Consider the following 576,716-nt stretch of genomic DNA (forward strand, 5'->3'; position numbering starts at 1 on the left):
TGTTCAACTTTGTGGCAAAGAGATGTGGAATTCCAGGCAGGAGCCAATCATAAAGACCTGGGTCAATGGGAGTACAGGAAGAAGGTTGCCATGAGGTGGGTGCGCCCCATGAGCGGTAAGGCAGTTCTTCTAGGCAATGAGACAAACTTAAGACACAGCCCTCTCACAGGATGGCTGCCTGTCCTGGTCAGGAGTGGCAGGATTGAGTCCATAGGTGAAAGCCACAGATGAACTTCTGGTTCTATCAGCAGAGCTGATAGGAGATGCCCAATTCAGGAGATAGTAGGGAGAAAGGAAAAAGGACCAGAAGGCAAGAGGCCAGGAGGGCCAAAGACAAACATAATGAAATGTGAACTTTTCCCCAAGACCAGTTTTGTTTAGTTTTGTGCATATTTTTGCTGTTGTGCTATAGCAGCTAATAAGCGTAGATTTTTATGAAGGTAAGAGAAAATAATTGCTAAGGAAAGATTTGACAAGAGGGAAAGTTTTTTCTTTTCCTTTCTAATCTTTTGCCAAGGTCTCGAGTTCTTTTAAGGAGTAACGATAGGAGAAGTAGAAGAAATAGGAGGCTGGGGTAAGGAGAGTAAGTGCAACTTAAAATCAAAACAGATATTTTCCTTTTGGGAATAGTTTTAAGCATTCTAAGTTTTCTGAAGACTAAGTGTAAATTGGTCTTCAGGCATTTAAGTTTATATTCATTGGCACACTGAACGTTCATTTATTCATTCATTCTTTCACTTATGTCTTAAGCCAGTTAGTGGTAGCCATGGTCGCAAATGGAAGCACTTAATTTCTATTTAACTTATTTCTATTCCCATACAGCATAAACAACACAGTGACCTCATTTCTTCCTCTTTGCAATCTGCCACATTTTACTTCTCCATTGTCTTCCCTTCACCAGTAAGGGCTTCCTGTCCAAACCAGTTTACTGTTCTCCCAGCTAGATCTTACAGACCTGTCCAAACTACTCTGTGTATTCTTTTTTTCTTTTTTTCCCTCCACTAGCCCAGTAAGTGCCCCATGCTACGCAGCGAAACACTTTTTTCCCTAAACAAAAATGAGAAGCTTGTTTATATTTTCACATCCTTTGGGTATCACTGAAGAGCTATCATCAGTGTCTGTCTCTCTCCCTTCATCCGGGTTGCCACTGCTTCTCTGTACCCCTGCTCACCATAGTCCCTTTTGATCTGTTTAAGATCACAACTTGGTACCCTCTTGGGTAAGGCATCATAAGGCAATGGTGTCCCACATTCAGCCTCAATTGGACAGCTTGCATCCGATGTTTACTCTATGCTTGGCAGTGGGTGGTGGTGGTGGTTGTGGTCATACTGCCACATTCGAATGTCCATATTCTTCTTATTTCTTAGTAAATAGGTATGACTTTGAATTCTCTGGGAGCATTTTCTTCTTAAAGCCTTTTTCTTCTTCTTCTTTAAATCTGGTTTTAGTAATGAGTGGCTGTTAAAATGAATAGGAATGGCTGCTGCTAATACCTTTCCCTGCAGAAATGGCAAATCTTCCTTTTCTAGCAGTGGCTTTTCATGGATGATTCTCTATGTTCTTCTCTTTCACAGATTATGAAAACTGGCTACTACCAAGTCTAGACTAGTCATTTGTTTCCTAAACAAACCTATCAAAGATATCATCTCTCCCACATTTCTTATGCATAGAGGTCATTCCCCTCTTCTAGTTTCTGGAAGTATGTGTCATCCTTCGATTGAATTGCACCCTTGAGTTCCATGCTCAGAGCACAGTTCTGGGCAACAATTTTAATTCTCCTTAAGCTGTGGTCAAGGACATGGCCTCGATGGCGCTCAGGGGGTGTTTTTAAATGACAGATCTGTGGAAATAACAGGGGAATAATTTGGTTCTCCAGTTCTCTACCATCTTTTGGTTTTTTTTTTCCTTCTTCCTGGCACATAAACATTTTCCCCTTGTGTTTTCCTCCTTATAAATTAACAAGGAAATAAAGCAGACATTTTAATGGATTTCTTGTACAATTTTTATATGGCATGTTTAATATATTGCATGCATTCTCCTTCATGTCTTGACATTAAATGCACTGAATATAAAGTGAATTGGTGTGTAATTCTTTTTTAATTCAGTGTTTATTTAAGTCTGGTCCACATCTAAGGAAGCCTATTGAAAATGCAGATTTCTGGGTCTACTCCAGACCTATTGAATCAAAATTTGTGTTAGTTGATGCCAGTTTATATAATATATAATATGTAAAAGATTATATTATATAAACTATATAAAAACCACTATATATGCTAACAATGGTCCCCAAATAATTCTCATGAAAAGTTAAACTTTGGTAGCATTAATGATGGCAAATTTATCATTCAGTCCTAAGGCTAAATATTCACAGTTGTTTCCTCTTTAAGCTATGTAGGAAAAACAAGATGGTCAGTTGGAGACAGTTGATAATTAACTTTGTAAGCAATATTGAGAAAATGAAAGATAATAATCTTGTTGCCATGTGTTTAGTTTGAATTATCCACAGGAAGACCCCAACTCAGAGCATCACTTTTCTTATGGATAAAAATGAGTTAGAGGTCAGAGGTTAATAGACTGTCTCATTTACATAAGATACACAACGGCAAAACAGGAATTAGAATTCATAGGCTGACAGAAATGCTGGGACTGGCCCCAGGTAGAACCATAATTTATTTTGTTTGGCTCTGATTTCAACAGAGTTAAAGGGTAAACCATTAAGCTGTTCATTAGCATTTGAGAGTAACACCTCAACTAACCTCTAGAAATGCTATTAAATCAGTAAGTGTGGCTTAGGAGGAGGGGAGTGACCGGCAGTGCTAATTCTACTTGAATTAACATGAGAAAAATGAACCGAATTTGATCAACGATTCCCCAGAAATAATAAAATCCCCAGGGTACACTGACGAATAGAAACAAACCAAAAAAAAAAAAAAAGGAGTTTTAGGCATTTCAAATGTAAAGATGAAAGCTATTTCCATTTAATGGGTACTTCTACATGCATTAAAAAGTAAAGACAAGCCAAAGCGAAGTTGTTGTGCTTTGAACATCCCCAGTACAATAGAATGAATTTTGTTATTCACAAGATAATTAAAGGATTTAGTAAAAAAATCAGAGCGCATTGAGGGACTAGTTATGGGATACAAATAAAGCAGAATGAATAGTATTTATCTTCTTTATTCACATCAGTATATTTCAAACTATGTACAACATCATTTGGAGTTGATGGTCAACATGTACGTTTGAAGCTCTTCCTAAGCATGAGTGTATTCGTTTCCTATTATCACTGTAACAAATGACCACAAATTTCTTGGTTTAAAACAGTCCAAGGTTATTAGTGTTCTGGATGTCAGAAGGAACAAAATGGGTTGGCAGGCCTATGTTCTTCCAGAATCTCTGGGAGAAAAATCTGCTTCCTCACTTTTTCCAGCTTCTAGACATGTCTCAAATTTCCTGGGACATGTATCACTCTGTATCACTCTGACCCCCTTTTCCATCTTCATACTTCTTCCTCTAGTTCCCACCTCCCTCCTATAAGGACCCTCATGTTTACATTGGGCCCACCTGGATAATCCAGAACACTCTCCCCATTGCAAGAACATTACATAGCTGCGACGTCCTTTTATAATGTCCGATAAAATACAAGTTTCAGGGATTAGGACATGGACATCTTTGGGAGGCCATTATTTTATCTATCACTGAAGCCCAGACAAAAAACCACTCCAAGAACTTCTCCACTCTGCATGCTCTGCATTTTAATGAAGTTGAAATTTATTTTTCTAAACTCTTCAACTGATATCTTAGAGTGGTTATTACTAATGTGTCACAGGGGTCTCACTTTCCAGGTTCCTCGGTATCCCAGTGGGACTGGTTCCAGGAACCCCGCAGACACCAAAATCTGCGGATGCCCAAGTCCCTTATATAAAATGGTGGAGTCCAATCGGCTCTCTGTAGCCACAGGTTTGGCCACAGGTTTGGCATCTGCAGATTGAAGCAACCATGGGATTTGATCAGTTGGTTGAATCTGTAGATGTATAACCCTTGGGTACAGAGGGTTGACTATTTATTCAAAGGCTTGTTACAGAGAAGATATTCTCATAATGTGGCTGCTATAACTTGGTATTGAGGGAAACAAAACTTTTTCCTTCTTCTCTTCTAGGTTCTTTGGCTGGTCTAATAATTAAATTGCCCTAACACAAATTTAAAGGAGAAACAAAAATTTAATTTTGTATGTATGGAATCTCCAAAGATATCTGGCTCTAAGAAGTAACCAAAGCAGCTTTATACCTGTTAGACAGAGAAATAATACATTGGTGAAGAATAGACAAAGGAGTCTGGGATTGGGCTAGCTAATTAGTGAAGAAGTAACAAGGTTTGTTTATTCAGTCTTCCCTGCCTTAAATTCCCCATCTTTAATGATAAGGATGTCTTTCTATTAGTACAGGGAGGGTATCTTTCATATGGAGGATTTATTTCTTGCTTTTAGGGGACAACTGAGGGTCATAATAGCCTTCCTGCACCTGCTGTTTCTTAAGTACTTTAATTTAAAATAGTCAATATGCCAAAGTGGCATCTTTTGGGTTAACATATTTTGTTCCCCTTCAGTATAAAATAACATGGAAACTACATCTTTTTCCCAAAGTATGCATAGTAAGGAGCTAATTATATCATAGAAAGAGACACAGAAAAATAATTTGCTTCTCTTATTGTGACAGACAGTCTGTCGTTTTTATAAAATACAGGTCTGTTCAACATTAACATACAGTATATAAGATCTATGGATTCACAGTGAACAGAGAAAAGTTAATACACTTTCTCTAAGAACAAAATTAAGATGCTAGCTAAATTTTAAAAGTTTAATTATTTAATGATTACATAGAAATTAATATAATAGAAATTAATTATTATACATTAATAGAAGTTAATACTGTTATTTTTGCTCAAGACTAAGAAAATAAATAGCTTTAACTCCATCATTAGATTAAAAAGGGAGGTTTAAAAGTCAGTATTAATAGAAATAGTTATTTGATTTGCTTTTTTGCCTCTGAGACCCGTTTGCTCATTTGTCCACCCAATTAGTCGACATATATTAACTGAATGCATAGTATAGGCGAGGCACAGGTATAGTGGTGGTGCCACAAAGTCAAGGGTATTATGATTCCTACTTTTCAGCTGAGTCAGTAATCTGACAAACTTCAAATGGAACAGAGCTAAAAGTTAATTATAATAAAAGTAACAAAGGTGAAACTGATAGTGTATTTAATAATAAGGTTAAATCAAAAGAAGGTAAGGGCAGAAAATTTAAATCTTAATTTTGTATACTTTAAACTGGGAAAATGGCTAAAAACACTGAATTGGAATATTATAACCTGATAATATTTTCAGTGCTTATAAGATCTCTTTTTTAATGACTCATTAACTATTGATGAGTGAACTGATAAATTAACAAATATTTAATTACATATACTTCAATTGTCATTCATTTATTCAATCAGTAGCTTATTCAATAAATATTTATTAAGCTTTTGTTATATTCCAGGAGTTGGAGACACAACCCAAACCAAAAAAGTAAGGACCCTGCTCTTAAGGAGTTTACATTCCAGGGACCTAATACAATCTGCTGTGACATTCTAAATACCTCACTAGATTTTCATTGTAAGCATTACCAGCAAGGATAGTACTAAATAAGGTCATGAAGTGCTTCAGGTCTGGAATTCTTCAACTCTGACTGTACTTTGGTGCAAGGGCCATTAGGTGTGCGACCTTACACAAGTTACTTAAACATTTTAACCTTGTTTCTGCCTCTGTAAATGCGAAACAGTAATAGTTGGTTTTTCTTGGAGATTAACTGAGATATTGTGTATCGATTGCTCAGCAATCATTAGCATTATTGCTTTGGCTCCCTGGTTCCAAAAATACGTGCCTGCTAATTCGAATAACCTGAGGATCCTGAAAAACATTTCAAAGCTCAGGCCACGCACCAGACCAATGAAACCCCAGTCTCCGAGGGTAGAGTATAGGCGTCAGCGCTTTTTAAGCTCCACAGGTGGTTCCAATTTGCAGACAAATTTGGGAACCGTGGCAATTCGGCTTACTGATATTTCATAATAATTTGCCCAGCCACCTGTCTTTATCCGAGGTCGATCCAGGAAGTCTCACGAGTTTAATGAAAGTCAGATAATCGAGGTCTACATCTCTCCATCCCATCCCGTGACGTGCATCCAAATCTCTCTGAAATCTCTTCAAGGGGAGAGGGATGGGAGGGAGTTCTGACCTCTACTAACTGCGTACAGCTGTTAGGTTTAACGAGACCCTTAGGTATAAAGGGAGGGCGGGCACTTCCACCTGCGGTGGCAGCTAGGCCTGCAAAAGGAGAAGCCCGGAGCCCAGGAACTCAGGCCTGCCGGGGGCGCTGGGCTCTGGGCAGAGGCCGGAGACACGCCGAGAGGGAAGCCCGGCAGCCGGTTCGTCCCCTGAGGAGCGGCAAGCGCCCGGCGGGCGCGGCTCCGGTGGGCGCCGTCTGCGCGCTCTGCGCCCCTGCCCTCGCCCGCCCTTCGCCCCGAGATCCCGGCCGAGGGCCCAGGCAGACGCGGGGCTCTGTGGCCCGCGGCGAGCGGGGCCCGCCGCCATGGAGTCGGGGACGCCTGGCGGCTCCGGGCCGGCGGAGCCTGGGCCTCGCCTACGCGGCTTGGGCGGCGCGCTCCAGGCGGCCTGGGCCTCCTTGCTGAGCGGGGCCCAGGCCCAGGCCCAGGCCGAAGGCGGGTGCTGCGCGCCGGCTGTGGCGGCCGTGTTGCCGGCGGGCGGGAGCGGCGAGAGGATGGGCGTCCCCACCCCGAAGCAGTTCTGCCCCATCCTGGAGAGGCCGCTCATCAGCTACACCCTGCAGGCGCTGGAGAGGTAATGCGGCGCCAGGCGCGCCCCGCGGCCCCCGGCCCGCCGCTCCCCGCCCCCCGTCCTCCCGCCCAGGGCGGCCCGCGCCACCTGCTCCTGCGGCTGCTCGCGCGGGCGCCTGCTCTCGGCCGCCTGCGGGGCCGGACTGCAGCCGCTCGGTCACTCGGGCTCGGGCTCCCCGCCCGCCGGCGCTTCACAGGAGGGGAGCTCCGCTGAGCCCTGTACAGCCCACGCCGCCGGCCTGTGGAGCCGCCCTGACGGGCGCCTGGGTTGGGGCCGAGGGACGCTTAGTGCTAACGTGGCCCCAGCGGGCCGATGAGCAGCTCCTCCAGGAGCCTCCTGTCCCTGCCTGCCTGCCTTTTATTCTGTGTCTCTCATTTTTTCTCACTCACTCCCTCACGCTCATTCTTCACTCTTGGTTTCTGCGCATGTGTGGGTCATGCATTTTGCTTGAGACTTTAGTTTATGGGCCTTTAGTCATTTTTTCAGTTATTAATAAATAGTAACTGAGTACCTCATATGATTCAGACTGTGTCGGTTACTAGGTATTCAAGGTGGACCAAGGAACAGCATTTAGTCTAAACCTTTCAAAGATGGAAAGGGATTTACGGGAACTGCATTCTGAAATCGAGGCCAATACTTAATCTCGTTAGAAAAGAGGCTAGCTGGGGAATGGAGGGAGAGAAAACGGGATAAGGAGGGCTAGGGGAGCAGTAGTGAGGAGCCCAGGAAGTGAAAAGGAAGGGCATGCTGTTTTGTCTTGTTTTCATGTAAAGTGGTGGAGCGTGGGGTGAGGCTGGAGGGGTGCGGATCCAGGGGGATTACCGAGGTCCACGTAAGTGTCGCTACGGTCTTGAAACTTCTCGAAGCCAGTGTAGAGCTGTGGTAGTACGTTGAGTCTTGGATTGAAGTGAACCGTCAGCATTACGAGGCTTCAGTGAAGACGAGGCTAATGAGGTTCTAGTCTTCTAGTCAGAAGACAGTAGCGTGTTATCCACAAAGGTCCTCCTTCCACTCATCATGCTTTCACACACCCCAGAAGCCAAAGGGCCCAGATGATTCACATGTGGTTATTTTACTTTCTGAATATTGTCATTTGGAAAATGGAAGCGTCAAGTGCCATGGTCACCCTTGATTCTTAACAGGCTGGTTACGCCTGAAACTCAAACATTGAAGCAATTCCGGGTGTTTTTACTTGTGTGGTCTTCCATTTCTCTGAGTGTGTGTGTATGTTTGTGTGTTGAAAGTCCTTGAAACCATTGTTTCTTGCTCCTACAATACTCAGTGCCACAGACATTGTGACAACACAGCTCATTTCTGCAGGTAATACTATGGGACACAGTGGATCTTGGCCAGCAGTATCTTTGTCTAAGTGATTAGATGTAAAGAAGTATAGTCGTTTTTACGTTTAATTTTCCTTCCTAGGGAGAAAAAACTTATGTATTTTTTTTTTTTTTTTTTTGCCTCTTCTGAGGCAGCAGGAGATCAGTGGATATTAAAAAAAATCTCACTTTTAAAGTAAAAGAATGTTCTGGAAAGGCCTTGTTCATGGAAAAGATAGAATACTTCCTATTTTTATTTAACTGACCAGCAGTACTAAAGTTCTAATAGCAATAGTAAGTAGTCAAAAACTCTATCTGGAAGTACTTCACGAATTATTCTTTGTTACTATTACAGTCCCTGAACTTGTGCAATATGATTATTTTGGAGTGAGTCTGAGGAAAGCCTTGGAAACCTTGCATTGCAGGGGTATATGTATGGGTGCTTTTTAGCTATTTGCCAAATGAAAGCATTCTCTTTCGGTAAAGGATGGGCTTCGTGGACTGCTGATGGTTGTCCTAGCACATGGTGCTAAAAGGCCTAGCTCATTTCATCCCAAAAGACACATCATGCAGGTTCTTGTCGTTTGGAACTTGGAACCAAAGTAACAGAAACTAATCAGGGCTTAGAGGGAAGGAGGTCACCCCTGAAGTGTGGCCCAAAATTGGGATAGGAAAATGTAAGGAAACCATGACCAATTTGGCTTTTAGTTAAACAATGCCTTTTAAACGTTTATTTCTGCTCTTTGATTTAAGCTACCCAAAGCAAGTACAAGTGTATATCCTCCCAAGGGAAACAAAAAAGCAAAATGAGGTGAAGCAGATAAGAGACAGCAAAACTCTGGAAGAAAGAGATAGCGGAGTGGTAGCCAGTCAGGTTTAACAGGCCCAAGAAAGCAGAAATACACGTCCTCAGGTAGAATAGCTGTGAAAAAAGCAAGTTGACTCAAGTCATAGAACCTTGGAAAGGTTCAGGAATTGAGTACAAGATTCCTCTGAAGGTAGGGTAGACAGAGGGGAGCTGTGCACAGTTCCAAAGACAACTGGTTGAAACCTAAAAAAAAGAGTTAGACTCCCAGAGCACTGTCAGAACGCTGGAGGCTTCTCCTCTGGCTCAGAACCAGCCCAGACAGTGGCCCAGTGGAGTGTCCCAGGACAATACAGAAATGAAGAGCGCGATGCCACTTTGGAATGAGAGCCTTAGCTCCTAAGATAAACTCAAGGAAGTATTTTCTTTTTGAAACATGCTACGTATTAAAGCACCTGTCTTTCCATAATTCAGAAGTTGGAAGGGACATTGAAAGTCTGTCTTCTGAGTTGCCTGGGACTTCACATTGCTTTTTTTGGTTGAAATTAGAAAAATACATATTTTTCAGCTATGTTCCACTTGTGTGCTTCTGAAATTTCTTATGCTAATTATCAGATTAAATGAAATTCAAAAGAATCTCTGAACCTTCACAAATCTGAGACATGTTGGTGAAAGGCTTTAACTGGACAAATGGAGGCATAAAGTCTATGAAAATTGTGGGTATATGTTAGTTAGTCTTATGTGTAGAATATGTTTACATGTTGAAATTCCAACACATTGAGTTCATGTAACTTGATCTGTGCATTATAGGCATTATACTAAAAGGGTCAAGCATGAATAATTTATGGATTGTACTACCAACTAAGGTCTTTCAGAAGTTGATTAAAAACCTTGGTAGAAGTTTGAAAGTTTCATTTTGGCCTTTTTGAGAGAATTAAAATATAAATTGAACCACAGATTGTTAACTTGAAGAGAACTTTGATTTTTCTCATTTTGCTAACAAAACTGAGATCAAGGGTATTAATCCCTTACATAACTGTTTATGACCTGAGTTTCTAAAAGGAAATGTTGCACTAAGAAATCATGGGTGAATGGTATTATTGTCAGGGGCATAAAAGTGGCAGTGAAGTTATAAAAATCCACTTACAATTGATCAACTCGTATATAGATGTTACTGTACAGGTCTGAAGTAGAAAGTGAAAATTCTTGCTAGCAATCAAATCTCTGGTTTCAACTATCCAAGGAAAGAAAGTCTTATTAAGGAGAGTTGGTTAACCTGGAATAGTTAAATAGACTGAAATCACAGCTATGAGGAAAGCAAATGAGAAGGGCTAACACTGGCCATGCTTATGCAGATTAGTGGTGGTGGGCTGGGTGGGAATTCCTGACAATAGAGTTGAACAAGGTCTGGCACAGCCCTTTCCATAGCTCATGAGGCTTCTCAGTTCTTGAGGACTCTGCTTAAGATGTTCCTTGATAAGTTTCCACGCTCATCAGAAACCATTATTGTAAATTGGCTTCCCATATAAATCTTCTGTAGGAAAAAAATGTGCTGTTGCAGTCATAAAAAGCATTAATGTACACATCATGGTACATTAATATGTTGGCTTTCAAATTCATGTTTCAGTCCTTTTGTTGGGTTAATGTGAGTTAGTCTCCTTGACTTCAGATGAAAGAAAAAAATCCATTTTGTCAATTTGTATGTTCGTTATGGAAAACCTGGATTGTTATGATTGAAATTGGGTTGCTTTCTTACCATTTGGAAAATCCATGAAAGTCCATTTTAGTAACTATTTAAGATTCCATGGTGTCTTTCAACCTAATAACTTCTGGCTTATTGGTATTCTGAATGTTTTCATCCTCTTTAATTTTTCTTGTATACTATAAAGATTGTTTCCTGTATCTCTGAAAACACTGCAAGTTCTGTTTGAACAAGAGAATAGAAATCATAAAGTTTAATCCAAATGAGCAGCATTGATTGCTCGAATTAAACTGAAAGCAGGAATGGAGTAGGGAAGACAGGAATTGGCAGGCTTTAGTACTTGAATTTGGGATTCAGAAAGAGAAAGGGATTTAGGGTGCTTTTGAGTGATTGCTCAAATATATGAATCTGACTTAAAACAATTTTGTCTTCATGCTTCATTAACTAAAGGGTTAAATCTGACTGAAGGTAAGGAAGAGGACTATACTGTAGAAAAAATACAGGATTGTGTTTTGTACGATCAGATGATTGGAGATTTAAGTTCCCATTGGCCTTCCCCTGGGGCTTCTGCAGGACACAAGATAAGACCAGAACTGGGAGCCTGGGCTTGAGCACTGGCAGCCTTCATGGGCTAAAGTAGACTTGACACTGTCAAGGCAATCAGCCAGCCCCTTCATGCCAATTCAGTATTTTTCTTTTAAAATACAAGGGTGGGTATGGAGAGGGATGAATCTATAAACTATGGCCATAGTAAAATCCCAGGGCCTAATTTCCATGACGCCTATTGGGGTCGCTGCCAAGTGTCCTTTGGGGCCAAACTTTTGCAGTCTGGGTGAGAGCACTTTTTAGGGGTGTTAACAGAACCTAATTTTTCCAGCCTTTTTTTTTTTTTTTTTTAAAAGCATTGATTTAAATCTTCTGTTTTCAACTTGTCATCTTGAACTGTCTGAGCAGAATATGCCTTTTAAGAAACACTTACTTTAAAAATATATTATACATAATAATATAAATTATATTTAAATATAACATAAAATTTTAAAATTGTATTTGTCCTGGGAGAAAATAACATCTGAGATACTCTGTTTCTTAAAATGTCTGTAAGTGTGATAGAGCTCAAGGTTAGGTTTGTGTTTGCCCATGGAATGTGCTGGGAAGGAAATGCTGAGAACTTGATAAAATCCAGCTACAGGAGGTTCAGTGTGGACTTGCCTTCAGCTAAGGAGGTCGACCAGATCCATTTATTCAGCAAATATTTGCTCACTAGGCACTGTGTGAGGTACTTAAGATCTTTCTCAGTCCTGTGATTCTACATTATTAAATTTTAATACTGTAAAAGGCTTTTAATTCTATAACTAGAAAAGAATGTGAATAAATCCTCTGCAATACAAACAGTACTTATTAAAGGCTTGTAAGTGCTGGATGTATGCTTGGTTTCTGAACAAAACAGCATATCAAGCCCATTATCTCTTAAGAGTGGTCCAAAACAGTGTTCTCTGAACTTTTTTTTTTATCATGACCTGTTAAAAGAATTATATTTTGCTGATGACTTAATGACACATACTTAAATACACATAACATATTTGAAAGAGAATTTCATGAACAATCTGTCCTTATTTGCTATGCATTCTAATTTTACTATTCTACTAACTTCTATTTACCTAAAACTTTTAGTCTAAACTTGGGAAATTGACTTGACACTCTAATGGATCCTGAAATCTGCAGTTTGAGAAACACTGGTTTAAAACACTTTCCTATTTAAAGCCTCCTACCATTATTTGCAGTAGTCTAAGGCCATGAGTTTGTCTGTAATTTAATCTACTTTGACTGCTTTCTGTTTGATGGAAAGAAGAGAATCATTTTATAGTTATTTCCTTTGGGAGTTCGTTAATTCAGACAGATACTTGACTACTCTGTCAAGCAATGTCCCATCCTTCTCTTTCTTAATTCTACATTTTAACATTTAATTTCATTTAATTTTTTGATCAAAAAAGCAATATGTCTTTGAAAGTTGCTTTTAACCTATTCTGATACAATAGACCATGGAAAGTGAGTAGCTTAGAGTACGAGTTAAGCTCTTGCCTTGCAGAAAAATCCTGACCACTTATTTAGTGGAACATGTACTTATAACTTCTCTATGTTAAGAAAATTAGTGTGATGTCTTATTAATAAACTGAAATACATTTCATTACTTTTAAACTTCTCTGTAAACTCAAGAGCAGTTTTTATTCCTAATTGTTGAAACTTCCTCATATCTATTCATTGATTCATTTAACAGATGTTTCTTGGTACATGATCTGTGAGGTCAAGATTTCTGCCTGTCTTCATTATTGTTATCACATGTCTAGCATAATGCCTGGCAAGTGACAGATGGTTCCTTGACGTTGAATGACTAAATGAACATATGAATGAAGGAGACATGATGATTCAGACTTGATCTATTTTTTTTTTCTCTCTCGTGGTTTTTACGACCTCTCTCAGATGTTGTTAGTGCACTAACAGAGGTTAACAGTGTGAGCTCCAAAGTCAGACAAGGGTATACCCAGGTCCCTTCATTTCTTAGCTGTGTGACCATGGGTAGCTCCCTGCCTCTGTCATCTGTGAAATGGAGATAATACATTATCTCTGAGGAATCACTATTAAGTAAGATACTACAGGCAGATGCTCTACACAGTACATGGTCCCTAGCAAACATCCATGCATCTTAATTGCTGTTCCTACTGTTCATATCGCTGAAAGCTTAGTATGTGCCAAGCTGTAGGATGTAATCTTTACTTTCTGTGAGCTGGGAGCCTAGTGAGGGAGACAGAAAAACAGTACAGTATGATGCTTGATAAGACTCTCTAGCAGTAACAGTACTCAGGGAGATGATATCAGGGATGCTGCACCCAGAATGACAGTCAAGGAAAGCTTCCTGGAGGCCATAACTGAAAGTTGATGAAAAAGTAGGACGTGGCCAGGAGTGGGTGTGGAAGGGGAATGATGAGGATGAGGGATAATGTTGAGAGGCAAAAGAAGCCGCGTAAGTGAAGACCGTGATGTGAAGGAATGTGGAGGTTGGAGTAAGAGGGGCATGGAAGAGTCCAAGTGATACAGAGAGGAGTGGGCTGAGGTCAGATCTTGAGGGGTCCTGCTCGAGAGCCCACATGGGATGGCCTCGGGTTTACACTTGAGAAAAATCATCTAGAAGTTACCACTTAGAAGTTACCAATCTAGAATGGATTGTTTTGGGTTTAGGTGAGAAGGAGGAGAACAGCTAAGCTCCTAGTGCAGTAAATTGTGGGGGAAATGAAAATGACTGCCTGGGTCACAGCTGTGCCAGCAGAGACTGAATCTTGGGAAACCCCAAATCTAGGGGACACTGAGGAACTGCCACTTACTTTGTTAGGCACAGTATAAATTCTACACCATGTAAGTACAGTGTAAGTTCTATCATTTGTTAAATTTGCAATGATGCAAGTGTGGGTTGGATGAGCTACAAAACGGAGCAACCTACACTTAGTCTTATTCTGTAGTCTTTTATTGCCTGAATGGATTACTGAGTGTTCTCTTGTCTGGTATTCCGTGAATACCGTTGCATTGCTTTGTGATTAAAATTCTCCCAGATGTCTGACAAAGTAATCTAGTTCATCCTGGGAACCTTAGGATCTAGAAATCAGGGTAAAGAGTCAAACTCAAAATGAAACAGCAAACCATGTTGCATAGGGAAGACATTTTCATTGATTTTCATTCTCTCTTTAGGTTAAATAAGAGAGCTTTCTGTGTTTTCATAATCCTTAAAACTAGGCTACGTTGTAAGACCCTGGTAGACGAGCCAGACCAAAATCATGAGTAAAACAGTTACAGGTACCTACTAGGTATTAGATGTAAAGCAGTGTGCAAAACCGACCTTGTCCTTGGTGTCATGGAGCCTACGGTCTGGAAGATGGACTGCTGTATTGTTGGGAAATGGTAAAAATATTTTTTGAAGTATTTTTGACATGAGATGGTATGTAGAAAAATGAGGTGTAATGTCTTTGTATGTCAGATCTTGCTGACCTGTTTCTCATAGGAGGCAGAATAGAGTGTGAGGATCACAGGAGTTAGAATATGACTAATGCTTAAGACCCAGGTAAGACTGACTAAGCACTTACTATCACATATCGTGTGGTAAAAGATTTATTTTTCAAATCTTCCTTACAGACTCAGGAAGATGATTATCTCTAATTTTATCTTAAATCCCACCTGCAAGCTCCTTCTAGTAGCTGGGCTGCCATCGTTGTCTTGCTTAGACTTCAGCAGCAGCCTCCTACCTGGTCTGTCTGCATCTTTGCTCTGCCCAGTCTGTCCTCCACCTTCTAGCCAAAAAGTTCATGCTCCTAAATTCGTAGTTGCTCTTGCTCTTGTAAATATTGCCATGAGCTAAGTGACTTAAAGCAACACAAACACATTACCTTACACTTCTGGAGATCAGAAGTCCAAAATCAGGTTCACTGGGCTGAAATAAAGGTGTGAGCAGTGTTGCTGCGCCTTCTGGAGGCTCTCAGGACAGTCTGTTTACTTGCCAGGTGGCAAGCCACTTACCCCCCAGATTCCAGAGGTCACCTGCGTTCTGGGACTTCTGGTCCTGTGTCATTCTGACCACTGCTGCTGCCACCACCTTTTCTCCTTTGGCTCTTTGCACTTCTTTCACTGTTAGGGACTCTTGTGACTATACTGGATCCACCCAGATAGTCCAGGATGATTTCTCCAACTCAGGGTCCTTAAGTATGTATGTAAAGGTCCTTCAATGTATAAGGTTACATAGTCATAGGTTTTGAGAATCAGGGGATGGACATCATTTCGGGGTTACGTACTTCCTGCCACAGTTCCTATCACATCCCCGAACAGTGCCTAAAACACTGAGGGAGGTGAGTATTCTTAATTGTGGGTAGAAGTGTCCAGCACAAAGCTTTTCTATGATTCCTGTTACTTTTAGGATTAAAGACTAAAACTAGCCCTAACATGGCCTGGGAGGTCTCCGTGGCCGAGCTCAGCCCAGCGCTTGCCTGAGCCTCCAGCCTCTTCGTGGGCTCCTCTCCTTGCTCACAGAACTCCCCTCTGTGTCCTCCTAGCTCCTCAGGACCTCTGTTTACACCAGCCCCCTCTCACTCCCTTCAGACCCCTTTGCCTGTCTTTCTGCCTCTCACCCCTTTAAACTCTGCTCCGTTAGGGAGCATCTTGGCTTTCTCTCTGCTGGTCAGATATTCCACTTGCATGCAGTATTGGAGCCTGGACTTGTCCTTCACAGCACGTGATTGCAGCTTGCAATTGTTTGTTGGTGTTCTTTGTTTTATCTGTAAGCTCTGTGAGAGCAGTGACTCTTTCCATTGTGTACTCAATTCTGATCATTTATTCACTGCTCAGTAAATACCTGTTAAAGGAATGGACTTAAAATGAAAAGACAGTGTGCCCATAAAGTAGCTCTTGGTTTAGTTCATCAGCTTAGTCTTGTCGCAGCCACAGGCAGAAAGGAATTTTGGGTTATGGGAAGAGTTTGTTCAATAGGAGAAGGTAGGGGATTGTTAATTATTGAGTAAAGTAACAGGTTTTCTATTTATAGTTATCAGTAGTTGATTTAATTATTCAGTAATTTTCAGACCCGTCTTTGATCTCTTTAAAGATGTGTTCAAGCCTTTAATGGTCTAAATGAACATGTAAGATCTCACAGGCTAAGAATTCCATTAAAATGCCAAGTGACCTTTATTTAGAGCTGATATCAAGGGCCAGAGGCTTCCTAGCTTGGGCCTATGAGCTGTGGAACATTGAGTCTACAATGACGTTAGCCTCTGTTAGCGCTGATCTTCGAGAGAAGTTGGTCCAACTTCACTGCAGCCGCCGCCACTCAGTGCTGTGGACTGTTTGTATTTGGATGTCAGGTCTTCAAGAAAATGTTTTACAACAGAAAAAAAATTGCTCTGTTTTGATCGGACGAAACAGTTGAGTTCCTTTAATTTTATATTTCATTAAATGATGAGTTTTCTATTTTATTTGAGCCTGACTTACACAAACATAATGAACATAGTTTCCCTATTTAACCTGAAATATTTCACCTTGATATAGGCTAAGTTTAGTTCAGTTATCCAGCTTTGTTGCTAACTCAGTGGACTTCTTGAAAGAGACAGAACTTCTGGAATTCAAAAGTGATTTGAAGTTTTGCTATTCAATTGAGAGAATTACTTGAAAAAAAAAACAATTTAAAAGCATATCCCTGTTAAATTTTCTCTCAATCTATTGATGAATGTTCTAATTACTTATATCAGATTTCTTAAGTTAAATTTATCTTATCTTATGTATATTTCACACTATATGTACTTTCACACTATCTACTGCAAAATACTATTTGTAGTTGAGTTTATCTGTTTCTATCTATAGTGTGAAAAATTCACTGATTGTTTTTCAACTTCTTTACTAGACCTGATTAAAATGGATACAATTGACTTAGTTTTCAGTTCTTAATTTTCCTATGAGGATTTATTAGTACTCATAAATAATTCAATCTTCTGTTACTAGCTTAACTTTAGTTGTTGTATAAGAACAATCAATACTAAACGTGTGCATATTTTCCTTACAGAGTACGTTGGATAAAGGACATTGTCGTGGCAGTAACTGGAGGGAACATGGAAGCAATGAAGGGTATTATTCAGAGGTACCAGCATAAACGCATCTCGCTGGTTGAAGCTGGAGTGACCCGCCACAGGTCCATTTTCAACGGACTAAAAGCACTGGCAGAGAGTCAGCCCAACTCCAGACTCTCTAGGCCAGAAGTAGTGATCATCCACGACGCTGTGAGACCATTTGTTGAGGAAGATGTCCTCCTTAAAGTTGTCACAGCTGCTAAGGAACATGGGGTGAGTATTTGAATACTTCTGAGAATGAATAAAAGGGGCAAACACTATAGCAAATATTCATCTGCTGGATTTTGATAGAATTATATTTAAATGTCATGTTAACTAAAATGAGCATGATGACCTAAAGGTGTTACGCTGATTTTTTAGGAAGTTTATACTATTCTAGATTGGGAGACTGCTCTGGAATTTCTTTTGCCATAGTTACTTATCATAATAGGAGCTATTTGGAGAAGAATGCAATAATGTCATTAGAGTATGGGTATGAATGGTCCTTAACTACATATTTAAGTTCATTCCTTTATCTAAAAATGCCTAAGAAGTCTTTTACAAGACTAGGAACGACATGATTAAAAAAAAAAAACTTGGCTCATTTCACTCAAATTTTGTTTTAATGTTTCAGAAGTGGTTTATCTTCTGGCACAAACAGCCAGGCAAGCTTTTCACACCCCTTGAAGTGAATAGTCTTAAGATGACACAATTTTGTGTTCACTTCTCTTTCACCAAGATAAACACAAGAGAGCAAAAGACCTATTGTATTCTATCCAACATCGGTGTTTTCCTTAAATTACTGTGAAAAATCCAATAAACAAGGTAATAGATACAAAACCTAAGTTTGTAGTCTAAATTTGGAAATTAGTGAAAATTTATGGGTCAGACTTAGTATAGTATAATAGAAATAGGCTGTGGAGTTGGACAGACTTCGGCCCAATTCTTCATTTTTCTCATTAGTAGTGTAATATGTCCAACTTCCTCAACTTATTTGAGCCCATTTTCCTTCTAAAAATAGAGATGCGAATTTGTCACATTGTTCATATGATTGGAAATCATATGTTAACTACATAGAATGCTAAGTACTTTAAAGTGGTATTATTTTGAGAATAATTAGAAGATCTAAGAAATAGTTTCTTCCAGAGATTGTATGCAAATGGAAAAAGGAGTTGTCTAAGCTTATCTAGCCATCTGGGTGGCCAGGAAGTTATAAAACACCCAACTGGGAAAGACGGTCTGTGATTTCTATTTAGTTATATGTATTTAGATTTTCCTGGTCAGGAAATTGACCCTAATTTCATCATCTTCCTACAACATGAATTTCTTTAAAATTTAGACGGTGTGAGAAATCCATAGATGATATGAAATATTTTTCTTATCTTTAATATAACTTCTAAGTGGTATTTTTAAAATTAATCTTTTTTAGGGGGGTAATTAGGTTTATTCATCTATTTAATGGAGGTACTGGGAATTGAACCCAGGGCCTTGTGCATGCTAAGCGTGCACTCTACCACTGAGCTATACTCTCTCCCTACCCCCGGCTAAGTGGCATTTTCATGTAGTGAAAATTGTGGTTCAGGAATGTTAGTGACCATAACTGGGCAATGGCTCTTGTGTTTTCCTGTGATGTCTCCCTCTTCTCCAGGCTCCTTGATTGTGGAAGAGGCAGTGGGGTTAGTTGCAAGGGTGGTGAGGAGGAATAAAAGAGCAAAGGATTTATAACTTGTAAGAACTCAAGGAAAACCTCACAAGTGTGAAAGTTGCTAGAGCAGACTATGTAATTTGGGCAGGAACTTCGAGATTGTAATGTGTACTATAATACAAATAACATAGGCAAAAAGCCATAATTTTATCTTTTGGAAAAATATCACTTAAACTCATTGTGAAAATCAAACATTTGAAATTTTTTGAATATTGAGAATTTCTAAGATTGTTTATGAAGTGATTCTTTTGGTAGTATGACTGAAAGGCAAAGGATTAATTTTGCTCCAGTTAACATGCTAAGAACAGCATTTCAAAAGTGAATGACAAAATGCTAAAATGTTTAGCAGTTGGTCTTTTTATTAGATATGTCAGAATTCCTTTTAGACTATTTGTAACTTTTAAGTTTGTTAATCAGAATATAATTTAGAAGATTCAATCATATTATGCATTCTAAATAAAACTAACAAGTTGTATTTTAATGAAACCTGAAATTTTCTGATTACATTAGTTTAAGTAAACTTGAGAAATCCCGTCTTTTTAAGGAATGTTGCCTTGTTTTTGATGGTGTTAAGGGATAATTTTCAAAAGTGTGAAATTATTAGTTTCATACAAATATAAGGAGCATGTTAAGGATTTTACTGCCCTCATTAATGAGGGAACCAGACAAACATTAAATTCCAGAGAAGCACAAACTTAAATGGAGTAAAGGAGTGTTGAAATGAGTTCACAAATAGAAAAAACTGGTCTTTTTCTCCCACCAGAGGAAGGGTGCTAGTTGAACTTGGCAGAACTTACTGGCAAGTTTATAGGCAAGAATAGTTTTCCATACTATCAGTTGTCTATAATTTGAGAGTTGTAAAAGCACTCAAGGACGATGAAAGGCTGGTTTCTACTAATCTGGAAAGGTTTGCTTTAAACAACACAGTTTCCGATTGGAGACACTGACTTTGCTTATTCTAATTTGCTTAGAATGTTTGGAATAATGACCCAGTAGCCTCAGGAAATCCAGGCACTACTTCCTGCCATCTCTCCTACACTGTTCTAAATTCTAATCATAAAAACAAAAAGGCAGTTAATTGAGACTTGAACTAGTAGCTAAAGTTCTTGAATTGGTGGGAGGTATTGGCATCCTTTTAACCTCGGGTCAATAAACTGAAAAAGACTGTTCTGAATCAAATTCTATCCCAAGAAAATAGTGATTTTGCTTAGAGCTACTTCACCAATTGTTTGCTGTGGATTACTTGGAACTCATTCTCCTTTGTTCTCTTAAGTTGTGTTTTATAGACTCCTAGCTGATTGTCTTGTTTCCTTAGGTCTTAATTTTCCAGCCCTACCCAAAGGTACTTTTCAGATAAATCATTTCCTGAATAAGTTAGACACTGTGACAGCCTTCTAGGGGGATATACAGGCTTAAGATACTTTAATTTTGATTACATTTTGGTTAAAAATAATCCAAATTAATGATGACATACTATTCAAGAGACTAAGATGCCCAAAATTAAGGCTGACATCAGGGTTGTCTGCAGACAGGAGATCAGCAGTGTCACCAGGACTCCGGTTCTTTCCTCTTCTCTGTGTTAAATTCTTGGGTCCCATAGAAGCGAGATGACCTCAGTAGGGCAGTGGTTAATCAATTGTTTAACTTTTACTTTTTCTTTTCTTTCACTTTGATTATCTCTCTACTTTTGATAGTTTGTCAGGACATAACATTCTAAGTGTACAGCTATTTTTCCCCTAGTACCATGAAAATATGTGATGCCATTGTCTCCTCACTTTAATATACCTTCTGAGAAGTCTGCTAACCAGTCTAATTGTATCCCTTGAAAGTAATCTCCCTTTTCTGTCTGGTTGTGTATAAGAGTATATTTTTCAGGTATTGTGCAATATTCCTGATATGTCAAGGTGTGAATCTTTTTTCCTTTGCTTTGGATTTATTGTCCTTTATGACTTTTATAATTTTTAGCAATTCTAGAAAATTCTAAGCCATTATCTTACTGTTGACCTTGCCCCATTTCCCAACTGACAGCTTCCCCCCCCCCCCCCCCATTTCCCTTATGTATCTCTGTATGATGAGCCTTACCCTGTCCTCATGTCTCTTAACTTACTCATATTTTTCACTTGTTCCCCTGTGCTGCCTCCTGGTTAATTTCAGTTTTTTATTTCGTTCATCTTTAGCTCTAATCTCCTGGTAAAGTTGTTTTTTTTTTTTTTTTTTTTTTTTAATTTTACTAATTATGAGTTTCTAGGAGCTCTGTTTGGTCCTTTTCAAATGTGATTAGTCTCTTATTGTGCTTTTATGTTTTGTCTTTCAGTATTTAAACATTTTATACATTGTAGTTAACAGTAATTCTTGGTAGTTTAATCCTCCAACTCTTCAGCTCTGTTCACTTTTACTCATAATTTGTTTCTCTCCTGTGTACTTTGGATTGTAAGCCCATGTTTTGCAAGACTCAGCAGGAATCCATGGGGCATAGGATGAAGGTATGTTTCTGATGTATAAATTTGTGGGATCTCTCAGGGATCCCAAGGGCTTTATTAACTTGGAGAAACTTTGTTACCTCTTGGTATGAGATTTTTGTAGATCCTATGGTGGTGTCAAATCAAACTTCAAACCCACATAAAGTAGATGTGTAGATGATTTTTTGGATGTCTTGGGGCACACTACTCCCAATCCCTTCAGATCCCAAGCCAGGACAGACAGTTTTGCTTACTGTTTTCCCTGACTCAGTGTAGTGTTTTATACTCTTTAAATGAGTACATAACTTCTCATGGAAGCTTTTTTGTATATGAGGGCTGCAGTTCTAACTAACCAAGTAACACAGGCTCGAGATCTAATTCCTCATTTCTTCTCATTTGTTAAAACTAAAGCCACTTTTTAACCCAAAGCTTCTCTGCCATCTTACTTCCTTGGTTTCTGGCTATGATGTTAGTCCTGGTTATGATGTTAGTCCTAACTTTTTGAGTCATATTGTTAAAAAAAAAAAATTCTTTCTTAAAAGGCACTTTTGAAAGTAAGTCATACTTTAAAAAATCTGTTTATAAAGTCTCCTGCATTTAAAAAAAAAAGTTACAATAAGTTTTTCAAGGTACCATATTGCTAAAAAGAAAAGTCCTTTAGAAGTATGAAGTACTTGTATATTTCTGCATAATTATAAGTCAAGAGATACAGTAACAAGGGCACTGTTATAAGGGATATGTTGGAAAGAGTGAAATAAGTTGGAACAGTGAAAAATAAGTGGGGAGAATCCTTTTCAGAAGGACTAATAAGCTAACTGTGACATATACTCTAAGAACTGCCAGTAACAGCACTGAATTAAAAATGAGACTATCAGCAGAGCAACCTCCTAAAGATTTGCTCCTGAGGGAGGACATTTACTTAGTTAACTGCATATATTTCTTTCCTGAGCCTTCTGTTTTTGCATCTCTAATGAGGTTTTATCTTTTCTTCCCTAATCAGCTTCTTACAGTAACAGGCCACATTTACTGCTTCTGCTTCTTCACTTACCATTTACTCCTCAATGCATAGCAATCTGCCCTCTTTCTCCTCTGAGTATTCTGTCCAAAAATCATCTGTAACTTAATTCCCAAATTAAATGCATTTTCATTCTATTGTATAATAAGGAATTTGACTGGCTTTTGTCCCTGGTTCCTTGAAGGGAGAAAAAACTCTGGGAATTTCCCAAGTAAAAGGAGGCTCTTTGTTTCTCATGAGCCCCTTGGATCTCACCTGAGCTTATACTGATAAGAGGAGATGACTGAGGATATGGGCTGGTCACCAGAAAGACCAATGGTGTCTAATCACCAGTGGGGATTATAGCTGGGGCCTTGAGCCAGCTGGACCTCTGGGGCAAGAGGAATGGGGCTGGAGAAGGAGTTCAGGTATATGATCAAAGATTCAATTAATTGTGTGCTATACCCTGCCCACTAGCAGGGAATAATACGACTCGAACTTGACAAAGACGATTGTCTCCCTGGTTGGGAGGCTGGACTAAAGGAGGAGTTTGAGGGAACTGAAACCAGTAGAGGATCTATAGTAAAGCGGCTGAGTGACGACGAAGCCTATTTAAGCCAATAGAAATGGAGAGGGGAGCACTAGCTACTAAATGTTCAGGGAACTGGATTGTCTGGACCTGACTGTGTGGTACGTGAGCCCTGAGGAAATAAGACACATGTATTTTGTGTGCTTTTAGTTTTCCTTTCCTTTTCCTGGCAGTAGGCCTTGTCTGTTTTCCCCAAATGCCTGTGCTTCTGCCCTCTCCAGACCCCTGGAGAGGTTCTGTGAAATTAGGGTTTAGGCACTGATGACTGCTTGCCACAGCTCTGCAGGCCTATTTATGGAAATGGAAATCGTATTTACCTAAGGGTTACGACTGCCCGAGTTTCATGGTGCTGCCCTAGTTCATAGTGTATCTTACGGTTGCTCATAAAACAAGATGTCCTATACATGCCTCCTGTGTGGGGTTTTTTCATTATGTAAGGCAACAGGGAGTTTTTGCTTCTGAGAACAGGCTGCAGACCTTCGTTTCTTCCTGTATCTGAACATGAATGTGACAGAGGGTTTCTCAACTTTGGCATGATGTTTTAGATAAGAATCCTTTTTGGGGAGGTGGTAAGGACTAGCTCATATACTATGTATAAGATGCTTAGCAGCACTAGTTTAGTTAGCAAATTGTTAATCTCAAGAGAAACGGTGGAATTTATGTAATGAGAAACTGACATGAAGGTGTGTGTAATCTCTTCCTGTGGACTGTGCAGAATGACTATTTAGCGATGATTAACAACACTTTGAAAATTCTATTAAAGTTAATGTGTGCATCAAGAAGAATAAACTACTCAGTTTTATAACTTTTGCAATGTATTTTGGGCCATTTTAAAAGAGATGAAAAATCACTTAGCAGATAGTTGGCCCTGTATCTGAAATTTGACATGAAGTAGAACTGACCATGGTTAATAATCAGTTGAACTTGATCTCTGGATAGTTCGGATCATGAAGTTCTGCACTGAAGGTTGGAGTAAAGTCCTGGGTCCTGGGTCCCTCATTAAATACTCGAGAGAGACTTTGGTATTAAGTCCTATGTCTAAAGAATCAGTGGTTCTGTGAAAAAGCTGTTGTGATGATTTACTGGGAAATTATGACGAAGGTTTAAATGCCCAGGGCAGGTGCTGGATTACTTATTCCCTGACTACAGTGGAATGAGGTGAAACTTGATTTGTTTCTGATGCTAGAGAAGCTCCTGTGTGAAACGCTTTTGTTTTGCTTAATTACCTGAAACTGTCTACCCCCATATATCTGTTCTATGAATTACCTTAAAATGAAGTTGGAATGAGTAGATCAAGGAAAGATGAGTATATCTAGGAATTAAAGTGTATTACACATCCAGGTACAATATCTCTGATTATGTTAGGTTTAAGATAAAAGTTTAGTATTCAGTGAAGGCTCCTTGTTCCTTTTTGCTGCATATTCAGGTTTAGGATACTGAGTAGTGATACAGTCATTTGGACAGGTCTTTCTAAAACCTGTATTTCTATACTGAATAAACTGTAGATTCTTTATCATAAAAGGAGATTGGAAGTATTCTGCTAGAAAAATGTGAAATATTCAAAATCTCATAATTGCCAATAATTGGCTTTGAAGATGTTATCCTGTAAACATTAAGTAGCCTCTGAATAAAGACAACTCAGCTAACTGAAATTGTAATTAAATAGTCAGAGGGCTTCTGTTGTAGGTTGTCATAATTAGCTTGAATGCAGATGCCTAAGGAGGGTGCGTGTCAGCACCTGCTGTGTGGATGGATGATAAATATTGTTCAGTTGTGCTTTCAAGAGTAAACAGTAGAGGTGGGGTTCATTATTGCATATTGTAATGATTTGTATCTGATGGTTTCCAGGTATTGACATGTGGGAATGCTTGATAGATTAGCCCGAGAGGCAGGTAATCACTGTGATGCTGAGCTGTTAAGCTTCCATTTGGAGTTTCTTAGGCTAATTCCCAAGGAGACAGTGCATTTAATAACTTGGGAATTAGGCTTCATAAAACAAACTTCAGATAGCTGTGTGTTAGAGGCAGCTAACTGACTTTGTCGACACTTGGACAAAGGAGTTACTTTCGCCTGTGACCCTTTCTGTGAGCCTTTTGTTCAGTGGGACTCAGGAAGCTGGTAGCCACCTTGCACTTTCGCTAGTCTTTATGTTGTGCTACTTTCCACCTGATGTTTTGGCTTCCATAGAAAAGAAGCTAGTAATTTCTGTGGTTTACCAGTCCTACCGTAATGATGTCTCAGTTATGGAGGATCTCTGCTCTTGAGAAGTTAGTTTTCAGTATTCAAAATACACATCTTAGAAATCTTCTTTCTAACAATAATGAAAACATGCAGAGGACTTTGGACACCTACAGATCTACCACCTTATATAATAAATAGAACATGACTAGTCATTCTGAAATGGTGTCTCTGCCCTGATTGCATTTACTCCTTCCAGACGGATAAACATTACCTTGAACTTGGTTTATTATTCTCTTGCCTTTTTCTTCAGTTCTGTAGCATGTATCCCTAGAGAACATAGTTGTAAGGTTTTATGATTTTATTTACACTTTATTTTTTTATTGAGGTGTAATTGATGTGTCCATACGATATTTAACTTGCTTTGAATATATTTTGATAGTATATTTTTGCACAATATATTTGGGGAGATGTGTTCATGTGAATTTGCAGTTATAATACATTCATGATCACTGCTTTATAGATCACAATTCATCTGTTTACAGTTGGTGGACATTTGTTTTTAGTTTTTGCTACTGCAAACATTGCTTAGCATGATTGTGTCTTCCGGTGCACATGTGCAAGGATTTCTCTAGGTTCTATATGTATACATATTACCAGCTTTACCAGATGATGCTAAATTATTTTCTAAATTTGTATGAATTTACACTCATCAGAAGTATATTAACAAGAGTTTGCTCCACACTCTCACCATGACTTGAAATTGTTACTTAAGTTTTTCTAATTCAGATAGTGGAAAATGCTTTCTCTTTGTGGCTTAAATTGTCATTTCGTTAACAGTTGGGCATTTCTTCCTATATTTAAGGGGTTTATGTGTTCTCATTGAATTATTCAGGTAAGTCTTTTGCCCCTGTTTCTAGTTTTCAAATAAACACTGAAGTATTGTAGTTATTTACATATTTTGGAAATCAATAATTTGTGAAGTATACGTTATATGTGTTGTAATGATTATCTCTTTTTAAAATTCTTTTTAAAAATTGTTAGTACCATTTTGTGATGAACAGGCATTTAAAGAATTTTAATACAGTCAAAATTACTGACGTCTGTGTGGCTTTTGACTGGTGTGCAGTCTGAGAGGGAAGATGGATGCCTTGGATTCACATTGTGGCAGTAGACACAGGGAAAAGTGGGCAGATACGGGGATATTTTGAGCCTGAGCTTTGCTGATGGGTTGAATCTGAAATATTAGAGAGGGGAAATCAATGATGACCGTCAAGGTTTTTGGTAAGAAGGACTAAAAGAATAGAGTAGATGTTTATGCAGGTGTAGAAGTCTGTAGAGGAGCAAGTTGTGAGGGGTGTGGTATGAGTACAACCAAAACTTTGATTTCAATATGTTACTGTTGATGTGTATTTTGATATGAGTGGAGATGTTAGGTAGGTGTTCAGATGTACAAGTCCAGAATTGGAGAGAATATTCTGGGCTGGATGTATAGATGTGTAAGTTTTCATACATGGTATTTGAAGCTGTGGGGCTGGAAGTCCTCTATGGAATGGGTCACCTTGATGAGGTTTGAACTCGAACTTTTTTACCACTTGGAAGGAGGCTATATGGATCTAGGATTTTAAAGTGGGGAAAATGAGAGGGTTTGCTTGATGATAATGGTTTCTGAAAACCAATTGAACAAATGTCCCCAAGAAGACAGTCCCCCATTGGATTTGGAAGTGTGGAGGGTCATTGTGACCTTGGTAAAAGTATTTTGTGGTTTTGTGGAGATAAATCCTGATAAAAGTAGACTATGGAGGGCATGGGAGGCGAGAGAAACTAGAGACACAAGTAGTGCAGTACAGACAATTCTTTCAGAGTTTTGTTTCAAACTGGTGCAGAGAAATCTGGTACTAGGTGGAAGATGCTTGATCAATGGAGGATTGATTGAATAACGGGAGATGTCAGTGCCTGTCCTCTAATGGAGACAGTTCAGTAAAATAACAGCACAGTGAGGCAGGATCAAAGACTATTGCTGTAGAGACCTACTCGACGATACCCTTTTGTTCTTTGAACATATTTATAATATCTGATTTGAAGTTTTACCTGCTAAGTGCAGCATCTCACAGGCTATTTGTATTTGCCTTTTTTTTTTATATACTTTGTATGGATGACACCTTCCTATTTGGAGGCATGTCTTTATATTTGTTGTTAAAACTGTATTTTAGATAAATTGTTAGTTCCAGATGCTGACTCCCCCTCTCCACAGGGCTGACTGTGTCCTTGTTCACTAACATACACGAGCAAAGTCACAAAGTCTTTTTCCTCTGCAGGGCAAAGCCTCTGAAGTCACTTCACAGAGGGTGCTAGTCTAGACAAGTGTGTTGTCACTGTGGAATGACTGACAGTGGTTAGCAGGGTTCTCTTTTACCTGTCTTTCCCTGATCATTGATTGAACTACTGTCTGTCTCTGCGGACAGCCAGCTGATAAGCTCCATTCATTGTGGGCTAATTGCTCCTTTTTGGAGGGCAGGGGGGACCAAGGCCCAGGAGATAGCTCTCGTGTAGCTATTGCCTTTCTCTTAACTACTCAGCATGATAATCCGTTTCTTTTGAGAGTGTACTTACACTTAAACATCCTCAAGCGCACTTCCAAATAAAGTTGAGTTCCCTTGGGGAGAGCTTCCTGGCTCTGTTCCTAGAGTCTGTCTTTCTCCCTGTGAAAAATCACCGTGGCACTACTTTGGAACTGCGGGTGGGCATGCTGTCTTGTTTCTGAGTGAGCCCCTCTCCTTCAGGAGTAGGGTGCTGCATTGAGGACTTAGACTCGGCCGTTTTTGCCTCTCCTAGCATGGAACCTCTGCCCTGTGTGTGAACTGGGTCGGGGTGATCAGGGCGCCAGTGTCCTCCGCCTGCCTCGCGCAGGATAGGTCTTCGACTCTGTGGGTGGAGGGAATGTGGACGAAGGGAGTCTCCAGCCTCTCGGCCACACACGCCTGTAACTGAGCCTCTGTGACGTGGAGCTGAGTGGGATGGGAAATGCTGGTGGTCTGCCCCTCCCACTGGCAGCTCAGGGAGGAGGGAGCCCCATCTTTGTGGCTCTGAGTGGATCCTCAGTCCCATTGAATGGGGTGTTGTGGAATGAAGGAAGAAACAGTCCTGTGGTTCGAGGACCACAGACACCATTCTTACCAAGAGTTAGGAGATAACTCTTACATGTTAATTTGCTGGATGCCCTGAGGACAATTTTCAAAGGCTTTAAATGGTTGTTTTTAAAATACTTTTCACTGTGAATTGTTTTACTGGGAAAGAGAGGCTAAGAGTTCCTCACGCTGACATTTTGTGTGTCTCACGTTCTTTTAAATCTTACTGCATGGCTTGGCATGGAATTAAGTGTAAGTAGTTGGAATGGAAATCTAAGTTTTCCCTTAACAAGCAGTGTGTCTGTGTGTGCACGTGTGTTCTCTCCTGTCCCGTAACCTCTACGGGTAGGTCCCGGCTTCACAAGCTGGCTTGCTCTTCACCCGCCTTTCGCCTACTTGGGCATCACTCCCTCCCTGTCACCTCTGGCTGTCTCTTCACTTGTGATTTTCTGCCTAAGCTCCAAACGTCTACTCAAATCACTGGAAATGGTGACACAATGTGTACACTGTCTTCTTGGCTCACACATTAGCTTTGATTTTTAGCCAGTCTCTTGGCTTTTGTAAACTAGCTTGTGGACTGTCTGTCTTGCTCAGATGTTGGTCTCTTCAACACCAAATTAATTTTTAGGCATTAATATTACGTGCTGCAGCCCTCACGCAGCAATTGTTTGGAAGCTAGGAGGACATTTTGCAGTCAGTGTAAGGCAGTGTGGGTAACTACTTTCCACAGGAGCTTGATTTTCAGGCTACTTCACCAAGGCAGCTATCTGGTAATGAGCTTCAAGTCTACATTATAATGAAACTATTAAAGGTAAAGGGAAAAATTGTCAGATAAGGTATCTTTTTAAAGTTTGGGGGCGTCTGTTAATGAGACAGTTTCCATCAGACCAACTGAAATCAACAGATATTTTGCCTGAGGGAGTGTTGCACTGCGGTGATGTTTGAAGGGAACTATTTTTCGCAGGAATTAGAGCAAGACATAAATTCATTGTTACTTGGATGGTAGTTGAATCTCATTTTGAGGATCTTAGGGGAATGTCTCTATGCTTAATTACCTAATGTGTAAATTAAGTCCTTGAAAGCACACTAATTAGTAAATATTCCTGTATACGCCTTTTGAGTTCTTTGACAATAGTCTTTCCTCCTCTCATCTTCAGGGAATACCCAATTGTATCGTAGCATCCTTTTTTTTTTTTTTTTTTATTTGACTTCAATGGTCTGTGATGAAAAGAATTTTGAACCTTAAATGAAAAATCATTTCTACATTTTAGTATGTGGAACTGTACTGGTATGAGGTTGATTTTTGATTTGAAATGATTTGATTTATGAACCAAATTAAGACTTGTTTAAAATCGTTCTTGCGGTAGCTTGTTGAAGGTATAAAACGTGTTATAAAACCAAGACAGACTTCAGAATTTAACTTGAAAATATTTTCTAGGTGAAATAAATGTGTTATTTGCCTCTTTCTTCCTCAGGCAGCAGGAGCAATCCGTCCTCTCGTGTCTACTGTCATCAGTCCGTCTTCGGATGGTTGCTTAGACCACTCACTAGACCGTACCAAACACAGAGCAAGCGAAATGCCACAGGCCTTCCTATTTGATGTGATCTACGAAGCATATCAGCAGGTAAAGATCTTGGCTTCTTGAAAAAGCTGCTGTGTTACGGGCCTCTCAGGACACCCCCACCTTGGGAGATTTGCTAGAAGAACTCCCAGAACTCTGTATTTAGTTGTACACATGGAGAATGTTGGGAGTGAAGTAGTCAGGACACACAGCTGGATCATGTGAGAGAAACAGGCAGAGTGTGGAGAAATCCATTCCTTAGGCTCTGTGCCCTGCAGGGTCGCACAAAGCACGCCTTCCCTCCAGCAAAGAAGAGGCAGCAACGTTTATGTGACGTTTCTCCCCAGGGGAGCCCGTTAGAGACCTAATGTGTAAGGTATTGGATTGATCACAGACGTACCCTTTGCCTAGCGCATAAAAGCTTCAGATTCCCAGGAGGAAAGCAGGTGTTCAGCATAAACCATGCTGTTTATGCAAACAGTCTAGGCACAGTGAGCCATACTTATCAGTTAACTGTTCACTGGAAATACTCCAAGAGCCAAGCTCCCAGATGCTGGCCGAGGACCCAACTGGTGAGCAGGTCTTCCTAAGTGTAGCATTCTCAGGCCCGCAGTGGTAACAATTTCTCCACCGCTGTGTAGACATTTTATTAATTAAAATTTTAGCTAAAGGTAAAGTAATTGCAAAATAGCAAATCCATATTTAGATTATACTGGATTATCTTGGTTTTCATATTTTGGAAACAGTTTGTACCTTTAAAATTTTACTGGCATTTATTTGAATTTTATTGATCAGTTGTTATGTTTGTCAGAAACTTCCCAATGAAATATGGTGACTTAAAGCAACTAAGCCAGTGCTTGGCTGGTGTTAGACAATCAGTAAATAGAGACAGATGGACTTTTAAGAATGAGATAACAGTAACATAAATATTAACGTTTATAATAGAAGAGTTGCACATTTTGGATGGAAGGTATTCACGTAATGAATCAATCTTAACTGTCGGTTACCGTTTTAAATATTGAGACTGTAAATCAATCAATTTTAATGGTATGAATAGTCGGTCATGGTTTGTATTTTCTTACAACTTGTTAGACCAAAATTTACTTGTATTTGGTCATTAATCATAAATATTTTACTATTAAAAACTTCTGAGGTTTTTATTTAAAAATCCTATTTTGTAGCCTAAATCATGCTGAGCCAAACATCTGTCGAACATTTCTAATACTTCCTAAGATTACTGTAATAATTTATTCATCTTGATGTAAGCATTTACATCAAGAAGAATAAATGTGGTAGCTATATTGTAGAGAATAGAATCTCATGATACTCACATTAGAGCGGCATGTTTGAGCAGTCGTTCCTAGAGAATTAAGCCCTAATGCACTGAAGCGCAGGTTCTCAACCTGTGGTTCCCAGACCAGCAGTGTGAGCATGTTTGGGAACTTGTTAAAATGCAAATTCTGGGGCTCCACCTCAGACCTACTTAAGCAGAAACTCTGGGAATGGGGCCCATCTATTTGTGTTTAAACAAACAAGCCTTGCCACATGACCCTGAATCTTGGGAACCACCAACCTAAAGTATCCATTTTCTGTGAATAATTCTCTTCTATTGCATTCTTGGGAAAATTGAGAACAGTCATAAAGAAATAACACGGGTGTGGTTCAGATGAGAAATCCTCATTTAAGACATTTTGGAGGTTTTGATAGACATTCTTATGAATTATTTTTGATGATAAAGACACAGAAGGCAGTTTGAGTATATAACACATTTCTCTCTGTTAGCTCTTCGATGATTTGTGTACGTACACATTTTGGTTTTAATGAACTAATAAGAAAAATGAATGTTAACACTTTTATAAAGAAAGCTAAACTAAAAAAATCCATGTTTGAAAGTAAAACCATACTTGACTGCCCCCTGATGCCTTCTCTCATCCTTGAACCTGCCTTTATAGCCCACATCTTTCCCAGCAACACTCAAGATCTGAAGTCTAATGGCTATAATGCCTTATCTACACCACTCCCCAGAATGATACATCTGATTCAGCTGTGGAGTTTTGTTCATACTGTGTCCACATGCATGCTGTACAAGCAACTGTTACTGTATTTTGCTTTTGCTAAAATATTTTCTAACCACTTTTAGAAGATACACATGTCTCTCATAAAGTAATAATTTTCCATGATGTTTGGTGCCAAAGTTGTTTGGGTTTGTAACGTAGCTTTCTTCTTGGGTGTTACACAAAGTATTGCCAGAAGAACCAGAAGGAAAGCTTTGCTTTTAATTGGTTCCGGCAGGGTTTAATGTTATATTGGGCTATTGCTTAGGACATTGACAAGTCATATATAATGACATAAAAAAGATTATTAACTATATAATACTAATTCTGGCATGTTTGGGAAGCACCTTTATAGAGAATGGTTGTGTGGGATCCAACCCTTAAAACTACGTGCCCTTCAACATGTTCTGAAATATTGTAGACGTCTCAGAAGTAAACATCTAATCTCTTCTCTACAAATGATTTCAGCATTGATGTCATTACTTTATGGGCATTGTTATTTGTGGGCATTAATATCTTGAAGAAGAGTGAGGATGAGTTGGATATTTCAAAATATGAGCTAGAGATGTCATCTAGCATTATCTGGGCAGTTCAAGAAGACATTTTTCATATGTTTTGAAATGAACTCAGTTTTTTTTTAGGACTAGTGGAAATCATTTTTTACTGAGAGTATTTTGACTGAGGATTTAGTTTTAGTTGAAACTTAGGAGCACTGTGTATGCCAAGATGGCCATACATTTCCTAAACCTCACAGTAGGTTGTCTGAAAAGAAAATAGTGGTAGTTCTCTGCTTACAGTATTGTCTGGATTCTGTGTTGTGTCAAATCGTTACCTAGAGCTTTTGGCTCCCAGGAATGACAGAATAGCTTGAACAGCTAACGTCCAGTGGATAAGTTAAAAACTCCGGTATCTGTCTCTTGAGAGAGAGAAACATCAATACAGAAGGAGAGGTGGGATGTACATGTGTCTATTTGTACTTGTACAATGGCAAAGAGAAGGGACTGAAAGTAGTCCACAACTGGAAGGGATTCAGCCTTCCAAAAGAGAAAGAAGAGAATCAGGCTAGGTCAGAGCCACACTTAGGTGGTGCGCCACTGAGCTCTGGATCCACTCCTCACCACGTTGCCGGATCCTGCGGACATCTCTCCTTTGCCAAGACATTTTAAGGTTCATCAGTGAAGGGTGTTAAGGTGACACTGCAGGTTGAAGGGACTTTTCTGAGTCTGGGGTGCTTCCACTCCTGCTGCCCCTGCATCTGCCATTGGCATGCGTGTGGGGCACACAGTGTCATTCACTCTGCGGCAGTTTTGATGCCATTCTTTGCCTGCTGACCCCCTGGTGGAGGATTTCCTCTTAGCCAGTCCTGGATGGCAGTTCTGTGCATGCCAGCCTTGGTCTCTGGGCCCTGAGCCTCTGTCTGCGGGTCCCTGTTCAGCAGTCTCGGGCTCCCGGCCATCCAGAGGGGCTCTCAGCTTGCCAGTCCTCGCCCAGGGATTCTGAGATACTAGCCTTGGCCTGCTGATCGTGGGCCCCGCTCTGGCCCAGGTCCGGCCATTAACTCCTCCACCATCCAGTGTGCCACCAACGTACCTTCTCCAGTGAGATTTGAATCTCAGGCTTGGATGTAGGGGCCCCCTTCTTCCCAAGTTTGTTCGTTCCTTGGGTGTCTTCCCTCAGACTTAGAAGGTTTCTTAGAGTTCTGTTTTCTTCATTCTTTATAAAGCCATTCTGCATAGTAATACACTATTAAATCTCTCCCATTCAAATTTTTGTGTAGTTTGACTCCTGCCTGAACATGAGTGACACATAATACAAGTGGTTTTTTCCCGAGGTCACTTCTTAGTCACTCTAGTGGTGAGGCAGAAAGCTATTATCTTTTTTGGCCTGCGAAGCCAGAGGATGGAGTCTGGGGCCTCCAGGAAAGTTGGCCATGGAAGGAAGTATTCCAGATGGAGGAAGCCACACAGGAGAGAGGGCCGACATCTGCAATATACAATTTCAAGCCTTTGCTGACTCCTGAACTGTGCATGTGTAGGGCAGTATCCTAAGGGACTCGGGAGAAAATCATCAGCGGGAAGCCTGAAGGAGGTGAACAGAGACTGGAGCACCAGCTCGCTCCAGAGGAAGACAGGGTTTGGAGTTGGAGTCTTGCTGTGTGAAAGAGAACTGGTAAACACTGCTGGCTTTTCATGAGGATTCTAGAAGGACCACATTTTAGGAGTGCCACTTCCCAGGAAACACCATGGGAACTAACAATCTGTAGTTTGTGAAATATCACCTACAGTGTCTAGTACATATTTTGAAACTTAAATATTAAGAAGGTAAAAGTGGCTGATGTTAAGTGGTCAATAGTAAAAGACCCAGAGGTTGAAAACAGCAGCATAGGAGTTTAAAATCTCCATGACAAGGTTAGTATAATGGGTGAAGGGTGAGGAATTTCAAGACAAATATGGAAAGGGTAAAAGATCAAATAGAAATCTGAGAACTGAAATAAAGTATCCTGGATTGAAAAAAAACATAGTGAATCTGTTGGCTGTAATCAACAGTCACCTTGAAGATAGACTGGGTTCCCAGAGGTCAAGGTGGAGGCTCCTGTCTCATTACAGCTGGAGCCTGGATCCGGAACACCGTGACTTGTGTCGTCTCCATAGGTCACAGCAGTTAAAGTCCAGCCCACGTATTTAAGGAGAGGGAACACAAACACCCCCTCCCCATAAGGAATTGGTGGCTCTCTTTAATCCACCACAATCATCATGTTGTAAGAGTAAAAAATGTGGAATCATTTGTGTTTAGTTTCTGCGACTTTGTGTTCAGTGTTTCACTGTACTTCTCTGAGTCTTGGTATTTTTGACCATGACAGAAGATAATATCTTTGCTAGGTTGTTGAGAAGGAAATAACTAGAAATAGTGGCAGTTGATGCAAATTCCACATTATTATAAATCCATTGTTTGCTTCAGTTTGTTCAGCCCCTAGTAAAGTGTTTAAATGTAAAAACTTAAAGAGTTAATTCTATAAACTGAATCTCTTGAAGCTTCATGATTTTGAGATTTGGAAGTAACCTAGAATTTTTTCCCTGACATTTTGTTTTTGTTCAAATATACTTTATTATTGAGCATGGAAGGTGTATATAAGTTGTCAAGCCAGTGAGGTGAGCAGAGATTCAGAAGACCATCCAGTGGTCGTTTGCTTGGTTACAGGAGCATAAATGGACATGAGACACTAATCTCTCCCAAGTAGAATAAGCTGGAGGAGGGACACAGTTATAGATAGAAGGAGTTAGTGGTCAGTGCATTTGCCTGACGAATCACCATAAGGATGTTTGACCTTGTGTTAGAGAAGAAATAGTTACTTGGAAAGAGATTTCAGGCTTAAGTTGTGGGGGAAGATCCCAGAAGGTTTGTTTCAATGGCAGAAATGCTGGCCTTTGTATATAAAGCTCCAATAATAATCCATCCTTTAGCTTACAGAACTAAAACAGATTGAACCACATCCCATTTCTATCCAATGACATTCATTTAAAATTTCTACAATAGCGATTAGATGTTAGAATATATCCATGGAACAAGTGAAAAATCCCTATTACTTGGTTTAGAGCTACTTGCCTTTTGCACTGACAGTTCTCATCTGGGTGCCTGTTGTGTCTAAGCTTCCACTTGGAGCAGGCGTTCTCATCTGTTCCTGACGGCTGTGGGAGCTGGAAATGTGCTCAGAGTGGGGATTGACCGGGGAGGAGTATGTGTCTCCTAAAGACTCTTAGGTCACTTGAAACTGGTTCAAAATGTCACTCTTGGCTTCATTCTAGGACACACTTTCTTTGTTAAAGTAACATTGAATTTTTGATTCACGCAAAGGGAAAGGGAAATCAGTTCACTGAGTACTCTACGGAAGGCAGAGTAACTGGTAGATGATACTCCCGTTTGATAGTTAAGAAGTCAAAATACTTGTAAGGGTCAGTATCTATTAAATGGCAAAAACAAGATAAAAATTGCATCCTGATTACTTTATCTGTTGTTTCCTGAAAATGATTCTTAAAACAATAACATGCATTATTCTAATACATTGTGATGATACTTGCCATAAAAAGTATAATTATTTTGTGAATATTTTTAATAAGATTTGATAACCCAGGATGAAAAGACTAGAGACTATTTGCTTAGCTGGTTAGTTGTGAATATATTCAGCAGTGCATTTTTATTGGCATGTTGTCTGTCTTTATCTGTGTAGTTTTCATCTTTTTGGTGTAACTTTGATGTTTAGTTCTAATGTTGAATGTTTTTGATATACATGCCTTAGGGAATGAGTATATTTGAAATAGAAGAAATAAAGGATGACTAACTCCATTATTTCCTGATGGCTATCGTTGAGTGGGGAGGTTTAGGAAACATCCTATTAAGCTTATGTATTTAATGACAGTAAATTCCTTTCTTGAAAATACACCCTTTTCTTAGCCCTTATAGCCTTGAGGATAATAAGAAAACAGCAAGGAAAATTTTTATGTCCTCTATTTCTAAGAAAATCTAAAAATTCCAAGATGCTTTGGCCAGACTTTATTTCCTTTCCCTTAATGTAATCCCAAATTTCTTTGTAAGTTCAAAAAAAAAAAAAAAAAAAAAAGAGTAAATGGCCAAAGCCTCTTTAGGCTGATAAAGATAAGTTACATCATTTCATGCAGTCTGTGTGTTCCCTACCACAAAATAATAAATGGAATTAAGAGTATCAGGAAGTCAGACTTCCTGTCATTAGAAGTAGGCTAGTCTGCTTGATACCTGATTCTGATGGATTGCAGAAAGCATAAGTGCCCTTTGTTTTCAGCCATATTACAAATCATCATGCTACATCATGTCCCGGTGATATATAAAGCAGTATAAATTTATGTGGGGAAAAAAAACCTTTACACTGAGTGCTGCATTTTAAATAAATTTCACTTTTTATACTTACCCATGTCTTGATTCTGTTGAAGGAATTTACTAAATTCAGTTTATTCCTAAAAGGAACATTTTTGGCATCATATTTTCTTTTCCAGGAGGATGTTGCCACTATCAAATCGTGTACTTACAGTGTTATGTGGCAATGATGTATTATTTTTAGCAAGACATTTTTTAAAAAACTGAATTGAATTAAAATATTCTTATAATCAAATATAAGTGATAAATAATAACATTTACTTTTCTGCTACTATTTTCTGGAAGATACAACAGTGTAATCATTTAAAATGTTACTGAAGCTTGGTGGCACTCTGTTTAGTTTGCACCCTGGTAAACTGGATCGTTACGCAGCAGCTACAACAAAAATAACAAATCTGGAAACACCAATCTGAGTTCCTAGTTTGTTTTTTTTATATTACACATCCACAAGTACTAGAACTGAAAGAGGACAAGGATATACTTACCGACATGACTGTCAGCAGACTGAAGCCAACTTAGGAGAAGGGAGACCATCATGGTCATAAGGAGCCACAGGACTTTGAAATGAGACTGCTTGGGTTTGATCCTTGGTTCTCCCACTTACTGTGTGTCTGTAAGCAGGCTATTCAACCCATCAATCTCGGTATACTTGTTGGTTAAATAGGGCTGAAAATATTTATCTTAAAGGATCAGTGGGAAGTTGGGATGAGCTGACCCATGTAAAGTTCCTAGCACAGTGCCTGATGTGAGAAGTATTTGTCAGCCCTTAGGTACAGTTAATCCCCACACCCCATGGCATGGAACAGTCATTCTTGCTTACTTGGTCTGCAGGTTGGCTGGGTGTTGGTTGATAAAGGGGGGGCTTCACAGGGTGGTGTTCATTATGGTCTTAGTACTCATGCTCCCTGCTGAAGGCTCTGCTTGGGTTTGCTCTGTGTGTGCTGCTTCTGGAGCCCAGGCTGGAGGGACAGCAGCTCTGATGGAAGTTCTGACAGCAGTGGTAGAAATTGTGAGAGAACAAGTGGAAAGATGTGGTTTTTCATAAGGAATAGGCATGGGACTAGCACATGGCCACTTCCACTCGCATTCCATTGGGCAAAGCAAGCCATGTGACCAGTTCCAACAAGACTGCGGTAAGCAGGTAGGCTTCACGTTGAGATGGTGGCAAAGGTGTGCATTTATCATTCTATAGGGAAATGAAAAAATTATGACCAATGTTTCCATCTTCCTCAGTGGTCAACAAATAATTGATGTTATTTCTGCTATTCTTTTATTCTTAACGTCTTTCCTTTTCCTCTTGACATGAATTTTCTGGCATGAACAGATAGGTGCTAAAGCTGTAACATTCTTGTGGTTTTAGCAGCAGTACCAGCCTGACTGGCCGGATACCCTTTTCCCCGCTGACACAAGCTCCTTTTCTTATGCTCTGGTTTAATTTCATGCTTTAGATCACAGCTTAAATAACAACTCCTTATGAAGCCTTCTTGTCTATGCTTTCTCCTAATTTTCTAATTCCCTTTCTAAAATTTCCTCTATAGTATTTACTGTAATCTGTGATTGCCTGTGTGGTTTGTTTTACTTGTTGGTTACCTTTATCCCCCTATAAGCTGTAGGCCAAGAAGGCAGGGACTTTGTCTTGCTCACTGTGTTACCCTCAGTGCTGAGCCCAGAGCCTTGCATACAATAGTCACTCAGTAAAAATATTTTATCCTTCATAAAAATGAAAAATCTGGAAGAAATGATGGATATCGATTTATAGTTTTAATTGGAATTATCTTTTCTAGTGTATCTCATTTTAGTGTGGCCATTTACTACAAACATTTATTAAATACCACATTGGAACACTTACATATGCAATGAAGGACTTTATTTGAGAAATAGTGTTTTTATGGGGAAGTTAACTTAGCAATGAGCAAACAAAACTTTTATTTATTGATGATGCAGATGACTAAAGGAAATCATTTGGGTTCTGGAGGAAGTTACCTTAGTAAATGTTTCAGCTTTAGCAACAGATTGCTTACACTTTGAATGAATTTCTTATATATAAAATGTGATAAATGTACACATTTTATAAGTTTTATAGCACTAAGAGTAACATTACAGCAGATTTCCCAAACTGTGGCTTCAGGGTTGAGTACTACCTACAGATTTGTCTGTCTGTTCTATGTATTATTATAATTGAAATTTTTCTTGCATTAAGAATCAAAATTATTTCCTCACACAATCCAAGATTCAGCACTACTCTCCTGTTCTACACTATTTATACACTTGGCTGTGCTATACTGTTATGTAAATTGAATCTTTATATATGGCATACCCTTCAATACTCATTTGTATTTATTAATTTTTGCAATGGTCTTTTAAAATGAGAAAGTTAAAAGTATGTTTATACTGTCATTTATATTTACCCATGTATGTAGTTAATTTTACTGGTATTCTTTATGTAGATTCAGGTTGCTGTCTAGTGTCCTTTGATTTTTAGCCTCAAACTCCTTTTGGTATATCTTGTAGACCATGTTGGTTAGCAAAAATTCTACCAGTTTTTGCTTACCTGGGAATGTCTTAATTTCTGCTTCATTTTTGAAGGATTATTTTGTTGGGTATAGAATTATTGGTTCACAATCTTTTTCTGTCAGCACTTTGAATGTTTTCCCACAGCCTTCTGGCCTCCATGGTTTCTGTTAAGAAATTCTGTTAGTCTTACTAGTGAGTCTTGTACAAAATTAACAATCTCTTGCTGCTTTCAAAATTCTTCTTGTCTTTAGTTTTTGACAGTTGGACTGTCAATGCCTATTAGTAAACTAAAATCTCTAAGATGAAGCTGCCGAGCTTTGTTTAAGCTAGCGTTTCCCGAACTTACTTGCATACGGAACACTTGCAGTGGATCACTGCTAGAAACACTGAGAAAGTAGTTCATTTCTGCACAAGAAATAGATAGACTTGTAGACAACATACTCATTTGTTTTAACTTTTCAATTAAAGGTAAAGGGGAGATAAAGATAATAAGTGAGTAGTAGTGGCAAGTAAAGATAAAAGCAGTCTTGTTTTAAATATTCCAGGGAATAGAAATCTTATTTTTGCTAAACTGTACCATAAAAATAGTGTGGATTACGATGAGGTTTTAAAAAATTTATGAAATTAAAAATTTTCCATTTGTGCCATAGAACTTTAAGAATGCAGTGAGATGCTTATTGCCTTCTATGGTTCCTGACTTAACGGTAGTTGTTTATTTCTATGTGTGTAATGAATGAGTACATTTTACTATCTTTAAGATGTTACGGTTTCACAATTTATTACAAGAAAGAAAACTAGAGGAAAATGAAAGTTACTTTCAGCTCCTGATCTTTGGTGACTTAGCTTTACCTTTTCTAGATTGGTAAATTCAGGGAAAGGTTTTGAAAACTTAGCAAACAAGCAAGAGCATTTGCTGATCTAATTTGGTCTGAATATCTTGCAGAATTGAATGCAGTTCTTCATTTACTTGTTTGTGGCTGACATCATGGTTTCTAGGGACTTTTCCTTTTTTAGTGACTGCAACCAAATAATTACATTTTATTTGGGTCTTTTGTTCTTCTTAAATATATTCCTTATGAAAATTTAAGGCTTAATCTGACCACAGAATCTCTGGCTTTTTGTGTGTGCACACACGTGTGTATGTGTGTAGGATTGTTGATACTGTAACTATGCAGTTCACAGATGAGAAGAAAAGACTGGGCACTGATATAAAGTAGTACCTCTAGGGAGTTAATTTTCCACATGCATAATTCAATAATTTCAGATTGAAGTAAATGTTTCTTAATTGTTAATCAAATACTATTTGTACATAATCTAAGGACAGTGGAAGTTCTGACAACACTCTAAAAGCAGTCTTAGGTTAAAAATGACTGCAGATAAACTATTCTCAGATAATCCAGATGGTAATATTACATGGTTTCTAGAGCCATTTGATTTACACTAAATTTTAGTAAGAATCTGTTCAGTGTTTCTGGAATATAGTTTGAAAATATGCTACATTTTTATTAAAATTTTCTTTCCACTTTTGTCAGGTACAGGTAGAAATACTAGCAATGAAGCGATCCATAAAAGAATAAATTCATTATCTCACAAGTTCCTAACTACTATCAGCGGTAAATTTATTTTAGCATAGGGCCTTGAATAAGCCTGACCTATGTCTTGGATATAGTCAGTGATTAAAACTGTGTTTGAGGAATGGCCAATAGGCACTTGAGAAAGTGCTCAATATTGCTAATTATCAGAAATACAAATCAAAACTATAATGAAGTATTACCTCACACCAGTAAGAATGGCCATCATTAAAAATGTTCACAAATGATAAATGCTGGAGAGGGTGTGAAGAAAAGGGAACCTTCCTACACTGTTGGTGGGAATGTAGTTTAGTGCAGCCACTGTGGAAAACAGTATGGAGATTCCTTAAGCTAAAAATAGACTTACCATATGATCCAGCAATCCCACTCCTGATCATATACCCAGAGGAAACTCTAATTTGAAAAGATAGCATGCACCCCAATGTTCACAGCAGCACTATTTACAATAGTCAAGACTTGGAAACAACCTAAATGTCCATCAACAGAGGACTGGATAAAGTTGCAGTGTGTGTGTGTATGTATGTTTACAAACCTACATACACACACATACACACTCACACACTGGAATACTACTCAGCCATAAAAATAATAAAATAGTGCCATTTGCAGCAACTTGGATGGAGATACTACTATATATGAAATAAACAAGTTCCTACTGTATTGCACAGGGAACTACATTCAATATCTTATAATAACCTACAATGGAAAAGAATTTGAAAAAGAATATATATGTGTGTGTATATATGTATGTGTATGTATGTATATATATACACATATATATATGTAACTGAATCACTTTGGTGTACACTAGAAATCAACACAGCATTGTAAACCAATTATACTTCAATAAAAAAAAAAGAATAAAAACTAGGTATGAAAAAATCTTACTTTTAAAGTTGCACCTTAAGTACATTTGTGAATCACAAGGTTTCTGAGTAGCTTTCGAATTTTACAAAGTTTGCCATAGTGGGGTTCTAAAGTTTAGTTTCAGTGATTTAAGTCCAGGTCTTGTCTACAAGCTGTCTAGAAAGCCATTGGTAAAAGGCCCACTTTTGCAGCTATGGCCTGAAGTGTGTGCTGTGTTGTTCAGTGGTTGGCGAGCTATCATGTTAAAAATGACCCCAAATTACTACATGTTCTTCAAAACACAGTATGAAATATTGTATTATGAAAACTACAGGTAGAGTTACTTACCTGTGGCTCTTAGTAAAGCAACAACTGAAGAATTTATTTGCAAGGGTATTATGATTTAATCCAACTGTAGTGCTATGTAGTGTTTTTAATTTACAGTAAAATTGAAATAAGACTAGTCTTTTAAATGTAGTCGACTACTTCAGTTGTTCTGTATTTAATCAGCATATTTACACAATGAAACATCTAGGATATATGAATTCTTCAGTTGAAGATTAAGGCAAGTTTCTCAAATTTTTTAGGAAACTGAATAAAATAATACCCAGTAATAAGCAATAGGAGGAGAAACCATGAAAAACAAAGCAAAACAAAACAAAAACCTTTAAAAGTATCCTGGACAAGTTAAAAGATGTTTTCTCACTAAGGGCTCTACAATGAATGGACGTGTGATTCATTATTATCATCTTCCTCTATGGTGAAATACACACAGCTTTCAAATATATCAGATAAAATGAGGAATTAAAACAGAATCTGACTGACTTAATCTGACTTTTAGGGAGAACTGAGAAAGATGGATGGTGCAGTTTCTTGGCCTTAGGCAAAAGCAATGTGTGGCCGTGAACATGGCTGAGCATTTTGTAGCAAGTCAGTGATACGGGACACACCTGGGTCAGGTGTGGTGAATTTTCACTTCTGGAGAGATGTCACATTTCAAACTTCTGCTTTTTCTCTGGCATTGCAGCAAGGCAACTAGAAATGGTCCCCGCTGGGGCAAATGTGATGGTATTTTTGTGAGCTGGTGATTTTTAGACACTAGGTAAAACTGATGCCAAATTTGTCCCATTTGGAGTTACATCAGGAAGGAAGTTTGTTCTATCTTGTTGCCGTGCATTTGATCCAGAGGTAGCTTCTAGTTTTCAGTGTAATCACTCTGAGATCTTTCACAAGCATCCTATTTTCTGGGGAAAAAAAAATCGTAGCTTAAACGCCACAGGATTTGGCAAGAACTCTTTTAGGTACGCTTTGAATCTTTCTCTTAACCTCAAAACATAACACATGCAGAACTGATTAAATGTATTTAACATAGATTAATCACTTTTCCCAAGACTATTGCTTCAGCTTTTTTGTGGTCCTAATGCCTACAAATGAAGGTAATTTTAGCTTATAGTGGACTCTACGGCTATTGAATCTTCTATGATGAGGATTCCCTAGGAAATGGTACCGCTGTGACCGGCTTTGTAGGACAGATGCTCGATCTTGATCCCATGACATCCACATTTGAAGAGGGGTGTCTTTTTCAGTATCACCATATGTTTCCTACTCTTGATATTTTCACAGTGAAAATTAATCAGAGATTTTTTTTTCTTGTGTGTTTTTTGTTTTGGTATGGTTTTCTTTTTTGGTACTTAATCTAGGCCTGTGTCTGTTGGATGTCTGTTTAGTATCATGATAATCCTTTGGGAACGAGAATGTGCTTTTGTTTACATTGCATAGCAGAGAATAAATGTCAACACTCAGGAAATAATTATTAATCAGAGAGGGAATGCAGTTCTTCCTGAGGACTCAGAGCGGAGGCTGGGTAGGAGTCCTACATTTTGTCCGTAGTGCTATCACTGAAATGTCTCTTTTCTTCAGGTATTTTTTTTTTAATTAGGTTAATTTTATTTATTTTAGAGGAGGTACTGGGGTTTGAACCCAGAATCTCCTACATGCTAAGCATGCACTCTACCACTTGAGCTAAATCCTCCCCTTCAAGTATTTCTTAAAGTATATCCTCATCTTATAAAAGGGTGTTACTACACCATGCTTTTTGAGCATAAGGTCTATGTCTTTGCATGGTAAAAGGGTCTGTCAGCATTCATTCTGCTGATCGGAGACTCTGGAGCCTTCAAATACATTGCAAAAGGGGTATCTAGGTAGCATGCTTGCAGTTTAGTCACTTCTCATACTTGTAATTTTGGTTTGGAAAGGGCTTTTGGCTAGCTCTCCATATTTACAAATGATCATCAGTGATGCTGTTACACATTCTTTCAGAAGAATTTTGAGACAGTTGACTCTAATAAGAACTCTTATTGGTCCTGGAACTTTCTAATGTCCATGGAACCTCCCTGATTAGCCCTTGTGTTTGCAAGGAAGACAGATGCAAAGTTTTCTAAGAAAGACATGTAAGTTATTGAAAAAGTATGATTGGTTGGTAACTGGCAAACTGTTGAGATCTGAATTATTTCTGGGGTTTTTGCTTCTTTATGATTAACTTTTGTTTTTACTCATCTGCTAAATTTATGATTTTTTCTTCCCTATAATTTTAGCTTTAGTTGCCATAGGTCTTTAGCTCCAAGAAGAGTGCATGGCATGGTAGGTTTGACTCCCCTTCCCGAAGGCAAATTCTTTCATTATTTTCTAGTGAAAACTTCTTGCAGACAGAACCTTCGTCATCCTATTTACCCAGATCATAAGCCACTGATCATCTGATGGATTGGATGTTCTGGGGATAGGTCCTCACCAATAGACCAGTCCACATCATCCATAGGGTGGGGTTGGGGAGGGAGGGAAATGACAGGAGAATAAGGTTGATGCTTCCTTAGCAGGGACTGTAGATTGGGCATCTCCTTGGAAAAAAAAAAAGGTGAGGGTAGGTCAGCCATCTTGTATCTACTCAAAAAAAAAAAAAAAAAAAAAAAAGTACAATGTCTCATTTATGTCCTAGTCATGGGAATAGAAGCAGATAATCTTTTCTGGTAAAGATTGAAAACATCATATTGTTTCAGGCACTTAGAGTGCTGAAATAAAAATGAGAAGGATGAAATTAGAATTCTCATTGTCTTCTATAATGAGGTGAGTGACTGTGTATGTGCATCTGAATAGTGGTGAACCAGGTACCTGTCCGCACCTGTGCTAGAGGTGGCCACAGCCAGTGTCGTGTATGGAACACAAGGGTGTAAGTACACCAAAGGCTGGTACCAAAGGGGAGGTGTAATGGCACCAAGGGGGTGGTATTTGCCAATGGCATGCTCTGCTGTTCCGTGACGGAATCCACAGAATGTGCAGAGAAGGAGCGGAAGAGTGACACACCTATTGGGCTGTGACTTCACTCATGTGCTTTTGTACTTGTTGACAACAAATGAAATGATCTTAATTCTTTGTTGCTAAGGAGATGTATTAAGTTTCTCAGAGTAGGATGTTACCTATTACAGAAGTATAGCAGTCCAGGTGTTCCTGGCTAATTTCCCAATGTCCCCAGACCATCCTACTGAATAGTTCCTCACCAGTCTGTAAGTGTCTGTGCTGTGGATTTCATCCTGCCCAGGGACCACAGCCCAGCTCGCTGATGGTGAAGGAGGACGTGCAGGCCTTAGTGTAATCCCTGTGAGCAAGTGTGTGTGTGTGCTGTGCTGTGCTGTGCTTTGAGGCGGCTGCTTTGCACTGAAGGTGTCCGTAGGCTGGATCAGTGTTGCTCCATTCTTTTATCTTTCTTTGACCAGCAGTCAATTCAGGCATGTTCTTCTCACGGAGATGACAGAGGTATAAAAGAGTGAAACATACAAGGATTCTTAAAGCCTAGATTTGTGACTGGCACACTATTTCTGGGTTCTTGTATCGGATAAGGCAAATCACATGGTCAAATCCGCAGTCAGTTTCCTTTCCCCATCCCTAGACCCTCCCATTGATCTGTTTTCTGTCTCTATTGTGTTAGCTTTTCTGGAATGTCATATAAATGGAATCACGGATATGTAGTCTTTTGTGTCTGATGTCTTACGCTAAAGCATAATGATTGTGAGATTCACCCATGTTGTTGCACATATCAGTCCATTGTTCTATTTTATTGCTGAATAGCTTTTTGGGGTTAGTATTAGTGTCAGTGGCCTAGTGTTCAGGCAAATTTAACTCTTGCTTTCTTAGTCATTACTTTTCAGGATTGGAGGATGAAGGCTAGGCTGTAGAGAATGGGAAAGTTTTTTTTTTTTTTTTAGTAAATCATACATTTTTTATTTCAAATTTAAAAAAATTGAAATGTCATCAATTTACAACCCTGTGTTTGTTTCTAGTGTATAGCATAAGGATTCAGACTGGTGTGTGTGTGTGTGTATTCCTTTTCATATTCTTTTTCATTATAGGCTATTAGAAGATATTGAATATATTTCCTGTGCTATATGGTCATTTCAATTTTTTAAGCAGAGTAATATATGCATAAAATTTTAAAAGATAAATACAAACACGGAAGTCCTCTGCTCCACTTCTTGTGGATCCACTCCTGGCCCATCTCCCCAGAGATAACCACTTCCAATTATTTTCCCTGCATCTCCTAGACTCTACTGTCATGTTTTTTAAATTGAGATAGAGTTGATGTGCAATATTATAAGTTACAGGTGTGTAAAATAGTCACAATTTTTAAGGTTATACTCCATTTAGAGTTACTATAAAATATTGGCTATATTCCCTGTGTTGTACAGCATATCTTTGTACTTTATTTTATATGTAATAATTGGTACCTTTGATTCCCCTACCTCTATATTGTCCCTCCTTTTTTCCCCTCTCCCTATTGGCAATCATTAGTTTGTTCTCTATATCCATGAGTCTGTACCCTTTTTGTTATATTCATTAGTTATTTTATTTTGTAGATTACACATATAAGTGATATCATACAGCATTTGTCTGACTTAGTTCACTTACCATAATACCCTCTAAGTTCCTCCACGTTGTTGCAAATGACAAAATTTCATTCTTTTTTATGGCTGAGTAATATTCCAGTGTGTGTATATATACCACATCTTCTTTATTCATCTGTTGATAACACTTAAGTTGCTTCCTAATGTAGGCTATTGTAAATAATGCTGCTGTGAACATTGGGGTGCATGTACCTCTTTGAATTGGCATTTTCATTTTTTCCAGATACATACCAAGGAGTGGAATAGCTGGTTTAAAGGGTGGTTCTATTTTAGTTTTTTGAGAAACTGCCATACTGTTTGCCACAATCACTGCACCAATTTACTTTCCCACCAACAGTGTGACAATGATTCCCTTTTCAGAGAAGAGTTCTGAAGATGCAAAGGAGCCACAGACTTTCACAGATAACATAGAAACAGTGTTTCATGATGTTAAGAGATGGTGCCACAAGGAGGTGAGAGTATAGCTCAGTGGTAGAGTGGGTACTTAGCATAAGGAGATCCTGAGTTCAATCCTCAGGACCTCCATTAAAAAATAATAATAAATAAATAAATGAACCTAATTACCTGCTCAAAAAAAAAAAATACAAAGTAAACCAAAAAGTTGATGCTGGTAGAAACATTATAAAGTGAGACATCCAAGAAGGACTTGAAAATATCATATGAAATACAAGGGCTGGGGAGAACCCTGAAGGTATTAAAATGAGTGGGCCAGAAAGAGGCTACTGGTCAAGTAGTGTTGTGTACAGATGGGATAATTTTAAAACTATACTTTTGAGCACTAAATGACATGAAATATTTGGGGTTTAAAGCAGATTGTTACAGCTTTAAGTGTTGCACTGGACTCAGATTAAATTTCAGTTTATGCAAAGTGCGTAAAAAACAAAATAGAACTGACCTCATGAAGTCAGTGGTGCTTCTCTCCAGCTCCCGCAGTTTGTGAACATACTGATTGGCTGTGGTCTCCTTGTGTTATGTTTACTTGTATGATTTCCCACCAGCCTTATTCATTCTTCTCAGCCCTTAGAGTATTGCCTGGCAAATGGATTTTTGGATTTTTTTGGATAGGTGTTCCCCAAGTTTTCTGATCATTCTTTTTCATGTTTCTCTTAAAAAGTGTTGGGCATGTATTTACAACTTCCTATCAGTATTTTTTACTAGGTGTCCTAATCTGATGTCATTAAATCTAACCAGTAGACCTGTTCATTTTTCGACATCTTCCAACTACGTAATAATGTTACCAACCCTGTTGGCCCTGAAATGACTTCTGGCTCTGAGCCCTTTCTTCTCTTTATGTCCTGGACTTATTTCAGATCCTTATGGTATCTTGATGAGATTACAACAGTAGCCTTCTAACAGTTTTCTCCACATGAATTTAAAGCTGCCTTATCTCTGGGGTTGGTTAGTGATAGAGGATTTCAGTTTTTCCCTTAGTTGTTTACCCTGGAGGTAGATAATGCATGTGTGATGTGTCTACTCAGTGTGTTTCTGGGCAATATCTTAATTTCTTAATTGCGTTGCTAACTTTTGATCAGTTTACTTTTTCAAAGACGATACATAAAAGAGAAGAGTAAAATACTCTAGTGAACCTCTTAGTTTTTAATCATGTTTGACAATACTTGATTATGAAAGTCAACAAAAATGGCTAAAAACAGTTTTAGAATTACTGGTGAAATTCATTTTCCCCCCTAATTATCTGGATGTAGAAAAAGAAATACCATTTTCTAGGGTAATGTTTAACTGATGCATTTGGATGGTGTTTGCCTATAAGTTCTTAGGTTCTTAGTGGATTTTGCTTGGGTAGGGCTGGTAAAACTGAATAAGCTGACAGATTTTTTTTTTTTTTTTTTGACAGATAGGCATTTGAAAACCTTTTATGAATGTAATTCCATGTAACCTCATCTAAAAATTTGTACCCAAAGAAATCTTATCCTTAGCTAGGTCATGAAACTTTGTTTCCTAAAGACTGATGATTGCATCTATATTATCAGCCTCATATGGACTTAGTCTGAGATTGTTTATTTATTTAGAAAATGATTGAATGTATTGTAAGAACAAAGCATCTTGGATGACTGTCTTTTGTGCAATTCTAAAATACGTTGCATAATTCAAACAATGTAAATGTATGCAAAATGCTTCAAGTTTGAGTTTCAGATGATTAATTGAATGCAGGTGTTCATTGTTTACCTCATTGTAAGATAGCCTATTTTGTTTCTACTTGAAACATTCTGAGCATGAATCTATAACTGCAGAGTGAGAAACCTGTGCATGCTTGCCTTTGATTTAGTTCTTCCCTAATGTATATTCTTTGTTGGGCAAACTTCCCAGGCTGCCTTGCAGAAACAATACTGTGAATGATGTTAAAGCTAGAAAAATAGATATGTAATTGGATTATTTGTAGCCATGAACCACTACATGATTACCATGAAACAATGGTTCCTTACTTTTTTTGTCTTAGAAAACCTCTGAAACTTGTAGACTCTCTTCACAGAAAAATAACTGCATTATACACAAAATACTATTCTTAGAGGTTTTTCAGTCCCTTTGAGTTCCATTCATTCACCTCATGTTAACAACTCTCCTACATTCTCATACATTGTTTTTGGAAATATAAGTGGAAGCCACCCTTATGGTTGACAATATGGAAACACCTAATTAGAGTGTTCATAGACTCCTGTTTGGGGGTAGAGACAACCAACTGAGTGTGTACCTAATCTTGTTCACTACTCAAACCTCATTAAAACTACTTAACAAGGGATTAAAACCAACATGAACCCATGAGAATAAGAAGAATAAGCGAGGTGGTGATGGCAAACAAATCAATAATCAGAAAGCAGGTGAATGGGTAGTAACTGACCCAGTCGATCTGAGAAGGCTGAATTATAAGAGTGGTAGGGAAAGCGAAGAATCAAAATTGAGTACAATAGAATCCCCAAACAGTTCAGGACCTGGTAGCACCAGGTACCCCTAGAACTGAGCAAAAGAGGACAAAATAAAGAGGCTCTGCTGGAATGTACTTAAGAAATAATCTGATCTCTAAATCTCCTCTGCTCTATGGCCCATCCCTCTACAGAGGTGGGTGGGGCCAAGTGCTCCCTATGTCTGGGGAGAATGTGGGGTGCAGTCAGTTGAGAGTGAGTGCCTTGCCCAAAGCAGTGACTAACAGACCACGTGCATCCTGCCTGGCCAGGGGCTCTTCTCCCACTCAGCAACCAGTATCCTGGTTGGCTGGGCTTTCTCTCCTAGCTAGAAATGGGAAGAATTTTATTTGTGGAATATGTTCAGTCTAAGAAGAGAGACCTAAAAATACTAACCTCAGGGGTCCCCTAGTAAACATTTCAACACTGTTACCCTACAGTGAAGCTCCTTGTTCACAAACCCCAACCCTGCACTCATTGCTTAATAGCTTTTTAATCTTCCACTCTTAAGTCTAAGGTGACAGGCAGTTCCATCTCATGTGAAGAATGCACTTACTCTGGAAGGTAGAGACCAAAACAAGCAAGCGTAACATGAAGAAACAGCGCATACGCAGAGAAAGGAAAACTTTAAAAAAAGTGAATAGCATCGCAGAGGTAAAAGTTCACTGTAAATGTGAAGTAAGATCAGAATGCTGAAAAAAATAAACATTCAGAAGATGAAAAAAAAGATCTGGGGTTAAAAATAAATCTGAGAAACTTTCCCAGAAAGGACAAAAAACATGAAATAGAAGACAGAAAACACAATTAGAAGTCCAATCCAACAAAGCCAATACTTAGTGACAAAACTTCCCAAAAGAGAGAAAATCGAGGGGAGGAAATATCAAAGAAAAAAAGCAATAAAAAGTATTTTAAAAAACTCACCTCTCTTATACCTTTCTTGGAAAGCTAGTCAAGAATATGTTCCACAAAAATGAGTCATTCAATAAGATTATATGGGAGATCAGAGATCTGTGACAGCAGAGAGATGGAGATTATCCCTAGGATGCCGGTCTAGGGAGATTTTAGAATGAGAATTTTGTGTGTGGGACTGTGAGAGGACAGCCAGTCCATGTTGAAGGTCAGAAGAATCCAAGGATGACTTCTTCAGGAATATAAAACTGGTGAAATGCCTTATGTGTCTGAATATCTTGAAAGTAGATCAGGACAAATAGCCAAGTGTTTGCTGTTGAATGAGTCATAAGTATACAGAAAACTAAACACTTGGAAGAGAAGTTCTAACTCCAGGAAAAGCAAAGACTTAAGCAGGAAAGGAATCATAATATATAACTTAGCGATGAGTAATGTTTGCATAGTCAATAATGTAAACACTTCATATTGATTTACGCAAAGTGGTGATATAGAAAGCTTGAGGACTGGGAAGTATTCGTGTGCTTTGTGGTGAGGTTGGGAGGAAAGAAGAAAGAATTCTTCCATAAATGACGGCCAACTCAGAAAATAAACAGGCAGTGTTACAAGTATGTTATTTAGAGAGATGGTGTGATAGGTAAATTCTTTAATCCCGATTCATCTGTCCTCTGACAGTGTTCTACTTTTTCACCCTTGCCATGGCCTCTTGGTGAGTGAAGTATATTCCTCTGCTCCTAGAGTCTGGATTTTGGCCGCCTAACTTGCTTGGGGACTTTAGCAGATGTGATATAGGCAGAAGCATAAATGTGCTTGTGCTGTTGGGCTTGCCCTTTTGTGCTTCTGTTGCCCTAAGGAAAGCACACTCTGGTTGCTGCCCCTCCAGTCTGGCCTGCAGAGTGTGACCCATGGATCAGAACACCCACAAACAACCCACAGCCCTGCAGTGGAAAGCAGTCATCTCAGCCGTGTGTGAGAAATAAGTTTATTGCTACATGGCACTGAGATTAGATGTACATTTTTTACTTAGCAATAATTGACTGTTGCACAGGGAAATGAAGAGTAGAAGACTCAGTTGAAAGATGGCCTCTGGGGAAGCCAAAGTTGAGGGTGAAGGAGTTGAGGTCAACTTTTCATAACAAATCTTGTAGGGATATTTGGTTCTTGAAACTATGTCCATTTATAATTGCAAAGTATGAACTAAATATTGAGGAAAAAAATGAAGCATCATGTGATTTTGTAGTTGGAGTTCACAAAGGAAATCTAATGGATGGACAAGAGATCAAGGCAGTCAGGGTGCTAGTAACAAAATTCTTTCATGCCTTCAACCATAGTTTGGTGGTTGATTAAGAGCAGTCTAAGAAAATGAATGGTTTCTAATCGACCACAAATGGAAGTTTTATAGGACTGGATGCCTCACTCAAGTAGAAGGACTCAAGTGTGAGTGGATAGTGAGAAACAATGGGTAGAGCTTCTGGTTGGACTGAATTATGAAAATGAAGAGTGTCAGGATCTACAGATAAAGGTAAAAATCAAGTTTCCAACATCAGAAATTAGTTCAAGTGAAGTTAAAGGTCAAGGAAACTGCTAAAGTATTTAAAGTTTGTGCACATGGACCTGGGATTCAGCCAGTATAAGGTCAGTAATTGGAGTAAAAAGGAAGCCTGAACCCCACGTGCCTGAAAATGCAGAGCCTGTGAAGCAGTGAGAGACGACATATTATGAAGGGTTGCGACACTGGGCCAGATGGGATTCATTTTGGAAGGGCAGAGGGTTCTGCACGGAAGAAGAGCATTAGGAATCTGGAATGTTAGTCCCGCCTTTGAAGCTGGTACTAAGTGGTGATTGGGAAAAACAACAGATAACCATTTGAGAACGATGGTGAGCAACTGGTATTCCTACAGATCTAGTAGGTGAAGAACTTCTGAGGTACTGGGTTTGAGTTACTGCAGCATAACAAAGGATGGTGCAGGTGAATGGGCTAGGAAGGAGGTTAACTGTAGGGTGATGGTCCAGGGAGACTGAACAGTATGGGGGGTAGAGGGCAAACTATTTGACCCTAGTCATGTACCTACCGTACAGAAAAAACAGAAGAGCAGTCTACACAGAAGATTCAACTATGGGTGGTGTACAGAACAATTCCAAATGGGAAGAGAATATCCATTATTCTGATCGTCACAACTGAAAATAATAGATACACTTTAAACTTCCTGTTTTTTTCATTTTATGTCTTTATTCTTTCAATTTCATTCATTTTCCTTCTATTTTTCTTGAAGGAAACCAGGTACAAGGGAAAGCATAAAGAGAAGGTGGTACACATTGTCAGAGCTATCCCCAGTATCACTGCAGAGAAAACAGCTCTACACAATCATCAGATACTACTGAATAGCTTCTGGCTGCTTTTTAAACCTCAATTTGTATAGTTAAGTATCTAAATTATAACCACAAATTATCCAGACTGTATCAAGGAATAGCCATAAACTAAACACTATGCCAGGCACCTCACATGGCTACTGTTTGTTCTTTTTAATAGCTCTTATTCTCCGTTTCTGAAAATGGCAGAAGCTGAGGGGACAGACTAGTTAAGCATCTTCTCCAGTCACACAGCTTGTTATGTAGAAGGACCACAGTTGGAACCCAAGTCCATTTGACTTCAGTGTCCATGCACTTAACTACTTGGCAGTAGTGCCTGCAATTCACTGAAGTACACATAAACATTCACTGATTGCACACACCCATCTAAGGACTTGTAACAAATGTTAGTGTGCAGTTTGCAAAATGCTTTAAATTACTGCTAGAAAAAGAAAAGAACAAGAACAAATTGTATAAAAATTAATACCTCATATTTATTATAATAGCCAGGTTTTATATTTTATTCTGCAGTAATATACATAGTACTTTCAGATTTGGGTGTTCAGAGCTTTAGATGCTCTGAAACCTAATTATCACTAGAACTTCAGATTGATTTGCTGAAAATATTAAATATATATGTTCAGGAACTAACATTGATATTGCATATTACATTATATTGCATAAATAGTACATGAAGTTTTTTCCTAGTAAGTAATCCAAGGACCATGTACACATGGCAAGGGTAAAAATAAAATCTTGTCAACTCTGTCCCTTCATCTTTCTTCCCAGAGGCAAGCAGTTTTTCCTGAGACTTTCCAAAGAGACTATTCGGTCTTTTTTAAAAAATTTTTTATATGATTTGTAAAGGTTACTTTTCATTTACAGTGATTGCAAAATATTGGCTATATTCCCTGTGTTGTAAAATACGCCCTTGAGCCTAACTTGTATGTCTATGCACCTTTTGTTTTTCATTTGTAAGCGTCCATCCTGAGGAACCACAATCCCCTCTCTTACCTGCTGTCTCATCCTGCCTTGTGCATAGCTATCATCTTGAAGCTGTTCTTCACTGTTACCCTGGTACTTCTCTTTATTTCTCTCCTGTTAGGATATCGTGCTTTCTGTGTTCGATGTCTTCCATTTTCTCATTTTACTCCCCAGTTTTGTGGCACACCATCTACTGAGAGGGCATGGGGAACGTCTGCTTTCCCATGCATGTAAGGCGCTAAAATTTGTTACTCTCCCCTAACAAGAAGGAAAAGGCTAAACAAACTGAAAAACAAAATAACATACCTCTTAGACCCATCAGAGAAGTAAAGTCACAGGGCATACTGCTGTCCTCAAAATTGCAGAAATAGGCAAATACAGAGAATCACAACTTCCTGGAGCAGAAATCTGTAAGCAGAAACTGCCGTGGGAACCAGAGCCAGGACAGGAAAACCTAAACTGCAGTTGATGAGTTGCTGGAGACAAGTGGGGGCAAGTCAGGTAAAAACTCCAGTGGGACCTAGTCACAGCGGAGCCTCCTTTCCCTACTTGCATGAATTTTACTTCCAGGAGCTCAACCAGGTTCTCCTGTGAGTATCTGAGAGCAATTCCCTCTTATTTCTGATAGGGGGAGGGGAAAAGTAACCATTTTGGAATACTATCAAGCATGCTGTTCGTCTTAACAAAGTTGGACCCTCCAGAGAGCCTGATTTAGTAGAGTCTAAAGGATTTTTTTTTCCAGAGTAGAACTTACCTGAGGGAATGGAAGTACACAGCTCCAGCTCACGCCAGCCATCTGCCCCACGTAATGCTGGGGGACTGAGAGCACTTGTGATGTTCACAGTCCAGATGCATGGATTTGTTAAATGATTGCGACCCAGTCACAGGATGACAGGATGCTCTCCCCTGCCCCCAGTCTTCCCACCACAGTACCACAGGCCTACGCACCGCAGTTCCTTTTACCTAGTATATCATATCTGGCAATCAAGAAAAAATTGCGGGGCACAATAAAAGGCAAAAAGCACACTAAAATTATTTGTGTATAATTTGAAGAGAGATAGCAAGCATCAGAACCAGAATTAGAAATGGAAGAAACGTGGGAATTATCAGACAGAATTTAGAACAACAATAGACTAAGGGCTCTAACCCTCTGCAAGAGCGGAGGAACAATGTAATCAGAAAGTTGGAAATTCTAAGAATAAAATGCTAGAGATCAAAAGCTCTAACAGCAGTGGGCTCATTAGTATTCCAGGAACAGCTGAGGAAAGGATCTCTGAGCTTGAGAATATCTTAATAGAAACTTCTAACACTGAAAAGCAAAGAAAAAAAAAAAAAAGACTGGAAAAAACACAACAATATTCAAGAACTATGGGACAATTACAAAATGTAACATACACATACTGGGAATACCAGAAGGAGAAGGGAACACAGAAGAGGAGAATGTTTGAAGTAATGACTGAAAGTTTCCTCAAATTAAGGTTAGGCACCAAATCACAGATCCAGGAAGCTCAGAACATCAGACAGGATCAATGTAAAATAAACTCCAGCTAGTCATATGACATGCGAACTGCAGAAAATCAAAGAGATACTGAAAAAAGCCAAAAGTGGGAGGGAACACCTTACCTGCAGAGGTACAAAGGTAAGAACTTTATCAAACTTCTCGAAACCATGCAAGCAAGAACAGGGTGAAGTACTTAAAAGTTTTAAGAGAAAAAACCCACCAACCTAGAATTCTCCACTCTTGAAAATTACCATCCAAAAGTGGAGTAATACAAGAATCTCAGACAAACATCAACAGAATTTGATGCTAGTACACCCACCTTCCAACAATGTTAAAAGAAGTTCTTCAGAGAAGGAAAATGATATGAGTCAGAAACTTGGATCTACATAAAGAAAGCAAGAACACTGTAGAAGGAATAAGTGAAGGTAAAAGAAAAAGCTTTATTTTTCTTTATTTTTCTTCCTTAACTGATCTAACAGATACCAGCTTGTTCAAAATAATAAAATCAACAGTGTAATTAATGTATGTGTGTATATATATGTGTATGTCATAAGTGAAATGAGTAACAGCAATGATACAGAGGAGGGAAGGGAGGAATTGGGGATATTTTGTTACTATAAGGTACTTGTACTACCTGTGAAGTAGTAAAGTGTTATTTGAAAATAAATGTGGGTAAGTGGTAAATGTATATTGCAAGTTCTAGGACACCCCATAAAAGAAATGAAAAAAAAACCCCATAACTGAATTACTAAGAAATGAGAAAAAAAGAAATCATGCAAAATTCTAAATTAAAACCAAAAAGAGCAGAAAAAGAAAAAAGAAAGAACAAGGGTAACGAATAGAAAACAGTAACAAATGTGGCAGATACTAATCCAACTGTATTAATGATTTTTAATGTCAGTAATCTAAATGCCAACTTAAAGGCAGAGATTGCGGAATGCGTCGAAAAACAAGACCCAACTATATGTTATCTACAAGAAATCTACTTTAAATAGAGATGGATTAAAAGTAAAGAGGCCGGGAAAAAAGATAAAAAGTAAATAGGTGGGAGAGTATTATTCCATTGTATATATACCATACCTTTATCAATTTGTTAGTGGACACTAATGTTACTTCCGTATCTTTGTGGTTATAAATAATACTGCAGTGAACATTGGGATACATGTATCTTTGAATTAGTGTTTTTGTTTTTTTGGGGTATATACCTAGGAGTGAAATTGCTGGATCATATGTAATTCTATTTTTAGTTTTTTGAGGATCCTCTATACTGTTTTCCACAGTGACTGCACCAATTTATTTAACTTTCATCTTGGGGGCACAAATGTAAATGGTGTGCTTTTAATTTCAAATTCCACCTGTTCATTGCTGGTATATAGGAAAGCAAAGGACAGTTGCATTTGAAGAATTTCAATATGATGTTGAAAAGGAATGGCTAATTAGAGGGGATGTCCTTGCCTTATTCCTGATCTTTGTGGGAAAGCTTTCAGTTTTTCATCATTATAGTAGTATCTGTAGGATTTTTGTAAATAATCTTCATCAAATTTAGGAAGTTTCTCTCTAATCCTCATTTGCTGAGAGTTTTTACCATGAATGGCTGTTGGATTTCAAACATTTTTTCTACATCTATTGTAATACTCATTTTTCTTCTTCAGTCTGTTGATGTGATATATTCTAATATTTTATAAAGTTGAACTAGTCTTGAATACCTGGGATAAATCCCACTTGGTTGTAGTCTTTAATTGTTTACAAATACTGTTGGAGTCTATTTGCTAATATTTTGAGGATTTTTACATTTATGTTCATGAAATAGTGGTATGTAGTTTTCTTTCATTGTAATGTTTTTGTATGGTTTTGGTATTAGGCTGGTATCAGAATGAGTTTGGAAATCCTCCCTTTGCTTCTAACTTCAGGGAAAAATTGTACAGAACTAGCATCATTTCTTCCTTAAATGTGTTAGAACTCACAAGGGACTACGTATGGGCTTGGCAATACTTTACAAAGTTATCAATCACTGATTCAATTTCTTTAATAGATGCTGACCTATTCTGATTGTCTATTCTTAGTTTTTGCAGACTGTGTCTTTCAAGGAGTTGGTTTATTACATCTTGGGTATTACATGAGGGTATAGAATGTGTCATAAGGTACCTTTGTTATCCTTTTAATGTCCATTGGTTCTGTAAAGATGTACCTCCTACTGCATTTCTGGTACTAGTAATTCGTGTCTTTTTTCTTCATAGTGTGGTCTACTGATTTTATTAATATTTTCAAAGAATCAGCTTTTAGTTTCATTGATTTTTTTTTCTGATTTTCTGTTTTCCATTTCACTGTTTGCTGCTTTAATTTTTATTATTTTTCTCCTGCTTATTTTAGAATTTGCTTTTTTCTGATGCCCTAATGAACGTTAGATTATTAATTAGATATTTCTTCTTTCCTAATATATACACTTAATGCTATCACTATGACCCCCCATGCTGGATAATGTTGACATTTTATGCAATTATACATGAATTAACTTACTTGATTAAAATCTGCCGTCATGCTGGTTGTTTTCTTTTTGTTCCTTTTCTCTTTTTCTGCCTGATTTTGTGTTAATTTACTTTATGATTCTGTCTTGTCACTATTGACTTCTTACTTTTACCTTAAAAATTACTTGTTTAGTGATTACTTTGGGTTTAGAATACACACTGAATCACAGTCACCTTAATATAATATTACACCACTTGATGAGCATCCAGTAGCAGGTTCCTAAAGAGGAGCATGCCGGTGGGGATAAATCCTGTTACGGCTCTGCTTCCCAGAGGTTCTGTATTCTCCTAGTCACCTCCACTCAGCACTGAGCAGTTGGTTGACGTATTTAGCTGATTTCTTCTTGTTTGTCTGTATGGTATCCAGCACCTCTTCCTTTTGTGTTGTGTCATAGGTGAGCCAAAGATGGCATTCTCTCCCTCCTTGGGGGAGGCATGACTTTCTTAGATTTAAGGCAATTTTGTCATCCTATGACCTCAGCTCTGATGGGTTCAAGAAGAAATTCTGCTTTTGTAGTATATCTGCTTTTTCTTCTGTTCAGAAATGGGCATCACTTTCCAAACCCTAGGCAGTAGAAATCATCATGTTCTTGATAAACTGATTCAGAATTTACCTTGTCATTAAGCATGCATTATGTGAACCAATAGTGAAAAGAAGATTTAATGCAAAAAAAAAAAAATTACCAAAAACTCCATACTTAGTTGTGATATTAGTCTGTACAATGAATGACAGGTTCGGACCACTGGTTCTACCAAGATTGCTCAGCCTCTGTTTCTGGTATGTATTTCATATATACCTGATGCATCATTTTCCTTGTTTCCCACTGACCCTGTTGACTGGAATCCTAAAGACTTCGTGTAGTTGTAAGCTGTTGCAATCTTGGCTGGTACATCACATCACTGGCAGGAGTACTGCATCAAGTAGTTCTCACCCCACCACCTGAGATGGGAAGGAAGTAGCTGTTCCTGTGGGTTCCTCTCAGTATGCACTTGGTGAGCACTTTTAAGGCTGTCCACAGATGTGATCAGTATCATCTTGGGATTTAACCATGTGTTAAAGAGAAAACTCAGTTTACTGCATGTATGTCTCACTCCCTTACTACTAGTTGAGACTGTAGATGTTTGAAGTAGAATGCAGAGGTTTACCAAAACTTAAAATTTATTTGAATTGTAGCTACTGCTGATAATTACTAAAGATAAAAATGTTTAAGAACTACGTCATGTAATGTATCAGAATGGAAGATTTAAACTAAGACTATTCTGATTAATTTGGGACTGTAGGTATAGTTGATGTTTTTTTTTTTTTTTTCTTGTTCATTATCTTCAGAAATCATTAGAATTCAGGGTTTTGTAATCTCGGTGTAATAGATTGGCAAAGGGTGCTAAATGTCATACTCCTATTGGTTGCCTTCCTTCAGTCTGTCTTACATGGATATGTTCTTTATAAAATACAAATCTAGCAGATGTCTGCAACCTCTGCCTCTTTGGCGCTTTTTGCCTGAAAGATATCCCTATCCTTGAGTTTTATTCAGTCTTTGGAATGAGATCATAGACCATTTCCTCTGACAGGCCTTCCCTACTCCTGCAGAATTAAGTATTTTATCTCTTGGTCTATTTCCGGATGTTCTTCCAATGCTGCATCTATCACATTCTTTTTTTTTTTTTTTTTTTAATTGAAGTATAGTTGACTTACAATGTTGTGTTAGTTTCTGGTGTACAGCAGAGTGATAATCATATTCTGTTACAAAATATTTGTTAGAGATCAGCCTCCCCTTCTAGATTTGGGTTCCTTGAGGACACAAAACATGTCTTATTTATCTTCTTTTTAAATATATATTTTGATTGAAGTATAGTCAGTTTACAATGTTGTGTCAATTTCTGGTGTACAGCATAATGCTTCATTCATACATGAACATACCTATATTTGTTTTCATATTCTTTTTTACCATAAGTTAATACAAGATATTGAATATAGTTCCCTGTGCTATACAGTATGAATGTATTTATCTGTTTTATATATATTAGTTTATATTGTTATATATATAGTTATACAAACTATATATATATATAAAGTTATACAAACCTTGAACATTGTAGGCCCTTAGTATTATTCAGCTGAATTATGTTGGTCATTTTGATGGTTCTGCTTAAAATGCTAAAAAGTGTTATTTATATTTTACTAAATCTGATAGGCCTTTATATTTTTTCTCATAATGAATGACTGAAATGTTCCCATGTTCAGAATCATAATATATCCTTTAAGAAGGGTATATTAATACTTAAAATGTCAATAAGACCTGTGACTTGCAAATATCTTGATAGAAATATAAGGGATTTGGAGTTTTATGGATACCTAATTTGTTAAATCAAGTTCTGATACCATAATCCTCAGGCATACCTCCAGGAATTTTAGAACATGTTTGAAAAGATAGGTTTTGAGTGAAAGAATAAGTGTTTATAGGACACCTGAAACGATTGAGGAAGTTAAAAACTCTTACAGTTGTAACATTCCTGTTTTCTACTTGTTTTGTTTGGCTTTGGGGGCACGGAGAAAATTAATCTAACTTGATTAATCAGTAACTAAAGAGTTTTTGAGTTCCCTAGGCCCTTTTTAATATGGAATTGATTATGAAATTAAAAAAATTAGTTTTATCTAAAATTACCTTTTAACTTGATTCTTTATTTTCCTACCCAGTGTAGTGACTATGACTTGGAATTCGGAACTGAGTGTTTGCAGTTGGCTCTGAAATACTGTCATGTCAAAGCCAAACTTGTGGAAGGATCACCTGACCTCTGGAAGGTAAGGAAGTTAGTACTTTGCTTTGTGTTTCTGTGTCATTCCTAAAGACACACTGTGCAAGTACAGACACTTTCCAGGTGTTTTAGAAAATGGAGAAGTAGTATAAAAATACCTGGTTTCATACTGAAACAATATTTTCAGCAAAAAGATGTGTGTATGTACACATTAAAAGAGTTGAGTTTCACTCAATTTCTGAGCCATCAAAGTATGGTATCATTTCTATTGCTTGGTTCCAAGAAAATTCACTTTGGGATTATTTATGGGAACAAATTCCATTTTAGCCAATAAGATGGCTTTTTTCACAATTTTTTGTGTGTGTTCTTTGTGTATATTCTTTTACTGTGTTGCCTTACTCTTACCTGGTTTGAGGGTGCAATTCAATGCTTCCCAGAATAGCAACATTTCCTCCCAGACCCTGGGATGGTAATTCTAACTTAACTGGGTTGAAACACATACCTGTCACAGTTCTGACTCAGTGAGGTTGGTTGCTAGACTCACTCACTGCCCCAAAGAGGAATTGTACTTTTACCTGTGGAAAGATTTGACTCTTCTAATGGCAGACTTTCTTTTGGAGGAATGAATGAAGTGGTTGTAGCACTATCATACACCAGGTCCCTGCTGGCACAGGGGTGTTTTACAGCATGACTCTCTTGTGTTTCATTAGGTAGAAAGGTGTTGAATTGAACAGTATATTCTGAAATAGAATTGTGGAGTCATATGATAATTTTGAGTAAGAATTGCTGCTTTTGAAGTTTGGATGAAATCTTTATAAAGAAGCCATCTAAATCTGATTAGTAAAGATTCATCCTAAATTCTGAGATTATATGAATCCAAAAGCATATTTCTTCATTGATGTAAGAACAAAACAAAACACCCAGCCTGTGGATGAAAGATCGTCTCATATCATACATGTCTTAAATTGTTACAAGATTACAAAATAGTGACATGCCTGGATTATTGCCTGATGAAGAAAATTCATGCAGTATTATTGCTCTTTTAAGAGTATCCAAATGTCATCAACCCAGTAGGCAAGTATTTTATTCACTTTGTTTATTCTTTTCTGTATATGGCTCAGATGGTGATAATACATAGTGAGAGAATTTTGGTAACAACCAGCTAGGGGTTTTGTTGAAGATCTGACCCACATCTCTACAGAACCCAGCTATCCTTAATTTGTGGGCTATGTAAGAAAAAAAGTAAAAACTCCAGACATTTTATAGCTACTAACAATGTCAACACTCTGGCCTTACTGCTAATATTTTAGACTGTGTGATTATCTACTTCTTGTGGGTATTCTGAGCCTTCTTCACACTTATAACGCACCCTGAGGTCTGCAGATAAAAGGAGAGAAGCACTCTGCTCTTTGAATTTCCACTCCACCTTCACAAATGTATTTCAGTCTTTTTGGAATGAAATGTCCTATTTCCCTGCTTCCTCCAGCAACATGGTCTCACAGCTTTAGTCGTCACATCTCGGTGCTCTACTTCTCTTTCATGTGCAACAAATGTCAGTGCGCTGAGCAGTAGTTGGCCCTTCCAAGTGTTACTCTTCATTCTCTTGCTGAGTCATGTAATACGTGCTCTTGTGGGTTGGGTTGTGGCCCCCTCCCCTACAAAGGTATGTTGAAGTCCTAGCCCCTGACACTCGTGAATGTGACTTTATTTGAAAAGAGCGTCTTTGCAAATCTAATCAAGTTAAGATGAGTTCCTACTGGTATGGGGAAGGCCCTCAATCCAACATATGAGAACAGGAGAAGAGATTTAGGCACAGACGGAGAGTGCCAGTGGCAAAGGATACAGAGAGAGACCTGATGCATCTACAAGGAAGGGAAAGTGAAGGTGGCCAGCAACCCCAGGAAACGAGAAAGAGGCGGGGAAGGAGCCTTCTCTAAAGCCCTAAGAGGGGGGAATGGCCCTGCTGACATGTGGATTTCACATACCTAGCTTCCAGTGCTCTGAGAGGATGCTTTTCTATTTTAAGCCACCCAGATTGTGGTACTTTGTGACAGCAGCTCCAGGAAACCAGTACACATGCCAAGGGGTGATACCCTGTTAGGCCCAGAGGGCTCCTCTTCATAGTATCACCTTCCAAATTGGGCAGGAGTGGGGAAGCCTTACTGTTTAGGATGTTTGAATAATGATGCATCTTAGCAGGATCTTGGGTTCTAACTGGCCATGTAATGCGATGGATTGGGCAAAAAGTCTTTCAATTGGCAGTCATGAAGTCTTTTTACAGTACCACAGTTCTTCTGTAACAGAGGAGAAGTTATTTTGAGTGCAAATATTGCAGTTCTTTCAGGTTCTTTATTTCCTTCTTCTGCCTCCTGTCTCATGATCTTCTACCTTTTAAAAAATCTTTTTGATTTTTCCTGGCTGTTTATTTAGCCCTACTTACCCTCTTTTGATATAGTATGAGTTGTCTTTAGTATAAGTTTCTAACTTAATTTTGTGGTCTTACTTTGTATGGATAGAGAATATTACAATTGTTGTTTAAACCAAAGCAATGGAATCTACATGTTGAAATAAGTGTTCTAATTCAGTATTAATTCCAGTGATGCCTTTTACAAGTCAGATTTGAAAGATTAAGTACAATTTTGCTAAAACTGGTATTGGACTTCAGTGGACTCCACATGATTCAGAAACCTGACACAGTGAAAAGCAAATCTCAAGAGGCTTTTCACGACCGTAAACAGTAAGGCAGAGGAGGATTCCGAAACATGAAGCCAGGGTGCTTTCACCTACCCCTTGGAATGTCAGGGAATTGGACTGCCACAGTGATGTGAAGAATGAGTAGAAATTTCTCATGACCATGTGTAGCACTATTACTTTACCTGACACCAGAAATCTCAGGAGGACTATTATTTTGTATTTTACATAGTTTTGGTTTTTTTTTTTTTTAATGGAAGGAAATGTAGACAGTAAGTGCTCAGAGTTGATGGCATCATTCCTGCAGTAGCTCCTCTGGGATTGGAAGAAACATCATTTTTTAAAAGATCACCATGAAGGGGTAGAGGATATCCTTGTGAGTGACCCCTCCTTCCCGCCACACCCTCTACCCCTGCCTTTTACTCTGAAAACTATAAGACACTGATGAAATTGAAGATGACAGACAGATGGAAAGATATACCATGTTCTTAGATTGGAAGAATCAATATTATTAAAATGACCATTCTACCCAAGACAATCTACAGATTCAGTGCAATCTCTATCAAGTTACCAATGGCATTTTTCACAGAACTGGAAATAAAAATGTTAAAATTTGTGTGGAAACACAAAAGACCCTGAATAGCCAAAACAATCTTGAGAAAGAAGAATAGAGCTGGACGAATCATGCTCTCTGGCTTCAGACTACACTACAAAGCTACAGTAATCAAAATAGTATGGTATTGGCACAAAACACACACATAGATAATTGGAACAGAATAGAAAGTCCAGAAATAAACCTATGCACTTAAGGTCAATTAATTTAAGACAAAGGAGGCAAGAATATACAATGGAGAAAAGACAGTCTCTTTAATAAGTGGTGCTGGGAAGGCTGGACAGCTACATGTAAAAGAATGAAATTAGAACATTCTCTATGACCATATGACAAAAATAAACTCAAAAAGGATTAAAAACCTAATCTTAAGACCGGATACTCTAAAACTCCTAGAGGAAAAACACGGGCAGATTACTCTTTGGAATAAATTGCAGCAATATTTTTTCAAACCAGCTTCTAGAGTAATGGAAATAGCAGCAATAATAAACAAAGGGAACCTTTTACGTTTACTTAAAAGCTTTTGCACAGCAAAGGAAACCATCAACAAAATGAAAAGACAACCTACAGAATGGGAGAAAATATTTGCAAATGATAAGACCGACAAGAGACTAATTTCCAAAATATACAAACAGCTCATACAGCTTAATATAAAAAAACAAAACAAAACAAAACCAAACCCAAACAATCCAGTCAAAAAATGGGTGGAAGACCTAAATAGCCTTTTTCTCCAAAGAAGACATACAGATGGCCAATAGGCACATGGAAAGACACTTATCATTGCTACTTACTGGAGAAATACAAAATAAAATGTAATGAGGTATCACCTCACACCAGTCAGAATGGCCATCATTAAAAAGTCGGCAAATAGGTGCTTGAGATGGTGTGGAGAAAAAAGGAACCCTCCTACACTGTTGGGAATGTAAATTGGAGGACAGTATGGAGGTTCCTTAAAAAACTAAAAATGGACTTAGCATATCATCCAGCAATCCCACTCCTGGGCATATATCTGGACAAAACTGCAATTTGAAAAGACACATGCACCCCAATGTTCATAGCAACACTACTCACAATAGCCAAGATATGGAAACAATCTGAATGTCCATTGATAGATGATTGGATAAGGAAGATGCGATCTATATATACACAGTAGAATATTACTCAGCCATAAAAAGAATGAAGTAATGTCATTTGTGGCAACATGGATGGACCTAGACATTATCATATTAAGTAAGTCAAACAGAAAGAAATATGACTTACTTATACCTGGAATCTAAAAAAATGATACAAGTGAACTTATTTACAGAACAGAAAGAGGCTCACAGACATAGAAATCGAACTTACAGCTACCAAAGGGGAAAGTGGTTAGGGGGAAAGGGATAAATTAGGAGTCTGAGATGAACGTACACACTACTATATATATAAAATAGATAAACTACAGGGACCTACTGTATAGCACAGGGAACTATATTCAGTATCTTGTAATAACCTATAATGGAAAAGAATCTGAAAAAGAATATGCGTATAACTAAATCGCTTTGCTGTACACCTGAAACTAACACACCACTATAAATTTACTATACTTCAATTTAAAAATTTTAAAGAGATGAAAAATCCACCATTAAGATAAATTCATTTGAAAAAACGAATGAAATACTTTGACAATTACTCTGTTTAAATCTGGAATGCAGTTTTACCCCTCAAAAGAAGCGGGAAGTAATAAAAAAATCAACTATGGTAATTAGTCATGTTCCCATTAATTTCTATTCTGAGTTTACCTTACACAGCAGACAATTAGTATAGAATAAAAGCACTTTCTCATTTAAATTGCAAATATTGAGTCCAAATTTCAGATCTAGTTATCTTTGGGTTTTCAAGGAAACATTTTATTCAATTCTTATGTGGAAAATATATCCACTAAAGTGTTCTGTTTACAGGTCGAGTTTGGCTCACTGTTTCTATTGCTGAATTCCAGCGCTTAGACCAGGACCTACAGCATAGCAGTTATTTGTTGAATGAGTGAATGTTTAATTTGGTTAGAATGTGTAGTCTGAAACTGTCTGTTGTCTAATTTTTTCCTCAGATAATGGAATTGCGTTTTGGATTAGTAACTATAGTACTAATTTGGCTGACATGTACTTGTTCAAGAGGTAGTGTGACAATGTCACACTGGGTTTTAATAGATTGGTAGACAGCTTAAAGAACTTTCCGTCTCTTATAAGTTAGCTGCTATGTTAATTCTGGATTGTAAATTATAGTTATGGGCTAGGATTTACCTTCCAGGATATAGGCATAACAGGGAAATCTATTTTGGGTAGAAGTGTCCTGAGCCACTGAGCTGGACACAGTTTCTGTACAAGTTTAGTTATGAGATAATCTGGAGGAAAACAGTCCAAATTATATAGACACTAAAGGGTACTAGTTTGAGTATTTCCCCAAGTGGAAGATTGTTTACATCATAATCATTTGGGCACTTGAACTATAAGCTCCTAAGTCCTTACAGTACTTATTAATATATTTATTTACTATGTCCTTTAGTTCTGTGATGCAGAAAAAGTGATTCTGCAGTGCAGTGCACCAGGCACGTTCTGCACCTGAGCTCACTGGATGTGGCCTGGGAACTACCTACCATAGGACCACGGCTGGTTACATTACAAGGAATAGGTTATAACTGCAAGGAGGCCTTGTGTTCTTTAGTAAACATCATGATTGTTCTTATGTACATGATGGGACTCTGTAGGCTCTTTCTATCACAGTCATATGTTAGTAAAAACCTTAACAAGATGAACCTTATCTGCCTGTATACAGATAGGCTCAATTCAAACAGATGACCCTCTTTATGGAAACTGATCCTTGAGGATTACCTCATTTCAACTGAAAATGCAACTTGGTGTTTTCTGTTAGATACTTTTTCTTCTTTCTTTCTTCCAACATAAAACCTTACCGTTAAACAAAAATACCAATAACTTTTATTTAAATACTACCACGTTTTCTTTGATATAATACTATTATTAATAAGACTTTGGTAACTACTGTCATGTAATATCTCAATTTCCTTAAAGATTTAAAAATAAATCATCAACCATTTGTAGAAAAAGTATACATATATTTTTCTGAATGCACTGATGTTGTTATAATTTAAAAATTGCCAGTATCAGGTGTTTATAGTTTCTCCAAAATTGAGAATTTCCTTGGGGGCATAATTTTATTGCTTTCACATTCCTTCCTGCTCTGTTGAAATCTAATGAGGTTTATCTGTCCTCCAGGTGACCTACAAACGGGATCTGTATGCAGCTGAATCGATTATTAAGGGTACGTTCGGCCTTAATGACTGTCAGTTCCTGTGTTTCAAAATGTAAGCCGGTTCAGAATTTCTCATGACATTTTAAATCCCAGAATTCTAATAAGTATAAATGGTGTAGGCCACAGAGGTCTGTGATTTTTTTTTTCTTTAAATAATTAACGTTTTATTTTGTTTCCTGCTTTGAAATATCACTTACTATGATTTATATTACATTGGATTTAATTTTTTAAAAGGAAACACTTTATTAACTTGAGAAAAGTAAGGGACTTTGACACTATTAGAAGTGAAAATTGACCATATAAAGATACTATACTTTTTTTATTAAGAGGACTGTCTGCCCTCTCCCCCGCAACACTACCATATCAGTACATTAGATGTCATCTTTCATGTGAGAAAATTTTTTCTGAAATAGAGAATTTGGACAATGATTTTTTAAGTCCTTTTGGTTCTGACATTGACTGTGATTTTGTTTTGTGGTTTTAGACGTTATCTATGTACTAATTCCTATTTCGTTCTTTTTCATCTCTGACTCTAAGAGCCCAGCTACCCAGAAATTGTTTAATAATCAACAAATACTTATGACTGTGCTTGACACTGTGCTGGGAATGTAATTATTATGGACAAGGGACATTCATTCTGTATTTTTGGAACCCCCACAGGTTAAATCAGGGTTTCTTAGCCTCAGTGCTGTTGGTGTGATGGGCCAGGTCATTCTTTGTTCAGGGGACTGTTGGGTGTGTCGTTGGTTGTTCGGCAGCACACCTGGCCTCCACTCACTAGATGCCAAAAGCACTCTTCCGTCTCTCCCCTCCACCTGGTGTGACCATCAGATACGTCTCCTGATAGCACTGCTGCTTTATATGCGAGGTCCTAGCCAGAATCAGAGGGGTCCACCCCCCGTGCTGAAGCAAGTGTGGTACTTTACAATCTGTTTGTAATTGACCCCTTCAAAAGTAGATGAGGGACAGAATAATGTACTCAGATACTGAGTGAGAAGTGACCTTGTAAATTCAGTTGTTGATTGAAGTTGAAAAAATACAGAATGGGAATTGTGAATGCATTTTTTTTTTTCAATTTGAGGAAAGCCTATTTGACAGTCTATTGGCTTCTTATTCAGAAAACTGAAACCATTTCTCTGTTCATGACATTCTGTATTTGTAGTTTACCCTTTAGTTTTTTGTCCTTCAAGAATATTGTGTTTCAAACCATTAACGTACTGTAATTTGTATATCTATCTATGTAAACAGAGCATCTGTGGCTATAAATCAAAATGTTGACATATATTTACATGTGAGCCAGGCAATGTATAAACATTACCCTGGAGAAGTTGCCTAAACCATGATGTAGTTGGTTATATTTTCAACACAAAGAAACATAAACTCAGTTTGGTTTCTTTACAAACTCGTGTATCTATTACCTAAGTAAAGTGGAGATGACCTATTTTGTAAAGAGTTGAAAAGTGGTTCAGTTGAGGATTCTACATTTTTCAGTATTCTGCCTACATATTATAAAGAGAATACTTCTTATATAAAAATTGACATTTTTAGTGTAATTACAGGGGCGACAGTTTGGGCAATTGTTTTCAGAGATAAATTATTTTTCCTAGTTAGGTAGCATATTCGAGAATGCTACTTAACATTTTTAAAGTGTTTTAAAGGTACTCAACTTTCATTCTCAGGGAAAGTAATCTGTCTGACTGGATGTAAACAGCTGAACTGAACAGTCTCCTTATGTTCTTTAAGATTTGCATTTCTAATAACTTCCCAAGAGATTCTGACATTGCGCTGACACTTAGAGGACCGCTGTTGTGGGGCCTTCCTACTCCCAGTTTCGGCTTTTTGACAGGCAGTGTTGTCATCACCTGAGTCCTTGAAGGCAGAATGTCTGGCCCTACCCCATTAAATCAGAATCTGCATTTTACCAAAAACTCTGGCTCAGCACTTGGTACTTTGATTTCTAGAAGCATTCCTCCAAAGGCTGCTCTCTGGTCTTTTACAGTCCATTTCTTTCTAAATAATATCTTTATTGCATTTAGAGCTTGAAGACTTGCTCTGCTCTGTCACAAATTCCCAATGCTTGTTTGCTCAACATGGGGTGCTACCTGCTTTCGTGATTTGCACTTAAACTGTCTCTGAGGCCTGAGAGTAGAAATACCTCTGGGCAGAGCGAAAAGAAAATGCTTAGAGTTTTAAAAATAAAATTCTGACACACAGTATGATATATAGCCAACTATTCACCTGTTTGCCTTTTCCATGTAAATGTTGCAAGTATTTTTCTAGGCACTTCTACCCACAGTATTTATTGGGTACTTACTTTGTGCCAGGCATTGTTCAAAGTGTTTAATGTGTATTGTCTCTTGCTTCTTGAAGAACTCAATAATGTAAGTAGTGTGGTTGTTTTCCATATTGTAGGATATTCAGGGGTCTTAAGCAAATACTAATTTAAGAAAGAGAGAAAATAAAATCTTGACTATAAGTTTTCCTACCTTACTCAGTTTATCTCTTGATGCAACTGTTCTCCCTTTTTTTTTTTTTATCGTTAAGCAGAGATTGTTCAGATTCCCTTCCTGAAATCTTAGGGCTATGCGTGTTTTGGAATTTGGAATACTTCGTATTTTCAGAAGCTACTGCTGAATGTCATATATTATGTCACATAACTGGTGGGATTTAGGACCTCACCACATAATAACACTTAAAATGCATGAATGTTTATGCTCGGTACAAGAAACAAGAATGACTATAACGCCCCTAGCCAGTTCAAGTTCAGGACTCATTTTGCCACTATATGTATATATATAGGAAAACAATTTTAAAAAGTGTTAAGAACTTTTTGGTTTTCAGGATTGACCATAGGTTGGTGTGAACCTCTTTTAGATTGGGATTCAGTGACGGTGGGAAGAATGTCTAGTCTTTCTTTCTTTCCTATCCCACAGTGAGTTGAACTGAATTTGTTGATAAGTTAAAGGGTGTAGCGATGTATTTTTTGTTTAGAATCTAAGGACCTTAATTTATGGGAATAGGCTGCCCTTTCTTCCCACTTTACCACTAGACTTGCTTCCAATAGATGCATATTGAGCTCCGTATCTATAGATTTTTAAAATTTTCTTTTTTAAAAATACAGCTGATATAATACTTGAGTATATGTGCTTTTGTCAAGGTTTAAAACCAGGCTTGGAGCACATGGCACTCATGCCAGATGCTTGGTATGTTGTTTATTCTTTATAATGCTGTTAATATCAGTATTATGGCTCCCAGTTTTGCAGGTGGGAAAACTGAGACTTACAGGCATTATGTACTTTCCTCTAGGTCACACAGTAAGAGTAAGATCCACGATTTAATCCCAGTTCTCCCTTCTTTTTACGCCTGACTCCATCCTGGGACATGGCCACTTCGCACCTCTGAGTCGTGTAGCTGTTCATGCTGAGCACCGAAGTGAGATACTGGATTCAGTACCTCTCTTAGGTGTGTACAGAAAATGGCTTATAAAACTCAGGCTGCCCAGTTCAGGTTCTGTTGGGTTAAAACTGTATCTTCAGCTGGCCTGATGGAGGGTCACACAGCTGAGACTGGAGATGTCATCCCCCAGTGCCGTGCTCAGCACACAGCAGTATTCTACAGAATAGAAATGGGGAAAATGTGTAATACTGAAATGGCAGATTTTTAGGCATGACTAAAGAAAGAGTAAAAATTCAAAATCAGAATAATAGTTTTAAAATGATACTTTGGGGTGTTTTCTTTGATTACTATTATTTTTTAATTCTGGTAGTTCACCATTCATTACCTAGGTGTAACAGTTTTTCTTCTAGGATGGAACTTTTTTTCACTGTGATATGAGTGTTTAGTATTCTGTAAGTTGTCTTTCTTTTCTTAAGCTGCCTTTTTTTTTTTTTAAACTTCAATACTAATTATTTCTGGTCAACAAATACTGATGTAACTATTTTCTAGATTACTTAGTGTTTTTCAGATTCAGTAAAACATTTCTAGGACAAATGTCATGTCTTTCCAAGAGCATTTTGTACTCCCACATTTATCTGTCTCTGGAATAGCATGTGTATTTTGGTTCTTCTTAATTTATGCTCAAGTCCATTATCTTTGGGTATGGGAATTTTGATGTAACTAACTTCAGACAGGCATTTGATACTAAGTAAAATTCTCAAATTGTTGTTTATAGCAAGTCTCAAAATCTGACTTTTATGTTAGATAAGTTTTATTGGAAGTTTAATATACTTTACTGTCAATATATTTACATGGATTTGTATTTATGGTGAACCCTTCAATAATAAGAAACATAGCAAGTAATAGTATGCTCAGATTTCTTTCACACAGTCTTTCATACTCATAACATTGAAAAATGTATAGTAAATCACAAATTCACTATTACATAAAACAAAGCATTCTTAATAATCCTTTTTCTGAGTTTAGAGAATTGGATTTGGTCATTATTCTTTAACATTTAACTCTTTCAGGCGTCTATTGTGCATAAAATTTAAAACAAACCTTTCTGATAAGTAGTGTGATTAACTGGTGCAGTAAGACCCTCAGCTGGCTGATAACTTTGTAAACAGCCACTTAACAAAGAGGTATTGTTCTTGTGTCACTCAAGCTGGTTGAGCCCACCCAAGCCTGCTCTGCGTGCTCAGACCTACCCAAATTATTAAAGTGGTAGCAGATGCCAGCAGTCACATACTTAATCTAGATTTACATATGCCGTGCCAACAGTCCCAACCCACACTTGATTTAATATGGTGACCATACTATAGCAAAAGGGTCAATATTCTAAAATTTTCTAAGATGGAAAGCCCCTATGGAATTTCTAAATAAAAGATTGCATTTATTTTCTACCATCATATTCGTCCAGTCTTTTAATATATTTAATTTTGTGGCTAGAGTGTTTATAAAATAATTGTATTTTTTTCTTTCCTGGCTATGATTGTATAAACCCAGGTAAGCTAGTGCTATTAAAAAAAAAAAAAAGCTTCATGGTGGTTTATATAAAAATTGAAAAATAGGTAAAATTGAAAATCATTTCCTTTTTAGCTGGCTTTAGTTAGTATTAGTTAAAAGTTAATATTAATGTTCATAGAAAAATTCATGCCTTTTCCCAGTTATTAAGTAATGTTTTCCATTTGTTAAGCACTTTATTTTAAAGGAAATTAATTGACTTTGCTTTCTTGGAAATACAGTATCTCCTGTTGGTTCAGAGATTTATTCTGAAAATACAGTTTTATTTTCAACATCAGTGATACAGGTGATTTCTTTTAATGTTAAGTTTTTGTGAAGCAACAGATCCCCTTATGCTTGCTTTTTTGTGTTTCATATAGTTTTAAAGAAATTATACCAGTAGGCAAGAAATTGAATCTTTTTTGCTTATACACTGAAAGTAGCTGACTATACTTGTAAATTGGCTCTGACTGAAAGGACTAAAGTCAGATCACTTGTGAATAAAACTGATTCAGTATTACTAAGAATTAGGAAGACCCGTTGTGTTAGAGCGTGTTTTATGCATATGAAGAAATTAATGGCTTCATTTTTTAGTGACCGTCTCTAATAGTTTCATGGCATTTTAAGTGCAAAATATTTTTGAATATTTTTAATTGAATTGAAAAATGGGAAACTTTAAGTCAGCTTTCTATATCTGTAACTGGACAATGTCCTGCATCTGTGGTATGTTCTCATTAGGTTTTTCTTGTTAAATAGCCGGTTATAGCACCATTTATATTATTAAAGCATGCTTTTTGGACAATGCACAGTGACAGATTAAGATTTACATAGAAATTATAATTTTTGATATGTCTGGCTTTTGACGATGATACTTCATTTTCTAAATTTTCACAGTAATACCATAACTTCTTTGTAAATACTACACTTTTTGTTCTTTACTCTCTTGAAATGAGTCCTGTGACTATCTCACATGAATCTGTAAGCACATTTGTGTTAAGGGCTTCAATTAGTAAGGCCATGAAGGCTGCAATATGATTTAATAGCAGTTTGTTTTCCTTGGACTCTTACTATAAAAAATGTAAACTGGAAAGTTAAATATTTGGGTCACAATTAGAGAAAGTAGAGTTCACTTTCTTGTTTAACTTTATAATTTCCTTAATTTGTCATTAGTGAAATGCTAATTCAAGCATAGGCAAGTAAATCTGTCACATTTGAAAACTTGTAAGGTCACAGTGAGGTATTAAGCAACTAGCTAAATAAGACTTGATAACAGACAAAAGCCAGCCAGTTATACTTTACTCTGATGTAGGTAGGAAAAAAGCAACAAAAACTCCTAACATAACGTTTACGCTTTAAGCAATAATACAATACATTCTGTAAATATCCTGATGAGTCACTAACCTTAGAAAATTGCATTTCCTTCACATTTATTTCTCTTAACTAAGAAAGAATGTATACTTTGAAGAGCGAAAAAAAAAAAAGTACCACATCATTTACATGGAAAACAGTAATACCTTTACACGTAAAAACATGTGCCGGAGACAAGATGTCACATGTCTGCTCCTTACTTCTAGTTGTAAGGTAGGAACCTTCATTCTGTATTCAGTGACTCATTTAAAAATGTGGTTAAGATCTGATATAAAACATCTTAAAAAAAATCTACCTACGTACCATTGCCCTCTAGTTGAAACACGTACAGCCAACAGTAAAGCTAACTTTCAGAGGACCACTTTGACTTTTTAGTGTGGGTATGTATGGTGTCTTTTGCAAGTCTCTGTTGTCCACTTGTCCTGTAGTCGTGGCTTGTCGTTTGCTTTTCCTTGGTTGACTGCTTGCTGTCCCCTTTTCTGTTTTAATAGCTTCCTCTATCAAGGTATTCAGAGAAACCTTAGGCATCTTTCTACAGATGAAAAAGAGACAGGGACTTCAAGGCTCCACAGTGGTGATTCTGTTCAATACTACTTTAAAGTCTTCCATGTGAGAGAGAAAACAGACTCTAAGATGGCTTTTGATTCAATGAACCCAACAGGAGAATAGAAGTTAACTGCCCTCACTTTGAACGGATTAGGGCTTGACATCTCTTGGAAATGACTTTCTGGCTTTGATACAGCTGTTTCCTACTTACCTAAGAACACTAAAATTTTAGCTTAAGAGGTCAGAAAAGTGGATGAGACCTGATGGAAGTCATGGTGTTAGATGTTTCTAAGAAACTTGAAGACTGACTTCTGTTTTTTTTTTTCCCAATTGCTTGTAGAACTTACCTAGTATTTAGGTTTCTTTTTTTCTCCACCATTGTGTTTGAAATTTCTCTTATAAAATACAAACATCCTCCTGAGCACTCTTGAGTCCTTGCTCGTGACTCATTGATGGAAGCGTATGTCTGGGTATCCCTTGCTCCTTGTTAATGTGGCATTGGGTTTGTCATCCAGTAAAGAGGAATCTGTGCATTTTAGAAATTTGGCGTATTTTTTGTGAAGGTAAGTGAAAAGACTCCAAATTGCACCTGTTTTCTAACCCCTCAATGAAGGCTATATTTTACATATACCAAGAGGTCCAGTGTTCAAGGACAGTAAGAGGAATTTTTAAAAGATGAGTATATTACAAATTAGATTTTGGCCTCATTCATAAACTTTCAGGTTCATACATTATGTCCCCTACATAGGATTTTAGTTAGAATAACAATTGAATTAAACACTTAAGAAAACATATTGTGTGTGAAAATATTTTGCTAAACCATGTATCCTAACCAAAGGTGGCTAAGTTTTAGGTTGTAAAGCGCATTAAACTGGGGAATTGCAAGCCCTGAAGAAATCCTGCTGTTCTTACAACTCGATTGAAACTTGAAAGAATTTCCAGAGTTTGACAGATGAAAATGTGATACATTGAAATCTTGGCCGTTCCAGTTATCATGCTAGGAGTTCTTTGATGCAGCGCCTGGGGTAGGCGGCTGGGATTCTACTAATGTTCCTCTCTGCTACTGTCAGCTCCTTGAGAGAGCGAAGAGATAAGCAGAGGCAGAGGAACGTCCTCTCCTGGGAGAAACTCCATGACTTTTCTCACTTCTTCCACTTACAGCTAATTATACGTAACTGTAGCATTAAAGAGTCCTGCACATAAGCTGACCTCCTGAACTGTCCCCTCTATTTTATATCCTCATGGGCTTCAATTAATGCCTAACTGGTTTTGGTGTTGAGAGTGTTGTCTTCTCTCGTACATTGTGACCAAGTGAACTAGCTGAGGCTTAGGTTAATTGCTAAGTCTCTCACCATCTAATTTAGGTTTCTGTTGGGGAGTATTCTTATCTCTTGCCTGATTAAGTGTGCAAATGAAAGCTAGTGTGACTTCGCTTTTGAAATTTAAAAGTTCAGATGGTCTTTTCTATTGTGACATTAGGTGGACACTATTGTTGTTCTGTTAAATAAGCAGCTATCACCCACAACGTTGTCTTCCTTGTTTTTTGAGTGGGGGAGGTAATTAGGTTTGTTTATTTGACGGTGGTATTGGGGGTTGAACCCAGGACCTTGTGCATGCTAAGCATGTGCTCTACCACTGGGCTATATTCTCCTTCCCCCGCCACAAGATGGTCTTGTTGTGTGACTAAAAAGGCATGTAATCAGGTACTTCGTTTCTACCATGTTTCACTGACTCTAAGGTGCCATTGCTTGTAAGAAGCAGTATTATTTTTATACCATTAAGAAAAGAAAAACGCTGCAAATTAAACTACAATATAATGTTTTATTTTCATTTAGAAGTGTATAAAATATTGAATGACCTCTTATTAAGGTGTACATTTTTTTTTATCATGCTTGTTACTATGTAGAAAAACATAGGCAGGTTCTGGTTCTGGATAAGTTGGAGCAAGAACACTCGACTCTGTTTCTCCGACTGAATGAAGTATCAAACCTGGCCAGAAGACATGGAATAGCTATTTGAGGATTCAAGTAAATAGGGGAGGTGGGTTAATGAATAAGACCTGGAGTTGACGTACTACCTAACTGGCAGTGAATTACATCACACTCTGTTGTGTCCTGACCTGCGTTCAAAATCCAGAAATGGATGTTTGAGTTGACAGAGCTCCAAGAAAAGCCCCCTGATTCTGACTGGAGGAGAAGGAAAGGATTTTCTTAATGTTCAGAGAGTAAAAATATCTCCCCTTTTTCCTTTCTCCAACTCAACTCTAATGCTTTAATCACTAAGCAGTCATGTGGGAGTAGTGGCATTGACAGTGGGAACAACTGGGGCCCCGACAAGCCTAAAATTCTGAGAGAAGTGGACATTCCTCTTTGATCAGAGTTGCTGAGGTTTTAAGAGGTGGGGTGAGCGCTGTTACTAATTTTTATTTCCTCTGTTGCTTAGCTTTGGACGCAGGTGCTGTCACAGGAATTGTGTGCAAAGTGGAGTAAATAAGGACCGAGCTTTCTGGTAGGAGTGCTGAAAAGGGATGCACTACAGAAATGGAAGGTACCAGGAGAGACTGGGGTTGAGGGACAATATTCCAATATACAGGATATAATCTAAGGTCAGTCAACATGCAAAGAACCAGTAAAAATCTAAGCTCACATGGGAAAGGACAGTTAATAGATACCCACGCTGAGATGGCACCGATGTTAGAACTTTTCTGACAAGTACCTTAAAGCACTGATTATAAAAATGCTGCAACAATTAAGGGGAAATGCTCTTGAAAGATGGAGAGTCTCAGTGAAACTGTAGACAATATAAAGAAGAGCCAAATAGACATCTTAAAATTGAAGAAATAATAAAATAACCAAAATAAATTTACTCGATGGGCTTAATAACAGAATGGAGATGGCAGAGAAAGTGCAAGTAAAGTTAAAGAATAGATCATTGGAAGTTTTTCAATCTGAACTACAGAATGGAAAGGGATTGGGGGAAAAGTTAATTGTGCTCAGCACCTGTAGGAATGTAGCAGGTTGTCTGAATCCTGGAAGAAGAGGGAAAAGTGCAGTACAGAAAAAACATAAAGAAATTACAAATAAACACTTCCCAAATTTGGTAAACAAACAAATTATCAAATATACCTACAGATTTCAAGAAGCTCAGGTAACTTCAACATAACTTCAAAGAGATGCACACTCAGACACTTGACAAACTGCTGAAAACCAAGACAAATTCTTGAAAGTAGCCAAAGAGAAATGATGCATTGCTTATAAGAGGACAGTAATGTTCATTAGAAAACATGAGGCCAGAAGAAAGCAGAACAAGAGTTTTAAAGTTCAAGAAACCAGTACTATTAACTCAGTATTTTATATCTAGCAAAAAACAAAACAAAACAAAAAAATCCTTCGGGAACAAAGGTAAAATAGAAACAATCTGAGGTAAAGGAAAGTGAAGATAATTTTGTTGCTAGCCGATGTACTCTAGCTAAGGCTTTGTTACAATTTAATGCACGCTTACTATAACACAGAATAATAATAATTAATCATCAGTCACTCAGAAATAATCCAATGGTTTGTCTAAATTACTCTGTGCCTCAATTGCTTTTTATTTTAAAGGAGGCTAATATTTTCTATTTATTAGTAATATTGCATTAATTCATTAGAATTTAAAGGACTCTCTAAGATACTTTGAGCTCTTAAACTATTGAGCTTTGTAAATAAAAATACTCATTGCTCTTATCTTTTCATGTTGTTGGTAGTTTTTCTCATAAGTTAAATTTTTAAAAAGTTTATTGTTCTAATAGCATGTTGCAGACGTTTATGTATTCTGTGTAGTATACTGACGACTTTATTTTGTCCCTGGCTCATCTATAAAGGTATTTTCTGAGTGAATAATAGAATGGATGAAAGGACTGAGTATTTCAGATATTTTTTTCTATTTGTAAAACTTTTTATTTTCAAATGAATCACAGATAGAGAAATCAAACCGAACAAATTTGTAGGTTAAAGAATGATGCACGTATCTGTGTAACATCACCCAGGTCATGAAGAGCACTTTGCCACCTGTGGGGAAGCCCTTTCCTGCACTTTGATGTGACTGTAGCAATTATCCAGATTTCATAGCAATCTCCTCCTCATTTCTTTTGAGCTTTAGCACTCAAATGTGCCTGCCAGGACACTATGGTTGGGTTGTGATAATTTTTTTTAAAATGGCATTTTAAATCTCAACCTACAGGTTTCCTATCCCTTTATTTTGCTCATACTTAATCTTTTGCTGAACCCAGGTCATTTGACCTGTAGATTTTCTTCTGTTTTGAATTTTGTAGAGTACATTTTCATACGTGATACAGTTCTGTATGTTTTTCTGTCCTCTACAAAGTATTAGCTAGATCTAGAAGCTTGGTCAAATCTTTAGCAAAACCAAAGGTGATGTGAGTTTTTTTTATTAGGAGGAATCTAATGTCTGGTTATGTTTAATTTTGTGAGGATAGTGATCATTGATTCTAAATGACTGTATTTGTTAATATGTTTGTAGGGTGGTGCAAAATCATGACATATATTTTAATTCTATTAGTTTTCAGTTACTAGTTAAAGTAGTTTCATAAAGAAACACTTCTCCTCATGTATTGTTTTCTTACCCAGTGGTACAGTGTACATGACAAAAGTAGATGCTTGATTATTTTCCTTTATAAGTTTCCAACTGAATGAATTTATTCCCTTTCATCCTCTGAATTGACCAATTATTTTGTCTGTCTGTTTACATAAAGACAAAATACTTCATGAGTTCACAGTAATACTTCCAATTCAATATTATGTTGTATCTTATTTCTAGCACATTGAGTATCTCGGTTCCTAAAGATAGGGAATAATAGAATAATCTGTAATTACTTGTTTTTTTCAACACTGCACACCATGGGTCTCAAAATGTCAGTATTAATGCTATCAACCAATGTTCTTTCCAGGAAGAGTTAAACAATTTTTGTCTGCGTTTGCTATTGACGTTTACTCTCCTACTCCATTTTTTGTTTAGCTATCTGTTTTCAGGTTGTGTAGCTGTTAACATGCTGTACTCTTAACTTTGGCTCTTACTTAGGCACAGTTCTGCCTGTAACTCTGCTTCTCGCTGTTCATCAGTACTTTTGTCCATGTCTCCTAGACTTTGGTTGTCTGAAGCTTGAGCTCTAGGGCATTTCTTAGGAAAGGTTCTGGGTAATCGTTTACTTAATTCATGTTGATAACTGCTTGTGCTTTATACGCAAAAGTTAAATTGACTCAGGTATTTTCCCTTCAATAACTTAAATGTATTCTTCTATGTTTTTCTTGTAAAAAATCTTGAGATTTTCTCATTTTATTCCCTTATGTGTTCCTTTTCTTTTTGTCTAGGTCACCAAAGGAATGAATTTTTTTTTTAAGTCTAGTAATTTTGCTAGAAGAGATCTGGGGTTTTGATTTTTATTGGTAAATAGTTAGAGGTGTTGATTTGTGATCTACTTGTGTGTATGTATAAATACAAATTTTAGTAAAGTTTACTTGAATTACAATTTTTAGTATTCTCTTTTTTTCTTCATAGATTTCTGGTGTGTTAATATTGGATCATCTTTACCTAACTTAAATATTTGTTACTTTATAGTGAATGTTTATTTTTCCTTCATTTTTTAATTTAAAAATGTATTTTTACTTTTTCTCCTTAACATCTGTTAGTTTTATACTTGTGTCACTTTTAGTGTAGTCTCCATTTCTTAAATAATCTTTGCTTCTATTTTGAATTCTGAGTTCTGCCACCTGAGTTTTTCTAATTCTAAATTACATGATTCTTTCATGGTTTGTTTCATTAATTTAATTTTTTTTTTAGCTTGTTTTGAAGTAGATTAGAGTTTGATTGGTTTGATCGGCACGTCTTTCTTTCAGGCCTTTATTTTTAGAGATGTTATTCTCTTTTTCTGTTTTCTTAAAATAATTTTGTGTGGGGTTTGTCTTTGATGCTTGGTGCATTATTCATTTGGATGTGAAGTTAGTGTTGTTGAAGAGAAGGACAGTTTTCAGGATAGCTCAAGGAGCTCCCTCTTCTGTTGCTTTCTTGTGGTGTCTTCAGGTACAGAAGCACACTGATAGTTTTTTGGCTCTCTCCCCCTGCCACACTTTCATATGGCTCTTCTCTTTCTTTTGGCTTTAGTTTTGTTCTGTGTAATTTGGATTCCACTCCCAGTTTCTCTTTTAGTTGGATCTTGTGCTGGAGGGGGTCTCTGGTGTGCCAGTTTTCAGAGTGTATACACTGTCCTTTCAGACCTCACAAGTTCTCTTGTATTAACCTCACAGAAAGTTATTTCTGTGGGTAAACCCCCTGCATTTAGAGCTGCTCTTTCCAAATTTGTGCACTCTGATTTTCAGTGACTATCTGTCGGCTAAGTTTAAGGCTCTTCCATTATCCAATCTGTCAGACACCCTGTTCTGATTCCCTCTGTCTCTACCCTCATAGATTCTAATTTTTCAGGTCCTGTATCGGTGGTGGTGGTTCATTTTCATTTGGCTGCGTTGTGGGGGTTATGATGATACCCATGGGTCTCGGTTTATTGAAAATGTTCATGGGTTTTTGGTTTTACTATTCAGTTCTATTTTTATATGAAGATTCTTAGGAATTAAAAACTGTTACTTGGCTGTCATAGCCAGCTTCTAAAAATTCTCTTTTGTTTTGCTTTAAGTAAATTATTTTTAGTGTCTGTATTGAAAAAAATACTGCAAATGAATTGATGTTTCTATTAAATTTTTTTCTCTTAATCATAGCTCACCTTCATATGCTTAATTGAATAGTTTCTACTTTGTTCCATATGGAAACTAGTAAATGTATATATGTCTCTATATTTGCAAATGGAAGTAAGGAGAAAATGATGTGTATTTGTGTATGTCCACTTATTAAAGTAAATATGATTCTTAAATGTTAAGCCTACAAAACTTGAAGTTACATTATACTGAAGGGATTTTTTTAAGGCTGATCCAACTTTTTACTTTTTCTTCTAGAAAATACAGATTTTTTTCTAAACTTTTTTTTTTATTGAGTTATATAGAAAATACAGACTTAAACATTTGAGCCTAGCTTTTTGGTAGCTAGGGTTGCTTTGTATTTAAAGTTATTTGTTTTGAAAGAAAATCATTGCATTTTTAATTCCTTTCTCTAAAATTAGATTCTCCTGGTGTAATATCCTGATCTCCCTTTCTGGATATCTAGTTACTTCCTTATAGTCATACTTTAGGGAATTTGTTTTGCATCCTGTTCTAGGAAGTGAGATATCAGATAGGGTTTTTTATTTAACAAAGCCAGTTTTTATTTAGCAAATTTAAGAGAATGTATTTATCAGTTTTCTAGTTTATTAGTTTCTGCCATAACAAAGTACCTAGACTGGGTGGCCCAAACGACAGAAATTTGTTTTCTCACAATTCTGGAGGCCAGAAGTCTGAGGCCACGGTTTTGGCAGGGTTGCGTTTTTCTGAGGCTTCTCTACTTGACTTGTAGATGGCTGTCTTCTCCCTGTGTCTTCACATGGTCTTCCCACTGAGCATGTCTGTGTGCAATTTTTTTCTTTTTTTGAAGACGCTGGTCATACTGGATTAGAGACCACCCTAATGTCCCTCATTTTAACTTGATTACCTCTTAAAGTTCCAGTATCCAAATACAGCCACATTCTGGGGCACTGGGTCTTAGAAGTCTAGCATACTGAGGGAGACTCAATGCAAACCCTAACCTTATGTCTTAGTCTTGATCCTAGCACAGAGCCTGGAAACTAATCACTGTTCAATACCTTCTTGTTGGTGCCCTGTGCTCAAATGTGGGGATGGTGTTGGGAAATTTTAAGTTAAGGAGTTTGTGATTTTGTGGAAGAAAAAGACAAGTAGATAATATAATCCAGTGTAAAAACTGCAACAATAGTATAATAAAAATACAGAATAGCATGAGAAGGAAAAATAGCATTTAGGTTGCCAACTACACAAAGTTTTGAGTTAGAAAGCTTTAAAGTTCATGGCAGTCTGACCTTGGGCAGCTTACTGGCTTTATAGCCTCATTTAACTCATCTATAAAATGGGGAGAAGAATTCCTGTCCTCTGTTGTTGTGATTAAGGGAAATAATGTAAAAAATATCTACCATAGTAAAAAGCAAACACAATATTAGAAATACAGTGTGGCATATGCACTAAATTATCAGAATGACTGCACCGACTACCAGAATGATTGCTGGCTGTGAGGCACTGACATGGCTCTGTTGGTGTGTACTACCTGAACACCTGTTTTGCAAATAGACTTCTTAAGGTCACAGTACATTTGGATTTTTTTCCTCTTCTGTAAATCTATACTAAATCTTTCCCTAATGCTCGGATTCAGAGATGTAGTACTTCATAGCTGGGTATAAGAAGAATCCTAGATATGTGCTTCCATGTGTTTGAGGGACATACGTTTATGTATGAGAATTGGGTGTTTGGAGATGGAGGGTAATGTGGTTTCAAAAACATGTCCCTGGCAATTCTGTTACTCTCTACTCTTTCTTCCTCCCACCTCCCACCAAAATACATCTAAAACATTTACCTATAGTTATTAATGCAGACGATACTTGATGTAGACCTTGATGGAGAATTAGACAAAGAAATGTAATAGCACTGCAGCCAGGAGGAACATGAACATTAGTCCAAAGATGGTGATGTGTCCTCCCGAACACATTGTCAGTAGTATTATTTGGTAGTTGAAGAATGAGATATGAGGCCCAAGAGGTGGTGGGTGATCATGTGTTGCCCTGTATAGAATAAAAGGAGGTTGGAATCCTGTGATGAGGACTTAAGAATTATGAGTTATCTGTTGAAGAATGCTTATAATGCTTCTTTGCCAGTGTAATAGATAGGGTTCTGCAGAGAAACACAACAAAAACACACAATAAAGAATTGGCTCACATGATTATAAGTTGTGGAGACTGGTAAGTCCAAAATCTGCAAAGCCAATGTCTCAGTTCAAGTCCCAAAGCCAGCAGAACCAGTAAGAGCCAGCGTTTCAGTTCAAAGGCCGTTATGCAGGAGAAACATCTCTTGCTTGGGTGAGAGTCAACCTTTTCTTCTCTTCAGCTCTTCAACTGATTGGATGAGGCCCACCCACATTAGGGAGCTCAATCTGCTTTACTTATTTTACAGATGTAAATGTTAAACTTCTCTAAAAATACCAAACACTCAAATTATGTTTGGCTACATATCTGAGCACCTGTGACAGAGTCAAGGTGACATACAGAATTAATCATTATAGCCAGTAAAGTAAAATCAAGTTGCATATTATTTATTTTTACCATTATTATTAATTATTGGCCATCATACATGTATTTTGAGCATTTAGAAGTTGTCCTGTGTGGGGAATGAGGTTTTAACTGAAAAATTTGAGCTTATTAATTAATGTTTATAGCTTTTAATACTAACCTGTACACTTCAAGTTATGTTCCAGTTTGAATTTTCTGTTAGACACTGAGCTGTGTGACACCTAGATGGGATATATAAATGAAGAGGTCTTCACTGTAAGTTGTAGTACATGTTACAAATGACTTTTTTGGAGAGGATGAGCCCTGCTGGTTTAGATATTAAAATACTTCATGTACCACAGGTACCTTTTAGAAAGATTTTGAAAAAGAGGGTGGTATGAAAACTAAAACTCAGAGAATAATATTAGTCATTAGACTGACTGGTCAGATATGATTTAAAGTTAATTCCAATATTTTTCCAGTTTATCCTTAGGTCTTTTTGGGGGAGAGAACAAAGAGTAGATTGTTGTGTTAGAGTTTTTATGAGTCTGGGAAGTAAAATGATTTTATGGTTTTCCCCAGTTCTATTGTTTTTATTTTAACCTCTGAAAGTTTCTAAGAAGTGCTTTATTAATAGTTAGAACAACAGTTTAAGAATTCTAAAGGCTTCTGTTTTTCTCTTGATTTCATCATTGTCCTCAAGGAAGTTGTTACATACTTTGTTTGCTTTGAGAAATAATGAAGATTAATCATGTTTGGAAAGTGTTTTGTGTTTCATGAAAAAAAGTTAATTTTAAATGTTGTACATTTTTCACTCTGTGATTTAGGGGATACTGTAATAACTGTGAAACTGAGGAGGTTCAATTTATTGAAACCCTGTTCCTACAGCTACAGTCGTTCCCATTTTGGCCTTCCAGCTGCATGGCACAAGTATAGTCATTGAAGATGTCTTCTTTTCCCCTTTATTTTTTTTTTTTTTTTGTATTGAAGTAAAGTTGATTTACAATGTAGTGTTAGTTTCTGGGGTACAGCATAGTGATTCAGTTATACATACATATTGTTTTTGATTGTACATTATTATAAGATATTATAAGATACTGAATATAGTTCCCTGTGATACAGAGTAGGACTTTGTTGTTTCTCTGTTTCATATATAGTAGTTTGTATCTGCTAATCCCAGACTCCTAATTTACTCCTCCCCCTACCCCTTTCTCTTTTGGTAACCATAAGATTTTTTTCTATGTCTGTGAGTCTGCTTCAGTTTTGTAAATAAGTTTATTTGTATAATTTTTTAGATTCCACATGTAAGTGATATCACATGATGTTTGTCTTTATCTGGCTGATATACTTGACTTAGTCTGATAATCTCCAGGTCCATCCATGTTGCTGCAAATGGCATTATTTCATTCTTTTTTATGACTGAGTAGTATTCTATTGTCTATGTATGTCACATCTTTTTTATCCAATCTTCTTTCAGTGGATAGTTAGGTTGCTTCCATGTCTTGGCTATTGTAAATAGTGCTGCTATGAATATTGGGGTGCATATGTCTTTTTTTGATTAACATCTTAAGTACATCAACATCTCAGTTAAGATTGTCAATGCGTATTTGTGGAATCATTAAAAGAAACCACATAAGATGCTTCAGCCTAGGTCTAGTGGACAAACTAAGATATGACAATTAGAATTAGAAGGTATCCATTTTAACTTTAAAGATATTCAGTGATGAAAACACAGGGCTGTTTATTGCTCAATATGTATATTCCATTACTACACAAAACTACATATTTGTTGAAACTTTGAAACTTGAAAGGAAGCGGGACAAAGTTGATAAGTATTATTTCCAAACTCTGAAATGTTAAAAGCAAAAGGGACTGTTTGAAATTAGAGATGGATTGTGTTTTGAGTAGACAAAAGGAATCTTAATTTATATTCTTAATGAATGTACATACCATAACAGCAGTTATTCTGTGAATATTTATTGGAGATTTACTTGTACCATGTATTTGACATAACTTTACATATATGAACTCATATAATCCTCATTAACCCTCATGTAGTATCCTTTACTATTCCTATGTTGCCTTTTTTTAAAGATATATTTATAAACTCCTTATAGAAAATTTGGCTTTACATAGAAATTGTTAGTCTCTTTTCTCATTTCATACATGTAAAATGCTGTCAGAGTATGAATATACTATTTTTAGAATCTTTTCAGATACTGAATTTTCATAAAATTTTGAAAAATAGCATTTGCCTCAATAACTTAAACACACTGGACACCCAAGAAGTGCCTTACACCTGTAACTGATAAATAAACATTGTATTTTTTTCATATAGTATTGGCTTTACAATACTGGGCAAGAAATGGCTAACTTAATAAACTCAAGTGAGCCATGCAGATGAGTAAGAGTTGGGTGGGTTTGGGTTTCCTTAATAGTTTCACATGTGAAATATCAAAGAGAAGTGAGTAACCCAGCACTTTTATTCACCGAACTCTCCATTCTCCAGTTACCACCATTTGGAGAAGACTAGAGAAAATCCCCAAAGAGTTATACTTAGAAAGAGTTTTACCATTTTTGGAGGATTAATCAGCAGTGGTAGGTAATTTGTGTATTTTTTAGGTAGAGAAACCTTTTATAAGCTCCACATTATAGAAAATCAGTGTCATGAGTAAGCAGATGTCTTCAATCTGGCTGAACACCAGAATTAACTTTTGGAGCTTTAAAAAAAATATAGGTGAGGATCTTGTTGGGTGAGTTGCAATCATATGTATTTAAAAAATATAAAAGGAAAACAAAAAGATACTGAGAGTTGATTCTGATTTGCAACCACAGCTGAGAATCAGTTAAACCTAGATTAGACTTTATTTTTTTTTAACATTTTTAATTGATTTATAATCATTTTACAATGTTGTGTCAAATTCCAGTGTAGAGCACAATTTTTCAGTCATACATGGACATATATATACTCATTGTCACATTTTTTTCTCTGTGAGCTACCATAAGATCTTGTGTATATTTCCCAGTGCTATACAGTATAATCTTGTTTATCTAGTCTACAATTTTGAAATCCCATCTATCCCTTCCCACCCTCCGCCCCCTTGGCAACCGCAAGTTTGTATTCTATGTCTATGAGTCTATTTCTGTTTTGTATTTATGCTTTTCTTTTTTAAAGATTACACACATGAGCGATCTCATATGGCATTAGACTTTAAATGACTGTAGCCAGTTGGAAAATTTATCATTGTTAGTAGTAAATGATATTAATAAGGACTATTGACACTATAAGAAAGTGCTCAGTCTAGTGCAGGCCACTGAGTGGAATACAAATACTCGGGAATTGCAGCATGTCAGCAGACAACATAGAAACGAAGCATGATAAAAGATTCACCTTACTAATGATCATATTATGTTGTCTTGAATCTAAGTCCTTATTTATGTTTTGCTCAATTGATCTTTAATGAACAGAGGGATGAATTTATCCAGCTTTATTGAGATATAATTGACAAACCATTTTGTAAGTTTAAGTTGAGCAATATGATGATTTGGTACATGTATATATTGTGAAATGATCATCACAGTAAGGTTAGGTAACACATCTATCACCTCACATAATTAAGTTTTTTAAGATGAATTCTAAAGTCTCCTATGACTTGTATGTTTGTGCATGTTTGTATATATATAAATTTATTTTTAATCATATCTTGTTTTTGGTGTGGGGTTAGAATATTTGTTTTATTTTAATATGTTTTCAAACTTACAAGATGCAAGAACAGTACATGTAACTTCCATCTAACTTTTACCTAGATCATCAATTCATCAATTGTTTTGCCCCATTTGCATGTATCATTTACATACATGTGTGCCCCTGCCCCTTGCTTGGCTTTTAGAATTATGAGCTAATTGGTGGCTGTTGTTTTAAGCTGCTAAATTTATAGCAGTTTGTTACACAATAATAGACTAATAAAAATAATACAATTCTGTACAATCCATGAATCAAATGACAAATCACAGTGGAAATTAGAAAATGTTTAATGTGAGAAAAAATGAAATCTTTTAAATTGAAAATGAAATAATTTAAACTGAGTGAAAATATCAGTGTTTGATACATAGATAAATCTGTTATTAGAGGAAAATTTAGAGCCTTAAATGTTGACCCTTGAATAGCATGGGGGTTGGAGCACTGATCATCTACACAGTTGAAACTTTATGGATAACTTTACAGTTGGCCCTTTGTGTCCATGGTTCTGCATCTGCAGATTTGACCAATCATGGATCATGCAGTATGTATTCATTTTAAAAAACCCATGTGTAAGTAGATTCTTGCAGTTCAAACCTGTATTGTTCAAAGGCCAACTGTACTAGAATAAAGGAAAAAGCAGAAAGTCCACTACTTATATCTTTTGTAGGAAATTAGAATAGAACAGCGAACGTAATCCAAAGATAGTAGAAGGCAGGAAATACTGAAGAAACAGTGAACATTCATGGGCTGGAAAACTAGCGACAGAGGATCAACAAAACTTTACTTTGAAAATGGTAATAAAACTGTTAAAATCTCGGCAAGAATGATCATGAAAAATACTGAAGACTAAATAGTATCAGAAATGAAAAAAGAGCATCAGTGCAGATCCTGTAGATACTGCAATGAGATGTAAACAACTTTGTTAACAACAGGAATTTATTTCCCACAGTTAAGGAAGCTAGAAAGTCCAAGATCGAGGTGTTGGCTGATTCAGTTCCCAGATGAGGGTTCTCTGCTGGGCTTGCAGACAGCTACCTTCTTGTTGAATCTTCACATTAATGACAGAGAAACCTCTGGTGTCTTTTCCTCTTTTTATACTGACAGTAATCCTATCATGATGGCTTCATGATCTCATCTGAAGTTCATTACCTCCCAAGGATCCTACTTGGTAATACCATCACAGTGAGGGTTAGAGCTTCAATAGGAATTTTGAGGGAACACTAACAGTCTATAGCAAACTTTATGCTAATAGACTTCAATATAGTTTAAATGAACACATTCTTAGGCAAACACAACTATGAATAGTCATTTGTCTGTTTAAGATATTGAATCTAATTAAAAACCTTACCACAGAGAGGCAGTTGACTTTTACCAGTGAATTTTACAAAACCGCTTAAAAGAAGAAATAACATCAGTCTTATACACTTTCCCTGAAAATGGAAATAGAATACTTTCTAACTCCATTGTATGAAGATAATATAAATGTTTAGTAAAAATCTGACAAGAACCTTAGAAGAATAAAATTGCAGGCTATTTTTTTTTTCATAAACATAGAAGAAAAATTCTAAGGGTTGCATTTTTAGATTAAATTATGGATTGGAAGAAAGGAAATTTTGTTCACAATCTACATTTTTTTCTTTTCCCTCTACTGTAACATTGTAAGGATTCTTTTTTTCTTTTCCTCTCCCCCTTTTTTCACGTGTTTTTTTTAAATTGAAAATTTCTTTTCAAATTGAAGTATAGTCGATTTACAATGTTGTATTAGTTTCTGGTGTATAGCATAGTGATTCAGTTATATATATATATATTCATTTTTTAATATTTTTTGATTATAGGTTATTACAAGGTATTGAATGTAGTTCTCTGTGCTATACAGTAGGACCTTGTTGTTAGTCTATTTTATATTTAGGATTTAGTATCTGCAAATCCCAAACTCCTAATTTATCCCTCCCAGAAACAGGCATAGAAAACAAACCTATGGTTACATGTTTGTTTATATAAAAATTATAAACAACTTATAAATTATTAGAATTTATAAATGAGTTTAGCAGTTACTGAATACAGGGACTGTACAAAATTTTAAATATATTTTTATATATCAACAAATAGAAAATGAATCATTTTTATGATTGAAAACCTTGCTGTTTTAAGGTTATCGCTTCTGTTTAAAAAACAGGTACTTCTGTGGAAATTTATTATATAAAATTTATGTGGTAATGCAAAGATTCCTAAACAGAAGCTTTCTATTTAGAATAGTTGACACATGGCATAAAATTAATGCCAAATAGATGTTGTTACTTCATTTTATTCATACAATTGACGTTTGGACAACATGGGTGTTAGAGGCACTGGCCTTCCACAAAATTGAAAATCCACGTATAATTTATAGTCAGCCTTTCATAACTGGACTCAGCCAACCATGGATCATGTAGTGCTGTACTATTGAAAAAAAATCCGTGCATAAATGGACCACACAGTCCAAACCAGTGTTGATTAAGGGCCAACTGTATTTCATTTTCAGAGGGGGATGATTATGCCTGTTTTATTGTTGATTTACATTTGGTAGGGCTTGCAATTCTGTAAAGGATGTATGATAAAACAAAGAAGGAAAATCTGCAAATGTTGTATTTTGTTTTAAAAAATAGTCTTTATGCATTATTTTATAAATTTTCCAGAATTGTGGTAGCATCATATTATCTAATGTAGTAAATTACTTTGTACTTACACAATACATTTTTAAAATTGTAATTGTCCTGGTGTGTGCGATAAATGTTTGGAAATATTACTGGATTTTTGGTAGGACATTACAATGTCCAAATTTCTCCAAATATTTAAGAGAAAACATTTGGATTAGCTTTGTTTTCAAAAGCTATTCTTGTATGATAGTTACTTTCTGATCTAAAGGTTTCAGAACACTCTAATATTCAAGACAGTATGGGACCTCCATGTTCTGGCTTCACTTAGTATCCCATTTCATAGGTCACTGCTAAATTATTTCATGGTTTTGAATACTTGTCTCTTGTCATAATAAGTTTTTGCTCATACTATTCCTATCTCAGTACATTACATTTTTTAAAAATCTTGTTTCTCTTAATCACTTTCAAAGCCCCCTGCCTCTACTGCTAAGCAAGACCTACTCACCTTTCAAGAGTGAGCTCCTTCCTTATTTATAGTATAAATATTTTTCTGATCTTGTCAACCAGTTTAACCTTCTAATCACAGTGATGTTACCTAGAACTTGCTATCTGGACCATTCATTTATTTTCTTAATTCTATTTAATTTTGTTAGGATCGTGTAACTTAGTATTACAGACTTTTCCAAGGTGGAAGGAACTTTACAGATGAGTGAACAGAGTCCTAAAAAGATGAAATGATTTCAAAATAGTATAACTAATTGTATCAGATATGTATCCAGAATAGAAGTGTCCTCTCAGTCCGTTTGAGTTACTATGCTTATATTAGTTTTCTTGAATTTGTAGGGTATAAAAGAGTGAAAAATGTGTCACATTCTTTTACAAAAGTTATTACAAGGCAGGCAACGTGATAGAAAACTTTAGGAAGTTGTGGATTTAAACACCTTGTGAGTAAAAGTAGGAATCTTAATACTTAGCTAATAATACATATTTATTTTGAGGCATTAAATAGAATAATTATGAAGCATTAAAATCTTTGATATGAAAATGTTTCATGTTCAATTCATGTCAGATGTCTTTTTCTTTTCATTTTGGTGCCATAGGATAGATGGGCATTTGTAAGCCTGATTTCTTTGGATTTGAATTATTTTTCTTCTACTCATAACCCTGTGATCTTGGGCAAGTTACTTTATTTCTCTGAAGTTTCCTGAATCTATTACATAGATTCAGATTAATATTGTTTGTGAGGTCATCATGAGAGTTGGAATTAGTATATGATACGGCTCTTGGAACATATAATATTCTTGAGAAGTGGGGGGTAGGTTGTAATAGGAATACCCTTCACTGGTGATGTTATTATTTTAAAAGGCTGGTTCTCCCCTGCTTTATTTGGAAAAATATTAATTATTGCCAGAACAGTGTTTATAGAGAGCTTGATACATGGAGTTGCCAGTGTAAGAAGCAGCTGGATCAAACGTTAAACTAACTTTTGATATGCGACTCCTATTTAAAATTAGCTTTTTTCAAAAACTTCATAATACCATGAAGTATCTTCTTAATTGACAGCAGTATAGCCATTTCCTAGCATTTCAGATCTGTTTACCGTAAAGGAGGACTGCATGTACTGTGAGAGTGTACATACAGGCTTTATGGAAGTGGACATCACTATGTCATACAGCTTCTGATTTTAAATTATATTTTCAAGCCTTCCAAATTTGAAGGAAATCAGTTTTGGGCTATTTTCACCTGTTACTGTAATAGTTAAAAATGTAGGAATTTAATTGTATTGAATTGATTGCCAAGGAAAATGCTCTATGTAGCCAGGGTACCAGGTGGCATGGTGAGCTGTATGTACACAGTGGGCATCTTACAGCCTAAAGGGAGGATCTCCCTGGGAGATGAGATTCTGTCAGATTCTGGGAGATTCTTATAAATGTGGAAAGACTGAATTGGTGACCACCTAACCGTTTACCTCCAGTTACTTCCTTTCAGATATATCCTAAGATCTCTTATTTCGGTTGCTTACATGATGTACTGGTTACTCACCCACAGAGTGTTAAATATGCAGATTTACTGGTTTGGATGGTGAACGAGTCAAGGATATCTTCTTGTTGTGGTCCAAGTCACTTTGCTTGGCCCAACGCCCAAAGCTCCCTATTCTTGTTTGATAGTGAGGAACAACAGCAAAGTGTAGGTTTCAGCGTACTAGGGCTCTGCTCCATATTCTGTTGGAAACTTAATTTTTTTTTCTTTCTTATTTCAGAAAGAATTTCACAACAGATGTGTGTAGTTATGGACACAAAAGAAGATGAAGAACATGTAGGTCGTTGTCTTGAAGAGATGCTAAAAAATGAATTAAATGTAAGTATTTAAAGATCAAGTTTGATAAATTTTATTTGATTGCCACTGATTTTTATAGTATGAAGCTATATCTTCCTTGAGAAAGCATAAAAATTCTTTAAACCGAACTTTCTTATTTTGCCTTGATGAAATCCTCTGTTTTGCTGACACTTAGGACTTGAAATGCATTCCGTTCCCCTTCTCCAGTCCTCCTGGGGATTTCCTCCCCACCTTTATCTTGAGTTCTTTTTCTCCTTTAACATTCAGCATCAGTGTGACTTCTTCAGAAAGCCCCACCTGATGCGCATGATCCACTGTTTAAGGTCAAAACTTGTCTTGAGAGCCACAGTGCCCAGCACATGCTAGGTGCTTACTGAAGTTTGCTGAATGCATGAAGAAAAATTAAGGCGAGAAAAAAACATATACAGATATGGAAAAAGGTAAGATAGGATAATTATGCTATTGAAGAGGTGAATGCATATTTCATCCCTCTCCTTTTTTTCTTTTTTCTTTTTTTTTTTTTTTGAACTAATCAACTTCTCAGCTAACCTCATATGTAATATTAGGACCAAGGAAAGGCAAGAAGCAGTAGTAAGTGTAAGGAGCTACTTTTACCCCTGAGGCCATCCGTTATTTTTATGACCGTTTTGTGTTTTGAAATGTTTTGCTTGCCAAACTGATTTCATTCAGTTTTAATCAGTTTCCCTGTTTTCAATATGTATAAGTGCCTGGATTTCTGATGAACATGCGATGACTTTTTAAACAACCTACATGATATAATCCTAGTTAAAAGCAGAAGGAAAAGGTTTATCTTAGTCAGCTAGTTTTATCATGAAAGTGCAGTTAGTGAGGAGAAAAGGCTCTGATATCAGACTTCTGGTGCTTAGATAACTGCTTAATTTCCATATATTAAAATGTTAATAACATTTACATTATAAAGTTGTTGGGAGAGTTGAATTAAAAAATGTATTTCAAGTGCTTAGGAAAACATCTGCCGTACCTAAGTTTTCAAAGAGTATGAACAATAAACTTAATGAGCTGAGATAGTGGTGTGACGGAATTAAGTGGTAGGTACTACTAATTCTCAAACGTTAGCCCTGTATCGGATACATGAGCGTTAAACACGCAGATTCCTGGAATGGGTAAACATTTAGTGAATCATCTCTGGGATAAGTTCTTGAATCTCAGTTTTTAACAAGCTCTCCAAGGTGCTTTTGGTGGCCATCACTGCTGAATTTTATCAGAAGCATTTGGAGCAACAATCCAATGCTGAAAAGAAATGGCAGTCGTCTCAGCTGTCTTTTGGATGTAAAGGTTGTACCATGATCTATTCTTACATGTTGTTTTTATCCACTGACTTTCTGGGCATTCCCCTCTATTGTTAAAAATTTTAGCACCCTGTTCTTTGCTTTCTATCTTAAATGCACCTGTTAAGAATCTATTTCTAAATTCTGTGCCCTCATTTCATCACTGCATCTCAGGATATTTATGTAGATAATTTCCCCGTCTGACCCAGGGAGGCAAACGTTTGCCACAAAAATAGTCTTATAATCTTGGATGATTTCATTCATGCTTTATCTGTTCAGTGCCGATACCAGTAAGATGGGACCCCGAAAGAGTATTGGTGATCAACCCTAAGTTTAGAGGGCTGGGTTGTACACTATTGCTGCGTACCTAACTATTGCATCCTGTGTGACTAATTCCTTGGCCTTTCCAGTATTAGATCCTATAAAGAACCCTTTCTTGTTAAAATTATTATGATGTTCTCTTTTTGTTGCTAATATTCCTGTATATGTTTACTAATTATTCACATTAAACAAATAGACTGCCAGATAACTTTTTCAGCAAAGATGGATTTATTCAGGATCATCAGAGAATTGAAATTTGGGGTCTGCAACCATGGTGAGCCATGTGCAAGTCCCCCCACAGCAAGGGAAGGAGAACACTTCAGTGGAGGGGGAGAGGAAGTTGGGAGGGCTCTAGTAAACAAAGACTCCATGGCTTTCCATTGGCTGAGTCCTTGCCAGGAAAGAAGAGGAATGTTTGCTCCTCGCCTTGGGCTCTGCTATAGTCTTAGTGCTGAGAGCTCCCCCTTCTGGTCTCTCAACTATTTTAATTGAGGTTTCTGTTCATTAAATTTTTACTTAATGACATGATGTGGAATTTAGGGATACACACAGTGGTCTGTAACTGGTGCTGTGTGATTTTTTTCCCCCAGCCCCCTGCTTCTCAGTTCCCATCCTTCTCATTTCCAGGGACCATTCATTTCAGGAACCACATCTCCCTACCCATCGGGCCCAGTCTGGGGATTGCCTCATCTTAACTGTGACCACAGTATTTGATCTTTCCTTATCTTTTACTAAATTATTCCCACTGCACATATTTACATTTTGTAAGAATCCCTAAGCCCCTTGTTTTCCCCCCTTTTTTTTCAGCTACCTTTTGTTTCACACTTTTCCTTACTTGGATTCCATGCTCCATCACCCAGGTGGATCATGGACCTTTTACCAGTGTCTTCACTTCCCTTGTCCTTGCATTGCACCCACTTGGGTAAAACTCCATTGATTTTATCTCAACTTTTCATTTCTCTGAGCCTATATGCAGTCTTAATACTGCTGGACAAAATTAGACCACAGTGCAGATTATTGTCATTAAAAAAATACTGGTCTTCATTCTCCAATGGGCACTGAATGTTTTAAAGCAAGCATACCATGATTCCATAGTCAGCTCCCCATTCTTCTCCATGGATATTTTAAACCACTTCCACTCTTCTTACGTGTCTAACCCAGGTTTCTGAACTTCGGCACTGTTGGCATTTGGGGCTAGATATTGTGAGGGACTATCCTATGAATTGACTGTTGAGTAGCATACCTGTCCTCTACTCGCTAGATACCCCCTAGTTGTAAAAAAACCAAAATGTCTCTAGACATGTCGCCTGGAGCGGGGCAGAATCACCCTCCAGGTGAGAACCACTTCTTTAACCCTACCATTTTTACCTCCACTCTTAGATATGATCTTGTCTGTAACTTCAGAGCATAATTATATACTGCTATATGCCAACAATCCATCTTCCTGGCACCAAACCTTTGATGAATGTTTCATCTGTAGAAGTCACCTCATCAAGACTATTTCCTCTTCTTAGGTCCGATTCTCCTCTCCCCTCTCCTCCCCTCCCCATCCCACATCAGCATTCTGACAGATACATGTTCCTTCCATTAAAGGAAAAATTCTAAATCCAAAGTTATTCTGTAGCCAAACTTTTTTTTTTTTTTAATGATTTACCTTTCACTCCTCAATCCATTGCATTTCAACTTCTACCTCAGCCTCCCATGGGAACTGCTCTCAGTGAGGCGCTCAGTGGCCTCCCTGTGGGAAATCCGCAAGACAGTTATCAGTCCTTACTTATTGCACCACTTGACTCTCTTGTCTGATACTTTTTTCTGGTAGGAATCTCATCCAGTGGATTCTGTAACATCTTGTTTTTCTGATCATCCTTTTTAATTTTTTGCTTCCTCTTAGTTTCTTTTCAGGATTCAGGATTCTGTTGATATTTAGATTTTTGTACCTAGGTGAGTGGATTTCCCTAAAAAACCATGCTGATGGCTTGGCTTCCCATATCCTCTGTTTTCTAGGGACAAAAAAAAAAAAAAATATATATATATATATATATATATATATATATATTCTCAGGGTCTGTTTAATTATTCACTATTCCGAATTTCAGATCTATATATTCAATCAGGAACCCCTCAGAACATTATACTTACATGTCAACGTTATTTTACATTCACAAATTCTTGTTCTAGCCAGTCCTTCTCCAGCTGCTAGGGAAATGTGTATCATTTACCTAGTTGCCTAAACCTGGTGTAAGTTTTGACTCATCCTCTATCTCATTGCCAAAGCAAAACAAATTCCAAAACATTTGAACTCTACATTTCATTATCCTTCAAATGTGTCCCTTTCTCTTCATTGCCACTGCCAGTATCCTAGGCACCCCAGCTCTCGTCTGGATTATCCCGGTAGTCTGCTAACTGACCTCCAGCCTCCGCTTGCCCCCTCATATCCATTTATTCATGTGACTGTTTGAATGATTGTTCTAAATTGTTTTATCATGCTATTCCCTACTCAAATCTGTTTTTTTTGGTTTTCCATCACTCCTAAATTAATACAAAAATTTCTTGCCATGCCTTATAAGATCTCTCACATTACTAAACCTACTAATAAAAATAAGAAAACAGCAATAACAGCCAACAATTTTCAGCACTTACTTTGTGCCAGGTACCATGGCGAATGCTCTTAACAACCTTTTGAAATAGTTACTGTTACCATCATTTTAGAGATGAAAGTCCTGAGGCACTGCAGGGATGTTTAAATTGTTCTTGTTGACACTGTTGTGAAGAGACAGAGCAGGGACATGCAGAAGAACTTGTATTCAGTGCCCTTGCCAAGCAGCCCTGCACACTCTGCACTGTGCACTCTCTGACTGTGCACTCTTCAGATCAACTCTCCTTTTTTCAGTTTCTCGAGTGTGATATTACTTTCTTACCTCCAGCACTTTTACTGAAGGTCCCATTTACCTCAGGGAGATTTTCCTGTTTGTCTTTTCCCTGAAGCCTGGTTTTTGTACCCTTCTATTGTGTCCTATGTGATGTTATACAGCCCCACCTGAAATCTTCCCAAATCATGGTGCAGTTTTGATGAATTTTGCGTGGATAAATGATTGTGACTTGTTATTAGTAAGTTGAACACTGCATTGTTTATTGTACTATGCTTGCTGCGTAAGAAATACCCCAAATTTTGTGACCTTAAGTACCAAACATTCATTGTCTCATAGTTTCTGTGGGTCAGAATCTAGGCACAGTTTAGTGGGATTCTTTTGGCTCAAGGTCTTTGATTTGATTACATTCAAGCTGGCTGTCCTTGGTAGGCAGGGGCCACAGTCTAACCCAAAGACTCAGTGTGGAAATGGATTCTGTTGCCAAACTTCTGTGGTTGTTGGCAGGTCTCAGTCTGGCTCCACGTGGGCTTCTCTACCTGGCTGCCTCACAATGTGGCACTCAGGTCTGAAGGCAAAGTATTTTTGTAGCCTAATCTTAGAAATGATGTCTAATCACTTAATGCATATTCTGTTCATTTGAAGCAAGTCAGTATGTCCAACTCACACTCAAGGGGAGGAAATTACACAAGGTTGTGATACTGGGAAGTGTGGGTATCATGAGGGGGCTGTTTTAGAGATTACCTATCACAAACTTACTATCACAAAATAAATCTCTTAAGTAAGTTGAAAAAAGAAAATACCCACTAACACAGCCATCCTAGTTTCCTATGGCATGTGAGACACTACTGTCTGTAAGTCCAAGTCTTCTCAGAATATCAGAAATTTGCCTTCTTGTACCTAAAATTTCCTCATTGAGATCATCATCAATCTGAACTCTAATTCCCTAGTCAAATAGCTGAAGGCACAATCTACTTTATATGGAAATTAGTCCTTAGTACTTGAATATACCAGAAATTCTACATGAAAATCACCAATATTGGTTGGAAAAATCTGAATAGTTTTGGAATCAGCAACAGACAAGAAGAGCTAACTAACCAGAACCAACAGCCTGAGGACATACTTTCAGCAAGGAATGGATATAATCTCCTGAATTAAACGTAATTCTATCCAACATAAACCAACCTAGCAAATTTTCAGATTCCAACCAAGAAAAGAATTAATGACTAATCTGTTCAGGTTTTTATGTTGATCAGTTCATAGTATAACCCTAGGTAACCTGTTGTATAATCTGATGGAACATACTGAGATAAAATGCATTTGAGAAGCAATGAGCCTACTAAAGGTAGAACTTGTGAGCTTTGTGTGATGTGTCCTGTTAATTTACTCAATCTTGGTTGACCTTGAAAGGAGATGTCATTCATTTCTGCTAAATCTGGCCTGGCTTCTAAATTTGCCTGAAAACTGTTAAACCACGCAAGGATTTAACAGAATGTTTTTTCTCTTAAATGGCCGTAGCACTAACAATTCTGGAGTGCATTCTCCGTTCTAGAGACAGCATTGTGTACCTTAATCCTTTAAAATAACTATATGACTTTCCCTCTCATTTTACAGATAGCAACAAGGAAAATTTGTGGCTTAATAATTTGCTTAAGATTATGTAACTAATTGAATGTAGGTGCTACTTGATTCATAATGATTTCTACTACTGAATTTTTCTCTAAGAAAAGGTGGAATAGAAGAATTTTAAGTTTGACAGAAGGCTTATACCTAAGGAGATTTCTTTCTCACCTTGGGAAATGGATTACCTGTTTTTTTAAAAATAATTTTTCTTCCCCTGTATAAGGGCACATGTATCTTGTAGCATTTTTCAGCCCATAACTTAGAGACAAACACAAAATGCCATGTATTCTAATATTTTTACCTCTCAAAGCTTTTGTCTCCTTTTGAAAAGAACATACAAAAAGGATGATGTCACCACTATTGAAATCCTGGCACCTGTAGGGCAGATCTATGTAGGTGTGGAGCTGCTCAGCACACACACAATGGGAGGATTGTTTTATTGGCGTGAAAAGAATGTTTCCTGATGAAACTAAAGGAAGAGATAGGGCATGCTTGTTGCAATTATCCATGCTAGATTCTGAGACACACTTTAGTAGTGAATATCTCAACTCTAATGACACACACCAAATACCTGGAAGAGGCTGCTAAAAAGTGAAGTAAGGAATTAATTGGTAGAGGACACTTCTCTCACCTTCCATGCACATGCATATTTTACTCACACTTAAATTTCAAGACTTCATTAGCAGGCTTGTCAGGTTCCTCCTTTGATTTCTTTAAGGAGTTTGAAGTATTTCACAGAACCTACCTACTTTGGAGATAGAGATCTCCAGAAGATACAATAGGATTGTGATGGAAGAGACCTCTCCCCTTCTTCCCAACCCTCAACAAATGTTGAAAAATAGTTTATGCTGTATCCTGAGCTGAGAATAGTAAGGAATTTATAAGTAGGAAAATTGGTCTCTCATTAACTTCTCAATTCCCTGATGTATTTACCAAATATTTAAATGTCTATCATGATTTAGTGAATGGATTGAGACAGTTAAACTAAGCAAGTATGGTTGCTTGTCCTCAAGGAGCATACTGTCCAAAAAAATACAAAAAATGTTTAGTTACAAATTGTGATAACTATTCAAGGGAAAAAGTAAACTGTGCTCATGTAAGAGACCTCTGGAAAATGATTTAAATTGGGGGTAGAGAGCAGTAAGAGAGAATCTCTTGCAGATGTGGCATTTATTTAAGGCTAAATGAGTAATCAGAAGTTAGCTATTTGAAGTACAGAAGGAAGAGCGTGTAAAAGGCACATACAGAGCTCCGTTCTGGGATGCTGAAATAAGACTATGGCTGGAGAGGGGGGTGGACTGGTAGGAGGTGAGGATAGAGATGGGGACAGGTCTAAATGCAGCCTCGTAGGGTACATGAAGCTTGCTGTGACCACCACCACTACCACGGCGACTACTGCTATTACATTTTGTCCTAAAAGCAGAAGGTAGAACACTTTAGCTGAGAATGCTGTGATCCAGTTGATACCCATAAAATATTATTGGCTGCTGTTGCTTAAAAATGAAATTCTATAGAAAACAGCATGTAGTGTTTAGTGTTTTCATACATCACACCACCCTTAAAAATAACTTTCGTTCCTATAATAAAAGAAATGAAGATCCTAAAGAATGCTGATCTGTAATCTGAACAAACAGGGACTGCAGGGGCTTTTTGTGTATTTTACTTATCCACCCCTTCCTGTTTCCCGGAGCACATAATTTAATTATTGTTTTGTGTAACCACAAATGACAAGCAGGATATAACTGAAAATCATTTGTTTTCCTGGGTGAAAGGCACGCTTTGGTTTTGTTGAGGCTGTCTGTGGGTACCTAGTTTATTCTTCCTAATGCCCCCAAGGTAGTATCCAGCATATGAATCTGTGCCCTTTTAATAGACCTAACCAAATTCAGTGTATGACATATTAGTCAAGCAAAACACCAGACATAGGAAATGAGGTAAGAAGAAAAGCAGAAATAAAAGGAAGAACAAATTCAGCCATCTCAGCATCATAAGACCCATTCAAAGAGGGTTATTTTATGCTTATTTTGACACAAGATATTTTAAATATTATGTTTAAAATATAGGGTTTTTCAGTTCTTGATGCTGACCACTGTAAAGTACAGTGTAATAACCGTGAAATAACACTGTGAATACTGTTTCTTGGGCCTCTGACTCTGAACAATGTCAACAAAGGTAGCTCAGTTAGATGATGTAGTTTTGATGTATGTACAAGACTACAGAAATTAGCTGAAGAGCATCCAATGAAATCCATCCGGTTTGTTTGGGATGTTAGCCAGATTTCCTGATCAGTTTTCCAGAGGTAAAAAGGTCCAGAATTACTGGACCACCTTGTTGCTTAGGATGGTATTAATTATGTTCATGCTGTATTTAATAATATTTACAGTTTGTAATTATAAATGGTTGTCGAAGTTTTAGGACATGGTTATTCATGAGGGAGTAAGGATAATCCACCCTAAATGCCACTTTCTTGACTTTGTCTTTATATACTTAACATATCTGTGCTTTTTATATCTGTGTGTATTTCTAACACATGGGGACATACTGAAATAATACTCTTCCTGAAGGGACCAGATGGTTAATTTGTAAAAATTATCTTTGTCCACTTAGGAATTAGGTCATTGCTCACAAGCTCTAGACACATTATGCTAAGTTAAAAACAAACCAAAGAATAGCCAACGTCTAGCTTTGGGCATATGTTTGTAAAAATTAGGTCTTCTCTTCTAAGTCAGGAAATTAATTGATTTTACACACATGGTAAATATACTTATAAGGAAAGTTCTTATAAAAAGCTGAAAAAAATTATTCTTTGGCCTGTAGATTATAGTTTCCAATCCTCAACAGGTGACTTTGATGAATATGTATACACTAATTTTCTTCCGATATTTAAATTGAGATAGAGTTTTAAAGCTTATTTACTGATTTCACTTCATTTTACTGATTTTTTTTGGTTTTGAATGTAGGATATGTAATATTTAAAGAATATCACTTTATACTTATATGTTTCCCATAATAATTGAGTTTGGAGATGCATTTTAACTATTTGCATGCGGTATGACTGTACTCACACCAAAAAGTAGAAGATTCTGTTGTTCTGGTGATTTGACGTAAATGATGTCTCCAAGTTTTTTGTTGTTTAAGGGAAACTGAACTAAATATACCCCCTTGAACTTGTAGTCAGAATAAATTATCCATGGCATCTTGGTATCTGAAAACTTGTTTTCAAAGCCTACAAGTACTGGTCTGCTTAGGCTAAAAATCTCTTTCTCTTAATACCTGCAATTACTGTTCATTGTGCGTGAGTCAGACAGAGTATCTCCTGCTTGACCAGTCAATTCAGATCTCTCATAGTCAGTACCAAACTTTCACTCAGTGCTAACTCTGCTGTGGTCCAGCATACTGTCTTGCTCGTGCTTTGAAATGATGTCATTTTTTCTCACTTTTTCATGCAGCATTCTGTTTGATTGCATGCCATCTTTACTTGGCAGTTTTATGTTTCATTTGATACTTGGTTTAATATTAGGACTTTTTTCATGAAGTTCTCATTTTTCGGGGTCTTAGGCTTTCTAAATGACTTACCAGCAGTGGTGGTGGTCTGCATACTTTTTATTGTTATTTATTCTTCTGCTCATCTCTTTCACCATCTCTTTTATCACCAATCCCTCATACAGTGCTGTTCCTATGGGGGAGCCAGATAAATAGTTGTGGTTAATGGTGATAGGATGATGAACAGGCAAGCTTCTGGACTACTTCTCTACCTGGACATCAGCCAAATGTATTTCTGGAGATAAAGAGGTAGCTGCTGGGCGTACATCAATCATGTGGACAGTTGAGAAGCTTAGTACACCCAAAAAGTTATAATTGATTTCCTAACCAGAAGAAAGCTATTTTTTTTCTTTTACAAAAGGAGGGAAGAGAAAGGAAGTAGCAGGTGTTGATGAGATGAAGTGTGTATATATATAAAATCATATTTGTAACTTCTAATGAATGCATAGCTAAATGGAATAAGCTATTTATAATCTTTAGTAGACTAAATCGTTTATAAAACTGATTAGAAACAATATTTGATGTGGGTTCTAATTAGTTATTTAAAATGATATTTTGACTCGAATGTAACTGGTACATACTTTATTAGTACATATTTATATGGAAAACAAACCCTAATTACACTTCTCTATACGTCTGGGCAAAGTCTTATTATTTAGACAAAGTTAATTTTGTAAATATAAATTAGATTATGCTATAACTTTGTGAAAAATTTGAGGGAAAATACAGTTGAAGTGATGAATTCTTTAATTTTACTCACTTATGATTGCCATACTGATAGATTTAATGAAAGAAATAGGTAATTTGTTTTAGATGATACAGAAAGGCAACAGCTTCAGTAGAGTCAAGGTTAAAGTTACCTCTGATTGCTCGACAAAGGCACATTCCTCAGTAAATATATCTACTGAAAATGAGAGAGGACTTCTAGATTAACTATCTATAACCACTTGCTTCAGCATGTGATCCATGGACCAATTAGAACAACATCATCAGGTAGCTTGTTGGAAATGAAGATTCTTAGACTCCACTCCATGGACCAATGGAATAAAAGTCTGTATTTTTAACAGGATTCCCAGGGATTCTTATGCATGTTGAAACTGGAGAAATACAGGTTTACACTTAATTTTGTCTTCCCAGTATGATCTCCATGAGGACAAATTGTCTAGTTCGTTGCTGTGATCTCAGTGTATAATCTAGTGTCTGGCTCAGAGCCCTCACCGAATACTTACTGGTTGAATGAATGAAACTCTAATCCATCTTAATCCAGTGGATGGAATACCCTACTCTTTCGGACTTTCTAGAAAAATTGAAACAGGTAAGATTTGTTTACGACAGCGTGCCAATTCTTAGCTTGCAAGTGTTTTATGCATTACTAAGAAATATAAAGAGGTCATATTACTGTACATGCCTTTTTAGCATATTATTATTATTTACAGAATGGGTAATAGTTACAAAATATGCCTGCCAAATATGATTTATGTGAGCTATTACCAGCCACTTCTCATTTACTACAAAATTGTCCGTTAGTTATATATAGTATAACAGTCCAAAGTAAAACTCAGTGGAAAAATAAGCTTAAGCCGATGTGCACTTGGTAGCTTTACATTTTGTTTAGACACTGTCTACCTTTGGATGTATAATCTGTATAATAAAATTTGAGCCTTGAATTCGTTGTGATAGTGCTCAGGTTTGTTAAGATTAGGGCCTGTATTTTCCATTCCACAGTCCTTATAGTTTTGCTTCTGAACAGTAATTGGCCTTCAAAGGGAGTTGTAACAGTGAGACAAGGATGCGTAAAGGAGGACTTCTATTAAGAAAGTGGTATCACAATAATCACTCTGTTATCCTCACCAACTACATGGCATATATTGAATGCCGTGGTTCCAGAAAGCACTTGACTCTTCCAGGATAAAATCTGGAAACCTGAATTGGAGGACCTTTCTTAGATACTTTCTTCCCTTTCCAGGACCCAGAAAAATGATCTGAGTTAGGGGATTGTGTGTGGCAGCAGTTAAGCTTTTTAGTACTCAGGAGATGTCTTCTGGATGAGGTGTTTCTTGAGTTGACTTTGGGACCTGTAGTGTCACTGTCCTTTGAGTAAAGACCTATGACTTCCATGATGAGTTACTAGTTACCTGAAGTAAATTGACACCCGGTGTACTCGACAGGTTAAGTGTGTTGAGGGTCCAACAGACTACAGGCTGAGTACTACTGCTTACTGGCTGTATGATATCAGACAGGTTAGTTAAACTTCTGCGTCTTAGCTTCTTTGACCATAACATAAAGGTAATGATGATACTATGCATAGGTATCTTATGTGATTTCAGTGAGATAATGGCCTAAAGTATACAGCACAGATTCTGACAAATAGTAGAACCTCGATAAATGGAAGGTGTAAAATGCAGAGGGATAATGGAGATATGGTGATGTGTTAAAGGGTCATTTAAAATGAAGTTACATGAGAGGTGAGTGGAGTAAGAGCAAACATTTGATACAGCGCTGTGTGCCAGGATGCTTATTAGTGCTTTACATGCATTCAAGCAAACAAAGATGAAGGACATGGCATCACAGTGGATTTTAAACTTCATAGAACAATAACATATGGGGGGGGGAGTTCATGGTCTCAGGAACAGAGGCAGTGTTCACTACATTATGCAGCCTTGCAAATGGATCTTCAGGGCTGAATGTTAGACTCCAGCTTGTGCACTGTGGCTTTATAAGCTGCATAATTAAGGAAGCACCAGCCCTTTCCCCAGTGTGATACAGGACTGGGATCCAGCACCACTGCAGCATGGCAGAACCTTGGCTGTAGTGCTCCTCCGCCTGCCCAGTATTTAGGATTGAGACACTATCAAGACTTTGGTTATGTCTGACAGGCTAGGGTTCAAGTCTTATGGTGGCATCTGAGAAAGTAGAGGGCCACTGGTATGATCCACCAGCTCAGTGTTCTTGGTCAGAGGTCCATAGTCAACACAGCATGGCAGAATGGTAACCTGATTGATTAACCACTCCAGAACTCTGCACGTGTTCATTGTCTTAAAGCTGCAGCTTTTTGTCTCTGAAGCTTTCCAGGAGACCAGCCTATAGGGAAGAAGCCCTGAAAAAGCTCATCCTTAACTCTCACATATCAATTTAACTACTCTCTTCCTCCTGAACTATTCCTTATACTGGCGAGTGGGGCTTAAGTAATTCCAAAGCCACATAGCAAACTTGTTGCAGAGCCAGATTTAAACCTCCAGGGATCTTGGCTGCAGAGACCATGCTTTTAACTATAGAAAAGAGCTTTAGAGCTGATTCTAAAAAGACAGAAAATAATAATAGAGTAAATGCTCAACCTCCACAGACGTCTAAACATAATCATGAAGTAAATGCTAATTGGCAACTGAGAATTTGAAGAGTGAATACTTCTTAAAGGAGTATCTCAGGTGGAGGTCACTGAAAATGAAGACAGAGAGGCTCTTCTCTGCCTGAGCACCCACAGCCAGCGGTGACTCCACTGATAAAGACAGTGACTCCACTGATTGAGATTGACTCCACTGACTGATGAACTGATGGCCCAGACTTAGCCTTCTGTTGACAGCAGTCATAGCTACATAAGATTCTCTGCAAAACTCTGGATTTGCAGCTGAGAAATACTACCCCCGCCCAGCTTTACTGAGGTATAATTGACAAATAAAAATTGTGTATATTGGATGTATACAACTTGATGTTTTGATAAATACTTTGAGATGATCATCACAGTCAAGTTAATAGATCCATCACCTCACATAATTACTGTTTTCTTTTTCTTTTTTTTTTTTGTGGTGAGATCACTTAAGATTTTCCCTCCTTGGTAAATTTCAACTATCCAATACAACACTGTTAGTTATAGCCACCACGCTGCACATTAGATCCCCAAAACTTACTCATTGTGCATAACTGAAACTTTGTACCCCTGGACCAACATCTCCCCATTTCCGCCAGCCCCTGACAACAAGACTTTTAGCTGTTAATGTATTGTCTACAGAGTGAAAGGTGCATTCCTCCCTGATTGCCTTATTTACATCCACATTAGTGCCCTTGTTTGAATGCAAGGGAGGTGAGAAATTGATGGATTCAGATTCAGAGATGGTCCAGCCAACATGTTCTGTAAAATGAGGGTTGGCATTTCAGAAACACATTTTTGAACCTCTGACCCATGGGACTTGGACCAGAGCCTTTCAGCCTTAGTGAAGCCTTAACTCTTTTTAAAATGGGAAACATTTTTTGGTAAACCAGCTCCCTTCCTAACATCCCTACTTCAGATAGTATTTTGAATATGCAATGTTTGCATTTAATTAGTAGTAAATATTTTCTAATTTTTTATGACGTAAGGAACGTATTTCATGGTGGAGTTTTTGTTTTTGTTTTTTTTGTTTTTTTGGTATACTTTAAAAAATTTTTCTAAACACATTAGAAGGTTGTTTTGAATTTTGTTTAAATGTTCTTTGAACCAAAATATTTACAGAACAAGGAGTTCTAGCCAGCAGATTGTTCCATTTGTTGTGTTTGAACGTGGAAGCGTTAGGGATGACAGCAGATGATGGTGCCATAGAACTTGTTCATAAACAGCCTAATAGCTTCATCTAAGGCGGTCTTTGTTTATTAAAGGTGTCAACGTCTCCTTTGCTGTATTTAGGTAAAGTCTAACTTTCTTTACTCAAGTATGGAAAATATTGTTTGTTCTGTTTGGGAGGAAAGCAATATGACCATAAAATAATTGTACTTAACTGGAAACAATTATTAAGAGTCTCAATTTCATGATGGAAAAAAAAATGCAATTTGGTTTTGTGTGTGTGTTTTAAGGGGGTAAAAAACAAAATGAAGGCTGGGAAAAAGTCAGATACTTCCTCTGTCCTCTGTACTACCCTCAGCAGAGGCAGGGAAAACTATCAGTGCCTACCATGTTTTAACTCTGTAGCTTGTTTAAAAAACAAACAAACAAAAAACAATGAGTAAACTAGACAGTTCATACTAGAAATTATCACAACACACATAAATCTGATTTTTAAAACCTGGAAGAAACCTAAAGTCTCTCCCTATCCTCCAAAATATTCTCATAGCTTTTGGTTCTGAAGAATAACAGTAAAAATCTGAATTCAAGAAGGTTAAAAATTCAAAAGACAGAATTGCAAGAAATTAATAGAGTGGATAACTACGGAAACAAAATTAGAGCAGCATTGTTATAGAAATAATTAGTACATTAGAAACAGATATAGCAAGGGTCTGGCTATTATCATAGAGGGAAACTTGAGATAATCACAGTGTATTCCAAGTAAAAATTAAACGGTAACTAAAAGAATAGATGTAAATGATAGTAAAGGCATCCAACATATGGATAATGTTTATATATCAAGTAGACAAACCAAGAAATTATTCTGGGAATGTGAAGAAAATTTCCTTGAAGTGACAGACTGATTCCATCAGACCTAAAGGGCATATGTACAGGGAAAACTGAGGAATAATAATTGACAAATATGTTCTGATTCTGATTAAGATTTTGAATTTCCTCATGAAGAATTCTTCAGGTAGGCACCTAGCAGGGAAAAACAAAAACTTACAGAAAGGAGGATATTCTGCATGACCTCTTGCATCTCGTCAGCACTCATCATCTGAATACATACAGCGAAGCATTGTCTGTAAACTCTGGAGAGAATGGAAGTGAAATCTAAGAATTTTACCACCAGCCAAATTGTCATTTAGTTAGAAAGACAATGGGAAAAAACTTGAGCTGTAACTTCTATCAGTACTTCCTGGTTAGAACTACTTGATACTGAAATTTACCAGTTAAGTGGTGAATGGAGAGTGGGTAAAGGCCACACGGACTAAGAAGGGTCAGGACAGAGCTCGGAAACCGTGTTGAAGATAGTGGTACCGTGACTGCGAATCTGGAGGGACAAAGTGTAGACCAAACTTTCATTCTCAGGCAAGCCGTTCTTCCAATATAAAAGCAAAAACTAAAGGAACGTAAAAATGGTGATGCTTTTGTTTGAAAAACCAAAAAAAACTGCTTGTTGCTATAGTTCATCAAATAGAGAAGTGAATTAAAATGAATTTAGAAATGGAGAGATTTTGTTTAAAACAGTTCTCTTATATGTAGATATACTGTGTCTAAATTGTGTGAATTATGGCTAGAATGGGCTATACGATTGTAATGAACCTTCTCAGGGTAACATGATTGACTAGAACTAGCGTGAGGCTAGAATTAAAATGTGCTGTTTCTTTCTTAGAAATCGAATGTGTTGCCATTGAAAGTCCAGTGACTTAATCTTGTTCATGATATCTTAATGTGTAGAAAAAGCTTTCTGTGAGTGAAGAATTACTTGAAGTTTAGCAGCACCTTTAGTTTTTACTATATTCAGATTTTTTGCTAACATTAAATAATTTAAATATGATAATGCACATGAACCCATTTTAATGTATTAATACTTTTGTTCCTTCATCCTTTTGTCCTATCAGCTTACTGAATATATTATTAGTAGAGAATTGTTAAAATTATACTTATCCAATGTTCAGGGTGATTATTTCCAGGTAGCAGTATTTTGGGATGAATTTTCTTTGCCGTTTTAAGAAAACTTTCACATAGTTGATTTTAAGAATAGATGCCTCTTTTTCCCTTTAGCAAGACCTTTAAATAAAACTGTGGTAAATTTTAAAAAACTGACTTGTCAAGTACTTGCTAGTGACTAAAAACATGAATGTTTCTGTCTTTAAAAATTCCATACCCTATACTCAAGAATTTTTATCAATTTAATACTTAAAAAGCTAAATCACAGTATCCCTTCTGTCCTTATCCTACACCTTATGTATGTGCGTTAAGAAAATTTTAAAAGTCACTTTCTTTGAATTCAGAATTGGCTTACATTTGTTGAAGTTAAGCTCTGGTGATGCGGTCGCCTTACTTCATATCTGTTAAGTCAGAAACTTGACAAGATCTGAAGATCATACCCAACTTGTGTGCGAACATGCACACCAGTATCATAAACACTGGCAAAAGACCTGAAGCTCTAGGGTCGGAGAAAAGACAGTTTGTTACAGCAGTAGCAGTAAGGAGAATGGCAGCGCGGCACTGATTTTCTGAATGGCAAATCCCAGGGGGAAATGCAGGGAGGGCTAAGTGTTGCCAGGCAGTATACAGCAGTCTATTTTAAGTTGATGGTGGCTGAAGTTTGAGCACATTCTAAAAAGCACTACATTTTACTGCATATTACATTTTATGTTTTTGATGTTACAAATTTTTATTTTTGTATCACTTAAATAATTACTAGATACAGATGGTTCTACGACTTTGGTTCTTAACCTTCATACTAGCTATATAGGTGGTTGATCTACTGCCTTTACTATATGTTTGCCTTTACTAGTGACAGTCTTTCCTTCATAAATTTCTTGTTTCTACTTATAGCCTTTTCTGTCTAAAAAAAGTCCTTTTAACATCTCTTGTAAGGCCAGTTTAGTGGTGATGAATTTCTTTAGCTTTTGCTTCTTGGAAACACTATTCTGTCCTTCAATTCTGAGTGATAATCTTGCCAGATAAAATATTTTTGGTTGTAACGTTTTTCCTTTCTGTACTTTGAATGTATCGTGCTTGTCACTTCTGACCTGTAAAGTTTATGCTAAAAGACAGCGGATGGTGTTATGGGGGTTCCTTATAAGAAACCAGTTATTTTTCTTTTGCTGCTATGAAGATTCTCTCTTTATTTAAATTTCGACATTTTAATTTTAATGTGTTTTGGTGTGGGTCTCTTTGGGTTCATCTTGTTTGGGACTTTATTTGCCTCTTGGACTTGAATGTCTGTTTTCTTCCCAAAGTTTGGGAAGTTTTCAGCTATTATTTCTTCAAATAGATTTTCTAGAGCTTTCTTCCTGTCTTCTCCTTGTGGGACCCGTGTAATATGGATTTTACTTTGTTTGATGTTGTTCCAGACCTCCTTTAAACTATCCTCATTATTTTTTTTTTCTTTTTGTTGTTTTGACTAAGTCATTTCCAATACCCTGTCATCCAGTTTGTTGATCTGCTATTCTGAATCTTCTAATCTGCTGTTTATTTCCTCTAGTGCATTTTTCATTTCAGTTACTGAATTTATTATCTCTGATTGATTCTTTATATTTTCAAGTTCTCACTGAGTTCATCCATTCTTCTGTATTTTCAATGAGCGTATTTATGACTATTACTTTGAACTTTTTGTCTGGTAAACTGCTTATCTTTATTTCATTTAGTTCTTTTTCTGAGGTCTGACTTGTTCTTTTGTGTGGAAGATGCTCCTTTGGTCACCAGAGCCAGATGCTCTGGGAGTAGCCCCTCTGTGGGGTGCATGTGCCCTCCTGTTGTAGTTGGGCTGTGATTGCTGCAGGCAGGCTGAAAGAGTGTGGTGTTCTTGGCCTGGCTGGCTGAGAGGTCTGGCCAAAACTGCTTTAGATGTGCTGATATATGGGGCTGGCTTCCAGCAAGACTGGCTGCCAGCTCTGGCTGCAGCTTTTGTGGGTGTGCTGGTTTGCAGGGCTGGCCCCCCAGAGCAGGAGCCATTTTGGAGGGGTGCAGGTGGAGACCACCTGTTGGGTGGGGTGGGACAGGAGCTACTTTGGAGGGGCCAGCTGGGTTGGATGGATTGGCTGTGTTGGGCTGTTTCTCAGGGGAATGCCGGGATGGGGCACATGATGTTAGTAGGTTGATAGAGGTTGACAGAAATGGCGTCAGGTGCCAGGTAGGTGGAAAGAGAGTTTAAAAAACAAAAAGCAAAACAAACAAACAAACAAAAACTCTGCCAATGCTTCTGTCCCTGAGAAAGTTCTGTCAGATTTCTGCTCATCCAGCACATGCTCCCAAATTAGTGAATCTCCTTTTTGTATTGTCCAGGCACTTTCCAAGCTATCACCTCTGTGCTTGAGCTCAGAGGGAGTCAGTTTGTGCAGGAGCTCCTCAAGAGCGGAGTCCTGGTTGTCCACAGCCCTCCAGCTCTCCCAGATGAATGCCCTACTGGTTTTCAAAGCCAGACGTGCTGGGGCTCCTCTTCCCAGGGCAGGTCCCCCAGGCTGAAGAGTCCATTGTGGGGTTCAGACTCCTGGCCCCTCAGGGGGACCTTCATGGTTGTGATAGCCTTCCTGCTGGCGGATTGCTGCATTCAGGGTGTGGGTTCTGACTAGACTGCATCTCTGTCCCTCCTACCTGTCTCAATCTGGCCTTTTCTTTATATCTTTAGTTGTAGAAAATCTGTTCTGCTAATTTTTAAGTTGTTCTTAGAGATAGTTTTATATATAGTCACATTTTTGGTTTTTCATAGGAGGGATGAGCTCAGGATGTACCTACTTGGCTATCTTGATTTGGACCCTCAGGAGAAGTCCTATTATGAGAATCTCTCATTGCTCTCCCTGTCTCTAGTCAGTCTATGTTCAGTTACATCTATCCTTTGTACCTGTAGTATTTAACATGTTCCCAGAACTCTCTAACAATTCTTGTCTAGCCAACTTTTAAATTTTATTCTAATATTCTATATAACATGTTCTTTGTATAAGAAATACCAGGCTACTTGCCTGTTCCTGGATATATCTTGAGCCTTTCTACATTTTTTTTCTTATCTAAAACTATATCCTATATCCTTGTTTGCTATAATAATATTTAGGGTTCATAGTTCAAATGTCTTTTTCTTAAAAGACTTCCTTAAAAACTTTATTCTGAATTATTTTCTCTTTATATATGGTCCTTGGCTTTATGTGCCTGTAGAAATTCTGTGCTCATAAAGTTGTTGATGTTCACGTTGGTCTTTCTGTCTAGTTTGTAAACCCTTTCCTCTAATTTTTTTCTCCTAGCATGTGAAAGTCATGTCTGGCAGAGATCTTCAGCAAGTCATCTTAGAGCAGTGCTACAATTTTGTTTGTGTGAATGTAAGTAGTAAATACAAACGATTGAAAGCAGTTGAGGATTTGTATAAATGTAATGTGGGAGAGAACTTAGTCTTCTTGATTATTAAATACTTGAATTTAAGATTTTGGTAGGTGGGTTGTGTTACTTACTATGTATTTGAAAATGTTATTTTTTATTTTTTGAAGTAGGGAAACAACATTTTCTAACAAGCTAATTCCCATAATAAGAAGAGGATGGTATTTCTTTAGATAGTAATTTCAATTTTCAGTATAAAGCAGATAGGATGACACAGGTTTGGATTAACAAATAGTTTAAATTTTAATCTTGTGGGTATCCTTTAAAGTTCTTTGAAAATTCAAAATTAAGTTTGAGAAATATTTTGAATGTTTATGTAAAAGTTCTCCACTTTTCTCCATGAATTAATGGTTAAGTCATTTAAGAATTTCTTTTCCCTTTTCTGGTCTTGCAGGTTATGACCTCTGATTTTGAAAAAACCCAGAAATTACTGAATGTGCTTGATGAGAGTAATCTTTCCATTTTATATCCTGTTGTTGTTATTTCGGTAAGTGAATTAATGCAGACTTTTAAAACTTAAGCTTTGTTCCTTGAAATTTAACTTTTCTATTTTACAAAATTTCATCCAACTGGGAAAATTCATCCAAACTCAAAAGAAGAAGCTCTCCTTTGTGGATTCTTGACCTTTCTTGCTCTGACTTCTCTGACTGTGTGCCCTATTACTGCAGCTATCTGGTTGAATTGACAGGTTTGAAAAATAATTTAATTCAACCTAGTGAACCATTGCATTTATTTTCCTTCATTAGAATTGCAGAGTGTATTGCTGAGTTGACTAATTGTTTAGATAATGTGATTTTCATATGTTACCAAAATGCCATTAAAGAAGAGATCCCAAAGTTAACAGAATAAGGGGGAGGAAATCAGATGGAAGAAAATACTATTTGATTGTTTCATCTTCTCTGTTTCATGAACAGCAAAAGTAGAGCAACACATGAAAGAGAAGTCCTAGAAAAATGCCCCATGAAAATTTGGGAGAAATCTTTTCTGTGAAATACTAGAAGTGTATGTTCAGTACAGAATGTACTTGATTGGCATACTAGCCTGTGTCGCAGAGGGGAATTCCAGAGGCCAGGCCTTACAAACCAGCTGAAGAGAAGAATCTGTAGTCTGCCGCATTTTGCTGTGGGAAGGGGTTTCAAACATGAACTTCTCAAAACAGTGGCTTAGCAATTGCCATTCCTAAAGGTCAGTCCCACAGTGTGGGAATTTAATTCTTGTTAGATAAGATTATTAATACAGAATAAAGATAATTTGCACTAAAACTAAGTACTCTAGACTGAGCCATGCAAGTAGAAACAAATTAGCAATTGAAGGAGGTTTGGTTACCTCACTGGCCTATTGTATTTGGTTTTATGCCCCGAAGATAAGTTCCATGGGTGTTGCTGATCTTGGAAACCCAAATTCCTCATGTGACAGATTTTAATAGAAATATAGATGTTTTCATTGAGTTTTTTTTTTTTTTAAGGAACATCGTGAAATGCCCTCAAAAGCTGGAGGGCTCTAAGGCTCTATAGGATGGAGTTAAATTCAGAGTTTGATTTGACCTCTGTTCCTCTCTCCATATTAACTGGATGTGTTCCTAGATATTATTCTGAAGAGGCAGTACATTACTGTGATGAGAGCAAGAGCTTTGAACTCAAAATGTCTTCATTCCTTGGTCAGATTATTGAACTTTTCTGAGTTTTGCTTTCCTCCTTTTAGAAATGAGGCTAGTAATCCCACCAAGGATTAAAACCACTGAATGTAAAGTGTAGTTGACATTACAGTGCAGGGCCCTGGGCAGCTTTGCGATGTTAGTATCATTTAAAAATCTAGCTCCTCTCCTTTCCAATTTGGGTGAGACGACTCAAATTTCACGTCTGCTGCTCTAATCTGATTCCTGGGCTCCAGTCACGAATTGTTCAGCATTGTATTAGGTACTTCCATTTGACTACGTGACTATCTTCTCACACCTAGCGTATCAGATCTGTCACAAGCACATTCTCCAGTAATAGACTTCTCTCAGTGGAATTCAGTTGTGGCAGGCACCCAGGGGTGATGTGTGTCAGCTTTGAATTTTCCTTCTACCTCTTTCCTCTGCCTCTCTTCATCAAATACACACACACACACACACACACACACACACACACACAAAGAATTTTTAAACACCTACTTCTTGTATTTTATTGGTAGTATTGTATCTCACCCGCAGTCCTTTGTATTGCTTCCATAGATAATTGACTTTAATTTTCTCTTGACTTGTGTTGAATTGCATTTCATGTATCCCAGTAAATTCCAGGGTTTTTTGTTTGTTTGTTTTTGTTTTATTTTTTGGCTACTTAGTACTCTGTATCAAATAAAGGGAAAAGATGGATAATACTCTACTTAGGAAGGAAATGTCTACTAGAACTGGTTGAAGGATAGTATTATCATAAGTCTTCATACTATGTCAGTATACTGTAAAAACTATAAAATATTTACTTTAAATTGGAGAGTTGTCACTCCATAGATACGTGTTTACCCATTCTTTTCCTATTGCATAGGTAGACTCAGTATAGTGATAGTAAGGTTATTATTGAGCTTAGTGGGAAATTTTACTAGAACATCCCCAGAATCTGTATCCTTGGGATGGAACCACCAATCACTGAAAAGGTAGAGTAAAGAATGCTGCCTTCTTGGATTGAGAGTCAAGTAAATTTTCCTTGGATTTTTCAATTGTCCTGTAAATGGTTGTGTGAAGGCTTCATCTTTTTTCCTTCCGATGCTGGTTTACTCTCAAACGGCCAAAAGGCCATTTCAGTTTCCCTGTGACTTAAAATTTGACAGAACCATTCAAATATTCCCCAAATAAATAGTTGTCTGGAAAATATTATGATAATTGTAAAATAAAAGACTTAAATTTGAGTCTAGTTATCTGGGGACACAATTTTCACATTAGTAAGTGGGAAAAATATATGCACATATATGCATACAGTGTGGGGTATGTAACTGTGAATACATTTGCAGACATATATACATATGTATGTAATTTAAAAGACATTATTATATGTACCAGACAGCTTAGAGGCTGTGGTGCATCTACTTTGCTTCTATCTGAATTACTTTGTGGAAGATTAAATCAAGACAAAAGGACCCTACCATAGGGAATTTTTTTTTTTTTAAATAAGGCTTTTGTTAAGCACTTTCCAAAGTGAAATGAGTTAGGAAATATTTAATGTAGAAGGTTTTTGTTACCTAAGATAAATTGGCATAGATTAAGAGGCTACAGCTTTAGCATGCATGTAAAGAAAGGAACAAAATTTTACCATGAAGCATAAGAAAAATAATTGGGGCTTTATCTTAAAAGAACAAAAATATTTATTAAAATAGTTTTATTTTATCTTCTATTTAAAACATAGGTTATGTTTGCAAAAATAAACTTTTTTGAATAATCTTGTAGACGTTTATATGATATTAAGCTGTGACATGCCTCATTTCAAGGGGCCACTTTGCAAAAATATTTTTAGATTTTTTTATTTTGTAAAAAAAATTCTTTATTAATGCTTTGTTCAAAATATCCTTTTGGATCAACTATTTGGTCATCATACTTATTCTCTGTTTATATATTTTAAATAGTTTAATTTGCCCAGATTTTTATTCATCGATGATGTGAAGTATGATTTAAGGATTTTACCAATGTTAATTTGATCAGCTAAAAATATTTTATATTTTGGTAGCTATAACTTAACTGTAATTATATTGAATTAGCAGAATCTTCCATATTTCTACAGTCATTTAGACACTGACTGATGGTAAAAGAGGTGTTAACGTTAAAGTGGGCAGAGATAGTTGGTGGGGTCACTTTTAAAGTACTCTGTTTCTCAATGAATCTGTGTGTGTTAGGATGATGTTTGTTACCCTATGCAGTCTTTTAACTGTGAGCCTTTGGGAACACATCCTTGGATAGCAGGCACACCTTGTGCTAGACTACTCTCTATTTGGGAAAAAAAGAACAGAACAGTCTTTTTAAAATCAAACTGGTTGTCCTGAGGGAATTAAAAAGAATTTAGATCCCTTTCTGTGTCTTTTAAGAAAAAAAAAAAAACCCTTTTATAAACATTAAAAACTGATGCTCTCTTTTGTAAAGTTGTGTAGGGATTATGTTTGAGTCCTTCTCAGATGTGATTTCTGATGCTGTTCAGGCTATTTTATAAGTTATCAAGGACCCATGTTTTTATCCTGAGCTGACTGAAGCTTTTGTTACCCTCTCTTTGTTGAGATTACCAGGGGGTATGTAGTACTGCTAGCACCTTTTTCTGATTGCAGCTGTCAAGAAGATCATCTGAAAGCTCTTCTTGGAATCACTTGCTGCAGTAGCTATCAACATTGGACATGTCCATTTCTGTTTTCTACTCCTATTAGGTGTTTTTGTTTACAACTTAAGTAATGATGAACAGATACTTAGAAAAAGTAGTATTTTAAATGTATTAAAATAGTAAAAGGTAAATTCATAAAATTTCCGATACCAAAAAAATAGGCTTTTACTTATATTATACAAGACACAAAAGTGCGAAGAGTCTGAATTGTAGGCTGAGTTTTTTGCTTAGAAACTAACCATCAGAGAGGTGTTTTCCCCCCAGCAATAGAGAAGAATGTTTCAGGAGACAAAACTAACTGTAGCTGTTTTCCATCCAAGATTAGGCAAAAACCAATTCTAAAACTGTAAAAAATAAAAAAACAAAAATACTTTCTAGATCCAGAAAATAAGATAGAGATTCTAATTTTGGGGGATCTTGCAAGATTTCCAAAAGATATCCTTTAGTACTACTGTCCGATGAGATAATAGACGTTATATTCTTATTTACTCAATGAGTATAGCTGATTCATATAATAGGTACCAAAGAAATGTTTAACTTTGAAAAGCAGAAAGAAATTGGCCATGAATCTAAGTAGAAGTTAAAAATTGAGAAATGAAGCATACTCTTTAATTTGACTTGATAAAAATAGTTTATCACTTTCCATGGTACAATAATTTCACAGTAATTGTCTGGAAAATTACTCTAGAGCTCGACTTTCTTCTGACAGTGTAGACTAATTTTATTGGTGCCGTATGAGAGATAGGAATCTTTTCATGAATTTACTTTAGCAAAAAATGTAAATTCCCATATGGAATTTTAATGCTTTGAAAAACATAAATAAACCTTCAGAAGTGCCTAATTTAGTTCTAGTTACCAGGAAGTAGTTTATTGACATAGCAGATCAGAATACATGATCTTTAAAATACTTCAGAATGTTTAATATTTGAACATGTCAGCAAATAAAAAAATAGAAGCCCACCACCCATTGACACTTGATACTTCACATCTGGGGAAACTGTCACAGAGATGTAAATTGCTTCCAGAAGGTTCCACAGCTCACCAGTGGCCGAGCCAGAATCAATCCAAAGTGCAGTTTACCATATACACTTGTTACTTTTATGCTCTCATGAGTGTGTTAAATAATATGGAAAAAGATTAAAAATATACATATACACATATATATGTGTTTAATTTTTCTTCCTAATAAAGAACAAATGACAATTGGAAAAACATATTGATTCCTTCTTTTAAGTGCTAATGGTTTCTTTAGCTTCAGAGTACTGAGCCTTTATTGAATTTAAGTTATAAAAATCTGTGATCTTGTTAAATTTCTTACCAGAGCTCAGACATGTATATTTTTCACCTTTTACTTGACTTCTTGCTCTGTGCATTTTATTCTGTTAACCCTATTATTGCTAGACTAAGAAAATGTGTTTTTAAGGCAACATTTCTTACTAAACAACAACAAAAAGAGAGCTTCCTGTTGTAATTCTTACTGCCTCCATATTGGGTCTGCTCTTCACAATGTATGATTTACCCTTGAACAATACTAGTTTGAGTTGTGCGGGCCCACTTACAGGCAGACTTTTTAAAAAAAAAACTACTACTAGTTGGTTAAATCCATAGATGTTGAGGGACTGTGGGATGAAGGAGGAATTGCATATTCAGAGGGCTGACTCTAAGTTATGTGTGAATTTTCAACTGCACAAAGGTTTGGCATGCCTAAAACCAAGTTGTTCAAGGGTCAGCTCTATATGTTTCAGGTTCCTAGTTTTTTTATATTTATTTCTGATGAATATCTTTGTGTGTGTGTGTGTGTGTACATGCATGTGTGTGTGTTTAACAGACAGTGAATGACCTGGGGAGTATGTCCAATTCCTTCTACTCCAGTTTCAGCCATGTTGCTACTGTGGCCTTGTGGATACATTGATTTTTCCTGAAAATTACAACTTTATTTTATGTTAAATGTTCATGATGTCATTACTTAAGATATATTAAAGTTTTCTCTTTCATGTTTGTACACAGTTTGAGTGGCAGAAATGCAATCACTTCCACAAATTCTTTAAATGTTTTCATTTGTTTTCTTCAAATATCATAAATCTCAGGTATTTCCTGCCTAAATCAATAATAAAATCTAAATACTAGTTTAAAATACCTTTGGGACCATTTTGCAAATTTAGTCTTTAAGGGATTCATACCTAAAGATGAGGAATGATGAAGTCATTCTTGTAGGAGGTGTTAAATAGAAAGAATTGACTGTTTTCTTTGTTTTTTTTTTTTTTTTTTAAGTTTTAGCAGATCTTTTCTTACGGCTAAATGGTTACTGGAAAGTTTGTGTTGTGGGATATAGAAAGTCCCTAAGATTAATTGTGATGGACATGTAACTGATGATGTGTAGAGAAATGATTCTTAGAGGACATACTTTCCTAGGAGTCTTTCTTTTAATGGATAAAGGCTATTTCCAGATAGAATGATGTTCTAATGGATATAGAAATGGAATGAATTCCAGAGGACTTTTCCTCAGTTTACTGAATAATTTTTTTCTTGACTAATACAGGGGTTGGAATCATTATCTAATTTCCAATTTTATGTAGTTTACTAGAACTTTGTCAGATGAGCAAAGTTGTTTGTGAATTTATTTGCCTGTGATGTCCTAGTAAATCAGTTTATAAAATTTAACAGGAAATGTGCAGGAGGCAAAAATCAGTGAAATGAGCACCCTTTGTTGCGTTAATTTTAGCCCTAGGAAAGGGAATAAGCAATTGGTTTGATCATCCGTGTTTAAAAAAGTACGCTATGCCTGAGGATTTCTCTTAGGAGATTTGTGTGTGTGTGTGCACTGGATTCTATTTAAACAATGGAAGTTGCCTTTAGCTTGATTATGTTATGCTATTTCTTGACAAAGATGGAACCAAATATATTTTCAATACCATTTATTGTTTTAAAATTGTGTTATACTTGTGTAATAATAAATTAGCTAATACATATGTTAATATAAACATGCCAATGCTTTGTTTATAATATCTAAACAAATTTTACTTCATGGAGAAAAATATATCATTGTAAAGGAGGTGTTGAATAGAAAGAACTGACTTATTTTTACGTTTTAGGAGATCTTTGGCATGGTAAGGATGTGAACCTGGAGTGGGGTTCAAGGTACAAGTACTTGATGTGCAAATAACAAGTGTCTACCAACCTCACCAAGTTATTTCACAGCTCTGAACTTTAGGTCAGAATCTTTATCTGTAAAAGAGTGGGATGCCCTTGACTGCATCTAAGAAACTTACCTTTCTAAAAACGTTCTCTATGCTACAATATTTTGTGACCTCTTTTTTGTACAATCCACTATGGATGTCTTTTACATATGGATATAGTAGAGCAATTCAGATTATTAGAGTGACACAAAATATATATCAGGTGTTATGCTGTTCCTTTTTTGAGTGATTTTTTGATACCTTTCTATACTTTAATCATTATCATGGGTTTTTTTAAATGGTGGTTTCTCTTATACTTGTCCCATTCTTACTTATCTTCCTCCTTTCATAGTCTGGTTTCTATTGGGTTAAGTCTAGCTCTTCACTTTTTGCATTTATTTCTCTTTTTTTCTCTTTAACAATAGTTGCAAGACTGATTTCCCTTCCCCTGCCCCCATGAAATCTATCCTGCCCTGTCTAGCCCAGGCCCAATCTTCTGAAATGATTTCTTAATAAAATTCACACCAGTGCTGCTGCTTACAAGTTCGTTTAAAACTTAACTTTAGGTGGTGTCTAGTTAGCACTTTTCAGGGAACTATCCTAGTGTCTTCATTATCTAACTAATTGCTTACTATAAATTCATATAACATTTATTGAACATCTGTGTGTCAGGTATTTTGACATACTTGTAGCTTATTTAATAATGTAATCCTTTCTTCAACTACATTTTTAGAAGAATGAGGCATTTCTGTATATGCTGATTTTCTGTATATGCTATTTTATCTTGATCATTAAGTAAGGAAATAATCTTATTTAGCTATTTTTGTTTTTGTAAATGAAGATTCTTTATAATATGAGCTTAGCTGGATGACCAGAGTTAGCCTGGGGAGTATCTAGTGGTTGGGAGTTCACAGGACCCCGGTCACTGTCTGTCCCTTCTATTCACCACCCTAAGGTAAAAACTTTAATTAGGTCTATTTGAGAAAAGTGCATCTGAGCCTGGAATAAAAGATCAGGATCGGTCTTCTTTAGTGTAAGGGAGAAAGCTGAAATTTGGAAGACTGTGCAGGGTACGGCTATCAGAGAAATAAGGAGAAAAGCGTTTCAATTTGCAAAGAGCAGCACGTAGAATGATCAGAACTGGAAAGAGCCAGTGAATCTGAAACAGAGAGAACGGACTACACATTAGAGAGAGTTAAGGTGAGGAACACGCAGGTCTTGGTCAGGGTTTGAACTCTCTAAAGCAGCAATGCCCAGTAGAAATTGATGTGACTGGCTTTGCATTTTACACATCATTCTGGATGCAGCACGGAGAATGGATTAAAGTGCTCAGAGAGTTTGCCTGATGCTTTTGATTTCATTCAGAGGCTATTACGATAGTCCAAGAAACAATGGTGATGGCCAGGATTAGGGTAGTTTTACAGTAAATACACAGAAATGGCTAGAATCAAGATGTATTTAAGAGATAGAAGCACGAAGAATTGGTGCTTGATTTAATAAGAGAGGGGAAGTATAATTTTCAATATATCTTGTGAGGTTGGGTGAATAATAGCAAGATAGGTGACATTAAGAAGGATTTTTTTTTGCTTTGCTTTTGAAGGCCGAATAGGCAGACAGTTATCCCGAATTTGTTGGCAGAAATAATTAGAAAGATTTTGTTCTTTCAGTCCAAAAGCTTTCTAGTTGTGTGTGTGTTGGTGTTACGTGTTGTGTTTGTACAGCAGTTTGTATCCTATAGCCTACCTGAAAAAAAGTCAAGTTATACCCTTCCAATGCCTCCTTAATAATTAAATATTAATAGAATTCCAGGTACAGGCACAACTATGATTTTTCATATTATAATGCTTTTGCCAAGTCTTATTTAGTGTTTGTGTAATTGATCATCTTTTCTATGAAATTTTCTATATATTAATGCTTCACATTCTGAGAAGAAGCCAAGTCAAAACAATAAAATCTTCTCCATGGGTTGAATCATTAGCAGACAGGAAGATGAGAAGAATATTTCAGGCCAGAGTGCTATTCACTTAGGATAAAACTATATAGCCACCTAAAAACAGATTACTTTGGCAGTTTTCTGGAAGCCTCAACTGTTCTTTTATTGGGAGAAAGGAAAGGTGATGGAATCAGTACAAAAAGCTGCTTGATCCAGACATGCTTTCTTTGCCTTGAACCGCTGCTTCCAATAAGTTTATGTGTGGCGCTTGTGAAAAGTAGATATGATTCAGTTTTCCAGGCACCAGAGGTATTATTTTATGAGATTTGAAGCTTATACTTTTTCTACTTAAATGCTGGATACTTTATTCACTGTACCTGCTAAGGTGGAATGCAGCAGCTCTTGCCAAGATAATCCTAGTGTCAGCAATGGAAAATTCTTACTTGGAATGACAGGACAGTTAAGCCTGCCTGTCTCTTCTGAGTGCTCTGATTATTATACCCATTTTTAGGTTTTTTGAGAAAAAAGCTATACATTTCTGTTTTAAACTTAATGTGTTTACGGTAATAACTGAGTTCTGGGATATTTTTTGCCCAACCAGTGAGACTCCAACAGTGATCTTGTGTTTCTTGTTCTTCCCACTTGTAAGAAATGGGACTCCCACTGTATTTAAGAACTTCCCTCACCAAAATGTGGCCTGCTAATGCGTATTATTAGTATAATTATGTTAACGTTAGTAATAACAGACACTTACAGGATGCTTGAAATAATGAGTCACCTTCTTTTTCTTTTAAAATAAATGATCCCATTTAATGCTCAGAGCAATCCTGAGAGTTGATTACTGTAGATGTTATTACCCGCAGTTCAAGAGTGAGCCTCGTGCTCGTTTGACTTTGCCACGTGACATTCATGAGGGATGTCAATACTTGCCCTCTTTGTTAAGATTGTTAAGAAAAGGATCCTAAAAATTGTTCAGTAGAATGTGCACATTTTTAAAGAGGTAACTCAGGTTATTTTCTTTGCTGGAATCTGATATAAATTTTTTCTGTTAGAGGTTAGCAAATTTTTCTCATAAAGGGCCAGATCATAAATGCTTGAGACTTCGTGGGCCGTATGATCTTTTCCATTCTGCTATTCCATTCTGCTCTTGTAGTGCCAGAGCAGCCTTAAAAGAGCTGTCAAACAAGGGCTGTGTTTCAGTAAAACTTTATTCACAAAAAACAGCCAAGAGGCTGGATTGACCCCATGCGCCCCAGTTTCTTGATCTTTGGTTTAAATTGTCAGTCTGAAGTGATTTCTTTGCAACAGTTACTTAGTCCTTTTCCTAAAATGTCTATTAGACATTTCTTTAATAGACATACACTGTTTGTGTCATCAAGCCTCATGTACCATTTCCTGTTTTTTTACATCCAGTCTTCATTATCCCTCTGTTTTGACAGGAATGTTCAAGCACTTGAAGTTTAAAAATTTGGATTCTTCATCTTCTGCCCTGGGACTGTCCCTCCCCACAGTCCCTCTTTTGTTTGCAGTTTTGACCTCATCAGAGCCACCATGACAGATTTTGCTAATTGCAAATCTACCGCGCTACTCTCATTGTGAGGAAGGGGAAATTTTCCCTCTGCTCCTCTCTTGGTTCTTTTGGCTGGTCTAATAATTGACACAAGGTAGAATAACAGAAGAAAAAAAATGAATGTTGTATGTATGAAGCTTTCTTAGATGTTGGTACCCAAGAGGGATCACAGCAGGCTGTTTACATCGCTTTTAGACAAAGAAACAGTACATTTGTGAAGAACTGACAAGACAAACTTAAGCTTGGCTAATAATTAGTGAAGAAACTAAGCAGAGTTTGCGTAGACTTTTCAGCCCTGAATTCCCTATCTCTGGCCATAAGGGTATCTCTTGACCTCCTGGTACAGGGAGAGTGACTTCCATGTGGGAAATTTATTACCTGCTCTCTGGGAGATGTAGAGGAGGCTCAGAGTGTCCTTCTTGTTCCTGCTGTTTCTCAAGTAAATGTAATTCAGAATACTCAGTATGTCAAAGTGGCCCATCCTGGGGCAGCCTGCTCCGAACGCCATCATTCCCTGCTGGATAAAGCTCAGTCTGATCATAAAGCTTTGATCTGATGTGGCTCTTGCTTCATCTTATCATCCTGCTTCTCCTTTCTTCACTGAGCAGTTTGCCCTCTGGTAATACTGAACTGCTGTAGTTCTGCACGTGCACCATGTCATCTGACACATCTATGTTTACTCTGGTGAGTTTTTCCACCTGAGGCACTATTTTTCTAGTGTTTGCTTGATTGACTTTGATCCTTAAAGTTTGAGTGACAGTACTTCCTCTTGGAATCCTTCCTTGACACTCCTGTGCTCAGTCTTTTTTTTTTTTTTCCTTTCCCAAGAGGAGCATACATAGGCATTCAGAAATGTTAATTGACTTGATGTTACTTATGTCTCCTATCCCGCCCTGTTCCAGTGCTGCCCACCACAAATAGATGCTTTGCGGTGACTTGCAGAAATGAAAGTGGCTGGGAATGAGGAATGAGTAGAAATGGCATCTAAAGTAATGGCTACATTCTATTAAGGAGAATAATACTGCTAGTTTTACCTACATTTTTAGGCCGTTATTTACTCTGTATAAATTTAAACATCATGAATTTTACTATATTGATTTATGCTATCCTCCTTTCTTTTCAGTATAGTTCAATTTTTTCCATTTTGCCTGTTAGAAAAAAATTGTTTTCATTCAAGAACCATAACTGATTTGCAGATACCTGTTTCCATTTTTTATGAAGCATATCTTGTGTCAATAAATGACTGTTTATGTTTTATTTTATATTATTTCCTGCATTTACCCTAACAAGTAGCATTAACCTTGAAAGTGTTTCTCATTCCTAAGTGGAACTTGATTTTCCTCTTATAAATTGAATTTAGGAGGTGATTTTCAAACATTTTTGTGAGAGGCATTCTTTTTTGTTTCAAAATAAATTCTAAATCACTACTATATTAAGCAAATGGAAAATTGCATTTATGAGCATTAATTTTATCTTTTAGTTCATGTGCATAGCATTTACTTATATATTTACTTAATGAGAAATACTGAGGTATCTTGAGAAAGACAAAAGTTTAAAATCAAAGATTATGGGTGATAATTGGAGGTTTCTTCATTTAATCCTGCGATTTATTGGGATTATGCAGTAAACTAACCTATTAGATACTTGAAGAAGGGTTTTTCTTGCCATCTATCTTTTTCAATTAAATGGATTCAAAAATGAGTAGCCTGTACCTTGTCATAAATAGAAAATTTAACAAAACTTACCTTCAGCATAATATGCTAAGTGTACAATATATCAACAGATTGTGATATTTTACTCATTCATGTTGTTCAGCTTACTCTTACGCTATGGTAAAAGCAAGTGCTAAGCAAATATTTTTTAGCCCTGACCATTCACTTCAGCTCAGCACACACATGCCATGACATTGAGTGTCTTGTAATAACTTACAGAAGAACCTGAAAAAGAATATATGTATGTATATATAAAACTGAATCACTTTGCTATACACCTGAAACATTGTAAATCAACTACACTTCAATAAAAAAAGACTCAAATCAAACTTATGAAAATTATAATACCTAAGATGAAAAATATGCTTAATTTTTTTTTATATTCATACCTATGCATGTCTTCACACATAGAGCTCCAAATACTGGCATGTTAGGCTGAGGTTGGTCCAGATCTCACTGATGCCCTCCTTATTTTTCCTTTTTTTTTTTTTTTTTTAAGTCTTTTTCTCTTTTCCCCCTTTATTTCATTTAAAATAGTTTCCATTGCTATATTTTCAAGTTCACGAAGCCTTTTTTCTGCAATGTCTAGTCTGCTGTTAATCCCCTCCGGTGTATTTTTTTTAAATCTCAGAGGTTATTTCCAACTTTAGAAGACAGGGTTAGGTCTATTTTACATCTTCCTTTTCTCTACTTAACACACTTTTTTTTTTTTCTGTAGCTTTTTGAACAAATGGAGCACAGCTGTAAGATTGTTTTAATGTCCTTTTTTATTAAGTCTAATAGCCGTCAGTTCTGCATCGGTTTTGATTGATTGACTTCTCCTCATTAGGGGTCATGTTTTTCTGCTTTTTTGCACATTTGATTTTTTTTGATTAGCTGGTAGATAATGTGAATTTTATTACCTTGTTGAGTGCTGGATGCTTTTGTATTTCTATCAGTATTTTTGAGCCTTATTCTAGGATACAGTTAATTGGAAACAGTTTGACCCTTTTAGGTATTGTTTTTATGATTTTTCAGAGGAACTAATCAGTGTATTTAGTTCAGTGCTAATCATTCCCAACAACTGAGGCAGTCTTCTTAGATTTCTATCCAACACTCTGTAAATTACAAAGGTTTCCAGTCTGATTGGTGGCTACCACCACTCTTGCTGACCCAGGGTGTGTATTAGGCGCAGTTTGGGGGCTGGTTTTTCCCAGCCTTAGGTGGTTTTCTGAAATGTGTGCACTGATAAGAGTTCTGCTTTGTATGTGAGGGAGTTACTGTGACAATCTCAGAGTTCCTGTTCTGTGCCCCTCTTTCCTCTCTGGTACTCTGCCTGGGGGACTCTAGCCACCTTTATTGCCAGAAGCCTTAAACCTGGGTGTGTGGTCTCCACCCTGCAATGTACCACGGCCTGGAAACTGTTTCAAGGCAGTAAGTTGGGGCAAATATAGAGCTCACCTCATTGGTTTCTCACCTCTCTGATGTCACTTGCTGCCTAGAGCATCATGTCATAAAATGCTTGTTTCATGTAGTTTGTCTATTTTTTTTTTTTTACTTGTTTCAGGTGGAAAGGTAAATTCAGCCCCTGTTACTCCCACTGGGGCAGAAACGGAGACTGGGACCATCTCAACTGAGAGATTTATTTCACATATTCATATTCCTTCACATTTTCAGGAATATGTTTTATATGTGAATTTTTAAAAAGCTCAGTCTGTTTTAGCTGATTCTGTAAGGTTTTACCTACTGTAACTAGATCTGGATTTACCTAGATCTAATTTTTCACAGCAAAATTTTAAGTAGTAACGTAACATTTGGGCAAAAATGAAAATTCCTTTTGTAACACACATAAGGTAATGACTGAGAAAATTAAATAAATGGGATGTGTGACCAGTAATGATATCATATAAACTTCTTTTGTTCTACATAAGTGTCACCCATTAGTACTTCCTGCAATGATGGAATCTTTGATTTCTATGTTTTTGCATATGGTATCCACTAGCTACCTGCAGCTATGAGCATTGAGGTGTAGCTATGATACTTTAATTTTTATGTAATTTTAACAAATTTGAATTACAATGTAAACAGCTGTATTTGGCTAGTGGTCACTCTAGTAGACAGTTTTATGTGGCCACTTTTTATATTGAGTGAGTTCTATTACCTGACATTGCTCCATGAAAAAAAAAAATCTCTTAGAAAGTAAAGTTAGCACTTTATTTTAATGAAAAATAGCTCAACAAAGCAGAACACCAGTCATTTTCTAATTTGTTATGGGAAGAACTGTAATTGAAATTTCTGGCTATTGTGTTTTTTCTCTAAGACTAATGTTTTTAACATTTTCTTAAACTAGCAGAATTTTTTTTTTTGTATCTTTCTATAGTAAGTTTAACCTTACCAAATCATTCAGAAGAACTATACCTAAGATCTTATTTTGTGTGTCTGCATTGTTTTGGTTAGTATTAGATTATGAATTTCCTGAGGTCAAAGAAATCCGAGATGATTAAATGTTACCAAATGACTGTTAACTCCTGAGATTATTAAACAATTATTAATTCCTGAAATTATTAATGATTTTTGCTGTATTTTTTTAAAAGGCCCAGAATGAATCAGTGGAGACTAGGCTAGTATGGCTTCTGTACAGAACATCCCTGCATTTTGATCACCTTGGTCATGTCTCTGAATAGTTTTTGTTTTCATTGTGTATTCCATATACTTCATCTTCTGAAAAGAGTCTCTTTCATTGTTTCGCCTCATGAAACATTTTTAATATATTTAATAATTTTCACTTACAAATGTAGGTACATAAGAACAGAATCAATTATTCTTAGAAATTCAAAGTACTATAATGGACTTTATAATGGTTTGCCTAAATGCATACAGTGTCTTTATTTGCGAACTCTAAAAATATCTTGTTTTTTAAGTCACAAAATGCTTATCTAAATGGCCCTAATAATAACTGTTGCTTAAACAGTAATATATTTTATCATGTAAAATGAAATTTTGACAAGTCACTAAAATATATAAAAATTTTAGGCTACACTCAGTGAAGAATTACATACCTGCTTTTTGTAACTTCTTCAGTGATTTATATTCTCTGACAATTTTCTCAGTTTTCTCAAATAGAAAAATAAGTAAATATGAAGTTAAATGTTTCAAATAATATTAGCTAAACAAATCAATGCTTCATATTCATCATTGGGACTGCTTTTAACTCTTGGCTCTAAAATTTGTTGTAGATGATACAGATGTTAATTATAGCTGTATGTAATGCTTCAGATAATTGTGGCATAATACAGCCCTGGCAGAGTTATGTTCTTGTAGTAGAAATAATCTTGTGAAATAATCTGAAAAACTGTTCATTTTATGATTTTTTCGCATGTTTTAAAGTAATATTAAGTTTTTCTATTGACTGTTTAAAATACGGAGTTCTCATTCCATTACTTCTTTGATCTTTTAAATAAGGATCTAAAAAAATGCAGCCAAATAAAACATTTTTTTACTGATATTATAAAACTCATTTAGTTTTTAATTTATTGAATCAGTAGAAACATTTAAATCTTTTGTATGGCTAGTATTTTAATACAAAGTACTATTTTATTTACTATCTTTTGTTAAATGTCATTACTAGCTTTGCTGGTATTTTGTTAAGATTTACAACTGAGTTGTTAAGCATTTGCTCTGAGTTTCCATGATAGCTTAAAACTTAATTTGTTTTTGTTCATCAGAATTATGAGTTGAATTTTATGGTGACATTGATTTAAACTTGTTCTAAAATGAAATGACTCAATATTAAAGCTTGTTCCTTTTTTCTTTTTAAAAGTAAATTCATTAAAGTAATTTTCATTAATATCCATGTAATTCATAAATAGCTGAAGTGAGATGAAAGTTTTTCTAAAGCTTTTTTTAATCCTTAAGATAGACTCTTTGATCTGCTTAATATTGACCACTTTCATCAATTATTAGATTTCCCTTCTGTTTCTTTTGAAAAGTGATGTTTTGAAGATGTTGGGCCTCATTTACACAATTTACTTTTCTGTACACATATGTTGATAATTTTGCAGTATCTATTGTGTGTTTTCAAAGAACCTCTGGTCTATCTACCAATTCTTTCTAACTCAATTATTTGATAATTACCAGAGCTCATATTTTGACTATCTTCCTTCCACTTTGGTGGGCATTAAGCAATGCATTACTCAAATAAACAAAGAATCTTTTTTTCACTTCTACCACAAATCCTGACTCCCTTCCCAGGCCTTCCTGTGAACATGGACTCTGGAATGAGACAGAAGTGCTAACTGTGGTGTTATGGAACATTCCTGATGTTTTAAGGAATATTGTATGTAATGTTAACTAATTTTTAACTTTTAACTTTAACTAATATAACTGTCCTCAGAGATAAGTGAAAAATTACATTTTTAAATATAAAAAATTAGTTGGACTTCATCTGAGACCAGGATTATATTAAATGGTTACCAAGACAAATATAAAGCATGTGTAGAACTGAGTGTAGAAGACATGAGGCACAGAGAAGCCTTTTCCAAACTCTTTGTGCCGGAAACCTCGCCCACCCACAGAGTCGCCCACATGTTAAATGTTTAAGCAGTTTACTAGTTTATAGGAGTGAATTTGCTACCTTAAAAAAAAATGAAATTACATTCTTTTTTAAGGAGTAGGAAGATTTCCTTATTGCTCCAGTCTTCATTTTTGGTACTATCTGTATGGTGTCTTTTTTCATACCAGTACGTATATAAATGTCTAATGAAACTATCATATATAAATGTCGAATGAAAACTATCCTATCCTAGAAAGATAGTTTTCATTTGACAGCTATATTAAAACTAGCATATTGTTAGATTTTCTTAAAAATCCAATCTGGTAAATCTGCCACTTATGAAAGAGTTAAATGTTTTATATTTATCTTTATACCTGGGATTCCTTCTACAAGCTTATTCTTTTGCTATTGCTGTTGGCCAGTCGTTTTGTTTGCAACTTGACTTTCCTCCTGTGCTCTGCTGCATTGATACAAATAATCCTTTAGTCTCTCTGCAAGTTCAGAAACTATAAAATACAATTGTTTATAGCTTTAATTAAACAGCATCACTTTTAAAATATATATAATTATAAGTTAACCAGTCTCTAATTTCTGTCCTCCAAAACAAAATGTATTCAGCACATTTTATCTATTGAGCATTCTCATTCTGATATAATTTATTCTCTAGAATTTTAGTCTAGCATTTTTAGGCTCCTAAAGTTACCGACTTTTATAATTAACCCTTGATGTAATTAACTGAAAATTTAAAAATTAATTTTACGGTCTCTGTTAGGACACTCTTCTGGGAAAATTAGAAATGAGCACCTATTCCCAGCTCGGACTTGGCAGAGAGGTTCCTCTGCTCCTGGAGGGCTGTTTCCTCTTGGTCAACTTTCATGGCAGCTTCGAGGTGCAGAGCTCCAATCTCAGTTGTAGAATATCTATCATTTCTTCTCCAAATAATGTGTTACCAGCATTTCCACTCTTTCATTTCTGTGCATTTTAACTTTCTGTGCAGGCTGTAATTACAAATTAAAATGATCTTTTCAGTGTCTTGTGCTGTTTTTTCCAAAAACCCTTTCCCAACCACCCACCTTCCTTACTATAGTGTGAGATTTTTCAGAACTCAAAATTTGTCAGAAAAACTAGTATTAATTAAGAAATGTCTGCCTATCTCATTATCTATCTAGGCTGGCAGTAAGGTTGCCCAGGTTGTGCACTGCAAATCTCTAAGGCATCCCATTCACATAAAGTATGTTGGACATGGTGGCTGCTGGCATTTCATGGTATCTAAATAGTACAGGTAATTACACAGTTAAAAGAGGTAAAGAGGCGTGTGAGGCTTTTAACTCTGAAAAGCAGTGTTGTTCCCTAGTCCAGCTGTCAGGGGCCATGCAGTGATCTGGCCATATGGGCTGAGGGGAGACTCTTACCCTCAGCCAGTTCCCTGGCTTCAGATTCATACCATGACTACAGTTTCCCAAATTGCCTCAAGTTCGGGGAATTAGCCTGCTTTTTGTTGGGAAGCCCACCACCAGCACTTTTAGGTTCAGGTGGATATTGCAAACTTATAAGACTAGAGGAAGGCTGTATTGCACTAGTTGGCCCAACATTGTGGAAGACTACAGGGCAGGAAAAAAGGTGGGGCAGAGGTGGACATGTCTTCTGCTTTGGCTCTTGAGCTCATCATCTTGCATTGGTACAGGGGCTGCTTTTCTGTTTCCTCACTTCTGCCTCGACCTTGGCTTCTCAAGGGTGAGGGAAGGAGATTACAGAAGGTGGTATGAGCCATTCTTTTAGAAGCCTGAGGCTGCAAATAGGAATGGACATCTTTTGCCATAGCTGATAGCTGTTAGCTTCCCAGTCCCAGCTAGAGGAGTACCTGGTGACAAGTCAAATGACTCTGATGGCGGGTCTAGTGATTGTAGTTAATTCACAATTCTTCCAGCCTGGTTGTGGTTCACCATTCAGGAGTTGCTTTTACCATAAGTAATGCTGCCTGGTAAAAAAGCTGAAATTCCGTCTTTGTAAGTTTTCAGAGAAACAGAAGTTAGAGGAAGCTGAACCCAAGACTCCAGGGTTACAGCGTCTTTTCTTCATCTCTTCAGCAGGTAGAAAAGCCTGAAACTTTTTCTTTCTGCTTTTCATCTTCCGAAAAAGGTTTTTTTTTTGTTTTCTTCTCTATTCTCTTGGTTTCTTTGTCAGTTGAGCACTTTTTAAGGAAAAAAGTCTTCATTGCCACCTTAGATTTCAAGGGGAAGCAGCTGGATGTGCATGTCTTCACCTGACTATATTTAATGCAAAGTTCCAGGAAATAGCTAATGAATATCTAGTAAATTAATATACATTGCACATCATCTTATAGTTATCTTTAAAACTGAATGTTATATAAGTAGTTTTTCCCTAGAAGAGTAAAATGCAGTGTGATGGTAGGAAAAAAAACCCTCTCTCCCTTGTTTAACAGAAAGAGTATAATAAGATGTTTTGTTGTGTATTTTCTAAAGGCATGTCTCCTTATGAGTGAGCAGAGAGGAAGGGTGGCAGGTGGAGTATATTTTCAAATGGTTCTAGTTAGTGAATACACATAATTGAACAAATTACAATTCTTGAGTTTTTAAAATTTGACATTGCAAAAGAATACATATATTTGTGTTCATTGTATATATAGATTTGCATTTTAATTAGTTATTTTGAGACTATTATTGTGATTTAGGTCTTTTATGTCCAATGAGAGACAAATAGTACTATAAAACTTCAATAATTTGGAGAAAAGAGGACAGATCACCCCGAGACCTTAAAATTTAAATGTAAATAATGCTTTAAAATAGTTATTGGAATAATTTCAAGGAAAACACTAACACTGCTTAAAGAACTCTATATGAAATGCTTATGGATTTACTGTAAGAAGTAGAGAATTATTTGTTAGCATTCCAATGATTACTTTAGAAGGGATTCTTCTAAAAATTTTATGTATTTGGATAAGCAGTTTCTTGAATTTTATTGTTACTGTTAATTTCTTAACATGCTTGTTTATTTCTATCTAGCCTAGTTTCAAATTACAAATTATGAAGTAAGTTGAGGGAATTAATGAAATTATATATTCTTTATATGTTTGACTCTGACACAAATTGAAATAGAATATTAGTATTTTATATTTTTCAACAGTGTGTTCTCATTGAGTATCTACTGCATGTGTGTTTATAAAGCATGGTTCATGTTATCAAGCATTTATGGCTTGAAATGATCAACTAGACATTAACACGAATTGATAGTTGCGATATTATAATTTGACGTTTTGGGCTTCTTTCATGTCATATTTTTCAAGGGAAAATGAAGAGAATGGTATTCTAATTGTTACCTTTTATGTTATTTTGCAGGTGCATTTTCTTGATAATAAATCAATACCGTTTGGTCGGAAAATGGAAGACCTAATGCAGATTAAGGAATTGGCCAGAGAAGTGAAAAAAAGAAATATTTTATTATGTGGTCTTCTCATATACTACCCACAGGTAGGTAACATTTTGGTCTCTTCAGATTGTGTGTTCGTTAGAGTACAGTTTTAATGGTGGAAACATGATTTTGTTAAAAGCAAAGAGATATTAATAAAAGTTTTGGCTGGAAGATTACTCCTCTGTTCATGATCTACAGTAGGTAGAAACTATTGACTCTAAGGGAAAAATAAAAATGAAAACTAGTATTTTGATTAGGGGAAAAAAAGATGAAGATTGGCAAATATCTCATACTACGTAACCCACATTGAATTGCCAGATATGCAAATAAAAATACAGAATTCCCAGTTAAATTTGAATTTCAGATAAATAATAAATAATTGTAAGTATATCCCTAATTTGGAATTTGAAATTTGAATTTCAAATTTAACGGGACTTTTGTATTTAACTAGTAACCCTAAGGTCATAACTCTTAGGTGTTTGTATAGTTTGAATTTGCTTATTTCTTTTATGCTATGCTAAAGATGTTGGTGATCTAGAGTTTAATCATTTGAAAGCAATGGATGGCATTCAGATTACCAGAGGGCATGGCATTTAACTAGAGAAAAACTGTTATTGGCAGTCTCTTAATAGCCAGTTAAGCTAAAGGCGAAGTGAATTCGCATTATAGATTCTTTGTACTATTTAAATGAAACTGTTTGGAGAATCTGTTAGAAAAGATGGATTTGCCCTTTGTGCATAGATACCTTTCACCGAACTTGCAGAGTGCTTTATGGTGTCTTAGAGGTGTGCCACAAGAGGAGTCAAGGAAGTAAAACAGTCAACTGCTGTTTCTAATGGTCTGGAATAAAAGTGATTTGGTACTGATTGTCCAGGGAATGATAGGTATTTTTATGGTTGATGAATAACAGCTATTGTTTAATGAGATATTTAAAGTGCCATTTTAAGCTGAAAGTAACAATTCTTTTGAAACAAATGGATTTTAGTTAAATATAAGGACCATCTTTTAGCCCGTTCCCTGACTTTCTTTACCTTTGAGGTGGTTTCCTCTGCTTTTAAAATAAGCAAGCATGATCTCTAGTTGGTCATCAAGGACAAGGTAAAGTTGAGTTTATTTAGGATTATGGAATTACAAAATGTTAGTGCTGCAGGGGTTCCTCAGTCAGCACAACCAAGGCCTAAAGAGGTACCTATACTTGCCTAAGGACATAACTGGCAGAGTAAGAATAAGAACTGAGGTCTGGACCTTCCTTCAGGTATGTTGCCTTTTCAGTAGATTGCCTTTGGTTGTACTAAAGATTATTATGGTGGGAAAAATAAATCATCTCTTTCTTGTGTGCCATGTAAAGAAGTCATGGATGCATACAACTAATGCTATGCTATGCAGGAACAAACTAGAGTTTGGGAAAATTCCAAAAGCTGGGGAATGTTAGAGCACACACCATCCTGGAACTCTGTTTGTCCTGTGCTTTAGATGAAGTAAAAGCGGTCTTTGTGCGCTGTAGCTTACATTCCACTGGAGGGTCTGGTTGTCAGATGAAATACAGCATTGAAGTTCAGATAAAAATATTTTTTAGCTTAAGTATGTCCCAAATATTACATGGAACATATTTGCACTAAAAATTCTTTGTAGTTATTCTGAAATTAAAATATAACTGGGCACCTTGTGTTTTTACTTGCTAACCCAGTAACTCGTGTAGAGTTGACATTTACATTGCAGTTATTCATTTCCCCACACTTGACGTGCTCTACACATTACTGGAATGGAGTACAGTGAATATCCATGTGGCTCTGTGCCTGTGAAGGCTCGTTGATTGGGAAAGTGGCCTTGTTGAAAAGGAGGCGCTTTTGCAGCCCACTTCTTGGTATCTGACTGCTCTTTTAAGGAAACTTGGACCTGCTAAGCCAGTCCTCTACTAAGCTACCAAAAGTGGGAAAAGGATGGTCTTGCAAGGCCTTCAAGATACCTCTCTCATTGTTTTAGGAAGCAAGGATAGCTTACTTAGATGTTGCTTGTCTCTTCTTAAAAATACAGTACTGAAGATGTTTCAAGTATGTGAAAATGTTTAAAATGCAGGGTTTACTTTTGTCCTCAAAGGCACAGATCTCAGTTGATTCTTACTAGCCCAACACACTGTCCACTGCATAATTCCACCTTAAAGAGCATTTACCAGAAGACCCTGGGATGTTCATTAGAAACACCGTTCAAAAAGGGCTATGGTTAAAAAAATTGGGGAAGCAACAGAATAAAGTTAAACAAACTTCTTTAATGAGGGTCTTCTCACAAATCTTTAACATACTCTGTATCTCCAAATTGGGGACAAATGGTTATGCCGTTTTCCATTTTCTATTGTAATCCTTTACCATAGACAACTCATGGTACTAAAGTTCCCTAAAGAAGCTTTGGGAAACATTCCCCACAAATACATCTTAAATAAAGACACCATTACCTCTGTGCAGAGTATTTTTATACTTGAGTACTAATTTTTCCATGTGGTTAATTCAGTATCTTTAACCTTGAGTGCCCTACTTGGCTTTGTTAACACCAAGGATATGAACACATGGAAGGTGGAGCTTCTGTTCCCTGTTGAGTGTGGAGTGTTGGTTTGTGCTTTCTGTGGTGCTGTAATAGAACTTTTTGTAGTGTTCAGATGTTGGACTTTGTTCCCTAAATCTAATCCATCTCTGTGAGAACTGTTAGGTGTTTTGTAGGTAGTTGCTGTGTATCCTTCTAAGCTTCTGATCAGTGAAACCTTTCTAGATTCTTAACTGTTTTTCATAAGACAGAGCATCAAGTGTGTTGTCTTTGGATAGATTTTCTGTTCATTGATAGATCCTCCTCTAAAGAGAGAAGGTATTGACTTGAGTTCCATATATCTGCTATATGTATGTTCTTTCTGGCTTAAAGAAGACATGCCCTTGGTGCCACTTATGGAATATAAAAAAAGTGGTCCATCTAATTTGGAAATCACCAGAGTAGAAAGGTGATTTCCGGGGTCTGGGAGCATGGGAGAAATAGGGACAGGCTGGTAAAAGGGTACAAACTTTTAGCTATAAAACAAATAAGGTCTGAGAATCTAATGCAAAACATGGTGATTATAGTTGATAACACTGCACTGTATAATTGAAATTTTCTACGAAAATAGAACTCAAGTAGTCTCTCTCACAAAAAAAGATCAATATATGAGGTGATGGATGTGCTGATTAATTAAATGGGGGGAATCCTTTCACAACATATGCAAAGATCAAATCACCATGATGTCACTTTAGATATCTTGCAATTTTATATGTTCAATTACAACTCAATAAAGCTAAAATAAAAATTAATTTTTTTTAAAAAGAAGACCTGCCTTGTTATTTATATGATATTTCTGATAATGTAGATGGTCTTGATTTTTGGCTGCACTTTCCCAGTGTTGACATATGTTTATAGTTAAATAGATTACATCAGTCTTTTTTTAACGTATGGTGGTACTAAACCTCTGTGTTTGTGTAGAGCTCTTTTACACGTATGTGTAGGCTATTCTGTATTTGGTGAATTTGACTGATTAGTTTTATTCTTTTAGTCTTTTGTTGCCTTTTTGGTCTAGAATATGGCATATGATTAATTAGCTATAGTTACTTCATATAATTTACTAATTAGAGGTCTATATTTTGTATACACCTTTAGGGAAAAATGATTTGGAAAAAGCTAAGGCTTGATTTATTCTTTAGTATCCATAAATGTTCTACAATGTTATCTGTGATCCATTGCTGATAATTTGATAATTCAGTCACTGACAAATGCCTCTAATGGTATATTTCAACTCAGTTTTTCTGTATTATCTTTACTGATGTAAGAAACTTTTAACAATTACTTTGCTTAACTCTAGAGATGCTTTCTATGTGTGATTTTTTTCTGATCATAAGAGATAGTATTTGCTAAATTATTGCATATGATAGTTTCTTAGCTATATTACCAGAGTAAAGCACTAATTAACTTTTTTTTCCAAAATTGATTTTAAAATATTCTAGTGGCTTCAAAAAAATAATAATTTAAGTGAGCTCTTTGTGGGTGGTATGAACAGAGTTATGGATCAAGTGACTGGCTTGACTATTTATATGTGTGTGTGTATGTATGTGTGTATATATATATATATACACACATACATACACACACACATATATACATGTAAGTAAAAAAATACTTGACCATCATATCAAGTTTTATGACTTTATCATCTAGTACTCAGTTCCTCAAGTTGTAAATAAATCAGGAAGATCTGAAATTTATGCTCTGGACTAGAAATGCAGCATAAAGTTGCCTTAATCTGTTGAATGAATTTAAATCAAGTCCTATCCCTCTTTTAAAAATAACCATACAAACATAACAATGAAAAATTAAAACCAGGTTTTATAGTTTAATCCATAGAGGATCTAAGTCCCTCTTAAAGTATTCTTTTAAATAATTCTATGCATGAAATGTTATGCTTCACCCTGTTAATCCAACTTTGTTTTGCAAACCATCATTGAGGTCCATGATATAAAATTGTGTGTTTGGGGAACATGTTTTAACTATTTGAAAATCTGTATCTGATGATACAGCAGTGACTATACAGAGATTTAGTGTTTCTGGCACGAACTATTCAAGCCAATAGCTTAGAGTTTATAGTCTTAATTTTTGTTGATGTTTAAAATACTTTTATGATAACTTTGTTTTTAAGGCAAATGTTTGCACGTATACATTTTTAAAATAATATTCCTTAAAATTGTGGTAGTAAGTAAACTGTTTCCCTGAGTTTTGTGAGCCATTCTATCAAGTAAGTAAACCCAAGGAGGGGATTGTAGGAGTCCCTGATCTGAAACCTGATGGTCAGATGTATGGATGGCCCGAACTTGCAGTTGGCATCTGATGTGGAAGTCAGCCTGGTGGGCTGTGCCCTTAACCTGGAGAGTGTGGTCTGTGCTAACTCTGGGTAGTGAGTGCCAGAACAGTTCAGCGTGGGAAAAAGAAAACTCCACATACTTGGTGTTAGTTGAGAGCAGAAGAACAGTTAATCCTTAAATCAGCATAAAACTTGCTATATCTGTTATCTACCCAGTCCTGCTAGAGGTTTTTCCAAATTGTGCACATGGTTTGAGCTTAGGTCCCTAGTGAAAATGCTGTGAGTCAGAGTCCCCAGTGAACTATCAATGGACATGCAGTGTGAAAAAAAAACTAAACTTTGTCGGCACTGTAATACAACTTAAGCTATACTGACCATTTCACAGATAAAACTTCTAGTTTACAAGGATATTATTCCTTTGATGAAGATCTTTTTTGTTTAGACATTGCACCATTGTGTAATCTGTCCAACTGATTACTGGATTCAGCTTTACTTACCCACCTTCTTCACAAAGGTATCATGAGAAATCTTATTAGGTATTTTCCTGAAATCCAGGTCCAGAATTTGTACAGCTTTTCCTTGTTCAAGTAATCTACTAGTAGTCTCAAAGGAAAAAAGTTTATATTATTTTAATTAACTTACATTAGGCCTTAGTGATAAATGGTTGATCTTCTGTGCCAGTAGTTTTTGAACACTGTGTGTTGGAAAAGTCCCCACCTGGCAATATCATAATCACCTGAGGAATTTAGTAAATATATCGATTCCGAGTCTATACCTCAGTGACTCTGTTTCAGTAGATCAGGGCTCTACCTGAGGCTCTATGTGTTTCACCAGCTCAAGCTGTAATGGAAATCCAGTGTGGTCCAGATTCGGATGACTGATGCAGACCAGTGGTTCTTCATTCCAGTGGCATGCTGGAATCACTGTCTCCCCTTTTTATTTGGTATAGGACTGTCACATCAGTCGGGGCCCTAGTCTACCAGGTGGTGTAATAGAATGTTGATTAAGTGGTTCTAAGCAAAAACTCTCAATATAACAGGGCAGTTACATTGATAAAGGTACTTAATTGTAAACAAAAGAATGTATCATTGATTGTTCAAAAGACAGATTTATTTCAGGGTATTTTGTAGCTTGATAGAATTTGTCAAGAGTCACAGAACCAGGATTGGATACTCTCTAGCCAGGAACAATGCAGTTCATAGAAACGCTCGACCGTACTGTGGGACTGTGCTAAGGAAAGCGCCTCCCATTACTGGTTCTGGGTACTTACTATGCCAGGAGGCCGTGGGTGGAAACTTTACCATAGCTGATCCAGAAGATGAAGTCTCTTCACTGGATCTGGTCTCATTGCTTCTGGTACCAAGTTAAGCTGCTCACGTCTACCTTGTAAGTACCCTACATTTTGCATAATAGAATCCACAGAATTTAGATGCAGCAGAATCTGGGGAAATGTAGGGGGTTTTTTTCTGTAGTCTCTATAGCACATATATGAAAGCTGGGCTGTGACTAGAGAAGGCATGATTTGAGCGACTTTGCAATAGCAGCTCCGTTTATGTCATGGAATTTTGTCTTAGGTTGAAATGCAGTCAATCTGAGCACCTTTAACATGTTGTATTTACATTCAAGGGCTTGTTATTTGCCACCATTCAGGCTTCCTATAGGTGTCTGCCACCAAGTATACATTTTTTAATACAATTTTGCACATGAACCTTTATGGCAATAAAATTTGCAAAGTCTATAAAATTTATCTGTAAAAGCTTTATATTTAATCTGTACCTTTTACATGCTTGGGGCTTTAGAGATGAAGCACACAGGTTCGTGGTTAAAGAATTTCCTAAAACTATTGTAACTGATTATTTCTTGCACTGAATTAGTGTCTTCCCCTCTAATTGAAAAACTAGCTATATGACCTCAAACAGGATACAATTTTTCTAGGCCTTGTTTTCTCAATCTGTAAAATGCAGAAGTCAGAACTTCTGTATTAAAGTCTTTGTCCGATGCGAAAGTGGAGACGTAGGAGGTGTGTGGGCGTGTCAGGAACTACCATTGACTATCCCTCACTCTGACGCAGGATCTGAAATCGGTCCTGGGTTTTCTTTCCTCTCTCTATGTGACCATGAACTTCACCTATACTGTTATTTCATAGAGAAATTCTTCATTATTGTTCATATATTCCATTCTAGTTTAGAGAGGGAACTGTTCTTTTTGGGGGGGGAGGGGGGTCAGACACCTTAATAAAGGAGAGAACAAGAAAGGTGATGTCTTAGTCTGTTCTGCTGCTGTAACAGAATACCATAGAATGGATGGCTTGTAAACAATGAAATTAATTTCTCGTAATTCGGGAGGCTGTAAGTATGAGTGAGGTCAGGGTGCCAACGTGTTTGAGTTCTGGGGAAGACCCTCTTCCTTGCAGAGCACCATTTTCTTAGTGCCTGCTCACATGAGGGGGAGAGGGAGGTCTCTTTCAATCAGAACCCTAATCCTCTTGATGAGGACTCCACTCTCATGGCTTAAACACCGACCAAAATTCTCACTTCCGAACATCTCAAGTGACTTAGGATTTCAACATATGAATTTTGGGGAGGGGCACAAATGTTCAGTCCATAACAGGGAAGCAATTAACATTCATCAGAGAAAGGTAGAGAAAATACTAAACATGTTAGCACAGCAGGGGGGTGTGCCATTTTAGTTTATTATTGTCATCTCTCTTCTTCCCTCTCCTTTGAACTGTCATTTCACTAGGTTTGCTGTAGTGGGAAATAGGAGTTTTGAAAGCAATGTTTGGCTTAGTCCTTTCATCAGACGGGACCATTGGAAAGGACTGCATCAAGCAGAGCTAGAAAATACAAGTCTTGGTTTGATCGAGGGTAAAACAGAGGAGCCCCGTTACCTCTCTCTGCTCCTGAATGCCACTTTCTCTTCTCTTCCTGCAACTACAGCTCTAGAAAGTATATTTTAAAAAAAAATTACCAAAGAATTAATGTAATTTTTAAAAAAAATAATTATTTGTAAAAGATTTATGAGAATCCTTTTGCAAACCTCCAAAATAGGATATGAAATGGTGACATGAAGTTGTTCGGCAGCAAGATTAAATTAAATAAAGCTGTGTAAGTTGGTTTTCTGTCCAAAGTATAATCCAGATCTCTCTACTTGATGAGTTAAATCTTGTTGTCTTTCTCTATTGTCTGGGTTTTAAAGGTTTTGTGCGTATTGGGAAGGACATCCAGAAAATGTCCTTGACAATGAATCTGTAAATACTTGAGGTAAATTCCTAATGAAACATTAAGAACTATATGAGCATGTCCACCTGCTCTCAGATACCTTTGTCCTGAAAGATCTGAATTTGTAGAATACAATTGACACCAATCTTTCCCTCTCAACACATTTGCTCTGTGTTCTCTAGACCTAAGTGTCAGCCTTCAAGTGTGCATGATCACTTGAACAAATAGGTTCATGCTATCAAGTAGCAGAATGCAGATTTTTTTAAAAAAAATGATAATCTTTGGGGAGATTAGACTTAAAACTCTACTTACTGCAGTGAGTAATTAGCTGAAATTTAACTGTAAATTTCATACTAAACTCACCATACTTTCCCTGGCATCAAATCATGTGGCATGTACATCAAATATGCAGCGCCAAATCTGTTTACAGAAACCCATAATACCCCTGTTCAGAGTAATCAGGCTTTTTCATGTGGGAATGTTTGAGACTAAATATCTTTTGCTTTCAAAATTGTTTTGGCTTTTATTGTTTAGACTTAGTCGTTCTTTGGGAAAATAGGAAGATTGGAAAAAATAATGTCTCTTCAAAATTGTGTGAGTTTGAAAAACTAAAACTGTCTTCTGTGAGTTTGGTTAGCTTACTTAGCAGACTCATTAGAGAGAGTAGCAGTAAGCTATTACACGTAGACTTACCTAAATGAAATGGACTATTATATAGAAACTTCTACCACAGATCTCTCAATTGTTTTGAAAAAAGAAACAACATTATGTATGAAAATGTCCATGGAAAATCCCTAGTGAACTAAGTCCTTTGAACAATGTATTGACTGGCTATTACTGCATAACAAATTACCCCAAAACTTGGTTGCTTAAACTACATTTATTATCTCGCAGTCCCTGTGGGTTCTCTGACTCCAGGCCTTTCTCAAGGCCATAGTCATCTCAGCGCCCCACTGGGAATGATCTGCTTCCGAGCTCTCTTAGTCGGCTGTTGGAAGGATTCAGTTTTTCCACCATAGGTTTTACTTGAAAGGTAGAAAGTTCCCATCTTTTTTGACATGAAGTTTAAGAAAATTTGTCACTTACTCATTTATAGAATATAAAAAATCATGAACATTTGTCATTTCTCATAATGTTTTAGTTTTCCTACCAGGTAATCAAGAAATATAAATATTAATGGGTGGGATGATACAGTCTCTTATTATGTTATTTGATTCTTTTAAAGTCTATAGTTCTACATAATTTATCATATTTTCACCCTCCCATATGTTTCATTATGTCTATTTACTACAGCAGTATGCATCTTAACAATGGATAGTGGAACTCTTTTGCTATCTTTGTATGTCTTTACTTCGGAAGGATTCAGTTTCTCTGGACTATTGACCTGAGGCCTCAACTCTTCACCAGCTCCTGGCTGGAGGCCTGCCTCTATTCCTTGTCGTGGGGGGTCTGTCCATAGAGCATCTCACAGTATCATAGCAAGCAAAAGAGAGAACCAAAATGAAAGACACAGCCTTCTGTAACATAATCACCAAGTGATGTCCCATTAACTTTATTGTATTCTGTTCATTGGAAGCAGATAACTAGGTTTGACCCACATATAGGGAAGGTGATGACACAGGGCATGAGTACCAGGAAGTAGAGGTCATTGGGAACCATATCAGAAGTTGCCCACTGTAATAATACCAGAGTGCTAATACTATAGGCTAAAAATTATATTTTTTGCTACCCACTCCGAGCAAATTAAGGGCTTGGTAGCCTGATTAGGGTTACAAATGTTTAAATGTGGAAAAACACACAGACTTTCTATATATGCATACATACACACACGTACATGTGATGACACACAGACATTATTTCTTTCTTGACATGTGAATTGAGTAGTCACAGCTAGAGATGGTTGGCGGAGAGCCAACAAAATGAAGACTTCTGTTATCTGTACAGTTGTTAAAGAGCTTGATTTAGGTCAGATCCCTAACAAGTTGGGGAGCATACATATATTTATAGATAGGCTATATTATTTCAATTCATGTTAGTGAAGCTGGTATTACATAGTAATTGCTATAAAATGGTGGTGTTTCATCTGAGAGAGTTGAGACCCATTATAGTAAGAACATATAACCCTGAAGTATTGTCTTAGAGGCTTCAAAACAGTTTCCAGAAAACAAATTTGCTCTAGTATGTCTAAGAGAACTAGAAATAAAAAGAAGTCAATGAATCTGACAACTAGAATCCTGCTGGTAATCTTCAGGGAAGATGTGTTTGTGTGCTTGTAGAAAACATTCAGTAACTTCACTGACAGTTATCTGATTTCCTATAAGTTATTCCCCCAGTAAAACCCCTGTCATATTACTACTACCAACGAAAAGTTGAAAATAGGATTTCAGTCACTGCCTAGTTTCTGGTATTTTAACTAATAAAACAGAAAAAAAAAAAGCATGACAAATAGGCTGAAAGAACAAAATGAATAATTATTCCCTGGAAAGTGGAGCATTTTCTAATGTATGTGGCATTGTTTCAGCCCTTTGAAATAAAATGTGTTGTGTATATACTGCTCCCAGAAGTTTTATGTAGACTTTCCTTAAATAATGTTCGAGGGGGGGAGATACCTTTCTCTGTTTATTTTCATCTTATGGAGCACTAATTACCCAAACTGCAGGAGCAGCTGTACAAAGAACTTTAAAATTGCTGTTTTTAACGGAGTCAAGTAGAGAGCGTGATGTACATGCTAGAGGACCTGAAAACGTCAAGTGTAGTGGGAAATGGGACTAGATAGAAGAAACATGAGGTCAAAATAATTAGGATTTAGCATCCTAAGCCAATGGCAGTAAATCTGAATACTTGGAAATACGTGGGGCCTATTGACTATTAGGTATTGTATGTTATTTAGATTAAAGGTAACATTTCCAAAATCAGGGACTAGAGTTGGTTGTATATATATTCCTTATTTTCTGCCCTAAACCATCAGGATTTAGGAAAGATAATAGTTTGTAAATTTAGAACATGTGTTTATTGTCTCGTATCAGCATTTCTGATTATGATCACAATGGAAATACAGAGGGACCTTCTCCATGAGAATCAGGGAGATATGAGTAATATTTGGCATAAAGATTTGTGTATAAAAAACAGTGAAGTTTATTAGTTTTCCATCTATCTCATTATTCACCTTTGACAACTGGTAAGGAAATATATTTTAATTAAGCTTCAACTTCCTCTTACTGAATGCATAATGGCAATTATATACTAATGCTATTAGGAAATGAGTTGCTTTAATAACAAATATATCTACAGTAATTCTTTTAGAGTCTGGATTTTGATGGACAGAAAAACCACACATGTTTTACAAAGACACCATTCATGGTTATTATTATGTTTTGGTCATTGTTTATATTTTGTATGTTTCTAATCGCTATCTCATGCTGAAATCTTATATCAAGAAGAATATAAGGAAAGAGTGTTCAAGAGTGCCACACATAATTTACCATTTTTTTCAACTAAAATTATATATTTTAATCTTCTGAAATTTCCCCGATTTTCCTTTTAAAAATACAATTCTCTATGTATATTTATGGCCTAAAAGCTTCTGAATCATAATAACTTACAAAACTAGGCCACAGATCCTATGGACAAACTTTTTAGGGGTTCGGAACACAAGAATTTAATGTTTACTACAGGACCTGCTGTACTTTTTAAAGTTGTTTACCACAGAGACTTTTTCATTAAAAGTATTCAAAGAAAGGAAATTTAATTTTTGTTCGCAGGCTTGCAAACTGACATTGGGACGATGTGTAGTTAAAATAAGGACCATTAAACTAACCTACGTACCACTTACTGGTTTGTCCTTAAAGTCGGTTGGTTTGACCTAACCTTAATGTTCTATTCTTGATAATGAAGTCAGTTAAAAAAAAAATTGATTCTCTAGTGAGGATATGCTGCTTTGAAAGGATACTAACAATTAAATACCAGTTATGTGCAAAATTATTTAATGTATGAATGTATAGATTTATGATTTTCTAATACATCTGTAGTGTACTATGTATTTCTAGCTCCTTTCTACTGAAAAATGAGGCCATTTCTTTCTCGTCTACTGAGTAAATGTCTTTGATTCTGACTTAATCTTAGTTTTGAATTTTAAATAGGAATAGTAAGTTTTGCATGCTCCCTCTCTCTCTCTCTATATATATATTTTTAGTCATGCCTCTTGTTTTATAGTTACTGTTTTTCTCATACACTAAATGAACACGAGGCTTTGCCAGCAACATTATAAGAACACTGGTCTCCTTCACAAATATATTTTCTCAAATCAAGTAAATCACAAGTGTGTGCTTCTTACCTTCCCTGGAATTTTTGCTGATTGTTTTAAGGCCTTGGAAGAAAGATGAGCTTTGTGGGTTGTTTTTGTTTTTAAGTTTGTCCAAGGCCCTTTGTAAGGCATCTTGAGGAAGTCAAATGATGGCTGAGACCTCACCCCTACCCCCAGAGAGAGGTTTCTCTGAAGGAACTATATCAGGTTAATTGGAAGTTAAAAATATGTAACTTCTGCTTTCAAGAGCTTAATTATTTCCACAGGTATGTGTTTCTCAGAGGTTAGCTAAGCGATAGCAAATGTGGCCCTTGTGGTAAATTCATGAAAATAAGTGATGGAAAATAGCTAATTTGCCTTCTGCTGCCAGCATGGCTGGTTCTGTGGAAGCCTGTCCCTTCTAAAACCCTGTATACTGCACTCGAGATGACAGATCTTTCCAGCTGGTGAATCTGTGGGACTTCATGTGCTAGTATAAAATAGGAAAGAGCTGTCTCATCTGGGCTGTTGAGAACAGTGAATTTCCTGACTAACCAAAATGTACAGTAAAGAAAAAGCAGTAAAAGTCCAAAAAGGTTACCAAGTTGTGATTTAAAAAAAAAAAAAAGTTGGGAAATTACTGTATTTGGTTCTACTATTACAGCTTCTGTAACTTCAACAAGGTGTATGAAGGAAGGGGAATTTCTCTCTCCATGACATTTCATTTAACTCTAAGTACCAAACTCAAATGGAAATTTCGGAAATCCATCACTGTGTCATCAAATAACCAAAGTTAGGTTAGTGGGTAGAGACCCCCTAAAGTTAGGAAGCCCACCAAAGTGTGGGTCCCTGCCTCCGGCTGTCAGAGAATTTGCAGCAGAGGAGGAGGGACAAAGTAAAAGGTTGCTTTACTGCTCTAAAGAGGAGAAGGGAAGAAAGTGCTGGAGCAGGGAAAAGGAAGGAGGAGCACTCAGCTGGGCAGCCATCCGCCAAGACGGCCAGTTGAGGCAGCGCCAGCCCTGGGTCGGTCCACGTGGACTCTTTATTGGAAGCTTCTGCCATTTTTGTCCTTCCAGGTGGGCAGGAGCCAATTGCCTTTTCCCCTGTCCTTTCTATGGGCTTTTCCAGTTGTTGTCATGGCCATCATCAACTGTCATGGCCCTGGTGGGTGTGGCATTTAGCAAGCTAATGAATTGCAATGAGCGTATAATGAGGTTCAGGGTCCACTGGAAGTCAAATCCTCCGCCTTCTTGGGTCTCATTAGTTATAACTGGTTCTTATTTCTTCTCTTTGCAGATGCCTCCTAAGACTTAGAAAAGAGTAATTGATTTTTAGTTGAGGGAGAGGCAGGGGTATGATTCTAGGGGCAACAGCCTTGGTAACATCCAGCTATAAACAAGAGGCAGGAGTTGGGAGGTGTGCAGCACAGGGTCCTACTCAGGATCAGTTAGACTTAGCTACAGTGGCTGAATTACTGCTAGCTCTAGCCTTCTCAGAGCTTCAGCTGGTTTATGTTAGTTAGATATTAATTTGATTCAGATTCAATCAAATGTCATGTATTTTTCCAATACTTTGCTTCAATTCAAACGTCATATATTTTTCTAATACAGTATCTTAGATGGCAAACATATAAATGTTTTTAGTCACAATGCCAAATTGATTAAAATTTTTGTTTTGAAAAAGAAAATGTAGACTGTGTGCTGTTTACAAATTACAAAATTGTAACTTAGGTAGATTGATGGCTAATTTTTAATGAGCTAGGAAATAAAAATATACTTGCAACAGTTTGTTATATAACATAGAAGTGTGAATTTTAATTTCATCTTTAAATTTTCAGTTACCTTAAAAATTTGAAAATAGTGATATTTTGTCTTGGAAACGTATTATCAATAAATGTGTATAAATCTACTTTATTTAGCTCTATGTTAATGTATAGGTTTCAGTATTTTACTTTCTGAACAAATTTTATGATCATTTCAAAACTTAAAAAATGTAGCAGTTATGTCAGTTTCAACTAAATTTACTGGAGGGAAATTAAGGCAAAATGGATTTTTAAGCCAGTTGAATTAATTGGTGAATTAATAGGCTTATCAGTTGGGAAATTTAAATCGCAAATGGCAGAAACAAAACACAAATTGATTTAACAGTATAACTGATAAATCCAAGATCAGGGCTTTAGGCTTTATAGGACCGCAGATGTTCAAAAGGAGATTACCCCTTTTCCTGCTCTTGTCTCTGCTCCATCCCTCCTATACTCAGTAGCTTGAGTCTTTATTATTATGTGGTTTCCTAAATAGCATGAGATATAATCACCAGCTCCTGCAGGTTTACATTCTACTAGCTTAGTGAACTCAGTGGAAAGAGAATGTCTCTATCCCAATATTTTCCCCAGAGTCTTCTCTCTTGGTTTCAGTAAGCTTATTTGTAAAACATGTGTTTACCTTTTGATTCAAATACTGTGGCTTGCATGGATGTTCATTCTATTAGCCAGGCCTACTTAATGTACACACATACCCACCTCCAGAGCCAGGTTAGCTCACCCAAACTACATGGATGAGCACAAGGATTGGGTGCATTCCCAAAAGAAAATTGTGGCACCTTTCCGTACAGCATGGGAAACAGGTGCGGGACAGACCCAAATGATAGATTGTTAACTGTTGACGTTATGGACTGAATGTTGGTGTCTCTCCCAAATTCATATGTTGAAATCCTAACCCCAATATGGTGGTATTGGGAGGTGAAGCCTTTGGGAGACAAGTGGGTCATGAGGGTAGATCCCTGATGAGTGAGGTTTAGTGCCTTTACCTTCTGAAACACATGAGGATATGAAAAGAAGATAGCCATCTGCAAACCAGGAAGAGGGCTCTCACCAAACACTGGATCTACCTGCACCTTGATCTTGGACTTCCCAGCCTCCTGAACCATGAACAATAGGTATCTTGTTTAAGCTGCCCGGTCCATGGTAATTTATTATAGTAGTCTGATCTGACAAAAACAATTTTTTATTTGGGGCATTTTTCTATCTTAGGGAATGAGTAAGGTAAAGGCACTAAATATTTGTGTCCACATGGTGTTAATTTGGGTGCTTGTTTGCTAATTAACTATGGAATTAAAAATTATCAGATTTTTAGGGACCTTAAAATGCAGCTAGACAGACTTTTTTTGATATACTGCCAACTAGTTATTTTTCACCACTTGTGAAATGCACTGTTAATTATATATTGAAATTATCTTTTGCTGAAGATAGTTCCACAGTTTGGAAGATATTTAATCTAATTAAATAAAATAATTAGCTTCTGTAATAGTAATACCTGTTTGCCTCATTTTCATTCCAGCCTGCTCCCTGGGAGAGGAGAGGACAGGTCACACTCTGGATATCATTCTTTATTTTTGTTGCAGTTGAAGGCAATGGGTTGAAAACTACTGTTGTATCACATAATTATCCTCTTTACAGAAAAACAAATGAGAGCTTTCCTGTATTTATACTGTTCATCTTAATGCTTAGTTTCAGTTTCCTTTATTACATTTTTTTTTCTGGACATGATTTGTATTGAGTATGTATTGACCTGCCCTTTCCCCGCTCAGGTACCCCCCATCACCCATCATACTTTTTTCCATAGCAGTTTAAGTCAGGCAACCATGTTTTTTACTTATATATGCTTATTATTTATTTCATTCACCTAATATGTGAATCCTAAGAAGGATACAGAGGGCTGACTGTACTCTACTTCTAAGAAGGTTTCTGTTAATGCTGAACCTACTGCATTCCTGAAAATGTGTTAATTATTAATATAAAGGGTTAAACCACATATTTGTTACCAGTTATAGTTATCTGTCTTACTTATAGAGGTAAGAGTTATAGTAAATTACAAATTATAGGCCAAGATCATTCAGAGACATGGGTACCAATTGGTTTATTCCAGGAGTTCAGAGATACTTTATATAGTTTATTATTAAAAATCCCACTTCGGTAATTTACCATGTATTCAAGCTAAAGAAGAAAAATGTCATCTCAAATTTCGAGTAAAAATATGTGATAAATTTCATGATTTGGTCATGATAAATTCTTAGCAAACTGAGGGTGAAAGTAAAATTTGTAACTTGATAAGTGATATACCAAAAACTTAAAGCAAACATCAAACTTAATTTTTGTTGGGAACACTGCCTTTAAAATAAAGGACTGGCCACAGCCACCATTTCTGTACAGCCTTGTTCTGCATGTCCTAACTTGGATGTAAGATAAAAGAGAGAAATGAAAGACTGAAAAGTAAGAAACAAACCTTATGAATATTGGCAAATAATAATGTGATTTTGTAGAAACCTTGGAAATCCATAGACAAATTCCTAAATTTAACAACTCAGGCAAGGGTTTGCATATGTAATCAACATACTCATAAACTTTTACTTCAACGTAAGAACAAATAGAAACTTTAAATGCTATCTTTTATTGAGTAGAATTATATTAAGTGGTGTGTATGTGTGTGTTCCTTTGCTCTCCTTTTAGCTTAAGGGATCTACAATGACTCTTTTAATTCACTTACCTTGCAAAGAATTCACTTTCTTAAGGTATTTATATGTTGAAATTATTTACTTCATTCTTAGACATAGCTTAAAAATATTGAGAGAAAAGTGTTTAGGGAACGATAATAGCAGAAACTAAAAACCAAGAATAAAACTCCTTTTGAATTGGAAGACTTCAGCAGTAACATTTCCCAGTGAGCTTTAGGCAATAATAGCTTTTGATATCTATGTTCTAGATGTTTCTGTTTCAGGTTTCTGCAAACTTTCTCACCACATTACCATGTGAACAGTCATTGTCTGTTAGGTACCTGCTAACTTGCTTTATTGCTTAAGGGAATTGATGATTTGCCAATTTATTAATGTTTCACAATATTGGGCATTTAAATGTACATGATATTTACACTTTGGAAAAAGCCTTGTAATTTTAATTTTTGCACAATTTTTGCAGAAAAATTTTAATGGACTTATAGGACATGTTAAGACATGATAAGGTAGCTGCAGCTTGAAATTACGTGGGTTCTAGGCATCAAATTAGGCATCAATTTACATTCTTAATTGAGTCTATGCCTCAAATTGTTCTCAAACTGTGTGTTTTGAATTTGTAGAAATGTGAATGCCATGCAGAAAACATTTAATGCAAATCATGTTTATAGTATTTCTAGATGTTTATTGTAAATGTAGCTATTCCTGTGATTAAGTACTGCTGTTGAGGTTAAAAAAAAATATGTGAGTGTGTGTGTGTATTTAATACCATGTAGATTTGAGGTTTGTAGGTTAACATTTCCAATTTCTAGTATGAGGCAATGCTTTTCAACATCCATAACGTTTAGCAAATTATAATTATGCTGAGGCATTAATGTGAATTCATATAATGATGGGGAATTTGCCGCTTAGTAAGTACTGAAGCATAGCCAGTTGCTTCTTGCTCAAGAGCTCTTCTGAGTGGGTAGAAATTCATCTGTTTGGTAGAAAAGTAGTAATGTCCAGTAGAAGGAAAGGCATTTCTTTTGGAAGTCAACAGATCTTAAGGTGATAGTTTTGGAATAAATTAGAGTGGAATGTATGATTGCTTGGGTTTTTTTTTGAAATTAACAAAATCTGGAAACCAGACACACCATGAACGAATCTGCCTTAATGAATTCTCTAGTCAGTGCAAAAATACTTGATCAAGTAAGAGAAAAAATTTTCCTAGACTTAAAAAAAATTGATGCTTTGAGCATATATTCAGAAACATACAGATTCTCCATAGAAATGTGATTCAGGATAACTTTATTGTAATGATAATACAAAAATAATTTTAGTTTGTGTTTACAGAATTAGCAGGGGTTTTTGTTTGTTTTATTTTACTTGGCTCATGCTAACAGAGTTGAAACTTAGACTCCTACTAAATGGTGTGTGTGTGTGTTTATAGAATTGTTAGAAGACTCAAGGACATTGATTAAATATTTTAGTTCTTTTATTCTAATCCATTTTATTAGGATAGTTTTGTGCTGTGATGCTAGGTTTTAAAATTAATTAGTCTTTGGACATACACTTTACACATCTCAAAGGCACTACTGTCAAAGTATTTTTTTTTAATAGCTGAACACTAGTTTAAACGGATTTTATTCAGTACCTGCTGACTGAATAGTAGGGGAAGCAACTGAGCTCCATTCGGATTTGTGAATAGGTGACTGGGCCTTTTAAAGGGAGGATGAAGGAGTGGGGGAGGGCCAAGCGCGCGCCTTATGTGAAAAGTTACCAAAGGTTGGTCAGCAGAACAGCTGGTTTGGCCAGCTGTTGTGTTAACTGGCGATTACTGAAGTTAAGATTCTGTTCTCCCAAGGGGTCTGGGAGACCAAAGCCCTGTCCTTCCTGATAATGACATTTCAAAGGAATGGCTTTTGGGTTCTTGAGAAAGACTGTCCTGACATGTAGGAGGTATATGTACATCTCAAAGGGACAGAGAAAGGAGTCACAGTTCTAAGCCCTTTTTAGTAAACTCTGACAGAGGAGGTCAGGAGCCTATCCTCCGGTACTGGCTGGAACAAATAGTAGATTCTCCTGGCAGTATTTTGTGGGGAGGGGTGCTGGGGTCATCCTAGGGACATTGCCTTAATATTGCTTGAAGTCATGCTAGAGTTTTGTCAACACACAGTGCAGAGATTAGGGCAGAATCTTCATGTGCCAAGAGTTTTGCAGTTCTCATGATTTTATATTGATCCTGAAGGGATCAATTTTCCAGTAGAAAATAGAATATTATTAATTTGATATCTAAAGGAATGAAGGAGATATGCTGTCCTAAATTGAAACTTCTGGGTTTTTTTCCATATGGATTGCAAATGTGTATGTTTCTTTTTTTCCAAAAAGAATTATAATTGACTTACAATTTTGTGTAGTTTCTGGTACTACAGCATAGTGATTCAATTACATATATTCTTTTTCATTATAGGCTATTATAAGATACTGAATATAGTTCCCTGTGCTCTACAGTAGGACTTTTTTGTCTATTTTTATATAGTAGTTTGTATCTGCTAATCCCAAACTCCTAATTTATCCTTTCCCATGTTCTTTCCCCTTTGGTGACCGTAAGTTTGTTTTCTGTGTCTGAGTCTGTTTCTGGTTTGTAAATAATTTCATTTGTGTAATTTTTTTAAGATTCTGCATAAAAGTGATGTCCTGTGGTATCTGTCTTTGTCTGTCTGACTTCACTTAGTTTGATAATCTCTTGCTCCATCCGTGTTGCTGCAAATGGCATTATTTTATTATTTTTATGGCTTAGTGGTACTCCATCACATTGATACATATATCAATCACAACTCCCTTATTCATTCATCTGTTGGTGGACATTTAGGTTGTTTCCATGTCTTGGATATTGTGTTTAGTGCTGCTATGAACATTGGGATGCGTGTATCTTTTTGAATTAGAGATTGCTTAGCATATATGCCCAGGAGTGGGATTGCTGGATCATATGGTAAGGCTATTTTTAGTTTTCAAAGGAATCTCCATACTGTTTTCCCTAGTGACTGCACCAAATTACATTGCCAACAACGGTGTAGAAGGGTTCCTTTTTCTTCTCACCCTCTCCAGCATTTATTGTTTGTGGACTTCTGAATAATGGCCATTCTGATTGGTGTGAGGTGATACCTCATTGTAGTTTTGATTTGCATTTCTCTGATAATCAGTGATACTGAGCATCTTTTCATGTGCCTGTTGGCCATCTGTATGTCTTCTCTGGAGAAATTTCTGAGATGTCTTCTACCCATTTTGATTGGGTTGTTTGTTGTTTTTGTTGTTGTTTTTGTTGTTGTTGTTGTTGTTATTGAGCTGTATAAGCTGTTTAAATATTCTGGAAATTAATCCCTTGTCAGTTGCATCATTTGCAGATATTTTCTCCCAGTCTGTAGGTTGTCTTCTCATTTTGTTTATGGTATCCTTTGCTGTTCAAAATAGAGTTTTGTTGCTGTTTTCATAATAACATGTCTTCTCATAACCCAATGATATATATTATTTTAATACACAAAATATGTCAACCCTGTTGATCACTCAAATGCTGGCAGTCATGTTTTAGTGAAACACAATAGTCACTTTATTCATCTGCAGCATAGTTGGGAAGACCCCTTAAAAACAAACAAACAAACAAACAAAAATGAAAACCTACCCAAACCCAGGTCAAACAGAATAAGGTAAACATGATTAAATGTGCCACACCTCTATCATGAATACATCATTGTGAACAAACAGACAGCAAGGCTCTGAGTAATCGAGATGTTCACTGTCTTTGCTATTCAGGGAAAATGAAACCAAGAGTGATGGTTACTTTTGTGTGACCAGAAAGTTGGATGTGATAGGAATAGATCTTGATCAAGGAAGATGGCTCTTTTTTTTTTTTTTTTTGTCTGTGACTGAATTCTGGAATTCTCTGCAGACACTCAGGTTTGAGACTCTGCATCTTTGAAATTCAGTCAGCCACGCTATTTGGGAACCACCACTGCATTTCTCTTGAATGTGCCTGATGTCAGTATCTACAGCATTTCTTCTCTCAGCTTAAGATAACCCTACTAACTCTTATTTTACATTCTTTTTTTTTTCTTTCTGCCCATTCCTAGGTGATCGAATCTGCCAAAGGAAGGGCATTTGTTAAAATCAGTGATCCAGAGAGTATGGGAAGACTAACACTTTTTTGAACACCGTCTGCTAGGTACTTTTATACGCAAGCTCATTGAGACTTCAGAATAGTCTTGTGATATGGGTGTTAATCATTCCACCGTCTACTAGTGAGAAATCCCAGGCCCAGAAACTGAAGTAACTCCCCATACCATAAGCTAATAAGTAAATGAACTAAATTTGGACCTCAAATACGCCACAGTCTTTACCTGCTCAGTGAAGCTTTTGTAGAAGAACTTTTTAAATTACAACAAAATTGCATATAGACACTCTAAAATGAAAGCCATGTCATGTTATTAACATGTAGTGGACTTTTAATTTAGTAGTTTCTATTCTTGAGATTACTTTATGATCCAGCCTTCTCTCCTTGGCTCTTCAAGGGTGGGATACTGTTGGCCATGGAGGCTGGCAGGCTCTTTCCTTGACTATGGGATACGGAGCAGAGAGGAGCCAAAGGAATCCTGGTCTGGGTATGCTTGGCAACCCAGAACCCGTCTTTGTCTTTAGTTTTTACAGAGGAGTGAAGAGCAAGAAATGCAGCTGAAGCAAATGGTCTGTTCCCATGCAGAGGCGAGAATGGACATGCAGGGGTGGGAGGGGCCTTGGGGAGCAGAGCCTGAAGAGACTGCCTGAGAAAAAGTCCAACAAGGGGAAAAGAGGCTTTTTGAGGTGGAGCACCCACAGTCTCCAAAGATGGTGAGGAAGGTACTATAATTGCTTGAGCATGTCAGGCATCCCTTCACTTTCTCAGACCTAACTCCTGGCCAGAATGAGGCTCAGGACTTCCCAGGACGTGTTCTGCATTGTTGTAGACAAGGGAGGCTGAGGCCATTCTCTGCTCTTCTGGGAAATGTCCATCTCAGTGCAACTGAATCCAGCACTGGCTGGGCATCAAGACCCAGATAGACTGTTTCCTGGCCTGGGCTGTCTTGATCAGCTGCAGGTGGGGCTGTGTTACAGAAACAGTTTCAAGTTTGCAGAGAAGCAGAATAAAAGCTTAAGTCAATTTTAAAATTAACCTTGTTAAAAAAAAAAAAAAAACTAAGTCTCTGGAAATGCTTGATTCTAGAAGGAAACATTCTTAGACACTTGCTCTGTTGTGCTGCCAGAATTGGCTTGGGGGCTTGCATTCCAGAGAGCAACAGGGAGCCATAACACTTTCTCTAATAGCACTCACTTTAATTATCTGCTCACCTTATCTTTGCTTCCAGGGATCATTGTGTAGCTTACTTTGTTTTAGGTTAGGCTCCTAATTGTACATTATAAAAAAAAATTGTAAACAATGTTTTTCTTGCCTTTTTTTTTTTTTTTTTTTTTTAAATTTGCCTTCATGAGTCTCTGTGGAGGTGGGATAATACTAGTGGTGGTGCAGGAACCTTCAGGATGATCTGGGGAGATGTTTCAAACTGCAGAAGTCTCTGTTCCAATCTCTTACCTAACTCATTCCCAGGTGCTACCTCCTCAACACTATCCCTGGAAACTGTCATATTCTCTACGTATGTTAAGAACTAACCCCCCACCCCCCAAAAAAACGCCAAAGAGAAAACGTTTTATACTCACAGTGCGTAATTTCAAGTTTGTACAGCTTTCTAACTATGAAGGTGCATCAGACTACTGACTGTTGGTCAGTCTGGTCATCTGGTCTTCAGTATCCTCTCTATCTTGACCTTAAGGGAAAGTATACCTTATACTCCTGCAACTCAGTTGATGAAGTGCACACACACACACACAAACTTATTCATGGAAACTGCAGCAAAATAAGACACACAAGAAGTAAATTCAAAATGAGTTTTCTTTGTCACCTAGCTTGTTCTGGGGTAGAGAAAATTTCCTATAGATTTTTTTCTTTTCTGATATTTTCTCTTTCAGTTACATTTGTTGGCAGAGAGACTGCAGCTCCATGATGTGCTACTTTGTTAGAAGCCTTGTAATCAAATTGAGGGAAAGGTTAAGAGACATAAAGGTTATGGATGGACATTGGTAAGGGAGCTTGAGACCTGGAAAATAAGCACTAACAAAAGTGTGTGTGTGTGTGCGCGCGTGTGTGCGCGTGTGTGTGTAGAATCTCTTTAGGGGCAGAATAGGAGCCGTCTATAAAGAGAAGCCCTCCGCATTCTACTTGGACAGAGTAGGTTCCATGTTCCAGAAGGAGCCAGAGAGAGATGTGCCCTGTCTCACCCACTTGTAGAAGGCCCCTGTATTGTGTATCTCAGGACAACAGTGTTGTGTCTGGACAATAAAGACTTAGGTTCACACTCCCTTCTGCTTTACAACTTGGCTTAAGAAGCCTAAGTTAGGTTTCCTCCAGGAAAAATCCCAGTGTGATTTAAAGGCTTGTTTGTCCCCTTTTTATCACTCTAGCTCCCCATCTCCTTGATAATTTTTTTTTTTTTTTTGACATGGGTAAAGAGGTGTTTAATTCTATCAGTAAGGCTTAAATTGCCTGCTCCTGGTAAATTTTGACCATAAGTATGTGGCAGTTTTATTGAAATTAATTAGCCACAGTGTATAAAAAGTCAGGTTCACTGCTATTTGGTTGAAGGAAGAGAAAGTTGGGGGTGGTGAAGAAGTTGGGAGAGTTCTAAATTCCAGAAGAAAGTGGGGGAGAAAATCCTGCATAAATGAAGAAAATGCTCAGTGAATTGGCCCTGTTCACACCCAATAGACAAGCACACAGAGGAGTCGTGCCCTGAGGCCTGTGTCCTGCCTCTGCAAGAGTGGTGCTACTTCACTGATTTATAAAGACTTAAAAGAAAAAAAGATTGATATTCAACAACTTTTATATTTATGGCATTTATACTAGATGTTTATTCCATTTCTTTCTAAGCTTGTAAGAGCAGCAATTTAAAATACAGAATTATCATAAAGTTCATTTTTTTTAATCAGTAGGAGACTCTAGGGTTGAGAGCTTTAGTGTATCACAAGTTATAAATGCAGAGTTGTTCACTGAAGCAAATTTACCTTTAAGTAAAGCAACATTTTTACATTGTGCTATGTAGAATATTAAGTCCCTAAGTTTTAAATAAGTATGTTATGAAAAAGTCCCATAGTTGACTAAGTTTGGAGGAATACTGCTTTTTTAAATATAAGGTCAACACAGATAAATTAATTCGATTTTAGTATTGTAGCAACAAAAACTCAGAAATTAAAGTTAAAAATTAATATCACAGTAGCATGATAAAATGTAACACTTAGAAATATAAATTTAGAAAAATGTTCAAAATCTCTAAATACTACAAAATATTACTGAGAGAAATTAATACCTAAATAAATGGAAATACGTATATTCCTGGATTGACAAGATGACAGTTTTCTTCCAAGTGAGCTTTAATTCAACGTAGTCCCAATCAAAATAGCAACAGGCATTTATCTTTGAAAATGACAAACTGGGTCTCAAATTTATATAGAAATGCAAAAGGTCTAGAAGAGCTGTAATTACCTTTCGAAGTAATGAAATTGAATGACTTGTGCCAGCTGATTTAAAGACTTGAAAGATTACAGAGTTTAAAACTATGTGGAATTGGTGTAAGAAAGAGGAATTGAATAAAATGGAGAATCTAAAAATAGACCCCACACATATATAATGAATTGATTTTTACTTAGGTGTCAAGGTGATTTGATAGGGAAAGGAAAATCTTTTCAACAAATTCTTCTAGAACAACTGGAAAGAACTATCAGACAGCACTGAACTTCAAACTTCACTTTTCACTAACACAAAAATTCAAGATGATCAGAAACCTAAACATAAAATTTAAAAACTAAATCTATAGATACACACAATGATGTAGTTGAATCTCAGGTACGTTGTTAAGCAATAAAACCATTTTCAAAATGTACATACTGTATGACTTCTATATGAAATTCTAGAACAGGCAAAACTAATACGTAGTAACAGAAATCAAAACAGTGGGGAAAGGCAGGGAAGATGATGGAAATGTTCTGTGTATTGATGGGGGTTGTGTTAGACAGTTGTATTTGTCAAAGCTTATTAAACTTTACACCTAAAATCTGTGCATTAAGTACCTTAAGTAAACTAGTTTCCATAAGCAGTAACTTATCAAATTTGTATATTGCCTTTGCCTGTCTAAGAAGGCGTGTCACTAACATTGTTTCTAAAACTTCAGTTGCCAGAACTCTATTGTGTTAGTGAGGACTCTCCAGAGAAAAAGAACCAGTAGACTATATGTGGGGAGAGAAGGAGATTGCTATTTGATTATAGGAACCAGCGAGTCTGAAATCAGTAGGTCAGGCCAGCAGGCTGGAAGTTCAGGCAGGAATTTTAGGTCCCAGTCCTGAGGCAGAATTCCTTCTTGCTGAAACCGCAATCATTGTTCTTAAGGCCTTCAACTGATTGAATGAGGCCCACCCACAATGTGGAGGAGAGTCTGCTTTCTTAACATATACTGATTGCAAATGTTAATCACATCAAAAAACCTCCTTCACAGCTACATCTGGACTAGTGTTTGCCAAACAACTGGGCACCTTAGCCTAACCAAGTTGACACACAAAATTAACCAGCATACCCATGATTGTGGAGAATCTTGTCCTGCTCCATTGGGAACCTGAAGGCATTTTGGGGGAAAAAATGCCAAGTTGAAGCAAGATGACTTAAAATTTGTAATTAAAGCCTACAGCCTATCTTTATAGTTAGATCATGTCATGCCAATGTAATGATTAACATAGGTTCATGGATTGAACTGTATCTAGCTGAGGAGGTAAATTATCATTGTCGGCCTCCAGGAGAGCGAGGAAGCCTCACTTCTCTTACCTTCTTCACCTGCACCAGCCCATGTGGAAGAACTGCAGGTTTAAGCATAGAAATTTTAGAACAGTGATTTGATCACATTCACTTGATTCCCTAAACCATTCTGTAAATTGAGTAGAAGCAATTTCATCCTTTTTTTTTAAATGGATGAAAGATCAGAAATAACAAGATGGAATGATTTGTCCAAAGACTAAATCATTTTTTTTTTAAAAGTCACTATACCAGACTTTTTTTTTTTTTTTGAGAATGTGAGCAAATCATGTAAAAAATCTCTGCACATGTAGAGCTTGTGTTCTAGTGGATGGGAGGCAAAGTGAAACTAATACCAAAAAATTCTAGAGTAATTTAGAGAATGGTTGAAAGTGGTAAGTGGAAAAAAAAATGACATGCAGTAAGTTAGGGGGCCTTGAGAATCCTGTATGGAGGTTTTCCTTGGTAAGAGGGTGAAATTAAAGCAGAGACTTGAAGAGGCTGAGGGAGAGCCCCGTCTCAGGTTGGCCAGTGGGGAGGCAACTAATACAGAGCCCTGAAGTTTGGTAACTGTGACTAGAACTGTAGTCTGAAGAGTTCATTCTTTCAGCAAATAAGCAGGAGCACACACTTCCTGCAAGTATAGTGCTAGCCAGTGGAGCTACAACAGTGCCTGGGAAATTCCTGGTTTTTTACTCTTTTCAGCATGGGAGTGGTTCCTCCACCATGAGGTATAAAGCCATTACAAAGGTCTTCAACTTATTTTGCTCTCAGAATTTTGTGTAGATGATAATTATACATATTATTTTCAAATACATATATATGTTATAATTCATACAGATACATTATTAAATTCATTATACATGAGTCAACTGATAAATACTGGAAGTTCTGTAATCCTGCTGGGTGGTATATAGTCTGTGAGCAATTCTGAAGTTGAAAAGGGTCCTCATTCTGGAAAATGTTGGAAGAAACTGCTCTACACTGTGAGGATGCCAGGTTGAAGCTGGTCCCAAAAGCTATGCTAAAAATTGCTGCTTCTAAAGACAAGGGAGGCCTTTGAAAGTTTTTAACTGGAGGAATAACATGACCAGACCTGTGTTTTTTGGAAGATTTCTTTTTATTGTTGCTTATCCAGAGGAAGCCAAATGGAATAAATCTATTGAGGAATGCTTATTGTATAATTATAGTTACTTGATTCATTTTGTAACACAGCGATCCAAACTGCACTGTACTTAATCCTTTGTTTCTAATGCTTACAAGAGGTTCAAATCCTTATTTCTCTGCATTATACATTATTTGAAGCAGTATTTCTAAGTTAGTGATATCTTCTGTTAAAAGGTAACAATTAAAAATAATTTTTTAGCTTAACCTAGCCTGGACAACTTGAAATGAAACAGTGGGAACAGTGAAAACAGACCCTTGTGAGGTATATGCACATGCTAGCAGGGAGACATCTGGTTTATATGTCTGCAAGCTGATTTGACATTTATGTGTTTGAGTGAACTTTCATTTTAGCCTCATGTTTGAAAGTCTAGCTTTTGGTGTTTGAACTTTTTAATTTGATCTTGGTAGACTATGAAGAACCGAAGAATTACTGTATGAGAGATTTGGATACTTAAAGTTGAATGGCTTTAGAGTAGTGATAAATACGTCTTAAGAGACTTTAGAAAGATGGAAGTCTACATTTTCAAATCTGTAAGGCTAAAGCAATTACATCTTTGTAAAGGATTCCCCAAACTTACTTACCTTAGATCCTTTCACTTAGGATTCTCCATGTGGTCTATATTCTATTCCTTTACGGTGTTCTTTCCCATTCAGAAAAGCCACTCCTCTGTGATTGCTCCTAGTCTCCGATCCATTTCCTCACATTAACTATGTACACACTTGTGATGAATTATCCTATATCATGCTATATTTTGATCTTTGATGTTCTGTCAGGCAAAATATCAGTGTGAAATTGTAGCAGTTGTTTGCATTTGCATTTAATTCAACCTGTGTGGTACTGGCAACACTATGAATATTCATTCTTTGGCAGGACATATGCTTCTGGCTTTGCTGCTGATTCAGACTTTCCATGCATGTGGGTATGTGGTAGCTCTTGCTCAAACATCGAGATGCTCAATTGCTAATGCTTCCCAGTTGCCAGATGGTAAATATGCAGCCACAAGTTTCCAGACAATATTGTTGTCTGGGTAGGAATGAATACACATGATGCATTTTTCATGTGCTACAATACTGTATGATACGTTTTTTGAATGTATTATATACACATAGATATATAATAACCACTTCAGTCAGTGAATATAGTTTTGAAACCATACCAATGTCTGTGTCATTGAATATGCACTTTGATGCTAATGTGTTCTACAGCATTCTCTCGCCTTGTCTTGTCTTTGTCTCACAGCACACATTTGTTCTCATTTTTCTGGCTGTAAAATAGTACAAAATAAAGATTTCTTAAAGATGGAAAGAATGACTTTGTCCAAAATCATGCATTTCCTTCTCGCATTGATCCAGCTCCTCATTTATCTAAGATCACAAACTATGTCACCTTGCAGCCTGAAGTGCTCATCTTGGGTATTTGCACTTCCCAATTTTTTTGGAGTATAGTTCCCTGTGCTATACAATAGGACCTTATTGTTTATCTGTTTTATATATACTAATTTATATCTGCTAATTCCAAACTCCTAGTTTATCCCTCCTGCTCCTTCCCCTTTGATAACTGTAAGTTTGTTTTCTATGTCTGTGAGTCTATTGCTATTTTGTAAATAAGTTCATTTGTATCATATTTTAGATTCCACATATAAGTGATACCATATGGTATTTGTCTTTCTCTGTGTGACTTACTTCACTTAGTATGATAATCTCTCGGTCCATCTATGTTGCTACAGATGGTAATATTTATTCTTTTTCATGGCTGAGTAGTAATCTTTAAGTATCTGCTTTCACCACACACATCTCTGGATTCTCCCTAGTGCTTTTCCTGGGTTTCCTTCCATGAATGAGATTTGCCTCTGCAGCCTCTTGTCAGTCCATGTGTCTTCTTCATTATCTCCCCACTGCTTAAGGAATTATTTGACTCCTCTCTATTCCATATGACCTCCAAATAACCAGATTGTGTTTGTGTCTACCATGTCATGGTCATATTTCTCTTTATGTGGAGCCTTAATTGTTTTTCTGATTCACGTATCTGTATTTCCTTCATGGTAGCTATAATGAGCTGAACACTGTTGATGGTTGCTCTTTGTTTAATAAGTTGCTTTAGATCTTTTAAGGTTCCCAGAAAAATGGAATAGCCTAGAATAGTTCAAAATTTAACTAGCAGAAATTAGGTATGAAAAGGGCCCAGGAAAATGCACCACTTCATATGTTTTCTCTGTTACAATACTCAAGCTAACATGGATTATTAAAATGTTAATAAAATGTCTTCCTGCCTAAAATAAACCAAAAATATAAATGTGCTTATTGGGCCATAATCCAGAAATATTATCACAAGTTTCAAGTTTTAGGAACAGAAAATCCCCTAGAAATTTAGTGACCAAGTGTGTGTTTGCAGTATACATGACTAATTAAACACATATGACTAGAACGGAAAGGAACCACATGGTACATATGCTCAAAGGGCCTAAAGTAATAAGCTTGGTAGCATGAAGGTAATACCTGAGGAAAGAAAACCTGTCTTTGTCATTGAGCCTGTACATCACTGAGTAATATTTGATGATACAAGTTAATTAGATGCTTTGTTTTTAACTTTTCTATCATCAAATTGAAAAAAAAAAAAAAGGTTTTCTTTTTATTGACTGATGATACCGTTCCTCCTAGGAATTCTTCCCCCCTTAACAGAGGAGCTGGATTGAACCCAGGACCTCGTGCATGCCAAGCACGTGCTCTACCACCGAGCTCTACCCCCCTATACCATCCCCTCTAAATTGTTATTCTAAAACCGTTTCTGGAAAATGGAAATTATGAAAGAAGAGGCTTTCTTTCACTTAAATACTTCATTTCTGAATTTTTGTACATGAGTAAAAATTATACTAAAATTACAGGCTAAAAGTAGACTATTAAAAATCTTTCCTAGATCTTGTCTGATAAATACTTTCAGCAGTATATCTGTCAATAAAAATGAGCAAGGGTAAACCTCTCAGAAAGCAGAAATGTGGACTCCCCAGGGATGTGTTCCCTTCCCAAACCTGCACTTTCTCTGTCCAGGAAGGTCTGTGAGTGTGCTTTGGACCTATGATTCCATTGGATTACTTTCTATTGATCCTCTTTCTGGTGTTTTATAGTTGCTTTCTGGTTTTACCCAGCCATTGACTGGTGTGTAAATACAAAGGAGCAGACACCTTACATTTAGATAGAGTTCACCAAGCAATTTGGACCCATTGGAGATGATAGCTCTTGCCTGAGCTTACCTCACTCCTGGCCTCGGAGCTTAACACAGGGACCAGATGAGATTTGGGGTCTTCTCCTTTAAGGAAGGGATGGGAGCATGTAGATGGGGCTCGCAATTTTGAAAATAAGGCAATAAGTCTGTGTATGGAAAGTTTGTAGCTTAAGGAGTCGTTAACATTGAGGACTGACGACTCAGCAACCATGATTCCCTTAGCTTCTTTTCTCCCTAAACCCAGATTTTGTTCAGAATCTGTTCTGTCACATAAAGTCATGTGTCAGAGGGAAAAACCAGCCCATTCTTTGTCCCAGAGATGTACTGCTTGGTCTAAAGATAGTCTTGTCTCCCTTGCTGTTGATTGCTTTAGGGTGTGACTGAGCACTGACCTTTGGGATGCAAGGGAAATTTTCTGGAGGCTTCTGGGAAATTTTTTATACTCTTAAGCCTATGGGAAATGATTCTCTCCCAAATTAGGTGTAAATAGGGGACTCACCATTCTTTCCACATCTACAAAACACAAAGCTAACTTCCAGATGAAGTTGGCAATGCTGACAAACAAAAATAATGGAGAAACCTTGCCTCCTTGAGACATGGAACTTGGTGCTTCGGCTGCAAAGCTCTGGGAGATTGAGATAATAATGTCCTCATTAAGACCTGAGCCAGCTCATGTGATACAGGATATTCTGCTGCTTGAAACACAAAGGTCTTTCCTGATAAAGTCTTTCTTTGGACACTTACAGAAAGTACTTAAATAAATCTAAAGGCAGGTTGCGTTACTTAGCCAACTCAGTATAATTGGCACAGTCTGGAAGTGTACACTTAAGGGTAAAAATGGGTCATTAGACTTTTTTTCCTCTTAATTTTTTTGACTTGAGGTAGTGCAGTGTGTTGAAAGTGAAGGAACGTGGGGTAGGCAGAAGAAGTTCAAAAGGGTAAGGAGAAGAAAAACATGGCACAAGTCACGGTTAACCTCTGGGTGGGTTCTAATTGATTAAAAACTGCTATGAGTGAGTAGGGTCTTGAAGTGGAAATCAGAGCCAAGACTGATACTTCACTAAAAATGAAGTTCATTATGAAAATAATAGATATAATTCTTTGAACATGAGTTTCCTCTTCTTAAAATGAGAGGATTGGAGTAGATGCTCTCTGAAGTCCTAACTAAGTCCATATTAGTTAGGTTGGTTAAGGCTGGAGTTTTCCACTGGGTAATTTATGAAATGCTTCATTTATATTGTTACACTCCGTTTACAGATGGACTTTGTTCCCAGTGGGCTGATTTATGAGGATGTTATTGAAATGATGTTTATAATCATAGTGACGATCTGTATTTTGTAATTTCTAAATTATTTTCTGATTCAGCAAGAAATCTTATGTGGCTTATGTACCACAGTCCCCCACCTTCCCCCAAATTCCTAATAAACCTTTTTGTATTCCAGAGACTCAAAAAAATTTTAATACTAATTAAAATGATTTCAGGCATTCGGTAGTTGATATAATTTCTCCAGGAGAAAGTACATCTTCTGTTATTCCTATTAAGGTTTCCTAACACCAGTTAGTTGGCTAATTATAGGAGAATCTGAAATGTGTTTCTGCTCGATGCCAAGAGGTAATTTATGAAACAAATGAAGCATATGGATTACGTATGTTTTTATTTATTGTTCAGTAGTAAATGTTTACCACCCTTTCTAGCAATTGAACATTAGGTTTACAGATTGAGAAATATTGATGATAATCAAAATTACACTAGTTCTGTTGCTCATTAGAGATTAATTACATTATGTTTCTGTGTATGGATTGTATATAAAGTAGATTAAAAATCTGTGTAAGTTATTTACTGTAAACACAATGGTCTATTTTAACAATTTGTTTTTGCTAAAGGATATAGTCAGTGCTCTTTTGTTTACTAATATTTAGTATTTCTAAATGTTTCTCAGTATAAAATTGTTAGAACATCTGCCATGTATGTGGAGGAGATAATTACACATGAGATGTAGAGTAGCAAGTGTCACATCGTTGCATTAATTTAATAATTTACACTTGCTTTTTTTTAAACTGAGAAAAGCGCTCCCTTAGTTTCAAAAGGAATGACATTTTGAAAAAAATGTATTCTAGTGGAGAAGTTTGGATTATAGCAGTGAAATGGTCAGTTTCATGCCAGTAAGTTCGTGTTTTTGTTTTGGTGCATTTGATACCGCAGAATGTGTTTTGTTTATACCTTGAAGCTGGAGATTTGGTAAAGAAATCACATAAAAAGTAACAAAATTCAAGAATTTGACCTGTTTAGCACTATGTGTATATTCTTCCACTTGTAAATTTTATGGTAGTAATAACAAATAAAACAGGTTCTAATTTTTTCTTAGAGTATTTTACTGGATGTTGATTATGCATATCAATATATTTTAATTTGGAAAGTAGATATGTTTTTAAGGTCTCTAGTTAGTATTCAACTTTTTTTCTCTTTTAAGAAATATAATATTTTCTTTAAAACAATTCCCATATACCTCAACCAATGTATAACTTAATGATTGTCATTTAAGCACCTAATGGGATTAGAGAAATTAGGCAACCATGCGTATGGCTAGATCAAGAAAACTGTCATTATCGTTATATCATCCTTCAGTTTAACAAAGGATATAACAGATACACTCCTTTATAATGTAATCGTTTAGTCTTCTTATATTGCTTTGACTGTGAACATTTTACCTCTCTCGACAAATTTGTTACTAAGAGTTATAGACTCATATTTTAGGGGAAAAAAAGATGATATTGATAGTTTCCAGCCCTGCCTAACTGTATATTAAAGTCATCTGAAGGCTTTTTAAGAGCCACCAATGTCTGGATCCTACCCAGACCAATTAAATCAGAATCTCTCAGGGTAGGTCACGCAATGGAGTTGATTCCTAGAACTCCGCAGGTGATTCTAATGTGTAGCATGGGTTGAGGACCTGTAGTCTATATGGTGCAACATATCTATCAAATTATTATTATAACACATCATTTGACTAAAACTTTATATACTTCTGTGGCTTATATATTTCTCAAAAAAACTACAACACTTAGCAACCTTTTCTTTGGTTTATAACCTTATCATTTTATTGCTGATGGTCAGAAAGCACAGCTTTTTTCATATAAACATGTTAAAATGAGTGTGATCTACCAAAATGTGATGGATATGGCTACTACTGCTGGTTGCTCTATGGAAAAATTCTCTGTTGATGTAAATTAACATAAAGAATTTAAAAAAAAAAAGACTTCTGCAAACAGCTATGGATGTTATTCACCAAAAAAAAATCAGGGTGTCGGCAAGGTTGTATTCCTTTTCAAGGCCCTAGGGGAGATCCCTTTTCATTATTTTTCCAGCATATAGAGCCTGCCTGCTTTCCTTGGCTTGTGGCCCTTCCTCCATCTTCAAAGAGCATCACTTCAATCTCTGTTTTCATTGTCACATGTCTTTCTCATTCCACCCCTTCTACTTCCCTCTTATAAGTACCTTTATGATTACATATGCTCCAGCCAGGTAAAGATATTCCAAGATAATCTTCCCATTTCTAGATCCTCAACTTAATCATACCTGAAAAGCACCATTTCCCCTGTAAAGCAGTAAGTAGCAAATTCACAGTTTCTGGAATTTAGACAAGTACATCTTTAGGGAACGTTATACTGCCTACCACCAGCAACTATGAGCAAATTTTTTTTCCCCCAAAACACAGCTTTTTGTTTCTTTGTTTATCAAAGAATAGAGTGTCTGCTTAGAAAGAAACAAAGAGAGATCTAGTTACTAGAGTTCCAAAAAGAAAGCAGGACAGTGAAAGTTTGACCAGGGAACTAAATAACATGATTTTGAAAATTTTGAATCAAATATAAATATTTTAATTCATTATTTCACGTCACTTCTCTCATTGGTTTACTATGCAGTTAACAGTTTGATTTTCCAGCAGAGTGTCAAAATTGAAATAAAACTTTTGTATACTTGAGACACTCCTAGGATACACACTGGTTATAATTCCTACTCTGCATCTTTGTATTCCTCATCATAAATGAGACTGAACCAAATTTACAAAGGGTTTGAAGCCTAAGTCATGCAGCGCTCTTCACACAGCTACAGCGACGTAGTGAATGCTCAGTCAATATTACATATCAGTAGTAGTACAGCAGCGTTGTCTTAAAAATGCTTTTGTAGGCATTTTAGCAATATCAAACTTACCTTTTTTTGGTAGGTTTGGTATTTACTCAGTCTCCGTAAGTTCGTTGACTTTATGTGTCACATACTTTTATTAATATCCTGAGGTGAATACAATTATGTAAAAATAAGTCATTGATATTCTGCCTTTAACTGAATATATAATATCCTATTAAGGAAGAAAATTTAAAAGCACTCTGAAAGGCACAAAAAATGATTTCAGTTCAGAGAATAAAACATTTTTGATAATAGTCAATATATGCTATATTTGTTTTTTGAGACAAAAGCAAAGTGTTTTATCCCACTATTTCCCAGTAATTCATGTAAGATTGTGTATATATATGCATGAATGTTTTTATTAGTCTTCATATTCTACCAATTACTTCTTTATTTTAAACTCTAAAGCATTACAGAGTATGAATCTTCAGATATTCTGCTCAACAACTGTACTTCATATGGTTTTGGAATCACTAATAACCCATTTTGGGTTCCTCCCTAAATATCCTTACACATACCCAGATGTCAGCAGACAAAAATCATTGCAAGTGCTATATTTTTCTTTGTGTGTGTCATTTCCATCTGTTACTGTCCTGCAATACATCCTACTTTGTTTCCTAGGAACCAAAATCTTCCAAGTAAGCACCCTGTCCCTAAATTGAGCAGCCAAACTGCTTCATCAGTAGCTAAGGAGAAGATCTCAAAGCCACCTTTAAAAAACATTCAGGTGTCTTAGACAAGTTCCAGTCAAACTTGCCATTTCTCTCTCTCTCTCTCTTTTCACTCCCTATCCTAGGCAACAGCCAAGAAATCCTTGTTAATCTCCTCTCTGCTGTTTACAATTTATTGAACTTTTATTCTGGCTCTTGAATTGATGGAAGATGTTGGTATAGTAGGTGGACAGAAAGACATAACAAAATTTACCTTGAAGTTGTAGTGCTTGGAAAACCACAGTTGTTTTAGTAGGGCCACAAAAATTCCAAAGGGAAAGTAGCCCTTCATATGATGGCCCATCAAAGATGATGCCCAACTTTATAGAATTATCATGTGTTTACTATTACTGTGTAACTCCTACTGTACTTGGATTTAAAAAGGAAAGATTATGTGAAGAAGAAATTTAATTGGAATAGTTTATTTTTAGGGACTATGTGTTTTCACAATCAAATGCTCACATTTTAAAATCATTTGCCTTTGGAATTTTTAGTGTTGAATAATATTTAGTAGAAATATATACTTATGCTTACCAAGGGGGAAAGGTGGGGAGGGGTAAATTAGGAGCTTGGGATTAACAGATACACACTACTGTATAAAAAATAGATAAACAACAGAGACCTACTGTGTAGTACAGGGAACTACATTCAATATCTTGTAATAATCTCTAATGGTAAAGAATCTGAAAAATATATGCATATAACTGAATCACTTTGCTGTATACCTGAAACTAACATAACAATGTAAGTCAAGTATATTTTAGTATAAAAAATTTTTTTTAAATAGTTCATTCTTATTGTTAGTAGTATTCTTTTTTGGTGGATGTTTGAGCCTGTAGGAGGATATTTGATTTCTTTCAAGATTTAGGTGATTATGAGTAATGCTGGTATAAATGTTTATGTACAGGTTTTTATTGACCAGAAGTTTTCATTTTTCTAGAGTTAATACTTGGGAGTGTGATTGCTAGATCATATGGAAAGTATACATTTAACTTTATAAGAAAATTCCTAAACTTTTTTTTCAGAGTAGTGCTATTATTTTGCCACCTGAAATGTATGGTTTTCAGTTGCTTCATGTCAACACTAGCACTTGGCATTATGAGTTTTATTTTTATTTTAGCCAATTTTATAGGTGTACGGTGGTATCTCATGAGTTTCTAATTTGTTTCCCTAATTATTAATGACAGAACATCTTTTTATGTCCTTATTTGCTATCCATATAGTTTTTTGTGGTGAATTGTTGGTCTAAATCTTTTGCCGATTTGTGTCTTCAGAGTTTTTTCATGTGTTCCTCAAACTAGTCTTTTATCTGATTTGTAATTTAAAGTTTTTCATCCCAGTCTGTAAAAATGTGTCTTATTCTCATAGTGACATCTTTCACAGAATAAACATACTGATTTTTGTGAAATCCAAATTTATTTTTTTTCTTCTTTTATGGGGCATCTTATATGAGAAAAGTTTATTTTATCCAGGGTCAAAAATATTTTCCTTTGTATTTTCTTTTAAAGAGTACAGTTTTAGGTTTTACATTTAGATATGCGATCCATTTTGGATAATTTTTATTCAAGGTATAAAGTATATGTTTTGGTTCTTTTTTTTCTTTACATACAGATATTAAATTCCAGCACTTCTGTTGAGAAGACTGTCATTTGTCAGTGGAATTGTCTTTACACCTTTTTCAAATAACAACTAATTGTGTTTGTGTAGGTATTTCAGGACTTCTTACTCTGTTCTATCCATCTGTCCATCTACTGTTTTGCTAGTGCTATGCTGTCTTGATAATTGTAGCTTTATAATAAGTCTTAAAATCTGTTAGTATAGGATTCCCAACTTTATCTCTTTTTTTTAGAATTATTTGGCTGTTCCATGTGTTGTCTTTTCATTTTCTTTTAGTTCAACATACTTTCTAATTTCTCTTGAAAAGACCTTTTTCATTCACTGGCGATTAATGTGTTGTTTAATTCCTAAATATGTGGGGATTTTCAAGATGTGTGTCAGTTGTTGATTTTTTTGTGTAATTCTATTATAGTGTAAGAATATACTTTGTATGATTCCAATTCTTCTAAATGGTTTAAGTTGTTTGGGGACATGAGATACGGTCTATATCTTCTTGGTGAACTGACTCTCTTATTGTTACATAATGCTTTCTTTATCCCTAGAAATGTTCCTTTACCTGAATTCTTCTTTTGAAGTTACTATTGTCATTATAGCTTTCTTTAGGTTGGTGTGTTCATGGTTGATTATTTTCCCTACCACTTTACTTTTACCCTAACAATATCATTTTATTTAAAATTGGTTTCTTGTAGGCAATATTTTAGGTACTTATTTTTTAATCCAAATTGATATTTTTTATGTTTGTTTATACCATTTATATTTAATGTAATTACTGACATAGAATTAGATCTACCACTTGTAATTGTTTTATGTTTGTACTCTGTTTTTTCATTCTTCTCCTTTCTCTTTTCTGCATTCATTTGGATTGTTTGAATATCTGTTAGCATTTCAATTTATTTTTTTATTAAAAATTTTTTTGTTTAACTATAGTTGATTTACAATACTATGTTAGTTTCAGGTGTACAGCAAAGTGTTATATATAGTTTTTTCCAGAATATTTTCCATTATAGGTTATTGTAAGATATTGAATATAGTTCCTTGTACTTTACAGTAAATCTTTGTTGCTTCCAATTTATGTAAGTTTTTATTTATCTCTTTGTATACTTTTGATTTGTAGATTTATTATGATAAACATGCTTAACCTTTCATAATCTACTTAAGGTAAATAGTCTGTCACTCCAAGTGAAGTGTAGAAACCCTCAACCATGTAGTTTCCTTTTAACCTCCCCTGCTATGTTGTAGTTATGTATATTTTGTCTACACATATTGAAACCTTCCAACAGTGTTATAATTTTTGTTTCACACAGTCATTCATACTTCAGCAAATTTATGAAGAAAAAAAAGTTTATTATATTTCCCCAGGTATTTATCAAGTTTATTGATCTTCCTTCATTCCTGAATTCCAGTTTGATTCTAGTATCATTTCTGTTCCAAAAAACTTCCTTTAATATTTCTTTTACAGCATATCTGATGATCATGAATTCTCACTTTTTATTCATTTCAGAATGTTTGCCTTCATTTCTGGGAGTTATTTTTACTGGTTATACAATTCTGGCTTGATTTTTTTTTTTCCTTCAGCACTTTAAGAATGATGTTGTACTGTCATATGGCTCCTGTGATTTCTCTTAAAAAATGAAAGTATTTAATTTATTGTTCTTCTATATATAATGTGCCACTTATTTCTCTAGCTGCTTTCAAGATACTTTCTTAATCTTCAGTTTTCACCTGTTAATGCTGCATCTGGACATGATTTTCTTGATTTATCTTGTTTGGGGTTAGCAGGCCTTTTGAATCTGCAAATACATTTTTTCTCAAATTTGGAAATTCATTATTTCCTAAAATACATTTTTCCCCTGCATCAATCTCTTTGTTTCCTCCTTTTGGAACTCTAATAAACGTCGTTTTTTATATTATCTTACAGGTTTCTGAGACTCTGCTGAGTTTCAATTATTTTCTTTCTTTTGTTCAGATGTGAAAATTTCAGTTGTCTATCTTGACAGTGACTCTTTTCCCTTTTTGATTTTAATCTGTTCCTGAGGTCAGCCAGCCCAAGTTTCAATTTTTGTTTTAAAATTATAATATTTCCCTGTTCCTTTATATAGCCATCCCTGCAAACTATCCAGAGAACAGTTTTCATCTTGTAAAATGGAAACTGTGTACCCATTAAATAATAAACCATATTGTCCTTACCCCCAACCCCTGGCAACAATCATTCTCTATTCTACTTCTATGAATTTAAGTATTCTAAATTACCTCATCTGACTAGAATCATACAGTATTTATCTTTTTATGGTTAACTTATTTCACTTAGCATAATGTCTCAAGATCCATCCGTGTTTTAGTGTGTGTCAGAATTTAATTCCTTTTTAAAGGTGAATAATATTCCCATATGTATATATAATTATATATATCACATTTTGTTTATTCACTCATCTCTTGATGGATATTGGATTGTTTTTGCCTTTGACTATTGTGAATGATACAGGTATGAACATGGCTATATAAAGATCTCTTCAAGATTATGCTTTCAAGTGTTTGGGGTATGCTACACCCGGAAGTAATGCTGCTGGAATGTATGTCTGATTGTATTTTTAATTTTTTTGAGGAACTGCTGCACCACCTTCCCTAGAAATTGCACCACTTTGCATTCCCATTTATAGTGCACAAGCATTCCCATTTCTCTACAATGTCACCTACACGTGTTGTTTATTACTTTTTTGATGTTAGCCATCCTAGTGGATGTGAAGTGGTATCTTACTGTGGTTTTGATTTGCATTTCCCTGATTTGTGATGGGGAGCATCTTTTCAATATGCTTATTGGCCATTTGTATATCTTTGGAGAAATGTCTGCTCAAGTTCCTTTGCCCATTTTTAAATTGGATTGTTTATAATTTATGTTTTCTTTGCTGAGACGGTTATCATTCATGCTTTAAAGTTATTGATAATTCCACCACCTGGGTCTTCTTGATGTCAGTGTCTGTTTATTCTCTTTTCCCTTGAGAGTTATTGAGCATTTTCTGCCCCTTGGGGTGCTAGGTAAATTTTTTTACTGTATCCAGTACATTTTAAATGTTATATTGTAAAATTCTGTATTCTATTAAAGTCCCCTCAATAATGTTGATTTCTTTTAATGGTCTGTCCACCTAGTTATATTCAGATTACAAAACCTACCTTGCTTGTTGAGGGCTGTGGTTTCAATGTCCGTTTAGTTTTCTAAGCTTTTGCATTATAACCCAATCATCTCACATAGGTGCCACCAGGGGAGAGTCTGGGACCTAAGCAGTGTTTTGTATTATACTTCAGATTTCAGATCTTTCACAATATTTATTTGAGTCAGTCCACACATGTGCAGTTCAGAGTTTACCAGGACTCTGTCATCTTTGTGGTTCCCCTGCACTTCTGACTCCCAGGGACTACTGTGAATTTGTAACTACGAAGGCTAAAGACTTAGATTGCTGTTGCTGAGATTTGGATAAGGAAAAGTCATTATAACAAGCAGCATATGAAATCTGTGTATATTGTAGAACAAATTCTAGATATATGTATTAAGTAAAGTCTACACATGATTCTTTTTTTAGGATAGTTTACTTTTAGGATTAAAAAACACTACTTTCATCTATTTGGTGAGTTCATGTTTCCAATAATGAGAATAATAGAAAATGTTACTGGGTTTGCACTAAATTTTAGATTTGAGACATAGTATTGCTTTGGTTGATGTTAAAGTTCAGAGGCTTTGGGACTAATAACAAAACATTCTACAATTTTAAGCCCAAGAGTGACTCATAGTAACAGGTAGAACAATTTTCTTCAGTATTTAAACTGTCATTCTGTCTCTTCTATTTAAATATTTTATTATTTCAATGCTATTCTTTTTATTTTCAATAGAGGTGAAGAGGAAATTAGACTACTTCAGAAAGTGTTATGATTTGGGTTTATATTATTTTTAAAACTAATCAGTTTAAGATTTCTAAACATCAAGTTTTCAAATATTCCCAGTTTTCAGTTTTACTTTATGTATACTTACAAATTCATTTTGTTAACTTTAATGTTAAAACTTTGCCTCTGAGAACCATTTTCATTGGTTTCCATGCATTGCCTGAAAATGCAGTACATTTTCACCAAGCCATAGGAGCGTATGACTATAAAGAACTTCCAGATGTTCAAAAAAAACCAGCAAAAATTACTTCCTATTCTCTCAGTGGAGACCTGAAGTGTATCTTATAGTTGGTTTTAAAATGTGTGGAAAAATTTACAGTTTAGTTATTCTACCCCTCAAAAAGTAAGATGAAAATTACATCATAGATTATTTTGGTCTTGAACTTTTTGCTGAATAATGTTAAGGGTTACGTTGAAATCCTATCTGGAGTATATTAACTGAAAGATACAGTCCTTCTAAATAATTAAAATTCGTCGAATTTTTCTTTAAAAGAATTCCATGTAAATCTCCATGCTTTACATTTTAGAAATTAAAATTATAGAATTTAATGGCTTTGTAGTCTATTGGGTACTTGATGTTAAAAATAAAATTAGAATGGGGTACTGTTACCTTACTCTAATTCTGTAACTTTTTAAACCTTATTTTCCCTTTTTCATTTAATACTTTTTCCTTGTGAATATACATAAAAGACTCATGACTTCTGATTTATAATTGATTTTTAGTTGGAAGTGTTTTTGTTTGTTTTTTTAACAAGGATTATCACACTACTGTCCATGGGCTAGACCTTCAGGTTATTTGGTTTTTTTTTTAATTGGTTTACAGTGTTGTGTCAACTTCTGGTGTACAGCACAATGCTTCAGCCATACATGAATACACATATATTCGTTTTCATATTCTTTTTCACCGTAAGCTACTACAAGATATCGAATATAGTTCCCTGTGCTGTGCAGTATAAACTCAGGTTGCTTGTTTTTATTACAGAAGTTTTATTGAAATACAGCTACGTTTATTCATTTGTATTGTCTATGGTGACTTTCATGCTGCAAGAGCAGAGCTGAGTAGTTGTGACAAAGGCCATTTTGCCTGCAAAGCCTAAGATACTTATGATGTACTTCTTTATGGAAAAGATTTGTTCACCCCTACTTCATAAGATGTAGGTTGCCAGTCATGACCCTTGCATTTTCTTCTACATTTAAGATTATTATATAACTCAGTTTTCTGAGTTACATCTGGATGTTGCTGTCAAACTGTTACTTATTGTTACTGAAAGCACTTGTTTAGTGTATGCTATGCCCAAGAGCTTAAGCCATTGCCAGGGTTGTTGCTATTTCAGAGGTATATATTCACTTCACTTGATTTTTCATTCTTTCCATTGAGAAAATTCCTGTCTCAGTAACCAGCCTATTATGTCTTATTATTTTTGCTGATTCTTTTGACTTTGTTCAAATTGTCAGCCTAGCTCAAACATTCGTTTATTAATTTAATAAACACTTAATCCATCTCTGTTATGCTCATCTTCATAATTTTTGGTTATATAAAAACAATTTTGTGTACTTGTTTTGCATATTTTTATGTAATAAGGGATGATATAAAATTAAAAGAATGTGATTAAGTAGAGCTATTGTAACTCAGGAATTCTCTGTTAAAGATATATTCCAATGCACACACCCATTTTCTAAGTAGTTTTAGTAGAAAAAAATAATCCTGGGATTCAGCTAAGAACATGATGTGGACTTTTAACCTAAAAACCTGTCAATATTAAGTGTAAAGTATGTTTATTAATTTATTTAGAAATATATCCTAAATTTGTCAATGTTATATTCACTGTTAAAGACTTAGGATGCACAGTAGTAGACAAAATAGACCAAAAAAAAAACCAAAACCAAAATAGACAAACTAGACAAAGTAAGACAAAACTTCCTAACTTCATTATAGCTTACGTTGTATGGGAAACAGACAGACAACAAAAGTATCAGATAGTGGGGAGTGCTACAGAGAAAAAAGACTCAGTGAGTGGGGGAAGAAAATTGACATCTTAAAACAGGAAGTGAGACTCCAAACTCTCTTCCCTAATCTGCAGTTCTACAACAGTGCATGAAAGTTTTAAATCTCCACTTTTGACTTCCTAACTACCAATCCGATGGATGTGACTGATGTCTTGCTTCAGTTTCCATATTTGTTGTTACTAATGAGTTGAGCAACTTTTTCCATATGCTTATGATCATTTTGAATTCCCTTCCTTTGTGCTTAGTCTAATCCTATCCTTGGTCATCATTTTGTTGAGGTATCCATCTTTTTCTTGTTGATTTGCAAGAATTCCTTATATAGTTGGCCTTCTTTGGTTTCAGATATTTGGAGAAAAGTATCTTTTTTCCAAATGTCCTTTGAATATAAATTCTTGATATTTATGTAATAAGTTAATCAATTTTCAACCTTATAATTTATGGTTTAGAGGGTATTTTCAGGTTAAATTTACTGAGGTATAATTTACATAATGTAAGATTCTTTGTTTTAAAATGTACAATTTATTGAGTTTTGGTTAATGTATATAGTTCTGCTATTACCATCATCAAAATCAAGATTTCCAAAAATTCTCTCACCCCAAGAAGTTTTCTTGTGCCCCTTTGTAGTCATTCCCCTCCATCACCCCCAGTCCCTGGTGACTTCTGAGCTGCTGTCTTACGCACCTGCAGTTTTGTCTTGTTAATTGAACCACACAGTATATGTAGCCTTTTTATTTTTGTCCACTAGTCTGTACCCCTTTTTGTCCCTGACCACCCAGTCTTCATGTCACATGCCACCCTGCTTCTGCTTGTTCCCACTCCCGGAGGATGGAGCCCACCTCTGCAGCTGCCTGATGACTGCACTTTCCCCTCTAGCTGCAGCCCCAATGCCAGAAAAATGATCAAGCTTCTTGGTGTCTGCTCTGCCCACCGCACCTTGTATGATTACACAGAGGAAATTCCCTGGTGTCTCTATGACCTTATTTATGGTGGGACAATGGGGGGAAAATCCCTTCTAATTACCAAATGAAGGTTGTGTAGGAGTTGGAAGAATAGACACCCTCTGCCGGTATGAGGAGGGAGGCAAAAACAGTAAATGGGACTCCAGTGGCATTTTCAGTAGGAAAAGAAGAAAACAATAGGACTATTTGTAACATAGTTCACCTTTATTATCAAAATAAAGTACTGGAAAATATTTCAATCATGATTTATCAGAAAGATCAGTGCCAGTGAACAAGCATGCCCGTTGAGAACGTGTGCTGTGACTTACGTGTCTTGGCAAGGAAAAAATATGCAGAACCACTAACCAAAAGCATTATTTTTAGGGGAAAATTCTCCTTTGTTTTATCCAGGTTTCTTAGAAAGTACTACTTTTTTACATTTTTTATTGAAGTATAGTTGGTTTACAATGTTGTGTTAATTTCTGGTGTACGGCAGTGTTTCAGCTATGTGTATATATGTTTTCATAATTTTTTTCATTACAGATTATTACAAGATACTGAATATAGTTCCCAGTGCTATACAGTAGAACCTTATTGTTTACCTATTTTATATATAGTTAGTATCTGCAAATCCTGAACTCCCATTTGGGAGAAAGTACTTCTTGATAAGACTCAATTAGTGAGAAGTGGGAGAAGTTGGGAAGCTAGAAGTCACTGATGCACTTTAAGCAAAATTATGCACAATAATATAAAAATATATGAAGCATTTACATTTCATCATTTAAATTTTAATATGAATTGGGCTTTTTAAAATCATCATGGGTTAGGCCGTCAGTGCTGAGTTACATAGAAGGTACAAGTCACGTTGTAAATGTTTGCAAATGCTGTACAGGTGCCTCTTGATATGTAGTAGGGATTTTAAAATGATGTCTTTCAGCTAAAAATCTCATCTAAGATACAAATGTTTTTAAAGTAAAAAAGTTTTAAAGTTTGAGTATTTCTCCTCCAGCTGCCTTTAAAAAATTATTTGCTAATTAATTGTGGACAGTTTAAAATTGTTTGCTTTCTGCCCTTGCAAAAGAAATAGAGACTATAGGCAGTTAGCACTCTCAGAGAGAGAAGACAAAGAATCAGACTCATAAATTAACAGGAATAATCACATCCTACATTATGCGATGTTTGTGATTTATACTTCCGTATTTTATGTGGTTGTAATAGCCTATTTTAATTTATTTAGGGCCTGAAAATTCCGCTTAATATATGGACTAATTAGAAATGCTAGCTGCTGGTCACAGAAATTTAGAGCTTCCTGAAGCCAGTATGTTACCATGTCTCCTGGGAAATTCTAACTTACTTACTTATAATTTAATATTAGCATTTGTGTTCATCTTTATTTTTCCTCAGTAGAGCACTGCTCATTTTTCTGAATCGGAGGAGAATTGTTTTCCATTTTCTAAGTAGAAAAAAGGACTATTGCTGAAAATAACCTCCTTTGGGCCAGTTGTTCTGAAGAAGCATATGAATTGTATGATTTCCTTTCCTGATGTAATCCTGAAGAGAGGCAATGGTGAGATAGTGATGCCACGAGGGGCTGAGAGATCTCTGGTTCAGGACCAGTTATTCTTAGGCAACTGAGTCACACTGAGTTAGCTGGACAATAAATGTCATTAAGTACTTTTTTCTTCCTTGAATTTTAAAGCCTTGATCTTTCATTCTTAAGGTATCTACATTCTTGTTGTCTGAGTAAGATTGCTCCCCCTCAAATGTTTAATACGTTGTAAAATTATAAAACAAGGCTATCGCTTTACCAGTTTATGAGAAATCATAATTCATAATTAGGTATAATTCACCTTCCTGACTCTTAGTTTTAAATTATGGTTAGCAGTGTTTAATTATGAAATGGTTAGACAAAGTGTAAAGTTAGACAAGTGTACAGCTGAAGCTTGTTTTATCTTTCAACAAAATTTTTCTTCAAATGGGAATAGACTGGATTTTTTTTACCTTGTGATTTCTTATCCTTTCTTTTTGTATTAATGTAGTGCATATACCTTTTAATGTCCTCCAGTAGTATTTTTATCCATTTGAATGGTGTCTTGCCTTTTATAAGTTAGGGAAGACATAAACCAGGTATTAAAGTGGAAATAAGATACGATTTCCATGGCCTGCTTTTGTTTGTGTAAGACAGCCATGATGGTATAGTTCTGCCAGCTAAGGAGTACAGAAAGTCATGTTTCTTGGATTTGGGTTTCAGTTTCTTAAATCCTGCATGCCGTGTATGTTGGCATTGACTACAAGTGCTTAACTGTGTGGGCTTGTAATTTGACTTGAGAAGCCCCCTGAGGGACCATCTCTTTGCCAGGTGCTGTCATCCAAATCTAATTGTAACTGCTTGAGTAGCTATCATTAACTGTTTGCTGAGACACTGTACTTTCATGAACAGTTGGGTAAATAAAGCCACATAGTACACTTTTTTTTTTCCCTTTAGAGTATACCGGTTAACCTTAACCTTCAGTCTGACTAAATTGAAAAAGAGAATTTATTTGTACAGCCTTTTAGGGTCTTTTTAATAGATTCTTTTTAGATAAACATCTTAGTTTTTCTTACTAAATGGAGTAAGAACTCTCTTGTTTTGATAAGAAGTGTCTTCGCACCTCAGTGAGCATGTCCTTGTCAGTTCTCATTTCAGAGCTATGTCAGTGATTTGTGTGTCTGTTTTACTTTCCTCTTAATAGCTTGTATTGGTCTGGATTCTTATTTATGGAGATTTAATGAGACTAAAAACTGGTGCTAGATATGAAAATATTAATACCTATTAATTGAATATTTTCATATTCTTCATCATAGAAGCCTATTCCACTGTATTGCCTATTCATGATAATTTGTGTATAAGGGTTTCCAGAGTTACCTTTTCATATTTCATCTTGAGGTGCTTTCTCTGTGTATACTTAATTTTAAACAGTTTTACATTAACAGGTTTAAAAAAAAATATTGTCTAAAGTGAATCAAGTTGTATGAAGTATTTATTGGTATTCAAGTAAGCAGCTAGGCTGGAAATTACCATAAGTCCTCTGCTGAGCCAGTTCCCACAAAGGGGATCTGAAACCCCTGTTTGTGTTGTTTCCTTTGACCTTGTCACTTTCTTTATATAAATAACATAATTTTTTGTATTTTTCCGCCTCAAGTTTTTGTATGGTGGTTAGTGAAAAGCTAAGAGGACATTAAGGAATAAGAAAAGTCACGTGTGGGACTGAACTACAAATAAATCATATACAACAAGAGGAAAGAGGAAAAGAAGCAAATATTCAGTTCCTAATAGTCACTTATTTATACAGTGCTCTGAATGTGTAGTGCGAATAATGCAGTGTGATCCATGTTTTCTCGTGGGGTACAGTTTACCAAGGAAGGTGGTCCTTCAGTAAGTAGAGGTGAGAAAGGAGTAAGGAAAGCTTCTGTAAGAATGTGATGTTTAAGGATAGGTAGGTGTTAACTAGATAAATAAATGAGGAAGATATATTTAAGCAGAAGGAAGAACCTTGAGATAGGATATGCATAGGATAATCATGGAAATTAAGTCAGAGCGATGTAAGTATTCTCATCCTTGACTTTATACAGAGGTGTCAGTGGCGTAGAGATTAACTTTCTTGCTTACTTAAGATAGCTGCTAAGCGGAAAGCTGGACTATCCAAAAGCCCATTCCTTTTCCAACATGTACCACATGGCATTGGTGTTGGAAACATACTGATAAGCAATGGACCTAGCAACTTGGACCCTGTACCTTATTCCAGACTAGGTAGCCCTTCTTGGAAAACCTGGGGCAGATAATGTTTTAATGTGTTAGTACATTTGGATATATTGATCACCTGTATGGACAGCATAAGAAATGTCCAAGCATGAGACCGACTTCCTATGCTTACAGCGTTTGTATATTAGACAACAAGACAGCATTGACTCAACACAATCAACCAGGAAGCAGCATGTAAGTAAACGCCAGTTTGTGTTACGGCCTAACAAATTTTCTACAGATATGGAGACGTCGGTGATGAAAGTAGGTTGGAAAAGATTGGGAACACTTTCTTTGAAGAGATAACAAACCATGTGGGGATTGTGGTATTATATGGAAACTAAGCAAATAGGGCATGGGCAAAGGTGAAGAGATGGAAAAGAGCATGGCACCCATAGCAGAGAACAGTGGAGATTGTACCATGAGAGTCCTGAAAAGTAGTCCAAAGAGTTGAAACTTGGCCCAGTTCATAGTAAGGAAAAACTGGAGGCTCTTGAGAAGCCAGTGTATTTTTAACCAGTTGATAACTAAGTAAAGTTGTAGAATTTCCTTTCTTGATCTGTTAAAAATAATTTAAGCTCTAACAGTGTTAGAGACACTCATGCAACTGTCTACTTGAGTGCTATTTAAAAGAACCATTTAAATAGAGAAATATTTATCAGTTACATCTTTCTTCTAAGACTACAAATGGAAACAAGCAAAACCGGTGTAATTAACAAAGCCTGTTGAATAGAAACACAGGTTTAATTTTGTGTACAAACAAGGATATTATATCATTTGAGAGGTGTTGAATGAAAGGGGAGCCATAAAATGTTCACATGAGACAGCATATCATCAGAGGGATTATGTACTTTAATTAAGAAAAACTTAAGGTGGGATTTCGGACCTTTTTAAATGAAGGAGTGAAGGTAAAGTGGCTAGACCCTTATGGCTATTTTCAACCTGAAGCTTTTTCAGTATAAAAATAGGCTGAGTCTGATCCCTCAGTCAATGGAAGACTCTTCAAGAAGACCTGGAAGGACCTCTCTAGAAGTGACCTGACCAGGTTTACTAACATAAGCTCCACGTTTTTTGTTTTTTTAATGTTTGGGCACTGGTGATTTTTATGGCAGTCTAGCTAGAGTGGTGGGGGAGGAGGAGGGAGAGGTGGGTGAGAGCATTTAAGACATTTTCAAAACCTCATTCTAAGTATTTTCTGAGGAAAAATGTATTTTTAAAAAAATTTTACTTTTACATGTGGGTTTCATCCAACAAAATGAACATGGGAAGTTAGTTAACTGATAACATCCCATGTGTGATGGTCCCACAGATAGATTGCTGCTCTAGCACAGTTAGTCTTGTGCTGCTCTTTGGTGGCAAGGACATGTTTATGGCATTGACCTAGTTCTTGGAACTGATGAAGGCAGAACATATTTTAGAAATAAGGCTCTTTTTACCAAATGGGTTTAGTTCATAAGACACCTTAAATACATTATGCTCCTAGTACTATTGCCAGTGCATTTGTATAATTTAAGCAGATCTTTTAATCTCTCAGTCTTTCCCTTTTATCATATGGAATCATGCATAAAACTTATAGGCTTTATTAATTCAAAATATCCAGAATGGTTGAGTTTTTCTAGAAGAGAGGTAGGGATGATAGATAGAAAAGAGCTATGTATCTTAATTTTAGGTAAGAAAGAAAACAGACTTACAAAAGTGCTCTGGGTAGGGTGTGTAGCTCAGTGGTAGAGTATGTGCTTAGCAGGCACAAGGTCCTGGGTTCAATCCCCAGTACCGCCACTAAAATCTAAATAAATAAACCTAATTATTCTCCCCACCAAAAAACAAATAAAAGTACTCTAAAGAAAAGTAGCTTCCAGAGTCTGCTGTGTGTAAGGTTTTCTGTTTGTTATGCTTTGTTTTCTATAAATTAAACTCTAGTACTGTTACAAAAAATTACTTTTAATAAGAGTCACTTTGAAATGCATTCTGAATTTCTCAGTCACTAAAATATCATTGAGGTTTAATAATCTCTGCAAAAGTAAAGATGTATACAAAACTTTTGAATCATTTTCAAGAAACAGGTCTAAAGTCACACAGTGTTTCTTACAACACTTTTAGCCCTAAATTAAGGCAAATGTCCCATCACTGGGATAGCTGGTCAACTGAATGATTTCCTACAGGGAGTATAAACTGAATTTAGATTCCTACTCTGTTTTTTACTAAGGGCAGGACTAATCAAAAGGAGCTTTTAAGCCTGATAGACTTGAATTCAAATTCTGACCCAAATCCTCTAATGACTGGCTTACTCTGTGCAACTCAATTACCTTATTTGAGAAAAAATAGTTTAATCACAGGAATGTTGTAATGATTAAAATAAGATAATGTGTGTAAGTATATTAACTGAGGCACCACAAAATAAACATCATAACTGTTAGTTCTGTGCCTTTGGGCAAAGTAACCTCTTTGAACATAAATTACTCCATTTATAAAATGAAGGTATTACGGCCTCACAGGACTGCTATAACCAAAACACTGCATGAGATTGTATTACAAAAGCATTTCGGAAATTGTCCAGAGGGAGAAATCAAAGATGATACCCATGTTTCTGGCTGGATCCCTGTTTCATGATGGGGGCCCTTCACTGCAATCCTGACACAAGGTGGGGATCAGGTTCAAGGGAACACATAATGAATTCCATTCTGAATATAATGAGTTTGAGCCTGGAAAAACTGTGGTGCATCAGAGCTCAGTTGAAGTCACACACAAAGCACAAACTGTCACTGGTCTTGTTTAACATTCAGTGGTAAGAGTTTCTGCCTTTATCATCTGTATTTGCTTGTGACAGGTAAAGTGCTGTCATTTGGCTAGCTGCTGTGACTGTCACTTTTTCATATGTCGGTGGTACCTAAGTTATACATCTTTATTATTAATCTTTCTTCCTGGGTTGGAGCAAATCTCAGCTTGTGAATAGCCTTTGATCTGTGCATTGCTGTGTTCTGATTGTTTGACGTGTGTGACTTGAATGATCCAAACAGCTCCGAGTGAATCACATTTTTAAACTAAAGTGAATATAACAGATATTTTGCATTTTCATGTGATGTATTTCCTCTATATAAATGGACTGATGTCTAGCATGATGAATTTATACTTTCCCAAAACACAATTTTTTACTTGGAAAGTTTGGAATTATATCTATATTTAAACTATGTGTTTTATTTAAACCATTTTGTGTGAATGAAGTAGGAAAACATTTCCCTCCAACTTGATCACCTTCATCTTGATCATATTTAGCCAGGACATGGTTTAGTTGGTCTTAGGCGAGGTTCCCTGTTGACCAAAGTCCTCACATACATTGGTCTAGACAGTCATGTAGTTGGCATTACTGAAAAGTCAGCTACATTTAGGTGGAGATATCTAGTAGTCAAGTATGAAGATCTAAAGTCCAGCAGGCAATGCGGATAAGGCTTAATGTATGAGTTGAGACTCAGAGCTATGCAATAGTAAAAGTGCAGCATGGCAGTATTGGAAGCATTCGAAGGAAACTTGAAGGACAAATTATCTGGTTCAAATCTTGACTCTGCCACCAGCCAGCACTGCGGGTATGGATAGGTTGCTTAAATCACTCTGAGCTTAACTTTCCACCTTTTTGGAATTAGAATAAAAAGTGTCCTTTCCTCATGGGGTTGTCATGATGATTAAATGTGTTAACACATGAAAGGCGTGGTAACATGTAATAAAAACAGAAGTAGTGGTATCTGTTATCATTACTACTAGTAGGATAGCAGGTGGTATCGATGTATAGTCAATTGAAGCCACAGATTTAATAGGGTATCCCAGACAGTGAAGTCTGAGAAGAAAGGCTAGGCCAGAGTCCCAAGGAAGTTGACATTTAAGGGACAAGTAAAGGAGGGAGGACCTGATCAGAAGTAGCCATACAAGTATGGTATTGTAGAAACTAAGGTAAAAGGACATTTCAAGGAAAAAAGAATTGGTTGACATTCCCAGACACAAAGGAAAAAGCAGGTTGCTGCGCTTCACACCTCCAGGTGCCGCCATTCAGCTGTAACTAGCTAAGGACGACTCCTTGTTCAGCGTTCATCCGTCACACAGTGAGTGGAATTGGTTAATGCAGGGGACACTCAGGTTCTAAAACAGTGTTAAGTAAGGTGAATCCTTTAAAGCGTTTGTTGTAAAATGTAGGAAAGTGGTAACCTTGACAAGGGCTGTTACAGTATTCATCACTAGGAGGAAATCAGAGGGCAGTCAGGTGAAGTCTAAGTGGGAGCTGGGCAGTTTGAGGCGGAAGTGATGGGCCTGGAGGAGACTGGCAGGTAGAGGGAAGTTTTCTTGTTTTAAGAGGGGAAAACATGCTGAAGTTAAGGAGGAGTTAAGACGGTGGCAGTGTGAGAAATAGAGGGGCTAGTCAGCTGCAGTAGGGCATCCAGCGTGGTGGGCTACAGGGCATAGTTAAGGGTGGGCCTCCAGCACCTGGAGAGATGCTCTTGGGTCCTAACAGAGTGCAGGGAAAAAGGCTAGCTTCGTGCGCAGCTACTTCTCAAGCCTTGGTGGCAATAAATTGAGGGAGCTCCTGTTTGATGGCTATAGTACTTTCTCTTTGAAATAAAGAAATGTATATTTTAAGAAGAATGACAAAAAAAGCCAATCTCCAAGTAGGAAGCACTGTACCATTCAGTACTTTGGTGCAAAATTTAATAAAAGTACAGCCAATCGTGGACCCATTCAATGGGGGTTACTTATTTCAGAAATGACAAGATTTCATGTGTTAGCACCCTGCCACCCTTCCAGGACCATCTGCAGTGAAGCTTCAGTGTGGTGTATTGAGAGTGACCCCAAGGAGGCCAAAAGGAGTTCCAGTGATTTTAAGTCAGGAAAATAATGCCAGAAATGATGCTATAGTGCTGTCAATTATGTCTTTTTATTCAATTTCAATGATGGAAAAAAGTATTTAGGAAGTATTTATCTCTTCATCAATTTATTTGTAATACCACAGAACTCCCTTCTTTGAATACTTTCTTACAGGAAATTAATTTTTATTAATAGACCTGTGTTTTTGAGTGCCCTTTGGCAATAAAAACCAAAGAGAAACTTTACTACACGGTTCATTTCTATAATGAATTATAAAATATGTATGATTGAGACAAACCAGAACTTTTTATTCTGAATGAAGTCAACTTGAAAATTAGCAGAAACTAGATTTTAAGTAATAATTCTACCCTGTATTTATTATACTCACAGTTCTGTCTTCTAAGGAGCTAAGATACCATTAATAACCAGATATTCCACACATAACAAAAGAAACTGATAGTCTTCTTAGTTTTATTTAATGATTCAGAAGGTATACTCGAACTTCAGAAATTTTTAATGTAACATAGCCATCTTTGGAAAATATTGACCTGTTGGGGTTTGCACCAGATGGTTCTCTATTAGTATTTTGGCATTGCCTTTTCTGTAGGGCCTCATAATAGGAAATTTTATCATGTCCATTTTGCATTAAAGTTTATTTTTGTTAGCAGATCACTTCTAAGGGTAAATACAAAGCTAACTTTTTTTTCATAGTTCACTTTTTATATCGTTTTATAAAATTTGCTATCCAAAAGCTTTCTAATTCAGATGAGTTTCTTATTGTAAATATGAGTATTTGGCAGTTTTAAAAGATCTGCTTTGGGGATTTATTTAAATTGGATGAAAATATTTAGTAGGTGCAGAAATACATAAAGACTTGCAGTTTTCTACACTGCTCTAACAGATCCCACAATTCATTGGCTCAAACAAGATAGAAGTTTATTTCTCAGGTAGCAGTCGAGATAGATCATTCAGGCCTTTCAGCAGCTCTGTTTCATGCAGGCAGTGTCTCTAGTATTTTTAATGCACAACTTTCAAAGTCATTGGTTGCCACTACTATAAACAGAAGTGAAAAGAAAAGAAGCTTTGGCCAGAGGTTTCCTCTTAAGCAAGTGGAATAGAAGTTGCTCTTGTCACTCCCGCTTGCACACCATTAGCAAGAAGGGATTAGTCATGTGACCACGCCTCTAGCAAAAGGAGCTAGGAAATGCAATCCCCAGCCAGCAGCCATGTCTCAGGCACACTTTACTATAATTGAGGAGGGAGAAATATGAATTTAGCAGACAGCTAGCAGTATCTGACACAGATACAATTGATCATATAGGGAGAAATACGCTGTTTTTAAGAGCATCATCCCACTCATTAAGAGACTTCTGCAAAGTAAAATTTTGCATTGTCACATTAATATTATGCCAGATTACTCTGCAACATCGTAGATTCAGTCACGGTACATGAAGTTTAACATGTTTTAGATACCCCGCCCAAGAAAAACACTTAAAGGAGAAAGTGAACAGTATAATGTTAGATAAAAAGCCATGTTGTCTTTAGAAAATTTCCGCCTTATCTGTTCTATTTTCCAATTGCTTTAGTTATTTTCCTAAGTTAACTATTCATGTCATTTATAAGTGCATTCATAAATAGTGCCGCTTCATACTGTATTTGGTATTGAGTTTCTTACTACCTAGAAATTGAGTTAAGAAGGGAAGTGTATCTGGTGACAATAATGGGTTGTACATGAAACAGGGATGGCAAGGGGAAACAGGGTTTCAGAGAAGGCCTCAGAGAATAGATGGTTCCTACTGTGGGGTGTAAAGAAGGAATAGAAGTGTCTACATTTACAGAAAGGGGAATCAAAGGGACACTACTGGAAGAAAAAATGGCACATTCAAGGGCATGGATTCGGGGGAACTCCAAATTAGTTGATGAAAATAGACTGAAGGCCCCAGGGATGGGGCAACGTCTTCAGAAGGACTTTGGGTGCCATGCTGGTAAATCATCATACCCATTTGGTGATTCTAAAATCCCTGGAGTAGGTGAACATATCCTTGGGATTTATGTCACTGCAGAGAAGTCCTTACAGGTGGTATTCTAGGAGATTTTCTCTTTTTTCTTATCTTTTAAATGTAAGACATATCATAAAAAATAAACCAGCTGACTTACTAACCTCAAATTTATGAAATTCAAATATTAGAGTATAAAATATTTTCATCTGTGTTTCGTTATGTAATACACTAAAGTTCAGTCTACTTTTAATATGCAGTACATTCTAATTCTTTTTTTCTTAACTAATCTACAGCAATACAATTAACATCTATCCTTTTTCAACAAGAGGAATAAGAACTTTCTTTTTCACATATAAAATGAGTCTAATGACTCCATGGGATAACTTTTATATATAATGTGTAACTTCATATATAGATAGATAGATAGATAACTTTTATATGTAACTTATACAACTCAAAATCTTTGGTAGTATAATAATCTAAAATAAATATTCTTCTTTATCATAAACCATGAAAAATGAAAAAGTGATTGTCAGGTAATATTTTGAAAATATTTCAGAAATCCAATTAAGTTTTTAAAGGAGGGTTATAGGTAACAAGTAACCACTGAAGGGGGTCAAGCCAGGGAGTAACATGGTTAGATTTGCTTTAGAGAAAGTTCCTTTTCAGAGCAATTTGGTGGATGAATTGGATAGAAATGGAGATAGAAAGATGTGGGCAGAAAGAAAGCAAAGCCGGGTGAGAGGTGCCTAGAGCTTGAGACTTGCAGGAATGATGTTGAGAAGAGCAGAAGATGGATTGAAGAGACACCCACTTAGGGGTGGAACTCTGATAGGTCTTAGAGAATGAGAAGCCAAAGGAGAGGGCGGAGCCTAGGGTGACTCAGGTCTCAGGCTGGGAGTCAGCTTAGATGGAGGCAGTGATAATTAGAGTAGGCGTTAGGCGAGGGTGAGCAGCTAGAAGAGGGGGCTGAAACACGTGTTTTGTTTTAGAAATGTAATTAATATTCTTTTATTAATATAATTATAGTAATGTTCAGGATGACTTCATTTTATCCTAATGAATACAGACTTGTTGCAGAATCACATTGTTTCCATGTGAGAACCTTCTCCCAACTTGTACATGTCCTTCCAGGTACTTTAACTCTAGTTGCTTGTCTTCCTCAATTCTGTCTCTCCAAATCAGAGTCACAAAAATAAGTTTATGAATTTTACTTTTTGGCTTTTTAGGGGGAAAAAAAGCAAGATTTTTGCTCCAAAAGATTGCTCCATGCCTCAAAAAGCACCAGTAGTATTTCTTCTCTTTCTCAGAAGCTTCTTGTGACTTAGTTTGAAGTCTTTGTTATCAAAAGAATTAAATGAGTCTCTTCAGTGCATTAGATTTAGAATGGAAGAACTTCTGTGTCTTTGCAGCTACCTTGCTGTGTTGTGTTAGGCAGAAGACACTACTTCTTTGGAGCTTTATTTTACTATTTGTAAAGTTAAAGGATGGGATTAGGTCAGAGTTTCACAAATTGGGATTGTTGATCTTATTTCAGGCTATCTATTAGCTCCCTAAAATTATATGGAAATTTCTGTGTCTGTTCATGCAAGCATTTTCCTACAACAAGGTCCCTAGCTTTCATAAAATTCTTAGGTTTCTGGGACCTCTCTCAAAAGTTAAAAAAAAAATCCACCCTGTGATTATTTGAATGAGGACTGGATTTCTTGCCATAAAGCCTCCATCTTTTGATGTCAGTGAAAATATTCTACATGACATAGTACATGAATTTTCTTACATGTAAACCTATCATTTTATGAATTCATTCCTAAGTCATACTGTGTCTTTTAGTTCCTCTGTGATCTTCTAAGATGCCATCAATAAAATCCCAGCATCTGCTCCCTGAGGGAGAGGATGGAGTGGGGAGAATATGGGAAGTTACAGAAATCACCCCAGAGGGTGGATTCTGTGTGTGTGGTCAAGACTTCTGCCCCTTGACTCAAGACTAGGAACATATTTCGGTTTTCTTCCCTTTGCTCGTGCAAGCCACAAGAAAGAATGTTAAACCCTTGGCACAGCCCTTTGAAAAAGCTGCCAAGGTCTGTCCTAGACACAGAAATTGGCTACAAGGTACAAGTGTGGGCAAAACTGGCCAAAAGCTTGTCTAACTACAACAGAATGGTGACAGTTACTGAGATAAAGCAAGTGAGATAAAATGAGAGTGAGTGTTGACCTTCGAGCTATTTTTAAGTCTGAACCTTGGCCAAAGCTCCAGTAAACTAACCCAAACACACTTGAAATCCCAGATAGCATAATTACGTAGTGATTACTTTTTGCTTCTCCGCAACTCCGTAAGAATATACAGGGTTTAGCTTCATTTGTGTTTGCTTAGTTAACTTATAAACAACGGGTTTAGTCTTTAAGAAATTTACACAGTATCTATATTGACCTTGATCATACTTATTTATGCGCCTCTCCCCTTGATTTCCCCTTATATCCCTACCATACACTGGAAGGTATTGCTTCTCAAACTACCTGAGCTTAAAGAACCCATTTCTGCCTGTTTTTTTGTTTCATTAAATTATAATTTCCCTCAGTCTGTCCCTGTGTTTCTACTGTACGTCTGGAGTAAGCCGCTTGTCATGTGACTCCCCACATTAAATTGAGCAGTATCTGAATTGGCCCATAATTTGCTCAGTGGGGTGAGTCCACTGATCACATGCTCTGATACTGAAGGAGTGTAACTGGAGGAATTTTTGTACCATTAAGATGAGGGAACAGTCGACATTTGTAGAGTATGTAGGATTACAATAGCTGGCCCACAGTTTGTTAAAAGAGATAAATAACAGTGGACACAAAGCAACAGTGCATTAGCATTCAAGTGCAGTAACATTATTTTTCAAAAATTTAAAATAAGAATCACTAGTAGAATTTTAATATTAAAGCATTAAAGAGAACTACATAAAAATTTCATGTTTTGTTATAAAGTCTCAAGAACAAGAAAATCTTAAATGTAATCTCCAGCTCTAATCTGGTTAGTACGTCTAAGAGGAAATTAATTTATCCGTGATTATACATTTAATACTCAGGCATGTGTTTCTACTTTTACAGTCATTTGACAGAAGTTTAATCTTGTTACTCGTAAGTATTTAGACATGATATACTCTTCATAAGCATTTCTTAACTTTCGTTATATAATTCATATGGGGTCAAGCCTTTAGTATTTAACCAGTGCTCAATATGTTTGTTTATATGAAACTCCTGGAAATAAAAGCCTTGAATTGTTATTTGGTTTTGGCACACCCCATTACAAGTGGTGGGGGGCAGGCCAGCACTCCCATGCAGTTATTCACTGCCGCTTCTTGTGGGACTACTTGAATGTAATAATCACATACCATTAACTTTCAAACAATTTACTCAATGAAAGGCTTTCCACATGCAATTGTCTCAAGTGCAGGTCTATAATGATAATTTTGAGTTGAGTGGTTAAATGCCTGCGCTCTGCTGCATAAAACACAAATCAAATTGGCCTTATTTTAATAAAAAATGTTAAGATCCAACACTGGGAAACACTGATTATGTTTGATACTTAATTCTAGCAGTTGCCCATCACCTCTGCCTAAAGTTTATCACCCAGGGAGTGTTGGAAAGTTCAAAATTAAGGGGTGGTAATGTTATTTAAAGTAAAAATACTAATCAGTACATTTTAAAAACAATTTATTTTTCCAAAGAAAAATCACTTAGTCTTCCAGAGGGTTGGGTTCCTCCTCTGTAAAATGTTCATCATAATTCCGATGACATGAGACCATTTTAGAGATGCTAAGTGAGGGGCCTTGCATCACAGCTGCCTGCTGTCTGTGATATGGTGAATGAATTAGGTTCCTTCGTGTGAGAAATGTTTAAGAAATATGACTTGGTAGATACTTATATCTTGGCCTTCTATTTACCTGCAGTTTGCTTTGCTTTATACAATAAGTAAATTCTGAAAGTTGACTAGATCAGGCTTTTGAATTTAAAAAATGATAGGAAATTACTTAAATTAGTAGTCAGCCAACTTCTTCTGTAAAGGAGTAGACCATAAACAGTTTAGATTTCACAGGCCACATATGGTCCTTGCCTCATATTCTTTTTTCCCCATTATTTACAACCCTTTAAAAATTTGAAAATCATTCTCAGCTTATGAATTGAACAAAAATAGGTCACAGAGCCAGATTTGACTCACTAATTATGGTTTGCTGATCACTGATTTATACTGATATTATAAATAATAGCTCAAGTAATTTATGTGTAGAGAAATTATGAAAAGAAATCGGCAATGAATCTTTCTGATAAGCTAATAGATCTTTAATTTTATTCTTTTGGATAAACCTAAATTTGTATTGTTAGTTTTACTTAAAGATAAGTGTACATAAAAAACAAACTAACTTAGCCCTAAAAGCTGGATTTTTAAATATATAAAATGTGAAATGTTAACGATTTTTATAATTTAGGCAATCACAAGCACACCATGATAACAGTAGAATTTATGCTGAAGAACATACAACATTGATTTTCTTTCTGAAATATACATTGAAATTTTTAGGAAGCATATATTACTTGGAAATTAAAAGCTCATTTAAGATATCAAATAAACCCAGTTGATATTTTTGCAGATATTTTAAAGGAAGTTTTATATATAGTAAGATTTTATTGAATTAGTAATATTCTGCACAAATAAAAATCAAACTCTTGAAGGTTAAGATAGTGGTTATTTTTCCTGTGCATCCACTGTAGTGTGTATTATGGGTTATATATTTATCTTAAATATGTATAAAGTTATACTTTAAAATATTTTTTTACATATTCAAAATCTGTAAGAAATATGTCTAGACTATTTATTAAGCAAAGAAAAAGGAAATTGAGCGTTCCCAAGTTGGATTTTGGCAGGTTGATAGTTTCCATCAGTGATTTCTAATATTTTAATGCTCTTTTGTCTTATATTTGTTATGAATCAAAATATTCGCAGCCTTAGAAGAGACAAGAAATTAACAGATACATGACTTACTATACTTGGCCCATTCAGGTATTGAGAAATGCAACACCCACCTCACATTGTCTTATTATATGATTCTGTGACTCCTGTGGGCTGTTTTTAATCAGAATTCTAAGAAAACAACTATTTGTTGATACTTGTTAAATTTCTGATTGGAAGATGGGCTGCTTGGTATTTTCTCACAGCACATGGTGCTCACTCAGTAAATGCTGCTGACTGACAGTGTTAATTCTCTCTCATAGTCTGCTTTTTTCTTCTGTGGTGGTGGTGGCTTTTTAAATTCTAACAGTGACAAAGTAGAACGCACTTCCTTTCCTATACCAGATTTTTAACATGAGATGAAAAGTAATTAAAAAGCCACGGTTCATACTTTCAAAATGTGTCGAGGGATTTGTGCAAGTTTAATCCTGACACTTAGCATCCTCAGCAATGGTGATTTGTTGCCGGAATTACTTCAGCATCCTCCACTGAACAGCCATTCTATTCATCTTAACAATATCCTCCTTAATTAGATGGAGAGGTTTTTGTTTTAATAGTTAAATAGTTTTAATAGTTAAAATAAATTTTAAAAATTCTAGAGTGCAAAGTCTGTAAACTGAGGATAAATAAAAGGAATAAGTAATCCTAGTTCCCTGAATTTTCCATTGAAATTGTATAGTACAGAGTTTTTGATGAACCTGTGGTAAAATTTTAAAAATCAGTTTGCTTATTTTGTTAAACTATTCAAGTATAAGGGTAAAAGGTTTTACATCATTATAGCATGAAACACTGACTGTATCACATAGAAAGCACCAGTTTTAGTGTGTGTAGAATTACCCAGTGAGATAACACGAGTTTCTATTAATACTTGATGTCTCTGTTTAGGAGGCTAAGTGATTACACAGATGTAGTTAGAACTTAACTGTAATTTTTATGGATCATCTTGCTGGTAACCTAGGGGACTATTTCAGTGTATAGGGATATCACATATTATCTTTTAAAATAAAAATACTGTTATGCTTGAATGCTAAATTTTGGCGAATATGCGATAAGGGACTTAATCATCTCCTCGATACTGCCGTCCTCCCTGTACGTGTGGTGATGTAACGCTTAATAACGAGAAATCACTGGCAGTGGCCTGATGAGGGTATATGCTCGTTTCCTGCACACGCCCTGCAGAATGCTGTTCGAGATACTCTCATGGACTGCGTCAGTCTTTCCGTGCTGTGGCAGGATAGATTGCAAAGTTTCCATTTCTCCAGCATTTAAATCCGTTACATTCTGTGTGACCTTGACGAGGAGGAGTCAAACCTGGCTGCTTATAGCTTCTCTGGAAAGCATTTAGTAAGACAGATTCCTGGGATTCGTCCCAGGTAAATGTGAGTCAGCCCCGTTCCTTCCAAATCACCAATGGCTTGGTTCTTGGTGGCTTGGTGAAACAATCCATATGTAAGTATAATTATTTTTAATTCCATCTTGGTTCTTCTAAAATCTGGCTTCATTGTGAATGTATGAAATTATGACCTGAGTCTGCTGTTGATTTTCTTTTGTTTACAGTAATCGTATCACAATTACAATGACTCTTACAAAATTCTGCTTATGGAATAGAGAGTCTGCTTAGAGGTTAAAGAGTTTTCTTCCTTTCTGAAGGTGAAGTATAAATGATATAAAATGGAAGGACTTTCTAAAGTTGGAAATAGTTAATTTTAAAAGTAAATTTGAGGCTTTCCTGATCCTTAACACACAATATTCATTTTCCTGGTTACATATTGTTTCAAGCCTAAAGGGTACGATAGATGTTTCAAAAACTTAACTGCGAGAGCATCTAATTTTTGTTTACCACTGAAATTGTTTTTTCCTATGCATGAAGTGCAATGTTTTGCATGTAGTTTATCCACTTGTTTCACTGTAGCATATCAACTTTTAAAAATTGGATTTGGCAGGCTTCTTTATTTAACAAGATTTTGAACAGCATTTTAAAAATATTAGTTGGCAAGAAAAATTTTAAAAACTGTCCCTACTCCACAGGTCTGCATCAGTACCTCTCCTGAAGTGACAGCATTCCACATTAGAAAGGTTAGAAAGGAGAGTTGACAGATCAAGTTCACTTGCCAACTAGCCACATTCTAATGGGCACAGTGTACTTAACTTGGGCCACACAGCTATTGTCATCTAATTTAAGTTTTTAGACTCAAACATACTCTAAGAAGGGCCATTCCTCTAGCAGACACATGCAAAGTTTTTGTGCTGTTTTTGTATTAATTCCACAAAATATTACGGAAAACATCTCTATATACTTTACAGAAAAACTTAACAGATTTGCATTTAAAAATACATAAATCTTGCAGTTTCTTTTGAACTCTATTGATAATGTATATGCTGTACTAGCTTTGTCTCACTTCGCTTGTGATGGAAGGTGTGATGGGATGAGTCTCTTGGTAGGACAGACTGTTCCCAGTGTCAGTCATTGCAGAGACATCATTAGGAAGGACATCATTAGGAAGATTATAATGGTCAGCGCTTGGAGAACTCTGTGTGGCTATAACTCCATTGGGATACAAGGATGACTGAAATGAATATTATCTGTCTGCAGATTAATAATTATTGTATATTTGCCCACAGTATCATAGATTTTCTTTATAGTTACACTCTGAGTATTTTCTCTTGGCCAAGATTCATACATATTTCACTGTTGATAAAGAGATAAGAATTACATTAAATGAAAAGGAGAATTATAGTTTCAGAGTAGAAAACATCCTAAGTTTTTTGTGGAAGAAAAAAAAAGTTATGTCCAACTATTATGTGTGTGTAAAATAACTTGCAAGGGGCTAAATAAGAAAATGCACTGGGGAAGATGAGATGTGTCTATAAATCATTGCTGTATGAGGCAGTGTAAGTGGTGAATGAGATAGACAATATTGAGGACCGGAAGAGACAGATCATTTCTGCTTGAGGTGACTGAGGTGGCCTCATGGAATAGATAGCAACATCAAATGCACTAAGATTGAAAATGTGAAAGACCACAAGTTATAAGATTGAGAGCAGGGGCTAAATTGCCACTGCATTCATAAAGACTGTGACAAGCCTGAAAAATAGTTGGCACGCAATGAATATTTGTCAGTTATGACTGAATGTTGGATTTTAACTAAAGCAAAATTTATGTAATGAAAGTAATAGACTTTGTTAGGCATGTAAGGACAAAAATGGTAGAAGGCATAAGATACATGTTAATATGCCTTCATTTATTCTTTGAACAATTATTTTTCGGATCTGTACTATGTGCTGAGACCTGTGAAATGCACTAAAAGAACACAAACATATTCTGACTCTCAAAGAGCTTAGAGTATAACTTACTTCAGGTAGGAAAAATTTATATTTTATTTTTCTCAAAAAGGAAGTTCCGTAACTCCATTAATTCTTGAACACAGATAATTAAGCAACTACTGCATGAATGGCATCAGTCATATGAAGACTATGCCTGGTAGAGTCATGCACAAAAGAATGTGCACGTGTGCGATTAGGAAGCTAAAGTGGAGTTGTCGTAACCTCATGTATTTATATATTTTTATTGAAGCATAGCAGTCTACAGTGGTTTGTCATTTTCTTGTGTGCAGCATAATAGTTCTAGGCTACTAACAGAAGGTGTCATTTACGAGGTGAGTCCTTGGGAGTTTATAAAGGAGACAGATGAGGGGCATGTGGTGTGCATCAGACTTTTCGGGGAGTCAGGGAATCGCTTCCTTTAGAAGACAGGATGGGAATGACATTTGTGAGATTACCCCCTAGTTTTATGATTTCAAATTTGTTCATTGGGTTCTGTTAACATTTCTGAAATGGTAAGTTATGCTCAAGGTCTTACTAAGTTGCTTAAGGCTTTTATCTTTAGTTTTCTATGAACAAACTATTTACTCTTTTGCTTGTTATTTGAAGACTTTATTTAGTAAACATTCTTTAACTAGAAGTGTCTTTAATGATAATCAGAGATACTGACTGATAGTATATGAAGTATGAGCTTGTGGTTAGCTCTAGTAAGTAGAGTAGTGGTCCCCCCAAAAATGTCCTGGTCATAACTCCTGGAACTTGTAAATATGTCCCCTGACACGGGAAAGGTTGAATTAAGGTTGCAGATGTAAATAAGGTTGCTAATCAGCTGACCTTAAAATAGGGGGATTATCCTGGATGGTCTAAGTGGGCCCAGGGTAATCACAGGGGTCCTTAAAAGTGGAAGAGGGAGGCAGAAGTGACAGAGTTATAGGAAATGGGGAAATGACGTGTCCGGCTATTGCTAGCTTTGAAGGTAGAAGCTGGCCACAAGTCAAAAATGTGGACAACCTCTAGAAGCTGTGAAAGGCGAGGAAATGATTTTCTGCTAGAGCCTTTAGCCCAGTGACACCCATGTCAATCTTCTGACTTGCAGAACTGTAATATAATAAATCTGTACTGTTTTAAGCCACTAAATTTGTGGTAATTTATTATGGTACCATATAGACAACTAATACATAAACATTTAATAGTGGTAAGGATCATTTTCAGGTTATTGTTAGAAGAGGTTTGAAATAAAATACTGTATATTAATGACACAAGGAGTTACAGAATAGAATGTCAAAATTATTAGGATTTAATCTCAGATTTAAATTATGATCTTGTTGTTTAGAATGGATGCAAGTATAATTGTAAATAAAAGCCTTAGGGCACTATAAATTTTTTTCAATCCTTGGAAATTAAGCAACAATTTTAATCAAATTAAATGAAGTAAGTGATGTAATTTAGGGAATATAAAAGGGAGATACATGTATTTTTAAATATGGTAACAAGATTATAAATATGCCAGTACCCAGATTAATTAGATATCAATAGTATAAGAAAGAACTTTAGATTTGGGGAATCGTGTTCTATAGGTCTTGATCCTGGTGAAGAGATATCCCTAACCCTTTATATATTCTTGAAGTGCCCAAAATTCATAATAGAGTGTGTGTACCTGTGTGTGCGTGTTTGTGTGTGTAGGGTATGTGTTTTAACAAAATATGAATTCTTTTTTCTGGGTTACAAATAAGTAACACCATAATGAGATTTCCCAGGAGAATTTTTTTGGCATTGGGGCCAGGTCTCTCATACAAGGTATCATTGAATGAATGACTATCTATGTTTTTGCAATTTAAGATAAATGAGACATGTGCAAAATGCATTTTGACTCTTAAAGCATAGGTGCAATTAATAATTTCTTAAGAATTTTAATGAGTTTCTCATGAAGGTTATCATTGAAGAAGTAGCAGCTGATTATCCTCTCAGAAATGTTACTTACCTTTGAAAGGCTTTATATTGCCTTCTGCCTTCTAGCCACCTACCAAGTGAACTTCTAGAAACTTCACAATAAGTTCCTGGGATATCAAAAACTTTACTTGGCACATGCTTTAATAACTCTTCAGTGTCTCCACATACAGACTTACAAAGCATGCTTCCAAACAGCTTAAGTGTTTCAAAGTTAGACAGCACATGTTTTATAGAGAATAGAATGTCATATTTGAAAGAGACAGTTTCTTGTAGGTGGTATGCTCCTTAAGATCAAAAATTGTCTCAGTTAATAAAAACATATTGCTAGATTGAGATAGAAAACATCTAAAGATAAATATCACTTTTTGCTGCTTGCATCATCTTTTTTAATTGAAATGTAGTGCATTTACAATGTTGGGTCCGTTTCTGGTGTACAGCACAGTGCTTCAGTCATACACACATGAATATATTTATTTTCATATTCTTTTCCATTATAGGTTACTACAAGATATTGAATATAGTACCCAGTGCTCTACAGTATAAACTTGTTTGCATTTTCTTTTTGTATTTAAATTTGCTTATCACTGACTGTATCCTCATCTGCTCAGCCTTCTTCCCCGGTTGTTGTGAGGCTCCAGTGACATACTATATTGGAAGGAAACTCATGTGAAATAACCTAAGGCATAGATCCCCTAGTATTGTTTTCTCTGACTCCTCCCCAAGAAGTGAAATACTGCATGATCAAATTTATTTGCAAAATTATATTACTGTACTCTAATCATGGAGACTCACAATTTATATTTACTTATAGAAGACTGGGTACTCAGGCAGTTAAAGAAGTTAGTTTAACCCATTGTCTCCCGCTCTTAGTTGACCATGACACCCTTTTATCTCAGAACATACTATATATATCATGTAAGATTATTTGGAAAAATGCCTTCACACAGAAATTTACACATGGGGAAACTGAGGCCTCAGGAGCTCATGGCTTACACCAGGGGAAGGAGGTCCTGTTCCTTTACACTCAGTAAAATTTCCCATCAGTTCTTTTATTTTCTTTGTTGCATTTTGTAGGTAGAGAACCTCAGAGGCTTAGTAAGAATTTTATAGTATTTCTGAGGGATTTTAGAAAGAAATCTTAGTAACTTTAAATTCATAGTTTTTAATTTAATTTTTATTATTAGTATTGCTATCATTATTATGTCCCATTTGATTCTAACTAGCCTGTTTTCAAAGCGTTGGTGGTAGCTTGAGTAAAAATTGTGCATGACATCATTTATTTTGACTACATAATAATAACCTGACAGAACCATATTTAAGTCCAAAATCTTACTATAATAGTTTCGTGGGAAATTTAGATAAGGTTCAAAAGCGCTACTCACTTGACACAATTATGTATATTATATCGTAATTCAATCCTGTGACATTTACCTACTGAGCAAATTGTGAAGTTTATATACTATATGAGGCTATATAAATCAGCTACATGAATCAGTTTCCCCTTCAAACATTACCATAGTTACGTTTCCCAAGGACCATCAGATCCATTTGGACAATATTGATTCTGTGTGCTACAGTGCTTAGTGTTCATGCTGTCTCTTAAATTGTGATGGTATTTCCACGAAGCCATATTCATTACAAATTTACAGATAAGGACTCTGAACCACTATATTTTGCTGACACGCCTGCTGGTTGGGGGAGTCACTGTTCTAGTTAGCTAAATCTAGTAATCACTGCTGCTTATTCTTTGTGTCCAATAACTAAATACTCTGAATTCAAATTCTTCCGTAATCTTGGCATCTCCCACTTTATTTTTTCATTCTCCCTGCAGTTACTATAATGCAGGTGCTGCCTGCCTCTTGGCAGGAGCTGGGATGGTTTCCTAGGTGGTCCCTCCAATGTCTTTTCTAAAAGCTGTCCTGTATCCCACAGCTAAAATATCTGACTCTTATCTCCTGATTGCATCACCCACACCACTGTGTTGTACTGCTATGAAGAGAGAGTGATGACAGTTACATTAGTGCTCTGCATTTGACTACAGAAGTCATGGCTAGTCATTCACCTGTCAGAGAAATAGACTTTATTAATATTACTTCAACCAGAATTAAATGTTCAGTGTTCGATGTTGCCAATCCAGTCCCTTTTTGTAATTCTCTTCAGGGAGCCATGAACTTGTTTCTGGGGACAAATACTTACCATCTTATTTACCCCCGACTTAAACGGATCTCATACATGGCCATAGGTGTCTCTGCTACACTTTTCCAGCCTTGTATTTTACAGACTTTAGTCTCAAAATTGTTGCCTAAGAGAAGTTTTTAATTCCCTGGGTGTCTTATGATAAAATCTTTCCTGAATAGTGGCAATTTTCACCTTTTAAATACCCATAAGCATACATTTCAATCACTTTTACTTTCAAGTGCTTCACTCCTAGAGAGGAAAACTGTCTATAGATGAGTTTGTTTTGTTTGGGTTGGTTTATTTTTAAGGTGGGATGATTGCGATGGTTGTGATGGTAAGGATCCTGATTCAGATTTGTATACTGCTTACCATGTGCCACACACTGTTCTCGGTGCTTTGGAATCATTAACTCAGCCAATTACAAGATAAAGAATCTTTTTAAAAAAATTTTTCCCAACATTGGTGTTTTTTGCTTTTTTTTTTTTTATCATGAGCATCAAATAGAGTAAAAAACTGCCAAGCCTAGCCAATTATAAATATTTACTGCTATTTTTTCCTGATGTATTTCAGGCATTTTTTATTTATCATTAAATTATCTTGGTGAAATCTTATTACAGTCCTTGTTTGAGCATGAAGAAACTAAGTTATAGGTGAACTGGGGTTGAGATTCATTACTTTTGTCTCTGGTGACTTTATAATGCATTAATGTGCTAAAATCCAAAAGTGCTTAAAACCTCATTAACGTTTAACACAGGATAGAATTTTGAATTATACATTATTCTCAAGAGGAGATTTAGTACATATTCATAACGTAGCTGTTGCATTTTGAGTAGGCTAGGAAGATAGTCAAGGAAATTTAAAATATTAGTGTGTGAATACAAACCTGGGAAAACTCTTCTCATGGATTTTACTTTTCTTTAAGAAACGGAGACTCTTGGAACAATTGATTATCAAAGACTAGCTCAAAATCCAACAGTTCTATCAGCATTTCTATTTAAATGACCTGGCATCTCAATGTATAAAGTCTTTCTCTTGCTATGCAGTCTCTGTGATACAATACAGAGCATTATTCTTAAGTTTAGGAGTCTTTCCATACTGTGTGGTCAGGTATTTAAATTAATATACAAGCTGAATGTTTGAGCTTTGTAGATGAGTACATGCATATTTCGTCCTCAGTGGAAGATCTAAGCTTGTCTGTTTTACTCATACAAATGCTTCACTAATGTCTTACTGAGCAATTTCAAATATAGTTAAATAAATAATCTTCCTAACACTCTGATAATTACTAGCCTGTGAAGGATAAGAATTACAGTGAAAGGCAGAATATATATGATGCCTTTTGAGTTTGCCCATTAAAATGAAATGTTTTAATATTCATAGTTACATAGCTCACTTAAATCTCTTGTGTTTAACATTTTAGATTTGTTAATCTTTGTAGAAAACTAAATCAAAAGTTCTGTACAGCTGTTAGCTCATTTAGGGTCTATTTTCTTAACTCATTTACATAAATTAGAGAAGAAAAAGAGAGAAAAGTTCGTTCTTGGTATATTACATTAAATTCAGATGTAGAGTCTTAATTAAATATTTAAGAAATTGTATAATTAAAGCTTGGTATCAAAATATTTTATTTCTTCTAAATTGTTATAAAATAATTTTGTTTTTTTATAAAAGATGAAAGAAGATATAGGGCTTTTGTGGGTATTTAACGAGGCCACGGTAGCACAAAAGCAGCCTTGGATAATCAGCAAGTAAATGGATGGCCGCATTCCAGTGGCACATTAACTGCAGAACAGGAGATAGTCTTGACTGCTTCTGAGGGCCATAGTTTGCTGACCCCTGGTGTAAGATCCCAACTGACATGGAAGGAGGAAGATGCAGGAAACAGGATGCTGATGGGCCGCGTGGGGAGGACCAGCTAAGGAAAGGTTCTTAACCTTAGATCCATTGACCAGTTTTAAGCTTTAACATGCAAAATGTTGTGCATTGGGTCCATTTTTTTTGTGAAGTATTTCACACCTGTCTTTAGTGCTGAAGGCATACTGGGTATTCAACAACTAGTTGTTTAAAAAATAAACGGATGAATGGTTTTCAGCAGCTAGTGACTTCCAAATGTTAAAAAACATTCTTTTTGTTAAAAATGGCAGAATTTGGGTGGAGGGTGTAGCTCAGTGGTAGAGTGTGTGCTTAGCATGCACAAGGTCCTGGGTTCAATCCCCAGAACCTCCATTAAAACAAACAAACAAACAAACAAATAAATAAATAAATAAATAAGCCTAATTACCTCCCCACCCCCACCCCCCAAAAAGGGAAAAAAAGCTAAAGTAAAAAAAAAAAAAGAGGCAGAATTTTACTATAAATGTGCCCTGAAGTATTGAAACATATACCCAGGAAGTGCTGGGAAATGTTCAAACCTCATGAATGTTTCCCTATGAGTTAGAAAAGGATGTTCTTACAAGACTGAGATAAAAGGCTTATATAAGGTTGTGGTTTCTTTTTTTTAAACCGTGCTCTACAGAAAGGTTTGACATACTCCGTCTGGGGCTTCTGTGGGTAGAGAGCGGGCCAGAGAAAGAGTCACTGCTGCCCTTCCACCCTGGTTCTTCAGCTGAGGCAGTTCAACTTGATAGTTATTGCTTTATGTCTCTGCATAATAACTTCTATGAACAAAAGAAGCAAGACAATACTTCTTAAAAACTGGTCATGTAATAGCAAGTTAGTAACTATCATAAATACAGTACATACATTTTCTCTTTTTTTGGCTAAGTGGACTGAGTCTTTAACCATGGCACTTCTCTGTATTTGGTAGCAGGTTTTATGCTCTGGAAAAACACAGCAACTACAGATGGTTAGTCTTGGAATTCCAAAATAGAAAATTATGCCAATATCTATGTTGGGAATATTTAAGTTATATTAACTCTTAAGCCAAATTTCAGTCTGGATAACAAAGAGATATAATTTGCATTTCTTCCTTCCTTTATTGATGAATTTTTGTTAGGCGCCAACTATCTGCCAGGCACCAGGGACCTGAAGGCAAGTATAGTCTAGTTGCAAGAGAAAGAAAAAAAGCATCTGATTTTGATATTGCAATTATATTTTAATTACTTTAGTGTTGATATTATTAGCTCAGAAAAAACTCATGATATAACGTAGTATTTCCATTTAATTTTCTCTCCCAGTAGCATAAAGAGAATCAGTGATAAAAGTACATGTGAGAGTTAACTTCATAAAATGTTTTATTTGATCCGGATTTTCTCATAACTCACGTTTAAACTTTAGAAAAGTTCTGGTTTGGACAGGGTAGGTTCGGGGTGGCCATGTTAGGTTTTGCTGTCTCTCTTGGGCAGATGAAAAGGAAATGAATATTGGAGAAGCTAAATGAGATACCGAAGGTCACAGTGTTTTTACATCACAGACCTTCAGCTAGAATGTCCCTTCTTCCTCCTTCCAGTGCTCCACACTGACTCTTCCTCAGTTAATAGCCTTATGGCTGCTTCTTATGAAGTGAGTTACTTACAGAGTGGATAGGTCTGTCCCTTAAAATGTTTAGTAAATACTTCATGACTCTTATTCTCTATCATTCATCCAAGTACACCATAATTTTAAGGGAGACTCTATTTTTTAAAACGATTTCATACTATGTAGAGACTTTTAAAACTAGAAAAGTATATTTGGGTCATTAAATCCCATTTTCCCCTCGTGTTTATGTTTTGGAGCTTGTGTAAGATTGCTGTTCTAATGAGCTCACACACCTAATGATGTAAGATAAAACATGAAACACAGGTTAATACAGGTAAATGTGGGCTTGCAGTATAATTTGGATGCCTTCTGATGATCTCCTAAAAGCTCTTGAATGTTTCTAAAACATTCTTGGTTAATAGTTTTTGAAAGTGCTTTAGGTTTTTAAAAAATTTTTTTATTTCTCAGGCTATCCTCAAGGCTAATTTTAACTTTTTCCCACTCACCTCAAGATATGGCATCTTCCTCAGTTCTACCCTTGCATAGCCAAATCTTTTTCTTGAGAAATTATAGATATTGAAGCTGCAGGTGATTCTTTCTTGTCTGAAAGATTATTGTAGGGGGTAATTAAACAGATTTTTCTCGAGGAAGGATGATCTTGTTTTCACATAAAGGTCTTCAGCTATAAGCATTTCATTTAGAGAACTATGTCAGATCTACAGGAATAGTTGACATAGTTTATGTTCTGTTAACTGTGCTTACTTTTACAGCATATTGGTTTTATTGTTGTCTTAAATTTATCTATTTTTCGTCACTTCAAAAATGAAGATGCTTACATTGTGAAATGCTTTTTCTACAGCATATTTTCCTAAAGTTTTAATAAAGCATTACTAGTTTAATCAGCAATCAGTGCTCATATTTTGTGCAAGACTGTAATTGCAAGCATGCAATTTACAAATTCATCATGGATTGTTTGTATACTGCATACAATATGGTAATGAAAAAGGAAAGGTCATATCTATCTTTAAATGTGGCTTAGAATTATTCATTAGGTTTATTTTCAAGTTGTTTTTCTGTATGAAATGCTTATGGAAAAAAAAAAAATAGAATCACCAAAGCAGTGGATATCCTTGTGGAAAACTAAAGTATAGTGTCAGTTGAAGTTGGAGGGAAAATTAAACCTCTTACTGGAATAAGATGATTAAAAATTAAATTGAAAGATATAGTGTTCTTAATCATATGCTAATAAAAGAGTGTGTGTAGCTATTTCTAAATGTCAGCTATCCTTTGGGTATTTAATTTTAAATGCCACATATCTTTGGTGTTATCATTAAAAAATTAAGTGAATACATGAGCCTATACTTTTTATAAAACAATTTTTTAAATGCCGAAGTACATTTAATAAAGAGCAGAAATCTCTTTTCATCCATCCTTTTCACTCCTTTCCAATGATTAACCACATGAAAAAGGTGCGGTACAGATCACTAGAGTTGAATTTCAGTTCTTCTTTCTAAAGCAGTACCTTAATCTTGAAAGGGAGCAGGACCCTGTGGGCCACCGCCCAACCCCTGTGTCTTGCTTATAGAAAAGCTGACGTCTCCCGGGCCTCCCTGGGTCATAGAAGAGCAGGCTCAAGCAGTTGATTAGGGCAACCATGCAGGCATGGGGGATGGCTACGACCCTGACCACCTATTTCAATGATTAACTGAGATTACTCCCCCGTTTCCCTTTAAAATTTTCATGGCTGAACAGAATCTTTGGAGATGGTTTTTTGCAGGAATGCTGGGTCCACTAGATTGCAGCCATTCTGGTTAAAAGCTGTTTTTCTTTTTGTTATCAAGGCTGTTGGCTCCAGGATCATACCCTTGCACCCTCCCTTGGCTAGAAACCAAATTACTCTTATCTAAGTCTCAGGAGGCAGCTACAGAGAAGAAGCAAGGGACTGACAGAGTCCAAGATGGTGGAGGATTTGACTTCCAGTGGACCTTGAGCCTCATTATATGCTCATTGTAATGTTTTAGCATGCTAAATGATGCACACACACACACACACCCAGGACTGATTGGCTCCATCACACCCAGAGGGAGGACATAATGGCAGGACTCTGTCATAAAAGTCCACATGGCCCGACTTGGGACGGAGCTGTCCCTACCGACCAGCTTGGCTGGTGGCTCCCTGCTCCAGCGCCTTTTCCTCGCTCAAGCATTTTGCTTCTTTTTCCTCTTTTGAGAAGTAAAAGCAGTTTTGCTCTGCCCTTCTGCCTCAGCTATGAATTATTTCCAGCCAGCAGGCAAGGACCCACACTTTGGTGGGTCTCCTAATTTAGGGGTCTCACTATCGGCTAACAATGTTATTTTCTATAATACAGTGTTTCAAGAGATTATCTTAGTAAATTCAAACTTGGCCCAAATTGTAGGGCTCAGAGCTCTCAGACAGGGAATGCCTTTGTAGTTGTGATCTGGACACAAATTTTCAAGTAATATATATGTAAAAAAAAATATGTATAAACATACATGTATACATATATTAAGATATATAATGTGTAGGTGTATATGATATATACATATGTGTAATATGTAGTGTGCATTATCAAATATATGGAACATTAGCATTTCACAGAGAAGGTTTCATGGAAGAAAGGAGACTTCCATTGTTTACTGAGGTGAGGAGGAGGGGGTAATGGGAACATGTACCATATATAAATATGTACATATATGAATATGTACATTATATAAACATATAATATATATGACTATTATAATAAATATTTATCATTAACAGTATATTTGAATATATTATATTAATATGATAATTATATGTAATAATAATACAGTATTATAAGTTATTATCTATGTATTCCACTACCCTCCTCTCACTCCACCTTACTAAACAGTGGATGGCTCTTTTCTACCATGAAACCTTCTATGTGCAGTGCTGTTCTTCCATGTATTTCATTCAGTAGCGGCAGCTAGCTCTAAAAGACACCTACAGAAATAAAAGTGTCTCCAACACTAAACTGTGAGTTCCTTAAAAATAAAGACCATGTGTTGCTTAGCAGTTGTTTGCATTAATTTCTAGCTCTCTTTAAGTTCTACATATTTGAAGTCAGCCTCATTGGTAATTGAGTCCTTGAACTTCAGAAAGGATAGAGCATAGAATCATTGAAAAAAGTTATTTTTGAAATTCAGATGGAACTGGATTTAATACTTGGGATCATCACTTATTTGCTCTGTAAACTTGGATGAGATGCTTAAGTTTTCTTAATACATTTTTCTTATCTGTAAAGATAAAATAATATCCATGTCATGATTATTAAGTGATTAAATGAATTACTGTAAAACACTAGGTAAAAGGCGTGCAAGAAATCTTCAAATACATATTTAATTATCTTGAAAGGATTCTTATTTTTTAATACCAATTTCTAACTTAATAAAATATTTAACACTTAATTTTATACATGTGTGGTCAAGGTGAATTATGAATTTCATTTGACATATAATCTGCTCTCCCATATTAATTAGCTTCAAGTATCACACAATTATCTAAGAAGATAAAATTAGACATCTATTGAAAAGTAGACCCAATACTGTGAGAACTTGGGAGAGAAATAGGAGTCAATTAAAAAAAAAGCAGTGTGCTTCTCCACTTGTTCTGGGAGGAAGATGTGAATACATGGAAGTGAAGAACATGGAAAGGAAAATGGTGCTTAAATACACTATAAAGGGCAGTGTACGAGTTTTCATGCTTCAGAGATAAACAGATAATCATTACCATATACAAGTTAAAAATAGTATGGAAATAGTTTTTCATGGGAGATTAACAACTGAAGCCAAAAATGTTTGTGGTTGCTCATAAGGAAATTGCTTTGTTAGATGAATGTACTGACTAGGCAAGAAGCAGTCACTCATTTGTGTAAGCTGTTACTTTCCAAGTTCAAATCCTGCAGAGAGTGGCTCTGATTTCAGATACAGTTGCATATGTTGGTCGAATTATCATTTCTCTTCTGGTCTTTGAATTGTTTATGAGCAGGAATTTTTTGTGTTTAATGGAAAAAGATAACCTTCCCTCTGGCATTGTTTATTACCGAAGTGTAATGTTCCTGTACGATTACTTAAGTGTTCATAACAAGCTTGTGGATCCTAAAAGGGGCTGGAGAATTTTTTCTGGTGGTCTTTGAATCTGTAATTGCTGCCAGCCGAGGAAGCAAAATTCCAAATAAGTTGAAGGAACTTTCACAAATAACACTTAACATAATTACAAGGCATAAAGCTCAATATATAGTTTATATAATAAAATCTTAACTAACCACAAAATATTTAAGGACCAGTCAACCAGGGGTCTTTACAGAGGTATATATTAACCTTCTGCTCAACACTGTTCTTGTTTAGATTTATTAAAACCTTCTGGCTGTGCATTTGAAATTATGCCTGTTTAAAACATCCATTTACAGATTTTCTGTTTTGTTGGGAGCATTTCCACAAGTACCTAACAACAGTGATGAAAACCTGATCACCAAAAGGCAGAAAATTCTTCATCTTTGCTTAGGTGTATTGGAGTAAAGTGGATCTGAGATCTAGGCCAAGGACACTCAGCGGTATTTATTTAGTCACTAGTGTGTTCCACTTCTAGGGAAATGTAAGAACTCAGACTTCAAAACAGGTGTATGAGTAAGTGAGGAAACTATAAAATCATTCTTTACTTTTCAGAAAAGTTAGATCCAGTATTCACTTAGATATGGAACTTCTCATGGTACCTTTGCTTTATGCTTAGATTTAATTTTGTGCATATTTTTAGGAATATTTCTAATATTCGGGATAAATCTGTATGTGATCTGGCTGCAATTCAATCACAGTTTACTAAAGCCAGTTTAGGAGTAACCAGATTGCCTGTCTTTTCAGGTCATTTCTGTGTTATTTACTTACATTTTTCTTTTTATCTGTGTGTTCGAACTTCAGAAAGGGCTTTTTATAGTTATTGGTTGTTATTCTCTGTAGGATTAAGTTTCACATGAAGAGATCATCCACCAATGTCTCTTTTTCCACATGTTATCTCACCTCATTAAAACATGCTTCCTTCTAAAAATTTTTTTTTGCGGGGGAGGTAGGTAATTAGGTTTATTTATTTATTCATTTATGGAGGTACTGGGGATTGAACCCAAGACCTTGTGCATGCTAAGCACGCACTCTACCACTGAGCTGTACCCTCCCCCTGCTTTCTTTTATAATATCCCTGTTTTGAAGATTATTTTTCCATTACAAAGACTAGAAACTTGAATCAATAGGGGAATTCTGTATATGCTTTCTTCGTTATGGATGTAAGACCTGTATAGATCTAGTTTCCATCACTTTACTCATGGTCCCTCTCACTTCATACCTAAAAATAATTACTCTCCCTACCTCTAATCCAGTGTTTCTCCACCAGAAGCACTTTTACCCCCAGGGGAGATTTGGGAAAATCTGGAGACGTTTTGCGTTGTCACAACTGAGGGTGTGGTCCGGTGGGCATGTAGTGAGTGGAGGCTGTGAATGATGATAAACATCGTTCGAAGCACAGGACGGTCTCCCTGTAACAGTTATTCAGCCCAAAGTGCCAGTGATGCTAAGACTGAGAAACCCTGCTCTCATCCTTCTTTGATCAGTTCTCATTCAGATGATTCTTTATAAAATAGTACTTTTGTTGCATAAATCACCTGATGAGGCATCTTCAGGGATATTATCTTGAGTATACAATCTAAATTATCTACCTTGGTTTCAAGCTTGTACAACTGATATATTCCAACCCTGTTACCATGGGGACTTCTGTTGCCTTTGTTAGTCAGGGTAGTACCTTCACAGGACACGGCACGTATTTTAGGCCCCCAGTGTCTTCGTAGCATTCACCTTGCTTTGGTTTCAGAGAATTCTACACTCTGTGCCTCTGAGGTCCCAGCTCAAGTCCTGGGAAGGCTTAGCTGATCACGGTAAGAGACAGTTGTTCCAATGAGTTTATGTCACTACCTGTATGTGACTTAAAACCATTTGTTTCCTCATATCTGTTATTATCTTTGTTTTTAAAAGATTGCTTATATCACTGAAATCCATTTTGCAAAAATAATTTAATAGACAGTGGAATCCCTTTTATATAAAACTGAAAGCCTTAACCTATTTGAGGAGCAGAATGAGACACTAATTCTCCTTGATTTTCTGCTTGTTTCAAGCAGCCTTTGAGGCATTATCAGAGAATATTAAGATATTAACCTTTGTATTATTCTTTAACTTTTTGGTAGATGTTTCACCATAAAAAAGTCTATAGAGGTTATAAATCTTTTTCTGACAGGAACTATCTGTTAAGACATTTCTGTATACCCCTCCCCCTGTTTCCTGTGTAACACCATGCATACATACAATAGAGATTTAGTAACTATGGAAATGGAGTGAACATGGCTGGGTGATAAAAGGTAGCACTAGAAACAAAGTAAACAAAAGGCAGAATCTTAGCCTGGGAAGAAGATTTATAGAGTAAAAAGGCTAAATAGGTAAATACACATGGCTTTTGCTGAACAGGCTCTAAAAGAACCCAAAACAGGAAATATACTCCATTCTGAAAATAGGGAACCTCCTCATCTTTAAATCTCAAATTCCTAGAAATATTTTCCTGATGTTATTCAGTTTGGACCTAATTTAAAAAAAAGTAGGATACAGAGATTTGTCACTTACCTCCCATAAATTAATTTTCTCCTCAGCCGTGTACGAAAGGAAGAAAGAAGGTTCAGGGAATTTCCCAGTTATGGCAGCTTGGCAGAATAAGGGCTGGATTTGGTGTTAGGAGGTTGACACTTGCCCTTTGGAAATCTGTTGCTCAGTTTAGGAACAGGCTGTGTAGGACAGAAGGAAGGGTTGACAGTCATGGGATTTGTCTTTTTGTTGACTTGTTTAATTCTCTATAGCATGCAAGACGGAGTCTGCTAGGTGCCCACCTCCCCCTCACTTCAGAAACCCAGTTTTATTTTGAATAACAAATCATTTCTGTAACTGAAGACTTTCTGGAGGCTTTAATTAAAGGGACCCTTTTCTCTCTTTCTCTTTCTCTCTTGCTTCCTTTGCCTAGAAAATATCCAATACGCACCATTAAAAAACATAAATCATGAATTCTTCTGTTTTCGTAACAGCTTATCATCCATTTCCAATGACCAGAAATACAATAAATCTATTATATTTAATATTATATTGACCCCACTATTATATTGCACATAACTCCTCTCAAGAATTTGATCAGGATGGCTGATTTTCTGAGGGGTGTTACACACATGCTATAGGTAGAATCTGAGATGATCTGAGGTAGTTTGTGGACAACTTTTTTTAATTCAATAGTTATTTATTTATTTGATTATGTACGTTCACATTCTTTTCCCAGGTCATATGTGAAGCTAGGTCATCAACCAGGAAAGAATGGGTCCTGACAGTTGCAACAGTGATATATCAGAATATTGGAATGGTTGGAACTCTCAGACAGAAATCTCCTTCCTGGTCATTAAACTGGATATTAAGGAGAAAGGGGAAAGGGTGGTAGGGAGATGAAATGTAAATTTAAAATAGGAAAAAAATAAAAAGTTACATTCTGACAGAATTGCAGAAGTTGATCAACAACTAGGGCCAAAAAACTGGATTTCTTTTTTCACATTTATTTATTAAAAATATGAACTTCTCTCTACAAGTATGTATTGGCATCTTCTGTGGCTTGGGTATCATGACAGACACTGAGGGTGTAATGCTGAACACAGACAAGGTTACATGGTACCTGGTATCGTAACATGGAACTTCAGGCCAGGAGAAAATCTCACTAATAAACATAAAGTTGGAGCAGAGATGAGAGTTAAAAAGGAGAGACACAATGAGAGCCTAAGATGGATGGGTTTACCTTGGCAGGGATGCCAAGAAAGACTTTCTTGAGGAAGATGAATGAAAATGAAAAGCCACCTTCCCACCTAAGCAGAGATCTGAGGGAAAGTGAAGGTAGAAAGAGTATATTCTAGAGAGAGAAAACAGTATGTAAGAAGAACTTGTGACAGAACAGAACAAATCCAAAGGACTGAAAATAGGCTAATGATGTTAGATTAAAGAGATAAAGGAGGAACATAATTATAGGAAAGCCTAACGTGATGTGACAAGAGGGATCAATGTCATTTTTTTTCCCTAAAAATAATGGGTTTGGTAGTACTAATTAAAATTGGAATGGTTGTGAAAACTTTGAATCCTTTCCTTTTATGCTTTTAATCTTATGGCTTAGCTACAATAATTAAAGCAATATATACCAGTGTTTCTTGTTTATAAGTATACTATAAGACTGAAAATAATTTATATATTACGCATTTATTTGTGAAGTAAAAATAATTATTTTCTGATGTCTATGGATTGCTCACTGCTATCCTTACCCTCTTCCTTTCTTTTTTACTCATCTTATTCCCAGCCATGGTAACTTTTTTATACTGACAAATCCAAAGAATAAAAGTTAGATGCCAGTAGTAGCCAAATAATATAAACATAGTTTCAGCAATTTAGCCGTGAGTTCATTTATTTAACTGTTGCTCAAAAGATGTCATCCTCGTCTGTAACAAAGACTCTAATGTCTCTGAGCCACCAGTTTTACTCAATTACTCATCACAATTTTGTAATATCAAAGAAAATAGGGTCAGAAGAAATAGAACAGTGTCTATTAATTCACTTTTACAGTTTCATCACATGATAATTTCTTATGTAATGACGTTCTATATTGAGAAGATACTCAAAGTTCTCAGCTGAGTAACTGATAAACCTTAACCATCTTGTAGAAAATACACTTTACATTCTAATATACTTAATTGTTAAAGAGATGGGACTAAATTAAGCTTTATTAATTGACTGATGGACATGACTTTAAGATCTTTTTCCAAATTTATTTAAAAGTAATTTAACTAAAATAATGCATCTTATCATCATGAATTGTTGATTTTGTTTGGGTAACTTTGCTTATATAACTTTTAAAAAATTTTCTATGACTATCATAATTGTTATAATGCAAGGTATTTGGCTTTTTCTTAATTCAGTCTATTAGGGTCATATTAAGGTGCTATGTTATTTGGGTCCAATTTTTTCTTCTGTTTTACAAGCAGGGACCTAGTATGGATTCTTCTTTTTGTTTACTGAATAATTTTTCTTTCTATCACTAAGAACTCCCATGTTTTATGTTCTGGCCAAATTCTGGCTTGCTTGCTAAACTTAGTTCTTCGGCTTTGTCTTTTGATTACTCTTTACATTTGAAACTCTTCTTTTCTGATTTACCACATGTGAAAGTCACAGATTAGCTCCAATCCAGATTAGCAGACTTCTCATTTAAACACAGTTTTGATCCCCTAACCATAGATTTGCTTTCTGAACATTATATGTATCACTTTGGAAAAAGAAAAGAAAAAAATGGCATGCTTAGTCACTGGTAATGTTTAGGGGAAGCTGAGAAGAATTTTTACAAACTTGTAAGAATACTTCTCTGTTATTTCCCCATATAACACTTAAGAGTAGCAAAACGAATTCATTTGTAGTTGTAGTTGAAGAACAGGGCAGCCTCAAAAATTGCATAAATTATTCCTTTAACTGAAATCTTGACCAAAACTAACATGATATCTAACGTTTAATCAGACAACAAAAATAAATCCAAGTTAAAGCAATTAATATTATCTATTGTAAACCTACTGAATAAGATTTAACATTATAGTAGTTTTTTGTGATTTATTCTTTTTGAACATCTTACACATGTAGAGTCAATTTACTTAAGTTGAAGTTACTAATTATTATTGATTAGTCTATTTTAATTTAGAAATGTCAGTACTTTACATAACAGTTTTCAAGATTTAATTATGACCATTTTATGGGTTTTTATTTTTGCTATTGTGATTTTTTAAAGACTACATTTTATAACTGGTTATTATCAGTATTTTGAGAGCCATAAAATTTTGTAGAGTGGAGTATATTTTTTAATTTTATTTTTTATTGAAGTGCAGTTGATTTATAGAGTGAAATATTTTAAAATGTTAAATTTTGCAATTTGTTTTTGCTATTATATAGGAAAACTTACATAATTTTATGGATTAATCTTGTTCCTGGCTACTTGCTGAACACTATGAATAGTTCTTTTGTATTTTCAAATGATTACTTTATATACTTAAAAGGTAAGATAGATTATGTCTTACTTTCCAACGTTTAACCCTCTTATGTATGTTTGTGTTGTTACACTGGCTAAGAAACCCAGTATGATGACAGATTTTACTGGTTATGCCAGTTATTCCTGTGCTTTCTCTAACTTTAAGGAAAATTCTTAATGAAAACACTGATTCTTCTTTTCACTTTTTAAAAATTCCTTTTAGTTTTCTTACTCAGGGTTAGTTGTTGACTGGTACTAAATGTTTTTTGGCATCTAGTTAAAATTCCTAATACGTTTTTCTTTAATTTAATAATGTGTTAAATCAGAATAGATTTTTATATGTTGAAAGCGAACTTGAAATCCTAGAATAAACTTCTTTTTCACAATGTATTGTGGTAAGATAACATTGCATGCATATTATCACAATTTTTAGTTAACACAGCCTTCAGTGTTTATATTATTATTACTGTATAAATGTCATTTACTTCTGCTAGCTTGTTTCTCCTGTAGAGGACCCTTTCTTTTTAAGGTTTCCTACCAACCTAAAGTATTGTTATTTCTCTGGACCAAGGACCCACATAATCTGCTTTAGGCTGTGAGTAAACATCTTTATTGCCAGTTCTTTGATGCAGGTGGAGAATGAGGGGTGGGCCATCCTGTTGACTTCTTAAAATATAGTTAATGAATACTCATCCTGAAGATTGGCCCAGGATCTTTTTCTGCTCCTGGAATTTGTTCATTCTCAGCTTAAGTCAACCCAAAATTGTCTGCTGTGGAGCCCTACCTTGTGCATGTTTTGGGCGATGGTTTTTGTTTCCAATCTGATTCCATCTTTTTGTATTTCTTAGAAATACTCTAAAATTTCTAGTCACATCGTAGCATTATTCTTTCTTTTCTAGTGTCATCAGATATGTATTTGTGTGTGCATGTGTGTCCTTCCGGAGTGCATTTAACCCCACAAGTATTACCAGTACACATTTGTAGGGATTTAAAATAAGGAGGTGGGGCATGTGTCCTCAGGCTACCATCTTGATCCAACTTCACAAAATTTTTAAAATAAGGAATTCTTGTTTTAAAGTTTTGTTTTTCTGTTGTAGTCTTAAGTTATCACCCATTAGACAGTCAACTTCATAAAATTAAAAAGTAGTTGATTTCTTCATTAAAGATGTTCTTAGAATTTACAATAGTATTTTGGGGGTGGCAAAGGGTCTACAGTGGTAATTCTCATCACTTGTAATCCATTCTTGAAAGCTCATCCTATCCTGGCTATCATCTCTCCCACATTATCTTCAAGTTTGTGGTGATTACTCTCTCTGGTTGATTCACTGAGTTTATTTTTAATGAAGTTCTAAATGACTCTGTTGGGTTACATGAAAGACATGAGCTATTTTCAGATAAATTGTACATTACATAGATGGCCCCTGAGTAAATGGGGCTGGAGGCTATGCTTGGTACTGTTTTGTAACTGGAAAAAAAATTTTAATAGGTACTATATTTAAATAACAAAAACTCTGTTTTATGTTTATTCACAGTTTTAAAAGATTATGTTTTAGTTTTAGTTTCCAAAAGTGGAACTACTTTTTTTTTTTTTTTAATGTCTTCCTCTCCCTCTTTCAAATGATAAGAGATTGTATTTTAAATGCCATTTCAGGTATTAAGTTTCTGAGTGGCTCTTGAAAAGAGGTGACTAGCAGTTTAAAATTAGGATGATTATTTCTTAACTCAAATTTATATACAATTTTTTGGTTTGTTTTTGTTTATTTAATGAAAATTTAATTTTGTCAATTTTTTGGTGCTGGAGAAAACCTTTACGTATTTGTCCCTCCATTTGTCAAGCTATTTTTCTAAAATGCAGAGAACTGTAAGGAAAGCAGTTTAAAACCACACAAATTCGGTATTCCTTTCAGATCTCCAATCCATGGGTTTGCATAGTTCAGTGTGGCATAGTGACTTCTTCCTATGCCTTTATAAGCACCATACAACTTGGCATACAAGCCCTATTTTAGAGTTGTTCATTACCATCACATGATACTCGTTGGGTGGCCTAGCATGTTGGGCGATCCTCTGTCAAGACCTATGAAAGTTGTTGTTGTTGTTATTGTTGTTGTAGTTTTGTTGTTGTTGTTGTTGTTGTTATTATTATTTTAATTCTTGGCCTCTAGTGGATGATGTGAAAGTGGACGTTGCCGGACCGATCTCTGAGTTAACTGAAGATTCTGAATCTCGCTTCTCAGCAAACAAGATAGGTCCTCATGAGTCTAACATAGTTTGCCTTTAGACTTAACTTGAATTTTGAGTCCCTTGTAGTTCATCTACATTCAGTATTCCTCTTCTATTACTTAAGCTGATCTTTTGATGTTTATACACCCTAGAAATGAGCAACATACCAAACTGCAGAACATGACAACTGGTTATTTTGTCTAGAAGGGCAGAAGAATAAGTACTGAGAAGCCTAGTGTCATTTAATCTTACAGTGTTTAAAGGTCAAGCATATTAAAATATAGCATTTATTGATTAATTTACAATCTTCCTTTAACGACTTTTTTGAGTCACTGTTGTAAGCAACTTAACTAATGTTATGAGTTATTGAAAACTGCTCTGTGTTCTCTAAAAATCGTATGTCTAAAATATACCTAGTTGAAAACAAGGATTTCTTTTACTCTTTGATTAAATAAATCTGTTTTGTTTCCCTTGTAAAATATCCACTTTATTCCTTCTATACACCACATAACTAGTAAAAAATGAAAAAGGTATCATACTATAAAGGGGTGTGCATGAAATTGTTTATTGGGATAAAAATAATCATTGTAAATCAGAAAGTCCCTTCATTATTGATTATTAAGAACCTGAAGAACAAAACCAAAGGTTTCTTCCATAATAATTAGACAAACTTCCCCAAGCTTTCATTTCCTAAAATTCATAAGACTTTTTTAAAAAATGAGACATATAATATCCAGAGGAATACCATTGTAAACCACAGTCTTCTTAGGTAATCTCTGTGAATGTGTTTTTGTTTTTGTCCTGTAATGATGAGAATTTATTTCCAAATAAAATGCTGGAATCCAAATAAAACAAATCTGGCAGGCTAGATTTTTTTGTGCAAAGTTTTTCTTTTATTTCATTATTTGAGAGGATTATATTTCTTATAAGAATGTTGTATGCAATTATTTATAAGAATTTCCTATCTTTGAACTCAAATTTACTTTTAAATGTCTTTTAATATATTCTCATAAAGATTATCAGTCATCTTTGCTTTCATTATTGTTCAGTACTCAGCAGCATCTCTTGCTCTTTTCATTGGACATGTGTATAATCCGGACAGACATTTTCTTTCTTGTAATTATTACTCCTCTCTGCTAGTATTTTAATTATTTATAGCCATCAGGCATTTATTTGTCTTTTAAAGTCCTTCCAATCCCAATCAGAATGAATAAACAATTAAAAGGAAGAAAGATTTTGTAGGTTTTCTTTTCCTTTTGATTGTGGGTGTTCTATATAACACTTAAATTATTCTTTATGAAATTAGTATATCCAGGAAACTGGAGAATTATGCCTTAAGCTGGGGGAATGGAAAACATGTTAGTGTTTCCTTTGTAAGTTTTCCAGGGTGCCACAGGAGATTTCTAATGTACTGCTTATTTGTGTTCTTTCCAGATCTTTTTCGGTTTATTATAATGCTGGAGAAATAATTAAAATGTTGCATAGGCTCTCCTATGTTCTACACCTCACTGAAAACATGTCGGCAGAGAAAGCAAATGTTCATCATGTCTCAATATAAAACAGATCCTGCCAGGGATCATGCCAAACCCAACCAACCATGACAGTCAAATCAATGTATGTTTTGGTTTAGATTTTTATTTCTGCCTTTGCTTTAGCAGCTTGACTCTGGTATTTGTTGTTCCCTATGGCTTATCGTTTTATGGCATGACAGTTCCTGAAATTGACAAGGCTTCCTGCTCACCTTTGCAGTGTACGTGTGTGACAGTGTAAACTATAAGAGAAAGTGATATTTGACTCGGTAAATATTTGTGTTATGTACCCTCCATCTGTTTTACAGAACTCCTTTTTTAACTCCTCCATCAATATTCACTGAAAAATGCTGGCTTCTACCTTTTGTCTGGATGTTACAAATTCTGGAATCATTGTCCCAATTTACAGGTTAGAGTTTTTATTTTTGTTGACCCAAGAGATTGAATTCTCTCAGCAGTTTATTTTCACATCATAAGACATAAATTAACTTGGTTGTTTTAAATTTATTTATTTATTTTTGCCTTTTGAGGGGCAGGATATGCGGACCGTGCTGTGTGTTAGACCACACAGCAAACTTACTGCCACTGGCTGCTCATTTAAAATTTTTTAAGAGGGATTATGTTTTTTAATTTGATATTAAGCTGAGAGAAAAAATTGATGAGTCTAAACTTGAGTTGGTTAGAAGCGTAAGTTCTTTAAGATTATCCCTAAAGTTGTTAAGTGCTTGGAATCTATACCTTCTGATCCTGGTTTCAAGTTGGTTTTTTTCAGGTATTATCTATATGACTTTGGACAAGTTATTCAACCTCTCTTGGTTTAAGTTTCTAAGTAATGGAATTTACCTCACAGGCTGTGTTGTATTTTTTATTTTCCCCTAGTGATTTTGTGAGGTGGCACCCTGTTTCATACTATTGCCGATGGTTTTTTGTTTGATAGGCATGTTTACTTTTTTTCTTGTTAACTTAAAATCATTGGTGATTTAATATATATTGGCTTGACTTTGTATAAAATAAGAAATTCAGTATGACTTCTCATTACCTTTTCACATTCCAGAGGTTTGTTATGTACTTTAAATTGCATATTTTTCAAAAAAACCTTATCTTGGGGAATTATTAATTATTAAATCGTCACTTTGCTTCATAATCTATTGAAACACTTATCTCCTCTTATCTCTGTATAAGTGATTGATTTTTTCTTTAACAACCTGTTACTGTTGATGGACAATGAAGTACTATTTTCTTCTTGACAACCCTTTTATCTCAGGTTCCATAATACCGCACTCCTGTTTTCTTCCTACAAAGTGTGTCTGCTCCTTCTCAGACTCCTCGACCGCTCCTTAGATCTCTAAATGCTGCAGATGCTACGAGCACTGTCCTGTGTGGTCCCTCAGAGTTCTCACCTGCTCATTTGCTTTAAATATCCTTTGAAAATGACTAGTTTCCATATTCTTTTCTCACATATGCAGCTATTTGCTATTTTGTCTTGGATGTCTCCCTTGTATCTCAGATTTATCCAAAACGGAGTCCGTAATTCCCCTCAATATCCAAAACCTGCTTCAGGTGTAGACTGTGTAACTTTTTAGTGGTCTTCCATCTGCAGTTGAAGTCTGTGGTTTTTAGTGAATATCCTGAACACGGTGAACCAAGCTTTCTTTTGGTGAGTGTCCCTCTGGTGTTTCTTTTTCAGTCACTTGATTTTCAGCCTTTTGTGTCCTTGTGTTTTAGGTGTGGCTGTTACAAAGGGCATGTAGCTGTGTTTAGTTTTTAATCCAACCTGACAGTCTTTGTGTTTTTACCTGTGAGCTTACTTTTTTACATTAATTCAAATTAGAAAAATATTTGAAGTGGTTACTCTCAACCGATTTTTTTCGCTTTCCATCTCTTCCACTTTTCTCATATTTTCTTCTTAACTGTTTAAGTTTCTTTTGTTGTTTTTCATTAGTTTTCCCCCCTATTATTATTAACTTTCATCTTGAAATAATTTCAGGCTTACAAAAAGTTTCAAAAATAGGACAGAGAATCCCTGTATACCCTTGACCCAGAATCACTAATTACATCTCACATCACCATAGTATAAAAACCAGAAAGAAAATCAATACTGACATAACAGTATTCTCTAAACAACAACTCTTATTAAATTGGGTCCATTTTCGCACCATTATTCTTTGTTTTGGTCCAGGTTTCAATCCTGGAACACATGGTGTATTTTGCTGTCATCACTTTTTAGTCTCCTTTAATCTGGGACACATCCGTTTTTGTTTATCGTGACCTTGTGCTTGTGATAAATACTGGCCTGTTACGTGGTATGTCTCTTAATTTAACTTAGTGTAATGTCTTCTCATGAATACATTCAGGTTTTGCATTTTTGGCAAGGACAACATAGAAGTAATGTTCTGTTTTTTTCAGTGTGTCATGTCGGGGGTCAATGATATCTATGTGTCACACTCATGTTGATGTTAATTGTGATCACTTAGTTAAGACGGTGTTTGCCAGGTTTCTCCACTGAAAATGTATTGTTTTTCCCTTTATAACCAATAAATATCTTGCAGGGAGATATCATTAGACTGTGTAAATATCCCAGTTTTTATCATAGTTTTGCAGGCTAATTTTAGTATGCGTTGATGATTCTTGCTGGAAACATTTATGTAGTGGTGCTTGTCAAATGTTGCTCTATTATTTGCATCACTCTTTCCAAGTTTATTTGTTATGAATTCTGAGTAATTTTTTTCAACTCTGTCTCCAGTTTCAATAATTTTCTTTTCAGTTGTGTCTAATCTGACATATGGTCCATCCTCTGAGTTTTTTTTGTTTAAATTTGTTATTTTTTTATTTGTAAAAGTTCTGTTTCTTATTTTTCATATCTGATCATGAGAGCCTTTGCTCATTTTTTGTGATTCCATCTTTATTTATTTGTATTTTTTTTTTACATAGTTTTAAAATATTTTTTGCCTGGAAATTATAATGCAGGGTTCATTCTGATACAAAACTGGTTTGTTTATTTTTTCTTCATAACTTGTTATTGTGAATGCGTTATGTGTTTATGTGTTTGTCTGACTTACCCAACTACATAATCCATGACAGGAAAAAACATATCTGTCTATTCACATCTTAATATATAGCTTACAGCCTGGTACCAGATAAGTTCCTGAGATATAGTCATTGAAAGGAGTTTTGTTCTTATTCTGTCCTCATTTATTTCATTATTGGATAAGTTAAGTTTTCAAACATGGCCTTTTTTTAAAGAGAGTTTTCAATAATGGGTATGCTTTCAGAGCATACTCCATAAAGTCTCCTTCTCTGTTCTTCTGACAGTTAGCCAGGATTCCTAGGTAATAATCTTTTCTTTAGATCCCATTTTCTTGTGGTTTTTAGCATTCCAGAGAAGTTGCACGTCAGCAATTTTTGTCTATTGAAAATAACATGTATGGCCTGACAGAGGCTTTTGAATGTTTATCTTTAAATTTGAAGGTATCATCTAAATACAGCTTCTTTGGGGAGTTCTTTCACTAATTTTGAAAAGCACTGAATGATACCTGTCCATCTACAGACTTGATCTTTATTTAACTCAGGAAATTTTCTTCTACATATTTATAGTGACTTTTGCATTATCTGTTGTGTTTTCTCTTCAGGCTTACCTTATATAATTTAGTTCTTTGATTAATGCCTTGACCTTCTTCTCACTATTTTTAACCTTTTGTTCTTTTCTTCTGAGTCCTAGACATTTTCAAATCTGTCTTCCATTTATCTAAACTGGTTTTATATAGAGAAAGTGGGTTATCTACCACCTCCAATAAGATATTTAATTCAAATACACTTATTTAATATCTACATGAAATCTGTTGTGACATAAATTTTTTCCTGCTTTGTTCCCACTTCCGTGGTCAGAGTATCTTCTTGAACCTTGTAGCATCATTTCACTTAGTAGCATCATTTCAGTTGGAGATTTAATTCTAATGATTCCAAATAGTTCTTTCCACCTAAAAAATTGTTTCACATGTCTCCTGAGTTTTTTCTACCTTCCTATTTGGAAGAAGCCCTATAGGCATTCATCTACCATGTGACCTTCTCTGTGAAAAAGAACTCTGCTCGTCATTGTGGGAGAGAGCTTTGTCAGGCTAGTTTTTTGCTACTCAAGACTAATACACGTTGGCACCATTCTGGTCAGGATAGAACTCCTTCTGTAAGTTGCAACTTTTGGAAGGAAATAAGAGTTTTTAATACAGTGGTAAATACTCTTCTGTGGAGCTAATGGTCATTAACCAGACATCTTTTTCTTTTTTAACTGCTCAAAACTATTTCAACAATACTTTCCTCTCTCTCTCCCATTCTCTCGCACACTCTCTCACACATTGCTACCAAGAAGTTATATTTGAATTGGCTCATTTTAGTTCTCTTTCCTTGATTTAAGTTTGTAACTACAAATTTTGAATCTAAGTTTTATGGGAAAAATTTAGTCTTTATGCTTTAAGAGAAATTATCAATACTTTTTTTTTTCTTCTAACACCTGAGCCATCCACTCAAGAAGAAACTCCTCTGAATAATCTTTCTGTCCACAAGATCATTTCTCACGCATTCTGGAAACAGTACCCATTGCCTACCAACACCTAGTATGTAGCTGCCTCACCTAAGAGAATGCCTGCTTCATCGTCTGCCTTTATCCTCCTGACTTGGGTGTATTAGTGTAAATTTATCAGGGTCTTTTCTGCCCAGGCTTTCTTTCACAGAGGACTTGTATAGCACAAATTTCTAGTTTTTGACAACTTTCCAGTTTCTATGTAAAGATACAAGTTTTTGTTTTCTTTTTTTCTTTTTGGAGGGTTGTTTCTCTAGTGATGTATCCTTTATCTAAAAACTCTGATGATTCAAAAAGTATTAATAGTCATATGTAAAGCCAGTTCTTTATAGAATTAAGTAGCAAATTAATCTAGCTAGTAAATATTGAGTACATACTATAGGTATAGTACTTTATTTGAGGTTAGAATTTAAATTGGGAGAATTGTCTTACTATTTACAATTTACCTAAGAAAATAGTATTTATACATACACAAACCTAATAAAAAATTTTAGTAAGAGATTGTGAAGTGAACTATGACAATGTAAATTACTGATGTGCAGTAAAATAGATGATTTCATAAGAGGACGTCATCCCAGCCAGGTCTTTGAAAACATATGTGAATCAGAGAGACAGTTGTTGGGAAGCCATTTTACTGGAGAAGGGATAACAGTGGTTATACCAGTGTGGCCACAAAAGCGGATTCTGTATAGTAAAGGAGTGGAAGTTGTGGTCAGAAAGATTGATTTGGTTGATTGTCAGTAGTCATGAGTGCTAAGATGAAGTTTGTGCTAAAAGTAACATGGATTTGATGTAGTGAAAATGTTTGTTCTAGTGAGATTTGAGCAGTAGCCAAGGGCAGAGAGAGAAATAGCCAGTTAGGACATACCTTAGAGGTACAAGATGGTATGGGTGTAGACCTAGAATGGTTGGAGAATGGCCGGTGAGGGACATCACAGTAGAAAACAAGCAGGACTTGGGAACTGTTGGTGAGTTGTATAGGATCAAAACATTTTTGCTAATTAAAAGAGACATTGTGTATGAGACAGCTTTTTCAACTTTATTAAGTTGGGGAATTGATAATGTGAATGATGTTGTAAGAAAATTAAAAAGTATGGCACTGTGACAAGCCCCAAACCTAGAAATAATTGACAAAATAATGAACTTTTGTTCCTCAGGCCAGATGTCTAGTACTTCTGGCTGCCCGTGTTTTACCCCACTGCACCCCGGCTCTGAGCGCTGCATAATTTGGGTCTTTCCTGTCTTTATTCTCCGTGCTTATTCAGCAGAGTAACAGGGCTGCCCCCACAGGTTTTCTTGATCAGCTCTTTTTTTTTAATCATCTCATCACATACATACTTACTGAGCACCTTCAGTCTGTGCAAGGCCTTGTACTAGGCATGAAGAATAAAGGAGGTGAGGAGTGCTTTGTGATGATCATGTTAATGAGTAAACCCAAGTGCTTTTTCACTAGTCTTTCATTATCAAAGTTTTTGGGAGTCTGTTATTTCACTCAAACGAGCGAGATGCAAATGTTTTTAATTTGGAGAGGACTGTTTTTTTCTCAAACTATCAATAGGTGACTGCCTTTTTCCTGCAGTTTTGGAAATTTATAAATATCAAACATTTATTTTTGTCTCCACTAGGGGACAGTGTGTTACCATTTGATTTTTTTTCTTCCATATTAGCAAAATGTGTACAGAAAGGAATTTTAGCCTTTAACTATTTTGATATGACATCATCTTATAAATGTAACAAAACTTAAAAGGCTTCTGAAGTCTTACAACTTAGGATTTTTATATATTGTATATGGTGTGGATGGTAAGAGATATGTAGTTAGACATGAATAGATACAGACAGTACACTTTGGAGTGTTTAAAATTTTGTGTCATGTAGATACTTTTTGCTTGAGTTTGCTAAAAACAAGGATGGATGGCAAAAGATATATCAAAATACAAATAACTTGAATTCAGAAGTTTTGTAACTCATGGAAATTGAACTAGGCTTTAGGTATGGAATTTGCTGAGACAGTGTAATGTGTACCCTTCAAAAAGTTCTGTGTAATCTCTGGAGATATCTAAAGCCTAAATATACATGCATGCATCTATTTTACATTAATGGATTTTCTTTGAACAGAGATTTTCTTTGTGTTCTTTAGGAATGATCTGTATGGAGGAAGAAAATCTCTGAAAGATTTCCCTTCTGCTTGTCTATAGATCTGAGAAAAATGGTGTCATACGCTTTCCTCCTATTCTTTGAGACACTATGCCACAGAATCCACATAAATTTGACTGTAACAGCCTACTGTATATTTGTTTATACTTCTTTTACCGATACCTGTATAGTACGATGACAGGGTTCATTGTTTTGAAATACACTTTTAAAAAGTTCTTTAAGTTCATGTACACTGGGAATAGCTTTGCCAAAAGTTGTCCTTTGAGAAAATTGAAAGGGCCAGCTAGTAAGTAAGGAATCTGAGGATGTGGCATTACAGAAAACTGACCACGTGGACACTTGCAAGGTGCTACTTCTTTGTCATTTACTCCTGGAACAGCAGGCTGTACTTGTCTGAGTTTTTAGGTGGATGGTAGGGAGTTGGGGGAAAAAGAGCTGCTGTGAATTACAGCGGTGTCATCTTCATTCCTAATTTTCTGTGAAAATAAAGAAATCCATTTCTCCCTGATTACCAAAAAGCTTTCGAATGGCTTCAAATTCCCATGAGAATTTTTGCATCAAGATGTCACTGCTCTACTAAAGATGATAGATATGACCATGAGCTGGAAATCTAGCCCATCAACCAAAAAAAAAAGACATAATGCATATCATAAAACTAAAGTACAGGGTTCTATTGACAAGGCTTAATCACTCTGGAGTAAATTTAGAATTACTCTATGTATTTAAAAGATAATCATAATTAAGAATGTATGAACAGCTCATGCAACTTAATAACAACAACAACAAAACACAGTCTAATTCAAAAACGGGCAGAAGACCTAAACAAGCAGTTCTCCAATGAAGACATACCAATGGCAATAGGCACATGAAAAATGTTCAGTACCACTAGTTGTCAGAGAAGGGCACTTTTTTCTTAGTTTTTGTTGTGAGAATTCGGGTACCTAGTTTTGTCATTTTTTTCTCATCATTTGGTTCTACATCCCTGAGGAACCGGTCCAGCATCATGTGATCTTACCACACTTGGAATTCCCTTGCTCTTTTATGCCCAGCATCCACAGTATTCCGTGTGGTCCAGTTTTGTATGTATTTTTGTACATTGCATCATACTGGTTTTCTAGGGGTGGGGTTAACATTTTAAAACTTTCTGTTTGTTTCGTGGAGTAAATATTCCCTGGTGACATAGCTATTGACATAACCCATACACTGTTTTCTAAATGTTCCAAATAGGTTTCTTGGTGGTGGTGGTGGTGGTGGTGGCAGGATGTGTCAGTAGATAAGGGAGGAAGAGGAAAATGGAACAGTAATGTGATGATAAGGTATAAGATGATAATGGTTATAATTTACTGTTTTTCTCTCTGGGATTCAGTTTGGATATTTTTTTTTACCTCACTTCAAGGTCACTAATACTGTCTTTGGCTCTGCTCGTCTCATATTAACCCAGTTTAATTCTTAATTTCAAGGTTTATGCTGTAAAACTATAAGATGTTTTTGATTTTAGATTCCTATTCTATGTTGAAAGTTTCTACTTGTCATCAACATTTCCGTTTCCTCCTCTATTTTTTAAATATATTAATCATAGTTATTTTTGAAATCCTTGTATGGTAATTTCAATATATGGATCATTTCTGAACCTCCTTAAATTAATTGTTTTCCTTGTTGATGGGTAATTTTTCTTTTTTGGCTGCTTTGCTTTCTATTTCTTTACTTGTCTAGTAATATTTTATTGTGTGCCATAGGTATGTTAGTTACAAAACCTCATAAAGGCTCTAGCTTATTTTAACTTCCTCCAAATAACATTAAAATTTGGGAAGCATCTGTATTCCTGGGAGATCGATGTGCTCTTGCAGAGTTGTTGAGATTTTGTTCAGGCAGTTGTAGTTCAGTTGCCTTTATTCCCAGGCTGCAGGCGTGGCTTTTCGGAGACTGTTCACCACGGTCTCCTTGTTCCATCTACTCTCATCTCGTCTCCTTCTCTGTGTAGTGCAGCCTCTGATGTCTCCACTCACCCCTCCAGCTTCCCAGCAGTTATTCTCAGCTAGGCCCCAGGGAATCTTGTCCTGTGCAGGCACCATTTAGGAATTGGCCAAAGAAGAGGAATTTTTAGCAAAGTTTTAGGCAAAATTTTTAGCAAAATCTTTGCAACTCTCCTTGCTCAGGGATGTTGTTTGCACAATCCAAGCCACTCTGACTGCTTTACACTGTAATCTGTGCCTTTTCCTTCCAGAACCCCCACCCTTCTCTACTTGGGCTCTATGTCTCTTCTTTATAGTTTCGAAAAATTCTCTCAGCAAGACATTGGGACTGAATGTGATCTGACGGGCTCTACTTTCAAGGATTGTCGACATGCATGCATTGGTTACTGTCTTAGACCTGCAAACAACATTTTCACATAGAATTTTCCAGATTTAATGGTCATATGTGGTGAGTAAGTGATACCACTTACTCTGTTACGGCTGAAACAGCACATTCCATAAAAATAATAATTCTAACGGCAATTCTTATAGAATATTTACTGGATATCAATGATTTGCATGTCTTACCTAATTTAGTCCTTAACAAAAATCTGTCAAGTAGATAATATTGTTACCCCAGTTTTAGATGAAAAGAGGCAGAACTATAAAACTTGGATAATTTGCTCAAAGATCATTTGAAAATTGTCAAAGCCAGTATTTGAATACCAGCCATTTGACTCTAGAGCCCGTGCCATTATCAAGTGCATAGTTTGTTAAAGGAATATTGTATTTTATTCAAGAAATATACAAATGGACTACTGCACACAAATAAATTGCCTTTGTAAGTTAGGTTTGTCTAATTTTTTTAACTTAATTTAATTTTTTACTTTTTAATGTTTTTCGGTTATACATGAATATACATATATTCATTGTCACACTTTTTTTTCCCTGTTGTAAGTTAGGTTTTATAATTCTGGTGCATAAACATTTTTAAAATAGAGAAAAGTACTGCTTAATTAAAGACATCTTTTTTTTTTCCTTTTGAAAAATAATACACTTTGTTTTTTAAACTTACAGAAAAATTGAGAAGGTAGTACAGAATTCCCATATACTCTGTACCCAGTTTTCCCTATTATTAACAACTAAAGCCATCATTTATTCAAATTTCCTTAGTTTTACCAAATTTTTTTTTTTCATTCCTGGATACCACATTATTTTTAGTTGTCAGGTCTCCTTAGGGTCCTCTTGGCTGCGACAGTTTCTCAGACTTCCCTTGTTTTTGATGAGCTTGACAGTTTTGAGCAGTGCTGGTCAGATACATTGTAGGATATATTGTAGGATGCCCCTCTATTGGAATCTGATGCTTTTGTTACGATGAGCCTGGGGATGTGGGTTTTGGGGAGGGAGACCACAGAAGTAAATGCCATTTCATCATAACATATCAAGAGTGGATACTATCAACATGATTTTTCAGTGTTCATGTTGACCTTGGTTACTTAATTTTAACATTAAACATTTTTATTATAAATATTTGGAGCACACAAAGAAATACATGCATATACGTATATGTAAATATGCATGCGTGGTAATATAATGACCACCTATAATGTTCCTTTGTTCTTTATCTTCGGGAATTAAAAACCACTGTTTTGCAAATCCACTGTCGGCAGGAAATGCTTTTCCAAGATTTCTTTGTAATTCTTAACCTGTGGTATCAATACTTTTGAAGAGATTTGTAATTATGAGATGAGTTTGTAATCCATAAATTGCCTGTGTAGCTGACTTTGTACATACTAGAATTTTCTGAGTATAAGTATGTCTCAGCAAGTATTTCGTGGAATAACAGAGGTTCTTCTCACTGAATTGTAATCTTTCCGAATGATGCCTATAGAAAACTGGCAAAGTAGTGTTTAAAAGAATATTCTTACTTAAATTCTATTAGCTAAAGCTGTTTAAGTTACGGAGCTTTCAAAATGAACATAGAAGATTTATGTCAAGATATAGAATGTGATTTCTCCAGCCCTAGGATCTGAAATAGATTTTTTTTCCCATTCATTTATTTGTTTGTTAATGTGCTGCTTTCAATATTAGTGTAAGCTGGTTTCAGAGAGGCTCTACGGTTAGTCTGTCTTCTTTGAACAGGGGACTTTAGTTATCAACACCTGTCGTATGCCTAGTTTAATAAGACTTGGGAGTAGATGTGTTCATACCTGCAACATTGTGAGTGATTAGTAACATCGAAAGTGACAAATACATATCTCAAGTTGGTTTGTGTTTTGTTCGGTTTTAGAATACTTCTTTCTATATTTATGTGTGTCATAAACGGTGTGGCATGCATGGTATCTATTCCCATATAAGTGAATATCACATTTTAAGCTCTAACATATTTGGCTCTAAAATGATTTGTATATGTAATTTGATATTCTGGAAACCAAAACAGCATTTGAAATCCATTATTGAAAAGTCATTAAAACCCACTTGCAAGAAGCAAAATAGCCACCATTCAGCCCCCGTGCATCTTCCCCAGCTGCCCCTCTTAGAACACAATCAGGGAGACTGACGTAAAGGAGTAGCTTAAGCAGAGGCGCCCTCTTACTACTGCCATCATAGATGAGAGACCCAAGGCCTGAGCTCATGGCGACATGGTAGCTGTGTGATCATGTTCTTCTTTGTCCTATCACCAGACTTCTGGCTAAATATGTATATAGGAGTGAATGAAGTAAACCAATAGTGGTCGTTGTTAACAGATGAGTCAAACTGAAAGGGTGACTATATCTCTATCATAGTCCGAGCCTCCTCTGCTTTGAATTTGTTATAAATTGGAGTGCTGCCATGTGTTAAGCATTGAGATAACTTTTTCATATTCAAAGATAAAATATTCTTTACATCAAGAAACTCATCATCTGGTGGAATAGATGGTCAGCTAAAATGGCCATGAGAATTCAGTGTGTAGGGGAATTCACAGCTGTGCAGACATATAGACTGACCTCACGCACCCTGGACTGGAGAATAGGAGCCAGGGGAGGTATCAACAGTCACTGATATCTGGGTCGAACCTCATGGAGTAACCGGTCTCAGCGAGGCTAGGGAGAGAGTGGGACAGCTTTTCTGGCAAAGGGATTAACTGGTGCGAAGGGATGAAAGCTTGAAAAATGGCTTGGATAATCTTTCACTCTTCTGCATGGCTTGGAGACCTGAGAGATTCTAAGGGAATGGCAAGAAGAGGCTGGAAGGGTAAAAGACTATTTCCATTACCAGGTAAAGGGTTCAGACTTGATCCTGAAGTTTAAAGGTAGCCTTCAAAGGATTTTAGGCAGGATACTGCTGTGATCAGATTTTTATTATTTAAAATAAGTGTTTTGACTGCTTTGTGGGAAAGGTGGTAGAAGAGTACAGACTTTAGAGAGACTGTGAGGTTGTTTCAGGACTTCAGAACCAGAGGTATCATGCTGGCACTGGCAGTATGAGTGTATGGATTCAAGAGACACTAAGGAGGTAGAAGCAGTAGGTCCTGGTGACACATTAAGTGTTGGGATAAGGCATTAAGGATGAAGCCAAAGTGTAGAAATTGGTTGCCAGTTTCCTCTTTTTGAACACAGCACAATTCATAACACAGGGACCTTAAGATATTACCTGTTTCCTCTTTTATTTTCCCTTCATATTATCATCCCCTCATCCCTTTAAGGAGCCTAAATAATTATGAAAAAAAAAACCCCAGAATTTCATAGACAATATGATTTTAAGGCAAAACCACATTTTAGCAACTTGTGAGATCACTCATTTCACAAATCTGCCTGATCTTTACTTCAGAAATGACAAGCAGTTTATGACCAGGTCTGTTGTTGAGGACACTCAGAAAAAAAGATGAAGAAAAGGTTTGCATCATCAATGAAATATTCACACTTCAGTAAAGAGCCAGAGTTGGTCAGATATTGGGTTAAGGGAAAATAATCTTTTGTTTCATTTTGTTAGCATTTGAAATTGTGTCAGCGTTTTTCTTGGTACCTTCAGCAGGTACTTTTTCTATAATGAAAGTGCTTACTAAAGTCTTTCTTATGTATTTGGGGCACCAAGTCCTTGCCAGTGGCTGTGGTCTGAGTTCTACAGAATGCTGAGCCCAGAGAACAGCAGGCCTTGAAAAGTGGCTCCTTGGACTCCTAGAAACAGTGTCTATGCTTAGTGGTTGCCAGGGGCTGAAGAGTGGAGGGAAAGAGGGAATGCTGGTCAGAGAACACAGACCTGCAGTTATGAGATGAGTAAGTTAGGGGAATTTAATGTACAGCATGGTGGCTATAGTTAATCATACTTTATTGTATATTAGCAAGTTGCTAGGAAAGTAGATCTTAAATGTCCTCACCCCTCATTCCAAAAAAATAACTATATGAGGTGATTGATATGATAACTGACCTTATTTTAGTAATAATTTTGCTGTATATATGTGTATCACATCATCACATTGTACACCTTAAATTTATACAATGTTACAAGTCAATTATAAAGTTGGGGGAAAGTGTTTAAAAAACAAATTTTTTTAAAAAAGAAAAGTAGCTCCTTATTAAATTTAATGGGTTGATATCTTTTCTTTCTAAAATAATTACTGTTTTATCTTTTCTATCAGGATGAACAGAAGCTACAGGAAAGTTTAAGGCAAGGTGCCACCATTATTGCTACCTTAATCAAAGAAAGAGATTCTGGACTCATTGGCCAACTACTCATAGCATGAAGAACATGGAGAATACCACCTACTGGGTTCTTAGAAATGGTTATCTAAGTATCTCTTTTGTGCTTCCCTCCGTATTGTATGTGGTAGAATGTTTAAGTTGTCTTTTATGTCTTTTATAATTTGTAGGATGTGGTGCTTAGATTATAAAAGTGGATCGATGTTTATATCTGTGGGGAAAAAAAATCTTTCTGTGCATGTTAATTATAAATTGCCTGAACCAGAAAAGAATAGGTAAGTGGACAGTAATAGCCTTCACATAAAGAGTCTTTTCACAAAGGCATGAAAGGTAAAATAGAAATAATGGTGGCTCAGCTAATTCTTCCAAGGAGTGAGAATTTAGAAAATGTCAACTATTATCTCTATGTTAATTAGTAAGTCACATTAGAATGAAACTAATAAATAAGACTAAGAATTATTCTTAATTCTAACATTGTCCCCTCACCATATGTTAGCTTGAACTGCATTCTAATTTTTTATGCCTTAAAAAAAGAAGAGAGAGCAGTGAACGCCGGTTCATGTATCTTCATCATTAGCCTTACGTTACTCTAGATCCCTAAAGGAGATGGACTCTCCTTCTGCTTTTCTAGTGTTTAGTGTATGTTTTTCTTGTTTAATGAAATATAATTTTGACTTACATGATTTTAAGAGGCTTCTGGTTTTTCTGAGTAAGTTAAAAAAGAATACTGGAAAGCTTCATAAAAATGAAGTTATTTTGGTCAATATCAAGCTAGGCTTCTTCTAGAAAGCAGAGTCCACTGCATGTCAAATAATTAAACTATTCTTTTGATACAGATAACTGCTACCTTTTTAAGTCAAGTTCTTGTTCTTTTAAATTTCCACTGGTACATACATCTTAAATACTGATGATTTCCCCTTTCATTACATTTTATAATTTTGTGAACCTAGTCATTAGAGATGCCTCTTACTCTATATATACATTTACTTTGTAAAAAACACGTTGGATCAGATTGTGCCAGGGCTTAGGCTGCATGTGGGAACTACAAAAGTTGCACGCAATGTTTTCAGTTAAAGGTAGACTGTGAATTATCTACCTCGCGCAATCTCTTAATAGTTGGACGATTTTCTCCGTATTTCCTAAGTGTCTGTAGTAGTAGGAGAGTCTGTATTTTACATTTAATGATAGTAGAGTATAATGGGCCTGGAGCAATTACTGCAATTCATTCTTCCACATGAAATGTGTTGTTTGCATGTAGGCTTGGAACTATCTAGTCCTGGGCTCACCACTTTCTCTCTCTCTCTCTAAGGATGAAAAGAAATACAAAATAAATCACTTAATTCAAAGTCTTGAGGGTGAAAGTACATGGACAATGTGTGAACGTCTCTGTCGTTCAGGCAGGTGGGCCGTAGCGTGAAAGGCCTTGTGGTGTGCCTGTTGATGTCTTCAGATGAAAATGTTTTTAAGAATTTAAAGGTGCTCATAAGGTGAAGGGGAAACAGTTATTAAGGTTTTAAAGAGCGGGTGAGTGCCTTTAGGTACATGGTGGGAAACTGGGCCTTTCTGTGGCACAAGCTAAATCACTGTATCTACGGAGGCTAGCTGAGTCCTTGGATTTCAACTTAATAATGGGGTGTTATGCCAGATAAGAATTTATCTTAGAACAGTTAGTATGCCTTTACCCTAGGCAATTGGAAACATTTAGTATTAGGAGATTTAATTAATAAAATGCTAAGTTGTGTCTGAAATCAGCATCATCAGCATCATCTCATTTGATTTTTTTCTTTAAAAAAAGTGATTCAAAGTGATTCAAAGCACTGAAAACAATTTAAAGAAATCTCCCTGTATCCTTTACCGTTTAGATGGAAGATGAAGCTCAGAGACCTTCACCGCCTTCTCCAAAGGCTCGTGTCTGCCTAGTAGCAAGAGGCAGAGCTTAAACTCAGGACCACTGAGAATAAGTTTTAAGCTTACTTTCCTGTGTAACAGTGATTATGGGCAAAGGACATCCAGCAGCGAGGCCATGGGAGGAGAGCCAGAGGCTCCAAATGAATGTTGGAAGAAGGGGTGGGAGGGGCAGATCAATCCATTTACCAGAGGAAAGTCCTGAATTTTTGGGCTTTTCAACTATCTTCCCAACGTACAGAAATTATAGCTGGGGATGAAAGGAATGAAGAGAATTATTGGCCAAGAGAGAAAGATACATGAGTTGTTTTTATTTGTTAAGAGATCCAGGGGCATCTTTATAGTTATATTTTCATTGCCACTTCTGGAAACTTAATTACTTCCATGAGAACTGTCCATTTTCACTTTATTTTCCAAAATCTCTTAAAAAATAATAGTAATTATTCCTCAGGGTTGCTGAAATTGCTTTCTACCTGTGAAAAACTTACGGAAAGACAGTTTTCCTTCTAAATGTATGCTACTTAATTAAATGCAATTTAAAGTTAGCCTCTTTAGGAAGTTAACCCAGTGTGATCCATGGTTTGATTAATGACTGATATTGGTAAGAGGTAGTTTGTTTTTTTTTTTCCATGAAAGTGCTCAATTTGAGAGATGACTTGTGATCATACTCAGATCATACTACAGATAAAAGTCAGGCCCTGTATTCTACTTGGAGCCATTCTAACTATGGTCACTTAAAGCATTTTGCATTGGCTTACCAGGAAAACTCTCTTTTCTCATGCTAGTTTATTATATAGTTGACCCTTGAACAACACGGGTTTGAGCTGCACTGGTCCACTTATGCACGGATTTTTATTCCAATAGTAAATACTGCAGCACCTCAGAATCCTCGATTGGTTGAATCTGCAGATAGGGAGTGAATCACGGATACAGAGGGCAGACTGTAAATTGTACATGGATTTTCAACTGCTTGGAGGATGGGCGCCCCTAACCCTGGCGTTGTTTAAGGGTCAGTTATAACCATCAAATTTTACTTTATATATAAATACAGTGTTCATTTTATAAAAATCAAGTTGCAGTAGAACCTTTTCTTACCTTGTATCTGTACATTTTAATTCCATTTAGTGTTGAAACCATATCAAGAAGCATAAATCATTAATATTTTAATTAAAATGTTAACGCCATTTGGGAAAAGAAAGATTGAAGTTATTTTTAAAGTTCAAAAATAAACAGATAAGTGAAAAATGCATATTGTTTTAGGATTTATTAATATAGTTTAAAATAAGTGAGCTAGAAATGGCTGTGTAGGTGGTGTTTGGCATCATATTTGTATATATTATATATTTTTAGTTTCAAAATTATGAAAAATGTATGATTTTTTAAATGAAGAGTATTAAATTTTTAAATGTTCTCTTTAAAAATGAAATAAGTAATTGATGACTAAATTATTGATATTTTAAAATCTAATGACAATTTGCATTGATATTTAGTGTATATGGACTTTTTTTTCAAAGTAACTGTCTCAACTGAACAACTAAATGTAATATTTATTCTCAAAATATAATAGTGATGTTTTACATTACAGAAAGATATAATTTGAGATTCAGATATGTTATTCTGTAACATATATTAAAATTTTGCAAAACCAGAGTCTCAATTAGATTTTTTTCTTCTTTCCCTCATATTTAGCAGGTTTCCCAGCAATTATTGTCACTGCTGAGGATATAAAAGCTATACTCAGTCACACTGGCCATGAATGTTGTGACCACTTAATAATGTCTGCATGGGTGTGGTAGGTTTAATTATTGTTCAGAAATATTCTTTCCCTTCACTGAGCTTCCATAGGGGAAATACATGTCCACCTCTTGACGTTGGGATTCATCATGTGACCTGCTTTGACCAATAGGGTGAGTCAGAAGTGGCAGTGCCCCACTGAGACCCTGTAGGTTGCTGCTTGCCCTCTTCCGCTTCTGCCACCACCATGAGATGCAGGCGCTCAGCCTCGCTTTCTGCTACTAAAAGAGAAAACCGGAGCCCAGATCAAGTAATCTCAGCCAATGAAAAGATGGATGAAGAAGCCCAGCTGAGATCGGCAGGGCCACCCAGCCCCGATCAGGTGACCTCCAGAAGACAGGTGAGCTAGAAAAATCTCATTGGCTTTTTGTTTGCTTGTTTTTGCTAGTACTGAGTTTTGAATCTCTTTGTTGAACACCGATTGGTGAGCAAGGAAAGAAAAATCTGTGGCAGTATGTGGTACATTTGCTCTTCCAGGTCTAGGATATATATGGAGACACATGTTTTGCTGAAGCAGTATGTTTATAAGTAGAAATGTTCATTAGGGCAATGATCCCAGAGGATTTGAAGGTTCTCTGGATGCCCCCTCCAGACAATAGTTTCTAAAAGAAGAAAATAGAGTGAATGTTTTAGAAAAGTTTTCAGAAGTTATTAAGCATTCTTGGGCCTGAAATGATGTTGAGTTAAAATGTGGGCAATGAAAATAATAGCTAATCAAAATAGCTAACATTTATTGAGAGATTACCATGTTCCAGAAACTGTTTTTAGTGCTTTACATGTGCATAACTTTTTTTCTTCATAATAACTTTATGTGCTAGGTAGTATACCAACCTCCATTTAGAAGATGAGAAAACCAAGGCACATACATTCTGAATAACTTAGAGTCACTCATACAGCAAATGGGAGAAATGAAGTTCAAATTTGGTTGTCTAACTTTGGAGCTTATATTCCTAAGCATGATTCTATATAGTATTATAACACAGACTGTTTGTAGATCCCTTAAAGAATGACTCTCAAAGATGGGACTCTCAAGCATCATTTTTTTCCTTTAATAGCAAGAGAAGTAAAATGGGTAAAGCTCATTAGCTTTATCCATGATTCACTCCCATTAGCTTTCAGTGTTTCTACAGTCTTCCTTTCCTTTGCCCATCACCACCCCCAATACACAAACATATGTTAGTGCCGTAAAACCTGCAAAGACTGATATATACAATTATTATCAGCGCCACCTCTCTCTGTGAGCTCTAAAATTGTTGGGATTTCCGCAGGCAGTGGATGCTCAGACATACTTGGATAACAGAAGTACAAGATGAACAAGTAGAAGCAAATACTTTCTTGATGAACCGGAGTTACATTTAGACATTTGTGCCCCAGCAGCACAATCAGACATGAAAAGAGAACTTGAAATCCATTCACCATCTTCACAAAAGAAAGGATGGTCTAGAGAAATGCCCAGGCATGAGGATTATGAAGTCTTCCCTTGCTATGAGACTTTCCTGAGCACATATGTTCACAGTGTTTGCTCGATGGGAAAATTTGGAGGTGAAGGTGCTGCCAGTATGGTGAGCTCTACCTGAGCAGAACCAGGTAATTTTTCTCTTCTCACCTGAAATATTGGAATCTTTGCTTTTTAAAAATGTCTTCATATCTGAAAGTTGCCAAGAGAGATTCTTGAAACTTTGCACCACAAGAAAAAAAAATGTGTAATTCTGTATTGTGACAGATGTTAACTAGACTTAGTGTGGCGATCATTTTGCTGCATATACAAATATTGAATCATTATGTTGTACACCTGAAATTAATATAATGTTGTATGTCAATACTTTACTTAAAAAATGATAAATTTAAAAAGTTTTTAAAAATAATATTATTCAAAGGAGAAGCCACACTTTGACCAGCAAAGAGTGGACTCAATGCTGTGTTTGAAATTACAGCCTTTATAAACACTGTCCATATTTCTTAGCTGTGATTTATTCTTTCCTGGTGTTACTGTAAATTGAAAATTTCATTATGCAGTGTTGACTTTTCCTATTCCGTTACTGGTATCCAGAAACAAATATAGTGTCTTCTCAGCCTGGAATTCCATTCTTTTAAATACTAATATAAACAGCCCTTTTTGTTCATTTGCTCATCAGTCTAGTAAATTACCTCCTCAAAATGTGTTTCTTTGCCATGCATATTTCTAATTTTCACCTCTTCATTAGCATTTAAGTTCTATGAGAGCAGGAACTTTTCATCTTTATATGATACCTTCCGTGACTACAATAGTATTTGGCACAAAATGTATGCTCAACATTGATTTGGTGAATGGATGAATAATCTGAATTACATTTTTTAAAGCATGGAGTTGAAATCTGAATTTCACAGTTTATGAAAGAAATTGATCAGTTTGCCTTTCTTAATAAATATTGATTAGGTAAGTGACATATTACAAGTGGTATTTACTGTAAAGATTGAGAAAGGGCTCTGACAACTACATATGATAACATTGGGTTGCTAAGATTTAAAAAATAACCTAAAAAATATTGTGCAGGGTTTTATCACAAATCCTTAAATAACTCTGTTATATAAAGAGCTTATTTTTTTTAATCAAGCCTTTATTAACATATATATTACCACCACCAGAAAAAAGATTCAAGTTAAATTTGTACAGCACAAAATATAAGATCTGATTATTGCAGGTTAGTGTGTATAGGGAAAAAAACAAACAAACAAACAAAACCAGTTTTCCTGTTCCTAAGGAAAACATTATAGAATTAAAATAAAAGTAATTGGGTATTTTTTTTTTTAAGTCTTTACAGCTGAAGTGTATTATGCAAATTATTCCTTACTTAGGATGCTACCAACTGAACAGTTGTTAAAACATCTGGGTCTATTTAGCAGCATGGACAAACCCTGGCTTGTCTAATGCACTTTTTTTCTTCCAGTTTAACCTTAATTAACCCTTGCAGGTTCTCTACGAGGTAGGTCTGTATCAACCTTGTGTTATGACAATTGTAAAAAAGCAGATGCAGAGATTAAGGAGTCGTGATCATCCAGCACACTGGAAGCCAAACTCAGTTTGGAAATCCAGAATTTGGATTACAGCTCGGAGGGACTGTTCTTTACTTGAGGTTTAAAAAAAAAACTGATTTAAATCTCCATCCAGAATTTTACCTGGATGTGTTCCCTCATTTTCCATTTTGCAAAATTGCAGTTAAGCCCAGAGGCAAAACTTCCACATGGCAATCCTAGTGATCTTTTTGACCTGAGTAGAGACGTGATTTGAGATTCCACATGGAGGCCAATTCTGTAAGAATTTCCACTGGTCTGTAGACTGTAGTAATTGGGTTATTTGGATAAGGTTTGGCAAAGCATCTAGCAGATTAACTGAATGTGGTTCCTGGAGCTTTGCCATTTGGAGCTATCCATTCTGTTCTTTGTTCTACTTCATTATAAAGTGGGCTCTTGAAATGGGTTGGTTTGTTGGTATGTCAGCTTTTTCTTTTTTTTTTTTTTTTTTCTTTTCTATTCTTTACATCCAGGCCCTTAATTTAATTGAAAGCAAGCTCTTCAGCCTAAGTGGATAACAAAACATCCCTCTGAGGAGGAGGAAGTAGATGATAAAAATCTGTGTCACTAATTTTTTCAATAGTTTGGAGGAATTTCTTTTCCATCCTGTGTGTGTGTTTTTAAGACCCTGTTAAGTTCATAGTTCTTTTTCTCTTGTTTGAATAGAAAATCATTCTCTTTTATCCCACCTGAGTTTTAAAAATGTATTATTGAACTACCCAGTTCAGGAATTCTGTGGCCTGTTTTACTGAATGGAGATGTGTATGACCTGATAGTAAAAGAATGCTATTCAAAGACATTTCCGCCTGTTTGTTTCTTGGATCAGTGACTGGTCACATAAATTTGGAAAAAAGCCAAAATATGTAAACAAATTAAGAGTTTTAGGATCCCAGTGGGAAAATCCATAAATTCTACCATAAATCAGGAATTTAAGATTAAGTGCAATATGCTATAATAAGATAGCAGAAAGAAGCAACTCTAGACCAAAATAATCTTGGCTTTAGTTTGGGAATCTTAAAAGGTATTAAAAGATTTGGGTTAATCATGGAGTTGGGCCTAACACTGCTCCAAACCTGTATGTGTTGCCTAAATGGAGTTTTAGTTTTATTTTACTAACTTCTAACTGTTGTTTAATATCAAACCTTCAACTCTGAAGCCACTGTTTTATATTCTTTTAGCATACTGTGTGTGTGTATATATATATGTCGATTATTTATCTTTATCATTAGTAAAGAATTAATGACTCTCTACATGTGCATAAATCTGTGAATACAGTAAAGGACAGTTTGACAGGTTGGTGATTTTTCATCCGGAGCTTTTTTGGTACACACTCTTCTTGTAACTGTCTGTCTCAGCATCTGAGTCGAAAACGATCATCTTTTCTTTTTTTTCTTGACCCAGAGTTAACTTAAATGTAAATTTTCCTCTTAAGAAAATCCCCCAAATCTAATTCTACCATTATGATATCTTCATTAATTTCTTCTTGATTTTTTTGCTATGTGTATGTATGAGGAGAGTGTAAAGAAAGAGAAAATACATATTTTTTATATCAACATTTTCTTAAAAGTTGTTCTAAAACAATTGCACCATAGCTTGTGCTTTGTATGTACATACAAGAAGAAATTGTAGAGATTAGATATTACTAATTTAGCAAAGTTTATCTTACATTGGGAAAACAATATATGTTTAAAAATTTTTATATAATAATACATATTTATCCATAAATATTCATAATTAACACTCATTGGCAATGCAGATTCAACACAATTTAAGGTGATTGTGTAACTTTAATGTTGGTGGCCTCACTAGCCTGTGATGTAAAAATAGTTTTACACTGGTGTTTTTTTAAACCCAAATTATTAAAACATGAACCCACATGGTTTCTGTCAGAAACTAACCTGACTCACAGTATCCTCCCCAGAATTTCTTGTAGGCCCTAGGATGAGTTCCTCAGCTTCTTTCACCTTTTATTTTTCATCTTGTCACCAGGCTGTTACTACTCTCATGAGAAAGCCACTCTACTGTGCACAGCCATCTGCAGTCTTAACTGTCCCTCCGTGTCCCGCAGCAGCCCCATAGGGGTCCTTGCGTTCAGAGCGTCAGCCTTAAATGCTCTTCCAGCTCACTCAGAGAGCTTGATCTCAGATATGCAGTTCAGGGAGGTAGAGGCTAGACTCTCCGTGAAGCTGCAATCACATTTTTGTTGCTACAGGGAGACGTGCTGCCACCAAAGAGAAGCAAAGGTGGCCTGCATCCACTTGGCTTACTGTCAGACACACTTAAGATTCCTGCTTGTTGGGGCCCAGCTACTCCTGGACCAGAGAGCAAGCAGTGCTTCCCCTCTGCTCTATCCCCATCCAAAGGATTGGGCTTATTTCTTATATTAGGGTTAGACGCTCCCCAGAATGGCTGATAGCACTGCCATCCATTCTCTTCAAGAGAAATGCTGATGTGTCCAACAAGCTAGACAGAAACAGTCTGAATAATTGATACATTTCCCAAGGTCTGGATTGTTTAGTCTTTAGCCATGGCCAACTTACAAAAGAATTTTTTTTCTTCCAATAATATCTCATATCTACCTGGGAGAAATATTTTATAAGACTCAACAAAAGAAGACAGTTTTACAAAGTAACATGAGTATAAGCAAAATATGTCAAAGAAAGACTCCTTTTTTCCTTTGTAAAATCTTTGGGATCTTTATTATGGTGAAAGAGTATCTTGGAGACAAGCTAGTTATTCAGTCATAGTTACCATTAAGTTGTGTTTTACTCTTTGCCAAATAAATTTCGCGTATCTGATGTAACTTTCTTGAGAGCTCAGTTTTCCGTATTTTACAGAAGAGCCCGAGGCTCGCAGAGGCCAAGTGCTGATCCTCAGATCACACAGCTTGTATGTGGCGCTGCCAGTCTACCTGTGCCCCCATCCGGTATTTCTGAGTTCTCTCTACATGGCTTCTTGTCAGTAGGATCTAAAAGTTATCCTACATAACAATTTTAAAATGACCAATAATGATAGAGATGGTGATAAAAAATGTTTAGAATCTACTTTCTCAGTTGTGTTCCAGTTTTTGTTTTGATTCTCATTCTTCTGTGGTCAACTGGCAGAGTCAGTCATTAGCAGCAGATGTGTCTTACGGTATAAAGATGAGAACTACCTAGCAGACCAAATTTTCGTCCCTAATTAGTGAGCATCTCTTATGCTCAAGACCTCTAGGTTCTATGGACATTCTACAAAGAAATAAGGGCAGACTCTACAGAGAGATAAGGTAGGATTCGTATTCCCTGTGACTTTTTTTTTTTTCTGGAAAGGTGAGAAAAACAAATGAAAATTATGACAGTGGAAAGTGATATGATAAAAGTGAAATTAGTGGTATCATTAGGTAATGACAAGAGTTCAGAGGAAAGAACCTTCAGACATTTGAGGTAGAGGATCCCTCTGTTCTGTTATGGCCTTAGTCTTCAAGATTTCACTTAGGCTCTTACTAAATTTTTTCCCTAAAGTTTCATATAGGGCAGCACATCCTTCTTCAGTATTCACATAGCACAATATTCACGTAGGACATATTCAATATTCACATTCACTTACTGATTACATTTTATATTGAAATGTTTTCTTTATGCATCCCTGTCCACTTTTAAGATGTAATCTCCTTGAGGCAAAGCATGAAGTTTTAGCTTTCTGGTCAATTCCAGCTTTCATTAAATGTAATAGTAATTTGCTAAGGTCTCTCAGCAGAGTTCAGGTATAAAATTTAATTTCTGTCTAATAGCGGTTATCATCAATCCTTTAGTTATGCCTTTATCTGTTGGGATATAAATCACTGAGAAATTTAAAGCCTTGGTTAATGAGAGAGACAGAATGTAAATCAAGTGATATCTAAGAGTCTATTGAAGCCTATATAATTTGTTCATGTTGATTTATAAATTCATGTGTCCAGAAATATCTTTTTTTTTTTTTTAATCACCTCATTCCTAATTTCAAGCCCCAATGCTGTGGGGCTGGAATAAAAGTCAACCTCCAGCATTCTTCACGCTCCTCTTGTATCAGGGATGTGTAAAGACTCTGGGTCTCAAGAAGCCTCAGAACATCAGAACTGCCCCTCTGGTCCTGAGCCGGCCGCTCCACTGTCCCTACAGGGCCAGCAATTAGGACGAGCAACAAGACCCAGGTCCCTGCACTCTTGAGTCCATCACCCCACTGCTTGGTCTCCAGGTTGCTTTCTTTTCTGGCCTCAAAGGTCCTTCCTCTCTTCCTGTACCCAGGGGTCATTAGTAAATCTGACAGGGTTTGGCTTTTACACCAGAACCCACAGCATCTGTAATTTTAGACTCTTCCTGCCTTCCCCCCTTCTAAAATCCCTGTGGCATGGAACCATAAAGCCAGGCTATTAGCTTTATATGTAAGGGGGGAGGGAAAAAAGCACAAAGAGCAAAACAAAATCGAATTACACAAGTAATCCAGGCTTCTGTGTAATTAAGTATTAAATGAGGGATGCAGATAATGAAAGCCACTCACTTCACTACGGTCTTCTGGTCTCTCCCAAAGCCCTCTTCTACCCAATGAATATCACATAAGCTTCAATCATATCTTCAGTTGCTTATGGAACAACATTTTTATGCTTGGATATCTAGTGTTTAGTTAAACCTAATCAAAAACTGAGGTTATACTTTCTCCCTGAGTTTGACCTGTTCCCCACATTCATGTCTCGTCATTGTTACCGGGGCTTGCTGCTCTCCCTCTTTTTGAGTTTTGGACCCTTTTGTTTAACCTTGTTCCCTGTGCAGTTGCCCGTCTTTCTCTGAAGTATCCATTAAATCAAGGCTTTCTTTTTTGTTTCTTCTGCCAGCGCTTCAGTTTATGCCCTCACCACTACAAGCCACTCACACCTTGTGTGGCACACATGCCAGCAGGTAATACTTACATTTCCTGATCGTGCTGTGTTCTTTTGCCTTATGCCTTGGAGCATGCTGTTGCTGACTGATGTGCTCTATGATTATATCTTTTTACACACATTTATTTCTTCTACATCTATATTGATGGCATGTTTTCCTGCTATTATAGAACTTACGGTATCTTACTACCTGGTAACAGGTGGACAAGAAGATAGGCAGGCTTGTTACTGAATGAGCCTCGTAAATTTTCTTTGCCTTCACAAGCCACATAGATAGTGTCCTCGTTCTGCGTTCCTGATCCACGCCCTTCACTTACTCTCTGCCTGCTTCTCCAGCAAGTAAATTCACCGCTTGTCTTTTATTACGCCCATCATCTTAGTCCACCTCACTGTTTGCAGTCTGATTCTGCTCTAGGTTACCTTTTGCTTCAGTCTTTTCCGGAGATACACAAAGAATTCAGACAAGCTCTTGAACTCTTTTTTACTTAATCCGCTGCTTTAATGGAAGCTACGCGCCACCTGGTGGTAAAATTTGCTTTTCTTGTTTGGACTTCAGCATATGAGATCAATTCAGCAGGGAAACAAACCTGACTCATCTCTGTCTCTGCATATATACATACACATATTCTCATGTGTGTGTAAGGGTGTCTTTTGCAGGTTTTTTCCTCTGTCACAGAAGTTGTGAAATATGCTTGTTGTTTATTTTACTGACATTGACATTTAAAACATGGCATTCAGCATTTAATCATCACAAATGTTTCCTGATGTTCAGGCTCTCAGCAGTGACCAGAATGATCTTATTGTGATAATCACAAACCAGATTATTTCCTCCCACCCTTGTTTCATATCAAAATTTTTTGAAAGGACTTAATTTATGCTTTGGTAGTAAAGGAAGTTTATTTAAAAGCCTTTATGATTCATGTAAAATCATAAAAATGAGACGTAGAAATGTTTCAAAATATTCACTCAGGCCATATTTTAATGCGGAATAGTCTAGCCCTTTACTCAGTACAAGAGTATGTTCTTTCTCTCTCACAAGCAAGTGAGAGCAATATTATGTTTACCCTTTATGTTGAGTGATATTTTGTAGCTTTTAGCTTTTTAAGAACTAGAAAGTTAGCCAGAGTTGATACATTGGAAGCTCTCCAGCTGGATTTAACCTGCAGATATGATTTTTCATGTTTGTATTAAATATGGTGTAGCTGCCTATGTTTGGAAATTGGGAAATTTCATTATAATAATGCAGCTATCTAGCAATGAGGGGCCATTTTCTTGCTCATCAAGTGACCTCAGCCTGTGGAGTAAGGTCCCTTGGTCGACGGGCACACACTCTAATGTTCCATAAGCCCCACTACTCCCTAGTGTGTCACAGTCTGCCTCTTTTCCTTAGTGCCTGGCTTCTGTAGGCACTGGCATTTATGGCCACTGGCATTCATTTGTGATGCCTATCTGAGAAAGTCATAGTCTAGTAGGAGAAAATGAAGAGAGGGATCAGTAACCATCAAAAAGATGGAGGAAACAACCCAAACAAAAGGCACCACATTTCTGTCTCTGCGACTTTGCACAGTGCCCTGGTGGTGACTCGGTGTGCTCCGAAGGTATCATATTTAAAGAAAAGGGATACCTTTCCTAACTAGCGGCTGACAAATTTTAAAGGTTTCATTTTCCATAAAATACAAGCTTCTGGACGGGGAAGTATCTGAAGTTATATTACTTAGTTTCACTTCGCCATTATTTTAGTTGTTGGGCTAAAAATCTAGGCTCCCATACAAATGTATTTGCCTTCTCCACCCTATCAACCCACCTCCTGAACAGTGAATATGATTACTAAGCCAGTGTCGGCCACCCTTCCTCACCTGGTTCCCCTCTAATGAACTTACGTATTTCATGCTCCAACACTTGTTGATTTGCATTTTGCATCTCCCTTGAAAGGGGCTCCTCTTCTGTGGTTAATGGTTAGCATGTTTTGACTCTCCTCACTGTTGTGGTTGGCAGAATAATGGCCCCGCCAAGATGCCTTAACCTAATCCCCATTACTTGTATTCCATCACATGGCAGAGGAGAATTGGGGATGAAAATGAAATGAAAACTGCTTATGAGCTGACCTTAAATAGATTACCCAGGCTTACATGGGTGGGTCCAATAATGACAATGGTCCTTACAAGTGGAGACAGAGACCAGGAGGAGAGTCTGAGGTGTGGGTATGGAAGAGTGATCAGAGTGATGCACGATCACTGGCTTTGGAAATGGGAGAAGGGACCACAGACCAAGGCAAGCTTTAGAAGCTGCAAAGGCGAGGAAACAGGGGTGTCTTTAGAGCCTCTAGAAATGCAGCCTGCTGACGCCTTGATTTTAGCCCAGTGCTGGAATTCTATAAAACTATAAGATAATATTTTTGTGGTGTTTTAAGCCACCAAGCTTTGTGATAATTTATTACAACAATAATGGAAAACTAGTATACCAGCAAAGAAGTTTCACTTGAAATTGGCTCCCTGAACTTTTTGTTATAAAACATATTCAAGATAGAAGTTATATTAAAACATAATTTTGGAACAATGCAAGGTTCTGCCTGCTCCCTTCTCCTGTTCTGTCCCTTGTCTTGAGAATCACTGTTCTAACCCATTCCTACCCCTGCATAGCAGAGACAGAAGGTCATGGTTAAAGACCTTGCTGCGACAGTGTGGCAGGGAGACAGCAGTGGCGAATAGGAGACATGGTAACAAGAGCTAACAAAGGGTACAAAGTACAAAGAAGGAAAAAAAAAAGGCCTTTACTTTCTCCGAGATTCCCATAGTCTCTGCACCATCGAATATTTAGTTTTTTAAATTGACATATGGACAACTTCTTAAAATAATAAAGGTGATTTTGCCACAGTGTAATGTGTGGAAAGGCCATAGCCAGTGATGCTATAGACGTGAGACAGTTCAAGTTCACAGCCCATGGATTTTTGAGAATAAAGTAAATGGAAGGGGTTGAGAAGGAAGTGTAGTTGATTTGTAATGGAGAATTAGGAGTTAAATGTAAAAGCCTAGACATCTGAATATTGAGAATTTATCAGTAGAAGTGGATGTAAGCATACACTTGAGTATTTTAATATAAATACGTTGCAGAATAGTCTCTCCAATTTGTGAAATGCACTTCTTACAGCAAAAAGAGAATCTGCGTCAGTACTCTTTCAGGTTGTGACTGAGCTAGTGCTTAGAACGTAAAAGCGTGGATTCACGTAGGGCTTTCACGACCCTACAGTTGACTTCCTTAAGAATGGAGACGATGTTTTTGGTTAGGATCATTCTGGCCACATTATTGCTGTTTCTTTTGAGATGCAAGATGTAGGTTAGGAAGGTTTTTGTTTGTTTGTTTGTTTGTTTGTTTTTCTTTTTTTTTTTTTCCTGTTGCATTTGAACCAGAAACCTGCTGAACCATTTGCAGCCCACTAAGAGAGTGATGCTGTGTGAATTTTTCCATGAGCTTATTTGTGGGTAGGTGTGCATGTGGCTACACATATTGAAGGAGCACAGAAGACAGCCATCCCCCAGACCCAGACACCCATTAGGGAGGTCTCACAGGAGACTGTTTCTTAGAATTCTATGCCAGATTTACAAGGAGAGGGTTGGGGATATCAACCATGATACAATTAAATAATTAATAACATCAGCTAAGTAGGCCAATAAGCCATGATGCTTTAAAATGAATATTTATTTATTTTTCTTTAAAAAAAATTGAAGTATAATCAGTTTACAATGTTATGTCTATTTCTGGTGTACAACATAGTGATACAGTCATATATATACATACATATGTTCCTTTTCATATTCTTTTCCATTATAGGTTACTGCAAGATATTGAATGTAGTTGTGCTATACAGGAGAAACTTGTTGTTTATCTACTTTATATATAGTAGTTAGTATCTGCAAATCTCGAACTCCCACTTTATCCCTTCCCACCCCCTTGGCCCCCTGGTAACTATAAATTTGTTTTCTATGTCTGTGGGTCTGTTTCTGTTTTGTAGATAAGTTCATTTGTCTTTATTTTTTAGATTCCACATATAAGTGATATCATAGGGTATTTTTCTTTCTCCTTTTGGCTTACTTCACTTAGAATGATGATCTCCAGATCCATCCATGTTACTGGCCAATGGCATTATTTTATTCTTTTTTTGGCTGAGTAGTATTCCACTGTATAAATATACCACAGCTTCTTTATCCAGTCATCTGTTGATGGACATTTAGGTTGTTTCCATGTCTTGGATATTGTAAATAGTACTGCTGTGAACACTGGGGTGCATGTGTCTTTTCAAATTGAAGTTTCCTCTGGATATGTACCCAGGAGTGGGATTGCTGGATCATATGGTATATCTAGTTTTAGTTTTTTGAGGACTCTCCTTACATTTTTCCATAATGGTTGCACCAAACTTACATTACCACCAGCAGTGTAGGAGGGTTCCCTTTTCTCTACACCCTCTCCAGCATTTATCGTTTGTGGACTTTTGAATGATGACCATTCTGACTGGTGTGAGGTGATACCTCATTGTAGTTTTGATTTGCACTTCTCTGATAATTAGTGATACTGAACATTTTTTCTCATGTGCCTGTTGGTCATTTGTATGTCTTCATTGGAGAATTGCTTGTTCAGGTCTTCTGGGCATTTTTGGATTTGAATAGATCTTTCCTAAAGGAAAGTGTAGTGTTTACTTTCTGTTACCACCTGTGGATAAATCAAACTCATCTCTTTAGTTCCACTTTGCTGTCCTTGTGGTTTTCTTTCACTGAAATAGAATTCTTAATATGTTATAAAGTATCAACCTGAAAATACAATACCTACTGAAAAGTTTCTCATGTTAAGGTTATGAATTTTCATGATGCTCTTTTCTGGAAGTTTAACAGTCTCGTTAGTTTGGATCAGATTAATATCACTCATCATCTTGCTATTCATGTCATTAAACATAACACGTCATTTATACTAGCTGCTCAATACATGGAAGAATGAAAAAAATCCATCTTTTCAATTTATTAGCACTTTCTCTGGTTAAGCCAAAAGAAGGATCTAAAGCTGTAGTTTTCTCAGTTGGTCTCAGTTTTACCCTGGGCTTCTCAGAATGTAATTTCTCTAAGCTCAAGGTGGTCCTAGAATTTAAATATTTTTTAATACGACCTCTAAGTGTTAGACCACGATGTAATCTAGCGCTTATGCAAAGAAATATTCTTTTCCCACACCGAAGGGAAATGGAATCAACAGATGGCATGCAGGTCTACAATGGCAATGTCTAAGGGATACATAAATGTGCATGTGTGATTTCCCCCAAGGCAGTTGATCCTGTAGAGCCTACCTTCCCCCACCCCCACTCCATTATAAGGACCTGTGACTTTTTTAAGTCCCTGATGTTAAGATTCTTGCACTTTCAGATCTATACAGAAAATCGTCTGGGGATCTTGTTAAGTATGTTGCTTCTCTCAGGCAGCCTCCCTAGCAATTTAGAGTGGGTCCTGGGCTGCACCACGGAAGTTGTGTTTTGTAAAAATTGTTGGCGGATGTTGCAGGTGACATCCGAGGCCGGGCAGTGAGAAGGGGTGCCTCAGGTTGCCTGGTGTGCTTATGCTGTTGTTCACTTGTACAGACATCAGTGCACGTCCAAGCAATGTAGTCTTCAGAGAAATCCACTCCCCGGTTCTCTGTATCCCCAGGCCTGTCCTCTGCCTCATACCTACCCCCTCACTTACTTGTGTAATGATTTTACAAAGTCATGCTTCCTAGGAGATCTAGGGTAGATACAATGGAAGTTTTCATAGTAGAAAAGGTCCTGTAATTCTCCTCTAGGGTAGGCGGCACTTTGCCTTTTCTGTGGGATAGTGGATCTGAGCTGGATGAGTATGTATCTCTCATGTTCTTGACTGTTTAAATACGTCTCTTTCATCCTATATTAATAGTGCCCCACCTGCCAAGGTTTTCCTTGACCACAGCACAGCCTAAGACCTGTCCTAAGTCTCCTTCACTTCCTCTTACCCCCAAAACACTTCTCTCAGCAGCAGATGATCTGAAAGTCATGTGGCATCAATGAGAATGCGTTAAGTACTGGGGAACCCACGTGTTACCTGGGGCTTCGTCGTCATCAACACTGAGCGTGGCTTAAGCATCTACGCAGTTGTAGCTGCTGTGCTAGTGCAAAGGGGCAAAGGGGCAGGAGGGTCTTTCTGCTCAAGGGGCATGTAGCACATTGGTGGGGATTTCAGCTTGAAGACTTCGAAATCGAGGAGATGTATTTGAGCATTTTAACATAGGTACGCCTTGTCCCTTTCCTGAGACTAAGTGCTGCTGTTTTGTTCAGATACTTTTTTTGCTTCACCCTTTGGGCAGTAAGTCCCTCAAGGTGTTTTCGGCTTCACACAGGGCTCCTCTAGTACTGTGGGCTAGCAAAAATAATCAGTTGCACTACATTTCCCACCCTATCGAAACTGATTACGTAGTTTCATTCAAAGCGAAAGGAACTGGTTTTGTTTTTGTTTTTGTTTTTTAAGTCCAAACTAACAAACATTTATTGGGCATATTTTTTTCCATAAACTGTTTGCTCATGGGTACGACACTGTCACGGGCAGTGATGTTCTATAATGGCAAATAAGGCAATGATTTTATGTTTGTAATTTCATGGATTATTAATAGTGCATTCTTATTTTCTTACTCCTGCCTGAGACAATGTCTTTTTCACGGGCTTCTTAATGCTATTGTTTTTCACCTGTTCAGTGGCTACTCTTAGGATGAGATATTTTGGAAATATACTTTAAGGAAGGGCAAAATAGAAAAGGGAGTAGATTCTTCAGTTTCTTCAAGAGGTCCAAAAATGCATGATAGAATAGGAAATAATGGAATTTGCATTGATACAAATATAACTTGGTAGCAATTGTTATCCCAAGATAGAAACAGTAGCTTTCTTGAAGGGGTGAAACTTAGATCAGACACGATACACCTGCCTTCGAGGTCCCTGTTTCACAGGAACAGTGACTCAGCAATCTGCAGAGACCCTTCCCATTCAGGGTCATGAAAATCCTGGAGCTCAGGATGCTCTGGAGGGTGTAGGGTGGTGGAAGTGGCCACCAGAGGGAGTATAACATCATAAATATTTCCTCTCAGTTGCCTTGCTTGTGGTCAGCTATGAAGAAAGCAAGATTTAAGTGCACATACTTAGAATTTCCTTCATGCTCTTTAAAATAATTTTCTCATTAAAATCTTGTGGAATATTTTTATAAGCAGAGGTTTTTTTCCCTAAAAAATTGGTATAGTAATAATATGTAACATTAGTATTTTTATTTGTATATGTGAAGAGTTCAGAATTTAAAATCATTGGTGGAAATAGAATCCAGATTAGTAATTTCTGGGTATCAGTGTAAAACGTCCTGGTTTTACATGGAACATGTTTCACCAAATTTTGTTAGGTCTGTTGTATTGTATTTGCTGTGGGTATAATTCTATATTTACCTGGTAGTCAGCCACTTTCTTTTATAGTTTTCCCAGATATTTGAGATAAACTATTTCACTAGAGAACTGGTTTGACTACATAGTAACAAAATCAAATGTTTCATTATTAAGTTTTCAATTTAAAAAAGCATGCCTACCTGTCTTAGGAAAATTGAAAACGAGTATCTTTCAGAGATAAAAGCATACTCACTCCCATTCTAGTGTGGATGGTCCTGCATTTACCTCCTTTTTTTCATATTTCTGTTAAAAATTTCTTATGTTTTCCCCAGATTCTGTAAATAATTTAAAATACCATCAGATTTTGACATAAGCCTCTAAGTTCTGTTTTGGATTGAACTTTTGATGTTTGCATATTTGGAGAAAAAAGTAAAATATAATCTATTTAGAAGCACTGAACATTAAAACGTTAAAAGTTCAGAAGTAAAATTTCAAAAGTAAAATATTTATGAAAAATTGAGATGCTATTAGTCTTTTACTGGTAAAATACAATTTAATCTGGAATTTACATAATCTTTATCAAGGGAAAAAACACATGTATATTATTATATTATTTTAATTTCTTACTATCTTAACTATTTGACAAGAATTTTTTGTTACCTTACTGTCAGCATCAATGGCCACAAAGTAATTTTCCCTAACCTCTTCACTGAAAATTGTTGCTTTTATTTAAATTGAGAATTTTTTTTCTTTTTCATTTCAATAAGAAAACAAAAAACAAAAAAGCAAAAAAACCCTACAGCTCTGCAAGTGATGTGTCAGTGTGGACACAGCTAAGTTACTTTGATTTTGCAGTGCCTTCTAATACGTGATCTGGGGTAGGGGTGACTTCTTGATCTGCTCCTTGGTTTCTTTCTTACATCTGCGTCTGCTTGCCTGAATGATGCTGTCCCTGGGCCAGCTCCTCCAGTACTCCACTTTTGAATAAAATCATTCTCCAGCCTGAAGGACAAAAATTAAAAGGTAATTTTTTTCCTTCTCTTAGGTTTTGCTACACCTCTGTACAATTTGAATCTTCCCAGATTTTTTTTTAGCACATAACAATCCTGTTTCTGTACACATTACTATGCGTATATATTTCCTTCGCTTTTTTTTTAAACGAAAATGGAATCATGAAAAATACTCTTCTGTGGCCTGCATTTTTTCTCTAGCAATGAATTTTTAAGATGTTCCTGTGTCAGTAGTTATAGAATTACTTCACTTTTTTTTTTTACAGTTGCATGAAATCCCACATTTCATTTAGACTCCAGCTTCCTACTGGATAGACATTTACATTGTTTTCAGTATTGCAGTATATCAAATAGTGCTGCAGTACCGGAATTCAAATAACATCTTTCGGATCTTGTGCATTTTCTACGTTTTTGTAGTTAAAACGCTATAGATGCTGAAAACATGGCTGGCTAATTATTTACTTTTTATTCATGGACTATTTCCAGAAGGCTTTTACGATGTCTGTGTTTTGTATTGCTCCGTGTCTCTGAAAGATATTTACTTTTATCAACAAAGCACGTTGGCTGCCAACAATCAGATTTCAAAACAAAAAATGCTAATTTTTCCGAGTGTATCTTTACTAGAAAGTGAAAAAGTCGTCTTGATAATTCAGGTGGAAACGCTTAAGTAAAAGATTAGAGGGGAAAAAATTCCCTCAGTGAATTATCAGAATAACAGTGACTTTAGATCAGGTTGATTAAAAATGAGATTAGCTATTGGATGTTACTATTGTTGTTGTTGTTGTTGTTGTTGTTGTTGTTGTTGTTAATTAAATGGCAAGCATTGAGTGGGTAGGTAAAAATGTCATGGGTGTACTCTCTAGAGTACTCTGCTGTAATTAAAACAACAAACTAGATGTACACAAAACAACATGAATATGATTTAAGAGCTCTGGGTTCAATGAAAGTAATAAACAGAATGAATCAATTTTTTTTTTATAAATCAGTAACCTTTATGGATTATTAGGTTATACATCAATGTACTTTACATCAGAATATACACAAAACATTATACAAGAATTCCTAGGAATTCAAGACTATCAAATGTGTTAACATGGTTCTAGAAGGAAAAGCGAAATGAGGTTGAGGAATAGACATGAAAGACAATCAGAAAATAAAATGCAAAAAAAATATACCTATATAGACAGTGCTTTCATGATTTTGGGGGATACTGAAGTGCCTTTTTGTAGAAATTAATAGCTTATATCCCCATAAACATTTTCTAAATTGGCATTCTTAGAATGTTGTTTTTCTTTCAAGTTGACAGTTGCTAAAATGGGCAGAAAAGATGCAAAACTAATATTCCTCAAATGCAGTGATGGGAATTAGTATACTTTTGTGGCTGGGAATGATGCTATGTTTTGGAAATAACTATAATTAGGAGTTAGTTACCTGTATTCTGTGTCCATCTGGGTCAAGGTGGTTAAACTGCTAGAAAGATGAGATACGTGATTAGCTCAAAACTTGGTTATAACATGACCATAAAGTAAGGCCACCGAAAAAGCCCCGGTCACTAGCCTTTTGACCCCTCCACCTGGGCTTTCTGAAGAGATGTTCCAGGAGCTGGGAGCTGGGCCTGAGAGTGGGTGGAACTGCCCAACGGGCCAGGTCAGAGCCAAAGAGAAGGACTGCATCCTCCGTGAATGATAAAAACAAAGTGCTGAGACTTACACAGCACTGCCTGTGTGCCAGCCCCAGTTCCGGGCACTTTATGGACATAATAGACACTGAGTCTTCACAACAAAGCTCTGAGGGAAGGTGAGCAACCTGTTCAGTGCAGTAGGTTCCTCTGGGCTTGCAGAGAGAGCGGTGGGGGAGCTTAAACCCGAAGGCCTCTAGGGAAGGCCTGGCAAATGGGGAGAGAGTCAGGAGGCAGGGCTGGGAGAGACCCCAGAGGTGCAGGCCCGGAGGGGGCGTGCTACGTGTTCTGTGCACTGGCCTTGCCGGCTGGAGGCAGGAGCTCTGAGGGCTTCCCGGACCATTTGTATAACAGAAGGTTTCATCCCTGGAGCCTCAGAGCGGATTTCACAATAATAAAGTCGGCAGCGTGGAGGCAGCCAAACCAGGATCCGCGAAACGTGATCTTCTTTGTTTTGGTGAGGCTGGCAGCCCTCACTGTGTCTCCTTTCTGGATGATTAAAAACCCCAAACATCATGAGCCGGATGTTTGACTGTTTTTAAATCTTGTAATTTCCTAGGTTGTCTGTGCCCGGCCCCCTTCCCCGCACTCTCGCCCCAGCTGATACCAGGATGCTCTTGCCTCCAGGTTCTTCGTTTCTGTTGACTTTCGAATGCAGAAGGTCTGATCTGAGTGTGTTTTCTCAGCAAGGTGATGGCAGAAGGCTGTTTACAGCACTGAGGGGTTTTTTTATTTTCTCTCAGACACCTAGGATGAGTAGTACATTTTAAACCCGACTCTCCAGGAGATCTTTCTTCTGCTGAGATAATAAAATTGATCAGATGTTTTGAGGTTAAATAAACTGTTGTAATAATCTGGCAGCTGCCTGCTGGTTGTGGTTTTCGAAAGCAATTACTCACTCTGGAGTCAACTTTGAACTCTGCATTTTAATTGAAAAGGCTAATTGTGGGCTATTGCTCCTGATTTAGCATTTGACTTGGCAGATTAGGAAGTAAAAGGACGTTGGGAAAGGGAGGGGGAGAGGAAAAGAAAGTAAGCAGGAGTGTTGCCGAGCTCAGATTGCTGTTTACGTACCAGTGTTTCCACACACAGCACGTTGGATGCTAACTGGAGAAACAACTAAGAAGTCTCTGAGGCGTCCGTCAGGCCAGTCGGCAATGTCCCTATTTTGGGTTTATTTGCTTTTCTTTTTCTCTCTTGCTGTCTCTCCAGCTAACTTCTTAATTTTAATTCAGATGTGGAATTTCAGGAAGAATTTTCGAGAATATTATCAGACCCCGCTTGTATGTCTGATCAAGAGCATACTGCTCAGATTCTTGCAGACGCTAATGGGTAGAGACTGCCATTTGTTTTCACTAAAACGCAGCTAACAATTTTACTTAAATTCAGCAAGAGATCGAGATTATTGATAGGAGTGCCCCGAAGAACAGATTAGTCTTCTTGGAATTATTAAGAATCTAAACAATTATAAGAAAGACACCAGATATCTGAAAAGAAATGCAGCTACACCAATTGACATCCAGGACAATTAGCAGCATTATTAAAATGGCCAGAAAATTGCTATTAGAACCAAGCTGAGAAGTGGGAGAGTGTGTGTCTCTGCAGTCTTGTCCCCCTTGAAAAGCAAATTCAGTACTTTTAAAGTCTACTTAGCACAGATGATACTGTGCATTTTACAAAAATACATCCTGTAAACACACACACACACACACACACACACACACACACATATGACTCCTTTGGACTTTATACTTTTAGATCAATTGGCAAACTGTGCTGGGAATTTCCTGTGAATCTGATAAAATGCTGATAGCCTAAATTAAGGCTGAAATGAAAGGCATGAATATATGAATTCTTTAATTTTACAGTATGTTTTAAAATGTTCATTACATGTCACTTGAAAATCCACTTTATTTTTAGAGTTTTGTGGAATGCAGTTTTGGCTCATCATAGTTCTGTTGATATTTTCACTGACCTCACAAATACAATTTAATCTCTATGCATCAGCTTTCTGATCTGTAAGAATAAGATAGATGTTCTTCCCACACACTTTGCACTCAGAACTCCTCTGCTGAAACAATAAACAGGGTTGTAATATATGAATGTGAATACTGCTTTAGAATTCAATGCCATCTTTATCAACGACAAAGAAGAGCTGACATTTATGTGGTGTTTCAGTATCAAATTTGAAGATACTACAGTTAATGAAAAAAAGAAACATCTGTGTTGATATTACGAGGATTGTTCTGAAATATGGATATCACTGGAATGGCGTCAGCCTGCTACACGATTCCCAAGAGCCATTTTTTGTGGTCCAACATTCATAGAGGTCCTCAAGAAAAATGACTCCAATAAGGAGAGGAAAAGAGCCTATTGATAGACTTCAATTAAACACATTTAGTTCTTTCAAAATAGTTTAAAATCAAATCTGTGTATTTCTACTCATAAGTCAGTACTTTTGGCAAAGTTCCTCAGTTTAGAAAGCAGGGAAAAAAGATGACTTTTGGGGTAAAATGGAAGATACTTTTTTTTTTTCCTGTGAAAGAAAAGATTAAAGAAAAGGTTAAGCTTTTAAAATATTATTAGAGGCAGAATTTAGAGACAATGGATTAATACTTTGGTCATGGGGAAGATGCAGATGTGAAGAAGGAAAAATGGTTAAGATGATGATTTCTAACAAATACTGTGAAATTATGGAGGCAAGTAGAACTTTACCCTTTTGATGGTCTTAGAATGTAGAGAAGACATGTTTGAAATGACAATTCGAGAGTCTGGATTTCAAAAACAGAACAAAACCAAAAACCCTTCTAGCCTGGTGGTGTCATAGACATGTCACAGCGCTGCCTCTGGAACCGCAAGCTGGGCCACCCCTTAGCTATATTGCCTACTTTTGACCCTAAGCATGTTACAAAATCCTAATAAATCTCAGTTTCTTCATCTGTACAATACAGGCAGAATAATAACACCTGTGTTACTGGATTATGGTTAAGATTAAGAGTTACTGTTAGCTAATTTTTACTATTAACTTATTTAAGGTAAAACTGCCCAATATGTGCTAGCTGCTGTTAGTCCATGACACCATATCTGTGTTTTATAATTAATCATAACTGAGTTTCCTCCAAATTACCACAAGGGAATTGTAGAAATCAAAACACAAAGTCACATTTGAAATGAAAAAGAAAACTTAAAATTTTCAGGAAAGTCAAGAACAAGGATATAAATCCATTATATCAATTGGGGTATCTGGATAGACTTTCTTTTAGTTGTCAAAGCTTCTAGAAAAAGAAAAGTGAAGATTGAAAAGAAACTAAAGTTTTAGGATTTCTTTTACTCCATTAGTAGACATATACTATTATGATCAAATTATTAGAATATGAAGAAATTCAGGCAGGAGTAAGTTCATGTCTTGTGGTAGTTTCTCATATTATTTCTAGAAATATATTTGATCAGGGACTAAATTGGTATAAAATTTGTCCGTTTTCAAGAAAGATGAAAGAAAAGACCAGAATTGAATTGATGATACAGGTGAAAATTTTATAACTCCCAATGGCTATTGGGGTTTTATTGTCCTTAAATCCCAACTCGAATTTCTATAGCAATGCCTTACTGCTACAGAGCATAAAACAGGCTATTTTTTCCTGTTGTTTGGCGTACAGACCTATCAGTACCTCACCACCAAAGTTACTGAATTTTTCTTCATTGAAAAGGGCTTGTGTGTGTGTGTGTGTCTGTGTGTGTCAGTCCCTTGAGGGGATTTCTAGAATGGCGTGCAGGTCACTAGCTGCTACCTGTGGTAGGATCAGGTTCACCGAGAGTGTTAACCAAAAGTAGAGGCACGACTCTGCGTCTCCGGTTACTTGGTCCATCTGCTCTCAGCTCTGGTGGAGGTTTGATTATGAAGACTGCATTTTTGCTTTGCAGACATACACTTGAGTCTTATTGAGATAATTTGCTGCAAAGAAACTCTGGCTACTGCTCAGGTGAAACAGCTTTCTTTCCATACGGTTTTACTTTACTCGAGGTGAGATCCAAGAACCGCTTTTTAATGGGAGACGAAGGATTTCTCCAGGACAACTTGCTAGGACTTCTTTGTTCAGTCTACTTTCTTTCATTTCGAGTTGACTGAGGGACATCAGATAGTATTCTTGTTTCACCCTGCATGCTTCTTGTCAGCTCTCTTGCCTTTCACAGTCTGACTACACAGGGACGTTTACAGCCTTCCAGTGGAGTCTGCCAGACCTAGGTGTTATGTGCCGTACCTCCAGGGATCATTGCCATATGGTATTTTAGGGGAGGACACAGTTCATTTCAATGCAATTCAAATGAGCAGATTTCTTTTCTTTATTACACCATTGCATTTGGAGGCAATCCACCAGAGGCAGAATCTAACTCTCAAAGGAATGCTCTGCCCACTCTGTCCATTTAACAGGACATTTGGCTCAGAAATCTAGTCGGTTGATCACACGTGTGCAACAGATGTGTGAGCATGCGTAGCGAAAATAAAAAATAAAAAATCCCAGCAGTGTACTGTGGGAAATGTAGCAGAACTACTGGCAAACAGGACACAAAGAAGTCTGGTACTAAAGCTGATTTTTGTTGATGGAAGGCAATGTTTCTTAATAGTCTTTCCCTCCTTTCGTAGGAGGAAAGGGTGTAGGTTTCCACTATTATTTTGCAGTGATTATTCATGTAATGCTGGTGAGGAAACCTTGTTCATTTTCACATACCTCATCTTATAAAGATATCATTCTAAAAATTTTGACCAGACTTTTTGGGGCCCCTGCTTCTCAGGAACTGTGTGTTGGCGTATGTCCACTGAAAAAACCACCCATTTACAAGTAGAGGATATCAGAGACATACATTCTTCCATCCATGCCCCACAGGCTTGCACGGAAAGAGAGAGCACCAGCTGTTTTTCTCATGGTGAATAAGGGTTACTTGGGGAAATCTCCCTTCCTGTTTTTATATGGACAACTAAATTGTTGCATAGCCAGTTAATTTTGGTTAGGTCAACAGCACAAGGTTAATTATTGGAACCTTCCTCTTTTGCTTGTGTGAGAGTAAAAGATTAATAGGAACCAAAAGAAGAAAATGAAATATAGTGACTTATTCCAGAGACACTGTTTATTTGGGAAATTTAAATTTTGCCTTTATTGTATTTGAAAGGATTTATATATACTCATCTCTGAAAACCTGTGTAATGTAAAATAATTTTAAAAGCTGGGTGATATGAAATTAATCAGATTCAGAAAGATCTTATAATTTGTTAAAATATTTAGGAAAAAAATACTTACATTGTATAACGGGAACATTAAAAAAAACAAAAACTAGAACAATTGGCCAGCCTACAAGATAACTCTGAAATTGTGTTCCAGCTCTCTGTTAACACCTCAGTTAGGCTTGGACAATTGTATATCTTTTTTTAAAGCTGTGCTGTGATGCAATATTCTCCTTCTAACCTTGGATTTAATTAACACATCAAAGGACACATGGACTGATTCCCTTCAATGTACTATAATATATTTTTGTCCAGCTGCATGCTATTATATAACTCCAGAATAAAGCAACCATATCACTGTTGATATATTCGACTTCTGTCCTTTGGACTTGGTCAGCACTGCATATGGAAGCAAAAACCCACCCTGTATTGTTATAAGGGTGGTTTTTCATTCATATCCTTGTTACTCTTAATAAATGTCCCAAAGAAAAATATTCTGCAGCAGCCACTCATAAAGAAACAGAAAATGGCAAAACCACAGCATAGAAGGAAACCTATGTGAAAACACTGGTTGTGTCTTCCTGGATACAGAAAACAAATAGAGCTTTTGAAAGAGCTTGCCAATATATGCCTGCCAAATAAAATATTGTTCTATGAAGTCAGGAAAAAACTAATTTTAAAGGTTATTGTAGGTTATTTGTGGTCACTTCTGGTGTGCATACACCATGATGTCATCCTGAACTCTTCTCTATTTATATTTCAGTCTTAGCAGTCTTTTGTCTAAGACTCGATCTCAGCTACTAGAGACATCTAAAATACTCTTATTACTCAATACTCATTAAAATCTAGGCTGAAAAAAATTAGAATAGATGGAAAAAAATCCCAGCCAAGTCCCGGCAAGAAATCATTCAGGCAGATCCATCTTCTGAAATCATACCTAGGCTGTAGACATCTCAGGACACATTTGCCGGAGAACTTCTCAAGTGACTGGAAAGTAGCCATGTGTCCAAATGAGTCTCCTGGAAAATTATTGCCCTTTGAGTTGGGGTAGATGGGACTCCTGCCAGAGACCTCTCATCTGAGGAAGGGGAGCAAGGATTCCTTGGGCACTACAATTTCTCTCTCTTTCTGGGTGGACCACAGCCTGTAAGTCTTAGATATTTTTCACTTTGCTTATATGATCTCCTGCAGCAAATTCTCTACTTCCTTGTGGCAGGGTTGATTTGTTTTCTTTCTGGGAATTTTTTTTTTGCTTGGAAAACCCCTCTTTGTTGAGGGTAGTCCTCAGTGAACCAGGAAGTGTCAAATAAACACTGGATGGAGACAGACTAAGAGGCCAGTGAGATATTAAAAATTGAAAATGGAGGAAGCTAAGAAATCTCTTGAGAGGAAAAAAATGAAACAACATTTGGATATTGGAAAGAACATAAAATTTTACTGAAATGTAAAAGAAAATTCATGTTTATAGTGGAAAGTTAACACTTGAAAAGTTTATCAAGATACCTAGCTAAAGTCATTTGCATCATCTTTAAATTCATTCATTCAAAAAGTGCTTTGTGAGCATCCTGATGTGCCAGGTGTATTGATGTTAGAGAACAAAAGAAATAAGTGAATTATAGATATAGTAGAAGGTATTAAGTGCTATGGAGAAAATAAAACAGGAAAGGAGGATGTGGAGCGCAGGGATGGAGGAGTTTTCATTTTAAATGTGGTGATCTGGGGGGACATCTCACTAAGAAAGTGGTACTTGAGCAAAGCAAAAAGTTGTGGGAGGAGCGAACCATGTTGCGTTCTGCAGGAGAGCATGGTGGGCAGAAAAACAGTACATGAAAAGCCCCAAGCCAGCGGGACATGCGGTGTTTTAGAGAAACATACATACAGGCACTTTAACATGCCTGAGAGATTCGGAGCAAAAACACATTTGGTAACATAATTTTGTCACTGAATACGAAGGTGTGCTATTCAAGACTCAGGTTTAGGTAAACTTTGAATATCTGCTCGTAGCATGAGAATGGAAAGTATTTGTAAGTCCAGTGAGGTGAAACATGATTCTGATGTGTCTGTGGTTGTTTTATCACCACAGTGATTATATTGTGCTAATGTATAGTAAGTACCCCAGACCTATAAATGAACTTCATCATGAGATTGGCAATGATTTCTTACTGATCTGTTCTTTTTGTGAAACTTAGTCTGTGAAATTCCTTTCTCCGTTTGCATGGCTTTGGAGATGATGCACAGTGACGTGTGGATCCTGGGGTATCCCTTTAGTACAATTCCCTACTGTAATGGATGTTTGTTCGCCAACGTGGGATAGTTTTAGAAAGGTGTGATTTGGGGTTTCCATGTTCCTGGGTTGCTGTGTATTGGGAGTAGTCTCTTGGGAAGAAAATTGGAGGGAAGACTGAATTACAACTAGCAATAGGAAGACAAGATTGGAACTTTCCTTTTTTTCTTCTTTTAATTGTAGGAGAAAGAGAGTACATTTGGCCCCTTGATGAGATTGTGCACTCTCTTTGACATCTAGATAACTGTGTCCTTTTGATAGCACAGAGGGCAAACTACCCAATGAGGCATCAGCCACCTCACTAGAGCACAAGTTTATAGCTTGTCATTCTGGATCCTACAGGAAGAGAGGGAAGAAAAGAGGTTATTTTCTCAACTTGTGAATCCTGTTTAAAAATAAATAAATTTTAAAAATTAAAGTTAAAAAAGAAAACAACAAGGGAATTTGGTGCAAGGTTAACTAGGGACAAAATGGGACTGACTCAGGGGTGAGTCAGGCTAGCTATCCCTGGGTCACTGCCAGGTTCACTGAGTGAACCTCAGACCAGGAGCATTGTTGTCTCTCTTTGGGTGTGTTCCAGTTAAGGCGCGCTGCTGTTCAGAGGGCTGAGCTGCTATCCATGCATCCCTGAGGGGTCTCTAAATTCTAGTTGTGCTCTGGCTATAAATTAGCTTGAATGATCCCAGAGACTTTCAGTTGCCTTTTTCTGTTCTTCCTCTATGATTGACATGCGACTCAGCTGACTTACAGTGATGATTAGGAAATATTTTACAGACTGTTGAAGAAAGTTCCTGCAACTCAGATCTGGGATTTATTTAGGCTCTCTCCAGGCAAAGGAGAATAGACATCATTATACCTCATGATACGGGATAGCATATATTGGCACAGAAGTGAAAAGAGTATTGAGTGGCCGATGTAAGATAAGGCTGGGCAGCCGCTGGTTACATGAATGACATAAACTGACTCTTGTGCAGAATTTTATTGGTGTTGTGTTATTTACTTAGCCATTCATCGATTTAGATGAAAGTGGTTCATTTTGATAGAAAAAAAAGATCACCTAGTACAGGAGGGCTTATAATGAAAACCAGCAGTTCTGTAACCCACATGTCTTTCTCCCCACAGTTCTGCTCCGAAGAGGCAGATACTTGTAAGTTTTAATTTTGTGTTCTGCTACTTGTTTTTAATCTAAAACATCTATTTCCCTAGTTTTTTTTAAAAAAAAACAGTTTAGGTTCCCAGGGGGAAGTTGAGGGAAAGTTACAGAGATTTCCCATGCCCCTGCCCCCCCCCCACATAGCCACCCCCATCATCAACAACCCCCACCAGACGAGTGCATCTGTCATAACTGATGAATCTCCATTAACATCATGACGACCCAAAGTCTCTAGTTTACATTATGGTTCACTATTGGTGTTGTACATTCTATGGGTTTGGACAAATGTATCTATCATTATGTTATCCTACAGAATATCTGTGGTACTCCAAAAGCCCTGTGTTTTCTGTCTGTTCATCCTTCTTCCTCCCGGAGTCCACGGCAACCACTGATCTTTTTATGTCTCCGTAAGTTTCACCTTTTCCAGAATGTAATATAATTGAAGTGCTATAGTATGTAGCCTTTTCAGATAGGCTTCTTTCACTTAGTAATATGCATTTAAGTTTCCTTCAAGTCTTTTCATGGCTTGATAGCTGATTTCTATTTAGTGCTAAATCATACTCCATTGTCTGGATGTACGACAGTTTATGTGCCCATTTACCTACTGACGACATCTTGGTTACTTCCAAGTATTAAAAACTATGAATAAACTGCTGTATACATATGTGTGCAGGTATTTATGTGGTTATAAGTTTTCAACTTTTAGGGGTAAATACCAAGAAGAGTGATTGGTGGGTCATATGGTGGAAATATGTTTAGTTTTGTAAGAAACTGCCTAACTGTCTTCCAAAGTGGCTGTATTTTGCATTCTCACCAACAATGTATGAGTTCCTGTTGTTCCATGTCCTTGCCAGAATTTAGTGTTGTCAGTGTTCTAGACTTGAGCACTGACCATTTGAGCCATTCTAATAGGTGTGCAGTGGTATCACATTATTGTTTTAATTTGCATTTCTTTCATGGCACCTAATGTGGAGCATTTATATGCTTATTTGATTGGTATCTCTATACCCTATTTGGTGAAGTGTGTCTTCAGATTTTTGGCCTATTTTTTAGTCAGATCGTTCATTATCTTACTGTTGAGTTTTAAAGAGTTATTTTTCTATTTTGGAAAGCTGTCCTTTATCAGATGTGTCTCTGCAAATTTCTTCTTCCATGTAACATCTGTGTTTAGATTTTTTTTTTTTTGCATGCAGATGTCCAGTTATTCCTGCACTATTTTCTGAAGAGACACTGTCTTTTCTCTTGCTCCTTTGTCAAAGATCAGATTTGTCTGGGTCTATTTCTGGGCTTTCTCATCTGTTTCATTGATCTATTTCTTTACTCTTTCACCAACACCACACTGTCTTGAATACTGTAGCTTTTTAGTAAGTCTTGAAATTGAGTGGTGTCAATCTTCCAACTTTGTTCTTCAATATTGTGTTGGCTATCCTGGATCTTTCCATTGATATCTATAAAATAACTTGCTGGGATTTTGATTGGGATTACATTGAACTTATAGATCAAGTTGGGAAGAACTGACATGTTGATAATGTTGAGTCTTCCTATCCATGAATATGGAAAATCACTCCCATTTCCGTAGCTATTGTTTGATTTTATTCATCAGAGTTTTATTGTTTTCCTCACATGGATCTTGTATATCTCTTGTTAGATTTATACCCATATATGTCATATTTTGGGTGCGACTGTAAATGGTATTGCATTTTTAGTTTTAGATTCCACTTGTTAACTACTGGTATATGAAAATGACTGACTTGTATGTTAACCTTGTATCCTGCAGCCTGGCTATAATTGTATAGATGATCATGTTATCTACAAACAAAGACAGTGTTAGTTCTTCCTTCCCAGTCTCTATATGTTTTTTGTTTGTTTGTTTTCTTGTCTTGTGAATCACCTAGAAATTTCAGTATAGTGTTGAAAAGGAGTAGTGAGATGGGACATCCTTCCCCGGTCTTAGTGGGAAGACCTGGAATTTCTCACCATTAAGTATGATACTAGCTGTAGGTTTTTTGTTTTGTTTTGTTTTTTTGTAGATAACTTGATGATGAGGATGTCCATACCCTTTATTTCTAGCTTACTGAGAGTTTTTATCGTGAGTGGGTGTTAATAATGTTTGTGAAATGATTTTTACTCATCTATTGATATGATCATGTGATTTTTCTTTTTTGGTCTGTTGCTGTGATGGATTATATTAATTGATTTTCAGATGTTGAACCAGCCTTGCATACCTGGGATAAATCCCACCTGGTTGTGGTATATAATTCATTTTATACATTTTTGGATTCAAATTGATAATATTTTGTTGAGGATTTTTGTTCATGAGAAATATTGGTCTTCAGTTTTTGTTTCTCACAGTAATTTTGTCTCATTTTGGTATTAAGGTAATGCTAGCCTCATAAAACGAGTTAGCAAGTGTTTACTTTGCTTTTATCCTCTGAAAGACATTGTGGAGAATTGGTATAATTTCCTCCTTCAGTGTTTGGTAGAATTTGCCAGTGAACCCATCTGGGACAAGTGCTTTGTTTTTGAGGGTCATTAATTATTGATTCAATTTTTTTTAACAGGTAGAAATCTATTCGGATTGTCTATTTCTCCCTGTGTGAATTTTGGCAAATTGTGTCTTTCAAATATTGGTGCATTTCATCCAGTTTTTCAAATTTTGTGGGAATAGGGTTGGCCGTAGTATTCCTTAACTATCCTTTTAATGTCCATGGAATCTGTAATGCTCCCTCTTTGATTTCTGATAATGGTAAAATGTGTCCTCTCTCTTTTATTCTTAGTCTGGATAGAGGCTTATCAATTTTATTAATTTTTTCAAGGAAACAGCTTTTAGTTTCATGAATATTCTCTACTGATTTCCTATTTCCAAATTATTGATTTCTGCTCTAATTCTTATTATTTCTTCTGCTTACTTTGGATTTACTTTGCTCTTTTTTTTCTAGTCTTCTAATTTGGAAACTTTAGATGATCTTCTTTTCTAATACAGGCATTTGATGCTATAAATTTTCCTCCAAGCACTACTTTTTCTTCAACCCACACATTTTGAGAAGTTGTATTTTTATTTTCATTTTGTTCAAAATATTTTAAAATTTCCCCTGAGATTTATTCTTTGACCCCTGTGTTATTCAGAGCTGTGTTGTGTAATCTCCATGTATTTTGGGTATTTCTCAAATACAATCTGTTTCCCAAATATCTGTTACTGATTTCTAGCTTAACTCCATTGTGGTCTAAGAGCAGACATTGTATGATTTTTGTCTTTTTTAATTTGTTAAGGTTTACTCTGTGGCCCAGAATGTCATCTATCTTGCTGAATGTTCCGTATGAGTTTGAGAAGAATGTGTATTCTGTTGTTGGATGAAATAGTCTATAGATGTCAATTATATCCAGTTGACTGATGGCATTGTAGAGTTCTGCTGTCTGAAATTAGTATAGCTACTCTTGCTTTCCTTTGATTAATGTTAGTATGATATACTTTTCTCCATATGTTTACTTTTCATCTATATTCATATTTATATTAAAAGTGTTTTCTTGTAGGCAGCATATAGTTGGATCTTGCTTTTTGATCCACTCTGAAAATCTGTCTTTAATTGTTGCATTCAAAGTGATTATTGATGTAACTGGATTAATATCTACCATGTTCATTACTGTTTTCTATTTGTTGCCCTTCTTTATTCCTATTTTTGTCTGGCTCTGCTATTTGTTAATTCTGCTGGTTCTCCTTCATGGTGCTTGATTTCCTACATGTCTGATGATTTTTGAGGATGAGTTCTTATTTCTTGAAAGTTTATCTGGTACTTCCCTAAGGCCTTGGTTTAAGATTGGTGACCCTCAGACAAGATACGGAGTTGTTTCTCCCAGTGCCTATATTTACTACTAATCTGGGAACACTTAGAAATAAACTCATGACTTAAAATTCTTTAGGCATTCCAGCTAGCATAGCATTGATGTGTAAAACTCATTGAGAAACTGTTTGTATTTATGAATTCTTAGGAGAGTTAATTTTTTTTCTCTGCTAGCACTAAGTTTCAAGACAGGTAATTTTTCTTTTTACCATTAGCAGAAAGGGTGTAAGTAGTGGTAGAAGTTGAGGGGTGGTGTGGAGGTGGGAGAGGAGTAGATTGTAGAAGGCATACATTTTTGCCTCAAATAATCCTAATTTCTTTATAACACACCCACAAATATAACTGATGCTGTGTACATTGTATCCAGCATTTTTTGTTGTTTTCAGGGCAAGTTATATTAGGTTATCTCGGCTACCCAACTGCCAGAAAAAATTCTCCTTATCTACTTTTTGTTGTTCTTGGTAATTTGCCTTCCATTTCTTTCACTGTTTATGAGTGTCTTCTTTATTGTTGTTATTGTGGTTGTTACTGTCATTTTAAGTGCGGTGCCATAGGAAAGGAAAGCAAATATGTGTGCTGAAATTACTTGAGCTACGAATTATTTAGAAAGTTAAATTTTAATTAGCAACTATTACTTTTCATAATAGAAGACAGCAAGAAATTTTTAAAAATAAATATTCTTTGTTTTTTATTATTTTGAAAGTGGATATTTTAAGTGGATTAGTGGAAAAGGGTTTTATATTGGACTGGATATATGAACGTTTGGAATATCACAGTTAACAATATGCTAATATGATTAGAAGTATATATATAATTATATACTTAATTTGTTCTTTCAATAAATGCAAAAATATTTTTCAAGCATTTTCTATATACCATATACCAAATGAAAATATTCACAGAAAGTATATTACTTAATTGAAGAATCAGAATATTTTCTTTTAAAATGTATTCAAAGAATAAGAATGTTTTTCTATTCTGGAATATTATGTATAATTTAAATATTATTTGAAGCCAGTTATATAAATGTAGATTTTCAAAATGTATTGAGTCAAAACATCAGGATATAATACAAAATTTTAAAATGTTGCTATTCTTTTAAAAGCACTGATATGACAAAAATTCTGGCTTTAGATCAGAACACATATATTAACATTTCATGAAGAAAGGGAAATTTGGATTATATTTATGATATGGCAAATAGTAAAATAAATATACAGTAGATAAGAATATTTCTCTGTGGTCTGGCCCATATTGATACATTCCCTGGACAGTTGACAACTACTCTCTTGGGAATTGTCAACATTAAAAAAACTGTGTGTGTGTGTGTGTGTGTGTGTGTGTGTGTGTGTGTGTACTGTCTGTTCTAGAAAAGGCTTGGCTATCGCTGTAGCAGTAGTCAGGACTGGCGGCCCTTGAGGAGACATGACTACATGGAGAAGTTAGAAGGTATTTATTCTGGTTTGATGTACATGATGTAAAACATTTCTATGATCTAGAGGACCATGGTGATCCCTGTCAGTTCTATGGATCCTCTGTAGTTAAATTTGCATTACTGATCTAGTGGATATGTACTATGTTAGAAAGACAAGAAATACGCCTTCAGTAAGTTGTTTATTTATTAAATTGGTATCACGATAACTCTGGTCTGACTCAAGATTAAAATTTAATAGACTTAACCCTTACCATTGAAATTTAAAGATACTTCAAATTGTGATAAACCTTCAAAATCCAGCTAGCTAATCTTTGAGCATCTATTATCATCTGTCCCCACTGGGCTGTCTGGATGACTGAAATAAAATTCTTGTGGAATGTATTTTCTAAACAATATGTTAGGAGTACAGATCAGATACATAAACAGAAATAAATGTTCCCGTTCATTCAGTTTGTTGGTGGTGGTGGTGGTTTTTCAAGTCATCAACTCAGAGCTAAGATTTTTGCAGTGGAGGTTTAGGGATTCTACCATAACAAGAAATTCTTTCCCTGGAATGACACTGTAAAATCAGTACAGAATCTAGGCAAGGTTTCTTGGTTACATCCCACAGAAACACTATGTAAATTTGAAGAGTTATGAAAAGTAATTTGTAATGTGCTCTATTTCATTATTATTTTTGATTATTAAAATCAGTATCAGGCTATCACATGTAGCTTCTTAGCAGTGAATTTAGGTGAGCAATTTGGAAATGTGATATATATTATATGACCACACTAAACCAATGACTACCTTATAGGATAATATAATTTCTTTATTACTTTTAATACAGATGGACATTAGCTGTAGCTTCCTATCTCCTACCATATTAATGGATTTTGGTTGGTTTTATTTTCTTATGGAATTACACCCTTAAGTGCACCCAACAAACCAAGGAAGATAGAGTCTTCTATTATAAAATAAAATTTATTAGCATTGAAGAGCATGTCTTTTGATTTTAATCTAATGTTCAAAATAATCTCTTCATATTTAGGAAGATGACATCACAAACACAGTATTACTATACATTGTATTGCAATTAATATAATACAAAAACTTCTTAATGAATTAAAGTGTAAGAATGATCCTCATTTTCCTCTACATTACAGCAAGCTCAAGGTTATTCTTATAATAATATCACCTTTTAAAAAATTTCTTTATCATTTCTTAAAAGCAGAACAAAGTTTGAATTGAGTTAAACCAGATACAGAGTGGATTATATTTAATCTTAATATGCTCATGGGAATGTTCTAAATTTTCTCATAGATTCTACATTCTCATGGTTGTAGCACTTACCTTTAATTTTTATTTTTCCTTTTGTCCATTTTCATCAGACTGTAAGCTTCCTGAAGGCAAGAAAACACTTCCCTGGTTCATATTATATTCCCAGTACATATCACAGTGTCTCTCAGAACAAGTTCTCAATAAGTACTTACTGAATGGATATTGATTTAGCAAACTACTTCTTAATGTGAGAGAAGATCTAACATTTTTTCTCTACTACATAAATTTAGAATATTCCTCCCACAAAGATGGCTAAGAAAAATAGAAAAATAATTAAGATAAAATACAGATATACATGATTTTTAAGCTTGCAGCTACTCATACCCTCACCTACAAAGTTTGTTTTATTTTCTTTAGGCTCTGGGTATGCTTCTTATTTTTATAGTTGTGCTCGGCTGATTCTCGTGGCTACAGATTGAGCTAAAATTAAATAAGAATTGGAAGAACAGAAGAGAAAAACTGGATTTTTGCCACCATTCTTCATCCTTCGCTAACCCTGAAGACCATTTTCCAAGACTGTGGCAATACAGGTCTCCTTAGAAATAGCCAATGAGATAGAGGAACAAAGGATTCAAGCCAAATGTCCTGTAAATCTAGCAGCAAAAGCCCTCTGATCCAAGCAGACATTGTTATGACATCCTGTACCTGGATTCAGAAGATTCCCTAAGGTAACCACATAGTTCAGGCAAAGGATACCTCTGGAAACATTTGTCAGTTGTTAAGGTTTTAAGAATGGCTTTGTGTTAGATTCACACTAAATAGCACTTAATATTATAGTTTTGGTAAATGACCTAATTGTCAAGAGTAACATAATGTAAATTGTTTATTTCATACTGACATTTTCTATACCTTAGTAGCTCCTTAAATTTTCACCACTATTAATAATTCAATTTGGAGACATGTCTGACTGGGAGAGAATTCTGTCTCCCGTGAGTCACTTCAGTCACCTTCCTAGTCTATGGGACAAAAGTACCCATTTCAAAAGCAAGTGTAGAAATACAGCAAAGCGAATGAAGAAGTGGGCTAGGAAACCGAAGACTCGATTCTAGTCTTGGCTCTGTCACTTAGTATGAACGTGATTCTGGCTGAGTTATAAATAGCTCTTCTGAGCCTCAGTGCCTGAATTTGTATTTACAATTCTCCCTACCTGACCTCCCTTAACAGAAATAAGATAATCATCATGGAATTCCTTTATACTCTCAGATACCAATACACATTTGAGATACTACACTTAAGTATCAAGGTAAGTGTCAGAGAACTCAAAAATGTTTTCATTCAGAAACAGGATTTGGAAGGATAATAGCTATGAAAATAAAAAAGATAAGAGAGTAGTGACTGAAAGGGAAGAAAAAGCACTCACAACAGCAGCAGAGTCAGAAGTCCTGAACTGAAAGTCTACAGCTGGGAGGAAGGAAGATGAGAATGCTGGGACCACGTAGGGCTTGTGTTCCTTTAGCTAAGAACTATAGGATATTTCTTAAGTGAAGTCTGTTGTTGCTTAAAATTGTCAGTGACTTACAGGCCTGGGAAGACCTATCCTAAAAGGTTTTGGTGGCTGATGTTTCTGGAATGATTATCAATTAAAAATACTTTGACTTGTGCCCTTGACTAACACAGTTTGGCTGAGTCTATTGTAACCAGGAAAAAGCAAACCATCTGAAGCATCTCAGGTACTTGGTCGTCGTGGGCAGCTTATGTTTTTTCACGTGGAAGATGAGCCCCTCAAAGGATGCCAAGTAATTGAATTGAGCCAAGACTTCTTAAGTGAAATAATACAGTTTTAAGAAGGAAGTTGCTTTTAAAAAAAGTATAGATTTTTTATAAGCTCATGTAACTACAAAAGCATGGGGGAGTCTCTTAAAACCTCACTTTCTTATTTTTTTAAAAGGTATCTTGACCACATACTTTTAACTTGATGGTGTTAAAGGTTATATAAGCTTAACCTTGGGCAATGCTATAGCCTAATTTAGAAGGAAATCAGGTGATAGCCTTCTTTGTCCTCTATTTTCTTTAATTTTTCTTTGAACGGAGAAAGGAAACAAATTATTAGAAGCAAAGAATGGCTTCCATTTATTCTTTTATTCTTAGAACATGAACAAAACAAACCCACCTGGTAGGTCCCCAGGTAAGTGGTTCTGTCGTATATTTTTTAAGTATTTTCCACATTACAACTACCTGTGCTCTTCTTAGAATCATGCTCTAGACATTCCTTGGCTAATACACCCAGAAAATAAAGGGTCCGACAAGATCAGCCTTTTTAAGTTTCCACTTTTTTCTACTCCTCTGCTAATGAAGCTATTTTGAGAGGTTTCAGTGAATCAGTAAATAGGCATCATCACCTTCATATAAATTTAAAACTCTCTTAAACTCATATCAAACAGTTAGATTTCACCCTTTTTTGGCTGTTGAAAAATTATTACTTGTTCTGAGTAATAAAAAATATTTAAAGTAATTCAAAAGTTATTGGAGGGTGTTACTTTCTTTATTTCTCAAGTTGTTGCCTGATAAAATAAGAATAATCCTCAAAATAAAGATATTCATTGGGATTTCATTAGAATTATGTTCCCTGAAATGTACAGTAATGTTCTCATGGGCAAACATTTTATTTCAAGGACAAAAATGAAGAATGTGAGTGTGTTAATCTGCATTGTAAAGTACGACAAGTTCAGATTAAGCTACCTGGAAACTTGGAAGCCAAAGGAGTGCCTACTACGTGGGTAAGTTTTTATATCAGGTAAGAGTAGTACTTGGGTACCAGTGCTGACTCGAGTGATTTAAATATATAATTTTATTTTTGTCAACCAATAAAAAGTATAGAGATAGGCAGTTATTGATAGCTGTTCAATAGCACAAGAGTGCCAAGGATTCTGGGGTGAATTTCTTAGACTTCTATTCATGGTCCAAAATAGCTTCTGGACCACAGGACCTCACAGGAATGTTTTGGGAAAGAAGAAAAGAAAGGGCACTTGTCAGCTCAATAAACTTTTCCAGAGGTCTCATCCAACTGTTTATTACATTTTGTTTACGGGATATGCTTACATCTTACTGACCATCTTTTGCGCACGTGAGGCTGAGAAATATGTTTTAGCTGGGTATACTGCCTCCCCCATCCTCTCTTACAAAAGGAGGAGTGAAAAATGGGTATGATACTGGTAGTGAAGAGCTACTGCCACATCTGTGTTACATTTCAGTGCCCTCTCAGACTCCTCTTTGGAGTTTGTCACCCAGAGTGAAAGAGAAGAAACAAAACGTCACCCACTGACCACGCTTGTTATAGGAGCCTGAGTTTATCTCTCACTGTTGATGGAGCAGTAATTAGACCTCACTCTACTGGAGGAGTCCAGACACAGCTGTACTGGGAAGCTCCGGGATAGGATACACAGAGCCCTGGCATTCAATGTTTGAGGTTTCCATTGTTCAAGACTAGCCTTGAAGGCCCATGGCATGTAACAAATAACTAAATTTTCACCTTATGTCAGTTTTAGCCCCCTCCACACCCAGAGGCATAAAGTTTTCTTACACAGAGAAGTGTAATCATTATCTAGGGATATCATAGCAAAGGACTACACACTAGGTGGCTTAAACAATAGAAATTTATTGTCTCACAGATCTGGCATCCGGAAGTCCAAGATCAAGGTACTGACAGAATTGGCTGTGAGAGACAGTCTGTTCCATGCGTCTCTCCTAGACTGGTGGTTTTCTGCCAAGCTTTGGTGTTCCTTAGTTTATAGATGCCTCAGCCTGATCTCAGCCTTCATCCACACGTGGTGTTTTGCCTTTATCATCACGTAATGTCTGACTCTATGCAAATTTTCTCTGTTTATGAGAAAACCAGTCATACTGGATTAAGGCCCTAGTGACTTCATCTTGAAGAAGACAACTACATCTGCAGAGGCTCTGTTTTCAAATAAGATCACATTCAGAGGTACTGGACCTCAGCATACACTGTGAGGGAACACAATTCAACCCATAACAGCTGGTATGCGACTTACTTAGAAAATGAACCTGCAGCCTCCACACTGCAACAGTCTTTTTTTCTTTTTTCTTTACCTCCATTGTTACAGAAAAATTTACACTATAGGAATATTTAAGAATTTTTAAGGGCCTACTCAGTGCCGTACATTGGAAATACTGCTTTTAGTACATTATCATGAAAATATATGATGCATTTGGATTACAGCTGAATTACTCTTGAATCTCAAGACAGATTTATTCCACATTATGACTGTTCAGTTGACCAGTTTTCACCATAACAGCTCACTTTTCTCAAAATAATACGTTTTTTTGGAGTAACAACATTTTTTAATCTTAAAATGTACTGAAAACTACACGCTTAAATCAGCAATGTATTTCCAGGAAAAGACACACCATTTATTTAACACAATAATTTCTTGTGAGAATATCATTTGAAATCAATTCAAACTGAGCATCACGTTTGGATGAAACACAACATTTTTGCCCTGTGTTAGGATGCGGGTGAGAGGAAAGAAGATGTAGCATTTTCTGAATCTTTAGTCTCTTTACTACATGTTCCCATGTGTTCCCACGTGGTTCATTGCTCTCAAGTTTTGCATTTTGTCATAGTCCTAAGGGAAAGAAATAATTTTCCAGTGAGTTGAATTTGTCCACCAAAAATGATAAGGTCAAGTCTTCAAATCTGGAACCTGTGAATATGAGTTTATTTGGAAATAGGGTCTTTGCAGATGTAACTGAATTACGATATCACCATGGAGATTGGGTGCTCATCACGAGACTGATGTCTTCATAAGTAGAGGGACATTTGGACACACAGACACAGAGGGAGAACACCATGTGAAGACAGAGATGGAGATGATGCATCCACAAAGCTAAAGAACACCAAGGATTACCAGCCATCACCAGGAACTAAGAGAGAGGCGTGGAACAGATGCTCCCTCAGTGACTCCAGAAAGCTTGCCAAGGCTTTTGGACTTGATTTTGGACTTTTGGCTTTCAGAATGATGAGAGTAAATTTCTGTTCTTTCAAGCCACCCAGCTTGTGATAATCTGTTATGGCAGCTCTAAGAAACTAATATATCCAGCATATCCAACTTTGACATCAAATTCCTGTCTGAAGATAAGGACCAACTGCCACTCTTATTCACTCTCTTCCTTCCTTGGTGAGTAAAATAAACTTTTTTACAAATTATGTCCCAGCTTTGTTTTACTTCCACACTATTGTTTATATTTATTCACGCTATTTATATAAACATGTTTTCATTGTTCACTTAAATATACACATATATTCCAATCTATAAAAATAAAGTATTTTGGATTGGGATAACATACTCCATAATTATCCTTTAAAATGAATGGATTTTGTTGTCAATTTATGGCTTTTCACTTTAGGGCAAGGTGTCAGGAACAAAATTAAAATGATTAAATGAGACATCAACTTTACTATAATTCTGATGGTCACAAGATGAATGGAGAAAAAAGTGTCTCTAGCAAGAATAAGGTAAGTGAGTGTGTTGTTTTCCTGGGAAAATGGTAATGTATTATTGGAAATATACCTAATTATTCATATAGCTTAAAAAATACATGTATAAAGGGAGAGGAACCATGTGAATTTGTCAGGGAAAGAAAAGAAGAGCAAAGCAGGAAGTGAGGAATAAGGAGGTTACAGAGAAGCAGCAGCTGGGAGGAGCAAACTGAGAAGTACTTGAGGGCAGTGGATTTTTACCATCATTCTTGCTCTCTGACAATTGACTTTAGTCTTCAGCTCTGTTTATCAGATTGTGCAACTTATAAGATTAATTTTTTTAGACTTTCATATTGGTAATTTATTATTTAAAAAATAATTGCTAATCCCCTTGCAGCCTTCAAGTGTTTGCTCAAATATCACTTTGTCAAATAGTATACTGACTACCCAAATTCTGTGACCTGACACGCCTCCCCAGTTCCTGGACTTTGGGGCTCCCTGACCCTGCTCCACCTTGTCATCTTTTCATTGCCCTTATTACCTCTAGGTTGGATATTTACTTATTTGTTATCTTAATTTTAGTCTGTTTCACCAACCCCCAGAGCAGAAGCTCCTTGGACTCACAAAACTTAGTGACTGATGAATCCCGCGAACCTAAGGTGGTGTCTGGCATATAATAGGTGTTCAATAGTTACTTCATTTTTTTAATGAATAAGTGTATCGTCTTTAAAGTTAATAACCTGTGGCACGCACAGGACTGTGTTTTGCCCATTCACCTTGTATTTTATATATATATCTATGACAGTGTGTATTGGACTGGGGGTTTGGTGGCTTACGTGTTCCTGTTTTATCACTTGACATGGAATTACGTGTGCTTAAAGAGGAGTTGTTGCTTGAGCTGCTGCTTGCTTCCTGAAATGTCTCTATAACATAGTTTAGTAAGATGTTAACAAATCCCAATGAAACACATCTGCTCTACTGTTGTCTCCAACTCCTGGTCTCTTCAAACTTTTAAAACTGTCATAGCTTACTGGAAACACGACTGTATTTGAAATTAGTTCAATAAAACGGTAGTTGCAGATGCTCCATTAAGGGTTTAAACACAAAACTGTCAGCCAAAGAAAAGGGCTTGTAAATGCCTGGCCATCACTCCAGTGCTGCAGAAGGAAGTTTTCTGGGAATGAGGGAAGTGGGGCTCCCTGCTTGCTGACACATAAATGACTGAATTGGAGGGATTTCTTAGTCTGTCTGCTAATCAGTGGTGTGGATGTGTAACTGGATGCTGGTACTGCAGTGCAGTTGTAGGTGGAAGTCCAGGAGGTGATGAAAGACAATCTGTGGTAATAGAGTTGGAGGAACTCAGGGGATTGGATCAAGCAGGTACAGTCTCCCTGTTCCCTCTTTCTCATTTCTACAATCTAGAAAGTACAGGGCGATGCTTTCAAATTTAATTGATGGCCCAGTCTGGCATAAGTGATTCCACATGGTGGTTGACAAATGACTCTTGGGTTAGCCCCTCCTCTTATTCAAGAAATAGACAAATTAGCTGAATGTTCTCTTTTCTCAATAGAACTATCACTTGCACATCAATTTATCTATCTCAGATGAAATCTCTTGTCCTTGGTTTTGGGGGAAAGTGGAATATCATAAATAGAATTGTCTTATGTTCTCAGTCATTAGGTTGATGGATGGTTGAAGAAAAAGCAGAATTCTGGGTTTTTCAGAGGTACGCCTGTGCTTAGATCGCGTCATATGGTGACTCGCAGTGTAACTATACTAGTATCTCTTTACACAAGAAAAATTTCTTTTAAATAACAGTATCAATTTGGGGTTGCTCAAGGGATTTAATAGAAAGGCTTAGAACATGGCAGTGGTAATACGTACTCAGAAGGTCAAAAATTCTCAGCTAGAGAATGGTTCAGTATGCTCATTCATCACTGTCTACTTTTGCTCACGTAAAGCAAAGACATTCAACTAAGTGTAAGTTATACTACTGTGACAGCAAAATTAGGTTTTGGAAAAAAAATGTGTAGCAAATCCCAATTTACTACTGTCAGTTCACAGCATTGGACTCTCATAATCTTTATTCTGTAGATATTTCTGATTGTGTTGTTCCCAAAACTTACGGGCAGAAATAACTCTAAGCAGTGTCAATATCTTTCATGTATATAACACATTTCTTCTAAAAATGGTAATGCATTATATAATTAGCTAGTTAATAATTTTATAGAAAAATCTTGATTAAAATATTCTCAATTTACCAGGAATCAAAGACAATTGAGAGGAAACAAAGCTAAGGTTTCTGTAATCTTTTGAGTAGACTAGATTGGAGAGATGGCTTTTACAACATTCTTGGGAAAATTCACAGTTGAGGATTTGTAGGCTGTGATCCTCAGATGAGGACAGCTGATACTCAAGCACATTACTGAAGCCAAGTGGTGGGATGATACGCTGCATCCAAGCTCTTCCCATGAGTGAATAGGCTTTAGCCTTTCTGGCCTGTTTTCTCAATGCTGGAGAAGACTTCGCTCATTCTTTGGAAGTTGAGTCCAAACGGAAACTCCACTAGATCTCCTGTCCTGCCTCTGTGTGGTCCTGGGTGACCCACTTTAGCTTGAAGGAGCTCTGGGAAATTTGATCTGTCTACTTCCAGTTTAAGGGCTACTCCTGGGTGGTCCTTAGCAGCTAAAAGAGTTTGGTTCTGGGACCATCATAAGATACTCAGAGAAGTCCAAGAATCTGGGCCTGGACAAGATCCAGTCTCTTAAGGATGGTGGTTACTCCTGAGAATTTCAGTACACAAATTGGCAGAACTAGAGAAATTCCGGGAGAAAGTACAGATAACACTGAACATACCTCATGAAATCTGCAGCTAATCTTGGTTAGCATCTTCCAAGGCCCAACTCAAGGCCCCATGTTCTCAGACTGAGCAATAACTAGGCATTAAGGCAGGTGGTCAGAACTTTCCAGGAATGGCCTTATGACTAGGAAGCCACACAGATACTTGCTTTCATCTAGCTAAGCCCAATGACTTCTCTGAATAATATCAATTCCTAATTATATACACACAAATACAGAAGAACTGAAGTGTGGCAAATATAAAAGTCATTTATATTTTACTACAAAAATAGTATGTAGTAGAAAGTGCGTGAGCTTTGGAGACAGCCAAACCTGAGTTCCAGTGCTCACTCCACCATTTACTGGCAGAGCGACTGGCTGAGAAACGTGGGGCATTATCCCAGGAGGTAGTACATGCAGAAAATACCAAGAATCACTCAAAAAGTGTTCAGATATATTTGTATGTGTCCATATTTTAAGAAAAGTAACAACATTTCAATTGCAAAAACCTATTTAAAATTGCAGACTGCCTTTGCTTTGTGTCCCCATAGCAATCATCACCATCTAACATATTTTGTATATTTACCTTGCTTGGTCCCTGTTTCCCATCCGCACCTTACTCCCCAAAGTAAAATTTAATTGTTGTAGGAATTTATTGTCTGATCTGTTCCCCACTGCATCCTCAGGAACTGCAATATGATCTGGCAGGTAGCGTTGGTTGGAAATTTCCTGATTGTGGCAGAAGTGGCCAGTGCCTGATGGGTCCTTTCTGTAGTGATGTTCTGCGAGTCAGTCCTTCCGGCCCGCTACTGCCGCCTTGCCAAAATTTGCTAAGCGCTAATTAGATAACTTAATCCCCTTTCTGCTCAGAATTGCTTAAGTAAGGTCATTTTTCTGAGACTGAAACATTGTTATAATTTAGAAGAGGAATTGTTTAGACATAGCAGTTCTGTGAATTGACCCTATAAAGGCAGGGGATGGGGATTGCTTGTTTCTTCACTTCAGATCTAAAGAGAAAGGCTTTGAAGAGAACATTGAGAATCTAATGTAAGTCCATAGCAGACTGGGGAGATAGTAGCCTAATGTCTGACTTCAGCTTGTTAAATATAAAGATCACAAAATGAGTCACTGGCCAGCAACTGATAGAGAAGCCAAGGACAGAGAAGGGAGAGAGTAACTTTTGTCCTTAGAAATTATGAAAGCAAACACACCTGAATCAATCGACACATGTCACACCTGGGCCATGCAATGAGAAGGAGCCTGCATAAGATCATCTCAGGTCCTGCCAGGCTCAGGACTCTATGAAGGAGAAATGTGATCTCAACAGAGAGACACTGAAGAGGCCCAGACCTGAAGGATTCTCAATGAATATAGGAGGAGTAATCAACCAGCCAAAACAGAGCCTATTCCCTAGAGATGGAGGTTTCTGAAGAACCAAAGAAATAAACTCTTGAGGGTCAGCTTTATGTCTGCAGGACTCCAGGATTACCACGCCAGCTCATAACAGTGCCAGTCCAACAAGAATTTTCTTGTTCTCTTTGCTTCCTTCCACTCCTGATCACTGCCAGCGAATAGTTGCCCTCACCCCTTTATTAAATAGAGTTCGTGCCATCTCACCTCTCTACCCCGCAATAGACCCTAACTGGGGGAGTGTGTTTCAATCACTGGATAGAGGTAGATCTTCTGACTGAGCTATATTTGAAGATTCAAGGTAACAATAGAATTTCTTACTATTCATAACTGACAAAAGTTTTATAATAATTTAATTAGAAATATTCTATAAAAGTTTGCCATAAAATTATAACTATTTGGACGTTAGAGATCACATTTTCTATAACCACTGGACTAGACTGAAAGTCAAATGAAACATGAGGAGCAAGAATCCTGGTTAAGAGAATAGAAGGAGGGACGTGTGCAGGAATGAGAATGAGATATGAGACATAACTAGAGATGTGATTAAAATCATTTCTGCAGACAATTCTGTGGCAACAAATCTGAAAACATTAGACATAGATGACATATATGCTTCTCTAACAAAATTTAAGTTTCTAAAATTATCCCAAGAGAAGGTAGAAAACTTACAAAAGCCAATAATCAAAAAAGTGATTGAGAAGGTTAAAAATCTGCCATTAATAAAAACCACTGAGACCACAGATTTTCACAGCTGGACTGTATCAAAGTTTTATAAAAAATAGATAATTCCTGTGTTATTTAAGCTACTACAACTGATGGGAAAAATTTTTTAATATAAAACCTTATGAAGTGAGCATAAAAAACAAAAATGTAGCCCAACCTCCTGTGTAAATACAGATGCAAAGATCTTTGTAAAACAAGAAAGTTTTAATATCCGGAAACCTATCAGCATAATTATTTATATCAATCTATAAAAAATCAAAATCATATGGCACTATCAATACATTATGAAAAATATATAAATTAATAGGAATAAAATATGACAAAATAATTGACCTCAAACCAGAGCTAATTATCATTTTAAATTAGAAAATGCTCATTGCAATTAATATGAAAAATTACATGAAAATTTCTACTGCTGCCATTGCTTTGGAATGGTAAGTTAAAAAAATTAGTATAAACATTGGAAAATTAGACATATAGTATTGGCATTAGGAAAAAAAACCTCTTTGTCTATTAAACATAAGATAAGACACTATAAACCTCTTAGAAGTAAATACAGGCAAAACATTTTCTGACATAAACCTTAGCAATGTTCTCCTAGGGCAGTCTACCCAGGCAATAGAAATAAAGCAAAAACAAACAAATGGGACCTAATTAAACTTATTAGCTTTTGCACAGCAAAGGAAATCATAAGCAAAATAAAAAGACAACTTAGAGAGTGAGAGAAAATATTTGCAAAACATGAGACTGAAAAGGGCTTAATTTCCAGAATATATAAACAGCTCATACAACTTAATAACAAAAAACAAACAAACAATCCAATCCAAAAATGGGCAGAAGACCTAAACAAGCAATTCTCCAATGAAGACATACAAATGGCCAATAGGCACATGAAAAAATGCTCAGTATCGCTAATTATCAGAGAAATGCAAATCAAAACCACAATGAGGTATCACCTCACACCAGTCAGAATGGCCATCGTCAAAAATACGAAAATATGTATGTTTATGTGTGACTGAAACATTATGCTGCATGCCAGAAATTGCAACAAAAGTGTAAACTGACTATATACTTCAATAAAAAAAAATACTACATGCCTAGAAATACTATGATTCTAATTAAAATCTGAATGAATAGAAAAATGGATAAGGGAATTTAAGATAAAAGTGGATAAGTATGTGAAGATCAGGAGCTGTTGTCTACATTATCTATAAGTAAATGGCAGTAAAAATTGGAAGATATCTATTTACAATGAACATAATATTCTTACCGAAAAATTTAAAAAGAAAACACAGGCTGTGTGTAAAAATATCTATAAATCTTATTGAAGGACACAGAACAATATTTGACCTGTGGAAAAAGATGCTGTGTTCTCGGATGGGAAGAATTAATACAGTAAAAATGTCAGTTCTTCAAAATTATTCTGTAAATTTGAGGCACTAATAAATAGAACTTCATCAAGGCTGATTTTAGAATTGGATACAATGACATAAAAGTTCACTTGGAAGAATGTATATTTCAGAACAGCCAAGAAAAGCTTGATATAGGAGAATGAAAAGCTGCGAAATATGCTTTACATATTATTCATCAGACTATAAAATCCTTATAATCAAATCAATATGGTATTAGCCATATGGAATCATAAAACATAGAGAATCTAGAAAATGAATGACTGTATAAGAAAATTTCATATATGGCAACATTAGTATTTCTATTCAGTGGGAAAAGAATGACTTATTTAATAAGTGGGGATGACAATTATTTATCCAGGAGGAAATTCAGTTGAGTTCACTCTTACTATATGTGCTGTTCAATGCTGTAGCCACTAGCCACAGTGCTATTTAAATTTAAATGAAAATTAATTTAAATGTAAAAATTTTGTTTCTCAGCTTCATTAGCCACATTTTAAATTATGGCTAGTGTTTAATGGGGAGTGCATATTATAGAAGGTTTCCATCTTTGTAAAATGTTTTACTGGAGAGCACTTATCTCTCTCTCTCCATATATGTAATATTTACAGGTATATATTACTATAAACATAAATCTAAAAATGAATATAAATATATATGTACATGTCTTTTTTTTTTATGGGTTTTATTTTTTTGGCTGAAAAGCTCCTTTATTTTACCTTCATTTTGGAAGGACATGTCCTCCATAGCTAGAATTCTAGGTGGAGGGTTTGTGTGTGTGTGTGTGTGTGTGTGTGTTTAATTGAAATATACATCTCTATTTAATTGTTTCCTACTGATTTAAAATTTAAAAATAAAATACTTAGAAGACCATCAAGGCTGCATATACAATACAGGGATCGAGGGGGAACTTCATAACATTATCAGAAACCCAGAAAAAATTAAGAGATATATTTGACATAAAAATTATAACTATTGTATATACAGTGATCCCAATATCAGTGTGCTTGGTTGAAAACAATGTATATTTTGGCTATATGTTCAGAAAAGCAGTTTGGAAAGGAAAATGCCCAAACCACAGTAAAGGACTACTTTTGGAAAGATACCACTGCTGCCTCTGTAGGACTTTGATTGCACAGCTCACTGTCTTGCCTTGATCATTTCCACCTCAAAGTTATGTGCAGGTGAATCTGATAGGAAGAGGCTGGGGTATATTCTTGTGCCCTAGCTGCAAGGGAACTTGGGAAATAAAGTGAGCTTCTACTTTCTAGTTTAGGGGACAGAACCCATAAGTGAAAAATTCTTCATATATAGAAAAAGTGTTCAGCAGATCCTGGAACAGCCAGAAACATGACAAATATCCATTACATAAGTCAGCAGACAAATGATAGACTTGAGGGGAAAAACGAAAAGATTTGCAACCCAGATGATGATGAATGTTGAATGTCCGTAATATAGAAAGAGTCCTTACAAATTGTAAAGAAGACAAACTACCAATAGAAAACTACATCAAGGATATGAATAAGGCATTCACAAAAGAGTAAACTCAAATTTCCCGTACTTAGAGATGTCACTTTACCAGACATTTAAAATTTTAAAATTTCAATAAGTATACTGCTGGTGCGTATGACGGAAACGGTGTATTCTTTGCTACTGGAATTATGAATTATTCCCTCCTTTTTGAAAAACAATTTAACAGTGTTTCTAAAATTTGAAATAACCATAGCCTTAGAATTAACTCTGTTCCTCAGGGGTAAAATCACCACTATATAAAAACATACACACGAGGATGATTATTGTACTTTTTTTTGTAGAGGCAAGAATCTGAAAAAGTGAAAGGCTTCAATTGGAAAAAAAAAATATGATATACTCACACTGTGGGCTATTAAAAAGCAATTACAAACAGTGCGTAAGACCTATGTCATTTGTCTTGGAGTGACTCTGACAATAAGTTGTTGAGTGAGAAAAGCAAGATACAGAGAAACCAATAGAACAACACACAACACACACTATAAGAAACTGAAGACAGAGTTTTTAACAAGAATCACAATGGGAGAGGGTGAACGAACGCAGGGGAAGAAGGGGAAGAGAGAAGGAGTAGGGAAGCAAACAGAAAAAAGAAAACAAGACTTGCAAATTAAAAACATACCCAAAATCTCATTTATGGGAAACTGCCTCCCTGAGTTATGTGTACCTGCCTCAAGAGAAACCAGAAAAGTTTAGTCTTGGTCTCTAGGAATACCTAAAGTATATTCTTAGGTAAAAAATTATTTTACAGAGTAATATGTAGAGAATGATTGCATTAAAAAACAAAGAGGTGTGTGTGTCTGTGTGTACATATTTCTACCACCAAGATGATATGCATCTGTTTATTTTTTTAAATATATTTTGATTGAAGTATAGTCAGTTTACAATATTGTGTCAGTTTCTGGTGTACAGCACAATACTTCAGTCATATAGGAAAATACATATATTTGTTTTCATATTCTTTTTCACCATAAGTTACTGCAAGATACTGAATATATTCTGCTTTCCTCAGAAAGAGTAGAATTAGAAAGCAAAAGGTGGTTTTACTTATTAAACTCATGCTAATTAATTTCAAAATTTAAAAAGTACAGAAAGAGAAATTAAAATATATGTTAACATTCTAGAATGTATTGTAAAGGCAATAAGCTGTATTATAATTCAGAGAATAACTGGGGACCATCCATTGAGAGAGGGCATTGGGGACACTGAGGAGAGGTCCGAGCTGAGACCTGAAGGACGACAGTACGCTTTACTGTGAAGAGCCAGACAAAGACTGTTCTTAGCTGAGTCCACGGGCCCAATAGCTCCTTTGAAGGGCAGAAAGGAAGCCAGGCTACCTGCAGCATCAGGAGTGAATGGATTGGTTGTGTGAATTAAGGTCAGAGAGGCAGGGACTTGCAGACCACTGCTAATAAAAGTTTGAGCTGGACCACTTCCAGTCAGCAAACAAGATAAGCGCTTAAATTTTTAAAACCTTTGTAGCAGCTTCACATTGCTGAGACTCCAGCACTGGATCAGTGGTCCATGTGCAGTAGGCCCACATGTCAGTCCAAGGTGAAACATAAATAAACAAAAGCATAAACTGAAACCCATCCCCGCCACAGGTTGGTAGAGAAGCACTGTTACAAGCCCTGGAGAGTATTTCCTTGCTATTCTTAAAGTGGTAGGAAGCCATTGAAATGTTTTAAGAAGAAATGAGTCTTTATATATTTTAAAAAAGAATTCTTTAGTTTAAAACTAGAGTTATTCCAGCTTTCATTGTGCAGAATGGATTGGAAAGGACCAAGGGTTAAATAGGGAGTAGTCAGAGGACTGTTGGGGTGATGCTGGTAGGAGATGGTGATGACTTAGACCAGGTGGTGGTGGCTGGACTGGAGGATGGAAAAGGAAGGGTCATGAGGAACCATCGATGATGTTTTGTTTCCTTTCCTTTCCTTTCTTTTCTTTTCCTTTCCTCCTTTTCCCCCTCCTTTTCTCTTTTTTCCCTTTTTTTTGACATAAGAACTGGTATATTATGACATCTGTAGAGATAAGGGATAATGAGTGAAGGAAAAAACTGAAGGCAAAAATTAAGAGTTCTGTCTCGGACAAATTTAAGTTTGAAATGTATCTTACAAACCAAAATGGAAATAAAGCCCATCAGAAAGGTCTGGGCTAGAGGTGTAATTTTGGGAGTTCTTAGCATATAGATATAGTGTGAACAACCATCCTGGTTTGCCCAGGACTGTCCCTATTTTAGCACTGAAAGTTCTAAGACTTGAGAATCCTCTTAATTCTTGGCAAACCGGGAGAGTTGTTCACCCTCTGCAGATGATATTTACGCCATGGGATTGGATAAGAGGAACCAAAGAGATCACACAAGGATTGAATCAAGCAAATACTGAGAGGAAAAAGAATCTTGGAAGGGATAGCCAGTGGGGTAGGTAAGGTCAAGACAGAAAATTGTCAAACATTGGGAAACTAAGCAGAGAGAATGTCAATCACAGAATGTTGGTGAATGTCAAATAAGAAGAGCACAGAACAGCAGATTTGGTGAGATTATGGCCATAAGTGACCGTAAGAAGAAAAGACTCTTGAGTTTGTTGGGAAGAAACCCCTACAAAATCATATGTTGAGGAGTGAATGGTAGGAAATACGATCAGTATTAAAACAATCATTCTAGCAGCTTTGAGATGGAGAGCAGAGAAACGAGCAGTAGTATGAAGAGACTAGAGAGAATGTAAAAAAGATTATTTATGTTTTTGTTTGGGGAAGTGAAGCTACTACTGGAACTACTGCATGAGGACAGTGGGTTTACCAGGCAGTGTTAAATCCCTGTGTGAAAAATTTAGCAGAAATTTAAAGTGGTTTTAGCTTCCTAGTTGTTTATCTTCAGTTACATTTAGCTTCTCAGATGTTGGCATGAAAAAAGTTTTAAAATGGTTTCAGCCAATGTTCGAGTTTTTCCAGGGAAGATGCTAGAGAAGAAAAGGATGCAAGGTAAAATAATAAAAATGGAATTATTTCTGTTAGGAAACATGGACTAAAAGCTAGGTTAAAAGGGGAACAGGAAACAGAAGTAGGTTGAAAGAGAGAGAAAAGTGAAGTCAGTGGTTTAGATGTCTGACTGAAGTTGAAGAATCCTTGCAAAATGAGTAGCTGAGAATGTAGGTGGAAAGAACAGCAGGTGCCACGCCAGAGAAAGGAGGGGCTGATTTTAAGATTTCAGGTTTGGTGAGTTTCTGCGGACGAAGTCAGTGTCACTGGATGGGAGAGAGTGGAGGAACAGGTGATTGGAGGAGAGGAAGGGAAGGATATGAGGGGCAGGCTAAATGGTTCATCCGTATGAATTCTGGAGTTGTCAAGAACGATGGCATGACTTGGGATGGAGAAGAAGAGAATGAATCAAGAGGAGATTTAAGGGAGTGATTGGGTCAAAATATGAGACTAAGGAGGAGACATGGTGGGTGGTTTAATCTGATGGTGCAAGCTTCAAATGGGAGGGAGTGATACACACCCATCTCCTTAACCTTCTGGAGTAAAGTGATGCTGGAAACTTAAGTGATTTGCCCAAGGTCACAGTAAGCTGCAGCCTGACTCTAGACCTTCCTGTGGTAGATGGTGCACTATAACGGGAAAAAAAAAAAAAATCCACTGCATCAGACACGGAAAATGCTATACCAAGACTTAAGTTAAGAAGTTAAATACAATAGAGAAGAGTTTGAAGTGATAGGGGAATCTCAGGATAACATACTGTTAGGACAGGCTACATAATTTTCAGGGCCAAGCGTAAAACGGAAATGCAGGACAACATGTTCAGGAATCACTGAGGATTTCAAGATGGAAAGAAGAGCACTACATCAAAAGTGGGCCCGTCTAAGTGTGGTGTCCTGCATAACTGCACAGGTAGCAAGCCCATGAAGCTGGCCCAACCTGTGCTGGGGTTTCCAAGGCCTAGGAGAAAGATTCGGAAAAGAGCAGCATTTGGTCAGATGAAGAGATACACTGTATTTCTTTGTTTGAAACTGCTATGTGCTAGCCACTGTTTAAATGCTTGGCCAGTATTATCATTTACTCCTCCTAACGTGAGGTAGGTATTATTTCCCCATTTTACAGATGAGGAACCTAAAATGCTGGAAACTTGAGTGATTTGCCCAAGGTCACAGTAAGTTGCAGCCTGATTCTAGACAGGTTATGTTGCCTGTCAGCAGTCCTCATGTTAATTGATGGCTTGGGAGCCTCAGATTTAGTGTTGACCAAAGTAAACAGAAGTGTGAGATGTGATAGAATTAGACTTCATGAAGTCCCTAGAAGAAGAAGAAGAATCAGCTGCCAAGGTATAGTTTTATATTCATTTTTTATTTCAGCTTTATTGAAGTACAGTTGACATAAAATTATGAGATACTTTAAGTGTACATCATGATGATATACCTAGACACTGAAAAGATTCCCCCCCACTAGTTAGCACATTCATTCCCTCACATATTTATATTTTTTGTTTGTTTTTCTATGGTGAAAACACTAAAGTTCTACTCTTAGCAAATCTGTTACACAATGTGGTGTTATCAAATATAGTTATGTATTTTATGTTAGATCATGACTGCATATATCCAAAGAAAATTAGAACAGGATATCCAAGAGAGATCTGCACCCCCATGTTTATTACAGCATGATTTGCAATAGCCAAGATAAAGAAACAATCTAAGTGTCAGACAGACAATGGCTGAATTAATAAGGAAGACATGCTATATATCTTAAGTATATATATGAATGTATATATAAAATGGAACATTATTCAGCCATGAGAAGGAAGGAAACCCTCCTATTTGTGACAGCATGGATGGACCTTATGGTATTAGGCTAGGTTTAACAGCCAGACAGAGAGAGGCAAATACTGCATGGTATGACATGTATATGGAATCTTTAAAAAAAAAAAAAAAAGTTAAACTCATGCAAACAGAGGCGTAAAGGGTTAGCCAAGGGCTGGAGGATGGGGGAAATAGGGAGAGGCTGGTAAAAGAGTATAAATTTGCAGCGATAAGATGACTAAGTCTGAAGATCTAATGTAAAACATGGTGACTGCAGTTAACACTGTCCGAACAGTTTGGAATACGTAACATAAAAGTATTCCCAGTCATCTCTCATGTGCTCTTTTCTAAAGAGGAAAGAGACTTCATTTTTTAGGAAGGTTCTGGGTGTGGATTTTTGCCATGTTGATGCATGTAGTGGATAAAGTATGGGCCTCGGGGCATGAGATGATTTATTTCCCATAGCTAATCCTAGAAATCCACATTTCAAAAAAAGTGTTACAATCAGGAATAATTTGACTAAATTATTTGATGAAAGGTGAAGAAAATTGGGTAAATACAATCATTACCGATGGAGATACCACAAAAAGAAGTCTTCATATATGGATGAATTTTTACACATTAAAAAACTCTCTACGTCCCTTGAAAAAATTTGTGATCTAATTTCTTAGCACTCTGTTTTGCTTTGGCTCTATACATAAGAACTCAGTGATCTTACCATGTACTACCTGGTTTGTATGCTGAATTGGTTATCTTATTTATGACTGAATCTCAGCTTATTCTCTGTCTCCAGATACTTTCACACTGCTGTGTGTGTGTGAGGGACTGGGGGTAAAAAAGATGCAATTAATTTCAGTTGAAGTGATTATTTACCAATGCTTTTTAAAAAAGACACAGCTGGTTGCATGATTTATTAGCCTATGTAATCTTTGTGCTTATTGAAATATGAATTGATTAATGTTCTCTGTCTAAACTCTGCTTTTGTTTTAGTGGACTAGTAATAAATAAGAGTTTTGGTCAGTTTGATGTAATCCAAAGTAGAAAACAAAGAGCAACTAATGAGTAAGCCTCCTGATCTCTTTCAGGCATGCCCTGGGGTAAACCATTTCCTTTCCAGCTTTGCATTCTGGATGACTGTATCTGTTAGCATAGTTGTGTATGTGACACCTTGTAATGGCACAGCCAGATTACAAATGGAGGAAGTACATTCAGCCTCTTTCCATTTTCGGCATTACGGAAAAAAGGAATCTTCAATTAATTATACTTCTTAGTTAATGGTTACTCTGTAGATAACACATTTTCAAAGAATTTGAATATAATAAGATACACAGTAGCGCTACTATATAAGCTTTATCTTTTATTATTTTGCTATCCACCTTATGGAACTTTTAAATTTTATTTTAACTAATAGAGTATATTTTAGTTGGTATTATGGACTGAACTATGTCTCTTTTCAAAATTCATATGTTGGAGTCCTAAGCCCCAATGTGACTGTATTTGGAGACTGGGCCTTTAAAGAGGTAATTAGGTTAAGTAAGGTCATAATGGCGGGGTCCTAATCCAATAGGACGATTTCCTTATGTGAAGAGGAAGAGATTACAGGGATGCACATGCACAGAGGAAAGGCCACGTGAGAACATAGCAAGAAGGTGGCCACGAGCAAGCCACACAGAGAGGCCTCGGGAGACATGAACTCTGCCAGCACCTTGATCTCGGACTTCCAGCCTCCAGAACTGTAAGAAAGTTAATTAATGCTATTTAAGCAACCTGTCTGCATGTTATGGCAGCCCTAGCAAAGTAATATAGTTGGAAACTGTTGTATCTTTTTAAATTTGTGGCTAAAAATAATTCGCATCCATCTGTCTTTTAGAAGTACCAGCATACATGACTGTAAAAGAAAAAATTCAGTTTGGATGACATTAGAGGCCTTTTCCTTTCTCTGAGTTAAACATTATTTTTATTAGAGCAGTAAAGATTTTCACCTTCACAAATAATTTAATCTTATCATAAATGCTCATGATAAAATATTTAGAAAATATAGGACATAAGAAAAAGCGTAATTTCTAATCCTATTGAGAATATTTTGATATAAGTATATGAACATAGCCAGAAATAAAAAGTGAAATGATTAACTATACACACTAATTTATTTCTTGGATTTCAAATTTAATATATGAATATTATTGTGTTAAATATATTTCGTATGTACATACACACATTTTGAAAACTATGTCTTCAAATTCTATTGCATTATTTTAGCATAATTAAACCAATCTACTATTGCTGAATAGATTTTCAAAGTATCTCAGTGAAAAACATGATAAATATGATAAATTCTCCATGACAGGAAATTCCAAAAATTAACATCTACATATTTTCAGCTGTCACTCTTCTAAAGCCTTCTCTTCTACCTTCTAAAGGAGGAGGATACTTTATTGTCTAAGCAGTTTCAGGCATGGGGTTTTGCTGTGTTGATCCAGGAAATGGATGAATTAGAGCTCTGTGTAAGTCTAAGACGCTGTATTAATTCATGTGAGGAAGACACATGCAAGAAAAGAAAAAAAAAACCTGAGCTGAAAAGATGGAGAAAAGAGGTGAGTGAGAAGAAACGGTCAGAGCTCAATTGTAGAAAAAGTTTTGGAGAGTTTTAGTAGAGAATCAGAGACACTGGGAGCAGCCACCAAACTGTAATGAGGAGGATTTTAGAGAGAGAAATGGGAGACGAGGACTTTGGGGAGTGTAGAATTTTGTACTGTGTAGAATGACTAAAATTGCCCATTCAAAAGTACTTCTGAGAAATATTAACATTTTCATTTTTAAGTGTTTTTTGAATATTGGATGATGGTCCCTTTAAAATAAAAAACCCCACAGTGATAAAAAGAACTACCACTTCATTTGTAGCATATACACAACCGGGATGCATTTATTTGCAGCTTAATTCTTCAGTACACCCATAATTTATGAATAACATACTTGATAAAAAAGGATGTGCAAAATTTAAAGGTTTTCATCTATATTTTCAGAAATTATCTTTCTATATCTTTTAACACTATTTCAAAGTACTTATTTCTTGTTTTCTTACCATTTCTTCAACTTTGCCAATCAGATCAACAATGACACCAAATTGTTATTTTAACTTGCATTTTTATTAAATGTGGATATTTTCTCATATTACCTCTTTCTCTGTCTCACACACACACACACACACACACGTATTATTACCTTTCTCTCTCTCGTAAATGGCTGGTCTATACATTTTATTTTTTATTAAAGATTGAATAATATCTAATGAAATGTATAGTTTCCAACATTGGCTTTAAAAGGTTTATAGCACAGTATTTTCACGTAAGTGAAATGCAAAGCCTGTATGTTACATAAACAAATTCTAGGTTCAGATAACAGTGTTCAGGAAATAGTGTTGTTCTTAATTACCATTCTTTCCCAGTTGGAAGGGTTGACTTTCAGATTCAATCTTCTCAAGCATAATCTTGAAAAAAACTTTTTTAGATAGATGTTGTCTGACAGATTCTAAAACTCTAGTTTCAGAGAAAATTGATGATAGACAAGCTCATTTATATTTTTACTTTTTATCTCTTCTGTAGTTTCAGATTTAAAATTCCCTACCTCCAGTTCACGTCTTAAGCTTTCTCCTACGCTCTTGGTCCCATTACCTTTTCTGTGTCTTATTTCAAGTAGTAAAATCTATCGGCTAACTCAAGACAAAACTTGGGCATCGTATTTGACACCAGCGTTTCCTCTACCTTTCCCACAAGAAACCCTATCCATTTTATTTCCTAAATATATTCAATATATTTATTTTCCCTGCTTACGGCAAGTAGTGCTCAGCATAGGCCCTTATTAGCTCATCATGATGTTCTGTCTCATAACATTTTAAAATGTACCTTCATCATCTAATAGATTCCAGACGCTATAGTCTGGCATGTAAAGCCCTCCTTGATCAGCCCTACCTTCTCTTCTAGTCTCTTCTTTCTCTCCATCTCTAGCATTTTGTATTGAGTTATTTGTTGTTCCCTAAAATTCAGCGTATTTTGTCTCTCTTCTTTTCAGAAAGTGTTTCCTTGTAAGAGTCCATGTCATTCCGTTTTCTTTGATTTCCTAAATTTTGCTTTTCTTTCAAGAGTTAATTTACCTTCTTCTTGAGGGCTTACCTGATATGGGTCAGGATGGAGAATGAATGAAAGGGGGGGAAAAAGAATCTTCTCTTATATTTGAGAGATTATGTGTCTCTGAACCCTAGATCCCTTGCATGCAGGGACTGTGGCTTATTAATATTCTATCCCAATGCCTGGCACCTAGTAGGTACTTAAGACATGTTTGAATGAGTTAATGAAGAACACAAATCTAGGTCACTGACTCTTAAGGAACATCTCAACAATCTAATGGAAAGAACAGAACCTGTGTGGAGTAGGAATCCAAATCAATCAACACAGGTAATACAAACTAAATTTTAGATGAGTCAGAACCAGAAACAACTCCCCCTTTGTGAGTATAAATTTAGTTATATCTAAGAGAGTTTCAGATCACATCTGGTACTTAATTTTGGATCTTGACAAAATGACAAAGGAGTGGCATTGGTGATAAACTGCAAAACAGAACTCTTCATCCTATTGTTGTTGTTACAGGTCATTTACTTCCTTGTCTCCTTTCTGTTTTTAAATGCTTACAGGTAGCAAGAGGAAGAACAATGAGCACAATCTCTCAATGTCATAACTGGACATAAGGTTGACCATGTGAACCCCAAGTATAATTACCTACAGGGGACTCAGTGCCGTGAACCGGCCCTGACAGCTTTGGCAAACAGTTGTGGTAAGATGTACTTGCACATATATAACCACTGTGGTAAGCCTCTAGGCTGGGAGAAACTGGACAAGGGTTTGATGTTTAAGTTAATATGCATTGTGAATAAATATCCAACGGTGAGGTTAGTATTGTGCCAAAAATCAGGAATCTGTCTGAACTATTGAACATGACATTCATTCTCTAACTGCTGAGTGAGGGAAGATGGAAAGGTGTATTTTTGCTGAACTGAGCCTATCACTTTGAAATTTAGCCCCAATCACCCATTGCACTGAGAGGGGAATGCTGGAATTTTACAAAGCACATTCCTAAAAGTAAAGCAAATGTAGTTTGTAATGTTCAGAAGCCAGAGAATTTGACCAGTGCCCTCGTTTGTTTTTCAAGTTTTGCTTGAACTGGCTTATGGATTTATCTACCACGCATGGCACATGGATATTTTTGTCACTGGATATTTTACAACAGCTGTGATCCTGATGGGGGTTTAGTTAACCAAAGGCCCCTCTGCATGCAAGCGGTCACCAGGCATCTAATGGGCTGAGAGCTGAAATGACAATAAAGCGAGCAGAACCATGCAGCTGTGGACCAAATGTAAGGTAATAACCAGCACTTGGCCATTACGGGGTTAACTGCTGGTGTTCTGGCGAGTGTAAAAAATTGTTGAGGTCCTTCTCAAACACACAGCCAAAATCTGAACATTTCCATTGGGTCCAAGTTAAAAATGCCTCTGTTTCCTTTTAAACTGGCAATTATTTTCAGGACACCAATCTTATTGTCGTGTCTAACATATAGATTATTATAATTACAATTTTTTGGATAATTATGTCGTACTTTTCCAACATACTCTTAATCCAAATAAGAGATCCTTGCAGAATATCAGCTTCTTAGTCTCTGGGGTTTCAGCCACTAGTGCCTGTGCCTTTATAATTTCCAGACTTGTTGCATTTACTCAGGGAAGAATTTTACCTACATTTGCTGAGTTAAAGAGCCATCCATTCTGTTGTTTTAAACAAATGAAACTGTATCACTGCAGTGTCAGTCCAAACATGTGTAATTAACAAGGAAAATATGTCTGAGCCGTATTGGTCAAGATAGATGACTTCCTTGCATGACTTATAAACATTTAGAGGCATAAAGCCAGGATGTCAAAACCAAGTTGTATACCACAAAGGTTTATCTGGGAGGACTTTGAAATTACAAAGGAAAACGAAAGACAAAATCAGCCTGCCATACTTTCTTAACAAGGCGAGCAGCTTTCTGCTATCTATATAAAAATAAGCCTTCTGTCCTCCTTTTCGACATGTGTTACTCACACTGCAAAGGCCAAAACAGACATCTTCTTCTGGAAATGTTCATCAAACAATATAATGGTATATGTCAGAGCTTTCCAATTATTCTGGCTGGATATAGGTCTCTAATCTCCTTTTTAATTTTTTGCAGTAACTGTGCACAGAATTCTCTTTGGAATTTGATCAGTGGCCTAGGCTCTAAAAGAGTTCTAACTCTGTCCCATATGTGTTAGTTTCTGAGTGCACTGAGAGCCACCAGCTCTGACCTTTATCTACAGTTGTTTTCCTAGATAATGATCCAATAATACTGTCAGCAGGAGGTAGACTTTTAGGAACAAAGACAACTTACCTACAGGTGCTCTGTTCCTTTGCTGGATAAAATGAACTCATTCTGAGTATACCTGAAGAATCTTATTGTCTTCAAGTATATCCCAGTCCAGTTTTTATGTCATCACTGGCATCAGTTAGAAATTAGATGTGCCAAGAAGCTCTGAGAAAAAATCTTACTTGTGACTTGTGTATCACATCCAAGGAGGTTTAGTTCCCGAAGCATCATAAGTTAACTTGGGATAAGGAAAATCCAGTTCGACAACAGCCCTGTACAGCAAGACCTCCCATTCCAGAAGGTATAATGAATTGTCAGTGCAGAACTTGGTACACTGACTTAGAATAACATCTTTGGAAATTCTTCCTCTGAGAAAGGTCCTTTGGTTTCATTCTGGTGCTGCACCAACAAGCTTCTGACCACCTGGTTCATGACAGCTTGCTGTTAATGAAATAAACTCACATATATTCTAATAGTAGAGGTCTTAAGATGTGTAATTCATTCTTTAATTATCAAGAACCTTGGCTCTGAGTGGTGTTTATAAACATGATGGGGAGTGGGGGGCGGTGAGGGAGGGAGAGAGGGAAAGGGGGAAGAGAGAGAGATTATCTAGGAATATTTTGCTCTACTGTTTCACAAGGGAAAATTAATTGTCCTAAGTCGTCCTCTCTTAAGGTTGCATGAAGCATGGTGCTCATAAAATAAGACTGCTGCCTCCTGCAGAGGTCAGTTTTACTGTGGGTTGCAGGAAAGATGTAGATTGATTTTTGCTATCTGTCAGGGAAAAGGGGTTAATGTTCTGCCGACTGTATATACACATGGTCAGGGAGGGCCAAGCACACTGAAAGCAATGAAAGCAGAAAGGTATCTCCATCACTCCATCTTTCTTGGCATTATTAGTCCCATGTCAGCATTCTGAAGAACCATCCCTTCCCCTTTTCCCTTCTATTCCACACCTCTGATAAGATCTGACAAGACTGGCAGGATAGAGATGAGTAACTCATGGGAAAGGGACACATTCCTTTCTGTCTTCGCCCTGATGGGTTCCTCAATAAGAATCAAGGATGGACACCTCTGTTCCAGGCCCCGTTCCTCAGTTACATCTAAGGGAAAGCCTTTATGTAGGATGCTGGTTGCTGTCCCATACATGAGAATGGACTAGTGTCCCTAGAGTATTAGGGTCCAGTGACCCAGCCGCAGTAACTGGTAGCTTCACCCGGCTATTTAAGCTTAGTTCAACTCTGGATACTGTAACTTGGCAGTACTCACTTTCATCGGGATGGATTAAAGACCTCACAGAAGAGGGGGAAAGTATCAGGCATCCTTAGAAAAGGAAAGCGAAGAAAAGGTAGTAGGTGCTGCAACCTTGTAGCCATAAACCCAATTGTATTTTATTTTTAGGACACGGCCTGATGACATGAAAGGGACTGCCAACAAATCAGTAAATACAGACCAAGAGATTTATTCTTGGTTTTAGAAGCTGAAGAGGTAAGGTAGTAAATTACTGTAAGATACATTCTCAGCCAGGGCTAACCTGGGGTGTGTTATATAAGCATGGTGTAACCCATGGGCACGTGGTCACATATGCATATATCAGGGAATGAATCTGTCATCCTGCATATATTCAATCTCTTGTGAAATACTGGGCACTGGCAGTTGGTAGCGGCAGCAACCACGGCATATGCTATAAGCATTTCATCTATTAAAGTGTCTGACACTTGGCAGGTACATTCAAGAATGACAGCTCTTGGCAAGTTCATCTTCTCTTTGCACACGAATAGTAAGGAGAAAGGAATATTTTCGGTATGGCAGAAATAAGCAACAGGTGCTGAAGGGCTTGTGATGTAGTTTAATACCAGGGAGTGTGTTAAACAGTGTGAAATAAGCAAACATAATTATAACACAGGATGAAAATGATGGCTCCTAGTTAATTCTGGTCTAGGCTAGTTCAAAGACCCTGGGCCAGTACACCTTAGGAGGGATTATACTCTTTAAAAGTAACAGAATGCAGAAAATATTTAACAGTGTACCCTTCATGTAGTAAAAATCTTCCAGGGATCCTAAATTTTAAGGGCTGTTTTTTCAGGTGTGGAGCTTTAGGGGCTATCCCATGTGTTCAGGGCTGTGTAGCCTCCAATGCGTCCTTATCTAGACTCTATCTGGCCTTTCTTGAGCCTAAAGGAGCTGAATCCAGTAAGTATTTTATCTTCACCTTGTATTCATTCTGGCTCTTGAAAGTGATTATTTAGTGCATCAAGGCTGCTGCTATTCACCAAGCATTTTAGATACTAATGTCAAGGGCAGTTATTCCTGAGTGACTCCTATTCTGGAAGCTGTCAATGAAGATGGTATGCCCTAAAGTTCATACATAATTGTATCCCTGCTGTGTATTTTGTGTCTAGTGCTTTGTTTGCAAGATAACTAAGAATGCAATAGAGCAATATGGATAATAGTAGCAAAACTGACTAAAATATTTAGTTTCTGGAGTCAGATTTGCCAAATTCAGAACTGTTTCTAAATCATGCATATATGGCTTTGACTTGATTAATTAAATTCCCCAAGCCTACTTATTTTTCCAAAAAGTGAAGATGATAAAAGCATTTACTTCACAGGCTGTTTCAGGAATTGAATTAAATAATTCATGTATTTACCCTAGTAAAATATCACATTGTGATTATCTGAATATGTTAGTTACTTTTGTTTATGTTTTGTAGAGTAGATTCCTTTGAAAATAACACAGTGGGAACAGGGGTTGGTGAGAAAGATCATTTGATATTCAGACTTCTCTAGATGCAATTTCTAGGGTAAACTTTCCTCCTTTGTCATGATCTGGGGCTTTGTTACTCCACGTGTGGTCCGTGGACCAGTGGCATCAGCATGGCCTGGGAGCTTATGAGAAATGCAGAATCTCAGGTGCATTCCCTTCTGATTTTAAAATTGAAATAATATCTATGTGAGGTATTGTGGGAGAAATGTAAGAGAAGTATGGATTATTGCTTCATTCCATAAATTACTTTTTTAAATCTTAAATCACTGATGTTTAATTCTGCCTTGAAGCAAAAGTTCAGTTTAAAAAATTTCAAGACAAATTTTGATCATACTTAATAGAAGGCAAATATATTTGAATAAATTTGAATTGATTAATTAATTTAAATTAACCATTTAAAAGATTAGGTAAGTATTTCCCCTCAAAAAGATGATTCCAAAGTTCTAAATTTACGTATTTTTTTCCTCTTTTAAACAACACTTTAGAGTTACATACAGCCTTTGTCTTACGTTTCACACTATTATGATTTCAATTAACAGGGATATTTTCCATACTGATTTTTTTTTCACTTACAATTTGAGCACTATCTCATAACAAAGACAGCTTGAGAATGCGTGTTAACAAATTCAAACCCTACAAATGAATTTCACAGTCCTCCGCACTGCTCATTCTCACCTCATGAATCCGAAAGTGTCTATGAATTTGAAAGATTGCTGCTGGTGGATGATCTCATCTTCCATACTTCCATCAGCTCTGGTTACGTTTTTCTCCTGTAAATGGCTCCCTCTACTTGGAGCAACAGCGCCAAACTTTCTGGACAGGCATGAATTACTGCTCTGTCTCCCTTCCTCTTTCTCTTCATTTACATTTCACACTACAGGACAAACTGAAACATTGAGTAATGGATGGCGCTAAGGGACGGTGACTATTTACTGTGTGTTTTTCATGCTTGGGGCATTTTCTATGTCTCAAATACTGAATTGTATGATACTAGAGATCAAATGGAAGGACTTTAACATTTTCATTTGTAGGAGGGAAGCTTTAGTTTTATAAAGGCAGCTGCAAATTAGACTTTATTTGCTAACTGAAAGGAATGGTTGCAATACATAGCCAGGCAAAATATGAAAAATACAGGAAGGTCAAAGTAGTAAAGTATACACTTCCTCTTACATACAGCATTGAATCATTCACTGAGCTGACATTCCTGCTGTAAACTCAGTTTCATAAAAAATTTTTTTTCCATGTAAGGAAAAAGAAAGACGACTGTGTCATGCCAGCCGTAATACCTAACCCGTCCTAATGGGAAGGGCAACAGAGCAAATACCTTTCTTTCTCCTACTTGGCTCATTTTTAATTTATAGGCTTTAAAACTATTTATCAACTAACTTCCTCCCTCCCTTCCTTCCTTCCTCTTTTGTCCCCAAATAATCTAAAAATTTCTCCCCAGGGGAATACCGCTTTTCTCCTCACTGTTCATGTGGTACACACAAATTCTTTATTTTTACCCTAAAGATAGAGGCCTTCTTACTCTCTGTAACAAACTGGATGCCAATTAAAAAAAAAAATCAAAACAACTAATAGTGAGAAACTCTAGAATTTCTCTCACAGGTTTTTTTTTCCCCTCAGATTAAGGCTTGATGTTATATTGAAACCGAAATGTGCAAGTTAAAAGAAGGAAGGAAATGACTGTTTATTGAGGGTCTACTATTTGCCAGAAATTTTCTGTGCATGAGTTCTTTCAGTCCTCCTCACAGCCCTGTGTGAGAGCTGTGATTCTCTCTAATTTGCAGTGTGACAGCTGAAATCCAGACATTCAGTAGCTTGCCCAGCATCACATAGCTACTAAGTCTGTTGACTACGAAGTGTTGAGTCTTTCCTACTTTACTTTACATCAGCGTCCTCTCTCTTAATTTGCAAATGAGACCCATGAGGTGCAAAGACGCTAAGGGACTTAAATTGGTGTCTGAGTTGGAATTGGATAATAGGTCCTCTGACTCAGTTCTTCCCACTATGCCATTGGGAATACAAAGATGGAGGGGGGAAAAGAAAACCTGTGAAATTGGCCCTAAGATTAAAATCACATTTAAAAAATCTGCAAAAAAAAATTTACCATGTTTATTTTTTTGAGGAATGGAATCTATTAAGATATTTCCTGTCTGTTACTGAAAAGAAAATCTCATGTGATTCCAGTGCCATGGGTTGATCAGACCCCAGAGATGATGACTGTTATTTCTAAGGAATTTTGTATATGGTTGCAGGCAACATAACTTTCTCTGTCTCCAGGGAACTGGAGCAAAGGTCAGATATGCTGGGCCTAACTCCAAATCTATAGAATGAATTTTCTACTTTCCAGCTATTAAGGCAGACTCTTCTCATAAATTTGTGCAACTGTTCGAAGAGTGAGACTTACCTTATTCCTATTTCTCTCCCTACCTCCTTTCTCCCAATTTCAGACATGAAACACAGTACGGACTCATATTACAATGAATATTTGTGCATATTTATGTTAGCCCTGTTTTCCTCCCACCGGAGCTTACACAGAACAAAATCTCCAAACTCTAAATTGATAGAAATGTTGTGCATGGCTGTTATGGTATTTATGGGTGAAAATACAAGATTTGGTAGGTGAGAGTTAGATTGGGGGAAAGGACTGAAAAGAAAGTAAACTTCACTGTTTCTTATACCCATTGATTTTGAAGTTGTTAAAAAAAAAAAAAAAAAGAAAGAAAGAAAGAAAACCAAAAACAACACAGCAAAATGTGAACATCTCTTTCGGCCCCTGAAAACCTGCCTTACAGGTGTGTAGAAAGTGGGCGATACATCCTGTACTCAGGCCAGCCTGGTCCTCAGATATACTTTGTTCTTTTCCTTCTCTAAGCTTCTTTGTAAGATGTTCCCTCTCACATAACTGTCCTCTCTCCTTCCCCTTCTACCAGTTTCTACACGCCTGTCAACGCTGGGTTGAGATGCTGCCTACTTCATGGGGCCCTCTCATGTGCCGAGCGTCAGGAAGTCTCTTCCGTGTGCGATTGTAGCAGCTGGAAACAGACCTCAGTAGCACTTACCACTCATGTACTAAACTTGGAATACTTTTATATAACCAGATCTCTACGATAGGGTAACGAATTATTTCTATACATCAAGGAGTACAATCCTCATTTTATTCATTTTATTTTTTCACTTGGCTTCTAGGGCATCACGCTTTCTCAGTTTTCTTCCTCCCTCATTGGCCATTTCCTCTTGGTGTCTGTCTGTCTCTCCTTCTCTCCCTCTCTTGGTTTGGGCTCATCATCTGGACTCTTAACTATGTATTTTGAACTTGATCGATATCTACTCACTCCCAAGATGATCTCAAATATCATTTAAATGCTGATGACTCCCAAATATCCATGTCAAGCCTGGCTCTCTACCTCACCATCAGATGGTTATCCCCACCCGCATGCTGAATCATCTTCACTTGCCTTTTCACTTGGCCTCTTAATGAAATGTGTCCAAAAAAGAAACCCCAATTTCCCCCCACAAAATCTGCTTTCCCTCCTAGCTTCCCCTCTCTAGTCAATGGCAACCAATATTTTAGAAGCATCATTGATTGATCTCTTTCTCTTAATTCATTCAATACAGTCTTTCAACAGATCTCACTGGTTCTGTCTTCAAAATATATTCAGAATCTGAACACTTCTCATCATTTCGTATCTATGACCCCAATCCAAGTCAAAAGTATCTCTTATGTTGGGTGACTCAATGGCTTGCTAACTGGTTTCTCTATTTCTGTACTCCCATCCCATGGTGTGTGTGTGTGTGTACATATATATACAGAGTACATATATATGTATATGTGTATATATATATGTAGACAGAGAGAGAGAGAGAGCAACCATACTGATTCAGGTATTATTAAAACTTAGATAATGTCTTCTGTTATTCACCCCTCCAAAAGCTCCCATTTCACTCATGGTAAAAACCAAAGTCCTTATAATGGCTTACAAGCCCTGTATAATTGGCTCCCTGTTACATCGATGAACTCATACTGTGCTATTTCCCAACCCAGGCATTCAGTTATAGCATCACTGGGTGTTTTTCTTTACTTCAGGAGTGTTCAGTGTTCCTGTACTTCAAGGGCTTTATAGCTCCCTCTGCTGGGATAGGTCTTCCCCAAAGACCTACATGGCTTGCACTCTCATTGTTTTTTTTTCAGTCTTCAGATTTCCCCATTATACTCTTATTTTCCCCAATACTAAGTTCCCTGGCCATCCTAGTTAAAATTAAACCTACCCTCAGCACTCTTTAGCCCCATTCCTTCCCTGCTTGATATTGGTGTTTGTTTCCTCTGTTGTCATAGCCCATCTTTTAGATTGTACAAGAAAGCCTGACCCAGAGTGGGTGCTCAATCAACATTTTCAGATTTGTTGAATCCCATTGTGCCTTCCTTGCACATAGTAGGTACTCACTATGTTTTTAGTCAACAATGTGAAGCTCCAAATTATATTTTACACCAGAATAGGGAACACAGGTTTTTTTTTTCCATTTCATGAATTCTCACAGTTAACAAGAATTGAAAGCAGTTGTATATCAGAAACAGGTGTGTTTCATCTGTGTATAGTAAAACATTAGGTTTCAAAGAATGGAAAAATTTGGTCGTTCACAGCAGAAGGAACCCTTGAACCAACAACAGGGACCCTGAGCCAATGGCTATGTTAAGAGAATATAGACAGTGCCACATAACTAGGAAAATGCTCTAAGGGCACCTTTGATCACGTTTAATTAAAGAAATTATAAAATGCACTTTTCACTTAAGTCTCCTTGCCACAACCACAGTTTGGCAATTTTTTTTAACCATAGGAGCCAGAAAAAGATAAAATATGGTGGCTTTCTATTCTAAACCTCATAAATAATTTTATACCTCCCAAATGAAACAGTTAACAATAAGACTTTTTTTGAGTCAACAGAAGGGAATTGTAAGAGCCATTCATACCATAACAGATGTTCTGTCTTGCTTCAGCTTTATTCTTTGTTTTTTCCTTTACCTTTTCCTCTCATTGAGGATCCTATGACATAGTTTCATCTCAAAGACATGGAATCCTTTGCCGACTTAAGAGCAACTGCACAGAGCAATCTATCATGGATTTTGTGACTGTCACACAACATGCACATGTTCCCTGGGACCAGGATATTTTTGCCCTTGAAATGGCCCAGTACAGGATCATCATCCTTGCCCAGAAATAATGGTAGAATTGAAGTAGATACCACCCAAATTGGAAGAGTCAGTCAATTCTAATCCAATAAAAAAGCCATTGGCAATTCTCAGAGGTCACAGACTGTAGGATCTAGACATACGAATTCTCATCTTCACTTGTCAGAACACTGTTCTGCAAAAAAGTTCCAGATACAATTTTGAACTAACCAAGCAATTTTCAGCACCTTCAATGTAAGCACATAAAGGATTTATTGACAAAAGTATCCTGTGTATTTTTTTTTAAAGCATTAGATTGACAAAAATACCCCAGATATTTGAGCATAGGCTTCTTTGTCCCTTTTCCTTAACCCTGCCAGACCCCCCTAAGATATATGCCAAAGAGGAGCTCGCGTCGTCCTGTGTCCATGATGAATGATTTGGGAACAGTCCAGACAGTAAGGGAGGGATTTAGCCCAGTTTCCTTGAGTCTAGCCCCATTTATTTATGAGAAGGTTGTGAGAGATTTGCAGAGAAAGTAAAATATTCCATAGTGTGGCTTTTTATTCAGATCTGTGCTTAGGAATAATCATTGCTGTCACCGCTTTAATTTTCAAAAGGAAAGAAAAAAAAAAAAACACTACTGCAACCCATGTAGTGAACAGAAAAAAAAAAAAAAAAGCAATAAAGGAAAAACCAGGAGTTGTGTAGTTTAGTACTTTCTTTCTAGCTTCTCATTTTATTACACCCCTTGCTCAAAAAACTTTACTTTTCTTTAAATTCCATCAAACTTAATTTCTTCTTTTCTGTACTTTCTTCTCCAGTTGTGTGTGTGTATATGAGTGAGTGCACCTGTGATACTAACTGTTAATACCCACAGTACTTCTTTAGTCCTCATTATTCCTCATGTACATGCTAATAATTTGCCCATTTGGTAAATGATGAAACCAAAACTCAGAAAGGCTCAAAAATGTTAATAGGGAAAGAAAGCTACTCTAGGGGGAGAGCCCAAATTCAAACTTAGATGCCCCTGACTTCAAAGCCTTTTAATCACTGTGTCCCTTGCTCCTACAGATAAGGGAAGAACTGCTGTTTGCTCACTGGTGGGGTGCAGGTCTGAGAGCAGGCATCGCCCACGCCAGGCTCATCGTGCCTTCCCTGGCCAGCACGCTCTCTTCATTGGCTTCCATGCTTGCTCTCTATTGTGAGAACAGAGTCCCTCCGGGTAAGGAAACCACTTCCGTGTTAAATAATCATGGAGAGGCTGGTTTAACAGAATAGCAAGCAGAACATCAGAGCCTGATTTAAATTAGACAGCTACATTACATGTTCCTTTTGCTTTTTTCATTTCAACTTTTAGTTTTCAAGAACCATGCCAAGGAAGAAAGGAGAAATCATCAGCCCGAGTTTTTTTCTGATAATTTTTTACGGCAGTTTCCAAACATCAAGTTTGAAAGTTTTACACAGTGAGTACCCCTATCTTCAGCACTTGGATTCTAAAATTTCGTTTGCTTCACTTTTCACCTCTCTATCCATTAATTTCTCTGTCTACCAATTTATCTCGTTTTTCTGATACATTTTAAAGTTAACTGCAGATACCAGTGCCCTTTACTTCAAAACATTTAGTATGCATATCATCAACGAGAGTTCAGTACTCGCTGACTTTTTTTTTTAAGGTAAATTGTATGTAAAGTGAAATGCAGAAAACTTGTGTATCATTTGATGATTTTTAATGTGTATATACACCCATGTAACTAAAACACCTTTCAAGGTATAGAATGTTACTATGCCAAATCCAAGATAATCCTCACCTCCCAGCCCCCTGCCCACAGAGACAATCACTGTCCCAGTTTTTACATCATATTAGGTTTACCCATTTTAGTCGTCATGATCATTCAAACAAATCCCACGGTAATGACTCATTTGTGTAAGGCTTCTTAGGATGTTTGTGAGATTTACCCACTTGCGGGTGGTGATTTATTCCTCTCTTTCTGAGTAACATCCCAATGTATAAGCATACCCCCGTTTGTTGTCCACTCTTCTTTTGAAGAAAACTTGAGCTAGTTTTTCGGTTTAGGCTTTTAGCAAGTATTCTGGTGCAAGGTTTCTTTTTCTGGTGTACACGTGTATATATTCATTTTTCTTAGGTAAATACCTGAGAGTAGAACTGCTGGATTAGGGGATGGGCATTTGTGTAGTTTTATATAGGAACTGCCAGATTGTTCCCCAAAGTAGATACACCATATGACATTCTCACTAGCAAATACATGAATATTCTGGTGGCTCCACAAGCTTACCAATATTTGGTATTTTCTGTCTTTTAAATTTTGGATTTTCTGGTGAGTAGACAGTGGTGTCTCATTTGATTTTGCATTTTTCTAATGAGTCAAGACATTGAGCACTTTTTCATGTGTTTATCAACCCTACAATTGTCTTCTTTTGTAAACTGTTCAGTATTTTTGCCTTTTCTAAAAAATTGGGTTGTTTCTTGTTTTCTTTGCCTGATTTTCAAAACTGAGCAATATTGGATACAAGTAAAATCACTGTGTTTTTAATTAGTTGTCTGAAAAGTCAATCTTATAAAACCATCCAAATTGTATGAGTAATTCTAGATAAATCAGGGAAAGGATATTAGGTGTGGTCTGTAACTATAAAGAAGAAAATAAGACATGATTTTTACTGCAGTTACTCCAGGGCTGACATGGGCCTATCCTGTCTAGAACGGAGCACGGCAGGACAGGTGAGCCCTGGGTCCATCAGGCTATCTTCAATTTTCTGGTTAACTCTCAGGAATTGTAAGATAATTATCTGATTAATGCTTCTGTGAACCTGTCCTTCAAACCTGCCACTCTTTCTCCAACATTCATTATTTCCTTGCGAAACTTGAGTGGCCATCTCCCTTTTTACCCTCCTCATTATTTAATGATTCTATAATATATATGGCCAACTGCTAAACTCAACAATGGAGGATCAATGTGAGAAGGAGCAGAGGAGTGATAAATGCATTCCCCTTACTGTCGTAAAGTTGGAAAATGATGACCATCTGCATGGGCTGAGCCAGAAGGGCAGAGAGTTCCCTTTGTCTCCTTATTATTCACCCATTGTACCGTTCTACGTTCCTTTAGTGGCCAAAGGGTGACAAGCAATACATCAGGGTTTTGCTGTAAAATATTATCTAAAGGCAAGAAGTGGACCTGTAGGAAAGATAGAATTCTACACTGAGCCATGGGATTTATGATAAAATTCTAGAACCAAATAAAAAATATCTGTGACTACATTTATGTGAAGCAGTGGTGCCATTCTTTGGCTGGTTTAGGTAATCGCAGGTGCACATTCTTAGTCATACTCGAGATATATCCCAGTAGACATCTGGGAATCTGTTTTGAATTTAAAGTGGAAGTTCCAAGACAGATTTGGCAATTCTTTTCAAATTCTCTTTTTCAGAGGAAAACACATATTGTGGAAAAACACTGGAAACATATAGATTGTGACTCAAAAATAGTGCACTACACACATATAAATACAAAAATGCACTCTTTGGTTTTGATACGTTAATTTTTTTGTGACACCTCTGGATGTGCATTGGACCCATGTAAGAGAAACATTTAAATAAATTTATCTCAGCTATAAAGTAATTTCGTATTTCATATAAAGACATTTCCACGAATATGAAACAGGAAACTTAGCAATGAGCACAAATAGCAAACAAAGCAGGGACTGAAAATCAGAGGAACCCAAATTCCAGCTCAATAATTGGACGTGTTACACCATAATGAAAGGGTTGCAAAAGTATTTTTAAATATGTAAATTGGTTATCTGAGGAACATTAGCTGTTAGTGTTTCAAACAGAAATATTAAGGTGTTTTAATCAAAATTGAGGAGTGGGAATTTTTCTTTCCTTACTATTCAGTATACCTGCTTCTTTGTCACTGTAAAGTTAACACTGTCGCCTAAGGTAGGTGGTGAACTTATGCTGTCTGAATTTATTTAATTTTTTATTTCTGCTGGGTAGGAATGAAATAATTTGGAGCATTTCTGTATTTTTTTTTCCAAAAAGAGCCCAGCACATGCCATATTGTAAATACTAGCCAGAAATATATGCTAATGAGAAAAATTCAACTATCCTCATGGGAAACCGGTTGTTTATTCTTTCTCCTTGCTTCCATTTCTCCCCCATTTCCCTGTGCCTATCAGGATGAGTGTATCAAAGAGAACTTCCAGCTTACACGTCTTTTGGAGCCTGACTGGGCCTGTCTGGTCTGAAGTGTGGTGTGTGTGTGCGTGTAGAGAGGCGCGTTCCTGGGTCAGTGACTGTTCCGTAAAGTAGAACTTCCCTGTGCATGGTGTCAGCGATGAGTTGTGGATATATAGCCACATATTCTCTGGGCTCTGGGGGGTTCAGGTAGGGCTAGGGGTAGCTGGTATCCTGGTTCAGTAGCCTGCTGCTATGGGCAACACTGAAATGATCCATGGGTGATGACCACAAACCACTGGGTCTGAAGGAAGGCCACGTGATACCTTAAGCTATCTGACCATCTGAAGAGTCTTTCTCCATAGCTAAGGAGTGTTCTGTATGTACATGGACATCTGTTGAGGGCTCACTAGATGTGGGACCACAAAATATGGTAGCTGAGTGGCACACAGCCTGATGGCGTAAGGAAGTTTTGCAAGGACTCTTGGTAGGTCTCATTGTGAGTGGCAGCCGGAATCTCTGTCTTTGCATACGTGGGATGCTTCTATGTGTTTTTGACCCTTGTGCTCTCAGTGACATTTAAGCTTGTTGGATGTTCTAGCCATGCATGTGCATTCTGTCCCCTAGTTTGAAATATCTTATATGAAAAAGTTCAATTGGATTCAAAATTATTTTGTCTTCAGAAATGCCCATGTTAATTATATTTGTCAGGGAAAGACATGGAGGAGTTCTTCAAATGTAAGCAGTTTAAACATGAAAGTTAAGTTTCTCATGGGAAATTTCAAAAGATTTTGTTTGCCAGTATGATAAAAATTCAACATGTAATATTTTCTCTTTACGCTCTGTCTTCGTAATTATATAATGTCAAGAAAATTTAATATTTTTTTCCCAAAAAGATATGAGTAAGACTCTCCTAACTCCTTTCCAGTTTCCTCCTGTGAGCCATACAAATCCTGTCATTTTCTCTGTGTGCCGTGACAGGGACAGCAGGGGGAGGCCCCGCAGCAAGGCGTATTGGTCACTGGTCTTCCTTTTATAGGTGTCAGTTACTGGGAACTTAAGGACCAGTGTTGTTCACCTTCCTCTCTTTGCTAATGAATTAAAGTTTCCTCCTCTCATGAGAAATTATAAAACACAAAGAAATCGATGAACACTGACCTGGACTCAATAATGAAATCTATGTAGTTCACAAAATAACTACACAGCAACAGCATTTATAAGTGACATGCAGGCATTACTCTGTGGCGTTAGTGACCAGCTGCTCCTCCCAGGACCCTGGCCCTGGGCACGGCTGCCAGAGCAGACTTCTGCATTTCTGTTACATGTAGTCCTTCAACAGCCTCAAATTTGTCTCCTCTGCTCTTCTGTTCCCTGCTCTACCTCCCCTCTTGGATCTGGGACTGAGTGCAGAAAGCCTCCAGACACTCTTTTCAAATGCTTTAAAACAATTTTCAGATAAACTTTCTCCATGTATACAGAATACAGAACCATGAATGCAGGCTATTTTTAAAAATAATAAAAGAACTCAGTCATTCTTTCTAAAGCCCTCCCCAATCTCACACCCCTGGCCCCAGCAACCTTTCTCTCTCCCTCTCTCTCTCTCTCTCTCACACACACACACACTCTCACTCACTCACATAATATACAGAACTTCACATCAGCTGCTCAGACTTTGTCAGCTACAGTTTGTTGACCAGTGGATATATAACCCCACCTGGTGCCACAGAGATTTGAAACCACTTTAAAAAGAGACACTGCAGGAGTAATTCATGTGTTGCAGTGTGTTCTATATTGAGTTCATTAAGTAATTTTTTTTATACTATACTTTGCCAAATTCAAGGGGATATTGGTGGGAGAGACAAATTTTCTGACTGGAGATTTGAGGTAGAGTGTAATTCACTGGAACACTTTAACCAGGAGTCACAGAACTGGAAGGCTGTAAACCTTTCAGAATTTCTCTGACGACTTGATGGGTACAGAGTCAGACTGCTTTCATTTCTATCCTCTTCCACTGCCACCACCCTCATCCAAACCACTCTCATCTCTCACTTGGGCAACTCACTGTTGACCTAGCTGGTTTTGCTTCAGTGCTTTCTCACAGATCATTTGTTCTCCCCAGAATAGCTAGTTATAATTGCTCTTTCCCTTACTCTGACTCACAGCCTTACATCATCTGCCCTCCTCATCTTCTCTTCCCTGCTCACTGTGGTCCAGTCACATTGTGTTTCTTGCTCTCCATCACTCTTAGTCCTTCACATACTTTAGACCTTCATACTTACTGTTCTTCATTTCTATCATTTTTCATCTACCCTGCTCTTTACAAGTCTAGCTTCTTCATATTGATCATATCGCAGCTTAAACATCATTCCATCCATCAGCCTTTCCTGACCATGTCACCTCAGATAGCACCCATATGCAAAAACCTTCTCAGCCTTCTGTTTATATTCTTTATAGCTCTATCAAAGTCTGAATTTCTTTGTTTATATCAATGTGTCTACTCTGGTGCATTTCCTATAAAGATGGGAATGCTGTCTTTCTCATTTCATCACTGTATTTTCACCATTAGAGTGAGGAGTAACACTAAGTGATGAATAATTAAGACAAATGAAAAACTATTCTTACAAAAGAGCTACAGTGAGTTACCTAAGAACTTAGATCCAAGAACTAATAAGAAAATGGTTTTCAATTTCAAGCATATCAGTTATGGTCAAGTATAAAGGAGCCACGTATATTGGCAACTATCTCCTTCTTCCTCTTCTCCACCTCCCAGAAACTAGGGTATTACTGCATCGGTACAGAATCTAGCTTGGCAGCACTTCAGCCGAATCTTTGCTGTAAAATGTCTGATGGACCAAGGATTTTTTGTTTTTTTCTTTGGGACCTGTTTACATAGAATAAAATTGTCCATTTGATCAGTACCCATGATCTCCAACAAGGGGGCAAGAGGAAAGCAGTCTGATTGCAGCGGCATGCAAATACGTGCCAGACTTCCTCCTTCATGGGCACTTCACATTTTTCAAATGAAAACTTATTGATACAGATATTTTCCCTAATAGGAAAAACATTTGGAGGCGTAATTTTGAGCACCCCTGACTCCCATATGTCTGAGTCTTGGGCTAGAAAAGGATTTAGGAACTTGACATCTTGTATCTAAAAGACTGCCAAGATCTTGCTTAAAGCACACCACCCTACACTAATCCTAATGAAAGTATCACGCAAGATTTCACTCTTCCTTTTATATTAGTCAGGCATGCCTTACTAATCTTCCCTTTCTATAAGAATTATATTGGTAAGTTTGGTTTGTAAAACACATATAGTAAATAATCGTTTGACCAAAAGCAATATTGGATGCATATTAACATTTTGTTCGCGTGCATTATACTGGTGCAACCTTGGCGTATTTGTATCAAAGTTCCACTGGCAGTGTTTTGCTTTTGATCTGTGAGCTATTAGAAGCCCTGTTACTACAGATGAAAGGAGTTAGAAAGTTCTATATCATAATGCAGTGCGATCAGTAATTCACAGAGCAGGTAATTTGCAATGACTTGCCAAGCCTTTGATTGCACCGGGTTTATGGCTATTAGCAGTTTCCCCTTTCAAATTTGTATGGTTCCATACTTCCTTTTTGACCTCTTTTTCATCATTTATGGTCCAATTTGGTAGTGAAAAAACGTAACTGCTTGCTTAGTGCACGGCTGTCATTCAAACCCCAGTGACTTACTGAGCACTTTGACATTTGTGATGATGAAAAAAACATTAAGCAGGTGTACAGAACACTAACCAGGTTCCTGCAACAATGCTTTATGGGATTCACAATGTACCCCTGGGCTATAAACTGATTCAGACTTGATTTTTCTCTATCAATTTAATCTCAGTGTTCAAACTCCCATTCAAAGAAGGAGGCAAAGTTTTCACTAAATTTGAAGTTCAATAAAATTCCCAGTAATAATGTTAAAATGGGACCTCGTAGGAACAATTGGAAGGGCAGTGACTGCTTGCCACTAAAATAATACAAAAGTATGGCTCACATGTCTACTTTGAAGTCATGCAATTAGGAGTACTACTTGATACTGGACTATATAAAATTTAAGCCCTATAAAATGTCTTTAGCAATGAAAACTTACAGCTAAATGGCATGCTTTGGGCCCTGAGCTGTCTGAATTGTATGTATACCACGTGAAGGAAACATCACATTATTCTGTGGAGGTTTTTCTTTGCGCATTTAAAATTGGTCATCTGTTGTACAGGTGTGCGGCACATCTTGGTGTGGGTTAGTCTGGCTTCACGTGCAGTTTGTCTGGGAGATGTGAAGCCTGCAAAACTCAACACAGTCCAGGTCCCCAATTAGTGTGTTTGGGGAGGTGTTCAAAGTCGGGACGCCTGAGCAGAGGGAATGACTGGTCAGTGATTTCAGGACAGGTTAGACAGCTCAGAATCTATCATTCAGGTCCAACGCCATTTTCAGTTTAAAGTGGCAAAAATGTCACTTGGGCATCCAGACTCACAGATACCTAACAAAGAAAGACTGTTGTCAAGATCATCCACTTCCTATCATCATTCCAGTGTGAAAAGAAAATACTTTTTTTCCCAATAATATGGAACAGACAAGTGTTGCACATCAATCTTCTGGATGTTTACCATATTTAGGAGATCATTTGAGAAATTCTAAGACTAGAATAGACAGTTTTGAGTAGTTTTACATTCGTAAGTGGTGGCTTCTAATAGAGCATAAAAGTTACATCCATTTATATAGAAGGCAGAAATACCTTATTGCCCTGGAAGCCCCTAGAAGAGTAATTACATGCAAATTGAAGAGATACGGCTGCAGACACATTCTTACTTGTGGCTGATGAGGACTTGTCCTGTAGAGTAAGTGCACTTGAAGGTCAAAAGGCAAAGAGCCATCCGTGCACGAACGGTGGCTCATATACACAGAGCATTGTGCACGGAAAACTGAGTGTCCTTTTCAGCCACAGCTGGGCACGTGGAAAGCAGCCGCATCAGTTGCTTCTTTGAATATAAAGTAGTCACAGTCATAATATCCCACGCCTGCTTAGCAAAACACAGTGATGATTGACAGCTTCCCATATCCTTACCATCTAGCTATTTTATTGTAACATTTTCATCTTCTGTTACATGTCCATTTCCTACTCAATACAACGGCCGTGAGCGCTCACCATACACCGTCCTCCCAGCCAAATGTGCTAGTTAGAGACTAGTGACGTGAATGGGACAAAGACGGGAAGTGCAATTAAAAAACAAAGCAGTGCTGATGCTTTATGAGTTTTACAGAGATGGCAAGAAATTTTATATCTGCTGTGTCCCTCAGGCTGGTTGTAATTTCAGCGTAGAGTGGAAATGGTCCTGAGAAATTATTGATCTTGACTTTTAGCAGGCCTGCAGTAAAGCAGAGGTAACAAATAATGTCATGCTTGAAGTTGGTGAAAAAATATTTGCAGTCATGGTTCTAAGTTGGGGCCAAACTCGGGAGCGCTGAACCCAAACCCAAAAGCACCCTGACTTTTTCCAGTCTCACGTAATATTTTTATTTGTTTAGTTTCACTGATGAGATTTTTAGGTTAGTTAACTAGTACTTCCTGCTAACCTGTCTTGATATTTTATCAGGTCTTACCCAAAAACACATGCTTGTTTTGAGTCCATGTGCTGACAACTACTTAAATGCATCACTCCTTATTTATTGCAACCTTTGCCTGTGCTTTCATCTTTTCAAAGATTTTGCATGATCCTTTGGTGTAGGTTTTTTAGAAAAATGAATGAATTGATGAGGTCTAACCTTCCAGGGAAAATATATAAGCATACCATAAAAAGTGCAAATATGAACCAGAGGAGAGTACCTGAAACTAGTGTACTCGTATGTAGAAAACTAGTGCATATTATTTCTTTGAGAGTTCATTCAGCTTTGGCTACAATTACCCATTTGCATTATAATATGAGCTCTGAATGAATTCATCCCTAACGTGGGAATTCCAAGGAAAATCGTCTCAGTTTATGAAATTACACTTAGCACGTTTATTTGTTCTCTCTCAACTTGAAACCCACAAATTTTTATTAAGGCTATGGGTCATATTTCAAATAGCAAGAAATCTTCACGTCTCCCTTTTCTTCCCCCTCAAAATAAATCTACAAAGCACCTGGATTTAGAAGGACAACATAGATACAGTGCCATTAACTCTGAAAACTAGCGAGCACTTCCATAATAAAAATAAACAGTGTGTACTGTAATCGATGAGGAGGCAACATCCCACACTGTTTATTGATTCATAAGGTTAAGATTAAAGTGGGATTCTTGCCTATGTTTATCAACAGGTTTTTTTTTCCTTCTCTTTTTTTAAAGCAGCAAGTGAACCTGGAATCCCACAAACCAATCAATAAAGTTTAAAAGCTTCAGTGAATCTAACCCATAACAGGTCCTTGTTTGGAGAACATGCTCAAGAAACACATGTGCCTTTAAGAGGTCTTGAAAGACTTTACACCCATGGACCATTACCATTTCCAAACACCCTGCAGCATTACCAGTCCAACATATGCTGACTGTATATCACCGTGACCCTCTCACTAAAGCTCTTTTGACTGGAGTGCTTTTAATACCCACTTTCTCAGCTGAGCTCAGGAGTGATTTGTTTTACATGCCACATTAATCCTTTCCACATTTTCTGGATGAGGCAGCCACAATTCCACTTGTGAGGTGTTTCTAAAACACAGTTATAGGAATAAAGCAGCAGGGTCCCAGACTTGACAACTTCCCTCTAGGCAGCTGACAAAGTGGGCTATCGTGCCTCGGGTTTAACTCTTCAAACGAGCGTTTGTGCCCGGCCACTAGGGTGGGCCAGCCTTCCAGGCCAGTAGGAAGCCCCATTTATTGAAGGCAATTTACTCTCAATTAAAACGCTGTAGGAATCTTCAGCGGTAATGCCTTCTTGATACTATACATATTAGTACAATTCAGATCAAGAATAAATGAAAAAAAGCAATAGAACTAAAAAGATAGAAAACACACCTCAGTAAAACCAAAGAAAGTTTATACATCACACCTTCATAATTGTAGGAAAGAGCTTTTTTTTTTTTTTTTTAACTAAACGGCAATTAGTGTTCAAAGCACAGGCTTTTATTATGTGGTAATTTTACAGTTTTAACTTTAAAGGCAACATACCCACACCACCCCCCAAATATATTCGAAGAGCAGTGAACTTCTGTTGCTTGCATTTACGAACTTTTCCACGTTTTTAATGTTCATTGAATCTAAGTAATGTAGGTTTCCGAAATTTCGAGTTGTCAACAAGGCTAACTGATTGGACCAATCAATTGTTAAAAAAATACGTTTTTACATGTCAGCACTTGGCTGATTTTATTAACTTGTTAGCATTATGCTCCCAATTTTATGTGTTAAAATCTAACTGTACAAGCAACTTGAGGCCTAAAATTGTGCCTTTATCCAGTCCTAATTTATTGTTCTTCCCTCATAAATTTTATTTGTAGCTTCAATGGTCTGAAAAAAGCAATAAATCTTAGTGAGGTGAGTTTTACATAGTTTAGATTGAGTTCCTTATTTTCGCTTGAAATGAATCCAATCCATTCCTTCCAGTGTCATCATCATGTGGCTGATAGTGTGTCTCAAAGTAAGACGTCACTTGAGTCAGAGATCTTTTTCCTAAGGTACAGGATATCAGTTACATGTGCTCAGGTGATAAATCATTTACATAAATTATGGAGAAACTGATGTAATGTTTACAAAATAGAGTTCTGTAATGAAAGAATACTTCCCTACTTATTTCTTGTCCCAGGTTGTTTTCTTTAGATAATCAGAAATATAAGTCTAGTTTTCCTGAAGAAGCCTTCTAGAGGAATGATATACTGAGGTGTCATTGCCACTGTTGAAATCCTAGTTGCTAAACTGTGCCTGGAAAAACACAGGTGCTCATTAAATATTTGTAAAATGGATGATGGATTCAAACACAACCCTTCACATTCTACACAAGAAGCTGGTTTATAATAATAATAAAACTCAACATTCATTTTAGCACTAGAACGGCTACCAAAAAGTTCTATATTTCCTAGTGATCTTTAAAACAACAAAAAAATCTGATCAAGTGAAGAAAAAAAGACATTAAAATCTCTCTGTGCACAAACAGACACATACATACAATACACTTCCCAGCAGATTCTACTTTAAAAAAAATGTATACTCAAATGTAGAAAGCAGAATACTTAACAAATTATTTGATACATTTTTAGAACTTTGAAAAGTTGAGTTTAAACCAATTTGTCAACAGTTAAGAACTATAAATTGTCTCAACTATCTGTGAGATGTTTTAAAGTTGATTTTTAAAAATGACTTTTAGCTTTTAAAACTCTTCTCAACATCTAGAATCATCTCAAAACAAGAAGATGCTTTCAGGAAAAAAATGCACACGTGTAAAGTTGGCAGTCTGAAACTTGATTTCAAAGTTTCTGCTTTCAGTATCTCTAAAGAAAACCTTCTAGATTACTTCCTTTCTCTAAATTGATGTTTCTTTAGCAGGATCTAGAATTCCTTGGCTAGCTTAGAATCATAAAAGCACTGATTTTTACCCTGCTTGGACATTTGCTCATTTGAGTTTGGGTTCATATTTAGTTATATCCACTAAAATTGCCCATTCCTCTTTTGCCATTGGGCATTTTTTCAATCTTAACAAAACCAAGTCCATATTATAGGCCTGGTGGCCAACATTCCAGGTAAATGAATGGGTTTTAAAGAAAAATGGTGCTATTTTTCAAAAGCCTGACATTTAAAAAAATACAAGTCCAGAATTGAAGCCTTCAATAATTTTTCCATGCCTATATGCTACAAGAAGCAAATGGTTACACAAATGAATACATCTGGGATTATTTTCAAGCTGTTATCCCCCACCAGGGAAAATATTGAGAAATAAGGTTCAGTCTTTGTGCTGGAACTACAAAGAGGCCAGCCATCTTGATGCTTTTCCAGATCGTTTAATGATTTTCCTCATATTGTGTTGGTGGCTTTACTGCCCTGTTCTGTATGCCTTCCCATTCATCGTTGGTAACCATTTATGTTGGGTATGTTCCAATTTCCAAATCTGTTTTGTGGCATTTATTGCTTGCAGCTAATAAGGCCATTCAGTATATTTTATATATATAAAAAATATTACAAAATATACTTTACCATGGAAAGCTAGAGGAAATGATTCAAAATTTAAAAACAGCCTTATTAAAAGGATGAAGTAACTTTGCTTTCAAACTGCTAAGTGAGGGCAACTGTGGTTGAGAGGTGCCATTCTGCTTCTAGAGTCCAGGAGATTAGGCGTGTGTGTGTATATGTTGTATATGTATATGTATGCATATAATGAAGTAAGCATATGTATATTACATGTATGTATAATAAGTGCAAAAGAAATGGAAATTCATATATGCAATCTCTGCCTTCGTGAGAGAACCTCCTGGTATTTTCCTTATTAGCTTGGATTTTAGTTTTAGAGTTTTTGAGTTTTTAGAGTTCTGCCTTTCTATGACTTTATATAAACTAAAAATTACTTAGAGTTTGCTTTCCACAATTAACTTCAAGTTAATTCATAAAAAATTAATACTGTCATTAAGGTAGTCTTTTACTCAACATACATTTAAGGAGATTATGTTAATCAGGCTGACTGTCCTTTTATAATTCAGTGTAAATTAGGTATTTAACATCTGTTTCTTAACTTCAAATATACTTAGATTCAGTTCATAAATTATTTTGATTTCTTACATTTAAAATGTACATTACCATACTAAATATCTGCATATTTTTAAACTCATAAATAAAAGTGATTTGAGATTTTATTTATGACCAAAATCTGAAATAAGATAGTCTTCTGAAAACATAATTAATTCTTTTTTAATACTATCTTTGTGAATTTCAATTTCAATGTCGTATCTTATGGGAATAGTTTTGTTTTTTTTTTTTTACCAGAGAATATAGGCACTAATTGTTTAAGAGTATATAAATAATGCAGAGGATAGTTGGGTTAATAATGATGTGGTTAATCCATTTCTACATTCGGAGTTTCAGGAAAGAAAAAATTCTCAACTATAACCCACAGAGGTAAGGCTGCAAAACCTTTCTTTGAGAATGATTTTTAATGTTACTGAATGAAAAAACAATACCAATTTTAAGATACGGGCATTGACGGAAGTGTTGGTAGTGCATGGATTTACGGAGAAGTGAACTATTTTCTGTGAGAGTAACTTGCAGGTCTTTCTACCCTTGAACGTCACCTGATGGAGTCATGTGAGGTGTGCAAACAGGCAGTATTTGAGCTCTTAGATATTTATATTTTAACAAGAGTGACATCAAATTGATAGGTATTTACATTCAATAGATTAAATTTGCTTTTTTGCAAAGAAGGCAACTTATTTAATTTCACTAAGTTATGCTTATGTTAATACTTTGGACATCTAAAAACTTAGATGGTTTTGAATAGTATGTTCTTAGTTTTCTGATCTGAGTCATAAATCATCATTTGAAAGCACTTACCAATATGAGAGCAGACATTTAGAAAATCTGCTTCATCTTCAACAATAACAAATCTTACTCTTCAATGATAACAAAGATTATATATGTGTGTTTATGTATAACATACATGTGTTAACAGATTCATGTATATTTCTGATTTTGCACATGTATACACCAACTTACTATGTAAATAATAATATTATCATTTGTAGATACTAGTTTTAGGTCCTGTCCTGCAACTTTTTACATGGACCACTTCCTCTGCCACTATATAAAGATATGCTCCAATGTTTTTAATATTGCACTATACTCCCTTAACAAATATATCATAAGTTATTTAAACGTTTCCTTATTGATAAAATATTTGTTTCAATATATCAGCTATTAGAAACAATTCTTCACTGAGCAGTCTCTCAAACTATTTTGCATTCTTGAGCTCATATACTTACTGTGTAATTTTTGAAAATATTACTGACTCACTGTATATGCATATTATTCAATTTATTGATGCTAACAAATGCTTTCTAAAAAATAGTGATAAACTGCCAACAAAATTGACAGAGGATGTTTATTACTCCTCTACAAACATGAATTTTATCACAATTTCTCTTTTTCCTTTTTCTTTTTAAAATAATACAAAGTGTATATGCTAATATTAAAAATGTCTAGCAATACAGAACTATATATAAGAAGGTTAAAAGGCAAATTTTATTTTCTTTTTGATCTCTTTCACTGTCTCCTTCCCACCAATCACACAACCACTGTTACTCCCAGTTATCTCTGTGCATTTTCAGAAATCTATTTTGGCATATGTTCTTAATACTACTTCTTAGTCATAAGTGGGGTCTTATTCTATACTTTATTCTACAATATCCTTTTCTTCACTTGTAAATATATCAAGTTTTTTATGTTAATTTATTTAATCCTTCTATTGAATAATACTTAGGTTATTTTCAGGTTTTCCCTATTACAAATTTACTTTGTATTAACTTCATACAGAAATCTTTCCCACTAGTGTGTTTGTGAATAGGTATTTTGAATTGGAATTATGGAATCAAAGAATATACACAACAGAAATTTTGATAAATACTGCCAATTTGCCTTACTAATCTTTTAAAAATCTTTGCCATCCATATGGCAATAATAATTCATTTTTATTTGTAATTTTTTTGTATTGTTGAGATGAAAAAGCTAACCATGTTTTTAGGTCACTGAATATGTTTGAAATATCAGTTAAGACAATTTGCTAAATTTTCTTTTGTGTATGCGCTGCCGAAGCGAGCACTAAATTTTCTTTTGTGTTATTTCTCGTTTACCTTACAATTTATAGGACTTTTTTCTCTGTTGTAATTATTACCCATTTTGCTATCTTATTTTTGTCTTTCCACTCTGTTAAGGATTTTCCTTTTTTTTCTTATGTATTTTAATTTTTATGTTCTAAAATTTATTAATTTTTTTCCTTTTTGGCTTTTGAATTTTGCAGAATAATTAGAAAAGCTTCCCTACCCCAAAGATGAAAGATACCTGCAAACAATTTCTTAGGTTTGTTGCTTTTTACACGTATAATACTTTGAAGCCCATTTGGGATTTATTTTCATAGAAGTGAATAAGTTGCCCAGGTTTATTTTCCAAGTTTATTTTCTTTTCCAAATTATAAGCCAGTTGGCCCAATACCACATGATGAATGATCTAGACTGTGTAGAAATGCCAGCTTTTACATATATTATTTTCCCATGCATATTTACATCTATTTTTAGATTGTCCATTTTGTGCCATTGATGTTTGTTTCTGCCTCAGTATTGAATGTTTCCAATCATTTTAACTTTATAATGAAATTTACTGCTATGTAAGAGTAGGTCACACTCCATTGCTTCTATTTCAAAGAACTTTCTCTGCTTTATTCATGTCCAATTTAAGACCAAAAAGAAACAAATGTCTATTTTCAATGGGGATGCCTTGAATTTTCACATTAATTTAAGAAGGATTGATATTTGTAAATATTTTGAAATTTTACTGTCCAGTAAATACAATATTGGATGATTTCATCCCATTAAAGATCTTTTTAATGTCCCTCAATAGAGTTTTATAATCGTATCATGTGAATATTAACTATTTCTTTTAAAGTTTACTTATAGGTAAGTTATTTTAAGTGATTTTCCAAATGGCCTATGTATTTTATATGTGATACTGTTCATAGAAGAAGACTTTATTTTGCAAATGACTACTTTATTGAAATTTGTTATAATTTCTAATAATTTATGCAATAGCTATTTTGCTTTTCTAAAGAAATTATCATATAATCCACAAATAATTAAAATTTCGTTTCATTCTTCTTATCGTTGCTATTGTTTTCTGACATACTGACAATTTGTTGACTACTTTATGGAGTAATTAAATAATACTGGTGATAATAGATACCCTTACCTTAATTCTAATTGTGATGGTTAATTCTAAGTGTCAGTTTGCCTTCCATAAGGGATGCCCAGATGGCTGGTAAAACATAATTTCTGGGTGTGTTCTTGACAGTGTTTCTGGAAGAGATGAGCATCTGAATCAGCAGACTGAATAAAGAAGATCCACCCTCACCAGTATGGCTGTACATCATCCAACCCATTGAAGGCCTGAACAGAACAAAAATGCAGAGGAAAGGTGAATTGTCTCTCTTTATTCTTGAGCTGAGATGTCCATATCTTTTCTTACCCTCAGCCTTCAGAGCTCCTGGTTCTTGGGCCTTTGGACCAAAGACTTACACCATTGGCTCCCCTGGTTCTGTGACCTTAAGTCTGACACTGAAATATACCACCAGCTTTCGTGGTTCTCCAGCTTGCAGACAGCAGATTGTAGGACTTCCTGGCTTCTACAACCTTGTGAGCTAGTTCCTATAATCTTCTCATCTGTATCTCTGTATATTCTGTTTGTTCTGTTTCTTTGGACAACCCTGATTAATACACTTACTTTAATACTAACGGAACGAGATTACACTGCAAAGTATACTCGTCTTACTGGTTTATGATAGAAAAAATATTTTAACATTGTTAGAGATCTAGTCACATATTTCTGATTTAGAAGTAGATACTGGCTTTTTTTTTTTTCAGATGATTATCCATTTATATTGAGATGGATTTGTCATTTTCATCATTTAAATGTTAATATAGTGAGTTTTATTAACAAATTTCCTAATAGAAAACATATTTACTTTCCATGAAAAAAGCTTTTAAGATATTTAAAAGTACTATTGGGTTTTTATATGTATTGTTTTATTATGTTCATCTTGTAAGTAGATTGGAATGTGATATTTTTGTTGTATGCTTTAAGTAGATTAGCTAACCTAAGTTAGACTGGAATAAAATTTACCTTTTTGCAGACAGTTTATTTAAAATCAAAATACATGCTTCTTTTGTGCTTTGACACATTTACATGGCAAAGATTTTTGCTCTGTTACTGTTTCTAAGATTTTCTATAAATTTATCAGTGAAATTGTGTCTAGCCTTTTTGTGAGCCAAGTCTTTAATAACTTTTGAACTTCTTTTATATTTATTGTCTGATTCACTTCTTTATATCTTCAGTTTGGTAATTTATATTTTCCATGTTTTCAAAGTAATTTTTGTTATACTGAGTTTTCTATTAAATTTTTAAAAATTTCTTCTATGTCCATAAATATTTTTACTCATTCTTAATATGTGTTTTTATTCTACCTCCATTTTTCCTGATTATTTAGTTTTACTCATGTTATTGTGCTCCCCACCCAAAAGAGCCAGTATATTTTGTTTCTAATTCTGTTATTTTTCTATTTTCTAAACATTTAACTATGCTTTTTTCTAACTTAAATCTTTCCTTTGTTTTCTCTTATGTTTTATTTTAAAGGTCCCTTCAAATTAATTGAATTAAACACATAATCCATGTATTTTTGTTATTTTCTAGTTGCTTTCCATTATACATTCTTATGTAAATGAAGCTAACTGGTGGCTACATTGTTGTTCAGCTAAAAGACTGTATTTCTCTTTCCTAGACTCAAACTTTGAAGTAGAAATATAGAAGCATTAGTACCAATGTCACCAAGAGATAATTCTAATATGTTTATCCTTAGAAAATCTTACAACTTTAATTTGCTAATGCCATGGAAAGCAAGTAGTCTAGGTTAAGTAGTATGGAAAGGGCAATATTTAATAATATAATATAATAACATAATAAGCATTATATTATACATTATTATGTAAAATTTCATTGTAATACTTGTTTCTAGATACTTTTTCTTTAAATTATTTTATCAAAATAACTTCCAGCAATGAATAGAAATTTGTAAAATATATAAAAACACACACAAAAAAAAATACTTGGTTCTTCAACTACCTAAGTACAATTTATGTTAACATTTGTGATGTAATCTGTATCACAAATTTAGTCTTAGACATATTTTTAAAATTAAAGTATAGTTAATTTACAATGATTCAGATGGACAACAAAGTGATCCAGTTATATGTATATATTCTTTTTCAGATTCTTTTCCAGTATAGGGTATTACAAGATAATACAAAATAGCTCCCTGTGCTATACAGTAGGTCCTTGTTTATCTATTTTATATATAGTGGTGTGTGTATGTTAATCCCAAACTCCTAATTTGTCCCTCTACCCTTTTCCCCTTTGGTAACCATAAGTCTGTTTTCTATGTCTGTGAGCCTATTTCTGTTGTGTAAACAAGTTCATTTGAATTATTTTTTAAGATTCCACATAGAAGGTATATATTTGTTTTTCTGTATGACTTACTTCACTTAGTATGATTGTCTTCTAGGTCCATCGTTGTTGCTACAAGTATCATTATTTCATTCTTTTTTATGGCTAGGTAATATTCACTTGGATATACATACCACATCTTCTTTATCCAATCATCTGTTAATGTACATTTAGGTTGCGTCCATGTCTCGGCCATTGTAAACAGTGTTGCTATGAACATTGGGGTGCACGTATCTTTTCTCATTAGAGTTCCCTTCGAATATATGTCCAGGAGTGGGATTGCTGGATCATAGGGTAAGTCTATTTTTAGTTTTTTTAAGGAATCTCCATACTGTTTTCCATAATGGCTGCACCAAACTACATTCCCACCAACAGTATGGGAGGGCCCCTTTTTCTCCACACCCTCTCCAGCATTTATTATCTTTAAACTTTTTAATGATAACCATTTTGACTGGTGTGAAGTGATACCTCATTGTAGTTTTGATTTCCATTACTCTAATAATTAGCAACATTGAGCATCTTTTCACGTTCCTGTTGGCTATCTGTATGTTTTCTTTGGAGAAATGTGTATTTAGGTCTTCTACCCATTTGTTGATTGGGCTGTGTTTGTTTTGTTTTGTTTGCTTGCTATTGAGAATTGAGTTATATAAGCTGTTTATATGTTTTGGAAATTATTCCTTGTTGGTTGCATCGTTTACAAATAATTTCTCCCATTCTGTAAATGGTCTTATTGTTTTGTTTATGGTTTCCTTTGCTGTGCAAAATCTTTTAGGGTTAATTAGGTACCATTTGTTTGTTTTTGTTTTGTTTCCATTACTCTAGGAGATGGATCCCCAAAAATATTGCTGCGATTTATGTCAAAGAGTGTTCTGCCTATGTTTTTCTCTAGGAGCTTTAGAGTATTTGGTCTTATCTTGAGGTCTTTAATCCGTTTTGAGTTTATTTTTGTATATGGTGTGAGAAAATGTTCTAATTTCATTCTTCTACATGTAGTTTTCCCAGCAGCACTTATTGAGGAGACTGTCTTTTCTCCAGTGTGTATTCTTGCCTCTTTTGTCCCAGATTAACTGACTATAAGTGCAGGAATTTATTTCTGGGCTTTCTATCCTGTTCCATTGATCTGTGTGTCTGTTTTTGTGCCAGTACCATCCCTTAGCTTTGTGGCATAGTCTGAAGTCAGGAAGTTTTGTGCTATAGCCTGAAGTCAGCTGTGTTCTTCTTTCTGAAGATTGTTTAGTCTAGGTGCGGGTCATTTGTGTTTCCATAAAAATTTTTAAATGTTTTGTTCTAGTTCTGTGAAAAACACCACTGGTAATTTGACAGGGGTTGCACTGAATCTGTATATTGTGTTGAGTAGTATGGTCATTTTAACAATACTGTTTCCTCTAATCCAAGAACACAGTATATCTTTACATGTGTTTATTTCATCTTCAGTCTCTCATCAGCATCTTACAGGTTTCTAAGTACAGGTCTTTTGTCTCCTTAGGTAGGCTTGCTCCTAGGTATTTTATTCTTTTTAATGCGATGGTAAATTGGATTGTTTCCATAACGGCTTTTTCTGATATTTTGTTTTTGGTGTATAGAAATTCAACAATTTCTGTATACTAATTTTGTATCTTGCAAAATTACTGAATTCATCGATGACCTCTAGTAGTTTTCTGGTGGTATCCTTAGGATTTTCTATGTATAGTATCTTGTCATCTGCAAATAGTGACAGTTCTACTTCATTTTCAGTTGGATTCCTTTTTTTTCTCTTCTCTGATTGCTGTGGGGATAAAATAAGACATAATTTTATTTAAGTTATGTTGCATAAAAGTGGCAAGAGAGGGCATCCTTGTCTTGTTCCTGATCTTAGGGGAATGCTTTCAGCTTTTCACCACTGAGTACAATGTTAGGTGAGGATCTAGTCATATATACCTTTATTAAATGTTCGATAGAACTCACCTGTGAAGCCATCTGGTCCTGGACTTTTTGTTGGGAGTTTTTAAATTACTGATTCAGTTTCGGTACTAGTAGCTAGTTTGTTCATATTTTCTATTTCTTCTTGGTTTGTTCTTGGGAGATTGTAACTTTCTATTTGTCCATTTCTTCTAGCTTGTCCATTTTATTGGCATATAGTTGCTCATAGTAGTCTCTTATGAGCCTTTGTATTTCTGCGGTGTTAGTTGTAACTTCTCCTTTTTCATTTCTGATTTTAATGATGTGGACTCACTCTCTTTCTTTCTTGGTGAGTCTGACTAAAGGTTTATCAGTTTTGTTTCTGTACTCATTTAGCCAGTCTGTGTCTCTTGGATGGAGCATGAATCCCTTTACATGTAAGATAACTATCGATCTGTATGCTCTTATTGCCATTTTAAAAAATTGTTTTGGATTTGGTTTTGTGGCTCTTTCCCCCCTCCCCTTCTTTTGTTTTCTTCTCTTGTGATTTGATGACTATTTTCAGTGTTATGTTTGGATTCCTTTTCTTTTTTGTGTGTATATTTATTATAGATTTTTGGTTTGTGGTTACTATGGGGTTTTTGTATAACGGTCTCTCTTTCTCTCTCTGTGTGTGATTATTTTAAGTTTCTGATTCTTTTAATTTCCAAATACATTTTAAATATTCTGCATTTGTACTCTCTTCCTCTCACAATTACTGGTTTTGAGTCCACATTTTACACCTCATTGTTTTGTGTATCCCTTAACTGCTTATTGTGGATACAAATGATTTTACTACTTTTGTTTTTAACCTGTCTATGAGCTATGTATGTGGATGATTTCCTACCTTTACGGTATGTTTGCCTTTACTGGTGAGCTTTTTCATTCCATAATTTCCTTGTTTCTAGTTGTGGCCTTTTCTTTTCCCCCTGGAGAAGTTCCTCTAACATTTGTGGAAAGCTGGTTTGGTAGTGCTGAATTCCTATAGCTTTGGCTTGTCTGTAAAGCCTTTGATTTCTCCATCAAATCTGAATCAAAGTCTTGCTGGGTAGTGTATTCTTGGTTGTAGATTCTTCTCTTTTATCACTTAGAATATAACATGCCACTCCCTTCTGGCCAGCAGTTTTTGCTGAAAAATCAGCTGACAACTTTATGAGATTTCTCTTGGATGCTGTTTTTTTGCTTTTCCCTTGTTGCTTTTAATCTCTTTATCTTTAATTTTTAAAATTTTCATTACAATATATTGTGGCGTGTTCCTCTTTGGTTTAATCTCGTACGGGACCCTCTGCGCTTCTTGGACTTGGGTGATGGTTTCCTTTCCCACGTTAGGCAAGAATTCAGCTATCATCTCTTCCAGTATTTTCTCAGGCCCTTTCTCGCTCTCTTCTCCTTCTGAGACCACTACAATTCAGATATTAGTATGCTTGATGTTGTTCCAGAGGTCTCTGAAGTTCTCATTTCTTGTTTCTGTTCAGCGGCAGTTTGGTATGGGTTCCAGGGTGTCCCAAAGGTTGCTTTGGCCTTCTAGTGTGCAGGGCCAGGGCCCAGCTGGTCCCAGGTTAGGGTCCGCCCTGTGTTGCAGGATTGTAGTTTTCTTGCTTCAGGAATCTTCCCTCTGGTGGGTGAGGCTGGTCTAGAGGCTTGTGCAGGCTTGCTGGTAGGAGGGGCTGGGTCTCGGCCCTCCGGGGGACAGGGTCATCTCTAGGGGCATGTCTAGAGGTTGTTGTGGTCTCAGGAAGACTTTAGGCTGTCTGTTGATAGCTGGGGCTGTGTCCCCACCCAGTGAGTTGTTTGGCCTAAGGTGTCCCTCTGCAGCCTGTGGGCTGTGGGTGGTTCCAGATCTTGAAGCTAATAAGCCAAGATGTCAGCTGCCACAGCAGCAATGTTCATGGGACTGAATGTTCCTCAGTATGACTGCCACCAGTGTCTGTGTCCCCAGGGTGCTCCAAGAGACTCCAAAACCAGCAGGTAGGTCTGGCCCAGGCTCCGATCAAATTACTGCTTTTGCCCTGGGACTCAATGCATGAGATTTTGTGTGCGCCCTTTCAGAGTGATACTTCTATTTCCCCTAATCCTGTGTGGCTCCTGCACGTCAGCCCCACTGACCTTCAAAGCCAAGTGCTCTGGAGCTTTTCTTCCCCCTGCCAGACCCCTGGGCTGGGAAGCCTGATGTGGGGCTCAAAACTCACTCCTGTGGGCAAACCTCTGCAGTGTAATTCTTTTCCAGTTTTGTGGGTTGCCCACCCGGGGGGGGGGTAGGGTATTTGATTATATCATGAATCTGCCCTCCTACCTGTAGTTTCTTCTTTGTCTTTAGTTGTAGCGGATCTTTTCTCATAGGTTCTAGTCTTTTTCATTGAGGTTGTACTGCAGATAGTTGTGATTTTGGTGAGCTCCTGAGAGGAGGCGAGCTCAGAGTCCCTCTACTTCACCATCCTGGCTGGTCTCTCCACTTTATGTTGTTTTTGATTTGAATTTTTTTACCTAATAATTTGTCATTATTATTTCACCATGTCTTTAAATTGGGGCTTCCACCACTAGGCTATTGAGTTATGATTATAATTTGATTATAACATTTCCTGTTGATATCCTGTTTTTGAGCAGTAGAATTATAATCTAAGTAAAGGAATACGCATTGAATGGAGTATGCTGGCAAACACTAAGTTGTTTAAATACAATAAATATATAAAGTCAGGCTCTGTAAGTATAACAAGGCAGGGTGCTTATCTTTAGGAATATGCAGTATACATATGATTAGTATAGAGTACAGGATAAATGTGGGAGATACTATCTGTGCTTGTAGAATTTTTTTTAATGTAAATATTTAAGCTGGCTGTTTAACCTGACTTGAAAGTTGACATGTGACCAATATGGAAGCTTACATTCCAAAAAGAGAAAGAAGATTCAAGTCACAGAAGGTTTGCTGGCAAGTAAAAACTTTGGGGTTAGATAACACAAAGTGATGCTTGAATAGTAGATTTGGAGCACATTAGGAGGGGCATTTATGCCAGGCTAATGATTCTAAGCACTATATAGGTAATGTATAGTCATGTTAAAACTTTTAAAATTACCATGTAACAATTAAACCATTCACTGAAGAGTAATAACAGACTGCATAGGAAGTGAGTTTTTAGGTAGAGAAACAAGACTGTGTCTCCAAACACGGGGTGAGAGATAATAAGGGAATGTAGCAGTGGCAGATGAGATAGAGAAGGGAGGATGGATTCCAAAGGCATGAGCGATTAATGTTATGGTTATTAAAGAGAATAATGAGATGGAGAATGAAGGAACGCTGCTTGAATGACTAGAGACCTGTTAGTGCAATTAACAGAAATGGGGAATGCACCGGGAGGAGGGGGCTTGGGAAAGATGGTAAATTTATCCAACAGATACATGTTGAGAACAGAGCCAGACACCGTTGTGGGAATAGGACATGTCTCCACCACTCATAGAGCTTCTTGTGTAGGAGCAAAAGAAATGCCAGAAAGTATATTTTTTGTTATTTAGTGTGGTAAGTGTTTTCAGCAATAATTATTCAATCAGAAGTGTTCCTGAATGACATTTAGTAATTCTGCTTTGTTAAATAAGGGAAACATTCTCAGACAGACGTAGGCATTACAAGAACAACACGGGATGATTTATTTTCCAGGGGCAGGTGTGTGGAGTGCCTGGTCTGATGTGGCTGAATCACTGCATGTTCTTAGAGAAGGGAGCGGACATGTGGCTGGTAAGCAGACGAGCAGGGCAGCTGTGCTGAGTTAAGAGATGCTCAGAAGATAGTTGGGTCTTTCTCTACATGTAGGCTAGAAATAAATTGGAAGGGGTAAGAGAGCAAGAGGTTAAGTTTTTTAGACTTAAAAAGTAGTATGTTACTTACATCCTATAAAAGGTAGTATCTTTTAGCAGAATCTTGGGCAGCAGCATGTAATAAGCCGAAGTATGAGTTCTGTTGGTAATGTATGAATATTCACAGGACACAAGATAGATAAAAGGACTGTGGGCCTGTATGTCTCCTTGGGACTAATACACTTTTGATGCTGGGAGTGGATGAGGGAGGAAAATGAATTTGAGAAAAAGGAAGTGTTGGTGGAGAGACACCAAGGAGAATTATCATTTAAAGGGAATTTATCCATTGAAGGAGATCCAGAGGGATAAGCCTGAAATATTACAGTGGGACATTTAAGAAGGAAATGACAACTAGATCAAGTACGATGGACTGAGCTAACAAACACCCGTGTGAACAAGGAAGTGTCAGGCATATAAATACTCCAAGGAAAGAAAAACAGGATAGTGTGGTTAGAAGTGCCCAGGAGGCTGCTTTAGAGTGGGTGGTCAGGGAGGCCTCTGAGGGGCTGCCATTTAAGCCGAAGCCTGAATGTCATAAAGGAGTGTGCAGGAGAGAGGAGACTGGTTTAGGCACAGGTTCGGAAAATCTACACCATGAACTAGTCCTCTTTGGTTTTTTGTAGACACTTATGGATTCCTTCTCAGGAAAATATTTGTAAATACATAACATGAACATGTAGAACTATAAAGCAAATCAACTATGTTGAAATATATCAGTTATGTAAAAAATTATGCATTTTTGATGTAGTAATATATGCACTTGTAAATTAAATTATTAAAATCAGGAGCTCGCAGGAAGGTCTATAACTCACAATATTAATGAAATATAATGAAGTATAGAAACAATAGTTCAAGATACACTGAATAACTATAATGTGATATGAAAATATCTATACCTCAATTCCTATTAATGACAAAGTAACAACCATGGAACATAATTAAAGAAAAGGCTTAATAAAGAGGTAAAATTTTTCCAATACAAGTTCATATACCCCTGGCCCAAGCCAAAGTCTGGCGATAGTGGAAATTTAAATATTTTTTTAAGGAAAAGTGTGGATAGAGAGAATCTACAAAAGTAGCACAAAATTCTGTATTTGGTACCCAAACTCTGAAGTCTGCAGCCATCATCTTCAGCACTTAGGAATAATGTTCTAACATTTTTTTTTGGTGACATGAAAGGTCCCCAGCTTTTAATGGGGCTCAAAGCAGGAAAGGACAGAATGGTATACAAACACCCTGCCATACGAGCCATACTGTACTGTGGTACCAGTTGTATCTGTGGCGAGAGGATCAAAGCATTGACTATGGCACCTATGGTGGAAATATTCAAACACATACCCCTGGGTTCTGGAGTAGGCCCTAGAATTTGTTCCAAAGAACTATGTACTTACTGCAAACTGGGCCTTTGTAGAATGGAGCTTCTGATCATGTGACATCAAGTGACCAAGCAGTCAGAGGTGGCCATCATGAACTGAGTCCTCTAATATTACTGAAGTAATGTGGCCAGGTGGACCCAGCAGTCATTAGAAATGGAAGGAGTACACCCAGAGTCAGGCATAAGCAGGGACAGGGAGAAAAGGTACTCTGTGTAAGCAGGTGGCCCAGAACCACCCCTTACATCATCTGCCACTGTTGTATCGGTAGATCTCCCCCAAGTCACACCTGTGGCAGTACTGAAGACTCCCCCATAACCAGCTGATGGAGGAGAATACCCCGCAGTAACAGGCTCACTAAAAGGTGGAACTTATGTTAGTGCTCAGTGAAAATGGATGGCTCATCCACTATAGCTCAATTCAGGGATTTCCCTGAAAAGAAGTGGTGTAGGAAAACTCTCACAATAGGCAGAACTCAAGAGTGGTGAATTTAGCACCCACTTTGCGTGGAAAGAGAAACAGCCCAAGGGCACATGAACTAATGGACAGTGATAAGTAGCCCAGCTGACTGGTCACCGGCAGAAAAAACTAAAAATGGAAAACTGGGGACAGGAAGGTCTAGAGAAGTGACAGGTATATGGACCTATGGAATAAACACAAAGTATGAAGATACAAAATCCCGGTCAATGTCCATCAGAGAACATACACTGTCCACAGAAGAGGCACTAACCAACCAAGTTGTTCGACTTCCGCCAGTAGACATCACCCAGGCTCCATGACTGTCCACTCCAGTGCTGGCACAGCGGACGCATGAAGAGTGATGACGTGGGGGCTATGGATGGGCTCTGGAGCACGGGCTGCTACTCACCAATGCTCATCTAGTGACTGCCCCTGTTAAATGTGCAAGTTGTCAGCAAAGGGACCAGTCCTGGACCCTAGTACAGCACTGTACCGTGAAGGGTCCAATCAATTTCTTGGGTGACTACATAGGACCCTCCTACTCTGAAAGCAGCAGCAATTCATCTCGACTGTAATCGACCCACACTCTTGACTTTCATGCCAGCAGAGCCTTGTCTGGACCCACTATCTGAGGGTTTACAGAGTGTTTTATTCACCGACACATAATACCAAATAATTTGATAATTACAGTAGAGGACACATGGCAGTGGAAACATGACTAAAGGATCCACTGGTTATTTCCCATATACAAGACCATAAAGAAGCCTCTAGCTTGGAAGCACAGTACTTTGACCTTTTCAAGACACAGTTTGGAAATGATACCCTGCCAGGATTCTCCTCTAGGACTGCACCATCCTCAGGACTGAGTGTACACTCTGAATCACACACCATTAGCCGCTTTGTCTTCAAATAGAATACATGGATCTGGAACCCAAGTGGTAGACGTCACAGTGATCTTACTCACCATCACTCCCAGTGACATACTTGTGGAACTTGTGCTTCTCATTGCCACAAATTTAGGGTCTGTGGATTGAGAAGTTCTGGTTCCCGAAGGAGAATCCTTCCCCGATGGACATAAAGATAGTCCCATTGAAATCTAGGCTATAGCTATTAATCGTTACTTCAGGCTCCTTTGCTAAAGACTATGAGGGAAGTAAATGAGTTGCCATAGTGGAAGGGGTGATTGACTGACTTCAGTCTTTAAAAATGGGTACAGTTTTGCTACAAGAGGGAATCAGAAAGTGTTAGTTTATTATGAGGTTAGTCGGTGGGTCGTCTTTTGGAGAGTAACTAGTACTCTCATCCCTTCCAACTAGTAGCTCTGTTAACTAGGTTTGTCTCCTGGGGGGATCCAAACCTGTATCTCCATGGGATTTGAGGGGAGGAAATTTTACCCTGTGGTTAAGAAGGATAGATCATTAACAGAGAGTGAACCCTACAGATTGGGTAAGAATGTAAACACCTGCAACAATCTCTGGGTGAAATGGGAATTAGTATAAAAGTTGCTCCAGCCACTGTCATGTTGATAATGGCATTTGTTAATAGAGTTAGACCATTTAATTTTTTCTGGCTAATCATTGAGAGCCAAGGGAAAATAACAGCAAAATTCATTGGTTGGAGTAGACCAGAGATAGAGATTGACAATCTAAAAAGTACAAGGATATCCAAGAGGCAAGGCATTTGAGGATGGTATTAGGACAAATTGCACATGTTAGTTTTTGTAGGGAAGAGAAATACAGATTGGCAATGAACATATAAAAGGAGAAAGGAACTAAATATCAACAAAGTGTGTTGAGTTACATAAGGGACTGTTACTGACAAGATAATTACAAGCTGTCATCACAAAATATAAAGAAAGGAGGCAAAGTAAAATATTTGCACAACAGAAAATGGACAGAATTAATGACAGGAAAAGTACCTGAGGGTTCTTAATAAAATACATAATGTGACTTATCTATGGTAGCCCTTGAAGGTAAAGACGAACTGCTTTGTGTTATTGATACTGAAAGTAATTTTGGTTTAGACTTAGACAAAAAGAGTAGTTTAAGATAAATGCATTGGAAAAATAATGCATTTTTGGTCTTCTATACATTATTTTTTCATCAAGAAAAGGTGAGAAAATCTTAGTAATGAACCATGTCTCAGATTTTCACTAACCATGATAAAATTTGTTTAAATATGACAATAGGGTCCTTCAGGCTAGAATACTTCAAGTTTAGTTTCCTTAATTTGGAATATATCCTTTGCTTTAATCAAGGAAGATCAGTTACTTTCCACAGAATTTGTCTCCATATATGATAGACACAGTTATTGAAATAAAACACACAATACTCTCCAAACTGTCAAATAACAGAATAATAGCATTAAATAAACTTGTTTCTTCTAAGTTTCCCAGATAAACTGATGCCATCTGTATTTCAGATCCAAGTCATTCATTAAATGAGACTATTGTGAGGAGTATCCTGTGCTTTTTCCAGGTTACAAGTGGACATCACAATTTTACATACTGATTTGTGTTGCCCATAGCAAAATCTGTTTTTTTAAATTGAAGTATAATGGACATACATTATAGCAGTTTCAGGTGTACAACATCATGATTTGATATTTGTATATATCACAATAAGCCTAGTTAACATCTGTCACTATACTTAGAGAATTTTCTTTTCCTAAGATGAGAATTTTTAAGATTTATTCTCTTAGCAATTTTCATATGTGCAGTACAGTATTAGCTACAGTCGCCATGCGAGACATCACATACCCATAACATATGTGTTTTACAGCTGGAAGATTGTACCTTTTGCATCTCTTCACCCATTTCACTGACCCCTAACTCCCACCTCTGGCAACCACCAATCTGTTCAATCCATGGCACAAAGTCTCTGCTTTGATAGATTTTAACAAGCAGTATCTATCCACCTGTGATGACTTTTTAGCAGATGACATCATCTCTTAATTGTATCAATCTGAACACATCCTTACCACCAGGAAAACTTAATAGGCCCGTCTACACACCCGTTGGTATATAATCCCAAGAATGTATTACATACAGACTTTGAGGTTTTTTTGTTTCCTATTCCTAAACATATTGGCACTCAAGGCTGCTTAAACAAGCATCAACAAAGGTGCCTGTCTTCTTTGAAGTTATTTTCCACGGAAATCACAGCCACTGACCCAATGATTTAGAAAGATTAAATTGTGCTTATTTTATGGCATTCTAAAACAGCAGGGTTAAATACTGGGCCAGCTGCCAGCCGTGCAGCACCCACACTTTCATGTTTGCCTGCCAGACCCATCCGCACGAATTATTCTGGAGCAGAAATGTGCAATGGCGCCATTCTGCAGAGCAGAAATGAGTTTTGGAGTTCTAATGCTTTGATGAATGGATAATTCAAATGTTATTCACTTTTACATGCATGCACAACACTTTTTTAGATTATTGGATTTTAGTTGCTGGAGGCAAGTTTTTTCCTTCTCTCTTGGAGGAAAGACATCCCCTACACTAGTTAAGTTTCTTTTTATTTTGTTCCAGAGGAATGTGGGATCCCTTTCTCTGACTATCAAAAATCAAGATGTACTTAGCGACTTTATTTCTAGCAGAAGCTGTATCTATATATTCATATTGGTGCATAAATGTATATATACACACACATTAGATCATTTATTCTATGTTAATTTACACTAAAAACATGTTCTTTTCTGAACTCTGCCATAGTCATTAGGCTGAGGCATGGCTGTACGTTCACTCCAGGCTCCTTGATAGCAGGATCAAATAGCTCCAGGTGGTGCAGATCTCTGTCCACGGGTCTACAGAGAGGACCCACAGCCTCACACTCAAGCCCACAGTCTATATACAGCCACTCGGGTAAAACTTCATTAATAATATGAATGATTTAAAATACAAGAAGAGCAACGACAAGTCTAAGCAAGTATACACTCAAGGAAATAATGGTGACAAGAAAGCATACCTGGGAGTTTTCAGACAAGAGAAGCCACCGTCTTTACTAAAGGCTGGGAGGTACTTTTTTTGGAGAAGGCAGGTCTTGACGCCAACTTAGAGAATATTGGGGATTTCCCCAGATGCAGAAGGAAAGCAATATTGTATACTAGCGAAATATTTTCTATAAAAACAGGGATGGAGACCTGTGGGTTGCAGAGAGGGAACCACAAGAGGTTGCCTAGATTGATTTTCTGAAGAAATACAAAAAGAAATAAGGTGAAAAAAGAAAGGTGGGTCCATGTGTTTGTAGGTTGGGAATGCCACGCTGAATAGCATGGCATTAATCCTTCTGAACAAGGGAGAGAATGAACACTATTGAGCAGGACTAAGGATACAAAGCTAAACCAGTACTTTCAGAAGACTTATGATGTTCTACAGGGTGGAATGAAGGGTAATCTGCACGTAGGCAGGCAGATTCCTCAAGACAAGGCTATGGATGAAGTGCTGGAAGGTAACCAGAGCATCGTAAAATGCCAACACACAGAAATTAGTGGACAACAGTAAAATCAAGAAGACCTGGGAACTGAGTGTGTGGGGAGCAAAACATCACCAGTTGATGGTGAGGGAATATGGCAGTGACAGAATATAGCTTGTATCAACCAACATTTTTGGAAACATTGAGAGTCAATAAATATAAGATGTACCCTTCTCAGGAGTTACCTTAGCAGTGCAGTCACCAGTGCAGTCAAGATGAGAGAGGAGACATGAGTGGATTAGGGAGAGATTGGAGAGCAGAGCCTAGTGAGTGATAAAGTCATTTTAGTTTGAGTCCAAAGGAAACTAAACAAAAATGGCTGGGAAAAAATTAAGTCATGTGCTTTAAGGCTTCTTAGAATGGATTGTACTGAAGGGAGAAGACAAAATGTTTTCCTATATTGGTTCAATTACCATTAAAATTAAAAAATTATAGCAAACTTTTCATCATTTGTTTACTCATTTTTGTGGCAACATTTCATTCTAATACTAAATAGCAGCTGTGCTCCATACAGGTTTGCGAGTTGCTTCATTCCAGGCAGGTAGCTGATCTTTGTCATCTCTTTCCTTGGGGGTTTTTTGCAGAGCAGAAAACAAGCTGCGTAAAGCAGACTCCTTCTAAAATCAGTGAAGGTAGAGTGTTGGGGTCCAGTAGGGGCAAGGGAGAGGGGTATGCCTTTAAGAAACAGAAAAATATGCGGTTTTTCTCTGACCCCAGAGAGGGACAAAGATCACATAACCCTCTAGAACTTTGCTGACATTCTCAGCTTCTCAGCCTTTCTGAAGATTCCCAAAGAGGAGCATCAGGGCTTCTGAGACCACCAAGACCACAGGCCTCCCTGCAGCAGCCAGCGTCAAGTGTCCACAGGGGACCAGAGCAATTTCCCATTTCTTACCTCTGGGACCTTTGTATTACCCGGTCTAGGCGGGGCCCCAGAAAAACTGAGGTTGCATCTTACACCAGCCTTGCAGGACACAAACGCAGTTTTGAAATGAGTTTGATTAAATAAAAAAATAGAAGAGAAACTCAGTTTTGAAATGCGTTTGATTAAACAAAAAAATAGAAATACAACTTTCTTATTTTTTTATGACTTATCAATGGTAATTAGTTAAGTTGGAGAATAAAAGATCCAAAGTAGTGGGGTTTTTTTCTGTTCTTTCTTCAACCTATCCATATATACAATACACTTCAAATTTTTTTCCGTCCTGGAATTCATGTTACAACCCTCTACCGCGTTAAGGGCTGAGTGGTGATGTAACACAAAAGGATTTACTTAATGGTACCAACATTTTTGGATGTTCTGTTTGTTCTCATCATTCTTTCACACTATGAATGGGGTAGCTGAACTGTGCAGAAGAGTTTATCAGAAATCCACACTCAGGCTCTGAGCAGCTTGGCCTTAGAGGAGCTGAACACTTCTTTATTGGATCTCAAGTCACACGAGATGCCAGCAATCACAGTTCTCTTACTAAGCATAAAACACTCGGTGAGATACCACGTTTATGCTTAGACCAAAGTACTCCAGACTCTCCCAAATGAATCCTGATCATTTACACTTGAAAACATTTTGTAATTAATGCATTCTCATTATGTTTATGCTAGGCCATTACAAGTCATTTTTGAAGACATCTGAAATAGAGCAAAAATTCTACAACAAAAATAAAACCATGGAGGATAGTATTTTCCCCTTATATAAAAAATGTTTCATTATTTTTTCTTCTTAAATCAAGAAGGCCTCATAGAATCAGAATCAATGTCCTTGTTTTAAAAATCATTTGCTCTTCTACAGTATTACTAGAAGACTAATAAAATGTGTATTACATTATAATTGAAATCTTAACCGCCCTGGGAAAAAGTAAATGTGTCATGTTGTGTGAAGTGATGTTGAAATCTTGCCATACATGGTCCCAGTCAAGCCTGAAAACCTGTTATCTTTTTTTTATTAATGTCTAAGTCATCTGCATTTTTGATAACTTCAGTAAGCCTCACGACTGTCAACGTTTGCCACTGACTTTTACTTTCCCCCAAATTATTTTTGACATTTTGGTTTCCACTTAACAAGTAAGTAAGCTTCCATTCTTGGAGACATTACTTAATAGATACCACATGTCCAAGACCATACGTAAACATCATTTACTGCAAAACAGGTTAATAACAGTGCAGATACTGTTGCTATAGTCCCGTATTATGCAAATGAGAGCAAACTATTTTTGTTGTATTATTTGAACTCACTGAAAACCAACAGAGGTCATCGCACTACAGGTGGGGATTAACACAAACTTAAATGTGTACTAATCTCCCTGTGAGGAAGGAAGCTTGAGCAAATGCTCTGTGGCAGCTGCTCGTTTCAGGATACAGCCAAATGCTACCAACAGAAGGGAATACTTAGGAGACCAATTTGAATTAACACGTTTGGAAATTTAGTGAAAGTATAAACACATACGAAGTTGAAAAGAACCATACATATAAGTCTTACTTGGAGCTACACTTTTCTTTTGTAGATTTTCCCTGATAGTTCCATTTCTAGAAATTCTATCCAGGCCCATAGTCTAGATGTGGTTCTCTATAATGACAGCTTATTGGTGTATCAATCAAAAAAATCTTCTCAACTTTCTGTGATGCAGGCTAATAAAACATGATCACTTTTCCTGAATAAGTTGAAATACACCTCTCGGGACTGATACAAAATAAAAGTGATTCCCTCTTTGGGACAATTAGCTCGAAAGAAGGCAAAGAAGGAAACTATTACATGCCCCCGTTTAGTATGAAAGGATCCAGGATTTGGACTAGGAAAGGAAGACAAGGGAAAGGAGATGGTAAAGAAAGCAAGGGAGAGGGCTTAATCACAATCGTAGAAGCCAGAATTAGTCATTTGTGTAAAGAGAGTATTAGGAGACTGGTTTTATCAGACCAAGATATGCTATTTACAGCAACGTTAAAAGTTGGAAAACTTGTTACATGATAATCAGCCCCTGAAAAGATAAATGTTTGTTATTGTTGTAACCTCTTCTCTTTTTTATGGGATTTCAGAAGAACATTGGTTTGTGGAGCTTTACCATTTGTGTTTCATTTTTGCACTCTGTGATGTAACAGACGTTAAGCACTGGTACGCGACAGGCACTGCACTAGGCACTGGGGATACTCATGCGGTTCCTGCCTTCGTGGACTTTACAGTATCTGGTAGCTGTGTGCTAATTTAAATTTGAAAAATGCTTTCACTTGCTTTCCATTTTTCTCATATCCTGCTTTTCAGTGTACTCTTCTTTGGCAACAGGACCTTGATATTCATGGCAATGAACTTGTTTTAAAGAGGAGGTGATTTTTCACATATAAGGAATTATATTTTGAATAATGTAACGATGACTGTCTTAGCCTGGCTGCCATAACAAAATACCATAGACAGCATGGGTTAACTAACAGAAGTTTCTTTGCTTATAGCTCTGGTGTCTGGAAGTCGGAGATCAGGATGACAGCAGGGTAGAGTTCTGATGAGATCTCTCTTCCTAGGCTAGCTATGGCCACACCTCCTGGCTGTGTCCTCACATGATGCAGAGAGAGTAAGTACTCTGATGTTTCTTCTTCTAAGGGCGTGTATTCCATTATGAGGGCCCCACCCTCAAGACCTAATCTGGACCTAATTACCATTTATATTATTATGGTTAATATTATTTTCATTTCTTGCTTTATAGCCCAGTGATCATAATTCGTATAGTATTCCATATTAATTTTCTACTTTTCCTTGAATTTCAAATAATTTTTGTCCTATAAAATTGAAGTTACATAATTAGGTATTTAGAATTGAAGCTTTTATCACTGTGATCAATTGAACCTTTTATCACCATGAAAATTTCCTTTTTCTCTCTACTAATGCTTTCTGCCTTATACACTTCGATATTACTATCACTACAGTTGCTTTTTGTGTGTGTCTAGTTTCTGCTTTTCATATTTTTCTATTTTTTAGTTTAGATGTATCTCTTGTAACAAGCATAACATTGTTGCTGTTGTTGATAAATTCAGTATGAAAATCTTTGATTTTAATAAAGAATTTAATATATTTATATCTATAATTATTGACCTATTTGTTTAAATCTATACTTTATAATTTATTTATAATATTTTCCACATTTGTATATTTGCTTTTTTGAATATTTTTATTATTTAATCTCAGCTCATTTGCTTGAAAATTGTAACTGATTACACTGAAGTTAGAACTTACTCTAAGCATGTGTATAGGGAACTTTTCACCACCATTCAGGACTCCCTTTGATTTGCAACCCAGTTACTAGCTGTTTTTTTCAGAGAGAAACACATGACAAATACCACTGAATATTGAACACTTTGCCAGGAGGGTACAATTGAAATAATCCAATATAAGAATAGTATTTTCCACAAGCTTTGTATTTTACTTTAAAAATTCATATGGTTTTCCTCACAGTGTACTTGTTTGCTTTAATATTTAAAAAGTTAGGTAACTCTGAAGAAAAAATAATTTAAAAATAAATGAAAACAAGCAACTCCTCTTAGTCATTTGATGTAATGCTATATTACTGGCCCAATCGATTCTTAAAAAGTGAGATGAATGCAAAGAGATTTGATCTTGCATTTTGAGATTATCACTGTCATGATTCAACTTTTCCGTCTCAGTATCACAGTATTTAAGAGTCAGAGTCACAGAAATGGGTATTTGCAAGTGCGTATTTTTTATCCACTGTTTTTCAAGCTGTCAGAGTAGCCATGAAGCACCACCAGAAATGTGCTGGCTTTGGAAGAGATAAAAATTGTATAATTTTGTAGTTGGGAAGGCTTCTGTCTCAGTCACTTCCTATTTAAATAGCCAACCACATTGCTTGGCACAGGCTCAGGACTCAGGAAATGGACATTGTTGTGGTGGTGGTTTTTGTTATGATTATCTTTAGTTCTGGACTGTTTATACCTTAATGATGCCTAATAGCTTAGACCCAGAAGGAATGTGATGCAACTCTGAGAGCAGTCCTTTTCTTTAGAAAAGCTACTGTCTAACTTAAGATGTACTTTTAAAAATCTTTTGCCCTTCTAAAACCACAGTTAAGAAAATGAAAATGGAAAAAAAAAAAAAACACAACAGCCTGGTGGAAACTATTCACAACACATATATCAGACAAAGATTTGTATCAAGACTATGCAGAGTTCTTCTAAGTAAATTACAAACAACCACCACTACCGAAAGAATAAAAGATGTGAACAGATACTTAACAGAACACTTCAAATGATGAATAAACACAGGAAAACAGTCTGAATATTAGAGAAATTCAAATTAAATCTACAACGAGATACTACTACACACCTACAAGAGTGGTTAAAATTAAGAAGACTGGCTATACCAAACGTTTGTGAAAATATGGAGCAATTGGAACTCTCATACAACGCACAAAGGAATCAAAAATTGTACAATCATTTGGAAGACAGCTTGGCAATTCCTTAAAAAGTTAAAAATTCTTTCCTATGCCCAGTCCTTCCAGTCCTAAGTATATGCCCAAGAGAACCAAAAGCATGCATCTGTATAAAACTTGTGCCAAAATGTTCAAAGCACCTTTATGTGTAATACCAAAAACTGGTTCCTCAACAGATGAACTGATAAATAATTGTTATGTATCTGTACGATGTAATACTATTCGACATAAAAAGGAATTAACTCCTGAGACACAACAAAAAAATAGTGAAGTAATCTAGCATTCATAGGTAGCTTCATGGTTCCAGAGAGTGACGATAAGCAAAAGTATGATTAATTATGAAAATACTGAAACATTGACATCTAAGGTTGAAATAAACTTTAAGTAGCCACCTCCTCTTATAGTATTCAAAAAAAAAAAAGTTGATTTCCAGGCAAATAGTTATCCACATTAGTGAATTCTGAGGATACTTATAAAACACACTTACCTAAGCAAACAGAACTTTGTACACATAAACCTTAGTGTATGCATATTTCAAATTTCAGCTATTTTCTTTTGATGCTAAGCAAATAATGAATGACTGGGCTTGGTTATGTGTAGTGGTCCACAAAACAGGTAATATTTTTTACGATAATCTTCTTATATACAATATTTACTATCTTGTGTTATTTTTAAAGTATGTTAATATTTACCTTAAAAAAGCTCTGATACTACTTGCAACAATGTAGTTTTAAGAAAAATTGGTATGAGCAAAGTTGCATAGTAAATTGACTTCCCTCTATTTTTTTTTTTTTTTTAACTTTTCTAACATCTGCTCTTTGCTTCCAAACAAACAGGATCCGATCCCTCCCTCTAGCTTCCATACCATGAAGCCTCTCACCAAACTTTTATTACTTGAAGTCACTGTGACTTGGAGTTCACTGGCTACCACAGCGTAAGCTAGCATATCCTGAGTGATACATTATCATACATTCCATTGTCACAGGGGCATCCTAGTGCATTGCTTTAATCTTTGGTTTGTAATCCATGAGAGCGACTGTAATGGTAGTTTCTGTCATGGGACAGGGACCAAGAGATCTTATGCAGACGAATAATTGGGCAAATAGAAGCCATGCACACGCCTCAAAGCATGCTGTAAGCAGCTACGTATTCAGCATACTTGCAGTTGGTTGCTGATGGTGTTTTAATTGATGGATATTTTTGTGTTTTCAGGTTTTGGCTGAGAATGGAAATACTGTGAACTAAAATTTCTATCTGCCCCAAACCCCCATCTTTTCACAGCATTTTTTTTTTTTTTAACATTTAGATTCTCAACTACAAATGTAGCTGGGTGGAAGTCATTGACTGCACAATTTACTACAGCTCAACGCTGGGGGAGGGTTCTTTCCTCTAACAAATGAGATTAGTTTAAAATGAAGAAGTCCGAGGAAGCTACGCTTCAGTGATCGAAAAGCTTAGAAATAAAACCTCAGCACTTATATTGATAACATTGTCCAAGCTTCCCTGAAAACACTTTCTAAAGCTTAAGCAGGAAAAATGCATTGTAAGAGTGATGACAGCAGCTCACCAATAATTCTATAAAATATGACTAATAGTATTGGAACAATAAAGATTTTAGATTTTTTTTCAGGGGAGGAAACACACAAACACAATGACTGGTTTTTGGTTACAGACAAATCATATCTAACTTCTTAATGTGAAAGTCTGCTACCTGCCAGAAACTCAAAAACTCTTTTGTGAACAATTTTTCAAAGACTGTCCAGTCTATCCCTAAGTAAAGTGAGACTTCAAATCAGCAGAGAATTAAAATATATTTACTTAAAAAAGAAAAAAGACTCATGCAGAAGGGCATCTGATGTTTTACAGACATTCCAACACCTTCAGGAAATTTGAACTCACACCAAAGGGTCTGATAGTCATTTGAGTCTCCATCTGTACTGGAACACATGTGCACACACAATGCACACTGAATCACTCCAATGGAAAAAAAAAAAACAAAACTGGTCTTAAATAATAGAAGTCCTCTACCATTTCTCTTAACCGCAACTGCTCTGGCGGCTTGAAACAGAGTGACTTAGGGTGATCTGGTCATAAACCTTCCTTTGGTGCTAGAAGCCACGATGCTGAGCTCTAAGCAGCTCTGCTCCAGGGACACAGTGACTGTAAACTACATAGCCCAGAAGAAATCTAAGACTTGGGCAATTTGGGGAGCGAACTAAGAAGGAGGCAGTACTTGTTCTGATTTATCTCAGTCAACTGCTTCTCAGTGTCTTCTGTTATTTGCTTCCTGTTTTCAGCTTGTTGTCAGAATTTGGATGTACTAAAATTACTTTGCACAATTCTTTCTTGTAAACAAAAATATCTCTGCCATTTTCAAATCCCTGATCTCTATAAAAAAATCTTCTAGTATTTAGGAATAAAACAAAAGGAAACTTTCAATTATGTTGTGGTGAATTCACTATTAGATTGTTTCGGGGCAATGTATGTTAAAGACATTAAATTAATTGCCACAATTTATTATAGTGTTACTGTCCTGGGTACTTGTAACCTAATGTACATCATCTCATTTAATCTTTAAAGCAAACCTACTATTACCACCCCCATTCAACAGATGAGAAAACTGAGTCTTAAGAAGGTTGCTACTTGTCCCAGGTCACACAGCTTGGAAAACAGGCAGAAGATGGGATCCAAACTCAGCCCTAACTCCTAACTACTGTTCTGTGTTGCCTTCTTAGGTGTTCCTTCCTTTTCTACTTTTATAAAAATGTTAGTTTCTCTTGAAAGTGTTACTTAACCTCCTAAGTTGGTCCTTAACAAGGGTACTCCTGCCCAGTGTCATTTGAGCTAATAGAATGAGAATGAATTGGGTTCAGAAGCAAAGGAAAGCTTTATTCTTTGATCAAAGAATGGAGATGGGAGAGCTCTCGCTCCAGAGCACATGCTCTCCCCGGCAGGCTGGGGGCGGGGCTGCTTTACAGGGACCTTGTCAGCCGGGAGGCGGAGTTCCTGTTGGGCAGGCGCAGCTGTGCTGCTCAGGGCTCCAGCTGGCAGTGCTGCGAGCTGCGTCTCTGCATGTGGCCTGCTCCATCCATCCTGAATTGCAGTGCAGCGCACAGCGCTTCTGCACATGGCCTGCTGAGCTGCAGGGAACTTCTGCACACAGCCTGCCAAACTGGGGTCTCTGGCGCCGCTGTTCTGCCCTGGGAACTCTAGTCCCACGTGGTAGGTGCAAGACCTCTGCACACGTACCCCGACTGGCAGGTGAAACTAGACTCAGCACAAGAGCACAGACCTTATTACCTAGGTCCTGTCCTCTGTTTCGGGGACCCCGCTGGGCTTTGCCAGTGACAAAAGGAGCATCTGTGCATCTTTGAAAATGATAATTCGTGCTCCTATCCAAGTTTCCCTTGGAAAGGAAATGCAAATGGTTGAGTGCTTGAAAGCACAGTCTAGAACCCGGACCATCACCTCCTATGTGGGACCATGAGTGAATCGCAGACATTCCCTGTGCTTCCCTTTGTATGCCAAATAGCCTTGTTGTAGAGATTTATTTACTTTATATTTATAAAGCCCAGATAGTATGAAATGTAGGTGTTATTATGATTATATATATATATCCATGAATATCATATTCACATACTTAAATAAAGCATAACATACAGATAAGCTATCCCTGCTCAGCCACACAAAAGACACAGAAAGTCCTTTTCAAGAGGTTAAGTAAAAAGCTTCACTGCAGCAATGAAAAAGTGACAGTGTGCCACATCGACTCGTAAACTTTTAGTTCAAACTCTGCTCCCCATCCCCCCGCCCCCAAATTCATGGCATAGTAATCCCGTTCTGAACTTTATCTTACATTTCAACAGCTCTTTGGGCCATCTCAGTTGATACAGTTCAAATTTCCTGCTGGTCAGGTAGCACTAGTATCTGCGTTTCCCTTTTATTCCCTCCACATCATCTCAGGGCTTTCTTCACTGAGGAGGCACTTCCAGCTTTGGGGTGAAAATTGAAACTGTAGAGCAGCAGTGGGGGCAGCAAAGCCAGGATCATGGAAGGACTCATTAATCAGGATCGAGAACTGCCCCTGATGAGAACGCTGGGAAGTGGGGCACATTCTTCCCCTAGGGTGAATGTGGAAGTGCTCGGCTTTTTTCTTCTTTTCTCTTTTCCTGTGGTGCCTCAAAAAATGTGCAAGCTCTGGCTCCTGGCCAGTGGGGTGATTTCTTTGTTTAAAGGAAAGTGTAAAGTATTTTCACATTAAATGAAGAACTTCAGACATCTCCAGGAATCTGTCCTTTGAGGGCTTGTTAAACTTAACAAAGACCCATTTATACTCTAAGAGAACTTCTTCTTCCTTTGCTGGGTTGCCCTGGGGATTTTCTTTTCTTTTCTGCAACACCACTCTTATTTTGTCTTAGCTCTTCCTCTCAGAGGAATTATGGCCACATTTTTTATTTTTAAACCCTCAGATCTCTCTTGTTCTTATTTAATCTCATCTATGTTCTTAGTATTCATCTTTAAAAGAAAAAAACAAAGACGTATGAGTTGATTTTAACTGCCTCATCCACTTGTTAGGGGTGACAGAAACATTTGTTTCTGATTTTTTCAAATCACAAAAATCACAAGAGATTTACTAAGAACCGAACCTAGTTTTCTCTGAGTTTGTGATTTCTCATTCCAAGTTTTGTAAGACTCCTGTAGATCTAATATCTTCACAAGGGATATGGGGAAATAATTTTAAGAGGAAATATCCAATTGAAAGTTGATTCCTGCCCCCTGTATTTATATGGGCACATTCATAGATCTTGCCTTTTTGGGTGGTGAATAAAAAAGACTCTTCGCCAGAGTAAAGAAGAATGTAAACTGTGAGAAGTTAAGAGTTTCATTCACCGCTACTGTGCCCATTATCCAAACTCGCATATAGGAGACACACAAGACGTGCTGTCTGAAGGAATAAATTAATAAATTTTAAAACGATAAAATATTCAACCTTAAAAAGGTTTTGAATTGGCTCTTTTACAGTTAAGCATTTGAACTTTTTCCTCTAGCATTAATTGTACATTAACTCACAATGAGCTGTATACCACCACACCTCGCCTTTTCTCACTAGTGTAGGAGACTGCTATCCTATTTCTAGGTCTTCTTGGGTACAGTGCCTGGAAGATGGATGCAGTATGGATGTCCAGTTCTATGTGGCTCCGTGGCCTCCCTACAGTTGTATCAGTCACCATCTCAGAATTGTACCCAGTGACACATGCAATTCCATAGCTTCAGTATAACATATGGAGAAGGACTGGTCTTTATTATTGTTGGAGAATTCCTCCTTAATACCAAAGGAATGTTTCAGTGGAATTATCTCCTGCCTAATTACGTTTGATTAATTCTTCTGGGATAATGAAAACTGATTGTGTGGATACTTTGCTCACTACACAATAGAAACTGTAAGTAAGGTCATTCACGAAATTTAATTGACTGAAAAATTACTTATTTTAATCATATGGCAGGCTTCCTATGAGAATTTTCAGAAGAAACTTTGAAACTGAAAAATATTTATCTAAAATAAATCTAGCTAGCTATCATCTGTTATTATCTATCATCTGTCTATCCATCCATCCATCCATCCATCCATCCTCCCTGTCAGCTACCTAATCTATTTAGGACATGGGCAGCTAAGGTTGAGAACCATGCCTATAACTGAAATTGGTTCTTTCCTAAAGGACAGTGTTTCTCCAGAAGTCTCCTTAATTAGTGGCTCTTTTCTACATTCTCCTACCCCGGGGCCTGGAGATGGAGCAGATGCACTTGTTCCTCACTGTCACTTCTACGCAGTCCTTTCTCCTTCCAGCTTTAAAGCGCCTGCTGTCACAGCTCATATACCCCTCCTTCTAGCACCCATTTACTGACTGCTAGGCCGCTTTCCCTTTTCTCCTATGAGACTTTAATTCTTAGATAAAAGTCACTCTCTCCTGAACTGCTTCTGTCTTAATTCTCCGTGATTTCAAAATCTGTGTAGATGCTCCTTCTAGCTAGCTTCTGGGTACCTTGACTTCCCTCTAAAATGATCACCTTCTGTCTACATAAGACAATCAGTACCAAGGTTACACCAAATTGTTTCTTTTACTAACAACTTTTTTTTTTTTTTTAATGGAGCTACTGGGGATTTAACCCAGGACCTCATGCATGCTAAACACGTGCTCCAGCACTGAGCTATCACCCTCCCTGCACTAAAAACTCCTAACTCCCAAAAGTTGCAATTTCAGGATTTTCTCTCCATGACTTTTAACCTTTTATCTTTCCAGTTCATGCATATTTATACCCCACAGTGGCTAAGATCAGTTGATCACACCACTTTATCATTGTCCCACTTATGAACGCTCTTTCTTGTTCACCTACTTTATATCCCATGACTCATCACTGTAATTACGCACTCTCTCTTTCCTTGCATTCTGTCTTGCAGAATTTCACCCATGGTTAAACCCATCTCTCTGCTTACTCCACATCTGCTCCCATACAGCCGACTATGGCTGCAGAAAAACACAACCATAATGATTGTCTTCCTTTAAATTTATGACCTCTAATCTCAGGTGGGCTCTTAATGTTGCCTGGCAATCATATTATATTTCCCTAGTCCATTCATTCTCCCACTCTCCCTGAAAAATACTTCCTTTTTCTTCTGTCCTCAAACTTCTAATACTTCCTCTTAAATCCTAACTCCCAGCTGATGACCTTGTTTCCAGATAAAACAGAAACAAACAGAAGAGAGCATCAACAAAGTCCTACCAGAATAACTAGTCATCTACCTGCCTCTGTTCAGTTGACAGTGGGTGACTTAAGGGTGGTCCTATCTAAAGACAACTCTTCCACTCAGCAGGAGACTGCTTGTTCACTCTCCTTCTAAACATTCTTCTCCCTCCTATATTATTGTCCTCTACTTTCTACTAGATCAGTCATAACAAACATGCTCTTATTACTCCCATCTGAAGAAGGGAAAATGATTTTGACTCTCATTCCACTTAGCTACCACTGAATTTCTCATTCTCTTTTACATTTAAAAAAAACCAAACAAACCAAACTTTCAAAATGTTGTCTAAATTAACAGTCCTCAATTCTTCTCCTACCTTTCTCTCTTACACCTTCTCCAGTCGGGCTTTTGAACTCAAGACTAATGAAAATGCTTTTATCTAATCACCACTGACTTTCATGTTGTTAAATCCAAATCAGTTCTTTATCATCATCTCACTCTTCCCATCATCAGAATTTGATATCGTTGATCACTCCCTCCTCCTCAAAAGTCTCCCCATGTGGATTCCAGGGTACTACACTCTTCATGTTTTCTTTTTTTTCACTGGCTGCTCCAGCTAAGTCTCCTTTGAAAGCTTCTCTTAATCCCTCTGACCAGGAATCACTGGAGTACCTCAGGGCTGAATCCTCAGACTCTTCTCTTTTCTGCCTACACTACTTTGGCATTATCATCTACATAATTTCAGAAATCACTTCTCCACTGACAACTCCTAGATGGATATCTCCATCCTAGACCTCTTATCTCAATTCAAGATCTTTCTATTTAGATATCTAATAGACATTTCAAATTTAGCAAGTCCCAAATCATGCTCTTACCCTTCCCTCCAAATCTATTCTTCACAGAGTCTTCCCCAAATCACTAAACAGCAATTCCACACTTCCTTTGTCAAGCCCCAAATCTCTGGAGTCAATTTTTCTTCTCTCATCACCTGCTTTCAATCCATCACCAAGCACTGCTTACTTCACCTTAAAATACACCTATAATCCAATCATTTTGGACTCCCTTCACTTTATCAATTTAGTCCAAGTCATCATCATTTCTTGAATGAATAATTGTAACAAGCTTCTACCTAGTATTCACATTTCTGCTTCTGTAATACCAAAAGTTTATTATCAATATAGCTAAGTTACAAAGCATGAATTCAAACATGACACTCTTCTACATAAACCCTCCAATGGCCTCTCATCTCACTCAGAGTATAAGCTAAAGTCCTTATATTGGTCTACATAATCTGGTCCTGGTTATGGCTCTGGTCATCTGTGCTGGTTGCTCCATTCTGGTTATACTGGCCACTCACATGCTATGAATAACCTGTCTTCAAAGCGTTTGAACTTGTTTCTCCCACAGAACAATTTTCTACCATAACTGTACATGACTAGATTTCTGTCTGTCTCTACAGGAGTATAAATAGCCTTCTCACTGAAGCATTTTCTGGCCACCAAATTTAAAATTCTACTCCTTATTCCTCTTATTTTCTTTATTTTTCCTCTATAGTACCTATCAATATCTAACTTACCATTCATTTTACCTGTTTATTTTATCTATTACCCATCTCCTTTTGGTAGAGTATGGGTTTCATTCTGGTGTGTTAACTTCCGTATTTCCAAGCTCTCAATAAATATTTCTCAAATGAGTAACTGAATGAATGAATAAATATAACAAGGTTCCTGATTAGCAAATAATTACCAAATGACCAAAACCACTGAGAGCTCAGGGGAAAAATGACTGCAAGAGAAAAAGAGAAAGGAAAAGTTTTAAATATTTATAAAAAGATCACATTTACATTCTCTACCTGAGAATTATGTCATAGTATGTTAGTACTATATTCAAAGAGCTAGAACATAAAATTGTAGAGGATACTCTCCTATATTTACAGCTACAAAGCTCACATGGTGCTCACTTAATGGTAAGAACACTTGATACTAAGGTGCAGTTCAATGCATCTCCCAATACTCAATAATTAAACACTAATTTACATAGAACAGAAAACTTGCAAGCTTCCACTAGTGATAACAGAAACAGAGTAAGATGATTTAGACCATCTTATTTAGTAATTTTCATTAATGTTATGATGTCTTTTTTTTTTCCTAACATGGAAGACCCAAACATTTAGGGCTAAAGTGGGGCAAACTGTCACCCATGACGTGGCTCTTACACTTGGATTTTACTGTGAACGCTACGATTCCACTAGCTCTCACAAGATCCTTTTAGTGGAATCAATTGTTAGCACTTTATATGCTTGTGGGGTTTTATACCACATTGTTAACTAGCCTGCGCCTCCTCTCCTTCCAGTAACTATAGAGTTACTTCTGAAGATCTGACTTTTTTTTTTTTTTTTCATTGAGTGAAAAGCAACCAAAGACAGCTTGAAGAATTCCAAATGCTGTCCAAAAAACCAGACTGAATTAGCTGAGGGAGGAGAAGGGAAGTGGAAAAGAGCAGTCACACGAGTTCATGGGCCTGGCTTTTTATCATGCCTGCTCCTGGGGCCACATCACTGGCCTTGCTTTCGTGCCAGAAGCACTGCAAATCATAATTAGAATATGGAATATTGCAAAGAAAGGGGAAAGGGCCCCATCTGTGCAGCCACTTTAACTCCAAGCCCAGAACCTGTTTTATGGCTGAGGCACAAAGACTGTATTAATACATGTGGTTAGTTCCTTCTCTATACATACTGTAGATTCATTGTGTCTGCTTTTCCTAGGTGGAGCAAACACAGACATACAATATTTTGTTCTCTTTTTTGCTGTTACACTTCCTTTCTCGCCAGATGCAGCAAACCCCTTCCTAAGCCGTTCTGTCTGTACTGCTCTGCATGTTGACACCAATCAGCTTGCAAGTGAGCGGGGCTGTCAGCACTGGGTATTTTCTCCTCCATTGTCACTGGTCTAATGACATCCTCTGGTTTATGCGCTTTTCTCTCCGACACCACCATAAGCTAGTAAAACTCACTCAGTCTGAGTGTTAGGCACCTCTCCTATAATTCATGCCAAGTAAAGGAAATCCCCAGACTTAAGGACAAATAGTGTAGCATATGTACAGAATACTTAGCAGTCTCCGTGTGTACACTTTCATTTAATATAGTAAAATAAAGCATTTAAATGAGCATAGTGCTTTTTTTTGCAGATAAAGAAGTAATTAGGGATGAGAGATCTTAGCACAATGGGACCATTATTCCTAATATCACTATGAGAGTAAGTGAGAGTTTTGTATATTCAGGTGGTTTTCAGAGTCTAGAATGCTGTGAGAGCTTAATAAATGATTGTTAATTATCATTTAAGCACAAGTGTTGACTGAGTCGTAACATTAATAGATGCCCTTGGGAATATTCTTCAGATAACAATAATTTATCCAGACTTGGTATCAGAGTTTGATTAAATGTGTTTACTTCAGTGTCAACATGAAAATGCCATACACATTTGTTTCCAGAGGCCAGTGGGGCCCAGCACATAGTAGGTATTCCAAAATATGCTTTAAACAGTTGAACTGAATTTCCTGGATTTTGATAAACTCTTTGGGGTTTGTTTTGGCAGCTAAAGCCCGTGGAGAGCTGTGTTCTGGCTACTCTAAAGATAAATGCTTAGGAGCAATGTTTTAAGATTTTGTTCATCAGCTATTATTATCTTTGGAACTTACTCCTCTTTGGGATTTTTCTTTGTTAGAATGAGAGAGGACATCAGAATCAGAGAAGTCCAAGTTTCAAGGCATACGGTTACGGGTAAAATATTAAATACGTATTTGTTTGCATTTTCATCTTTAAAACTTAGTACATTATTTTGTTTGCAGATTCATTAGCAAGTTTTGCAACAGAGATGTCTGTTTAAACCCAAGTACTATGTATTTTAAAGTTGGTACCATTCTCTCGGTACTGGTTAGTGAAGAGTAAAGAGCAGTGGGAACACTGGGCCATAGCCCACCTTGACAGTAATCACAGAGCACAGTAGTTCTGCGTCATCTAATGGGGAAATTGTCATATGAGAGAAGCATAATTACACAGAAATGGAGCCAACTAACAACAGAGAAGAAAAAAGGATAAAACATTAAGATTGAAAAAAGGTTTATTGAGAAATTTCTACAAAGTTGTGAGTAGAAAATTCTGTGGAAAAAGTCACTTAAATTATTATGTTTGCTATGGTTTTGAATTTTTAAAATTGCCTTATTTTCTTATTTGGATTGAAACTTCGGTTGATTTGGGCCCGAGGGCTGATCTTACATTTCTAGAATCTCTGCCTGATTACTTATCTCCTCCAGTTCCTTTTAAATCAGTTTATTATTGAGAATTTCTTGAACACTTAACCATGTCAGACATGGATATTACTTTGTGCTTGCTAAGGAATCATTTTCATATTGGTCTTTAGGTAATATGTGTCAAAATAAATAGTCATGAAGAGCTTGTTATGTGCTGGCATTCTGCTAAGCAAGCTCCTTCATTTACATTAGTAAATATATAATTTTAAATAAATGGTCTCAATATCTTTTCTAAGTCTATTACGTCAAATACAAAAATAAGAAATTAGAGAGGTCACATCAGCAAGCTAGCAAAATATTAGGACCCCTGCTCCTATACTCTCTCAGCAACAATAATTTGGTAGCCATCCACAGACCAAAGTCCCTTTGTGGGAAACTTGGGACCCATGCAGGAGACTGTAAAACCCCAGTGGAGCCTGAGACTGAGGGGGACTATTTTGAGAAAGCAGGCCCATGCCTGGGTGGCTGACTCACCAAACACAGTCCTGGATACAGACCCAGAAATAGCCCCATTCCCCTGTGGACTTGGCTCAAGCCCCACTCGGCCTTGGTTCTGCCACCAGCACCATCCACCAAGGGACCCAGCAGAAGTCATGCCCAAGGTGCCTTGGTTAACAGGCCTTCTGACACTGGTGCTGGCTGCCATCCTGTTACCTCACTCCAGCCCCTCTTAACTGAGATCTGGAGGCAATTCTGCCTACCTATGGACAAGGCAGGAGACACATCCATCTTTTCCCCTACCCATCCATTCTGAGGAAGACCCACTACCCTCCGTCTGAGGGCAGTGTCTATAGCAGATCCTGAAATGGCTCTGTAACTCAGCCTCAGCCCCTCTCAGTTATGGTCTGACAGCTGTCCTGCCTACCCAGAGACTTGGTATGAGAAACATTCATCTTTGCCGCTGGAGGCAGGCCCACCAAACTCCATCCAATTGCAGAACCTGAAGCAGTCCTGTAGTGCTGGCATAAAAACAGACACGTAGACCAATGGAAAGAAAAGAGATCCCAGAAATAAACCCATGAATATACAGTCAACTAATCCTTGACAAGGGTGCCAAGAACACACAATGGGAAAGGATAATCTCTTCAATAAATTTTATCTGGAAAACTCAAAATCCACATGCAAAAGGATGAAACTGGACCCTTATCTTACACCAGACACCAAAAATATGAACTTAAAATGTATTAAAAACTTAAATGTTAGACCAGAAACTATAAAACTTCTATAAGAAAATATAGGGGAAAGATTTTGACAATGGGCTTGGCAATGATTTTTTTTTTTTTTAGATAGCACACCAAAAGGAAAGGCAACAAATTAAAAATTAAGCAAGTGGGACTACATCAAACTAAAAGGCTTCTGAACAGCATAGGAAACAATAAACAAATTGAAAATGCAACCTATGAAATGGGAGAAAATATCTTCATTCCATATATCTAGTAAGGGATTAGTATCCAAAATATGTTACTCATAAAATTCGGAATCACATACACACACACAAAACCCCATGATTTAAAAATGGGAAAAGGACCTCAGTAAACATTTTTCCAAAGAAAACATACAGATAGCCAACAGGTAATGAAAAGTGCTTAACATCACTAATCATGAAGGAATTATAAACCAAATCCAAAATGAGAGATCATTTCACACCTGTTAGGATAGCTATTATCAAAAAGATTAGAGATAACAAGTGTTGGGGAGGGTGTAGAGTAAAGGAAGCTTTTTTACACTGTTGGCAAAAATGTAAATTGGTGCAGCCATTATGAAAAACAGTTTGGAGGGTCCACAAAAAAAATTAAAAATAGAAATACCAGGAAAGTGACCAGGATGGCTGAGTACAAAGACCCTAAGCTCAATTCTACTCATGAATACACCAAAATCACAACTAACTACAGACCAACCATCGGTGAAAAAGACTGGAACCTACCAGAAAAGATTTTCTACAACTAAGAGATAAAGGAAGCAAAATGAGACAGGTAGAGAGGGAGGGCTTGTGATATAATCAAGTCCTATAGCCCTGGGGAGGGCATTCCATTAAATGGAAAATAAATTTATTTATTTATTTATTTATTTATTTATTTATTTATTTATTTATTTATTTATTTATTTATTTATTTATTTATTTATTTATTTATTTAAAAAATAAATTTTATATTTCAGAAGTTCTCCCACAGGAATGAGAGTTTTGAGTCTCACATCAGGCTCCCAAGCCCAGGGGTCTGGTACTGGGAAAAAGAGCTCCTAGAACATTTGGCTATGAAAGCCAGTGGGGCTTAATTGATGGAGCTTGACAGTATTGGCACAAATAGAGAATTCAATCTTAAAAGACACATACAAAATCTCTCACACACCAGGACCAAGGGCAGGAGCACTAATTTGATAGAAGGCTGGGTCAGACATACTTTCTGGTCTTGGAGGGTCTCCTGGGAGGTGGGGGGCGGCTGTGGCTCACCCTGGGGACACAGACACTTGGTGGCAGACATACTGGAAAGCATTCATCTGTGTGAGCTCTCCTGGTGGGGTGGGTAACATATTTCGTCATCGATTCCAAAACTTGGCTCCACCCATTAGCCTCCAGGCCAAACAACTAACTGGGACAGGACACAGCCTCACTCATAAGCAGACACATCTCCACCCACCAGTGGGCAAGCATGGGCCCCTCCCACAAGGAAACATGCACAATCCTCTACATTAGCCTCACTCACCAGGGTGCAGATATCAGAAGCAAGGAGAGTATAATCCTGCAGTTTGCGGAACAAGTCTGCAAATACAGGTCAGACACTACCCTGGGACCAGCTAGCCCCTGGCCCTTGTGTGGTGAGAGGGGACTGCACTTCTGGGACACAGAGGATGTCTCCCACAAAGGGCCACTTCTCCAAGGTCTAGAAACATAACTAACTTACCACATACACAAAAATACAAATAGCAATTAAGACAAAATGAGGTAGAAGAGAAATATGTTTCAGACAGATAAACAAGAAAAACTCCAGAGGAAGAACTGACATGGATATAGGCAATATACCTGAGAAAGAGTTTAGAGTAAAGATCATAAAGATGATCAAAGAACTAAAGAGGAGAATAGAGTCACAGAATGAGAAGTTAGAAGTTCTTAACAAGGAATTAGAAAATATAAAGAACAACTAGAGTTAAAGAATACAATAATTAAAATGCAAACTACACTAGAAGGAATATATAGTAGACTAAATAATGCAGAAGAATGGATTAGTGAGCTGGAAGACAGCAGTAGAAATCACTGCCACTGGACAACAACAACCAAAGAATGAAAAGAAAAGAGGACAGCTTAAGAGACCTCTCGGACAACATCAAGTACACTAATATTCCCATTATAGGGGTCCCAAAAGAGAAGAGAGAGAGAAAAGGCCTAAGAAAATACTGGAAGAGATAATAGCTGAAAGCTTCTCTAACCTGGAAAAGGAAACAATCACCCAATTCCAGGAAGCACAGAGAGTTCTATACAAGATTAACCCAAAGAGGAACATACCAAGATATATCATAATGAAAAATTTTAAAAATTAGATATAAAGAGATAATATTAAAAGCAACAAGGGAAAAGTGAAAAATAGCTTACAAGGGAAATCTTATAAGGTTATCAGCTCATTTTTCAGCAGAAACTGCTGGATAGAAGGGAGTGGCACAATATACTTAAAGTGATAAAAGGGAAAAACCCTACAACCAAAAATACTCTATCCAAGGCTCTTGTTCAGATCTGATGGAGAATCAAAAGCTTTACAGATAAGCAAAAGCTAAAAGAATTCAGCATTACCAAACCAGACTTACAACAAATGATAAAGGAACGTCTCTAGAGAGAAAAGAAAAAGCCACAACTAGAAACAAGGAAATTACAAAAAGAAAAAGTTCAATTGTAAAGGCAAATATAGAGTAAGGTAGGAAATCATCCACACACAAAGCTAGTAGGGAGGCTAAAAGACAAAAGTAGTAAAATCATCTGTATCAGTAATAAGCAGTTAAGGGATACACAAAACAATTAGATGTAAACTATGATATCAAAACAAGTAACCATAAGGGGAGGAGAGTACAAATGTTGGGTATTTAAAATGCATTTGAAATTAATAGATCAGCAACTTAAAACAATCATATATACATATATATGTGTATAGACTGCATAACATACAAAAACCTCATGGTAATCACAAACCAAAAATCTATAATAGATATACACACAAAAAAGCAAAAGGAATCCAAACATAACACTAAAGATAGTCAGCAAATCAGAAGAGAAGAAAACTAAAGAACTGGAAAAAAAAAAGACCTGTAAAAACAAATCCAAAACAACAAAATGGCAATAAGAACATACATATTAATAATGACCTTACATCTAAATGGACTAAATGCTCCAAACAAAAGACTGACTGACTGACTGAATATAATAACAAGACCCATATATATGCTGCCTGTAAGAGACTCACTTCAGATCTAGAGACACATATATACTGAAAGTGAGGGGATGGAAAATTTATTCCATGCGAATGGAAATCAAAAGAAAGCTGGAGTATCAATACTTAGACAAAAAAGACTTTAAAGTAAAGACTGTTACAAGAGACAAAGAAGGTTACTTTACATACATAATAATCAAGGGATCAATCCAAGAAGAAGATGTAACCATTGTAAATATATATGCCCCCAACAAGGGAGCACCTCAATATGTAAGACAGATGTTAATAGAAATAAAGGGAGAAAAATAACAGTAACACAATAATAGTGGGGAATTTTAATGCCCCACTTACATCAATGGACAGATCATCCAGACAAAAAATCTATAAGGAAACACAAGCCTTCAACTACACATTAGACCAGATGGATTTAATTGTGATTTATAGAGCATTCCATCCAAGGCAGCAAAATACACATTCTTTTCAAGTGCATATGCAACATTCAGGATAGATCACATGCTGTGGCACAAAGCAAACCTCAGTAAAATTAGGAAAATTGAAATCATATCAAGTATCCTTTCTAACCACAATGCTATGAGGATAGAAATCAATAAGAAAAAAACTGTAAAAATCACAAACACACAGAGGCTAAACAATATGCTACTAAACAACCAACAGATCACTGAAGAAATCAAAGAGGAAATCAAAAAATACCTAAAGACAAATGAAAATGAAAACACTAATGGTCCAAAACTTATGGGATGCAGCAAAAGCAGTTCTAAGAGGGAAGTTTAATGCAATAAAGCTTACCTCAGGAAACAATTTAAATAATCTAACCTTACACCTAAAGTAACTAGAGAAAGAGCAAACAAAACCCACAGTTAGCAGAAGGAAAGAAATCATAAAGATCAGAGCAGAAATAAATGAATTAGAAAAAAAAAAAGAAGAAGAAATCAATGAAACTAAAATCTAGTTCTTTGAAAAGAAAAACAAAATTGATAAACCTTTAGCTAGACTCAAAGAAAAAAAAGGGAGTGGGCCAAATCCATCAAATCAGAAATGAAACTTTCTCTTGGTCCAGAGGATTGAGTTCCTTCCTCAAGCTCAGGTTGACCCTCATCATTTATCTAAAGTTGACTTCTACAAGACTGAACAAGTCTGAAAGTACATAAAATACCCACCAATAAGCTTATGAAATGCAGACATGCCACTGTCCTTCTAGGTTCTGGAAAGTGAACCATGAACTCAGGTCACTGGGCAGCAGCAACTCCATGACCTCACTCAGCTTCCCAAAGAAGAGCCCTAAGCCAAGCTCCACAGAGGATGGCAGCCCCTCCATGGCACTGATCCTCCACAGGGCTCTGCCCAGTTACCATGGATCTACCAGCCACAACGAGCCCCGGGGAACACACCAACATTCCACCTGGAACCCAACCAGCAACTGACATCCTGGATTGGTCAGGTATATAGTTAGTGTTGCAGGAGGAGCTGTGTCAGAGGAAAGGTTTGTAACAAAAATGTGATTCTCTCTATTATGGTCGAACGGTCATATTTTCTTCCCTCTTTCCTTTGGTGTTTTTCTCAATACACAATACAAACGGGAAAAAAAAAATCAGAAAGGAAAGGAGAAATTACAACCAACTCTACAGAAACACAAAGGCTCATAAGAGACTATTACAAGATACTATACACCAATCAAATGGACAACCTACAAGAAATGGACAAATTCTTAGAAAGGTACAAACTCCCAAGAGTGAACCAGGAAGAAATAGAAAATATAACAAACCAATTACCAGTACTGAAATTGAATCAGTAATTAAACTCCCAACAAGCAAAAGTCCAGGAAGAGACAGCTTCACAAGTGATTTCTACCAAACATTCGAAGAATTAAGACTTCTCCTTCTGAAACTATTACAAAAATTGCAGAGGAAGAAATACTTCCAAATGCATTCTGTGAGGCCACAATCACCCAGATAATAAAGTCAGACAAAGATATCATAAAAAAGAGAAAATTACAGGTCAGTATCACTGACAAACATAGGTGCAAAATCCTCAACAAAATACCAGCAGACCAACTCCAACGATATATTAAAAGAATCATATACCATGATCAAGTGGGATTTATCCCAGAGATGTAAGGATTTTTCAATATACACAACTCAGTCAATGGGATACACCACATTAACAAACTGAAGAATAAAAACCATATGATCATCTCAATAGATGAAGAAAAGGTTTTGATGATATTCAACATCCATTTTTGGTAAAAACTCTTTAGAAAGTGGGCATAGAGAAATATACCTCATCATAATAAAGGCCATATACGAGAAACCCACAGCTAACATCATACTTGAGGATAAAAAGCTGAAAGAATTCCGTCTAAGATCAGGAACAAGAGAAGAATATCCACTCACTACTTTTATTCAACTTGGTTTTGGAAGTCCTAGCCACAGCAATCAGATAAAAAAAAGAAATACAAGAAATCCAATTGGAAAGGAAGAAATAAGACTGTTACAATTTGTAGATGACATGACACTATATATAGAAAATCCTAAAGACACCACCAGAAAACTAGTAATCTCATCGATGAATTTGGTAAAGTTGAAGGATACAAAATTATTTAATATACAGAAATCTGTTGCTTTTCTATACACTAACAACAAAATGTCAGAAATAGAAGTTAAGGAAACAATCTCATTTACCATCGCATTAAAAAGAATAAAATGCCTACGAGTAAACCCATCTAAGGAGGCAAAAGACCTATACTCCAACAACTATCAGATGCTAATGAAAGAAACTAAAGATGACACAAACACATGGAAAGATATACCATGTTCTTGCATTGGAAGAATCAATATTATTAAAATGACCATACCACCTAAGGCAATCTACAGATTCAGTGCAGTCCCTATCAAATTACCAATCACATTTTTCACAGAACTAGAACAAAAAAAAATTAAATTTGAATGTAAACAAAAAAGACCCCACATAGCCAAAACAATCTACAGAAAAGTACGGAGCTGGAGGAATCATGTTCCCTGACCTCAAACTGTATTACAAAGCTACATTAATCAAAACAGTATGGAATTGGCACAAAACAGACACATAGCTCAATGCAACAGAATAGGAAGCCCAGAAAGAAACCCATGCACTTATAGTCAATTAATCTATGACAAAGGTGGCAAGAATATACAATGAAAGAAAGACAGTCCCTTCAGTAAGTGGTGCTGGGAAAACTGGAAAGCTTCATGTAAAAGAATAAAATTAGAACATTCTCTAAAACCATAAGCAAAGATAAACTTAAACTGGATTAAAGATCTAAATGTAAGATCAAACTATAAAACTCCTAGAGGAAAACATAGGTAGAGCACTCTGACATAAATCACAGCAATCTTTTTTTGTATCTGTCCTCTCAAATAATGGAAATAAAAGTAAAAATTAACAAATGGGACCTAATTAAACTTAAAGGCTTTTGCACAGCAAAGGAAACCATAAACAAAACAAAAAGACAACTTACAGAATGGGAGAAAATATTTGCAAATGATGGGACCAATAAGGGATTAATTTCCAAAATATACAAACAATTCATATGACTTAACATTAAAAAACAAACAACCCAATCAAAAACTGACATAAAAAGAAGACATAAAAAGACATTTCTCCAAAGAAAACATACAGATGGCCAACAAAAACATGAAAATATGCTCAATATTGATAATTATTAGAGAAATGCAAATCAAAACTAAAATGAAGTATCATCTCACACTGGTCAGAATGGCAGTCATTAAAAAGTCTACAAATAATAAATGCTGCAGACAGGGTGGAGAAAAGGGAACCCTCCCTCACTGCTAGCAGAAATGTAAACTGGTACTGTCACTTTGCAGAGCAATATGGAAGTTCCTTAAAAAACTAGTAAGAGTTAACATATGATCCAGCAATCCCACTCTTGTGCATATATCTGAAGAAGACTCTTAACTTGAAAGGACACTTGCATCTCAATGTTCATGACAGCACTATTTACAATAGCCAAAACATGGAGGCAACCTAAGTATCGACAGATCAATGGGTAAAGATGATGTGATATATACATAGACACACAATGGAATATTACTCAGCTATGAAAAAGATAAAATAATGTCACTTGCTACAATAAGGATGGATCTAGATGTTGTCATACTAAGTGAAGTCAGTCAGATAAAGACAAATATCATATGATATCACTCATATGTGGAATCTAAAAAGATACAAAGGAACTTATTTACAAAACAGAAATACACTTACAGGCATACAAAACAAATTTATGGTTACCAAAAGGTAAAGGGGGGAGAAATAAATTAGGGATTTGGGATTAATCTATAAACACTACTGCATATAAAATAGATGAACAATAAAGACCTACTGTATAGCACAGGTAACTATTTTCAATATCTTGTAATAACTTACAATGGAAAAGAATCCAATAAAGAATACAAATATATACATACACACACACACACACATATATATATGTAACTGAATCACTTTGCTAACCTGAAACTAAACCAGCACTGTAAATCAACTATAGCTCAATAAAAAGTGAAATAAAATATAATTGGTAAATATAGTTTCTAGCATAAAACATTTATTTGCATCCTCTTTCATTAAAAAACATGAAGTATAAGCAATCTCACTTCTGAGCATCTTTCTAAAAGAAATGAAATTATTATCTTGAAAATATATCTATCCTGTCATGTTCATTGCAGCATTATTCACAATAGTCAAGATACGGCAACAATCTATGAGTCCATGAAGAAATAAATGGATTAAGAAAATACGTTATATTTATATATGTATATTATATATCGATATGTGTGTGTATATATATACACACACACACACAGTAGAATATTACTTAGTCATAAAACAAGACATCTTGCCACCTGAGACAACATAGATGCACCTGGAGGACATTATGCTAAGTGAAATAAGGCAGACAGAATTATAAATACTGCATGATCTCACTTACATATGCAATCTAAAAAAGTTCAATTCATAGAACCAGAAAGTAGAAAGGCAGTTGCCAGGGGCAGGGGGCTAGAGGTAGTGGAGAGAGCTGATGAGTGGGTACATTCAGCTATGAGATGAGTAAATCTTGGGGATCTAATATTCAACATGGTGACTATAGTTAGTAACATTGTATTTTATACTTCAAATTTGTTGAGAGTAGATCTTATTTATGTCTTCTCACCCCCACACACATACACTCACACTTCTAATACAAGTATCATTTCTGATCTGTGATATTTAAGAGTCAATGTGACTCTTCCATCTCTTTTCTCTTTGGCAGCAAATTTGGAGGCCATGTTTTGGTCTGTATTCTTGAGCCACCATTTGGTGTAGGATTTGTTCTAGAGAACATCTTACCCTCTTTAGACTTTTTATGACTGACAAATAAACCTTTATTATGTGAAGTCACTGATAAATCAAGGGTTTTTTTCCCCCCCAATTACTACAACATTGCCTAGCTCTCCTAATTAGTAAGAATGCTATATATACACATACACGTAATTATATAAATCAGGTATTTACATATTAATCTTATTCCTTCCCCATTAGATTTGAGTAAGAATGCATGTGACTTGTAAGTTTTTATATACTTATTAATGCCTAGGCATAATCAATATATGTATATATAACAGTGACCGAATTCTCAAATGAATTAATCAAAAAAAGAATTGAGGCTATTAATTATATATATATAGTTATAGTCCCACAATCCAGGTAGACTAGCTCTCTTTCCAAAGTCAGAAATGATAATTCATATAACTTAGCAAAGTCTGTTACCATGTAAACATAACCTCACAATATCTCCTGGTTTTAGGATAGAACAAATACCCAGATTCTTAGCAATATACTGCCAATTTAAAATCGTTGAGTTAGAAAGTCTTATGAGAAGTTGACCAGATTTGTTTTTCAGATATTATGCTATTTTCTTGGCCTTTGATCTTGAGGAAGTGTTGGCACATGGCTCCTGTTCCTGCTCCTCAGATTTGCTTCCTGAATGGAGAAACCCTGGGCACCGCTTTCCTTTGTTCAGGTGGCTAATTATGTTGCAGGGTGGTACTCACAAAGCAGAACACTTTTATAGCTACTTACTTCAATCTGGCCTGCTCTGCAAACCTTTGTTCCAGTTGTGGTCAGTGAACCCAAACTCTGGAGAGGTTAGTTTCCCACCCAAACTGCCCACCCAGGCCGGGAGCTTGAACTGAATGCTGCCTTTCCCTGTCAATTTCATCTTTTTTCCATTTGCTTTTACCTTCCTCTGGTTCTCATTGAGTTGAACTCAGCATGGTTCTCTCTTCGTTAACTATTGTGTTGTTCTAGGCATTAATATCATTGTCAGCACAGTTGTGTGAACAAGTTTTATTGATTACTTTGGGTTTCTTCTGTCAGTAGGAAGACTAAGTCTATAATAGCAAATCAAATGCTTTGGACAACCATTCATTCCATGTTTGTCACTTGCCAAATTCATTGCAGAGGATTTCAATTTCCTACTTAAAATAATATTTACTATTTTTGAGTTTAAAAATTAGTAGAACATGAATAAAAAGGATAAAAATTAAATTTAATGCATAACCCCATTACTCAGAAATAGTTAAATTTTGATATATTTTTCAGTTTTCTTTCTTAGCATTGATAGTTTTATATATATATGTATATACACACACACATACAGAAACACATGTGCACACATACCCAAACATTTCTTCAAAATTGGAATTGCAATACATAAGTAATTTTTAATTTGATATCCTATTAACAAAAATTTCCAAAGTCTTTAATTATTGTTATATGATATGATTTCTAATGACTAAAACAATTTGAGTCACTTTATATGCAAACCACTTTATGATGCACATGGGGAATTTCTCCCACTTTTTGCTATTACAAATAATTTCAGATTGACTAGCCTTATATATCAGTTTGTGCATGTATAATTATTTACTTAAGATCATTTTCTAGAATTGGGTTTTCTGGGCAAAGATCCATAAAAACACGTCACTTGGTTTACTACTCCAGATTTCTTTCCTACAAAGTTTTGGCAAAGTATTTCACACCTTTTATATCATTAATAATTACTGTTTTTAACCTTTATTAAACAGATTAAAACTAGAATGCCATACATAATACAGTCTTCATATGCGTGAATCTCAGATTCAGTACCTCCCTCTGATTATTTTTTCTTTTCTTTTCACAATTTTCTTTTCCTCCGTATAGTTTTCTTTTTCTGTTTTAAGCCCTTATCTTTCATATTTAGGCTTTCCTAAAATGCCTGGTAATCCTGGCTTCTTTACTGTATTTAAGAGCGAAGGGCCTAAAAAGTTGATTATAAACTCTGTACCTGTGATGGGACCTATTGATCTTGAGGGTCACACTAAGATAATTTGACTGGGCCATTTATTGTGCTTCCCTCTGTCAGTTTCCTTAGGCCTCACCTTCTTGGGGGGTGATCAGATCTTCCACTGAACAACTCTCTGAAGCCCTGCCCACAAGTTAAGTCCTCACTGCAGCACTCTGGTAAAAAGGCACGAGGTCTTGAGGAGGAAGTCTCATTATCCAGTTTGCAGGTGTTCCCTTGATCTCCCTGGGTTTTGGGGGGTTTTTTGTCATAGCACATCTGCCCTCAACTTTTCCTTGTGTCCCTCAATCTACAGAGCCTCTCTTTCAAGTTTCCAGGGAGCGAACTTTCAGACAACGAACAGGGTAAGAGAGGGGCGCTTAAGGCAGAGACTGGGAGAGGAGATCTAGGCTGACAGCTGCTTCTCAAATAGCTCCCATCCAACGTTCCTTTTCTCAGTCAGCACCCCCACTTGCTGCAGTCGCCGTGGACATCAATTTCTGATACTTTTGAAGATTCTGTGGTACCAGGTCACTCATTCATATGCTTTCCAGGCTTCAAAGTCCTGGCCCTACTGTCTCCACTCCTACTTTCTCTATTCTTGTGGGTTTATGTCTTTTAAAATAATCTCTTTAGTGATACTACAGAAGGCTTTCAAGAGACAGCAGTATTCAATGACACAAAGATATCTCTGAAGTTAGGCATTTCTCTTATAACGGCATATAATACATTATTTTCTAAATGTAAATGGAGTTTTATAATTTAAGGAGTTAACTCACTAACCTTCATTATAAGTAACATGACTAGACCTACTTTAGTAATTGTTTTATGGATCTCATACGTACTGTCTTCCTATTTCTCTTATCTTGCCATTTGCTTTTTCTTTCATTAAAAAAAATCTACAAATGATGATTTCTAGACATTTTACCCTATATATTATAAAATCAAATGTTGTAATTTTTGACTTTTTGGTAAATTAAAGTAATTCTTATTATACAGTTTTCTAATTCTTAAGTTATACTTCTGATTCATTTCTAAATCAACTAATAGTATTTCAAGCACCTTTTTCAGGAATGCTATTAGATTTTCTGAATTTTGCAATGTGCACAGTTTCTTTGGTGGCTCTATACAATGTTTTCACTTAAAATAGAATTTTACATTAGTAATTCTCACTAGAAAACTCTTTTCTTTTAGTACTCAATTATTGTCACTATCAGTACATAAGCTATGGCCTATAAAAAGTAGAACTTTATCTATTTCCCATTATTCCTTTTGAATTCTAAGTCTCAACTCCCATTCCTTAGGTCAGGTACAAATCTTAGTCCTTTTTGAAATATTCATCTTAGACTTGTTCCATAGGTCCATGTACTTTATTTAACGTTGTATTGTGGGGGGTGGGATAGAAGGGGAAGATGACAAATGTCTTGATTTGTCTGAGACCTAGGGGTTTCCCAGACACAGCACTTTCTGTGCTAAAACTGGGGAAGTCCTAGGTAACCTGGGGCATGAAGTCATCCTAAATGTAGACCCTGGTCTTTGGTTCCTATGGTTTCCTTTTATGTTGACTACTGTAGAAGGCTGACAGGCTCTTTGAATTCAGAAGCTCCTTGCTGCTCAGCAGACAGGAGCCTTCTGCACACCTTCCATGGATCTTGTGTGTCCAGCTGAGTAACAGCCATCTACCTACCTACCTACCTACCTACCTACTAGCCTGTCAGCTCCACAGGGGAACCACTGAAGAACAAGATGGGGTTCCCATTGTCTGTGAATCTCCAGCTCTGTCTCTTCTTTTGCACATCTTAGTCAAGGATAATCCTTCTCCCTCTGTTCAAAAATTTATACCTATGAAAACAAGGAAGATTTGGCTTCATCATAAAATCTCTAGGTTCTCCTAAGACCTTAACAATTGGAGAAAAGTCCACAAAGACTTGTGGCTCATTCCTCTTTTCTGCCTGATATCTTTCCTAAAATCACTACATATAGAGCTATTTACCTGCCTGATGGGGGAAGGAGAAAAGGAGTTAAAATCTCAATAAGGCATCCAGCCCCAGAGCAATGGAGACACTGACTCTCTGCCAAATTGTATCCCGTATAAGAAACCTATTCTATTTATCTTCAAAATACTGGGATTCTTTTCCTTAAAGTTTAAAAGTATTTTAAACAGAATTTTGGAAGCCCTTTAGTGTTACAGATTTAGGGTTTTTTGTTTGTTTGTTTGTTTGTTTGTTTGTTTGTTTGTTTTTGTCAACCCAACAAAAATGGTCAATTATCAACCCAGCAAAGGATAGTTAATCAGCTTACCAGGCTAGTTTACCTTATTTTTCAAAGCACAGCAAGCTCATAAAAGTGTGATGCCTGTTTTTTAGGATCCTTTGGTCTTAACAAATTCTATTTACTTATTTGAACACAACGTGGTGCTTTTTATATTTTCCAAACAGCACATACAATGAATATAATAAAGTCAAAGTAATTTTTCTGTAATTGCTAGTGCTGTAGTCTTCTCTGCATGTTGTACAACCTTGCTGTACATACATTAACTCCAAACTACTCTTGAAGAAAAAGTCGAGCAGCTTGACTGTTTCTTGGGGATAGGTGATCTGAAGTTAATGGGCATAAGATTTAAACATACAAACTTTTCTTTCAATTTTCTTTAGTAATAGAAAATCAGCCCCCTCTAAGTAGTGCTTGGAAAATTTCCTCTGGCTACAGGCTCTTCCTCACAGAGCTGCCCATCTAACTCTGCTGGTGCTCTTCAGAGCAATCAGCCCTCGTAGGAAAGAACAACAAATATTCCTTGGCATAGATGAGGCTACCAGTCATGTGATGTTGCTTTCCCTCCTTATTACTGCATTTGGGAGAGTTGACAGGTATGGTCTGGATGAGGAATGGAACCTGAAGGTTTGCTGTAGAAGACTATCTTATCTATGTTGCTTGTTAAGTCTAATCAAATAACCTTAAATCTTTACTGTTCTCACAGAATTCATTGGATCACTGTTCCCTAAGCACCAGGGATATTTTGACCAGTAAGAGTGCTGACTTTTTTACCGTGAACATTTAATGCATCTGTTAGCCCATGCAGTTTCCTGACAACATCTAACAGAACCACATGTATGCCATGACTTTACTTCTATTACTTTCAGTGTTGCAACTATATTCAATGTACATCTGTAACTAAGTTTACATCCATCAATGCTTGCTAAGTTGTTTTAAATTTCTGACCGTTCTTGGGGTTTCATATTGAATATTATACAATTCTGAATCACAGTGTAAGATATATATCTAGGAATTAATTTGCACACCTTGCTATTTCACAATTAACCTGTATTTACCTCTTCATTCCACACCCCCCGCCCCCAATTTTTCTTTTTGGCTTTAATTGGTTCATTAGCATTTATTTACATTTATCTTAACAAATTTATGTGCAGGTAATCAAATAAATTCAGCAATAGACCCAAGATGATTGTTAAAATGATTAAACAAACTTTGTCAGCCATGTTGCAGCCATCTAATATTATACTCTTTACCTGAATGTATTTATAAATAAATGCCTGCATCACAGCTAGTCAGCCAACGTTCTGGGAGAAAACAATTTAAGGAGAGCCTGTTTCATGTCATTTGCTTTTACTGGAGACTGTTTACCATGGCTTCTGTTTGGTAGCCCCTTTCTGAATTACAATGTTAAGACTAAACTGATCATTAAAAATATTTGGACACAGATACAACTCACATCACTAAGCTTCTACAGTGTATCCATTCTTTAATTCTCTTTGTTTATAACAGATCTACAATAGGGATGTTGTTTTTCTCTTTTTACTACTGGGAAAATAGACCCAGTGGAGCCGAATAAATTGTCTAAAGTAATTTAATAATTAACAGTCAAACATTCTGACTCAAGATTCCATGTTCTTTCACTATACTATTGGCTCCCAAGTCTTTTCGATAATTATACATTTAGATGCATGAAGTCCTCTTAAACTTTTCATTTATACTTTATTATTGGTGGAGAAAGGAGGAGCAATTGTAGTAAAAATAGATTGTTACAGTATAAGGAAAAGTTGTTCAGGGTGGTTTAAAAGCAGAATTTATTAGAAAGCAAGGAAAGCAATTGAAAAATATGTCCAACTCAAGACTAAAACAAATGATGCCTTTTTTGGACACTGCCAAATTTCCACCCGACGTATATGAGTACCACTCAACAGCAGCTTTGCAACACTGCTGAATGTTGTCTGGGAGCCAGACTTCATAGTAGAAAAAGCCCACAGCAAATAAGAGGGATGTATGAATTTTTATTTATAAATGCTACATTTAGTAAAGCATACTAATTTACTTTAAAAAGTTATTTTAAGTTACACACAAATATATACTTGTGTGGAGCTGACCATCATTTGGTCATAAGAATAGAAGAAAAAACTTGCATTTTAGGTCAATTTTCACCCATTGGGTAAATTCTTCCTGCCCAGCAGATCACAGCCCATACCGTGAAAAATCACTGCAGTGTGGTTTTACATAATTTTTAAACTATGTTCCTTGGAAGGAAAGTATCTAGACAAACTTATGCCACTGTTCTGGCCAGAATAACCTGGCTTTACTGTCATTTTTATATTGGGATTTAGTAAAAGATATAAACAAATAAATAAAAATGATTACAGTCAGCCTTCTGATCTCCAAGGTCTACATCTGCAGATTTGACCAATCATGGATGGAAAATATTTTAAAAACTCAAAATAAAAGCAAACTCCAGAAAGTTCCAAAAGGCAAAACTTGAATTTGCTGCGTATTCTCAATGATTCACACAGCATTAACATTGCATTTACAACCATTTACGTACTATTTACATTGTATTTGGTATTATAAATAATCTAGAGATAACAAAGTATTTAAGAGGATGTGTATAGGTTATATGCAAATACTATACCATTTTATACAAAGGATTTGAGCATCCTTGGACTTTGGTATCTGTGGGGAGGGTCCTGGAACCAATCCTCTGCAGATACCAGGGACTACTATATTAAAAAAAAAAAAAAAGCATGGAATCTAGTACTTCTCATACATTTTGATAATCATGACATGTAGAAAATTATTTTTAATTAGCACATTGGCATTATCAGGAAGTAATTTCAGGGAGATGGTCTATGTAAGGCTTGATGAGAAACACTGTACTTTATCAGTAATAAAATGTCTCATGTTTTCAGAAGCTTTAATGAACAACTTAAACTTGCTAAATGAACGTAACTTTTTTTTGTATCAATGTTGATGACTGAAATGGCTACATGCAATAAGTTCAATTAATAAAAATTTTAAATGGTTATAAAATTGATTTAAATTGTGTTATCTCTTGTAACTGTAGCTATAACCCATTCACATCCCATGAGTAAGCTATGGCTCACTGGTTGTAAAACTGCACTATCTCATGTTCAGCTCCGGCTTCCAACTGGCATTCTCTTTGAACATTCCCTTTGCCCTCTGATACTTAGCAATTTAATCAAGATAATATGAAAAGCAGACCTAGAAAGTCTTAAAGGGAGTTTACAAATCTATTGTTATCTTCAATGCAGCTCTTCAATCTCCTATGTTTTTTTTCTCATTTACACCAGATTTTTCTCTAGTTATGGCTTTCAAAAATATTTAAAATATTTATTGAGCATTTAGTATGTACTAAAAATTCATCTCAGTGCTTTGTGTATAAACTAATAAACCTATGTAAGATAGGTGGTATTATTATTCCACGTATATTGCAAGGACACTAAAGAATCATATGTCCAAGTTTGCAGACCCAGACAGTGTGACTCAGCATTTATCCTCTTAGCACAGACTCACAGTGCTGCCTCCTGCTTGAAGCCCTTCAAGGGATGAGAAAAAGCTCACTGCAGATACCATTTTTTTTTTAAGACACCTCTTATTTTTCTTTATGTTGAACTAATATCTGATTTCTAATATTTATCAAAGCCTGCCTTCTCTATTAGGTAATGCAAAATGATGCCTTATTGAAGGCTGCTTTAGGGCTGCTCTTGAGATATTTGGAGTCAACTCTTCTCCAGTCTTAGTATGAGCCCTTGTTACTCCTCTTGGAATGTCTTTGAGTCCTTTCACCTCTCTAATAGTAATATGGGTCTAAACAGGTTTCTTAAGCTATGAGACTATGAATTTAGCCTAATGTTTCTGGTATGCTTTGTCCATCACAGAGCAAGAATATATACCACCTTCTCCATTTGGACATCTAAACTTCCAATAATGCAAACTCAAATTAGCGTTTTGTGCAGCCTCATTACAGTCATGACATTGATTTTATATGGATAGGAAAGGGCCAGCATACATACTTAGAATCTTGTGTTATCTAGGGGTGACACTTATTTTATCACTCCACAGTGAGGGGATTGATAATGGAACGTAATGGATTGAAGAGTTCCTCCATTCTGGGTTCTGTCCTCCGACCACATTCTCTAAGAAGCAACCTACCCTGTCAAGCACTCCCTTGCAAACAGCAGTGACATATAGTGCCGACTGTGCAAATGAGAGAAATAGTGAGGCCACGATGGGAGGCAATCAGCCAAAACAAATTGGGGTAGAGATGAGAGACTGTGAGACTGAAGGCTCTTGTTTGAACAAGAACTGCCTGGGACAAAACTAGTGCATGAGACAAATTAAGGAAATAAAATATTTGGAAATGTAGTCTTGGAATAATAGGAGACTTCGAGGTCTGGCTTTTAACCAGGGTCTGGAATTGGTGGTTCTTTGGGCTAAATAAAACATTCGGTCATTATACACTGAACAAATATGGTTAAGTCATGTTCAGAAGGACAGTTTGACTCACTCTTAAACTCTTATTTCCCTGAAAACAGAGTATACAATTTTCTAACAATGTGATTTTAATGATACTGAGGTGAGAGTTTTACTTTTGAATTTTCAAACCATTCTTAGCAATTAAACTGAGGGTATGTAAAATAGTCTGTAAAGAAAATACCCACGTTGGGTCAGAAAATCTAGAATTGTATTCTTGCAATGCCATTAGATATTTAATCTCTCTTTGCTTTAATTTCTCCCTTTGTAAACTGGGATTAATATATGAGTTTCACAGAATTAAATGTGACATTTCAGAGGAAAATCAATTTTTCAAGTATAACCTATTATTCAAATGTCAGCTATTATCATTAATATTAGTAACATTCATATTTCTTAAAGATTCTTTTCTATGTATAAAGATCCTCATTATTTTAAACAATTGTTAAATTGGGAATTTTTAAAAATGCTCCTTCTTCTTGTATTAGAGGTTGGTAACCAATCACCAAACTCTTTCTTACCTTCTTTTGTAGCAATAGAATTGAAGGTGATTCAGCTTCTAGACATCCTTACAAATGTCTCAGTTTATGTGAGTGAAAGTGACATATGCCACTTCCAGGATCATTTTCTTTTTTTTCTTTTCTTTTTTTAATGGAGGTACTGGGATAGAATTCAGGAGCTCATGCATGCTAAGCACATACTCTACCACTGAGCTGTACCCCCTACCCTTCCAGAATAATTTCTTAAGACCAGGCAGTGCTTCCTGAGGTTTTTTTTTTTTTTTTTCCACTTTCTACCAGTTCTAACTTGGACATGGTGATAACACATGAAGAAGACACCTTAGAGGATGATGAAGAAAACATATGACTGGAACCAGGGTCTCTGAATTACCCTATGGACTCAAGCTGCCTGATACCCTGGAAGGCCCACCCTGTACTGTTTTGGATAGAGAAATAAACTGTAGTTTTTAAGTCACTGAGTCTTTGGTGCCTGTTTGATACAACACCTTAGTCAATCTAAACTAATAAAAGTTATATACATCATGTTTTGAGATACTAACATGTTTTCTCTATGATCACAGAGAACAGTGGGGAAAATTAGTAAATGTTCTAAATAATAAAAACTCTCAAACTGGCAGTATGGAGTGAATAGCACTGATAACCTACTAGTGGTTAAATGTTCAAGAAATTTCATTTTTTTTTAAAATATTGAGACCTAGCTCTTATTATCTATAATCTACTTACTTATTTGTTCAACCCTAGTATATAAATAAAATAATTTTAGACTTCTAATCCATACCCCTGAGAAGCAAATTTACAGACTAGAACACATTGTTTCAGCTTCTGTCCCCATCCCCTTGAACGTGATTAAATAATTTCTTTGTAATACCGTTTCTCCTTCCTCCCCTACATCCACATCCTGGCTGATTTATTTTAAATTTACACTTTGTAAAATTTACTTTTTACTGTGTACGGTCCTATGGGTCTTGACAAATGCGTAAAGTCGTTTGCTCACCACACCCGTTCCATGTAGAACAGTTCTATCACTAAGCACTGCCCTCAAGCTAGACTTTCATAGACGACCTTGTCTCCCCTTCCCCAGCTCCTAACAACCACTGACTTGTCATTTGCCATATGGACTGGCTTCTTTCACTTAGCAAAATATACTTAAGATTCAGCCATGCTGCTGTATGGACCAACAGTTTGCTTTCCATGGCTAATACTCCACTGCAGATACATGCACACTGCAGTTTATGGCTCCACCAGTTAAAGATCATGTAGACTGTTTCCATTCTTAGCAGCTGTGAACAAAGCTATATAAATACTCATGTCTTTGTGTGAATATACCTTTTTTTTTTTTAATTCTAGGTAGAGACCTAGGAGTAGGGGTGCTTGGTCATATGAAAGGTTTATGTTGAATACTATTTAAAAAAAAAAAAACTGCCAAACTTTTATTCCAGTTTGGAAATGGCTGAGACTTTTTAAAAACCCTACCAGCAGTGTGTGAGAGTTTCAGCTGCTCAGCATGCTCACCACTACTTGGTATTGCTAACTGTTTTGATTTTACACATTCTAATAGATGTGTAATGATGTCTCACTGGTTTCAATCTGCATTTTATTTCCCTGATGACTAATGATCTTGAACATCTTTTCATATGCTTATTTGCCCTTTATGTTTTCTTTTGTGAAGTGTTTGTTCAGATCTTTCGCCTATTTTAAAAATGTAGGCTATTAGCTTATTAATTGTTGAAGTTTTAGTTTTTTAAAAAATATTTTAGATACAATAGCTTTATCACATGTATACTTTGCACAGGTTTTTTGTTTGTTTTTTCCCCCACTGTAGTTTGTCCTTTCATTCTCTTAAAAGGATATTTTGCAGGGAGAAATTTTAGTTTTAATAAAGTTCAGTTTATCATTTTTTTTTCTCTTATGCATTGTGCTTTGGTGTCTGATTCATCAAACATGGGTCACAAAACTCTTTGACCCAGGTTCACACAGTTTCTTCTATGCTTCATCTAGAAGTTTTATAGATTTACTTTTTATACCTAGGTCCATGCCCATTTCCAGATGATTTGGTATAATGTATGAGGTTTAGGCAAGTTTTTATTATTCTGTACATGGATGAAGGAATCTGATTTAAAGTTATTGTTAAATTCCAGCAACAAAAGGTAAAACTACCTACTTAAGATGCTGTCCGTTGCAAGTGACAATTTACCCCTCTCTATTACTTTCTGACTACCGCACCACTCTACCTCCCTAAAAAACTCATTAAAGAAAAAGGGTATTTGTTGCCTCATATATTTGTAAACTGCAGAGATTTGTGGCTTTGATGTAGCCGGATCATGACTTGGATAATGTCATAACTCAATCTATCTCTTTTCAACACTCTGGAGTATCCTCTGTCCCAAGAAAGACTCGTGCACATTATGGTGCCTAAAATATCTATGGCACCTTTAAGTCCAGTAAAAGTTAGTTTCTCTTCCTAATAGTTCCAAGTAAAGTTCTAGAATGGAGTTTTATTAATTTGGCTTGAGTGGCAAACCTCCCTTGAACAAACCTGTGTCAGTGTGATGTAAATGATCTGACAAACTTGGGGCACATGGCCAGTCCTGAATCTAGTAGTAATGTTGGGCACATTCTAACCACATGGTTGAGACTTGGGGAGGGGTGGCTCCCTAAGGAAAATCAGGGTGTTTATATCAGAAGAAGGGAGACTGCTGGACTTGTTATAAACAGTGAGTTAGTTGTCCCTGCCAAGACCCCTAGCAGAGTGAAGCCACATGGAGTGACCTGGAAGGGAAATGAGGGGGACTTGAACTGCTCCAGCTTTGTCACCAAGGGCCTGGTAGAAGCAATCACTAGTCTTTTCTCAATATAAGAAATGTGACAAATGAGTGAAGTGCTCAGAATTCTTTGATAGTATTTCATATGTAAATGGTAACCATAAAACTCTAGTATCCAGCATATACAAGTGAAAAAAAAATTTAAACCTATCTTCCCCATTTTCTCTAAAAACCAAGTGTACTGGGACATTCAGATCAATGTTATCGATAACTAGAACATTAGAAGAGGAAGAGCAGTGTGGCTTTGTGAGACGAGGGTCGAGTGGGTGCCAGTTGAGAAGTCCAGATGAGAGGGAAAATGGGAAATGATTATTGATGAACCAGGATTTTTAACAACTATAAGCTTAAAATCTCTTCCTCAAAAACAGTTATTATTACAGGACTTAAAAAAGTCATTACTCTGTAGAATCTCAACTGAGAAAGAACTTACAAAGGGAGTGTTAAACTAAACCTGAAGTAAAAGTTACTCTACATGGAAAGAAATGTCCACAGCAGAACTAGGGAAGGACCCTCCAGGTTCTACATTCCTGAGTGACTACAGGCAGTTCCTAAGGTATCTTATCTAGGTCTGTTTTTCGTTAGTACAAGAACACCCATGAATATACGCAAACTTAGAGTGTATTGTGGGCAACATGGTCACAGAACGACAGAATATAAAGCCTGACAGAGACCAGACACCCAGACCATGTCCTTCACCTAACAACAGGCCAGTGATCGGCTGGATTCTCAACAAAAGGTACCTTGCCTGGCTCAGTCTTGTTTTTTTCCCTCCTAATTTTCTACACAGCCTTTATTTGCATATTTGGTGTTCCCCAGGTACAAGACAGGCAATTCTTACCTCCTTATTACCTGAAAGGGTAAACTAACACTGAGAGATCTGTGAGGCCTCGCTTAACTATGGGGAGGATGTAGTGAGGGAGGAGAGGGCACAGCTTCTTTTGGTTTACTCCGAGATTTCCACTCAGCAGCTGAGACTCGGAACAGCTTTCACTCGTTCATCTGGTTAATATTTATGAAGCGTCTGTGTCAGACCCTGAGAGAGGCACTGGGATGGACACAGCAAATCTGTCTTTTCCTACTCCCAGTGATCTTTACATTTCACTTATTTAAAAACATATATGGGGGGAAGGGAGATGCTTCTTTTCAAGAGTGTATTAGCGTATCTCAACACAGGTACACACCCACAGCTCGGGTGTGTGTCGGATGACACACAGCACCTATGATGTATTTCTTTAAGGAAAAAGAAATCATAATCACTTTTGATCCTTGCTTCCTGAGTGAAGAGATGAAAATACTTTGAGCAAATTGTTGAGATACTTCCTATTGTAAAGCAGTTCTTAGAGACTTGGAAGAGTTATTTGCTTACATCAGTTTTTAGGAAGTAATTCATACAAGAACAATTCAATTGCAAAGCCTAATATTGTTCCTCAAGCTACACCCTCTCTCCCTTTTTGTAGAAAAACACTGCCCAGACTTCCTATTAAATACAATCTTTTCCTAAAAGAAGGCAAGTGGCATCAATTTTGAAACAATGGAATGCCATCTGGAATGGCAATTTATAGTGGAGAAGCTAGCGAAAAACAGTGAGCATCATCGTTAAGGAGACCGTACATGCAGAAAATGAAGAGCTGTTCGTTAAACTTTAACAAATAAACCACTTACAATCTTATTCAAAACACAGGTTTTGAATTGAAAGTCAAGGCAGAACAGAGAAACATACCAATAAATATTCTATTCTCCAAAGTATGTGTATATATGGACATGTATATATATCACATATATCTTTATATAATATACATGTAACATACATTTATGAAATGCTGCTGACTCTAAGTGTGATTCTACATAGATGATGAGAAATTTAGAAATAGGAAAATAATTTCAAACACTTTAAAGGAATTCAACACTAAGTTTGAAGATAATCAAACTGCTACCCTTTTGTGAGCAATTAATAAAATGTAGTTTGCAGCTTGCTGAAAATATTTTCTGGTCACTATTTGAGCTTTCATGAATCATATTTATGATATTTCCTTCAAGATTCTGTTTTTAAAGCATAAAGATATGTTAAAATTATACATGGGAAAAAATCTGAAGATAGGTTAGCTGAGTATTTTTTTTAAATTTGATTCTCAACACTACTAACAACTGTGTCATTGTGTACATCTTTGAAGCATTTGAATATGAATATTCATCTTTTGTGTTTCACTGTGGTGTACGTGACAGTATTATATGCCACCTTGACCTTTGACCATCACCAGGGATTAGAAAGATGTTATGTTGAGTGGCCAGAGATGGAATCTCACAACACACCTTCTCATAACAAGAGACCATGGTTCCCACTAGATGTAAGGAGGGAGAGAGTTTTGTACTTCAAGTGTCAGGAAGTAGGGAGAACCACCTCCGGACATGCAGGTCACAGTTTGAAGGAAAATATGTTAAAAAAAAGAAGATAGAAGAGTAGAAGTACGAGTAAAATAAACACAGAAACAAACATCATGTTAAAAGCACTCATTTTAGAAGATGTCTCCCACATATACTCTCACATAGTCAGCTTTCAATCTCTGTTAAAACTTCAACTAAAATTTTTCAGTGAAAAGCTGGAGATTTTAGACAAGAGGTAAGAACATAGATGTGACTGAGATTCCATGAAAACATTTTGCTAAGATATTTACTGGTATCATCCTCTTCATACTATGTTCTGGAGGAATGCTTTTTCAATCCCATATTAATTATTTGTGTACATTTTCTGAAAAATGTTTTCTCATATATATGTATATATATAATTATTGGCTTTTACTTTTAATATTCTTATAAAATTCAGTAAATAATCCTTGATATTCAAGAATATTTCTTCAATAAGGGTGAAGTTCTGTCGGCTACAAGAATGTTTGTACATCTCCATGTAAAAATTATCACTTAGAAATTCTTTTATGAAACTTGCACATATTAATTTATGAAATTTTGGCATATACCAAAAATACTTTCTTTTGTACTCCACGATCATTCAGCTTGATGTTTGAGAGGATGTACTATTCATGACCAAAGCAGGCTAAATACAGTCTCTAAAATATACAGTGTTTCTCTTGCCCAATAAATGATTTCTCCTGCATTTCTTAAATTAGTCCTTGGCGATAATTCATATTTCTGTGTTCAAATTGCACTTAGCAGTATAAAGATTTACCTTCACATCTGGTTAATAGTCACTCCATATTTTATTTTATAATGATTATTAATAATGGTTTATTTTTGATTAAACATTTCCTACTGACAAGAATGGATGTGCAAAATTTGTAAATTTGTGTTTTACTTTAAATAGTGATTAGAGAAGAACCAAGAATACATTGTCTGTATTGTGTTGTCCTCACTCCCTTGCTTTGTTGACCACTGGGGAGAAAATTCTAGATTTGGTGTCTGAACGTGGGTATGACCACACAGTGTCAGGTACAGGACATCAACTGCCATGGGAACCAAAATGGAAAAAACTACTTAAAGCATATTAAGAATCCTTCAAGGAGATGATGTAGATCCATTTTTTAAATTAGACTTTGGAACTCAACTTTTTTTTTTAAAGCTAAATGTTATCTGTCAAATGTGGTTCTATGAACAATCACCAAATCACTTATGATGCTTCTAAAGGTAGGAAGAGGTATACCTTCTTCTCCCTTGCACTTCAATTTTTTAACTTTTTGCTCTGTTCTGCCACCAACTTCCACAACTGCTAATCTCATTTAAGCTTTTTTTTTTTTTTTTTAATTTAAGTTCCCAAGGCTCTAAAAAGAAGTGATTAGATATTGGGACTAAACTCTGGAAACAGGCTGAAAAGGACTAGGATGTAGGAACTAGACCTGCCTTTTCAAGAAAGGACAGAGGCATCTGGGGCCAGGTGCCATTTCAGTTGCAAAGGATACAAAGATGAAAAGGGCTCTCTGGCTTTGAGGATTTTATGAACTCAGGAGACAAAAATGACAAAATCTGCTCTGACATTACCTTGAAAATTCCTACAAATGGTGATTTTCAAATTTTTTTTAACATGACAAATGTGACAGCTGATGTTCAAATGCATCGCCCTGCTATGAGAATATACAGGCTTCCAAATACTTCTATTAGTCCACTAGCTACTAGTTGTAATTTCAAAGTGATGGTTCTTATCATAGAGGCTACAACAGATAGATGACTGGACATTCTGAAAGTCAACAATAAAATATCAGGACTCAGTGGCAACTATTAAAACTGAACACAAGTCTCTGGAGAAACATGGTTAAAGCAAACAGGATCAATCATTCTTGGGTGAACTCAAGTATCAGGTCAGTATTGAAGGAATAAACCATGCACTCACCTACTATAACTGATGTAGAGGTCAGGGACTCAGTCTTAAACCTAAGGCAGAATTCTTGAATTTAGAACTATAATTTATGGTCAGAAAAATCCTACTGGACCCAGTGGTTTGAAAACAAGTTACAGGTTAGACTTCCGCTTAACTCAAGGCAGGACTGGCTGACAACCTCAGGGGCAACTGAGACTGTGAGATGAGACAATATGCATAAAAACACCTGGCCCATAATCTGGCACAATCCAAGAATTGCTAAGATCATCTACAACCATTCCAGGACAGGTATGCAAAGGAGTGATTTATAGTATTCTCTCACAAGTACAGAAAAGTGTAACCCAGAGAAGATTATAAAAATGCAGTCTATATCATGCTTTATCCTATGCTGGAGCAACACTGAGCAATGGCATCAGCCCCCTCTGGAAATAGAGTTCTTCTTCACCAATATATTGATGGAGAAATTAGAAGACTTTAATTAAATGTTATTAAGTCAAGGAACTCGTTTCAACAATATCAGTTGTAGGCGATACAAAATATTTGAGAAATTCTCTCCACCCATTCCTTTTGTAGAACTACAAGTTCTAGGAAATAAGGAAAACAAGGATCCCTTTAACTCAAAGCTCCACAGGGGAAGCCGTCATATCACAAAACTGAATCACGGTGCAAAGAGGCCATCTGCACACCCTTTTCTGCACTTTGCTTTCAAAAGTTTGGCCCAAAGGAATATCCAGCCAGCATCATCTGACTCCCCATGAACTGTCAATAAGATAAGGCTAAAAGGTTTCTACCACCAATTTTTTTCCTCAGAAGGAATACCATTTAGACTCCACAACTCATAGTTTACATTCAACATATAAGCATCTGAATATCACTCTTGTATTATATGTATATTTGAGTAACTCCTTATATTGACATGCTTTCAAGAAAATTTTCTTTAGAAATCTGAACAAGATGTTCAAGAATGCAAAACTGGTTTTTCATAAACCAAGCTGAACTTAAAAGTGATGCTGTGAAGAAAAGAGCAACAAAATGTTTCCTAGTGGTTATGTATGATTGTTTTAGTAGGTTTGATAAGACTAAACAGTCCAAAGATTTGACAGTGATGACACCTGGCATATGAAAGATGGAATTCCTGAATGGAAATTATTCTTACTGAACTTCTCTGCAGAGTTCTGGCTGGAAAGAAGTATCTTCCAAAGCCAGTACATTCTCGGCGCTCCTTCAACTGGCTGAAAAATGAGGTACTGAATTCTTTGCTTAATGGGAAATCTACTGTTGTTTTAATACATATTTTTTGGAATCTTTTTTAAAAAAAAATTCTGTCATCACTTTTCCTTTGTAGAAATAAATATAACACCATCTGGAAAAAAATGTTATAGCACCATATGTATAGAATAATGTTCTGAATTTAAAGATGAACTAACTCTAACCTCCATTTAATGATTAGAAAATATTGAAAATACCCATACAAGTTTATATGCTTCAAGGTTGCTATGCACAGCACCAAGATAACACGGCTACTCTGTACTTGGCCATGTTTAGGTAAAATCAGAGGTGTTTATAATATGAATAATAAGGTATTTTTTATGTGGCTACACTATTTATCTTACTGGTTCTACTTTGTGATGCACAACAGACCCGTCATTGTACTTCAGCTCTGATATTTATATACGATACAGTTCAAAGAACTGATTCTCATTCTTCTACCTACTGCTTAAAAAACGTAGGACAGAAAACCAAATAAAGAGAGGTCATAAATCACAATACTACAGATGTTGAAAAGGGAAAGTGCTTTCTTGGTCTGTCAATGTATCACATGAATTTTTAAGTTATGAAATCCATAAAGAATAGCTTCACGATTGAAAACGAAAGAAGGAGGGTATGGATTAATTGAACAAAGAAACAGAGGACTCTTTGCAATTGATTCAGAGCCCAGTGGAGGAAGCCATCCATTCTGAAGGGTCTAAGACACAAACGAATTTTGTGATTTGGACACTTGATCTTCCCGGCCCCAGGCTCAGCAGTAGGAGTCAATATGGGGCCCCTACCTGGGGTAGGGAGCCAAGGGGCATCCCTACACATTTGCCTCTTTAACCTATTTGAATATGTTCCATATGAGTCTAATGTGTTAGGAGGTGATGGACCAGGATTCATGAGCCTAGAAACATGAGTCGAGCGAAATTCTATCTCAGACATGATTAACATCTCCTACTGAAACACCTCAGATGGCAGAGAGCTTCCTTCCAAGACATCCCATTTTACCTTTGATCCAAACATCATCTCCCTTTACCTTTTGCTCATTTTCTCTGACATCTAGGGAAACGTCTACCTCCTGTTCCACATGGTACTTTCAAACACGTGAAGAGAATACTCATGCTCCTCGGGTTACGCATCCAACCGAGTACTGTACTCTCCAGAGAAAATGTTTTCAGCTCTTTCTGTCATTTTTAAAATGTAAATTGGTGTCATGTTTATCTTCTTAATTACACACTGTTAAGTGAGTTAATGTTCATCTCAATACATTTAAAAACATATCATTCGGCACACTTCAAACACATTCCAATTGCTGCAGAGGGTAGGAGCACCATCACTCCCTGACTTGTAATTATCTGTGATCAGAAAATACCGTATTTTGTGTAATATTTACAATGAACCACCCTTCCTCCCACATTGCCAATTTGATTCATCAACTGAATTACTTCCTTACCATTAATGAGCTAACACACTCTCTCTCTGTATATATACACACAAGACACACTCACACACACAGACACACAAATTCAATGACAAACTAAAGCAATGAGGCTTAAGAAACATAATTTTGAATTGAACTAAATGAATGTTCATTGTATTTGAGGGAGGTAAGTGCATTAATTATTTATTTGGCAGTTTAAATATCTCTTCCCTTTTCCTTGCATTATAATTCATGTTTAAGAAACAAAGTAATACCCTCATCTGTAGTAGAGTTCGTTCTCCACATGAACTTTTTACTTGATATTATTTTATCTGATGTCTCAAATAATTGATAGCCTTGCCATTTTTTTAATATACTTCTGTTCCAATACTTGGTTCAGTTTCAAACTTCTATTAAAATGCAGGTATCAAGCTTCAGCTCTGGGATCCCAGCCAAGCATTTCAGATTGGTCCTTGTCTTTCTCTTTTGTTAACTGAAAAATCAATGGCTCCTCCTGTAAGATTCTTCATTGCATTGTTTATACTTCTGCCCACAACGAAGACTCAGATATACTTATTTGACAATAGAGAAAGAAGAGGAGAGATATCTTAGAGATGAATGATCTTAGCTCTCACTTGTCAGAGTACCTCTGGGAATAACCACATGTTGTTAATTGTGATTATTGGTTTTGCTATATTTGTGCTCCATAAAAATTTTAAATTTCCTTTTGAATGCTCATGGTAAGCCCAAGGAATGTTTCAATAGTACTAAAGATTTATCACTCATTGCAAAGATTATTAACGCTTTCAAATACACTGGATATTTGTATAGTGAAATTTTTAAATGTATACACACATACACATGTATCTTCTAATATTGGGAAGTTACATAAGTGTGTGTGTGTATGTATGTATGTATGTATGTGTGTGTGTGTGTATGTAATTTCCCAGTAGTTACTGATCTGTATAGTTATGTGGCTACATTATTTATGTGAAACTCTTGCTTTCATTTTTATTATTCATATAGTGGGGTCAGTTGACAAGAAAAATTTAAGACTGATCTTAGCATCTTGTTTACCCACTCCAATGTAAGAATAGAAGATTTAAAAGCCAGTTTAAATTGAGGAGAAACTGTGTCTGTTTTTCTAGAAAGCACTAAGGACGAAGAGAGCAACAAGGAGGAAAAAAGCAGCAGGAGTATAAAGCCTGGGAACGTGGCCCCAGACTGAAAACTCTATGGTGTTAGCAGGTCGTGCTGCCATGACAAGATGCTGGAACAAGACTCGTGCTGACGCAGTCTCAATTGCTCCAATAAGAGAGACTGAGATACCAGAATGGACATGAGACACAGCTTGATATGCAACACAGTCATAAAATAACTGAGTTCCAGTGTCACCACTCCAAGAACTCCCAGCAGATGAAGTTATGCAAGAGGTTGAAGTATGGAGAGAGATCTCTGAGGACAATACCTGTTGAGAAAACAGTGTTGCGAGCTTTACCCTCCGCCAAAGGCACATGGGTCTGCACCATTTACCCAAGCCTGGGAGGGAGGACTTTCACACGAAGACTGGAGAGTGAACATGTGTGTGTCTCTGTAGTTGGGTGAGGGGGGGTCACACTGAAAGAAAGCATGAGTTGGCAGGAGAAGGGCAAACTAACTGCTTGGTGACAAGCCAGGAGACTGCTGCGGGATTGCAAACAGAGTTTCTCGGGGCCAAGCACGTAAGGGTGTGTGCTATAGATCAGGATGGGCCCTGTGAGCTGGCATGAGGTTATCTAAGATGATGCCAACGAGGGTGATTAGAAGACAGAGGAGACCTCAGCTGAGAGAGACCTGATAGCGTCTATCACAAGATGCTGAAAGAAGAATGCAAAGTCTCTGCTCAGAACAGAGACTAGCATGGGGCTGCAGACTAGAGGTCTCCAGAGGTGAGGGTCCCTGAAGAACCTGTGAAATTGCCTCACAAGAGAAAGTCAGGTTTAACCATGGATCAAGACCAGGAATACTGCGGACTTAAAATATCTCACTCCGACTCTTTTGGCCCCTTTTGCAAGCTCCAGCCTAAAGCTGATCTAGGCTAGAGAAGAGCTTTATGTTTAATCAATCTGAGAGTTCTAATAAAAATCCTGGTCTGGACAGGCTATTAACTGAAATACGACAGCACTTGTGACAAAGTGACCAATTACATAAAGAATGAATAAAAATGAAGGGGTCTTGACTTTATCCAAGATTTCATCCAAAAATGGGGAAGAATTCTATCACTGACTTAATGGAGCAGGAAACAAAAATAAAGTTGCATTTTGATCAGTTACAATGCATGCTTCTTGCTACTTCTCAGGGGGTAGCAGGACCTCAGAGGATCCTAGCTTCAGGGCATTCCTGGAAGACCAGATGGCAGCCTTTGAAGCCACAAATTTAGGCAAAATGCCTTCTCCCAAGCCTGGTGAGGAACTAGTGGTGCCTCCCAACCTCAGGAGACCAGTCCCACTTGATCAATACACACCAACAGAAAATGACATCTAAAAAAACAGGAGGCCCTCTTTAAATGTTATGGATTTTATATAGTTTGGGGGACCTGGGAATCTGCAATATGAAAGACTGAATTTCTCACCAGTGATTCAGAGTCAAATTTATTTTGATTTAGAGATACGTATGTTTTGATACCTACATGTTGTGGTTTTATTCAAACAAAATAGTACTTGCTTCAATCCAAAAGGTCTGTGGAATAAAAGGAAACGCATGGCAGTAGCTGAGTGAGGACACACAGCGGGTGAAAAGGCCATCAGAGGGGCACGCGTCAGCAGTGGGTGAGAACTGAGTCAGTCGTGCCTGAAGACAATTCGCTAACACCCTGGAACTTCTATGCATCACTTTATCTCTGCTGCCACTAAGACACACTCTGTTGCCTGGTGTGTAGCTGCACACAGCACAAACACTCCAAGAGCATTTCAGAAGACTTCTAATCTTGATTCACTTTCCTTCCTGGCAAGTTCTCTGCGGGTTTTTTTTTTTTTTTTTAAATCCTTAATAGGTAGGCATTTTATGCATTTAGAAATATACTGCGATTTTATGGCTCTTCCTGATGAGTGCATTTTTCAGTAACCATATGGCGGGCTGGCTCTGATGCTATCAAACTCTAAGCCTTCACAGTCTGCAGAGCAGCTTGCTCATTCCCATCCTTCTTCAGCCTTGCTATACTGATTGCGGTCTTTGATAAGCCAAGTTGTTGAGTTTTCAGTCTCTGCCAGATTTAAATAACAAAGTTTGAAAGTCATCTTTGGTTGAGCTTTCTTTTGCAAAACTTGCTTTCTCCTATGTCATAGGCATGATAAATTTATGGCAGAACTTTTCATTTTCTTGATTATTTCAGAAAATATTTGCTTCTCAAGCCTCTATGTGTGAAGTACTTGAGTCTTCGTGGGATAGCCTTACTGTTCTTTCTCATTTTGTATGTCCCAGAATGTTTTCTTCCTGCCATAATTTCAGAGTTTACACTTATTGAAATTCTTTGAGATGTGCTTACTTTTGCAATTATTTCAGAGTTTAAAGTAGTAAAATATTCGGTAGTATTATGCATTTGTTTTCTAAAGTAGAGCTCTTCTATTGTTTATCCATACAATAATCATTTAATTAATATCTATTATATGCCTACCATAGCACCTTCTCTGAAGAAATTTAATGTCTAGAACGAGATATTACTACTACTGCTGGTAATAATAATCAATACAGGTAAAATTTGTTGAGTGTTTCCTACTTGCCAGGCACCACTGTAGAATTTTACATGTCACATATGAATTAATTTTCACACATACACATATGGATACTATTATTAATTCCTTTCAACATTAAAGGAAAATGAAACATGGACAGATTTATTCTCTTGCCCCACACAGAAAATAAATGTTACAAAGATGGTACACAACGAATTTAAATTTAGGCAGCTTGATTCTTCTGAAATATCCTGCCTTTCTAGATAAGATAGAGATGGATGATTAACATATTTCTGGTGAGAGGAGTTCAGCTCATGAAAGGTCTAGTGAGTTTTACAAACAAAATAGGGCTTCATCTTGAAGACAAGATAGATCATTGAGGGGATATAAGTGAGGAGTTGACATAATTTGGTGCAGTTTCAGAAAGCTCCCTCTGGTAGTCATGTGGTGAACTGGAGGCAAAAAAGTGAAAAATACACATTATTCCTAAGTTTCTGGTTTGTGTTGCTGGGTGAATGGGATGTGTATACAAGGATACTGGAGAAGGAGTAAGTGAGAAAGAAAGATGAGAAACTTGAGTTTGGAAATGTGGGGTTGCACTAAGGAGTGTGGGGATGGAGCAGAATGCAACACTCACAAAGAGATTTGCACCAAGGGTATGGATGGAATCAATGAGGCCAAGGAACTGGATGGGATTATCCTAAAATATGGAGAGAAGAGAGCCAACGACTCAGGAAAACTCCAATAGTCATGGAAGTCCCAAAAGATGTGGTCAATAAAGCTGCCTGACACAATTTTGAACAGTGGTTAAGAGGAATACAAAGCTCGCTGTATCATGAAAGCCAAGAAAGAGGGCATTTCAGGGGACAGGACAAGTGTCATGCATTTTTAAGAAAGGACTAGTAATCTGTTGATTGAAAAGATTCTGTTGGATTTATTAACAATGAGATTGTTGACAATCTTGGTATGAGTAATTTCAATGGAATGAAGGACTCCACAAAGCAAGCTGAAGTTGACTGGGGAAAAAACTGGAAGGTGAAGAAGCAGAAATAGTAAATGTAACAACTGTCTAAGAAGCTCATCTGTGAAGGGCAGGGGCAAGAATGAGTGCTGGCCAGAAAGGACACATCAATAGGGCTGATAAGCTTAGACAAAAAGTACTCCTACGTGATTCTGGCACCAAAAAAGTAGGCATAGGTGTTTACATTTTGCAAATGAATACAGAATCAAGAAGTTGAAGACCTCTGCAAAGATACAGCAAGCCAGAGAGAAGGGAGAGTTGCTAAAGGAGCTCAGAGAAGGTTGAATTAGCTGTTTGTTGGAAAAGGGAAAACAGAGTAGGGGAATCTAACAGGATCAGTAAACAGTGTTGGGGAGCAAGTTGAGGCTACAGCTCATGGCCTGACCTGGGAGTTGGTACTATTTTCTCCAGGAGAATTCAGCATCCTGCAGAAGGCAGACAACTGTATTCGTGCCTGCTTGGGGTTTTTCTATACTGTTAACTGAAGACTTCATTAGAAGAAGGTAAATGTATTACTAAGAGAGGAGCTGAAAAAAATAGATCATGTTACCTAGTTTGAGTAGCGAAAGAAAGAAAATTAAGAACTATTTAATAAGTACCAATTATGTATCATGTATAAGGAGATACAGGGGTGAACAAAATAGTTACATATGTAACTATGCCCTCAATCATGTTAGTAGTTGAGACAGAAATAAATGAATACTCATATAATGTGTAAATACCAATGGTATTAATTACTCTGAAAGAAAAATAAAATTTTGAGAACACAAAGGGTGGAATGTTTTACACTGGATGCCCTGGAAACAGATTTAGAATGGGAGCTTCACAAAGAAATCTTACTGCAAAGTGCTCTCTTTGTGACTTGTGAAGACACTGAAGAAGCAGAATTGGATTAATGTAGACATTGGGCCACAACATGGTTGCACCTGAAGTCTCAGATGATCCTATGGGAAATCTGGTTGCTAAAATAGCTCTTCAAAGATGCCTCATATTGAGGTAAAGGAACAGAGCTCTGCATCTTCCCATCATTGTAGCCTCTGGCTATAGGTTGCTCTGCTGGAAGAGTTTATAACCACGGTAAGGTGCTCTCTGCTGCAGCCGAGGGAGATTCACATTGAGAGATACACCGTGAGCTTCAGCAGCCTATTTTCCCTACAGCTGGGGTGGTGTTACCAGCACTAAATATTTTTAGCAGTTTCCAAGAGTCACCTTAGCCATGTATTAGTACTATCTCCTAGGACTCTGGTCAGATTTTTACGTCTTATAGCACAAAACGTATCCCACCCACATCAATACACTCTTTCTTATCGGTTTTATGTCTGCTTCCCCGAGTGCATCTCAGAATCAGTTCCGTACATTCTCTCCCTGCTCTGGCTGGTATGTATCAGCCAGATCCTGGAGTTCCTTCAGTGTCCCTCTCCTTCCAGAGCAGATCACTTTCATTCCTGTTCAGGGACAATGGGATGTGACTTTTTAAAAACTGATATGGTTACTGAAATGGTTTCTAGGATGGTAGGTGGCAGTAGATCTTTGGAGGGGTAAGCATTGTCTTGCAAAGCATCTGCCTTACTTGAGGCCTGTACACAATCTTCAAGTAAGGGAAGCCCCTAAATTCTAATAAAAAGAGTATATGTTCAATTTTGTAGGTCAACAGGGTCAGGTAATTTGGGAACTCGAAGTTCTCAACAACATACATCTAGGAATCCTCACTCTGCACCCGAGGAGTCCCTCTCTTCCTGCGTGGGCTCTAACCTTGGTGTGGAAGAGCTGCTGCGCTAAGGCGGCAGCTTCATCTGAAGCTGTTATTCTTAGGACAGAGTCATGTATCTGATCCTCCGCTCTGTCTTCCCTCAGCCACAGGGGATGAGGGTTTTTTCTTTTAAGTGCATCTGATGAGGCCCTGTAGGTTTTATACTTTGCATTAAATTGGGAATAAATACTCCGAGCCTGACATCTCTTTTCAATGAGTCAATGGAACTCATCAGGAGTCACCTATTCCTACAGGCACTATAGCTAATTTGGTCATCCCTCTCATGTGCCAGAAACACTACAGTTGATGTTGTAACCTCCCCCCGGTATTCCATCCCAGTTCATCACCAGTGAATGTTTATCTAAACTAGAGCAAGCCAGAGGTGACCCATGCTCATCTTAACATCAGTGAAAGTGTCCTTATGCCACCCATACACTAAGCATTTCAGTGCTAAGGTTTTCACTTTATAGTTGGCTTCCTAGGGACACTCTTGATACTATCTTCGGTTGGGTTCCCTGGAAACAAACTGAGGGGGAAAAAAAAAGTTGTGTCCTAAAAGTTTATTGGGAAGAGCTCTAAGGAGCTATCTGTGAAGAAGTGGGGAAGACAGGGTTGGACAGAGAGAGATGTTGATTCACCATACAACTGAGACCTCAGTCACCACTACATGGACATCTGGAGCTCAGCTGTCCCAACTTACGGCAAAGGGCCAACCATTTTTATTCCCTCCTCAGACATGGTATAGCCTTCTGCAGATGACCATTTCCAGTGAAAGATGCAACTATGAACAACCAGCAGCCTATATTCCCAACAGTTTACTTCACCTCTGAAAAAGGGATGTGGATCAAGTAGGCTTTATTTATTACAGGAGGATTTAAGGTAAGGCTTTTTGTTTTGTGAAGAAATATACAGATTAAGATTATAAAAGGCAATATAAAAACAAATGGTGGGAGAGCATTTCAGGCAGAAGACCGACCATGTGTGAAGGCTCCAATGCTAGGAAAGACAATGTCCTTCCAAAGGACTTAAAGAAGTCAGTCCACTGTGAAGTGGAGTGAGCAAAGGACAGAGCTGCTCAAGGAATTTCAGGAGATACAAGCTGCAACTAGACCATATAGGATCATTTGGGTCCTATTAAGGATTTTGAATTTTAATATAACATAATGGGACGTCTTGCAGAATAAACAGTCAAGCATTTAAAGAGGCACTTTTTTTTTTTTAAGAAAGAAAAAGAACAAAAGACATCTCTTTGGGAGACAATATTGAGAATGGTTTGGAAAAGTACCCAGAACACAACCAGAGAGGCCTCTTAGTGATTGTGGAGATGAAGAACAGTGAAAAAAATTACAAAATTTATGACAGAGTCAAAATCCACAGGACTTGATAATGGATTAGATATAAACACTGAAGGACAGAGACGTGGCAAGAAAGACAGATGAAGCAGCATTCTGGTTTGAAAACCAGGTGAATGGTGTTGTGATTTAAGGGCACTGGAGGTGGAGACTGCAGATCTAATGAACCTATAAGATGCCCAATGGTAACGTCAAGGCAGTTGGATATATGGCTATGGAACTCCAATGAGAAAGCTAGGCCAGAAAAATAAACTTAGGAGTTAGAGACTATACTTAAACCAAGGGGAAGAATGAGCTCAAATATGAAGAAGGTGTAGATTGGGGACATAAAAAATCTCAGGTAAGAGATATGAAAAATATTGTCAAGTTGGGTAGAGAACCCAGTTTCTAAATATTCAAGCTTTAGCAGTTTCACCTTCCTTTCATGTCTCTTAATTCCCCTCTGTCTCTGTTCACTTCAAACCCCTGCACTTCCACTTGGTGAGCTCCATACTCTATCAACATATGTTATTTGGCTGCATACTGTTACCAGAATGTCACCAGAGACCCTTGGAATTCAACTTGAGTGGGTTCTAGAAAACGTCGTATTTAAATTCAAATGTTTGCTTCCAATCTAAAGTTCTTTGGAAAGTCCATTTTCTTTCCAAAGTTGTCTATATTGCAGTTTCAGTTTTTCAGTTATGCTTATGTCAGAGAAAGTCGTTATTACTTTCATTTTTCATGTCTTTAACATTGGTTTCTCTTCCATTTAAACAAGGATGTGCCTCAGGTGTGAACTACTTGAATGCAGTAACCATGTCTTATTCATCTTACGGTTTCAATGTTTAACCTCATGTATAGCAAAAAAGCAGTGATCACAAATGTTTATTGAATAACTAAGTGAATTAAGACTGAATTAATGACTAGGAAGGTGTATAGGGCTAAGAAGGTAGTGACTACTTATAACCCCAATCACTAGAAAAATCATCATACCTGAACAGTCTTTTCTGTAGCCTATTCTGACTTCTGGGACAGGCAGTGGATTCAGAGATGTTGTTATGTATCCTATATACATTAAAGTATTAGTTAATTTTTTTTTAAATAGGTGCATTTCAGTGTAAAAGTACACAGGATTCTCATGAGGAAATTTTTTTCCACAGTTGCATGATAAATTTAGAGGCACCACTAAACATGTCTGATGTTAGCCACCCCCACCAAAAAAAAAAAAAAGGCAGAAAAAAATAAATCATTTGACATACGATGACTAAGAAAAGAAGCAAACATTTTTCTATTAGTCAAATGCCAAACTATGCAGCAAAATCAAAGAAGCTTAAAAACAAGCAAAACCAAAATAACATTGCTTCAGGCACAAAGGAAGTATCAACCAAATAATAAAATGTTATTCCAAAAAAACAGATTTCAGTTCTTTTCCATGTTCACTAGAAAACTGGCAGCAAATCAGATTTCAACAATTTACCAAAGATGATAAATGTACCAGAAATTTTTATCATAAACAGTGGAGGAAGAGAAGAATGCAAAAGCAGAAGACCAGAGTTAGAGGTGTTGAGAGGGGGCTGGCTGGAGATCTACGGGGGACCAAAATTCTATGTTTGAGCTATATACATTTTCTGAAAACCAGGGGCTGGGATTTTTCCTTCTGCTCTTTTCTTAAATGAGGTTTTCTTATATAAGTATAAATACATTTACTAAGGAGAAATAAAGTTAAGTAACATTAGCTTGATCAAAGCAAGTTTATGTTGTAGGACTTCATATACTGAAAATCATTTGAAATTGTACATAAAATACTAGGGTTTTTTTTTCTTGTTCAATATTTTTGGGGCATTTTGAAGAGAATATTTTCCACTATTCAAAAAGGAAATGATCAATCTGCTTCTGTCCATTGCCACATGGTAACTTTGAAAAGCATCATTATCCTGGAATATCTATTTTTCTAAGAATATATTTCATTATAAATAATTCAGTACACACACACATATATATGTATATACATACATTGTTTGCATTTAGATCCTTAAGTTGCTTAACTAATACAGAATTTTTGGTCTTTCAAAGCTTTTTAGGGATATAAAAACTTCTGCTTCGAGATAGAATAGAGTTCAATTCACATTAAGATATAGTTACCTTAAAGTATGTTGAAATTCTCTTTATTATAAAACAAATAAATTCAAACAGTTATAAATTTACAGAGAATAATAAAACAAACCCTCATATTTCTATCACTCACATTCAACACCTATCATCTCAGGACCAATCTTTCAAATGTACCTCTCCTGTAAGACCTACACAAATTATTTTCTATTAAAACTTCTACTTTATATCATTTCATTCACCAGTAGTGACCACTCCTAAGAGACACTTTTTTTCTTAAAAAAAAAAGTGGTGGGGGGGCAAAATAAGAGGGTAATCTGATCCTAGCCATTCAGCTATGGGGCTGAGCAGTTGTAATGGCCTGAAATCTGGCTCTAAAGGAGATTCTTAAATGTCACATTAGTTACCTTTTAACTGTACAAAAATAAATAATCAAAGTTATCAGTAATAAAACTTGAACCCTATTCAACACATGAATATGAATTACATGCCTTTTGGAGGTTTAAGTTTACTTTTTCTCATGTGACAGACATTTTGGTGTCCTTTTCACAATCAGTTCATGTTTAGTCCCCTGGCTTTCGGGTCTTAAACAAATCACATCAAAGCAAGGCAGAACCCAGAACTAATCCAGAATCCCTGAATAACAGCCATTGGGTACTTTCAGTGACAAGAAAATAATACTCACTTTGGTCATTTTATAGGATTTCATGCTTTCACTTTATATTCAGTAAATCATTTGAACTCATTCACAGTTCATTATCCATTCATCCATCTATCATGTACCTACTTACGTACCCACTCATTTAATGAACACTGATTGTGTGTCATGCACTGAGCTAGGTGCTTAGGCTACAAAGGTGAAATAAAAATCTATGATCTTATATCCAGACGATTAAAATATCATTTAATGGTAAGAAGAAATGAGCTATCAAGCCATGAAAAAAGATGAGGAAACCTTAATTGCAAAGGCTACATACTATAGAATTCCAACTATATGAACGTCTGGAAAAGGCAGATGGAGGGAGTACAAAGATCACTGGTTACCAGGGTTTGGGAGGATGGAAGGGGTCAATCGATGGACCACCAGAGCTTTTGAGGGCAGTGAAACCATTAAGACATTGTAATTATGGATACACGTCATTATACATTTGTCCAAACTCATAGAATATACCAAAGAGTGAAACCCTGTAACTATGGACTGTAGTCAATACTCATGTACCAGTGTTGGCTCATTAACTGCAACAAATATATACCACTAATACAAGATGTTAATAATAGGAGAAACTGGAGGAGGTGAGTATATGAGAACACTCTGTGCTTACTGCTCAAATGTTCTATAAAACTTAAGCTATTAATTTTAAAAAAGGCTATTAATTTAAAAAAATCTATGGTCTTTTTTTCTCAGATTTCAAGATCTAGTTTGGGGCAGATGTATGAATAAACTATTTTTTATTAGTTTCCTAGGTTTGCTGCAACAAATTACCACAAACTGGTGGCTATAAACAAAAGGCGTGTATTCTCTCATAGTTCTGGAGGCCCAAAGTCTGAAATCAAGATGTCCACAGGACCATGCTCCCTCCCGTCTCTTTACAGCTTCTGGTGGCTCTAGGAGTTTCTTGGCTTGTGGTCAATTCAATCTCTGACTCCATCTTCGTATAGTCTCCCTTTCCCTCTGTGTCTCTCTCCTCTATATGTCTTATGAGCACACTTGAATTGGATTTAAAGTCCACCCGTATAATCCAGAACGATCCCATCTCAAGATTCTTTATTGTATCTGCCAAGATCCTTTTTCAAAACAAGGTGACATTCAGAGGTTCAGAAGATTAGGGGGTGGATGTACCCTTTTGGGGCCCCCATTCAACTCACTGCACTACCCATAACATGATCTGCACTGTAACAGAGTATGAACAGAGCACTCTGGGAGGGAATTGTGAAACGATCATTGGGAATGTGACGTGAGATGAATACTGAAGGTTGAACTGGAGTTTGCTAGACTGGGGCAGAAGTGTAACCATGTGAGGGGCAGGGGAAGGCCACCTCTGAGGAGATATTCCAGGTGACAACAATGCATGTTTAGGGAATAGTAAGAAGGTCAGTGTCCCTAAAGGGGGGCTGGAAGGGTTAAATGAGGGCTAAAGGAATGCAAGCTGATGAGTCTGAGACAACAGACTATGGCCAGGTTATAAGGTGATGACAATCTTAATAGAAGAGCATTTGTTCTTCACCCTATTTACAAAGTTCCTAAAGACAAGATCAGATTCATACTTTAGAAGTAAGACTGTTGGCAACAGGGTTAGAACTTTGGGAAGCAGAAATGGCAGGGAAATGAACAGGTTACATTCAGTAAGATTCTACTCAGCAATGAGGTGAGAACAGAGAGGAGAACGGACAGAAATTTGGAGGTAGAATAGATAGCTCATGAGGAACAGCTGGATTTGGTGAGTCGGGAGGGATGAGAGGCTAGGTCTTCAGTTGATGCCATTATCTGAAGCAACTTTTGGAGGAAGGGAGTGGTTTTATGCGGGGTGTAGAAAGTCACGAGTTAACTTTTGGAAATATTTGATTTTGTTGTATCTTGTACTCGAGTTCTAAATTTGGTATATCAAAATGTTTTGCTTCTGAGCAGTAAAGGGCTCTGGAAAAAAGAAAGAAGATTTGGAGGAAATCTTCAAAATTACCTTGAGAATTTCCCACATGGGTCCCTCCCAGGCAGTTCCTGTCACAGATGACAAGCTCAAACAGACCACATGGCCTGGAAACATAAAAGGAATGGGGGATTCATCAAGTATGAAGAAGCTTTACTAGTTCACAGAGGCAAGAAAGTATTTTCCCTTCTTGAGGGGATAGAAGAAGTCGGAGATTACTGCCACGAAGTAGCAGCGCACTCTTACTATAGATGACACAAAGAATCAGGGCACCAGCTTTCACCCAGAGAGGATTTCAAACCCACAGAATGTGGCCTTACTACCTTTCATTTTTACCTCTGCAGAGCTGGGGCAATGAAAGAAGAACTTTACTTTCCAACATAAAAAATAAACATAGTATCACTGTGACAGGGACTGATTCAGTATGGAAACACTGACTGTAGGCGCATTCTGGCTTACTTCAAAAGACTTTCAATAACTGCCAAAAGAGTTTATTTGGATAGTTTCAGTTTCATGTGTTTAATCAACTAAAAACTCAATCCAGGGTTGAGAGTGTGACACAGCATGTGTTCTGAAGAGGGTGTACACGTGTTCATATTTGTGGGGGCATGAGTGTGCAGGCTTGTGTGGATATTCATGCACGAGCAAAGGTGTGTGCGTGTTAGGAAATGGTATTGTTTCATATCATGCATTCCTTTAATAGGGCTTTGCTCAGAATCTTCACAGCTGCGCTCATATTGAGCCTAAATTTCCATGATTTTTATAACACTTCATCATGCTCTAGATCTAAAATTAGTGTGTTGCAAAGGGATCTGTGACTACAGGCAAGACTAGAGAGCAGAAAAGTAAAACTGCTTTCCCTCTCGTTAACAGACTTCACTCAACTCCATGTCTTTTAGGGACTACTACATCCTATCAGTCGGTTTCAGTGTACTAGTGAATGTATATCTTGTCATTTAGTTACACAATGAAAGAAAATAAGGGGTTCTTAAATTTATTTCTTGGAGTTTTCTGTCATTACAATTAGGTAAATTTCTCAACACAGCCATTTGTAGATGAATGTGCTAATAACAATGTGATAATGACCACCTTCCATACTGTTGACTTTTTGAGATTGGGGGCAGGGAAATCAAACAACACCTATTCCAGTATTTCATCTTTTCTTACCTGATTAGTTATTTGGAGTGTTCGATAAAACCATGAATTCACAGGATCTATCCCTGCTGAATAGCAATGTTTAGGATTATCCAGCAATTGGTGAGCTTATAAAGATTCAGTAAATTTGGAGAATCACAAACTAGCCCAATCCCTGGTTTTTCAGCTATGAAGATTGAGACAAAGGAAAATTGTTAATCCAGCGAAGGATAACTCATTTAGGCCTAGAACCCACATCTCTTTCTCCTAAACCACTGCTCTGGTCCACCAATCTTCTAGGCACAAAATACACATAGAAATTCTGATTTGGCTTTCTCAATACAAGAGAGTTTAAAATGATTCTAGTATGCCACTGTGACTTTGGTCCCAATTCAAATACACATTTCACCATGCAGCTCAGTGGTTGTAAAGAAGACTGTGTTAATGATGCCAGAGTTGTAATATTTATCCCTTTAGAGCCATATAGGAAAACAAAAACAAAAAGTAGCACTCTGCTCATACTGCAGTTAACCATCCAGCCAGCCAGCTGTTCTGCAAATGTTTGTTGTTGATCAGAAAGGGCATCAGGTGACAGGGTGTGGGTGACTCAGCGGCACCATCCACACTGGAGGGACGTAACTCCGAGCGTGTGTGTTGAGTGTAATGCCTTGGTAGCAACATTTTGGCAGATGAAGAACAACTTATTTTTAAAACCAGTGTCATTTAGTAGGAACTGTTCTTACCAGTTCCTTATTCAAGAGGATGGTGGTCACTGTATCTAAAGAACTTAAAATGTGGGTGGAGAGACAGAGGCTAAAACAGAAACAAGAGATTACAGGCCAGACTGTGCACAGACTTGTTCTGAACAATGAGGTGTGATACTATGTTCCCTCTCAAGTTTCATTCCACATGCAAGTGTGCTAAATTGTTACATCAATTGTTTAAGAAAATATTCTGGGTCATTTTTTAACACTGACAGCCACTTTTATATTATACTGGCATTAGCCCTCTAAATAATATGAATTCTTTCCTGAAGGAAACACCTCAGTAAATATATGTGTTGCTAATTATGTTTCTTTTGCAATTTCTCCAAAACCATGAGCAAGGGTTTACAGGTACTATACTTTCCTTTTGTAGAAAACATAGGCATGACTTGCATTTTCTTTTTGGAAATTTTGTGGATTTACATAAACTGCACATAATTTTCATGTTTCAATTTTCCCAATTGTTAAGTGTGATCAAGAGCAACTGGTTTAACAGATGTGGTCTCACCTGGGGGCGCTGTAAACCAAGTGCTCACCTGCCCGCCCTCCACCTCTCTAGGATAAACAACGTGGGAAGTCACTGCGCTCAGAGATAGTCGCCATTTTCTAGCTTGCCACTGTCTTTGGGCAGCTCCCAATGCCGGCTTCGCTTCTCAGTTTACTAGATCTTTGCAAGCGAACTACTAGGAGAGATGGGAAGATAAGGATGGACCTATATTAAATTTTATCAACTTCATGCTGTTGCCAGAATGGTAGCAAATGATACTGTATGCCATTCATCAGTGCAGTCCCCACTCCGTACTTCAACCTCATCTCTACTACTTGGGGAATGACTGAACAACTCTTACCATGTGCCATAGTCTAAGATAAATCCTTTGCTTGAATTAATCTCATTTGATCCTCCCAACTGTTCTAGATATAGGTTAAAGCTTATTCAAATTTTCCTGGGAAAATGAATGCTCAGAAAGGACAAAATAATTTACCCAAATGCATGTGACTATCAAGTATAAAATGTGGTATTTGAACATTTTCAATGTGATTCTGAAGCCAAAGCTTTTAACCACCTGACTATCCTCTCTTTAAAGAAGAGGAAAGGGACTAGGAACAATCAGAAGCACCAACCCAAATGAGACACCCTGGCCTGTCTCGGAGACATGTAGCAAGCGGTTAGCGTTCAGTAGCACCAGCTCCTCTTTCTCCCCCTTCTTCAGGTACAACTTGCTTTAAGTTGTTGTTTGGAGGATTAACTAAGGCAAATGATAATGGAAGATGCATGTTTCAGTAATTCATAGAGAATGGGTCACTGACTACTCAGAGAAGGGAACTAGCATTTGGTGAACACCAGGCCTAAGTATTTCACTTATGACGTGTACCTATTACTACATCACACTGGCCCCTTTTACAGAGGAGGCATTCGAGTTCTTTATATTAATCCAGTTGTATCACTTCTCACATTGAAGATATAAAGATACATTGTTCTTACTTTCCAAATATCCTCTGCCTAAGTGGAAAGTCGGATACGAATGCATGAATTACAATAGAGAAATAAATGTAAAGGGATACATGCTACGAAATACATTTACTGTCTTTTGATTTACTCATGCAAAAGCTTCAAGTAAAGATAATAAAGATACTTTCATGAGATTCTACTGAATTCCGGACTTCTCACTTGGATAACAGACCAATTAAGTCTAGGATGGAATTTATCTCAAGTTAAGATATTCAAAAGTCATTTTTAACTTAAAGCTTACTCAAACAATCTAAGGACACCCCAAAAATGATACATCCTGGAAATTTTCTCCACAAAAGCTCCATGGAAGGTGCTGACCACATGACATTCACAGTTAAAATAATTTTCTATAGCCAGAGGCAGTAAAATCAAAGCTATGACATTTTTATCCCATCAAGCTATTCCAGATACAAGTTCTATCTATTGACAGGATATCAAGGAGTTAATCATTAAAGTAATGTATCTGGCACCACAATAACTGGCTTTAAAAAAACTTCTTTTCAATAAAACATAACATTGCAGTTGAGTTTTCAACTGCTTTCCTTTTTGATTGTCTCTGAACAGACACATATTTGATGCACAAGATGCACTTAAGTTTAATGTTCCCAAAGCCACAGACAACATTTTGTGCTATTTTCAATAAGTATTTTAATAGAAAGCATGGCCAATAGTAAGAAACACAGTAAAACCTAGTGACTTCTCAATACATCCATAAACTATCAGCTGTTATAGGAAAATGTAGAAACTGCTCAAAGAGAGCCTTCAAATCAAGTCTCAATAGTTCTCGAGTCAAATACAACTAGAAGGAGCAACCGAAACCAAGAAAACTAATTCTATATGAAAGCCCTATGACCAAAGAACTATTAAAGCCACTCCTAAATATTAATGAAACCAAAATCTATGGAGATGAATCATGTCATTCTTAAATGACATTTTTCAATACTGTACAGAGAGCGGTGTAAATAGTAATATGAATTATAACTGTAAGGAAGATTTCAAAGTGTTAGGAAACTAAGTGGCTATGCATTCTTCAAGGAAGATGAGTACAACAGAAGCTAATTCTGTTTATAAATAATTATAAATTTACTTTGTTTTTTAAAGAAATATTTTATTATATTTGCACTGTTGAATACACAATACACACAATACAACAGTTTTTGTCTTCAGCTTCCATAGAGGGAAAAAAAATCATGTATGTTCTCCTTTGCTCCCAGAACAAGAAAACTATCCCATTCTTTCGCCTGGCCTTGCAAGTCACCATCCCCACCCCCTCCAACCTATCACCTCTTCTACTTTATCCAGATTGAGGGTACTGAAAATGTAAACCAGTCCTCTTAGAAACATACATAAGAAGTCTTTCTTTAGAAAATTAAAAATAAGTAAACTTTTTTCATATTGGGATCTAGGGCTCTGTAAGAAGGGTATTCCAATTGATGGCAGAAAGCCATTGTGAGGAAACAAACTGCGCAGAAGTGGGTCCACACAGCCTTTGCAGCTCTGAAATAACTTATATGAGTTCTTTGTATAAATTTGGCTCACCTCAGTAACGCTTTTTCTTTAAATTACACAGGAATCTGAAATGCATTGGGTGTATGTAAGGGCAAACTGTGGCCCTGAGTAAAAACGTGTATTTAAAAGGGGAAATGTGGAAGTAATTATTACCTTGATGTATTTACCAGAATGCACAGAATGTATTCGGCACGTCTCGCCTGGCATTGAGGGTTTCACAGAACACCTATGACTCTAAAAATCCAGCATTTGGCATCATGTGATCCCGGAGTTAATGATAAACCACTTTACCCAGGCATTGTTGCCTTGGAGCCTCAACGAGCCCGTCTGTTGAGATGGACCAAAAGACTTATTTCGAATGGTAAGTCACACGGCTGCTGGCTTCAACCATTCTCCACTTCAAAATGAACAAACCAGTGTTACAGGCAGGCAGGCACTTTAGAGAAATAAACAGGAACTTTTGTTTCCTTCCACTTAGAAGCGAAAAGGCAAGACAAAGGAAGGAGTGCTATGTAACTGCAAAAGAAATCCAGTTGGTTTTCAAGATTACTGTTGGGTCTTTAAATTGTGCTCATGACTAAGCCAACATTCATATTTCCTGCTGACTAGACTCAAAAGGAGGCTCTGGTCAGTATTAAAAAGTGTCCAAATACCCAAGAGTGAGGAGGATGTGTAAGGGGTGGGTTCCAAGGGGCTGGTTACAATACATATGCTCTATCAAGTAACCTCAAGTAGGGAGGGTACGCAGCAGAAAGCCAAGCCAGAGACCTGTCCAAAGCCAGGAAAGGTCCAAAGTAACAAACTGATGAAAACATAGAAAATTTTCTAATTTAGAGGTGCAGAGACAGAGTTACAAGCTGGGCCCTGGGAGAGACGCTTACTGAAGGAGAAAGGTCAAACAACCTGGAGGGTCCCCAGCTTTCAGCATCTATCACTGTATATTTGTTTAACATTACGAGACCACAAGTGTATAATCTATGGATGTGCTGAGCTGGCCAAATAGTACAGGATAAGAGATGCAAAATGTTGCATTTCCCGTGGCTCCTGGAACAAGAGATAGTAACTACAGCCTCTTCACAGCAAAGCTGTAAGACATAGTTCTACTATCTCCTATTCATTCCTCTACGATCACCCCGCAGAGCCTCTAAGTCAACTTAAGAATAATGGATACAAATAAAATGCTGAGTTTTAGCAGGATTTGGGGTTTCTAGGTTATACAGAACCTTGAAAGACTAAATTTACTAGAAGGAAGTAAGGCTTGATTGAGGCTAGAGAAGCAAAGAACAATTTTCTGCTGAGAACAAATACTGGAAAGGCCATTCCAGGTAAAGGAGAAACAGCATGTGTAAATAAATTAATAGGCCCAAGGAACTGGAGCAATTTATTATGGATGGACCACAGATTATTTGTAGGGTAGTGGCAGGAGGCCAGGTTAAAAAATGTTCAGGCTGAGGCCAGATTATAAAGTAGCTAACTAACCTATGCTATGAAATTTGAACTTTACCTTTTAGGCAATAAGCAATTGAAGCTGATAGTGTGTGTGTGTTGAGGGGACTGGGGGGTGTCACATGTTTAAAAGTACCTGTCAGAAATCTCACTCTGGCAACAGCATGAAATATAGGTTGTAAGTCCACAAAACTGGAGGCACAGGAAACCAGTTAGAAAAAGGTTTCCTGCAATAGTTCAGCAAGATATTGAGATTATGGAATAAACAATAACAGTAGAACAGCAGAAGATGAATTCAAAAATACTTAGGAGAAAGTCTGGCTGCACTTATGAAAATGGAACTTTCAGGGAACTGGTGGTTTTCTGACCAGAGGTATGGAATACAGGACGAAAAGCAGACTTGTCATGGAGGGGGAAAAAAAGAAGACAAATTTAGTTTTTAGAATGATGTGCCTGTGGGACATCTGGGTGGATCTGCCTGGGATCAGATGGAATCGTTGCTTTCAGAATTGAATTCTATTATTCAGTTCACTTTTTGTTGCAAGTGACACAAATTCAACTCAAACTAGTTCAAGCCAAGTCAAGGGATTTACTGGCTTTTTTAAGTGGGCACAAGTGGATTCAGGGATCTAAACGTTGTCCCTAGGACTTTCATCTCTCCTTGCTTCTGTTTGGCTTCAATTTCAGAGGCTTTGTCCATGAGGCAGCAAGATGACTCCAGACAGCCCTAATCCTACATGCTCTTGTTTCCCAGGAAGAAAACATACTCTTCCCAGTATCTCTGTCAGAATTTTTGGACTCTGATTAGCTTAGTTTGTCATGCACCAATCATGTTACCAAGGCATGAAATACTCAGATTGTCCAATCCTAAATCAATTCCTAGGACTTGGGGGCCAGGTCCCAGGCAAGGCTGCGTGGCTGACCATGCCCAGAGAACCACAATCTCTCTGGGGTGGAGAAGGGCCCATCTCTGCAGAAAGAGGAGTTCTGAGTGGCAGATTTTGTTCTTACTGAAACTCAGTCTAACTGTAAGAATGTAATGAGATACGAGACACTCTACCTTTCAAGATTTCAAAGTCTTGATACCAAACACTGCATCTTAAGAAATACTGTAATTGTAATGAAATGACAAATAGACAACTAGAAGTTTCTCCTACAAATGTGGCTGAATTAGTAGACCCTGGAGAAAAGCAACAAGGATGATATTAAAATGCATGAACAAGATAAATCTCTTCTGAGTAAGTCCTGCCTTCAAAGGCTCCAGAGCTGGGCCCCACGCTATAGGGGAACCAATACATTTCTCAAAACATCAAAGTACAAAGGCTTTTTTATTTCTTTTTGTTTTCAAAGCTGAGTAACTGATTGGAGAAACAAATGGAATTATTTGGGAGAAATCTGGAAATCAGTCTCCAGCCCCCTGTCCCTCCCCAGCCCCCCAGCCCCCCCCCATACAAAGGATGCAAAGCTGAGAGAAATCAGTGTGTGTTTAGGGTAAGGCACGGGAGTGGAGAAAAATCACAATTCCCGCCCTGGAAGTCAGGGAAAGGGACCGCTTCTGTTTAAACCAGCTAACTCAGATTACATGTGTTGCCAGACTGGATTCTCCATATAACTAAATTCTGTTCTCTACCCTTCCCCCACCCAACACCAACCTGCCACTCTTGGGGCAATGTAGCTTTTGGAAGCAATTAGAAAACTGCCTGGCAATTCTGAGCTGGAAAGGTAAGAAGGAGAGGAGATATTGCTCACCCCTGGCTCCCATGGAACTTGACCAGATCAGACCCATCCTGGGCTCCGGAAATTCCAGTGACTGCCCTGACAGCTGGACCAGCCTCTGCCTTGCCCTGTGCCAGCAGATCCATGTGGCTACTTGGGTTTACAGGAATGGATGCAGCCTGGAGAGAGCAATACCCCTTGGACCTCAGCTGCAGGTTACGTGGAAGGAGCAGGGTTCAAAAGTCCTAGTGAGAACCTGGCAGGACCATGACTATAGTCTGATTTATAACTTCAAAATATTCAGATATGTGGCATGCAGGCCTCAGGCTCTGCAAATATTACAGGCAATCCTGTCTCTAGAATTTACCAATTCAAAGGCTTTCAGGGTTTAATAACAAATTTAAGATGAATCTAATTTTTATCCTGGTGCAAAGAGAAATGTTTGCTTCCCCAAAGGCAGCTCACTGTTACTAAAAGAAGAAACACTTCCAACTTCACTGGATTGGCCTTTGAAGGAGGTCTGTCTGCCATTTCTACTTACATAGGAAAATCCACCATAAGGCACATTTACAAAGTGGCTTTTATATTCTGTTTGGGTTTATTACTTAATGCATATTTAAAAAGTATACACACCAAAAAAAAAGTATATGCTTGTGTTTTGTTTTTATAACTTTTTTTGGCATTTTTTATGGTGTGTAAAGGGTTTTCAGGAATTTAGGTGAAGTTTGCATCATTTCACTGTAGGAAAAAAATGGATTGACCTATGAGTGTTCATCGAGTAGGAACAAAGTAGGTTCTTGTTGGGGTTCACCTTCCAGTCACCTCTTATAGTCACCTGTTACAGTGACTTTTGTAAATGGTCACTTGCTTGCGCCATTAGCCAATTTGTGGCTTGGCCACAAAGCCAGGAACTTTGCCTCCTCGAGAAGCCAATTTTCTGAAACATCCCCTGCTGCTCCCCATAGACCATCTTCAAATGGCTTTTGCCCTGGTCTTTGTCAAAGCTTGAAAATGCGAAGGGACAATGAATACACCATATACTTCAATTTACAATGTTATTTTAACTCTAAAAATGTCCCTAGATACAGTAAATAGACTCAGTGCTAGACTAATGGATTGTAGAAAAATTTTACAATTAAATATGAAAGAAAAACAGATTGCTTTAAGATAATGGATTTTGACTGGTAGTTTCCAATATGGCAGGTTGTGTTAAAAGTTTTCAAAGCTATCTGAAGTCTGTAGATGTTTTCAGTTTTCATAACCTCAAAAACAGACGTCTTGAGAAATCTTATTGTGCTTTCCTACAAATGGTGTACAGAAAGGGTGTCTGCAGAACACAGATTACCTCAGCCCTACCCTGTGAGCCTGTCTTCAGTTGTGTTCTTTATGGTCTGTGGTACATAAACTTTTTATAGACAGTGGGAGACAGTAGCTTAAGTAAAATAAGTATCTAATCATGAGAACTTCTTTTATAACAACTTCCTCTGTGACTGAGCAGAATCCAAAAAGAATAGAAAAATCTGCCACAGAATGCTTTTGAGGCACTTCTAGTTAATAATGTTTAACACTGATAACCACTGGGTAAAAAAAATCCTGTCTGATAACCAGTCCACACATCTAAGTGCTATAAAACACACAAATTTGGGTTCAGATCAAACTGTATTCTTACAGCTATGTATTTTCAAAGGAAACAGAGCCTCATCTATAGATTGGGAAGAAATTCCTACCCAATAGGGATGTTCTAAGGAAGAAGTAAAGTAAATACAGCACAGCACCTGGCATGTAATAAGTGATCAACACTAATTAGTCATGTAGGTATGTCTGACCATGATTTCTCATTTTTATAATTAACATTGAACCTGGCATTTTCAATAGTAGTTGGCATCTGATAAATGTGCCCACTTTAAAAAAGCAGTTCATCTGAAGCATTACAGAGATGAAAACATAATGAATTATAATTTTATATATAAAATTGATTATATTTTAACTAGTATGTACATTGGAAGGAATGACTGCAATATTTTCCCATTTCATTAAAATTTTCATCTTTGCTTAATATTGTTTTTGTAGAAATATACATATTCATATATTAAAATCCTGAGAGTTTCATTACAGTTATTTTGGAATTAAGATATTGCTTTTCTCCCTAATTTATTATGCATTATTAAACTTTCACATCTAACCACCTATACATTCTTCCATGGCTCTTATTTAGCCAATCAAATCTAACATGTTCCAAAATGAAGTAAGTTCATTATCCTTTCTTGTCTCCTACCCAAAAAGAGCTATTGCATTTGATTTTGCTATTACTGTTAATGTACCATTTTTCCCATATCATTTAAGCTTGAATTCCCCTCCCCTCCTTTTAACATGTTACCAAGATGCTGTTTTCACGACATGTATTTTATGTACATTTTATACATATACCACATGGTAGCACATATATGGAAAGCCAGCATATGTGCGTGTATACACATATGTATTCTAGCTCTTGCACAGCTAACTTTCCATATATGTGCTAGCTATTGTGGTGGGGGCAGAATGAAGAGCTGGTTTTGTTGGATGGTTGCTGTACAAGGTACACAGAAACTGTGTTATACATTACAGGAGTAATTTTTCATTTATTCTAATCTTCCAATCACTCGATGAAATAGGTGCAACAATTATTTCCATTTTACAGGTAACAACAGTTTTTCTGGAACTTATTTAAGCTCAAATAGGAAAGAAAAGAACTAGAATTTCTAATCCAGATCAATCTGCATCCAGAACCTGCAAGCTTCACCATCAATTTTTTTCTCACGTCTATTCCATCCCTGTTAATCATGTCACTCCTGTTCTTGAACTCTTATTAACCTCTATTACATTTCCCCCTTAATGTGTTTCTCTACCATGTGTCTTGCCCCTCAATACAATTCACATTTCACCACATGATTCGTTCTCCTAAAATGTGGCTCTAATCTTGTCTTTCTTCTACTTAAAAATTGCTTATGGCTTCTTATTGCAAATTTCCTCTTTCTTCCATTACTGTATTAGTCAGGGTTCTCCAGAGAAACTGAACCTATAGAGTTTGTATATACAAAAAGATTTATTTTAAGGAAATGGCTCATGCAGTTGTGGAGTCTGGCAAGTCCAATATCTGCATAGTGGGCTGGAAGGCTAGACACCCAGGGATGAGCCAATTGTACAGTTAAGGCCAAAAGGCTATCAGGGTGAAGACCCAAGAGAAAGTGGGTGTAGAGTAGATGGTGCAGATGAAGTTTAAAGGCAGTTGGCTGCAGATTTAATTCAGGCCTTCAACTGATGGGATGAGGCTTACTCACCTTACGGAGCACAATCAACTGATTTAAACGTAAATCTCATCCACAGTAATCTTTGACCAAACATCTAAGCACACTGGCCCAGTCAAGCTGACACATAAAACTATTGTGATTACTACTCAAGAAGTTCTTATAATTCAGCAAAACTGGGTATTTGTGGGTCTCCAAAACACCTCATTTTTTTTCCCATCTTCCGTTTATGGTGCTGTTTCAATTGCTTGAACAGGTCACTCCTACCTCTTGTCTCATCATTTAATAAAAGACATGCTAAATGAATGAAGAGAGAAACACAAGAAGGAAATGAAAAGACAGCACTCCAAGTATCAAAGTGAGTGTTGCTCGAAGTCATAATAAGGCTTTCAACTAGTTATGCTAGCCAATCTTGAATGGCATCAGAAGCTCTTTTGCCACTAATGACTGTAAATTGAAGTCATTTTGCTGCTTCTAAGCCTGATGATCTTGGGTGCATTAGCCTCTGTGACCATGATTCTCCACGTATGGTCTCTGGATCAGCAGCATGAGCGTCACTTGGGGAGAATTTGTTTAAAATGCAACTTTTTGGCTCCATCCCACACCTACTAAATTAGAATCTCTAGAAGTGAGACCCAGAAGTCTAGGTTTTCACACCCCCTACATGTCAAATCTGAAAACCACTACTCTGGTCATCCTTCAAATTGCACTGAGGGGAAAAACACATGAGAAAGAGATACATTAAGGGGGAAATATAATAGAGGTGATAAGGGTTCAAAAACTAAAATGACATTACGATTAGAAGGGATGAAACAGATGTAAGGAGCAGTAGTGGTTAAGACCTTGCATCCTGGAATCAGTTTGCTATTGCTTTGAAAGCTTAGCTCTTTCCTTTCCTAACTGTGTGGGCTTAGAGAAGTTCTAGAAACTTGTTCCTTACCTGAAACTTCATTGTGTGGGGTCACACAAAGAGAGAATTCCACCGAGGACTTTTTTCTAGTGGGGGCAGTTTTTCCAGAAAATAACTGTGCCAGGAATAACTTGAGGGCCACCTCTCTGGAGAAACAGAATATCCCAAGACAAAGGCCTATAGATGTTACACTTGGGGGTTCCTCCAAACAGCCTAGCCAAAGTGCCTCCAATATAGCTGCTGGGCTGCACCCCACAGACCTGCAAGCCCTGCACCTTCCCAGCTTCAAGATCGAACAAAGAGCCCCCAGAGTCTGCCGCAGAGACACCAGTGGCTTAATGGATGGGGGAGTCTGACATGTCTGAAGCAAGGTCCTGGAGTGACACCCCATGGTGTGTGGCAGATGGCAGGCAGGACCTGGCAGCAGTCTTTGCTCCCAGGGGTAGGTTGCCAGTTATAGGGGGAAATGACATCAGGTTGGCTCTTTGGGTATCAGGGAAACCAGCAGAGGCACAAACTCTTCATCACCCTCTGACAAGCTCTCAGGTAGAGATGTTTCGATCTAAATTTTCAGCAATCATTAGCTGGAGCCTAAGGAAAGTATTTAGGAAGGTCAGGCAGGTGAGTAGAGCACAGGTGAAGCAGGTACTGGTAGAGCAGGGGATGTTCAGAGAGCAAGAGAACAGCCATCTTGGGTGGCCTGGCCACACACTCCACCCCTACATACCATGCACAACCCTTGAAGTCTTGGTCTGCCCTTCTTCCTCGTTATCTCTGGGGTCAGCTATGTAGAGGGGCACAACCAGATACCACATATACAATACCACACATACAATACAGACAACAGCAGCCAAGGAGTATCAAGAGTAAGATAGCCAGTATGCCAAGAATAGTCATTTGCCAGGCAGAATGTGGGCAAGTTTTGGAGCCAAGTGCTTACTGGGTCAAAGGAGAGAGAGTCAATGGCAGCAGTGCCCTGTCCAGCTGTAAGGAAGGTAAGGCCACACTTGGTTTTCACAAACCCAGAGCCACTCCCACGGGGAGGGGAAAGCCCCAGTCCTAAAAGAAAACATTCTGGTGGCCGAGCCAGGAGTCAGCAGTCACAGCACAGGTCTGCCATCCCACGTTTTGTTGAGTGTCATTAGGGATGGACCCATTAGGTCTTTCTAAACAAGAAACAGTTATTCCCAGTTGGAGTTGTGTGTCCAGAAACCAGCCTATTCCACTCCACACAGCATAGCCCAGGGGGACTCATGGGTAGTCACCCTGGCAAAGCATATGACTGTTTACCTACAGGGGTCCTTTTGACACACTGGCATGCGGGACAGGATGATGGAAAGAGTCATCCCCTACATGGTCATATTAGCTGGGTCGATTTTTCATGAAGTCCAGAGGAAGACAATGATTTCTCCCTGGAGACCCAGCAATTGACTCATTTTGTAGTGAGGCGATTGTTACTGCTCAGTCCTCGAATAGATTTCCTCTGCTCGGGCTAGAGACAAAATGTAAGACATCTAACAGGCACAACAAAGAGGAGATCATGATAATTAAGCAATACACAAGCAGTTACTGCATCCTTAGATCATACCAAACCTGCCTGTGGTTTTTTCCCAGTCTGCAATACAATTCAGAAAACTCAAGTTTTTATTAACACAGGAATGTGTCTAAAATCACGTCTACTATGGCCACCTAGTTTTACCTTGGCTGTCTGAACCACAGCTACTCCATTTTGACTTCCAAAAGCATTCCCCTCCTCAATGGCCAAAACAGATGTACAATGTATGTTCAACAAGTCACAAAACAGGCCACTCTGGTCAGTATGACTTCCTCATACCCCTACGTGTGAACATTTTTCCATCATATCCTCTCGTGATTGTAAATCTTTTGATAGACCAAAGTACACATCCCTGGAAGTCAGGGTGAAAGCTGCCTGCCCTGGGTCCAGATGGTGTCCCTTGGTGCTAGGCTTCCTTTACTTTTGCCTAGTTATCCAAACTGGGGAAAAACTGATTGGATATTGTAAACAAGCTTAGAGGTATGCTGATGGGGAGACATTTTAGAGGTTATCCATTTTATCAGTTATAGCAAACTGTTACACAAGCATTATGCATGTGCTTTTATCAGCAGACCTAAAGCAAGCAGTGCCACACATTATGAGTAGTTATACACTGTGATAACTTCAATAGAGAATTCTCTTTCCATCCTGAACATCAGAGCAAAAGGCTATGGCTAACACAATAACTTGCATAAACAGAGATCTCAAATAGCAGAGCTAGAATTTAATATCCACTGAAACATACTATTTTTCTGTCTAAACTCACCCTCATCTCCACCAAAGACAATCAAATCAAGACTAATTTGCAAAATAACTCTGGTCAATTGACCACACAGGCTCCTTCAAACTGGCTGTGGTGGAATTCCTCAGAAGGAGACTCAGACTGAATTCCCAAAAGGCCTCTCAAAGCCGGGAAAGCTATGACAAAGACCTGCCACCAGACTCCACCTCAGTAAGTTTCTCTCTTCTAGAGGTTCCCAAAATATAAAGATTTCTGCACATGCCAGGAGACAGTCTTTCTCCATCACCTGATAAAGCTGCTCAGAACCCAAGCGTCTCTAGTTTCTGAAGGGACCAGGCAAAGAGCACAGAAAAAGGTTTCAATTCTACCCACAGGTGGTGTTTACCCAATTGCCATAAATCATAACTTGAGGGGATAGGCTTCCCAATATCAGGAAAACACAGATCAAAACCAGTCATGTTTCATACAAAACCCATAAAAATTGTAACCATATTCACCAGTTCACTCAGTAACCAATCCTTTTGTTAAATTTTTATGAAGCCATCAGGTTTTCCCTTAGGATTCTTTAATTTCTTACCCAGTTCAGCAGTGTGATCTGAAATTTATCAGGGACCTGTAGGGACCTCGTCAAAAAGGTCCTTCTTGTGAGTCTTCCTGAAGATGGAATACTTTTCCAAAAGCATTTGAGTACAACAGTAACTGTCTATAAATGACAAAAGACTTTTTAAAAACACTGTCAAACAACTTATTACACTATAACTGATAAAGAAACTTGGTTGCAATAACTAGAATTACGACTGATTCTAATCGTAACCCTTAAAAACTTTAATCTCTGGCAAAAACCAAAAAGCAAGTAATTGTGAACTGTTCGTCACACCAGCATCTCCTGATTGGAAAACTTACGCCTTTTAGTCTTCATCTCCTAAGAAGGCAAAGGTAAGTAAACTTAGACCTGCCCAGCAATTAATCTTCCAATATTTTATTCCATGTGAAATGACCCAGATAGTCAATGAATTTCATTCTTTTAATTTAGTTTAGTTTCAAGCTACCAAAATCTGCAGATGCTATTTTAGACAGACATTCCCAAAATATAATTATTCCCATAGTTTATCCGAAAGCTCTTATCTATATTCAAAGTTTCATCATATCAAGTTATTTTCTTTGCTGACAAATTTGCAACAGATATAATAAGGTCTTATTTGACCCCTAATAGACCAAGGTACAACAGAAGTATTGTCCTTAACATTGATGACTCTAAAGACATGTCTATCTTAATCAAACCAACAAGCTAAAGTAGCTCCATTACCAGATAGCGATTCTGTACTGAGTACTTCCCACATCGCACCAACCTGAAATTTATTCTGGCCATTTTCTTTTATATTTCTGAGAATTTATATAAGCGCTTAATTTCTTTTAAGACAATTAAACAGACCTCATCCACAAACCAATCTTGGCCATGCCGTTTGGAGGCAGAGACATCATATTTATAAGGTATACACATATATCTATATAGACAGTGATCTCACAGTTGTCCTGCTAGAGTTTTAAAAGGCCCTTTTTTCTTTACTCTCAGGGATTAAAGTTCCCCCAGAGCCCAGGCAAATCATCTACATCCCAAAGGCACAAGAAGAGACATACCAATTACTTCTCAAAAGCTAACTTTCTCTAAAGGCATATGCCAAAAACCAATTGAGAATGTCAAAAGAGTCCCATCTTGGTTATTTTCAGGGTTTTTATTTATTTTTTTATTCTAAATAGCTAATTCAGTTTAAACAAATAACAGTAATAGACAATAATACATATCGTTTAATCACATTCACATGCCTCACTTTCAGAGGAATAAGAATCAGCATTCAAGTTAACCGTCAACTCGGCTGTTAGCTCAGCCTTTGCAGCCTTTCTTAGTACAAAAAGCAACGGCCAGCCCACAGCTGTGGCCACTGCCTTGTTACCTACCTTGCTTCTTCCCCACTGCAATGGCAGCCAGTGTCTGCAACAGCGTTAGGGTTGTCCATGAGTCCTCCATAAGCCCCTGGCGGCCCCCATTCATCAAGGACAAGCCCCACAGAGCTCCACGTACTAGGGGATGGCCACCCGGGCATTTCCCCCACACCTTTCCGGCCCCACGTTAGTGGAGGTCACCCCGGGATTACCTCTGTAACTTTCGGGCTCCACATGCTAGTAGGTGGCCCCCAAAACTTTCCACTCCCCATCCTTACTCCCTGCTACCTTGGCACTCCCGGAAGTTTCCTCATTCTCCTGGATGGATCCGCCAATTGTTGGCCCGCACCCTGCAGGCCTATAAGGCCTGTACCGGCGCAGCTTCAAGACCGAAGACGCAGTCCAGAGCACCGACAGAGACATCAACAGTTTAATGGATGGGGTATCTTACTTACATATCTGAAGCAAAGTCTTGGAGCAACACGCCACAGTGTGCAGCAGAAGGCAGGCAGGACGCAAGGACGGTCTCCGCTTCCGGGGGCAGGGGGGGAGGGGCGGGTGGTTACCACTTATAGGGGGAACTGAGGTCTGATTGGCTCATTGGTTACCGGGGAAACCAGCGAGGGGCATGCGCCTCACCGCTCCTTTGATCAGCACTCAGGTGGAGTCATTCTGATCTAAAATTACAACAATCATTAGTTGGGGCCTGGGGCAAATAGGTAATAAGGTCAGGTGAGTAAGGTGTAGGTGAAGAGGGCACTGGTCGAATAGGGGGATGTACAAAGAGCAAGGGAACAGCCATCTTGGGACAGTAAGAACTTGGACAAAACAGAAGCAATGTGGGAAATAAACTCTAAAAAAATCTGTAACTTCTGCACTGAAGGGTTATGGTTTAAATTCATGTTTGTCTAACCTCTTCCATGAGATACCCGTAATGGTGGAGCAGGACGGGCGGGATGGTTAAGGTGAAAAATTCTGTATCTTCCAAAGTTATAATCATGTCAGGACTTAACCCTACACCCAATCTACTTCACAGAATCTAGCAGAGATAATTCACTGTGGTATATATCCAAATGATAAACACATCCGCATATACACTGAGCATATTCAGGTCAGGGCCCTTTAACTCTAATACCGCTTTTACACACGTGAAAATTGAGAGACTTACGTAGTTTGTGATCATTGCTGAGCGATCGGATCCAGGCTACCTGACATCCAAGTTGCTGCGTGTTTTGGTATACTGAACAAGCGTTCAGATAATCATAGCGTTCTGCTTCATTTTCCCTCAGAATTTAGCTAGCTGCTTTCCAATGTTGGGAGAATACTCTGAGGAAAGATAACAAGTTATTTTCAATCCTTCCTAACAAATAAATACAGCTTTTTGTAACATAGAAGTGCAAGTGTTAATGCGAAGACTCAGTGGAGTATTGTTTAAAGCCAGCTGTAACTACTATAAGGAAAGTGACTCCACCTGTTATCGCTAAATACGTGTAGAGAAAAACCTATCAAAAGGTCTCAATCAAAATGTCCTGATACATGTTTGCAATTGTTTACATGAAGTTTTAGGCTGAAATGAAAAAAAATGTAGATTTAGGTGTATTATCTATATATGATTAATTATATGAAAGAATCAGTGAAGAAATGACAGCCTCCAAATACTGAGAATTAAAGTGTAAAACATTTTGGAAATTATTTTCCTTTTCACAAAATATATTGGTAGTTTCCATTTTAAATTTCATTATTTAAGTATAATTGAATGGATTACTTTGTTTTATCACAAAATGGGCATTTGAAAAACATTCCTTATTAAATAACCATCACTTAAAAATAAGATATAAATTCTTACAGATATTTGCATTTAGGAAAAAAAAATATTGATTAAAGTTTCATAGCATTTTTTTTTTCAGTCCTCTTAAGGTTGTAAAGCAATTTCCTAAGAAACATGATTTTAGGTAGATGAGTTCTACCTTTGCCATTAAACCTATAGTTTACAATAAGATCTGGAAACAAAAAGTATCATTTCCCCTCACTTTGGCATGTCACAAAGAAGAAACAAATTTCCTGCAGTTCTTCCTGTAATTGTTCACTTTTTTCTCATATTAAAAAAAAAACTTTATATGTCAATGGAGTATGGAAACAAGACGGCTGCATGAGAAAGCATAGTGGAGTTACTGTCACACAAACAGTAACTCCCTGGAATTCTGCTTCTTCATCCAAGTGTAAAGTGATGAGGAATAGAGAACAACTGCCCAAAGAACTTTCTGAAATTCTGGAAATACTTCATAATCCGTACTGTCCCAAACAGGAGCCACCAGCCACATGTGACTATTCAAGCACTTGAAATGTGGCGAGTTTTACCTAGCAATACATTTCTCTCGTTTCATTGAATTTTCATTAATTTAAATTTAACTAGCCTCAAGTGGCTAGTGACAACTGTGGACAGTGCATGACTCAACAATCTCTAGAGTCTCCTAATTTAATTCTTTTTTGATTCGGTATAATAATATTCAATTCTAGCCATGTAACCAAATAGACTGGAAACTTACATCACTACAGAAATCCTGTTAAAGTCAAATTATAGAATTGACAATGGAATTTTCTGAAAAACATCTAAATTTGTATTTGGCATGACATTATTAGGTGAAAAAATTTATTTAATAATTATTAATGAGGAGAAATGCACACAATTTGCTTTTCAGTGTGACGACAGAGAAAATTTTTCTCTTGGACAAAGGTTAAGTCACATTTGTGGTTGTATGCTTCTGGGCATGTTGCTTTACCTCTTTGCACCTTAAATTCTACATCAGCAAAAAGGAGCTAAAAATAAATATTTTATCAGTGTTATTATGAGCACCAAATGGGATAGTAAATATCCAGCATGTTCTTTAGTGCGTAGCAGATCCTTAAGGTAGTGTATTCCACCTCCCCTTCATTTTTTGAAAGTTAATTAAAAGATACTTTCTACACCTTTACTATAGCCTGTTTCTTTAAAAAAAAAAAAAAAGCCACAAACAACAACAATAAAAAACCAAAGTGAAATATAAATCACAAATCAAAGCAGGGCAAAGTTCAAAAGCTGAACAGAAGAAAAATGCTCTTCACCTTGAAGGCCCTTTCTTCCAAACCAGCAAGTTAAAGGATTTCTCCACCCACTGTTGGTTCTGGCAAAGAAGCCATAACCTATTTGTTTTTCCCCTTCTCTTCTGCCTTTGTTCTGAATGCTCATTTCTAAGCCTTGCCTTGGACAATGTTGGCTCCCATCCTCAGAAAGAGACCCTATCATTGAGGAAAGGATCTGGGGCGGCCAGGTTGCCAGTGGCTCCAAGCCCCTGCAGGACTGCCAAATACGTGGGAGTGATTTCCCAGTCGGTATGGGCTGTGCCCAGGCACCTTCAGTGCCAGCAGCTGCGTGGGGTCCATTCTCACCATGGGTCTCTGCTGAAGCATTCTTGGAAAGTCAAGTTCCAAAGCTAAACAAACAGCACAAATTTTGCAACAGTACGCATTGACATTTTATAGCATGGTCATGTGGAGGGTTTAGGGGAAGTAAAACATACCCACTAATATTCACACACAATATCACCAGGCTTAGTAAACCTAGATCCATACTGATACGACATTCTCATTAGAAGTGATGTTCCACAGAGGTACTGATTTTAAAGGAGCCTTTAAAGAGCTTCCTGTAATTGTTTGCTTTTCTTTTTTCTAATCATCAGCCCTAGAATGCTACTGGAGACTCCCCATTTGTACAGGGACTCTTCTCAGACCTTCTAGTATTTTTAAGATCTGCGAAAAAGAATGAATTTTACTGTGAAGTTTGTGAGGCGTAATCTAACCAGAATGATTAGTCAATGAATTTTTTTTTAATTGAAGTATAGTCGAGTTGCAATGTTGTGTTAGTTTCTGGTGTACAGCACAGTGATCCAGTTATATATATGTATAAATACATTCTTTTTCATTATAGGCTACTGTAAGATATTGAATATGGTTCCCTGTGTTATACAGTAGGATCGTGTTTATCTGTTTTATACAATAGCAGTATAAAATATCTGCAAATCCTGAACTTCCCTTTTATCCCTTCTCACCCCCTTCCTGCCTGGTAACCATAAGTTTATTTTCTATGCCTGTGAGTCTGTTTATATTTTGTAAATTTGTTCATTTGTGTCATTCTTTTCAGATTCCACATATAAGTGATACCATATAGTATTTTTCCAATGAATATTTCTTCAAATAAGACCTATTATAAAAGTAGTGCACTGAGAAGTAAAGTCGTAAGCTATTGGGTAAGGACAGTCTTGGTTTATGCTTAAGTGTGCAAATATTTCTCTGTTCAGGGATAGAAAGTGTATTGCTTCCTGTAAGAGCCTTTCCTAGATTTTTAATCCCTCTTACATTCCAGAAGCACATGCTTAATTCAGTGGCAACTTGAAAACGTGTGACAGATGTACAATAAATGCTGCACCTCTGCTCACACTAAGGGCTCAAAAGGAAAATGAAATCTTTCTAAGTAGAAGAGCTCAGGCAGTCATTTTTTCCATACTTTCCTGTATGTGCTCCAAGCTGTGGAATGCACTGAGGAATGCATATTGAATGATTTGGTGTAGATATTTTTTCTTCAATTTTCTTCAGATTTTATTGCATTTACAGAGAAATATAAAATTACTAAGTTATCTTATCCATAGATGTATATAGAAATGAAATAACATACTTGATACTTAATGGATGTATTGTTTTCTATGCCTAAGAAGGAAAACTTTTTTCTGCCTCCCAGAGAAAAATCAAATGCAGTTAATGCCAATTATAACACAACTTTCAAAACCCCAGGTTTGGGTTAGGCTGCAGGACTGGAAATCAAATCAAATCTTCCCTGTGTGCAGTGAGGTAAAGTAATGCCTCATTTATCAGGCATTGTTAAAGGATGAGGTGCTCTCTGGAAAAGAAATGCCCAGATATCTGAATTTTCCTCTTTTACGTGTAAATTGAAAGCGAAAACACACAAAAACTTTTTAAATATTCCTAAAACTATTACATGTTGCCTTCACATGCTATGTGGCCCAAATATAATTTAATCAACTTTGAAACTGAGCTCAGCCACTTAATTAGTTATATAATTCTGGCAAGTTAGTAAAATCCAGCTCAGTCATTTACTAGTTTTATAATTTTGGCAAATTAGTTAGCCTCTGTTTTCTCATCTGTCAAGCAGAGATAATTATACCTATGTCACAGTTTGAATTAGCTAATCTATATAAAACACCTCATAAAACGCCTAACACATAGACCTACCCAGGATAGCCTCCTGGCCAGGCTGTGGATTCGGCAGCCAGACTGTCTGGCTTTGAATGCTGCCTTTGCCACTTCCTAGCAAGGAAACTTGAGCAATCTTTTCAATTTAACCTCACTATGCCTCAGTGTCCACATCTGTAAAATGAAGATGATAATGGCATGCAGAAATTAAACAAGTAGTGCATGTGAAGTCCTCAGAGCAGTGGCTATCATATACAGGCAGTGTTCAGTCAACTATGATTGATAAATGCTTTTGAAGCATTTCTGAATGATCCATCTGTGTATAACTATGTCAGGGTTATGTGTGTATATGATGTGTGTGTGGGAGGAGGTTGTGAATTCTTTTTCTCTGGTTATCTCCGTTTTGGCTATATCACTATTATGTTTCTAGCTATCAGCCATAAAAAGCTCTCTGAGATAGGTAAACAACCATTTACATGCTTTTGCATTTTCTGGGTTTATTGATTGGTTTCGTTGTTTCTGCCTGTTTTCCTTGTGAAAACATTACACTTGTCTCAGCCAAATACTGGGGAAAGGCAGAGGAGGTGGCTGAGGAAATCAGAGGTCCCTTTAGGATCTGCCAATGCAGCACCAGTGGCGGGTCAGCAAGAAACTGATGTCACTCAGGCACGTAGTAAAATGAAACTTTAGGAGCAGATTAAATGGGTGTTCTCACACTACCTATACTCAGACGTGTGCAAGAGGGGTCTCTGCCTCTGGCTCCATTTCTTCCAAAGAGCAAGGATTTGGGTAGTGGTCAAAGGATGTGCACACTTAAAGTCCACATTCTCCCCTTTGGCCCACCCTCCACGTACCTGCAATCGCAGAATCCCTTACCCACAGTCCCTCACTCAGCCCACTTCCAAATTACTACATTAGTATGTACTTCCCTAGACCCAGGGGAAGCTGTGTATGGGGATAAGAGCAAAGCTCAGACACCGGGCCTGGACATTCCACATGGAAGGGCACAGGGTAACCTCGTGGTGGGTGGGAGGAAGCCAAAGCTGGGACACAACAGTGGCCATAAGGCCTCAGGCTGGCATCCCCACGTCCACATTCAGGTGCAAACTGTGACTCTGCCCTGTCCCTCCCAGCCTGCAAGTTAGGAATAGGCCTGTATATTCATCTTTTTCCAACTAGGATGTTTCTTAAGATAAGAAGATTCGAAACTTGAACACAAGTGATGGTTTCACTGTGGCTTGTAGTTGAATTTAATAATACTGAAAGACACAGAAGTATAGACAAGATAGACTTAAACCATAGTAAGATATAACTATATACTCAACAGAATGGTTATTATAAAAAGAATAACAAACACCAAATGTTAATGAAGATGGGGAACAACTCATTTTCAGTAAGATGTAAAATGGTACAGTCACTTTCAATAAAGGTCTGGCAGTTTCTTATAAAACTGAACATACAGCTACCCTATGATCCAGAAATTCTACTCTAGTATATTTAACCAAAAAAAAAAAGTTTAAAAATACATTCACCAATACACTTTTCATGGTAGTTAAAAACTGGAAACAACCCAAATGTTCATGAATAGAAGAATGCCTAAAACAGTGGTATATTCATATAATGGAATACTACTATAGAAGTATAAAAAGGAATGAATTTCTGATACAAACAACACAAAATCATGTTGCTGAGTGAAAGAAGCCTTACACACAAGAAAAAGAGGACATGTTGTGTAATTCTATTTATACAAACTTTAGAGCAAGCAAAACTAATCTATGGTTTAAAAAAAATTGTAACAGGAATTGCCTCTGGGAAGATGGTGATGGAGACTCAAGGGGAAGGGAGAGATGAGACATTGCGGGATGAAGGTCATGGGTAAGTGGGTGCTTGTGTATCAGGGCCGATTTCTTGGAGATGGAGAGGTAGAAATTCCTGGAGCTGGGACTGTTTCTCCCATTTTGAGAAGAGGGCCGAGATCTGTAATTCTGTTAATAGCATGGATTCCTAAGGTGCTGTTTTCCAGGAAAGCAGCAGAATGTCAGAGTGCAGCTAGAGAAGCCCTGCCTTAAGCTCCATGGCAAGGTGCAGACTGCATCAAGGGATCAGTTGGTCTTGAGTAATGAGTAACTCATAAGAAAAAAGTATGGGCTGAAGACCAGCAAAGACTCCCTGAATGGGCTATCTTCTGTGATACTTGGGGATTTTCACATGATTTGGAAAGGGTAAACCCTCAAATAGACTGAGACTGGATTTGCTACTGTTACGGTAAGTGGGGGCTCAGTCAGGATGCAAAAATTACGTTATGCTTTGAGTTTGTGTTTAAAAATGAGCCCTCCTTTAGAGGGATTAGGCTCATGTGTGTGGCCCGGAAGGTAAAAACCACGACAAATACATGGAAGTTTTGCAGAAGTCGATGTCAGCTAAATATAAAGAATATTTCCTAAGGGAGCGATAAAACCAGAAGGGGTAATGTGTTCATCAGCTAATGTACACGTTTTGGTTCACTTAAAATTTGATATTCTCTTTGCGAATTAATAAATGGTATTCTAAGACCTTAACACAAAAATAAAAAAAGAATAAGCTGCTGTTGTGAACTTACCTAAACTGATTTAGTCTTTCCCAATTATTGGGTTCCTCTTATTGTAGAAATCATTTAGTAAGAAATACATATATCAAATCATCATACTGTACACCTTAAACTTGCACAATGTTATATGTCAATCGTATCTCAATAAAGCTGGAAAAAATAATTATTGGATTCTGGGGCGGTAGATATCTGTAGCCTCCAGCACCTTACTACCATTTGGTATGTTATAATAACAGCAAGTCACAGGCCAAATTCTGCCATACATTAGCAAGCACACAGAAGTCAGGAACTCAACTTGCAAACTTGATGAAGTTTCTTTGTTCTTTTGGGCACTCTTGCAACGGATTTAAATGAAAGGGTGCCATGAGGCAAATGTGACAACATTCCAGTAGCAAAATTATGTTAGTCTGCTAGTAAGAATGGGGGACATAGCCCTAGGCATGTCCATTTTGAACAACTGCACTAACCCAAGATTCTTAAACTTCTTTCAATCAAGAGCATAAGCCATCAGCCCATGTTATCTTATACAATATTCATTTCATCATAGAAAAATCACTGTTAACTTTCCTTAGTCTACTTATCATACCATCTGACACTGAGCAGGGATCAAGACTTGGGATCACTGAACTGATTATGACCATCATTTTGCAGTGTAGGATTCAGATAAGAATTTTCCAAGCAGTAGTTAGCCACCCCTGGGCTGTACAGTCTTGATTAGGATTCTTTAACTAATTACCTCTAGGGCACAGATTAAAATTAACACACATATTATATCACTTTATTTAAACTGACATAATCACAGATAATTTACAGAAATTATAACATCTGCTTCATGAAGCCACGAGTCCTCGTTAATGTAAGTGGTCCGGCAGAGACCGTAAGGTCAGTGCTATGGTCTTTGCCATTGGAGAAAACTCCTCCACCTAGTTCTTTAGCTCTTCATCTTATTCTAAAATTTCTCTGTTTTTACCCAATATCACACATTTAATTAGTGGTGAAACTAGAAATGGAAACGGGTTCTCCTTTTGATCAGAGTTTCTTGTTCAGGCTGGCTGCAAGATTTAACAAGTTACTCAACATACTCATAGTCATTTCTGATTAAGTCTTACAACATCCATTGCTTTTCTCACTGAATAGTGTTTAAATCTTTCTTTATTATCATTTTCATTTTTGTGATTTTTATGAAAATAATTATAGTCTTAAGTGTTTTTTATTCTGCAGACTAATTGCAATTCACATTTTATATGAAAAATGGATAAAAGGTATGGTATTAACCTCCTCTAAAATGTTAAATAAGAATTACTCTTGACATTTATTAAAGTTACAAGTGAGGCTTTCAGTTACTCTACAGCTCACTATTTATACAGTAATTTAGGATATTTTTAATCTGTCAAAAAGGCCATATAAAATGTCAACATATTTCTTTTTTACAGATTAAAAGCTATGAATTTTAATATATCCAAATACGTTAAAAGGTTATAATAGGTATGTTTATTCTATTCTGTTGATTTTAAAATGCAAAAATAAGCATTATAATTCTAAATTTTAGGATACGATGGAAAATAAATATTATGGCTGAAGGATATCCTTGGTAAAGTCACCATTTCAAAACAATGAAAATTACTTTAATTTTCACAGTGAAATTGAAACTTTTTCTTTCATTAGATAAAAAATACTGTGCAGGAGAACCAAGCTTCTAATTATTCTAAGGTCACATTCCCATTTCCTTACTGACGAGCCTTTCTTCTTCCTGTCACCATCTCCAAGTTTCAGGGAATGTGAAAACCAACAAAAGGAACAAACTGTTCTGTGGTGTCAGGGCTGGTGGTTTTATGGAAACTTAACAGGATCCCTCCTGCTCCTAGCTGTCCATATATTCTCAATGAGAACAGCTAAAAAAAGGCCAAAACAAATGTTTCCTTTCTGGGGTTTTGAGGCCTCCACTTCCAGTTGAGAAATAAAGGCACACATTTAGTGGGTTGGTCTGTTGCAATAAAAACTACTCTTTAGGGTTTGAAGAGTTGGACAAATTTTGAATTAAAAGCTCAAAAGTGACTTTTTTTCCCTAATAAATACATTTTGGTAGATTATTGATCAAGATATCTAATTTAATTCCAGCATACCAGAAAATGTGGAAAATGCCTTCACATATTAATGTCTGTAACAGAGTGTTCAAAATAGGTATCCTCCTGTAATGGGCTGCAACAGAGTGAGTATAGACCACAATCTCCTTAAGGAAGGAGGCCCTCTGTTATTCATCTTTACAACCCAACAGCCCAGCCAAGAGATCAGTGGGTGTTTGCTGAATGGGGATAATCAGTCAACACTGTAAAATGCAATGTTCTGTACAGGTATAATGCAGTGAAATAAGAGCTGGACTGGTTAATGGTCAGAAAACTGAGATTCTTCTTCTAATCTTATGTCCTGCTAAAAAGATTTACTATCCTCATTTATGACATAGAATAATGATGTCTGCCTACTTGAGGTTTTATTTTAAGGCAAAAAGGGAGTAATGTTTGTTTTGAAACTCTATGTGCTTGATCACTATAAAGGGTTCTTATCACTATATCCTATGGGTAGAGTTATCTTTAGGATTTCTGGGCAAAACAAAGGTAGTATGTTACTTGATATTCCCGAACACAGAAGAGGAATCCTAGCAGTCAGAGCACCTTAATATAATCACATTTTAAAAATCGAGGTATAACTTAAATGCATCTTGTGAGATGTTAAATGTGAATATTTTCTCACATTCTATGGCTTGAGTTTTCATGTGGTGATATCTTTTGTTAAGAAAATTTTTTTAATTTGTATTAAGTCCAGTTTATCAATTTTTTGTTTTAAAATTAGTACTTCCTTACTTCTTAAAAAATCTTTGTCTAACAAGGTTTGCAAAGCTATTTCCCTCATTTTTTTTCTTCTAGGCAATTTATAGTTTTAGATTTTACATTAGACTGACAACTCACTTCACGTATGTATGGTATGGGGTGTGGGTCAAGGTTTAGGTTTATTGTTTCCCTATGGTTACTCAATTTTCCTATGCTGTTTGTTGAAAAGATTTTTTTTTCTCCCATTAAATAGCTTCAGTATCTTTTCAAAAATAAATTGACTGTATATATTTAGGTCTATTTCTGGACTCTATTCTGATCCATTGATCTATTATTACGCCAGTACCAGATAGCATCTCTCTTATATAATGTATCATTACAATAAATCTTAAAGCCAGAGAATTAAGTCATTCAACTTTGTTCAACTTTATCAATGTAAGGAGGATATACTTGGATATTTCTGAAAACTTATTCTGAAAACTTCTTCCTTCAAATAGGAGTGTTTAGTCCATTTACATTTAATGTGATTATTGGCACTGTTGAATTTAATTCTACCATCTCTCTCTTCTATGTTTATTTGTCCCATCAAGTTTTTGTTCCTTTGTTCTTCCTTTTCCATGATCTTTTGGAACAATCAAATATTTTTCAAGTATTTTGTATTGTCCCCTTTAATGACTTTTTATTTATATTTCATTGCTTTTATATTTTTAGTTATTACTTTATAGACTAGAATATGCATTCTGATGGTTATTTTTGAACTTGAAATTTTCCTCTATATATGATATATAGAAGAGATATTTGACTATTTGACACTAATATTATTTGTGTTCTAAGCTCAGATTATGGAGATAGTGGAAAAGATATTTTCAGAGTTACTACAAGAAAAGAGAGGAACATAGTTCTTATAAGAGAAAATAAGAAGTACAGAAATGACAACTACTGAGCAAGACTGAATCTCCACTTATATTATTTGGACTGCAGAATAAATATATAAATACTTTAAAAATTTATCTTACATTTTAGACAAGTGATATGGCACAATGAGGCTCAATGTAAATACCACAGTGTATGTCTGAAGTTACTATAACTTTGAAAGATAACTATCTTACATGGAAAAAAAATTTGACGGCAAGCTTTTACATTTGTATTCAAGACTTTACATTTATGTTCTGTTAAAATAAAATGTGATTTACTGTTTTCTTTTTATTTCAGTGGTTCATCCATTCATTCATTCATTCAAGAATGAGCTCAGTTTGCTATGAACATCACCATGACCGTTGAGGAAATGTTGAGTCAATTCCTAAGAAGAAGGCCAGGAACAGCTAATGTTTCTTCTTTGTTCCTTCAAAGCAAAAGGAGGCCTGGCCTAAATTAAGCTGGGAGTGCTTTTTGCAAAGCATACCAAGCTTTATGGGACTTCAAGCTCAGCATTTTAGGCCCAGTATTTCAAACTAAATCACAAGAAAAAAATTCACGACTGTATTACTTCTTCTAAACAATTCAGCATGGTGTAATTTTTTCTTTGGAAATGGGATACAGCTGCTTCCTGGGTCATGATTATGTCTGAGGATCTTTTGGTAAACTGAGGCCTTCTTGAAGTATCACTATTAAAATGTGTAAAATATAAGTCTCACTAAATACACACTTATTGATCTGTAGGAAAAATAAAAAAGTAGATTTGTAAAAAAAATTTCAACCTTCTTATGCATATTGTTATGAATTTTTAAAATGCAGCATCTTGTTTTTAGACCATTAAGAACAATTGAAATCAGATTTTTATTTTCAAGTAAAAGAACACTCTTTACTAAATAATAATTCACAGTGTAAGAGGAAAGAGTTCTATCAACTTCTTCAAGTGTTTAAATACAAATGCATTTTACAACTAAACTTTTCCTAAAACATTTCCTAGCTTAAGAAGAACCAAAGGTCATTTTAGTTTATTCTTTATCTCATAGATATTTTTTACCATAATGCAGAATACCTTATTTTTCAGGAAATTGCTTTGGCTTTTTTTTTTTTTTCCTCATGGCCAGAGTAATAGATATTCATTAGGAAAAATGCTACAGAGAAAGTACAAAATTTATAGAATTTAATATATCACCTGGTGAAATAGTCCCTATTAATATCTTGTGGACCTTATTTCATACTTTTCCTGTGTATATATTTTAATACCAAACATGTATACAAATACATATAAAAAAACCCCACTGATGTTTTTCTTATCTCTCCATCCCCTTCCCTCTAGCAATCACCTGTTAGAGAAATAGGTGAGGGACATTAAGAGGTACAAACTTCTAGTTATGAAGTAAAAGAGTCATGGGTAGGAATGTACAGTGTGGAGATAAAATTTAAGAAAAAAACCCCACTGATATGAACATATATTTAATAAGTTCATACTATGCTTTTCAAATATGTATTATTTTACATCCCAATTGTTCTTTTAAACAGGCTTCAACAATGTTATCTATCTATAAATATAGATTTAATTAGACTTTTATACCCATTCCACTGAAACTGAAATAAGATCACCACTAACTTCTAATTCAATGTGCAATCCTCATTCCTTCTTTTACTCGACCTTAACTTGATATTGTGGATACCTCTCTTTTCTTGAATCACTGTGTTCATTCAGCTTCCAGAGCTTCTTCTGGCTTTATTTTCCGGCTTCTTTTTCTTTGTCTCCTTAACTTATCCTCAATTCCAGTCTTTAAACATTTCTTGCATTAGTGGGCTCTGTCCTTACACCTCTTCTCCTGTCTTTCTACACCTGCTCCCTTTTATGCTCATATACAGTCCAATGTAAATACCATTTACATGATGGCATCTCCACAATATATATCTCCAGCCTGGAGTTGTGTGAATTCCTGACTGATACATACAAGTGACTATTTGACATTTCTATTTGGAGGTTTCATAGGCATCTCAAACTTAAGATTCAAAACTTCAAAGTTCAAGTTGCAATCTACTTAATATTATCTGCCAAACCTATTCCTCTTCCCTATCTTAATAAATGATCATTCTACTCTTACTATTATTTCAAGAAATGAATCTTGAAGTCATCTTTTAATTATTTACTGATATCCCACATCTGATTTGACATAACTGCTGTTGACTTTCCAAATAAATCGTGAAACTTACCACTTACCACATCCACTACTACATTTAGGTCCAAGCCCTTTTATCCCTTGCTTAGATTATTGTAGAAACCTTACAGCAGTCAGCATAATCTTATTATCATGTAAGACAGATCACTTTGCTTCTCTGTTCCTTCTTCTCCGATGACCGAAGTCCTTCACCGGCACTTCTTTTCCTCCCTGAGCTCATCACATAGGACTTTGCTTTTTGCTCACTGTCCCCTGCCCATGCTGACCCCTTGCTGTTCTTCAGGGGCTTTGGTGGTAGCTGTTCCCTCTGTGTAGGATCCTATTCTTCCAGATGTCTGTGTGGTTTATTCTCTCAGCTATTTCACATCTTGATGCAAATTTCACCCTCTCAGTGGGTCCTTCCTCAGTCACCCTGTCATAAATCTGCCTTCCCATTTCCCTCCTTTGTTTATCTCCTTAGTGCTAACATGATATATTACATATATTTACTTACTATTGTGTTTTTGCCTCTCTCTCCAGCTAGACTGTAAGCTCCCAAAGGGAAGGGATTTTTCTGTTTTGTTCATTTCTGTATGCCCAGTTTATAGAACAGTGCCTAGAATGTTACAATCACTTAACTATTTGTTGAGTGAATGAAGAAATACATGAAGTCACATCAGTAACTACTCATAATGTTTCATTACATGGATGAACTGTTATTTTTTTCAACCATTTTTGACTGATGCTTGTTCAGTTTGTTTCTAGTTCTTTATTATTATTAACACACTGTATTAACACTGGCATCTGGGTGTTCCTTTAAGGTAAGTTTCTGGAAGTAGAATTGCTTGCATTACAAGATTGACACAGTTTTAAAGTCTTTAATTATGTGATTAATAGCCCTCCAGAAAAAGTGTAGAGTCACACTCCTGAGCAGTACATGTGAGTGTCTCCAGTCCAATGCATTGGCTGTGGTGAGTACAATCATTCACTCGAATGCTTCTCAGTATGATCTTAAAACTTGGCATCTCAGTGTTGTTTTTACAGTCATGCAACTTAAATAAATAACTATAAGTAGGAAATTTTAAAATGATAAATAAAGTTTCTCTCAAGCCTAGATGGGAGAGTCTCTCTCAGCCAACAAGCAAGGGAAGACTGTCAGCAGTTGTGCAGAGCCTTCTTGGACCGCACAGGGCAGTTCCTACAAATTCCTCAAATTGAGGTGATTTTTCACATTCATATGTACTTTCTTAACGTTCACCAGACTTTCACTGTACTCAGCTGTTGTGTCACCATTTCCTAGTAACATCCCAGCATAATATGAATTTTTTCCCCTTCTTTTGTAGAGGAAAGCAACAAAGAAACAAAATCCACCATACCTAAAATAATCTTTACAAAGAAAGTCACTTGTAGCTTCTTTCTGTCATTGGATCTTCAGTGAATCCCTAGATAAGTGCACGTTCTCCCATCCCTTTAGGGAGGTGTAAGATGGCCAGGAGTGTACAGCCATGCAGTGAATCTAACACTAGTCTTTCTGACTAAAGCTTGTTTGCTTTGGCTGTGATTCTGACAGTCCTCCTTCCTGTGCTCTTGTTAGATTTTTCTGGCTACATTCATAAAATACAGAGCCTGTCTCTTGGCGAATATTGAACTCTTCTATGTGATAACTTGTGATTTTAATGAAATTTTGTTAATCTCTAAAACATGTGCTCTTTTGTGTCTGGTCCCACTGATCTTCCTGAGCTATTTTTTTTTTCTTGTCTAGATGTTACTATCTTGTCTGTCAGTGTAGTTCAGATTTTCTGTGTATTCTGTAAGAGGGTGGCCTACATATAGGTTGGAAGTGCATTTTAAGAAATGTGTTTCTTCCTATGACTTTAGAAATAGAAGTTAGTTACTTTGGTTAAAAGTTATAATTAATATGGTGCTTGAGACGATACAGGGAGAAAGACACAACTCTGCCCACGCTTTTCTTTTTTAAAGAAAAGAAGTTAGTTTTTCCTAAAGCAGCTTCTGCTAAACTTTTTGGTCTCTGTCTGCCTTTAAACTGTTAGAAATTATTGTCAACCCCAAAGAGCATTATTTTGGGGGTTATAACTATCAATGTTTGTCATATTAAAGCTTAAAACTGAGAAAATTTTAAAATTCTGGCTTATTGGTTTATTTAAAGATAGAAGGGGTAAATCAATCATTTCTTAATACAAAGAACATATTTTTATGAAAATAACTATTAAAAAGTTATTTTAGAAGAGTGACATTGCTTCACATTTTTAAAATGTCTTTAATATATGAAATAATAGATGACAGCTGGATTCTCAACCTGCTTCTGCATGTAATCTGTTGCAATTTCACACATCATGTTGCTACTGGAAAGCTCAAATGCACACTTGTGAGAGAATGAAAATGGAAAAAAAAATTTTAATATTAGTATGAAACTAGTTTTGACCTCTTGGATCTTCAAAGGATTTCCCAGGGGTCCTCAGACCGTACGTTGTCCTACAATAAAGGGTCAGTATGTTCCAGAATAGGAAAGAGCATAATATAGAACAAAACTTTGAAAGCTGGAATTAATTAGCCTTGGTTTCCAATATCTAAATATGAAAAGAAGCTATGAAGTATGTTAAAATTTGAGTAACATTTGCTCATTTTTGATGGGCTTAATGGTTTATTGATTCGTGCCTTCAACTATATTATGAAAGGATTTTCTTTACTTCTCTGTAAGTTGCTTAGATAGCACAGACTAAGTCTCATCAAAACAGTTTTTTGTGCTTTATGTTTACTTTATTATGTCTTTGATTATTTAGTTAAAAAACAAACAAGAAAGAATAAAGTGTCCCCAATTATTAAAGTGCTAAAGTTCTTACAATGATATTATCTTCTAGATTTGTTTTAAAAACCTTTTATTATCACTTTGATTAAATAGGAAACTTGGAATTGTTTCTCAGTCACCCATTATTCTATTTTATTAAACTGCTCAAATTGTTGCTGACTACTCTTCTGATTTTGCCTTCCTGAAACCTGTCCCTGAATTTAGAAAAGAATAAAAACATGTTCAGTATATATTTTACACCTACAACTATTTTTGAGATTTCCCAGAGGTCTCCTGAGAAATCGTAAAGGTTTGTTCTAGCACATCATAAATAAAGAGATGCGAGACAACTTTATGTGCATATTTGATCTATTGGTACTGTGAGGATTGCACAGAAAAGTTGTCATTTCAGAAGAGATACTCAGCCTTTCCTAGACAATGTGTGTGAGGGTGAAATGCTATTAATGTAAATATTTCAGAAACATGGGAATTCCCTGCAAATTTGTTATTGCCCTCTTTAGCCATAATATGTTTTTGCTCTCAAGGGGAAAACGGATCAAAATTTCTATGAAATAGTTAAATGCTATACCTGAATAGTGAATTTTACTCTCTTTTGTTTTATGTTATTAATCATGATGATAATATTACTGATTGTGGTGATAATTTAACAAAAGCCGTTAAGTCTCTAATTCTGTTTTACTCTCATTCTTGCTTGAAGTCTCTGCCATAAGCTACAGGCCGGAGTTGTGACATTGACAAAGAAGTTCTCTGAGATGTTAAATGACTGACACGTCAAAGAACAGACTCTGGAGTTCAGGCTCCAGAGCTGACGTCGCATAGACACCCTTCACACCATACTGGTGGGCTGCTCTGTGCAGGCAGCCCGCTAACCCAAGATCCAGCTGAATAAGAATTCATTTCTTGGGAATGAATAAGAAAACTGATGGAAATAATCTTATTGTGATTATTTGTTTGGAATACTGTTGGTACAGGTTTACCTTTCTATTTCCTGGATATATGAGGAAGCCCTTTCTCGTTCTCCTTCAACTATCTACAGTGCATACAACTTACAAAAATCTGACTTTGAAATCAGAAATAAGCATTTGAAAATAATATTTGATTCTTACTGACCACCTGTATTACTTTCTGAAGATTACCATAACAAATTACCACAAAATTGGGTGATTTAAAACAATAAAAATTTGTACTCTCATAGTTCTGAGGGCCAGAGGTTTAAAAATCCAAGTGTCAGCAGGGTTGATTCCATCTAAAGTCTCTGAGGGATAATTGTCCCATGTCTCTTCTTTTCTGATGGCAGCTGGGAATCCTTGATGTTCCCTAGTTTGTAAATGTATCATTTCAACTCTGTTTTTGCCTTCACATGGCCTTCCCCTCAGTATGTGTGTGTCTCAAATCTTCCTTTCCTTTCTCTTAAAAACACCAGTCATTGGATTCGGGGCCCACCCTAAATCTAGGATGATCTCATCTTGAAATTCTTAATTAATGATTGACTCTTCAAAGAGTAAATTCTTGGGTAGAGGCTTGGGAGCCGACATCACATAGACAACTTTCAAACCATACCAGTAGACTGCTTCGTGAAATTAGACAACTAACCCAGGATCCAGGAGAATAAGAATTCATGTCCTGGGACTGATTAAGAAAACGTAATTACATTTGCAAAGAGCCTATTTCCAAATAGGACACATTCACAGGTGTTAGGACTTCAAGGTATCTTTGGGGGCGGGGACACAATTCACCCAGAATTCAGAAACTTAGTATGTCTCCTTACTTTTCATGGAAATGTTTGCAAAAGCACAATAAGAATCTGTAAGATTTTGCCTGGGGTGTTGTATTAGAGACTGAAACTCTTCGAATCAGGTGTGACAAGCTGCCTTTAAGGGGTGGGAGGGAAAGGCTTTACTTACGGAGCCAGTGTCTCCAAACTTCTCTCAAGAAAACTGGCCCAATATCTGGCTTATCCTAAAGGGTAGTAAGAAAATTCCTGGCAGGCTAGGAATCTTTAAAAATTTGGGGGACTTCCAGAAGATAGGAATTCATTTTGATATGTAGGTACTGCCAGTAAAATCTGGTGGAGAAAGATTCCTGGGCTTGGCTTCCTGCCTTGGGATAGAAAAATAGAGACTTTTTATTAAAAAGTAAAATCTGAGCTTCCTTATGAAAATATCTAGGCAGAGGTTAATTTATGGCCTATGTAGCTGTTCAGAACTATAAGTATGACTCAGGAATTGCAAAGCAAACTCAAGGAGCCTATATGATAAATAAACTCTCTTGCTGCACATGGGAAAATAATCAGGTCAAAACTAATAGCCCTTTTTTATGATCAATAATAATCTTTGAGAATATTATGATCACAGGATGGATAGACTGTCAGAAAAAGATACCAAAGACTTGGAACAGGCAAAAAGATTACTTGGTGTCCTATCTGCCACACTCTTGAGTTATCTGTGCATTTCATTGTCTTTGAGATAGAATTGTAACTTTGTAATTTGTAGAAACTGGTAGCAATGAAAATGATTGTTGTCCATAAAAGGGACTTTGTGTAGTGCACCTCCAAGAACTCAGTTTTGTATCTATTAACACATTCATTTCAGCAATTCTGACTGCCTATATGAATTCTCTGAATTCTTTTGAACGTGTTCTAATAGCTTACTGTTTTCCTCACTAATTAATAAGTTAAATAAAATATATATGAGTCTTATATTAAATACATGAACAAGATATAAAATTTGTTATCTGTTAGATCTATTCACCATCCAGAAAAAAACAAAAGCTCAAGAAACTTTGGGATATCTATGTGGAAAAATTGCATATATTGATTTCTTTATTGTTTACCTCCTCCTCTAGAATGGAAACATTACAAGAGCAATGACTTGGTCTTTTTCAGTACTGTTTTCTCCAGAAATTAGAATAATCTCTGGCACATCCGAGATGCTCAGTAAATGCTTATTGAATGAAGAATTGACATAATGACCACATTCGTGGAAAAAGGATTATAATTTTCTTTACATAATTACGTCTGAGTCAAAATTTCAACTGATATCTAGATAAAGGATTAAGAAATTAATCAGTAATATATGTCTAGCTATTGTTTGATGAAATTAATAATCTGAATAATAATTTAATAAAATGTAAGCCTAGATTATTATACTTCACATATATGTGCATAAAATTAAATATAATAATTTAAAATCGTATATACTACGTTTGTGATAAAAATACTAATCAAACAAAAACCTAATAGTTTGTAAAAAGCAATGACCCTGTTATTAGCACTGCACAAACTAGAATGGTAAAACAGCATATAGTAGATTATTTTTTCTTCCATATGCCTAATTTCTCTTTTCAATGTCCTTGTCTCTGTGTCTCTCTGGTTTCTCTCTTTCTCTCTATCTCTGGCAGTATAATCAAGCTGTTTGACCTCCAGGGTCTACCTGCAAAACATCCCTGCCTCTTCCCTGGTGGAGTACCAGTGGTACCAAAGAGTTTTCAAGGAGTGATCATCACAAGTGGTGTTAATGGTACAATTAGTTCTATGGCAATTCACTGCCGTATCCTTGAATTTTCCGTACCTGCTCTTTCCTAAAACTGATCTACCTGGGAACATGTATGTCGTCAAGAGTGAAGTTGACTCTTCTTTCCTATATCCATTATCCCAATCATACTCACTGTTCAAATAAGAGGTATAGCTCTCTCACATACCAAATATTACTGTAATATATTGTCTTCAATATGTAAAATTTTAGGGAATAAAATGAAGGAACATTAATATCCCTTTCACTGAGATGTATATATAAATTAATTTGTATGTTCTTATGGTGTATAATTATTTATCAAAATTTTAAACATTATAATTTGCATATTAATTATCATAATAATAAAAGTTAAATCCAGAAGAAAATGCTTAACTTTTAAGAACATATCAAAGGAAATTTTGAAAATTTCAATTCATATATACATACATATATACAATGCTGTCATGGCTAAGGATGAAAAGAAAGGGTGGTTAATTATAGACTTAAATACAAAAATATTTTACATTAAGATGAATTTGAACTGGGGGAAGGAGAAAGGAAACAATATTTCAAAGGGAAAAATGAACCAAGGTGAAATCTCCAAATATTAAAGAAGAGCTTGTTCATGAATACTTTGATAGATGACAATGAATGTCAATTGGGTATTATATTTGCCTTATAATAGGTATATTAGAAGAGTATATTTTAAAAACTGTATACTTAAATGTGTCTAAGGCATTGAATTATTTTTAGAAAAAAGTCTTAGGAACATATTAACAAGAAACAGTAAACTTTATGTTATTCCTAATCTTTAGCTGTCACAGAAGTAATGGCTGGTAATGAGTATTGAATCTGCACTACTGTGTTAGCTGGAGGTGTGTTAATCTCATATCACATCATGTCTTAGTCCATTAAAAAAGCCCAGAACACCTTTGCACATTATTCTAATGATGGAACTGTCAGACAAGATGATAGGTCTTTTGGAAACAGACATTTGCAGTTGTAAAAGATTTCTAGTCGCTCATACCATTAGCCTTGATGTATAAACGTGGACTTGTACATAGCAGCCCAGTACAGAGTACTGATTAAGAGCCTGACAAGCCAACATACCTACTGTGACTTTCCAAATTACTTAAAATTTCCAGACCCCAGTTTCCGTTGTTTAAAATTGGGCTCCTCTGGAGAATCGTTCTATTCCTTAGAGTTCTTCTGAGTAATTAATTACATATCAAGAGCTTAGTACAGTGTCTGGAACATGGAAAACTATTAAATTATTGTTTGGTATTATGATTACTTGTGGACATACTGATTTGTCTCTTTCTTGGAAAACTGACTAATATTTATCCCTAATCAGTAATAAATATATTCTCCACAATATATTCCTGTTGAACTTATTCAGTGTCATGGAGGTATTTCTCAAATCTGTAGCCACAGAAATTTGCTAATGCCAAAATAACACAAACTAAGATTTCTATGAATCATGTACTAGAAGACAAAAATAATCTCTTTGCAAAAAATAGTAGTAAGAACTGAAATTTAATAAAACAGTGGCCATTTCTTTTTGTTTTAACTTCTATTATCACATAAGAAAAAATCAGGAGGGAACATAAAGTTAATTGCTAACTACTGTTTAACCAATGTAGCCTTCCGTTTCATTTTACTGCACTCCACCAGTTCCCTTCAGCCTAAAGACACTGTTTTCACTACAAAATAAAACACAAAGCATTTACTTTGAATATTTGATTGCCAATATTAAGAAATACACAGAAGAGAGGCTGAAATCTGAGTATAATACTCATTTTAGAAGCCTGAATTCTTCATTAATATATCATTTGGAATTTAATTAAATTTGTAACTACATAAACTCACAAACTTAACATAAATTCAGCTGTTTCACAGATGTGGAATGTTTTAGTTTGGAAAACTTACCCTATCTTATTGGCATGAGGTCTTCTGATAATTTAACATCTATATATAATGGAAGTTAAATAGAAATCTTGAAATGATTTGCCAAACAGCATTAATATATGCTGTCCTTGTCTTCTGACTATTGCTAAAATTAATCAGACTGGTTTTAAACCTATTTCCTGGTGGCTTTGGAAATGTGTATGCTAATGTCCAATGAGAAATGTAAAGCTTTGGGGGGTTTACTTGCATATTTCCAAGAATCTCATGTAACTGTGTAGAATGACTCTCAGAATACTTCTAAACCACTCAGCAAATTGGAGTCTAGGTAGGGACACAGAGGCAGGTATTTTCAGTTTGCTAATCATATTTAAGGGTACACCAGTTATTGGCTCTCATTTTAAGCTAGGATAAGAAGTTAAATATAATCTCAAATAGTCTAGTTAATCTGCATTCCAAATGCTGAAGAAATATAAGGTGGGACCTGCAGAAAAGAAAAGCCAAGCAAGTTGAATTTGGCCTTTTCCTCATAAAATCATGTCATTTTCCAGATCTCATCTTACTCTACCAATTATTGGTGTTTAAAGGACTTGCTCAGTCCTTCCTCATTAAAACTAAGATTCCTCACTTGGCTTCTGGAACATCCCTATCTTTTTTTTTTTTTTTTTTTTAACTTGCTGGCCTTCCCTTCTGATCTCCTTCCCTTCTTCTCTGGGTCATGTTCATATTCCCTAACTAGCTGCTAAACACTGATGTGCCTAAGAATCAGTCTTAAAACTCTGCTCTAACTGTAGTCATTTCCCAAATGATTTTATTTTGTCCCACAACTTTCAATCCATTCTGATAACTTTCAGATTTAGGTCTTTAACCTTAATTTTATTTCCTGAATTCTAGAGTTGTATACCCAACCACTTACTTAACACTTCTCTATGGATGTCTACAAAAATCTGATCCCCCCACCACTAATTCTGAATTTGAAAATTGTTTATTCCAAAATTTAACTTGTAACTCCATCCTCCTCCGAGCTGCCCATCTTACAGTTACTACAATCTTAGAAAAAAGATGATTCTACCTATTCAGGCCAAAATCATGGCCTGAACCATCACTTCAGTGAGAATGTCATACCTCCACAAAAAGCTCTTGAAAGGAAGAAAGTCCAAAGTCTTTTCATGGCCTATGAAGCCCTACATAGACTGTACCTCTGTGTTTGCCTGTAAGACATGTGTCCTCTCTCTCTGTCCTCCCCTTCTCCCACTCCTATCATTCATTCTACTACAGCCAAATCGTTCTTTTTGATATTCTTCTAACACACCAGGAATGGCCCCACCTCAGGGCTTTTGCATTTGCTGTTCCTGCTGCCTGGAAGAATTTTCCTCCAGTTGACTTCATGACTGCTTCTCTTGGTTCTCTGGGGTCTCTGCTTACATGCCCTTTCTTTGGAAATCCTTCTCTTAGCGCCTCTATAAAATAGGACTCTCCCCTCCACACATACTGCCATTCTATCACCTTATTCTCTCTTACTTTTCTTCACAGCACTTTCTAATATTTACTTAAAATATTATTTTGCCTTAGCATGAAAATATTCATGCCACTTGACATATTATACACTCATCTGCTTTTTTGTTTACTGTCTTTCTCCTCCTTTAAAACAGTTAGCAACTTGTCATTGAAGATTTTGTTTGCTTTCCGTTATATCTCTACAGCCCAGAAGAGTAACTGACCCAGTGTAGATGCTCAACTAACTTCCCATTGTGTGAGCCCAATTCTGGGACACAAGTTCACTGAAAATGCCTTCTTTTGTGCTCATTTCCTTTAATGCAACACCTTCTGAAAGGCAAAAGTGGAAGAGTAGGGCTTCCAAACAGTAGTCTCAGATAAGCACCAGAGCCAGTGTTGTAGTGGGGGTCTTCTCAAGTCTTTTCCCACTTATCTGAAGTTCCTGTATCAGGAGGCAGCTTTTGGATCCCTGTGTGCAACAGAAAATCCAATGTAACCTAGCTTGAACAACGAGAGGGCATCTAGAGGTATGACTGCCCAGCCCTCAGCCCCACTATCCCTTTCATTTGCAAGTTCCGCCTCTCTGCTCTTTCCTATGCAGTGCTGACTTCATCCCGAGGTTGTTGCCATTTGTGTTCATGCAGTGGCTGCCTGTGGCACTAAGGTTGCAAGTGTTAAACACGAGAGAGAGGCTTTCTGTACTCCTTTCAGCAGATCCACGAAAGCTTCTCTAGAACACTCGAGAAATATTCGTATCTTTTTGGTCAAGAGAGAGTCACATAACCCATCCTGGACTCATTTGCTAATAAGGATGGATGGTTACCCTTAGATAATTCAGGCTAACCCACAAGCAGAAGGTGTGTGGTCACCTGTCTTGAGTCATATGCGTTACATGAAAGAAGTCAGAAATGTGAACTAAGACAAAGGCCTCTCTGGATGGTGGAAGGAAGAATGTCTGCTAATCAGGTGGTCAAGAACGTGCACTATATTCTCAAACCAAAGACCGGAAGGGATAGTGACATGAAAGCCAAGGGACAGCCATAACCATGGCACGTGAGACAGGCAGTCAGGTGTAGTGTATATATTTTTAATTTTCTGAATATTATGGTGTTTTGACATCTTAAAAAAGCCTTTCTAGCTGGGGAGAGTTGGCCCCTCCAAGGGTCAGCTAGCTTTTAGAGATGATAGCAAAGAGTCCAGCTAGGAACATGCCTTTGAAATGCACACTAACCTAGCCAGCGACTACTCCTTATCTCGCCTTACACCTCAGGAGAAGCTATTCCTCTGCATTAATCATCCCAGGGCCAGTTACCCGACAACTAGGACTGAGACAGGAAGGGGGCAGGGCACAGCCATTCAAGGAATGCTACAGCAATTAACATCAAAATGGTGAAAGATTCAACCCCCAGTAGGCCTTGAGGCTCAAGATGAAGAGAGATTTAACTCTAGCAGAATTTGAGCCTCATTATACGCTCATTGTAATATATTAACATGGTGAATAACATGCCCACAGGCACCACGGCAGTCCCAAGGCTAGCCACAAAAGGTCAAAGAGTGGGAAATGGCCAACTTCTTGGGAATCCCAGCCTCTTCCCTAGGCTACTTAGACTGGTCCTTCCACTTATTAGCATTTGAAGCCATCAAGCCTATAAAAACCAGCAACACAGCACCTAGCCTCGCGGCCTCCCCTCTCTCTTTCTCTTTGGAGAGGGCCCACATTCTGTCTATGGACTGTGTCCTACTTTTAATTTGAGCAACCAACCCCCGCATTTCGTGGCCTTTCTCTTGCCTTTCAAAGTATTCTCTGAATAAATCTACCTTCACTCAACTATGGCTTGCTGTTGAATTCTCTCCTGCGCGAAGCCAAGGACCCACACTTGGCGAGGCACATCCCAGGGACTCAACCGAAGCCTGGGACATGGCCCTCCTCATGCCCACATCTGCTTTCCTGCATCAGGACCACCTTTATCACTGTACAAAGCCCACCGAAATGAATCCAACTAGCCAATTCTAAACTTTTCCCTCTGCCCTGCCTCGCCTTGCCCTCGGAAACTGCAGGAAAGGCTCGGGCATAATGCTTTCCTCTTGCTCCCGTCTTCTGGCTCCTGACCACCCTGCTGTCTTTCCCATGTGGCCCTGCCTGCCACCCGTCTCTCATTACTGTCATATGATAAACTTTGTTTTCCCGAGTCTGTCCTGTGTCTCCTCTTGTGGCCACACCTGACAGACCAGCACATAAAAAACACAAAAGCATCAGGCTTTCCTCTGTGAGGCTCTGCGAAGGCTACAGGCACTTTTGTTAGTTCTTTGCTCCAGCCCTGGTCAGTGCACTGCTCCGAACCATTCTCACTGAATGAATAAAGTAAGAATGAAGCAGGATTTCTTTTCCATTGATATTTTCTGTTGTTCCTGTAAGGCTAAGGGTAAAAGAACAGGTTTTTACAAATATGTTTAATTACTTTCCACTTCTAGCTTGTCACTGAAGTAAATCAAATGTGAACTGTGGGTAGGAATGATCTGTTTCAAAATCCGAACTTCACCACTTATTAATGTAATAGCCCTTGGTAGAGTTACTTTTTCCCGTTGAGGTTCATGCTTTCCTTCACTAAAAAGATGGCTAACTTGCTTCCCTCCATGGCATTTAATCCAGACTGTGTGAGACAGTGTGTGTGAAACACCTGACAAAGGAGACAACCTGTAAATACTGCTCTGTTTCTTCTCCCTTTACGGTAAGGCACACAGCTGTGAGGAAACACTGAGAGTTTCTGAAAGTCTATAGCTTTACCTCAAAGAACGTGAAAGGAATAGACAGGTAAACTTTCTTTGTTATGAGATTACAGGTCATTGGGCTTGTTTAATTCCTAACTTTCTCTCAACAAAGTACTGTTCTATGAATAATTACTTTCAGTTGATTGGTCTGTTTCCCATCTTTCTGTGACTCTTATAAATAAAATAACTCACTCATTATCTGGCAATAATTCAGCCTTTAATTCTAAACTTCAAATAGCCTAAAATATTTTTTCATGTAATTATAAAGATATTTGAAGACAAATGATACAATTAATATTTTAATTTACATGATTAACTTTTTTCATATCCTCACATTGTGACTGAGGGGTAGACTACCTTGTAACTATTCTGATTGGGAAAAAGTTAAGAGTGGGTCTTATCTTGTGCTATTTAAAATGAATTTTTAATGTAATGTCTCTGTGCCTATTGCCTCTACTCAGATTTTTGCTGCTTATTCACTGTGGCCCCAATCTCCTGGTGACCAGTATGACCCAGGGATGTAAATTAAGCTGTCAGCCGTGTTTTCACAACCGCTTTGTGAAATTAGAGCATTGTCCAAAAAATAAATGAAATACTGGGAAATAGAAAAAACAAAACTTGACATAATCCCTCCCGGTAAGAGCTAAATTTCCTATGTCTTTCCAAATCGTTTCTTTTTCTTCTTGTTACCCAAGCAAAGACCAATAATGCCAGAAGCCCCACAATTCGCTTTGGTATTACCTATTTGCTTTCATCGTCAGGACATGAGAAGAGAAGACTTTCCAATTTTTTTAGGCACTCAAAACTCTGAAACTAGCCTTGACCTTCTGCCAGTATAAATGAATTACTTTAAGATAGTAGCTATTTCACAAAAATAATTAATTGAAATTCCCAGGCCAGATGACATTAGTGCCAGAGAATCCAAATAACTGAACACGGCTTAGGTCAACCACTGGCCACGACAGGGAGGAGGAAAAGGAAAAAGAAAACAAACAAAAAAGCAGGTCCAAAGACTAAAGACAACACTTTCTATTAGACAATCCCTCATCTTTCAGATTACTGTATAATGTCTAATGATTTCACTCTTCAGGCCTCAGTCTGCCCTACTCACACCAACTGTGCTTTTCTTGGCATCCTTTACAAACGACTCTAATCTCAGTGCAAGTTTCCGAGTGGAATCCTGTCTAGCACCCAGTTACACTCAGTGGAGCCAAAGCTCTCAATTCTTCAATCACTTACACCAGCCAGGGGCTCCTCCGACTGGCACACATGTTTTTCCCACCAGAGCCACGATTCTCTGCTGATTTGTGCTGACTCTACATACACTTTTGGTTGCAAATTCATATTTGAATCCAAGCAGTGAGATCTGTTCAGACTCCAGGGCCCATTAAACTTCATCATTTTGAAGTTCACTGGCATAGTGATTATTTTCAAGAACACATAAAGTATGAAGCACACATTCCACATTTGCTCAGTATAACTTTCATCACCAAGAGAATTTCCATATTCAAAATATGAGCTTAGATTTGATCTATGCTTTATGAAAGAAATTCTTCTAAAGAAAACCTCCATTTCAGTTGAATAAAAACTCTTTAATTTGTATTCTCTCAAAAGATTAATTACAAAGGAGAAAACATAAAAATGAGAAACTGGAAGATTCATTTATAGAGGTAACTTTAAAAAATAAATACCATCTGGCGTTATCCTGGCCTTATATCAAGTCCAACTGACCTTCAGGATAACAGTGAAGCCCCCACAACAATGTTTTTGGTAAAGGCTGTTGCTATTGTTGTTTTTCTGCTTAACACATCAAGAGGAATCGAGTGAATAAATGCAACTAGCAATATTTATACTTGAGCCATTTCCTCCTTGGGGATTTGTCAATCTTCATCTACAATATTGCTTTCATTACAGATACGAATCTTACATTACACTTTCAAGGTTGGTATATTAACCCAAAAGAAAAAAAAAGTTCTATTCATTTTTTTATATACAATTCACTGAGTAGTGCTAAAGTGACTAAGAGACAAGTAGGACGACAAATTCCAAAGAAAAGAAAAATGCCACAAGTAGAGTGTAATGTGAGTAAAGGGAAGAATGATTGTGACAAGCAACAGCAGCAGCAGCAGCAAAGCATGGTAATAAATAAGAGCTAAAATACGTTTTTTAGACTATGGTAGGCACAAAGGCTTTCTTTGATTGTGAGGGATAAATCAACAAATAAGTGGACATAGTTTAATGTTAAACTACATTAATCCATTTTTAAAATTTCTTAGCTAATTTGATTTATTATTATATATTTGTTAGACACATTTAATTAATGGTGTAACTCAGTCCAAGCACACATCATGGCTCTGATGTGCTGAGCTACGTTTGTAGAGAAGCATCCCGTAACATCCTACTGCATTCTTTTTTACTTGAAAGGATATTTGGTGTATTTGGGGGTAACTTTCAGATGTAAAGATAGATAGATAGATAGATAGATAGATAGATAGATAGATAGATAGGTAGATAGATAGATAGGCAGACAGACAGATAGATAGATACATGGGGTGTCCCATGAGAGACACTAATTATTCTCTGTATTCTAGATAGAAGTTAAATACACAAGTCATGGTCATTTTATCTTAATCCACAAAGTCAAAGGACTCTGATGCTTGCCCTCTACAGCCCTCCTTCCCCCAGAACCATTAGATGTAGATGATATCTCCACTATTTCAGTGTATTTTATGGCGAATCACAATGGACAAGGATCCTCATGTGTTGCTAAATTTCTCTGGAGTCTTCTAAATAAAGAGTCTCCAAATAGATTCCAGAGGAAAAAAAATATCTGGGGCATATGGTTTAGAGTCTTTCATTCACACCACTTTTGAGAAAGGGCTGTTATGCAGTAATATTGAAATCCTAAACTACCTAGGTAATGCCAGGTGATTCCTAGTTTTAAATGTATTAAAGAGGAAAAAAGAGAAAACTTCACCATGATTGTCTCACCATGTTATAAAACTGCTCCTACATAGGCAAAGAGATTCTTACTCTTATTCATTACTGAGATTAATAATTTGGTGCCACAGCTGCCAGCATTTTTCAATCTGAAAACCCTCTGAACCAACTCAGATACTCATTTTGAGCTGAAAAATCACTTTACTAGCTAGTGTAGTTCTGTGCCATATAATAATATATTCACAGTGAGGAGATATTAGGGATCATGTAATGCATGTGATTGTTATGCTACCTTTATATGACCTATTTTGTAGATTCTAATCTAATTATTAGGAAATAAATTATATGTCCGCATATTATAAGGGTCAAAATGTTAAATATTAACTTTCTTTAATGTTTTAAGATATGTTTTCCTATGTTAAACCAACTTGGGACATTTAATAATTTACTCAAAATTATTAGGATTTTTGCCAAGTAGCAATCTAATTAAAAAAGGAATTTTTAGTGACTGCCTACTTTTTTCATGGTTTCAGATTTAATCTTAGGTATAATTAGTGAAAAGTCACACATCCAAAACTGTAGCACATCCTGCCTGAGACAATGGAGAGCAGTGAAAACTGGTTAAAATCAGTAACAAAATAAATGCACATCCTGATTGGTCAATCAGATAAATAGTCCAAAGGGATTCTTTTATCCTTGGTAAAGAGGGAGGGCGGCCCTGGATGGAAACACCTGCATTGTTAAAGATAATACTTAGAAACATATGTCAAGGAATTCATTACATAAAGTGTAGCTGGAGACAACTCTTTTTATTAAAACTAGTATGCCAAGGACTTTTGTGACTTCCAGTTCTCTTATCACCTTGCGACTGCCCACTGATCAATTGCCTGTTCAAATGCTCCTTTTTATTCCCCCACAGAGAAGGCAACTTCATTTCTCTTGAAAACAGCTCCATTTCCTGTTCTGTGGCTGGGGGAGTCCTGAGACAGAGACTTTCTTATGCCTCCATCAAAAGATGTCATTAATTCTAGGGCACTTGACAACCATGTTCTCTTTCAGAGACACCGAGAAAGTGGAGGGAGATTACTACTCCACTTCCTGCTGGTCCAAGATTTCTCTATTTTATTTCTGGATGAAAGCTTCTGCAGAATAAGTATGTTATGCACCTTTTAAGACTAGTTCTAGGGAGGTTATGCCAACTTTTTCTTTCTAAAAGTGGCTTAGTTAGGTGCAAATAACATGGGTATCAGAACCACACATGGCTGAATCCATTCCCAGCTCTGCCCCAATGGACTATGTGACTTTGGGCAAGCTTCTTAACTTCTCTGAGCCTTCCTTTGGGATTGCTGGAATAATTAAAATACATCAAATTTTAGATGCCTTGTTTAATCAGCAGTACAGACTAGCAACTTAATAAATAGTATCAGTTCCCTTCCCTCTTTTGTTCACGTGGTTAAAATGTTCATATTATTTCTCCTAGAAAGGAAATTCGACTTTTAAGGAAATTGTATTAGGAAAACAGCATGGGTTATGGTACCATAAAGACCTGGGCACGCTTACAACGTAGGTGACTTTGGGAAAGTTAACTTAATTCTCTGAAACTATTTCTTCATTTGCTAATGCAAGCAGCATCTTCTGGGCCTGCTTAGTTATTAAATTAAATGCTACACTGTATAGTCCTTGCTACAATGCTTGGAGTAATGCCAGATAGCATGCCAGATAGCATTTAAAAATGGTTGCTTTTTCTGCTCTGTCCCACTTTTCATATAACTACCTATATAGCAGTAAGTTGCCAGTTAGGCAGTCATATATTATAAAATATATCATTTAGTGTCATGACCAGTGTGACAGTATGTTTTAATTCTATGTAGTGCTTTCTTTCCTTCCATTCCTTTCACATGCTAGGAGGTAGAACAGAAGCAGTGGGGTAAGTAATGAAAGACACATGTAGCATGAAAGTTCAGGGGTTAGAAAAGATTCCAGACATTCTTGTGTATGAGATCAGAAAAGCATGAAGTAGGGGATCTAGGCCAGGTGGAAACTGTAGGATTGGACCAATGGAGATGGAAGGAAAATGAGATGCTAATCAGATCATAATATTCTTCTATACACAAGATTCCAAGGGCTTCTGTAGACATTGGACATAAAAATAAAGTCAGACTTTATTTCACGCAAGATCAGGTCCCACCTGCTTCCCTGCCCTCTTTTCATGTCATTCTTCTCTGCTTCTTCACTAAACCAGCTGCACTGGCTTTCTTTCCGTTCCCCTTACCTGCCAATCTCAGTCCTGCCTCAGAAAACTTTCACTAGCTGTGCTCTGGAAGAGGCACAGGGGAAGTTTATCTTTATCTTGACTGGACTGGTTGCCACATGGTTTCATATGTCTTTATGGAAATCCATCAAACTGTACAAACAAGTGCATTCTACCCCATGTAAAGTATACCTCAAGAAAGTTGATTTAAAGGGAAAAGAACCTCTAATTCAGCTACAGAAGTCAACAATAAAGTAGAATTGATCTCAAAATATTTGTTTAAAGAGGGATTTTATAGGCATTTATCAACTCTTAAGGTGAATTGGTAAAATTCAACTTCTTTACTATTTAGAAGCTGATTTTCCCAGACTTCAAAAATAAATAAATGAATATGGGTTATAGCTTAAAGGAAGTGGAATTTGGCAAGGAGCAGATAGCATGAACTAAAACTGGGTGGTGGACTGAAAATTCAGTAGGGAGATATCACAGTCTTCATCTATGATTTTCATCCAGGAACACATCCAGACAGCTGTAGACTGTGTAGGGGGCCTTTAAAATACAGTAACAAATCTTTTTTTAAAAACAAAACAAAACAAAACAAAAAACCTGATTTGAGTTAAATTTCTTAAGTCAGATCCCAGTTCATCATAGCAAAACAAAACAAAACAAAACAAAAAACCCTTGGCTTCTGCTCTTGTGATTTGGGGAGATGTGCTTGAGACTGTTTCCAAGATACTATTAAAGTAAAACTCTTACAATCCACTTTGTATACAAGTAAAAGACATCCTAAAAGAAATAAACTAAGATGTGACGAGACAACAATACTCCTGAGAAGAAACTGTAAATTGTAAGAAAAATGAAATTACTAGTGGTGTTTTGTTTTCCTTTTGCTGTGACCTTGATGAAAAGGAAAGGGAAGAATTTGTGCAGTTGGTCCACTACCCCCCAGGTTTTTAGAATTATGTAAGGATAATAGTATTTCCCCACCCATCCCCTGAGGAGCTTTTAAGACTAGCATCTGTGAGGTGCATTTCCTAGATAAATGCAAACTGCCCTTTGACTCTCTTCAAGATAAGAAAACATTGACCCTTTCAACCAAGATATTTATGACATTCACATAATGTGAAACAGTGCTTAAACCTGATGAGAACGCCCAGAAGTACACATACTGAAGCCGGTTAGGATTCCCCTCTGCTACTATCCAGGAGAGACTACCACACAAGCTGAACAATGCCCAAGGCTCATTAAGAAGTTTGATGAATTTAATACAATTCAAATTAAAGAAGATCTCAGGGGAACATGTTTAGAAAAGAAAACCAGATGGAGCTCCAGAGTAGAACATCCAGGGAGCAAGTGTGGGATGCCCTATTATCCTAGGGATTCTGGAAACATGAGAAAATGTGATTTATCTTCTTGGTGAATTAACATGCAAAATGTGTTGGTGGCATAATATTAAGTTTCAGATTTCATAATGAAATAGTCCAGATTGTGAAGGAAAAAAAAAAAAAAAAAAGACTGGATATTGGAAGAAGTCATTCCCTTTTCCTACGAGACCTGCCAAAATAAAGGGGAGTGAAATAAAAGGAAAGAAAAGGGCACACAATATATCAACACTGGTTATCAAGTGGGACATGTCAGGATGTGTGCCATCAAGAAAATAAGGGCAGATCTGAAAGTCACCTTGCCAGATCACTGTCCTTTCCTTTCCTTAGCGGAGAATAATAATGCTAAATGATGCTCTTGTGCACTGGACTGAAAGGTGGGGGAGTCAGGACTTTTTAAACTAAGAGTGTAGAAGCAGAAAAAAACAAAAACAAAAAGCCCAGTTGGCTATTTTAAAAAATAGACATAAAATTTAAATATCTACCCAGAAATAGTGAATCTGGAGTTGTCTATTTGATTTAGTCATGGTGATGTTATCATTTGTGACATTATCCCTGACTAGACTTAGGTGCAGGGGAGACCCCCCAGTGTCTTTCCCTAGTCAGACAAGAGCTAGTAACTCAGAGGAAATGATGGAAAGTTTTTGGTTTATTTTGTTTTGTTTTGTGACATATCACAAACACATTCTTAAAATACACTGCTGATCATTTGTATTACTGATACCTTATTCTGAAAATTTTAGCCAAGCTCAAACCCAGGACAAGTGTTCCCAAATAAAGAGAGCAAGCATTCAGAATTTTCAATGTGCTCCCTTCACCAGAAAATTTAAAATAATAAAAATTAAATTAAACTAAATTCAACTATATTCTTTCACTCAAATAGAATTATATAAAAAGAAATCTATCACAAAATTAGATCATACTCTGTATCTAACTGTGCAATGTGTTTTTCCTTTATTATATATAATAAATAACTTTTCATGACAAAATATCAGATTGAAATAATAATTTTAATGGCTCCTTAGTACATTATCTAGATAGGCTAAAATTGAGTCACTCAATATACCATCTGAGTACATTTTTATTATTTCCATTATTTTTCTGTGCTTAAAAAGAATACCAGGATGAATATATGGAATTATTGGAACAATTGGTATATACTTTAATTATGTTTCTGGGATCTTAAGAAATAACAAAATTAAAGAATTAAGGGTAGACCCACAGTTTTAATTTCATGGTATATACTCTGTAATGTGTCAGAATTCTATTCTTTGCTATATTTCTTCCTCCTCAATGACATAAACCAGTAAAGGAAATAAGAATCATTTAGAGAGGAACAGAAACACAGGAAGCCTGGAGTCACCTACTAGAAACCTCAGGAAAGTCTACTAGAAAGTCACCTTGCTAGAAACCTCATGGAAAATGTGTGTCACATTAAAAAAAAAAAAAAAAAGTAACTCAACTATAGCTCACGTTAGCAAGCTAGAATGAGAAATGAGGGACGAGTAGAGATTGTTGAAGGCAGGGATAAGATCATCTTTAAAGAAAAACAATGCAAAGGATGCACAAACTATAGCAGGTTAATACCTAAAAACAAAGTAGCACTAAGTAAATCGAGAGTACGTTCTATATTTAATTGACAGACTAGATATAAGTAAGTCATCAGGGACCCTGGTGAAAGTTTTGGCTAGAAGGTGCAAACTGTCATGCTAAACTGTCTTGTGGTGACTAATGGTTTCTAGTATACAGTATCCATTGGGAGGAAACTGGAAGCAAACCTGGGAACTTCAGAGTAATGATTCGTACACCCTATACTCGTCAGGATGGCAGCACCTGGAAAGAATGAAAGCATCATGGATTCCTGGAAAAATATAACTCTGGGGGAAATATGTAATGTGGCTTCTACAAGGGGAGAAAATGTCTTATTAGTTAATAATAACTGTATATCCCTATTGATTAGATCTCCAAAATAGTACATCTTATCCCTTCCTCTCCTTATTTTTGCTGCCCTAACAGCTTAGAGCATTGAACTAATTCTCAGATAATCTGAAAACAGCCTTACCTTCCATACATACTTAATTCCATCATCAGAGTAACGTCTCTAGGATAGATCTTATTGGACCCCTTCCTTGCTTGCAGATGTTTAATTATTTGGACTACAGGATAAAATAGGTACTCTCTACCAAAGTTCAGAAGAGCTTCTGCAACAGGGTCTCTTCCAGTCTCATCTTGCTCTATAGTTCCTCTGACGGCCTGCATGCAATCCATCACACTGGGATGCTGGTGCACGCCTCCAAGCCTTAGCTTGTGCTATTCTGTTTTCTCAGAATGTACCTCCTGCCCTTCACCACCAAGTAAATTGTCTTTTGAGACTCTGCTTAAGTGTCCACCTCAGTTAAACTTTCACGGGCTTCCCCACAAGGTAGAACTAGAGATTTATTCCTTTGTACTCTTATCAGAGCACTTAGCCAACTGCAAAAGATGCAGCATCTTAAGGGCTACATGGGCTTTCCTTCTACGTGTTCTTATAGTCTCTTACAGTGCCTGGCACTAAGCAGGTTTCCAACAGAGATTTATTGAATAAATAGATCTCTTACAATTTTCAGAGGTGATATCAACAAAAGAGAAGGTGATTTTATTTCTACTTTCAGAAAAAAACAAAAAAACTTTGAGAGCGTGTGTATGCTATAAGTAGTCAAACAACAATTTAAAAAAACCACTTAGTTTCCTTGTTATTATGGAAAATGTTTTGTTTTACGTACGGAAATGGCTTAATGACAGGAAGCAATGTGTAGGAATAAATGATCATTTCTCTACTTAGAAAAGTTAGTGTCAAGATTCCCTGGGGACTAATGCTGGAACACAGTCTCAACCAACATACTAAATATGCTGCTTAGAAAAAAGATAGAGAGAATATTTTAAGTTTTCTTTTTCTAATTACCAAGGTCTTAAGTGAAGTGAGATACTGAGTTGACAGGTATAACATGCAAGAATATATGAAAGCAATGAAAATAAAGAATAATAACACTTGACTTTGATGTCAGAAAATAAAGGTAATGGAGTTAAAAAATCCACTTATCTAATTTAATTTGAGTCCCTATTATACACAAGTCTCATTTTAAGAGTTGCAGGGGCCACAAAAGTTAACAAGCCTGAATCATTGTCCTTACTCTGATACATGAATACAGATATTGATCAAAGTGAACTGTATTAAGCTTCAAGTTAATAAAGTTATATTGATGTTTAGAAGAGTAAGAGATCATTTTTAGTTGGAAGAATTGGGAGCTTCATGGAAAACATTTTATTTGAGCAACTAACTATGTTCTTGATGTGATTTTTAAAGGTGGAGATTAACAAGGGAAGTATTTTTAAGTACACGAGAGAGAAGGCTCAGATATGACTTAATAAACACAACTGGGGTGACTGAAAGGAGATAACTGACAACAAAATGAAGATATTCAGAGAGTCGATTTGAAGGGTGAAAAGGATAAGATGAGATAGCTTGAGGGCAAAATGAGTTTATAAACTACTACAAACTACGACACTGTGAATTATAAACTGCGACCTCAGAAAAAGGTCATAAAGTCCGGAGAACGTCTCAGAATGCTGCTGTGATGGCAGCAGCAGCAGCAACAAAACCATGCAATTACACATTCTAAATTTTATTAGAAATAAAGAATTTTATTGGCAATAAAGCATTTTATTAGAAATAAAACATTCGGTTGGACTCAACAGTCATATTAAGGAATGGTGTTACCATGCATGAATAAGTCTTCCGTTTTAAGCACTTAACAGTTTGCAAATTCTTTCACGCACATGGTCTCACATCAGGTAAAAGAGTAGGTGGTATCATTCTCATTTGAAGGGTACAAAGGCTGGATCTAAGTAGTTTAAGTTACTTGGTTCAAGTTTGCATAACTAGTGAGACAGGCAAATCTAGGGCTAGAAGCTAGATGTTCTATATGCAGATTCAGTGCTCTTTTGCCAATTTCACTTAGCACTGAAAGGAGGTATAGACAGAATGAAATAGAAAAGCTTCTAAAGGAAATCATTAAAATAATCAAGAGAATAAAGAGGGTTCTTTGGAAGCAGAAAGTTCCAAAGCATGTATATTAGAAATCTAGTTTGGAAAGCTGCAAGTTTTGTTACTAATTTTATAAATGTTACAAGTAAGTGAAAAAGGCTTAGATTATAAAATTCAGATAACTAGAAATGAAAGATAACTCTAGACTGGAAGTTACAAACACAGGTCCAGTTGGCCACATCTGTCCTCTAGATATGCTTTGCATGACCTTCACAGTTTATTTTAATACAATATTTTAAGTGGTTGCCATAATTTGGAAATTGGGAGATTTTATAGAAAGATCCATATTTGCAGCTTCTTGTGAAAATCAGAATGTCTGGAAAAAGTGGGCTGTGGCCCAATAGAGCACTCAGCCAGACTGAACAGGGGCTTCACCCTTTCAAAGCGGAATTTGTTCTCTGCTTCAATACATTGTCCTTTAATGTATACCACCAGGGTACACTACTCCCCAGTGGATTACACCCAGTCTGCTTCACACCCTTATATTACTTGGTAAGCATCTGAATGTTGGCCACTTCTCCAGAATCTAAGCAGAAATGTTTGAGGTGCCATTTGACACTAATGGCAGGCAAATCAGTTACACCCTATTTCGAATGAATTCTTTGGGTATGCTAACAGAGAATGAACACTGAATGAGATGTTAGAAGACACATTCTACCCATAAAAATGGACTTCCATGTTAATGGCAGAGCTCCAGGGGGAAAAATCTAAATACTCCTGCTTCTAAAAAAGCATGACTCTGGCTCTTTCTGAAGCTAAGTTTTATATTCTTCCTCACGTTCCGTAAGATTCAGATTCGTTCATTTATTCAATAAATGTTTACTGAGTTCTTACTGCATGCCAGATACCACTTTAGTTGCTAAGGCAGAATCAATAAATAAAATGGTCTATGATCCCTGCTGTTGTGGACCTTCCATTCAGCGAGAGTAGACAGGAAATACACAATATACAGAAATACATATATAGTAGGTTTGAAAAGGGGTACTGGGAACGTAAATGGGATTGTAATTGTATTAAAGGAGATCATGGGCAGCCTAACTGAGAAGGTAACATTTGAATAACAATTTAAGGGAAGAAAAGGAAAAACAAAGGCACTGAGGGAAGAGTACTTCAAGAAAAGATGCTCCCCAAATCATTCCCATAAGCTGCCCTTTGTGTTTGTTAGTTCAAGTTGTTTCCTGCTCCTTTGATCCAGAGTATGACAGGTCTGATGATTCCAATGTTATTAAAATTTTTAAAGTATATTTTAATGTGTCAGGGCAAAGGCATCATGGAATACTGTAGGATTTAATGCGTTTAGTATCTAAAGTCCTTCTAATGGTTTTTGTCAATTCTACATTGGATGTAAGATTTTTTTTTCTTTTTCTTCTTTTAAAAAGAGTGTCACAGAACTGTGTACTCAGAAGCAAACCATTATTACCAGAAAATCGTAGAATTAATTTGGCTTTTTTTCTTAAAGTGAAGCAGGGATGAAAAAACATTTTCACATTTACTCCTCATTTTTGGGATCCTTCCAAGGCTCCTAGATTAATTACCTTAAAAGAGAAAGAAAAGAAACTGCTATTTATTTGCACTGAGCATGGGCCAGATATTTTAATATGCATTTTGCCTTATAAAAATCATTGCACAGTAAAGTAGATTGAGAGTCAGGCTAAATAACTTAGGCAAGTTTACACAGCTAAGTAAGAAAGCAAGCCAGGATTTCACCTCATCGGAGGTTAAAGTTGGGTTTATGTATTATGGGAAAATCAGAAGGTTGTTCTAGACCTTAATGTGGCCATAACCTTCTAATCACAATGGCACTTACTTAAGGTAGCTCTTTAATATAACGCTAAGAAAGAAATTCATACCAATTTTTGGCAGCATTGTGTGATGCGGATGGAAGTATATGAAGGGGAGATTCATAAATAAATTGCTGGTAGAAAGATGTCTGTTACTGACTTATGTCCTTCGGCAGATTTATCTATGTATCATCAGACATCACTCCTCTCTTCAAGGAGATTTCTAGAAAAACCCCTGAAACAGCAGTTCCTATATGTAGAAAACTAGAACAAGAAAGAGAGAAATAGAGAGGGGGGAAAAATACTGAGTTCCCAATGGGTTTCATTGTGCTCAGGACACAGCAAGCAAACAGTGCTCTCTGGAAAAAAAATGTCAGGCCATGGAGCTTGGAGGACCATACAGCACTCTCACGTAACTGTTCTGATGAGGTGTCACCTATTTCCATCCAAAAGCTGTTGTAATATGATAACACCTTTGGGATAAGGCACTTCTCTGTCTATGAAATTATTGAATGCAGGCCTTATTCACCTTTCCACATTAGGCTCGGATGCTCAAAATTTGACTTTAGGCCCTGCAGAAAGGAGGGGAGGCATCCAGCGTATGAAAATCGTCCATCTGGAAAACTCCTTAATGGGAAATAGATGAACGAGATGATCCAATGAAGTCCTCCACATCTTTAATTTCCATGATTCTGCTAGGAAGTATTTTGGAACTTTCCTAACTCAAGGCAGATTCCACTGATTTCTAAGGCGGGCGGGGTGGGTGAGGGATGATTGACATTGAAACAAGGAAAGGAACTGTCTTTGATTGCTAGAGAAAGCAAGCTCAGGGCAGGAGAACGGGGGTGCTTGATCTCACCCCACCTTATCTTGCTGACACACCAGCAGAGTGGAACGGAAGAACCAGGCTGCCGATTTGCTGACTCTCCTGGCAGCAGGACGGTCGCTGAAACTATCCTCCCAGTAATTATCTGTTAAAAAACAGACTCACTTTCCTCTTTGGGCCCAAGGCGTGTTTTTACATAAAATAAGCAATTAAGTAAAGCCTTTTTTGTTCTCAGTCCCTTCTTTAACTTCAGTTTCTATTCTGCTTGTTGTTAACTGTCCATGTCCTTAAGAGAGAGAGAGAACAACTGGCTGCAGAAGATCTCAATGTAGGGAAACCAGAAAAGGATTTGCAGTATTTGGTGAATAATGTATCCTTCTTGACTAAAGGTGGTAATAGGAAGTGATCGGTATCTTTTCCGAAATGCTGCTTAAAATATTAAATAAAAAATTTTGCAGTTTCAAGTAGAGTTGAATCTAGGAATATAAAACAAACTTGGCTACCTCATCTTCCGAGTTCCCAATGTTACTGAATCTTATTGAAACTATTATGACAGAACCAGTATTTCAAACCGGATATGTCTTCCCCAGCACACTGGATCACTTAGATTTAGAAATTGGAGCCTCTTCAACTTCTGTGCTTAGTGAACTGGCTGTATCATGAGTAAGGGAATTTTCTATTTGAAATTAACCATATTTTCTATTAGTTTTTACCTCCAGGATTTTGATCCTTCCTATTTGAGATTTGTTAAAAGTCTCCGAGTACCCACTAATTTTAGTGCTCTTTTATGACCTGTATGTACAAAGATATCCTAGGCCCTGCCTGCCTTCCAGGAATTTATTTTTGATTCTTCCATTTTGTGTAATCCTGTTATGGGAAGAAAATCACTCAAAATTATATATGTTTCTATTTTTAAAAATTATTTCAATGATAAAAACATTTTATATGAAATATGAAGTATCTCCTGAAATAGAATTTTTAGCTGAAAGGGACATTTGCTTTTATCTAGCGTGGCATTCTTAAAGGTGTGTAAGTTTTTTGTTATTCTTTAAAAAAAAAAACAAAACTCCTTGAGAATATCTACCTAAGAGAAGGCTCCAATCTCTTGACCTCTATTCCAGAGCTTAAAAGAATTTTTTTTCTTATAAAGTAATGTTTTTAGAGAGTAGGAAGTCTATGGAAAACTGCAATTCAAGAATCAGCAGTGTATGCAAATCAGCGTCCTAGTGTTGGCTCTATTTTTTGCCACTCACATGTTGTGTCCCATGGTAGTGTTATTAACAGGAAGTGGCAGCTGTGACTGACTTTGAAAATATTAATGGACCACCCCTTGAATTTTCTTTGCCATGTGGCAGGAACCATTATCTTTGTGCAATACTCATTTGCTTTGAAGAGTCCTCAGTAGCTTTTGCTTGTTAGGGACCAAATCCTGATTGTTGCTTATGGAAGCAGAGAACTGCTCTCGTCTCCTGGGACCTCCGCTGATATGCTCAGCTATTTGTCCCCAACACTTTGCATGCTGGAAGGCTCAATAAATGTTTGTTAAATGTTGACTAAATAAATTGAATGAATAAATGAAGCTTGTTTATATAGCAGCAGTCTTAACCTTTTTTTTTCCTGTCACAGAGCCATCAGCTGTTTGTAGAACAGTGAAGGTTGAATTGTATTAATATAAATAAACATGGTCTGCCCCTAATTATATGAGTGACCTTGTGCAGGGGACTTCCCTCTTTAGACCCTGGTTTCCTCCTCTGTAAAGTAAGGGAATTAAAGCAGGTAATCTCCAGAGTCCCTTCCTGTTATTCCCTGCAGTGATTAGCGTGTGATGACATGGCACACGTTATTGTACTATTTACAATAGTGGGGGCAGCAGACTTGCCACTCACTCTTCTTCAAAGAGGACGTGAGTCATCTTTAATAGGCACTTGGAGAAGAATTCAAAAGTAAGGGTTTCTCTTTTTTATAGCCTCATGGGTTTTTACGTTTAGGTTTCCAGAGCCTAAGAGCATAAAAAGTGAAATTAAGAGCATTAGAAAATATTTTTTTTCATGCAGAAAAATATTTTATTTAGATTAATTAAGTGGATAATGATTGTTGTTATTCACAGGAAGGACAGTGCTTTTCATATTCATAAAATATGAGTGCCTCCAGACCCATTTAGTTCCCACACATCTGTTAAGCACAGAAAAAAGAAACCTAATCATCTAACAGAAAAACACACTGAAGGCTAACATTTGGTTCACAGACCTATCACTCTGTTTGCCAAAATGAAGTTACTGAAGCTTTCATAGTAATTGTTGTGACTGAGCAGGGCAAGGGGACTTATGTACATTCATGCTGGTATGTATACACATGGATTTGCGCCTCCCAGGCCTGTATTAGAACCTGCTATTTATTTCCTGAATGAAGCCTAAATTAGGTAATGATATTCTGTGATGCTGCTGAGAAATGGCTGTGCCATGTGTTCTTGTTTAAAAGAGAGACAATGAGCAGACAGCAATACAAGAGCATTAAATTACTACGCCCCCATTTATTTCTTAGCACAGTTCTTGCTGAAAGGTCTTTCAGGAAAACAAGAACATTCAGGAAGCAACTCTCAGTCTCTGTGGACGAATGTGTTTATTGAGAGCCTACTTGGTGAGCAGCATACAGACTCCCGGACATAGAGCCCCTATTCCAGCTTTATTTCCTTCTAGTACTACTAAGTGAAACCTCAGTTTCTTCATCTGTAAAATGGGGCTAATATAAAATGGTTGTGAGGCTCGAATGAGAATGTGAGTGTATAAAGAAACAGCAGGGAAGGGGAGGAAAGGTCACTGTTAATTCCACACTAAAAAATTTATTCTATTCTACACTGATGTTCTTTCTTCTCACAAATTTCATAAGCCCCTTGGTTGTCACTGGGCAAATTTGATAATGCCTTGTCACATTAGCTCACAATGTCCCTTTACCCATGTTGCTGCATAATCATAATCATAATCATAATTTACCACCAAGAACAACAACCAGATCACCTGCCCCTACCCTCACCTCCAGGTAACATTGTTATAATGGGATACTACTGTGTGGGGAAGAAACTATGTTTAGATATGATAATACATGAAACACAATTTGTACATGAAATTAGCTGGATAAATTGTGACATATATGTACACTTTAACTTGTTTTGCAATAGTCTAAGTATTGCCAATGTTAAATCAAGTCTAAGTGAAAACAAAGATAAAAATATGAGTTATTACACCAGATTACAGTCTTCCAATTTCAACACTTCTTCTGACTTAGGAAAAATCTTATAGTGTGTGCATTGTAGGGGGAAACTGTCATTTGCTTCCCACCCACTTCTACACTACTATTTCTTGATGGTGCTACCTGGCCAGGATAAAACCACTCTGGGACAATAAGATTGATCTGGGCTAACAAGAGGGGAAATCCTTGTATTCCAAATATTTCCCTTCCATCTTTATGTTCCCCACCACTAAACAATTTATTTTTCTGCAGAACTCTTTCTAGAACTGGCTGTTAGATATTGAAAACTAAGTATCTGTTAACTTTCTGAAAGCATTCAATAACTGCTTTCATTAATAAACCAATCACAGCGGAGAAACTACTCATCTACACCTCCCAGTGCAGAGCCATCTCTTTTTCCTCCACAGACTATTTGCTGCTACCCTTTACCAAACATAATGTGATCAGAATCCTGTGCTAGAAATTTTGCAGTTGGTGAATCCCGCTACTTAGGATCCCAGCCTCCTCTGCTTTGTGTTTCCTTAGTATCAGAAATGTATTTACCTGCTGAACTTCCACAAAGAAGAAAGCTTTTCCATATATTTTCATAAAGATATGTATAGTTCTCCCAGAGAAGGTAAATCTAAGCACAGAAGAATGTGAGTAAGAATCCAAAGTGGTACAAGATGCAGGCCAGGTAAAAAGTAGAGATATGAAGTATGTCTTCTGTGAATGTCCCCCGGCCGGTCAGTTTGGGGGTGGGTTGGGGAGTGGATAAATGTGTTCATGCTAAAACTGAAGCCTGAATTTAGAAGGCTTTATTTCCACATGCATGATGGCAGGAACTTAGCTTATCCTTTAAACATTTTTTACCTGGTTATTTCTCTGAGTTTGGGGACTACCTAATTTGTGTGCAAAATTGTAACTGTTCAGGTTCTTTCTCCTCAGTTTTCTCTTTCAAAGTCAAGGGCCCTCAAGCCACCGAAGGAAGGCTGCTGGTACCAACATCAGGGCTCCCCTGAAAAACCAAGGCAGTGCACCACACAGCCTTCTTTTCACTAACTTCGTTAATAAGATGTAACATGTACCATGGCCAAAAGCATGCTTGACAACTTGAATCAATATTGACACTCCTTTCTACATATCTCTACCCCCTTAATGGTCCCTTTAATTAAATTCTTAAATAAGTGAGTTTATGTAATTAGTCACAAAAGAAAAAACTGAGAGTCAGAGAATTTCATTTGACCTTACTAAACAGCTTAGAGCAAAAATCATGGAAGTTTCATTTTAACCATAAATGTGTGAATTTGACCACTAGGACTTACAAGCACTAGTAGAAGAATGCAAAATTCAAAATTTTGTCAATCAGTTATAGTGCTATATATTAGCCATTCTAATTCAAAGCCAGAAATTTGGATTATATAAATTTTAAAAGAAGAACCTTGTACAATATACATAACTATTTAAATTTAGGAACTGTTACTTTATAAAATGCATATTTCAATATATCTATGTTTGTCATACTTGTATCCCTCCTACTTAAGATGAGTAGAGATTGTGTCATCAGTAATATTGGTAAATGAATTTTTAAAAATACATATTTTAATGGACTGCTGACTAAATATAGTACCATTTGGCCCATGGAAACTTCACTGCTCAGAGGCTAAAATTCCAAAATCAATTCAAAGAATCCATATTATGTGGAGCAAGAGACCAAGCCCATTAACTGCTGCTGTCTCTTTATGTCTCTTTTTACAGGCATAAAATTAAATTTTACTTCTAATAAATAATTCATGCTATGGTGGTATTGTTCTTTTAAAGACCTGAATTTTCTTGTAATTCTTGATTTTCTTAAGACTCATTGGTAATATTTTCCTGTGAATATCTAAGCATTGGCTCTTTAAAATTCCCTGGGGAAAAAATTGGTCATTTTAACTCGAAAGACAAGTGATTCACTTAAATAATTAATCAGGATCCGCAGATCTTCACCTCCTCCCTCATAATAAAAAAAGTACAAGTCGATAATTAAAACAGTTACATTAAAATAATAAACCAAAAAACAGAGGAGGGGTAATGCTGAGTAGAATCAAAAAGGGACTTATACGTATAGACCAATGTCTTTTTCCCTAATCATATTTTTTCCAAAGTTTTTTATTGTGGTAAAAAACAGGTAACATAAAATTAACTATTCATATTGTTGTGCAACCATTACCATCATCCATCTCCAAAACTCTTTTCCTTTTGCAAAACTAAAACTATATACCCATTAAATAATAGCATCATATTCCCCCATCCCGCAAACCCCTGGCAACTACCATTCTTCTATAAGTAAAATCATATAGTATTTGTCTTTTGGTGACTGGCTTATTTCACTTAGCATAATGTCCTTAAGGCTCATCTGTGTTGAAGCATGTGTCAGAATTTCCTTCCTGTGTGAGGCTGAATAATATTCCATTGTATGTATATATTGCATTTTACTTACCCATTTTTTTTTTTTTGTTGATGGACACTTGACTTGCTTCTACATTTTAGCTGTTATGAATAATGCTGCTATGAACATGAATTTAGAAATATCTATTCAAGATCCTGCTTTTAATATTGTGTATATACCCAGAAGTAGAATTGCTGCATCATATGATAACTTTGTTTTTAATTTTTTGAGAACCATCATGCTGTTTTTCACAGCAGCTGTGACATTTTACATTCTGACCAACAGTGTACAAGGTTTCAATTTTTCACATCCTCACCAACATTTATTATTTTCTGTTTTTTTGTAATAGTAGCCATTCTAATGCATGTGAAGTGGTATCTAATTGCAGTTTTGATTTGAATTTCCTTAATTATGAGTGATGTTGAGCTCTGGTTATGTTTTTAAACTATATATATATATATATATATATTTATATATTATATATATATAAAGCCTTTTTCCTTCTATTCGACAATTCTAAGAAAAAGAGCTAAAGGAAAAGAAAATTCCAAAAACGTGAGCATAATTTAAACACAACACATATTTTTCAAAGGATGAGTACAAATTTGAAGGAAACAGCTTAATGAAATACAAGCCAGTACTTTATAATCAGTCTACAGCTTTCCAATACGGCAATTAAACTCTTTGAGTTCATATCATTCATTCATTCATTCATTCAACAAATATTAATTGAAGGTCTCATTTGTGTTTCACTGTGCTAGTTTCTGGAAATATATAAATCAAATCCCACAGTTCCTGCTCTCTAATAAGCTATCCGCTTTATGGAACATTATCTTTCTTTAGCCAAGTATAGGTTACAACGTAGAAGTGCCCTGCAGCCCTTCTGAGAAGTCACAGACACCTCGTTCACATACTTTGCCTTTACCAAACGAGTGGCTAGAAAATGTGTAAGCTGAGTTTCCTCACCAGAAAAATAGGGATAATTATTCTTACTTGTGGGTTTTCTGTATTAACCACACGGGCAGTATAAAGTGGTTAACCAGGTGTAGACATCCCCATGACAACTTTCACAGTCTTTCACTGGCACATATATAGCTAAGGTTCATGAATATCTTGCGCTAGCCCAGAAAAATGGGGGCTTCCATTAATTTGGAGATTTTCACAATAACCATTTCTACTGAATAGTCATGAAAACAGTCAATATATGGAAATAAACTCTGCTGTCAGTAGTTATAATATATAAATAAAAAGTGCCTTGGAAAAATGTAGACATGAGGGAGATAAAATTGTTTGCTGAGACTTGTACTTTAGAACTGTATATCATCCAACATAGTTACATTTTCCTTGAAGAGACCAAGTGAATCCTAGCACTTCCTATCTGGGTAGTAACATTGTTTAATATATTAATTTGCTTAAAGAAGGAAAATCTGCCTTAATGGAGAAAAATGTGCTGGTCACAAGGATTCAGACCATTCTTATGCTGGACAGCATGTTCTCATTGCAAATTCATTAACTGGCTGGATTGCTAGATGGTTTACCTAAAGGTGATGAACCCTGGTTGTGTGAATCAGGGCAGCCTCCTTTTCACAATAATTATTTGCTATCATGAAATTGTAAATCAGTAATTTTTTTCTGATATTATATAGCAGAATCATGATCCTAACAATAGTATTGGCCTTTTTTTCCCCTGTAATATTAAAAAGAAAATAAGTTCTAAGACATTTAAACTCAAAGCTTGATCCTGGACATTGACATCGAGATGACTAGACACAAGAAAGGAATTAATGCAACCTCAGGAGGTGCCTCCCCCGCCCCCATCAAGGGCACTCTGACCGCATAAGCACTATGTGCACCTGGGAGCAATCCACTTATTTTCTAAAGCTTTAAAAATGCCTACAAATGTGATTTTGCAATTTTCAGTACATTTCATTACAGTATTATGTCAAGATGTTACATTTTTATCTGAATACTGATTTGGAATTTTTTTCTCATCTGAACAGAGGATACTTCTAGGAAAAAAGAAACTATTACATTTGATTCTTTGTGTTTTCAAATTTTGATGCAATGTCTTTATAAATTAGCCTATGTTATCGTAAAACTGTGATTCAGGGTCAAAAATAAAAACTTAGAAAAGATGGGAATATTTACTAATGCTTACTTTAAGATATAAAAATGTGAAAAATTGAGGTAGGAAAACTGCTGAAATGAATCCACCGTTCTTTTGGTAAAACAGTAGGAGATAATCATTATGATTTATTTTCCCTTGAAGCATATTTTGTCTTTAAGTTATTTTAGTGTGTAAGAATACTTTCACACTTGCACGTTTTTTCTCTCAATACTACGGTTGCGTTGTTCATCCTAATATTTATCTCTGCATTGGAATGCTTCTTGAAGTTTTCTTATTTTTAAGTTTCGGATTCTACAGTAGAATTTGCTTGCTTCTCTAGACTGCTGCCAGGAATCTAAATGTAATAGTAAAGGTTTATTGAAAAATGGAAAAATAGGAAAATTTGAAAATTGGAATCCTATGCCTTTCTTCTTTTCTGAGAAAACGTTTTTGTACCTATGTGCTTTGGGGATTTGACATTAGTCATTTGGCTGACCCTAGGAAAGGATGTGAACTGAATCTTCTTAAGTAAAATCATTTTCATTGTTATACTTTATTGTATTCTTTGTGTAAAACTAATTATAAAAAATACATTTATTCTGATTATTTTGCCTCTATAAGGAAGCATATATATATATGTGTGTGTATATATATATATGTATCTTCTTTATCAATTCCTGTACCTATTTGTTAACATTTCCTTAAATGTGTTTTCTCCAGATGTTGAAAGTAAAAAAGCCCTTGTTATTTTTTCCATTGTCACTCTTTACTACTTTCCATAGGCGGCATATTGTGCATGCCAAGGACTGGAGGAAATAACAGACGTGTGAGCCCCAAATTATAGGCACAAAAATAACTTTCATAAAATAGGTTTTAAATGACACCACTTTCCAAAAAGCCAGCTCTAATTGACTCAAGCCTAGAAAGCAGTAACTTTAGGGAACATCAGACACACGTCCACTGATCCCAGAAAGTGTTCCACAGTGTGACATTAGCTGGGATGATGACATTCCCAGCTTGCTGCCAGCACATTCCAGGAGGCAGGCTGGGTATTTTGGTACTGGTCAAGGCAGTCTCCTCAATTGTATTGGTCTGACATTGTTGAGATGCTATTTTATTTATACAAGCAACTCCTAAGAAAGCCAATTACGTTGCTAATCTGCAACAGATAAAAGCAAAGAAAAGAGAGGCAGAGAGAGTTCCAGAAGTAAGAGGGGAAACTCCTTTTTTTTTTTTTTTTTGTTTGAATGCAGACAGAATCCTCACCCCAGGCTTACTGACTAGAGCAGCCTAGGTTCCTGCTGTTCACAGAATGTTACAGATGGCTGCCTGGGCAGGAAGCCCTCCCCCTTCCGTAACGGTGCTCTGGGGAATGCAGGGGGCCTGGAACCAGCCCCCTCCTTCCCTTCCAAACCTCTTCTCCAAATCCCTACTGAGTAAAGAAAAAAAAAAAAAAAAAGGAAAAAAGGAAAGAAGAAAAAAAGAAAAAAAAAAAAAAAAAAAAAAAAAAAAAAAGAAAGAGAAGCGGGGGGTGGGGGGACGGGACCCAAAACAAAAACGTACGGCCCTGGAAACATTTCTGCCACTCTGTTTTTTAGTGAAATCTTGAATTAACCTCTTCACTCCCGATTAGAATAGCAATTTATAACTTTGCCAGCATCTCTTTAATGTCTTGAATCAATTCCACCAGCTCATTGAAGTACTATACCATTTGGGTTGAATTATAATGGCACTTTTGAGTTATGCAACAATTTCGATTAAGCAAAAGCAGGTTTGAATTCTGAAATAATTAAAAGTATTTTAGCACATCAAATATTGTATTAATAGTGTTCTCCGGTTCCACTTTTTAAAACCACATTTTGAAAGTTTTGTTTTTCCCACAGTTTTTCTTTTGGTACAGTTGCTTTTTTAAAGTGTAACATTTAAAAGTATCCTGCCATTGTTTTGGACCCATTAAACAAGGAGTTAACTTCACAATCATAGTTTTTCATATATAGTTTCAAGGCAATTTTATTATCATAATCTTCCATCTGTATGTATTTTGAGGCATACAATATTTGTATGCTAAAAGCAAGGTGTTTCTTAAAGATAAGTTTTATTTTGGACTTTATAAAGTTAGGAAATTCATTTAATGCATGGCTCTGCCCAAAGAGGAAGCATAAAGCAAACAGTTTATTTTAAATTATAAAATGTAATGCTATATTGAACTTCATAATTGCTATCACAGAAGAAACAAAATATGTCACAGGATGAACACACTTATTTTGAAACATTTATAATACAATTATTTGATTAAAAAATGAAGTTTAGGGGAAGAAAAATAATTTCTTCTCTACCTTTCTAGGTTATTGGCTAGGTTATTTTCTTACATGCCCTGTAAGAAAAGATTAACAGGAGAAAAGCAGAAGTTTAATAATGTGTATTCCTCCTGTATACATGGGGAAGACCCAGGAAAATGGAGTAACTACTGGAAATGGCTCAAGCCACCTCCTTAAGTACCATCTCAAGCTAAAGACAAAAGAAGATGTTGGGAGGTGGGCGAGCCAGTTTGGGGAGCTTATCAGGCAAAGCACAGTAAATAAGGGTAAGGTTGTAATGCAGATTTAGGTCATTGCCTTCTCCTTAGAGAAGAGTTTCTAGAGATTTAGACATCTTCCTCTTCCTTGTACACGAAGGGAGACACTCTTACAAATGGAGATTTCCCTTATAAATGTAAATGTCTTTTATAAAAGAGTAATTTCTATTCACTTTTCAGAGCATTTCCTAAGTCTGCTGTTTCTTAAAAATAATAAGCCTAAAATAATCCTTATACCAGAGAGACATATTTTAGGGTCACAAATTCTGCTTCCCTTCAAAAGTCACAGAGACCTACACTCTGTTATATCAATGATAAAATGGTTAGGTATTTCATCATATCAAGAATAAAAGATTCTAACCAACTGTAGTTATATTCCATAAAAGGACAAATAAAAGCTTAAAGAAGGGAAAAACTATTGAAATTCAAATAAAGAATGTAACAGATGGAAGAGTTAAAAAAGAATAGAATTTAATTTCATAGTAAGTGAATCCATATTTTCTGTGATTGACTACATCTATTCATTGATTAATTCACCAGATACTGAGTGCCATCTGAGTTTGAAGTGCCATGCTGAATTTTGGGGAGTCAGTCTTCAGTAAAATACACTATTTACCATCAAGAAACTGATAGTTTGGTGGAGGACATCACCAGTGTGGGTTGCCATCACCTATTTTAAAGCCCTTTTAGCTAAAAACTTAGAAATGCTAAGTGAAGACAAGTCAATTCAGCCAGTTCTCAATTGAACACACTCTGGTCACTATACAAGGCATCCATTCTGATTGGTCACTGCTTCTATTCTGGTTAGTTTCCAAGTTGTACAATTAATTAAATATTTTAATTGCATGCCTGTTTAGACACAATAGAAACTTTAACCAAAAAACTTTTTAAAAATTTGTATTTACCTTACATATGTACCATTGCTTGCTAAAAACAACCACTTAAACTAACAAAAACACAGGGGAAATTTATTGAGTTTTTGAGAACGTTTTTTCTTTGAGAAAAAAGAAAGAGGTGTGAGTAAAAAGCCTCAATTACTTTTGCTCTAGCCTTGGATGTTGTTGTATTAGGAAGTGATGCTTGGAGCTTCACTAGTCTTGCAATTGTAAGGGAAAGCTAATTGCAAAGGTGCTGACCATGGCCCTACAAACTTGAGCTACTACTCAATTACCCATCTGGGATGGGACTTTCTGGACTTTTTCACGTGAGGTATATTGATAACTTTCCTAGTTTGACGCACTGTTGTAAAAACCTGTCACTCGCAGTCAAAAGCATCTGAAACAATGTATTTCGAGGAAGTGCAATGACTTTTGCTTCCTAGGAATAAAAATTGAATAGCTATACTTATATTCCAAATAAAGGATTCTGTAGTATGTATTTAATTCATGCTGGTTTCCAAATCATAAAACTTCTTGGGAGGCATATTAAATTCAATAAAACCTGGATTCTAGAATTAAGTAGTTCTTGGATAAACAGTCCTCTTTCATGCATTCTTGGATTTCAGAAGTTTATCTGACTTTGACAGCTAACTTCAGGTGACTCTCAGCTTGCTGGTTTCACAGTGGTGTGATCTATAGTCATACTGCACAATTTGATCAACTACATCTTAAGACATTTAACTGACATACAGGCCAACACATTTAACTGAGAACCCAAGTCAAAAGCCAAAATTTCCATCTTGTAATTGTCATTGACTCTAAATATGTATTTAAGAGAAAAGAAGGACCACTGGGCAAAATAGCATCAGCTCAGCATCAGCTCACTGGCTGTATCATAATCATTTTCACGTCACGTATTTCAAACTCAGCCAGGTGTAAGGGTCCATTCTATTTTCATGGCACTTTTGGTCTTCTAGCCTACAGACTCACTTTGCTATAGTACAGTCAGTTCCAGTTCACATCAAGACAATGATAAATGAAAACATACATATTTGGTGAATCTGAACAACTAATGTTGTATAGTTTATTGCTAATTTACTGGGGCTTAAAAGTTTTTAAAGATGCACTGATTTCCTAAGCACAGAAGAAAATTCCACAGATATATATTCTTCATAAAAAAATAAGAAGCAAAAAAAGCTCTGTGTGTGAATGATCTGATTTATTGTAGTTTTTACTGAGTAGCTGAATAGAAAGAACTATAATAAAGATACATGAAAGTAGAAAAAGAACCTATGTTGCTTAAGCATAATAGATAAAACATGAAGTGTGCTTCAAGGGAAAGACCAAGTCACACTGGAAATGCCTTAAATGTCTGCATGTGTAGTGATTCAGCAAGGCCCAACACACTAATGACGGCCATTGCCAAATGCCGCAGTGCTGCAAAGCAAAGCCATTCCTTTATGTTGCCCCTATCCAAGTCCATTAAGAAATAATGGTTCTAAGATGAAAGTCTTGTTAGGGTTTCAATGAAAATGTTTGGCACACCATGATGAAAAGTCAACAATCTGCTTTTAACGAGAGACACTGGAAAAACGTCAGTTAACATACCACTGAAAATATTAATTCTCCTTAATGGCAGGATGCAACATAGCTTTTTATAGTTTTTGATCCATGTCATAAATTTGGCTATGACAAAGGGGATACTCCAGCTTTAACTCACTGGCAAGAACATTAGCTATTTTCCAGCCCTAAGAGTTTTGGCCCTCGGTATTCTTTGTAATGCACCAAAGGGCCAGATTTCTATTCTCAGACCAATAGGCTGTGTGTGTGCTTGTGAATGTGCAGACACTTGCACTCTTGTACATGCATGCACACGCATGTGTGAGTGTGTAGTCAATTATGGGTGTTTAAGCAGTAGAAGCCGTTTTCTTTGAGCTTCTGGAGAGAGTCTATAAGGAAAAATGTTGTAAGTACCAAGTCTCGGCATCATTGCCAGAATTCCAAACATTTGCAATGTTGAATCAATGAGGAAGATAACAGCCTTAAAAAGCACAATAACTTGATCACTGTATGCCAGATAATACACTGTCCATTTCAACAGGATGTATTGTCAAAAGAATATCTTTTCCTATCCTTTTTTCCCCCTCATCATAAATGTAAATTTTCAGATTTTACGAATGAGAGAATGACGGGGCTGGGGTAGGGTGGTGGGGGCGGTGGGCACAGGTCCTCTCATTAGCACAGAGCAATGAATTTCAGCTTCAGAACTTACATCTCAAAACAGTGTTGCTCTTGCTCAAAGTCCTCTGTAGTATCCTCTCTTAGTAAAACAGATATGCATATGCGGTAAGTGTAACTTTACTGCCAGATCTTAACATTTTACCCATACTGCCTTCTTTTAACTAAGCCAGTGAGTGAGTGAGTGTTTGCTTTTCTTCGACAGTATTCAAAGGAAAAGGATTTTTTGAATTGGATAACTACAGGGATCTCTAGAAAAGGAATGATTCTTTGTTACTATGATAGAAAGTCATAAGTGTAATCACGTTTTAAGTTTATTCCTGATGGTTTTGGATTCTTCGACAACAACAACAAAAAGACTATAAATATAAAATATGCTAATAGATTCTGTTTCCTTTAGTTTAAATTTCATTGTGAATCTGATGTCTTAGAACAATTAAAGAGGAGAAAGATGAAGTGTGAACTTGATATATAGGAAAGATATAAAATAGCTTACTACCAGACATCTAAAGTGTTACGAATAGGAACAGAAGTAGAGTGAATTTTACTTTAATGTTGCTTCCTTATACAATTAGTTCTTAACTTTCATGAACATAAGAATCACTTAGTAGACGTGGGGGGTAAGGTATCTGTGAAAAATTCAAATTTTCACACCCAGACATTCTCATTCAGTAGATCTGGGGTGGGGTCCAGGTGTTCCCATTTTAAACAACTTTCTCCCTGATACTAATGTCAATGGTCATTTCCTCAACTTTGAGAAAACACTGCCTTATATCTAATGAGGAAATAAATTTTGCACAAAGAAGTTTAGTCTTATTTATTCTCCCATTGGCTTTGCTGTTAATGGAATAAATTCGTACACTCCAAAAAAGTGTGCTTCTTCAAAAAATACAGAGCCCTCTCCAGTACAGATGTTCCTGAGTTGGTTTGACAGGCATCTGAAGGAAACGGTATAAAGAGAATTTTAATACCAGAAATGACGATTAAATTAACTTCAAGGTAGCTAATAATCCTGACCTTTTTACTGGTCCTGTAAATATTCAGTTTTAATTCTTTTAAAAATTTATACATAAGAAAGAGAAGAAGCATGATAAGCATTATGTTGTTTATTTCTTTTCTTTGTATTTCTTAATCAATATATGATGGAGAACTAACATTATACACTCTTTTTCAGTGGCCTGTGGTTGCACAGGACTGAATGAAATAATCTTACTCTTCAGTCAATGCACTTTTTTTTTTTTTTTTTTTTGGTTTATATGTACTCTTGCAAAATATGTATTGTTTTTCAGGGTGCAGAGAGACTTAGTTTACATACATAGTACTATGTTATATGTCACATTCTCTTCTGTCCTTTGCATTGACCATTATTATGTCTTTAGGGTCAATTAACATTGCATTAATCTGATCCATAGTATCTAATTGCTCTACAGTTTTCCATGTTGCACATCCTTCACATTTCAGCTATCCATTCTCCCTGGATGGAATCCAGTTTGCCTCCAAATCATCAGCACTAAAAATAATGCTACAACAGATATCTTCTTACATACCCCTGAAGGAACCTCATATACTGATTTCAAAGAAGATACTACGAATTTATATTTTAAAACAAACTTTAGCAAAAGGGAAATATATTGGGGTTTCAAAGTTTTTGTCATTCATCTGATAACTTTAAAAACATTAAATAAAATCTTTTTATGATAACACATGGAAAGTATAGTCTACTCCATGAAATAACTGGTAAAATTCATTTGTTCTCCTCTTTGGTCCTCTCTAGAGAGATGACCTGATTTAAACAAAAAAGAAAGAAACAAAAGAAAAGAAATATATTCTCTCGTTGTTGCTTTTAATGAAAGAGAAATAAATCCTACCTTCCCCCAAACCTGCTTAGATTAACTTGATGAAAAAATAACATTTTTCACCTGTGATTATTTGGAAGAACAGTCCAAAAATATATACACCAGTCTGAATCAAATTTGGTGAATAATTGAATTCTTCTGAAAAAAATTCCATAGCATTAGCAGTGTTTGAATTTTATATTTAAATATTTAGTATTTGATATTCATATATCTTTTAATAAGGCTTATGTTTAATAGGTCAGCTTTTTGTATTCATAATTATTAAATGAACTTTCTTTTTCTTTTTCTTTTTTATGTATTTATTTTATAATATCATATTTTTTAAACTGAAATATAGTTGATGTATATGTTACAGGTATATGATATAGTAATTCACAATTTTTAAAGTTTATACTCCATTTCTAGTTATTATAAAATATTGGCTATATTCCCCCATTGTACAATACATCCCTGCAGCTTATTTTATATCTAATAGTTTGTACCTCTTAATCCTCCACTTTCATCTTGCCCCTCCCCCTTCCCTCTCCCCACTAGTTCCTTCTCTATGTCTGTGAGTCTGTTTCTTTTCTGTTATATTCACTATTTTGTAGTATTTTTTTAGATTCCACATGTAAGTGATATCTAACAGCATTTGTCTTTCTCTATCTGACTTATTTCACTTAGCATAGTGCCCTCCAAGTCCATTCATGCTGTACACCAGAAACTAAGACAACATTTAAAATCAACTGTACTTCAATTAATAAGCAAATAAACAACCCATTTAAAACATGGGCAGAAGAACTGAACAGGCATTTTTCCAAAAGAAATGAAGATGGCCAACGGAACATGAAAAGTTGCTCAACATCACTAATATCAGGGAAATGCAAATCAAAATCACAAGGAGATATTATCTCACACCTGTCAGAATGGCCATCATCAAAAAGAACACAAATAACAAAAGTTAGTAAGGATATGGAGAAAGGGAACCCTTGTACACTGTTGGCAGAAATGTAAATTGATGCAGCCAGTATGGAAAACAATGTGGAGGTTTCTCAAAAACCTAAAAACAGAACCACCATATGGCCCAGCAATTCCACTCCTGGGCATATATCTGAGAAAAACAAAAACATTAATTCAAAAAGGTACACACACCCCGCTATTAATGGCAATATTATTTGTAATTGCCAAGACTTGGAAGTGGAAGCATCCCAAGTGCACATCAATAGATGACTGGATAAAGAAGATGTAGCATATATATGCAATGGAATACAACTAACCCATAAAAAGGATATTTTGCCATTTGTGACCCTTCACTTTTGGTTTTTTTTTTTTTTTTTTTTTGCACTTTAAAACCCAGAATTTTATAACTGGCATAAACATTTCCATTGTATCAAAAATACCTAGAAATAAACTTAACCAAGGAGGTTACCTATACTCTTAAAACTGCAAAACACTGATGAAGGAAATTGAAGATGATACAAAGAAATGGAAGGATATCTTCTGCTCTTGGGTTGAAAGAATCAACATTAGCAAAATGGCTGTACTACCCAAAGCAGTCTATAGAGCCAATGCAACCCCTGTCAAAATACTCATGACATTTTTCACAGAACTAGAACAAAAAATTCCAAAATTTGTATGGAACCATAAAAGTAATCTTTTGTAGGTCTTTTTTTTCCTCTTTATTCTTTTTGTTCTCTTTTCTTGTAGTTTGATGACTAGAGAAGTTCCTTTAACATTTGTTGTAAAGCTGGTTTGGTGGTGCTGAATTCTTTTAGCTTTTGTTTATGTGTTATTTCTCCTTCAAATCTGAACAAGAGCCTTGGTGGATACAGTATTCTTGGTTCTAAGTTCCTCCGTTTCATCACTTTAAATATATCATGCCACTCCTTTCTGGCCTGTAGAGTTTGTGCTGAAAAATCAGCTGATAACCTTATGGGAGTTCTCTTGTATGTCATTCGTTGCATTTCTCTTGCTAATTTTAATATTTTCTCCTTATTCTTAATTTTTGTCAATTTGATGACTGTGTCTTCGTGTGTTCCTCTTTGGGTTGATCCTGTGTGGAACTCTCTATGCTTCCTGGACTTGGGTGACTGTTTCTTTTCCCAAGTTGGGGAAGTTTTCGGTTGTTATTTCTTCAAAAATTTTCTCAGGTCCTATGTCTCTTCTCTTTCTTGGACCCCTATAATGTGAGTATTAGTGCACCTCATGTCCCAGAGTTCTCTTAGACTAAATGAACTTTCACATCCTTACATTTAATGAAGTGCTACTGTAATTTGATTTGTTTATCTGATGCCTCTCTCTTTGTATTTGGAATTATCCTTCTAGCAAATATGCAAAAGCTGCTATGCAGAGGTCAGCAAATACCTTTAAAATATGAACAGTGATTTAGGATAAAACTTCAGAGCACATATTAGAGACTCCTATACAGCCCCCTGAAAGCATACCCATGTGGCCATGTCTGTTGTTTGTTTGATTTCTACACACTTTGTTGAATGTCCAGAATGATAGCTTGAACAGCATATTCCAATAAAATGACATTTCACATAATGTATTTTAACCAAATTGACAAATGCCTTTTTATTGATTATGTATTTCAATGAGGTAGGAGAAAAAACAAACACTTTTTAGTGGAAACAAAGATCTGAAAGTGCATAGGAAGTCATTGTCGAAATGAAATTTAACATACAAATTGCTACTTAACATACAACTTAAAAGAAATATTAATAGAGTTGGTAGGGAAATGGGAAGCCATTTGTGCATTTATTATTTTGTTCACTGAGGACTGAGATAGTTTCATCCTAGGCAGTGCTCTATCTCCTGTAATTCTTTAAAGCAATGGTTACCACACTTACTTTAGCTGTAAAATGCTTTCCTTCCTAGAAGTCTCATTCCAGAGCAGTAATTATAAGTGAGTAGGAATAAAGCTGCCTAATTGGAAATGAAAGCACCTATTTGAACCTATGATCATTCCTCCTCTGTCCCCTGCCAATACCCCTGAGGAAGTATTTGAGCTCTGTGAGAACCAGTTTGGAAAGCACTGATTCTAAAAAGTAAAGGCCTAAGTGGAGATACCAATGCAAACTTTTGTGTCTGTTTGCACTTATTAAAAGCAGAATGAATCTCAATGAGTTTGAGAGTAGATGAAGCGGAAATGGTATCTCTGCCTTTGAGTTTGATGCACACTCAAGAAGTTCCCTAGGTTAACCTCAAGTGCATGACACAATTCTTTCTCAGTCCCATCACTGGGTCATGCACAAATTGAGTGTAGGACAGGATAGACTTAATTTGAATTTGTTTTGGCTTTCAAAGTTGTTAAATATGATTAGAAACAGACTCACAGACACAGAGAACAAACTCATGGTTAGTGAGGGAGTAGGGGAAGGGATTATCTGGGAGTTTGAGATTTGCAGATGCTAACTACTATATAGAAAATTAACAACAAGTTTATACTGTATAGTACTGTATAGCACAGGGAACTATATTCAATATCTTGTAGTAACTTATAATGAAAAAGAATATGGAAACGAATATATGTATGTATATGTATGACTGAACTATTCATTATGCTGTACACCAGAAATTGACACAACATTGTAAACTGACTATACTTCAATAAAAACAAACAAATAAATAAGTAAAAGCTGTTAAATACAGTGAACATTTTCTCACTTTATCCTTGTTACCTCTAAGGTAGGTATAATTCATCCCATTCTACTAATAAGGAAACTAAAGTTTGAAGAGGGGAGGAACACTTTGTAGTAATATTTAATATTCAGTCATGCAGAATATCCCTTTATGTGTTTGCACTCACACTCATGGGCAAAATACTGACTGTTTTTCAAATCCTGGGAATCTTTAAAAGCAGGTTTTACTGTTGGAATTTGTATAAACAAACATGTCAGAATCAGAAAGAAAAACAATATTTTATTGGTTTATTCAAAAAACACAATAGTTATTTTCAAAAGGAAATAACAGATAAACATTGTTTATATAAGGGTAATTCAGAATTACTTGGCTGCACTCATGTTTGTTGATAAAGCTGAAATGAACTTTCACTTAGATATACTTTGAAGCCCAGCTTCTGGCCTGGTTCCAAGGGTGGAGTGAAGGAGAAATCTGTCAGCAGTTGGTCCTGATTGTATTCAGAGTCCTATGCTGAGGACAGAAGACACCACTTTTCCTTCCTTACACAGATCCAAGGGAAGCCGAGGTTTGTCCCTACTGTTTATAACACTTTTTTTTTCCCTCTTCCTTTCTGATCAACAGGCTGGAGGGACAAGAGCTATGATCATGCTGTTTAAAGATCTTATCATTAATGTGTTTTACATGGATACAAACTTGATACCCATGTCCTTAATTAGGCCAAGGAGACTTTGTCACCCACGTTGCTGTCAGTCTCATCTCTAGAGACCGGTTCATTTTTGGTAGGGGAGGTTTTAAAGACACCACATAGATGTGTAAACCTACACAAACGTCTGCCCAAAGTCCATTTTCTGTCAGCTTGCTGATAGCCCCATCGCTCTAACATTCTGTTCGTATTCAACAGAAACTCTGATAACCTACATAGCTTTAATACATGCAAAGTGAATCTCTAAGAAAGGGGTAAGAACTACAGTACACAGCATTTTTCAAACACATTTGATTTCAGAATCCTAGAGGCTAGTGGTCACTTTTTGTTTGTTTTCCTGCAGAACTTAGTACCATTTGGGTGAAGTGAGGAAGCTAACTAACAAATGAGCCGAAGTAAAAAGGTATTAATTAAGCTGATCTCACTTCTACAGTGGTTCTCAATCTTGGCTGCATGATACAGTCATCTGGAAAGCTTTAAAAAATACCAATTCTCAGGCTTGTACTAGACCAACTAAATCAAAATCTCTGTAGACTGCGTAGGGGAAATTTGTGAAAGTATCCCTGGTACTGCCAAAGCTGAGGAGTACTGAGCTAAGCAATCTTTTTTTTTTTTTAATTTTTTTTTTTTAAGGAAGACATTTAGAATTACTTGAGAGTTTCAGAACACAGGAGCTTATTCAGCCAATGACAGACAGGACCCCTGGCCCTTACTGAGTTAAAACATCATGAGCAGGCAGAGTATAGTGCACCTTAGGTTAACTCTTCATAACCATACTCAGCAAAGTGTGGTTCAAAGGTCTAGAAGCTTGTTAGAAGTACAACTGAAGACTGGGGAGAATCAGCGTGTAATTTCCGCTACTAGAAAGTCTTTTGAAGTTAGGGGTTCACTGTTTTTGTGATCCAGTTTTCCACCAGAAGATAAAACGAGCACTGTATTAAGAAGGGGGCAGGAAAATTGTCCCCCAAATTTGTAACATACAGAAAGTGAACCAAACGGCAAGCTTTCTCAAGATGATTCATAGATACTCATTTTAGTCCTTAATTCTTTTCATCTGACACCTAGTTTCATTTCCTAATGAATGTGCTATCTTTTCACATATGCTTTCTTTCTTTGGCACTACACAGAAGTTTTCATCCTATGTAAGAAAATTGCAACAGAAGGCAATACAGCCAAATATTGAGGAGTGAGGGAATTTAGTGATTGGCGACTGGTGACTGAGAAATTTAGGCAGCAGAATATTGAGTTTCCAACATTGAGTTTCATAGTACAGACAGCCAGCCACATTGAATCTTCAGCAGAATGCTCCTAACTTGTATGTGGTATTAATTTGCTTCTCTTCAGTGCTTAGTTCAATTCCTCTCTTTGTGTTTCTCTTCAGTCTCACCTGACCCTGCTTTGTAACTGGGGGCAGGCTGGAGAAAAGCAGGCTAGTCAACTCCTTCTGGAAGATCTAGGAATACTTGCTGATCTTAAAAAGCACAACCTTGATAAGACTTTTGCTCTACAAACTTTTAGTACGAAGGAAGGCAGGAACTCTTTAGTCTCTCTACTGGTTCTCTGCACACTTTAAGTAGATTCCCAATAAAAACAAACTTCCCTTCTCTGCCAAAACCTCCCATTGCCCTAAACATCTCCCCAAATAGCTAACACTTTTTAAAAAATAACTAACACTTATTTGCATATTCAATTTACCAGTAACAAAGTTCTGTTATATATATTAATTCATCAAAATTTTCATAAGAAAACCATGAGGACACTGAAGAATAGTTTTTTTAAAAAACAAACTTTATTTTTTAGAACACTTTTACATTTATACAAAAATTGTAATTAGTTCTCATATACCCTAAGCCCCAAGGTAGTCCTAACATTATAATTAACATCTTACATTAGTGTGGTTACAATTAAGGAACCAATACATTATTCTCAACTTAAGTCCACACTTTATTCAAATTTCCTTCATTCTTAATGTCCTTTTACTGTTCTGTACACCACATTTTAAAAGTAATTTCCAAGATTACACAATAGTTGTTGACAGAGCTTGTCTTTAAATTCAGACTAACTCCAGAGGTCCAAACTTTAAAGCACTTCTTTATAATGCCTTGTGAGAGAAAGGTTTGCTCATTAAATCAGACATCTTGAGAAGAAATTGCTTCAATTAAACAGGAAAAAAAAGGTCTTTGCCATAGTTCTGGGAAAGCCAGTGCAACTGGAGAAAGATCCTGATGTTGTGAAAAGATTTTACTGGGCATTTGTGGTCACAAAGACTGGTCAAGCCCAGCTCCATTATCTTCAAGTAATTAGGCTTTACTTGCCTTTCTGGAAAATGGGCATAGCATTAGTATTTAAGGGCTATCGAGAAGATTTTTGTAAAGGGGAAGGGACTGCTATTCATTGACATCTTCCAAGTGACTAGTGCTAAACTACTTAAGCTTTTTCACTTCTTTTTCCACTTATTTCTTCTCTTTCATACCCTAACTCATATGTGTCTACATGCACTATTTGTAAAGGGAAATTTCATTACTGAAAGGTGATAAAATGTAGGAATGGCCTCACAAGTAAAAATCTGTGATAGTTCTCTTTGCATTGAGGAAGTTGATTGGCCACCATCCTGCTATGATTTTCTTATTGTTGGCTTTATGATGGTATCGTAAGACCTTGTCCACATAAGCAGTTAAGGACATTTCAGTTCTATTTTTATAATGTATTATCTTCCTACTTCAGTTTCAGGATATTTAAATAACTGATATGCAAACCAAGGAAGAATGATTTTCAACACAAAGATTAACTCAATATTTTGAAGCCTCTTTCCAAGAGTTGGTCTGGTTTTCCAAAAAGGATTTGGCTCCCAGTATGTTCCTACTGCTTCCTGGTGCCTACCTATAACAGCATCGAGAACAGGGATTTCAACTTTCAAACAAACAATAAGGCTTTGGCAAAAGAGGAACAATTCCTGTCCAGCCAAGAAAAAACATTCACACATTCACTCATGTTCACGCCATCCATGTCCAAAAGTCTGATACTGGGAGCTGCCTTTCAGAATTGTCATCATGCTCTGATGTGGATACTGGGGCTAGGATATATACATATTCAGTAGTGTCTCAAGGCCAGTGAGCTGTTCTTCCATTGCTATCCTGTCACTTCCCTTTTCTTTCCTTCTCTGTTACCACTTTTATATCTCTTAATATGTCTATGCTATGAATGTTCTGAGATGACCATTTATTTATTTTAACTAAAATGTGCAGGATCTATTAAAGCCACGAAAAAGGTTTTGAAATTTAAATGTTTTAAACTTTGTGGGAGTGCAGTCTCCTTGTTAACTATAAAAAGGTATAGTCCTCCATTTAAATGTATATAATAAAATTATAAAAAATTTCCCCCAAATATACATATAAATAGAAGCGTAATTTAGAAATATGAATTCTGTCCCACTTAGGATACTAGCTATTTCATTTCCACACAAAGGAAAACTTACCTGTACTATATATCAATGGATTTAGAAAATCAAATTATATGAATATAGGGCTCAAAGGGGACCATGAAATACTGTAAAATTCATCCAGAAATACCTTAACCATTCCAAATAATACTAACAAAAATCTCCAGAAAAGGGATTTTATGACTTTCTGTAGTAATGTAGTGTTTTCTTAAATCCCTCCTGCCTCATGTTCACATCTCAGGAGAAATAGAAGATTATCATTTCCCATTAACATCCCAACAAGCTCTGCAAAAGAACGAAGTAACTTACATGAGATCTGACTGCCAGTGTGAGTCAAGATGAATAAAAATAGATACAAGAATCCCTATACATCTTGGTGACAGTATAGCCTAGTAGTCAAGGTTATGGGCTCGGGATATACACAACATGAACTGTCTGGTACTGTACTGCCACTTTTTTTTTTTAACTATATGATCTTGGAAAAGTACTTATACTCTCTGTCTCTCTTTCTGTACCTTTAACTTAGGTAATAATACAACTTATCAAGTTACAATCGATGAATTAACATATTTTAACATAAGAGAAACATACTCAATAAATGGGGTTTTTATTATCTTCTATGTAGTAGACACTGCAGTTCTAGAAGTATTTTGAACAGTTAGTCTCCATTTAACTTCCTGATATATCATTCATGGACCATTATAATTCACATTTTACGGATGAAGAAATGGTAAAATGCAGTTAGAAAATTGCCCTAAGAGGACTCCATTAGACAGTGACACAGAAGAGAGCTGAACTCAGAGTTATCTCACTTCAGAGACCATTTCACCATTCTCCCTCCATGAGGAGGCAATATTATCTCTCCCTAGAAATGATACCATTGAAGGTCATTCTAAATACCCTGTGAATGTGTTCTAATTTTCTTTTATGAGAATTTAAACTTACTTATGAAAACTATAGATTAAACTCTCTCTAATTCAGTTAAACTTTTCAGTGAGAATTTTAAACTTTTTTCCCCAAGAATATGTAAAGTACCTTAAAATGAAAACCAACTACCAGGTCTTTTTGTTTTCTTTCCCCGATTTATTTATTCCTTTACACAGTAAGCATTTGTTGAGTACTATTACATAAATAATGTTGGCAGTAAAATAAAGATCAAACAGTATTAATGCTAAGTGCATTTCTCAAGGTATTATCTAAGTAGAAGACATGAGACAACTCCTCATTTCATGTATGATAAAATATTCAACATCCTCTAATTAACCAACTACATGAGTAACACAGGAAAGAAAATGCTATATAAACTATAATAGTTTTAGATAGCTCAATAAAATAAGTAAGTCTTGAACTAGGAATAAAATAATGGAGAGAATTTACTGACAACACACAAGGCATTCCAGACCAATGATGCAGTGTGAAGGAAAGTGTGCAGGTAGAATCTCATATAGCTTAATTGAAAAAAATGAGGAAACAATCTCATTAAAGCAAAAAATTGAGTTGAGGAGATATGTGAGCTGGGACTGGAAAAACTATTTTAAAAGCATACTATGACCAACCTTGTACGATAAACTGCAATGTTTACATTTTTATCCCACAGGCATTTTGGTTGCACTGACAGTTTTTGAGCCAGGAGAATTATATGATAAAATCAGTGTTTTAGAGAGATTTCTAAATGATTTGAGGTTTAATAATTTAATAAATTATTTAATTTCATCCCTTTTCTCCCTTTTAAACTTAGAGAAAGGGTAAATATGGATAGGATTATGCTAATGCCACCAGTCTTAGTGGAATAATGTCAAATTCCAGTCTGAAATATCTGTGCATAGTGGTTTAGAGGAGGAGATAATGGAGAGCACTAAAACATTTCTGGTGATAGGTGATGGAAGGATAAAGCACTCTTTGGAATGGAAATATCCTGAAGGAATAGCAGAATCTTGGAGGAAAATGTCAGAAACAATGATTCAAATGTCACCAAATCTCACCCTATGGATGAGATTATTAGAGGGCAACAGCTAGGTTAGAAATGGAGCATGGAAAGGATGCATTCTAAATACACAGAAACTCCTTTAATCTGTGCTAGAAACTGGAGAATGGTAAGGCCCCTACTAAGAGAAACTATAGAATTCCTGCTAAAAATATTGAAAGTAAGACTAGTTGATTTTAAAGAAGCCACCACTTCAGTTTACTTTCTTCCCCCAACAGTAATACTCTGCATATGAAAAAGACTATATGAAACCCCGCAGTATATTATTGATATTCTTTTTTGAGGAAAGTGAAATCATCTTATGAAAATTTGAGGAAGGTATAACTATGTAACTAGAGTAGGCAATCATGAAAATAAAAATACAACATCAGAGAAAGATATGTGGAAATGAAAAACATGGATGCTGAATTTGAAACTTTAAAAGAAATGACAGAAAACATATCTAGCATTGTAGAAAGTGGAATAACTGAAACAGAAGTCAAGCTCCAGAAAGTCTCTCACAACACAGAAGAAAATAACTAAAATGTGGACAGTTAAGATATGACAGACCAAAGAATTTCAATATATGTAACAGAGGTTAAGAAAAGATAAGAGTTGATAAAAAGTGAAAATTAGAGACAACTGAAGAAACTTATCGTGAGTTGTAAAAAAAATATACTCAGAATAGAAGAAATTGTCAAGTTTCAGGAAAAATAAAACAAATAAGTTGTTACCTTCACATAACCTCATGAAAGTTTTGAATTTTAGGGGAAATTTTTCAAATACTTCAAGCATCCAGACACAAAAATTATTTATCTGCCAGAAAATAATGGTGTCATGTTTTCAATGTATGGCAAAATTCTATTACCAGCCAAATTCTTTTATGTGCAAGATGAGCAGGTGAATACTATCAGACATACAAGGGATTAAGAAGGATGCTACCTATATACTCTTCTGGTAAAGAGGACCCAAATACATGCTATGGTAGACTGAAGAATAATGCAAAATTTCAAGTGTAGGAAATAATCGTATGAAAGAAGTTGTGGTGAACCACAAAACAAGGAAACATAGAATTAAGTCTAAATAATTGTTTCCAGAGATTTTACAATAATATATGTCTCCAAAAGATTCTTATATTATTGTATATATGATATAAACATAATTTAATATTAATATTCATATATCAACAATGATTTGGGAAATAAGAGGGAGATAAGAAAGAAAATGAAACTGAGCTAAAATGATCATTTTTACAAAAGATATTACACTGGTTCATCTTCATTATTGACACTGATAATTAGAAAGACATGAGTTTAAATATTCTTAAATAAAAAAGGATAGATGACAAAGCGGTAGCTGTCTTACTTGAATTTTGATGCTGTGTATAAGGGGCTACAGTGAGCTTTTTAATTCTGAGTTATGTTTAAACCTCACCCAAGGAGTGTTTTCCTTATGGAATTTAACAACTGGGTTGGTAATGCAACAGAGAAAGAATTCAAGTGTTATTACTCTAATTATGAAACAGATGCTAGGTAAATATTTTTGCTGTGGTTAAAATATATTTTAATAACTAAAAATTAACCACAACTTCCCTAAGGAGCAGAATCTAAAGTATCCATATCATAGACTATAGAACTACAAGAGACCCCAAATTGCCAAGGTAATCTTGAAAAAAAAAGAACAAAGGGAGCATCATAACTTTCTGACTTCAAACTATATTTCAGAACTACAGTAATCAATATAGTATAGTGCTGGCATAAAAACACACACATAGATCAATTAATAAAATAGAAAGGCCAGAAACAAACCCATACATATATAGTCAATTAGTTTTTTGACAAAGAAATCAAGAAGATCCAATGGGGAAAGGATAGTCTCTTCATTAAATGGTAATGGAAAAACTGGATAGCTACATATGAAAGAATGAAACTGGACACTGTATTATACCATACATAAAAATCAACTCAAAATAGAATACATTCTTGAAATTAAGGCCTGAAACCATAAAACTCCAAGAAGAAAACACAGAGGGTAAGCTCCTTGACATTGGTCTTGACATGATTTTTTTTAGATTTGGCACCAAAGCCAAAGACAACAAAGGTAAAAATAAGGAAATGGCGATACATGAAAACAAACAAACAAAAAAACTTCTCCATAGCAAAGGAAATCATCAACGAAATGAAAAGGCAACTATGGTATGGGAGCAAATATTTGTGAACTGTATATCTAATAAGGGGTTAATATCTGAACTATAAAAGAAATACATACAATTCAAATAGCAAAAACGAACAAACAAATAAACAAAAAAATAATTTACCCAATTAAAAATTGGGTAAAGGACCTGAATAAACATTTTTTTCCAAAGACATACAAATGGCCAATAGGTGCATGAAAAGGTACTCAACATCACTACTCATCAGTGAAATGCAAATCAAAAGCCCAATGAGATATTGCCTCATACTTATTAGGATGACTATTATCAAAAGACAAGAGATAACAAATGCTGGTGAGGATATGGCGAAAAAGAAACCTTTGTATAATCCTGGTGAGAAAGTAAACTTGTATAGCTGTTGAGGAAAACAGTATGGAGGCTCCTGAAGAAAATAAAAATAGGACTACTATAGGATCCAGAAATCACAAAATAACTGTAGCCCTATGTTAAGTTAGTTGCAGCAATGTTCACACACTAGAATATATTCAGGCTTAAAAAAGAAGGAAGTTCTATCATTTGGGACAACATGGGTGAATCTGGAAGATGCTATACTAAGACAGAAAAAGACAAATACTACGTGGTATCACTTATAACTTGTGTGGACTCTGAAGGAAAAAAATCAAACACAGAAAGTAGGAAAGTGGTTTCCACAAGCTGGGGGTGGGGTGGGGGTAGAAGTAGGAAGAAACTAGTAAAAGGGTAAAAACTTTCAGTTATAAGGTAAACAAGGTATAAGGATCTAATGTATAGCATGGTGACTATTGTTGACACTACTGTATTGTAAAACTAAAATTTGTTAAGAGAGCAGAAGGTAAATTTTCTCACCAAAAAAAAAAAAAAAAAAAAAATAAAGTAAATATGTGACTTGATGGATTTGTTAAACTCGAAGTGAGGAATCCTTTCACAATGCACACGCATGTCAATTCATCATATTACACATTTTAAATATATTACACTTTTATTTATCAATTAAACCTCAACAAAGCTGGAAAAGTTAAGTATCCATATTACTAAAGAGAAGTGCAGAGAAAACAAGCTTAAAAAGCAAAAGACAGGAGGAAAAAAAGCTTATATTAAAAAAAATTAAAAATAGAAAGCAAAGAAGATGACAGAATTAAGACTGAACTTAGATATTAATTGTAAAAATATATGAAGAGGTTAAATTTCTCAATTGAAATTTAAGAAAAATAAAAATCTGGCATTTGCTATTTTTAAAAAAACATTCATTAAAAAAAATGCTTGACAAAGTTTAAAAATACAAGAGTGAATAGGCAAATGTCACCAAAAGAAAGAACAGGCAGGCATTATTAACATATCATTAAAAGGATTATAGTGCAAATAATTAAAACAATAACAAGGGGCCTAACATGCAAATAATAAAATTGGCAATAAATAAATATATATACAATATTCACAAAAGATAACTAAATGACCATTCCATATATGAAATAATGGCCACTCCTACATATATCATTGGAATGTAAACCTGTACACCTATTCTAGAGGATAATATGGAGAAAAAAATTCCCAAGCTTTAGTAATACATATAGTCTTTGACTCAAGAACTCCTTTGCCAGGAATTTGTCCTAAGGAAATAATCATAAATGGATACAAAGATTTGAGTGAACAGATGAAGAGATGTTCACATAAGTTCATTGTTCATAATAATACATTGAAAACATCTAAATATTCAACAAGAGTCTTTTAAAGTATAATATGTCCTCTGGAAGACATATGATGAAATATTATTCAACTTCTAAAAATTATAATCTAGAGAATATTTAATGGCAAAAGAAAATGTCCCCAACATATTTAGCTTATAAAACAGATGTAATGGAGGAACAAGAAAATATAAAGTGTATGTGTGTATATATATACATATGTGTATATACACATATATATATACATAACTATAAAACAATGTGGTGATTATAATATATCAAAATTCTAGTGGATATGCTTTTTATAGGTATTCTCACATCATATTACTTAACTTATTCCCTTTCACCCAACATGCACCCTTGGAACCTCAAGCCCCTCTATGCAGAACATCAGATTACAAATGACTGCATGTATGATACAGGAAGTATCCTAGATCTCAGATCAAGACTGAGAAGCTAACACTTTCTTGCTCCACTGAGCGTTGTAGTACTTGCTTAGCCCCATCTCCATTTTCCCTCCTTTTACCAAATTTAGGTGGGAAGAAAGAGATTAAAATAATTTGTATTAAACCTAAAATCATTAAAGAATCTTTAAATTTAAACAACATTGTCAGGAATATATGTATACTTTTTCTTAATCAGGAAAATAATTTACTTGGATTCAGAAAATATATTGAGCTAAGGTTTATGAAATTGCTTTCTCACACACCCACACTTTCAAAAGCACATTTACTGGCAGTTATTTTGAAAAAAAATCATGTATTAAAAATTTCGGTGACAAGTGAGGCATTGTTTTACACTTTTGGAAAACTCTTCGTGTCTTCATCAAAGATAGTTGGATTCTTACTTTTTCTTTTTTTATCCTGCAGTCAATCTATGGAGTATTGGTTTTTGTGGTTGTTGTTGTTGAAGTATATGAAGAAAATCTGTATTCCCACACATAGTAACTGAAAAAGGGAGGAGCATTTTCAGATAATTGCAAATATTCTTCTTTGATATTATACCAAAACCTGGCAAGTATTAGTTTTTTAAAAGTTAGCTGGAATGTAAAATCTGAAATCATACCAATTTTTCTTACCTCATCATATTAATATCCACTAGTTTTATTTTTTACACTTTAAATGGTTGCTTTACTTATATGTGATTTTGTAACTTCATATATTCTTTATTCAGGAAACAGATCATTGACTTACGTAGCTCTTCCAAAAGTTGATATATTTCATTATACATTATCAAAAAGTCACATTCATTAATGTCCTCACCGATTTCATCAGAAAACTGTTTAAAGTATCGGGAAACTACAAAACTCATGGTGGTAGGTGAAAGTTTTCCAAAATCTTCATTATTTTTGACAGCTCTAATTTTATCACAATTACTGTCAGTCGTTTTTCTCAAAGTGCCAGGTTTATTTTATTCTTTTTCCAGGAAATGTCTGCCCAATATCCACGTCTGGAGCCATAGTTTGTTGGTCAATCACTGTTTTGAGTAAAGATAATGTTCCATGGTGGCATTTGAGGTCATTTTAGAAGGAATAATAGGATGATAATCAGCTTTAAGGAATAAAAAGAGCATTTTAAGTAGAGGGCTGAGAAAAGGCAGAAATGCACTGAAGTGTGCGGCATCTTGTGGATCCTGTATTTATACTATGTCGGGTGCATAGGATAGATAATAAGAGCAAAGTTGGTAGGAGCTGGAGGTAGAGGAGATTTTGTGAACTATTTAGAATCTTGAATGCAATGTTAAAAATCTGATCTGCTAATTATTTAATTTACTGAACCACAACTACTCTATTAAAATCTGAATTGTAAGTTACAAAAGATGGTAATACGTCTTTTATATACTTAGCAGTATATTTATACATAAGGTCTTTATTTAGGATTACAACATATTTTCTTGAAAAAGCTTGCACAGAGACATAAAATGAGGCATTACAATATTATGTCTGACCTCCTATAAGCCTAAAAATCTTTTTGATAATTAGAAACACTTCCTCCCTTTTGGCTAAGTTAATTGGGTTCTCTAGAGATAAATAGAATCAGGACACATTTCACTTAAAGTCTGAAAAAGCAATTCTTGGAAATAGCTATCCAAACTCAACTTCTTACAGTTAGTTAAAATGGAACGTGGAGTTTGAGGCTTTCTAGCCCATAGCTTTTTCTGGAAATCAATGCCTACATTTTTACTCAGATTCTAAGGAGCTTTCTCAGTAGTTACTCAACATTAATGTTTAGCTCTGACATTGCTGTAACAAGATGAGTTGAAGATAAAGAAAATATCAAAGTGTGCAAAAAATTCTTTGCTGTTTAAAGTATTTCTAACTCAATCTAAACTTCTCCAATAGCTAAATACTTTCTTTTTGTGATTGTTGGATCAGATAGGAGCTTTATCCAAACTATTTATTCTAATCAGCAGTTGGAGGAGAAGAATGTTAAATAAACGTTCTTATTTTGATTCTTTCTCTGGATGTTTACCAGGCTGTTGACAAAACCCAGAGAATGTTTAATGACTTGATGGGGGAACTTGAAACAGAAGTGGGAACTGCTCTCAAGGAGACTCATTTGCTTTTTTTTTTTTTTTCAGTGCAACAAAAGGAAAATGATGACAGGCCACCTCTTGGTACCCAGTTTGAATTAGAAAATTCATCATGCTCCTTGTCGAGAGTTCAATTCTCTCACATTGAACTGAATAAACATTCTCAATGAAAGCCAGAAAGACACAGATAAAATTCAGATGTCTTTAAAAAGAAACTTTACACAGGGGATTGAAGGGGATAGGCTCTCCAAAGTCTCACACATGGACTTATGCAAGGTTGCTCGTGTTGTGCCAAGAAATAAGGCCTGTGGCCTCTGCACTGCATTATGACTGAAACCCTCTGGTTGCAAACTTAAGAGAGTTATTTCTAAGGAATGTGGTGATAAATAAGCCGTTATAATATTAACCAAGGAAACAGTTTGGATGCACATCCATTAAAGGAATTACTGGAGTTATTTAATTTTAAATCCTTATTAATCTTTTTATATCTTGGGTAATACAAATTCCCTAAAGGATGCTATTTAAAGCTTAGGGAAAATGCATCCTCAAGGACCTACTGCCAGCAAAGAAGCTGTTCTTGACATCTGGGAATAAAAATCACCACTAAATATAGATCATTGGGTCAACTTGCTTTGGGAAATGGTGAAATTTCAAAAACGTGAGTTACAACACTTGCATGGGCTTGCTGGCTTCACGGTAACTAATTTAGAGTCTATTCCTGGATCTGTATGCTGACTGAAAAAGTACAGATGTGACTGGTGTATCATTTTCCTAACTATCAGCAGAAGTATGAAAATATATTAATGGACCAATCATTTTTCTCCCATTGATACAAAGTCCAACCAAAGTGGCTTATTATTTCCTATCTAAATAATCTCATCTATTACTACAGAGACTTAAAATTTGTATCCAGTTGCTGCTCTCTTTTTACAACAATTAAAGCCAAGACCAAATTTCTTTGGATTTAGGATGTGGGCATCATTTTGATGTCACTCCAAATGTTCTTAGTCAATTATTTAATAATCACACTTCAATTCTCTTTTTTTAATCATCTGTCATTTAAGCATCCTCTAATCTAGATTTTGCTCTATTACTGAATGTTTCCTTTTGCTTCCCACCTAAACTTCTCTAAAGATTGCTCAACTATCCTTACTTACCATTCACTCCTAATCTACTGTAATACTACCCCAACTCAACAACTCAACCAAAATTTTGCTCATTAATAATAATGACTTTCTCATTGCCCAATCCAGTGATTATCGGCTACATTGAGCGTATTTTATTTTTCACTACTTCTTGAAAAGATTCTTGGATATCTAGGTTTCTCACTCACTTTTTCTTATCTATCTCCTTTTTGGACACCTGTTTTCCACCACCAATCTCTAAACTTCCTCCAGGATTATATAATCTGCCCATTAATTTTCCCACTCTCTGTCTTCTCTCTAGTTGGTAATTTTTGTTCTCATTTCTCTCTCTCTCTCTGTCTCTCTCTCTCTGTCTCTCTCTCTCACACACACACACACACATCTTTTTGTTGGATAACTATAACAGCCTCCTATATGATTTTCTGCCTCTAATATTGTTTTTAAACTATCCCCTATATTTTAGTCAGTAAAATTTGAAACAAAAATTCTGATCCTATTCTACTCTACCTAGTAGCCATTAATGTGCTTACAGTAAAACAAGATACAAGCACCTAAATACACAGAGAAATATTTAAGTACTTATAATTAGGAGTTTGAGCTTATTTCTATATAATAGAAAAACCAAAAATGATAGCAGAGTTGCTTATAAGAGAGATAACTATATTTCTATTTCATATAAAAAAAGTCTGGAGTTAGGTAGATTCTGGCTGATATGGAGGTTTCACAATATGATTATGACCAGGGATCCTTTTTTCTTGCTCTACCATGTTTAGCACAAAATTTCCATTCTCAAGATCACTTTATTCAAGATGGTGGCTAGAGCTCTAGCCATCTTATTTGTTCCAGGTAGCAAAAAGAGGTCATACAGAATAAGGTAGAAAAAGAAAAGCATCTTAAACAACTTCTGAGGAATTTTTTTTTCCCAAAATGACACACAACAATAATAGAAAAAAATGATAATTTTATAAAATGAGTCTCAAATAGTGAGATATTCTTATTTATTTATATTACTTATACTCTATTACCTTTTGTTTTATATGTTCTAGCATCTTTTTAAACTTTCATATATAATAACTTTTATATTCTAGTCACAGATTTTCCAATAGCAATATTTTCTGTTTTTGGTTACATTGTTCCTTCAGAGGAAAATTTTGAAGATTAAATTTCATTATGTATAAAATGATAGAACAATGCATGATGCTTAGAAGACACTAAATTAACCGTATGTTTTCATTGTTAATGACAAAGATGAGAAAAGAACTAGAAGATCTTAGCATAGGAGTTACTTTAAGAATGATTTACCCTGGGCTGTTTAAAAGATCTAATCATTATAGATATTTGAACTTCTCTTATCTTTCCTCTCCTATGCCATCTAGATCCAAAGGCTTCCCCAAATATATATGACCAGGAAAATAAAAAAAGAGTGAAGACTGGCATGGAAAACAACATTGGGGTATCAGAAGATAAATGAACAAGGAGTCAACTTACAAGTTTCAAGAATAAAAGGCTACTGAGCTACCCACTGAAGAAGGCTAGAGCAAAGTAAAGGAAATATAAAATCAAAGCAACCCAAACTCCTTGCCCAAAGTGAACACTTTAAATAAGAGCCTGAGATTCTATTTGATACAGTCTTCTGCAAATTGTGCATGTTCTCAATCACTTTAATGATATTTTTATTAATAGGATATAAATTCATCCTTTCTGACATAAAAGGGCATAAATGAATAATTAATCAAATTTTAACTTCCTACCTTCCAGGTTTTATTACTCAGTGAATTAATATTTTGTGGCTACTTTGTTCAAATAGAGCATACATTATAAATTTATTGTGAAGAATAACATGATTAGAAATATATGAGAGCAATAAATTACATCTAAAATACTAATACACTGTCAAGTATATTTTAAAATCTTAATAAGTAGTTGTTATTGCATAATGATGATGAATCTATGTTACATTATTATTTATCAATTTGCTTTCCAGGAAAAAATATTTCATAGGAAGTTTTTATAATAGAATCTTGAGTGGGACTTTTTAGTTGCTCTGAATTTTACCACTAAAATTGAAAATTAGGGACAAATTGCTGGTCCTGGCACATTCTAAAAGAACCAGATGTCTTAGAAAAGACATAGTACAGTATTTAAGGGTAAAAAGATTCACTATCTGCAACTTTCAGGTGATAGATGACAGAATGATAAAATAAAATGTAAACAATATGTGGGTCTGCACAGTTGGGGAGTTTCCCTCTAATATTCATTAAATTTTCAGAAAGTTTGGAACTATGTATAAAGTAAAAATCATCAAAAAATTGAAAAATGCTTTAAAAATTTAGGGGTAAGATCCTCTTAAAATCTTCTTAGGAAGATACCAAATTATCTCTGCTACCCCTAAACATCCTTTCATCACTGCCTTCCCCAAAAGCCTTTACAAGCAGAAAAGAAGGGGCATGTTCTATAGTTGGGGTACATGCTTAAACAGGCTTTACTATCTGAAGAGGTGTCTAAGCCCAAATTGTTTATATCCTCTTTGTTTCCTGATAGAAGCCAATTCCATAGCAATCCAAAAATCTCACTGAACATCTTACACTTTATTTTAAACATAAAATACCAGAAACAATAATCTGGCTGTGACCTACTATGACAAATAACTTTATATTACCCTTTGAGGAACAGAAACCATAATTAATGGAATTAAGACTTCAGATTTCTAGATTTTAATAATTATATTCTAATGTTCTTGCTACAGAATAAGACAATATATTTACTTCACTATTAATATTCTTTAAACACTCTAAGTCGTATGCTCAAAAAGTTTTTGGCTCCTCACTACCTATAATATCCAGAGCCCTAAGCTTGCATTAAAGGCTCTAAGGCAACCCAAGGCAGTTGCTCTTGCCTAATATTTCATTATTCCCCACATGAATTATCTATCACAGCCTGTGATTTCCTTCTTCATACTGTCTCTGGTATTTGTCTTTTCCTTTATATTCCCATAGCTAACACTTTAGGCTATTCCATTATAACCTCACATCTGGCTTATTACAAAAGCCTACTTAGGTAGTCTTGTCAAAGCTGTTTTCAAACTATACTGCAAGCAACTACCAGATAATTCTTCCCAAAACATGACTTTTATCATGTCCACTGTTCAAAACCCATCAGTGACTCCTAATTCTCAAGGACTGAATCATTCGACAGCAACTTGCCAACTTACTCTACTTTCCAAATAAACTCCATATCTAGCTATTTTTGTTTCCCCTCTCCCCTACAATGTACCTTACACATTCCTAACTCCTTTGTACTACTCCCTAGCTTATTTGGCTCTTTGTTTTTACCTATAGAAATCCCCCACATTCTTCAAGATCAAGTTTTTTCTTTTCTCTCTTTCTTTACGTAGACTTCCAGAGAATACCTATTCACCTAGTAGCTTCCATTTTTGAAGTTTGTCAGATTTAATTATTTTTCTGGCTATGTGAAAGACAATATTTATAAAAGGAGCCTGGACTTTGGAATGACAGAAGCCCACGTTTGAGTTCCAGGTCCAACACATACCACCCGTGAAACAGGACATATTATCTTAATTTTTTGAGCTTCTTTTGCCTCAGCTATAAAAAAAATGAGTAGTATATTTATACATGGTTTAAGAACATAGTCTTTTCTTTCCAAATAAAGTGTAGTCTTATAGAAAGCAGAATTTTACATCATACACTCTACATTGCACAATGTCTAGAATTGTTGATAGTAGATGCACACACCTAGAGTCTTCCAGTCACGTGATCTTTCAACTGGGATCTGTGGCCCTATGGGGTACATAAAGAGTTTCCAAGTAATGCCTGGACACAGATAGCTTTAAAATAGGACATTACTTCTATATCCTCAACTTCAGTCTATGATCTTTCCTAAAATTATCTATCTAAGAAAGGTCCTATAGTCAAAGAATTAATAACTGAAGTACAGTCAGTTATAATGTGTCAATTTCTAGTATACAGCACAATGTCCCAGTCAAGCATATACATACATATGTTCATTTTCATATTCTTTTTCATTAAAGGTTATTACAAGATATTGAATACAGTTCTCTGTGCTATACAGAAGAAACTTTAAAAAAATTTTATTTTTATATATAGTGGGTAACATTTGTAAATCTCAAACTCCCAAATTTAAACCTTCCCACCTCCTTTCCCTGGTAACCATAAGATTGTTTACTATGTCTGTGAGCCTGTTTATCTTTTGTAGATGAGTTCATAGTGTCCTTTTTCTTTTCTTTTAAGACTCCACATATAAGTGATATCATATGGTATTTTTCTTTCTCTTTCTAGCTTACTTCATTTAGAATGACAATCTCTGGGTCCATCCATATTGCTGCAAATGGCATTATTTTATTCTTTTTTAAGGCTGAGTAGTATTCCATTGTATAAATATACTACAACTTCTTTATCCATTCATCTGCCGATGGACATTTAGGTTGTTTTCATGTCTTGGCTATTGTAAACAGTGCTGCTATAAACACTGGAGTGCATGTATCATTTTGAATTAAGGTTCCCTCTGGATATATAACCCAGGAGTGGGACTGCTGGATCATATAGTAAGTCTACTTTTAATGTTTTGAGGAATCTTAATACTGTTTTACACAATGGCTTCACCAAACTACATTCCAAACTACAATGATCCATATGTCTCATTTTGTGCCAATACCATGCTGCTTTGATTACTGTAGCTCTGTAGTATTGTCTGAAGTCTGGGAGGGTTATTCCTCCAGCTTCGTTCTTTTTCTTCAGTATTGCTTTGGCAATTCTGGGTCTTTTGTGATTCCACATAAATTTTAGGATGATTTTGTTCTAGTTCTGTGAAATATGTCATGGGTAATTTAATGGATTGCATTAAATCTGTAGATTGCTTTGGGAAGTATGGCTGTTTTAACAATATTAATTCTTCCAATCCAAGAGCATGGATTCCATTTCTTTAAGTCATCTTTAATTTCCTTAATCAATGTTTTTTGTGGTTTCTGCATATAAGTCTTTCACCTCCTTGATCAGATTTATTCTTAGGCATTTTAATCTTTTGGATGCAATTTTAAATGAGATTGTTTATTTACTTTCTTTTTCTGATATTTCATTGTTAGTGTAAAGAAAATGGAACTGATTTCTGTATGTTAATTTTGTATCCTGCTACTTTACCAAATTCTTTTATCAACTCTAGTAGTTTCTGCATGGAGCCTTTAAGGTTTTCTATATATACTATCATGTCATCTGCATATAGTGACAGCTTTACCTCTTCTCTTCCAATTTGGATCCCTTTTATTTCTTTTTCTTGCCTGACTGGCTATAGCTAGGACTTCCAATACTGTGTTGAATAGAAGTGGTGAGAGTGGGCATCCTTGTTCCAGATTTTAGTGGGAAGGCTTTCAACTTTTCACCTTTGAGTATTATGCTGGCTGTGGGTTTGTCATAAATAGCCTTTAGTATGTTGAGGTATGTTCCCTCTATACCCACTTTGGTAAGAGTTTTTATCATAAATGGGTGTTGAATTTTATCAAATGCTTTTTCTGCATCTACTGAGATTATCATGTGATTTTTGTCCCTTCTCTTGTTGATGTGGTGTATCACAGTGATTGATTTGCATATGTTGATCCATCCTTGTATCCCTGGGATGAGTCTAACTTGATCATAGTATATGATCTTTTTAATGTGTTGTTGGATTCTGTTTGCTAATATTTTGTTGAAGATTTTTGCATGTATGCTCATCAATCATATTGGCCTATAATTTTCTTTTGTGGTAGTGTCTTTCTCTGGTTTTGGCAACAGGGCGATGGTGGCTTCACAGAATGAGTTTGGGAGTATTCCCTCCTTTTCAATCTTTTGGAAGAGTATGAGAAGGATTTGTATCAGCTCTTCTTTGTATGTCTGGTAGAATTCCCAAGTGAAGCCATCTGGAGCTGGACTTTTATTTGTAGGGAGTTTTTTTTTTTTATCACTGAGTTTTTTACACAATGTGAGGTATGGTTTGACATTTACCTTTCACATAGTGATAGCCAATTATTCCAACACCATTTGTTTTGCCTTCTTCCACTAAATTTCTTTTGCATGTCTGCCAAAAATCAATTGTTCATATATCAGTATGTGTGATTCTATTTCTGGATGCTTTATTTTATTTAATTCATCTATTTGTCTACTTTGATGCCAGTACCATGCTGTCTTGATTATGATAGCTTTATAGTAAGACTTGAAATCAAGGGTTAGTTTCTCAACTATTTCATTCTTTTCAAAAGTTGTTATGGCTATTCTAGTTCATTCTTAAATAACTTTTTAATCAGTTTGTCACCTTCTACAAATATAGTTTGCTGAGATTTTGGTTGTAATTTCTTTGAGTCTATATATTAAATTTAGGGAGAATTTACAGATTAAAATATTAAGTTCTCCATCTCTTGTTCAATGCATATTTTTCCATTTATTTGCTGTTATTTAATTACTTCCAGTAAAGTTTTATAGTTTTGTACAGGTCTAGCATGCCTTTTTCTTTTTTTTTCTACTCTTAATCTTTTCATACCTTCCCTGGTTGTGTGGGGTATCATCAATGTAGGCATCCAAACTGCGTTTTGTTGGGGATCCATTCTGTTTCTGTGGTGCAACCGCAATCAGAGAACATGACTACTTCCTTAAGACAAAATATTGAAAAAAGCATCACTCTTCTAATTCAAGAAGAAAAATACTGAGGCAGGATTCCAACTAGCCTGGCTTGTTTAATATATGCAATTCTGACTTTATCTGTCAATAGTGCTTTTGACAGTAAAACAGAAGATAATTTTATAAAAGTGGCTTAAACAACTGGAGGATCATGATTTCTACCAATAACAGAACCAAGGGCACATAGTCAATAGCCAGCAAAGTGGCTCAAAATCGGAAGCTCTCTCCATTTTTCTGTTCCAACACCCTCAGTGTTGGCTTATGTCCTCATTGCTTATTGGTTACAGAGTGAACGCTGCATCTCCAGGTATTACATCTGAATTTCAGTCTGGAAACATAAAAAATAGGCAAAAGGACAAACTAACTGAGTCTGTTCTTTCTTATCAGGGAAGCAAAATCTTTCTTAGAAGTACTATTCAGCAAATACACATCTCATTGACCAGAACCAGGTTGCACGGCCACTCTTGGCCCATAGGAGATTGGGAAATGGATTATTTCATCTTTTCCAAACTCTGTGATGGAGTCAGGGAGAGAAGAAAGGGATTATATTAGAATATTGAGTGAGCCAAACTACAACATCTGCCATCTGATCAATGCTATATATGCCTGGAGGATAGAAATGTATTGTTATTCTTGCCTGGGTTATGAGCCTATTTCTGCAGTTAGGGGAATGCACAATCTATTTTCACAAGCAAAAGGTTAAGCCATGACTAGGTTGACAGAAACAATGGTACCAAAGACTTGCAGAATTAAGTCAAAACTTTGGAATTTTTCTCCTGGGATAATGGCAATTGGGTTGAGTTCTCAAGAGCATTCTCCTTTATTTAAATTAGATTAGAAGCAGAGTTTATATTTAGAATGACAGAACTTATCCACTAATAAGGCCTAGTGAGATTTCTCTAAAGAAGTACTGTGTATGGAAAAATTAAGAGCAGGAGTTTGAAGACAGAGCCCTGTGTTCAAATTCTATCGTATCTATTAATTGGATTTATCATAGTCCGTAAATTATTTAACTCCTGAAAGCCTCAGTTTCCACATCTATAAAATGGGGGTAGTTACATTCAGTGCCCATGGTATTAGGGGGAGATTAAATGAGATAACATATATAGCATTTAGCTTCTACTTGCTACTTAGAAATGCTGAATTTCTTCCCTATTGCTTCTTTCCTTTATGTTTCCTTTTTCTTTTTTCAGAATACTTTTAAAGCATCTTCCCAAGCTCCTATTGGTGCTCTTCCCCAAAGGACTTCTTAAATGCCAAGTTTGGTACTGATTTTAAGAAGTTTGCATAATATTTGTGAAACAGCCATGGAAACATATGTCTCACCAAATACCCCTAACTTTCTGAGGTCTAACTGAGGTACAGTGTTGGAAAGCCCTTCACAGTCTGTCTATGTTCAGGATAATGAATATCTTCATGATTCTGAGATTAATTAGCACACAGTATAGGTCAGCTCCATTATAATCTTCAGAAAAGCTTCCCCTGATTTTCTAATCAATTCATACCTTTTATACATCCTCAAATTAACATGTATCTCTCTTTTCTAGCAATCACAGAAATTCTAATTTTGCATCTGTGTGGCTGTTTTTAAATTCAGATCTGTCTCTCTGAAGGAAGGGACAGTATTTTCTTCTATTCACTACTATATCCTAAGTGCTGAGGCCAGAGATAAAAGACCAGAGAATATCCAGAAAGAACCAAGTACCTTTTCTGAGTTTTCTCTAAAATATAATAATCATTCCTCCCTCTTCCACAATTTGACTTATCAAAACTTATTTGGATTCTAGGACTTAGAGAACTGCCTTTGTGTCCACGATAGCAGAATTTAGCTTTCTCTGCCACTACCAACTTAAGGTCATCCTTCCAGTTATTCACTCCCTAATTTATTCTTTCACTTGCTGAAATAATTTTAAGGAAGAAAGTCTCCCATGCAGCACTCATTCTTATTTTCATAAATGACAGGATCAATTTGCAAAAAGTGGGGATTGGGTGAAAGGCTCTAAACATGCATTTCCATTCAAGCTGATGGACTCTAGTATACTCTGAAGCTGAATGGACATTTCCTGTTCTACAGCCACAAAAGAAGGAGAATGCAAGCTCACGACTGTGTCGGGGCCTTGTATTCAGAGTTTAGTCCTCGTAAGGGCTGTGCTAAGAGGTTTCTGCAAACTGTCTACCACCTCCCATTTGGAAACCCATTTGACTTTTTCCATTAGTGTTTTTCTTCTTTTTGAAGTGTTGTAATTTAGCCTCAGTGTGTGGTCTGGCTTCATACTCACTAGAGCAGAGACTGGAAGAACTGAGCCAAACTGTGGTGGGCCAATGATAAAAATTGCTTCTATTTTCCATTTTAACAACAATTGTTTTTACTTTAACAACTTTGAGGCTGGAACTTTCTTAGTGGGGGAAAATGGAATTTGGAATATTCATGAATAAAAAATAATTAAAAGTAAAGAAATAAATCTATGGAGAATGGCACACAAGAGGAAAAATGATTATACATCACTAAATTTACTTCTAAAATCTTGATTTAATTTTTTCAGAAACTGCTTCTGTGTGATTTGTCAGGAGTCATCAAATTGGTATGTGCTACAACTTTGCTACCACAAACCCACTTTCTCTGCTTTGTAGAGCACTATACTTCCTTTAAGATTCCAATTTGGGCTTGAATTTATGTCTTTCCATAGTGAGTCCATTCTTGAACTAGAACCAAATCCCTGACAAAACTTTTTGAATGAATAAAGAGGGGAAATGGCCACATTTAAGACCTAATGCTGTATTCATGGCCCTTCTGGTTACCCACAATTGGATGATTACAGAAGAGAAATCTATTGTAGAATGAGAAGTGTGATGCTTCTCTCACTATGAAGAAATTTATGTTCATAATATGAATTATATAATAATTGTGACTTTGTAATAATGTAGCAAATACAGTAACAAACGTAGCTATGAACTGAAATTCAACATGCCACTCTAAAATTAATGTTGACATGGTAGACACACGATATTTCTACTGCCTCAACTTTTACAATCTGCTAAGTGGGATAATGATTGCTGTCTCCATCTATGTTAAAGAATTAAATAGTTGTCGTCTATAATGCGTTCTAACGTCATCTGGCCCTCAGAAGCACTGCTAAAATTTTTATAATAAAATTAGATGCAGATAATCAATTTTATTCATTTTTTTTTTACTATGGAGCTCAATATTCAATTTAAGCTGAATTTAGGAGTTTCAAAACACTATCACATCATTCTGTAAGAAGAATTTGCCCACAGTTCACATTCACCCTGTTTTTGTTCATTACACCCACAGGTTCTGAGGTTGTGTCTTCTTCCTATATGGTTGATATATTGCTCTGCCCACCAGGATCTTCAGCTTTAATTCACTCTGAATCAGTACTTTGAATTAGAGTCTTTCTTTCCATCATTATTATAGGTGTTTACTCCATTTGTTAATTTATTTTTTATTATTTATTCAATTCATTTTTATTAAACACTCCGTATTGCAAGGCTTGGAGACACACCAAAAATAAGAAACTCAAAGTCCCTGTCTTTGAGTAGTTTATATACGGGGTAGGAACAGATGAAGTTCCAAGGGAAAACAAAAGAAAATACTGGATAAGGAGTGATAAGAGGGATAATGACCTCCATAACATTTGAAGAAAGACCTAGAATATGTGAAAATTAGGCACTGTGAAAACCTGGGGGAAGAGCATTCTAGTCAAAGAGTAAGGCTAATGGCTGGGAAAGAGCAAGGGGAGAGAGGCCAGGATAGAATGCCTGAAAACTGAGCAAGGACTAGATCCTATACAGCTGTAGAAACGATGGGTAGTTAGGATTTTAGGAGAAGTGTAACCCAGTTGAAAGATTTGAGTAAAGGAAACTTCTGTGGTGTTAGTTTCTAATACTATAATGGCCTGTTTCTTTGAAAGAATCAGGAAAAATCAATTAATAAGTCTATACTGAAATTTTCTTTATGCAAGACATTAGGCTCATTTTTGTGAAGAAATAAAGTAAACAATTAGAAGCCTGGCCTCTAGAATCCTGAGTTTTCAAGCATACGTATCACAAACAGATAAAAGATGGGGGAAGGGAAACTGGAGGCAGGTGGTCAAAAGGCACAAATTCCGCTTATAAGATAAATAAGTACTAGGGATGCAATGTAAAACCCTAAGACGGTTAATGCTGCTATATGATCCTGATACCTATACTGAAGTTGTTAAGAGAATAAATCTCATGAGCTTTCATCACAAGGAAAAAATATACATATTTTGTTTTGCTTTAGGTTTTTTTTTTTTTAAATCTATGTGAGATGATGGATGGTCACTAAACTCATTGTGTTAATCCTTTCATGATATATGTTAAGTCAAATCATTATGCTCTATAACCTAAACTTATGTAGTGCTGTAGGTCAATTATATTTCAAGGAAATTGGGGGAAAATGTCTTATATCAGGAGACTACCATGACAAATCAGTGGTATGGAATGAAAACCCACATTTCCTCTCCATAAAGAGCTGATACTTCCTTAGGAGGATACAATGGTCATAGGTAAGGGAAATTATGCCAGCATAAGGTTACACTGTTCTATCTGCAAATTGTTTGAAAATACGCACATCAGTGAGGGCAAGATCAATAATCAGAGAGGAAGAGGGAAAAAGAGGACATAACAGAATTTAATATATATAGAAATCCTAGGGCAGTGAGGATTCTGGATCAGAAAGATAGCAGAGAGAAGTGTTCCTGGGAGCTGCAAGACATAACATTGGATAGGCAGAGAAGAGTTTTTGCCATCAACCAAGGAGACAATTTTAAATTTATTGTTCAAGATGTCAGAATTTGTCCAGGGAATTAATGAAAGCTATATGTAAAGAAAACTCAAGTGGCAGTAGTATGAAGAAAAGTTTAATAAAATGAAAGAAAGTTTGAAGTAATGTATCACAATCTTTAGATTTTACATATATAGAAACAGGAGCCATAAAGTAGAGTTACTATTCAGGTTTTTTATGGCCTGTGAGGATCAAGGAAGGGGAAGGAGAGAGATGTGAGTAGCTGGTTGAAACCAAAGACAGGATGAGTTTACACAGCTTAGTTTAAGGTGATGGCAGTACACTGATCCAAAAGGGAACAGTTTAAATGTATGTATAATAATATAAAATATATACAATTTATTTACCTTTTTATTGAAATGTAACTCATGTAATGTATACCCATTTGACATGTTTAGCTCAATGAATTTTTTCAAAAGGAATGAATTTATGTAACTACAACCAGATAAAAAAATAGAACATATAGAAGATAGAGAACATCCAAAAAGCCTCCCGAACAGCCTACCAATTAAAATGCCCCCAAATATTAAGCAATATCCTCACTTCTATCAAATAGATTTCTTTTACCAGTTTTGAACTTTAAATAAATGGAGTTATACTATATAGGTGTTCTTTCATGTCTGGGTCCTTTGACTCATCTATCAGGAAGATTCATCTAGTTGCTGCATATAGCAGAATTTTTATTTATTATTCCTCTGCATCATCCCATCATACAAATAAACAAAATTTATTGTTGATGGAGAATTGTGTTCAATTTATATTGTGACTAACAGTGTGGTGGTGGCTATTCTCACACCTGTCTGCTGGAGTAAAATGATACATGTTTCTCTTGATTACGTAACTAGGAGTGAAACTGCTGGGTCATAAGGTATGCATACACTACGCATTATAGATAGTTGGTTTTCAAAAATAGTTATGAAAATTTATAATTTATAGGAGTTCAGTGTCCCACATGCTCACCAACACTTGGTGTTGTCTCATTGTGATTTTAGAGTTTGTATTGCTCTGACCTCTAACCAGGTTGAGCAACTTTAGACATATTTATTGAACATCTGGAAGTCATCTTAATTAAAATTCCTGTTCAAGTCTTTGGCTACTGAAATCCAACTGACTACCTTTTTCTTATATATTTTTATGCATTTTAAAATATATTCTGGATATATATCTCTTGCCAAATATATGTATTGCCAATGTCTTCTCAAACTCTATGACTTCTCTTTTCATTCTTTTAATGGTGTCTTTTTGATCAACATAATTTCTTTTAATTTTAATAAATTGCAATTTATCAGTCCTTTTCTTTGGGAAAGCATTTTATGGTTTAAAAAATAATTTCTGGAAAGATTTTAAGAAATATTTTCTATCAAATGGACATGTTGGTATTATTTCATCTTGTAGGATCTTACATCTTTTTACCTTGGGACTGAACTTTGTATATGAGGACTGAGGTAGAAATAAATTACCACTTTCTCCATAAAAATTAAACTGACCCATTACTATTTACTGCAAAGATCATCCTTTCCTTACTGGATTTTAATAGCAGTTTTTGTGTAAATCAGGTGAGTATATATGAATGGGTCTGCTTCTGGACTCCATATTCTGTTCCATTGGTCAAATTATCTACTCATGTGCTAGAGATTTCACATATTTTTCATTATAGTAGTTTTATAAAAAGCTTGGTATCTGGGAATATAAATCTTTCAGATTTGTTCATTCTCAAGATTATCATGCTTATTCTTGGCCCTTTGCATTCTCATATAAATTTAAATTCAGCCTGTTAATTTAACAAAAAGTTGGGATTTTAACTGAAATTATATTGAAACTGCAGGTAAATTTTGAGAGAATTGGCATCTTAACAATATTGAATCCTCCATCTGACAATAATGTTTTTCTCCATTTATTTTGGTTTACTTTGATTTCTCTTATGTTTTATAGATTTCTGCATCAAAGTATTATAATTTTCATTAGAGTTATTCATCCAGGAAAAACTGGCCTTGTATGCAATGTTTTCAGGAATCTCGGTATAAAAAAACTTGGAAGTTTAAATGGGATCATTCTTATTTGGGGGATCTGACACTGCTTTTTGTCTCTCTAGGATCATGAGATTTAAAAAATCTCTGCTATATTATTTAGCTTCTGAGCAGAGTCTCAGTGTTTTTTTCATGCACCAGAGCAGTGAATGCTTAGAGTAGGAATTATATGTAGACTGTCAGAGTCATTTTTCTAAAGTCCTGTGATTTTGACCCTTCCAATTATAGTTCTTCTGACAATCCTAAAGTCCAATCTGTTGTGTTTCTGCAGTTTCCAGGCTGCTGCTTTGCGATCAATTTCTTTGTTTAGGGCTAGGAATTGGCAGCCAAAGTAAAAAAGTGGAGACAAGCGTAGAGTTCATTTTAATGCACTTCCTTTCTTTTTAGGAATTTGGTTCCTCATTTTCTTGCTGCCTTAGTTATTGGAGGATAATTTTAAACAGTTGTTCTTTTTCCATTTTATCTTGTTTCATTTTATTCGGCTTTCACAGTTAATTTCAACGGAAGGTTCTACAGTAGTAGTACCAACTACTGCATCACAGTAAGAAACCCTGAGTTTCCAATACACAAAATGATATTAAAAATTGATAAAGGAAAATCTTTCTTCCATTATTGTATTGCGTTACTTTTATTTATTGTAATTTTGCAATTCTAACACATGGCATATGAGAATTTTCATAATCTGATTCTAAACTACTTCCTGAAAATCCTCTCCCATCGTATCTCCTAAACCAAGCTGCACTTCTCAAGATCTCAAAAATATTTCATGAATTTCCTCATACCTACATTTCTGCATGCTATTTTATATACCTAGAACTAAGGTTCTCAAGTGGTAACTCTGGACTACTTGTATGTGGCCAACGGATTAAACATGTGAGAAGATATGGATCCTCACAGCTCATGGGATTAGAGTCAGGGGTGGCCAGAGCATTCAGGAGAGTTGCCTCCAGCTGACAATTATTTCCTCATTTCCCACAGTGTGATATAAAAATATTATATGTGCTATGATATGAACAAAATTTGAAGTAGTAACCAAGAATATTTCCCTCCATACCCATCCACATCCTCATATATAATCAATTTTTGTTCTGTGAAAGGTTTTGTTCATTATTTAAAATTCTACACAAGTGTAATCTCATTTCCACTCATTTTATTCATTTCTATAACAACATAATTTTGTAATTCTGTGGCTTTTGATATTGCACCTAATGCATGGGTTTTGAAATTCAAAAAACTAAATTTGAATCCTACATGAGGTCTTGTGGTCTTTGGTAAGTTTTCTCTGAGTGTCAGTTATTACAACTGCAAAATGAAGGAAATACTACCTACCTCATTATTTTAAAAATACTTACTGAATGCATATTTTAAGCTAACCACTGAGCTGGGCATTGGATTAAGGGAGAGAACATTTATGAATGTATATAGCAATAGCATTGGAAACAATATATTGCGGTCACTTAATTTAAAATTTTACTTTGTATTATTTTAATATCAGTAAACTATACTGATAACAGTTGACAACAGAGTAGGGCCAATTCATAGCAGTTTCAAATTTTAGAACCTAAATAAATATGAAAATTGTAGCCTGCAGTGTTAGTTCCTCTAAGTGCCTGATGTTCTATAGGTGAGTTCTAAACAATCTTCTCTGACATCTTTTACTCATGAGACTCATTACTTTGAGTAAAGAATCATAGAAATCACATGTGTTTTGAGTTTGCTTCCCAATTGCTGATTATCTTTGTCGCAATGGCTCATTCATCCATTTTTGTCGGTTGTCAAGAATGTAGGCCCTAAGTCAAGCAGATCTGGGTTTGATCCTGGCACTATCATTTACTGGTTATTCATTTTATGTTCATAGCATGTTTATTGGTTCATTGGTTAGTTAACCAATCTAGGCTCAAGCTTCCTCATCTATAAAAATTAATATAATAATTGCATATGTCTAGTAGGAGTTTTGTGAGGATGGAGGGGATTCTACATGTAAAACTATATAGCGTGGCACACAGTAAGTGCTCAGTAAGTGCTGGTCATTGCTATTTTCCCAACCTTACACTTTTCCAAGAGTCCTAATGCATTAGCCAAGGAGATCTATTTCTTTCTTCTTCCACCCCCACTTTCCAGAGTCCACAATCCCAGGTGAGGGTGTTGGAAAAGGTTTTCTTTCTGAAATGTATTTGGGCAGGCCAATTACTCCACATAAATCAAGTACCCCCTTGAGGTTCCCCAGTTTTTAAAAGCATGGGAATGTGGGTAGTCTTGGCTTCACTGCCTTTGTCCGGTGTGTAGGATGTCCTGGCAGTCCATCCATTTGAGCCTGAAATTTGGCCTTCAGGCAAGGTTCTGTTCACTTCCTCCTAAGCAGACTTTCAGGCCAGGAAAATGTTGTAACAGAGTTTCTTCTCTCCAGAAAATCCCTAGAGATTCCTCTTTTTGGACTTGAGGGTAGACATTCAAATACTGCCTTCCTTAGATGTTTTTTAGTGTAACTGAGGATTAAAATTTTCAAATCATCAGCCTTAATAAATATATCCAACCATTCTATTCATTCTGTATTTGAACTCAAGGTCAGGGGGCTGTTTATATTTAAACCCCTTCCAGAAACCCATATTCTTTTCCTTTGTAACCTTTTAATCTACTTCTGTTTGGTGTTAGGCTCTTTATTTGCTTGCTGACTTTTCTGTTTACACATTTAATCTTCTTTAATTTAATATTCTAATATATGTACTAGTGCAAAGTGAGAGTTTTTTAAAATACTAACACGAAAGGCAGAGAAAAAATACTTTGGATCAAGAACAAAATATGCAGGAAATGGACATGGAAAAGACACATTTTAAGTTTAGCTGGTAAAAGCATAAGCTCTTTAGGGAGGGGAAAAGTGCTTCCAGAGGACAGCTCTAGTAAAAGAAGAGACTCCCATGGCTGTGATTCACAGTCTTTTTATTTTAGGCTGAGTTCCTGAGTACAGTGTGAAAAATGGATGAAAAGTGATATCAGGTCAATTTATTACTGAAATCTCTAGGTCAGGGTGCGAAAAAATTTAAGTATATGGACAGATGCATGAACTGCTACAAGTGAACGCACTGCCTTCCAACGGGTTACTCATATAAAGCACCATCACTTTGAAACCCTTCATTCTTCTACATCCAAGAATTGTTTTCTCACTGAAGGCACAGAGAAAGGTGAGGGATATGCAAAGGATTATTCCAGGAACAGAGAACTGACCTTGCAAGACATACATACTATTCCTAAGAGAGTTCAAAAAAGTATTAGAACTGATGGTTACAAAGAAGAACATCTCCCTTTTGCTAAGTGAGAATTATACTTCTTAGGGGAAAGGAAAAATTCAATCAACATATGCCAGAGGTAATTTCCCTCCTCCCTTTAATAGAGAATATTCTAATACACTAGTTCAATCACCTTCATAGATGCTGGTCCTAAAGAACAATGCAGTGAGAACTGAAATCCCTAAGGAGTGATCAGCGACTTCTTGAGTAACAGCTTATGAAGGGTCATGGATGGACATCCACATCATCTTAGACTGTGAACTTGGCAAGTTTCTCTCTCACTTCCTTTGTACTTCTATCCACTTTCCAATTACTATATCCTGCAAAAGATCTAGCATGTACTCCAATTCTTAAAGAATGTGTGAGAAAGATTAATTAAATGAGACTAATCCATGTTCAGGGGCAGTAGAGGATCAAAATGCATCTGTCAGAAGCTTTAGATCCAGCTTTGCCTCCCATACCTACCTTCACCTTCTACCTTCTCTTGTTCCTTCTAATGTGTACATAACGAAAGGCCTGACTTGTCACTTGGGAAAGTTACTGAATTCCTTTTCTAAAATGTTCTTATGTGAGGTTTTATATCTCCTGAAATTTGACGTTTCCTGGATTTTCACTAACTCTGATAGCTGGGAAATTATCACCTAGTGAAATTTGTCAAATCAAAGTATCCATAGCCCCCTCTTACATATCAGCTTTAAAACACTTACGGAGTCTGGTAAGCTAACTGGCTTTTCTGTATGCCCCTTCTTACAGAACAGTTGCTGCATAATACTGGGAAGACTTCCAGAAGAATTTCACCAAATAATGAGCAGATTATTTAGAGATCCATAATGATACATTCAGACCCAAGTACACTGGCACTTCCTTGGAATAACTGCGACGGATGAGAGGTTCAAAACTGACAATAAATAGCTTTATAATTTTCAATAACAGTACCATAAATGTGATGTTGGCTAGTTAATGGTACTTCATTATTTTCAGTATTTTGACTAAAAATTTATGAATGCCTTAATTAAACATATTACAGATGTTATTAGTATTGAGATATTTTTATGTTAACCATGCTATGACAGATAACATTGTTTTACTTTGATCATGCTAAAGGAAAATAAGCTTAGATTTTTTACTGTTAGTTTTCACATTGATCGTTGTCAATAATTGAAGTAAAGAAGATCTTTTCTTCATTCTGAACCTCATTTGGTACAAATATTTTGAACATAAAGACATAGACAATGAAACCCATTCATACTAGCTTATTTGCTTTCAAATGTTTTCTGTGCTAATATCAGCTAACACACATAATTCCAATATGAAGTCACTGCAGAAGTCACTTAATTAACTGCAAAAGTTACTTAATCTATTAAAAATATGATTCCAACATTTAATAACAGAATCCATTTTGGACTTCAACTACCTATTTAAAAGAATGAAAATCCTTGCATTAGTGACAAGTTTAATATAATAAGTGATAAATAAATGTTTCCTTAATTGAATATCATTAATTAATTACAAAATAATTGATGTATTTTCAGATGCTATTTTTGTCCATTATTCATAAATTCATAAGCACTGTTAAATAGTTACGGTCAACAGCTGGTTCTGTGGGGCCTTTCCACTGGCCTCAGGACACTGGAGAATTTGTTCTTCAGGCAATTTTTCTTTTAACTCAATGAACTATTAGTGATTAGTGGTTTATCTATATTGAATCCAAGATAAATGGAAATTAGGCGAAGGGCTACCAAGCACCTGTTACTAAATAATATGTAGAATGTACTGATGAGACACAGATGCTCCAAAGAACAGGAAGAAATAGGAGAGTCACATACTTCTGAAGGGGCTCAGTGACAAAGCAAGAATAAAACATGAAAGGCCCCAAGAATGATGACTTAGCCTCATATCTTTTATGAACACACATAATACAAATGTAAGATATTAGGACACAGGAAATTGTGCCTGGGAATTGTACACTATTGCTTTGATGCTGTACTGCTTCTTGTAATGTGTTCTTTCTTAAAGCTAAGCCAACTTGGTGTTGGGTGAAGTCTCCTGTGTATCTTGACTTTTGTTGCCAGTTTCCAAATTCAAGATTAAACCTAGAAGAACAGTATACAGTGTTTAAATCTCTATTTACAGTACTCCTGTATCTTTTCTTCCATCTTGGGTTCATCACTTTTAATCAGAGTTTGGTTTTTAGACTATGTTGTGACCAAGGAATTCCCTAAAAGCTGGAGAGAAAGAGCTTCTCTGGAGAATTTTAGGTAATTATTATACCATATTGGTAAAAGCTTCATGTTGGCAATTGCTAGAATTACAGAGGGAGCCTAAGTAGAAAACTTGAGCTTGAGTTCTCTGTGGAAAGACTCTGAAACCAAAGAAGAGCTAAACAAAAGTCAAAAGTAGAAAGTATAAGTAATGATCCACCAATGCTTGTATGGAGTTTATCAAAACTAGAGTTAGACAAAGAACTGAGACAGAGCTAGACAAAGTTCTGTTCCAGGTAAGTCTCTTAGTTTAACAAGCCAGGCTTTGTCTTAAGAATGGGCTAATGGACCAGGGCAGCCAAGAGGCCCTTAAACAGAGGCTTTCACAGTTTATGCCTTCCTGGAATTATCTCTCTTACCAAAGAGCCTGGAACTTTTAATCATAAAACCAAACTATAAGATCAATTGTTTTCAAGTAACAAAAGACTTTAATGCAATTTTTATAGTGCAATGGCTCTCCTATGTTAGTCTAGGCTAATGTTTCCTATTATAAGCCATAATTGGTCTCTGAAATTAATAAATATGTAATTTGGAAGTATTTTCTATCTTTGGAATATATAAATGATCTATTTTACTAGACTTAACATTTTACATCCTCTGGTGATCAAAGAGCACAGAAAAAAAATATTTTCTTGAAAGCACAACTTTAAGAACAGTGAATGGCTATACATATCTTCTTAACTTTTTAAACTGAAGTAGGAATCTCTTTTTTTCCAATTTTTTTTCTTTCAACTCATGCCTCTATTAAATTCAACAAATAATTACTGAATAGCAATAATGCGCTCAGCACTCTGCTCATAGGGATATTATCAACAATAACAATGAAAGTCATGCTTTCTTTCCATTAGAGATGTAAAATTTTGTTAGGGAGAAAATATAAGTTCCAGTTAAACAGACAACAGTGTAAAACTGTATGCCAAACAGGGTCCAAAGAAGATATATATATAGTATAATATTATTACAGGGAATATTAGGAAAGTTTTGCTGAACAGTTTAGGTGCAGTAGGCAGAAAAAAAGGCAGATTTTAAAAATAAAAAATAAAAATAAATATGATTTAATAAACTTCACAATAATCACTGAATAGATTCTTGTATGTTTTTTTTTTTTTTGATTACTAAGAAAGTTTTATTGCTAAGTATTGACAAGGGTTAATTTAAAATGTAATGTAACATCTCTACTCTACTGAGTAACAAGTGAGTACCTTTGGAGAAGAGCCTGACTGATACTCACGTTTGTAACTTGTCTTTGTGCTTCACAAGTGCCACATTCTATGCTTAGCATATCAAATATATAACTTTTATACAGTTATCCCTTGGTATTTGCAGGGGGATTGGTCCAGGATAGGCTTTGCCCCAGCCTCGTGTATACCAAAATCTGTAGATACTCAAGTTCTTTATATAAAATAGTATGATATTTTCATATAACCTATGTGCATCTTTCTGTATATTTAAATCATCTCTAGATTTAAGGGGTCCAAATTGGAAGAGAAGAGGTAAAATTGTCATTATGTGTGGATGACATGATACTATATATAGAAAACCCTAAAGGCTCCACACAAAAACTACTAGAGCTGATAAAAGAATTTGGTAAGGTAGCAGGAAATAAGATTAACATACAGAAATCAGTTGCATTTCTTTACAATAACAATGAAAGATCAGAAAAGGAAAGTAAAGGAATAATTTTTTAAATTACATACAAAAAAATAAAATACTTAAGAATAAATCTGACCAAGGAAGTGAAAGATTTCTACACAGAGAACTATGAAATACTGACTAAGGAAATTAAAGTGACTTAAAGAAATTTAAAAATAGCCCATGTTCTTGGATTGGAAAATTAATATTGTTAAAATGGCCATACTGCCCAAAGCAAGCTACAGATTTAATGTGATCCCTATCAAATTACACAGGACATTCTTCACAGAATTAGAACAAATAATCCTAAAATTTATATGGAATCACAAAAGACCCAGAATTGCCAAAGCAATAATGAAGAAAAAGAACAAAGCTGGCGGAATAACCCTTCCAGATTTCAGACAATACTACAGAGCTACAGTAATCAAAGCAGCATGGCACTGGCACAAAATCAGACATATGGATCAATGGAACAGACTAGAGAGCCCAGAAGTAAACCCACAAACCTATGGTCAATTAATCTTTAATAAAGGAGGCAAGAACATACAATGGAGAAAAGATAGTCTCTTCATCATGTGGTGTTGGGGAAACTGGACAGCTGCATGTAAATCAATGAAGTTAGAATACTCCCTCACACTATACACAAAAATCAACTCAAAATGGCTTGAAGACTTAAACATAAAACAAGATACTATAAACTGCTCAGAAGAAAACATATGCAAAACATTTTTTGACATAAATCTTAGCAGTGTTCTCCTAGGGCAATCTACTCAGGCAATAGAAATAAAAGCAACAGTTAACAAATGGGACCAAATTAAACTTACTAGTTTTTGCACAGCAAAGGAAACCATAAGCAAAATAAAAAGACAACCTATGGAATGGCAGAAAATATTTGCAAAAGATGAGACTGACGAGGGCTTAATTTCCAGAATATATAAACAGCTCATACAGCTTAATAACAAAAAATCCAAAAATGGGCAGAACACTTAAATATGCAATTCTCCAATGAAGACAACTAATGGCCAATAGACACATGAAAAAATGCTCAATACTGCTAATTATCAGAGAAATGCCAATCAAAACTACAATGAGGTATCACCTCACACCAGTCGGAATGGCCATCATTCAAAAGTCCACAAACAATAAATGCTGGAGAGGATATGAAGAAAAGGAAGCCCTCCTACACTGTTGGTAGGAATATAGTTTGGTGAAGCCATTGTGTAAAACAGTATGGAGATTCCTCAAAAACTATAAATAGACTTAGCATATGATCCAGCAATCCCACTCCTGGGCATATATCCAGAGGGAACCTTAATTCAAAAAGATACATGCACTCCAATGTTTATAGCAGCACTATTTATGACAGCCAAGTCATGGAAACAACCTAAATGTCCATTGACAGATGACTGGATAAAGAAGTTGCAGTATCTTTATACAATGGAATACTACTCAGCCATAAAAAAGAATAAAATAATGCCATTTGCAGCAACATGGATGGACTTAGAGATTGTCATTCTAAGTGAAGTAAGTCAGAAAGAGAAAGAAAAATACCATATGATATCCCTTATACATGGAATCTGAAAAAAAAAAAAAAGACCTTGTTTACAAAACAGAAACAGACTCATAGACATAGAAGACAAACTTATGGTTACCAGAGCAGGAAAGGGGTGGGACGGGATAAATTGGGAATTAAAGATTTGCAGATAGTAACTACTATATATAAAACAGATAAACAACAAGTTCATATTGTGTAGCACAGGGAACTATATTTAATATCTTGTAGTAACTTACGGTAAAAAAGAAAACAAATATATATGTTCTCGTATGACTGAAGCATTACTATGTATACCAGAAATTGACACATTGTAAACTGACCATACTTTAATAAAAATTACATATACAAAAAAGAATTTGAAATTGTCAAATTGGATAAAAAATAAATAATACCCAGCTAGAAGCTATGTAAGACATAGTCCTTGAATGTTTAAAAGTAAAAATGCTGGACATATGCCACAAGCATTCTAAATGAAAGGAAGCTGAAACAGCTACAGTAATACTTGATAAAACAGACTTTCAAGCAAGAAATATTACCAGGAACAGAGAGAGGCATTTCATAATGATGAAGTTATCAAGCCAATAGGAAGATATAACAACTCTGAATTCTTCTGAAAAATCATATTGGGAGATTTTTAGCATCCGGCCTTCAGAAACTGGTAGAAAAAGTAGGCAAAAGATCTTAAAGGTAAAGAAGATTAAGAATACATTATTAATTCACACTAGTATGAATTTAACATGAATTTTAGAGGATACATAACCTTTCATAATATACTCTTTTCAAGTACGACACGATGAGCTTCTCTCACAGTCTCATTCTCTCCTCTAGTCCCCCATATCCAACCTATCAGAATCCTATTGGTGATACCTTCAAAGTATATGCAACACCCATCTCTTTCCCAAAATACCTGATATCTCCCTGGTCTGTCCACTATTACATCTTACTTATATGACTGATTTAGCTCTTAACAAATCTTCCTACTTCTATTGTTTCTCTCCTACAGTTTAGTTCCAGCACAGTAGTGATTCCCTATTTCACTCAAAGTATAACAGGAACTCCTTATAGTGGCTTATAAGCCTTTCTCTATTTGCTTAAAGGAATCATCTCCCCTCTGTTCTGCTCCATCTTCAGTAGCCTCAATGATAGTCTTCCAACATCCGAGGAACACTGTCACCTTAAAGACTTTTTTTCTACTTTTTCTTTCTGCCTAGAATCCCCTTCCCCATATATTGGTTAGATTCCTCATTTCTTTCAAATATGTGCTCAAATTTCACCTTCTCAGTGAAGACTACTGTGGTAGAGTTTATTACCACCATCCTACTTTCCATCCCTAATATAAGACTGGGGTTGGCCATGTGACTTACACCGGCTGACGAGATGTAAGTGAGAAAGAAGCTTTAATAGGTTGTGCTTTGCTATATTCCCCCTTTCATTCAATATTATGACTAGGAAAGCACTGTTCTTGGTTCATTCTTGTGGGTACAAGAGAAAGGACAACTGCCATGAACAAGGTTCCCTGAAAATCATGGCGGACATGTATGATGAGTGAAACAAAAATCTGTCACTATAAACCATTAGGATTTAGAACTGTTTATTACTAGAGCATAACCTAGCCTATCCTATCCACACTGACCAACCTCTTCAGCTCTGCAGATTACCATTCCCTCTCCTTCCTCCCCTGTCCTAATGATCCTCATCTACTTTATTCTTTATTCCTTAGCAGCTGTCGCCTTCTACTTTTTGGAAATCACCTTGAAGGGTCACTTGTGCTTGTACACATCTTGCTGAGTATGTCAAGAATGCCAAGCCTAGATAGCTTTAACTAGGACATTTATCAGAGTTGTGTTGGTAGCAAGCAATTTTGAGAGAGAAGTTAGTGTCTTTCTCTGAGACAAAGAAAAGGAGTTCTTACTGCTTGTTAAAAAATGGTGATTTCCCCATACTCACTGTTCCTCCACAAAACAACTCTACTGAGGGCAGAGGATCTGTCTGGTCCTATCTGCATAAACCCCACACAAAATATGCTAATACTCACATTGCCTGTTCTGCTGTGCATAAAAGTTTCTGACCCAGGAGTCTCACATCTTCTGCCAACAACCATGAAACAACAGGGTATCTATCTTACTAATTTGTAAGTAGGTAAAATCCAAGATGACACCACCACATTATATTATTGACTTAAGTATTATTTTTATTATTCTTTGTCTCTTCCACTAAAATGTAATTTCGTTGAAAGTACAGATCCTTGATTTATGCCCAGCCATTAGATTAAGGTTGGGACATAGTAAAACACACAAAAATACTTCTTGATTAAATGACTGAATAAACAAACTTTATCACAAAATAGTAAGCATCTAAAATTAGATATATTTAAGCTTCTATGCTGGAAGTAAGAAGCTATATTAGACATCTATTTCTATGTTCTATTTTCTATTAACCTGTGTTTCTATGGTCCCTTCAATTGTTAAGATCATATAATTCAATTAGTGTCATAAGCAACCAATACTATAAGAAATTATAAAAAGAGACTTAAAATATAAGGCATGTATGAGAAATACTAAGAAATCCTGCCTCCAAATAATTCAGAAACATGATAGTATTTTTTTTCATAAATTAATAAATAGAAATGGGCCATTTGGATATAATTCATCATGAACATGGTGTTAGCACATGTGTGAGAGTACTAAAGAAATTATAAGAATGGTTGAGACTAAAATAAAATAATTCCTTGCATTCAAGTTGATATATTTGGTGGAGTGATGATAAGTTTAAAAAGAGATAGAATTCTTTCCATTTGAAGAGAGTTCTTTTGACGCTTGAGATGGATATGAAAATTCATTTTTACCTTCGTGAATGGTTGGCAGTGAGATATTTTAACTCATGGGAATAGGTGGGTTTGACATCTGAAGGGAAGAGGTTAGAGCTCATCATGTGGGTAGATTGGGAGGAAATGAAAACTCACAGGAGGGCCAGAAAATCTTTCAGAGGAGGATTTTGGCCTGTGACTAGATAAAGTTCCAGAAGGCTTGATTAATGGGTGAAGTATTGCAGAATACTAGACTATGTATGGGAGGAAGTTCACTTCAGTAACTCACTTGTGTGGAGTCAGATTAGGTAAAATGAAAAAATTCTAAGGGCCTTTTTTTTTTTTTTTCCCCTGTAGTGGAGGAAGTGCAAAGGTTAGGAAGGAACACATCTTATTTCCTGAGGTTCTTTTCTAATTACCTAGAAAGCCATGTTTATGTTTCCTAAAAAAAATTGTACTCAGGATCAAACTAATTCCAGTATATAAGCCAGGTAAAGTCTCTGATGTCAAACCAATTGTTTCAGACATCAAAATTTGACAAACCATGGCTTTTCTCAAAAGACTAAGAAAGTGTAAATTATTTTGCTTTATTGCTTCTCTTGAGTAATTAACTCTCATAATTTTCTTCTAATTCCAAATTTTTAGACAAAGCTAAAAGAACATAATTATTTGATTGGGGTCAACATGTTCTCAATTTCCTCAGAAACAGCAGACTGCTACGATTCTCTCTCTCTCTCTCACACACACACATACACACACCCACACACACTCCAAAAAAGAGAAAGAGAGAAGAGGGAAATTTATGTTATCTGATTTCTTATAGTAATAGTCATGGTCACGACAGGGCAAGATCTATATTACTATTCCATACTATACAAAAAAAAAAAAGAATTCTAGGTTATGGTATACAGATGACAGCAAAAGTCAAATGATAAGGTCGATAAAGACATCTGTTAGAAGATATCTAATAAAATACATCTGGCTTGCTTCCTGAGTAAATCTTTAATAGAGAAGAAAGGTTATTTTTAAACTGATAATTTAATCTCAATAGCACTGGAAAATGAAAACAATGCCAGCCTACCCAGGAACACGCACATTAACAGGCAATGCATATACAGGGCATGACTCAAAAGGTACCATGCATAATACAGCGGCCCTGCCCCAGTGGATTAGAAATTAGGAGGAATTTCTGTAAGATAGAAAGCAGGTAGAATCAGACTGATAGGGAAGCTGCAGTTTAACTTGGTACAAAACACTTCATGGAAGATAGAGCAAAGTAACTGAATGTAAGAAACAGAATGATAACCAGGGGGCTGTTCAGGTGACCAGTGGTAAATGTTAGAGGAATTAGACCCTTCTCTATCTCCTGCTTTGGCTAATCAAGAGAAAGTAAAGGTCTCTAGACAACATTTCAGGTAGCTAGCAACTCTTTAAAAGGAAATGAATCTCCATGTCCAGAGGACACACTGCAATCACACCTCATACAGGCATACTATATATATTCACTTCCCACAGTCGAGCATGCAAATTCATACAATCAGAAATAGTTCTGATAAAATTTGATCAGGTGTTATCAAATAAAACAATGAGCAGACAATAAAGAAATGTGACCAAAAACCAATAACAAGAATAATATAGAAGAAAATTTCCCCCATAAAAACTGGCATTTTCAAATTAAATGTACATATAAGAAAATCCTAACATGAATGAATGAAGAAAGAACTACACACTGAAATGCATGGTAAAATGTGAAACTCTGAGGATAAAGAGAAAAGTTAAAAGCTTCTTGACAGTCAAATACAACTTGTCTACAAAAGCACAAGAATTAGAGTTGAATCCGGCTTCTTTCTCAATGGCAGATGCTACAGCACAAGAAAGCAGTATTTATCAAGTTTACAGTATATGACTGTGAATTTAAGTCTGAATCTTACAGCCATCCAAATCATCAATCAACAGAAAGAACAAAATAAAGACATTATAAAACATAAATACTCATAAGTTTCCTAATCACAGGTCTTCCAGAAGAGTTCTACTAGAAAATTATTTTGAACAAAATTCAAAATAAATCCAATAAATTAAGTGGTAATAGACATATGGTTAAAAAACACTTTTTTATAGCTTTGAAAAATACAAGAAGAGTTTACAAATAAAAACATCTAGAAGATTTTTAAGATGAAAATGAAACATGATACATATATTCACATATATATACACACATATATATAGCGTGTATGTGTGTGTGTGTTCTACAAACAAAACAACACTTTTTTTTTAAGTTGGGGAATTCACCGCTTAGTCAGACACTAGGCCATACAGAACAGGAAATCTCTACAGATTTCAAAAAGCATGGACCACATAGCCCACATTACTTTTTAAAAATCACAATTAAGGTATCTACTTAATTAATTTTAAAATAAATTATTATATCTCTAAGGATAGTGAAGAAATCAATATGAAAATAAGAATCTCTTTAGAAACAAAGATCGGAATACTTTATATCAAAATTCCTGGGAAGTGACCAAAGTCATGCTCAAAAGAAAATGTTTACCCCAAAATTGATTTACTAAAAAATAAAAATAAGAAAATATAAAAATGAAGTAATCCAAGGTTTATATGAAAAAAGTAGGAAAAACAGTATAAAGCAAAGAGGATAAATAGATAAGAACACAATTTTAAAGAGTAATTATGATCAAAATGTCAAATGCTATTATTTAAATAGAATGTTAAATAGATATAATGTGACAAGATAAAAAAAGAAGAAAAAAGAAAAAGGCAAAAACATCACAAAATAATATTAGGAATGAGAAATAAAGCTGGAAATATATATATATATATAAAACTTCCCAATTCATTTAAAAAAGTTAGCATAATTCTGTAACAAACAAACCAGAAGAACACAAAAAGATGAAATGAATTATTGGTCAATTCTGTTCATGAACTTGTATGAAACATCCTATATAGAATATTAGTAAATTGAATCTAGCAATATATTAAAAGAACAATGCATTATCAACAATAGTTTCTTCCAGGAATATAAGAATACTTCAGCATGAGGGAACATTATGAAGTAAGTCACTGCAGGGAAAGATTGAAGAAAAAGAGTATGATTTTCTCAATAGAAGGCAAAAAAAAAAAAAAAAAAAAAATTCCAAACTCAATTTTAATGGAATTTGCTAGCCAGACTGCAGAAGGAAACTTTCTTAACTTGATAAATGCTTGATAAATTCCAGAAAGCAACATACTATTGGTAAATCAGTAAAGAGAATCTCACTGAACTCAGTAAGATCATTGTTCCATTAGTTACTACTAAGCACTGTGAGGAGATCTCAAACAATGAAACCACATAAGAAAAAAGGATTAAGGTATAAATAGAAAGGGACAAAACTCTTATTTGCAGGACATTATGTCTTTTTAGTGTATTTGTTTTCTCTGTCATAAAAAAGTACCACAAACTGAATGGAGTAGTATAACAAGAATTTATTCTCATACAAATCTGTAGACTAGAAGTGAAAAATCAATGTGTTGGCAGGGACGTGCTTCTTCTGTGGGCTGTAGGGAAGATCGTTTCTTGCCTTTTCCTGGTTTCTTTAGTTTCCTTCTCTGCATCACTCTTATCTTTTATTCTGTAGTCACGTGGCATTCTTCCCGTGTATCTCTGTTTGCCCACAGTGCTTTTTGCTCTTCTTGTAAGGACACCAATCATATTGGATTAGAGCTCACACTTATGCCTCATTTTAACTTGATTACATTTACAAGGATCCTATTTCCAAATAAGGTCACACTATAAAGGCACTGGAGATTAAGACCTCAAAATACCATTGGGGGGAATAAAATTGAGCTCCCCGCCCCAAAAGTATAAAAAGAACCAACTGAAAAACCTCTAGAACTAATAAGCAAGCTGAAAAAGATGATCATATATAATATTAACATCAATTACTTATTTTCCTTTAGATCAAAAATAAAAAGTTAAAAGCTGTCATAAGAGAGAGAATGAGAGAAGGGGGAGGGTGGCTTCCATAAAAAAAACAACAACAACATAACAGTTAAAATAAGCATACAATAGGTCATCACTTCAAGGAGAGAATTCACCAATGGGCATAAAAGCCTGAATAACAGGGAAGAAATTCAGTGTTTCTGCATGGGAAGATATAGTTAAAACACTCATTCCATGTAAATAACACTCATTCAATACAAGTTAATATATAAATTAAAATGTAATCTGTTACAAAAGAAATCAAAACAGCAAAATTAATCTTTTAATGAAATGCAACAAGTTTGTTTTCAACATCAGATAGAAGACAAAACTTTAAATTTTAAGATCAAACGTTTATTGAAAAATAAGAACACTTAAGGGGAGCACTTGCTCTATCACATGATAGCAACAATCACAGAATTAGTAAACACTGTAACAAATACCACTTTTGTACCAGGCATTTTTCTAAAAGTTTTACATATATATTATACAACATAGCTAAAAAAGCTTAATATCTTCATTTGACAGATGAGTTATCTGAGGCACTAGATGACTAAGTATACTGCCCAAGATTATACCATTAGTAACTGTGTGGTCTCATTCTAGAATCCACATCCTTGACCAATACCATACGCATCCTGATAATGAAATATACTATAAAGTCAAAGTAATTAAAACCATTTGGTGCTGTCATTAAGTATGGACATATAAGTAACAGGATAGTACAGAGTCCAGACATTGACCCATGTTAATGTGAGATTTCAAAAGATCTCCAAGTCAATATGAAATTTAACATGGGGAAATTTCTTTTCCATTTAGCAAATTTAAGTTAGCTCTTACTTCACAGTATTCAGTATTTAAGAATGCAAGATTACAAATAAATTAGAAGAAATATGAGAACCTGTATTATAATTTGTTCTTTTGTAAATAACTTTATTTTTAGAGCAGTTTTTGCTTCACAGCAAAATTGAGCTGTACATATGGAGTTTCCATCTACCCTCTGCCCACAAACAGGCACAGCCTCTCTTACCATCAACATCCTACATCTGAGTGGTAGATTGTTCGTTTGTTTTGTTTGTTTGTTTTTGTTTTTTCAACAATGGATAAAGTTACAGTGACATCATTATCACCCAAAGTTCAGACTTTACATTATGGTTTGTTCTTGGATGTTGAACACTGTATAGGTCTTGACAAATGTATTTATAATGACATGTATCCACCATTAGTATCAGACAGAATAGTTTCACTGCCCTAAATTAGGCTGTGTTCTGCCTATTCATCCCTCCCTCCAGCTCCTGACAACCAGCGATCTTTTTACTGTCACCATAGTTTTGCCTTTTCCATGTCACATACTTGGGATGATAACAGTATGTAGACTTTTCAGATTGGCTTCTTTCTCTAAAAAATATGCATTTAAATTTTCTTTATGTCTTTTCTTGGCTTGATAGCTCATTTCTTTTTAAAATTGAGTAATATTCCATTGTCTGAATGTATCACACTTTATGTATCCATTTACCAATGAAGGACATCTTGATTGCTTCCAAGTTTTGGCAATTATGAACAGAGTTGCTATAAACATCCGTGTGTAAGCTTTTATGCTGACATACATTTTCAACTCACTTTTGCATATACCAAGGAGCACCACTGTTGAATCATATGGTAAGAGTATGTTTATTTTTGGAAAAAGCTGCCAAAATGTCTTCCAAAGTGGTTGTACCATTTAGTATTCACACCAGCAGTAAGAGTTTCTGTTATAACTTTCTTCTATAATCTACTTTCTTCACAGCAATTATCTTATGTATTTGTTTGTTTATTCTTAGTCTGACTTCCTTTACTGGACTGTCTTATTTATAACTGTTTTCCTAAGACATAAAAAAGTGATTGGCAAGTTACAATAAGTGCCTTTAGTAAATACACACTGACAAATAAACCATTTAGTTTAACTATCTCAAGGTGAGACTATATAGAGAGCTCTAATAAAACTAAAAAGAAAAATAAAAAAATCTAAAGAATACAAGTATACAAAAAGGAAATTAAAAGTAATATATAATCAGTGAATTAACTGAAAGAACCTCAAATTCACTTATAACAAGAGAAAAGCAAATCAAAAAAGCAATCAAATATTTTTGTCCATAATACTGAAAACAATTTAATGAATAATGCTGTGTCTTGACAGAGTTATGAAAAAAATGCACTCTTACATACTCTTGGTGAAACTGTAAATTGGTCATTTGCAGTATATTATAAAATATTTGTGGAAGAAATAAGGGAATGAAAAATGTAGATATCCCTTTTCCCAAAGATTCTACTGCTGGTAATCTATCTCACAGAACTGGTTGTCCAGTTGTGTTATGTATAGTGTGAATCTTTCACAAGTGATATGTCTCTATGAATTACCTCTATAACTTAAACAAACCTTTAAAAAGCTAAATGAATGGTTAATTATTTTAATTTTATATCCAGACGTGCATACTTTACCAACTGACCTAGTAAGTGCCCTTTGGGGGCTGACTGAAAAAAATATTATTTAAGTATAAGACACTTTTGCCATTGGAGATATAGTATTTGTGTGTGTGTGTGTGTGTGTGTGTGTGTGTGTGTGTGTGTGTGAGAGAGAGAGAGAGAGAGAGAGAAGGCAAATTCTTAGTATTAAATTTTCTAATATATTTGTATATTAATATATCATTTTACATAGTTATTCCTAGATGATAAAATATTTTATTAGAGTATGTTCTCTTGTGAAGATCAGTTGTAGATTCTAAGTGCCTAAATCTTGTTGTTTTCAAGAAATATCTAATGTTATCTGACTAGAAGCTTAATTAACAATTAGAATCACCACCTTACCCCATGCCTTATTCTCTCTCTCTCTTATTCACTTGTGTAGAGAAATAGGAAATGACAGAGAACACTGAGGATTTCCCTACCATTTTTCCAAATCAAATTTAACTCACATGTCAGTGTACAGTTCGAAAGTTCCTAGAAAGCCCTGTTTCACATGTGCCTTTCAATTCCCGAATGTAATGGATTAAATTCAAACAGTGTGGGAAGATGTTCCCTGATGATGCTAACAACATAGATTTCTTTGTGTCTTTTTTATTAACAAAGACATTATTTTGGTCATAATTGTTACAAATGGATACTTTCACAATTAAGTTATGCAAAGGAGAGAAAAGTGAAAAGAGTCTAGCAAAACTCAAAAATTCAATGACATTTCTTTTTCTTCTTTCCAATAAATGTAATAAAAGGAAATAATCTAATGAATTAACAAAAATTCACATATTTAAATAATATTACATTGTTCTAAATATATGATCTCTTTACTAAGATAAAAGCCAAAGTTATATCTTTTCAGCTATCCAAACAATTCACAACTGTTCAGATTTATCCTAAATTGGCTTCATAGCTAAAATAATTTCTGAAATCTGCTTTCTGAGATTAGCAGTGCCTTCTCCCCCAGTTTGAACAAAAATAATTGGAAAGGCACACGCACAAGCTTCCAGTTTATACAAGTTCATTTATTTGAAATCCCTTGAGCACCTCCAATTAGAAAACAAGTTTTTGAGTTAATATCCTTCAATTGTTAAAAACTTGCGTCACTGCAGGAGCACAGTGAAACGTAAAGGTCCCAGCACACTGGCAGTTGATTGTGAGGGGATGTGATTGTTCCACATTTAGACTGGAAAGGGTTAGGAACTCTGCTTCCCAATGTGGCTAATGAATGAAAGGAAAATTGGACCCCTGAGCCAGAGTCAATGACCTATGGGAGTGAAAAATGTTCACAGGTTAACCAGGGCAACTGTTCCTTGCCATAATTCCCAGAGGAGGTAAATGACAAAGGGGCCAATAAAATTCTTTCTTGGTATTAGTTATTAATCCATTTTCTCCCTTGGGAAAATAACCTGGTATAGCTCTGAAAGACACCGGCCTTGAACATCTTAAACTCTATTTTCTCTTTTGCTAATGACTCATTCATTAATATATTTAACTTTAATAATTAATTGTGACATGCTCAATTCAGATGTACTATGAGATTTAATTTATCATCCTATAAAATTTTAAACATTAAGGGTATATAGTACACTTTAACATAAAAGGCAAAGTTGAAATTTTTGCTGCTAACTTTATAGTAACATAATAACAGATTATTATCTAAAGAATGCAGTAGCTACAGAAATTTCTTTTTTTCTCCCTTAAGTGGGAATTATTTCAAACTTTTGTTTAAAAATATTGTTTCCTCCTGGACTGCAGGGAGTTTTCATAGCCAGAGCCAAGCCACCACCCCTGGTCGTTTTCAGATCGAGAACCCCTGATTGGCTGCTGATGAGTCATTCCTGGTGAGGAATTTTATCTTAACACCTGCCTTATCTTTGACATCCTTTTCAAATTCTTCTAGAAAAACAATAAGCAAAAAGGAAAAAAAAATTGGGACCAATCCAGTTTTGAAACACCTGCCTTAGAGATAAAGACTGCAATTTTGGGCTTTTATAATGTCTTTAGTTTTGGTCTGCAATTTGTTTGGCCTGCTATAAGCATCTGCTGACTTTCTCAAACATGTGCTCTGCCTGGGTCTTACTTCAGCCTAGTAAATTATAAATGACAAGATACTCTCTGCTACCATGGAAATATCTGTGTATCAGAAAATCTGTGAAGCTCTGGCTTCACAATAAACGCATTTTGTGACTTGAAGAAACATTACAACACTAGCTCTAATGAATTAGTCAATAATTCTTTATGATATAACTCCAGCCTGATATAGATAATCTTCAACTGAAAGTTAAAGGTGATATCCCAGGCTTATGTGAGCACTGTGAACCAAAATAGAACCATTAAAAAAAATTACAGACAGGAACTACACAGCTGGAAACCAGAAGCACCAGTTTTACTTGGGCTATTAAGAAAATACACAGTTAACTGAATAAAAAATATTTATTCTACCTCATTTATTTTTCCCTTGGTATTTAGATGTGTCCCATATTGGTGCCTGTGAAGAGGTTATTATAAGGGCATAAATTTTAAAATCATGAGTTAATTTGCTATGTAAATAGCACAAATTATTGAGTAATTACATAATTTATGCTATTATATTTTTTAGTTATATTGACTTTTAAAATGTACTTTTTTCCTGATGTGTACATGCTCTGATATTACACAGTCGTGGCCTGAGGCTCACTTGGCTAAATTTTAGGCAACCAGAAACTATCTGGATGGAAACAGCAGGGAGAGAGTCTCAGCAAAATTAACCAGCTTTAGAGAGCTTGCCTTGTAAAAACCATATTAACTAAATGATGGCAAATGTCATAATATTAAAAAAAAAAGAAGTTCAAATAAATAAATAAAAACCCTAAATAGCTTCATAAGGTCCCTTCTATGTTCTGCTTTCTGGGAGTCAGCTGGCACTAGCTTGAAGAGAAGGAATGATAGGGAAAGGAAAACAAGTCAGTAAAGGGCAGAGGAAAGAATGTGAGTGGTTGTGGTTGAAACTATGATGGCAGGGAGTGTGCTCAAGAGTTCCTGTAAAATGACAAGCTTCAAACAATAACAAGTAGTGCTGAAGATGGGGAGAAATTGGAACCCTCATTCATTGCTGAGGACATAAAATAGTTCAGCCACTTTGGAAAAGAATCTGGCAAAGTCTCCAAAGGTTAAACATAGAGTCACCATAAGACCAGTAATTCCTCTCATAGATATATATGTGTTATGGACATTAACTATATGAAACTGAGTGTAATTAATGTGCTGCAAGACAAATAGAGCACCAGAACAGAATGGGGGTTGCAGTGGGAAAGGCTGTCTCCTTCTCCTAGTCAAAGAGGATTATTCTGGAGTCATAAGATCTAATGGAACATGCCTTGCTGGGCTGAGTTATAGACTTGCATGGGACCCGTTACCCTTTTCTTCTTTATAATTTCTCCCTTTTGTAATGGGAATGCTTATCCTATGACTGTCTAACCACTGTATTTTAGAAGCATATAACTTGTCCAGTTTTACAGGTTCATATGTGGAGAGGAATTTTGCCTCAGGGTGAATCATACCTTGAGCTTCACTTATACTTGACTTAGATGATATTCACATGAGACTTTGGACTTGGAATTGATGCTCTGGGGCTGCTGGGATGTGGTGGATGTGTTTTGCATGTAAGAAAAACATGAACTTTGAGGGGCAAGAGTATGGAAAGTTATGGACTGAACTGTGTCCCCCCATTTATATTTTGAAGCTCCAACCCCCAGTGTGATTCAACTTGGATATATTAATGAGACAACCAAAGTTAAGTGAGGTTATATGGGTGAGAGCCTAACCTAAATAAACTGCTCTCTAAGAAGAAGGGACATTCAGAGTATATGTGCACAGAAAGAAGTCCAGATGTGGATACAGGGAGAAGGTAACCATCTGCAAGTGAGGAGAGATTTCACCAGAAACCAACCCTGCCAGCACCTTGATCTTGGAATTCTAGTGTCCAGAACTGTGAGAAAATAAATTGCTGTTGTTTAAGCCACTCAGTCTGTGGTATCCTGTTACAGCAGCTTGAGCAGACTAATACAAGGTGTGAAAAAGGTCCATGCAAAACTTTGCATATGAATTCTGTAGAAGTATTATTCGTAATAGTCAAAATGTGGAAACAACCCAAATGTCCATTAACTGATGAAAAGATACACAAAATATGGCATTATCCTACAACGAAATGAAGTTTGACCATAAAGTGAAATAAAGTACTGATCCATGCGATGACATGTATGAGCCTTGAAAACATTTAGCTAAATGAAAGAAACGAGCCGCAAGCACCACATTTCATACATATCTGTTTATATGAAATGTCCAGAAAAGACAAGTCTATAGGAAAAGAAAGTAAATTAGTGGTTGCCTATGTCAGAGGGCGGAGGGGTAAGGGGAGTGACAGCTTAACAGGCACAGCTTCTTTTTGGGGTGATGAAAATGTTCTAAACTTAGACTGTAGTGATGGTCACACAAGTCTGTGAATATAGTGAACATTATTGGCCTGTACATTTTAAATTGGCGAGTTTTATGTTACGTGAATTTTATCTCAATACAGTTTCTTTTACATTGGCATTCTCCAAGGCCACACTAATTAATGCTGATATGTTTTGCTCACAGATAGTATATTCAACAATACTGTTTATGTCATGAACACAAACAGATGGAATTTGTCTGGAATAGAAATAGCATGTCAGATTCCTCCTTCTGGAGGAAGTTCTAGTCCTAAAGTTTATAGTAAGTGCTTCATTTTCCTCTTTATCTCTTCCACCCTTCCTTTAGATTAGGCAGATCAAGGTAAATGGATATCCAGCATTATAATGGGAGATATGAGGCTCACAGAGGGATGCCAGAGTCCAACTGGGGTGAGCAGTGTGCCCACATGGCAGGGATGCCTTAGAAAGATTATCTGAGTTCTACTGGGTTAAGAAGGGTATGGGTTAGCCAGAAACGAGGTGTCAAAGCCTAAGCAAGGTAGAGAGCAACTCTGTACAAAAGCTTCCCCATGCAGAGTGTCAGGGACTGAATGGGATGAGGAAAGAATGGACACAGGGCAAAGTGTCAACGCAGGGAGCCAGAGAGAGAGGAGAGTGAGAAGTGTGTTCCTGGGAAGGGACAACCTGGTGTGAGATATTAGCCTAGGAAGGACAAGGAGAAAATCTAAGCAATTGGGCAATTAGAATCCAAGCAAGGTAGTAAGGAGGACATGCACACAGAAGAAGAGCCCAGCATAAAAGTTGTTGGAGACCAGCTGTGCTAAAAAGAGTTTTTATGCAAGAAGATGGGTAGCCCTCTGTGAAGTGTCAGATTCTGAGCAGCATGAGAAGGATGTCCAAACGGAGGGGCTGTGTAGTGTGAGGTACTGAAGCCCAAAAAAGCTGAAGAGAGCACTGACGTGGAAGAAGGTGGACAAGGCCTTGGGAGTCAAAACTCAAGCTGGGTGATGAGGTATTCACAAGAATGATGTGATGGCAGCAGTGATGAAAAACTATCTGCATCCAGGGAAAATGCTTTTATATATATGTATGTGTATAATGGGAACTACATTACCCACTGCATGAGAAAGGATTTACAAATATCACAAGGGAGAAAGCTAGATAACCTGTTCTGTTACACAGGAATTGGAGGCTTTGGTGTGAACTCATAATTTCATCTATATACATTATGGCTATAAAAAAGATTATGCAAGGTATACATACGGACTACATTTGTTCTCAAATTTTAATGTGCTTAAGAATCACCTAGCATGATTTTTTAAAAATGATTCTTAAACATATTCCAAGAAAATCAGAAAATAGATCATGATAAAATAAGACTTATCTCAGGAAAGCAAGGTTGGCTTAACATTTGAAAATCAATATAATTCACTATATTAACAGAACTAAAGAAAAAAGGCTGTGGTTATTTAAACAGACACAAAAATGCAACTGATAAAATGTAACGCCTTTCATGATAAACATCAGCAAATAAGGACTAGAAAGTAACTTCACTAATCTGATGTATTACAATTACAAATGCGGTCTCCATCAACCAGGCCAAAACTTTATTAGAATAGCACTGCAGCTTGACACTCTTCCTTTACAATCATCTTTCCTTCCTTTCCTTCAATGTATCAGATTTGAATTGTGGTCTGGAAGCTATTTCGTCTTCTCTGATTCTCCCTTTATCCTTCATAGTCACTTCTACCAAAAAATCTTTTTCACACCTAATCCCATTTTAATGTTTGATTTTCAGAGGATGGGAATTATGAACATGTAGTTCCAGAAACGTGTACAAATGTTAATAACAACTCTATTGTAAACAGCCCCATAATTGAAACAAATCTTGATACCTCTTAATAGGAGAACTAATGAATTATGGTATGTGTGATGATATGCAAGGTTATTAATATCCTTTATCTTGAATTTCCTTGATTGTGACATGAAGATACAAATAATAATATCTCCTCTATCACAGGTTTTATGAAAGATTAAATATGTTCATGAATGTGAGGTACTTAGAATAATTCTTAAATTTGGTAATTCTAATATGATCATATAAATTACCAATTATCATTATGAACATCATTATATAGTAATTTTTCTATTGAATATTAATCTTTTGAATTAACTTCCTCTAAAAAAAGTTCACAACTTTTCTTTCTGCTTAAGGGCTTAACATATTATCTATCCTGGAGAATATCTCATGTGCACTAGAGAACATGAATTCTGCCATTGTTGGGTTGTGATCAATAGATGTGTGTTAAGGCTAGTTGGTTTATAGTGTTATTCATTTTTCACTTTTTTGATGTTCTGCCTTGTTATTCTAATCATTACTGAAAGTGAGGTACTGAAATCTCCAAATATTATTGAATTGTCTGTATCTGCCTTCAATTCTGTCAGTTTTTGTTTAATTTTTGAAAGGGGTGCTTTTTTTCTTAAGTGGATATATACGTTCGTAACTGTTTTATCATCTTGATGAGTAGACTCTTCCGTCAACATAGTGTTTCTCCTCATCTTTAGTAACAATTTTTTGTCTGAAAGTATATTTTGTCTGATTTTAGTATAACTGTTCAAGCTCTCTTGTGGTTTCTATTTGAATGGTATTTATTTTTCCATCATGTACTTTCAAACTAGTTTTGCTTTTGAATCTCATGTCTCTGTACCTTCTAGACAGCATATAGTTAAGATTTTTTAAAAATCCATTATGCCAACATCTGTTTTATTAATTGGAAAGGTAAGCCTATCTGCAGTTCATGTAATTATAAATAAAGGAGGATTTGCGTTTGCCATTTTGCTGTTTTCCATAGTCTTATATTATTTAGTTGTTGCTGTTATTCCTCTGTTCCTCCATAAGTGCTTTCTTCTGTGTTAAATAGATATTTTCTAATGAAATACTTTAAAATTTTTGTTGTTTCTTTTACTACATTTTTATTTATTGAGTCATTGCCCTATGATTACAATTAGCATCTTAACTGAAACAATCTAGTTCAAATAAGTATCTACTTAATTATACAAAAACTTTGCTCCAAGATAGCTCCATTCCCTCCCCACTCCTTTGGGTTACTTTTCCCCTACAAATTACATCTTTGCACATTATAGTCTCATCAACATGATGTAGGCGTCTGTCTTTTATACTAGATAGAAGAAAACGTTTACAAACAATGTAAACTGTAATTTTCATTAATTTATGTAATTACTTTTATCAGTGCTTTTATTTTTTCATGTTGAAGCAAGTTATTATCTAGTTTCATTTTAGCCTGAAGGACTTCCTTTAATATTTAATATTTCCTGTAAAGTAGGTCTCCTAATGATAAAGATTTTTAGTTTTAGTGTCTGAAAATGAATTTTTTCCTTTAATTTTGAAGGATGTTTATGTAAAATACATACTTCTTGGGTGAGTCTTTTCCAGTACTTTGAAAATGTCATCTCATTGCTTTCTAGTTTCCACAACTTCTGATGAAAAGTCAGCCACTGATCTTACTGAGGTTTCCCAAGGGTAATGCCAAAGCTCAAATTTGTGGTCTCTCCCTGACCTGCAGATTCAGGCCAATTTTCTGCATAGGCTCACTAGTCCTCTGCCAAAGTTCACTTTCACTACCATCAGGAGCATGTACAAGGAGTTGGCCACAAAGCACACAGAGCCCTGGGGATGCCCAACAGCTATTTGGGGAATCTAAAGGCAAGGCACCTGCATCTGCTCATGGGCAGCTTCTTCATGAAGTCCATAATGCAGTTAGTAGGGTCCATGTCTCTTTAATGTCCTCCAAGAGTCCTATATACCATTCCCCCAGCCTCTTTGTGTCTCCAACTCATGAGGCTCACAACACAGTACTCTGGATGGAGAGAGAGAGAAATGGGCTTTTGTGGTAGCATCTCGTCCACACAGCTAGGAAAACTGGGTGTTCATTCACTTGCTCTTACTTTCCTCCTTGGGTGAAATCTAGGGCTGAGAAGGTCTCTTTGGCACTGGGCTCTGTCACCTTAGGCAGAGGTAATAAAAGTCAAATCATTCCTCTTACCTTCTTCAATGCCTGCAAACTCATTTTGCTGTTTCTGTTGTTGTTGTTCCAATAAGTGCTAGAAGTTCTCCTGGATTTCCACAATAGGTCACCTATCCATAAGTGATTGTCTAAGACAGTGTTCTCTAAGAGAGAGCACAGAGAGAGAGCACTGAGTGTACCTAGAGCCAGTTTACAGATCACCGCAGCGTCCACCACCAAGACAAAGTCTGTAGGCCTATTACCTACTGTTCGGGTGGGTCCTCTCAGGTCTCTTGGCATATGGTGCTGGATCCCAAAGCTCCCTCAAGATATTTCTGACTGTGGACAGATGGCCAAATGTTGTTGGAGGGAAGACACAATGAGGAAGGTCTTATACAGCCACGTAGCTGACATCACTGTCACATCATCCATTTCTCATGAATAAATGCTCCTAGCATTGTTGTAAGACTGGTCAATTTCCAGAGTTTGAAAAAGTGATTTTGACTGTTTTTGTTCTCATTACTTTTATGGAATCAAGGATTTTCAGAAGTCCTTACCTGTCATTTCATGGTGTTAATTACTCTTGCCTTTCTTCTCACTATTGAATATTGTCATCATCATCTGGACTTAAATATTTTAAATGATAACTTTGCAGAAGAACTATATCAATAAGATGAATAAACTTTTATAAATGTAAACTTGATTGAGGCATCTCTTATTATTTAAACCATTCAAACTCTCAGATCAGATCTTTCTGAATAAAAATCAAAGCACTATGACACCTAGTTCCAAATTCACTATTTCCTTCCAGGCATCCTATGACTCAGAACTGTTTACCAAGTGTGCTGCACTCACTTACAGCTTTCAGTTTTTACTTACTCTGTTCCCTTTGCTTGGCTAGCTTAACTGATGAATTCCTTCTAGTCATTCTTCAAGTCAAATATCAAATCAAAACTCAATCATGCCTTTCCTGAAGCCTTTCTTTAATCCCAGAGGTAATGTCTTTTTATATCTTCATCACGCTGTGTGCATTCTTCTATTAAATCACTTTTTACATAGTATGTAATTGCGGTTTGCCATCTCTTTCCCCACCACTTTGAGGGCTGGGATTACAGAATTTCAATTTTTTAAACCCTGTTCTTAGGAAAATGCCTGCCAGATCGTGTGACCTACTTGAACATTGTCTGAATAACTGGATGAGAGAGTTGAGAGTCATAGACATGGAAATTTTGAGGAGGGAGATAGTAATTAAGAGGATCACGGCACTATCTGCTTTTAACCAGAGAATATATATGGATGTGGATATTCTTCCTTTCTCCCCTCTCCAGCAAATGATAAATGGACTTGTTCTTTTCTCTTTCCCTGTAAGGAGAATCACCTTTAGCTTAGTAATATCTCTGGGTGCACAAAGAGTTAATAGTTCAGGACTCAAAGGAAAAGACTTGGCATGGGCAGGGATGGGAGGAGAATTATGCAGCCAAAATATTTCTATTCATTTTTCCCTCTAACTCTGGGAAGGGAGAAAACATAAAACTGAATATTATATTAAGCATTAAACAAGGATAATATTCTCACTCCATGATTAAAGGGTAATGGCATGCTTGTGATGGTGTCAGGTATAATAAAATAAACTAAATAAATGATAAGTAGTAATCTCATTTGTAGGAAGTTATACTGGTTGACATGTCATATCTTTTCCATTTGTAGTTTCCCTAACTTTGTGATTTGTTTCCAACAAAAATTGGTGTTGGTAAGATGAATAAAAACCTAAGCATGGGAAGAAGTTGATGGATAGCTTTATGTGGTGTGCATGGAAAAATCCTCTTCAGGAAAGAATCCAAATTACTAACTGGAAAAGGGTGGGAAGAATAACTCATGTCAGTAGAAAAAAAAAAGTTATGAAAACTCAAAAGGTCAGAATTTTGGATATTTGTAAGTTAAGGTGTATTTTGACTTGTCCTGGAGAGATTCAAAAACTACAATTGAACTGAATTACTTCCAATGAAATTACTTGGCTCAAATAATTTCCTATTTCATTACCTTGCTTACCATGAGGACAAGTGAAATAGACCAGTGCAACTAATAAGTCAAAATACATAAATTTTGGGAAGACCTTGAAACATGACAGTGTAAACTGTATTTCATCCATATTTCTATTCATGTACCATTTCTGTAATCAACTACTAGCTGTTCAAAGTAACCAAAACTTTTCTCAAGCTTTTTTACACTCTTTCTTCTATACTTATAAAAGTAGTATAATTTCTTGTACAAGACGAGATATTTATGTGTGACAGGTATCAATTTGATTGGTTAGTTTAAAATCCAGAATTAAAAAAATACAAATAGCAAATGCTGGCTTTTCTGTCACTTCAACTAAAATATTACTAACTGATTAAAAATAATGTTACTAATACATACATTACTTTGGGCAAGTTATTATCTATTAGTTATCTGGCATTTAGGAAAACAAATGTGCTAAAGACATTGATCAGAAACATATTAAATTTTCCTTTCCTTCGCATTAGCTGGTATCCCAGTTATTACATATATAATATGTGTATACATATAAGTATTATATATGATATAATATATAATCATATATAATTATATGATACATGCATGTTTTAAATTGTTTATTTATCCTAATATTTTAACAAAATATTATACCTTGTCCCTAGAGGCAAAAATTGCTAGCCCTTCCTAATCTACAGAAAAGTATTATTAGTCTACTTCTATAGTGAGGAAAGTGCCTTACACAGAGCTTAATTTATTCATCCACATTCACACCCTAGCAAGAAGTTAAGCTGAAGTTGGAACATAAGAGTGTCTGACTTCATGTTCTTCTCACTTCTTCTCTTCCATATTTTTGTGTGTCCAATATACGCTAGGTAATATGCTGTACTGTACTAGGGCTTTAATCAGGAAAAGACCTCAGAAAGGAAATTAGTGTCCTTGCTCCCTTGAACCTTAATGCCTAGTAACTGTGAATTTTGTTAGCATCAAATAACGTCATGGTTGACTGAAAATAGAATTCGTATTCCTAATAGCACTGTAAAGGAACATAAAGATAGGGACCATCAGAGAGAAAAAAATAGCTGCCCTAGGGTGGGCTTATGGCCTGAGGACAGGGCAGGGACTGAGGGATGTCAACCAAGTTATGGATCAGAAGAACTCCCACAGAGAAAGGTCATGGGTTGGAAAAAAAAAAAGGTAACAGGAGACAGGTAGTTGAAATGACAGCAATTATTAGGACATTCTGGACAGAGGTAAAAGTGACAATGAGCCCAAAATGAGTTTAGAAAGAATTTCTAGGGCAGGTCAATGACTGGAATAGGCAAAACTTTTATTCTAGGAATTAAATTCTAAAGGTAGAAGTCGAGTTAGTTTTAGATTAGAAAAAGGGGAAAGCAAGGGAATGACATATTGCTGTCACAGATGATGACTGCAGTAGTGGCTAAGAGTACAAAAACAAAATTAAAACTTAGGAGCATGTATCTAGGGTATTTTTAGAATGTAAGGAGAGAGAAGTCCTACGTCAGCAGGATTAATTTCTCTGATACACATCTCCTTATATCATCACTGACTAATCTCAGGATTGGTCCTACACTCTGGAAATGCCAAACATGCAAATGTTCCCTAAGTGATCTTAGCTATATAAAGAGAGAACGGAAGTATCCAAAAATCACACAGATAATTATAATAAACAGGGACAACAGGAAGAAAAAAAGAAAAATTAGATTTGGAGAAACACCCATGGGGCTTTTCTTCCTTTCTTAAATTTCTGAATGACTAATTTGTCCCTGGATACCACAAACATCAATTACTCATTCCAAAACTACTTAGAACTTATTTTTTGAGTTTTTTAAAAACATTTTTCAATCATTAGTCCCAGTTTATACAAGCAGAGTTTAGATATAGCTCCTCTGAGCATTCTTATTTTACGATACACACGATACTATATTTTTGAATTGGGTAAATTTCCATTCACTTTATGTTTAGGCCTCCCAGGACCTTGTTTTATTAAGACTAAAGAAAATCAACTTGATTCCACAGAGGCAACATGTAAGTTATGGCATCCTCATAAATGTTGATTTGGGCCACGCTAGAGTAGAGGCAAAAAGAGATACTCCATAGAGTAGTCAGTAGTAGCGAATGAGAAACCTCTAGTTAGATACAAGAGGGAGAGTATGGCATGTACTACAGCAAAGCGGGTTCAGTACAGCTGTCACAGTTTGTAGTATATTGTGTTACGAGCACAGACTGTGAGGGTAGGGTAACTGGGTTTCAGTCTCAGCTCTGCTACTTAACTAGCTATGTGATGTAGTGACACACAACAGCTCTGCATCTCTCTTGCTTATTAGTAAAATGAATATATTATAATAGGATCTATTTCAAAGGTGTGATGGTTAACAGGAGTTGATATATGTAAAGTGCTTTGACCAGAATACTGCAATTGTTATTATTTGTGGTTGGTGATACAATGTACACATTTTGGCAGTAAGTAATCTTATCATAGCCAAACCAGAAGGGGGCCTGTTTTCTGCTCATGTAACTAGAATCCAACAGAAACTAAGTTGGGACAAAAAACTCACTGACTACTTATTACTCAAAATTCAAGTTAGGATGACCACAGGCAGAAGTCATACAACTGACATTTTGAGCTAAAACAGAACTACCTAACCTAATATTACTAGTTTGATAGTCTTGAAAAAGAGGTCTCCTACTATGCCTTCTATAACATAAATGTTCTCCTAACATACCCCTTTGCCACCATTATGTGAAGTCTGGAGTACTGATCAGAAGATATTCCATCAAGTTTAATCTGATCAAGGTAGAAATGAGAATTTTGCTCTTTTTTTCCAGTCATCATATACAGCGTTAGTTTTTCTACAAGTTTTATCATACTTTCTCTCATATTGTTTGAATTTAGAGTTAACTAAATCCCTGTGCTGTCCTCAATATTCCACAAGTTGTTGCGCTGATAGGCAAGATGAGCTCTCCTTTATTGCTTCTCTTACTTAATAAACTACCTATTTTAGTTTTATTACTTCCAGTGAAAAAGTGACCTCATGCTTGCTGACACATGTTCAGTGGTAAAACAAGAAATGTTGATATTTTGTCTTTCGTGCACCAAGTCAGTCTTCTTTTGTCACTCTCTTGTACTTCCGCTTTCCAATTTCTTTGAAGCCACTGTCCATTTGACATGAAAAATGTACTTATAGTCTTGTGGCTAATTATTGCCTCAAGGAGAGATGAAAAAAAAATCTCGAATATGGCATGATTAACTCCATCTGCTTCAGCTAAAGCAACTGCATACTTGAGAATTCCTTTGCAAAGACAACTCTTCAGCAATTCAGTTTTGTTAAACATTGCATTCCATTCCTTCAATACTGGACTGATTTTTCTATGTATCTTCAGAGAATCAACCCTATCCTGTAGCACATTTTAAAGATCATATACTTCTGTGAAATATTATGTAACTGAATTGTCTTTCCTAGCTTTTACCAACTTATTATCACGACTCATGTCATTATTCAGGTCTTTAGCTCCTGGCATTCTAACTTCCCATCACAAAAGTGAATGGTCCCATGGTGGCTGACTGTTCCATTCAAGATTTGAGGTTAAGAGCTAAAGTTGGGGCTTGAGGCCAGACTGAGGAGTGCTACTCACATCATTGATATATGACCATTATCTCTGCTACTCAGCTTCATATCAGGAATTTTTCTCTTGTTGCCATCCTACAGGATTGTTTGCAATAAAGCTCTTAAGAGTTCTGCAACTATCACCAAGGCTGGGGCTAGATCCTAGATGTGCTACTTAGTACCTGATAATCTTAGATAGGTTATTCAGACTTCCTAACCCTCAGATTCCTCGTATGTTAATAAAGATAATTAAGGCTGGAATGTTCCGGTTAGGGTTGTTACAGGATTGACTGAGTTAAATTATTTAAAATGTTCCATATAATGCCTGACACACAGAAATTACTTAATAAATGACAGCTATTATTATTTCTGAAAATATGAACTCTTCAAAACTCTCTATGAAATACCTATTGATTTAGATTAAACGATCTTGTATTAGGTTATGATTCAATGTTGAAGCACTGGAATTTGTTAATGGCTTGAAGTAAACAGAACTCTAAGAATATACATATGACTTTTGAATCTTGTTGCTTAAATTTTAACATACTTGAGAAAAAAAAAAAAAGACTAAATAGCAACATTATTTAATTTTTACTAAGTGTAAGAATTAAGATGGCAAGTGCCCAAGTCAGAACCTACCCATTCCTTGATGACTTCTTCCACCACATTACTGTTAACTTTCTGAATTCTTATACATATTCTGTACCTAAAAGTTTTAGCAGTAAATTATTATATCCATATCTATTTTGATAATTGTTTCACATTTTTTTTCTTTTTTTTAACCTATGTTAGTTAATATAGCTCTAATGACTTGATTCGGATCCTTCAGCAATTAAATGTGTATGTCTTAAACTTTAAAACAAAAACATCATCACCTGTTCACCTGATCTGACTATAGTGGGACCTAAACACCTATATGTACATCTGTATATAATGACTGATGAACAACTCATTCTGGTATTTCCACAGTTTGAGAATATTGGATTACGTGGTGGACCTGGATCTCTCTTGTCAGCATGGCTGGGATTGCTGTTGGTGAACAGTGTTTACCTGCCAACTAATATAGAGATTGCCTCAGATGCAGAGATTGGCCTCACCCTAAAGTCCTGTCCCTTCCTAGAGTGGCCCACTTTCTCTTTGAGGCATCCCTGACCACCCTAACTAAAACTGCAGCTCCTTTCCCATAGCAGTACACATGCCCTTCTATATTTCTTTCTTTCTATAGCATTGCTATATGACATACTTGATATATTTATTTATGTTTGTGTTATTGTTTCTCTTTCCCCTTTAGAATACAGGCTCAATGAAAGCCATATTTGAGGTCTGCTTTGTTTACTACTGTATCCCAAATGCTTAGAAGAGTACGTGAAACATAATACTTGCTCAATAATTGTTTTTTAGATAGTTATGAACTGTAGAGTAAATATCGTACCCTCTGTTAAGGGAGAAAGGTGAAATACCACATATTCCATATACATATACTGCAATAAAATAAACAAAAGTTGTGTTGTAATTTGTATTTTCTCAAGTTCAGCTTCAATGATAAACGGTGTTTATTTATAATAATGAAGCTCTACTTGTTTTTCCTTTGGTTATTTATCCATGAATTTTTATTTCCGTAGTCAAAATCTAGAAGGAGAGGAACTTGTGTGGTAGTCAACATAGCTCCCTTTTACACACAGCTGCACAAGGCCACTCAGCTATCTCTTTGTCATTAAGAAAAACGTGTCTGGGTTCTGTTTCCTAAATCTGCTTCTTACACATACTTAATTCTCACTCATCCAGTAATTAACTTCACACCCAGAACTCCCTTTTTAAAGAAAGGCCATTCTTTCAGTTGGTTTTGCATTCAGAAGCTTCTGAAGACTGTTTCATAAACTCTCCTCTGTATCCCTGCTCTCAGAACCAGGTACAGCAAATTATTAGCAATTGAAACTGCCTCTTTGTCCAGTCAGGCATGCAGGCCTGCATTCCCTGATTGCTGGGAGGGGGATTTACCTTAAAATATTATTGTAAAAAATGTTATTGAGATATATTTTACATATTATACAACTCATCCATTTCTAATGTACATTTTAAAGATTACTAATGTTACTGACTAGTGTTATCACCATAGATCAGTTTTAGAACATTTTTATTCATCCAATAAGACTGTTCTTACCCATTTACAGTTAATCCCCATTTCCATTCCCAGCTTCAGGAAACCATTTAATCTACTTTATTTCTCTAAAAGTTTGCCATTTCTGGATATGTCATATAAACAGAATTATATAATATATGTTCTCTTGTGTCTGGTTTTTGTTACTTAGGATAGTGTCTTGAAGTTCATCCATGATACAGCATATATCCATAGTTTTTATTGCTGAATAGTATTTCATTGCATGGATATGCTACATTTTATCTATCCAACTATTTTGTCTATCCAGTTGATTGGCAGTTTTTCAGTTTGTGAAAATTATGAATAATATAACAATGAACACGTCCTTGTGGCGATATATGTGCTCAGTCCTCTTGTGTAGATCTTTAGTAATTTTATGTTTAACTTTTTCAGAAACTGACAAACCATTGTCCAAAGCAGCTGTACAAATTTCATTCCCACCAACATGTTTCTTTATATCCCATCAACATGTTATTGTCGGTCTCATTTATTATAGTCATTCTAGGTAGTGTAAAATGATCTTATTGTGGTTTTAAACTGCATTTCTGTGGACGGGAGGATGGGAGTAGGCCAAGTTAAACATCAAAGACCCCACTGTTTCTACTGCAGTTTGGTGGTTTTTCTTGAATAATCCCTCTTCAGACTGTTGTAAGCCTTTGGTTAATTTCTAGAGTTCTAAAAGAGTTTGATTTTGTCGATATTTGTTGTTTTTGTGGAAGAGATTTACCAAGGTTCTCACTTCACCACTTCATAAGTCCTGCTGAAGTCTAAAGTATTACTAAGTTTTAACTTTAAAAAATTCATCGTTATTCAGATATTTATTAATTCTCCCCCTATATTTTCTTTTTTATTATCTGACTTCTCAACATTTAAAATTTTCTCCATTAGAAATTTATTTTGATAGAAGCTAGTTAATTGTCTATCCACCACATGTTAAATATTATTTCTTTTCTTTTCTACATGCCTGCATTATTCTTTGTCAGGTATAAGCTTTTATTCAAGCTTGGATTTTTATTAAGAATGATATATTTATTTGCACATTTTTTGAACACTGAAAAATAGCTGCCCACTGAAATACTGAAATGCCACTTAAATACTATCATTTATATCATATTACTTATTTATTTCTCTATCTACCTATGTTTTCTAAAGTTTCACTTGTGTGTACATTTTACATAATCATACTGGCTGATGAATGCAGAGACATTTAACCATCATGTGAAAAACTCTCCAACTTTCCATTATTGGGAAAATGCCATGATGATGATGAAACAGCAACAAACACTTACAGTGTATCTATTATATGCCAGGTCTTCTAAGTACTTATATATATTAACACATTTAATTTCCATATCAATTCTATCAGATAGGTACTACTATGATCCCCATTTTGCAGATGAAGGAACTGAGGTACAAAAGGATTAAATAACTTGTCCATAGTGATTTATCTAGAAAATAGTGGAGCTAGGATTCCAGTTCCAGAATCTTTACTGTTCAATCTTATTGCTATTCTTGCTTTACATGACTTAACTAAGGCACACAGGGGTTAACAGTTGTTCAACCAGTAATTGGTAAAACTGACACTTTGGTTCAACCATATTCTACAGAAGGCAACTATTGGGGATACAGCACACACACACCTCCAGGTTTAAGATGGATCACCTTGGGAAGGGAGTTTGGTGAGGAAGAGATTACCACTGTCCAGATTACTGGGGACTTAAACCACATTCCAGAGTTCCATTCTCTGCCTTCTTTCCTAGAGGTGAGAGTAATAGACAGTTCAGACATATCCAGCCAGAAGAATAATGCTGGAGCAACAGGAGTGCGAATTCCAAAATGAGCTGTTAGCACATCTCACTCTAGCAGCAATCTGCCGATAGCAATACCCCAGCTAATGGGGGAGGACCACTCCAACGCCTACAAAGAGATGCTGGAAAAAGGTATAGCATAAACTTACCAATCACCTGCCTGAGCATTCGTGCCCTCTGGATAAGCTGGCAGCCCAGGATGACTAATACGATCCTCTAGAGTCTAGATACATTGATAGCTCTTACATCTTGACAACTCTGGGCATGCTGGCAACATACACATCGACTGTGACACATATATTGGTCCATTCAGATAAAGAGATCTTTCTAGAATACCCTAGGATTACCACGTTGAGCAGAATACCCATGAAACTCCCTTTCCCTCCTCAGAACCCAGGAAGACTCCTGGCCATCCACCCAGGCAGCACACAAAGCAGGAAGAGGGCCAGCTGGGATCTAAATTTTGGTCTACCAATATCCTCTTTTATCTTCTTTCATCTGCACAAACTTTTTATGTCCATTTCCCCAAACTCTGGTTTTCATGCGATCACTCCAGTGAATGCACTCCTGTTAGTTTTAAAATGTTAACACTGACAGGTGACAGTTAGGTAGCAACAGTTTATAAGAATTTTCTGTTTCTAAGCATTTGCTTACTTTAACTATTGAATGTAAACTTGGAATTTCCTCAACAGGTAATGTTAAACATATGTCACCGATTTTGAACTCAATATAATGCATAAAAGTATTTATGAAAATCACATGCATCTCAGAGTGTCACAGGGAAATATTCCGGCAGAATCTTATGCCGTCAGTAATATGTATCTAATCAGAGAACACTGCATATTACTTTCTTAAGAGTTTTATTATTGAGCTTATTTAGTGGTGACTATGGAGCAAATGTTTAATTATAGTCACCATAAATATATATAAATAACTAAATTAGACATGATTAATATCATTGATCTACTAGAATATGTATTATGTAAAGATAACTTTGTTATAGTAGATATGTTATTTTTTTTACCCAATTAAAATAATATTTCATTGAACTTCAGAATCTGGTAGCAAGTCTACCAGAAGGCTTGTGAATAACACAGATAAGGAAATTGTTTCCCTTGGCTCATCAGCCAGATTACACTGTAAAAGGCCAACCTGCCAGTACACACACATTGACTATCCTGCCCACACATATGGGTTCAATGATGTTAACATTCCTTCCACCATGACTGCCCTTTGGGGATGATTTCTGACAGAACCTGTGTGATGAATTGTATTTGGTCCTAATGTTTATATAAGAGGGTCCAATAGAACATAGCTTGAGTTTTCTGTTGTGATTCATATCCAGTAACATGTTCAAATCAGATTTTCTTAGAAAGGTTTCAGACATTTATCCCTCTCTTTTGCAAGATTATTAAGTAGATCTTCCCAAGAACATCCTGTTTTATAATAAATAATTTTCAGATAGTTGTTTTCCCAAATCTTCAAAAAAAAAGTATTCTCTCTCTCGTGTTACAGAACTGTTTATAACTTGGTGCTGAGATTTTGTGTGTAGATGGATTTCTTTATTCATGGATGGGGAGACTTCTATCCCAGTCTGAAGATTAACCAACAAACATCCAAGACAGAGAAAAAAGCATAAAAAGATGAATATTTTATAATTACAGGTGTTCGCTTTCATTGTTTTAAGATGTAGAAGTGGCAAATGGCAATTCAATGTTAAGGAAGATACTGTCATTAAAAAAAGAAACATTTAAAGATCTTGGCAGTTGAAGTTCATTTAAAGCAATGTGTTTCCAAAGTGTGTTACTCTGAATGGCAGTAACTTTATGAAGGAATTGTTTCATTTCACCTAAGTAATCAATTTTGTGGGAATAGAGTCATTTACAACACTACTTTATCACCCTTTTAATATCCATGGGATCAGTAGTAATGACCCCTCTTTCATTTCTAATATTAGTCATTTGTAGCTTTTCTTTTTTCCTCTGGGTTAGCCTGGCTAGAAGTTTACACATTTTACTAATCTTTTAAAGGAACCAGCGCTTTTGGTTTCATTGATTTTATCTATTGATTTCCTGTTTTTAATTTGATTTCTGCTCTAATTTTTATGTCTTATTTTCTGCTTACTTTGGCTTTAATTTGCTCTTCTTTTTCTAGTTCCCTATGTGGAAGTATAGGCTTTTGAGTTTAGTGCTTTCTTCTTTTTAACTATATTCATTCAGTGCTATAAATAGCCATCTAAGCACTGCTTTCACTGTATTCTACAAACCTAATATGCTATCTTTTCACTTTCATTTACTTTAAAATACATTTTGATTTATCTTAAGATTTATTATTTGACTTGTGTTATTTAGAAGTTTGTAGTCTAATCCCCAAATACTTTGGGAATTACAAGCTATCATTCTGCTATTTATAATGTAACTCTATCGTGAACTGAAATCGTACTTTATATAATTTCTATTCTTTTAAATTTGTTAAAGTATGTTACATGGCCCAGAACATGGTCTATATTGATGAATGTTCCAAGTGGGCTTGAGAAAAAAATGTGCATTCTGATATTGTTGGATGAAATATTTTATAACTGTCAATTAGAGCCAATTGATTGATGGTGCTGTTCAGTTAAATTATATACTTAATAATTTTCTGCCTAATGGATCTGTCGGTTATTGATAGTGTTGGAGTCTCCAACCATAAGAGTGGATGTCTATTTCTCCTTGAAGTTCTGAGTTTTTGTGTTAAGTATTTTGACACTTGTTAAATGCATACACATAAAAGACTGTGATGTCTTCTTGGATATTTGATTCCTTTATGTTTATGTAATAGCCTCTTTATCCCTGTCAATTTTCCTTGCTCTGAAGTATACTTTGTCAGGAATGAATTATTATTCCAGCTTTCTTTTCATTAGTGTTAGCATGATATACCTTTCAATATCCCTTTATTTTTTAACCTGTTAAAGTCTTAAAAACTTCCTCAGTTTTATTGAGAGACAGTTAACATACAGCACAGCATAAGTTTAAAGTGTACAATATAATGGTTTAGTTTATATACATCATGAAGTGGTTATCACAGTGAATATCCACCATCTTATACAGATACAAAATTAATTAGAAAAAACAATAATAATAAATTAAATAATAATTTTTCTTGTGCTGAGAACTCTTAGGATTTACTCTCAACAGCTTTCATATATAACATAGAGCAGTGTTAATTATTAACTATATTTGTCATGTTGTACATTGCATCCCTAGTACTTACATATCTTGTAACTGGAAGTTTGCACCTTTTGACTACCTTCATCCAGTTTCTAACCCCCTGCCCCAAGCCCCTGGCTCTGGTAACCACAAATCTGAACTTTTTCTATGAGTTTTTTTTATTGGTTTGTTCTTGGTTGTTCTAAAGTATAATTGATGTACAACACTATGCTTATTCCTGTTACACAAAATATGGTTCAATACTTCTATACATTTGAAACTAATCACCGTGAATAAGTCTACTTACCAGATGTCACAATACAACGATAATACATAGTTACTGTCTATATTTCCTACACTATACATTTTATACCAAAAACTCATCTGTTTTGCAACCAGAAGTTTGTACCTTTTAATCTCCCTCACCTATTCCTTCTCTCCACCCCATCCTTTCTGGCAACCACCTGTTTGTTCTCTGTATCTATAACTCTGTTTCATGTTTGCTCATTTGTCTTAATTTTTAAGATTCAGCATATAACTGAAACCATACCATATTTGTCTGTATCTGTCTAACTTCACTTCACTTAGCATAATACCCTCTGGGCTCACCCACGTTGTCACAAATGGCAAGATTCCATTCTTTTTATGGCTGAGTAATATTCCACTGTGTGTGTGCATGTGTGCACATGCATGTATCATATATCACATCTTTACCCAGTCATCTATGATGGGGACTTTGGCTATTATAAATAATGCTGCAATGAACACAGGGGTGCATATATCTTTTCTAATTAGTGTTTTTGTTTTCTTCAGATAAATACCCAAAAGTGGAATTGCTGGATCATATAGTATTTCTGTCTTTAATTTTTTGAGGTACCTCAATACTGTTTTACATGACTGCCCCAATTTACATTCCCACAAGTGTATGAGGGTTCCCTTTTCTCCACATCCTTGCCAACACTTGTTATTAATTCTCTTTTGGATAACAGCCATTTTGACAGTTGTGAGGTGATAGCTCACTGTGGTTTTGATTTGCATTTTCCTGATGGTTAGTGACATGGAGCATCTTTTCATGTGACTATTGGTCATCTGTATGACTTCCTTGGAAAAATGTCTATTCAGATCCTCGGCCCATTTTTCAATTGGGTTGATTTTTAAAAAATCTTTAGTTGTATGAGTTTGTTGTATATCTTTGGATGTTAACCCCTTATTGAATACATCATTTGCAAACATCTCCTATTCAGTAGATTTCCTTTTTGTTCTGTTAGCAGTTTCCTTCTCTGTGCAAAAGCTTTTTTAGTTTAATTTAGTTCCATTTGTTTATTTTTGGGTTTTTTTCCCCTTGCTGGGGAGACATATACAAAAAAAAAAAAAATACGAAGAACGATGTCAAAAAGCATACTATGTTTTCATTCTAGAAGTTTTATGTTTTAAGGTCTTATATTTAAGTCTTTTACCCATTTTGAATTTATTTTTGTACATGGTGTGAGAGAGTAATCCAGTGTGATTCTTTTGCATGCAGCTCTCCAGTTTTCCCAACACCATTTATTGAAAAGACTGTCTTTTTTCCACTGCATATTCTTGCCTCCTTTGTTGTAGATGAATTGCCCAGAGAAGTGTGGGTTTATTTCTGGGCTCTCTTCTGTCCCAGTGACCTATTTGTGCAAAAGTACCAAACTTTTTTGATGACTGTAGCTTTGTAGTATAGTTTGAAATCAGGGTATGAGATACATCCTGCTTTGTTCTTTTTTCTCAAGGTTGTTTTCACTTTGGGTGAGGCGGTTTCTGTTATTCCACAGAAATTTTAGAATTATTTGTTCTAGTTCTGTGAAAAATGCCCTTGGTATTTTGATAGGGATTACAATGAATCTTAGACTGCCTTGGGTAGTATGGTCATTTTAACAATATTCATTCTTCCAATCTTCCAATCCATGAGCACGGTATACCCTTCCATGTGTTTCTGTCATCTTCAATTTCTTTCATCAGATCCCTAAAGTTTTCTGAGTACATGTCCTTTACCTCCTCAGTTAGATTTACTCCTACGTATTTTACTATTTCTCATGCAATTATAAACAGGATTGTTTTCTTAATTTCTCTTTGTGAGAGTTCATTTTTAGTGTATAGAAATGCAACACATTTATGCATATTTATTTTGTATCCCTTACTTTCCTGAATTCATAGATGAACTCTAGTAGTTTTTTGGTGGTGTCTTTGGGACTTTCCACATATAGTATCACGTCATCAGGAAACAGTGACTATTCTACTTCTTCTTTTCCTAAATGGATTCCTTTTATTTCTTTTTCTTTTCTGATTGCTTGTAACCAGGACTTCCAATACCACGTGGAATAAAAGTGGTGGGAACAGGCATCCTCGTCTTGTTCCTGATACAGAGAAAATGCTTTAACCTATTTAAGTCTTAAATTCTACTGGAGTTATAACTGTTTTCTTTCATTGGACTTGTTCTGTCTTGTTAGTTCTTGTCTTCTACTCTTTATTTGCCTTCTCTGGCTTGTTTGAGTAGTTTACATAATTCTATTTTCTCACCTGTCTTAGCATATCAATTATAATTTTGTTTTAATTTAGAACTCTATTGCTTTTAATATACATTTTTAGGTAATCTAAGTCCATTTTCCCATAACACTATACTGCTTGCCAGGTAGTGCAAGTTCCTTATAAAAGAGCATTCCCAACTCATCCCTCCCATTCCTAGTAAAGTCACTGTCATTCATTTTAATTATCCTTAAGCTATACTCAACAAATACATTGCTGTTATTATTATTTTAGACAAACTGGCATCTGTTAGATAAATTAAGTATAATAAAAGTATTTTATTTACTTTTGTTTCCTTCTCTAAAGCTATTCCTTTATTTGTTTAGATCTGAGTTTCTGACCTATATCATTTTTCTTCTTTCTGAAAATTATTTAACATTTCTTACAAAGTTGATCTAATGACAACAACATCTTCTTATGCCAGCTGTCTGTTGATGGACACTTGAGTTGTTTCCATGCCTTGGCTATTGTAAACAGTGCTATTGTCAACACTGGGGTGCATAAGACTTTATCATTTTAACTCGTTATGCATTTTTCAACCTGAATCTCTGACTGATAAATTCATGATATAGTAAAACTATTTCGGTTATTTAAATAGTCATATTATTCCATGCCCAAAAGCATCAATTATACATTATTAGTTGCAAGATGAAAGTTATGATTTTAATGTCAATTTAGATAAATCTGTGTTATAAGAAAAAACTATTTTTCAAAACATAATTTTTATCCTGATAGCTTCCACAAAAAATTATTATATCAGCAAGACTGTTTTCCAATATTTTGACATTTTTAGAATTATACATAATCTTGTTTTGTTATCCAATCCAAATCCTAATATCATTTTGACACAGAGTCTGAAATAAATGCAAACACAAAGTTAAATATCTTAACTCTAATCCATATTCTTTCAAGATGCATATAAATGATGATTCTTGCAATCCTATGTGCTGAGAAGCACAAACATTGACAGTCAATTTCAATGAAAACCTATTCCTGGCAATATATAGTCTTCTATCAGAATGTCAGAATGGAAGCCTTTCTGTTTCAGTTTTGGCTGAGGTTTCAAATTCCAAGAAGAAAACAATAGTGAGCAAGTGCTTTCACATTCCACACTGAGGTGAAATACAGCATATATCAGACTAGCAAAGGAAATAGCATGGGAAGAAAATGAATACTGCTTTTCAAGCCCTAGCTAAGTAATCACCATGGCACACACATTTTGAGGATTAAGCTGCTAAAAAAATAAACTTTTTTGGATAAAGTTGTTAAACTGCTATGACATTTTTTTCCTTCCCTCTACTCAAAGAGTCAGAAAAGTAAGGAGGGTATTTTACTCTTAATTGAATTCACTAAAAAGGAGTCTAAGCTATCCATTTGGAGACTCTGATATATATACTCTGATGTGAGAGAAGAACACGCAGGTGCCTGAGAAATCTCAGGGAGAGACAGAGACGAGAGAGAGAGAAAGGAGAGAGAGAGAGAAGTGAGGTAGACATCACACACACCCTGCAATAATATGTGAGTGTTTTCTATAATCTAGAGTTGTGTCAAATGAGAAAGAGCTGATGGACAGGAACAGATTAAAAAAGGACCATCTGTAGGTTTGATATTACCCAACCAAATGGGTACACCTTCAGAAATCCAGGGCTAAAGAAGGAATCTCGACTTGAGAGGCAAGGGACAAACAAAAAGGTACGTTACCTGAATAACCAGAAGTGCAGTAGAACACTCCAAGAGAAAAACAGTTAAACTTAAACATCTGTTGAGCAAGATCATGACAGTATTAACAAGTAAAATCATTCCTTCCCCTACCTCTCTTTTCTTCCAACTTCACTAGAGAGTGTAGAAACCTGGGCTAGCAAGTTGGAAGGTTGCCAGGCAGGTAGAGGAAAAAAGAAGCAATGGTTGGCAAAGTAAAGAAAATTAAGGCACATTCTTTTTTTTTTTTTTTTTAAACTACAGGCTCTACACCTGAACAGGTATAACAAGGGAGAGTGGAGAGAGGAGATCATTAATTTTGAGTTTTGACAATTACATGACCCTAAACATTTTAATTACTGAAATAAGACCAGACAAAGACATGAGAACTACCTTAGGAAATAACTGGCCCCATGGAAAAGTTTTGAACAGGTAAAGGGGAAAAAGAATACAACTGTTTTCTGCTTCCACCACATGGAGACATTCTTTCTTTATAAAGTTACAGGAAGTTGCTTCTATTTAGCACCATCCAAAACCAGGGTCCTTTTTAACCATAAACTCCCTTCATGAACATACCCATTAACTTCAAGACACAGTTTAAGTCTCATAACTTCTAAAATAGCTCCTGTAACTGACCCAATCTCAATGATCATCCAATTTTTGGAACTCCTGTAATTTAGATTTCTTCCACCTTCTACTCTGAATTTAGTATAAAATACCTTGTGTTGATTTTTTTACCACTTTATTGAAATACAGTTGACTCAAAACATTTAGTGTTTAATACCTACTGATCATTACCATCAAGATATTAAATTCATCCATCAACCCCAAATATTTTCCCATCAGTCTTTGCAATTCTTCCTTCACATCACTCTGCCCCATCCCCCAGACCCAGGCAACCACTAATCTACTTTCTCTCACTATAGATTAATTCGTTTTTTTTTCTGGAATTTTATATAAATGGATTATGTATGTTTACATATATGTATATATATGAAGAGAGATATTGAGAGCCAGTCCAAGGCCTTATGACCTGAGCATCAAGAGCACTGAGGGGAGGAGATCAACGTACCAGCTGAAACAGTCAGGTAGAGAGTGAACTCAACATTTCTCCACCTTTTTGCTATATACAGGAATGCAATGCATTGGATGATATCCATGCATGTTGAGGACACCATCTGCTTTACTCAGTCCACTAACTTACATGCCATTCTCTTCCATAAACACCCTCACAAACACACTCAAAAACAATACTTAATCAGCTACTTGGGCATCCCACGGCCCAGTGAATTTGACACATAAAATTAATCATCAAATAAATCATTCACTATGGACTCTTTTTTATCTGGCATCTTACACTCAACATAATTATTTTGATATTCATCAACTGATGTTGCAGAGTAGAATTCCACTGCATAGATATTCTACAATTTATTTATTTACCTTTTGATAAACATTCAGGTTGTTCTCAAGTTACTAATAGGAATAAAAGTGTGGTAAACATTTGTGTGTATTCTTCATACGGATATTTGCTTTTATTTCTCTTGGATAAATGACTAGTTGTTAAATAAGTGAATCATATTATATGTTTAACTTTCTAAGAAACTTTCAAGTAGTTTTAGAAAAGTGGTTGTATAATTTTTACATTACCACTTGCAGTGTATGAGTTCTAGTTATTTTGTTTCCTCACCAATAATTATTATTATTTGACTGTTTAATTTTACGCACTCTATAGGCATATTGGTATCTCATTGTAGTGTTAACCTGAATTTCATTAATGACTCATAATGTTGAGCATCTTTTAATGTGCTTATTTGTCATCAAGTACAGAGTTTAGCTAATAACCCAAAAATTATATAAAATGGAATCATAAAAATAATCTGAAAGAAGACAAAAAAAGAGGAAAGAGAATAAATGAGATAAAAGCTTCAAAATAAAGAACAAACTGATGGTACCACAAGAAAAAAATATATAGAAAATCACCCATATAGGACCAGATTACATCCTTTACTCAATGACTGAGAGACCAAATAGACAGTATATCCTTAAGGATACAAAAAACATGAATTAAAAATACCAACCAATATGACCTAATTGGTGTTTATGAAATACTCCATTCAACAACAGAATACACATTCATTTCATGTGCACATGGAACACTTACTAAGAAAGGCTTAATTCAGGGCCATGAAAGAAGTCTCAATTTAGAAAGCCTAAAATTTATGAAGTATGTTCTCTGGCCAAAATGGAATTAAATTAGTAACCAATAACAGTAAATATTAGGCAAGTCCTAAAATATTTGGAAACTACAAGACAAAAATTTAAATAATACATAAATCAGAGAACACATAAAGAAAGAAACTAGAAAGTGTTTTGAACTGAATAAAAATGAAAACACAGCATGTCAAAAATTCTGAGATGCAGCTAAAACTGTACTTAAAAACAAAAATGTAGCACTAAATATCTATGCTATAACAGAAAATTATCAAATCAGTAGTTTAATCTTCTACGTTCAGAAACTAGCAAAATCTGAGACAATTAATCCCAAGGTAAACAGAAGAAATGAAATAATTATTGTGAAAAGTTGAAATAAATGGAAACAGAAAAACAATACAAAAATAAAGTTAAAGCTGCTTCTTTGAGAAAACCAATATATCTGATAAACTTCTAACCAGACTGATAAAGAAAAAAAGTGAGAAGACAAATTACCAAATTTGGAATGTGAGAGGTGATGTCACTAAAATTTTTGTACACACTCAAAGGATAATAAGGGAATATAATAAATTTTATGCCTATACATTTGATAATTTGGAAGGAATGAAAAACTGCCTTGAAAGACACAAACCAACAAAGCTCACTCAAAAAGAAATAGGTCATTTGAATAGCCTAAATCTATAAAGAATCAACTAATTAGTTAAAATCTTCCCATAACGAAAAATCAAGGATCAGATAGCTTCACTGGAAAATTCTACCAAATATTTAAGGAGAGAATAGTATCAATTCTACAAAAAATCTTCAGGAAAATTGAAGAAGAAGGAACACTTCCCAACTTTATGTGGCCATTATGAACTTGATCCAAAAACAAGTAAAAATATTACAATAAAAGAAACAAGATGAATATCCATTATGAACTATTTTAGCAAATCAGTATAATGACATGTAAAAAAGCCAATGGGGCTTATCCCAGGGGTACCTGCTTAGTTTCACCTGAAAATTAACCTATGTAATTCTCCTTATCAACAGTTTTATAAGGTAAAACCATGTGAAGAACCAAATAGTTGAAGAAAAAACATTTGACAAAATACACTATCCACTCCTGATAAAAACTCTTGGCAAACTAAGAATAGAAGTAAACTTAAAACTACAAGGAGATGAGTTGGTTTACTACTAGACTGGAAAAGCTCTTTATCTCGTAAGATGCCTAGCTGCCTGGTTTGTGACTTTAGGACCAGATAAGGGCAGTAGATTTTACAGCAGATTTTAAGATGTGCTGTTTAAAGTCTGAAACTCCTCTAATGACCCTCTTGGTCACTTTTTTTTACTGATACTTAACAACTTGTGTAACCACTTTGACAACATGCTTAACTAATTAAATGGCCAATGAAAGCTTCTCAAAGCACTCTCCTGAAGCCAACATTCCTTGCACAGATCAGCCAGTTCACGCTGGAGATACAGCATGGTACACATGCAGTACATGCATATAAACCGGGAACTCCCTTGTGGCATGTCTTTCAGAGACCTGTTGTTTGCCTGCATTCTCTTTCTCATTCTGTACCTTATCCTCTGCCTCTAAATAGTAGTCTCGAACATGTGCATTCTGTGGAGTCTGGTGAATATCAGTAATGATTAAACTCTTTGTAATCTGATAAATGACATCTATGAAAAACTAACAGTTTATACTTAATTACTTAATGGTGAAAGACTAAATGCTTTTCCTATAAAGTTAGGAACAAAGCAAGGTGGTAATAATTCTCATTATTTCTATTCTGCATTATACTGGAGATTCTAGCCTGTTGATTCAGGTAAAAAAAGAAATAAAAGCAAATTGTCTATATACAAAATCAACAAAGAAAGCTATCAGAACCAGTAAATGAGTTTAACAAGATTGTAAGGATACAAGAAAAATTTACAAAATTAATCACAGTTCTATTATATCAGCAGTGAACAACTAGAAACTGAAATTATGAAAATAATTCACTTATAATAACATAAAATATATGAAATATTTAGGTATAAATTTGGCAGAAGAGGTGTAAGACATACACACTGAAAATTACAAAACATACCTAGGATAAAGTAAAGACCTGAATAGATGGATAAATATCTTGCACCTACAATTTGGATGACTCAATACTGTTAAGACATTAATGTTTTGCAAATTCATCTTTAGATTCAATGCAATCCCAATCAAAATCCCAGTAAACTTTACTTTAGAATCAAAAATTGTTCCCAAAATTTATATAGAAATAGGAAACATTTGCTTTTCAACAGACAGTTATAAAAACAAAAGGACAAGAAAAGGGCTTGAAAAATATTTGTAAGATATGTACCTGAGAAAGAACTTGTGTCTCAAATACATAAAGAATTCCTACAATTCAATAATTAGAAGATAATACAATTTTAAAATGCATAAAATATCTTAAGACACTCTTATTTGGATGTTTATCTTTTTATGCGGATAAGCTTTGCATAGCCTACATTTCTTGAAGCTACCAGCAGCAATCACAATTAATAAACATGTTTTAAATACGGCCTAAAACCTACAGAGGATGTAAATGAAATCTGCTGCCATAAAATCTGTATTTTTCTTTCCAGAGTCTTTGTGAAAGTCATCAATGGAATAAACTAATGTGAATATTCAGACTACTGAATACAGCAGTTCAGCAATGCTATTAACATTCTTCTTGTTCGATTTTGGTACCTTTTTGTTTGGTAGTCTAGACATAGCCTGTGTTTCTTAGACATGTTTATAAATGGATTGGAAAGGTGGTCTAAATAAAGGCATTACTGAAATACAAAGCATCTTTTTGTTATACATTGTTGTTATGAAGAAAGGATTCCAAAAGAGGGCTTCTGGCAATGAGTCACATATTCTGACAGATGTTTTCTACAGATGAGAGTTCAGCTCCACCTTTCCCAAAAATGTTAAGTTTTAGAAGGAGAGGTCTGTCTTTTGGAGCCCTTGGGAAATAAGTTGCAGTGCAGACTGTGTTTCTTAAAACCACTCCTCTCATTGTTTGAAATCCAATGGCAAAGGTCTTTTCTGGTAAATAAATGATTTTGAAACTTTAAAACTTTCAACGTACTTTGTTCCTTGATTCAAAACTAGTCTTGCAAGAGAACTTAAAAAAACAAAGGCATGAGGGAACACTAGGAAGGCTAATTTTAACTCATGAATGTGAAATTTAGTGTGAAGACAAAGATTCTTTCCATCCTAAAATACAGAAGAAGCTTAAGAAAATACCTGATCCAATCTCCTTCTTCCACAGATAGGGAGACTGAGGCCCAGAGTGAGTAGGAATATAGAGCCAGGCATGGAAACCAAAAAGCCATGGTCCTACTTCTAGGTCAGTGTTATAGCCATGGTCCTACTTCTAGGTCCTATTATATCTCTGGAATGACAGGAGGAAATAATCTCTGAAAAATGTAATTAAAACCACTTAGAGACATCAAATAAATTGCCCAAGGTCATAAAGTTAGTAAGTGTCAATGCTGCAACAAGAATCTAGATATCTGAGACCCCAAAGACGAATGATTTATACTATACCACTATATTCTTCAGATATTTTATAAAATTAAAATATATTTTTGTTAAAATATATTTGAGTTTCATGAAAGAAATTTCTAATTTGACTCACCAATGTATTCTTTAGCATAACATAAATGCACAATAAATATTGGATAGTCATTACCAATTCACACATATTGACTGATTTTAATACACATTATAATGTTTGACCTGACTGCATACCAACCACACACTTAGAAGACAATGGACATTTATGCTGGTCATAATTCTCTGACAGCAATAACTTCTCACCTCTGAATCTCTCTCAGAGATGTCTTTTTCATGACCCAGTGATCTGGAGTGGTGAAGGAAGTTTATGGTTGATTTAACTTACTCATAGAAAAAAATTAATAAAAGAATGATATAAATTTTTATTAATATATGAGTATAGCCATATTCAATTCTACCACTTATCTCATTTTCCTGGAGGAATTAAGAGCAATTGGGCTGAAAGAAAGATGAGAAAAAGAGTGAAGGAAAATGTCCCTAGTATAAATTCATTTATCTTGATTCCCCTAGTAACTTGGGATTTACTCCTTGAGCATCTCTCTTCAGCTATAACTTCTCATTTTCTATTTCTTTGAACTCCTCAGTCTTCGTCTTTTTTTTTTTTTTAACATTTTTTATTGATTTATAATCATTTTACAATGTGTCAAATTCCAGTGTTCAGCACAATTTTTCAGTCATTCATGGACATATACACACGCATTGTCACATTTTTTTTCTCTGTGAGTTATCATAATATTTTGTGTATATTTCCCTGTGCTATACAGTGTAATCTTGTTTATCTATTCTACAATTTTGAAATCCCAGGCTATCCCTTCCCACCCTCCACCCCCCGGTAACCACAAGTCTGTATTCTCTGTCTGTGAGTCTATTTCTGTCCTGTATTTACAAAGCTTTGTTTTTGTTTGTTTGTTTTTGTTTTTGTTTTTTAGATTCCACATATGAGCGATCTCATATGGTATTTTTCTTTCTCCTTCTGGCTTACTTCACTTAGAATGACATTCTCCAGGAGCATCCATGTTGCTGCAAATGGCATTATGTTGTCGGTTTTTATGGCTGAGTAGTATTCCATTGTATAAATATACCACCTCTTCTTTATCCAGTCACCTGTTGATGGACATTTAGGCTGTTTCCATGTTTTGGCTATTGTAAATAGTGCTGCTATGAACATTGGGGTGCAGGTGTCATCCTGAAGTAGATTTCCTTCTGGATACAAGCCCAGGAGTGGGATTCCTGGGTCATATGGTAAGTCTATTCCTAGTCTTTTGAGGAATCTCCACACTGTTTGAGTGGGATTCCTGGGTCATATGGTAAGTCTATTCCTAGTCTTTTGAGGAATCTCCACACTGTTTTCCATAGTGGCTGCACCAAACTGCATTCCCACCAGCAGTGTAGGAGGGTTCCCCTTTCTCCACAGCCTCTCCAGCATTTGTCATTTGTGGACTTTTGAATGGCGGCCATTCTGACTGGTGTGAGGTGATACCTCATTGTAGTTTTGATTTGCATTTCTCTGATAATTAATGATATTGAGCATTTTTTCATGTGCTTTTTGATCATTTGTATGTCTTCCTTGGAGAATTGCTTGTTTAGGTCTTCTGCCCATTTTTGGATTGGGTTGTTTATTTTTTTCTTATTGAGTCATATGAGCTGCTTATATATTCTGGAGATCAAGCCTTTGTCGGTTTCACTTGCAAAAATTTTCTCCCATTCCGTAGGTTTTCTTCTGGTTTTACTTCTGGTTTCCTTTGCTGTGCAGAAGCTTGTAAGTTTCATTAGGTCCCATTTGTTTATTCTTGCTTTTATTTCTTCTAGGAGAAAATTTTTGAGATGTATGTCAGATAATGTTTTGCCTATGTTTTCCTCTAGGAGGTTTATTGTATCTTGTCTTATGTTTAAGTCTTTAATCCATTTTGAGTTGATTTTTGTATATGGTGTAAGGGAGTGTTCTAGTTTCATTGTTTTACATGCTGCTGTCCAGTTTTCCCAACACCATTTGCTGAAGAGACTGTCTTTATTGCATTGTATATTCTTGCCTCCTTTGTTGAAGATGAGTTGACCAAAAGTTTGTTGGTTCATTTCTGGGCTCTCTATTCTGTTTCTTTGGTCTATATGTCTGTTTTGGTACCAATACCATGCTGTCTTGATGACTGTAGCTGTATAGTATTGTCTGAAGTCTGGGAGAGTTATTCCTCCAGGCTCTTTCTTTCTCTTCAGTAATGCTTTGGCAATTCTAGGTCTTTGATGGTTCCATATAAATTTTATTATGATTTGTTCTAGTTCTGTGAAATATGTCCTGGGTAATTGGATAGGGATTGCATTAAATCTGTAGATTGCCTTGGGCAGTGTGACCATTTTAACACTATTGATTCTTCCAATCCAAGAGCATGGAATATCTTTCCATTTTTTAAAGTCTTCTTTAATTTCCTTCATCAATGGTTTATAGTTTTCTGTGTATAATTCTTTCACCTCCTTGGTTAGATTTATTCCCAGATATTTTATTACTTTGGGTGCTATTTTAAAGGGGATTGTTTCTTTACTTTCTTCTTCTGTTGATTTATCGTTAGTGTAAAGAAATGCAACTGATTTTTGAACGTTAATTTTGTAACCTGCTACCTTGCTGAATTCTTCAATCAGCTCTAGTAGCTTTTGTGTGGACCTTTTAGGGTTTTCTATATATAGTAACATGTCATCAGCATATAATGACACTTTAACCTCTTCTTTTCCAATTTGGATCCCTTTTATTTCTTTCTCTTGCCTGACTGCTGTGGCTAGGACTTCCAGGACTATGTTGAATAGGAGTGGTGATAGTGGGCATCCTTGTCTTGTCCCAGATTTTAGTGGGAAGCTTTTGAGTTTTTCACCGTTGAGTACTATGCTGGCTGTAGGTTTGTCATAAATAGCTTTTATTATGTTGAGATATGTTCCCTCTATACCCACTTTGGTGAGAGTTTTTATCGTAAATGGGTGTTGAATTTTTTCAAATGCTTTTTCTGCATTGATTGAGATGATCATGTGGTTTTTGTCCTTTCTCTTGTTGATGTGATGTATTACACATTGATTGATTTGCGTATGTTGAACCAGCCTTGTGTCCCTGGGATGAACCCCACTTGGTCATGATGTATAATCTTTTTTATGTGTTGTTGGATTCTATTTGCTAAAATTTTGGTGAGGATTTTGGTGTCTATGTTCATCAGTGATATTGGCCTATAATTCTCTTTTTTTGTAGTGTCTTTGCCTGGTTTTGGTATCAGGGTGATGGTGGCTTCATAGAATGAGTTTGGGAGTATTCCCTCCTTTTCAATTGTCTGGAAGAGTTTGAGAAGGACTGGTATGAGTTCTTCTTTGTATGTTTGGTAGAATTCCCCAGTGAAGCCGTCCGGTCCTGGACTTTTATTTGTAGGGAGGTTTTTAATTGCTGTTTCTATTTCCTTTCTAGTGATCGGATTGTTCAAGTGTTCAGATTCTTCTTGATTCAGTTTTGGTGGACAGTATGTTTCCAGAAACTTGTCCATCTCCTCTAGGTTATCCAGTTTGGTTCCATATAGTTTTTCATAATATTCTCGTATGATATTCTGTATTTCTATTTTGTTTGTTGTAATTTCTCCATTTTCCTTTCTTATTTTGCTAATTTGTGCTCTCTCTTTTTTCTTCTTTGTGAGTTTGGCCAGAGGTTTGTCGATTTTATTTACTTTTTCAAAAAACCAGCTTTTGGTTTGGTTGATTTTTTTCTATGGTCTTGTTAATCTCTATTGTATTTAATTCCCCTCTGATCTTTATTATTTCCTTCCTTCTGCTGCTTTTTGGGGCTTTTTGTTCTTCTTTTTCTAATTCATTCAGGTGGTGGGTTAAATTGTTTATTTGAGATTGTTCTTCTTTTTTGAGGAAGGCCTGTATCGCTATAAACTTCCCTCTTAGCACTGCCTTTGCTGTGTCCCATAGGTTTTGAGTGGTTGTGCTTTCATTATCATTTGTCTCAAGGTATTTTTTAATTTCAGCTTTGATTTCCTCATTGATCCATTGTTTTTTCAATAACATATTGTTTAATCTCCATGCTTTCCTTTTTTTCTCCTTTGTTTCTCTGTTGATTTCCAGTTTCATGGCATTGTGGTCAGTAAAGATGCTTGAGATAATTTCTATCTTTTTAAAATTGTTGAGGTTTCTTTTGTGCCCAAGTACATGATCGATCCTGGAAAATGTTCCATGTGCAGTTGAAAAGAGTGTATATCCTATTTTTGGGGGGTGTAATGCTCTGAAAATATCCACCAAATCTAGTTTTTCTATTGTAGTATTTCATTTCTCTGTTGCCTTGTTTATTTTCTGTCTGGAAGATCTATCTAGTGATGTTAATGCAGTGTTAAAATCTCCAACTATGATTGTATTCCCATCAATATCCCCCTTTATCTCTGTTAGTAATTCTTGTATGTACTTAGGTGCTCCTATATTGGGTGCATATATATTCACGAGTGTAATATCCTCATCTTGTATCACTCCTTTAATTATTATAAAATGTCCTTCTTTATCTTTCTTTATGGCCTTTGTTTTAAAGTCTAGTTTGTCTGAAATCAGTACTGCAACACCTGCTTTTTTGGCTTTTCCATTTGCATGGAATATCCTTTTCCATCCTTTCACTCTCAATCTATATGTGTCCTTCTCCCTAAAGTGGGTCTCTTGTATGCAGCATATTGAAGGTTCTTGCTTTATTATCCAGTCTGCCACTCTATGTCTTTTGACTGGAGCATTTAGTCCATTAACATTTACAGTAATTAATGATAGATATGTGTTTATTGCCATTTTGAACTTATCTTTGCAGTTGAATTGGTATATCCTCTTTGTTCCTTTCTTCTTCCTTTTGTGGTTTGGTAATTTTCCTTTGTATTTTCATGGATTTTATTTAATTTTTGTGACTCCTTTGTAAATTTTTGGCTCGTGGTTACCCTTTTTTGTAAATCTATTAACCCATTACTATAACTGTTTTTATTAAACTGATAGTAACATGATCTCAAACCCATCCTACTGTTAAAAAAATTTAAAAAAAGAAAGAAAAAGATATTCTATATTTCCCTGCCTCCCTCTCCCACTCTCAGTGATTTGTATGTCTTCTTTTATAATTTCATGTTTACTTTATTTGTAATTCATGAGTTATCACCTTTCCAGTTGTGAGTTTCTCATTTCTGTAGCATCCTGCTGCTTTTCTATTTAGAATAGCCCTTTCAATATTTCTTTTAGCATGGGTTTAGTGTTGCTAAACTCCTGCAGCTTTTTTTGTCTGTGAAACTCTTTATTTCTCCTTCTATCCTAAAGGATAGCCTTGCTGGATAAAGGATCCTAGGCTGCATCTTTTTTTCATTCAGGGCTTTGAATATATCTTGCCACTCCCTTCTGGCCTGTAGTGTTTGTGTAGAGAAATCAGCTGAGAGCCTTATGGGGGTTCCCTTGTAGCTTACACTTTGCTTTTCTTTTGCTGCCTTTAGAATCCTTTCTTTATCCTTGACTCTGGCCATCTTGATTATGATATGTCTTGGTGTGGGTCTATTTGGGTTCTTCCTGTTTGGGACCCTCTGAGCTTCCTGTACTTGGATATCTGATTCCTTCTTTAAGTTTGGGAAGTTTTCAGTCATGATTTCTTCAAAAACCTTTTCAATCCCCTTTGATCTTTCTTCTCCTTCTGGGACCCCTATTATGCGAAGATTGGGATGCTTTATATTATCCCATAGGTCCCTTATGCTATTTTCATTATTTTTTATTTGCTTCTCTTGTAGTTCTTCTGAATGGGTGCTTTCTATTGCCCTGTCTTCTAGATCACTAATTCGTCTCTCTGCATTATCTAGTCGGCTTTGCACAGCTATTAGATCATTCCTCATCTCAGTCAATGAGTTTACCCATTCTACTTGGCTCTTCTTTATAGCTTCAATTTCATTTTTGACATATTTTCTATCTCTAAACACTATCTCTTTTAATTCCTTCAGCAATTTGATCACTCGTTTTTTGAAATCTTGATCTAGTAGGCTATCGATGTCTATTTCATTGATCTTTCTTTCAGGGGATTTCGCTTGTTCTTTTAATTGGGAAAGGTTTTTCTGCTTCTTCATCTTGCTCATACCTCTTTGGCACTGTGGTTTATGAAGTATCAGTTGTTTATTTTGGTCCTTAAGGATTTTATCTATCTAATACCTATTTAGGAATAGAACTTAGGAAAAAAAGAAAAAAAAAATAAGACAGAGAGAAAGAATTTTAAAAGAAGGGAGAAAGAGGGTTTGAAAACAGTGTATAATGAATAATAGAAGAGTGAGTTGAAGCTGAGTATTAATCGGGTTGAGATGTCCTTTTAAAACCTTTACAAAAATCAATAACAGGATATCAGAACCCAAGAGAAATAGAAATGAATTAAGAAGTAAAAATTAAGAGAGTAATAGAAAATAGAACAGGTAAAAACAGATTTAAAAAAAAAAAAGGGGGTGGGTGGGTTTGTCAGTGTTCTCCTGGAGTCTGTGTGCTTTTAATGTGAAGTCTTTCTGTCTTCGTCCTGTTTTGGAAGCTCAGCTTGCTGTTTTCAGAGGCCCTCCGTTGGCGCCCTCTTCTGTGCTGCTCCCAGCACCTGTCGGCAAGCAGATCGCGCCTCCTCCTAACACTGGGTCAGGTGCAGCTCTCCTCTGCTGTGGGCGGGCGGGTCGCTGCCCCTCAGGATGCCGCAGTCAGATGTTGCAGACTGGCCGGGTAGGAGGGCGGGTCGTGCCCCCTCCCAGCACCTCGGTCAGGGGCTGTGTTCCTGCCCGAAAGGCGGGGGCTGCTCTCGCTCTACCTGCGCAGCCGGTAGCTCCGCTGCTCTGTGCAGCTGTGCGCTCCGCCCTGATCGGCTCTCCGTCCTGGTCAGCGCTCCGCGGGTGGGCTCGGGGAAGACCGAGGGACAGCCCTGTCCCTGCTCCGAGGCAAAACCCAGCTCCCTGTTTGTCCCCGTGGAGCAAGGTCTCCGAGGGACCAGGATGGAAGGATCCTATCTGCCCCGGGCTGCAGGCCAGTCTCAGTCTGGCCTTTGAGGCTGGTAAACCCTTCAGTGCAGATGCAGGTTTCGCCCCCGCCCCCGCCTGGGTGCTCAGCGCCGGGGGATATGGCGGCTGTGCGTGAGCCCTGCCTCTCTTCCCCTGAAAACTTTCCGTGGGTTTTCAGAGATGAGGGTGTGCACCCTTCCCCTGAGAGCACATCAACCTTGCTGTTTTATGGAGGGCCCAGGTTGTTCTGCCCTGTGCACCCACAGCCACGGCGCGCAGCCCCTTGCGTTCCCCCGGGGCTGCCTCCGTGCAGCCACTTCCGTCCTCCGCCCGGCTTGTGCGGCCTGGCCCTGCCCGCCGCTGCCGGCCCGCGTCTCAGGCTGGGTGTCGGGGGACGCTCTGTGCCTGTTTAACTTAGTTCTGTCAGTCAAGGGCTGCTCTGTACAGATCCGTGCCTCGGAGGCCGTCCCGCTGGCTTCTCAGTTGGAGAGGGGAGACCCAGCGAGGGAGCGCCAGTCCTCCTTTGCCGCTCCCTCCCCGCGGGACCCGTCCTGCGCTGCTTTGCCTTTTGTTCTTTCTTTTTTCCTTTTCTCCTACCAGATTTTTGGCGTCTTTATCTTTTGAAGAGGGCGATGTTCTGTCGGAGTTCCACAGGTGCTCTGGTTGGCTGAGCGGGCCTGTAGATGTGGGTCTTGGTGTATTTGTGGGAGAGGGTGACCTGCGAGCGTCCTTCTACTCCGCCATCTTCTCCGTCTACTCTCTCAGTCTTCGTCTTTTAAAACACATTCACTGAAATCTGATTATTGCCTGTAAATCTAGTCCTAAAGTGCAACTGTAATCACTATTATACTGATACACAATGTGAAGTTGTGAAACAGTATTTTGCAGAGAAATAAAATAGTAAACTTGTTTATACGTGCCTTTCACAAACATGCTAAAAATCAGCTGTGCCTTAAACATATAACATATGAATAACTGTACAAAACAGTACTTCTGGTAAACATAATCTCAATTCTTTTATTCTTTGTAAATACTTCAATTATGTATGCTAAGTAGCTTTAAAATTGCCTTTAACGTATTGCTACTGCTGTGATTATGAGCAGACTGTACAAAGTTGACATATTTTACATGTTTTTAAAGTGCACATGGTAAGTTTTTTGTAATTGTATGTCCATTCAGGTAGATGAAGTCTATTTTTCCCTGTAGTCCTTGCTTAATGTAAAATCAAAAAGAAAATCAATTGTGGTTATTTAATGTAGCTTTAATCTTTTTAAGTACAATTGTTTAAAATACAAAGTTTAAAATGCTATATTCAAACAGAAGAATATATTTATAATCTAAATAAAATACACCAAAGTAAAGATGTCAGTAACATGTTAATAAAGAGTAGCTCTTACACATAATGTTTAGTAAAATCTGGGAAATAAAACTTAGTAAATAATTTCTAAAATAATTTAGTAAAATTTAGTAAATAAGAAAAAGAATAAAAGAAATGAAGATAAAAATTAATGTAAGAAGAAATATAAACAGTCAGAAAACAAAATGATCCTCATCCTCATTAATTTAATTAAAATAATATACTTTTTACATAGTTACTTAACTAAATTAAAACACTGATAGCATTCACTGTTGGCAAGGGTGTGGTAAAAAGGGTACTCAAATATTTGATGTGAGTAGATACAGGTTTTGAAGAGTAATCTGAGAATATGTATATAATTTTAAAATTTGCCTATTCTTTCTTCCAATAACTCAGCTTTGAACAATGTATTCTTCAGTTATATTGGTCTAATCATGGTAGCACACACACACATACACATTTATACTCTCAAGCAGAGCAATATTCATTGCAAACATTACCTGCAGTTTAAATGTCAGTAAAATAAAATGAATGAAAAAAAATACAGTACCTCCATTCAAAGATTACTATAAAACTCTTCAGTGGAATGAGATATTGACCTATAACCCTACACATGATAATTTATTAAGTGGATTTTAAAAACCCAAACCAATGTATGTAGCACAGTTCCAGTTTTATAAACAAAGAAACTAATTAATGAATATAATAAATGTAACAGAGTGCGTATGTGTATTTGTATAAATGTATGGAAATTAGAAAAATATATTTAGCAAATTCAGTAGTGGTTACATTTGGGAGATGGAAGTGACCAAGTCAAAAGCAACTTTGTGTAAAATAAAAAAGAAAAATAACTGAGGTTATTTGTTGTAGCTACAAGTTTAAAAAGAGGAAGGAAAGATGCTGGCATACTTGCTATTAAACTATAGATTTATAGCAACCCATTATATCTGATGTACTAAATAAAAGCAGGGAATTCTGCGTATATGGGGAACCAAAAAATGTGGACTGTGGCCCAGGTAGAATTAGCCCCACTGGAAATAGCTGGTCTCTAGAAATCTATGATCATCAACTTTACCTAGGGATAGTTATCAAGTTGATATCCTGGATGGTAGGCAAAATATGACAGTATGAGAACTGGACATATCAAGTCAGTAAGTGAAGATCCAAGTATGCATATAGTTGGCACCAAAGAGCGACTGCTAGTTAGAAACTCCAGCTACTGGGTTAAGTTATAGGTTTCCATAACCTTGGATCCATGTGGCAAACAGAACAGGAAATATTAATGTGAGGTTGAGATACTGAACTACACACTCAGGAGACTGTCTAGAACAAAACAAGAAGACAATTCACCTGAATAAAAAAAGATCTCACATCTTCCTCACAATTTGATTAAACCACCAGTAAAACAAAAATCATTTTCCATTCCCGCATCAAATATTCCTTTCAAATATTCCTATTGCTCCCGATGGCACCATTATATTGTGGTCCACTAGACTCAAAATTTACAATTGTCTATAACTCTTCTTCTCTTTAACCAACTTCCACAAATCTTGACAACCATAATCCTAGTCCATGTCTGTGTTTCATTCTAATTACAGAAACAGTCTTCTGACTTATCTTACTTTTTCTGATGAATCCTCCACAGAAGTGTCAAGATAATCTTTTTCAAATTCAATCTTACAAAGTCTCTATTCAACCCAAGAACATTAGCTGTAATGAAATGCTGCCTCTGACAGTAACAGTCCTAGATTCTCCCTTCTCAGACGGTTTGCACTGTCACTAGCCTGGATAATTTTCCAACTCTAGAAACTGAGGAAAGTTTCCCTCTAAGTATGATAAAGCAGATGGTTAATAAGATCATGGATTCTAAAACAAGACTTAACTGGTTTTGAATTTGCTTTACCACATTCCAGCTATGATTTTAGAATGATTTAATCACTCTAAACCTAGGTTTACCTATCCATAAAATAGGCATAACATTTCATAAAATTTGTATCTAAGAAAATTGTTGATAGAATTCAGTGTTATTTATCTTCTATGTAAAGTTTGTTACGCTTTGCCAAAGAGCATACAATAATCATTATCATAATTGTTCCTTAAAATGACAGTATTGTCTTTCCTTTTTCATGTGTTTCTTACCACTGTACCCATGTAGCCTTTTCAAAGAATAAAAAATATTTTTGTTCCTGCAAAGAATATTATGATGTTTTATACAACAATAAATCACTTACTGATATGATGTATCGGTAACCTTCAAAATGCTTTCCTCACCTTTCAAGTTCTTCTTGCTTTTTCCTCCATCATATAAGCCAGTGGTTCTTTCCACAGTCTGATCTTTTGGTGAAAAGCTTTCTTTGGAAATTTATCAATCCAAAACTAAATCTCTCTTTACCAAAAAAAAAAAAAAAAAAAAAAAAAAAATCAAAGCGTAGATTAATCCAGGTAACTATGCTCTGCAGCTCTTTATATTTTCCTAGTTAAGGGCAGTGTTATTTCAATAAACAAAAATTAGAAGAGGAAAAATGAATGCTTCAGACGAAAACATGGGAATCTTCCGAACTAATTCGAAGGAAACGTAGCAAGGATTCCTGGAACCAGGGAGTCATTAGAAGTCCCAGGGGCAGCTTCATTAGCTTCTAGCCGTTGAAGCTGTGCTCATCAAATTGAATGTCTTTATTAGGTTACAGGGGTCCAGAGCGGGGCACTGCTCCCTGCAGCCCCCGCTACCAAAGCCTGTGTTTGGTGAGGTTCCAGGTGCAAGATTTCCCAACAGCCAGGGGCGTGAGGGTTGGCCCATCTCTTCGAGCTAGCGGGCAAGCCGGTCCTGCTCCCAGAGAGACAAATGGGGCGTGTACAGCGGTCCCTACTCCGACGTGTGGCGGCTGGCTCAGTCATGTGCTCAGAGGCGCGCAATGACCAGTAATACTTCTTGTGGGGGATGAAGGTGGACCGGCTGCTGAACCTGATGTTGCACAGACCGCAGTACCTGTGGTTGCTGAGGGTCTGCAACGCCCCAGTCTGTCCACGTGGGAAGGAGGGTCGGGGGAAAGCAGCACACCTTCCCACAACGCTCCAGCGAGAGGCTGCGGGCCGGTGCGACGGCCGGGGTCCCGGACAGGCTGGGTCCCGGGGCGGCTCCTTCAGCTTCGTGGAGGCTGTCCCGGGAGGGGAAGCGAGGAGCCAGGGCTGCGAGGAGCTGGCGTGCGAGGGCTGGCAGCGCTCCGCAGGAAACCAGGCCTCGGCCTAGAGGCGGCCGGAAGTTCGCCCACCGGCCGGCCGCGCGTCAGGCGGAAGTGCTCGATGACGTCTCCCACGAGCGCGCCGCCCGGTGGAAGCAGGGGCGCGCGCGACGGCAGCCCGGGCGCGGACGGAGTCGCCCCGGAGGGCTGGAGGACTTCTGCGCCAGGTAGGCCTGGAGGCTGTGGAAACTCACGCAGCGGCCTGTGCATTCATAGTGGTCGGCCACGGGGCATGTCGGGGATGGGGGCTTGTCGCCGCGGCTTCTTGCTCAGGTGGATGCGGCCTTTGGGGGACTCCGGGCACGCCAGCCCGCTTCTGCTCCTGGCGGTGGGGACAGAGTTAACCCTGGTGATTTTCTGCCACTCATTAAGCCAAATACCCACTACATTTTATTTGCAACCATATTTCTCTGTTGAATGATCAACTTATACTTTGCTGAAATTGGCCGCTAGCCTCAGGATGCATAACCTTAAGGTTTGTGTCCAAACACTTTTTAATATCTTTGACACCGTTGGTATGAATGATTGGGAGAAAATCAGACTGGCCACTGGCCAGCAAATGAACTGAACTGCTTTAAATCAAATGTCTATTCTTGTCCAATCAGCCATGGCCAGAGGTGGAGGTTTCTCTAGACCCCACTGTTCAGTCGACAGAAACTGCGAACCAAAGCAGCTTCTCAGAAAAGGAAGCATAGAAAAGACAGGTGAATTGACTGGCATGTTAGCTGCAGCCTCTTTGGTCTCCACCAACACCAAAATTAGTATCTCAAGAGAATCATTACTAATTAGGTGGTGTTAAGGCACTAGAGTGCTGCTGTCTTTTGTATTTTTATGCCAAGTATAGCTCATTGTTCGTTTTTCATTACTCTTGTGTATTAATACTATCTTTTTCAACGCTTAACATTGATATAGGACCTATTCCAATCACATATTCAATGCAAGGGAGAGCTGAGTTTAGGAGAATGGGAATTGGATTTAAAAAAATGCAACAGTTGAAGAGAAAATAGGGTAAATGATTCTTTCTTCTATACTCAGCCTCTTCCACCCCATGCCTCAGCCTCCAGGGGGAAGGAGGGACTTTCCAAAACAGAGTCTGAATAGGATTCCAATATATTCTTTCCAAGACAAAGTCAGATGTTAATGGTAGGGACTCCAATGATTCCTTCTCTTCCTGTTGGTCCTCATAGGCATTATTGATCAGCCACATCCCCAAACTAAAACACAAGGAAAGAACAAATTTTTTTTCAAATTCTTTCCACATTTGAATAGTCATTATATATTAAGCATGCAGCATCCCCTGCCTCAGAAGCTGTGTGCAGAAATGTTGTACAAGTTGAATAAAAGTTTAGGCCATTCTCGTATTCCCCCTGAAAACGTCAAGAGTGGACTTGAACAGGTCTTGCCACACATTGGAAGCAGATGGGAGTTTTGATAACTACTATTGTCCAAGATCCATCCCTGAACTATTTAATCATGATCTTTGATTACAGGTTTACCCATCGGTATTTTTTAAGTTACCCTGGTGATTCTCATGTATAGCCAGGTTGGAGAAGCATAGGCTAGCCTTTAGGGGAATAAAAATTATTAAAAAACAGATAGGAAGCAGATTCTAGCCAGTTGGCTGTACTTCTCCAAACTTCAAAACAAAACAAAACAAAACAAAAAAGAACAACAACAAAAACTAGAGAAAGTCAGGAAAATCCAAATATTCAAGAAACCATGGAAAAAAGGGCTAAATAAATGGGCAGCCTAGTTGCTTCATAGGAAGGGCTATCACTCAGTCATAGTTTCCAAACCTATATTCTACAATTCTGGCATGAGGTAGAGGCCACTAAATTCAAATTGCACTGTTCTAGATCACATACTTCATTTAAATACAAAGAAAAAAACATGGAACATTATTCTTACTGGGCCATGGTAGCTAAGATTTAGTTGGAAACAAATGATACTGACACTAAGATTTTTCTGGGACTACTACAAGATATAAGGGAAGGAACACTGAATGATGAACAATGATAATTGTCATCTGCTAAGTTATGGTGCAGTGTTTTCAAAGAGTGGCCTTAGACAAGTCTCTTAATCAAGCTACCTCTCAATTTCCTTGTGTCTCAAGTTACTAAGTTGATCTATTTGTTTATTCAGTCATCCATTCATTTATTCAGTGAACTTATATTGATTACCTCTGGTCAGGCCTTGTCTGGATCAAGTGTGCTTTCTGCCTATAAAATCTTAGAGACTCATGAATTCCAAGTAAGTGGTCACAGTACAATGTGAGAAGGAAACCTGGGTAGATGAATGGAGAAATTGAAGAGGTCAGGAAAGATTTCTCATAGGAGTGCCCTTTTGGTAGGTAGAATTAGTAAACATTTAGTAGAATGCCATCCCACATTAAAAAATGAAGGATGATGTCCTAAATATGTGCTATTGGGGTTAGGAGTAGGTGACTGAGAGAGAAAGTGAATGGCCTTTAAAATAACTGTCATCAAAAAAACACAAAAAATCAAAAAGCTCTCATCACTTCGGTGTGGCTGAATTTCAGGTTTGAGGTAGAGAAGTGAGGTGAAATCTTAACATGAGGGACTGTTGTTGAGTCCCTGTGTGTGTTTTTATGCAGTGGTAGGATAATCACATTAGGAAGATCAGTGTGATAACTGTGGAAAGGATTAACTGAAGAATAGTATGATTGAGGTTAGGGACACAGGGAGTGAAGCAGGAGTTCAGAGGAGAAGTTTTGATGGCCTGAGCTAAAAGCCTTTCTGGTAATAAAATTTTAATTCTATGTTAGAAAGAAAGAATGAAAAAATGAACTCATAATCTTCAAAAAGTAATACCAACAAAGTATATTTAATGGCAATTTCATGGTACATATATAATATATAAGTATATATTTAGAACTTTGAGGCCAAGTTTTCATTATCTTCTGATTACCAGTTAACAAGATTCTATTAGTGTGAGAATGAATAAACTGTTAGGGATGTTGACGAATGGCACTTAGTTTGAAGATAGCCCCAGATTTCTAAACAACTCTATACGTCTTTACTTATCTCATCTCTAATATAACCCTGGGGATTTTCAGAAAAATAGCATGTAATGTTAACTCTGTACTTAAACTGTAAGAATCAAACCCTTGGGAACTATCAAGTTATCAGTCTTTACTACTGAAAACATAACACGGTTTAAGTAGAGCTACTCTAAATGGTTCAGATTACATTTAGGTAATATTTTGAGTGAAACGAAGACAGAGAGATTTTCACCCAAACGACATGTTTAAATTGCCTACATTTGCGTCCCAGATTGTTTTTTGTGAATTCAACCAAGTGTATAAAAAAGTTTCCTTTCCAAAAGGAAAAGGCTTATATATTGCTGAGGTCTGGACAAGTGCAAACTGAATACTCTTTCTTCCCAAAAGTTAAACAATCAGAACATTATTTGTGACCCTTTAAAATTCTTCATAAAATTTTTAACGAAGTGAACCAAATAGAGCTTTATGATCCAGCAAATAAATGTTCTTTTCATTCATTTCATTTATAATACCTAGTGGAGATTATGTATGAAAGAAGAAATACCTTGAGGCAAATAATGTTTTCAACTTTTTATTGTATATGCTTATAAGCAAATTATCTTTTTTGAATCTTCAGAATAGATTCAAGTGCCAAACCCAATTCAATTACCCGTGGAAGCAATAGTGTTTCATCTAGGAAACTTTCTTACCCTTCAGCCTCACAGTTGGAATTAGTTCTCAGGGTTTACATAGCCTTTTCTGCTTTTCTAATTGTTTAGTGAAAAGGGAGACGTGTTGGGCCCCAAAAGGGCATTTCTTTCAAAATACTCAAATAATTTCTCTGCTTCTGTCAGAAAAAAAGGAGGAGAAAGAGGAAGAGGAAGAAAGGAAGGGTAGGAAATGAGAATGAAGCCAATTGATTGTTAGTTTTGGAAAGAAAAGCTTATACCACATGCCCATGAGAGATTTTAATGTCTTTTAACTAAAGCAGTGTTCCAGGGCAAAATTTAGAACAGTGTACCTCCCATCCTGCAGGCTCTAGACCAAATGATATATAAAAACATCTTGTGATAATACTTTAATGATTTAGTAATAAGTTTCTTTTCAATTATTTTCAAGTACCACAAGAGAAAAATAAAAACTAACCTTCTAGGCCCTTAAATGTCAAGCTCAAATCTGTACTAGAATTAAAGATAGGATTTTTCTGTACCCTAGAATACTGTGAGAAGACCTGTGATACAGAAATTCATGAAAGTATTCACTACATGACACACCATCACAGTTAGAAAGACATGGACATAGTGATGGAAACGTTAGCTATCTTGATTGTGGTGGTGGTTTCATGGGTGTATACATCTATCAAAATTCATCAAATTGGAAAAAAAAAAATCCATCCCAGTTGAGGTGATGAATGTGTTAACTAACCTTATTGTGGTAATCACGTCGTTTTATATATATATATGTCAAAACATCATGTTGTATACCTTACATGTGCACAATATTATATGTATCAGTAAAGGTGGGGGAAAAGAAGGAAAAAGAGAGACATGGACAAAGTATGGACACTATCTTGTACTGGAGAAAATGTTGGTCCTGATTAATATTAATTGAGTTTTCCAATAGTAATTAGCTTAGGAAGCTGTGTTTTTGTGTGACAGGTAGACTTGTATATAGTGATTCATGGATTATGTGACTGCGTGCTTTTGGCTATCTGGAAACCACCTACATCATTTATTATGAGGCCATTAAAAGTATAAAGTGATGAGTTCAAAACAATGTTTCATCTTAGATACAGCTGTCTTATTACATAGCTTAAGAAAGAATTTGAGTTACTTGCAGTCAGAGGGCTTGTTTTAAAATCTTTTTCATTGCAGTTTGAACTGCAACAGGTAGATGGCGCTGACAGGGTGTGATTCACCGCCATGGATGAAACCATTCTTTCACTCTTTTCTCGGAATTTCAGAAGCAAGTTCCATATTTGCAGAATCTGTTGGGGAATGTTCTCAGGTATTAAACATACTGAGATTGATTTTCCAAGTAATCCTCAGAAATTTCATTGCGTTTTGTGAAGTACGTTTGGTTGGCTGCTATTCTAGATAGCAAGATGTCTGGTGTCCTGGCAAACTTCTACTTCCCCAACACTTAAGCATATGTTCCAGTTTCTCTTTTCTTAAGTTGTTTTTTTCTTTTTGTATTCCCCCCACATCTGAGTCCCAATGGTGGATCATACAGGTGTAGGAAGTAGAGCTTTAGGAAAAAGGCTTTTCTTTCTTGTCTGTAGTTGTAACTGTATCCTGTTCCAATTCAACTTTTTAATTTCATAACACCTAAACCTTTACAAGCATGCAGGGCCAAAAAATAATAATAAATTTTATGGTGCAGCATTTGTTTTTATCAACTTTCAGCCACATGATTATCTAAGGCTATTTTGTTCACTTGCTTGAAAGTTTAATGAGTTAGTTTAAAATATAAGGGAAGGGATTGTGAAGTATGTAGGAAAAGCAAGCAACTCAGAGGGGAAAAAAAGAAGAGGAACAAAACAAGGAAATATATCTTTCAGGTTTAATTTCCTTAGTGGTAGAGTGGTAAAGTCAGCCATTTTCGTGGTTCAGTCAGCACAAGTTCAAAACATCTGACCACTGGAAAAATAGGGGTTTTCCACATCTACATATTATGGGTCATTTCATAACAACAACAACAACAACAACAACAACAACAACAACAACAACAACAACAACAACAAAACACTTTTGGAGCTTTTTTTCCCTCTAGATTTACTCTGTTATTAGAGATTAAAATGTAATTATCTGGAGGAGTTTTTTGCTATTGGTTTATAGTCTACATTTAAAATATAATTTTTAAAATAATGTACATGTACTATAATTGTCAAAATGTCTTTGTTCAAGGGATTACAAAGTTAACAGAGTCACCTATCACCTAAGGATGCCCATTTTCTAATAGTTAGAGCTGAAGAATTCCATAAAGACCATCTTAAATGTATGGTTTTTAAATCGGCACTCCATATTAAAAGCAGATAAGGAATATTTTTGAAGATAATATTTAAATCTTCTCTTTATGAAGATAACATGATATTTAATACAGGCCATGTATAAACTGGACACTCAAGAAGCATTTGTACAAGAAGCATTCTAAATTTGAGGCATTAAAATCTATACATTTTAATACAACATTTTAACATTTTTAAATTTAAAAAGTATCTTTTAAGATGTTATGGATAAATCCCAAAATATCTTTGAAACAAATTCTCTCATACTAAGACATTGTATATTCTAATATTCTAAATTTAAAATCAAAACTATTGATTAGAATTGTACAAGAAGTCAGAAATTCAGCTTAGTGTTTCTAACTTCCTACTTGTATGTCAATATTATTTTGCCTCAATCCATTCATTTCTTCTTAAAATGAGTTCATCTGTTATGAGTGTCTTAATTTAAAATATGCATTGATAAAATTAACTGTTAAATCAATGTTAATATTAAATAACATTAAATTTAAATATTCTAGTTCTATGGTGATACAGATTTTTAAATATCATGTAGTAGTTATTATAGATGTGAAAGTTTAATTTATATGGTTAGCAATAAAATGTTCCTTAACATTTCTCTGTACCTGAGGATGAACTCAGAAATAAATTTTTGTTGTGGTATCTTTTTCAAATATAGGCTTGCTTTCTTCAAATTAAGAAGGTATCTTATGAATTTAAAATAAGTCTTATGAAAATCACATAGGAAGAAAGTACCTTTTCGGATCACATTGTTTTCTATTTATTAATTTTATGGCAGAAATATATAGTAGTCTTCCAGTTTATATTCCACTTTAATGTAGCAGTTGTGTGTACACATACATACCCCATATCTTTATTATTAATGAGACATGTGTATGTATATATGTATATAATTATCTCCTAATTATTAAGACAAATGAAATTCTCTCTCTCTCTCTAAATAGATATCTCTACATATATTAGAAATTAGATAAATATTAGATATAAGATATAAGTATAAATATCTGTATCTATTTCTACATACATTTATAGAGAGAGAAATATATAAATATACATATAAATATATATTTATAGAGAGATGTCTGTCTATATAGACTGTCTATACAGATAGGCTGAAAGAGAGACAGTGACAGAGAGTCAGACAATCTTTCATTTGTTTAAAAATCTGTTTTTATAAGTTTTAAGATAACCTAAGTTATCTATGTTTCAAAAGTAAGAAAACCCTACCCCAACACATCTAACTGGAGATATTAGATTTCTATTGGTGATTTAATAATTAAAATTTATTATTTACCATCTTCTGGAAGAGGACATTAAACCTTTATTTAAATTGAAAGGGAATAACTTCAACATACACATTCTAATCCCAGATAATCACCGATTAAAAAAAAATATGGTCCTTTAGTTCTCATGTGCTTGCAAATTTGAATCTTTTTAGTACTTAATATTTATTCAGCAAAGGAATAAAAAGCAATGTTTTCAGCAGTAGTTGCATTTCCAACCTGACCCACAATGTTTGTTTATCCTACATATTGTGCATAGAGAAAAGCTCTATAATAGCATTACAAAAATATTAAACATAAGGAAAATTCGGGTGAAATCCTACCTTCAGATGCCACAGTCACACCTTAGCCCTCGCACTGGAATAGGAAGACCCTAGCTGGTTGCAGTATTTGGCATTTCATGAACTGTAACCTACCATTTGTGGTGCCATGTCTGGGACAAGGGGTCTGAGGGGACCAGGGAAGAAGTGGAAATGCAGGTTGGAAGGGAGAGCTCTATTAGGAGGCTATGTGAAGAGGGCACCATTTTTTATCTTTTTATTCTTTCCCTTTTTTGTTGTTATCTTCCCCATTAAGAATACAGAGACATGCAAACACAGAGGAATAATAATTATAAAAGTGCACAACTTCAGGTGAGGTTCCTGTGGAGGCTCCTTATACTCAGAGCACTCTAACAGGCAGTGAGTTTGATCACTTCCTTGTGTCTCTTGGAGCAGCCCCTCTGAAGGAAGAATGACAGGATGAGATCCATATTCTCTGGGGAGGTGGGGTGAGTGGAATGGGCAGCAAGGGTGTGCTCTCCTCACCTTCCTCATGCTCTTTCACTATCAGTCCTGATACGGGAAGTCCCACCCCTCAGAATTGAGGGAAATAATGTGACCATCCCAGAAAGTAGATGAAGTAAGAACATGACTAGGGCTAAAGGAAACTCAGTGTAGTTATTGTAGATATTGTATATGTGTTTGTGTGTAAATGTGTAGACATTTTATGAAGCATCAGATTTGGAGTGATGAGATGGAAAGCAATCAAGTGTAAGAGGGAATCTGGAAATCCCCTGGAATATTATTTTGGAAGAGGAAAAGATTTTCCAAATCCCTAGGCTGAAAGGAAGACTCTTTAATTCTTAGTGACATTTAGATTTAAGGGACATATTTAAATTGTATTGGTGCAAATTGAGAAAGTGTCTCCACTCTTAATTGTGCACTGATTTCCTTTAAAAATTATGTTTTTTTTTGTTTTCAGGCGCATTAAATCCTCCCCCAGTATGTTCACAGAAAACTTTCAGAACTGAGCTTCCAAAAATAACACAAAAATTATAACACAACATGTCAGCATAAAACAGTGAATCTGAACATTGGCAGAACCATGATATAACAATAGTCAAACATTTTTACTTGAGAAGTTAATAATTTTTCCCTTGTGACACACTTCAGTTTTATTTCTAAATTTTTTTAATTCCATCTTTTCCACACTTTCAGCCTAGCCTTGCCACCGAATTCCAAAGTGACTTTAGTGAAAGAAATTTGTTAAATTAATTCTTATAGTTAATCTCAGAAATACAGAATCCCTGTATGCACTGAAAGTGTGAGATTTCCCCCCCTTAAATAAGTTCTGGAATTCGGTTTAAGGAACACATATCCCATATTACCAATTTTCCAATACATGCTGATTTATATCTAGCATCAGTCAGTTCTTGTTTTGGAATTACTGCACTCCAGTTCATTGTCCGTGTTACAACAATAATACATGAAAATTGTTTTTAATGTTATCACCATGATACAAAGTAACTGAAAGGAATATTAAGACAACATTATATGACTTCAAGTGGAAATTTTTTGCAGATCTATACATAGTCTTATTCTTTCAGTAGTTAATACCATACACAGTACACTCTGTGTGTGTGTATGTGTGTGTGTGTATGTGTGTGTGTGTGTGTGAAATAAAGGCTGGTTCACTGCCTCAAATTTCTCTCATAGAACAATGGCTCCCCTAAGAGGGTTATAATATTCCATTGACTGGTTTGTGGATTTGTTTGCTGTGAGTTATTTCTGGCCAGTGGAAAGCTCACAGTTAACTTTTGGGTATTATTTAAGCAGACACTCTATGATTTTACCAGAGATTGTTTCTGTAGGAATAAATCTGTGTACTATTTGTCTAGTCAAAAACAGACCTTGCTGACATGGAATCAGTGGGGGATTGGAAAATGGATCAGAGGTTGAGAGGAAGGAAAAAGGGGAAATTTGCTTATTTTAATAATATATCTAGGATAGAAAAAACAAAATATGTTCTTTTATGCACCCCCCCAAAAAAGGATAAGTTGTTGAAATAATGTGTGTGCAGTGCTATATCCAGAAAAACCTTAATCGATTTAACTTCTCTACACACATACTTAACTCTCCTCTGTATCACGTAAGTTTTTGTCAGTGATTTCTGTTCCCCTTCTGGGTATATTTCACCATTTTAAACATCATCTTGTGCTTGATTTAAAAAGAGATGTAAATATGCAATTCTCAAAGTCCTGAAGGGAAAGTTCTCTATTTACCTCCTCATCGCATACATGAAAAAAGAGCCTGTGTATGCACGCAAACACATATACGTACACACGTACCACAGCTTTTGACTTTTCATCCTAACTATGCACAGTAAAGGGATATTACTTGTCTATTGAGGAAAATACATTTAATAATCACAATGACAGATAATGACTCTTAAAAACCCTTTAAACTACACATCTTTTAATGGTAACTGTCACATTTGTCCAATATGACAATCTAAGGGTAGCTATCCAGGAATGGATAGTTACCTTCTAAAGCAAGCCTGTAGACTTAGAATATTTTTCAGCAGTATTGATTGAAATGGGTGTATAATGATTGCTATATAAATTGTTAAAATTAGAGACTGAATGAACATGCTAGATATTTATCTTCCTGGCTTTTCCTTTCTCCCATCATTTCTGTAAAGCAGAGGCTTAGTTTTTTAGATAAGAGCTATGCCATCCTATTTACAGATAGCATTTTTTGTCTGTTTAGGTTTAGGTATGAGTTTAACTAATAAATAATTATTTATATTACCCAAGTGAATAGTGAAATCACTGTTCAGTATTTCTTCAGGAAGATGTAATTCAGTAAAATATAATTTAAAATATAATAGGGAAATGTTTTCAATGTTTCTGCTGATTTCTATAGAAGTGTTATATTATGTACTTGTCCAATGTCTTTATAAAAGGTATTCTCTTCATAAACATCGTGGTTATAATTCTTGATTATTTGGCCTTGATAGCTATTCCTGAGGTTAACTTTACAACTTATTTTCTAAAATAAATCTAATGAAATTTTTGAGGTTTTTATCACAGAAATACAGGTCACAAACAAACATTAAAGCCTTAGTACAACTGAACATCCACATGCAAAACAATGAATCTAGTCATAGACCTTACATGCTTCACAAAAATTAACCCAAAATGGATTACAGACCTAAATATATAGAATATGAGTTAATAAAACCCCTAGGAGACAGCAGAGTGTCTAGATGACCTTGAATATGGTGATGGCTTTTTAGATTCAACACCAAAGGCATGATTTATGAAAGAAAGACTTGATAATTTGGACTTCACTAAAATTAAAATAAACAAAAAAAACCCTTCTGCTCTGTGAATGACAATATCAAGAGAAAAAGACAAGCCACAGAATGAGAAAGAACGTTTGCAAAAGACATCTGATAAAGCCCTATTATCCAAAATATACAAAGAACTCTTAAAACTCAACGATAAGAAAGTAAACAAACCAATAAAAAAAAAAAGGTCAAAAACCTGAGCAGAAACCTCACCTAAGAAGATATGCAAATGGCAAAGAAGCATATGAAAGATCCTCCACATCATACATCATTCAGGATAGAAAATTCAAACAAAAAGTGAGTTACCACTACACACCTATTAGAATGGCAGAATCCATACACTGCCAACAGCAAATGCGGACAAGAATGACACAGGAGCTCTCATACATTGCAAATGGTACAGCCATTTTGGAAGACAACAGTTTGTCAGTTTCTTACAAAACTGAACATAGTACTATATGAACCAGCAATCATGCTCCTTGGTATTTACTGAAATAAATTGAAAACTTATGTCCACACGAAAAATTGCATTTACAGCAGTTTAATTCATTATTGCCAAAACTCTGAAGCAACCAACATGTCCTTCATTGGTGAATAGATACATAAACTCTGATATGTTCAGATAATGGAATATTATTCACTACTAAAAATATATGAGTTGTCAAAACATGAAAAAACATGGAGGAAATTTAAATTCATATTGAGTGCAAGAAGCCAGTCTGCAAAGATTCCATGCTGCATAATTCTAACCAGGGATTGTGTGAAGGGAGGGATGAGTAGGCAGAGCACAGGATTTTTAAGGACGTGGAATTCTTCTACATGATACTGTAATGGTGTATAGATGTCATTACACATTTATCAAAACCCAGAGAATGTACAACACTAAGAGTGAACCCTAAGGTAAATTATGGACGTTAGGTAATAATGATGTGTCAATGTAGGTTCACCAGTTACAACAAATGTGCCATTCTGGTGGGGCATGTTGATGTAGGCGGAAGCTCTTTGTGTGTGGAAGCAGGGTTTAGATGGGTACTCTGTAATTTTCCAGTTAATTTTGCTATGAACCTAAAAAATCAAGTCCATTGAAAAAAATGAAACAAAACCTTAGTACTATGTTTTCTTTAAGGAACTAAGTAAATTGAATGATAGAAAAAAAATGTAGCTATAAATTACTTTCCTTTCCAGGTCTCAAAGTACTTTAAAAACATCACCTCATAGCTAGTTTGTCCTTGATACTCTCTCAGTACTTCACAGGAGTTTTTATTCATTATCAGCACATAATTATTGAAGTAGATTTTAATGCTTAATTTCATTTTATAGATGAAAATTGGGATAAATTTCAAGCAAACTGTTACATGGTAGGATTAATTCCTGATCTGGGCAATGGTGAGGAAACTGATAAAAGAGATCTTGGAAATCCACATTTATCTGAAGTTTTTTATTTTATCCACTAATTTTAAACTTCTACTAAAATTATTGTTAGAGCTAATAACAAGGTAGGGCAAATTCTGTTTGATTTGTAATGCTTTCTTTTTTATCTACTACCTTTTCATTTTAGAAACTGCTAGTCAAGAATGAAAAAGCCAAAAAGTAGATACGAAAATAGGCATAAAAGAACATCAGTTAGTTTGGATTTCTCAAAATTAAGCAATTGACATTTAGCTGAAATTAGCACAAATTTAAAAGCTGAAAATTTGCAGGCCTCAAAGCTGTCTAGTACTGAGATATTGAGACAAATCTGATTTCTAAATATGGTTAAATCCATTTAGCTTTTTATAACAGTTTTCTATAACAGGTGTTGAATTTTAAAATTCATTACTTGATGTATTTCCTTATTTGCTTGTTTGTTTCTGCTGAAGGGGGAGAGCGTTATGCAACATATAAGCTCTTTGAAGCAACCAGTTCTGTTTCAGGTAATCTGTGATTGAGCAACCTATAATCACTAATGAGTCTGTATTTACTCATAGACTTCCAAAATAGAATTCAAAATCTATGACCAGTATTAATGGAAGTTGGACAGATGACTTGGCAAATTGCTTCCACTATGAGAAGCAGTAACAGTGAGTGTTCAGTATATATAAATTAAGTTAATGTGTGAATATCTTAGTGAAATTATGAATGGGCATTTCCAAAGGGTTCCCATAAATGAACCTGAGAATCTTCATTTAACATGAGAAATCATTTTAACCCATAGGATGGAAAATAATATTTTTTTCCTTACTATTGTTGAATTTTATGGTGGTAAAATTTATATTAATAATACTCAACATGTAATATTCTAGGAACGATTCCATTCGTAAGTCTTTAAGAATCCTGTTGCTGAATGAAATCGGAACTGTTATAACCACAATTTTCCTGCAGCACTGCAGTATGAATGGTCTTTTTCTAAGTGGCATTTCCATCACATGGATTGAATTTTAAACTATTTTTTTCAGTGACCAATCAGACATTATAAAATAGTTATGCTACTGACTTGGTATGTGTTCAATGTCAAGCCACTTTTTTCCATTGACAGCTTGAGAAGATTGTAAAACCATTAAAAAAATTTAAACTTGTGGCTCAAAGGGACTTTCTGCAGTTAGACTGCTTTTAATTTTCTCATTCTGTTTAGTGAACACCTGCCTTTGCTTGGATATTGAACCAAAGTAAGACTTAATGGAATTTTTTTTTTTTAGTAGTTTTATTTTGGAGCTCAGATAAATATAGAAATTCTTTTATATATTAAATATTTAAATAAAACAAAAGGGAACTATTTATATTTAGACTTTATGTATTTATAAATATATACTTGGCAAGACCCTATTTTTTAAAATTTTACATTTAGTTGCTTATGGTAATGGAGTATTACTGAAGGAAAGAATGACTTGTTCTAGTCAATTGCAAATGTTGGTAGTCCTTGAAGAGTAATTTAAGATGCAGTGGCCTGATGCTACTATCACTATGTCCATTTCTGAGCACCTCACTGAATATGATTTTTCTAAAAGCTGACACTGTACTTTTGTACACCAACACCCCTTATATAGTCTGGCATAGTAGGTGATTAATAGCTGTTGACATGAATTGACATGACCATCCTTTAAAACTCAACCTTTTTTCCCATCAACTAATTTTTTGCACTGACTTTGTTCAAGTACTCTTTCTGGTGCTTGGTTACAAAGGTGAAAAACATAGTCCCATCCTCAAAACCTCACAGCCTAGTAAGGAAAAACAAATGTGGGTAATAATCAGATGTGGCAAATGATATGCTAGAGCAGTATTCTCAATCCTGACTTCACATTAGAATCACTTGAGTAGTTAAAAAAAACCAAACAAACAAAAGCTCCATGTCCAGGCTCCATCCCAAACCAATTGAATCAGAATATCTAAGAGTGGTTTCAAGCCATCAGTATTTTGAAATGATCCGCTGAGTAATCTCAATATGCAGGAGGTTGAGAAATACTGTGCTTGAGGCAAGGAAGGTCATAAGAAAGGTGTTCTTAATTCAATCTGGTAGAATCAGGGAAATGTATCCAGAAAAGTTGGGACTTAGCCTTTACAGAATACTTAGGATTAGTCAGATGAAGACATGGTGAAGGGGATTTTGGGCAAAAGGGAAAAAAGTAGCTAATGGGAAGGAAGCACATGATATGTTCAGGAAACTAGAGGTAGTTTGTTGTGATTAGCATTTAGAGTATGTATAGGCAAATTGGGGCTATAAAGTGCAAAAATTAGATATGTTACATAAAGGGAGCACATGGTTTACTCTTCAGTATTCATTATACTCCAGATAATTTTTCTCCAGATATTGATAAACTTATCATTAGTTCTTTCATTCTTTCCCTAAAAATTGGCTCAGTGGTAATTAGATCTAAACAGATTGAAATCAATGAGAAACTTCCTCTAGCTCCATGGAAAAGAGAAACAACTTTTTCTCCAAACATGGGAAGAATTATGTTCCACAGTTACTACTGGAATCCCTCTTGCAAACATGAAAGGAGCCAGATTGAGAATTAACTGATACAAGGCAGAGCCAAAAAACCAGAGAAGCAGGGCTGGAACCCTGAGGTAGCTAGCCCAGAGCCCACCCTATCTCTAAACTCCGTGTTATGTGAAATTCATATTATCCTTGTTAAGCCACTTTGCGTCTAGATTTCTTGTAGCAGGCTCATCGAATCAGTTTATCAAGGCAAAAAAGATTTTTACTTTGAAGACAAACAGGAAATATTGTGGCAATTTAGAAAGGGGATTTTAACTAGGGAAATAACATCATTCTACCTTAAGAAGGGGTCATTTTATATGTCAGGTCTTGTGTGTGTGCTTTATATATGTATAAAAAGTCTTATAAACAAATCTGGGTTTTATTCTTCACAACAGTATGTAGGTTAGTTTGACCAGCCTAACCCTAAACTGGAAGCAAAAGAATATGGAAGTTATTTTACAAACTGCAATAGAGATGACTATGGAGGAAAAGGAAATGAGTCAAAATGTATTTGGGAGATAGAAAAGATTTGATAACTGGTAGTTTTATGCCTAAGAGAAACGATTCTAGAATATACTGTTTCTTAGAAATATTTGACTAAGTGAGAATGGCTTGAGTTGAATGTTGAAACACTGGCTGGTTGGTCCTGCTTTTTGTCGTGAACTTAACTTGGACACAGCAAATGCTACAGAAATAAAGTTACTCAAGTTTTCTAACTATTCTGTGCATAAAGTAAGGATCAACAATTATAGATTGTAAATCAGAAGGTTTCATATAACATAGAAAATGTATTGAATAAATTTAATTGGCATTTCAAGGAGAGTAGACCCTGAAATTTTCCTGTGGAGCAGATATGGTAAATAAAAAGGAAATGCCTTGTACCTGTTTTTACCTGTTGTAAGTGTGAATCTAATTATATAATATATTTTAGTTAAAATTTTATTTCAAAGGGTATAAAAATATTGTTTATATTTTTCAGTAACCTCAGTTCCCAGCTTTTATGTGTCATGTGATTTTCATTTAAATAGGAATTCTCCTTCTTTAGGAAATTTCATTACCTTTAGTTGATGAAGTACAGATAGTATTACTTCATTGGTATAATGTTTCTTCTCATACATTAGTTCGCATAGCTTTATATTCTATACCTTTGTGTTGGACATATCACACACCATTAAATATTGACTTTTATTTGGTATTAGCGGCACAGTGCTATTAGAACAGTATTTCTGAAATCTAATCCGAGATCTTGTATCTATCACATTACTACAATTTTGAATTTAATACACTGTGGCAAAACTAAAACAGGTGCATCAGAAAGTATGTGCCTAAAAGCCAAATTATGTTTACATATTTTAAATTATACATATTTCCATCTTTTCAGGAGCTGTCAATCAGAGTTCAAACTTACTAAAGTAACATTTGGAATATGATTTTTCAGTAAATTTTTGAGTTAAGTTATGCATGAATCAACTCTAAGGCAACTTTTAAAACAAATCAGGTATTTCAAAGAACTGTTAAAAATGAAAAAGTATGCACATGATGCTTATTGCAGGCTTAATGTTTGAGGGGCAACAGGAGGTACATAACAATGGCTAACAGTTATAGAGCACTTACTCTCTTCCAATTACTGGTCCATTTGCCTGACGTGTAATACTAAATTAAATCTTCGCTCCAGTAATCCTTGTGGTGGTATTATTTTCACTTTACAGATGAAAACACTGAAGTGCAAAGAGATGACATAACATGTCCAAGGTCATGGAGCTAGAATGCGGTAAAGCCAGGCTGCAAATCTAGACTCTTAAGCCCTGAAGTCCCAAATAGGGACTTCCCATAGGAACCTACAGAGATAAACAAGCTTAACTGAAACAACTAAGGTGAAGAACTTTCCAGCTCCATATCAATTATAAAAGCTGTAGGTGCTTAGAGAAAGTGGAAAATCAAAGAAGACTTTATGTCATAAAGACAAGGATTATGATCTGAAAGTACTGGACATTACTGTTGTCCTTGCCTCCAAGAGTTCTGCAAACTTGGGCAAACTATTAACATCTCATTGGTGAATTGATTGAGAATAACTACAGGCATACATTGTGTTATTGTGCTTCACTTAATTGTACTTTGCAGATAATGTGTTATTTAAAAATTGAAGATTTGTGGCAACCCTGCACTAAGAAAGTCTCTTGGTGCCATTTTCCCACCCGCATTTGCTCACTTTGTATCTCTGTGTCACATTTTGGTAATTCCCACAGTATTTTAAGATTTTTCATTATTACTGTATTTGTTATGATGATTTGTCATCAGTGATCTTTGATGTTACTATTGTAATAGTTTGGGGATGCCATAACCTATGACTATATAAGACTACAAACTTAAATCTATTCTGCCTACTCCACCAGCTGGCGATTCCCTTGTCTCTTTCCCTCTCCTTGGGCCTCCCTAATTCCTGAGATACAACAATATTGAAACTAGGCCAATTAGTAACCCTATGATGGCCTCTAAGTATTCAAATAAAGGAAGAATCACACATCTCTCATTTTAAGTCAAAAGCTGGAGGTGATTCAGATTAGTGAGGAAGACATGTCAAAAATAAGATAGAATGAAGGCTAGGGCTCTTGAATCAAACAGACAGGTTGCAGATGCAAAGGAAAAGTTATTGAAGGAAGTTAAAAGTGCTATTCCAGTGAACATATAGGTGGTAAGAAAGTGAAACAGCCTTATTGCTGATATGGAGATAGTGTTAGTGGTCTGGATAGAAAATTAGACCAGCCACAACATTCCCTTAAGGCAAAGCCTAATTCAGAGCAAGTCCCTAACTTTCTTCAATTCTTTGAAGGCTGAGAGAAGTGAGGAAACTTCAGAAGAGAAGTGTAAAGTTAGCAGTGGTTAATTCATGAGGTTTAGAAAGAAGCCATCTCTATAACATTAAAGTGCAAAATGAAGCAGGAAGTGCTAATGTAGAAGCTGCAGCATGTTATCCAGACGACCTAGCTAAGACAATTCATAAAGGTGGCTGCACTAAACAACAGTCTTTCAGTGTAGACTATACAGCCTTCTATTGGAAGAAGATGCCATCAGAGACTTTCATAGCTCAAGAGAAGTCAGTGCCTGGCTTCAAATTTCAAAAGACAGGCTGACTCTCTTGCTAGGCCCTAAGGCAACTGGTGACTTTAAGTTGAAGCGAGTGCACAGTTATCATTCTGACATCCTAGGATTTTTAATAATTATGCTAAGTCTGCCTGTGCTGTATAAATGCTAAGTCTGCCTGTGCTCTATAAATGCTCTATAAAGCCTGAATGATAGCACATCTGTTTACAGCATGTTTTACTGAAGATTTTTAAGCCCACTGTTGAGACCTACTACTCAGAAAAAAAAATACTTCTTTCAAAATATTATGCATATTGACAATGCACCTGATCGCCCAAGAACTCTGATGGAGATGGACAATAAGATTAATGCTGTTTTCATGCCTGCTAACACAGCATGCATTCTGTTGCTCATGGATCAAGAAGTAATTTCAACTTTCAAGTCATATTATTTAAGAAGTACGTTTTGTAAGGAATTTCATACATAATTCTTTTCCTCTGACAGCTCTGTGAAGAGTACATTGAAACCCTTCTGGGAAGTATTCACTATTCTAGATGCCATTACGAACCATCATGATTCATGGGAAAAGGGCAAAATATCAACATTAATAGGAGCTTAAAGGAAGTTGATTTCTACCCTCATGAATGACTTTGAGGGGTTCATCACTTCAGTGGAGGAAGTAATCACAGATGTGGTATTAGCAAGAGAACTTGAATTAAGAGTGGAGCCTGAAGATGTGACTCAATTGATTCAATCATATGATAAATAAAACTTTAATAGATGAGGAGTTGCTTCTCATTGATGAGCAAATAAAGTGCTTTCTTAAGATGAAATCTACTCCTGGTGAAGATTGTTGAAATGACAACAAAGGATTTAGAATATTACATAAACTTAGTTGTTAAAACAACTGTAAGATTTGAGAAAACTGACTCCGATTATGAAAAGTTCTGCTGAGGATAAAATGCTATCAAACAGCATTGCATGCTACAGAGAAATCGTTTATGAAAGGAAGAGTCAATCAGTATGGCACACTTCACTCTTCTTATTTTAAGAAATTGCCACGGCCACTTGAACCTTCAACAACCACTATTTTGATCAGTCAGCAGTCATCAACATCAAGGCAAGACCTTCCACCAACGTATAGGTTAAAATTCACTGTAGGTTCAGATGATGGTTAGCGATTTTTAGAAATAAAGTATTTTTCAATTAAGGTATGCACATTGTTTTTTAAGACCTAATGCTGTTGCACACTTAATAGACTGTAGTGTAAACATGATTTTTATATGCACTGGGAAACCAAAAAAATTCATGTGATTCACTTTATTGTGATACTCACTTCATTATGGTGGTCTGGAGGGAACCTGCAGTGTCTTGGAGGTATGCCTGTGTACTCTATGTAAGAGTTTTGATTGTTTTGTTTGTTTTTTGAGAAGCAATAGATGATATATGTAGAAGACTAAGTAAATAAAATATATGATATATTCCTGGCAAAACTGAGTCTTGGACTGGGCCTGGAAGGATTTAGAGAGCAGGAAAAAAAAGAACAAGAGCGTGAGAAAGTAAAGAAAAGAATATATTGCTGTATCTCCAAGCCACATCCATCTAGTGATGATAGACATACTCCTGTCTTTAAACAGGGAGGGCATAAAAACTTTAATGAAACTCTGTTTAAGAGATTTAAGTGGAACAGACTAGATATGAATTCTCCATTTGAGGAAGAAATCCTTTTCTTGTTTTTCCATTGCAAAGCATGCCAGGTATAATTATCTTCTTAACATTTAAGACAAACTTTGCTAGGTCAAATAAACATTTCTCAGGGAGCAAATGGTCAGTAAAAAAAAAACTGATTCATCAGACTACCATTTATGGCTGACTATAGGGTGATTTTTTTCTGTAGGATGATGCAAAAAAGTGATTTTGGCCATTTTGGATTTATAAACTTAGAGAAATGTATGTAACCATATATCTATTCATATTATGTAATCAGTTTTCAGACTTAAATTACACACTATATGAAATGATAGATGATTTACAAATGTTGCTATTTCCCACTCTCCACTTTTATAGAATACTTTCATTTACTATATTAGATTGAGTAGTGTCCCTCCAAAATTCATGTCCAATTGGAACCTCAGAATATGACCTTATTTGGAAATGGGGTATTTACAGGTGTTATTGGCTAAGATGAGGTCATACATAGATTGGAGTGAGCTCAAAATTCAATATGACTAGTGTCCTTATAAGAAAAAATGAGACACAGTGAACAAGGCCATGTAGCGACAGAGGAGGTATGAGTGATATATCTGCAGGCTACCCCAAGAAAGCAGGAAGAAGCAACAAAGGGTCCTTCCCTAGTGTTTTCAGAGGGCACATGGCCCTGCCAGCGGCTTGATTTCAGACTCATCTCCAGAACTGTGAGAGACTAAATTTCTCTGGTTTTAAACTGCCCAATTTGTGGTAATTTTTTATAGCAGCCCTAGGAATACATTTATACTAAGATAGTTACACTTTTAATATACATTTCAGCATCAGTGCTTTCATACACACTGGAGTCATGTTTTGAATCTTCCAAGACAGTTTTCAAGAGTACATAATCCTCACCTTCTCCTATAGTGTTTGAGGCACAGAGCTTTTAAAAACTGCATAATTCTTTCACATGAAATTTTACCTCACTTTTTACGTATCAGTTTGCAAAATATTACAACAGATTTTTTTCCCTATAAATGTATATTGATCTCACCACTTAACCATTCCCTATTTTTAAGTAATCTTCAGAAGACTTCTTTACAGCAACCTGAACTAATTAGATATCTAACACTTGTAACTCTGAGATCATTTCCTAGGAAAAAATTAAATCCACATTAAATTTCTTTTTCTACTTTTTTCTTTTTTTCAACACTCAATAGCATTAAAATTCTTATCATTTACTTCATTACTGATTGATGTTTCAGATTAGTATGTCTACAAACAGTGATCTGTAGTTCAAAATAAAGTAATTGAGACAGTGACCCATTGTGACTACACCGGATTCAAAGATCCAAAATGTGCTGTTTCCTCTAAGATAATATTGGGAAAACATGCTACCTTAAGTTTAAGCAAAGCGAACATGAGAGTTGCCTAATTGAACTTAATAGTCAATTCTTGATCAATTCATAGAAAAATGAAGTGTGATTTAAGGTTTATAAAGCAAATTATAAATTTGTATGAAAGAGTGAATCTTTTTAAAATTCATGGCCTGAAGTCCACAGTACTTTCTTCTGAGATGTGCCTAAAAATTGCATGCTTAACAACTTTCGGAGGCCTTAATAAGGCAGCTATTTAGTTGCCAGTCTTTACCAAGTTCTTATTGGTCAGAATGTTGATACCCATAGTTAGTTACACTATTACATATTTATTACTTATTATAGAATTGATTACAGATACGTATGGAAAACATTTTATATCAACTCCAGCATCCTTAAATGGTAAGTTTGAAAGAAAAATGTATATGGAAAAGATAAACTAAGGCCTCTAAGCAATATTTCTTATTATTATTTATAAATTCTTATTCTTTAATAATTATTCTTTCAAAGTGATAATTTATTCAAACTCTACAGTCCCATCCCAATGTATAGAAAAGATATGACTCTTAAAATATGTTTTACAAGTAGACTACTTCTCTCTCTCTTGATTTAAATAAACTCCTTACTTACAGTCACCCTCTCTGAATTCCAAAAAATATTCTTTTTAATTTTTTTGCCTTTTCCAACTAGTTTTCAATTATCCACTCAGTAAATATTGGCATGCACTAAGTAATGACAGCATAATCAGTTTCTTTTCTTCAACTTTAACTTCTTAAAAGTTGTCACTTCCTTAGGAAAAAAAAACAAACAAAAACGCTTCCACAATCTTTGACTCTCCTTTAGGTAACTGCACTATTTTTTTTTTTTTCTGGCTGATGTACACATTTTTGAAAAACACCGCATCCATTTCCTTCTTTCCTCTTGCATTCTGGGTCCAGGGATACTCTGCTGAAACATTCTCTGTGCTGTTAACCATATCCTTTTCTGAGTCTTTTTTCAAATATTATTTTCCAAAATAGCTCTACTCTACTTGAAACTATTCATCACCCATTTATAAAGTTTTTCTCTTCTCTGGACTTTCAGAATAATATGTTTGTTTGCCACTTGCTTCTTTAGTAATTCATCTGACAAGCGTTTATGGGTTTCAATCTTTTTTTTCTAAGTGAGAGGCTACCACAAAGCTGAGCTGTTATTTTTATATTGTTACCTTTTATACTCTTAGAAAGCTGATTCATAATCATAGCTTCAGTGATCACTTGGCAATCAAATCTTACTTTTATGCTTACTTCTAATGCATGCTCTAGTTCATCTAATAACAGGATCTATTCAATAAGCAAACATCGACTCAAATTCTATGCATGTAATATAAAACTCACCACTGTCTTCTTTAGATAGGATCCCTTTTTAATGTTTCTGATTCTGTCAACTACAGCAACATTCTAGTCCCGAAAGGATGGACACCGTGACCATTAATAACTACTTCTTCTTTGATCCTAAAATATAATCACCACAATTCCCGTCTGTCTAACTTGCTGCTCCAAACAATGCAAGAACATTGCCTCTAAGTGAAATTCCAAACTCCCTTCAAATTTATACTGTTTTATCTTCCTACGGAAACTCTGCAGGCCATTCCAATAGATAGAGCCTTTTTTACATTCATAAATTACAGAGGACTATCTATTTTTATATATTGTAGTATTATTTAGCTTCTTCATATATGTAAATCTTGTTTTACCAAAAATGGGGCAAGTTTCCTTAGGACAGGAATCTGACTATACTTTTTAAATATTACTTTTATGACTGAGCATTTCTTTGGAGCTATTTGGGATTATATCACGTCACACTTAGTTGAATTATTGGATTGTTAACAATTTTCTAGCAAAGCTAGATGTGTTTAATAATTAAAACCTGAAATGTTTTAGTATAGAATGAACAGTTACTTATATATAAAACATATTTTAAATAAAATAATAGGTATAAAGGAAAAAGTGAAGAAGAAGAAGAAAAAGTCTGTAACTTTTTTTTTAAACCTGGTTGGTTGTCATTTCAAAGTAGATTGAATACAACCAAATGCTGGAATCTGTATCCTTTAGTGCCTATTGAAGTAAGTTTTGAATCCTATTTTAAAATGAATAGAAATTTATTTTTATTTCAAGGTATATTTGTTGACATTTTTAACCTGCATTTTTCCCATTACAGAATCAAATTATTAAATTTTAACTTGATGGTTTTCATTTTCACTAAACATAATGGAGGAATATGCAGGCTCCATATATGTACATTCTCTCTCAATTAAACCAGCAATACTTGTCTTCATAAACATAGAAAATGGCTTTCATTTTATTTTAGCTAACAATCCTCATTCAATATTGACATAATTTATTTAAAAGTGTAATTTGCCTTTAGGGCACATGGTTAATATTATTTACAAGTTATATAATTGTCTAAAAATCTATAATGCTAAGAAAACAATTGTGGAAATTTGTAATAAACATAGACTTCTAAAAATGCTAACATAACTTCAGTCTACTCTGAATTTTGTAGCTCATTCTATGAATGTTCATATTAATGTGCCTAAAATAAAGCATATTTTTTATTAAGAAACACTTTAAAAATCTTGGGGTGCACACACCGATGCATGTATATACACACACTTTTAAGAGCAGGAGTCCTGAAAAATGAGATTTTAAATTAGGTAATTAAATTAGATACACCTGTGAAAATACTGAGTTAATACGTGTGAGGATATACGTAACACATCAGGTAAGAGTCTCCACTTTAATTGCTGTGATTTTGATGACTAAATATATCTTGAAAAGATAACATAGAAATAAAGGAGGAAAACTAAAATTTCATGACTAACTAATAAAGTACAAATATTGTGTAAGTCTTTCACATGCTCAGTCTCTTCTAATCCTGACTATAATTATTCTATTTATAGGAAGGACACTGAGGCTCAAAGAGATTAACTTTCAGGGTCATTTGATAGTAAATAGTGAAGCAGACACTCAAATCTTTGGTTTCTCTGTTTCTACAGCCCATGTAGAGCATGTACTTAAATGTCACACTTCAGTTTTCCATAAAGACTTATTATCAAATAGCAACATAATAAGGTTATTTTTTTAAATAAGGAAATGATGTATATTCATATTCTTGACACCTCCTTTGGAAATGCTGAGCTGATGGCAAATTTTATAGTGTAAATTTATTGCACTCACCTTTGGACCCAAACCGTATCTGGCCCATTAAAAGTGAAATATATGGCCCATATTAGAGTCAAATATTCCCATCATTGTGTCAGGTATATTAAAAAAAAAAAAAAAACTCCTATTACCACAGCTGCAATATGTCAAATAAAATAAAATCTTGGATGTGAACAAAATAAATCAAGATAAAAAGGGAGGTACACTACTGACATTTATCAGATAAAAATATAAAATGATGTGGTTTTATCCATCTAACACACATTTATATACCAATGGAATCTTGAACCTCTTCCTTATAACTGCAATGTTTGCCACAAACTCTTTAGTTTTTTTCATCATTTACAACAAAAAATATATATCTTCTAGAAATCATGAGTCAGACTCTTTATAGTACATAGGATAATTATTTTATGAGAAAAAGTTCGCTTACATATGATTTAATTTGGCATGGATTAAGGTATTCTTTCAAAGTATAACAGTGTTGGTGCAGTAATAGATGATAGGACTTCAAGATATATAATAATTTATAACCAATAGAACATATTTGCTACTCACCTTCCTTAAATGTGAATCATAATAGTGTCTCAGTAGTATGTATTTTGCAAGGAAACTTTTTTTAACACTTTTTATTGATTTATAATCATTTTACAATGTTGTGTCAAATTCCAGTGTAGAGCACAATTTTTCAGTTATACATGAACATATATATATTC

At 36.2% G+C, this 576,716-nt stretch overlaps 1 protein-coding gene across 11 annotated transcripts; it reads left to right on the forward strand.

The window, feature by feature from the left end:
- Positions 1-5,796: 5,796 nt before the first annotated feature.
- CRPPA (CDP-L-ribitol pyrophosphorylase A) lies at positions 5,797-364,088 on the forward strand. 11 transcript variants are annotated; one of them, XM_074367397.1, is made up of 27 exons: positions 5,813-6,894; positions 17,307-17,583; positions 29,878-30,027; positions 60,703-60,807; positions 67,329-67,374; positions 92,103-92,200; positions 111,663-111,737; positions 112,187-112,279; positions 132,405-132,536; positions 229,744-233,843; positions 234,772-235,090; positions 267,144-267,454; positions 269,399-269,503; positions 271,793-271,924; positions 272,154-272,262; positions 286,491-287,517; positions 289,611-289,750; positions 290,126-290,334; positions 292,754-292,840; positions 300,364-300,514; positions 300,650-300,755; positions 315,475-315,533; positions 316,518-316,640; positions 318,897-319,016; positions 324,289-324,366; positions 334,228-334,346; positions 362,033-364,088. In XM_074367397.1, the coding sequence occupies exons 1-10, from the start codon at positions 6,626-6,628 to the stop codon at positions 229,846-229,848; spliced, it is 1,350 nt and encodes a 449-aa protein (XP_074223498.1). In that variant the 5' UTR covers positions 5,813-6,625; the 3' UTR covers positions 229,849-233,843; positions 234,772-235,090; positions 267,144-267,454; positions 269,399-269,503; positions 271,793-271,924; positions 272,154-272,262; positions 286,491-287,517; positions 289,611-289,750; positions 290,126-290,334; positions 292,754-292,840; positions 300,364-300,514; positions 300,650-300,755; positions 315,475-315,533; positions 316,518-316,640; positions 318,897-319,016; positions 324,289-324,366; positions 334,228-334,346; positions 362,033-364,088. The 11 variants fall into 11 exon arrangements, with proteins under 11 accessions (XP_074223502.1, XP_074223504.1, XP_074223503.1 ...); XM_074367393.1 differs by lacking the exon at positions 362,033-364,088 and adding an exon at positions 335,854-338,657; XM_074367395.1 differs by lacking the exons at positions 318,897-319,016; positions 324,289-324,366.
- Positions 364,089-576,716: the final 212,628 nt, after the last annotated feature.

This window comes from Camelus bactrianus, chromosome 7, assembly GCF_048773025.1.
Source record: "Camelus bactrianus isolate YW-2024 breed Bactrian camel chromosome 7, ASM4877302v1, whole genome shotgun sequence".
NCBI classification, from domain to species: domain Eukaryota; kingdom Metazoa; phylum Chordata; class Mammalia; order Artiodactyla; family Camelidae; genus Camelus; species Camelus bactrianus.

Excerpts from the sequence above, each read along its gene's own strand:
- CRPPA (XM_074367397.1), top strand. The coding sequence starts at position 6,626 with ATGGAGTCGGGGACGCCTGGCGGCTCCGGGCCGGCGGAGCCTGGGCCT. Across the intron at positions 17,584-29,877 it reads CAGCTGCTAAGGAACATGGG|GCAGCAGGAGCAATCCGTCC; the intron begins GTGAGTATTTGA and ends TTTCTTCCTCAG. Across the intron at positions 30,028-60,702 it reads TCTACGAAGCATATCAGCAG|TGTAGTGACTATGACTTGGA; the intron begins GTAAAGATCTTG and ends TTTCCTACCCAG.